Genomic DNA, 576,716 nt, shown 5'->3' with positions numbered 1-576,716 from the left:
CTTTTTAGCTATTTGATAGTTGTGGGAGTGTAGTTTCACACAAGGCCGAATTATTGCACATAGTCCCTTATTAGAAAAGGGCGTTCTCAAGTCCTGAAATACATGTGATTCAAATCTCCTGTAATTTAAAATTGGATTACTTTTATTTTGTGACTGGTCTTCTGGACTTAAGTAAGAGCTTATACTTAAACATGAGCTTACACTGGAAATAAGATAGTTCCGACAGTGAGAAGATTTACCTAACCAAGCGCTCTGGAATACTAATGAATTTCTGCTCCTAATGATAAGCTGTTTGTAATGCATATTCTGACTGTAAATGGGGGAGGAGGAATATTCCACAGTTACGTGCTGGCTTTTGCTGCTGCTTTTTGCTTTCTTGTGGGTGCTGAAGTAATATTGAGGAGGAGTGTGTGTTTTATATCACAGACCAGCAGCTTGTAGCATTAAGATACTTATAAAAAGTAACTTGATAGAACAATTTTAGTCACTTGTAAGAAATAGGAAAGCAAAGAGTTTCAAAAGAATTGTAACATTTATTGCTAGAATTAGGGGGTGATTATAATTATGGAGGCCTCAGAACTACAACTGATTTTTTAAAAGTTCGTTTTTGAACTTTGTGAGGAACATGCATTTTATTACATTGAAACAATTACAGTTGAAGTACATACACACGTACACATGTATCAATTATATTTTTCACTTAACATCTTACAGTACATAAAACAGGAAACACAAAGCAGTCAAATGGAAAGTTTAATACAAACATTTTAATCAGCAACAAAGAAAGATACCTGCTCCATTTTGAGGAACATAATGTAATCTACTGCTTTGTAAAGTGAACAGTTCAAAGTTTTCAATTTCTGTGAACACTGAGATTGCAAACAGAAGTTACTTAAATGACCCAGTGGAGGTGTGACGTGTCCTTTTAAAGGGCAAGTCCAAGTGCAGTGAAATACCATCTAGGAGGTTAATGGCATGAGTTGCAATGCAACACACGTACTAAGGGCTTTCCCAAATGCTGCAACATTTATTCCCCCCCCCCTTCTCTTCTGTGGATGTGGTGAAGTGCAGGGTCTACTGAGGTTTGCATCCAAGCTTTCCTTTTTAAAAACCCACTTCTCTTCTCCGAAAGAAAAGTGCCTCTCTTTAGGACACATTTAAGAAATTTCAAAAATGATTTAAGAAACCCACTTCTCTGCTGAACTTCTTCATCTGGAGCTTTTGCTGCTGCTGCTGCATAATGCCAACTGAAATATTCTAATGTGGGGGTCATCATTGGACACCAACTTCAGATGCTAACCTCTGCCCTGTGAAAAGAGTGACACTGAAAATAAACAGCACTTTTAAGAAGAATGCAAAGGTACTGAAACTAATGGGAGATGTCATATTTGTACTTGGCAAGACAACAGAACATTGCAGGGGTGGCAGGAAAACACCAATAGCCTTTAGTGCAGAACCTTGAATATGAAGGAGAAGAAGCATGCCATCAGGAACAGCTCTTTGACAGTGAACTGGACTCACAGAGAGAGGCTTGTAGCTTTGCCGCCCCAAACACCCTTCTTTGGCTATTTCTGCATATGAGGTTTCTAGAAGTTTTATTTACTCTGGAGCATAACATGAGCAGAAATGGTCTTACACTGATTGTGATGGGTGAACTTCAGCACAATCAGACTGACACGCCTAGCTCAGTGTTGCCTATGCTGGCTGACAGCGTCTCTCCAGGGTATCCAACGGGAGTCTTTACATGGAGACGTCAGAAACTGACCTTCGGATCTTTTCTCCAAGCCAGCCTCACCGTAAGACTGAGTTAAGCAGTTGCCTCTCTGGCAAAAGATTTAAGAGGTCATGAAATGTCATTACATTGTAAGTTAATAATAATACAATTTATTGTTGCATTTGACTGCTAGAGGTGGGAAGAGGTGCTCTAAGGGATTTTCTGTTTTCTGTGGCAAAAGCAATGTCACTGGATTTGGGTAGTCTGCGCCTTAACTTGGGCAGGTGAAATGGAGAGTGCTATTTCCTACTTCCCCTCACACAGCCAAATGTCAGTTGTCTGTGAATCCTCTGCACGCCAGACTTACGCTTGCTGTCTACATGTAAAACGTGTGCTTCCACTGACTGATGGCTCTCCTTTCTGTGTCTCATTAAAATTCACTTTGTCTGGAAAACACACCTGGATTAAAAATGGCTCAAGGATTATGTAAAGCTTGGCAGTGAAAGTAAGTGTCAGTAGGACTTACTTTCTAATAATTGGGATTAGGTTTGTAGCCTGAGACTCTGTTAATAGCCTAAAGTCTACTACTTCGGCCAGGTTTCTTTCCCATGTGTGTACAAATCCTACAGAATAGTACATCCAAGACCTGTAAAAAAAGTTATAGCTTTAAAGCTATTGGCATCATTTTCATTTTGCTGTCTCCTTGTTGTTTGAAAGGCTTAGGGATATCATATGGTCAGACTGTTTTGTCTGGATGATGCTGGAGGTGAGATCCAGTCATCACTTAGGGTGATGTCTTTTAATGGAACGATAGAAAGGTGTAATTTTATTCTTTGCTTCAGGCAGCAAAGATTCTTGCATCTCAGTTTAGGGCAGTGGTTCTTAACGTTGGGTTACTCAGGTGTTTTTGGACTGCATCTCCCGGAAGACTTTACCACCAGTTGTGCTGGCTGGGATTTCTGGGAGTTGCAGTTCAAAAACACCCGAGTAACCCAAGGTTAAGAACCACTGGTTTAGGGGATGACATGATACTCTGACTGCCATGATGATGTATGATGATACTGTAGAAACAAAGACAGGGGGGAAATGACTTTGAAGGATGATATGTGCCAAAATCCCATAACCATGGCCACTGGCTGTTCTGGTTGGGGGAGATTCTGGGATCTTTAATCCAAAAATGTAGCTTTCAGATGCACCTAAAATGCAGAGGCAGGCCTGTGCTTCTTGCAAAAGCTAAAACAAAAATAAAACCCAGGAAATACCCACTAGACCCAAATATGAAGGAGCCATGGAGTCTCAGGATGTTAAGAAAAATGGGTTTATTGCACTTTAAAAACTGCCCATTGCATTTTGGTCAAATTAGTCTGTAGCTTTCTTCAGAACAATTAGGAAAAAAAGAAAGCAAAGTGAGACCATGCATTGGTTATCCAAAGATATTGTAATAGACTCAGTTACAACCATGTATACAATATATAACACAATCATTTTCATTATTCAAAGACAAAGCAATGTTCATTATGCACAGCAATAAAAAATTTTCTCAGCATTTGTAAATAACATATGTAAACATCATATCAAATACATACCAATAATGTAGCAATGTATAATGAAGTTCTCTTTTGGTCTGGTTCCCATCTCAACTAAACTACTGATGAGAAGATGGGAAGAATCGTTATCAGCAGCTTATTACAGTGATAACCTATACATTCTCTCTCTTTCCTTCCTTCCTTCCTTCCTTCCTTCCTTTGAGCCCCTGAAGAAGACCATAGATTAATTTGGGTGAAACATATTGGGCAACATTTAAAGTATAACAAACCTTCTCCCACTGCAAGTTGGGTACTCAGTTTACTAACCTCATAATGATAAAAGGCTAAGTCAGCTTTGAGCCAAATACCAAGTCTGAGATCGAACTCACATTGTGAGCAGAGTCTTCACTGCTGTACTGCAGTTTAATCACTGCACCATGAGGCTCTTAGTGAGGATTCACTACTCTGGATGGCATACAGAAGAGAGCTGATTTACAACAAATGCCTTCACCCTCAACATTAACATAAAAAATAATATGAGGAGAACATAAGAACAACAAATTACTAAAGGTGTACTAACATTCACAAAATCAAATGGGAATAGAAAATTAAGCTCCCACCACCAAAAAAGGAATAATATCAAAGGATGTACTTAAAGGCCTCTATATAAAGTTCTGCTTTCACTCCTTTTTTGAAAATAGGGACGGCTGGGCCTGGCATACGTTGGATGGAAGTGAATTCCAAAGGAGTGGGGCCACCACCAAGAAGGCCCAGTTTCTAGTTGATGTTTTCCTGGCCTCTCCCACTGTGGCGACTCTAAGATGCCAGGCCTGGGGGGAACAAGTGACATGGGTAGTGGTTCTTTGGGAGACATGGTTTGACAAATACCAAGGCCCCAAAATGTTAAAGGTTTTATATGTTAATACCAACACCTTCAATTTGGCATGGAAGCTAACAGGGAGCCAGTGCAATCAAACCAAGATTAGGGAGATGCGATCAAATCTGGTGGGCCCCGTAATCATCCTGGCCACTGAAGAAGGTATGTTTGATTTTCATGCGGGGGGTGGCTTTAAAGCTTGAGCACCCATCTCCACCCATTGCTTGATAGAGTCAGGGCTCACTGGCTCAGCATGGAGGTGTTTATATGGGTGTTGCTCCAAATGGCATAATGGACTCATGTGCATGCATGCCCCAGCTCTCTCTTCAGTCGCTCCCATTCCCTCCTGGCTTTTTGGCACATCAGTGTTGGACCCCTCATGTAGTTTGGAGAAAGGCGAGATGACTCATGAACCTTCTTGTGCAAAGGGACTCAAAAGTCCGGTCGCGGGGAGAGAAACTGTCTCTATGTGACACGGGATTGAATTCATTGAGGTCTGAGCAATGGATGATGCTGACCCGGGAACTGGATGCTGTTTACCTGGGAACCCTAGCTGTCACCTTCCTCTAATTTCTCAGTGACCTTCTGTGGCTTCACATCTGTTAACATTCACTGCCTGACTTTTGTTGCTATAAAAAAGCAATTCCATTTTTTTTCCAGAACTGTGATAGAAGAAAACACACACACGGTGAAGCTGGTCAAGTGGCAGCCATGAAAGATTCTGGTAGGCCTCCCTTTTTATTGTGTTAATGAAACCATACTTAGCTTTGAATGCTTCTTTGCATGTTCTCTGTCCTGAAGAATATTAGGCATTCCCCAACGTTCATAACAGGCCTTACTATTTATGTATTCTTTATTATATTTTAATAATATAAGCCATTTCCTAGGAGAAGGAAAACTCCGATTTCAAACCTCCACTGCCTTGTGGCTATATCCATTCATGGAAAAGGCTTCAGGAGTTAACCTAGAGGCAAAATCCGGAGCTGGAGTCCTGGAGGCAGTTCGCGTTGTTCTGCCAACTCCTGCGATGTTGCTGGAACCAGTTGCATTGGCTCTTGCCTTTCCATTGGACTATTTCAGCAACGTGGAGAGGGGGGATCTGCTGCTTGGGCAACAGCCTATCCTCCATATTACTTTACCTAGGCTTCATGCTCTGGAGGGGACACTCCTCAATTCAGAGCATGTTACCATAGTCTTTCGAGACTGAAGGATGCCTATGATGATGAATCCATCTCAGGTCCTTTTAAAGGAGAACATTGAGATTAAAAATATTTTAAATAGAAAAATATAAATAAAATTTCTTCCCACCTGTCCATTACTAGGTGGTGCTCAAGGTAGGTTATGATTATGAAGTGGTAAAAAGAAGTAGTAAATAATAAGTTTAACGATAGTATCGTTAAAATCAAATAAAACCAAACACGGCCATAAAAAATTTGAAAAATCAGAAGAGTGGTGGTTTGGTGGTTGTTAAAGGGGGGAGATCGACAGTAATGGCAGGTCTTGGGAGACACTTCAGAGCCATTTCCTCTTCTGTCCTGCGTGACTTGTTATATGCTCCAGGGTACATCTTTATTATGTATGCTTGCCAAAAGCCACATAAACCTCTCCTTTTCTTAAAAGGTGCCTGGTCTAATGTTAGAACACTGTTATAGTTCCTGTGAGATATTATCACACTCTCTTAAATCTACTGAGATTTTATTTCATTGTGATACAATAATGAAAGTATTGAAGGTCTTTGGTCCTGGCTGAACCTTCTCTTTTTCTGTTGCTCCTTCCTGAAGTTAGAAATGGTGGCCCTGAGTAGAAATCCATGAAGTTAAGAGTCCTAAAGCAGGAGTTGATATCCTTTTTCCAGTCTTCCCTTTGGAATAATCTGGCAAGGGCTGCATGCCAGCAATGGTTGTGACTGAATCCCAGGGTGGGCAGACTGCCTCTCCACCACCTCCCCGAGCTTTGAAACATTGCTTTTTAGGTTGCAGCTTCCAGAAACTCAAAGCCAGTTGGCCATTGGCTATGGCAGTTGTTGCCAAACTTGGATAACCCAATTGTTCTTAAACTGCATCTCCCAGAAGGCTTCACCACTAGCTGAGCTGCCCAGGGTTTCTGGGAATTGAAGTCTAGGAACACTTGGGTTACCCAAGGTTGGGAATCACTGGGTTATGGGATTGTGAGAGACCTGTAGTCCAAAATGTCACTTTTCCAGGTTCTATCTGTTGCTTCCTCATTCTTTTCCCCTTTTGCCAGGGGAGAAAGATGGAAGTGCTGTTAGTGGGTGCTTCACCGGACAGGCTGGAGGGCCATTTCCCCGCCCTGAATGGGGTTACACTCCCCCTAAGGGACAGGGTCCGCAGCTTGGGGGTGCTCCTGGACCCCAGTCTAACACTGGAAGCCCAGGTGGACTCGGTGGCCAGGGGCGCCTTCCTTCAGCTGCGGAAATTATACCAGCTACGGCCCTACCTGGACGAGGGGAGTCTCATGACAGTTACACATGCACTGGTAACATCCCGCATAGATTACTGCAATGCGCTTTACGTGGGGCTGCCTTTGAAGACGGTCCAGCGATTGCAACTGGTCCAGAATCGAGCTGCGCGGCTGGTGAGTGGTGCAGCTGCCACGGAACATATCAAGCCGATTCTGTATAAGTTACATTGGCTACCAGTTGCTGCCCGGGCCCAATTCAAAGTGCTTGTTTTGACATATAAAGCCCTAAACGGCTTGGGCCCTGGATACCTGAAGGACCGCCTCCTTCCATATGAACCTACCCGGCAGTTAAGATCTAGCCAGGGGGCCCTTTTGAAAGAGCCGTCCCTTAAGGAGGTAAGAGGGACGGCTTGTAGACAAAGGGCCTTTTCGGCAGCTGCCCCCAGACTATGGAATGCCCTCCCGACTGAGATTCGTCTGGCGCCGACGCTGATGACATTTCGGCGCCAGGTCAAAACCTTCCTGTTCCAGAAGGCTTTTAATTGAAATAATATTAGCTGTGGATCTGATGGCAATTTTAATTGTATTTTAATTGTATTTTAATTATTTTATCTTTTGCTGTATTGAATTTTAATTATTGTAAGCCACCCAGAGACCTCTGGGTAGTTTGGGTGGCATATAAATTGAATAAATAAATAAATAAATAAATAAATAAATAAATAAATAAATAAATAAATAAATAAATACTGCTAAAACTCCGTGCTGAGAACTTCCAGGGGGATTTTGCAATTTGAGCTTCCTGGATAAAGCCAGAGACTGGGGGAGTTAAAATTTCCAATCTGCCTGCTGGAAAAAGAACGAGCCTGGCCAAGCTGCACAGTCCCAGGATGTCCCCAGAAGAAGGGAATGGTTCTGAGTGCTCTCTGAGTACTCAGTATCTAGATAAACCTGTAAAGGGTGTCCATAGGTTAGAATCTATTTGATGACACATGATTACTATAATTTTTTTTGAAAATGGTATTAATCTCTTTAGGACATGCTTGGTGGCCTGTCCTTATAAGCAAGGCTGCTGTCCAGCAGGAAAACCTTTTCTTCCACCTCTTGTTTCTACGTTTTCTGGAGGAGGGGATGAATAAAAGTGCAACTATCCAAGTGAGGGAATTTGGTAATAGTTTAGACTAGAGAATTCTAAAAATAAATATGACGCAAGGGAAGGGTTGAAGAAAGGTTAAAAACAGTTATTTTTGACTATTTGTTAGATGTTGATATCGTCAAACAGTAGTCAGAATAGGAAATGAATTTTGCATAAATATACAGTTACCGGTAACTGAAGAAATAAAAGTCAAGGTAATGAACCCTTACAAGTACTTAATGTGAAACAGGATGAAATTTCTTGCTTTGTGAAAACCCACAAATACATTCTTGTTAATTTCCTCTGCACACGTTCCCATAATTTTGTGCCTTTTCCTAAAAGGCTGACAGGTCAATGTTTATTTTCAAGGGTTTTCCCCCATTTGTAAGGATTTATATTATTGGTATGTCCCTTGGTGGGTCTCTTGGCCCACTTGTCTAGGACGTATTGGCATTGGAAAAATGAACGAAAATGGCCAACGCTTGCTGGAGTTTTGCTCTTATTATGGTCTTTGTGTCAGCAACACATTCTTTAATACGAAGCTTCAACACAGAGTTTCCTGGAGACATCCAAGATCCAAGCATTGGCATCAGCTCAATTTGATCCTCACTAGACGTTCTAGCCTTCTTAGTATTACGATCACACGCAGTTACCAGAGTGCTGATTGCGATACTGATCACTCCCTGGTGTGTAGTAGAGTAAAACTGCGAACAAAGAGATTGTATCACACAAAAAGGAAGGAAGACCATGTATTGACATCAGCAAGACTCGCGATCAAAGAAAAGTGAACGAATTTGCCCAACGCTTGAGGAAACCCTTCCAGATCTGGCTAATGTAAGTGCACCTGAACGATGGGAACATTTCAAGAACGCTGTTTATAACACCACCTTGTCCACCTTTGGCAAGAAGACCAAAAGATGGCTGACTAGTTCGAAGCCCATTCGGAGGAGTTAATGCCAGCCATCGAGGATAAGAGAAGAGCTCTAGCAGCATAAAAAGCCTGTCCAAGCGAGTACAACTTGCAAGCTCTTCGAGCTGCTTGTAGCCAAGTCCAACAGGCTGCCAGGAGATGCTCCAATGATTATTGGCTTCAGCTCTTCTCTCAGATACAGATAGCAGCGGACACGGGTAACATCGAAGGAATGTATGACGGTATCAAGCAGGCCTTAGGTCCAATACAGAAGAAATCTGCTCCCTTGGAGTCTGCTACTGGTGTGATCATCCAGGACCGAGCACAGCAGATGGAATGCTGGGTGCAGCACTACTCTGAACTATATTCCAGAGAGAATGTAGTAACCGAAGAAGCATTAAATAACATTGAGTTCCTGCCTGTCTTGGAAGAGCTGGACAGTGAACCAACCTTAGCAGAAATAAAAGCGGCCTTGGATTCCCTCACCTCCGGCAGGGCACCTGGAAGGGACAACATCCCTGTTGAAGTGCTGAAATGCTGTAAGGAGATCATCACCACTGAACTGTATGAAGTCTTTTGTCTCTGCTAGAGGGAAGGTGGAGTACCACAGGACATGAAGGATGCAAACATCGTCACATTGTACAAGAACAAAGGAGACAGGGGTGACTGCAATAACTACCGTGGCATCTCTCTTCTTAGAGTTGTAGGGAAGCTGCTTGCCCGTGTTGTGCTGAAGAGGCTCCAGGTGCTTGCAGACAGAGTCTATCCAGAATCACAGTGTGGATTTCGAGCTAATAGATTCACCACTGACATGGTATTCTCCCTCCGACAGTTGCAGGAGAAATGCAGGGAACAACAACAGCCACTCTTAGTGGCCTTCATAGACCTTACAAAAGCATTTGACTTGGTTAGCAGGGATGGCCTTTTTAAAATACTTCCCAAGATTGGATGTCCACCTCGTCTCCTTAACATCATCAGATCCTTCCATGAAGGAATGAAAGGCACTGTAGTTTTTGACGGCTCAACATCAGATCCCTTTGACATCCTAAGCAGAGTGAAACAGGGCTGTGTCCTCGCACCAACCCTTTTTGGGATCTTTTTTGCTGTCATGCTGAAGCATGCCTTTGGAACTCCAACAGAAGGTGTCTATCTCCGGACTAGATCAGACGGAAAGCTCTTTAATCTCTCTAGACTGAGAGCAAAAACAAAGTCCATCTGAAATGTATGTGGGACTTCCTCTTCGCAGATGATGCAGCCATTGTTGCCCACTCTACTGAAGACCTCCAACAACTCATGAATCGTTTCAGCAAGGCCTGCCAAGACTTTGGACTAACAATCAGCCTGAAGAAAACACAAGTCATGGGCCAGGGTGTGGACTCACCTCCCTCTATTACCATCTCCACACAAGAATTGGAGGTTGTTCATGACTTTGTGTACCTTGGCTCAACCATCTCTGACACCCTCTCTCTAGATGTCGAGCTGGATAAACACATTGGCAAAGCAGCTACCATGTTCTCTAGACTCACAAAGAGAGTATGGCTCAATAAGAAGCTGACGACACATTCCAAGATCCAAGTCTATAGAGCCTGTGTCCTGAGCACACTCCTGTACTGCAGTGAGTCCTGGACCCTTTGTGCACGGCAGGAGAGGAAGCTGAACACCTTCCATATGCGTTGCCTCCGACGGATTTTTGGTATCACCTGGCAGGACAAAGTTCCAAATAGAGTAGTCCTAGAACGAGCTGGAATTTTCAGCTTGAATACATTACTGAAACAGCAATGTCTATGTTGGCTTGGGTACGTCGTGAGAATGGGTGATGGTCGGATTCCAAAGGATCTCCTGTATGGAGAATTAGTGCAGGGAAATCGCCCCAGAGGGAGACCACAGCTGCGATACAAGGATATCTGCAAGCGGGATCTGAAGGCTTTAGGACTAGACCTCAACAGATGGGAAACCCTGACATATGAGTGTTCAGCCTGGAGGCAGGCGTTGCATCACGGCCTCTCCCAATTTGAAGAGACCCTTGTCCAGCAGGCTGAGGCAAAGAGGAAGTCATAAAAGCAGCAAAACCAGGGAGCTGGGCAGGGGCCAGATTGTATTTGTCTTCAGTGTGGAAGGGATTGTCACTCTCGAATTGGCCTCCTCAGCCACACTAGACGCTGTTCCAAGTCCTCCATACAGAGCATGTTACCATAGTCTTTCGAGACTGAAGGATGCCAAATCTAATCTAAATGTCCCTTATGTTTAAATTGTGAGCCTTTATTGTTGCTCTACTTGTTTTCCCAATGTCTTTAATATGTGATATGATTTTTAACCATTAAGTACAAATAATAGCAGGAGGGATCGGTGACTACCTAGACAGATGTAAAGCCTCCTAGAGTTGGTTCTGTGGATTCTCCTTTGGATGTGGCTATGAAGGACATCATTTGAATGTCAACATGTAACCCTATACAGTTGACTAAAATGCTCAGCCAGCAAGTCAGTCTGTGCATATGTATTTTCCCACATGTGCCCTTCGATCAAGATAACAATGTGTATACTTTTGTAGTGTAGACTGTCAGGCAAAAGCTAAATAAAACCCCCAATATAAAGAAGGCAAAAGCATTGTGACACTTCAAAGACCAACTACTACAACTTCAATGTGAGCCCCGGGGGACAAGGCCACCTCCTCAGACTTGTCCACAGGGAGGCCTTGTTAGTGTACACTGAATCTGTATCTTATGTTAGAGCACACTATCCAACTATATCCATCCAACTGGTACTCTTGTATTTTTGGTCCACGAGTTAACCTTCTTCTCCATTTCCTGCTGATTGTTGTGACTCATGGAAGGGCATTTACCCCATCCCCATTTTTTGGTGGCGTCCTTTTCTGATGTTAAGATAGAATCCAGCCTGACTGGCATTAAGAAAGGGTTAGACAAATTTGCTGAGAATATGTGTGAGTGTCTCCCGCCGCCCCCTCCATGATGAGGCAGTAAGTTGTGGTAGAATTAGGACTTTATTGGGAACAAAGAAAGGTGGAAAGATGATGCATAAACTCAGGTTCTTGCACAGTCGGCCCCTGCAGGGTGTGGGGGTGCTGGGGTTCCTTGCAGCACCAAGCCCTTCAGGGCAATAGCAGAATCTAGTCCAGGGCCGCCCTCTGGAGGTTGGCTGCAACTCCAGTCCGCATGCGCCTCTGGCTCGCAGAGGGAAGAAACAGAAAGGAATGTCTCTGCAGGCTCAGCCCCCTTCAAACTCTCATTTCCAATGTTGGCCAAGCTCCTCCCTTGAGCCTCTGGCCTTAGTCCTGGCAATGGAGTCGTCCCCTAGCTGGCCTTCACTCCCTGGTCAGCTAAGCGGAAATGTCCACATAGAGAAAACTGTTCAATTGGGGCAGGCAGGAGCCCCTCCTGGGTTCCCTCCAGTCCAGGGAGTCAGCTTCAGGAAGCCATTGGGGAAGGACAGGAGCCAAGGCCACGGTCTCTCCTTCCCAGCCCTTGCTTACCCTCTCAGGGTCTGGATGCCACATTATCAGCCTTCCTGGGTTGTCAAGGGCCTCCGTCTCCCTCCCATCTTCTCTCCTGGTAATGAGGCTTCGTTCTTGTCAATGAGAAATTCCAGAGCATCCCGCCAAGTGTCAGCGTGTTCTTCCTCCACCTATGCTATCATCTCCCCCTCCTATTTCTAGCCCGGACAGAACACCTTCCCCCTCTGAGGGGTGAGTCTGGCCCCCTCCTCTTCTCCATGGACCCAGGTGTTTGTAATGGGGAGAGCATTTTGTCAGGATTTGGTTCTGTTTAAGAACAGGGAGTTAAATTCTAATATTGTAAATGTAGTGCAAAGGCAGGAGTGTAGCAGAGAGAATACCAATGTAATGGCTTACAGCATGCAAGTGAAGCAGGATGATGTGCTGCTTGATTGTGAATGAGACCAGCTGTGAATGGGGAAAAGGGATTGGCTGTCCTCCGTATAAATGTAGCTGAGACAGTGACAATGTGACCACTCAGTTGTAAGTCTGGTGGTCGTATACTTTCCATGTCAGTGCTCTGAATGTTGTCATGTTACTATGCCAAATGTTTCCTTACTCTGTATATAAGTAAATATGTTATGGCATAATCAATATAATATATTCTAAGTATTAAGAACTCTCTCCTGTTGTTTCTCCACATGTCTTAAACTCTATGTCACTCAGTCTCCTGCTTCTGCTAACATTATAGTGGGATTTAACCAGACTCTAGGAACTTTTCTAGAGGCCTGTGCCTTGTTTACGCTCCAGAGTTTTGGCCCCACGCCGACACATTTCTCCTGTCCTAAGAGGCTGACCACGCTGCAGCTGGCTCACATGATTTCAGGGTCTGAATTTGGGGCTAATTAAAGCTGGGGAGAGGGAGAGCCTCTTTCAACACCAGCCCTAAAAGATCTTTTCTCTTTGAACTTCATTGGGAGAAAATTGCCAGCATCCCTCTGTTGTTTGTAGTAACAGAGCACTCTGCACATGCTCCAAAGACAAAAAGCCTTGGTAGTCTGGGCCAAGAATGGAGAGGCACTTGGCTTTAGATACTGTATGAACCAAAAGCAGATCTGCATCCACACCACAAGTGGGCAGTTTAAAAAGAGTTAACTTTATTAAAGACAGAACAAGTAAAACATTGTCTAAGGAGCTAAGCAGTACAATTGCACAGAATAATTCCCCGTCTCCTAAACAAAGTACAAGCTTAGTAAAAGGCAAATCTACAAATACATCTGTTCTTAACCTGTCTAAGTTCCCTAACTGGCTTGGCTTTGCTAAGCTTTAGCGGCCTACTTACACACGATGTTACCTCTCTCCTGATCTCCTGGAAGATAGAAGAAGGCTAACTCCTTTGTTTGTCTTTGGCTGCAGTACTTAAGCTGTTCAGCCCTTTGTGGATTCCTGGGATTTCCACACCGTAAGCCATTTCAAAAGAGACTTTTGCTCAAGGCAATTAATTGGGCTGCCTCTAAAGGATTTTGTTGTTTAGTTGTTGTGTCCGACTCTTCGTGACCTCAAGGACCAGAGCACGCCAGACCCTCCTGTCTTCCACTGCCTCCCAGAGTTGGGTCAAATTCATGTTGGTAGCTTCGATAACACTGTCCAACCATCTCGTCCTCTGTCATCCCCTTCTCCTCTTGCCTTCACGTTTTCCCAACATCAGGGTCTTTTCCAGGGAGTCTTCTCTTCTCATGTGATGGCCAAAGTATTGAAGCCTCAACTACAGGATCTGTCCTTCCAGTGAGCACTCAGGGTTCATTTCCTTCAGAATTGATAAGTTTGGTCTCCTTGCAGTCTAGCAGACTCTCAAGAGTTTCCTCCAGCACCACAATTCAAAAACATCAATTCTTCTTCTTGGCCTCTGTGAATACACACTAATGGGTTAAGTCTGCAGTTGCGCAGAGGCCTCGGAACATTCTAGAGCTTAAAGTAATAATTTTAGCCCCTCCCCCCAGCCCTCATGGTCTGCCCGCCCTAACAGATACCATGGTGCCTCTGAATCTGACTACTCTCCATCTCCTGATACCAAAAGACACAAGAAGAGATGGTACCATGAAGCCTCCCTGGTACCGCCATCTCATAAGACTCAGGCACCTCTGGTACCAATGAAAACCAGGAAGGAGGTCCCTTTGGTACCGATAGGGACTAACAAGAGGCATTCTGACCCCTCTGCTCATACCACCCCGAAGGTACCTGAGCCACTCGGTGCAGCAGATGCTGGTACCGTGCATGGTACCAAGCAGAAGGCTAAAACATGCTGGTACCATGCCATGGTACCAGGCGATAGGCTAAAACATGCTGGTATCAGGGAGGTTAAAACATGCTGGTACCATGTCACGGTACCAAGCAGAAGGTTAAAACAATATATGCCCATAAGAAACACCTGGTACTGAGGAAATATTCTTAAGAAAGATACTGAATACTGATGATAATGAGGAAGGATACTGAACAAGAAGCCAGAAGTCCCTTTTCACTTCTGATGCTCCACTTTTTTCTACTTCCCATGACTCTGACTCTGAGTCTTCTGACTCCATGGCACCAGACCACTCACTCCTAACCTGAATATGCCAGACTCTGATATTTGTGATGGCTTTCCTCCATCCCTCACTTCCGAATTTCATTCATGTTCTAACACGATACAGAGGATCGATAAGGCTCTTGATTTAACAGTTCATCAACTTCAAACAGAGTCTGATAAGGTTTATGCAGATATTGATGAGGAATCAGCGCCTTCCCTGTGCTTGTCCCTTATCCCATCTTTATTCCGCTTACTTCAATAGACCTGGGAAAAGCCCTTCTCTGTCCCTCAAATGTCCAGGCATGTAGAAAATCTGTACAAGACGTATGGTACCAATACAGATTTTTGACTAGGCATCCTCCTTCTTATGTGGTTGTGGATGCCACACAAGCCAGACCACGCTCGAGATCTACTACCACACTAAGCAGCGAGGAGGTTAGAAAGCTCATCTACATGGCAGCTCTGGGCGCCTACCATATCAACCTCTTTAACCGTGCACTACCCTCTCTTCAGGCAGCCCCAGCAGAACTTAAACTGAAAGGGCTTGCTCTCCATTAAGACGCCATGTCCCTCACTCGGCAAGAGAGTGTGATAGCGTGTCACATTATCGAGGCCACCTCCAAACAATTCATGACCAGAGTAACCTTGCGAAGACACGATTGGCTTAGGTCAGCCAACATTTCTTATTATGTCAGATTTGGAATAGGGGACTTGCTCTTTGATGGCTCTAGGTTATTCGATCCCTAGATCGACAGCATCCTGGACAGCCTTCAAAGAATGAGGAAAACAGCATGTCATACAACGTTCAGCCTTATTATAGATCTCAAAAATTCCTATTGATGCACCAGTACTCTTATAGTGTATACAGACCTTATACTTCTCAACGAAGATATCTCCCTCAACAGTTGGCTCAGTACCACAATCCAATCAACGCGACCATCCCCACCATTCCTATAGGAAGTCTGACAAAAAATCCAACAGACACTGTGACTCCCTCCCGCTTACCATCGCTCGATTCTGCGTCACATGTTCAGTATGCTTGCTCCTTTCTGCATGGACCCACATCACCTCGGATGCCTGGGCTCTTTCCATCGTCACCTATGGGTACACCATAGAGTTTTGGGATACACTGCCTCAGCGGGTGATTTACACTCACTTTTCTACCACCTTATGAGACGAGGTAAAGATCCTTTTTGGAAAATCAGACATATCTCCTGCCACTCCAGGTGGGGGCAGATCGCTACGCCCCATTTTAGACCTAAAGGACCTGATTTTTCTTCATCAACCAGCGCCGTTTTTTCATGGTGACCTTAGAACATATCCTTCCACTAATTCGACAAGGAGATTGGTTTACTTTGATAGACGAGTGACGCCTGCTTCCACATCTCCATCGGAAGTGATCATCGTGAATACCTCCGTTCTTTCTAGGAAAGCCCATTTTAGAGTTCAGCACCTTGCCATTCAGCTCTCGACGGCGCCTCGAGTATTCACATAGGGGCCGTATTGGACTCTTGGCCGGCAAGAGCTTTTCCTTTCCCAGAATGGCACGGTCAAAATTTGTTCCCTGATATGTCGCTCCCCTCCATTGTCTTGGATCACAACCCATCGGGCCCAAAATCTTCGGGGACTCATGATTTCCACCACATCTGTCATAAAGCCCGCGAGGCTCAAGATGCAGTCCCTACAGGCCTGGCATCTGCCCTGTTTAACCCTATGACAGATACACCCTACAGACGCCTCCAGATTACTCGTGAGCTTGCACACCAACCCCGCTGGTAATCAACCCAGAAGACTTGTCCCTGCTCCGCTCCTACCTACCTCGAGAATCACGACAGACTCCAGTCTGGTCGGATGGGGAGCCCACTGTACCAGTCTTCATATCTACGACACCTGGTCAGTGAAGTAAAGCTTTCTCTTTTTTAACAATCTGGAATTGCTGGCCATCTTCAAAGCGTTTCGGGCGCTCCTACCTCTCAACCTAGGCATGGTTGTCCAAGGTACTACGGATAATGCGACAGCAATGTACTACGTCAACAAACAGGGAGGCACCCATTCTCTTCCTCTATTGTACCTGATTGTTCAGTTTTGGGAGTGGTGTCTAGAATTACACATCTTTCTGTCTGCTGTGCACATCTCCGCCCAGGACTACACATGGGCGGGCCATCTGAGCAGGCGAACATACCAAATACACGAGTGATCTCTGGACCATTGCACATTCATCAGAATCTGCAAGAGATTTTTTCCTGCCATAGATCCCCCTGCAACTGAGGTGAACAGCTAGTGTGCCATCTATCTTTCATGGCCTGGACTAGGGGTAAACTCTCTAGGAGACGCCCTCATGGTGCCCTGGAACGGCTGCTTCATGTACATGTTCCCTCCAATACCTCTCCTACTGCGCATAATAGTGAAGATATGACATGACACCGTGATCCTCATAGCCCCATACTGACCCAGACGGCTGTGGTTCACAACGCTGCTGACAATGTCATCAGGCTCCCTGAGACCCCCGTCTATTCCTCATCTTCTGACCCAGAATCAAGGGAAAATGTACCGTCCAGATCTACAAGCTCTTCACCTCATGGCGTGGAGAATTCCTCCTCAATAAACTCCATATTATCACACTCCAAGAAGCCCTCTACCAATCAACTCTATTTCTGCAATTGGCTGGCATTTACCAAAATTACTACTCGCTATCCTAAATGAAGAGGTTTTCCCGTGGTACGGCAAACCTTTACCCTCCACGGGGCCAGTCTATACCACAGTGGACTCTTCACACTGTCCTAAGTGCCTATCACGTTCACCGTTTGAGCCACTGACCACAACTGCTGGACATTTATTGACTTTCAAGGTTATTTCTTAGTTGCAGTTACTTCCAGTAGCACTTCAGGTGGGTCCTCCCTTCCTACTTTCTCACCTGGACAAAGTTATACTGTACCCAGATGTCTCCTTCATACCCAAAGTTTCTACTGAGTTTCATGTTCAGCAGCCTATCAGTCTGCCCACTTTCTTTCCTAAGTGCCTACAGATGTAGAGAGGTCACTTCACCTGCTAGATGTTCGCAGAGCGTTATCGTTCTATGTTTACAGGACTGGTTTTTTTCCGCAAGTCTAATCACCTGCGCCTGGTGAACGCTCACTCTACCGGAACTTTAGCTACTTCTACAGCTTTTCCTCAAGGGTGTCCCACTGTTAGACACCTGCACAGCTGCCATTTGGCCCACTCCGTCAGCCTTCATCTTTCACTATCAACTGAATCTGCCCAAGGAGGATGTCATTTTTGGATGTGCGGTCCTGTCTGCTGTTTTGCCGTGATGTCCCTCCTCCTATCAGAGGCAAGCTTGCTAATCACCCACTAGTGTGTATTCACAGAGGCCACGAAGAAGAAAGAAAGGTTACTTACCTGTAACTCTGGTTCTTCGAGTGGTCCTCTGTGAATTCACACGTCCCACATGTCCTCCCCTCTTTCTGTCACGGCTGTCTCGCCTTAGAGCAGCAGCGGAATTTGGGGAACTGAGGTAACTGTTAGGGCGGGCGGACCATGAGGGCTTGGGGGGAGGGGCTAAATTGTTACTTTAAGCTCAAGAATGTTCCGAGGCCTCTGTGCAAGTGCAGACTTAACCCATTAGTGTGAATTCACGGAGGACCACTCGAAGAACCAGAGTTACAGGTAAGTAACCTTTCTTTCTTTGGTGGTCAGGCTTCTTTATGGTCTGGCTCTCACTTCCATACATTGCTACTGGAAAAACTATAGCGTTGACTATGCGGACCTTTGTTGGCAAGGTGATGTCTCTGCTTTTTAAGATGCTGTCTAGGTTTGTCATCGCTTTCCTCCCAAGAAGCAGGCGTCTTTTAATTTCGTGGCTGCTGTCACCATCTGCAGTGATCATGGAGCCCAAGAAAGTATAATCTGTCACTACCTCCATATCTTCCCCTTCTATTTGCTAGGAGGTGATGGGATCAGTGGCCATGATCTTAGTTTTTTTGATGTTGAGCTTCCAACCATTTTTTGTGCTCTCCTCTTTCACCCTCATTAAGAGGTTCTTTAATTCCTCCTCACTTTCTGCCACAAGGCCGTTTTCAAAGGATACTTTGAAATGTGTGTTCACCATCTGCCAGAAAGCTTTTCAGAAAAATGTGAATCTGATAACATCTTTAATGCTTTATTTTGTGTCTCTGACATCCTTACATTGGGGTTTTCCCTCATCTCATCACAGGGAGAACCTAGCAACTCCCCTCTATAATTGTGCTTTTCATGATTTCACTGCTTGGTCTGAAGAGAAGGGTCAAATGAGGAGATTATTTAAGCTTCTTGTTTGTATGTATAGCCTATGTGCACGCAGGAACCTCTTTTCAGATTTGGGATGAAACCATGAAGACTGCAATGACTAAGGGTGCAGGGTTAGATACTCCCCACAAAGTATGTGCAAAGCACCATCATTTATCCTGCCAAAGTAGGGCTTATGTGATCAGTAGAATAGCAGGTTCCTGTGTCTTAAAAACATTTCACTATTTAAATTGCCATAGACATTGTTCATTTTGATCCAACGAAGTTGACAGCTGCAATATCATGCATAGTTTACAGATGTGGCTGGAATTTATAATATGGAAGAATGATGCAAGTATTTCATAGGATCTAGCCAACTGGTGAAAAATGCTTTTTGCAACTCGGTTGTGCCTTCACATACAATCTGTTCAAGCTAGCTTAGGGCATCCATGATGATTTCTTCTTTGGATTCATGACAGGTGTAAGTATATCACTGACACATTGCTCTATAATTATTTTCTGATGGTATCTAGGGCAAACAACTTGGTCTTGGATTGCACGCATGAATCCCTCGGTTTCAGCATAAGATGGCCTAATTTAAGCCACAGGTTTGATTGCTGATTATTGACATTGTCATCTAGAAGGTAACTGGAGTGTTATAATTGTTTCTCAAGCCATGCATACCTGCACTATGGGACTTTTGTTAGCGTAGGTTGGTTCTCACTTGAAAGTTGTAATACTTACCTTCTTTTATCATTCTATAATCTGATTAATTGGAACTGTGCTTCCATGGAAGCAGTTTTGAAGTTTGATTATTTCTTCAACAATTCTTCAGGTTGACAAGCTGATGCTCTGTGACAAATGAGGACATAATATATATGCCTTTGTATGATGGCATTGGCATTTTGGCCAGAGGACTCAGGTTTTCCTAATTAAATCATCAAGATCACTGTACTTCTAGTTTACAAAAGAATACATTAATACTGAGATTGCCCAGTTTTTTGTAGCAGTAATTTCCTTTTGTATCAAGTTCTGAGTACTGCCTTCATTCCATCAGAATACTTGTACGTGAATAAAACTTAAGTTCCTTGTAGCTTACATTGAGATTTTCATGGATGCCTAGATATTTATAGATTTTTCTGCTCGTCTATGCATTTAATAATATTCTTACTTTTTAAAAAAAAAAAGGTAGAGGGGGGCTTCCAGTAGCAGTTGGGAGTGGCTGCTCAGCATTTTTCTTTTTTATCCAGCACCGCTTTATTTTAGTCACTCATTTAAAACAAAACAAAGCAAGTTCTCAGCCTGTCTTATGTTGCCTTTGTTCCCTGCTGATGGAGGGAATTGTTGGATATCTTACTATAACTTGTTGCAAGCTGCTTTCAAGCGAAAGAACTCCATTCAGCCTTTTCACTCAGACTTTTAGCTTGCAACTTTGGAAGTTTGGAAAACTTTGTCAGAACCCAGGGCTTTAGGGATAAACTGAGATTACAAATTCTGCCTATGGCTCCATCCTGGTCCCAGGTGGGACCTCCATCAGGGCTAAGAATGGAAGAGCATGAACTGCTTGCTAGTTTGGTGGTTCATCCCAGCCCTGCCTTCTCCAGCGGGTGCCCACTCAAAGGGAGTACTTGGAGGAGATGGGGCAGAGAGGTAGGGTTCATGCCCATCTCTAGTTGAGAGCCTCAAAAGAAGACACGTTTGAGAAAAGCTTTTGCTTAATATCAAAGGAATTGGAGGCAATAGAAAATTCTTGTCTGAGTGTCATGGATTGCTAACCTCCATGACAGAGATATTCATGAGAGCTGAAAGATTACCGTGTTTAAATACGAATTAAAACACAAAAGGTGAGAGTCATGTTAATGCTGGTCATAATAAGACTATGAACTCAAACAGATATAGTAAGGAAACGGGAAATGGTGGAAATAAATACCCACAAACAATGAGTAAGAATAAGAAGAGTAAAAACTTCAAATCAAACAAGAAAAGTAGAAAAATGTGCACAGTAAACTGAGAACTTCAAGAAAATGAATTTTCAAATATTCTTTTGATTGCTGGATGACTGCGAAAAACTCATCATAACCAGCTCAGAAGAAATGCTCAAAATATGAGCTGTCTCAGCTCTGGACAATGCAGAGCTAACTCTTTGCGCCCCTGGGAAAAATAAGTGAGCAGCGATTACAAGTGCCATACAAGATCCATCACAATATGCCCTCAGTGAGGTACCAGGTCTAATATCTGAGAAACCAGCCTTAACCCAAGAAAGAACAAACTAGCAACATTCTCAAACCAGGAAGTGTTTCTAAAGTTTACTATAGATGATATAATAAACATACAGAATCTGTTTCATGAATACTTTAATGCATGTTATGTGGTGATATTTGGAAGTTGGTAGATTACCAAGGAAGCATATGGACAAAAGAGTAAACTACTGAAGGTAGAACTGGTGTCATACTTTTTTTAGAATATTATGCATGCAAACCTACTCCACAATTAATTTGAATCTGTTCCAAAAGATACTGGACTTTAATCGTTTCAACCTGTAAACATTTTGATCCCTGATCGCTGTATGCAATCAAAGAAAGCTTAGTGGGAAACAAGAACCAGCACATCCATCAAAGAAATTTGATCTCTTTCACATCTCTGAAGAGAAGAAATTATTAAAGACTTTATTTTTACAGACTTAGGATGTAATCATTTATAGAATATCAGCACTGTGAGACACCCTCACTCACATCATAGCCTCTGGCAAAGATTCAACAATTGAGGATGAGTTTATGGAGGCTATAAATAGCCATGTGAGAGCAAAGCAGTACGAAAGGGAGAAGAGCAACTTCTCTTTAAGCAAAGGAAATAGATTGGTCGGTAAACATTCTCTTCTCAATCTAGTTTGCTTCCACAGAACCACTGACCAATGAAAAAATGTTTTTAAATAAGACAGTGAAGCCCAGGGGTGTGTGTGTGAATGTAAATACCCCTTGAGGCATAATCATAAATAAATTAAAAACCATCTTCCAGCACCCCAGAAAGGTATAGGATCTGTTTTCATAGAAGGAAGAGAGGGGAGTGGAGTCAAATCATGGAGCTTGACTTGAATGATTGACTATCAAGATGTTATCAAGAACATCTGACCCTTGCCTTAATATGTGGTCTGAGGTTGAACAAAAAGATCTGACCATGAATGAATCCTGTCATGGAATACAGAAGGCTCGGTCTCTATGCAAGCAGATCCTGGCATTATAGACTTTTAAAACTATTACAATGTGTTTCCGCTCCAGGAAACAGGGAGCACCAGGAAAATTGGCCTGGATGGCTGTTTGGGAAATGACATTAGATTGCCTGGATTTGGAGAACTAGAATGTGGGAACCTTGAATATATGTCATTTGCTTGTTTACATGGGGGTGGAGGGGGGGAGATGCTGTTTGCTCTGTCCTGCCTGTGGCCTTCTGATAGATATCTGCTTGGCCACTGTGGGAAAAGAATGCTGGACTAGAAAGAGAATTAGGGCCCAGTTGCATTAGGGAGAAAAAGACCACATTTGAATCAGGTTTAGCATGTTTTAATGTTCTCTCTCATTTTCCAGAGCACCAGGAGCCCCACCCCCTGCATGCAGGGTGCTAGCTGCAACCAGAAGCAAATGGGTGGTGTCACTGGCTCGGCTGCACAGGCCCAATAAAGTGTTGTGCGCCTGCGTGATTTAGAGGGAACCTTGAAGGTGGCTACATGATGCACATGAAAGTGCAGATTGTTTTGCCCAGGAAAACACGTTGTGGGACTTCAATTCCCATTAGCCCTAGTCAGCACCACCAGAGATGAAGGATGCCGGGAACCACAAGTGCAAAAACATCTGGAGGCCTGCGGTTGGCTGGCATGCATCACAGGGAACCTGAAAGAGCTACTGTCACTAGTGATAGGTGTACGTGGAAAAGAGAAGATCACAAAGTGAAACCTCCTGTTTCTCCAAGAAACCATGGCTACCCAACCTTCTATAAATGGGACAGGAAATGCATCAGTGTGACAGGAAATGCATCATGGTCTTCCAACATTCAGTCATGGAGGATAAAAGAAAGCCGAATCATTTGTACAAGACTGTAGCTTAAGAGAATATTTTCTTAGTTTCTGTACTCGTACATGATTAGAGTCAACCTTGGTTAGTTCTCTTTTGAAATTCCACAACTCTTACGCTTGCTTCACACGTACATGTATTGTTTAAGGTTTGGGGTCCTTTTCGAGACTCTTTTACGGCCCAGTGCCTGTCTCTGCAAAGAGATTCATGATTTCCTGCAACTCTTAACTTCATAGTTGTAGAAGGGGCAGCTGTGCTAGTCTGTGCAAGCATTATAGGTAAAAGCAAAATAGAAAAAAGTAAGAAAAGATAGAAACATGGTGGCAACTTAAAGACTAACTTTCACATTTTTTAATGTGAGCTTTCGTGGACAAGTCTAACAAAGTGGACCTGTCCACAAAAGCTTACATAATATATATATATATAAGTTAGTCTTTAAGGTGCCACCACGTTGTAGATTTTTTTAAACTTTTTATTTCTATCTCATCTATGGTACTTGCTAGTTTAACAGGGCACATTCTTCCTGACCTCACTTAGCTTTCCAATGCGTAGTATAAGTGGGCCACCCTGTTATCTCCAGTCAGTGATCAGAGTACACAAAGTTGCCTCTTTGTTTACCTTCACAATGGAAAAGACAAAGGGAGAATTTTGGAGACGTTGGGACTTCAGGAGAGGGGCCACAAGGGGAGCTCAGTCTCCTCCAGATGCCTTTTGGATCATAGTTCACCCCCTGATAGCTGGAGGTTCCTCCCCTGTCTTGGAAATTTGTCTTAAATTTACCTTTTACGGAAGCTTCCAGATGATGTGCTTTGTGAGCATCACTGGCATACTTGACACATAAATCAAAGGAAACAGCATATCTGTCTTTAAATAGTATGATGACCAGCTGGACCAGTTCTTAATATACAGTGGATCATACTCACTGCACTAGAGAAGGCAGAAGAGAGGGCAAAAAAACACAAAGAAAAGATGAGAAAGATGGATGTCCGAGACTATTTCACTTTTAAACCTGGTTTTGAACTGTTCAACATGTAACTGAAAGCGTGCCTGAGGTTGCCACTTCTTTTTTCATTTATTTGGTAGGCAGGGATAATATGGTCCTTTCTATGCTTTGAATAAGCTGTGCATATGAAACTTGACCCATGCAGGGGGGGGGGGTTAACATTTCATTTCAATTTGCTTGTGATTTACCAGAATGTGCTAACCACATACAGTATTTAGACACACTTAAATTTGCAAAAATGGACATCGCAAAACCATTGAAATGCACTGAATAGGCTTCAATGCATTCCAATGGAGGAAACATTGTATCGCTTATCGATGTTTCCTATGGGTTTTTTCGCTTAAGGACGGCAATCTGTGCCTATTGGAACGGATTAACCGGTTTTCAATGCATCTCTATGGGAAAACGCGTTTCGCTTAACGATGTTTTCCCATAACGATGTTTTTTTTTAACCAATTAACATCGTTAAGCGAGGCACCCACTGTATTATGAAAACTCTAAGCAAACAGGAGTGAAGTTTTTGGAGGAAAATATCACATGATTAGATCTAAATCAATTTTTGTTCCATGCAGAAAAGTGCACCATCAGAGAGAAAGGTAAGCACTTTTTCGTCTACACAAAGTTGCAAAGGGACATTTGCCAGTCTAATGGAATAAGCATCACTTGTGGAAACTTAAAAGTAATCCTTGAGCTTTTCATAGGGCTTTCAAGAATGTCCAACATTGCATAGTACCAAGAGAAATAAAAATTTTGAGGATAATTTCAGTCAGAGTTGGAAAATAAGGCTAATTGGATCTGTAATTTCTGAACTTCATGCACAGGTAGTAACTAGTATGTTTGGAGACAAAAACCAGCCTGAGAATGGCTTTTTTTTTAGTGGTACCTATTTGAGGAGATAGAGATAATATGATTTAAATAAAAAACATCTCAGATCGTAAAAATCCATTGTTATTAACTTACTTATTTTAAGGACATTTTATGCCCATTCTTAATTAAATGAATCCACCCATGGCTTTATCTAAGAACCAAACATGAGGAAAAGGATTCTCCTGACAAGACGTCTAATTATAGCATTGTGGGATAAGATTCTTTCATTTGGGATGGGAAGACAACTGGCTTTTTTATTATTTCAGATAAATGTTAGATAGAGATCTCCAAATACGGTCAAACTTCAGTTCTCACTCCCTCTCCTTTTATACCTGTCTTCCTCCTTCCTACACCTGTTTCTAAACTTGCCTTTCCCTTCCCTACACCCATTTCACAGCAGTGTGTCTCTGTGGTGCCCACATTCTAGTTTGGATACAATCTGTTGCTTTGGCAGACTCACTTTTTAAAAAGCCATTTTTTTAAGCGCAAGGAAGGTAAGTGGTTTTGTAACATCATTGAATAAACTGCATGGCCTATATGCCAGGACAGAAATATTGCACATTAACCAACTCCAGCAAAAGTTATATAATACACGATCGGAATTTAATTTAGTCAAGCTACACTTGCAATGGAGCAGACACAGATTGAAAATGATAGATTTATAGATTACACCATCCTGCCCTTGACATGAGGTAACTAGAAAGGTACTTTTCCAGATAACTCAGGTATGCTGTACATCTACAATGAAGAATGTCTCTTTAGTTTTGGCACCCCAGTTATGGAGAGGCTTCCTTGTTGAAATGCAGTTAGCATGAATACTGCAAATATTTGGGTTTCTAAGGTATTTTAAGTTTGCTTAAGATTCTGTTTGGTTTACATATTTGAGTGTTATTCTGTGTCACAGTGATGTGTTTGAAGAATGTTTATAGCTCAGATTCTGTTTTATATACCACTGTTGTATCTGTAAAGATGGGGGTCAGTTTTAAAAGAATCTGATAAATGAATTAATGAATGAATGGAACATTTCAAAGCACAGGTGCCGTGTTGCATTTTTTTGAAAATAGTAAGGCTGTATATAAGTAAGGGTAAAGGTTCCCCTTGACATTTAGTCCAGTCATGTCTGACTCTAGGGGGCGGTGCTCATCCCCGCTTCCAAGCCGTAGAGCCAACGTTTGTCTGTAAACAATTTCCGTGGTCATGTGGCCAGCGCAACTAGACATGGAACGCCATTACCTTCCCACCTTTGTGGTACCTATTTATCTATTTGCATTTTTACATGCTTTCAAACTGCTAGGTTGGCAGGAGCTGGGACAAGTGACAGGCGCTCACTCTGTCGCATGGATTTGATCTTACGACTGCTGGTCTTCCGACCTTGCAGCACAGGGGCTTCTGCGGTTTAACCCACAGCACCACCATGTCCCTTAGGAAGGCTGTATATAAAGTAAAATAAAACATTTTGGTTAGAACATGGAAAAGCTACTTCTTCAGGATTTGTACTGAAAAAAAGAACTTTTCCAATCTCTTCCTCTGCCAAACCCTTCTCACCTGGGGGCAGTGCCTTGTTACTACTTTGTTACCTGCATTAAATTTGTATCCTGTCGGAGAGCTCCAGAAGGCATAGATGATCATCCCATTTGATTTTCACAGCAAACTGGCCAAGCATATTAGATAAAGATCTGTGAAGCAGGATGCATTCCATGGACAAGGCTAACCTGGAGAGAGTTCACAAATTATACTTTCCATGCATAAAGTGCAGTGTTCAAACCCTGGCATCTCTACTTTAAAAGATCCCAAGGAGGAGGGTTGGGGTAAAATGTGATATGCCAGAGGGCCACTGTTGGTTTGAAGAGCCAACAGTGGTATTCGGCACCTTCATAACATCTTCAGATCACTGGAAGCAAACAGATTCAGTGTTAAGGGTTTTCTGCTTTAGCACTTACTTGTTAGCTACTAAGGAAAAGTAACATGAGTTGAATGAATTTATTACTGAGATTATTCCCACTGCCCACTCAGACTTGTTAATAAAGGGTGTGCAGTGGGAATAATCTCAGTAATCAAGTGAGGGTGAGGGAAGTTTCTCGCTAACAACATCTGGAGGGTCACACCATATTCATCCATACTTTACATGCTGATCAGGCTTGGCCCAGACCAAGTAATGCTCCTTGTGGTGACAGCTTCAGTGCCTCCTACATTTGCTGAAGTTGTTGAATATATCTTGTTTTACTTCATTGGCAGCCTGTTTCGTGACTATTTCACGATTTGCATGTCTAATTTATGGCTATTGCATAAAATGCATAATTGCAGTTGTCAGTCTGATCACAGTTCCTCTCCATCATTCATATATACCCTGTTGAGTATTCATTGATATTAATTTTTCTGTTAATTATATGTACAGCATTACATATGCATTAATATAACAGAGGCCCATGTAGGTCAATATCACCAACTTAATCAATGAAGGTGGACTGGTTGTATTCTTTGTTTCAGGCATTGCATGAATAGTTGAGTAGGCAGCTGTGACCAGTTACCTTTCCAGTCCTCCAGAAGTAATGATAATTAACCCATCTGCCCAAGCCAGAAAAGTACAAAGCAAGGAATGCTGGGAGTTGAAGGTCCAGGAACATTTGAAGGGGCAGACTTTGCCCATTTGTCTTCAGTGGTTATTTAGGTGACCCTTTTTCTGTCCCAAAGGCCAACTTTCTCGCCGCCATCCAGCTATGCCAAAGAGCTGTCTCTCTATATGGGCAAATATTGGCACACTAGAAACCTCGGAAGAATTTCATGTTGCCTGCCCCTCACCTAGGACCAAACTACACATCATTATAGCATGCCTTTGCATTTAACATGGACATTAAAGGGGTGGGAGGGAGGCCTGTCATAGCCAGTGCTGTTTGCATGTGTGAGAGAGAATGAGAAATAAAGAAATCACTATAAATCATTATTGAGATTATAGCAAGCAGGGGTGGGAGGTATTTAATCCTTTCCTCCCCCGCTAAGGTCATGGTGGAGACAGGTTCTCAGAAGCAGCTATTTGTGTTGGGTGCAAATCTCCCACTGGAGGCCTCAGTACGACATTTAGCATAGAATTGAAACTGCACCCTTGGTTAGACGCTTTGGTGTGGCATTTATTTGCATATCTGCAGGTTGCTCTGTCAGAAGAAAGCAAAACAACTTTTTTTCCATTGTGGAGGAGTATCTGACCCATAGTAACACCATCCTGCTGATACACATCAGGGGATGTAAATGATAAGTATTCAACTTGCCATTCTGTGCCATTCTCAGAAGGAATCTAAAATTTTAAAATGGTAAAAATTCACCAAGAGCTGCTTAACAAAAGAATGCTTCAGGAACTCCTCAAACATCTTCCAAGGAGAGAGTGCCTTCTCCCACATCAATCTACAGATTAAGGTTTCCAGTTGGTCCTCTTCCCTGTATTTCTGACATCATCTCATAGAGAGCCTTTTCAGTTGTCACTGCCCACGTTTGGAATCCCACACCCTGCTTGGCAATACAACAGTCATCTACCCGAATACTGTCTTGGCATCTGTTAAAAATATATTTCTTTAACCCAGGATTTGCTGATTTTAGTACGTAGTTCAGTGAAATTCCTTATTTTAATGTTGTTAAAGTCAGAATCAATTTATAGCAACCTTAATAGGGCTTTCAAAGTGAGTGAAGTATTTAAGGAATGTTTTTAATCAGTTCCATACCCTCATGAGTTTCTGTGGCTATGTGGGGCTTCAAATCCAGGTCTTCTGAATCCTAGTCCTAAACTAGATTATTAAATTTCTGTCTTAATAGTTGTTTTAATTAATGTTGTGTATCACTTTGGTATTTGTTAAGGATGAGAGGTTTATAAATATAATACACAAATAAATAAATAAACACAACACAGTTTCAATTCTAGAGTGTTTAGCCACTGCTATTATTAATACTCCCCCTGTTTTTCATTGTTTTAATACATTATTTAATTGTTTTATTATTTTATCAGTCTTGTTCTTATCCAGACAAGTTTTAAGAACTGATATTGTGTATTTTTATTGCAAATTGCTTAGGGGACATACAAAAATAAAACCAAAGTTGTATAATATATTCTTAAAGAAGAGTGAAAACATTAGTGATGTGCTTTTGGTGGCATTAACCTATTTATCCACAAAAATGCAATCAAGATCAAACTCAGACACCCGTAGCTTCTGGTTGCAGGGAATGGGAATGGGAAAGACCTCAAGTGCCCCTGTTGGAGTTAATAAAACTGGGTTCAGACGGTTCATTGATTCCATGTAAAGCAGCAGCTTCTGGTCAAGTCCATCGTGCATTTCTTTGTAAAGGAAAGAAAAAAAATTGCAGAGCAGTAAAGACTACTCACACTCTAATCCCACTTGTCACTCTTCCGCTGAATTGAACTGCAACTTCCACTATAATCAGCATGTCAGTGACTGTGATTGTAGTCCAAGATAGGTGGAGGGCACTAGATCAGAGAAGCTGCTTTGGGCCCCAGGCTAAATAAAGCTAGTGGCAGGCTACTTGCTTTCCTTCATCTTGCCTCTATCTCATTGACCATGAACCTTTACCTAGATAAATTTCTTCCGTCATGGTTCATTGGCATCATGATGACAGCTCATGTTGTATCTTGCTCAGTCCCTGCAGACTTTACCTGAGTATTGTCCAGCCTTTAGGAATATCTCCACCAATGGTTTGCAACTTTGGATCTTCAGATGTTTTTGGGGTTTCAGTTCCCAAGAGGCCCCACTCAGCATGGCTAAATTTCACAGACTCTCCAAGAACTGGTGGTTGTTGTGGGTTTTTCGGGCTCTTTGGCCGTGTTCTGAAGGTTGTTCTTCCTAACATTTCACCAGTCTCTGTGGCCAGCATCTTCAGAGGACAGGAGTCAGAACTCTGTCGGTGCTCTGGTACAGTTTGTTTGGATGCAGTGGTGCCTTGACTTACGAACATAATCCATCCCAGAAGATGTTCATAAGTCAAAATGTTTGTAAATCAAATCAGCATTTCCCATAGGAATGAATTGAAACGTGATTAATCCGTTCTGGCTTTTTTTTTGTTCTTATGTCAAGGCATGGTTTGTAAGTCAAAGCATTAGTTCCCATTCGAACTAATGCAAGTGGTTAATCCGTCCTCTGCCACTATGGGGAGAATGTTTCTTCTTTTAACCAAAGATAAACTTAGGTTTAAAAAGGGCAGGAAAGGAGGGAGGGAGGGAAAAGAGGAAAGAAAGAAAGAAGGTCATCACCGGGGCACACAGACCCCTGAGACAAATGTTTGTGCTTTTAAGCACAAAAAGAGAGAAGACACATAGAGAGAGAAGACAATGGGGGGAAAGTTTGGAGTCTAAAACACATTTTAAAACCACACATGCTAAACCCACACATTTTAAACCAAGCAACCAAAAGACTAAAATGCATTTTAGAGGCCAACATCCAGACAGACCTTTGCAAATAGTTTTTGATTTTAAAACCAACAGCCAGCACAGAAACATAACCCCCCACCTAGTCCACCAAGCCCAACCCCAAGCTGCAAAAAAACCTGTACAGTAAATACAGTGTACTCACCCAGAACAGGCAGTCTCTCTGTTTTAGAAAAGAAAGTCAAAAATCCAAAAATCAAAAATTAAAAATGCAAAAAAACAAAAAAAACAAACTGTCCGTACAGTACAGTACCAGACAGTAGGCAGTCTGAAGTCTCTCCGTATTCACATTCTCTAACCACTGGGTTGAGCAAGGTAGCAGACAAGCAGCCTCTTCACTGGCCAACAGTTAACTGAAAGTTCAAATTTCCTGCCTTCCCTGCTTTTTTCCCATTCATAGGTCAAAGCTCCATACGCAAGTCAAAGCAAAATTTTGCGAACGGAGCTGTTCCTAACTCAAAATGTTTGTAGGTTGGGACATTCGAAAGTCAAGGCACCACTGTAGTTGAATATTTATAGCTGTAAGATCAGTTTTTGTCCTTTTCAGGAGGTGGGTGATTGAGGTGATCAGCGTGTTTTTTGTTGTGGGTGTATTGTTGTGATAAGAGGGATAGATTATCTGTGTTGTCAGCTAGTACTTTTTGTGCATTGATCATCAGTCCTTGTAGCTGGGTAGAGTTTGTTGACCTTTTGCATGCTGTATTTTTCAGTGCTAGGAGCCAGGCTTTGTTCAGTTTTAAACTTTCTTCTTTTTTGTTGAAGCTCTGCTGGCGTTTGTGGATTTCAATAGCTTCTCTGTTGAGTCTAACATAATGATTGCTGGTGTTATCCAGTACTTCTGTGTTTTGAAATAGAATTTATTGTCCTGCTTGTTTTAGGGCATGTTCAGCTACTGCCGATTTTTCCGGTTGTTTTAGTTTGCAGTGTCTCTCATGTTCTTTGATTCTGGTGTGGATGCTGTTTTGTGGTTCCAATATATACCTGGCCACAACTGCAAGGTATCTGGTATACTCCTGCAGTGGTAAGGGGGTCCCTTTTGTCCTTTGCTGACCGTAACATTTGTTGTATTTTTGTGGTGGGCTCGAATACAGTTTGTAGTTTGTGTTTTTTCAAAAGTTTCTCCATGCAGTCCGTGACCCCTTTGATGTATGGCAGAAATACTTTATTTGTGGGTGGCTGTTTTTCCTCTCCTGTTTGGTGTTGTTTTCTTGGTTTGATGGCTCTTGTGATTTCATTTTTGGAGTAGCCATTTGCCTGTAGGGCCCAATTCAGATGGTTGAGTTCAGTGCTGAGAAATGGAGCTTCACAGTTCTGATTTGCCCAGTCTACCAGTGTTTTGATTTTGCCTCTTTTTTGCTGTGGGTGGTTGTTGGAGTTTTTGTGTAGGTACCGATCTGTGTAGGTGGTTTTTCTGTAGACCTTCTGTCCCAATAGGAGATCAGTTTTGCATATGACCATGACATCTTAAGAAGAGGAGTTGGCCCTCTATTTCTTTTTCAATGGTGAATTGTATATTTGGGTGGATGCTGCTGAGATGGTTGAGAAATTCTTCCAGTTTTTCTTCACTGTGGTTCCAATATCTGCTGTATGAGTATCAAAGTGTCCTTTATCAGTATCTTGGTGAATAGAGATACTACGTCAAAGCTGACCAGTCTGTCCACAGGGTTGAGTTTTAGGGTGCTGATCTTGCTTATGAAATGTCCTGAGTCTTTGATGTAGGATGAAGTTTGTCCAATATGGTTCTGTAGGAGGGTGGCTAGGTATTTGGCTAATTCATATGTCGGGGAGCTGATGGCACTTATAATGGGCCTGAGCGGGATTGAGTCCTTGTGGATTTTGGGGAGTCTGTATAGCCTTGGTGGGAAAGTTTCTGTCTTGAAGATCCATTGAAGGACGTTGGGGTGCAGAGAGGAACTCCTGATCAGCACGTTTGTTTGTTTTGTGATTTTGTTGGTTGGGTCCCATTTCAGTTTTCTGTAGGTGTTGGGGTCTAGAGGTTCCCTGATTTTGTCCTTGTATTCTTCCGTTTGCATGATTACTGTGGCTTTGCCTTTGTCTGCTGGCAGAATGATGATATCCGGATCTGAGTTTAGGGACTTGATAGCACTTCTCTCCTTTCTTGTTACATTGCTTTTTTGGGGGGGTTTGCTTTTCATAGGATCCTTGTCACTTCACCTCTTATTTCTTCTGCTTTTTCTTCTGGAAGATGATATAATGCTGATTCCACATTGGCAATGATGTCTTCCACAGGAAGTTTACTGGGTGTGATTGCGAAGTTTCCTCCTTTGGCTAAGACTGAGGTTTCTTCTGGGGAGAGTTGGCATTCAAATAGATTGATGATGATGTGCAAGGTGTCTCCAAGAACTGTTATCTAACAATATCTGGGGAACCAAAGGTTAGAAACTACTGAGCTACAGAGCTTCTCTTATGCTGACCTATCCCTTCTTTATACCTCCTCAGGTTAACTGGCCCAAAGAAAACAAGGGAAGAGTTTATTATGCTGGGTCACCAAATGGATATAATTAAGGACTTTGGACTGCAGTGGAAGTTAATCATTTGCACTCAGGTCAAACTATGCTTTACATATAAAGTCCTAAGATAGTTCATTTAAAAATACTATAAAGCAGTGTGTGTGTGGTGGAACTATGATTCTGGGTCGGGGTGGACAGGGAGTGCTTAACCCTTCCCTCACCAAAATTGCCCATCCAGAATTGTCTAGGTTTCTTCCTCTCCTTGCCAAGTTCCAGACATGTGCTTCCATGGATCATGCTATCTCTGGGAAGTTGAAAAGGTAATAAGCTATGGGGTGGGTGGGTAAAGTGTTTAATTAGTTGTGTCTATGTGAATAAACATTTGTTAGGGAAAAGGCTAAGCACTTCCCTTCCCCCATGCCTCTCTGCTCAAGAGTATTCTAGAATGGGAAATTGGATTGCAGCCCCATATACCCCAGTCGACATAATAATGGTGAGGGATCATAGTAGTTGTGGTCCAATAACGTCTGGAGGTCCATAAGTCACCCATCCATGTCATACATCCAAAGTATGAAAATAATGCTTTTCTGGTTACTCAGTACTCTGTGGTAGTTTTGGCTGTAGGCAGTTGCTCATGTGGTCCTTTAAGACAAGGCAAAGCAAATATTTTTATAAGTGGTGTAGTATATCTGCACTGCTCAAATAGAGTCTAATTTTTTTTCCTACTTTCTCTGCCCTTCCAACAAGGAGCCAATGTCCTCTTCTTAAGTTACTTCATAATGTTGGAAATTTCCACTGGAAGGAAGGAGCTGGACCAAATAGGGTCACTTAGAATATGATGCGCTGTTTGGATGCGAAAACCAAATGACATGTCACGTCTCCACCTGACCCTTTTGAGCCTGCATCAGGTTTGTCCCAAAAAAAGTCCACATAGATGAGCCCTCAGATTTCCATATTTCTTTTTCAGATGACATATTCTGGCTATCTAAATGTATTATGTATATTAAATCTACTCAGGTAATCTCTGTGTTTGTTGAGTATTTTTCTACCTCCCAGGGCTATATGTTTCTATCCTCTTGCTCCCTTACATCATCTTCTTATTATAAATATTGCTTCTCATTTAGATCTAAAATAATCTGTGCTAGACATTTGTTGAATGCAAAGGCCTAGATGGTGTATCTTATTTCATTAAAACTGTCAGACCTGAAAGTGTTTAAGCTGATTGGATGCTGCATATTATTGCAGAGGTTGAAACGTATCACTCTGCTGAAAACCTCTTTCAGATACAATTGGAAAGAGTGAACAGCAAGTCATGTAATCATATTCCAAGGTGATCACTTGAAACAATTTATCGAACCTTACTTCTTTATTTCATTTGCAGGGTCATTCATCAAACATTTACTAAAGGACATTTCCCCCACTGTATTTTATTGACACTTCTCCATTGAATACTCTGAAGGTTAAACAAGTTTCAAATAATTTTATTTATGATTAACCAAGAGTGTTTTTTAAAATGCAAAGTTTGTAAAATTATGACAAGGGTTTATTCCTGAACAGATACAAACCTAAAAAGAATCTTCTTGATTAAAAAAAAAAGACTGATGCTAGAGGGGAGGGCTTGTAAATCAGTCAACCATGCTATTTTCTCAAAGCCTAAAGGGAAATCCATTCAGATTTTGTGATCACTGCTATCAGCAGTGAGATCGCAAATAGCATTTTCTGTAGAGTATGCTAGAATGTGAAGTTGGGGAGTTGTAGGTTTTTATATTATTCCTTTTCCAGTGTGATTCTCTGTGTTTTCTCTGGAATAAGCCCTACTTTTTATTTATTTTATTTATTTATTTATTTGATTTGTATCCCGCCCATCTGGTAACTCGGTACCACTCTGAGCCTTTCATACCTACGCAAATGTGTAGCTGTCACAGTGTGTACTTTGCAAATTTACTCTGATTGTGATTTGTTGGGAGCCGTACTTTTTAGTAGGTATGCTTGTATAAGGGTAGTATAAATTGTATATACGAAGCTAAAAGCTAATCAGACAAATGGTAATGATGGGTTACCTTGATCTTAACACCACCCCAATTACTAAGGAAAAACGTCATTATTATTGAAAGACCAGGAAAGATGTCGTAACTGATCTTTACAAAATGAGAATCAAAGGCTGGGTTGTGGGGTGTAAAGATTCTGCAGAGTTATGTTTTTGGAAATATGTCTGTGTTAATGCCGTTTGTAAAACCAGGCATTTTACTTGTTTATGAACCTTGAGCCATATTTATTACCACATTTTTCAAGCATGCAAGGAAAGGTTGATCTTTGCAAGGTTCTGTCTTGTAATTTTGGCACAAGAAAGCTAAACACCTTTGAAACTAACAGTTTGGAGCTCTTCAAGATGAATGTTTATTTGAGGCAGTTTTGCGGTTTTATCCTCTGGTGAAAGGGTCATTGAAGAAGAAAAAATGGTACCTTTTTTTCCAATTAGAAACCTTTCTGAAGAGGCATGTTGAACTGCCAGAATTCTGGACAGAAGAACGGTGTTTGACATTTTTACTTTTCTGGGCTGTTACGCCCCAAATTTCCTGACTAGCTGGTTGTGGGAGTTGTGGAAGAGGTGAAAGAAAGAAAGAAAGAAAGAAAGAAAGAAAGAAAGAAAGAAAGAAAGAAAGAAAGAAAGAAAGAAAGAAAGAAAGAAAGAAAGAAAGAAAGAATTTGGTAGAGCAGAATCTGAGTAAACTGCTCATGAATGTCAGATTAGAACCTCAATACTACTCTACCACTTTGTACTGAAGGGTGGTAATCTACCGTAGTTTGGAATTCTCTTTCCTGCAGTTGGCAGCCAGGCTCACCCACGGCCACCAGTTTGAGAACTGGCTGAGCAAAGTACCTGCTGGTGGGCTTCTCCTCTGCTAGTAGTGGGACTTACAAAACTTCCCTGGTTGTTGTAGTGGTTGCTAGTGTCAGTCTTCCTGATCCAGTCAGTTTTGCACAAGATTCCTTGATGCTTGGTTGGAGGCATTGCGGGAAATAAATAGCCTCACCAGATCTTGTCTTCCCTTACTACTCAGTGTGATGTGACAGAGAATAAATAATGGTGGTGGTGGGAATGCTTGACTGTGGCCTCAAAATAGCAGGTGGCACCCAAGCAGAGCATTAAATGCAACACCTCCTTCTAGTTTCTACTCACCTTTTCTCTTTGAACATGGACATGCCGGTTAGCTATCATGGCTAAAAGCTGTTGATAGACTAATCACTGTTGATCCTCCAGGAGCTTGCATAATCCTTTTGGAAAGCTTGGAGCTTTCCTGTTACTGTTGAAAATCCTATAATTACATGTTGTGTTAATTACACCCTGTATGGAAAAAGTACTTTGATCCATTCTGAGCATGACTTGGAAAAGTTATCTTTTCTGGACAGTTCCCACAATCCTCTAGCTCAGGGGTTTTAAACTCAATTTACCTGGGGGCCGCTAGACACAGAGTCTGGGTGAGGCTGGGCCGCATCAGATTTTCCGCCAAGCGGAGCAAGAGCCCGAGGAAGCCGCCCAGGAGTTTCCTTAGCTGACAGACAGGTGGGCCAGCTGGCAGGCTGCAGTTCTGGATGGAGGGTGCAAGAGGTGCTGTCTTGGGAGAGAGCCAGCGAGCGAGGCAAGGCTTTTTTTTTTTTTACTCTTGACAGCAGAGGATGTGTGGGCGCTTTGGGGGGGGCAGGCAAGGCAAGGGCCACAAACTATCATCTGGGGGGCCGCATGTTTGAGACCCCTGCTCTAGCTGGCATAGCCACTGGTTAGGGGATTCTAGGAGTCTTGCTATTCAGAAAAGTAATGTTTCCAAATTCTGGTTCCGAGCTCCCTACTGGAGAATGACTCATAAGTTCTAGATTATGAGAACAAAAGTGATCATACAGCAGCATCCGAAAGGGAGAAAATATAAGAGCTATTTGGAACAGCTTTTATGCATTTTCAAGCGAATTCTCCAAGGGGTCAGAGTTCTGCTGATGCATCTGGAATAAGAACGCAGGGGCAGCATTGGATCAGCCCACACTGAGCATTTGTCCAGCTTTCCTTGCATCTACAATGACAGTACTGTGTCCCTGTTATATCCACATGATAACACGGCTGAAACTAGTTCCACAGAGTCAGAATGGAACCACAACAACAAAAAAAACCTTGCTGTCCAGGTTCTTTTATGCCACCCTCAGGCAGCGGTGTACTTTGTTCCAATCTGATGTGTGTGGATCCGTGCACTTTATAGGTTTGTGTCATTTGATGACATTTGCTTATGAATGCGTTTCTGAAGATGCCAGCCACAGAGACTGGCGAAATGTTAGGAAGAACCACCTTCAGAACACGGCCAAAGAGGCCAAAAAACCCACAACAACCATTAGATCCCGGCCGTGAAAGCCTTCGCGAATACATGCCTGCTTTTCTTTTATTTTTAATAAAAGAAAAAATGCAAATAAAAAATGTAAACTAAAATACAAATTCAATACACATTAAACTTTTCCCAGCCATGCCACCTTCGTCCTTGGGACTAGGTGACTAATAACATCATTTTGCACCCCTTTTCACCCCATTCCTCTCCAAAAAGACATAGATTCTTCTGCTGGCATATAGCCTTCCCCCTTCGAAATGATATGCTCCAAGTATGAACTCCAAACATCTTTGAAATCATTAAACTTTACCATTAATCTTCTTATTTTCATTTCACATGTTAACTTATCATTAATTGCTAAGCTCCTCATTTCTTTATACCAGTCTGCAAGACTGATTTGTTTGTCACTTTTCCAGTTCTTTGTAAATATTAGTCTTGCTACTGTAACTATTATAACAACTAACTCTTTCTGATCTTTTTTTAGATGGTCATTCTTAATTATATTTAGGAAGGCAATAATTGTTGATATTTGAGTATCACATCCAATGATTTCTCTAATTTCCTTAAAAACCAGGAATTTCACATGTCCACCACTTATGCATATAGGTCCCTTTTTCCTTTTTTTGCATCTCCAGCATTGAGATTGTATATTTTTATTTATTATATTCAGTCTTGCTGGAGTAAAGTACCATCTCCATGCTACCTTATAACAATTTTCTTTTACCCTGATAGACATATTCTTCAGTATTCTTTGTGACCATGTCTTATTCCATTCCTCTCCTTTAACCTCTTCCTCAAAGTCCTCCTGCCCCTGGTTTTTCATCATCACTTGTTCAAATCTGGAATGTACTGAAATCATATAATTTACACTAACTGTTCCCTTTCTTTTGTTTCCTTCTTCTTGATCTTCTCTTTGTTCGACAATCTCCTCAAATGTTGTCAATTTTCTAATCGTTCCTTTTCTGGTCCACTCTCTTTCTAATTAGAAATGATTGCTTAATTAATACCAGAGAGGAGGATAAAACAAACTTTTTTGCAGATGATACATTATTAATTATTAAAAATCCAAAATAAACTCGAAGAAGACATTTAAATGTATTTGAATAACTGGTTTGAAAGTGAATTGTGAGAAATCTGAATGTATTTTATTAAATCATTCAGAAGTAGACAAGAAGGAACTGAAAATTTTTTAAAAGGAAGAATAATCTAAATACTTAGGAATGTATATTACATGAAATTTACAAGATATACAGTAATTAAATTAAATATGGTCAAATTGAAGAAAGAAATTAATAAACAGATAAATCAGTATAAAAAATTAAAATTGTATCAATTTGGTAGAAGAGAGTTATGTAAAATGAAGATTATCCGTAATCTTAACTTTTTATTTTAGATGCTCCCAATAAAAACTGGACAAATATATGTGAAAGATTGGCAGGGGTTAATAAATAGTTATTATAATGGAAAGAAGCTAACTGCTTTTCTAAGGTATGGGGAAATACTTTGAATATACATTACCTTGCAAAATGGTATGCTAATTCTCTTGGCAAAATGCCCATGTTTTTTGGAGTTTAAAGTAATTAAATTACTTTCTTTAAAACAATTCTCCTCCTTTTTTTATTCCTTCCATAATAGCTGTGACCTTTTATTGACCTGCACTTCTTGGCTGCAATACAAGGTATCATTTCACAAAGTTCTTGCTGGCTAGTCTGTACCACAGATGTTTAGTTTTATAACAAAATCACTGTTCTCCCACTTGAAAGGCCATTTTTTCAGGACCAGTATTTCAGATTCTACAGCCTAGATTATTTCCAAATAAGAAAAAGCGGGAGGGGCAACAATTCTTTTTCAAGATAAACAAAATTGGTCTTTTCAGTTTCTGTGAGCGATGGGGTAGTTTGGGTCACCTTGTTCTGAGCGAGGAGGGGAGAACAGTTTTACTTTTTAAAAAATCATAACAAAAAAACCTTTGTCCAAACTTCTCCAAATTTTGCACAGAGCACAAAAATATGGCATTATCTGGTGGAAGTATAAAACCCCCAAGAATGCAAGTTATTTGGGGGTTTTTTGGTCCCACTGTGACTCAGTGGTGCTAGTTTCAGCCCCACGTTGTTGTAGGCACCGGTATGCACTACAGCAATGATTCTCAATTAAAGATGGGCTCTTCGTGTTTGTATCCCTGGATATAGGAATATATAGGGAACAGAGGTCTGTTCCCTCCCCGCAGAACCATCTGGTTCACTCACTGGTTGCTGCATGGTGCATATGTCTGTCGGTGTTGACATTGCACCAATCACAGAAGTAGCCCAGCCAGCACTTCCCCGCCTCCCCGCACAGCCAACCACTCCAGCAAGGAGGCAGGATGAAGAGTCTCCCTGCTCAGCTGTTGAGTGGTTGGCTAGTTAAGAAGGCAAGTAAGCATCAGCTGTGCTACTTCTGTGATTGGCACAATGATGCAGACAATGGATGTGCACAATGTGCAGTGACCAGTGTGTGGGCCGGCCAGTTCTGGGGGACATCTGTGGCATCTGTGGTGTCATGCTTCATATTTCTATCCCCAGAAATACGAATACAAAATGCCCACATCTATCCCCTGTCTTGGTTCCCTGGATGTTCTTGGACTAAAACTCCCAGGAGTTTTCACCACTGACTATGCAGGACAGGATTTCTGATAGTTGCAGTCCAAGAACATCTGGGGATCCAAGGTTGGGAACCACACTACAGGTATTATAGGGGCAAAGAAGGTTGAGCAAATGCTCAATGTAGACAGGCTCTAAGACAAATCTGTTTGTTTGCAGTCTTTCACATTCTTTTTTTTTTAATCCTCTAATTCTTTCTCTTGAATTTTGAGTTATTTTGGAATTTCATAAAAAAATAAGTTACATGGAATTCACTCCCATTTGCATTGACTCAGTTCATTAAGTATAGCTGTTCCCAGCATGGCAAGAGTCATTTTGATGTTAGCCTACTATGTAGCTCTTAAAAATGATCCTGCCTTAATACATTCATATATTTATTTAAAAAATTTATAGCCCGCCCTTTATCACAGGATCTTAGGACAAGTTACAGAGCTATACAAAATTATTTTAAAATCTAAGATGCTGAAAAAAAAAACCTTAAACTCAAACAGTTTAAAACACAAAATAAAGAAATCCGAACATTAAAACCATTGCATTAAAACCTGTGCAGGCTTGAATAGCCTGGGGATTTAAGAGCTAATCATTCAAAGTGCCCCACTTCCTCTCTTGTGTGCATTTTGAAATCTCTGGTCTTTCTTTCAAATATATTCATTTCCCCCCCTCAGACCCATCCTGTACTGTTCAGTGTTCTGAAGTTTTAATTTGAACAAATTATTTTTCTTTCTGGTTGTTCTGGGTTTTTCGGGCTCTTTGGCCGTGTTCTGAAGGTTGTTCTTCCTGACGTTTTGCCAGTCTCTGTGGCCGGCATCTTCAGAGGACAGCAACCTGTTTCTGTTTTTCCCCTAAATTAGAAATGATTCTCAGAAATCCTTTAATTATAGGCATCCAACTTGTCCCAAACTGCGGCTAGCAACATATCAGTTGGGAGACTAATTTTGAAACATCACTCTATTTCTTGCAGAATATGTGTGAAATGGATTTAGCATATATTACTAAGCAGTGGTGAGATTCAAATAAATTAACAACAGGTTCTATGCCCGAAAGGCAAATAAATAAATAAATAAATAAATAAATAAATAAATAAATAAATAAATAAATAAATAAATAAATAAATAAATAAATAAATAAATAAATAAATAAATAAATAAATAAATAAATAAATAAATAAATAAATAAATAAATAAATAAATAAATAAATGCCCAGGACAGTGGGATCAGATGAGAGTTTCTTCTACAGTGGTCTCCCTACTGTCTATCATCACAACTACTTCTCATATGATTAAGATATCTGGATAAGTGTATCTGTTTGGGCATGCCGCTGCTGTTAACCTCACCATGGGCATGTGCCAAACACACACACACAAACACACACCTCACAGTGTGTGCTTATGACCAGGTTTGACAGAGAACTGACACATCTCTCCTTCCCTTTACCTCCTATTTCACCCTATAGCTCACCAGTAAAAATTGCTTCCATCCCCTTTCCTGCTCCTGAAATGACTGATAGCCCTGCTTGTTGTTACCTGGAGGCTGCCTTTGCACACCTGTTGAGGAGTTCTTCTCCCCCCCCCCGCTTCCTTCTGGCTTGGAAGGTATGGTCTCTTTTCAATCTGTTGCCACTCCACCTCAACCCCACCACCTCAATCGGTCCAGAACACTGCCAAAGAGCCCGAAAAACCCACAACAGCCAATATCAACAAATGCTTGATTAGTATGCTCTCATGTATGTCTTTTCTGGAGAATGCTGCCTTCTCATGATGGTCCCTCCCCCTCGGAGTCCCTCCGGCCCCCACCTAACCCCCATGTTGACCTATGGTCAAGATGCATCTGAATGTCTGGAGAGAAGAGTTTCAATTCCCCTTATCTATTGATATGTTTATGTGTTTTCCTTTCTTGGCCCTGGATATATGGCCTTCAAGAATAGTAAGTCTTACTAGTGTTAAAATACTGATAGCAGTCTTCCTCCTTCTAACAGAGTGGGCCATCTCTGTGTGCCATTTTTCTCCCGAAATTGTCAGTTTTGGGGCAGGAGGAAGAGTTCTTTGTTACTCTAAATGAGGCTTGGAGGTTTCATCTCTTTGTGGTGTGAGTGACTTTTCTATTGCATACCTTGCTTGCGTGGATCAGTGAGACTGTCACTGGTTCATGCATTGGATATTCTCTGGGATTTTAAAAAAAACTGTTTCTAGGCAGAGCAACAGTCTTATGTGGTACCTTTAACTTTAAAAAAATCATAGTAAAACGAGGACGGTTGTTTGTTTGATTGAAGCGGTCTCACCCCAAAACTTTTTCCCTCTGTGTCCTGCCCTCATGCCTTGTCAATCACCTCCCCTCTCTGCCTCGAGGCCATGGGCTTTCCTCCAGTGACATCAAGGACTCATCCTCCCCCCCCTTTTCCCCCAGTGACACCTCTGCTCTTTCCAGGGCTTTATCTCTCTCACCCATATCCCACCTCAGACAGCTCAGTGTGGAGTGGGAAGGGAGGCAGTTAATTGTGCCCCCTCCCCCTCGCTCATCACTGGTCACCTGGCCCCTCCTCCTTCATTCATCTCAGGCCAACAAACGGTTCTAAGAACCAATAGTACATTTAGGAAGCGGTTCTATAGAATAGGTGAGAACCTGCTGAATCCCACCTCTGTTACTAAGTAATTCAGTTTCCATTTCATCCTGATATCAGCATTAGACCAATGCCTGGCCAGAAATAGTTTGTCAGCCAATGTCTTTTTATTAGCTAATTATGCACCTTTTTTCTGTGATGGGTCTCAAGATGACATGCCTAGCTGGTGCCAGAGTGTCTCCTTTCCAAATTCTGATCCAGACCACAGCGATTTATCTTCAGTAAGCCTGCTGGAAAACTGCACCGTAGCAATCTTCTTAGGGTGTGAGGCAATGGTGTGCACTTGTATTTCAGCTGCCGGATGCCAGCAGGGTGCTAGAAGCCATCAAAAGGGAAGAGCCATCTCCATCATCCTCTCCTTGTGAGCCTTCTGAAGCATCTTTCATCTTTCTACAATATTGATGAAAACGAATAACTGGACTGAGTTAATTTTTAGCCTAACCCAGCCAGGTGGCATCTTATGTTCATAGCCAAGCTGGTCTTCTCCTGTTATGTTCGATTGCAGCTTCTGTCATTCCTAGTCATAATTAAGGTTGTGTGAAAATCTCTCTCTGTGTGTTCTGAAACAAACTGCATTTCTCTCGATTTCACCTACATTTCCTTCCCATCCTTGTTTTGTATGAAGTTGCAAGACCTTTTTTCCCTTTTCACAATGAAATTTGAATGTATTTTAATACTGTTCCTAATATGTGTGCATTTATTTATGCAATGATTGTGATCAGATGGGCATTTAGCCTGCTGTTTGATCTACTGTGGGGACAGGCTGGTTCACTTCTTTTTCTAGTGACCACATGACTTAATTGCTGGAGCAAACCAGCCCATCCTTAGACTGTTCGTTCCTGGACCTTTCTAATTCCCTGTCAGGGTCTTCTACTTTTTTTGATGTAGATAGTATCACTCTGTTTTGGTTCATTTCCAGTGTGTGTGATTGTTGGAAACAAACCAAAGTTAACCTGCTGCTGTCAAATTTCCTTCCACTGTCAATTTCCTATGTTGTGAGTAGCTTAAGAAGACAGCCACTTAAGGATATTGGCAAATTAAACACCACTTCTGCTCCTTAATGGAGGGGCAGAGGAAATAATATTTTTCAACACTATTTTAGGGCAGTGCTCGTGCACTGCATCACCTATACAAATAATAACAATTAAAAACTTCCTTCTGGAACTGAGAGGAGAAAAAAGGGGGGGGCAGGTGAGACTTTCATCCCTTTGCTTTGTGACCATCTTAAAAGTCAGGAAGGAGATTCAGGATAGGACATCCCTGCTATTGTTTCTGATCAAAGATAACAGGGACTCTTCAATGCCTATTGAGGGGAGCTTTTAGGACCCAACTGAATTTGTTTCTGGGGCCCTGTGATCCCTCCTGCCCGCTGCAGGGTGTGGGAGCAGCTGGAATACATCCACCACCATGGGGTCCCTTGACTTAAGAGGCTGGTTAAAGGGTGCAACAAAATTTATTTCACTAACAAGCAGGCCTGAACACCCCTCTGTCTCAGTCCTGTTCCTGTTTTCAGTTATCCATTTGCCCAGACCCTGGTTGTAGTCACTGGAGTCACTGAGTCACCTTTAGTCCAGTGCTGGGGCTGAGTTTGAGGCACTAGTCCCAGTAACTAGGCTTTTCTCAAGAGGACCAGTATGTCAGTTGCAGCTGTTCTTCATGCTCTTGGGCTAGCTTCTGGTGTTTGTGGTGATGCCTCCAGTGCTGCTCCTGTGTCAGGGTCTCTGCCATCTCGCCAGTCCTGAATTAGTGGAGTAGGATGTCCAACTCACAAGTTCTTGATCCTAGGTGAAGGTGGTCCACAAACCCGGTCCATAGGTCATGGAGGGCTCCTTCTCTTGCCCCAAGATGCCGAAGATGGGCAGCTGTTTCTTAAGAGCCTACAGACAGTCTTCCCCTTCATCTTCCTCCTTCTCCTTTATTCCCTTCTCCTCCCACCCAGCTCCCTCCTTCCAGCCACACCTGTGCCATCCTCCTGTGGCTGTTACTCCTCCTTCTCTCTTTGCCTGCTCACGAACTGTCTTTGGGCTGCCCAACCAGGGCCCCTTAATAGTCCACCAGAGGGCTTGCAGACAAAGTGGACTGCCCTCCAGAGACCCATACAGCTCCTGGCAGGCACTGGCTGACTGTAGATTCCTCTCCTCCTGATTTAGTTAATGCGACAAAGTTAATGTGTGAAACTGAGCTCCTCCCCCAACATTTGTTTTAACTGAGGACCTTTTTTAAGTGGAAGAAATCTAGAACAGAGGAATAGTGGGAGACTCCCTTCCACTTCTGCAGTCCAAATTGCCTCTTCCAGCCCATTTCTCTCCAAGCAGAAGATAGATTCGGAGTCCACCCCTCAGTTGCAATGTCTCTGTGTTCTGTTTCTCTCGAAGATTTCCTTACCATACAATGGAAGGACACCTGCTAGCTCTGCTCTCATTGCATTGGACTCTCCTCACTGCTGAAGCAATATTTGTTTGTGAGTTACAGCAACCTGTGTGCCCTGTTTGTTATGAGAAAGAGGACAATCTCATCTCCAGAGTTTATAGATGCAACTCTGGTATTTGGAACATGTTTCTACAGCTCGCTCTTAGATATGCACAGTGACTTCAGGATCTTGCAACAGCTCTTTTCGAAAGCACGTTGATGCATCAGGGTGTGAGCTGGAAGTATGGGAAGAACGCTGCACAAGCCTCCCCCATTATGCAATGGTAAACAAAGGAGTTGCAATCACCATTGTTTCATGCATTCATTTACGGAGAATTTCCTTTTCTGAAACGGGCTGTCCTGTATATTTGTTTCTTAGTCACTTATCTCCCACTGTTCCTCCAGTGAGTGCAATGCAGGTAATCCTGGCTGCACTTTGGAGGGATGGGGACCTATGACCCTTCAGATGTTGAAGATCCATTCCCATCAACCCCAGATACCATGCCCAAAGGTTAGGGATTATGGGATTTTAGTCTCACAACATCTGGAGACCCATTGGTTCCACATCTCCACCTTGCAAGGAGGTGGTGCAAGGAACAGTACAGCAAGAATGAGAAAGTGATGGGACAAGACTTCATCGGACTTAGGGTTCTGTTCTGGGATTCTGTCTTTGAGACAGAGATTACCCTGCAATGTGATATGCAGTGTCATTCCTTCTCAGCCTCAACAGCAAGTAGTCTCCATAAAGCTGGCATTTGGTTTGAAGAAATAACTAGAAGATGGTTCGCCCATGACAACGGAGTCACACGTAATCATCTTCAGATCAGCCCCACGTGAAAAGAGTGGTTGACCAACAATATGCCTTGGGATGAGCCACCCAACATTTCTGGGGTGAGCCACCAATAGGGACAAGTCTAGGGTTGTTGTGGCACACCTGAAATGCTGAGCCACTCCCAAAGAGTACCCCCTAAACCTACTGATTTACCTTACCCTGTCAAAACTGTCGTCGAGTTCGTTTCCTTGTGTTCTTGTTTGCTGATCATGTTTCCCCATCCTTGGGCCATGCTTGTGCAGATTTACATGGAAGCCATGGTCCTGAGTTTCCAAGAGCTGAGCAAGGTAGTTAATTACCTTTTGGAGGTGATTAATTCATAAGTCACCATAAATTTGGAAGCAATTTGATGAGATATAAAAACAACACATTTTAAATGATTTATCTAGATAGTAAAGGAGGCTTCATTTGTTATCAGATTTGGACTTGGAAGCTAAGCATGTTACACTGGTACTTGCCAAACTTATTATTAAGGTAACATATTTTAATCACTTCTTTAGAGCTAAACAGGTTCTACTGTAATTTTTAAAATGTATACATAATTAATCCAGCAGTAACGAAGCAGTATTTGTGCTTGGCAGCGGGAAGTATAATATTTCAGGTTTCTAATTATTCTACTTATTTCTCAGTTTTCCCCCACCTCAACCACAAAGACTGTTCCATTCAAATCACAACATCAGGGGAATGTACTTCTCTAATCCCTGTTCTTTATGCTGGATTCTTCTGAACTTCCTTCTATTTGCCCAAATGAAACAAGAGATCTCTGAAACTGAACTACTTATAATGCTGTCTGTTTCTTCTTGTGAGGACAAAGATCCTTATGGACTAAGCGCAAAGGCCTCAGTCCATTTGTGAATCAGAGCTAGAGTACATCCGTTAAATCAACTGCTGTAGTTGGAACTAGTCTTTGGGTTTAGGCCTAAATTGTCTATATCATGAATTTCTGTTCCAGATGTATAAAAAGTCTAAATCAGCGTCATGGTTAAGTGAGCTAGTTTCTCCGACATTGAAAGATCTGTTATTTTTACATTGAAAACAATCAGATTTGTCTAGTCCTGTCATCAAAACTATCCTGTGTAAATGTGAGCAAACTTGAAGATTTTTGTTATCATCATCATCACCATCTTAGAACTGCATTAAATGCTACAAAGTAAAATGAGCATCCCTTGCTCACACAGCAGCGGCTGGAATCTTAGCGGCATTTGCTTAAAATTTGTACAACTTACTGTGGCTGATAGAGATTGACAAGGTGCCAAGGTACATCACAGTTACACAATCAGATCCAAGACAAGACTATGCTTTCCTAACAAGACCCAAGTGTTCTAGGTCTGCCTCATTCTGAGAAGTTTCAAACTATCACCTAAGGAAAGTATGCTTTGGATGATTAATAACCTTTGTTCCAGAAAACTGCTTATTTTGCACTCCCGCTCACTGTATCACAGGCCTATTATATTTAGATTTTCCTCTTTGTCACATAATCACAATTGGTTCCCCCGTTCAATATCTGATCATGAGGCTTATAGAAACCAGGTATCCACTATATGTTTTAAATTCCTTTTCTTCTTTTGCTCTTCAGCAAGAGTTTTCAACATGGCCCACAAAGGTCCGTTTAGCTGGGAATTAATGATCTGTAAATACTATCCAATCTGACTTTTATTCAAATATTTATATTGCAAACTGGGACTGGCCCACACAAAACTATTTTTGAGGTGGCCTGGACAGATTTGTTTTCAGGTTTCTACACTTATTTGTCTGTATGATCTGGGGCAAATGGAAAACGCTAAGGACTGTGGCCTGGGGCTGGGCTGGGCAATGTGCTGCAGCATCACTGGCTGTGGAAATGTTGTGGACTTTCAAAGCCATTGCCAGCTTCCTTCTTTTTGTCTTTGCTCCCAAAAGATCCGTGCTGAAGGGCAATATATGTTTCGAGCCATTTTGACCATTCCAGCTTGTGGTGGAGGAGGATGTCCCTTCAGTGTCCCCAGTGAGTAGCCAGGTAGGTCTACTCAAGACCCAGCTCAAGGCATAGTGCAGCACATTTGAAATCCATCCACTCTGGAACAAACACAAGTACATGCATCAAGGGGGCAGCGAAGGATCCCCTTGGTATCTGTATCAAAGGGGGGGGGCTGCCCTGTACCACGGAGAACAACAGCAGGTGGATAGGTTCAGGCAGACGTTTCTTCCATGCCACCCCTGCAGGAAATGCCCCAAAGAGCAAAGACAGGTAATGGGGAATCCTGATTACCAGGATGCTTTCTTATATTCCAGCACCACCACTAATAATCATCATCATGTTTTGGTTGGGACAGACCATGGTTCGTTTTTTTGTTTTGTTTTGAAGTGAGCTTGTTACGTTTGAAAAACAGGGAATTGCTAGATAGCTCATTGATTTTAGGTATCTGGCTAAAGAGCCAGAGGCTGGCAGTTTGATTCCACACTGTAACTCCTTGGCAAAAGCTGGATGATCCATAGGGTCCCTTCCCACTATGCAGTTCTAAGATGATGATGATGATGATGATGATGATGATGATTTTTATTTCAACTAATTCATGTTTTTATGCACATATTTCTCTTAATATATACATTAGGATAAATAATACAAAAATACATATATATTGTACATTCACACTTTTGTGGAAGCTTTTTAATTCAGAGTGAAACAGTGTGTAGGGAGGAAGAACAATCTGCTGAGTTGTGTTGCCAACAGGAATGTTAACATGTCAGGCAGATAAAGGGCAAATTTGAGAAATATATCCCTGGCTACCTGTCTTTCTGGTAACCACTTCTACCCTTTAGGTGCAAGAACTGCCAAAATGTCCGTGTTGAGATCATTCAGTCAGGGTTAGCCTTTCCAACATAATATGCATCTTTTACTATGGATTACACACCTTGCTACTTTTTTTTTACAAGCTTTTCAATTCTTAAGGTTATGAGTTCTTTATTGTGAATTTGTTTCTTTATGATGTACAGTATACTTGGAAAACTACTGCTGGTAACTAGATGACTGAAGAACAAGGCCGGTCAATCTTCCCTGGACTATTGCTTCATTTTTCATCCCCTGTATGGTGATCAGCATGAGAACAATGAGTAATTGCCCTTCCAATAGTTCAACCATCGGAAACAGGTTGGCATTAGAAGCTGTAAGCAGTAATCCATGATGGCACCTAACTAATTCCATAAACTATTTTAGTACAATCTCAGGAATGTGAACCTTCATCCACTGACTTGGCAATATACACACCTGTATTCACTACCCAGTATCTTGTAAAGATTTTACCCCCCTACCATTCAAAAAACATAGCTCTATCTCTCTTCCCCATTTAAGGAACTTGTATTATACAGATGTCAGGAAATAATGGCTGGTCATACACCCATAACTACCATTACATTCAAAATTAATTTTCTATATTCACATTGATTACAATTACAATTTCATACTTTCATTATCAGTAGATGTTATACTGATCTAACTGTCCACAACTTCTGCTTAGGTGTAGGATATATGAAATTCCTGGTTCACCTGGGTCATCAGAGTACCTGATTGTTCTGTGCCTGGTCTACAGCTGCTTGACCTTGCTGAGTTCAACAACACCAAGCCTAGAAGTTATTCCTAATGCCACATCTGAAATAATAGTTGCAAACATCTCCTTGATTCTTCCATCTACCTCAACAGCATCCTTACTTCCTTACAAACCTTGTTGGACTCTTGTGTCTTCTAGTTCAACTCTTTCACTGAGACTCACTTGTATTTCTTTGACTTTCCCCCCCTTTAGTCTGAACCTGTGTGAAGATTTCTTTTTTCTTGATGATGCTCATTATTTCAGATGTTCCCAATTCAACGCAAAAAAGACATTTGTAACGATACATATACATTGCCAACATTCTCTTGTGCCTTCATGGTCATTTCCTTGCTGTTTATATCTTTCCCTGCAGTTTGCAGTACTGAGTGTCTGTAGCAGAGGTTCATCTGTATGGTGACTGTCACTTACAATAGGCAACAGAAAACTAATTCTACAATCCAGTGGTCAATGAATTAAGAAATATGCTTCACACTAAATAGCGGTCATGTTTTCAAGTGAAATCTTCTGTTGTGAAGCAAACAATTTCTTGTCTCAAATCCACCACCTACGATAAGAAATTATGCATATTTATTTCTGTTTTCTCCACAAGATTACTCTCTGGATAGAATCCTGCCCACATGGGTTGTTCACACAGTTGTTGTTGTTTTTTTTTTTTTTGTGAGACAGGAACAGTCAGTGAGTGCCAGATTGTAGTCCCACTCTGTTGTTGTTGTTACTCTTCTTGTGAGTGCCAGATTGTAGTCTCTATAGAAGCCTCTCAGTGTATCCTTTTTCCTCTGTAGAACAAGTTGGTCCAGAACTTAGGCAAAGCCATGCTGGTTGGGGAACCTTCTGCTGCATGACTGCATGCAACAGGCCACTGATTCAGTATCTAGCATCATCGATTTCCAGACCTAGCTCCCATTGTTTCCCTAAGAAAGACCTTTACCTGCCAGGGTTCACAGAGTTCTGCTGCCATTCAGAATAAACTGTAAGGGACTAAATTTGCTGAGCCAGTATAAGGCCATTCCATATGTTGTTTCTTTAAAAACAGAGTAGGGAGACGTGTGTGTGTGTGTGGGGGGGTGGCGGCTTCACTTGTCCTGATGTGCTGGTCTCATTTATGCAGGCTTTGCTAAGCGTCCATCTACACTATAGAGGTAGAGCAGCCTGATACTACTTTACATGCCTTGGGTGCATCCAACAGAATTCTGGGGTTTCTAGTTTTGTGAGATCCTTAAAACGCTGTGCTAGAGACCTCTAGTATGTTCCTCTGAACTAGGAGCACTAGAGCTCTTGAGCAGAGATTACCAAGGGCTTCGCAAATTAGAAATCCCAGGATTCCTTAGAGTAGAACCATGGACAGTTAAATTTCAATCAAGCTGTTGTCACTGTTTGGTGTAAATACACTTTTGAGGTGCTACTTGGCCCTTCCGGGGGAAACAGGATGAGCAGCCCTTTTCTTTCAAGATAGTGGTGTTCTGGGAATTCTCCTGTGGAAAGAAGTATCTTGTGGTGGAATTAATAGCACTTCCAAATGACTGCTTACTGCTGTACATTAAAAGGGAGGGGGAGATAGGAAGTAAAAATATGGGCATTGTCACCCACTCTGTTGTTGTTGTTGTTACTCTTCTTGTCGTCATGTGCTATTAAATCACTTCTGACTTAGGGCAACCCTACAAATCAGTAGCCTTTGAAAGTCCCCATTAGCAACAGCCTTGTTCTGTTCTCACAGACAGAAGGCCCTGGCATCCCTTTCTTGAGTCAATCCATGGTCAGACTTCCTCTTCACCTCTTGGTTTCAACTTTTCATAACATGATTGTGTCCAAAAACACACAACAGTTTTAGTTTAGTCACATGTGCCTCTAGGGAGAGTTCAGGCTCAATTTGATCCAGTACCCCTTTGTTTGTCTGTCTGGTGGTCCATGGTATACATCAAGCTTTCCTCCAACACAATTCGTATAAACAATCCCCCCCCCCCCCGTTGACTTTCTTCACTATCCAGTTTCCACATTAATCTATCCATGGAAATTGAGATTGTCATACTATAGATGATCTTGGCCTTTCTCTCCAAGGACCCATCCTTCTGTTTGAAAATCTTTTCTAGTTATTTCATAGCTGCCTTCCTGAGTCTTATTCTGATTCCTCAGGAGTTTCCATTCCATTGATGACTGAACCAAAGAATAAAAAATTTTAAACAACTTCAATGTATTCATTGTCAGTAGTACAATTATATGCCTCACCTTTAGTCGTGATTTGTTTGTCTTCTTATTGTTTACCCTTTCTACTTCAGCCTTTTTACCATCCTTTGTATCATGTTATGTTTGTGGTGGAAAATAATGTTGTTGACCCACTGGCAGCATCTCTTGCACAAGCCCTGTTGCGATGAACGGAAGTTGCTCAAGAGGACAGGTGTGTCCTTGGGTGGTTCTTATTCAACTGGATGGAGCTTATGTAAGATTTCTCAGTAGATTGTGCTCAGTAATTTAGATAAAATCATATGAAGGGATATTGTTCAGATGGTAGATGACTGCCAAAATAATTTAGTGACTTTAGCAATCCTCAGATGTTATGAAGCATTACATTAATATCTTTATCTCTCTGGTGGGTATATTTTGATTTATGGTGAAACCTGCCCTATAAATATGAACAACTGTATCAAAATCTATGAAATCTCTCTGAAGCCCCTGGACTCTTCATACTGTGTTTCCCAGTCCTATGGGGCACTAATGCAAATGATGAGGGCTACTTCTCCCCGTTGCATGCTTCTGCAGAATTCCAGACAGTATCAAACAGACACAGATGGGTATGACCTCAGGTGCATGTTACTGTATTTGTTTTTAGACATATGCCAAAGAAGGCACGGCTGATTGGAACACTGAGCACAGTTATGTATATGTAAGTGGGTACGTGTTTCTGTAACTTGTTGTTGTTTAGTTGTTAAGTTGTGTCCGACTCTTCATGACCCCATGGACCAGAGTACACCAGGCCCTCCTGTATTCCACTGCCTCCCGGACTTTGATCAAATTCATGTTGGTAGTTTTGGTGACACTGTCTAACCATCTTATCCCCTGTCGTCCCCTTCTCCTCTTGCCTTCACACTTTCCCAGCACGAGGGTCTTTTCCAGGGAGTCTTCTCTTCTCATGAGATGGCCAAAGTATTGGAGCCTCAGCTTCAGGATCTGTCCATCCAGTGAGCACTCAGGGTTGATTTCCTTCAGAATGGATAGATTTGTTCTCTTTGCAGTCCAGGGGACTCTCAAGAGCCTCCTCCAGCACCACAATTCAAAAGCATCAATTCTTCGATGGTTGGCCTTCTTTATGGTCCAGCTCTCAGTTCCATACATCGCTACTGGAAAAACCATAGCTTTGACTATGTGGACTTTTGTTGGCAAAAGTCTCTGCTTTTTAAGATGCTTTCTGGGTTTTTCATCGCTTTCCTCCCGAGAAACAGGCGTCTTTTAATTTTGTGGCTGCTGTCACCATCTACAGTGATCATGGAGCCCAAGAAAGTACAGTGGGGTCTCTACTTAAGAGCGTCCCTACTTAAGAACAATCCAACTTAAGAACATCTCCATTTGCTAAATTTTGCTTCTACTTGAGAACAGAAATCCAAGATAAGAACAGGAAAAAAAAAACTTTCCTGCTCTTTTTTTAACCTTAGGTCATCTTAGGTTAAAAAAAAATTCTCCCCCTAGTGGTAGAGTACGTATTAACCAGCTTTGCATTAGTTCCTATGGGAACTAATGCTTCAATGTACGAACGCACCTCTACATAACAAAAAAACAGCCAGAACGGATTAATTGGTTTTCAGTCCATTCCTATGGGAAATTTTGCTTCAACTTAAGAACGTTTCAACTTAAGAACACCATTCCAAAACGGATTAAGTTCTTAAGTAGAGGTTCCACTGTAGTTTCTATGGACGGAAAAGAGCAGATACGGATTAAATGGTTTTCAATGCATTCCTATGGGAAATGCAGATTCAACATAAGAACTTTTCAACTTGAGAACCACCTTCCAATATGGATTAAGTTCTTAAGTAGAGACCCCACTGTAAAATCTGTCACTGCCTCCATATTTTCCCCTTCTATTCACCAGGAGGTGATGGGAGCAGTGGCCATGATCTTACTTTTTTTGATGTTGAGCTTCAGACCATTTTTTGCACTCTCCTCTTTCACCCTCATTAAGAGGTTCTTTAATTCCTCCTCACTTTCTGCCATCAGAGTGGAATCATCTGCATATCGGAGGTTGTTGATATTTCTTCTGGCAATCTTAATTCCGGCTTGGGATTCATCCAGTCCAGCCTTTCGCATGATATATTCTGCATAGAAGTTAAATAAGCAGGGGGACAATATACAGCCTTGTCGTACTCCTTTCCCAATTTTGAACCAATCAGTTGTTCCATATCCAGTTCTAACTGTTGCTTCCTGTCCCACATATAGATTTCTCAGAAAATAGATAAGGTGGTCAGGCACTCCCATTTCTTTAACGACTTGCCATAGTTTGATGTAACTACATTATTTCTGTAACTACATTATTTTTATTCATACAGAAATACGCAGTAATGTCTAACCCACGGCAAAATTAATGCATTAAAAGTTGTACATCCAACCATAGAGGACTTTTTAAAAGTGGTGGGTTGCCTATTAGTACAGCTAAGTCGTAACATAGCAGTTTAATTAAGGAGCTGTAAGTCAAGTTTGCTCCTGAAAAAAAAAAAAACTGAAAGGGAAGCAATAGGCTTGGATGACCTTCAATGTGTGTTTGAATAATTGCTTTAGTGTTGGCTGAAGAAGATGTGAAGGGCAAAGGAACCAAGATGATTCCTTTTATTGAATCACAATCTGTTGAAATGGAAGAACTGGTGAACTTCTCTTCAGATTTAAATATAGAGTGTGAATTCATCAGAAGAATTTTTGTTCACTTTTGAACAAAGCAATTAATGATGAGACAACATGTTATGGCAGACATAAGGTTATCCCTGAAACGAGAGCCAACGTATGTAGCACATCATTTATTGTTTACATTTATATCTTGTATTTCCTCCAATTTTTATAATGTTTTAGTATTTATATATATATATATATATATGTAAATAATAAATGATGTGCTACATACTGTGGCTCTCATTTATATATATAAGTTACAGAAAATTGAATGCAGACTTCCAAAGAATATCAAGGAGAGACAAGAGGGCCTTCTTAAATGAACAGTGCAAAGAAACAGAGGAAAATGATAGAAAGGGAAAAATCAGAGATCTGTTCAAAAAATTTTTTGGAGATTCTAAAGGAACCTTTTGTGCAAAGATGGACATGATAAAGGACAAAAATGGTAGGGACCTCACAGAAGCAGAAGAAGTGGCAAGAATACATAGAGGAATTATACCAGAAAGATCTGGGTGTCCCGGACAACCCAGATAGTGTGGTTGATGAGCTTGAGCCAGACATCCTGGAGAGTGAAGTCAAGTGGGCCTTAGAAAGCATGGCTAACAACAAGGCCAGTGGAGGTGATGGCATTCCAGTTGAACTTTTTAAAATCTTAAAAGATGACACTGTTAAGGTGCTACACTCAATATGCCAGCAAGTTTGGAAAACTCAGCAGTGGCCAGAAGACTGGAAAAAATCAGTACAATTGCACTCATTTCACACGCTAGCAAAGTTATTCTCAAAATCCTTCAGCAGTATGTGGACTGAGAACTCCCAGAAGTACATGCTGGATTTCGAAGGGACAGAGGAACTAGGGACCAAATTGCTAACATGCGCTGGATTATGGCCAGAGAGTTCCAGAAAAACATCTACTTCTGCTTCACTGACTATGCAAAAGCCTTTGACTGTGCGGACCACAGCAAACTATGGCAAATCCTTAAAGAAATGGGAGTGCCTGATCACCTTATCTATCTTCTGAGAAACCTATACAGTGGTGCCCCACACAGCGAGGTTAATCCGTTCCGGATTAACCTTCGCTGTGGGAAACATTGCACTACGGAACACAAAAAGGTATTGGAACGCATTAAACAGTGTTTAATGCGTTCCAATGCCATAGAATACTCACCGTTGTGCGATGTTTCCCAGGGGCCGGCAGCCATTTTCGCGCCCTCCCCTTGCACAACGAGGGCGCCAAAATGGCTGCCATCAGCTGTTCCGCGGCTTCAAAATGGCCGCCGGAACAGCCAAAAGGGGCCGGGGCGCAGCGTTTTAGCGCCCTTGGTAAGCAAGGGGAGCGCGCGAAAACGCTGCCAGAAGCCCCGAAATGGTTGCACGCAGCCATTTCGGGGCTTCCGCAGCGTTTTCGCGCACTCCCCTTGCTTACCAAGGGCGCAAAAATGCTGCGCCCCGGCCCCTTTCGGCAGTTCCGGCGGCCATTTTGAAGCCGCGGAACAGCTGATCGGCGGGTCGCAAAGAGAAGGTTGGTAAGCGAGCAGCTTACCAACCTTCGTTCTGCGATTTCCTGCCTATACGGGCACCATTTTGCGATCGCATTTGTGATCGCAAAAACGGGCTCGTAGAGCGAATTCATCGCTCTACGAGGCGCCCGTTGTGCGAGGCACCACTGTATGTGGGACAGGAAGCAACAGTTAGAACTGGATATGCAACAACTGATTGGTTCAAAATTGGGAAAGGAGTACGACAAGGCTGTATATTGTCCCCCTGCTTATTCAACTTACAGTGGTGCCCCGTATAGCGAGGTTAATCCGTTCCGGATTAACCCTCGCTATACGGAATCATCGCTAAACAGGTAGGGGAAAGGTATTGGAACGCATTAAACTTCGTTTAATGCGTTCCAATACCTTCGTTACTTACCCGTTCAGCGAGGATTCCAGGTGCCGGCAGCCATTTTCGCGCCTTCGCTAAGCGAGGGCAGGGCGCGAAAACGGCTGCCGCCAGCCATTTCCGGGCTTCTGGTGGCCATTTTGGAACCGCCGATCAGCTGTTCGGCGGCTCCAAAATGGCCGCCGCAATACCCGATCTTCGCAATGCGGGTTTTCCCCATTGCGAAGATCGGGTATGTTTCCGTATAGCGATCCCGAAAAAGGGATCGCTATACGGAAACATCGCTATACGGTGCACTCGTTAAGCGAGGCACCACTGTATATGCAGAATACATCATGCGAAAGGCAGGACTGCATGAATCCCAAGACGGAATTAAGACTGCCGGAAGAAATATCAACAACTTCAAATATGCCGATGATTCCACTCTGATGGCAGAAAGTGAGGAGGAATTAAAGAACCTCTCCTGCCAGATTCCCCCACCAACCTGGACAGCTGTGCTGACTAGAGATGATAGGAGATGTAGTCCACTACCTGGAGGGGAAACATGTGGAGCCCTTTCCCATAGTTTTCCGAAGAGAAACATATTGTCTCTAAGAGGTAAATTAGGGAAGATTGTGCCTTTTTCATGTTACCATTAACTTTTTGTGTGTTTCTGAACTTCTATTACTAAAGTCTATTTGCAATGCGTTCATTTCCTTGGGGTAATGGGTGCGTTTGTTGTGAGCAGACATGTTGTGAAAATCCACACGTCTATTACATAAGAGAGGAATCAGTTCATCTTCAGCAGTCTTGATGAGAAAGGAAGTTCCTTGTACTGAATTAAGGAAGATAGACTAGAGAAGCAAGGGACATATAACTCAATGCCAACATTTGTTTCTAGCAGCATTAAATCTATTAAAAAGGATAACATGTGATGTCTGTGCTATCCTTTTCTCACAGCTGGCCTACAAATAATTAAAAATACAGTAAATAAAATATCTATTCTCTCATTCAGCTCATCTAGCATAGGATGCTATGGATGTCCACTTGAAGGACCACAGTTACAAGTGAGTAACCTGTCCTTATGCTGCATTCCATCAGACATTGCAGAGTACCAATGTGTGTGAGATCCAGCTACATTAAAAACAGTGGAAGATTTGCCACCGGTTTCAGTAAGAGACAGCCAGGAAGCTTTGCATCCATTTGGTGCCTGACAGTTTCTGTGACTGCTACTGCTGAAGTGCAAATGTTAGACACAACAGGAAGCATGTTGCATTACCTTTGTGCCTCTTCTGAAAACAGAAAGGCCACTTTCACAGGGCAATCAGCATGGCAATGAAGATAAGGAGAAGGGGCACTTAACGCTTTGCTCTGCAACACTATTTCCATTAAGAATTACCTCCTCCTCCAGGTGACTCCTCCCTCTCCCCCAATTAGCTCTTCACAAAGAGTTTTTATCTTTAGTGTCCTGAATAGCTGTGTGTCCTCTGCAAACCTGGTCATTTCACTAGCCAACTCGAAGTTCAGGTTGTTTCTGTTTAATATCACAATGCCCAGTGCAGATCCCTATGAGACTTCACTGCATTCATTGAAGAACAAGGTGCCTCTCTCAGCACATACTCAGTCCAGGTGATCGTTTTTAGAAGTAGAAGGTGAGTTCCAGTGTGGTGTAGTGGGTAGAGTTACAGACTAGGAGTCAGGAGATCTGGGTTCAAATCCCTGTTTAACTATGGAAACTATCTGGAATATGGTACAATTAAAACCATTCCTTAAATGGTTGTTGTAGGTTTTTTGGGCTGGCAGGCCGTGTTCTTGAGGTTTTTCTTCCTAACATTTCACCAGTCTCTGTGGCTGGCATCTTCAGAGGAGTCAGATCTCTGTCTGTGCTCTGCTGCAGTCTGTTGGACAGTTGAGTAGTTATAGCTGTGGGATCCGCTTTTTGCCTTTTTCAGGAGATTGGTTGATTATGGTGGTTAGCGTGTTTTCGTTGTGGGTGTATTGTTCTGATAAGGGGGAGAGATTATCTGTCATTGTGATAGATGGGTGTTGTTAGCTGGCCTTTTGTGTGCAGTGATCACCGGTCCTTGTGGCTAGGTAGAGTTTGTTGACCTTTTGTAGGCTGTATTTTTCAGTGCTGGGAGCCAAGCTTTGTTGAGTTTTAGACTTTCTTCTTTTTTTCTTGAAGCTCTGCTGGTGTTTGTGGATTTCAATGGCTTCCCTGTTCAGTCTAACATAATGATTGCTGGTGTTGTCCAGTACTTCTGTGTTTTGAAATAGAATTTCATGTCCAGCTTGTTTCAGGGCATGTTCCACTACTGCCAATTTTTCCAGTTGTTTTAGTCTGCAGTCCCTCATGTTCTTTGATTCTGGTGTGGATGCTCTGTTTTGTGATTCCAATATATACCTGGCCACAACTGCAAGGTATCCGGTATACTCCTGCAGTGGTGAAGGGATCCCTTTTGTCCTTTGCTGACCATAACATTTGTTGTATTTTTCTGGTGGGCCTGAATACTATTTGTAGGCTGAGTTTTTTTCCAAAGGTTTCCCCATTCCTTAAATATTACACATACATAAAAAACCCTGTTAAGTTTACCATAAATCAGATGCCACTTGACGACATAGCTAGCACACACATCAGGAAGGAACCTTGTGTGCAATCTTTTCACAAATACAGTATGCCTGTTCCTGACCCAAAGTATTTCTTCATTTCAGCAGCATAATTTAGGAGGGCAGTGAGACTTGTTGTTGCTGCTGTAGTTAAAACTGGGATTTGGAAATACTCCCTGATCTGCTGCAACTCATCTGAAGGTCTCCACTGACCTTCCACTAGAAATCTGCAACAGAACTTTTTTTCCTTACTACAGAGCTCTAGATTTGAAAATGGGAACAGGTTTTCAAACTTTGCATGTCTGTGCTCCATGTGTATTTTTGAATCTACCTCATCTGTTTATTTTTAATTTTACTTTCACAGCTTGGTGAGCATAAACATTGTGGCCACATTTTAAAAGGAAATCACTTGCTCTGTTCTATAAATTGTGAACAGAATACTGCAAGACCGATAGGGTCAGCAAGTGCATCGTTTCCTGTGATATCTAGCTGAAAATCACCCAGATGGTAATCAGCCTGGGCTTGTTATATAAATATGTCAACGTGGTTGCTCAACAGCTAGGGACATCTCAGCTAGCCAATGGGCTGTGTTTAATTGGTTTTTCAGAAAACTCAGAGACAAATTGACAAAGAGGTAGGGGAATTTTCAGGAAACAAAAGAAAACAAAATAAATGAATGGGGCTTGGTCGGGAACCCATTCTGGATCAGGAGCCTGTGGCTGTAAAAGTAGAAAATTTCAGTGTGCTTCATTAAGTATGTGACTTGTGTCATTTCTGATTTCGATACTGTTTGCAGAACAATTTCTGAGTAAGGGTGAGACTACATTGAGAAATAATGTTGATATTGCTCTGGGATTGGGACTGTCTTTTCAATGACTACATGATGTCAAAGTCTATGTGAAGCAACCCAGAGTCCGTTCCCCCCCCCCCCCAATCCTGAGAGAGACAGGACAGCAGGAAACTGGCTGCCACTTGAATCCCCTGCTCCCCATACCTGGTGCCTGGTTCTGTTTCCTTCCTTCCTTCCTTCCTCCCTCCCTCCCTCCCTCCCTTCCTTCCAGCTTTCTAGTGCTAGGGCAGATAGGCAACTGGGGGGGGGGGGAGTTTTAAGGTAGCTCTTCTCTAACTATGCTTCCTGCAAATCTGGATGGCCAAAGCAGAGTTACCAAGCTGGAACAGGCTGGACTGAAAACTTCCTTCTGCCACTCCACTTATTTCTCACTCCTCCCCCCCCCCTTTCTTTCATTACCTAGTGCTAGGACAGCAAGCCAAGAAGGGAGGGAGGGAAGAGAGAAACAAGTAGACCCGGGCACCAGGTGCGGAGAGGAGAGGATCCAAACAGTTTAACAAACTGCAAACAAGTCGGATTTCCTCTCCTCTCTCTGTTGGCTTCTGTTTAGTTGGCTGAAGCAAATTCACCCCAGGGAAACCTCTCTTCCCAGGTACAACTTTATAGTGGACCCTTTTGCATTTTTCTGCTGTGTAATCACACCAAGTCTGCCAGAGCCTAGTGTCTGTTGCCACAGTCACCTTCCTGACCAGAATGCTGACTGTGCCCACCAAATTAACAGTAGCAGGTGGAAAGATTGGAGTCTGAAAGGAATTGAAAGGATATCACCAGCTGGCTGCATGAATAGGAGCAGCTTCTGCAGTTCTGCGCTTATCCATCAAATTGTATGGGACAGAGTCTTAACAAATTGACAAGGTGGTGGATGGGGAATGACAGCGAGAGAAATACCCGATGCCATTAGTTATACTGGCAGGGCAATCCTGTGCTCACCTTGTTGTTTTATGTGCTCTCAAGTTGCTTCTGACCTACCATAACCCTCACAGAGTTGTTGAGGTCTGTGAGATGTTCAGGGAGTGGCTTATCATTGTCATTCTGCAGTGGGTTACCATGGTTAATTGAGAATTTGAATCCAGGTCTCTTGAATCCAATTCTGACACTTTATCCATGGCACCACACTGGTTCTGTGTTCATCTGCTTGGAGGTAATTCCCAATGAACTGAATGGGGATTACTTCTAGGTAAATGGGCATAGGATTGTAATTTAAGTATTCCATCCCGGTGTGCATGGTGGATATCTCTGTCACTCACTCATCTCAGCATTCTAATAAGAGAAAAACTGTGGCACTCTTTATAAAGCCAGTGTATAATTCAGTTTTACTAATCACCCTTAAAGACTGGGCACAAACTAAAAAACAAACAAACCAGGAAGTTTGTTAAAAATCACTGGTTTGGGTTCATCAAAACCAATGAACCTGAACCAACCTGAACCAAACTTTTAAAATGAAGTTCCTGGATCATTCCCCACCATCCCCACAGCCCGCCCCCCTGCCCCCTTCCCACTGCCCCCGTTGCCTGACCCTGTTGCTTTCTCCTCTGCCGCCTCTGTTGCCATCTTGAGAAACAGCCAGGCCTGGCTTCTGGAAAGGAAGCTTGGACACTGCCTCTCGAGATGGCAGCAGAAGAGGAAGAGAAGAAGGCTGCAGGACCAGGTAGGGAGGCAAGGGGGGGCAGTGGACAGGTTGGGGGGCTGCCAGGGGGTGATCCAGCACCACACAATGACAGATTGGGGTTGTGTGGTGCCGCACCACCCATTTGCAGTGATGGAGGAGGAGGAGGAGGAGGAGGCCATAGGGCCAGGTAGGGAAGGTGACAGGACAATGAGAAAAGGGAGGGAGGCAGGAAGTGAGAGTGAGGGGTTTCATTTCCCCGGCCTCAAGGCACAAATGTTTTTTTTATGAATTGGTTCATGGTTCACTTTTAAAAAAAGTTTGGATGTTTTGTGGTTCATGGGTAGCCCCAAACCGTGAAAAAGCAGGAACTACCATTTTTGTGGTGTGTGCCCATCTGTAATCATGCCCATTTTGGTGCTTCTGGTTTTGCTGGACTATAGCTATCAGTTATCATGGCCTGCCTGAAGGCAATGAAGGTCTATGGTGTGTATGCTGCTGGTCCCATCCCCACTGGCTCTGGCAGCCATGGGGTCTCCTGGTAATAACTGCATAGGCTCTGTCAGTGATGGTGAACCTTTTTCAGCCTGAGTGCCCAAACTGGAAAAATACCAACAACAACCCAGTGGGCGGCGGGCAGCGGTGGCAGAAGCAGAAGGGGGAATCCCAGGCATGGAGGTGCCTCCAGACCCACTCGGGATCCGCCTCCAGTCATGCCCAACTCCTTAATAAGTCTCAGCCTTATTAAACAGGAGAAGATGAGCCCAGGCACTGGTCTTTTAGTCATGGTCAGTAGAGGTGGGCACTGGGGTCCATTTCTTTGCTCTTCCTGGAGACTCCTCCATCTCTGACACTAGTGAGAGACAATGCTGAAGGTGGAGTGCAGTGGGTAGAATTTTTAGAAAATGTTTAGGGGGAAAATATTTTTTTGGGGGGGGGAAGCCTCTAAAGGCTTTTTAATCAAACAACCCAATTAAAAAAAACCCCACACCTGAGCAAGTTATTTAACCATAGAATAATGACTGACTGGTTTTGGGAAGAGAGAAGGCAGGGAAGCCTGCAAGTGAGGCGTGCCTTGATAGGAGCATTCCATACTACAGCCGTTGGTTACAGGTGCAACTCCATTTGTCTCCATAAAAAAAACAGCAAGTGACAAAATCTAGAAAAATAAGAGAGATGTTTTCATATATTTACAGGATGTGAGCAGGGGTGTGGACCTGATGGCTTTATAGGCCCCTCCAGTTCCACTATTCTATGATTCTACCAAGCAGAACTACAGAAAAGAATTTCTGGCTTGTGGCCTACACGTAAATACAAGGGGGTGCTGATATGTATTGAGCCTTTCCCAGAAAAAATTGAGCCAGGAAGCTATGAATTGCAGGGTGTATTGGCCAATTTGTCTCTATTCAATAGTGCAAAAATCAGCTACCTATGATTTTAACTTAACTTTCACGTTCAGGTCCAAAGTGAACATGGTAGCACCTCCAGAAAAGTTCAGTGTGGAAATGCATAGGACTATAATCAAGTTCTTGTATCTCCAAGGGAAAGGTGCAAAGCAGATCCATGATGAAATGTCACAAATTATGGGTAACAGTGGCCCTTCATATGCAACAGTTAAACATTGGGTTGTCAATTTTAAAACTGGCGGTTTCGGTTTTGAAAGTGAGAAACCCAGTGGAAGGTCTGTTTCTGTCTCTGTGCCTGCAAATGTGAAAGCCATCCATGACATGATCATGGAGGACCGCCAAATATCAGCCAAAAGTATTGCTATATATCTGAGAATATCACGTGAGAGAGTTGGTTGCATTATCCACAACGACTTGGAAATGAGAAATCTGGCAGCAAAGTGGATCCCCAAACTTTTGACAACCGAACAAAAGAGGAAACGTGTGGAGTCATCGGTGGCTGTTTTGGAACATTTTGCAAGAAATGAGTCAGATTTCCTGGGTGAACTGGTGATGAGACATGGATCTCCTGTTATGATCCTGAGACAAAGGTGGTTCCCCCAGGCCAAAGAAGTTCTGAGTGCAAAGGTTGGTGCAGAGGCAAATGGCAACAGTTTTTTGGGTTAAGAAGAGAGTTCTGCTGGTGGACTACCTCCAACAGGGTTCAACCATCAATGCAAAATATTACTGTGCTTTATTGACAAAGTGGAGGCAAAACATCAAGGAAAAACATTGAGGAAAGCTCTCCAAAGGTGTCATCCTGTTGCCCGACAACGCCTCGCCACACACTGCAGGTGAAACAACGGCAAAACTGACGTCTTTAGGCTTTCAAGTGATGCCCCATCTACCCTATTCTTCCGACCTGGCTCCTTCTGTTCCCCAAACTCAAAAAACACCCAAAGGGACAACGATTTGGGGATGTTCTGGAGGCAACTAATGCTGCAAATGAGTGGTTACACCAGCAGTCGGAAGAATTTTATTTGCAGGGACTTAAGAAACTGCAGGACAGATGTCACAAGTGCATTGACTTCCTGGGGGAATATGTAGAATAGTGTGGCAGTTACAGCTTCCCAGCTCAAATTTATCTGAGAAAGGCTCAATACTTATCAGCACCCACTCGTATGTATCAATCTATGAGGTATAGCTACAACCCTGCTTATTCTGAAGATACCTGCTGACCTAGACATTGGAAAGTCTAGGTCAGCAGGTATTTGAGGAGGCACAGAAAATTACTCCTTTTGTCAAAACAGAAACAAAACTTTTAAAAAAAATATATGTGATATCACTTCCTTGATGCAGAAATGCAAACTGATGAGGCAATAAAAATACATCTTAAACTTACATCAGAGAGCAATGGGTTTCTTTCATCTCTGGTGGGTAGGGAGCCTCAGATTAAAACAAAAAACAAAAACACCTAGAATTTGATGTGCTAATTGGTACAATAAAATCAACATCATAGGGAGTCATTGGGTTTTTTCCCCCTTATAAATTAAGTGGTTTCCTTTGCATCACAAATCATATGGAGGATTTGTACCACATCCTAGAAGTCTTTTGAAACCTGTGCTGTATTCAAACAAATATTCTCTAGCATTCTGATAGTTTTTTACATTGTTTGACAACATAGCCACAGGAGTTTGGTTCAGATAACTTTCTACATTTGTACTCAGAACTTGGACATAATTTGTTTAAAATTAATTGTTCATTAATTCAAAAATTTGCCAAAAATAATGTTACATTTTTCAGAAATGAATGTACTGTAAACACCAGTGGTGTTAATTTTTTTGAATAAGTATTCTAATTTCATGTTTCTGCTACATTGACAAATATATGGAAAATGCTATGGGATTGGGATGTCCTGATACACTTTTTTTTTCATTGACCACATGGTTTAAGAGTAAATGTGAGTCAGCTTGAATTTTTCCCTCCCAGATCTGTAGCTTCTCCACCACAGGGGCTTCTACTTTTTTCATAACAGATCCATTTGTTCAGGTAATATGATCCCTTGAACCAATGCAGGAAAGGGTGTTGTGAGGTTGTTGCAATGGTACGGTGGCTGGGAGGGGACAGATATCCAGGCCAGGTGGGTTGCAAATAAAGCAATTTCTTAATTAAAAAAAAAACTTGGTGCCAGCGTAGTTGTGCTTGTGTACCTAGACAAAAGAAAGAAAGAAAGAAAGAAAGAAAGAAAGAAATTGCCACTTAGCCCTCGTTTACAGCTTATTAAGGTAGTTCCCCTGTAACTGTGTCTCCTGCAGGACTACTGTAGAGCTACATTAACAAGCTGAAAACAAAGCTGTTAAGCCAATTTCCTCCTAGCTGTCTGTGGCCAGTTAATTTGAACAGATGGAGGGAAACTTGAATTCCCCAGTACAACTTCACAGTGAGTGAATTTGCATTTCTTTTGCTATGTAGTCACAACCCATAAATTTATTGCTTGGGGAATAATTGGGGTTTGTTGGTTGGTTTTCCATTTTAGGTTATTCTTGGGCATTTAAAATACTTTTCATTTATTGAACAATTAACATTTTAATCAGTGATGAATGTAACTAATTTTTGTGATCTCTTAACATTAGCAAATTAATGTTCTTTTCTTATTTAGCATTAATGCATTATGACTAATGCTGATGTTCACAAGCTAATTTGATGTGGTTTAATTTAACTGAATATACTAAGGATTACATTTCAGTTTTAGGTACATTAGAAACTGCCTTCTTCTGAGTCAGAGCATTAGTCCAACTAATTAGTATCATCTACATTGATTGGCAGCTGCTTTCCAGTTTCTGAAATAGGAGTCTTTCCCCACTGTATCTGGAGATGCTGGTGACTAAGTCTGCTATCTTAAGCTTGCAAAGCAAGCTACACCCTTCCCCCATGTCATCTGTATAATCAGTATGATGCATTCTGCTATTATGTTCAGTTCTTTTCCAGAAAGTTGGCTTCCAAGGCAATATGGTAATCTTTTGACCAACTAACCATTTTTGTGGCTTATTCCCAATTGTGGAATGCCCTCCCTCAGGTGGCTACATCAGCCCCCTCCCTTTTGTCCTTCAAGCAATAAGTAAAGACCATTCTTAAAATGAAATAGGTTTTAATAACTATATTGGGCATGAAAGCTAGATTCTTTCTGAGATCTTGATTATCCCCTAAATGTATTTTTATAAGTTCTTCTAGTATTTTAGAGGACTAAGTTTTATACTATTGTATAATTCTTTTTAATTAAATAATCTGTTGTCTTAAAAATCCCTCACATTTTAATTATTGTGAGCTGCCTTGGTCTCTTTATGGGAGAAAGGCAGCATAGAAATAAAATAAATAAAAATAAACCAACTTATCTTGGACAGAAGTAGCTTTGCCACAGTGGTATAGGCCCTACCAACCTCAAGACTAGATTGCTGCAATTAGTGGGACAGCCCTTGAGGTGAGGTCTAAATTAGCACCTGCAAGTAATGCTGCTGGCATCAGCTGTGTAGCACCATTGCTGAAGGAGCAACACTGGTTGTTAGCTCTCAGATTAAGTTGATGAGTTCATCTGAGACCCTGCATATTCCTTTACCAACCTGCCTGGATGGTCAGTGAGGTTGACAGAAGAGGCACTTCTGGATGGTCCACATGGGCAAGGCAGGCAGACTCTGTAAGAAGTATCTTCAGAGTACAGTGGTGCCTCGACGTAAGAACTTAATCCGTATTGGGACTGCGTTCTTAAGTCAAAACGTTCTTAAGTCGAAGCACCATTTCCCATAGGAATGCATTGAAAACCACTTAATCAGTAACTGCTGTTCTTAAGTCGAAGCATTAGTTCCCATAGGAACTAATGCAAAGCCAGTTAATTCGTAACTACCACTAGGGGATGAATTTTTTTTTCATTTTTTCTTCTTTTGACCTAAGATGAACTTAGGTCAAAAAAAGGACAGGAAAGTTCCCCCCCCTCTTTTTTGGTTCTTAACTCGAGGCTCCATTCTCAAGTCGAAGCAACTTTTTGCGAACAGAGTCATTCGTAACTCAAATCGTTCTTATGTAGGGACGTTCTCAAGTCGAGGTACGACTGTATAGTCTCCAGTGGATTGTCTTTCTCTGTGGAATCTCGTACCAGTTGATAGATATTAAGCACATGCCAATGTGGCTTGTTTCCAGCAGCTGTTAAAGACATGTCTATTTAAACAAATCTTCTCTGACTGAAAGATTAGCTGCACTTTTATTAGTAGCATTGTTTCATATTTAAAATATTTTTTATCTTTTTTCTTCTGAAATTTGTACAGTTGTAGCCACCTCAGGAATTTCTTAGTTGTGCACTGGTTTGTAATTCCGGAGATGAAACAAATAATAATGGCCTGGGATGTGGCCATATTCAGCTCCTTGACAGAATCCCTCCTAGCCTGGAATTTGTCGTACCTCTTGTGGTTTTTTCCTGGGTGCCATTTTCCCACAGACAGACACATTTATTCTTTAGCATGCATGGACTAAACCAGATATTGAGAAGGGAAGAGAGACCCCTTGAATAATGTGCCTCGACTCTGGTCTTAGAGCATGATCAGTGTGGTGACTCATGGCAGTGATGAGGAGGAAGAGCTGAACTGGAAGATGACTCCCACAACGTGTGCAAACTAAGATAGTTATCCACTGTGTATGCATTTGTTATACTTTAAAACTGCCAGGCTTATAAACCCCCCCCCAAAAAAAAACTTAAGTGTTTCGTTTGTTTTGTTTTTTTCTACAAGAAATTCCACTTAAGTTGTATACATTGCATTGTTGAAAGACCAGGACAGGAAGCTTTCTAAAAGTTGGAAATGGTGAAAACAATAATTAGAGCCAACTTTCAGAAACAAATGGGTAGAATTGGGTGCATTTTTATTAGATTTTTAAAAAGACTATGTAAATCTGTTCTAACTTTATAGCAACCCTGCACTTTTAATGGATGAGGGGGAGGAACAGGGTGGACCTGTTTGCAGATACTAACATTTACAGTTATTATAGGGTTTCCTCCCTGCTTTACCACCAAGTTATTGTTCCTCCCTCAGGGAGAAGTATATAGGGCAAGTGGATAGTTGGTGTCCACATCAAGTTTCACATGTTTTACCTTATAAGCCTGTTCTATCGGTTGTTACATTGTTCTGTGAAGAGGTACTGAGTTTGTGGTTCCAATGCCTGTATCAAAAAAGCCACCATTGAACAACTGATTAGTGTGGCAACAAAGGGCATCCACTCCCTTTGGAGGTGGTGTTCATCTTCTGGTTTTACTTTTAAAAGTAACACTTTCTTCTTTTGCCAGAGAAAAGACAGCAGAAGTGCCGAGGAAACAGGCAGTTACAGTGTGATTTCATGTGAATGTGCTTGTAAAAGGTGACTGGAGAGATGTGGACACGGGGAGAGAGAGAGAGAGAGAGATTTCTGGGGGGGAGTACGAAGCAGGCAGACACTGCTGCACCTGAGGTTTCCACCCACCTCAGTGTCATTTTGGGAGGGGAGGAAGGGCTCTGATATCACAGCATTCAGATCATAGCCCCAAAGTCTGGGGAAAGGCCACAGTCTTTGCAAGGTTCCAGCTTTCCAGATGACCTTATGTAAGTGCCACCTAACACAGACTCAGACTCTTGCCTTCCTAACTTGGGAGAAATGGGAATGAGGGGAAGGAAGCGGAGTTGCCAAGTGACTCTTGGTGTACACATCTGTCCAACTTGGGAGCAAACATGTCGGCAAGGAGTGTTTTAGGCATCGAATAAGGTTAAGGTTGTAAGATGGCAACATATTACTGTACTGTACTTATTTCCACTGCAGACTGTAGATATATTGGACTCAGAACACTCTCCTTCCCCACACCCAAGTATTTTTGAGTATGGTAATTGCAATAAAGCTATGTATTTTTGCCCCAAATCTATCTTACCTTATTCAGTCTATCTTGTAGCATGGCAAGTCCATGTTAAATCCTTTGAGTGGGCTTTGACAGGGCTTTTATCATACCGTTGCCCCACCTCATTCACTTCATTTTCTGAAGGAGTTCCTATTCTCTGCTCACAACCGTTCCCTGTTTTTCACTGTTTCCCCCCTCTTTATCATAGAAAAATGTACTAAGTAGGAAAAAATTAGAAAAGATGCTCAGCTCCTTGTAACTGCCATAATGAGAAAGGAAAGGATAAGAAGCTTTACTTACTTTGTATTTCATGGATCATCGACCACATCCTCAGATGTCACTGTCATAAGTCATCCGCTTGGGAACGCCCTTAGTGTTGAAGCACTCTAAATCAACTAGAGTAACTAAAATTTGTGAATAAATTGTAATGGGGTCACTCACTTTAGTATTTTTAAATGATCGGAGGCAAAATGCAAATATGCTTTCACCTATACTTTTAAAGTACCTTTTCACTGTTAAAATATATATTAAGAGGAGAACGCTGATGAATAGATTTTAGTCATGCTGAGAAGACTAACTGACTACATTCATGGATGTGAAGGAATTACCTGCCAAGTGAAAGTTCTTAATTATGCTGGGTGAATGGAGTGTGCAGTCTTCTGAAGTTATAAGGCAGATAACTTTCCCTCTACTTTTGGAAGAAGTCAGGATTGTGCAGATTCTTTTCGTAAGAGTTTGGTGGTGACTTGCTACAGAGAGACAGGCCTAGAAGGTTCTAGGATAAGTAGCAGCACATTGTCTTGATGAAAACACAAGAGTCACATAGGAGTCTATTTTAAGGCACATCTACCAACTATAGTTTGGCATCTACCATGGTCACCCAAATGGTATGCAGTCTGATGTGTTAACTCAGATATGACAGGAAGCTGCGTCTCCTAAAGTATTTATGATACAAGTTTCAGATGTCCCATTTCTCATCTAAAACTGCAAAGCTGAAAACGTTGCCCTCTCCCCATGACTGATTCTCTTTCTCTGGCTCAGCTTACATCCTTTTCTGCTTTGCTAGTTTTATTTCTTTGTTCATCTATCACTGCTACCCTTGGATTTTAATTTCTACTTGTTTTTCTCTGCCTTTTGTCCTGCTGCTCTCTAAATTTGGAATGGCTTCTCCCTCTTTATTTTTCATGCATTTCTTCCTTCTTCAGTAAAACAGTTACATAGTCACACTAAGGACAAAACATTTCTCCTGCTGTTTGTCCTGATGTTCTCGCTGATCATCTTGATATTTTCTCTTATGGTCAAACACTGCTGATTCCAAGGAAATCTGGTTTTGTTTTGTTGTATGAGTAACTGGTACATTTTATGCAGCTCCGAGTCCTCTTCCTTTTTTTGTACTTGCTCAGAATGGTATTTGTGAACTTAAAAAAACCTTCTGGAACATTGCTGCACATGTCTTGAGAATATAGATCAAGGTTTATACAGTGAGACATGGTGTGGGAGTGAATACTTTTGCATCTTTACTCACCCTGGTTTTTTCTGTCTGGAAAACAAGAATAACTTTCCTTTCCTTTTTTTAAAAAGAAGAATCTGCAATTCTAGTGCTACATCAGTTGGCAGCAACTAAACAAGTTTTGTGATATACTGCTAAGCAATTTCAACACTGTATTGGTTATTCCATTAAAAAAATATTAAATCCATTTTGTATACAGTGGAAGCATGTAATACATGTACAAGAACAACAACACAAATGGTGAATCCATGGCTCCAGAAATTGTAGTTTGAAGTAAAATAGTGCTCTGGATCATAATACAAACAAGATTTGTGCCATGCACTGATATGCTGCTAAATCATTTCAGCACTGTACGTTGAATCAACAGCTGTATGGATTGGAAGCATAAAACACATGTTTTATGCCTTCAAAAGCTTTCATGCCTTCAAAAACCTGTTACTATAGATATGCTGGTGTGCCAGGACAGGGAGCAGGTCAGTGGGAACAAGGTATAAAAAGGAGAATAAAGGATAGAAAAAAGAACAGTGATATCGGCCATGAAAAATGGCAAATCAGGGTGGGCAACTAGAGGATAAGGTAAAAGGTGAAGGTTCCCCTTGACATTTAGTCAAGTCATGTCCAACTCTAGGGCGCAGTGCTCATTCCCGTCTCCAAGCCATAGAGCCAGCGTTGGTCTGAAGACAGTTTCTGTGGTCATGTGGCCAGTGCGACTAGACACGGAATGCCATTACCTTCCCACAAAGGTGGTACATATTTATCTACTTGCATTTTTACATGCTTTTGAACAGCTAGGTTGGCAGGAGCTGGGACAAGCAACGGGAGCTCACTCCATTGCATGGATTCGATCTTACGACTGCTGGTCTTCTGACCTTGCAGCACCCAGGCTTCTGCAGTTTAACCCACAGCACCATCACATCCCTTTTAGTTGCTATATTACTTTATTTTAAATTATTATTGAATGGATTTGTTGGGCCTGTTGGCTCAGACTTATTAAAATAATGTTTTCTACATTTGCCTTGCATTTGTTTTCATTTTATGTATCATTAGCTGTTTTGGGTAACATCTTTAAGGGATGGAGGCACAGATAAAATAAAATAAAATAATCATAATTCTCATTCTTCTGCATGAACCATATTCAATAGGTGCATATACCAACTAACTGCAAAATTGCTAAAAATAATGGACCCTTCCAGAACTAAAGGGAGGCCACCTTAATCCATCATGATTCACTTATAGACACATGTAGGTGTTTGTGGTCTAGATTGGATACTGTGTTAATTTCAACTTCTCCCACATCTGATTTTGATTTTTTAACAAGATTACATTTCCATGTATATTCTTCCTAATTTTCACTTTATAGCAAGACTATATGTAATCTGTGTTGTGCATTATTTGTGCACACCCATTTTTTTCTGCAAATTTTTCATAACTGGTGAAATACTTACCAAACTTTACAGATGTGCAGATACTAAAAAATAATTCAGTTTCAGTCTGAACAGGTTGTCTTGGTCAGTGTGAAATATTTATCAACCCGTTTCTTCTCCCTTCTTACCTCAACCTAAGGCCAGCCTGGATGTGAAGGAAAAACTTGTCTCTAAGGATGTAACTTTAATTCTACCTTTACCTTCCCATCAAGGTGCTTTCGAACAGCTAGGTTGGCAGCTGGGATAAGTGACGGGCGCTCACTCCGTCGCGTGGATTCGATCTTATGACTGCTGGTCTTCTGACCTTGCAGCACACAAAGGCTTCTGTGTTTTAACTCACAGCGCCAGCACGTCCCTTCTAGAGAATAAATAGTGCTAATTTCGCCCACTGTGTGTATAGTTGAAATGCAGTGTCCTAGGGTGAAAGAAATCTGGTGAAAGAAGTGTGAATCATATAATTGGCATGATCTGCGGCTGTACCGTATAGGAAGTGAGCATCAACAAGGGATAATCACCCTGTCTGATCGCACACTGTGCTTATCTTACATGCTGCCTTTTGTTCTCAAACTTGATCCTAAGGTAGACGTTTGCCCCACATGTCAAATAGTCCTCTATTTGAAGAGTTGTCAGGTGATGGCCCATTATCTGATAACCTCCTTTAGTTGCAGTGCTATTTGGTTTAAAAATAAAGGACCAAAAAAATGGAGAGCAGTGGTCTTTAAGTTATTTGCATTAGGTTAGCCCCCAGAGACCAGCAGACTGACCAGGTAAACAGTTCACATAGTTGAAGTCTTTCACACACTGGTGAGATGTATTGTCGTTCTGTTTCTAATACTGTATACAAATAATTTCTCAATGTATCACTACATGTAAATCAGCAGAGGCAAACTTTATGCAAACCAGTAGCCTCTTTTGTGCCACCCTAACCACACTTCCTCAGGTCATGTGTCACCTATTAAATAAATAATGAACTTTCTAAATATTTTTTCTTATCTTTCCGATAAACTTTCTTGCTTTACAAACGGCAACATGCCAGACTTTTTTCTCTAAAATTCTTTGTCTTCAACCAACCGTTTGAGAGTTAACGTGATGGCAATTAAATAAGAAACCAAAGGGGGAAATAATTATGTGTCCACCGCCTATCTTCTTTTTAAAACAGCTTTGATGGTGAACATCCATGTCTTTCTTTTTTCCTGCCCACCCAACACAATGTTCCAAGTTCCTTTCTTTACAGTAGCCTATAACCTCTTGGTTGACTGATAGTGCCAAACTCGTACTGTGTAAAGAGCCATGCAATCTGCTTCTTCTGCTGCTGCAGAGCAGGAGGAATGAACCAAAAATCTCCTGATTTGGAAAAGTATTTGAGTATTCATCTCTATTTGCATGGCTGGAAAAGGGAAGTTAATCTCAATAAGCAGGAGAAGGGAATATTGGGTTATGCTCAGCCCAGATCTTTAATTAAGGTGGATGCCACTGGTTGTGATAGTTCAGTCTTAGGGATTTCCAGTGGCTTCTCCTCCTTCTTCCATGCCATCCAGCTTCTCTAAGGCAATGATGATCCTATGAATATGCAATCTCCAAAATGTCCTGTCCTCAACAGCCCTGCTCAGCTCTTGCAAACTCAAGACTGAGGCTTCCTTTAGGGAGTCAGTCCATCCCGTATTTGGTCTTCCTCTTTTCCTGCCGCCTTCCACCTTTCCCAGCATTATTGTCTTTTTCAGAGAATCTTGCTTTCTCATGATGTGCTCAAAACAGGACAACCTCAGTTCATCATTTTGCCTCCAGAGACAGGCTTGATTTGCTCTAGGCCCCATTTGTTTGTCTTTCTGGCATTCAAGGGTATCCACAAAGCTCTTCCTCCAGCACCATATTTCAAACAAATCTTTTTTTCTGTCATCTTTCTTTACTGTCCAGCTTTCACACTTGTACATCACGATCAGGAATACAATAGTGTAAATAATCTTGCCCTTCATCTGCAGTGACTCATCCTTACCCTTGATGATCTTGTCTAATTTCTTCATTGCTGCTCTTCTGAGTCTCAGAGAGCAATCAGAGAGTCCATCAAACCTCTTTTACAAGCGGCCCCATTCCTTTTTGGCACAATGCTAAGGCTGCAGTTTATCTGGTGTGACTGGGACTGTTCCTGATTATCCCATTCTGCAACTGATCTGATTGGTTAATTTGCATTCAAATAGAAGTGACGGCCATGTTATTTGAGGTGACTTGTGATGTATTCAATGGGTTGTGACATCAAAAGGGAGAAACCCTTTCTTCTGTTTTTCTCTTTTTAAAAATTCGCCTAGCCCAGTGATGGCGCACCTTTTTGAGCCCAAGTGCCCAAACTGCAACACAAAATCAACTTATTTATTTCAAAGTGCCAATACTGCAATTAAAACCCGAATGCTGAGGTTTTAGTTTAGAAAAAACAACTGCTCCTGCACTGCAAGGGTTAAATGCAAAGTTTTTTTTCTCTCCTATGGGCGGTATTAACAAAGAAATACTTACTGTTCCTCCAATCCCCCATTGGGTTAGACCAGTAATGGTCGCTATTGCACCCCTCTGCTGGACCACTGCACCAGTAGAGGGGAGTGCCAAAATCTGGGATCAGAGGATGGGTAAGTGCTTCTCTATGGCGACTTATGGCTTATATGCCCACAGAGAGGGCTCTGTGGCACAGGTGCCATAGGTTCACCATCACTGCCCTAGCTGATGCAGCACAATACTAATACACTGGAGGTATCTTTTGATACAATATGTATAATATGTATACTGTGCTAGGTTATCACATTGCTGTAGTGCTTTATCACTTTATTTAACAAAAAAATAGGGGATGTAAATTGCCACTGCCAGTTGAATGATGGCCAATAAAAAAGCAGGAGTGGTCATAGGGTGTCAATAATTGAAAGGGGGTCAAACTTGAATGATCCAAAGAGCTGTCTGGATCTTTCTCACAGGAGAAGAAAAGTCTCCCATGTGAATGGTGGGATCACTCAAGTGCATGATAAAATAGATTGTACCAAAGATAGCAATCTTCTAAGAAAGAAATGAATGGCTCCAACTCCCCAGGTCTGGCCATGCCCTCAATCTTTTGATTTTATGGCTGCAGTCTCCATTTGAATTGACAATTGAACAAAATTGTATACAAAATTTTTACAATTTCAATTTTTTTCATTGTCAACATTAAAGTTGTGTTCTTCTATAGTTGCATTCTTTTGCTTTAATAATATTCAACTGCAGTCCTGCTTTGCCACTTTTCTCTTTATTTTTTCCTAAAAGTCATATCAAGTGGTTGCTGCTTCTGCCAGTAAGATGGAGTCTTAAATTATCTTAGATTATTGATGTTTCTTCCACCAATTTTCACTCCCCCTTCATCTGAATCTTGTCCAACTTTTTGTATGATATGTTCTGTGTACATATTGAACAGATAAGAGGATAAAATGCACTTTTGTCTAGCACCCTTGGCTATGGGAAACCATTCTGTGTCTCCATTCCTAACAGTAGCTTTTTACCCACAAAACAGGTTATACATCAGGACCATCAAGTGCTGAGGGACACCCATTTCTTTCAGAACAACTCATAGTTTCTTTGGATTCACACAGTAAAGGCTTTATTGTAGTTATAAAGCATAGATGGGTCTTCTGAAATTCTTTGGTGTGCTCTAGTAGCCATTGGCTATTTGTGGTCTCAGGTCCCTCTTCTTTTTTGAAATCCAGTTTGAACATCAGGCATTTCTCACTCCATAAAAAAGTCCGTAAGTCCACAACAAAGACTCTGTAAATGTATTTGTTGCTACAGCTTGCCTTGACTTGAATTGGATAGCTTAGTGGTTTAGGTATCTGTATATTGAACGTTGCCAGTCTGTGTTTTGTTTTTCATATTTCATGGCATATTTTTGTTAGAAATTTGACAGATACAATCTGTGGCTTGAAACAGTTCTATCAGTATATAACCTGGTGATTTATTTATTTCTAGTGCTTTCAGAGCAGCTTCCACTTCACTTGCTAGAATTGCAGGTTCATCATCATAGGATTCCTCTTCAAAGAAGACTGTCATTCTTTTATCTCTTTTGCATAGGTCTTCAGTATACTTTTCCCACCATCTCTTTATTTTCTCCTGATCAGTTATTTTGCTTCCCCGTTGGCCTTTCAGTATTCCTAATCTAGGCTTAAATTTCTCCTTGGTTTCTTGGATGTTCTGGAGGAGATCTCTTGCTTTGTTTCTTCCATCATCCATTTAGTTTTTTCTTTTCTTTTTACTAAAGGAATTGTCTTTTTGTATTTCCCCCCTAATAACATCTCTGGTTTCAATCCACAGTTTTTCTGGTTCATTGTCAACTTGGTTTAGTAATTTAAATCTGCTCCTTATGTGGACTTTAAAATAGGAATACAGTATTGTTTAAATGGTATTTTGGCTCTAGGACTCTTACTGTTCTTTTTTCTGCTTTACTCTGATACTGGATATTAACAGTTCATGATCAGTACCACAATCTGCTCCTGGTCTTGTTTTGGTAGAGAGACTACAGCTTCTCCATATCCTGCTTCCAGTTACATAGTCTATTTGATTTGTATATTGGCCATCTGGCAATGTCCAAGTGTATGCTTTTCTGTTTGGTTGCTTGAAGCATGTATTTGCAATAAACGGATTGTTCGCTTCGCAGAATTCTATAAGTCATTCTTCTGCTTCATTTCTGACCCCTAGACCAAATTTTCCAACAACATTTGGTTCTGCTTTGTTTCTTACTTTAGCTTTCCAGTCACCTATGATTATAAGCATGTCTTCTTTGGTGTGTGGTTGATGTCTTCCTGGATGCTTGTATAAAACCTTTCAATTCCATCTTCTTCCAACATCTGTAGTTGTAGCATAGACTTGAATGATGGTAATGTTGATATTGTGGTGGCTTGATCTACAAGAATTCAGAGTGAAGAAGAAAGAAATCTGTAAAGTGGCAACCTTCCCAACCTTCTCTCTCTCCCCCCTTCCCATGTTCTTGGACTACAACTCCCAGAAATCCTAGTCAGCGCAGCAAGTGGTGAAGGCTTCTGGGAGTTGCAGTCCAATAACATCTGGGGACCTAGGGGTGGGAACCACTGGACCAGAGCTTTCAATCCCATTCTTTTATCAACACCAGCACATAATAAGTAAAGGCGGCATGTGCTATATGCTCGTTTCCACCTGTTGATGCAGTCTGAAACTCTGAGGTTTACCATTGTCATGCTCAGATATACCACAACTGAGCTGAAAGGAGAAAGCAAACAGGCAAGCAGCACAGGCAGCTTGAGATGGGAAAGACCTGACTGCTGCATACAGCCTTCACTGTTATCAGCAATTGGTAGCATCCTGAGACAGTGTCAGAAGGGTACCTGCAAAAGGTACTTTACAGACATGAAATCAACACAGTGATTCTCAAACTTGAGTCCCCAGATGTCCTTCAACTGCAACTCCCAGAAATCCTGGCCAGCACAGCCAGTGGTGAAGGCTTCTGGAAATTGCAGTCCAAGAACATACAGGGACTCCAGTTTGAGAACCACTGCAATAGAGGACAAAGATTGGACCAGAAGACTAGCAGACTTTCACTACTAGTTCAACATTTGCCAAAAGGAACTGGCTGTATGAGAAGATGCATCTTGCCCCACACTTTTCCTTATCACAGCACGTTATCACTAGGGGAAGTAATATGTAAAACAACCAGTTTGACTCCATTCATTTCCTGATCTAATAAACTTTAACTTGATATGTTCATTGTGTTGCCTTTGATTGCTGAATCAAGTCCCTTCCCTTTCTACTGGGAAACCTGGAGCTCATTAATTTCCTTCCCTTTGGAAAAGAGCTGGTCAGTGTGATGAGTTCTGTTAGGTAACCAATTCTGTGATTAACGAATTCTGTAACTGATGAGCTTTGAAATGATTTAGCTGAGTTAGCTGTGCTTGCTAATGAATTCTGCAACTGATTTAAATCTAAGATAAACTCTTACTAAGTTTGAAACTAATTTATTTTGATTCCACTTCCTTTTTCCCTTTAAATTGAAGCTTGAAGTCCTGTATCCATTTACTCACTGAAGACCCTGTGACTTCACCGTCCCTTCTGCCACCCTCTTACACAGAGATGGCGACAAATCTGAACTGAAAGAGCTCTGCTGTCCTCCGAACCATGGAAAACCAGGGCCCTGACTCAGACAGACAGCATCATGTATTGTGGAGGATCTCTGCCTCAGACTCCTTGCCCTTTGCGTATAGCACGCAGATGAAACAGGGTGGAAGAGATGGGGCTAGAAATCCACTTCTTTGCATGTGCTTTATGTACAGATAAGAATGAATGAACAGGAGTTGAATCCTGACAAAATAAAAGCTCTGCCTCTGAGAGTTGGTTAAGTAGTCTTTCCTGGCCCTACGCTCCCCGAGAAACAGCAGGTAAATCTCTTGAGAGTCCTAGATTCATGTCTACAACTGGGGGCATAGCTGTCCTCGTGGTTTAGAGTCCTTTGGATCAGCTTCAGCTGGTTTACCAGCCATGACTTCTTATACAGCAGTAATCTGGCCTTTGTAGTTCATGTGCTATACATGGGACTGATCCTGAAGATGACATAGAAGTTGTTAAGCATAGAATGCAGCAGCTAGACTGCCATCTGAAACATCATAAAAAAGCCAAAAGAAACTGGAAACATTCACTGAAGGGGAGATTTATTGTCCCTCTTTATTTCTTCTCAATAGCTCCTGAAGTAGGACATAGACTGATCTGGCCAAAAATGCGTTGGGGAGTTTTTAAAGTATAATAAGCTCACCGTCCCCTTCCCAACATCCTGAGACTTAAGTGTTTCCTTCATATTTGGTAACATAATAGAAGAAAAATATCACAGCATTTCTAGAGGAACTGCGCTGATTGTCAATATGTTTCTAACCTGATTTCCAGCTTTTTGTGACTATGTTCAGAGGTTTGAGGCCATGATGATATTTGTGGAGTGCCTCATCCTGCATTAACTTACCTATACTGTATTAAGATCTGCCGTGGAGCTCTCCTGTGTTTTGGACTGTGGGGAATGGTGAATTATATGGAGATATAAGAAGCCTTTGCTGGGCCAGGTTTAGGGATTCCTCTTGGCACCAGGCCTGGATAGTATTGACCATCTCCTGGTTTTGCTACCAAGTGAAGCCCTGGGTATTTGCTCAAGCTCTCAGAACCTGATGATCATAACACAGAGTTCTCACTGAAGTTCTGATACTGTCCTCTAGGGTTTTCCTGAATTTTTATGACTTTATGTCAAACTGTTTGTATCAATTGTATGAGTGTGAGATCTTCTGATACAGGACTGATTAAAAATATTTAAACAAATAAGATTTAGAAAACAATAGCTACTACCTGGTGAACGTAGCTGACAAGAAACAATTGTTTGCCTTACTTGAGTAGCTCATTTCCAGGCAGGCAATGTGGCTGCCTCCTTGAGGGATTTCTGGGAAAGATGATGTCTGCCTCTCCCACTCTTGGCTGTTTTCTTCCCATTTTGTTTCCCCCATTCTTCCTTCCTTCCTTCCTTCCTTCCTTCCTTCCTTCCTTCCTTCCTTCCTTCCTTCCTTCCTTCCTTCCTTCCTTCCTTCCTTCCTTCCTTCCTATCTTCCACCAATCCACTTTCTTTCTTTCTTCCACCAATTCTTTCTTTTATTCATCCTTTCATCTTTCTTTCTTTCCTTCCTTCCCTCCTTTCTTCTATCTTCCACCAATCCACTTTTTCCTTCCTTCCTTCCTTCCTTCCTTCCTTCCTTCCTTCCTTCCTTCCTTCCTTCCTTCCTTCCTTCCTTCCTTCCTTCCTTCCTTCCTTCCTTCCTTCCTTCCTTCCTTCCTTCCTTCCTTCCTTCCTTCCTTCCTTCCTTCCATCCATCCATCCATCCATCCATCCATCCATCCATCCATCCATCCATCCATCCATCCATCCATCCATCCACTTCCTTCCTTCCTTCCAGATTGCACACATTCATTCTCTATTTCTCTCCTACTTCTTTCCTACTCCTCACCCTCACTGCTGTGTCCTTTCCACTCACCCGTCCTGTTTCTCTGTATCTCCTACCCACCCAAAGCTGTTTCTGCCTTCTTGCAAACCCGCCTATTCACCCATCTATGTGTCTTTCTCTTTCCCTATTTTTCCCTTCCTCACTTCCACTATCCCCAATCTTTAGCTACTCCAGCTACAACACTCACGACACCTCTCTTCCTTCTCCTCAAAACAGGACTTTTTCTCTTTCTCTCTCTCTCTCTCTTTTTAAGGGGAGAGGACTTTTAAAAAGACCTCGAGCATGCAGAATAAAGCTGCTTTCCCTCCTGGCACACTTTGTGCTCTAAAACCCACGGAACTGCCCAGAGGCTAGTGGAGAAACTAAGATGCTAGGTGCGGCTGCAGCTTTTTCCACAAGATTGTGAGTCTCTTCTCAAAGTTAAAAAGAGAGAAGACAAAGGTACTGCTGTCTGGTAAAGGCTGGGGGATGAGGGATAGCTAATGGATTGTCAGTGGGAATGGAAAACTTGTGGGGAGAGAGCAAGTGTTCTTATTGTGAGGGTGGGTGGGCGCATCTCCAGTGTGCAGTGATCTCCCCAGTGAAATCCAGCAGCATCAGTGGAGAATATGTCAAGAAGACATCCCTTTTCCTAAAAAGGATGTGAGAACAATGCCAGAATCTAAACAATTATTTCATGGAGTTGATTTAGCATGTGTATATGGAACAAATGGTAATAGAAAAGAAAAATCATCATGTCTACAATTTATGGATCTACCCTGGCTGTCAAAATTGCAGGGGCAGCCATTCTTTTCTGGTGGAGTCCTGTACCTGAGATCTGCTGGCTAAGGCACCGTAGGATTGATGAAGTCCTGCTACGCTAGGAGAACACCAGGCATGCCACCACAATGACAGTAAGAAATGCTTTGTGAACTATGCTACTAACAGACCAGGAAAGATATACCAATGGAACGACTGGAGCAGAACATGGCCTATAGTCCTTCAGTCTATGGGTATACCCATGAGTGGCACAAATGTTAACTATTTCTAGCTTAGGCACAGAAGTGGAGGGCACTGGGTTGCCTGCCCTTTAAGGTATAATGTAACTCAGTACCCAATAAGCCCAACCACATCAGCAGATGTGCATAAATCTCAGAACAGGAGCCTGTAGTTCGGAATACAAGGCATGTACAGCTGAAAAGGCAAAGAATTGTAATGGGAAATAAGGACACTGTGAACACAAAGAGAGCATTTTACTCAAAACAGCCTGGCAGGGGTGGCTTGTGGACTGAGCCAGGGGACAAGCCCATGTCCCAGTCACAACCGGGCTATGCCACCTGGCATTAAAAGAATGTAGCGAGCATTGAAGGGCTCCAAAGCACTAGACATGCCTGGCAACAGCGCCCACTGCCCTGGCCAGCAGCCATTCACTAGTACTCTGTGCACTGGAAACAGTATTATGTGTGCTGATGTATGGGTATGGTGCTCTTCCACACAAAGTAAGGTCTGAGTTTAATATATGTTGCCCAAGCAGTATACATTCACTCACAAAATGTGGTTTGGCTATGACCAGTCATCCATCCATGCATAACTGAGGCACTGGATTTTCTGGAAGAAGGTGGACATGCCTTTGACTTTCTTGAAAGTGTTGCTGCTATGGTTGCTGCTACTCCTACCAACAACAACAAAGCAAAGCAAACAAAATCCCTCCTCAAACCCCAGCTCTCCTGTCACATAGCTTATTGCTAGGTCAAGTTGAAACATGTATTTCCTACAAGTACACCTGTTTCTGTTTTGCATCTACAGTACACAGATATATCAGGTTCATAGCACTGTATATATATATAAAAATAGCCCCTTAACTACAACAGGGAATTCTAAGGATCTCAGCAAGATGCTCAAGGATTTTATGCTGATATAACTGCATACTTCTGCTGCTGGTGATCTGGTTGTAATTTTTTTTTACTACTAAAGGTTTCCCCACCCATCTTGAGGCTTTTAATGGCTTCCCTAGGGCAAAGGGTTAATTTAAAACAAATATCCCCATTGCTCAGTGATGATGTCATCCTACTTGCATAAAGTTCTGCAAGAGGTTTCAGCCAATAAACTGCAGTATTAAAATACTTTTAAATTTATTATTACATTAAAACAAGCACTGGATTAACACTTACACATTCAGCCTCAGGTATGCACTTCTGTCTCCAGCTTATGTGTTCTGCATTTTCTGGTTTACCTCCTAAGTCCAATTTTGTCACATATTACATTTAAAGAGCCTGCCATTGTTCAAGGTACCACAAACAGTCATAAGTAATTTTTGGCACTAATACAGTAGTGCCTTGCTAGACAATGATAATCCGTTCCACTGAAATTGCTGTTTAGCGAAATCATTGTCTAGCGAAAAGCATTTCCCCATTGGAATACATTGAAACCTGTTTAATGTGTTCCAATGGGGAAGAATTGTTGTTGTCTAGTGAAGATCGGCCATAGGAAAGCCACTTTGCGAACCGCCAATCAGCTGTTTAAATCGCTGTCTTGCGAAGCTTAGGTCCCGAAAACACCTGTTTGCAAGTGCGGAGGGAGCTGTCAAAATTGTCGTCTAGCAAAAATCGGTTTGCGAAACAGGGACCAAACATTGTCCAGCGAAATTCCCCCATAGGAATCACTGTTTTGCGAATCACTATAGCAATCACAAAAAGTCAATGTCTAGATTAAAAACTGTCATGCGGGTTAACTGTTTAGCGAGGCATCACTGTACTGTATGTTCTCCTCTGTTTGCTCTTGTTAGAATTTCCTAGTGTTTCCCCCATATTGAATTAAATTTCTCCTCTGTCAGGGACAAGCATCACCTTTACCCTTTGTTTTATTCCAGTTGCAAGCAATAATCTACAAGTCTTGCCAGAGCTATTATGAACATTTTGTCACCCTGTGGCAGAAACAACAGGCACTAAGCAACAACTGTGGAGTACATATATGTATTCTGTACAGTAGGGATTCTATACATAGGAGGCTAGAATCCTACTGGTGTTCACAAAGTTTGCATAATTACAACTAACTGATAAGGTTCTGAAATGCTTCTTGGTTGCTCAATGGGACGCCTGACCAGGCACACAACTGTCTTCAGTGTTTCTTAATTATTTGGGGGGGGGGAGGAGTGTCCTTCATGTTGCTTCCTGAGAAGCAGTAGGTGTATACACCGCAAGCTGGAATTAAACATGATCTCTCCTTCTACATTTTGTAAGCATGTTTACACACATCAGATTAGAGCACAAACAGTAGTTGCATCAAATTTTAGTTATAATAGTAACATTTGTATTAATACCTAATTGCAAAAGAAGTTGAAAGAGTTGCCTTTTCTGGGCTACTTGTTCATTCTTTATCGTGTAACACGTATCACTCATTTCATCTTTGGAAATGCATGATCACAGCAGGCTTTCTGAAGAAGCTGTTGGTTCCCCAAATCTGACTTGATGTATTTTTATTTATTTATTTATTTATTTATTTATTTATTTATTTATTTATTTATTTATTTATTTATTTATTGTATTTATACCCCGCCTATCTAGTCATTTAGACCACTCTAGGTGGTAGCCAACTATGTTTTGTGTTTTGTGTTTTTTTGTTTTGTTTGCAAGATGGGGACAATCTTTTGGTCTTATTAACTGGAAAACTTTGGTCAATGACTTATTTGGTCATGTCAGGAAACAGACTCTTTGTATCTGATTATATCCCTACATCAGGGTGGGCAAAGTGAAGCCTTCCAGTTGTTGTCGATCTGCAGCTACCAACATTCTTCGTCCTTAGCTGTGCTAACTAGGGCTAATGGAAGCTGCAGTCCAACAATATCGGGAAAGCTGCACTTTCCCTTTCCTTATCCCAAATGAATCTTTCTTTCCTTTTTTCAATAGCTTGACAGGAAAACTTGTTCTCACATCCTACACTACAACTGTAGTGAAGGAACCCTGGTGAAGCAGGACCAATATTTCATATCTAGCTGGTAACTAAAAATTGAAGCGGACAAAACTTGTGTGCTTGTTGAAGTGTCTGAGTCACCAAGGAGGTACTGACGTCAGTAAAGCTACTCATAAATAAATATGTATTCTGTCTTCATGGTGAAAGACTAATCAAAGTGTGTTTTTTAAGAACTGCATCTTTCCAAACAAACTTGGAAAATTTATTCTTATGAAAACTAGGGCCAAATGACATAATGTTGTTTTCAGTCACATATAACTGATGTTGATGTTTCCAAATCTATAGTTTATGATGGGTACGTTAACCAGATTTACAAAGTGTGGATAATCTGTATGTGGGAAATGTCCAGCTGCCAATGTCGGCATGCAGGCAACAGGCTTGCTGAGAGTTGATTTAAACTGTTTCAGGATTGTTCTCTGTGTTTTGATTTCTTTGCTTTACTTGATGATGTGGAGATAATACATATACTGTATAATAGTTTTCTTCTAACATAACCAGGTCTGAGTACAGTTGGTTTGATGTCTAACATCTTTGTGTGACTCCATGTTGGTATTGTTAGACTTATGACTGTGTATACATAGACTGCCAGTAGGACTCTCTGAGAAGCGAGCTGGTTTCCTCTAGCAAAGACATCATCTGCTTACCATATTTAGCTGTAAACCATCCCATCTCTCCAGTGGACCAAATAGCAGGCTAAATGCCCATGTAAGCCTCATACTCTCAGCTTTTTTGGTTGTTAGCATATGATATACTTCTGAGAACTCTGTGATTGCAGCTATTATACAGGTGTGCTTCTTTTTTTCTTTGCACTTACTGGGTGCTTGGGGGAACTTAATGATTTATACAAGTGTTCCTACTCATGTGCTTTGTGATTTTTCACTCTCATGCCCCTTCATTGGTTTCCTTTATTTTCCACAGGTCCACTCAGCTTCATCAGTGTGCAAGCAAAGTAATGTCCTGTGCCACACTATTTGATGTGTGTGTGTTCCCTTGCTGCACTGAGCAGTAGGCAATGGAACAATAGTGCTCTGCTGTGGAAGAGATTCATTATTCTCACAAAGGAATATATTAGTTCTTCAAGTTGTTGGAATGCAAAAGTTCTGTTCTCTGGGGCTGTTTATCTGGTATATGCAACACCTGTTCAGTGCAAGGGAAAAGAAATGGGCCTGTAAAGCTGGATAGGGGGATATACGTCTTGCCCTTTCTTCTCCATTTCTGCATCTTCACCAATACTGGTATTTATATACCTTGCCTTTCTGCTGAAAAAGATACTCCAAGGTTTTCCCCTGGCTTGTGTTACAGAATATTAACTCCTGATATGCTGTGTGAGAACACCACACTGACATATTGTTTTTTTACTAGTCTAAATAGGTTTGCACTCAAATATAATTTTAAAAATTGTATTTTGTAAATAAAGGTAGGATTCAGGTTTAGTCAAACTTATGGTTAATACACATAATTCGACTTAAGCAAGTCATGATGAATTTATGTCTAATTGATTTCAGTGGGTCTAATCTAACTTGCAGTCCAGTGTGGTGTAATGGATTGTGTTAGAATAGGCCTCATAGACTGGGTTTAAATCCCCACTTGACCATGGAAATTTAAAAAACTCCAACCACCACCCACAATAAAAAGAGGCATAATCAAAACACTGGTAGACCGTGCAAATTGGAACTGTGAAGCTCAGTTTCTCAGCACTGAACGCAACCATCTGAATTGGGCTCTACAGGCGAATGGCTATATCAAGAATGAAATCAAAAGAGCCATCAAACCAAGAAAACAACACCAAACTGAAGAGGAAAAATAGCCACCCACAAATAAAGTATTTTTGCCATACATCAAAGGGGTCATGGACTGCATGAGGAAACGTTTGAAAAATCACAACTTACAAACGGTATTCAGACCCACAACAAAAATACAACAAATGTTACGGTCAGCAAAGGACAAAAGGGACCCCCTCACCACTGCAGGAGTATACCGGATACCTTGCAGTTGTGGCCAGGTCTATATTGGAATCACAAAACAGAGCATCCACACCAGAATTAAAGAACATGAGGGACACTGCAGACTAAAACAACCGGAAAAATCGGCAGTAGCTGAACATGCCCTGAAACAAGCTTGACATGTAATTCTATTCCAAAACACAGAAGTACTGGACAACACCAGCAATCATGTTAGACTGCACAGGGAAGCCATTGAAATCCACAAACACCAGCAGAGCTTCAAGAAAAAAAGAAGAAAGTCTAAAACTCAACAAAGCTTGGCTCCCAGCACTGAAAAATACAGCCTGCAAATGGTCAACGAACTACCCAGCCACAAGGACCAGTGCTCACTGCACACAAAAGGCCAGCTAATGATACCGATCAATCACAGTGACAGATAATCTCTCCCCCTTATCACAATACATCCACAACAAAAACACGCTGATCACCATAATCACCCAATCTCCTGAAAAGGACAAAAGCTGTTCCCACAGCTCTAAATACTCAACTATCCAACAAATTGCAAGAGAGCACGGACAGAGTTCCTACTCTTGTCCTCTGAAGATGCCGGCCACAGAGACTGGCGAAACACCACGAAGAACAGCCTTCAGAACACGGCCAAAGAGCCCGAAAAACCCACAACCACCATCAGATCCCAGCTGTGAAAGCCTTCGTCAATAATGTTTGTTTGTTTATCACTCACCCAGTAAAAAGCCACTGCCCTATATATGGCTGATGCTCCCATCGGTGCAGGCCAATATCATATATATATATAATGATATTGGCCTGCACCGATGGAAGCTGTTGGGAGGCGGAGCCAGAGAAACTAGAACGGAAGGGTGAGTCAGAGTCTAGAGTGGAGAGAGACAGAGAAGAGATAAGATAGTTTGGGTTCGAGGCAGGGAGGGTGTTTAAGGAGTGATTAGTCAGAGTGGATTGTATTAATTAAGATAGAAGAGATTAAAGTAAAATACTGAAGCTTTGTGTAACTTTAAGAATGTGCTTAAGAACTATTCCTAAAACAACATGTAATCAATAAACCTGTTTCTGTTTAAAAGTTCAGTACTGAATGGACCTCAGTCTTTCATAAGAAATATACCGGTAGGTTGCTAAAGAGACAACTGGTGTCAGTGTGTTAAAGGGCGTGTTGGGGTACCTTCATGAGCTCTGGGTTTGGTGAAACAAGCAGGGGCCACAGGGTAAACGTCACAAGGGGCAATACTACCAAAAATTTTTTTAAAAAAGCTCTGTCTTAACTAGTTTGCAAAAGTCCTGTGGGGGGGGGAGAGGATGGTAAACCTCAGATGGAAGTCAGTTTCACAGAGATGGGGCCACTGCTGAGAAGGCCTGGTTCCGAGTCGACGTCTTGGGGGGGGGGGCTTCAGTGTAGGCACATGTAGCAAAAAGGCCTGTGAGAAAGAGATGACATGTCTAGCAGTTCTCAGGCAGAGACAGTCTGACAGATATTGAGTTCCCAAACTGTTCAGGGCCTTATATGTCAACATCGACATTTTGAATTTGGCAGGGCAGCCTGCAAGGAGCCAATGCAAGATTGGGGTTAAACATTCCAAATAAATTTGGAAAACCTGAAAACTAACCAGGCCACCGTGGTCTAGACACTGGTTCTTAACCTTGGGTTACTCAGGAGTTTTGGACTGCAACTCCCAGAAGCCTTCACCACCAGCTGTCCTGACTGGGGTTTCTGGGAGCTGCAGTTCAAAAGCATCCGAGTAACAAAGGTTAAGAACCACTGTAGACCTCCTGAAACATTTGTGTCATCATCAAGGGCAGCCTTGAGATTACCAATGCCTGGAGTAGTGTTGTCAGAGACTTCCTATCCAGGTAAGGGCATAACTGGGCAATCTGCAGCAGTTGGAGAACAGTAGACCTGCTCATGGCTGGTATTTGCTTCTCCATAGAGAAAGCTGGGTCCAGGATCAGACATCATGATAAACATATGACAAAGTCAACTGCATGTATTGATTTATATTTTATTTGTTACATTTATATCCCACCCATTTAGTGCACAGCACTACTCCAGGAGATTAACACCAGTTAAAACACAACTACCCAATCCCACCCACAAGAACTCTAATAAAAAGAACCAATGATAATAATAATAATCTTAGAAAGGCAGAGCTGGATGGGACCTATGGATCAAATCTAAACCAGTGAGCAATTGCGCAGTTCAATTAGCATTAAAACCCAGGATGTCCAAAAAAGAAAAAAAAAAGAAACTTGGATGGCAATTCAAATAATAAATAATAAACAAACAAACCATGAATTCATTGAGCCTGCTCTAGTTGTGACACACTACGTATTTCATCCTGTGAATGAATGAATTTTCCCCAACAATGGACAGCGGGAGGGTTTTTTTTAAAAAGAAAAAACTTGTGGTCTTAGTGGCCATCCCCCAGATACAGAATGTGTGTTAATAAGCTTTTATGAAGTTGTGGAGCTTCATTTTTGCAATAGCCTCGGAGGCTGTGAAGGATCTCGCCTTCTTGTATGCGTAATAAGGTATACCAGATAAAATTGATGCAGCGGACTTCGGATCGTTGCTATTTTACATTTTTTTTACCACTTATTCCGAGTATCTGGTTTCACATCATCGTTCCGTTTGTAAAAAAAAAATGTAACGGTTGTTCGCAGCATCGGGCGCCGTTCTCGAAACGGTCTGTGAGGAATTAAAAATGGCAACGACAGATTAGCGTGAGATGTGAAAAGGAGTGTCCGTTTGGGAGGGAACGCTCCGGGGATCGGGGACGTTGGGGGGCGACTGCGAAACATGGTAGAAAGTGCCGGACGGCAACCCCTTCCCCTGCTCCTTTCGTCGATGGCGCCCTCGCCCCTGCAAAGCGCTAGAGCGAAGGGGGAAGGGCGCCCCCCTCCTTCCGAGGGGATGACGGCATCCCAGGGTGACCTCCCCGCACTCTTTCGATAAGTAATGACGTCACCGCTCGTTCCTGCCTCGCCGTCCACAGTGACTCACTCGCCCCTCCTTCCCCTCCTTCCCCTCCGTAACTCGGGTTGCTCTCCCGCGCCCCCACCCACCCCCATTTTCCCCTTCGCGCCTCAACAGAGACTCCTCGGGGGTCGGGTTTCCCAGTGGGGGGAGGGGAGGGGAGGGGAGGCGGAAGGCCGCCGTCCCTGCCGCTGAGGGGGAAGGGGAGGGGAGGGGAGGGGGAAGGCCGCCGTCCCTGCCGCTGAGGGGGAAAAACAATCTGGGGGACGCCGAGAGACGCTGAGGGAAAAAAGAAAGGGAAAGGGAATAGAGAGGGGGGCGTGGCTTCAGAGGGGTGACAGCCACGCGGGGGCGGGGCCTGGCGGGCTAGTCAGCACGGGGCCAGTCCATTTGGCTCGGCAGTGAAGAGACGGGGAGCGCGCGCGCGGCGGCCCTAAGCGAGAGAGAGCCCTCGTAGTAGCAGCAGCAGCAGAAGCAGCAGCAGCCGCCGCCGCCGCCAGGAAAAGCGCGAGCCGAGAGAGGCGCTGCCGTGAAGGGAGGGAGCGGCCTGGAGAGGAGAGGAGGGGGGGGAAGAAGGCGGCCGAAGAAGCAGGCGACGAGCGGAGCGAAGGGAAGGGAGGACCGAGGGAGAGAGAGAGAGAAAAGGAAGGCGGACGGACGGACGCCAGGGTCTCGCAGTGTGAGGGCAGCCGGCGAGTGGCGAGGGGCCCTGCCTGGATCGTGTCTATCGCCGCCGCCGCCGCTTCAGCTTGTGTGAAGACTTCCTCTCTTGATTCGCTGCACCCCCCCTCCTCCTCCTCTCCCCACGCCTTTTCCCTTCCAGGCGGGAATGGCGGTGCTGGATTTGGCCCTGGAGGGACTCGCCATCTTCGGGCTTATTCTCTTCCTGGTGTTGTGGCTCATGCACTTCATGTCCATCATCTACACGTAAGTGAGACCTCCCGGCTGGTTTCTTTCTCTACCCCCCCACCACCACCACCACCTTTCCGTTTCCACAGACTCTCAAGAGAGCATGGAGGGAGTGGAGGGAGAAAGGAAATAAGAAAAGCGGGGGGGGGGATGTATCCCGTTTCCTCTTGTTCAGGTTTTCTGGTCTTCTTCCGCCCCCGCTTCGCTTTCTCAGAGCCCTGCAGGGGCTGGCTAGCTCTCTTTCTTCGCCCTCCCTCTCCGAGAGGCTTGCATTGGGTTACATAGGTGAGCCACCTGCCTGGCCCTGCCCTCCAAACTGATAAAGCATGAACGCTCGCCCAGAGCACCCGGATACGGACCTAGCAATCTTGTATATTTTCTGCCTCGCATTCCTTCCCCCCCCCCCCTCGCCGCCACACTCCTGTTTATCCCATGCTTACCAGTGAATTTCAGGTTCTCAAAGGGGCACGTACATGCTCAGTCCACCTCCTACATGCACGCCCACACTCTGCGTGCATTACTGTACCTGTTGTCGGGCTTAATAGGTCCCCTGTAATTTGCACAGTTGCTGCTGGGAAGAGGGGGAGAGGAAGCATTCTATTCATTATTGTGAACTGAGGATCATAATAATGATTTTGTCTTCCAACATGCGTTTCTGTGATCATTGCTGTATTGCAATGTTTCTATGTTTCTGAATCCATTCCTTATGACATTCATCTAGGCTGGCTTATGGACACTCCCAACTTACATGTAATGCATTTTACCCTACCTGGTCACTAGTCATTGTATGCATATAGAGATTAGAAATCTGGATGCAAGTTTGCTGTACAAATTATTTTAATGTACTGCTCAACAGATTGTGTCACAGTGCAATATCAGTACTCATCTGTAAGTCTGCTCCTAATCCCATTCTCTAATGTAGAGAATGTGTTCTTAAATAGTATTTATTTAAATATATTATTAAATGTCATAATATTCTTTCTCTAAGGAGCTTGGTTGGTGCATATGGTCATTGTTCAAAATTTAGTGTTAACACTGCTCTGCAGCATGTGAACCTCACTCCTGATTATAAGAAGTTGACAGGCTTATTAGTGTGTGTTTTGTGTTTTGATCTTGAACAGATTTACAGTGAATGCTTTTAAGGGTCTTCTAAGGAGAGAAGCATTTATTAGTCCTCTGTGTCCACTTTGTACGTAGGCAAAACATGGCATGGAACACATTATTTAAAGAGAGCACAGTATATAGTTTTACCTTGGCTTGTCGCTGATAAAGTGTCTAAACATAGATTTTGTAATGAAAAGGTGAACATGCTTTTTGGAATATTTTTGACTAGTAAAATATTTTGAAAGAAAAGACTACTCAAAAAATGTTTTCTGTTTTCAGATAACAGATGATTGGTTAATTATAGTGTGTTTTCAAAGTGTGTTTTTGTAGTGTTCAGGAAAGGAAGAGGTACACAGGAAGAGAGAGATCTTACTGTGTGTAATAAAGTTCATTCCCTTGTTTGAAGGAAACTCTAGATTTCTTTTGCCTGCCATTGTTTTCTGTTGATAACTTCCTCGGTTTCACAAAGTGTTTGGAAATGAATTCAGTGCCACAATACTTCTTTTTTGTGACCTTTTTGGCCCTTGGTACTATGTAAGAACTACTACAACATCAAAATTTCTATGCATGTTTGAAAGACCAAGATACTGACTGATCAAGTTTTAAAATCATAAGTGATTTTACAACTGGATATTTTTTTTTAGAATGCTGGGCAGTTGTCCTGTTCAGTTTGCAAACCTTAATAACTTTATTGTGACATTTAAATGCTATTGCAGTACACTGTTTTTCCAGGAACCTTCCAGATATAAAATAGTACAATACACCTTTCTCTGCTCTGTCATCAACTACGGAATAAAAGTCCAGTCAAGCTTTCTTTCATGTTGAAAACAGCTTTGAAAGGCAATAGGACTTTAACTCCAAAATCACAACAATATGCCATTAAATAGATTTGCTAGCCACTAACATTTTTAAATGGATTCACAGTGTGGTGTAGTGGATAGATTGACAGACCAGGACACTGGAGAACAGAGTTTGAATCCCCACTTGGCCATGGAAACTCACTGGAGGAGTGGAACTGGTAAAACCACTCCTTAAATATCTCACTTACCTTGAAATCCCTGTAATGGTCTCTATTTTAGTTCCGACTTGATAGCACAGAACACACACAATATTTAAAAATAATATTTAGAAATAATATTTCCTTTTTGACTGATATGTCTCGCAATTTGAGTTTCTGCACTCTAAGCACCTCTACCCAATAGTACTCAAGTATCTTGGATCACAAAAGTATCATTTGAGTGAGTGGGGCTTAGTTGCCACCACAGAAAGCATGTGAAGAACATACCGTATTCATGCTGGTGAGCATGCTATCTGTCCCTCTTAAAGTATAGTCATATGACTGAAGTGAGCATGCTATCTGTCCCTCTTAAAGTATAGTCATATGACTGAAGTTTCATCCACTGCTATGTCTATATTACTTCAGTACATAAATGGTTGCTATGTGAGAGCAAGGGTTCTCAGGTCCATTCAGTGGTTTCCAGCCTTGGGTCTCCAGATGTTCTTGGACTACAGCTCATGGAAATCCTGGCCTGAAGACATCTGTAAGTTTTAGTCCAAGATCATCAGGGGACACAAAGTTGAGAGCCACTGTAGATGGAGCTGTTTTACCAGCCCAGAAATACAAATACATAAGTGGGGATATATATGATTTTATTCACCTGAGTATCTGCCCCACCTCTAAGTGATTTGCTTTTAGTAAGTTTTAGTAGGAAGATCTCCTTGTCAGCTACACTGTAGAGTTAAAAGTGGAACTTTTACAAGAACTTACACAACCACTTGCACTGCGTTTTTAAAAAGCCATGAATGAAAAGCTTGGTTACAGTGTATCAGGACATAGAAATAATTCTCACTGCTGGTTTCTGTAGGGCAAAAAAATTAATATGTAACATAATAGCACTAGGATAATTTGTAGTGTGGCACCCTGCAGTTAGAAAGTAGATCTGGTCCTTTGGAGTTTAATGGCTCTATACCATAAAGTAAGTAGGATTGTTGTCCTGTATAATACAACTGAGTGAAAGGGATATATGAAAATGAAGACACTAGGTTCTTATACTAACTCTGAATGCCTTTTACATATTTTTATATAGTTAATACATTAGAAAGTTGTAATTCTGTTCTTAAACAGATTTTTACAGGTGAAGTATCTATGGATCTGATCCTGTCTTGTATATGGATGAGCACTTTGAAGTCCTTTTAATGCAGGAGTGAGCACCTGTGGCTTTTCAGATTCCAATCAGTTCTAGTCAGCATAGCCAGAGGTGCAGTTCCAAAACATCTGAAGGGGCACAATTGCCCATCCCTGCTTTATTTGGATAGTAACAAAGGTAGTGCATGAATTATGTTAGCATTAAACCCTACAATGTAGACTCTACTTATACTACTAATGTATATTAACTTCTAATGTATATTATTCTTAAAAATAATCAACATAATAAGCATTTTTAAAAGCTTCAGTGTAATGCATACAGGCTAAAATAAGCTTGTTTGTGTTCAGCAAAAATACATTTTCTGTAGTTAGCAAAACAGCACATTGGTTTGTAAATTAATTTACAAATAATGATTTCCTAAAAGTAAATTAAAGCAAATTTGTGGCAGAGAAACTAAAAGAAAGCCAAAGATGGGTGGGGGATATTTATTCATACATTATTTCAAGGACAGTTCCACTACTTCTACCCAACAGCTGATGCCAGAGAGTAACTTACCATTCATTAGCAGGTATATGGATTTCATTCCATAAAGTTCACCTTAAACATACCCTACAATGATTTAATAAGAAAAGAAAATGCTGCAGGCTGCATCAGAATTGTGTTGGCTGGCAGTTGTTTGCATAATCCTTTCCCCTGAGGCTGTTTTTCTGTTCAACATGGCTATGCGCTTCTTCATCTTAAGGGAGATATACCAACCTGTATGTCTTCCATGCAGGGAGAAAAGCAACGTGATAGGGGTTGATTTCCAACCTTAAAATGAGCTGGGAGAAAAAAAGAATCCTCCCCCAGTGGTACACTGTTGAAGATTATAGTGTCTTGTAGCAGATTCTACAATCGTCTGCTTCTCATAGCAAAATTCAAGCTTAAACTGAAGAGAGTAGGAAAAACCACTGGGCTACTCAGGTATAATCTAAACCAAATCCCTTATGAATACACAGTGAAGTGAAGAACAGATTTAAGGAACTCGATTTGGTGGACAGAGTGCCTGAAGAACTTTGGATAGAGGCTCGTAAAATTGTACAGGAGGCAGCAACAAAAACCATCCCAAAGAGGAAGAAATGCAAGAAAGCAAAGTGGCTGTCCAGAAAAGGAAAAACCAGAGATCTGTTCAGGAAAATTGGAGATATTAGAGGAACATTCTGTGCAAAGATGGACATGATAAAGGACAAAAATGGAAGGGACCTAACAGAAGCAGAAGACATCAAGAAGAGGTGGCAAGAATACACAGAGAAATATATCAGAAAGATTTGGATATCCCGGACAACCCAGACAATGTAGTTGCTGACCTTGAGCCAGACATCCTGGAGAGTGAAGTCAAGTGGGCCTTAGAAAGCCTAGCTAACAACAAGTCCAGTGGAGGTGATGGCATTCCAGTTGAACTATTTAAAAACTTAATTGGTCGATTATCTCCCCAGTGCTGTTTAACATCTATATGAGGCCGCTGGGTGGGGTCATCAGGGGGTGTGGGGCCATGTGTCATCAGTATGCTGATGACACCCAGCTCTACATCTCCTTTTTACCAGCTGCAGGAGATGCCGTCCTGTCCCTTCAGCACTGCCTGGGGGCTGTACTGCAATAGATGCAGGAGAACGGGCTCAGGCTGAACCCGGACAAGACGGAGGTATTGAGGGTGGGTGCCCACACTGCTGGGCATTTGGGAAGCTCCCTCTCTTTTGGAGGGGTGACTCTGCCCGCCAAGGATAGGGTCCGCAGCTTGGGGATCCATCTGGACCCGGCGCTCACTATGGAATCCCAGGTGGCGTCGGTGGTCCGCACCGCCTTTTTTCACATCAGGCGGATAGCCCAGCTGCAGTCCTACCTTGATGTGGGGGCACTCACTACCTTGGTGCATGCGCTCGTAATCTCGAGATTAGACCACTGTAATGCGCTCTACGTGGGGCTACCTTTGAGGCTGCTGCGGAAATTACAGGTGGTGCAGAATGCGGCGGTCAGATTACTTAGTGGAGTGAAAAAACACCAACATATCTCACCCACTCTGGCCGCATTGCATTGGCTGCCCATCCGATTCCGCATCGACTTCAAAGTGTTGATGCTTACTTATAAAGCCCTAAACGGTTTAGGGCCACGATACTTGGCGGAACGCCTACTCCCACCAAGATCTAGCCTAACGCCAAGGGAGGAAAGAAAAGACAAGAAATCGGGCCTTCTCGGCGGTGGCTCCTCGCCTCTGGAACAACCTACCTCCTGAGATTCGCGGGGCTCCCTTGCTGGGTACCTTTAAGAAGCAATTAAAGACTTGGATGTTTCGGCAGGCCTTCCCTTTTTACCAGCTGCAGGAGATGCCGTCCTGTCCCTTCAGCACTGCCTGGGGGCTGTACTGCAATAGATGCAGGAGAACGGGCTCAGGCTGAACCTGGACAAGACCCACTTCTTTCCTCTCTTATTGTTTTATGTTTTGTGTATTGTGCATCGTAATGTAGTGTTTTTATGATTTAGAACTGTCTATTTACATTTTTATTGTATTATTTTATGATTGTTAGCCACCTAGAGTGGTCCTCGCCCGACCAGATAGGTGGGATATTAAATAAATAAATAAATAAATAAATAAATAAATAAATAAATAAATAAATAAATAAATAAATAAATAAATAAATAAATAAATAATTTTTTAAAAAAAGATGATGCTGTTAAGGTGCTACATTCAATATGCCAGAACGTTTGGAAAACTCAGGAGTGGCCAGACGATTGGAAAAGATCAGTCTACATCCCAATCCCAAAAAAAAGCAGTGTTAAAGAATGCTCCAACTACCGTACAATTGCACTCATTTCACACGCTAGCAAGGTTATGCTCAAAGTCCTACAGGGTAGGCTTCAGCAGTATGTGGACCGAGAACTCCCAGACGTACAAGCTGGATTCCGAAGGGGCAGAGGAAATGAGACCAAATTCCTAACATGCGCTGGACTATGGAAAAAGCCAGAGAGTTCCAGAAAAAAATCTACTTCTGCTTCATTGACTATGCAAAAGCCTTTGACTGTGTGGACCACAGCAGACTATGGCAAGTCCTTAAAGAAATGGGAGTGCCTGACCACCTTATCCATCTCCTGAGAAACCTATATGTTGGACAGGAAGCAGCAGTTAGGACTGGATATGCAACAACTGATTGTTTCAAAATTGGGAAAGGAGTACGACAAGGCTGTATATTGTCTTCCTGCTTATTTAACTGATATGCAGAATACATCACGCGAAAGGCAGGACTGGAGGAATCCCAAAACGGAATTAAGACTGCCGGAAGAAATATCAACAACCTCCGATATGCAGATGATTCCACTCTGATGGCAGAAAGTGAGGAGGAATTAAAGAACCTCTTAATGAGGGTGAAAGAGGAGAGTGCAAAAAATGGTTTGAAGCTCAACATCAAAACAACTAAGATCATGGCCACTGGTCCCATCACCTCCTGGCAAAGAGAAGAGGAAGATATGGAGGCAGTGACAGATTTTACTTTCTTGGGCTCCATGATCACTGCAGATGGTGATAGCAGCCATGAAATTAAAAGACGCCTGCTTCTTGGGAGGAAAGCAATGTCGAACCTAGACAGCATCTTAAAAAGCAGAGACATCACCTTGCCGACAAAGGTCAAAGCTATGGTTTTTCCTGTCGTGATGTATGGAAGTGAGAGCTGGACCATAAAGAAGGCCGACCACCGTAGAATTGATGCCTTTGAGTTGTGATGCTGGAGGAGGCTCTTGAGAGTCCCCTGGGCTGCAAGGAGAACAAACTTATCCATTCTGAAGGAAATCAAGCCCAAGTGCTCACTGAAAGGACAGATCCTGAAGCTGACGCTGCAATACTTTGGCCATCTCACGAGAGGAGAAGACTCCTTGGAAAAGACCCTGATGTTGGGAAAGTGTGAAGGCAAGAGGAGAAGGGGACGACAGAGGACGAGATGATGGACAGTGTCATTGAAGCTACCAACATGAATTTGACCAAACTCCATGAGGTAGTGGAAGACACGAGGGCCTGGTGTGCTGTGGTCCGTGGGGTCACTAAGAGTCGGACATGACTTTACGAATAAACAACAAAATTAACAAAATATCAGAGAGGGGGAGAAAACACTTGGGATTTACAAAATCTTCACATTGTCACTAGTTAAGCACACCATTTCATATATGCATGCCCAGGGCTTACTGCATAAAAGAATGTTATAAAAAGGCTTAGTTGTACCTATTAATTAACTATGTACACACAATTATTGTCAAACTTTGTCTATCATTGTCAAGTCACTACTGTTGTGGTTTTGTCAGCAGTTTTCTGATAATACTTAGTAAACTATTTTTCAGATACTGTTTTCTTCATGGGTATAACTGTGGCATTAAAAACTGCATTTTCCCATAACATTCTTTGCTTAGAATAGCAGATCACCTGCATGCAGATGAACTGGGAATGACTCAAGTGCTGATTTCTACTTAAAATGTAGAAAAACTATTTCTTTGTGTATTTGGATATTTATGGAATAATTATGTTAACACAATAGCTTGAAGTGTACTTATACCCGAGATAACAAACAATTGGCAGAAAGGAACAAGGGCAGAGGTCCCCTAACTTTCCAAAAATTTTTTAGAGAAAGTTGAAACTCTATGTCTAATCTCAAATCTGAGATGGCAATGGAGATTTTATAAAAAAGCTTGCACGGAATGGTACAAGTCGTAAGCCAGCATGGTCTAACTTTAAAAATGCCTGATCGATATCCCGCTTGTCCAACCAAAGCCATTTTAAACTGCAAGGGAGCCGCCTCTTCATAGTCTAAAAATGTTCTGGAAGGCAGAGATTGAGCTTGAATGCCGCTTTAACTGATAAATTGATGAAGGAAAGTGACAATGAAAGACATATCTCCTCTGAGCTTCTTTTATTTCTCCATTCAGAGAAAATCCACCGGTTTAAAAAAGGAAGGTAGGAGGTCCATAGGCATATGCCAACCCAACCCTTCACCATGAATAATTTAGATCTCAATAACAACTGATTTTCAATGCAACCTCAGGATCAAAGTACACCTTCACTTTAGCTTATACTGAAGTGTATATGCTAAAGTGTATATACTAAATTTATCTTTATATATAAGAAAAATATGAAGAATTTTTACAATGGGCAAGATTTCATCAAGACACAGATATACTGAGCTTTTACAGAAGAGGGGAACAAGGTGGTGCTAATTTTGTAAACCAGATTAGACTTCAAAACTTTTAAAGAGAAAACTGTTAACAGAAAAAAAGCATATAGTAAGTTTGATATAAAAAGTTTTGAAATTACTGCTGAAAGGATTATAATCAGCCATTCCTCTTTTATTTAAACAATGAGGATATTTCCCACTTCCGACTTTAGTGTCAGTCCCATAATGGTATGTAATGGGACCGCTACATTTGTCTCTCCCATTTAAACACTGCACCAGGGCCTAATGTTTCGATCAAACAGGGAATTTCTTCACTTTCCTAGAATCTATAATCCGAATATTTTTCCCAACCTGTCTTGCCATAAATGAGATACATAGAGCAATATATGAGTTTTGGTTATGAATCAGAGAAGAAAGGCAAAAACACCACTAGGGTTCAATTTCCCTGAACTATACAAGCATATTGATGTTAAAAATTATTTCCATCCCCTGCTTTGTGTATGAACAAAACAAACACATGATTAAACAAGCATTGTGATAGTTGACCAACATTGTTTGGTTCTTTTGATGCAGCTAAATAGTTTGTTTTTATAGGTTTTTTGGGCTGTCTGGCCGTGTTCTTGAGAACACAGCCAGACAGCCCAAAAGGATCCTGGCCATAAAAACCTTCGAGAAAACAGTTTGCTTTTACTTGTTCGTCATATCACATATGAATAACCTCAAGCTACTGTTTTCATAGAATCATTTTCATCCAAACATAAAATTGCTTCTACACTGTGTTAATTACTACACTTTAATTATCTGAAATGCTAAGTAAGTAGAAAAAGGAAAAATGTCTAAACATACAATCATATTAATGATGCAGAAAGCAAGTAGGCCCCTTTCCTAGAAGGAAACAGACAACTGGTATGATCAAATTCAGGAAGATAATATGTTAATTATCAATTTATATCCCATCATTATAAACACTGCTAAAAGCAATTAATGCACAGCAATCAATAAAATACAAATTCATGAACAGCTTAAACATGCCAAAAACAGATTAGTGCCATTTTCAGCTGTATGTATTTCTTAAATAGACAAACTACATCTTAGGGTAGAAACAGCCTATGGTATTATACATAACAGCAGCATCTGAGCAGTTTCCCATATTTTGCTTACAGAAAATATAGCAAAATACTCAGTTGGCTCATTCTCCTCCTATTTCCCCCCTCCCCTTGGCAAGCAGAATGTTGAAGTACTGGTCTGTCCTATCCTGCCCTTCACATATCTCCTTGACCTAATGAACACAGAAGTCAGCATTGTTTCAGACCCAGCAATCTAGATACAACAACCTTCAGAAGTTTGAAAGGCACATTACATGCACACCCCTTCAGTCACACATTCTTCAATATTAAGTTGTTTATATCTGCTTTTAATGTCTGTCTCTTTTTAATTTAATTTTGAAATACATTAGAGGGGATTTTTTAGAGTGGCACTTGAAAATGCTTCCTTTGTGATGAAAGTTAGTGATGCATTGTGAATAAATCAGTTCAGTTTGCTTCCCGAAACACAGAAGTGGGTAACATGTGGGTGCAAAGCACAGCTGTAACTCCTAGCATAGTAAGATGATGTGATGTCCAACTCAAATAGCAACTAGATTGGTTACTTACCTTGCAGTCTGCAATAGATTAGGCACAAATAAATTTGAATTCAAATCCAGGCACTACATGACATAAAGCCTGTTATGGCATTGGCCATTTTTAGGGGAGAATTAATTTTGTTGTTGTTGTTGTTCAGCTCACAGGAGTGGTTTAAATATGCTCTGATCCAGCTGATACCACTTTTCACTGCTTCTACCCAGTGCAAGTATCTGATCTGAAGGCAAAGTGGAGTGTGTGGGAATGTCAGTTCCCCTCAATTAAGTGCTTGTTCTTTGTAAACAAGTTTTTTAAAAAAGACTTTCAAGACAATGCTGGAATACCATACTTCAGAAAAATTTGCACCTCACTGATGAGCCAGGCTACTATGGCACAGCACTTCAGGCATAGGTTCTGCAGATTCATTCCATTCTTCAAAGTGTACAGAGCATGCCAAGTATTCTATGCTCAGGAACACAATATAACACTATTGATCTTCTGCTTTGCCTTCCACAGACAGCAGAGCACGAAAGCTATTTTTTTAGTGCAAGTCAGTGGCATTCCATGCCCCTCTGCACACAGAGAAATGCTACTGAGATAAGACCACTACTTTTCAGATCTTATCTGATCCATAAGAAACAAACAGTGAACAGAACTTTCCTCCCAAATATTTGCAATGAAATCTGAAGTACTAGTTTAAGATAGATTTCCTGAGCCAATTGGGCCTGAACTAAGCCTTGTTCCCTCTCTTCATTTACTAAACAAACAAAAATTACTCCTTCTCTGTGAATTGGTGTTAGTGGGCAATTAGCCATGAAACAGAATGAACAGCCACTTCCCAACGCTTTCGTCCTGGACTGGAGAATGAAAAGTAAGTGTTGACATTTGCTGGTCAAAGGTGATTCTATATAAGTGTAAACTCAGTGGGAAATTCACAGAAATCCAGCTAGCATTAATTCTAAGGAAATTGCCATGAGCAGTCTATGAACAGAGGTTCAGAGATATCTAATAAAAAATTATCTTGTTCTCGACTCTTTCAGACCAAAAGAATTGTGCAGTAGCACCGTCCCCTCTCTTAAGTGATACAGAGGATTCCAAAAACTCTTCACACAATCATTAATTCTACAGTTCACCTTAGACAGAAAACAAGGCAATTTTACTCTTACTGTTAGACTTATAATCAATCTCATGTGCCAGACTGGCTGACCTATAAACCAGAAAGATACAAGTTCCACATTATCTCCATGAATTCATTAGGTAGCCTTGGTCAATACTTTATTTTTTAGCCTCAGCCCCTTCCCATAACAATATTGACTTATGTTTTAGTAACACAAGGAGCTGGCTGGATAGCTCGGTGAGTTAGCTATCCTGGTGCAGAGCCAAAGGCTGTGAGTTCAGTTCCCTACTTTGTGTCCCAGAAGAGCCAACCTGTGTAGCAGAACCCCAGGGAATCCCCAGAAGAAGAGAATGGTAAACCACTTCTGAATGTTCTACATCTAGAAATCCTTGAAAAGAGTTGCCATAAGTCAGAACTGACCTGAAAGCAAATTAAATACATAAATATATACAAGAATTGCAACTACATAATGCCTGTGGAATACCCTGAACACTACGCAAATGTATTATTACTATTATTGTTGCTTTTATATGCAGGTTAAAAAAGAGCTAGTATATAAAATAAATCCTTATAAAAATCCTTTCTGCTTTGAAAGGCGAAAAGGACAATATCAAACCACTGGAGCCTTTGTAATTATTTGAAGAAAAGATTCCTGAAGAATATGAAATTGAGAAAGCAAGAAAATGCAAAGAGAGAGAGAGAGAGAGAGAGAGAAGCACAAATATATTGAAACAAAATTATTATTTTTTTCTAGCAAGATACAAGCTCGGCTACCAATGAGAGTTTAGCACTGTGATGAGGAGGGAACAATAAACTGGAGGATATGCTGTTTTAACAAAGTAGATGATTTACATTGTTTCACCATACATTGTCTCTCTTATTACATTGTATGAATTTTGAATGGTTTTCTCCCAGCCGCCATCTATCTACACAGTATAGCAGAAATATATAACTATTGTAGAAATAAAAGTAATCCCTCTTGCAATACTTCTTGTAACAGATAGACATGAAAAAGCATGCTGCTTGAGAGTATATGAGGTTGTCTAGGAAAATATAGGAACTAAAGATGGGCACAACTTGCTTCATGCCCATCATCACAAGTCACCAGCGGGGCATTGCAGGTGCCGCATGTTCACATGTTCCCTTCCCCACCCAGCTCCCCCATTCACACTGCTCATTTCCTGCTCTTCATGCGACCCTCCAGTTGCAGCAGGAGCATGGACTTCCCTTCTCCACCTCCTACAGCAGCTGTCCATTCAGACAAGGCAGTGGGGCAGGGATTCTTGCAGTGGTGCCTTTGAGTAAGGCCATTAAACTGTACAGCAATATCTGATCTATTACCAGAAATATGTCCCAGCCAAGGAAGCAATATTTTCCTTTTAGATATTTGAATCTGTAGCAGATAAATGAAAAAACCTGACAAGGGCAAAGAATAAAGAACAGCTTAATTCTCGATGATATGGTCATTTCAATATGCAATAAACTTTTTACAGTAAGCAATAATTTACTATTTCACACACTTCTCTTAACAGCTTTAGGAATCAACTCTCAACAGTCCTGAGCTCCATCCTGTCTTTTTGACCCCACTGATCCTTAAGGTCTACTTTCAATTTTGAAACTGTAATCTTTTCATTCATTCATTCATTCATTCATTCATTCATTCATTCATTCATTCATTCATTCATTCATTCATTCATTCATTCATTCACTTACTTACTTACTTACTTACTTACTTACTTACTTACTTACTTACTTACTTACTTATTCTTCTTTACAAAGACGCATATAAAAAACCCCACCCCTATCAAGTATGAGCCGCCTCCTCCAAATAATCTTCTTAAATGAGAATCTGCTTTCGTTTAGTTTAGTTGTGTCCGACTCTTCGTGACCCCATGGACCAGAGCACACCAGGCCCTCCTGTCTTCCACTGCCTCCCGGAGTTGTGTCAGATTCATGTTGGTTGCTTCAGTGACACTGCCCAACCATCTCATCCTCTGTTGTCCCCTTCTCCTCTTGCCGTCACACTTTCCTAACATTAAGGTTTTTTCCAGGGAGTCCTCTCTTCTCATGAGATGGCCAAAGTACTGGAGCCTCAGCTTCAGGATCTGTCCTTCCAGTGAGCACTCAGGGTTGATTTCCTTTAGAATTGATAGGTTTGTTCTCCTTGCAGCCCAGGGGACTCTCAAGAGCCTCCTCCAGCACCACAACTCAAAGGCATCAATTCTTTGGCGGTCTGCTTTCTTTATGGTCCAGCTCTCACTTCCATACATCACGACAGGAAAAACCATAGCTTTGATTATTTGGACTTTTGTTGGCGAGGTGATGTCTCTGCTCTTTAAGATGCTGTCTAGGTTTGTCATTGCTTTCCTCTCAAGAAGCAGGTGTCTTTTAATTTCATGGCTGCTATCACCATCTGCAGTGATCATGGAGCCCAAGAAAGTAAAATCTGTCACTGCCTCCATATCTTCCTCTTCTCTTTGCCAGGAGGTGATGGGACCAGTGGCCATGATCTTAGTTGTTTTGATGTTGAGCTTCAAACCATTTTTTGCACTCTCCTCTTTCACCCTCATTAAGAGGTTCTTTAATTCCTCCTCACTTTCTGCCATCAGAGTGGAATCATCTGCATATCGGAGGTTGTTGATATTTCTTCCGGCAGTCTTAATTCCGTTTTGGGATTCCTCCAGTCCTGCCTTTCGCGTGATGTATTCTGCATATCAGTTAAATAAGCAGGAAGACAATATACAGCCTTGTCGTACTCCTTTCCCAATTTTGAAACAATCAGTTGTTGCATATCCAGTTCTAACTGTTGCTTCCTGCCCCACATTTAGATTTCTCAGGAGATGGATAAGGTGAACAGGCATTCCCATTTCTTTAAGGATTTGCCATAGTCTGCTGTGGTCTACACAGTCAAAAGCTTTTGCGTAGTCAATGAAGCAGAAGTAGATATTTTTCTGGAACTCTCTGGCTTTCTCCATAGTCCAGCGCATGTTAGGAATTTGGTCTCTAGTTCCTCTGCCCCTTGGAAATCCAGCTTGTACTTCTGGGAGTTCTCGGTCCACATACTGCTGAAGCCTACCTTGTAGGATTTTGAGCATAACCTTGCTAGCGTGTGAAATGAGTGCAACTAAATAGGATTCTGGATCAATTCCACAAAAACAGCTATACATTTCCTATCACAAAATAGTTACCCTCTCACATAGTTGATTGTATCATCATATACCTCTAAATACTTGGTGTTAGTGGGAGGAATGTATCCTGTTATGTATATTATTATTATTAGTTTATTACCCTGGCTCCCCGAAAATAAGACCTACTCTGAAAATAAGCCTTTGTATGATTTTTCAGGATGCTGATATTACAAGACCTACCCCCAAAATAAGCCCCAGTTAAGTGAAACCCCACCCTCCACCACTGTGCAGCAACCAGAAGAAGATGACATGACTGTATTTGCATAAATGTAGATTGTTGTACGTGAAAAAATAAAACATCCCCTGAAAATAAGCCCTAATGCTTTTTTTAAGAGCAAAAATTAATACAACACCCTGTCTTATTTTCAGGGAGACACAATATTAGTTTTATTTATATGCTGCATTTCTTCCAACAAGGGACCCAAAGCTGGATATCACACAACAAATAAAACACACCACATTACCTAGGTTAGGCTTCGAAAATAACTTTTTTATGTGTAGAAAAACAGCATACCAGATTCTAGTCTTTAGGCTGAAGCCCTGTGTTGTTGGAGCATAAAATGAAGCACCTTGTTGCACAAGGGTTGGAGGAAGTCAGAATATTGTGAGCATGAAAAATTTCTAATTGGAAGTTGTGAAAATCTAGGACTATATTTTGGAGAGAGGGAAAATCTATTTGTTAGCTGTATATGTTGTTCCATGCTAAGGACATTTACAGTTACCAGCCACAAAAATTGACTAAAATAGTTCTTCTATAGTTAGTTCATTTTTTGTTTTAGAGATGAAATCTAAACTCTGAAGTAAGCTATGATTTTGTATGTGACATTTAACTTTTTTCTTCTAAAAATAAAAATCTCTGATGTTTGCTATGGTGAGCCAGGAGAAACCCTGCGGAAATATAGCTGTATTAATCAACTAGCCATTTCTTTTATTTTGTTATCTGCACCGTTTTCTGTGTCTCTGTGTCAAAATAATTACTTATTTCTTCTCTACAAAAAACTGAGCTTTATTATTTTCTGTGTTGGAACTATAGCTCTCATTTGCCTGGAGCCATCCATTGAATAATACCGCTGACCCAGGAAAAGTTTAATGAATTTTACATTTATGTTAAGTAATGTCTCACTTATAAGCCTTGTATTTTTCTAGGGATTGCAGTTTCCCTTTCTTATGCATCTGTTTCTTTGGGAGATAGATTGTCAGACTAAACTGTTGATCTAGAAATAACACAGTGAAATATATAGGACTGAGTATGAAAACATGACAAGTAGTATCCGAGTAGCCTATCAAGGCCATTTTGAATTTTGTTTCTGTCTTCTAGGGTATTAGCTATTCTGCCCAGTTTGGTATCATCTGCATATTTGACAAGCATTCCCTGCACTCCCTCATCGAAGACATTAATAAAAATATTGAAGAGCACTGGGCCCAGGACTGAGCCTTGGGGTACCCCACTACTTACCTCCTTCCAGTTAGAGAAGGACCTATTAATCATCACCCTCTGAGTACAATTCTGTAGCCAGTTGTGTTTCTACCTGACACTTGATCTATCCAGCCCACACCTAGTTAGCTTGCTAATCTGGATATCATGGGGCACTTTGTCAAAAGCTTTGCTGAAGTCAAGATATACTACGTCTAGAGCATTCCCACTGTCTATCAAGGAGGTGACCTGAGATCAAATTAGTTTGGCAGGATTTGTTCTTGACTGCATTATTACTGCATTGTTTTCAAAGTGCTTGTACAATGATCGCTTTACAATCTGTTCCAGAATTTTCCCTGGGATTGATGTCAGGCTGACTGGCCTGTAGTTCCCAGGCTCCTTTTTTTTTTTTTTTTTGTCCTTTTTGAAGACAGGGACAACATTGGCCTTCCTCCAATCCTCTGGCACCTCCCCCATTTCCCATGGCTTCAAGAAAATAATGGATAGCAAGCAGTTCTGAGAGTTGTTCAGCCAGTTTCTTCAGTACTCTCGGATGCAGTTCATCCGGCCCTGGAGATTTGAACTTGTTCAAGGTGGTAAGGTATTCCTTGACTATTTGTTTATCTATCTCCAGCTGCAATTCTGAACCCCCCCCCCCCCACTTCCACTTCCAATTTGTTTGGAAGTTCATAGCCTGTCTTATGGGAAAAGACAGAACTAAAATAGGAATTGAGCACCTTTGCCTTTTCTTTGTCCTCTGTTATCATTTTTCCATCTCCATTGCAGAGCTGTGCCACTATGTATTTTGTTTGTCTTTTGCTACTCACATACAAGCTGAAGAATGCTTTTTCAATTGCTTTTAGTGTCTCTAGCTAACCTCAGCTCATTCTCAGCTTTTGCCATCCTAATGCCATCCCTGCTACTTGTCTGTACTCTTCCTTGGTGGCCTGGCTGTCTTTCCATTTCCTGTACATTTCTTTTTTGGTTTTTAGGTCCTCCCTAAACTTTTTGTGAAGCCACACTGGCCTTTTTTTGCCACCTCTCCCCTTTTTTTCTTGTTGGAATTGTTTATAGATGTGCCTTTAGAATTTCTTTTTTAAGAAGCTCCCACCCTTCTTGGACTCCCTTTCTTGTTAAGATCTCCTGCCATGGGACCTTACATATCCTTGTTCTCTTAGTGAGCTATAGGTATGTATGTGGCAGTTCCCTTTCCTTTTCTGGTTTGAGGCAAACTATATTTTTCCTGAATGGCAAAACAGTTTGCCCTTTCCTTGTGTACTAAAATGGGAGGTCAGGACTGATTCCAGTCTAAAGGCAAATGCAAACTGTAGTTTTTTTGCACAAAATATCAGACCATAGTTTATCTCAATCAGGGGCTCAAAAATAGAGAAAAAGCATGAGTTTTGAAACAGTTTTGCATTAGAACTGAATCAGTATAAGAGTACAAAAAACAGTAGTATATATAGAGATCTGGAAGTTGAGTCATGGCAACTGGACTTTTTTCTTATTAGGTTGAAACACTTTGCTACTCATCCAAGTAGCTTCTTCAGTCTGAGGAGAGTTGGTAGAAGACCCCTGATATATCCATGTTGGTATCACTTCCCCCTGGTCTGAATAGGCTTGTTAGATGGACAAAGGATGGGGGGGGGTGAGTGAAAATCCCACTTCTGCAGTCCTTCTCCAGCCATTGTCATGGGTCATTAACAGTGGTTTCCTTGGTGTGTGTAGTCCTCATCTTTCTAAGGAAGATGAAAGGGCAGCATGATAAATAGGAGACAGATTGCATCTAAGGCCTCCACCCCTATTGAGTGAGGGATTTTCTATATGCACATGTATGACCTCCCTGACCCCTTTGTTCTTGTCTGAGTTCCAGAGCGGACAGAAGAACCTGGTCATTCCTTACATGGCGGGTGTGTCTGAAAAGCTCAAAAGCGCTTTTGGTAAACACCACATACCCATGCACTTCAAACCCACAAACACACTAAGGCAGAGACTCATCCACCCAAAAGACTGGACACCAAAAAACCACAGGAGCAATATAGTATATGTGGTCCAGTGCAAAGAGGAGTGTTATGAGCTCTACATGGTTTTATTTATTTATTTATTTATTTATTTATTTGATTTATTTGATTTATATCCTGCCTATCTGGGTGACTCATCCACTCTAGGCGGCTTACAATATAAGGTAAAACAATAAAATGCAGAAGAGTACATAATTGTTCAATAACAATTGTAATAAAATAGAGGAATAATAAAATAAAGGAAAATAAGAAAAGAGATCAGGTATTGACTGGAGAAAAGGGACGTGGTGGCGCTGCGGGCTAAACCGCAGAAGCCTGTGCTGCAGTGTCAGAAGACCAAGCAGTCATAAGATCGAATCCACGCGACGGAGTGAGCGCCCGTCGCTTGTCCCAGCTCCTGCCAACCTAGCGGTTCGAAAGCATGCAAATGCAAGTAGATAAATAGGGACCACCTAAGTGGAAAGGTAACAGCGTTCCGTGTCTAAGTCGTACTGGCCATGTGACCACGGAAGATTGTCTTCGGACAAAAACGCTGGCTGTATGGCTTGGAAATGGGGATGAGCACCGCCCCCTAGAGTCGAACACGACTGGACAAAAATTGTCAAGGGGAACCTTTACCTTTATTATTGACTGGAGGGAAGGCCTGGATGTATAACCATGTTTTTAATTGGGTTTTAAAGATTCCCAGCATAGGGGCCGTGCGAATCTCTGGAGGGAGGTTGTTCCATAGGTGAGGAGCCACCGCTGAGAAGGCCCGGTTTCGTGTTTTCTCCTTCCTGGCCTCTCTCGGTGTCAGGCTCCTCAGCCTCACCTCCTGACTCGCACGGGTGATCCGGGTAGACCTTGGTGGGAGCAGGTGTTCCGCTAAATATCGAGGTCCTGAACCGTTTAGGACCATTAGACATTAGTGAAACATTAGAGAAATCAAACACCCAGCACAGGAGGGGCAATGGCTTAGGACCACAATCAGCAGTGTTCCTTCATTTGACAAAGGACACTCTTTTGATGACCAACATGTACTCATTTTAGACCAAGAAGATAGGTGGTTTGAGAGAGGGGTCAGGGAGACCACACATTTCAACCTAATTAAAAAGGAAGTCCAGTTGCCATGACTCAACTTCTAGATAACCTCACCTGGGTGAAAATCTTCACAAATATATACACAGAAATACATGTTAAATAGAGCTTTGTAGTTCATTATCCATACAGATTTGTGTTGTGAATGTTTTCCTATATAAGGTGTTTTTTGATTTCGAGAGGATATTTTATTGCTGAGACATAAAGTTAAATAATTTGCCCATTAAGGGGTTACTAAAGTTCACACTGTGTGCTGCTAGGTATACACACAATGTGGTTTAACTTTGGACTGTGGTTATGATAATACGTAGATTGGTGCCAAGTGGGTGGTGTTGAATTAGGCTGTTTTGAACATGGATGTGGGATAATGTCTTGAATATAATCTGTGAGTTTTACTTGTTTGATCACACCCAGATATATATGCAGGTGGTATTTGAGCAAGAAATACTAGATACATCTACATGGAAGAGGAGAGAAGGTTGTTTAAATACAAAAACCTTGTTAATTGGATGCTTCTGAGTTAAATATTGTGTGGCATTTGTGCACATTCGTCACTCACTTTTTCTGGGGCATCCATATGGCATAATCGAATTCAACTCCTGTTATTTTTCTTGGAACTGTCCTTTTTCCACATTGCAGAAAAGTTGAACCTTTGTGTGTGTGTGTGTGGGGGGGTTCTTTCACGATAGAACTTAGATGTAGACAGTGAATGAGACCAAAAATGCATAAATCCAATGCACATACTTGAGGGTGTTCAATTCCATTTGAAACAGCAAAAGAGCATTGATTTAGTGATACAACATCTTTAGAAGCAGCTTAATTATTCACTATTTTAGTGAAAAACATCGAGATTACATATAACAAAAGCATAAAAACTGTGGTGAAGTAAAAGGTCACTCACTCATTGAATTGTGGCAAATAAAAATTTCTTCTCTGTGATTGAGATGTTTTCCAAAATAGTTGTATGTGGATGGATGAGTAAAACTGTTTGCAGTCTAGCTATTTTGTAGACTTCCTTTGCAGGTTAATTACTTGAAGGTCCTCAGTTTAATTTTCATGACTGTTGAATGCAGGTACATGGCAACAAATTTGAGAATCTGGCATTAAATTACAGTGGTGCCCTGCTTGACGACGACCCCGCTTGACAACAAAATTGCTTGACAATGAGTTTTTTGCAATCGCTATTGCAATCGCAAAATGATGGTTCCTATGGGTTTTTTTCGCTTTACGTTGATTAGGTCCTTGCTTCACGAACAGTTTGTTCGCAAAACAATGTTTTTTCCAGCACCGCAAAATGGCTTCCCTCCCCTCGCAAAATGGCTGTTTTCTGGACCCCTCCTTCGGAAAACAGTGATTTTAAACAGCTGATTGGCAATTCTCTGTGGGCAATCTTCGCTGGACAGTGAGGTATTTCCCCACTGGAACGCATTAACCAGTTTTCAATGCGTTCCAATGGGTTTTTTCCCCCACTTGATGATGATTTCGCTTAACAGCGATTTTCCTGGAATGGATTATTGTCATCAAGCGGTGCACCACTGTAGTTTTAAACTTTGGGGGTGGGGGCAGAATTGTCATTTATACCCCAGTTCCAGTGGTTTCTATACTTATTTCAGTTGTTTTGAAATAAAATACATTCTTAAAGGATTTTTAAAAATGATTTTCAACAGGCAACTGAGAAATATTTTTGGAAGTAAGATTTAGTATATGTTTAATGAACTGCAAATACATGTATCTCCCAGCAGGCACTAGAAAGTCTGTTTGTAAAACAGTTTTGATTTTTATGTGCTATCTGGTTCTCTTTATAGTAACTTTGTATTTCACATTAAGGGAAATTCAAGATTTCTTTCACAGTTTAGAAGTAATGGGCCTTTAATTTATATCACCTTTCAAAATGTTGTTGAACTTCTTGTAGAAACTTTAGCAGCTTTTATGTATACAATTTAAGAAAAGAGACAGAACTTCCTAGTAATAATGGAGCAAATGATCTGTCAAGTTTCCACATACATTTGGATATGTTTCCATTACTTTAAATTTCTGCATGTCTCCATGCTTAGGCTAATACTTGCCTGATTAAATATGTAAACAGAGAGTGCCCATCTTGCAGTTACAACTTCTGTATATGTGTTTTGCCTACACTTCCAGAATTTGTATACACGACCTGACCGGTTTGCTTATGCCTGTCAGCTACCAGTCTTGATTGACTTTCCCACACTAGCAACAGAAAAACGGTTTTCCTCAGGATTACAGCAGAATTCCTCTGTGTCTTCCTATATCATGTTAATTCTCAATCTCCATCTGAAATCGCCTTGTATTAACTGAATTAGGCCATGGGTTCATCTGGCTCAATATTGTCTATAAGGATTGATAACACTCCAAGGTCTCAGGTGTGATTCTTTCTGCAACCCTCCCTGGAGGTGCCAGCCATGGGATCTGAGACCTTGTTTATACAAAGTATTTGTTCCACAACACCCCACATTGGTGCAGATTGCATTTAATCTACATCACAGCTACCAAATTGCTGCAACTTGCTTACTACACATAAATAAGCAAATGTGAGGATTCTAAAAGACCTCCCCCCCAATAAATTCTTCCATCTTCAACTCTTGCTTTCAGCTCTCAACATTTATTAACTTAGGTCCAATAGGGACAGTAGTAACAACTTCTCTTTCCCCAATAGGGACAGTAGTAACAACTTCTCTTTCCCCTCCAACAAGGCAAGGAAAGGGTTCCTGGATTTTCCCCCTTAACAATTCTTTCTCCTTTCGATCCTTCTGCCCAACGGTCCTGCTGGTCTGCATCAGGCATGGACCTGATGCAGCAGAATTAGCAACAGTGGCATGTGTTCTCTCTCCCACCACTCTGCTTCTTCCTTCCTGTCAGCCCACCAGTGTGAGGCCTCAGGGAGAGATTCTGTCCATCCTGAGGTAAGGGTTTCCTACACTTCTCCACACATTTTCCCCATTCTGCTGTGACTGCTAGTTCTCTCTCTTTCCTCTATCTCTCCCACCTTTCCCTCCCCCCCCCCCAGTAAGAGGGCTTCTCCAGGGGTTGAGACCATGTTCTCCTCTTGGCTTCCTCTGCTGGCACCATCATTTTTCCTGTTCCCCAGTCCAGGGATTCTCTAAGGTTATCCATTCCCACTCTTCAGGCAATATCTTTTGTTCCTCCTTCTTACTCTCCCTCCATCCTTCCTCCTCTGGCCCCCCCTTTCATTCCTCCTTTATATACCTTTTCCTCTTCTTTTTGGCCCCCTCCCCTTCCTCTCTGCCCTTTTCACATTTTCTTCCAAAATAGGACCTTTGTTAAGTTCCTTCTCTTCTTGCTCCCCCCCCCCCCCCGCCATCTCCTTGTTCTGAGGGATGAGTTCCAGGTGGTGTTTCACTTTTCCAGGGAAGAGTACACCAGCAGGAGGGTTCTTCCTCCTGTCTCCTTTCTCACAGCATATTAAATGGAAAAAAAGTTTGCTTTCAGTTGATTGAGTGCTTTATAATTCTTCTTTAAACAGAGAAGGGTTTTAATTTGCAAAACACGGCCTGCTCAGGCAGTGCTCTGATTCCTACTGAGCTGTTGTATCTGGCAAGCATTAGTCACTTGCTATGCTGATTGGCTTTCTAGCTTGGTGCATCTGAAAGAAGAGACATAGATGTGTTCTTGTTGCTTGATCTCACGTTTTATCAGGATAGCTGGGGTGGGCTGGGCTGTGCCTCGTATGAGTGTTACATAATTTTGCAGAATAGTTGAATTTTATCTTGTCGTCCTATATTAGTTTTCTAACTCACATTTGGATCATATCTGCATGTGAAAAATTGTTTCTGTGTTCTCATAACTTTCATTAGATTCGCTTGATGGAAATGTAACATTAATGTAGCCCTACATCAAAAGGCCTTTCATACAAATATTTAAATAATCACATTGATCTTATATTTTCTAAATTGTATTTCTCATTTTCAGGCATCTTCACCTGAACAAGAAAGCAACAGACAAACAACCATACAGCAAGCTTCCAGGCGTTTCACTCCTGAAGCCCCTAAAGGGTGTAGATCCAAACCTTATCAACAACTTGGAAACCTTCTTTGAGTTGGATTATCCAAAAGTATGTATCAAGGCTTTTTAAACTAAGAAAATTAAAAATAGTTGTACTTACTAAAGCTAAATTTTGGGCTTTTGTTCTTTACCAGAATATTGTAGTGCATGTTTCTGAGAATATGTATCTTGACTTTCTTTCTAAACTACTTTCTAAATTTGTTGCTTAGTGCAATAAATTGTACAGTGGTGCCTCGCTTAGCGATTGCCTCGTTTAACGATGTATTCGCTTAGCGATGAGGTTTTTGGAGCAATCTTGCACTCCGTTTAGCGATGTTTCCAATGGGGAAATTTCACATAGCAATGTTCAGGACCTTGCTTCGCTTAGCGATGACAGTTTAGGTCCCCCCGTTTCGCTTAGCGATGTTTTTGGCAGCTCCATTTTCGCTATTTTTAAAAGGTGTTAAATTGTTTTAAAAGGGTTTAGAGTGCTTGAAATCGTTAGTGCACTTAATAAAACCTTTGTTAACCAAATTTGGCTTTTTTCTGACTCTTTTTGAATTTTTGGTGATTTTTTTCTCCCCCATTGAAATGCATTGAAAAGGTTTCAATGCATTCCAATGGGGGAACTGCGTTTCGCTTAGCAATGTTTCCTATGGCGATTTTTGCTTAAGGACGGTAGTCCCATTGGAACGGATTATCCGGTTTTCAATGCATCTCTATGGGAAAACACATTTCGCTTAGCGATGAATTTTTTGGAACCAATTAAAATTGTTAAGCGAGGCACCACTGTAGTAGAGTAGGCCCTTGGAATCAGTGGGGATTTGGTGAATCAACTCTGCCCTAAATTCCATTGATTCACATGCGCCTACTCTAGCTGCAGTGTATTGTGCTAAAGTCACAACTAGAACAGTCTCAATTGAATTGATAAATTCCACTGATTCAATGGCCCTGCTTTAGTGTGACTTACTATCACACTAACAAGATTTCAACCATTGTTTGGTTTATATTTGTTAATGAACAGAAGCAATAGTAACCAAACGGGTTGGAGACTCTCTGCTTGGAACTAGATCCATGAACCATGTTCATTACTTTTGCCCCAGCAGGCAGTGGAGCTCTGAGGTTGGCATCATATAACAAGCTTATATGCGGTCATGAAAGGACCTTGTTTTTTTTTTCTGTTTTTTAAAAATTCAGGATAATGTTAAACTAGACACAGCCACACATACTCAGAAACTACCAGATAGCTTGACATATATTCAGCAGGTGCAAAGGTAGAAGCAGTCTGGAACATAAATTGTAAGTGATTGAAATCTCACAGGAAAAGACAGTGAACTTTAAACTCTAAACAGATGAGAATTTAAGTAACTTTTCCTTTGAAGGTAAGGCTCTCTAAAGTATTGCCCCTGGGCATGATTGATGGCTTGTTTGCACTATGTTTTCAGCACTCTCTTTCAGTACAGAAATATGAACATTTGTGTCATGTTCTTCTGTTGTTGTATGGTATGCTTTTGCTTGGAATGCATCTTGATTAACTAGTGTGTGCTGGAAAGATTTTCTATGTGAACACTACAGAAGGGAATTTAAAAAGTTTTAAAATTAGCTCTGGTTCATTTTAGTGGAACAGAAAAAAACAGTACCCATATTAATTGTTTTTACTGCATGATCAGCTCCTGGAGTCGGCACACACTGGGGATTCTCCTTTTGTATCACTGTCTCTGCTGTCCAACAGTCTCCTTGACTGAACTGACAGAAGTGGTTTGAGACTTTTGTGTTGGAGATTTTAGGGGTGCAACTCTGTGTTCCCTGACCCCCTCAGTTTCTAGAGGATGTGGGGGGAAATTTGCTATGACTATATCTTATTTTAGGCCCCTGGAAACATTTTTTCAAAAGTTAGGGCCTCCAATATGTAGTGAAATTGTCCCCTCAACACCCTTTAGAGGATATGGGGACATTTTTCTACCTCTGTAAAATTTTTTAAAAATGAGAGACTTTCTGAAAAGTACACTTTGCCCACCTTTTCATGGAGGAAAAAGTTTCGCATGACTTTGTTATAATGTAAACTCACACATCATGAAAGGGTTGTATTGTGATATTGAGAAAAGTTCATAGCTTTGCTAACATGTTATACTTTAGAAATAGTTTATAGATACATGTTTAAACTTGCCAACAAACTGCTGAGCTATAACTTGTTGTTCAGGTGCTTTAAATTATATAGGGCCTTGCATATTAGCTGTTGCTGCCCAATATGAATTGTTGTAACTGGGAATTATCCTGATGTTAAAATCTGTATAGAGATACTAATTCATGGAATCTTGACAAAAATATACTCTTTCTAATTTATCGTCGGAGATATATATCTTGATTTCTAGTGGAAATTGCTTGTCTTTTATCTTTCCCTTCCCTTGCAATTGTATTCCACTTGGTAAAATATTCTATATTACATTTATTAATATTAATATAAAATTAATATTAAATTTTATGCATAAATTGGTGTCCTCCTGAGGAAAAGGGAAAGTTTTACTATAGTCAGTAGCTAATTTTAATATGTACAGTACAAGAAGTTCTAATTGTAGTCAATTCAGAAGCATTTTATATAATCAAAATTAGATTTTAAAAAGGTTCTGTATTCCTTAGTAAAGATCACTGCTTCACTCATGACTGATGCTTAATAGATGTGGAAGGAGGTGAATATCTATACTTTCCAAGATTTGTCAATTAAATATATACAGTTCTTCCTACCAAGCAGCTAATAAGAATAGAATTTGGAAAAGTTACTTTTTGGGGACTATAGTTCCCCAGGTCCTTCAGCCTCCCAAACTGTTTGCAATGCTGGCTGAGAAATTCTGGGAGTTGCTATCCAAAAAGAATTTAACCATTTCAACTTTTGCTGCAGAATATAGAATAGAATCTAAAAAGTGTGCTTTGTAAGTAAGGGGGGGGGAATCACAATACTGTATGATCTGTCTCATTTGAATTATATCCTGCCCTATGCCAAGATTTTTGAGAACTGATGTGGTAATTAAAATAATCTTGCTTTTACAAGATTTGTAGAGGGGCTAAAATGAGAGCACTTCAGCATGATGTGATAGCATAGAATCATTTTTACAACATAGATGGAATGCTTAGGCACTGTGTAATACTTGAGTCAGATTTGTAGCCTCCCTTTGCTCAGTTTTTGTCTAACCTCACAAGTTTACAACAACGTTTTTCAGGCATTGCATCATATGGAAACAATGATATTATTCTTAGTCTCAAATATTTCCACTAATAGAGTTTTGGACAACTATCTCAGGCAAAATTAGTACTTACAGATTATTTCCAGTATATCCTTTAAGGCAGGGGTCGTCAACCCCCGGTTCATGGCCTGGCGCTGGTCTGTGGGCTTCCTTTAACTGGGCTGTGGACACGGATCTCTGCGGGCGCAACATGGCCACCCGCAAGCGCGACATGCCCAACCACTTTCAAAATCTGCCTGGCTTCTAATTTCAGCCCAACCTGGAGTGGGAGCAGTAGCGGCACCTACTTGGCGAGTGCGGGGCTTCCTCCCTGCCTCGTAGGGTCTGGGTCCCGCCTCCCCCCCGAAGCGCCCACACGTCCAGAAGGGGAGCCCTCTCCCTGCCTGGCAGTCTTCTCCCTCAAGGGTTTGGCGCCACCGGGGCTTCTGCTTTTAGGTCTCTCTCCGCACCACCACCCCGCTCTTCGCGGGTTACCTGGCGAGGCTGCTGCTGCTGTAGCCTCGTCCTCTCTGTGGCTGAGGTGAAGGAGGGGCCCCACTCGCAACCTGGATGTGCACTCCTCCACTCCCTGCCCAGACATGTCACGGGAGGGGGTGATGCCTTCTCACGCACGCTCCCCTCCCCGTCTCCTTTCACAGCCTGCCGCAGAGAGCTTGCACCCATCCATCCATCCATCTTGACGGTCTGTCGCTCGTTCACTCTCTTCCTGTCCTTTCCTTTTCCTTTCCTGCTGCTGCTTGTTTGCCGCCAGGGCCAAAGAGCCACAGCCAACAAGGAACAAGTAACAAACAAAAAGGAAAGGCAGAGAGAGGGGGGAACGAGTGACAGACCGTCAAGACGGATGGATAGATATCCTTCATTTGGAGGAGTGGGAGATGGAACTTTGCTAGTGGCAGTCAAAACTGCTTTGGGGATGAACTGTGGAGCTGTTGAAAAAGAATGCAAAAGAGAAAATGTAGAGGAGATATGTAAACTGTCTGGAAAGCATTTGAGAATTTTTGTAGTTAAAATATTCCACTATGGTCCCTTGTTGACTATTGACACTTTGGAATATACAGTAATACTATGAATTTCCAAAACACTGTAGATTTATTCACATGATATTTTAAAGTTCATGAAATTAATATTCAATGTTTTGCTCCACCACTTTTATTTAATCTCTGCCCACCCACTCCTGAAATAAAGAGACGGAGACAGGTGTTGGAGTTAACTAGGGCCACACTTTATTGCTTTTAACTTCCAATCACTCTCATCCTGCAGAGGGGCCTGGACGTCATGTGGATCCCTGGGGAAGGCTGTAGGGGTATCTGTTACCCCCTCTCCAATCCTAAGCGGGCGAGTCTCAAGCCCCTGGTCAGAACTGTCCCCTGAACAGCTCGTAACCAGCTGGCCAGAGACTGGGAAGAAAAACCTCCCTATCTGCCATTCATCCAATTGTCTAGAACTAAGACATGCAATGGATGGGACTATACCTGATTCACCCCTCGTCCCAGCAAGTGAAACGCTAGATCCTGGTTGCTGTGATGCTGGGTGCAGTAGGACCCCATGTGCTTTTTGGGAGCTCACTGAAACTCACCTCTTCCGCACTACCTCACAGTTTGACCTATTTAAACGTAACTCAAACCTAGAATAGTCCTCAGAATCCCATGGGTAAACAGTGTGGGATAGGCAAAAATATGTCTGCCAACCTTTTATATGCCAATCAGGTGAGATGGACCCAAAATTCCTATCCAGCCCCAAAGTGACCACCTCAGCCACACTGGACCCAGGGCAGGCAAGTTAACTCAAAGGAAAAAGGGCTGGCTGGGGGCAGAAGGAGCTTATAATTGCACTAACATCCAGCCCCAGTACAACAGCCTTGTGGGAAGTGCCAATTGGTGCCTCTACCTGCCTATGTCAGATCAGGAGATGTGGGAAAAATAGTTCCAAGCCAGCGTATGAATCCACACCAGCAGAGGTATACATTGCCCACCAGCTCCAGAAATACAGAGATGGACTCAAGTGTTGGAGTTAGTTAGGAACACACTTAACTGATTTTAACCCCTGTATTGAGGGGTGTATTGTGGGGGGGAATGTTATAAATGGTGTGAGGATTGGTTAGGGCTGTCAGGCATGTGGGGCATAGAAAGGATGAGGGGAGTGTGTAGTGAGATGATTTTGTCCATGTGGGGCAGAGGAGTCGTCATGTGGCATGGTGTGTGATTGGGAGGGGAGGATCTCCTGTAGGGGAGAAGGTGGGAAGAAGGTGGAGTGTGTATGTATAAGAGAGGAGCTGGGTAGGTCTAGAGGTGATGGGGTTTTTTTTGAAAAAGTAATAGTATGTTCGGGTATGTGCATATGAAGAGCAATGATGGGGGATTGTGGGTAGGAGGAGAAAAGGCACGTCCTGTCGGTTGCTGGAGGGAGGGAGGGAGGTGTGGGGTGGGCAGGTCAATGTGATAGTGGATGAATTCAGATGTAGGAACTGAGTGGGAGGCTGAAGATTTGGCTAAGGACTGAGATGGAGACGAAATGTATGAAGTATATATGGGAGAGAGCAGGTCTGGACAGGACCTTGTGTTCCTCTCAAACATTTACTTATCTGTCCTGCCAACAAACTATTTTGTTGTTTAGTCATTAAGTTGTATCCGACTCTTTGTGACCCCGTGGACCAGAGCACACCAGACCCTCCTGTCTTCCACTGCCTCCTGGAGTTTGGTCAAATTCACATTGGTAGGTTTGATGACGCTGTCCAACCATCTCGTCGTCTGTCATCCCCTTCTCCCCTTGCCTTCACACTTTCCCAAAATCAGGGTCTTTTCAAAGAAGTCTTCTCTTCTTGTGAGATGGTCAAAATACAGGAGCCTCAGCTTCAGGATCTGTCTTTCCAGTGAGCACTCAGGGTTGATTTCCTTCAGAATGGATAGATTTGTTCTCCTTGCAGTCCAGGGAACTCCCAAGAGTCTCCTCCAGCACCACAATTCAAAAGCAACAATTCTTTGGCGGTCAGCTTTCTTTATGGTCCAGCTCTCACTTCCATATATTACGACTGGAATAACCATAACTTTGACTATGTGGACCTTTGTCGGCAAGGTGATGTCTCTGATTTTTAAGATGCTGTCTAGATTTGTCATTGCTTTCCTCTCAAGAAGCAGGCATCTTTTAATTTTGTGGCTGCTGTCACCATCTGCAGTGATCATGGAGCCCAAGAAAGTAAAATTTGTCACTGTCTCCATATCTTCCCCTTCTCTTTGCCAGGAGGTGATGGGACCAGTGGCCATGATCGTAATTTTTTTGATGTTGAGCTTCCGACCATTTTTGGTGCTCTCCTCTTTCATCCTCATTAAGAGGTTCTTTAATTCCTCCTCACTTTCTGCCATCAGAGTGGTATCATCTGCATATTGGAGGTTGTTGATATTTCTTCCGGCAATCTTAATTTTGGTTTGGGATTCATCCAGTCCAGCCTTTCACATGGTGTATTCTGCATATAATTTAAATGAGCAAGGAGGCAATACACAGCCTTGTCATACTCCTTTCCCAATTTTGAACCAATCAGTTGTTCCATATCCAGTCCTAACTGTTGCTTCCTGACCCATATATAGATTTCTCAGGAGATAGATAAGGTGGTCAGGCACTCCCATTTCTTTAAGGACTTGCCGTAGTTTGTTGTGGTCCACACAGTCAAAGGTTTTTCCATTTTTCCTTTTAGGATTTTGAGCATAACCTTGCTAGCGTGTGAAATGAATGCAATTGTACAGAGGTTGGAGCATTCTTTGGCACTGCCCTTCTTTGGGATTGGGATACAGAGTGATCTTTTCCAATCTTCTGGTCACTCCTGAGTTTTCCAAATTTGCTGGCATATTGAGTGTAGCACCTTAACCGTGTCATCTTTTTAGATTTTAAATAGTTCAACTGGAATGCCATCACCTCCACTGGCCTTGTTGTTAGCCGTGCTTTCTAAGGCCCACTTGATGTCACTCTCCAGGATGTCTGGCTCAAGGTCAGCAACTACACTACAGTGGTCCTCGACATATGACCATAATCCATTCTAGAAGATGTGCATAACTCGAAATGGTCGTAAGTCAAAGCACCATTTCCCATAGGAATACATAGAAACCCCATTAATCCGTTCGGGGTGGGAAAAAGTACCAAAAAACAAATACAATAAAAATAAAACACTGGAAGCCCCACAGGAATGCACTGGGGCAAAAAAAACAAACAGACCAAAACAGACAAACAAAAAACACAGCCAGCCTCAATGGAACGCTATGGGGCTGGGAAAAACACTTAAAAACAACCACACACACACAGCCAGCCCCAGCGGAATGCCATGGGGCTGGGGAGAAAACCACAAGCCTCCCACACACACAGCCAGCCCCAGCATAATGCCATGGGGCTGGGGGGAAAAACACAAAAACACCCCCCACATATGCACAGCCAACCTGAACGCGATGGGACTGGGGGGAAAACCACACTAAAACACACATACAAAAATCACAGCACAGAAGGGAAGGCAGTAAAACTGGGAAAAAATAAACCAAAATTAGGTTTGCTCTCTTACCTGGTTGGTGTCTTTACCTGCATAAGGAGGGAAGCTTATAAAAATGGAAAAAATAAGCCAAAATTAGGTTTGATCTCTTAACTGGTTGGTGTCTTGATCTGTTTAAGGAAGGCAAGGTTGTGAAACTGGAGAAAAATAAACCAAAATTAGGTTTGATCTCTTACCTGTTTGGTGTCTTGACCTGCATAAGGAGGGAAGCTGATAAAAATGGAAAAAACAAACCAAAATTAGGTTTGATCTCTTACCTGTTTGGTGTCTTTACCTGCATAAGGAGGGAAGCTGATAAAAATGGAAAAATCAAACCAAGGTTTGATCTCTTACCTGCTTGGTGTCTTGGCCTGTATGAGAAGGAAAGATATTTTAAAAAAACGTTTAAATTGAGTTTTGATCCCTTACCTGGTCAGTGCCTAATCATAAGATATGTTGTTTTACCTAGAAGATAGTTATGTGATACGTATTAATATTTATAAACCACTATCTCTTTAAATTTTGAGCAAGTAATTAACACTATGAATATGGAAATAAATGCAAGAGAAATCAACCCAGAAAGAGAACTATTAAGCTGAACAAGTCAATAGATCCTGGCATATTAACACATTAAAAGGGTCAATATTTCAGGCACAATAATCTTTGGAACCCTTCAGACTTGGAAACAATATGTAAAGAGATCTGTTGTTCACTTCTGAACAACATAAATTAAAACTGTTTTTCTAATTATGGTTACTAAGGAAGATTAACCGAATACAATCTAATGAATGCTAGGGGTGAAATAAACAGATTAATCATGCAGAGTGGGCAAATGTCTCAGAAATGAAACATTTCTGTTTCATTTCCAACAACTACACCCATGGCTCCATCAGGAAGGTGGCACCCAGAAAAGGATACCCACAAATGCTACTCTTTCCCATCTGTGTCGGAAGTCTGTTATTGAAATCCAGCTTACATCTGGCTGCCCCCTTACAAACCCATTTATCTCCATTAAAAAACAACAGCAACCTCTCAAAAGTACATCAACTGCCCTGCCAGACCTCACCACCTTAAACCTACACTACCCAGGCAATGCCTTAATGTAGTTTCCAGAGCTATAGACAAAACAGGAAGCAATCCTGTCCGTTGATACAGAGTACATCTCTACAAACTATGAACCTGAATTGCTGAGAAAGTCCACAGTTAAGCCCAGATGAAAGGTAAATGTAAGTAATTTTGAAAAGCCAAGGTCTCTCTAACTCACTCTGCTCCCAATGGCTGTTGAGGCAGGAAAGCAGCAAGTGGGCAAAGACCATTCGGAGCACGGTTGCTCCAGCAATCATGTGACCTCAGAGGTCATGTGACACCTTATCTCATTATGTCCTCAGCAGTATGTCAATAGTTATTTAAATGTCTCTCACACTCTTAAGCCCAACCAGGCTGCTTGCAATAGTGAAATAAAAGTCTAGTCCTGTGGATTATAAATACTTCTGCATGGGCTGCTGTCGGGCTGTTTTGTTTTTGTTTTTCTTTTAAGCTCATAAATGATAAGTAGTATCTCCAAATGAGCATCCATTAACTATCTCAGTTAATGACATGGAGCTATTTACCTACTCCTTTTTAGGTCAAGAGTCAAGAATGGAATATTAGAAGATGTTGGAGAACTAATTGCCATTCAAAGTACTATTTATGTCACAGAACCCTGGTCCAAATTCAGAAAATGTTAGCACTAAAATAAATCTTTCCTTTTCTCATCCTGATTTAGGGCACAATCCTAACTAGCCAGGCTGGCCTTAGGCTGGCTGAACTAGACTCTCACAATTAAGAGGGAGATGCCTGTTAAAGGTACAGTGGGCTATTTCCCCCAAATGCAAGTCCTTTCTGCAGCTGCCATGAAACCCATTGCAACACCAGTTTGTGCCATAGAAGGATAAGCCCCTCCTAGTGCATCTGGTGCAGTCAGTGTCCCCATGACATCTGCCTTTCTCTCATTTAAACGTCCACCCACCCCACTGTCTGAGAGAACCACAGGAGGCAGCCAAAGAAAATTTCTGTTTATTGATCTATATAGGATGGCCTTACATTACTCCCTCTTCCCCCTAGTTCATGATTAATAGCAAGGTTAGTGACTAGAGCTGTGTAAATTTATACTTCAGACAAGAATTCTTAGGTTGTGCTTTCCAAGGATCCTATAGTTTGTTGTCCATCTGACACAACTCTACACAATTCTGCACAACTCTACACAGTTCAAGGCCTGGCCCTTTCACTGTCCATCTTCCTGCTCTCCTTCCTGTTTGGGTAATGCTGAGTTTGCACTTGGACTCTCCCTTCTGTTTTTACTCATGATTGGGCAGCTTGGGTCCCTTCTACAATACTAAATTTGTGGCCTATGATTGGAGGGCCAGTTTGAATCCCTACCACTGTCAATCCACCTGCCCCTTACCTCTTGGTTCATGATTGGGGTGGGCAATTTGAATCCCTCCCACCCTTGCCTCTTCGCTCAGGATTGGTGGGGCCAGCTTGTATCTATCCCAGTGATATCTTGCCCACCTCCTACCTCCTGACTGATGATTAGGGCACCAGCTTGTATCCATGGCAGTGTCTTCCCAGCCCCTCAGCCTCATGAGACATCCCATTCATACAGCTCATGATTGGCAAGCCATGCATTCCTTCCCACCCTTCTTATCATTACCAATGAAAACAGGGTTTGTGTCCCTCTCTTTTTCCTGCAATATCCTTCCCTAGGAGCATGGCCCTGAGCTACCTTGTCTAATAAAGAAACTTGACTCAGGGTTGTTGTACATAGCATTTTATTGAGCAGGTATCTCTCCTCAGAAGCACCCTTGTATCTTAGACAGTGAGTAGACAGACAGCAGAGAGACATGTGCAACGTGCTTTTGTGTAGCTGTGCTACAGCTGATGCATAGCTGTCTGACCAGACTAGCTGCAGGACTCGGGCAGTTCAGTGGCTGAGGTCACACATGGCTGGATGCTTTTGGAGCTGCACCTGTAGCACAGCTGTCTGTTGATTCCAAATCCGGATCAAGGTGAGTGTAACGGCAAAAACCATCCTTGAGCCTCGTCAGGAATTCATTTGGGGATTCAGTGGATTTTTAAACAAATCTCATATACTCTGTGAAGGTTTCACAGCCTTTGGCACTGCTAGTTTGAGGCCATGAATTACAGCATTTCTTGCTGCTTTCAGCAGACGGGCCCCAGCAAGCTTATTAGGTTTGGGATCAATAACTCGGGTTATGAGGGCTGCTGCTTCAGGGCAATCAACTGTTACATTGCCATCGGCTATTTGGTGAACCCTATGGGTAGTATACCAGGTGTAGGTCTAAGCAAGAGCCTGGCATTTCTCATCTTCACTTAGGAGGCTGCTTAGAAGAGTGGTGAGTAGTAATGATCTGTTGGATCAAGTCCAGGTACTCCTGAGGGGCCTCTCGATATGGTGGAAGATCTTGTTTCCAGTTAAATAAATCAGCAGTGGGCAATGGGGTATGGGCCAGAACTAATTTATTTCCCATTGGAAGCTCCATTGAGGGGAGAACTTTTTCCACAGGTTTAGATGTAAAGCGATCTGGGGGCGCTCCCTGTGTGGTTTGTTTTTTAAGGGATATTCCATTTTAGGCATAATAATTTTGTCTCTTTTGACTTGGGGAAATACACCCTAGCAGACACAAAAGGAATACAACAGGGTGTAAGTCAAGGTTGTTTCTCAGTTGTTGTGTTCTGATTATAGCTCTGTCTCTTATTCCACAGCAAAAAAGAGTGAATATATACAATAGAGTACTGTAGGGTACAGGTTAGCTACCAGCTGTTTTCAGATGCTTCCAACTATAACTTATAATATTTGATAATTAGCTATTGTGGCTGAAGCTTATGGTGGTTTTAATCCAAACATCTGGGTGATTCCAGTTTTCCTGTTTTGCTGAGGGGCAAGGAAAAAGTGCATCAGCACTCCCCAATGACTGCATGCGTGAAACAATGAGATATAATATCTACAGCAAAAATAAGTCATGGTAGTGTTTCTTATTATCTGAAACTGGTGGCTTCTAACAACTTTGACTTGTTAATGCTGTCATGCCAGGATTTCTGTAATGCGACAGTCACAGAAAACAGGTGTTTTTAACGTGAACATTTTGCATGATCAAATTACTTATTTGAATATACATAAACTGTCAGATAATATATGGCAGTTAAATTCAGATTGATAGGAATACTTTCAGACATTTTGAAGTTCTTTTGGAGTTCCTTCTGTAAGGTTCTTTGAGAAAAACATGTTGTATGCTAGTATTAAGAATATTACAATCCAGATGTTTCAGTGAGCTCACTCACATCCTTCCCCATACTGATGTTTGTCATTAAACCTAACATTAAAGACATTTGTCTGTACATAACAATTTGCATTCTCCTCCCTTTTCTTGTCCCAGTATGAAGTGCTTCTTTGTGTCCAAGATCATGATGATCCTGCCATTGATGTGTGTAAAAAGCTCCTTGGCAAATATCCCAATATTGATGCAAGACTTTTTATAGGTGAGTCAAACAAGATTTATGGTATGTGTTCTCTTTTAATAAGTGATTAGATCAGTCAGGAAAAATTCTTGCTGTAAAGTTACAAATGTATTTTTAATGTCTTTAATGTAGGTGGCTTTTTTATCATTACTGGTTGTGTAACTTTGGAATACTATTCTTCTGAAATCTGACATACGCAAAAAAATATTATTTTGAGATGCATGGTGAAACCTAATTGATTTTTCCAATCCTTTGCTGTGTAAACCCAATGACTATCTGCTTCATAGGTAACATAAAGACTTGCTGAAACCCTGTTGTGCTGCTACAAAAAAGGCATAGCTTTGGGGGGACAATTGCCTTAAGTTAGGAAATCACTGTAGACATCTGTTGCACACTGAATTGCACGATGTATATGGAGATTTCTTAACTTGTGGCAATTTAATTCCAAAAATTCCACCTTTTGTGTAATAGCAAAACAGGATTTCACTCATTGATTTATTTTTTTTGTACCCCTTTGTGAAATCTTCAGATTAAGGAATTTCTTTAAAATGTATAAATAAGTAAATAAGTAAAATCTAGAATTACCTTTTAAATTTTATAAAAACTATTTATGTCATACAAAGTTTCATATGAGAATAGCATGAACATTTTTATTGCTTAGAGTCATTTCAGGAAAACATGACTGCAGCAGTTGTTGGCAGAAAAAAAGTCCCAAAATGTTTGTTTTCTATCTGCATTATCTAGTGTTGTTCTTCCTTTTAAAAGTTGTTTCAACATTTTGTGTCTCTAGAGCAAAGGAAAAAAAAGAAAAAGGCCCTGATTTGTTGCATCTGTCCCCTCTTCTCCTCAACAGTGCCTATCACATTCCCTTAAAATTTCTTACATATACATATCAAAATGAGTTGTGAAAGCACAATTAATGTTTTGCAAATGTGTTTCATATAAAAGAGTTGATACAGGTTACACTTCCTTGTCAGTGTGCACTCTATTTGCAAATACAAATTCTCAAACTAAGACATAAATATTGCAAAGAAGCTGAGATGTTATGATGCTGCTGTGCAAAGCTCCCTGATTCTTCTCTGGACTTCCTCTCTCTACCTGTTAGATGCTTGTGTGCAAAGTATCTCATCGTCCTAGTTTTATCTGGAAATAGTATATTCTAAAAATATGAGTAGATTGTATTCAAATAACTCAGGACATATTTTCCCTTTAAGGTGGCAAAAAGGTTGGGATAAATCCAAAGATCAACAATTTAATGCCAGCTTATGAAGTTGCCAAGTATGACCTCATATGGATTTGTGATAGTGGCATTAGAGGTGAGTTCAGCTGCTGTCAATGGAATATTGTTTTTAAAGTCTTTTGACTGTATTTTAATAATAATAATAATATTATAAATAGTAATTTTAAAAGTGGTATGCCCTTGCCGAAATGAAGTTAGAATTCAAACTTAAAGAAACTTAGAATAGTAAAAGGTTTGGGCATAGTGGCAAAGTGAAAGGTAGCATGCCACAAATGTTATCAAATGCAGCTAAATTGGGATTAGAGTGCCCATCTTTTGTCAATGCAAATAAAGTTCTTTAGTTCACAAGGCATCAGCATTACATTATCTGCTTTGCTGCCTGCATTACATTTGAATAAATCTTGGGGAGTAAGGCTGATTTTTTGTGTGTGTGGGCTATCATTGCAGTAATACATCTTTTAAACTAAATTTTGTGTTGTTGGTCCCAATGTAGCAGCTTCATCAGGTGAAAAGTTTTAATTGCCTAGATTCAGAATAGTTTGCCTTCTTCCTTCTTTCACTGTCAACAGAGTGACCAGGAGTTTGGGATGCACTAATAATTTGACTAAGCTCTTTTCCGACAGTAAAATAGTGCCTTCCTTCTCACCAAGTGAAATCCTTTTGTAGCATAAGACACATCATAATTTTCTGTCTCTTCCTCTGTGGTAAATAAAGTTCCCCTTTTGTGATTCTTAGGCATGCACACACACTGTAGATTGAATCATGCCTGTCCATGCCTCTGAGAAACATGGAGTGTTTTGTTTATCACTGAGGAATGTACAAAAAGTTACAATTTGACTCTCACTACAAACAGGATTTCAGTCATTGTATTATACAAATCTTAAGCAAAAGCTCCAATGTTCAATGACACTTGAGCACTTGAATTTGGATGTTGCTTGTCTCAGATTCTTAAAATGTGAGGTGTCTATAATACTAATATTACAGTGGTGCCTCGCACAACGATTGCTTCATACAACAATGAATTCACACAGCGATGGGTTTTTTTTGAGGAATTTCCCCCATCGTTTAACAATGTTCTCTATGGGGGAATTTCACTTAACGATGTCCCTTTTTGCTCATTTAAAAGTGTCTTAAAATGTTTGAAACCTGTTTTAAATGCTTGGATTCCATAGTGCACCTTGTGAAACATGTGCAAACTTAATTTGGTTTTGTTCTGAGTCTTCATTAATTTTTGGTGATTTTTTTATTTTCCCCATTTAAATCAATTGAATGGACAGTTCAATGCATTTAAATAGGGAAAACAAAAAATCACCAAAAATTAACGAAGACTCAGAACAACACCAAATTAAGTTTGCATAGGGTTCAGGAGGTGGGCTAACGATTGCAAGCATTTAAAAGCTGTTCCAAACATTGTAAGGCACTTTTAAATGAGCAAAAACGGACATCGGAAAGAGCTTCAAAAGCAGGAAAACGGAGATCACAGAGCCCTTTCCGATGTCCGTTTTTGCTCATTTAAAAGTGCCTTACAATGTTTGGAACTTTCCGTCCAATGCATTCCAATGAGAGAAAATTCAAAAAATCACCAAAAATTAAAGACGAATCAGAACAACATCAAATTAAGTTTGCATAGGGTTCAGGAGGTGGGCTAACGATTGCAAGCATTTAAAACCTGTTCCAAACATTGTAAGGCACTTTTACAGGAGCAAAAACGGACTTCGCAAAGCCATTGAAATGTATTGAGTCGGCTTCAATACATTCCAATGGAGGAAACATTGTTTCACTCAACGATGTTTCCTATGGGTTTTTTCACTTAAAGACGGCAATCCGTTCCAATTGGAACGGATTAACCGGTTTTCAATGCATTCCTATGGGAAATGGTGTTTCACAGAACGATGTTTCACACAACGTTGATTTTTTTGGAACCAATTAACATCGTTGTGTGAGGCACCACTGTACTTGTTTTCTAGGACTGTCACCAACGTGTTCAAGCTAAAACCCAAGTTCATAGTGTTGTAACAATCTATATACGCATGCTAACTATTTCTTAAAAGTTGTGTTTCCCCCCAATAATGGTTTGCAAGCATCAAACAATGTGAAACTATCACTAGTTGAAATCTTGAGTGTAAATGAGAAAATGGTATTCTTCTAAGTTTAAATTAGAGTATAAAGGTTTTTTTTTAAAAAAATGATCCATGGATATTAACCACAGTCCAGTTCTTATTTTTAGTCACACCGGATACACTAACTGATATGGCCAATCACATGACAGAAAAAGTTGGACTGGTCCATGGCCTGCCCTATGTAGCAGATAGACAGGGCTTTGCTGCCACTCTAGAACAGGTGAGTGCTTTTCTGTGCTCCTGCTTCTTTCCCATTTATTCTCCCCCTCCCATTTTTTATATTCAAATTACTGGGCATCATGATACTTTAAAGCTCCAAGAGCCTACGTAGTCATGTGAGTAGAAAAAATGTGCAAGATTTGTTTTCTGCAGAGGGAGGGTGAATTCAGTCCATCAGCGCTGTCTGTTCTGCTAGTGGAAGGACACTGTTGGGTACAATTCATTGTTAGTACCTGAAAATCTGGCAACATTTCCTGTGGATGATATATCCCATTTAGGAAGAGTGGCATATTGCTAGGTTTTATTCTGCAGCCAGAATAGTTCTCTTAATTTAGATGCAATGCCAGGAGGCAGTAAAGGAACAAAATTGTCTTTATCCAGATGCTGTAACAACCACTGGGCTGGTATTGCTTGTATGATTCAACATCTTGATGCTTTCTTTTTTTTCTTAGCTAATATTAACCCTTAACATGGAACTGAACAATGCTTATTGTCCCTGAAATTCTCTGTTTGGCTGTTGTCACTTCAAATTGAATATAATACTGTTAGGTATTTAGATGACTATGTCTCCCTTCTTTTCTTCTTTTTCTTTTCTGCTTTAGAATATTGATGTATTTCCTGTGCCTCTTTCAGTTGAATAATGTATTCCTCCTTTATTTGTTTCTTTATTACTTTCCTTATTGCACTGTAGTCTAATAAGGTTAATTTGACTGCAACATGGTGATGTAAAATTACAAAGGGCATTAGGAATCCAAAATGGACATTATGCCACTTATATTGTAGTTAATGATCATATGCCAACAAGTTAATTATGATGAGACTTTTCTAGGTATAAAGCACACAGAATTGGTCTACTGCTTGGAGTAGTGGTTGGCTAGATGGATGGTATATAAATTGAATAAATGAATGAATGAATTTATCAGTCCCTCTGGAACTATGCAGTTTGCCCAAAGCCATAGAGGTTTTAGGGAACACAGACATCTCACACACGGTCTGAGTGATCTCAGCTGGCTCTTCTTTTAGGAGATGCAATGGAGATTTTGGACTCCCAGCCCTGGCTTTGCAGCCAGGAGCTCCAACCCAGTAAGATATACCAGTTATGCAAAACTAAAAATATAGTATGTAACATTTGTGCATGCTTACCAAATTATAGCACTAATAATAACACTGAAGGAAAAACTGACTACTCATGTTACACTGCATTGAGGAGAAATAAAAGAAGATAACGTCATTAAAATTTGGTGCCCTTTGTTGGTTTTTGGTTTGGAATTAAATGGAGAGGACAACATTTTGAGAAGTCAGCTGAATTATTGCTCTGATATCTTTTAAGACTGGTAGAATGCATGTATTAATGGACTATAGGAATGGATTATATTATCCATAAATTTATTATTGTATATGTGATTGTATGGATAATGTTATTTCCAAGGATTGTCAATTACATTTTAAAAAAACTCAGTAAAACATAGAACTTACATTCATACAGTGAATACATGTGTATGTACAGTACTTAAAATGCAGGTCATGATGTTCCCATGACCTGCATTATGGTAAGTTTAATTAACTTGGACATGTCTTTTAATTTTACAGGTATATTTTGGCACATCCCATCCAAGAACATACATTTCTGCTCATGTAACTGGTTTCAAATGTGTAACAGGAATGTCTTGTTTGATGAGAAAAGATGTCTTGGACCAAGCTGGAGGACTTATAGCTTTTGCACAGTACATTGCTGAGGATTACTTTATGGCTAAAGCAATAGCTGACAGGTAGGATAATGTTATTCTCCAGGAAATGTTAAAGAATATTGTTTCAAGTTTAAAATATCCTGTAAGTGCTTCATCTATAAAGCTCACAATGGTACACTAGAGCATTCTTTTACCAGTGTACAGAAAGTAAAAAGACTATAACTGAGCCATATGAACATAAGTATCTAAAATAATATTGTGTCAAGAATCCTGTTGGGAGAGGAAGAATGATCAACAAGCAGTTCCCTGCTATGGAGGGATATACATTGTTAACTATCTGTAAAATAGGTTCTACAAGTTGCATGACTAGTCCCATGATGTGGTTCCCAATGAGAGAAGTGAAGTGTATGTGCAATTACCCTTCTATATGTAGTTTCAGTGGAATTTGGGCCTCTGTTCAGTGAAGTTAAGGAGATATCCCAAAATTATTCCCTCCTCTATATTGATCACTGGAGACATCCATTGACTCACTTATGTCTCCAAAGGAAAGCAGGAGTATATAGTTCTACTGGCTCAGTATTTATATCTTGTCCAATTGTTCATAGAAAAAATTGTTCAATTATCTATGTCAGTAGGGTTGCAGATTAGAAGTTGTGGCCATGTTATGGTCTTGGTCTTTACCAGTTTATTAAAGCCATTTCACTATGACTTCCTTCTTAGGTAGTGGTTCGTTATTTCAGACAATTTGTTGTACCTGGTAACAGCTGCACCATCACTGAGAGAAATAATTATCTCATGAAATAGTTCTTGCAATAGAAATCCTGAAACTTGATTCAAGATTTTTTTAAGCAAGCAAAAGAGACAGTCACCAGCAATGTAGCTGCTTTTGCATCTTAACACTTTATTTTCAGAAGTCCTATTTATTTCTTTGTTACAGTTGAATGGAGCAGAAGTAGCCAAGTAGGTGAAGGGAAATCTCTGTTGCAGAGTTTTGAATTTTGGCTAAACTTCTTTATCTGCACAGCAGAAGTCCAGGGACCTACAGAACAGAAATAGCTTCAGGCCACCCCTTATTGTCTTATCAACTGACACATAATCTCAGTAACTCACTCTGAGACACTGCTAAGAGAAAGAATTAAAATTTTCATTTACTTATAGTTGAACAGATCAAAAACAGCATACTGTACAAAAAATGGCTGCTTACAGCAGTAGACTCTAATAGACTTACTGATGACCATTTCCAGCAGACTCTTGCAGACTATATTCTAACTGCACAAACTGCCAACTGCCAGCAGACTGAAATAGAGGGGAAATGACACTTAGGCTGAGAGTCATGACTCCCTTTGAAATCAGGAGCAGGGAAGGAATAACTGGTTACTGCTAGATTGACTGACAGTCACTCCAACTCAGAAAGGTCCCTCCTAGGCAAACTTACACATCAGCATATAAGGTTAAAATACTGTAACTCTCAGCAATCTCAATCCACAGCCTTCAGAAATATAAGTGAAGGTGAAGTGTATAGAAGATGAATCATGCTGTGCAATCTGAGCATAACTATTAAGGACTGGACTTCCAGAATTCATGGATGGATTTTCAGTCCCAGAATTCACCTACAATGCCCCATGCCAGAATTCTGGGACTGGGAGAGGAGAAACCAGAAGGCAAAAGAAATTTCTCTCCATCTCAATTTTATGCTTCTCTCCATATGTATTGGCTGGGAAAAAGAGGGAATGACCCATAGTTTCACTGTTTCATGGGAATTACCCCAGTAGTCTATGGAAAGGGTAGTTCAGTGAAAGGCTCTCCTAAAGAGTCCATTATGTATCAAAGACTACTCTCCTATGGAGCAGTAGGGCAGTTTGCAGTAGTGAGACTAAGGGTGCCTTTCCTCCTCCTTCTTTGTGGCCTCTGTGAATGCACACAATTGGGTTTGGACTGCACCTGCTCAGGACTCCTCAGAATATTCTAGAATTTAAAACATGTGATTAATAGTACGTTTCCCCGTGGCGCGCATGCTCCGCCCACCCGTAATACCTCAGTTCCTTTTTGCCACTGCTGTGATCGGACTTCTTACCTAGAGCTGTTTTTTCTTCCAATTACCTGGTATTGATTCTAGTCTGGTTTACTGATCATCGCTGTGTTTCTGGAAATTTTGATCTTGGATTGGCTATGGATTACAATTTTGGATTCTGCTGTATTCATTGTCACTTCGGCTTCTGACCTCCAGCCTGATTATCAATTTCTCCTTTTGGATTATGGACTTGATTGTGATTAGACTTGTGATTATTCGGATACTGATTTTGGCTTGAATTCTAGACGATTGTTACGTTTTCCCATGAATCTTCCTTCCTTTCCCCTTCCCTCCTCTTATCGGGTTCATTGGATTTTATGGTCTCTTCAAGCCCATTTAAGTGGTGTTCTCTGTGCGCCAACAAGATCCCCTTCAGGGACGGCAGCAACTGCTGCTTGTTTTTTGGGGGGGAGAGGCACCAAAATCACTCTTGCCCAGAGTGCAAGAAGTTGACCAAACCGGCCCCTAAGCTCTGTCTGCAGAGGCTTAGATTGTACCTCTGGGAGAAATCTCTTTCCCCATCAAGCCCAAAGGCCATGGAGTTGGCCCCGGTCCCGCCTCCTACCCCCTGTTCTGAACCTGCTGCATCTTTGGCTCTGGCTACTCCATCCCCAAGGTCTTCCTCTAAATCTTCCAAGCAGAAGTCTTTGACATCAACATCAAAGAAGGCTTCGGCATAGACATTGACGTTGAAGCCATCATCAGGAGAGAACCACAAGAAAAAGAAGGTAGTCAGTAAACAGAAGAAGGACAAGCATTCTTCCAAGTCTGTTCCGTTTCGAGAGATTCCTCTGGTTCCAGCTTCGCTTCCTTCACCTATACTTGAGGAATCATCTCAAGACCTGCCAAACCCAGACTCACTCTCTGAAGTGATTGGTTCTGTACCACCTCCACAGGCTCAGGCTTCGGTCTCAGTACCGAGCCAGTCTCTGAGCCAAGGCCATTTTGAGGCTGAGGTCATATCCAGCTGGACCTCGGCCCATTCGAGCCCTATCTCTATTGGGCAGGCAACAGTAATTCATCTTTTGAATTCGGAGGTGTCGCCACAGCAGTCTCCTCCAAGGAAACAAACATCCAAACACTGGCATGTCTCCACAGCCCGAGAGTATCCTCGACATCAGGAAGTTATGGTTTTTCCTCATCCCTCCCGGCGTCTGGTCTTTTCGGAGTATGAGGAAGTTGATCGAAGGGATGATACATGTTGATATTGTCAAGACAACTTTGACCTCGATCCCTACTACGATGCTGGAGAGTATGTGAGGACCAAAAGAGTGCGCTACATCTATGCCTCTTGTTCCTTGACATTGGCATCAAGCTTGTTATCAGCTCGAACCTCTGGCACCAAAGCCAGCTATTAAGCATCACGTTTCAAACAAGGACGTTCCCCAGCAGGTAGTCCATATGTTGAAGAGGTCCCGCACTCCTTTGATACCAACTTCCTCTGTCTCCCAAAGGACACTTCAGGCAGCTCCCTCACAGGTCCACCATCCAACTAAAGAGGGCGCTTTGGCATTGTCCCTTCGAGCCCCAGCCCAGGTATCAAGAAGGCACCATCTATCACCTTCTCCTTTTGTTGTGAGGGGTTCTTCTGTGTTTTCTGTGTCGGAGCAAGACTTACCTTCAGAGGCTTCAGAGGAGTCTCCATCAAGTTTACCTACTTCTGATTCAGATGTGGCTGACCTCCATCCTCCTTCTCCATCTGAGGATTTCACCTTGTATTCTCGTATGATTCTTCATATGGCTAAATCTCTTGAGCTGGACATAGAGCAACAACGTCCTCCCAAGATCTCATCTTTCTTGACATTAATCAAGATAAATCCTCCCCATTAAGTTTGGCGTTCATTCCAGCGATGTTGGATCTCATTAAGGAATCATGGAATCAACCGTCCATGTCCCTGCAGATTCCTAGATGTGTGGAAAACCATTACAGAACACACGGGAATGACATTGCCTTCCTTACTAAGCATCCTGCATCCAATTCCATAATCGTACAATCCAACCAATCTCGAGCTGGCAACTGGTCACACCTACCAACAGAGGGGAATGGAAACTGGATGTTTTGAGCGGTAGGCTTTATTCTCTGGCCTCATTTGTCATGAGGGTATCAAATTATCAAGCAGCAATTGGGGCATACCAGAGGCAGTTATGGAGCAAGGTCTTGCCTATTCTCTAAGCTGCTCCCGAGGAGTCCAGAGCCACCGTCCTTAATGCTCACCTAGAGGCAACGACATTGGCAAAGCAACAGTAGCTAGCATCCCGCCACATGGCAGATGCTGCTTCTAAAGCAATGACATCTGACATTGCACTCAGAAGGCATGCGTGGTTGTGCTCAGCAGGGATTATGGATGATTCGAGGCCCCGCATTGAGGACCTCCCATTTGATGGAGTTGGGTTGTTTAATGAGAAGACAGATGAGGTGATGGAGAACGTACATAAAATCAGGGAGACGGCTCGCTCTTATTCGGTCCAACAACCATGATACCAAAGATATCAATGGTGCAAACCTTTCAATACACAGCAGTTGTATCAACAACCTTCCCGTCAGGCTTACCGTCCTTACAGACATCCCACTCAGGAAAGGTCCAGCCTCCCTCCGGCTTCTTCTGGTAATACTGCCTTTAGATCACAAGCTCCCATCCAGCGTCGACAAACCTTCTGCTGACCTGCAAACAAAGGCAAACAGTACCTTTGACTGTCTCATCCTGAACTATCCACCGGTTCTGTCTCATCACCCCCAGCTAGCTCCTTTCTTAGACAAGTGGTCCCATATCACCAAAGACACTTGGATGCTTGCTATCATATGTTACGGTTACCTCTTGGAGTTCATAGATCTCCCTCCTATCGATCAACTCAAATTCACAACTTACGCACCTGCTCTAGAGGGTGAGATATCTATTCTTCTCCAGAAGCAGGCTATCCAACGTGTTCCCCTCAAGAGGTTCCAGGCAGTTTATACTCTTGCTGTTTCGCAGTGCCCAAGAAAGATGGCGGTCTCTAGCCAATCTTAGACCTCAGACTACTTAATACCTACCTCCATCCAAGGCATTTTCATATGGTCACTATGGATTCTGTCATCCCCCTCCTTTGTCCAAATGATTGGTTTGTTGTTATAGACTTGCAGGACATCTGTTTCCATCCATCAGCGTCACCGCAGGTATCTTCGCTTCCACTTCATAGATACGGCTTATCAGTTCTGCGCCCTTCCCTTTGGGCTTTCCACCACCCCAAGAACTTTCATGAAATGCATGGCTCCAGTGGCAGCCTACCTTCGTCTACACAACATCACAGTCTTCCCATATATAGACGATTGGTTGAGCATGGCTGCTTCCTTTCACAAGGCGTCACAAGATACCAAGTTTGCTCTTCAAATGCTGGCAGGACTTGAACTGAGAGTCAGCTTTACAAAATCTCTTCTCCAGCCGTCTCAGGTCATAGACTACATAGGTGCACATTTGGACTCTGTCAGTGCGAGAGTTTTCCTTCCACCCGAACGAATTCTAAACTTGTGCTGGGTGATTCAACCTTTCCACCCCTATGCCAAAGTCTCTGCTCACCACATACAGCATCTTCTAGGTCTCATGGCTTCGACCACCTCTGCTCTTCTGCACGCGCGATTGAAGATGCGTTCTCTACAGGCTTAGTACCTGTCTCAATTTGATCTGTTGATTGGAAGGGCTGTGCTGACTTCGTTGTTAGCGTTACGGCCCTGCTTCCAGTAAGCGAGCTTGTTAGTCACCCAGTTGTGTGCATTCACAGAGGCCACAAAGAATTGAAAGAAAGGTTACTTACCTGTAACCATGGTTCTTTGAGCAGTCCTCTGTGATCCACACATCCCACCCATCCTCCCTGCTGTCCGTTACTTGGTTCTTGAGCGTTATGGGGTCAGAGCCTTGACAGCAACGGATATTTCAGAACTGAGGTATTACGGGCAGGCAGAGCATGCGCGCCATGGGGAAACGTACTATTAATTACATGTTTTAAGCTCTAGAATATTCCAAGGAGTCCTCCTCAGGCACAGTCCAAACTCAATTGTGTGGATTCACAGAGGACCACTTGAAAAACCATGGCTACAGGTAAGTAATGTTTCTTTTCCAGCCAGTATACATGGAGAGATGCAGAAAATTGAGGTAGAAAGACATTTTATTGTTATTATTTGCTTTTGGTTTCTTCTTTCCCACTTTCAGAATTCTGCCTGGGGGATTCTGGGTGAATCTGGGACCGAAAGATCTTGAAATCAAAAAGTTCAGTCCTTCAGAAATATATGGTTCTTCAGACTGGAGTATTCTTCTGTTTACATGAGGAAATGTTAAATGCTGAAAAGTGACAAAGCAAAAAAAAAAGCCACAATTTCTCCCAAACATGCTAATTGCATGTGGAGGAAATGTGCTGTACACAGCATGGTGAAACTTGCAGCTGCTATTTGGGTCGGTGTTAACAACCACATGATTTTTCTGTGTTGCTTATCTCTTAGGATAGTAAGTTCCATTCTCATGAACTGATAACTGCTGAACAAATAAATGCTTAAGAGGCAGGTTTGCTTCATGTAGTGTCCAGATCCGCACCTCTGGTACATATCGTAATTAGCCAGTATTGAAGAATAATGGAATTGGCAGTCAGACAACCTCTAGAGAGAGAAACATTCCCTTTGATCTAATGCTTGTCTCTGACATGTTGAGAAATAAAGTGACTTATGAGCATCCTTGGACATACCTATTGCCTATTGTTTATCATGGTTATATTCATGGTGTGCATTCACTTTCAGAGGCTGGAAATTTGCAATGGCCACACAAGTTGCAATGCAAAACTCTGGCTCCTATTCAATTTCCCAATTTCAGTCTAGAATGATCAGGTAAAAAACATTTTTTTCATTTTCTGTTATTTTCATATATTCTTCTGGTGGTGGCAGCAGTTTCTTTAGAAGCATGGCTACAATATAGGCAATGGAAGGGATCTATCCTGTATGAACTGTACATATGCTCAGTATTTTAGTTGTGAAGTATTACGGGAAGGGCAACATACTCAGTCCTTATGAAAAGTGGAAATGTGCTGCTTGAAAAGTGTGGGGGAATTAAAATTCTATTTTGGAACATAACTTTTAACTGAAAAGCAACTCATCAAAAGTAGGATACAGAATTGATGTATGTATTAACTCAGCATAGATTAATATATTTAGAAATAAAACCTTTGCTCAAATTAGCCTTAATAATTCCTCCAGTGTCTCATTTTAAACAAAACAATATAGTCTTACTTGTTCTCTTAATACTGAATAAAAGCATTAATCTTCTACTTCTAGCATATATATCATTGTGCCTTCACTTTGGCAGTCTTTATATATATTTAAATCTCATATAGTGACTGACTCAATTTGCCACTATATCCGGTGGCAGTATTATTCTCCCAATACAACTTGATTAAAGTTATAAATGCAATAATTTACAGTAAATTAATGTAGCTTCATAAAACTTCCTGTTTCATTTATTGTCTGAAATCCAGTCAGTACAACTGTGAATGCCAATGGTGTCATCAGCCTCCAATGATATTCTTTAATTTAAAGCTTCCTTTGTTTCTTTTCATGTTCTGGAGGCCTTTGGAGCCTTGAGATAGAGAAGAAATTATTATTAGTTTATTGATCCTTATTGCTTTTATGAACAAAGTTATTTGAATGCTGTCTTTATCTTTATATTCTGTAAACTGCCTAGAGTAGATTCCTGAACCAAATCTAGATGGGCGGGGTGAAAATTGAATGAATGAATGAATGAATGAATGAATGAATGAATGAATGAATGAATGAATGAATGAATGAATAAATAAATAAATAAATAAATAAATAAATACTCAATAGAATTTTAGTCATTCTGTAACCGGGATTTTACCTGGGCGAACTGAAACAGATGAAATGCTACTTTCTTTGAGATACTTTTCTGTTTATCCAGTAGTTATTATTTCACTACTTCTAATTAATGGGAGCACCTAGATAGTACTGTATGCTTCTACTTTTTCTTGAAAAGATGGTCAGATTTAGAACATCATCCCTTTTGAGAATCTGCTCAAAGACTACAATGCAGTAGAAGACCTTTCAGATTCTATAGTAATCTTTCCTTCCACTTTTACCTTTTCATTATTCAGAGAGATGGAATAACCACCTTCCCATTACATAGTTGTAGTTTTAAAGGAGGTAACCGTGTTAATCTGTGCAAGGATATTAGGCAAAAGTCTTTGTCTTTTGTTTTGTTTCTTTGGATTTGCCTGATATGCCTCCCATTTAAACAATTTAACTGTTTATTTCATTTTTTTCTCTATCATGAGACATAGACACTTGTTAAGAATGTATGCTTTTCAGTGTATTTCCCACCTTTCATTCCATGATCTCAAGAAAGCATGCATGGCTGCTCTCCCCACTTGTCCTCACAGTCCTCTGAGGAAGGTCAGGCCATGTGAGAAGGATGGACTGGTGGTAATTAACTTCATGGCTAAATAGGGTCTACAATATAGATCTCGCACATGAGCTGCAATAGTACATTGACAACTCTGTCCATAGCAAAGTATCACTGCTGCTTAATTTTTAGTTCCAAAACAGAGAAATATTTATGGCTAATATGGTTACTGCCCAGTTTAAACTCATTGTTTTCCCCCCTTCTTAATTATAGATGGGCCAAGCTACGGATCAATATGCTTCCAGCTACAATAATCTGTGAACCAATCTCAGAGTGCTTTGTTGCAAGTTTAATTATTGGATGGGCAGTTCACCATGTGTTCAGATGGGATATAATGGTCTTTTTTATGTGTCACTGTTTGGCATGGTTTATTTTTGACTACATTCAACTCAGAGGTGTCCAGGTAAGTTACAGTGATCAGATCCTCATGTTTTAAAAATGAATGTTGTCTTAAATTAACTGCAATTGTATGCATTTCTTTTATTTTTTTAAGTTATAAAATGTTCTAATGTTTTCTGTTATACATTCAAAGGAAGGTTGTAAAAAGTGTTCTTCCTCCTTAGCAAATATAATTTAGCTGTAGGTGTAAGCCAGCATGGTGCAACAGAACACTTTGATTGCAGTTATTTATTTATTTATTTATTTATTTATTTATTTATTTATTTATTTATTTATTTATTTATTTATTTATTTATTTATTTATTTATTTATTTATTTATTTATTTATTGGTCCAAATCCTGCTTCATATTTATAATGGCAGTTAATTAATGAGCACCTGCTTGGATTCCTTAGTGCATGCCAGTTGGGTGGCTTGATGTGCAACCAGAAATCCAAGCAGGGACTTGTTACTAGTGGCCAATTTGCAGCTGTAAGCTATGCCATTTCCCTTCCACCAGTGTATCATCAATATATTGTGACAGAAAGATGTTACAAATGCCCTTACTGGAATCAATGGTTGGCTGTCTCAAATTCCACCAAATTGAGACCTATATAAAGGCATACAATTAAAGAATGAGCAGTCTGTTATCAAATCCTGCTATGATGGTGCTGAAAGGTCAAACATCTTGAATTCTGCCAGTACCACTTGGCAAAGGTTTCATTTTGTCTTCAACAATACAGATTAATGTCATGATAATAACTTATAGCTTTGGTCTTATTTTGTATTTTATTGTACTATTGAATACTATTTTAGTGGGAAGTCAGAATATAAATTTAATAATTTTTAGAAAAACATTTTGTCTTTACTGAGCCATGTATTACTTGAATGGAAAAAAGGAACAGTGAAACAACCTGTGGTGGCTATCACTGTTCAGCTGATAGTAGAAGAATAAGCTTCTTAAGAGACAGGCTGTAGCTGAGAGCTAGGCAACTGGGGCGGATGCAGAGATGAATTTCCTGCTGCAAGGGCCTTCTGAAGCTGCATAAGCCATCAAAATGGTATAAAATGCAACAATTAAAAGAGACATCACTAGAAAACTACTATTGATTTTGAATAAGAGCTGTTTGGTGGGGGTTAAATGGTGCAGAGCCCTCCTGTGATCTATCTGATGTTGAGTCATCACTTCTGGAGGCTTCCAGGAGGTCCAGATCACCCTTTTTTTGCCAGAGAAAAAGAAAATATAAGGCTGGGAACTAAAAAAACATTTGGAGGCTGCCTGCAACCCTAGGGCTGCACTTTGCGACCACTGCTGTATTCTATGTAGAAAGCCATTTCCTGTCACCAGTTAAGAATTAGCTAGTAGTAGAAACTAGAAAGATCTCAGTTTCATATCTTGGGGAGCCTTTGTCATTCCAAGCAGACTGCCATTAAGGGAGCAGAAGCACTTGGAGATACACCATTTTTGTATGTCTTAGTGATTAAACTACACTGATTTTATAACTTCCAGTAATTCAACCACACATGTTACACTATTTGTGTGATGCTGGTGTTAAATGACAATACTGCTTTGGCCACTGCATAATTTTTTAAAGAAGATTTGCTCTGTAAGTAAATATTTGTTTAAGTAAAAACGTAATTTTGTTCTTGCCATTGTCACTGAGCATAAATATATATATTTGTATAATTTCCAGGGTGGTCCTCTGTGTTTTTCAAAACTTGACTATGCAGTAGCATGGTTCATCAGAGAATCTATGACAATATACATTTTCCTCTCGGCTTTGTGGGATCCTACCATTAGCTGGAGGACAGGACGCTACAGATTACGCTGTGGAGGCACTGCAGAAGAGATCCTTGATGTATAGCCACAGCTTTGTGACTGTGTATTTCAAGAAGAAAAGAAAAGAAAAGAAAAGGAGAAAAAAAGAAAGTATTATAAATTATGTTTATATAAATGCTTTTAAAAGATCTACCTTCAATAGTTTTATTACCTGTATGTTTCGTATCTGTTCTTTAATTTATTTTGCATGGCATTTGCATCTGTGAAAAAAGTACATCTGTAGTCTTGGCCAAATGGTACCTTGTTTTTCTGTACGAAATCAAATCAAGAGAATTGGTTCCAGGTTTCATTTTCATAGGAATGTTCTGCAGCAAGTTCTAAAGACAGTATCTTTCAATATAGTCAAAGCTACTCTCTGAATCAAAGAACATAATCAACAGTGAATAACTTATACAGATCCATTGGAAAATGAACAGGGATTGCACAAGACACAACTATGAATATGTCTCAAATGGCCTTTAGGTCGTTGGACTGCATCCTTTGACAACTTAGCAACTTTTTAATACAAGCGCAGTTCGCATTTGAAAGCTCACGTGGTGACTCACAAGGAGAGAAGCTTTTTAGATGATATATGCCTACCTCTCGTAGTTGTTGTGGAGCAAATATAAATAAGTAAGTAGGCCTTATGAAGAAGTAAAAGCTGGACATTTGTATCTGTATGTGGATATATAGATAAATGATTTTGCTCTTGCTGCAATGAGCCAAAAGTTTGATGCAGTGGGTGGGAAGAACTAATGGTTAGCTATGCCCAGAGGGCATCTTTTGGCCAACTCTAATTGGTTCAGTCTTGAACCATTTTTAATCACTGTGCTGTAATTAGCCTAGCTAATCTTCTCCTTCATTCCCATCTTTGTTTTTAAAAGGTTTTGTTTTTCTTTTTGTTTCTGTGTGACTGAATATTTGATAGCTATGGGGTGGGGGGATGCATTTCAAAAACATTTCACATATATGCTATTTTCTTACACACTGTCTTAAGAATGTAACTTCATGATGCAGGTATTTAATATCCTTTTCTTAAGTGGACATAAGTCTCACTATACACTAGTCAACTTTAAATATCAAATTGCAATAGATACTTGTCAGTATAATAAAAGGAAAGATAATTTGCTGTTACTGATATGAAAATGTAAGCTTTAACTATGAAACTACATCTATTTTTGGCTTTTTCCCCCCCTTCATTTAATCTGGTCTCTCAATTGGGTTTTTGTATTCAAGTTATAATGGCTAAAAAGCCTAGACTATAACCAAGTTGTAAATGCATGCTGTCTCTTATCCTCTTTCTCGTTTCTTCTTAGCTTGTTCTCCAACCCCACTGTGGGATTGCTCTTAGCATGGTGAACTGGACTAGTTTAATACTGATTCTGATCACGAAGCAAAATTGAGAGGGACACTGCACAAGCCTTTGTTTTCTTTTATAATTGTATTTATGCTGCTTTTTCTTTTAAATTGGCATGGCATGTTGTCACCATAAAGGTCTGTGGCTAGGAGTGTTGCCAGTATGGCAGCTTAAATGGTTATGCCATGTCTGTGACAAAAAAACATAATCTGTAGCATATTAGCAATAACTATGAGTACATAAATAGACTTTTTTCCAGTTTACTGAGCCAGCCCATTTGATTGTCTGATATACACACAGTGTAATGTATACATTTTTGTGTATAGACAAATCCTATGAAACATTCCCCAAGCTCCATAGTACATTCTCTCCATTTGCCTTATGACATTACAGAATTTGTTTTGAAGGGCATATTTTTTCACGAACAGAGGCTTTAAATGTGTGTTCCATTCTTTACATGTGAATCGGGAAGAACCACTTCCTGAGGAAGGTTGCATCCTCTAAACTAGTCTGGTTATGACCTACTTGAGTTGCATTTTTAACATCTTCATTGTTATCACTGTTGTCTAGCTTAATTTTGATTATAATGTTTGTATTTTATTTGTGAAGTTTGGTTGATGCCATCTATTACACTGCTAAAGTGACACTCAGTTGGTTTGGCTCAATGCTGATCACCATGTAGGCAGTGTAATATAAAACCAAAAGGCTGGACAGACTTCTCTCTGTGTGTGTGTGTGTGTGTGCGTGTGCGTGTGTGCGTGTGCGTGTGTGTGTGCATGTGTGCACATATGTGTGCATGTTGTGTGGTAGCTGAAAAAATTGAATTAGAAGTGTGGGTGTGTACACGCACACATTAGTAAACCCTTTATCATTTAAAGGAAACTGATGTTTAACTTAAGTGAACAACTTGATTTCTTTTGTAAGAAATCTGTGTTGATTATGAGATGGAAATTAATAGTTGGAAAAAACTTGGAGGGCACTGTGACAGAACAGCGCAAAGGTTCAGAATGGTTAATTTAAAACTGTCTGTCAACATATTAAGAATACCATGTTTATTTAAAATTATTGTCTTGTTTTGTTTAAAATAAATTTTGAATACAATCAGATGTTTTGAGAAATTATTATTATTTCCTGCCTTTCCCTCCATTACGTTCTGTTTAACACTTCTTATATGCAAATTAAAGTTAATTCACCTTGTAACATTCACATTGCTCTTCTGTTAAAAAAAGCACTCCACAATTACATGAAATCTGATCTAGTGAGGTTGTATATATATGTAAAATACAGAAATTGTCCTGAAGAAGCAGAATGTTACAACAAGTATCTCAAACTCTATTTGGAAAGTTTTTCTGAATACAAGTTTTCCGCCTTACCTGTGCAGCAAGGAAATCTGGATAGGTTTGCTATACAAATGAATTTTGATGCTCGTAGAAGAGACTAATACAGGATATCTTGGTTTGAACGCATTTTAATGGTCATAGTAGTTTTGGGATTTTCAGCTCTTCCCCTTATCTGACAATGAAAATCTGTTTTTGAGAGTTTTTCAAACTTCCAGAGCAGTTTTTAAGGCTGTTCTTTTTTAAAAAGAGGTTACAAGTGACTGAGAAGGGGAGAGAATTGCACCTCTCCTGCTTGGGTCCATTGGATCTGCTTTTGCAGGTACAGTGACAGCGTTGGATACAGATCCTTCTTCTCCAGATGTGTTCTAGCTAGCATAACTATTTAAATATACAGCTGTACTAACAAGGATTTAAGTTGAATAATTATAATAAGCGTACCTTTTAAAAATTGCTCTGTTTCTTGTGTGCTCTCTTGTCTGAATCCATTCTTTTCCACTTTGGTACTTCTGATCAGGTGCTGATTATGTTGTTACATCTCAAATATCTTGCATATTAACTGAGGACTTAAAGAGCAAAAGAGATATTTTATGTTTCAAAATTCCATGTTCACATGTTAAACACTGAAGAAAGCAGTACTCTTCACTCCCCCTCAAAAAGGTTAAAAATCGAGAATGTTTGTCAAGATTTGCCATCAAGGGAAATAAATATCAGTTTATTGGCAGGGTTGTGCCATTTGATTTCTATTAAATTTTAATTCTATAATGTCTAGCAGTTTTAAAAATATGCTTTAGATGATTGGTTACCAATATTCTGCTTAAAGGTGGGAAAGCTACATTTGAAAGGATATAGTTCAATAGGTTTTCGCTTGCAGGTCAATGTTTTACTCTTATTTGAATTTTGAGTTGCTTCTGCTTCATAGGATAGAACACTAGTTATAGTTTAAAGCATTTTCCAGCTTCTTTTATGGATTACCATTCATGACTCCTATTTTGAAATAAATTACTTTTAACGTTTACCATTTTTATATATATATAAATAAATATTCTCTAGATTGTGAGACCGACTTAGACTAAAAACACAAAACAAAAGCTGTGAATATATATAATTTAATATGAAAATACTGTAAATAGCCATGCAAGCAAGTCACTAGTATGATTGGCTACCATTCAAGATACGGCCTCTGAGAAATAATTTGCTGTCCACCATGGAGCAGGGAAGGAGGGGGCTAAGCACATCTGTAGCAGGTGCATTAGGTGTCTTGCACCCCAATGAAGCATTAAGCTGTGCCAATGAAGCTTAATGCTTCATTGGGGTGCAAGTAATGCACCTGCTACAGGTGTGCTTAGCCCCCTCCTTCTCTGCTCCGTGGTGAACATCAAATGATGTAGGATTAGAGAAGCTCAAAGCATTTCCCACAATAATTCCTTATTCATATAAATTTGAGCTGTTCCTGACTTGAGAATGCCCTGCAAACAAATGTTCCAGTCGGAAAGGAGGGTGTGTGGCTTGGGAAGAACAGAAGGAGCCAGTGGCACTATGATACACTCCTGGGGAGCGCGAGGGGCCCACATTTCACCATACCTACATGGTAAGATTGTGAGGCACAAATCTCAGAATTTCAAACTTCCTCCTTCCCAGCTGGCCACACATAGGAGCTTCAGCTCACCCTATCTCCACTGAGTAGACAGTGCAGAGAATTATGCTGTCTGCCTGTACAGCTATCCTTCCTCTCTACAGCTCAACCTTCACATGCTTCTTGCCGCAGCACCAGTAAGTAGCCAAAGTCTTGGGGCTTCAAAGATGGGAGACTGGGTAGATTACTTCAGGGCAGCTGCTTGGGCTAAAGCTTGCACAGCTTCTCCATTGCTTCAAATCACTACCCTCTGATTTGTTGCTCATTATTCTTTGATATATCCCCACTTTCTATGCACATGCCCTCCTTTCCTTTTCTAAAATTCTGCTCACCCTCCTTTACAATTCAGAATCACTCCATTTGCCAAAATGCAATGCCTCAGTCATCTGACTCTTGGCTTTATTGCCTTATTGGATTCTTGCTCTTTGCATTTTCCTTATTTCACCCTATTGCTGACAAAAACTGGCATGCCAGCTTTTAAAAGACATTCTGCCAGAGGTTTAGACGCATGACTTTAGGGTGTCCTAAAGCTTACCGTAGTTTCCTCTGATAATAAATATATTACTCTGATAATATATTTCCTCTGATAATAAATATAAAGGTGAGGCATGAGGCTATGGCATCCCATCAAGGCCACTTCCCCTGAGGTTTGCATATCTGATTGAGGATGATCGGAGTTTAAGCTGGAGCATATAGCTCAGTTCCTTATTTGTCCCTATTTTTTATGTTTCTGGCATGGTGGAAGTACAGTAAACAGTGTCTGGTACCCACACAAAACCTTGTGCTGGAAGTGATGTAGTTAACTACAGGAGGCATTGTACTGGCAGTGTGAGCATATAAAGCATTCTGGGACTTGCATTTCCTCATGCTAGTTTGTAGCCTCAAAAGACAAGCATGCTGGTCTGAAGCCTCAAAGACAATGACACATTATTCAGTCCCATGCCTCCTAGTGGGGTCTCATGTATTCAAACCCATATCAAAAGTGTACTGATGTCATACTTCAAAAGTATGATTGTAGACCTAGCTCCTCCTCTAGGAAGGAGTATTCTAAAACTTAAGTTCATACAGCCTGACAGAAATCTTATCAACTCTGGAAATTGCTGCTATACTTCTGGTAGTGATTATGTTCCTTTCTTCAATCAAAGCTTACATTTATGTACCATATTTGCCGGCGTATAAGATGACTTTTTTGGCCCAAAAAACATGCCTCCAAGTGGGGGGATCATCTTATACGCCGGGTGCACTTCAGTTGGGCCAGGAAGGAGCCGCCGCCGCTGTTGAGTGACGCGGGGCCGCGCCGGCCGGGGAGGAAGGCAGGCAGGCAGGCAGTTGGTCGAGACGGAGGGAGGGAAGCAGAGCCGGCCATGCCTGAGCAGCCAGAGCCCGCCGCCGGGCTGCCCGCCGGCCCGTGCTGCTGAGCCAACTGCCCGCCTACCCGCCGCTGGAGAGCCGCTTCCCCTCCTCTGCAGCTGCCGCCACCCACCTGTCCGCTTCCCCTCCTCCTAGTCCTCCTCAGGCCCACCCGGCCGCTTCCACTCCTCGCCGCTGAGCCAGCTGCCCGCTTGCCCACACGCCACTGGAGAGCCGCTTCCCCTCCTCCACTGCCGCCACCCGCCCAGCTGCTTCCCCTCTTCGCCCTCCTCAGGCCCGCCCGCCTGCTTCCCCTCCCCCTCCCCCTCTCGCCGCCGACCATGAACCAGGGCGGGCCCGGGCAGAGCCCCGGGCACCCAGCGCTGGCGCTGCAGCAGAGCCGTCCACTCTATATTTTGAGTGGAAATGTTGGGGGGGTTGTCTTATACACCCAGTCATCTTGTACGCCAGCAAATACAGTACTGTATTGTGAGAGGAAGATTTTGCTTTTATCAAACAATTGTTTTGTGTTAACTGTCAACACTGTGGTTGGGATAAGTAATCAGACACTTTTGTTAACTGATTGGTGGTCAGGCTTGTGTTGATGGTGTAAACCCTGGAAAGGACTTTGCAATTTGTCTGCTATCACAACACCTGGCATGAAAACAAGTTGCTTAAATATTTGTTGAAAAAGCATCCGAAATACTTAAGGGTTCCAAATGAACCATTCAAATAGTCAGCAAGCTAGTTTTTTTATTTTGTCTTAAAGATGCAGTTGAGGACAGCAATTAAGAGGCAGATGGGCGGAAAGTGGGGAGCAGAGACCTCCTTTGACTGTCATCTGATGGGCTTCATGTGGCATATGTTTGGAGGGTGTGTGTTTTTTCTAGAAAGCTTATATGTAAAATTCTCCATGTTTGCTCACAACCTTTATCTTGAAGTGGGAAATAACTTTAGATAATAGGAATAACCACTAAGAATTATAAGAAAAAGAAAAGCCCCTCTCTCTTATTGAAAAGAGAATAGGGAAACAGCCTGATGAATTAATACAAAATCATGATGGCCACTACAGAAAGAACTTAAGTCACTCCAACTACTGGTTGTCTCTGTTTCCAGTTTTCTCCCCTGTTAAAAGCAGCTTTGTTCAACTTAACAGCTATCTTGTGCCTCCAGTCCACAAAATGTTCTGCCCCAATAATACTTGTTAGTCTTTGAGAGGGCACAGGATTTTTAGTTTTGTGTCTTCTACTACATTCCAGCATGAAGTAAGACCTCTGGGGAGAAATGCCCTCAAGCTTTGAAATGAAACAGGATACTACATTTCTTACTGCAGGTTTTTTATTTGTCTTTAGACATTCTTCCAAACTGCTTTTAAACTATGTGGATCTCTAAGGGGACTGTAGTGACCTCCAGGCAAGGCCTGCGTCTGCTGCATTTCTTTTTCCAGAGAGAAGATGTTGTTTAGTTGTTCAGTCTAAACAAAACCGGCACAAAAAATCAAAACTACACAGACAGGACTAATACAGTTAATAAAATTATACAGTTGAAATTATACTCAACAAACCACAGATTGCTATAAACTTCAAAAAAAGCCACTAAAAGCCCTGGAGATTAGGAAAGGCATAGCCTGTCCCATGAAATCATGAATCACAGAAATGTTTTCTGCCTCTCTACCATACTGGGGAAAACCATTCCAGAAACTGAGTGCCATCACTGAAAAAAGGGGTCTTTCTGCTCCGCCCTGCTGGTCACCACCCACCTAAAAATCCAGCAAGCGGATCTAGAGGAGGCCTACTTGCAATTCTACAAAAGACTGTATTCAATTATCAAACAAAACAACAAACCTGGTTAGATTAAGACAATAACTAGAGCTTTCTCATGTTGATTTATTTAGCCAAGAAATTGGTTGTTGTTGTTGAGTTGTTTAGCCATGTCCGACTCTTCGTGACCCCATGGACCAGAGCGCGCCAGGCCCTCCTGTCTTCCACTGCCTCCCAGAGTTGGGTCAAATTCATGTTGGTAGGAGGAGATAGAACAGTTATAATAATAATAATAATAATAATAATAATAATAATAATAATAATAATAATAATAATAATAATAATAATAATAATAATAATAATAATAATAATAATAATAATAATAATAATAATAATAAATATTATTATATTAATAATATAATAATATAATATTATATTAATATTATAAATATAATAATAATAATAATAATAATAATAATAATAATAATAATAATAATAATAATAATAATAATAATAATAATGGTTTATTATTATTATTATTATTATTATTATTATTATTATTATTATTATTATTATTATTATTATTATTATTATTATTATTATTATTATTATTATTATTATTATTATTATTATTATTGCATGCCATCAAGTTGATGCTGATTTATGGAAACCCTTTCCAGGGTTTTCTAGGTGGAGAATACAGGAGTGGTTTACAATTCCCTTCTAGGGAAGTGTGCAGCTTGCCCATGGCTACAAAGGTTGGCTCTTCTCCCAGGAGGTACAAAGGGGAGTTGAATTCCCAATCTTGGACTCACTTAAACCACCGAGTTGTCCAGCCAGCCAGAACACTTTTAATTGGATATAATAAAAGGAAGATGGACTAAATTAAAAGATTTAAGGCACCAGGAGTATTTCTGCATGATGCTCCCTCATTCTGCTTTCCTTCCTTTCAGCATTTGGTTGTGAAATAAAAACCTGGTATGACGTCAATGTTGCCCCTGATACAATCAGATGGTGTTAAATGACTGATAAGGAAGCAAGTATATGAAGCAAAGTGAACCAAGGGAAACAGATAAAAGTCTACAGACAGTGTTACCTTTTCAGCAAATGCCTCTTGAGGAGAGACCTTTTAAAATTCATTTAATGAAATGTGTTTGAACCTGAATATTTATTAATCTTTTTCAATTTGTCTTTGTTGCATTCTGACAGGGAATTCTGGGAAACAGAACACCCATTTCAGAAATGACACTATCAGAAAGCGCTTGTTCATAATGGTGAGCCACAACAATAGGTTCTTTGACAGGAGGGAGGGTGAACACCCGAGAGGATGGAGCACCAATCCTGACATTTCTGAGTACAGATTCAGGGTTAATTTGAATGGTGAGATGAGATACCAAAGTGGCAATCCAGTGTGTACTTTTCTGAGATAAGTCCCACTGAGCACAGTGGAACTTGTATTACATTAGAGGAGAGGGCAGGCTTGAAAAGCCATCCTAAGCATGCAATGACATTTTGCAGGGGAAGGGGCTTCTCGATGTGTCTTCCTGGCATGCCAAATATTATATCAGAGTAAACCTGCACAATCAACAGAGTAGTGAATTGTTAGAAACATTGCCTGACTTTCTGATAGGTGGCATGAAAGTAGTGTTCTAAATTTAGTTCCTTGTTGTTCTCGGTTTGTAGTTCAGGTTTTTTTTTTCAAATTTAATACTGCTATGAAACACCTTAATTCTCCTTTTGGGCATTGAAGATCTGATATAAACTCACTACATAAAATAAATACTACAATAAAGTATATTTGTATATACTTGTATATTTCAAATATACTTTGGCTGCCTGGCCACCCACCTAGGAGCATCTCTGTCGCTCAGCCCTTAGAGGATCTTCAGAATGCACAAATAGTGCTGTGGATAGCAAGCAAAGGATGACAGTAACGACAGAAACTCCAGAACCTGAAGGTGGCCCTGAAAAAGTAGCTGCAGTGATCAATCATGGCAATAAAAATTCAGCACTTGATGTTACAGTGTTACAAAATTAGGGTGTTTGCAGGGTTTTAATGAACTGCAAATTAAAATCAGTTTGGCAAAGTCAATTCCAAATACACCTGCGTTTTGATTAACCAATTAGCACAAAGGAAGGCTTCAGGGCAGGCTGCTGCTGTGAAGCTGAGGCAGATGAGCAATGGGGTGGTGCTGAGTTCATTGAATTCACTGTAAAAAACTTAGAAGCTGCACGAGTGATGGCAGTAAAGATAATACTGTACCTGCAAACTGGCTTAGTCAGTTGGCAACATGTATAATCTAATATTGGCTCATGGTTCTAACTTTTATGATAATAAGTATTATTCATGATAATAAGCTTTTATTATCACTTTTATGATAATAAGCCTTTGTGAATACATTAACATGTTTATTTGCGTTAGACTTAGTTATTTGATTATAGGAAATAGCCTGCATCATTGCAGAGTGGGGTGGATTTATGTCAGAGGCTCTACAACTTTAGTAGATGCTTGATACTTTACTAATGATCCCACCACCAAATTCAGAGTACAAAGTCTCCTCTCTCTCCAACCATCCTCCTCTCTTTCTCTCCCTCCATCTCTCTCTCCATAGCTACTGTACTTTTGGCTAAGTCTGGAGTGGCGCTTTTCCCAAAAAGAGAGGATGGAGAGGGCACATGGTTATTGCACAGTAATCGGGATGTTTATTTACCACCACTGGCGCCATTTAGAAGCATTAAGCAGAACCAAGACCACTTCATATTCAACCAAACTAAAATCAGTCCTCCTCGTCTCCCTCTCAACTGTAAGACACAGCAGCTGAGAGCATTTACCGCCTCACCTCAGGCTGTTTACAGCCAACTGACTCCTGCCTGCCTCCATTCCAGAGGTAGAGGCTGCTCGCCTGTCTGCTGGACTTCCACCTTCATCACAGAGACAGACATAGAGAAAGAATTAGAAAATGAGTATGAGTGAATGTCAGCTGTTCAGCTTAGGAAAAAGCCATAAAGGGAAACAGGAGCAGGCAGGATCATTTCTAACTGGGGGCGGGGGGTGGGTGGGTCTTGAGTGCCGGACTGTGTGTGCATGCAAGAGAGAAGAAGAAACAGAGGGAGAGAGAACCAACTTTTACTCCTGACTTCACCTGGAGAAGAGAGAACATTTAAGCAGCATTTCACCCCCACCTCTGTTAGTGAAAACGCAGTAATCATAGAGTTGCTACGTAAACACTTACCACCCAAAATCTGCTGCCTGAGGTGATTGCCCAGTCTGCCCGATGGCAGGACCAGTCTGTTTGGCCTGTCCAGATTGGCCTTTTGGGATATGGGGTGGATCAGGCTACAAAGGGTCTGTTGAGGTCAGAGAGGAGGAGTGATGTGCCCTTTGGGGTGCTCCTCCCGTCCAAACAGCAAATGACCCCTTGTGGCCTCATGAGCTGTCAATTAAGTGCTGCCCCCGATGGTCTTTAAAAGTGTCACAATGTCTTTTGGATTATTATTTTTTTACATTGCTCATCTCTCTCTCTCTCTCTCTCGATACTGTTTTCTCCCTTCTCCCTGCTTCCCTTCCTTCATTTTCTCTCCCCGCCCCGGTCACTTTCTCAAGAGGGCAGTTGGTAGCCTCAGCCTCCATCTCCTGGCTAAACAATGAGTGTGCCAAAAAAATGCATGCCCTACGGCTGGGCAAGAAAAGTGTGCAACAGCCCTTGAAGGAGGAGGATGGATCCTTCTAAGTACGCAGAAACACAAGCGAATGAGGCCTTTCTTTTTTCAAGCCAAACCATGCCACTAGAAATCCATAACCCATACCCATACATCAGTGTGGTCAGGCCACAACAATGCTTCAAAAAGATGCTGATGTGGCACCCTTGGATTGTTGATCGTTCCTGCTCTGTAGAGGTTAGGTAAGCTTAGAGGCTTGTTCAATGGCATGTGTCAACCAGTGTCTGTTACAATATTTGCTTATAAAGAAAAGGGCTGGACATGCCACTGTGAACCAGGTTCTGCACAGCTGGGCAAAGTTACTTTTTTGGATCACAGCTTCCAGAAATTCCCGGTGGCAATCCTGGCTGGGGTGTTTTTGGAGTTGTGATCTCAAGGAGTAGCTTTGCCTACTTTTGGTTCTTGGCCACTCTTTCCTGTGTCCTGGTCACTTTTCCCTCTCCATCTCCCTATTTGACACTTCCATTCTCATAGTATCTGCAGCTGAGCCAGCAGCTGGAGCGGCAACGTGCTTTTGCCTAGCAATGTACATATGTAGCTGGGGGGGGGGGCGTGAGGGCAGCTGTGTATAGGTTTCAGAGCTGACGCCACAATTTATTTCTACAACCAATGGCTCTGCCAAACCCCATTCTATTTAAGAAGCTCTAGTAGGGCATTCATTCTTGGGGGAAAGGCCAGAGAAAGTATGAAGACTCCTGGCAAGCCTTCTCCATAGGCCTGTAAACTTATTAATTCATTATTTTCCCCTTCTGACTTCTTTCTAAACAGCATTGTTCACTGAATACAAGGCCTCTGTTAACCCAAAACGGGTCAGAGGCACAGTTTGTCATGGGAGTCCAACCTGGAGAGAGTGGGTGCCATCTGTGCTATTATGGTGGCTCTCTTGGCAAAAGCAACCATTCCATCACTCAAAGATGCATGCCTCTTAGTACAAACCTTGGTGGTACGGCTCGTAGTTAGAGATGGGGTATTCGGATTCGTATATGAATATCCCACCACAGGTGGAGATAACCGATAAACCATTCCAACCACTGCTGCGGGCTCCACCCTCCTTGCCTATCGCTCCGAAGCTTGCAATGGATTTGCCACTTTTCAACCTGGCAGGGAGGCTCGTCATACGAATACCCCCATCTCTACTTGCAATTCTACAAAAGACAAACTTTACGTGGAAGAGGCAGCCTTTCTGTATTTGAGCAATCATTGTATTAATACTAATGATGTAATACTTTTTTTTAAAAACCAAGTATTTGTTGAACATTAATCCCTAAGACAAGACTGAAGTTCTCCTGTTCATATGAAAGGCATTTTAAGACTCCATTTTGCTGTGCTTATAGTGCTCCTGGATCCAGACTTTGAAGCCGAGGGTCCGGGTTTTTGTGGCAGCCAAGCATGTGTTTGCACAGTGAAATCTAGTGTGACTGGTGTACTTCTTCTCTGAGTTGTTATATCTCATCTGGTGAGAAACATGGCTTAATTACGTACTGTTTGTGCTATTGTAATGCTCTCGACATCAGAAATCTCAGCTGGTTCAGAATACTGCAGGCAGACAGTTGACCAGAACCATTACAAGGATTAGATGTGTCCCCCTTTTTACAGCTGCTTCACTGACTATGGGTCTGTTTCTGGACACAGTGTAAAGGGATGCTGATGACTTGTATAGCTCTGCATAACTTGGGACCAGGAGGGTCCTTGGGCACAACCGGCCTACTATATTTGGAAGGAGGTGAGGTGATAAACTTTAATATTCAAAGAATCCCACCCACCCTGACTTGCCAGACTGTTAAGTCTGGATCTGTGGTTACCAAATTGCAATACTGTGTCACAGGAAAATAGATAATCTTGTTTCACAACAAACAATAGAGCAGGGCTGGTACAAGACATTTTGCCACCTCAGAGGGCATATCTGAATACACCTGGATGAAAACTGAACAATAAAACAATTGGCTTTTTAAATTTAATTTTATTAGATTTATACCCCACCCATCTAGTCTACTCTGGGCAGCATTACAAAATTTAAAAACAATAAAACCAATGAACATGCAAAATCTAAGATGTAATAATGTAAATATTAAAATACAGCAGGAGGGAAAGCCTGCCTAAATTAGCCATGTCTTGTTTACTTCTAAAGACACCCAGAGAGTGAGCCAGGCGGATCTCTAAGGACAAGTTGTTCCAGAGGCGAGGGGCCACTGCCGAGATGGCCCGGTTCCTCGTTCTTTCCTTCCGGGCCTCCCTCGGTGTTAGGCCCCCTCAATCGCCTGGCCTGGCTAGAATGAGTGTCTCTGGCAGAACTGGGTGGGAGAAGGCGCTCTGCCAGATATCGAGGTCCTAAACCGTTTAGGGCTTTATAAGTAATTGTAAGAACTTTGAAATCAACGAAGAAATGAATGGGCAACCAATGCAAGGCGCCCAGCGGAGGGGGGGATATGTTGATGCCTCTTCACCCCAGTTAGAAGTCTGGCCATGGCATTTTGTACCATCTGAAGTTTCCGCGTCAATCTCAAAGGCAGCCCCACATAGAGTGCATTACAGTAGTCTAATTTGAGACTACAAGCGCATGGACCCCCACATCAAGATAGGGACTCAGCTGGGCAATTCGCCAAAGATGGAAATGTGCAGAATGGACCACTGATGACACCCGGGTCTCCATGGTGAGTGCCAGGTCCAGATGTACACCCAAGCTGAGAACCTCACTCTTGGTGGTAAGAGTCATCCCCCACAAAAGAGGGAGTTTCCCAGACTACTGAGGTCTGGGGCGCCCATCCGAAGTAACTCCGTCTTGCCCGGATTCAGCCTCAGTACGTTCTCCTGCATCCATTGCTGAACAGCCCCCAGGCAGCATTCAAGGAATGAGACAGCATCCACTGTTGTTGGAAAAAAGGAGATGTAGAGCTGAGTATCATCAGCATACTGATGACACGAAGCCCCACATCCCCTGATGATCCCTCCCAGCGACCTCATATAGATGTTAAACAGCATTGTAGAGATAATCGAGCCCTGCAGAACCCCACAACTGAGGCTCCATGGGGCAGAGAAACTCTCTCCAATCTGCAAGCTAGGCATCACACTATTTGGATCCAAGCTAGGCATCACACTATTTGAATCAGTAGTCATGTACTCACTATCTGCACTGGAATTAGAGTAGCTATTTGACCTAAAGATCGAGAAAGAAAGATCTATAACTAGCTACACATTCCAAGGAACAGATTCCTGAAGATTCAGGGGAATGTGCCAGAGAATTGATCCAGAAGAATCCAGATAGGAAAATCAGAAGGAAAAAAAATGTAAAATATAATAGTGAAATCCTTCTCTCTCTCTCTCTCTCTCTCTCTGTGTGTGTTTGTGTGTGTGTACGTGCACATTCAAGCAAGAAATAAATAAAAGAAGACAGGTATAGAATCTCCCAGATGGAGCAGTCTAGCCTATTGTAAAAACTGAAGCTTTTCTGAGAATGAAAACAAACTAAGGCCCCAGAAGAATCAAAATCAGCAAAAGTAAAAATTACATGGAAAAAAGTGTACTGGAAAACATCTGCATGTGAGTATGAATGAATGTAACTCTTGAGTCCGAGTCTCCTTGTCCCAAACAACAATTGCTTTTTGCTGCACCGATAATGTTAATTTTCTTGCTTTCTGGTTGTCTTTCTTATTTTCACCCCTAAAATGCATTGTGCCACTTTTTCCTTATTCCCAGGAAATAAATTACCCCTTTGTTTTGTTGTATTTGATGAGACCGTGACATTTTGTCAGGGTACACTCTGGGCCTGGAGCCACTGAAAGTATCCAACCTCTTGGTTGTCCATACTGTTTCACTGTCCTCTAGCTCGGCTAGAGCAATCATGTACAGTATCTGTCTCTTTTTGTTCGTTCCATCATACAGAAGTCCAAGCTGGAAGGACCCCTGGCCCTGTTTGCCAACAGGAAACAGTCATTTGTGCTGTTTACAAAAAGTCAAACCAAAACAAAAAAACAACAACCAAAGACTTCCTTGATGCCATTACATAGGTTGGCCATTCCATAGGCCACATATATGTTGTTGTTGTTGTTTAGTCGTGAAGTCATGTCTGACTCTTTATGACCCCATGGACCAGAACACACTAGGCCCTCCTGTCTTCCTCTCCTCCTGGAGTTTTGTCAAATTCATGTTGGTCGCTTCGATGACACTGTCCAACCATCTCGTCCTCTGTCGTCCCCCTCTCCTCCTGCCTTCACACTTTACCAACATCAGGGGCTTTTCCAGGGAGTCTTCTCTTCTCATGAGATGGCCAAAGTATTGGAGCCTCGGCTTCAGGATCTGTCCTTCCACTCAGGGTTGATTTCCTTCAAAATGGATAGGTTTGTTCTCCTTGCAGTCCAGGGGACTCCAAGAATCTCCTCCAGCACCACAATTCAAAAACATCCATTCTTCGGCGGTCAGCTTTCTTTATGGTCCAGCTCTCACTTCCATACATCACTACTGGAAAAACCATAGCTTCGACTATGCGGACTTTGTTGGTAAGATGATGTCTCTACTTTTTAAGATGCTGTCTAGGTTTGTCGTCACTTTCCTCCCAAGAAGCAGGTGTCTTTTATTTTCGTGGCTGCTGCCACCATCTGCAGTGATCATGGAGACAAAGAAAGTAAAATCTGTCACTGCCTCCATATCTTCTCCTTCTATTTGCCAGGAGGTGATGGGACCAGTGGCCATGATCTTAGTTTTTTTGATGTGGAGCTTCAGACCATTTTTTTTGCACTCTCCTCATTAAGAGGTTCTTTAATTCCTCCTCACTTTCTGCCATCATAGTGGAATCATCTGCATATCTGAGGTTGTTGATATTTCTTCCGGCAATCTTAATTCCGGCTTGGGACTCATCCAGTCCTGCCTTTTGCATGATGTATTCTGCATATAAGTTAAATAAGCAGGGGGAGAATATACAGCCTTGTCGTACTCCTTTCCCAATTTTGAACCAATCACTTGTTCCATATTCAGTTCTAACTGTTGCTTACTGTCCCACACACTAGCAAAGTTATGCTCAAAATCCTACAAAGGTAGGCTTCAGCAGTATGTGGACTGAGAACTCCCAGAAGTACAAGCTGGATTTCGAAGGGGCAGAGGAACTAGAGACCAAATTGCTAACATGCGCTGGATTATGGAGAAAGCCAGAGAGTTCCAGAAAAATATCTACTTCTGCTTCATTGACTACACATATCTGTAGGCCAGTCCAATCCACATGCCTTTTGCCCAGTGTATCCTGATACCTAAACTTTGCACATGATTAATGCCTCCTGTAATTCTGGCTGTTATATCTGGGATTCCTGGGAGTTGTATTCCAACATCTGCAGGCCTGCTGGCTCCCCACCCTTGGTGTTAGCCAAGATGAATAAAATAAAGCCATTCCATTTCATATTGCCGTCCTTAGGAGCTTGCACAGCTGCATAACTCATTTTAAAAGGGAGATTTGTGTTTTTTTTTTAAATGTCTCCAGGTAGTGATATTTTCGTTTAAAATTCAGGAATGTGTGCCTACATGTAATGCTGTGACCATAAATAGGACTTTTAGGAAACCAGAAATGGGTTACCAGTCACTTCAAATTTCAGAGGTGATATGGCTCACAATGGGTCTGGGAGAGGGAAGCTGAATCCCCAGACCTTTTTGGAGTGTTGAATCAGTATATAATATCATCACTGGATAGCTCACTGGTTTAGGCATCTGGCTGCAGAGCCAGAGTTTGTGAGTTTGATTCCCCACTGTGCCTCCTTGACAGGGGCTGGACTCAGTGATCCATAGGGTCCTTTCCAGTTCTGCAGTTCTAAGATTATAGACCTCATGAAAGCAAACATAATGAATATTGTTTTGCCACCTTGGAGGCGTGAAGGTTTCAATGTTTAATGCATACGGTTTGGGTGAATTTAATTCCACTCTATTTGGTCTCTGTTGTGTATCAATGTGATTACTATGGTTTCACAATTAGCTCCTTAATATAGTCCTTGTACAATACTGTACTGCCTCTGCTATTATTTTGGAAGCTGCTTCCCATGCATAATGGATTGTGCCAATGTATTCTAGAAGACTTTGTTTAGCAATTAAAAGAGCAAAACATTAATTAAAATCATTCCAATTTAGCAAGGTTGTCAGATCCAATTCTCACACAGATTAGGCAGTGTTCTGTCAGATGAAATATACATAGGCTGACAGATGAGCACTGATGTCAGGTACAGAGTCAGTTGACAGAAATGCAACTGCAGCAAAAAGCTATCTGAGCCTCCTAAACATAATATTCATCTCAGGTTCAAGTCTTACTTCCTCTAGGTTTTCCCAACCTATTCCCCCCTTCCCCATTTTCCTTCTTTTTTTCTCCCTCTGCCTCCACCTCCCACAATAAACAGGTAGTCAAAATTTGGTGGCTAGTAAGCATGGTCATTCCTGCTTGGTCTGGATTTTGAGGAGAAAGGTTCTGGGGTTGTTAGGTGTATTTCTGCTAATTTGGGGGTTTTCTTCAAACGCACTGGTAACTACCCACTTACTTCCCTGAGGCATCAATCCTGCTGTCACTCATAACCTGAGTTCGCTGTTTGAAAGAGTCATGGTAATTTGTGTTCTCAAAGGCTTTCATGGCTGGAATCCGATGGTTGTTGTGGGTTTTTCAGGCTGTTTGGCCATATTCTGGAGGGTTTTTTAAAAAAATGCTTCTTAATTATAAACTACAACATAAAATACATAAACCAAAATACAAATAAGTTGTGTTCCCCACCACCCAAGTCGAGACCTCTTGCAGTTGTCTTCTTCCATTGTCTTTATTCTTACTCTTCCTTTATTGTCCTTGTAGCGAACAGTCCTGCCCTCACCTGTCTGTCACAGCAGAACAGTGAAGAAGGAGCCAATGGGTGGACGGAAGGTGGAACCAAGGGGGGAGAGGGCTGGGTATAAAGGCTGATGAATGCAGTCTGAGAGAGATTCTGTGAGTGAGAGACAGTGTGAAACTTAAAAGTGAACTAAGAGTGAGTTAGAGATCTGTAAGAATGATGAATGGAATGGAGAGTTAAAAGAGGTTTAGAGTTATAGTAGTTTTTATTCAAATACTAGTGATTATCAACCTGTGATTTACCTATGGAATATTAGTCACATATTAACTTCCCTGATCTCATAAACGACTTAAGTTTTAAAAGCACACATCTTCATGATTAAATGGTATTAAAGCAGTAATTCCTGGTGGCAGCAAAGAAAGAAGAAGAGCGAGAACCTCGTGAAGACCTGGAGGGATAGGGGCTTCAGGGGAGATCACCACAGCCCTTTTCTCTAGAATTGCATTGATTCCTGATTTGGAACTTTCCCTTTTGTTAGCACATATTCAATAAATCTGCCCCATATATTATAATTTTTTAAAATTTCTCCTTTCTTAATCTTTGAATTACAAGTTAATTTATCATTTACAGCAGTATTCCATATTTCATTATACCATTCTTCCATTTGAAATTCAAGTTTTGATTTACAATTCCTGGCTATTATTAATCTGGCTGCTGTTAATAAATTGGTAATCAACTCTCTAGTCATCGTATCATATTCCATATTTACAAATATTGATAACAAAGCTATCTCAGGATTAAATTCTGTATCCCTTTCACATATATCAGTTAATTCCTTAAAGATTAATTTCCAAAATCTTTGTACTTTTTCACATTCCCACCACATATGAAAGTATGTACTAATTTCCTTCTCACATTTCCAACAGATATTCAGATAGAGTTAATTTTATTCAGTTTTATTGATATCAAATACCATCTTAAACTTAGTTTAAAAACAATTTCTTTCATACCAACATAAATCGTAAAACCCTCATTTTCCATATCTTCATTCATTCTTCACCATTTATTCTTTTTCCTAAATCTTGTTCCCACACTAGCTTCAATCCTTCATTCTCAATCTCTTTTTCTTCTAAATCTAGCAGGTCTATAAATTTTACTCACTACATCCTTCACTGACTCATTAATCTGAATATCTTCATATGATAATAGAAATTGTTCATACTTTGTACATTCTTTACCTTTATTGTACTTCTTTACCAATTCATTAGTCCATCTTTCTAATTGTGTATAATTCAACCATGTTATATTCTTATTTTGAAAAAAAATGTTTTATTTGATCTTTCAATCTCATTTTATCCATCCAATCTTTTAACCTGCTCATCTTTTTTTCTTTAAATAATTGTAAATAAACTTTCATGTTGGCAGAGAAATTCTCTATTTCAGTCACTAATCTTAATGGAGAGTTAGATGAACATAGATTTTTTTTATACTTATACCACACATTTAACATAGCTTTTAAAAAGGGGTTATTGATTTCGCTTATTTTATATATTTTTAATTATTCCAAGCAGATGTTTTTCAATATCAACCTGTATTTCTGATTATTCTATTTCCCACCAAATTAACCTTTCTGGGTTATATATAATTTCCCCAATAAGCCTTAATTGATTAGCCATATAGTAATATTTGGTATACCTATACCTCCTTTTTTATTGTCTTATACTACCTTTTATTTATTCTGGCTTTCTTCCCTTCATTACAATATCTATTAATCAGTCCTTGCCAGAATTTAAAATCATTTTCTGTTAATTGTACTGGTAACATCTCAAATAAAAAAATTAATCTTTGGTGAAATCTTCATTTTCATCAATGCAATCCTTCCAAACCAAGAAAGTTTCAAATGGGAATATTCCTGTAGTTTCGTTTTAATATCCCTTTTTAATTTATTATAACTATGCTCCTTTATTTTCTGAGTATCCTTTACTAAATCTATACATAAATATTTAACGGATTTACATATCCTAAAATCATATTTATTCTAATTTATTATGATTAAACAACATTATATCAGATTTTTGTCAATTTACACATAATCCAGTTATTTTTCCAAATTTCTCTAAATGATTTTTAATTCTATTCATACTTTCCAATGGATTTTTAACTGTCAAAAGGGAATCATCATCCAATAAGTTAATCTTTATTTTGTTATACTCACCCATACCACTAATTAAATCATCATTCCTTACTGCATTTGCTAACATTTCAATAATCAAACAAAACAGAACTGGGGAAAGAGGGCAACCTTGTCTAGTATCTCAGCCTAGAGCTATCTGTTCTGTCATCCCGTCATTAACTATTACTGCAGAAGTGTTCTCCAAATATAGTTGATCTATTATTCCCCCATAAATTTCTTTCCAAAACCCCAATCCTTTAAAAAAAACTTTAATGTTGGCCATTCTACACAATCAAATGCCTTAAAAATATCTAATGATAAAATACCTACCTTTATTTTTTCTATATTATATATAATATTCAAAATCCTCCTAGTTAAATTCACCATTTGTCATCCCTTTAAATTCACCATTTGTCGTCACCATTAAAAAATGGTGATCCTCTTTAATATATTTTGTAATGAATTTATTCATTCTATTTGCTAAAATTGCTGTAAATATCTTTGTATCTTGATTTAAAAATGAGATACGCCTATACAAGCTTGGATCTGTCAGATCTTTATTGGGTTTTGGAATACGAGCTGTTAGTGAATATTTCCAAGATCCTCTCATTCCAATATTCCATTACAGAGTATTTTCAATTTGGGGAACAGTAATGATTTAAAAAGATTTATAATATTCTGCTCCCATTCCATCAAAGCCTGAAGTTTTACTATTTTTCAGTTTGTTAATAACCTCTGAAATCCCTTCATCCTTTATATTCTCTAATAGTTTATTCTTTACATTTTCTTTAATATAACTTTTAATATCTGCTTTCAGTATATTATTTCCTTTATATAAATTTTGATTAAATTCTTGTAATATTACTAATTTTTCTTTCATCATGCTGCAATTCCTTCCTCTTTTTAATCATTCCAATTGTATTTTTAATCTTTTAGTTTGAGATACTTTGGCTAAAAGCTTTGAATTTTTATTACTTTACTCAAAAAAAGTCACTTCAAGTATATCAAATCCCTCTGAACCTTTTCTAACTCTATGCTTTCTGACTCTTTCCTCTTAGCTTGAATCTCTAGTAGTTTTTTATTATCTCCATCTATAAAATATTTGCTTTCTAAATCTTTTAATGAGCCTTCTTTTTATATATTTTTTCTTCTCTCATTTTTTAATTCTGCATGATTCCCTTATGAAAATTCCTCTCATAATTACTTTAATTCTATCCTGTAACACTCCTATTTTACTCCCACCTGCTTCATTTATTGACCATATTTCTATCCATCCTTTTTTAGCCCTATCCATTACATCTATATAATAAAAATATTGGAATCTATTCTCCATCTTCTAGCCTCTCTATAATCTCTCTTAACTTTCATCTCCATCGTCATCAACGCATGAGCCGTTATTTTTATCACATTAATATCTGCATCTACTACTTTAGAAATTAAGTTTTGAGATATAAACATCAAATCTATTCTAGAATAACTATTATGTACAGAGGAATAATAAGTAAGACACAGACAGAGTTCTAACTCCTCTCCTCTGAAGATGCCGGCCACAGAGACTGGTGAAACATTAGGAAGAAAAACTTCCAGAACATGGCCAAACAGCCCGAAAAAACCACAACAACCAGTCATGGTAATTATTACACTATAATGAGGAAGGAGGCACTGTGAGGTGTGCTTTGCTGGGACAGGCTGCAATGCAAGAGCATCGTGTTGGCACTGTGCAAGAGACAATTAGATTTACAACAATGTCAGAGAACAAGAAATGAAACCAGAGTGGGAATACTTCCATATCAGAAGAGCAAAAATGCGCAGAGCCCATGAATTTTAAATACATCAGATGCTGTTAGCTCACTGTCACACACACCCAGATTCACTTTCGGGTATGACATTTACCTTTCAACCCTTTTCACTGCCACCAGAGGAATTTATTCCTCACTCTATCAAATATGACTCTTAAATTAGTGTTATTCAATGAAACAATGTTTATTTAAGTGTTTATAAGTAAATCATATAAAGTAAATCATGGATGGTCTTATTTTATTCATTCAATAAACTGTGCTTTGATAACATTTATATTTGCTTATGTATATTCATGTTAATCAAGGTATTTATTCATTTCTTTTCTTGTTCTCTCTATACTTCTCTAACACAATACTGGTCCTAACTGCTTAAACTGTTTCCCTCAAACTGATATCCTTAACTGAAGTCCCTAACTCTAACTCATATCCCTAACTCTAACTAATCTTTAACTGTCTTCCATTCCTCTTATATTTCCTTAGTTCCACCTCTTCTGTTCAACCATTGGTTGATATATCAAGGTTCCATTGTGATGGACAGGAGTGGTTACTGACCTGTCCGTCACACTCACCTATGAGGATGTTATGCTGTTAGCATCAGGAAATTTCTGTTCTTTTCTCTCTCCAATCATTTTGCTTATGTAGCCTTCTGCAGAGTTATGAAACTATTTTGCTTTAACGACATTTTTCAAATTCCATCAGCATTCTCATTCCACTGAAGTTACTCCCTTTCAAAGTTCCTGCACTGAAATATGTGCATATTTTGGCATACGTTTTTCCAAACACGTATTATTTGAATACAGTTTTCATAACATATGCATCTGTACAGATTTTCCCACTTAAAGCCTATACGTGCAGTTTTCAAATACATGCATTTTAACAGAACACATTCCCATGCATACACTTTTTGAAAAAGAACCCGACACTTGCTGTTTTCTACTGATATTAGGAAACTTAAGATCCATCCATCCATCCATCCATCCATCCATCCATCCATCCATCCATCCATCCATCCATCCATCCATCCATCCATCCATCCATCCATCCATCCATCCATCCATCCATCCATCCATCCATCCATCCATCCATCCATTTGATAATAAAAACTTTTCGAGTTATAGACTTCTCTGGCTGCAAAATTTAGGTTCAACTTGCAGCCGGAGAATCGACCTACAGAGCAAAAAATGGAACAAAAACGGCCGGTTATGGGATTAATCGGTTTTCAATGCATTGTAGGTCAATGGAGACTTGACCTACAGACTTTTCGTCCTGCAGACACCATTCCAATACCGATTAATTCCGTAAGTAGAGGATCCACTGTACCCAGGCAAGTTAAACTGACAGGGAGTGACAGCTGAAGCTAACTAACAAGAGCCCAAGTTGATGATAAGACTTACCCCATCAGTAGAACTGGTGCTCCCAAAAGGGAATAAAAATATCTAATTCTCCTAGCAAATACTTCCCTATCCCTGCAGTTTGCTTTTCTTTTATGACTGGTTTTTACAGGTCTGATTCCTTTGAAGATACTGCAAGTCTGAAGAGAAAATGTGGGAAACATACATTTCTTCTGGATTTAAGCCTGAAGTTTGCTGCATCTAGACAGAATGCTGTGGCCACAAGACTGCATTTGCTCTACATAATGACTTTCGGTAAAATGCTATCTAGACAGATGTGATGTTTGAACATCCATAAAAAAGTTAGAAGAATGAGAAGGAGGACAAAAGCTGACTTTATTCTGAACTGCCTTCAGGACAGTTGTACTACTGTTGTACTACTGTGTTGTAACTCTTGATAAGTACCTACCAAATGTCTTCAGGGCAACCCCTTAAATCACCAGGTCCTCAGCACTACAACTTTGTCATTATTTATTTTTTTAAAATACTTTTATCCTCCCTTTCTTCTTAAAAAGAACCCATGGCAGCTTACATCATTAAAAAGATAACATGCAGAAGCTAAAAAAAAAAAAAAAAAAAAAAAGTAGATATACAAATATTTTAAAAAGTATTAAAGAAATATTACATTAAAAACAATAATAGAATCAATGCTAAAACGCATTTAAAAAACAGTGGGGAATGGGATCCCAGGATCTCTCACCTCTGTAGATGTAATCTTTAAGTGTTCTTATATTTGTTACAGCTGCTGTCGCTTTGCTGCGAGCCCCCTGCACAAACTATGCCATATAAATATTATAGTAATAATCTTAGAACGGCAGAGCTGGAAGGGACCCTCTGGATTATCAAGTCCAGCCCCTGTCAAGGAGGCACAGTGGGGGAATCGAACTCCCAACTTCTGGCTCTGCAGGCAGAGACCTCAACCCCTGAGCCATCCAGCAATCCAATGAAACTACAAAGCCCAGAATTCCAGAGGAATTCCAGAGTGGGATTGATCTGTTTTGTGTACACTGGTAAATCTACTGCTCATCCCCTGGACACAGAGTGTGCTTCTGCACCACACACAGTCACAGAATGCAAATCCCAGGTTATGCAATGTGTACTTGACACAAATCTCACGTTAGACAAAACCCCAATCCTAGTTATACAATGCATGTCACAATTGGAGGGGAGTTGGTATGGCAATTAACTGCCAGGGCTCCAGACTCTAGAGTCCGGGGACTTTAGTATGTTTCGCAACACGGCTCAAGCACCCCTTCTCGAGACACAGCAGAGAATTGGAGGGGAACTGGGGCAGTTCACATGATATCAGACCGGTGCAGCTGTCCTGCATAGAGGTTTTGGAGACTTTGTATAGTCTCACACCTCCCTTTCCTTGCCACGTTTTGTAATTCTAAAAATACAACTGGATAGGAGAGTGATCTTATAAATAACAGTCAGTCAGAGCAGTCCGTAATCAAAAACATGATATTCAGTTTGGAATGGGCAAAAGCTTCTCATGTTGGTACAACTGCTTTTGTGCCCCAACCCCCTTGTGCTGGCTGATTTGGAGATTGGTTGGCAGAAAAGTCAATGGATCGGAGAAAAGGGGAGAAAAGGGGAGGAGCTGAATTACGCCAGATCTAAACCTCTCTCATCCCAAATTCAGTTACTTTACCGATACAAAGTCAGGTCGGGATCAGGACAATCCTAAATCATTTTCAACAACCTAGAGCTAGGAGGGGCTTAATACAGCACAGCTTCACCTAGCTTAGGTTGAGGTTACATTATGAAAGTAAATTAGGAGATGGATCAGGGTTTTTGGACTCAGGCTAAAGTCACATGGTAGTCACATGATATTTTGGCTGGTGTTTGTATCCAGTTGGGAAAACATTTAACTCTTTTTTAAGCTGTGTTGTATCTCGGTTGAGGGGGGCATTTAAAATATTTGCAGTTCAGGCTTTGGCCTGCCCCTGCCCGCCCTCAGCCGGCCACTCATTGCTGCTACTGTATTGTGTTATTTTTAATATTTGTGGGGTTTTTATTCCTTTCAAACTGGTATATAGCTATGTCAGTAGTACAGATGAAAAACAAATAAAACACAGATTTCCTGCTGGAAGTGGAAGCTGGACAGAAGCTCCACTTTCAGCAAAATGTTAAATTTTAAAGTGACAGCAGCCTTCACTCCTTGAAAACGTCTGAGTGAGGACACTCTGGGGAAGGGGGGGGGGAGAGGAGGGGTGAGTGAGGCAGCCAGAGCTGGAGAGAGGGAAGGCAAGAGAAATTGATGAGACTTTGACAAAGCCCCACAGCTTTTAGCCTTGAGAAAGAGGGAGCACTTTCAGCTGGAACTGGCTGCCTTTAAAAAAAAAAACCTTTCAAGCTGGCATATCACTTTTTCAGTATAATGGTGGGGGGGGGGACAGATTGGACTGCAGCCCGACACAGGTGCACAGACACACACACACATACAGGGAAGCTCAGTGGAGAAGGAGAAGGAATTGGCAGCAGGGGCTGGTGAGAGGGAAGGCACACCAGTGAGTGGTGGGAGTGGCAACCCTCATCGCGACAATTTACAGTGGCATTTGCATTTGCATTTGCCAAAAGGATTCAGACTAAACTGATTTCAACACCCTTCTAGCCATCCAGTAAAATACCTCACTTTCTGACCAAAAGTACACTTCGGGGGGGGGGGGGAGGAACCCATGCTTCCCTGGGCAGCATGTAGATGGAATGTTTAGATCAAGTTGAAACATGCTAAACTTAATTCAAAACTAGGTTTTATTGCTTATGTAACCACGCCTTTATTCAGCAGCTGGTCCTCAGCCATCTTGGCTAGTTAAGGTTGGACCCACTATGTCTATCTCACCTCCTAAAAGTGACAGGAAAATATTATGTGTTATCTTCACATGGGCAAACAGAAGTGCAGGAAATATATAACTGAACTTGCAGTTCTGTACTGAGCTGGCGATAAGGCCCTATGTCTGAACCTTCCCCTGCCCATCTCTGCTAGTTGGTCAACATTCTACAGAAGGCACTATAATTGCAAAGTGTAATCATAAGGCTGCAGAGAGAAAGCAATGTAAAGCAGTCAATACATAACAGCCTTTTCAGAGAGCCAGGAACTAAAAATAGGCTTCTAAATCAAAGTCCTAAGCCTCCACTTAGACACCAATGTCCCATTATAGAACTGGGGAAAGGTACATAATAGATTTAGCTATTTGCAGCCATTTTCCAGCAAGCAGCAATCATAGAAATGATGGTTGTTGGTTTCCTGCAGGCACTGAGACCAGCTCACACTGACAATATTGGCTGCAGGGATGACTACCTGGAGTAATTTGGCAATGTGACCTCATCTCAGCATGACTGAGAATCTGAAGGCATACCGTATTTTTCCGTTTATAAAATGCCTCCATGTATAAAACGCCCCCCCCCCACTTTTCTAAATCAAAATGTATTTCTTTGCAAGAAAGCTTTCCTCCTACATTTCCGTTGCAAAAAGCAGCTTTCTGTTTCCAGGTTCTGCAGAGAAAATGCAGGGGGAAAGCGATTTCTGCTTAATGTGGGAAACTTCTGCTTAAAAGCTGTACCTACATTCTGTTCCAGTGACGTGCATACACTCCTGGCAGGAAGTGGCAGCCCTTATTCTGCCCTTTCGCTTAGAGGTAGCACATAAGATCAAAGGGTTATTTTAACCAATCCTAGTTACTATTAGGTAATTAGTATCCTATCTGAATTCTAACAGCATACTATGTAAATCATGCTAAGTAAATAAAAGAGCTCTCAGGGCATTGCCTGTAGGCTCCGCTGGCTCGGACATCTGCTGTTGACTCCTTTGTTTTCTCTCTAAGGCAATTCTCAGAGCCTTCCTTTGTTCCGTGATCACCTACAGCTTTCCTCCTACATTTTCGTTGCAAACATTTTGCAATGAAAATGTTGGGGGAAAGTAGGAATCGCTCCCCCCCTGCATTTTCTTTGCAAAATGTCGAGGGGGGAAGCTGTTTTTTGCAGCAAAAATGTAGGGAGAAACCAGAAATCGCTTTCCCCCTGCATTTTCTTTGCAAAACGTGGAGGCGGAAACAGGGATCAATGCTTTGATCCCTCCCCCCTCCTTACCTCCGAGTATAAAACGACCCTCAATTTTTCCTTCAATTATTTTAGGAAAAAGTGTTGTTTTATACATGGAAAAATGCGGTATTTAAAATTGCTAGAATAGAAGTGATTCAGGCATCTGGCTGTTGAGTCAGAGCTTGGGAGTTTGATTCCTCACTGTGCTGCCTTGACAGAGGCTGGACTCATTGATGATGATGATGATTACAGAACAAAAAACTAATAAAACTGGGAGAATACTTCAAGGTAATTAGCAAAAATTGGTCAAAGCTTTGCAGTTAGCAATACAGTTTTTGCTGAGTTTGTCTAAGAAAGTGAACCTAACATGCTCCACAGCCAGTTGCAGCCAAAACAGTCAGCATGAGCTTGAAAAAATATGGTTTGAACAAAAGGTTCTAGACAGCCAATGGTGCCACTTTACATATATAATAACTTTCTCGAGTTCTCACAGGATTTTATTAGAGTAGGATTGTGGTATCCGCAGAGGATTGGTTCCAAGCTCACCCTGAGGATGGCATAAAATGCAGAAGTAGTGAATACAGTGGTGCCTCGCTTAGCGACGTTAATCCATTCCAGGAAAAACGCTGCTAAGCGATTTCATCGCTAAACGGAATAAAAAAGCCCATAGAAATGCATTAAAACGTGTTTAATGCATTCCTATGGGCTTAGAAACTGACCTTATGCGAAGATCCTCCATAGGGGCGGCCATTTTCGGTGCCTCTAAAGCGAGGCAAGACTGTGCACAGCTATTTTGTTTTTCCGGCAGCCATTTTGGAACCGCCGATCAGCTGGCCAAAAATAGGGGCTTTGCGATGATCGCTTCCCCACGATCATCGCAAAGCGATTTTCCCCATAGGGGCCATCGCTAAGCGATCGCTCTGGCGATGGCCAAAACCCCATCACTAAGCGTTTTCATCGCTCAACGGAGCAATCGCTAAGCGAGGCACCACTGTACTATGCACTGCATGGTCTCTGGTTCCCTCTAGTGGCCAGTTCTGGTAACTGCACCCTGGAAATGCATTGAAATACATATTTCTAGGTTTTTCTATTTAGTATTTTCAGATAGCAGATAAGTGAATCAGCAGATACTGATCCTGCCAATTGAGGAGTTCCTATTGTAATTTCAAAGAGACTATGGAGGAATCACAGCTTTTAAGTCAGAAATGTTACTGGGTAATTCTGAGGAATCTTTAACAACCATTGCAGTATCAACTTCTAAGGAAATAGTTTGTAAATCATTAGGCTACATTCTATTTGCATGAAAAGAGAACAAATCTTACAAATGCTAAATAATTGGCTTTCAGTACCGGACAAAGCTCGTGGTAATAAAAATTGCCCATTACCAAAATTTCTGTGAAAACAGAAAAAATCTACACTTCATAGGAAGAGCTTGGAACCCTTCTTAAAATACTGGAACACAGGTTGGATTTGACTTAAATCAAATTGATTTAAATCATGATTTAAATTTAAAAATTGTATTTTCTTGATGATTTAAATTAAAAATCCACTTTTAAAATTTAAATCATGATTTTTTTAAAAAATCATTTATTTTTATCCACCCTACTGGAACAAAATTAGAATATGAAGAACTGCAGTGAAAAATATTAAAAGCTGGGTTAGTGATTTTTTTGACAGTATCCTCCTTTTTAAAGTGATTTTACTTGTATATCCCTCCCCCCTTTACCCTCATGAAACAAAGGGGCAATAAATAAATAAATACAATTTTAATATTTGTTCACTCAGTCTTGGGAAACATAATTCAATGCAGGATTACCCTCACACCATCTACATCAAACTACATTTCCTCATACTCTTTAGGAGGCAGCCCTCATGGTGAAACTGATTTAAGCCATGTAAGCCACATACACTTCCCCCTAATCTCTTGGCCCAAAAGAAGTTCCAGAGGCTAAGTTCTGTCAAAAATCTATCAAGTCCTTTCTCTGAAGTCTGCATGAAAATGCATATGCATTTTCTGACCCCTTTCTATTAATTTATGCATCTTTGTATCACACATTTTTGCAAGCAGCTTTGCTGCCAACTTCTTGAGTTCCTTGCTTTTCTGCTACTAGATTCATTTGAAGCAAAGTGAAGAAGCCTAAAATGGTGCTTAGTCAAATCAGAACTCTTTAAGATGCTGCATTTTGCTTTGACATGTCAGAGTTTAAAGCATCTGAAAAAATTTTTTGGGAAAAAACAAGTTGGTGTCAGAAAGTTTGACTTGGAAAATGAAAGAAATACTGTAAACGGAACCACATAAACCAAAGGAGGAGAAAGTTGATGGCAAAATCCCCCCTAAAAAGCCCAGGTCAAGTATGTGCGTGGTTAGATCAAGCAGATAAGTCCCTTTGCCCCTGTAATCAATGGCTATTTTGCATTTCAGCAGGACAGAGAAAATGTTTTCATCTGTTAGAGATTGGTGCTATTCCTGTCACTTTAATTTTCAGTAGGTGGGTGTGCACTGGATATTTTCTTCTTTTCTTTCAGGCAGCTGCAGATCTCCATCTAATCTACTGAGTGCAGATCTCCCTCTAATCTACTGAGTATCACATGCATGATTTGCTTGGGTTAGGTAACCACATTAGAAGTAGGACCTAAGCTACTCTCCCCACTTTCCACTTTACTTTTTTATGCCTGCTGATGGCTTTCATTTTTGTAGCAATTTGTGTTTTTCTTTTCTCTCATGGTGTGGCCTGTATTCCAGGTGGTACAACCATCAGACTTTGCAGGGCCAGTATGATTCAGATTTTTTTTGTCTCTTTGGGTTTTCTGGGGCCTCTCTAGCCCAGGTACTGAACAGTTCAAATAAGATTTTTTTAAAAATTAGCATCACCTTCTTCCCCACTGAGTGCCAACACTAGATTTCCCCTCCTTTACTGAGTTTCACCCCTCCATCCCATTCATTCATTCATTCATTCATTCATTCATTCATTCATTCATTCATTCATTCATTCATTCATTCATTCATTCATTCATTCCATTTATACCCCGCCTATCTGGTCAATTACGACCACTCTAGGCGGCTGAACCTTTTATTTCCCCCATTTTCATGGTTACTACCCCACTCCTCAAACTGTTTGGACAAATACAAGCAAGTTTTTTTAAAAATACTCCAAGGCAAATCGAATATGAGAGGCTACAGATCAGCTTGAAACTAATTGGTTGGGATTTGCAAGACAAATAATGTAGGTGAAATTGAAGCAGATGGTTTTCATATAACCCCGCCACTAACCCCTTGTCCAGGTGGAAATCCCTGTTCAGTGAGAGAATCTCCATCTTGAGCAATGGCAAGCTCGAGATTGCCAAGGGAAACTTAGAGTGTTCCTGCCATGAAGTCCTTATGCTCTGTGTTTGCCAACCAGATTCTGATAGTGGTATTTGCCTAATTCAACTGAACTATGTTCTGGAACTACTGGCAGTAGTGCTGCCACAGGTGACACCCTCTCCCTGTAAATGCAGAGCAAACCCATAAACAGCTTATGTTGACTGTGATACCTGGTTATGTTTAACATTGTCCATTAAAGAAATTCCAGAGTCCATACAGTGGGAATATCTAGCCATGATTTCATATATTTTTTTCTGGATAGAAATATCTGCATATCTCTGCTGGAGAGGAAAGCTTCCTAGACCTACAAGGACTCAATCTGGCCAGATGAACACACAAGCAGTAATCAGCAAGTGATCTCAGCAAAAGCCCTTGGATGAGGCACATCCAGATAAACAGATTAAATAAATTCTGGGTTGTGAACATAAACAGCCTAATGTGAAGTTTCTGGAAGAGGAACTGCTTAATGTGAATTCTGAAATAAGTGGAACAAATTGCAAGGCCATTTCAACAAAAGGCGGCACCAAGATTAAATGCAACATTAAGTTTCCCCATGTGCTTTATGTCTAATTGCAAATAACACTGTTCAATTAAAGCCATAATCAAATTCCCTGCATGTGCATCACAATTGCTAAACTGTGCAGGCAAAAGTATGTGGATGGGTTTTATTAATGATGGTGCCTGCTGCTGGGAGACAGACGAACTGGTGTTGTGTCTTCACTTCTTCAGTTACAGGGCACCCAATCTGCTTTGAGTTGTTGCTAGGCTTTGGATAAGATCTGCTTACTCCAAGCCAGAGATGGAAACAATGAGGCCTATTGGCCACATGTAGCTTTTAGGCCATGTGACTCTTGAGGCGCCATCACCAAAAATACTATCCCCAAAGGCAGAACTTAACCCCTCTACTACTGTAATACATTATTTTAAGGTTTTGAAGATTGTTATGGATGCCCAACTCAGTTGAGGAAGATACCTTAGATTTCTCTCTGATTTTGGAACCAAAGGGACACTTCAACTTTCCAAATTCTGCAAGCAACTCCTGTATTGGTGCTGCTACTAAGGTCCTAGATGCCCAAATTGTTGTGGTTATAATTGCTCATGTTGTGCGTTGTATGAATGCAAGTAAGAAAAGATTCATTTTGTAAAACTGTATCAACAGTAAGCAAAAAAAACAACAACAACCTCAAAAGTGTTACAAAAGCAGACGGCAACACTTGAAATACATAAATATTCCTCCTCCGCTTTATGAAGCTGTCACGAAGATAACTAAAAGTTGGAGTTATACAGTACAGTATTACAGAAGGAGTGAGCTTACACCACATCAGATTACAGTTGCAATGTAATTACAGTATTGGGGAAAATAATTTCAATTAGCTCCTAATAACTAAGTAGTTATTTTGAACCTTGAGATGTGCCCAGAGAACAACAAAAACCACCCCCCCCCAAAAAAACCCTAAGCTAAACAGCAACTCCTCTATTGAAGAAGGCAGCAGAGAGGAAGTGGTTAATTCTTTCACACATGTTCTTTCACTCTGAAATAATCTTTTGTGTACTGTGTTAAAAGAATCAGCCAAAATAGTAGTATTTCCCTTCCATAACCCCAGTAAAAATGGAAATTTCAATAGGGGAAAAACAGTACAGGAGCAGGGAGGATTAAATGCTTCTCATCCAGCCCTTCTGCTTCACCCCCATATACTGGGCTCTGTCTAGTTTGGGCTTCCTTATCCTTAGCTGCTGTTATGTTTCTAAAGTGTAGGCCATCCAGTCAAATATCTTCCAAATCCCATGTCATTTTTGTCCCTAAAATTAGCATGTGCCTCCAGGTTTAAATCAGAATGAAAAACTACGCAAGCTGTCAGGAGGTCTGGAGATGAGGTTATAAATCCTTTCCTTTAAAAGCGGAACCAGCAGTTGGTTGCCTAATTTGAGGGCAACTCTTTGATCCAAGCTAAGCAGCATGCATTTAAATGATGTCCTCAAGCATTCAATGTCGAAAAAAAGAACATTTTAAAAAATGAGTTTTTACTTCTATGAAGATGCCAAAAAATTAAATCATGATATGCCAGGGCAACACCGTAAATGGAGTGTTAGACTTTCAAAGGATTGTTTTCTATAATGATTTTACTTGGCACTGGTAACCTTCTCAAGTGCAAATTAAGAAGGGGGAAATAGTTGTGCAGGTCGATCATTTTAGCCTCACTGAAAGCATTCCATTGGATTCATCATGACTTTTGCTCTCTGGCAATCTCCCATACCCTTAGTTACATTTTATACACCTACTATTTCATTTATTTTAATTTTTAAAATAGCAATTGAATATGGGTATGCAATAATTAAACATTGGCTGTTTATATTCCCATACCAGTATTTCTTTAACAGTTCATTGGTGTGGATGTGCCTCATTCAGGGGCTTCTGCTGAGATCTCTTACTAATCAATGCTCTTATGTGCTCATCCTTTACAGGTCCAGGAGACGTCCCTCTCCAGCCCTTTGGTCCAACATACTTGTCTTATGAATTGCAAGCAATATACTTTGAGCCAGGTGTGACCTGCCCGCTTCAATTTGTATCTGAATATTCTAAAGTGTTTGTATGTATTTGTGTACATCAAAATAGTGAAAAAACATGAATATGGGGGGGGGGGAACGGGTTCTGATTTCAAATAGGAGTAAAACCCAGTGCCATCAGTTACTATTTGATCTCTAGTATGTCAGTAAACACCACACCATTTTCTTTCCCTTGTCTTCCCCCTGCCAGGAGTCATACAATTTTGATAGCTTAGGTTTTATTTCTATGACCTACCCCCATTGAAATCCTGCAGCACAGCACAAATTTCATACTTGTAAACTGTATATAGTCCTTTTGCTATAATCTTACTATCATGAAGCTCATCATGTTTAAACCAGCATATGCCTCCATATTTATTTATTTATTTAACTTATATGTCGTCCACTCTACCCAAAGGTCTCTGGGCGGCTTACAACAATTAAAATACAGTGAAAATACATACTCTAAAAATTGCCATCAGGACCCACAGGTATCCAGGGCCCAAGCCGTTTATGGGCTGTTGGAGGAAATGAATTCTCTGTTCATACAGGGAAGACGTTTGCAACACATCACTTAGAAAGACAAAAATAATTCTGGGGTGGGGAAGAGATGCTGTCATCTCTTGATAAAGTTGGAGAGTGGAGTTTGACTCTTTCCCTGCCTCTTCCCACAGCCATCATTCAGTGGGCCGTAGCATCTTTCCTTTCCTTTTTATTTATTTATTTTTTGTTAAATAAAGTAGGTGACATAGTGAAACAGCAATGCATCTAACTAGCATAGTACACAATAATCATATCATACTCATATTGATGTAGCACTGTTCTAGATAAATGAGATACACTGGCAGCATTATTGTGTACCATGCTAGTTAGATGCATTGCTGTTTCACTGTTTCACTAGAGTTCTAAGACTGTGTGTGTGTGTGCGCGCACACACACACAATCTTAGAACTCTAGTCCCTGTCAGGGAGGCACAGTACATATATATACACAATAGAGTAGATGAAAATAGAAGAGGAATTCTCCATCATCCCTTACAGTGCTACAACCTACCAAATACATCGCAGGATTTCACTTCAGATAACACTGCCCACAGCTCTATTTTGGTGCAAATTGACTACCCATATGGGCTACTCTCTAGTAAGAATCAATGCTATTCAAGGGTATCTGTTCACATATACAGCTTTTCTTAAGATAGAAACTAGAATTTGCAAAAGTTACTTTTTGGCGCTATAACTCTCAGAACTTCTCATCAGCATGGCAATGACTGAAAGATCCTGAAATCTGCAGGCCAGCAGTAATACGTATGTCCAAACTGTGACAGAAATCTACTGTTGTATATAGTATGCATGAATCTGTCCTTGGTTGTGAAGGAGTGTAAATTCTAAAGCTCTAGGTCAACATTTAGTTTGTCACCCAATGCAGTGAAACTGATCTTTTCACTATGATTCAGTTGCTCACTGAAGATAAAATTACATACTTGTCAAATCTGAGGTCATACAGCTATGGAACTTTGTTTACCCTTGCTTTATTCTCTCCCTCTCTTTTACCGAGTGTTCCAGTAATGGTCACAGTCCAAAATACTGGCAGAAAGCCACCATGGTTTCTCAGCTGTTGCAAACCAGCTGAGGAAACCAGAAGGTGCATAGCAATTCCCTTACTCCTGTTCCTGTCTTCCCATAAACTGGCCCAGGAAATTTGCAACACTCGAAAGAACTCGGGGGATTCACAGCTACAGGAATACATATTGCAGCCGTGATCATTTTACAGTTTGCCAATAGGTCAAATGTGAGCAAACATTTAAGAATAGATGTCAGATTCCTTCTCTGTTTGTTTTGCTGATTCCATTGCCTTTCCTTGGCTCAAAAACATCAGACTTCTTTCCACAGGCAAAACTGTTCCTGCTGTTAGGCTACACCAACGATAGAGAACCTATGTGACTCTAGATGTTGTTAGACTACAACCCCTGTGATTCACCAGTACTACAGAATTTGCCTTTTTTACAGCCACCTAGCACGGTTGGCTCATATTCAGCTTGTGATCTACAACAGTTCCAATATCCTTCTCACAGGTGGTATTACTGAGTATCCCCTGTATTGCAATAGTGTGTTTGGTCCCCCCCACCCCCAGTTGTAAAACTTTGCATTTATCTCTGTTAAATTTCATTTTGTTGTTTCCAACCCAGTGCCTGAGCCTGTCAAGTTCTTTTTGAATTTTGTTCCTATCTATCTATCTATCTATCTATCTATCTATCTATCTATCTATCTATCTATCTATCTATCTATCTATCTATCTATCTATCTATCTATCTATCTATCTATCTATCTATCTATCTATCTATCTATCTATCTATCTATCTATCTATCTATCTATCTATCTATCTGATTTTTACCCCGCCCCTCTAGACAGTGTCTACTCCGGGTGGCTTACATAGAAAATTTTGTGGTATCCATATATTTGATCAGCATTCCCTGCACCCCTTGTCCGAGTCTTCTTCCTCGTCCTGTTTTATGAACTGGATATAATATTTGGTGCGCGCACACAAAAAGATATTTTACCTTTTAAAATGGACTTGCTTAGGTTAAGTTCAGCAAATCTGCAATCCAAATGCTAACAAAAGGCAACGACAGAAGATATGTCAGTTTCACTTTTTCTTCAGTTCATAATGTTTAAACTTACCATCACCAATACAAAGAATTCTGCACCTCTTAGTAAATTTTTCACAAATCAACGGAAACTAAATTTTACCCCATTGGCACTGTCCAAAGTCAATAGGTATGGTTTTCTTGGCATGGGGAGGATTGTTGGGAGCACCTGCCTGGTCTATAGTTAGTAATGATGAAGTGTCACCCCCTCCTTTCCCTGCTCAAAAGTTGGGGACTCGTGTTTGCATATGGCTGAATAGACAAACATTCCAGTTCAGATATTTAAGAGCTGGGCGCTTGAAGCCCTGGGTGTGGATGGGTGGAGCCCACAGTTTTGGTTTCTCTTGCACTGAAATGTTTTAAATCTCATGTTATTTCTATCCAGAAAAGGAAGAAACTTGCATATGTTGGCAAATTCTTCTTTTAAAATGAATTGACATTATAAGCTCACCCATTTTTTTTCTATTGCACCATGGAATTATTTTTCCTGATAATATGCACGTTTAGAGATGTGAGCACCACACTCCTATTAATTAAAAGAGCATGTGCTGAGAAACTGGTTCATAAGCATGGAAGCAGTATTTAATTCTGCTAAGCTTGGGACATATAGAAATTCTATCATGCAGCCACATAATTAGTGCTTAATTTTTCAGCAGGATTGCATAGACAAGTTGCAGACAGATAGCTGGTGTCTCCAAGTCCACGTGCATTCATGATGCATATTTGGTGCACATGATGTGTCATTCAAAGTCCACACTTTAACTCTCTTCCTCTGCTTTTGGGTTGATGCCCAAAGCTGTGGAAGCCATTGCTAATAACCTTTGGAAACCATTCTGAGCTTTCACCAAGGTTGAAGGGATTTTCTCCATAGGAGTTCTTGGGTTCACTGTGAGGTGTGCTGCTCAGTAGGAAATTTTCACAGAGTAGATTTTAAGTGTTCTCCACATCTCCGATGAGCTGAAATCATGAACGCAGCTTTTGACCTATTTAATGTTCATGTTGACAAAACTCTGTTACAGGCATTACAGCATAACAGAGAATACAAACACATGCCTGACACACAGATCTGCCCTCCTGGACCCTAACCTTGTTGTGTTGAACAGCAAAAATATGCCTGGAGCGGAGCCAACAGTAGTGCTGACTAAGAAACTCTGTGCGTTGTACATCCCTAAAGGAAATTTCCTCAGCTCTAAGGAGGAGATTCCTTTCATATCCACCTGAATGCAAGTGCAACTCATTTACATAATTGGAGATCTTGCTTTATTGGGGTTCCAGATTCCTAGGAGGAGGTTATCTGTGTAAGAACAAAGAGGACAAATTCACAGGGAAACAGGAGGCAGGAAGTTGATCCTTTCCCTTTGTATCATTTCCTAGATCCCACAAATAGATTGTTAGCTTAACATGGTGTGGGGGGGAGGACAAGTAACCACATTATATCTGTCTTTTTACATCTTCTCCATGGCTAATTACAACTGGAGAGAAGTTGGCTTACCTCAGCAAAATGTCTTAAGGATTAAACTGATCTCCCCCACATTACTGTGCAAATTAACCCCACCTTTCCATGACTTTCAATTTGCAAAAAAGTAATCTTGAACAATGCATTCATCCTACCTCCTGGGGACGTTTCTCCTGGCAATTTCATTTCCTTTTTTGATGAGAACAGTTGACGATCTTGCTAAAGGCCAAACTACGCAAGTTACGGATGGGTTAGAGAGGTTTTCACAAACCATTCAGCTGCACTGCCCAAATATTCCTAGCGTGGGTAAATCCCCAAACATTCACAGAGGTAGTAATTTCTCTGAGGTAATTGCACTCTCTCCCCCTCCCTTAATTTCAGCTGAAGCCAGTTCTCTTAATTAGCTGGTACCAGGAGTGAGTTTTTGGCCTTGGGAATTCCTTCTCAGGCAGATAAGACAAAACCTGATTAATGGGTACATTCTTCCTTTCCTCTGGCCTGCTTGTCCCAGGCACAGGCTAAAACAGCCCTGTTATTTCAAAGGGCAACTGAAACCATCATCCCCCTTCCCTTTTCCTGTTTCTCAACAGTGCATAAAAAGAGAAGTTTTAGTGGATCAGGCCAAAGGCCCACGTCACCCAGCAGTCTGGTCCCAGACAACAAACAGGACCGGAGAGCACTAACACCTTTTTGCTTGTGCCGCTGAGCAAAGGAAGCTTTGCTGTCTGTGATGCTGGAGGTAAGCCATTGCCCCCCCCCCAAAGTCGGTAGCATCTAATCAGTTTTTAAAGTTGTCCAAGTTTAGCTCCATCATTTTTCCTTATGGTAGCGAAGGAAGATTATGTGGGGGGCGGGCGGAGAGATTCCGGTTGATGTGAAATGGTCAACTGCATGCCTTTAAACTGCTGAAAAATAAGATTTTCCATTGCATATTATGTATTACATCACCCTTCATCTGCCCATAGAGCTAAACTTCAAGTGGTTCAAATTATGCTAAGAACTGATTGTATTTGGGTCGATCCAGACAGGTCGTTAGGAACTAGCACAGTTTGTGCTTTCTCGATATGTCTACCAGTAATACCTGTTTGGTCCCTGTACAAGGTGTAAACAAGTTTCTCATTATGAAAGGGGTGCCCAGAGTTCTCCCCTTCCAAAGAAACCAATCCCATAAAAGCATCCTTTATGTGGGGAGGGCAGAGAGAAAAGCAATGCAAAAGGTTAAGAAGCCAATGTAGTCATTCTCCTTGTTACTTTTCTTTTTTCCTTGATTTGCGTCAGTACAATTAGCACATTTGTTACAAGGATAATTTTGGGGGGTGGGGGCAGGGAGAGGAAGATATAAATTTGTGTGAAGATTTTGCTGGGAATAAGAATGCTTTGTCCTGTGAGAATGGCAATACAATAATTGAAAGGAAGAATATGACCTTTATAAAAGTACAAGTCCGTCGCTTAGGGAGGAAGAAGTGCTTCTCTGAGACTAATTCCAATTAGGAGGGCAATGATTGGAAACAGGTTGTCCAGGCACCGAGCTAAGTGGAGTGAAGAAACATAATACCACACATCAGTATCAACAGTGCCCGGTCATTCTTGTTACGTGTGTAATTTTGTGTTGGGCAAAACAACGCTCTCTGATCAGAAACAGAGGTTAGAGGTAGCCTGTAATTAGAGCTGAAAGCATGTTAATATTGCAGGCAGCTGATTGGGGCAGCCTTTCTCATGTTTGTGAAATTGGAATCTAGAGCTTTAGTCCTGGAGACCAATCAAGAAACAAAGCCAGCTAATTTACATGGTCCCAGAGGTGACAGAAACTCTGACTATGGCACTCAGGGGGCACTACGTCGAGAAATAGTATTGGATTTGTTCCAGGATTGGCATGATTAATTTGTAGTATTTTCTATTGACTACATGATCTATAAGTCAATGTGAATCAGCCCAGACCTCCCCCCCCCCATATTTACTCTTTTCCTCTGTTCTTCAGGCCTCTATGTTTTTGTAAGCCAATGTATTTGCATTGGTTCAGGCATGTGTGATTGCTTGTGCCAATGTAGAAAAGCAACGGGGGGGGGCATGTGCAAGGATTGATTCAAAGAGGCACAGGGATGGTGTCAAAAGTGATGTCTTAAGCAGGGCATGTTCACTGTAAATGTGAGAACTTCCATTCTTTGGAACTCTCTCTCTTTTTAACCCTGAAATTATTTTCAATTCAGCCTCGTGGTGCAGTGGTTAAACTACTGTACTGCAGCTAAAACTGTGTTCAATCCCAGGTAGCCGGCTCAAGTTGACACAGCCTTCTATCCTTCTGAGGTCGGTAAAATGAGTACCCAGCTCCAGCATGCTTTTTGCTAGTATTATCTACCCTAGATTATCTACTTGCTACCATGCTGGAATACATCCTTTGCATTTGTGCCCCAAATGCTTCCCAGGATTAACTCCTGCACTGGCATTACCGGCTTTTTCCACAGCACAATTTGTCTTCTGCTATGTTTAGTTTCCCAAGCCGGAATTAAGATTGCTGGAAGAAATAATAACCTCAGATATGCAGATGATACCACTCTGATGGCAGAAAGTGAGGAGGGATTAAAGAACCTCATAATGAGGGTGAAAGAGGAGAGTACAAAAATGGTCTGAAGGTCAGCATCAAAAAAACTAAGATTATGGCCACTGGTCCCATCACCTCCTGGCAAATAGAAGGGGGAGATATGGAGGCAGTGACAGATTTTATGTTCTTGGTCTCCGTGATCACTGCAGATGGTGACAGCAGCCACGAAATTAAAAGACTCCTGCTTCTTGGGAGAAAAGTGGTGACAAACCAAGACAGCATCTTAAAAAGCAGAGACATCACCTTGCCGACAAAGGTCTGCATAGTCAAAGCTATGGTTTTTCCACTAGCGATATATGGAAGTGAGAGCTGGACCATAAAGAAGGCTGACCGCTAAAGAATTGATGCCTTTGAATTGTGGTGCTGGAGGAGACTCTTGAGAGTCCAGTGGGCTGCAAAAAGAACAAACCTATCCATTTTGAAGGAAATAAACCCCGAGTGCTCCCTGGGACAGATCCTGAAGCTGAGGCTCCAATACTTTGGCCATCTCATGAGAAGAGAAGACTCCCAGGAAAAGACCCTGATGATGTTGGGAAACCGTGAAGGCAAGAGGAGAAGGGGATGACAGAGAATGAGATGGTTGGACAGTGTCATCGAAGCTACCATCATGAATTTGACCCAACTTTGGGAGGCAGTGGAAAACAGGGGGGCCTGGTGTGTTCTGTTCCATAGGGTCATGAAGAGTCGGACACGACTTAATGATTAAATAACAACAAATGTTTAGTTTCTTTTGCTTCACAATCCCTGTGTGCACCCCTGAACACTTTGTGTATGATTTCAAAGCAGGATCTGCTGGTTTGTGTTTTCACCTGACCCATCTTAGTATTAGAACACATTGTGCTAGGGCACTTACAGAACTACTAAACAAAATATACAAATACATAAATAGATAAATGAAAAGCACCCCTAATAAATTAGAGTGGACAGGAGGATCCATTTGTGCTGTATGAATATTATGTGGGTCAGTACGTCTCTTTTTTGCAAAGCCCAACAATTACAGTTAGGAAACACGAATGCGTGAGCAAAACTCTGCTCAGCTAGCCCCAGCCCCAGCGGCTGACAGTACCTTCAAAGTAATAGACCTTGAAGCATACTTTGCTCTGTTACTGAACATCAGGATTACCTACAAGGCTGTTACCATGGAAGAAGTATAAAATTCGTCCCTAGTCCCAGAAAAAATATCTTACTAAACCTTAACATCATAGGCTAACATTGAGCATGAATGAATTATCATTTAATATTTACAATAAAATGAAATCATTCATGAAGTGTAACATTATGAGGACATTAAACCTTAATTAAAGCAATGCGCAACATGTGAAGAGGGAGAAAGACTTCATAATCTTAAATGGCAATTAAAGAGGCCTTCATAATGGTTTGGATCTCTGCCTGAAGTGGTAGAATTACACAGCAAATATTCTCTTTCCCTGAGTGGTGTTGCCGTTCTCCATTGTTTTTAGCTTTTCATGTTGTCCCTCTCCTCCGTTTTCATGATGGCATTCTATATATCATCTTTTCTTGTCACGTTGTCTTCCACCTGACTCATCTTTTGTTTTTCTCTCTGTCTTGGCCTGCTTTTTGCTGATGGTTGCCCTTGGAAACCTTGGTCACTTTCTCCTGACTCGTCTTCCCTCGTGTTCTGTTATAGCAATTCCCCTCTGGAGGACAAGACCAAACCATCTGTATGAGAGGCAGCAAACCTAAATACTCTGGTGGGTGGGTGTGTCTCCATCTGAAAGGTTCTTCACTTTTCTATGCCCAACATGCCTCCAGGATTGTCCTTTGTCACAAGAAGCTGTTTTATTAATGAGTAGCCTGAGTTGATTAAATAAACATTTCAACAGGTGTACAGCATCTTGTCAAAAGTGTTTAATGATTAAATATTGAGTGAGCCAAAGTGAATTCAAGAGAATGACGACAAAATGAGCCTATGTACAAATAAGTACTCCTAGATGCTAAAGCTCCCTCTCTGCTTCCTTAATGCTGTTGAGAGCTGGTTTCTTAATTATAGAGAATGCTGTCATGCTGTCCTCTCAATTTAGCTGGTCCGGTGCTTTTGTTTCCCCTCACAGGAGCAACAAAATGGTGAATAGCCAGCTGTACCTGATTAATGGCTTTTGATGGTTTGGGGCTACTCTAGGCCGCTGGGATTTGTCTACTCAACCTAGTGTGCCTGGGAGCTAAAAAGAAAGAGCTGCTTTTGCAGTCTGAATTGAGCAGGACTAGTATGCTAGGAAGAATTTCTAATAAGTTTCCGGCTGACCAAAGCAGTTTCTGTGACAGCTTTCCTCGACCTGGTTCTCTCCTGATGCAGAGGATAAAAAGTTGTGTTGGGAATTATGGAAGTTGTACTTCAATCATTCTGGAAGGCACAGGTGAAATGAGCCTAAGATACTGGGGCTGGTGTGACTATTTGTCCCTGTTCACCATCTGACTGGTCTATATATTTATGAACAATTTGTTCCACACAACATCATGCATTCCTTTGTCTTTTAATTGTTTGTGGTCTTGTAGAGACGGAGGTACCATATGGATTTGTCCTCTGTCTTTGTAAAGAAACAAACATTCCATATTAGGCCTGAGTTTCCTCTATGTTGTTTATAGGAATTTAGAGAAATTTGCCACCTAGTGACTAAAGATGGTACTTCCTATAGACAAATTTTAATTGATTTATAAAATCCATTTTAAATCAAAACAACCCCGTGTGGGCCACCCCTAAGGTCCCTTAGTATGCAAGCCGAGTTTCAGGTATTTAAATTTAGTGGTCTTGGAACTATGGCAGAAACAGACCCAGGAACATCTACATCCACACTTACTATCTGGCAGAAACCAGAAAGATGGCAGCTTCATAATTAGAAGCTTAGCTTTCCTGACATTTTGTTTCCTTCCATATTCCCACAACTCTCCAAGTTGCAAATTATCTTGCTTTTATCATTGGGAAGAAGCATAGGATTGCAAGTTGATAGTGCAGGCAGAACAGATTTGAAGCAATGCAGATGTGAAAGGATACATTTTATCACCTTCTAATTGCAAAGCTGCCATCTCATCAGTTTCTGCTCACAGACATACATGTTGTCAGATTGATGTAGAAGCTATTTTCCCATGGCTAGGCTCCCATTTTCCTTCGGCATCATCTGTAAAGAGCCAGTTTTACAGTCATGGCTTTTGCTAACCTAACCAAAATGGCAAGGGGCCCGTTCTTATGAAAGAAATACCACACTGCTGCACGATGGCCCTTTCCATGGAATGCCCCTCCTAGGGACATTTGCCTAGCGCTTTTATTGTATAAGCTCAGAAGCTAGGCTAGAATTTCTGTCTTTTCCAGCAGGCATTCAATGTTTCAGTCATCATTTTCATTTTCAGTTTTATTGGTAGTTTTATGAGTTGGATTCTTCACTGTGCCTCCTGGAAGAAGAACCAGCGTGTGTGGCCATGGGCAAGCTGCACAGTCCCAGGACATCCCCAGAAGAAGGGAATGGTCAACCACTTCTGAGTTTTCTCTATCTGGAAAACCCTGAACAGGCTCACCCTAAGTCAGAACTGACTTGACGGCATATTATTATTGCAGTAGTAGTCTAATATTTTAAGATAGGAACTGGATGACCTTTTATTTGTTTTCTTGTTATTTTACAGACTATTTTGGATTTTTACAATTATACACCACCCAAGGACGTTTCCCGTTTTGACAGTACATGACATTACCAAGTAAGCAATTAAGATATACTGGGTGGTTTTCTAATGATACCATTCTTTTGTGTAGGCACTGTACCATCCTGTCCTTGATGAGACCTAATATGGCATGACTCCTTATTTCTTGGCTGGCGGGATAGCTCAGTGAATTGGGTAACTGGCTGCAGAGCCGGAGATTGGGAGCTCAGTTCCCCACGGTGCCTCCCTACGTGGCCTGAGTAGGTTGCACAGTGCCAGGATATCCCCAGAAAAAGGGAATGGAAAGCCACTTCTGAGTACCTAGATAATCCTGGAAAGAGCTGCCATAAGTCAGAATTGACTTGATGGCACATGTTGATCAGGTTCAACTTTTAGTCATAAAGGTATGCCAGACCAAAGGCATTTGCCTGTATGGATTGGACTGGCCTACAGATATATAACCTGGATTACTGATCTGTAGAACAGCCTGTCTATGGAAGAGCATCAAGGAAATCTTTGGTTTGATGGTTGTTGTGGGTTTTTCGGGCTCTTTGGCCGTGTTCTGAAGGTTGTTCTTCCTAATGTTTTGCCAGTCTCTGTGGCCGGCATCTTCAGAGAACAGCACTCTGTGCTCTTGTGTAGTTTGCTTGGGATCCCATTAGATCCCGGCCGTGAAAGCCTTCATGAATACAAAATCTTTGGTTTATTTCATAAAGGACACAATTGACTGTTGGCAAAAAGGGCTGATGATTCCTTCCAGTCTGGACTTTTTGCATGATAGAATGAACCAAAAAAACAAAACAAAACAAAAACCACAGATGCAAGGCTTTGGATGAGGTGGAAGACAGTGAGACAGTATGCATGGATAGGCTACGAGGTTGGATGCTTTCAGTGGTTCCAAGCCCAGAGTGAACCATTCTATGATGCTACAGGGGTCTCATTGTGTGCTGCAAGAAAAAGGGCTGGTTTACTTTCTGGGAGCAAAAGAAAGCTGGTACGAGGCACCTTTTCTCCCAACTTGCCTTCTACCAACATAGAACTGAATTTGAGGCACAAAGGTAAGGACAACCGAAAGGCAGGGAAATTTGGGGCATCAATAGAACAACTGTTGTTATTTGGGACAAGGAGACCCAGAGTCACATTCATTCACACTCACATTCACACTCACATGCAGATGCTTTTTCTCATGTAATTTTTAGTTTTGTAGATTTTGATTCCTCTGGGACCTTTAGGTCTTAGTTGCTCTTGATTCTGAGAGAAGTCTTGATTTTTACAATAGGTTAGACTACTCCTTATAGGATATTCTACACCTACCTTACTGTCTTCTTCTTCTCTCTCTCTCTCTCTCTCTCTCTCTCTCTCTCTCTCACGCACATGCGCGCGCGCGCGCGCGCGCGCGCGCGCGCGCGCGCACGCACGCACGCACGCACGCACGCACGCACACACACCCTTTTAACTTTATTTTACATTTTTCCTTCTGATTTTCCCATCTGGATTCTTCTGGGTCAATTCTCCTTCAGATTCCCATCCCTCTTCAGGAACCTGTTCCTTGGAATAGGCAGGTGTATGTTTTTCTTTCTTGGTATTTAGGCCAAACAGCGGGAACATTGTGAGATTCAATTAGAAGGCAGGTGGAAGGTTAGAAGTACATAGAATGTTTTGCAAAGGGCTAACTTGGGCTTTACAAAGGGCTAACTGTAGCTAATTTTGCATAATTGTAATTTCTTATGATTCTTTAATACAAGTTATTCTGCTTTGTGCTTTCCATTTCACCACTGCATTGTATTGTATTAGGAATTCATTGATTTTCCTTTGATTTCTTTTGCTCCTATTCCATTCATCTGCTATGATTTAAATAAATCTTCAAATTATTTGCACCTGCGGAGAGCCTCAGATCATCTTTGGTTACCCCTTTTGCCCACTGGGGCAAAGGACCTCATTTTTAGCATTTGATGATGATTATTCTTATATCTCACCGATGGCCTGTGGTTAGAGCAGAGTCACGGCACAATTCAATGATTCCACACCCTATGCCTTCCTTTCATTAGCAGATGGTTTCTAACAGGAGACGAGGCAGAGCTGCTTGGCCCTTTCAGTTGCTCTTCTGCCGGTGCAGGCTGAAGCAACTTTGTGAAATCAAAGATGAGAAGGATGCGAGTATTTGCCGTCCTGTTCCTGTCGCACTGGAGCTTCATTTATTAAAGGAGACAAACGTTATAAACTGAAAATATATTTGATGAGCACATTTGTAGCTGGTTTAAATCTGATAGATTTTATGTAAATACCCATCATAAATGTTCACCTAGTTTGCTTGGGAGGGAAGGGACTCAAAAAAGCTCTCGCTGTACAATTACATGGTCAAGTATGCTGTGGCTTCAGACAAAGACAGAATAACCAAGAGGCACTATAATTTTACGCAGCAGAATGTTAGGAAGAAGGCTAAAGGAGGGAGGGCAAAGCTGCCTTCTTGACCTACTTACCAGTTTCCACCTCAGAGAAGCATGGCTGGAGGAAACAAAGTTGAACTAGACTGATCTTTGATAAGATTCAAAGCAAAATATTACTGACTTCCTCTCCCTGTGACATTCAGGCATTTAGATCTGTGACATGCAATCATAATGTTTCCGTGGCACAGCCACTTTGTTTTTCTTCTAATTCCCCACAAGAAGGTGATGGCAGTAACAAAAGAACACACAGGATAAAGTGAGGCCAGAATTACACTTCCGAGAAAACCTTGAGTGAATACACAGTAACTTCTGTTGTAGCTCATGACGCCAAGGTGTACAGCTTGTCAAAATGGCACCCAATCCAGCTCTTTTCTGCTCCAGTTCATTTATTCATTCATCCCTTTTTACAGATACACCACAGTGTTGGGCAGTACAGGACTGCCTCTTCCCCCCACCATTTGGCTGCTCACCCCTTCGCCAAGCTGCTGCTTACCACAGCTTACTCTTTCATAAAACCACCTTTTATGTCTGTCCCTTTTGTTGTGTTTTTGAATTTCTTCTTCTTTGTGCCTTCATTCACACATGCACAGAACTGATTTCACAAATCTGTATTTAAAATTACACATCCAAAGGTGTGCATAACTGTTTTTTTTTAAATTAACAAATGGGGACAGGAATAAGGCATGACATTTCAGTTGTGTGACATTATGCCCAGCCTCTGGCATGCCCATGGTGACAGTGTGCACACCTACTGCACGGGTATCTCCCACCATGTGTCTCAATATGCCGGATTAAAACATGGGGGTGGAGGGGAGAACCATTCCAGTTTGGGTGTGTGCTACAAGTAGAGTTGTGTCTGTTTGCAGCTAAATGGCAGCAACTATGATTTCCCCAGTTTATCGCAATGGTGTGGTTCCAACTCAAATCATGATGTTTGTGCCTAAATACTAGACCCCATTTTTGCATGCAAATCGTAATACGGTGAGGGGTTGAGAGAAATACTATCAGGAGGCTAAAAACTGTTATGAGTCTAGATCTCATCAACATCACCCAAGGTCAGATTTGAGAGATCAGACTAAGAGACACCTGTCCTGCTCAGAAATCAACAACGACATGAGCAGGAATGATTCCTTCAGAATCTTGCCCAAGCTTGGAAGATTTGAGCAGTTCTCCAGTACAGTATGTTTCATGGAGAGCTTTTTAAACAAATCTTATATTATGGCTTCTTTTAGAGAGACTGAACACTGCTTTGTTTTAGGGAGTCATTGAAATTGTGGGCCCTGTTCTCTGTTATGTTGTCTCACAAGCACCCTATTCAGCTTCAGATGCTCCACTTTGTCCTCCTGGCTTAAGGATAGAGGTAGCCATGAGATACAAGGCCTTCTGACATGTAGGGTTGATTTCTTTGGATTGCCCTTCTCAGGAGCAGCAACTAGACTGTCAGGGAGGGCCAAAGTTGCTTTGCAGCGATATAATTTTACATGATGCCATCCCTGATGTGGTCAAAACATATGCATTGGTGTCATTTTAAAACCACACCAGGGCTTCCGCCCTTGCCAACCAGGGCTGGGAAGTACCCTGGCTTCTGATTTTGTGAGGCTGGGTTCAACATGTGGCACATATGGAACTACTGGGATGGCCCTTCAGGCAACAGCAACATCGCTGGCCAGCCAATGCAGGCAGGTTTCCTGGCCACCTCAGCACTGGCTAGCTGGCAATGTTGTTTTTGCCGCAGCTAGGACCAGCTCCAGCAACTCCAGTTTAGCCTCTTGGCAAGCTGGTAAGGCTGCCCCAACCCCAGTACTGTCAATAGCAGCAGGAAGCCTCCCAGCGCAGGCCCACATGTGGGCAAGGGACTGCTGCACATCCTGCTTCAAGGGGATCATTCGCCTTGAAGCAGGATGTGTGAAACAGGTGGTTTCATGTCTGTTTTTCAGGTAAACTGCAGAAGAATATATGGCAACTCGTCTGAAACAGGCAATCCCTTCCAGAGAGGAGTGCCTTGTGGCCTCGCTGCTGATTTTCCATTACATGCTGAAAATGTGGCTATGTTAGGAGTCACTCAGTGGCGAGTACCAGAAAGTTCTGAACTCGGAGCCTGGAACAGTAACATTTCTGGACAGTATATTCCAAAGTCCTCATACCTGCCAGTTACCATGATTGCTGATGAAATCTGGAAATGTTAGTTCACAGCGTCACTTTTCCAAGTTCAGATGTTGTACGTAGTACTTGTGGTGTAATGGACTCGCTTTACGTTTGTGTTTCTGGTATCTGGAAGTTGGCTTTTATTGCTATTTCTGGGTGTTTTACTTCACAGTTGTTAACTATGTCTTCATAGTTTGCTTTTAATGCTAAGTTTTGATAGCCAAACTGAATTATTTGGAAAGATAAACAGAATAGACTTTTTTTGGCCCTTTTCTGTTCTGTAAATTAATCACTATTGGCTGGATCAGGAAAAACTGACTCGGGAAAGAAAGGCAGAAAGACAGACCAGAGGCCAGTGTGTTTGTAGACTACGTATGAATTCCGATCAGATTGGCAAACAATATTTCTTTTAATCTAACCATTATGAGGAGAGTATCAGATGCTTAGAAGGCAAACTCAGAAACTAATTAATCATTAGTAACATTTTGAGCTAGGTCCACTTGTAACCTTCACAGTAGTCCCTCGGGAAAGGTACCAAATCGGCACTGCAAATTTCAAATATAAATATTTGTTCTTACAACAAAGGCGTGTTCCCAATTCATATTAATTGTATTACATGAGCACTGGAATCATTAACCATGCCCTGTTCATTTTCAGCCACTACATTCATGAATAAGCTCTTTAAATTAAATATTTCTCCACCAGCAGGCCTTCTGAATGGTTATCGACCTTTTTCAGTGTTAACAATTCCTCTTCCATTTTGTATGCATAATGTCTTCCTGCAATTACGATATAAAACAAAAACAAAAGTGAGCGAGTGATGTGCCACTGACTACAGAGAGGGAATTAAGATTTAAATAGTAGGAAGAGGCAATGAGGTATAAAAAGAGACACCTGTGTCAGAGCAGGGCACCCACAGTTCCTTCACCTTCTCCCTGCCCACAAATGAATCTATGAGAGGCACTGATGTGGAGATGGAGAAGAGAATTCTGAGAATGATATCAGATGACAGGCCTTTGTAGAAAACAACCTGCTACTTGGGAAGCGCAGGTTGGCAATGTTTCTCTTTGGAGTAAGGATGAATAGCTGCCTCTTCGTCTAATCAGCTGGAAAATGTACTTAAGCACTTTGTAGTGAAAAGCAAGCACTACCTACTAATGCCTTGTACTTAACATTGACACTTGGACCATACATTACATTCATCCTTGAAGCTTATTTTGTTCCTTAGCATAAGATACCTCTAGGGAAGGTCACCATCATCTACCTGAAGCTACTACTGTATAGATAAAGAGTCCTAGGATAAAAATACAGTAGTCACTTTTCTAGTAGATCTTCTCTAGTATCTAAAGGCAAATTGACAGAGAAATTAGCAGGTAAAACATACCTTGATAGGGGAAGAATAGCAGTGAAAAGTTGTACTTGCTAAATTTCAGTTTGTTGGCCTTAGAGGTATTAGAGGCAAAGCAAAAGAGGTGGTACTAAGTCTACTTAGAAATCTATATCTATTTTGTGGAGGAAGGAGAACTGACACAGTTATGTGCAACCACCTTTAAAAACATACTGTTATGCAACAGTACTCTGTTTGGAGACATCCTCTGTTTACATTGCGATGAGCAACTGCAGTTCCACATTTACTGTCACACCACTGCCAGTCACCATTGGCTATGCTGATAAGATTTGCAGTTTGACAAACATCAGAATAGATACTGTTCTACTCTGTTTGAAGATCTATCACGTCCAAGTCTAGCTTCAAGACAAAAAGCCTTGAGAAGGAAATGCAGAGGCCTTGAAGTTGTCTTTCCATGCTTTGTATCTGGACCTTAGATTGAGAAGGCACAAAGATCTTCTGATCACAGCCTTTCTCATCATGGTGAGATGTATTAGATTTCCGTTTATGTTACTGTACCATAGATTTTTATTTATGCATGTACGTTGCATCCATGAATATGCAATTCATATAACAAACATTTCTATTCACAACCATTTCCTTCTAGTCCCTCACAAAACCAGTCTTTGAGGTTTCACTAGAACTTGTGATGATTCCCACATACTTTCATTGCTGCCACCATGTGATGATTTTTTTTCTCCCCATCTCACCTCAAAGTAGGGTTTCTCTACTCCCAGGACTGAATCTTCATGGGAGTTCTATGAGTAGTATAATGGCCACCACCCCAAAATTCCAGAATAAAAACAGCTTCGGGATCATCCTCAACCAAGATATATACTTCTTAGCAGAGTAACCAAAAGTTAAACCTGGATTTAAAACTATCCCCCCTCTCTTAGGTAGCCAGCAAACCAGATATAGCAGTTTTATGAAGTTAATTAAACCAAAGCATATAAAGGAAAATGATAGAAACTAGCAAACGTTTGCCAATTGAAAAGAAACATTTCAAGGTTACAAGAATAAGGATAGAAATACTGTAACTAAATAGGAAAAACAAAACTCCATGTTCCTACCTCAGAGACAAATGACTTCCCAGGTGCTCCTAAATGAGCTGGGATGGACTTCCCCTATCAGCTAATGGGTGAAGACAAAAGAGAAAATCCTAATCTCTTAGCTCTTAATAGGATTTTCTCACTCCCTACTGTCTTCCACTGCCCACCAGAATTGGGTAAAATTCATGTTGGTAGCTTCAATGACACTGCCCAACCATCTCGTCCTCTGTCGTCCCCTTCTCCTCTTGCCTTTACACTTTCCCAACATCACGGTCTTTTCCACGGAGTCTTCTCTTCTCATGAGATGGTCAAAGTATTGGAGCCTCAGCTTCAGGATCTGTCCTTCCAGTGAGCACTCAGGGGTGATTTCCTTCAGAATGGATAGGTTTGTTCTCCTTGCAGTCCAGGGGACTCTCAAAAGCCTCCTCCAGCACCACAATTCAAAAACATCCATTCTTCGGCGGTCAGCCTTTTTTATGGTCCGGCTCTCACTTCCATACATCATTACTGGAAAAACCATAGCTTTGACTATGTGGACCTTTGTTGGCAAGGTGATGTGTCTGCTTTTAAAGATGCTGTCTAGGTTTGTCACCGCTTTCCTCCCAAGAAGCAGGTGTCTTTTAATTTCGTGGCTACTCTCACCATCTACAGTGATCATGGAGCCCAAGAAAGTAAAATCTGTCACTGCCTCCATATCTTCCCCTTCTGTTTGCCAGAAGGTGGTGGGACCAGTGGCCATGATCTTAGTTTTTTTTTTTTGATGTTGAGCTTCAGACCACTTTTTTGCACTCTCCTCTTTCACTCTCCAGGATGTCTGGCTCAAGGTCACCAACCACACTATCTGGGTTGTCCAGGATATCCAGATCTTTATGATATAATTCCTCTGTGTATTCTTGCCACCTCTTCTTGTCTTCTGCTTCTGTAAGGCTCCTAACATTTTTGTCCTTTATCATGTCCATCTTTGCACAAAATGTTCCTTTAATATCTCCAATTTTCTTGAACAGATCTCTGGTTTTTCCCTTTCTATTATTTTCCTCTTTTTCTTTGCCTTGTTCGTTTAAGAAGTCCCTCTTGTCTCTCCTTGCTATTCTTTGGAAGTCTGCATTCAATTTTCTGTAACTTTCCTTATCTCCCTTGCATTTTGTTTCCCTTCTCTTCTCTGCTACAGTGGGGTCTCTACTTAAGAACGTCTCTACTTAAGAACAATCCAACTTAAGAACAGCTCCATTTGCTAAATTTTGCTTCTACTTGAGAACAGAAATCCAAGATAAAAACAGGAAAAAAAACCTTTCCTGCTCTTTTTTTAACCTTAGGTCATCTTAGGTTAAAAAAATTTCTCCCCCTAGTGGTAGAGTACGTATTAACCAGCTTTGCATTAGTTCCTATGGGAACTAATGCTTCAATGTACGAACGCACCTCTACATAACAAAAAAACAGCCAGAACGGATTAATTGGTTTTCAGTCCATTCCTATGGGAAATTTTGCTTCAACTTAAGAACGTTTCAACTTAAGAACACCATTCCAAAACGGATTAAGTTCTTAAGTAGAGGTTGCACTGTAGTTTCTATGGACGGAAAAGAGCAGATACGGATTAAATGGTTTTCAATGCATTCCTATGGGAAATGCAGATTCAACATAAGAACTTTTCAACTTGAGAACCACCTTCCAATACGGATTAAGTTCTTAAGTAGAGACCCCACTGTATTTGTAAGGCCTTGTTAGACAGCCACTTTGCTTTCTTGCATTTCCTTTTCTTCGGGATGGTTTTTGTTGCTGCCTCCTCTACAATGTTACGGGCCTCCATCCATAGTTCTTCAGGCACTCTGTCCATCAAATCAAGTTCCTTAAACCTGTTCTTCACTTCCACTGTGTATTCATAAGGGATTTGGTTTAGATTATACCTAACTAGCCCAGTGGTTTTTTCTACTTTCTTCATTTTAAGCTTGAGTTTTGCTATGAGAAGCTGATGATCAGAGCCACAATCAGCCCCAGGTCTTGTTTTTGCTGACTGTATAGAGCTTCTCCATCTTTGGCTGCAGTGAACACAATCAAGCTGATTACGGTATTGCCCATCTGGTGATGTCCATGTGTAGATTCGCCTCTTGTCTTGTTGGAAAAGAGTGTTTGTGATGACCAGCTTGTTCTCTTGACAAAACTCTATTATGTTTTGAACTCCAAGGCCAAACTTACCTGTTGTTCCTTTTATCTCTTGACTCCCTACTTTAGTATTCCAGTCCCCTATAATGACAAGAACATCTTTCTTTGGTGTCAGTTCTCGAAGGTGTTGTAATTCTTCATAGAATAGGTCAATTTCAGCCTCTTCAGCATTGGTGGTTGGTGCATAAACTTGGATTACTGTGATGTTGAAAGGTCTGCCTTGGATTCATATTGAAATCATTCTGTCATTTTTGAGATTATATCCCAGTACAGCTTTTCCCACTCTTTTGCTGACTATGAGGACTACTCCATTTCTTCCCCAGGATTCTTGCCCACAGTAGTAGATATGGTAACTGTCTGAATTGAATTCACCCATTCCCGTCCATTTTAGTTCACTGACACCCAGCATGTCAATGTTTATTCTTGCCATCTCCTGTTTGACCACATCCAGCTTACCAAAGTTCATAGATCTTACATTCCAGGTTCCTATGTAGTATTTTTCATTGTAGCATTGGACTTTCCTTTCACTTCCAGTCATGTCCGCAGCTGAGCGTCCTTTCGGCTTTGGCCCAACCACTTCATTAGCTCTGGAACTACTTGTATTTGTCCTCCGATCTTCCTCAGTAGCATGTTGGATGCCTTCTGACCTGAGGGGCTCATCTTTCAGCATCGTATTTTTTAGCCTACTGGAGTAGCTTGCCAGTTCCTGCTCCAGGTGGCTCTTGTTTAGTCCCCACTATGACTTGTCCGTCTTGGGTGTCCCTGCACGGCGTAGCCCATCGCTTCTCTGAATTACTCACGCCCCTTTGCCATGACAAGGCAGCAGTCTGTGAAGGTGATTGCTTAATAGGATATCACTCTCTAATGGCTTCCCTTTTTAACACAGCAGGGAGCTCTCACCAAAAGGTAATTCTCTCAGGTATGTATGCCCTGGGAAGATGAAGACAGGCAGGCATTTCCATGACATCAAAAAGTCCTTTGAACACAGGATGTCCTTTGATTCTCAGGATGCTGGGAGAATTCACACCTCCTGCACACTGGCCGTTTGGTTCAGCAGAGTGACAGCATGTTTAATTAATTCACTAAGATCTCATCTCTCCGCACAATATTTATAGTTTCATTTCTCCACAGATCTTTTAGGCCACAATCCCATAGCTACTTAATTGGGAGAAAGCCACATTGAACTGAGCAGTACTTACCTCTAGGCAGACATAAGGATGTCCTGGCAGCTACTTTAAAGTAGGAACCAAGACTTAGCTGGGACTCCAGTTGTGGCGAGAGCAGTGGCCCAGCAAGTCATTCAGGGGCTTCCAGCAGCAAGGTGACTCCCACATGGTCTCTGCAAAACACTGAGGACGCTGGGAGGCCTGCTATTGGGGGGGGGGGTTCTTCCTGCCAGCCTCTGATTGGCCAAAGGAGGGGTGTGATTCAAAGTTACCACGGTGAGCAAGTGGAGGAGAAATGGGCAGGCTTTAATCCAGTCTACTTCCCCAGCATATAAATTGGAGCTCACTGCTCCATTCAGTCATCAGCTTGCAGACTTCCCCCTCTTGGTTTGGTTTGGGGGGTTACTGCAATTTTAGGGTGCAGATATGGTGCTGGTGGGCACTTCGTGGTCTAATAGTTGGGTGTGACGGATTCTGTGAATGTTCTTTCTGTCACAACTTGGTTCGCTGCTGTGACTCACAAAGTTGTGGCTTTTTCCATCCAAAAGAAAGTGTGTTTGTCATGTTCTTTTAGTATTTGGTTCAAGCGGCCTGGGTCTGCTCAGCTCTAGGCCAACAATGCTATCATGGTTGGGTTGCCAAATTGATATTTCTTCAGATACAAGCCATTGTGTTTGCATATGCTTGGAGTTCCATTTGCCACACAATTTCCTTGACTCTTTAGCAGTTTTTTCCCTTAATCTTATTTAAATGCACTGTTTCCTTGCCCCTCTCGTTACTTACTTTCAACTATAAACCTGCAGAGCAGAGATCTTTTTTTGAATGTGTGTGTGTGTGTGTGTATTTATGTCTGTCTCTCTGTCTGTCTGTCTGTCTGTCTGTCTATCATCTACACACACACACACACACATATATGTATAAAAAGAATAGATCTCTGCTCTGCAGGTTTATAGTTTATTTATATATACTGTATATTATATATATAATTGAACAGTGCCCAGTGGGTTGGAGATGTTTAATACATAATTGCTTGATGGCATTGTGGTTGCTATTAGGCTAGGTAAATTCTAGGTTCTCAAAAACGCAAGAACAAATCAGAATTTTGGAAAAAAAAATCCAGTGCATTTATGAGCCAGAATATCGGGACACATTAGCAGCTGATCCAAGCAAAAGACTGAGGAAGTTCCCAGCAAGGTTATTGAAAATCAGCAAGAGATTAGTAGTACTGTCAGCAGAGTGGCTGGCAAGTTACTGTACAATTTTTGAGTAACAGACAGAAAGCAATTAAATCTTCCAGGCTCCATAGCATACGGAGGAATGTGGGAGAGGTCAGAGAGGAGGTGGGGACATCTAATGGGGAAAGCGCCCCTGCATTCTGTATGCTTGAGATTCAGCTTCAGCCATTCAGAGAATGCTGTGAGGTCTATCTAGTTACACAGGCTTTTCCTGAGGGCATGCTTGTGTGAGGTGTTTTAAGGCAGTTCTTCTGGCATCAGGTTCAGTTTAGCGCCTTATGATATGCATGGCTAGCTGTACTCCCAAAGCCTCACATGGATGGCAGTGGTTATTAGATGGGACACATGGTCTTCCCTCCAAAATGGTGGGCCTGCCTTTGTTGCTCCCCTTGTTTTCTTTGACGTTTAATGTGTAAGATTGTATGTGGCCACATTTCTGCTCTATTTCACAGGCTGCTGTGTGTGAGAGGAGATTCAACGTGTAAGGATAGGTTTGTTCAATCTTTCAGAAAGGGTTAATTAAAAAATAAAATGAAAAGGAAGAAATAGGAGATGAACAATATTGTGCTACTTTAAAAACTAACAGATTTGTTTCTGTGCGAGCTTTTAGCTTCACTTCTTCAGATGGAAGGGTTGAAATTCTGTTGCCTAGCATATCAAAATTATTTCAGTCCATTCCTAGCGAGCAAATAAAAGAGTTCCTGCCATGATCCTCGGGGGTGCACAGGCACACTGGCTCGATTTGTGTGTGTGTCTCCCCAAGAATTGTGGTTGAGATATTTTATTTGCTAGTTAAGAATAGACAGAAAAATATGAATTTTCTTATGATAATCAACAGGGATTCAGTCACTGTGTGCCCCTCCGTTTGTTCATTCGTTCGTTCGTTCGTTCGTTCGTTCGTTCGTTCGTTCTTTCTTTCTTTCTTTCTTTCTTTCTTTCTTTCTTTCTTTCTTTCTTTCTTTCTTTCTTTCTTTCTTTCTTTCTTTCTTTCTTTCTTTCTTTCCTCCCTCTCCCCTGCTTTCCCCTTTAATTTTGCCAACATGCTGAAATGAACTAACATGGCTATGATTCTGGTTTATTTGAAAGCGTGAGCAGGCAGAGGGCTCCTAGCTCTGCCCTGAGCCTGTCGCCTTCTCCATGTAGAGATGGAGAGGAGAAAGCCTGCAACTTGTGGAGACTCTCCCACATGTGATCAGTAACCCTGTTTCTTCAGGGTCTCCAACTACAGTACATAGAAAAATTCCATATGTAGCAGAAACCTTTTCCTCCAGGCAGTCCCTCTCCTGTGAAGACAACAGCTGGCAGGGCTAGAAATTTCTCCCACGGCTCAAGCTTTCCAATTAGCACCTTTTCTTGGAATGCCTGAATAGGGCTAACACTGCAGGTTTTTTACTTACATGACATTATCAGAAGGGTGGCGAAGGAAAAAGAGAAACAGAGGTGCTGTTTTCAGTAGCAACTGTATGTCGCTTGCAAACAGTCTACTCTAAAGCCAGCCTTTTATTGAACATCCTCTGAGGTGGAAAGCCTCACCAATGTAGTAATAGGGGATCTCACACAAACATTGCCATTGTAGTGACAAGATCCCCTATTATTATGTTGGTGGGCCTTTATGCTCAGTATGATACTGTCTCAAGTGCTCAGAGGAGACAGCGATATCAAGGGAAGCTATACGGGATCTGATGGCAGTCTCCAGGTCTCCTTCATGATATTTCAAAGGGTCCTGGGGCTTTCAAGCTTTGCTGTTCAGTGGTTTGTTTGTTCCAGCACAAAGAGTGCACACCAACAGCCAACAATTGTCTAGCTGTTAGGAAATGACTGTAACAGATATACTGATTGAACCCTGAACAGTAGGAATGCCAGCAAGAAATGCCAGGAGCACTGGGGAAGCAGAAGACAGGTGGCACGGGGTGTGTGCGTGGTCAAACGCCTTGGGCAGCACTGATGGGCAGATTGGAGCAGCAGATAGCCTGTGGGTGCCAACAGCATGGGGCACAGCACGGTTGAGTGAGTGAGCACAATCCTGCGGGTAGCAGAAGGAGTGGCAGCAGATGGAAACATGGCCTATCTAGTACTATGAGCAGAGCATGCCATGGTCTCTTCCTTAAAGGAGACTTTGGGGAGGCCCAGTAACAATGAGTTGATCTTAAGGAAAATAAGCTTTTCTACAGTGAGGGGACTTTCTCACTGGGCACTCTAGTTGGAAGGCAAGGCAGCGGTCCCACCGCCACCTTGGCCAAATCTCCCCAAATGGACTCCTTCTCAGCCCAGTAAGAAAACGGCCCAGTCTCTCTTAGCTTGCAAGGCTCCTGCGTCTACGTCTGCCTTTGCCATGGCTTTCGTCTGAGGTGGTGCCTCTGGAGGACAGGCCCCAGCCATCCTTGTCAAGGCAGTGTCCCAGAAAGCTTGCCCTGTTGTTGCAAGGGTGAGGGACTTGGACTCTAGAATACAATTCTTGGTAGTGCTGTTTGGGGTGATGTGAACATTGCTGGTTTTTTCCTGCTCCATGTGACCCCTCAGAGCTAGCTGGAACTCCTTCACTAGTTGTTGTTGCATGTGATGGAAAGATGGTTCACACTGCTCACCGTCTTGCTGTTGCTTAATATCCGTCGATCCTCTGTTTAGTTTGAGGGCCCACAAAGGGTGCTAGAATGTACTCCTCCTTCCACAAGCAGGCAAACCTGCAGCAGAGTTGGTCCTTTAGCTAAAAGACCAGTGCCTCTACCTCCCACCAGTGTCCTATCAGGGATAGGCCTGTTTTGCACCCTGGGTGCTCCAGATTGTCACTTGTAAAATGTACCACCTGTTCCCAGATAAACTGCTGCTGTACCAGTAGCCTGACACTATAATATAAATCTAGGACCACCATGCAGCTGATAAACCTCAAAGGGTCCTAAACCCTTTGATTTATAACATATTAATCTATGAATCTAATAATTTTAAACAATAAGATAATGTAAATGTAAGTTGAGGGTTCAGAAAAGGACACAGAGAAAATTGCTGTAGTGCAGGCTTGCACCAGAGCATATCCTAAAGCAAATGCTCAGGGGATTTATAAGCAACTATACCAACCTTTCAACTGGGGAAGGGGGGAATGCCTTCTGGTGTCTGTTCCTGCTTCTAGATTTCACTGGTGCAAATGGACATAATCTATAGATTTTGCTCTCAATCCAGCCCCGCTCTCTTGGGAAACACATGGCAACCCATGCAGGAGATACAAAGTTCCCTGCCCCCATTATCCTTGATGCAAGAGTGTCATTTGGTTTAATTTCTCCAGAAACCATTCCAGGATGCTTGAGAAATTGGTTTCATGTTCACTTTTTCATCTGGCAAGCAGAAACCTAGCTTCTGCTTTCTAATCTATGGGAGTAGATGGGACTCCAAATATCAGGAATTATTATTAGAGATACTCAAAACAATCATATTCTGACTTACAAATATTCAGAGCTATCCAAATACAGAGTTATTTGGTGAATTCTAAATATTTATGAATCCAAATGCACATCCTAGTTGCAAGTCTGACTTTTCCTGTTTTAGAAAATAAACTTGTTTTTCAAATGTTTGTTCAATCCACCTTCCATTAGAGGTATGTTTTAATTGCAGAGTGAGAAACACTCTGGGATGTGGCTAGCCTTGTTTGGGGGCTAGAGGAAGGTGTAGCTCTGAGAGTGAGCAGCAAGGTGAGTTGTCAAGCAGCAGCATAATTGGTGCTTGTCTATTGTATCTAATTACATCTCCTCCTCATTCCCCATTAGCATGTCCCAATCTCTGCCTTGAGAGCTGGGGGATTCTGGGAGTTACAGTCCAAAAAGTCACTCTTTCAGGTTTTCCTTCCAGATCGATTTCAAACAGTCCGATAAAGCCCATGGCCAGTTTTCACTGCACCTAGTGACTGACAGACACTAGATGTCAGTTTATGCAATGAGACTGGCACATTAGAGGATTGATTCATTCCAACCTGTTGGGGGATTTGATACAGCAAATGTGTGATTACATATGTGATAAATGTGGGTTGAGTGTGGGCTTCATGGTAATAGCAGACGACAGTCTTTCTGCAGGACAAGCTCCACGGAGATCCAAGGTTTGATTTAATGAATCAGTTTGGTTATGTCAAATGGTTATAGGATACCAGGAGAGAGAGTAAATGAAAGAGAAGTGAGGATCTCATAAGTTGGATGTGGTGAAGAAGGCAATGAATCAAAAGAATGGAGATCTATGCAGGCATGTTACGTTACAGACAAATCACCAGCAGGAATCTCTTTCTTCATGCACCTGAACCAGGGCTCCTCCTTGTCATTAGACTGAAATAGAAGTAGGAGGTTATCTTTTACCAAGTCACATCTAGCTCAGTCTTGTCCTCAACAGGTTGGGCATCCATAATGGACATCAATGATTGCATCTTGACTGTAGGGCAGGAGTTGGAAGGAGGTGGTTTGGGATTTACGGGTAGATTTCTTGGGGGCGTTTCAGTAGAACATCAATCATTTCAGGCTCTTAAAGTTTTGGGGAAAGCAATATGCCCCGCCTGCTGAAAAGAAAAAAAGCTTTTGAGGGCCAGGTATGGATTTTTGCATCAAAGAATTGTTAGCTCCATTCAATTCACGCCGCCCAAGCAATTGATTGTGCTCACCTTTCTTTAATTTTAAGTGTATGCTTTTTAAGCCAGTCTCTAACCAGGGGATCTTGAGTTTGAGAAAAAGAAGAAAGTTAATCTTGCAAGCCTGAAATCTGTCCTCCAAAATGAGAATCTTGGGGAGGGGGAATCCAGCTCTTATACCTGTTGTACAATTAAGTGGTATTAAGACAGCCACTTCAGGAGTAAATGGAGAGTAGGTATAGTTATAAGTACACACAGCCTCCTCTCTGACCTTTAAGTTTCCCTGTTGCCTTCAGGTGTAATGAATGCTATCTGCTAACAGAGTCAAAGTCAGAAATGAATAAAGTTAGAGTCTGTTCAGATGGGGGAAACTGGAGGAGTCTGGTTCACATTTTAAAAGTGCTTATCTTCAGTGCAATCTATCTTACCTTGCACATGAGCAATCCTCCTGTTCATACTGGAGATGTTTATTCTCCCATAAGAAAGGTCCAAAGAGGCCTTGGGTTTGCTGGTTTACTCATGAGTAAGTATTAAACCCAACCACCCCTCCCTGGCTTTTCCTATGACCCTCATTCAGTGGGCCATGGTAACCTTTCTTTCTTTCTTTCTTTCTTTCTTTCTTTCTTTCTTTCTTTCTTTCTTTCTTTCTTTCTTTCTTTCTTTCTTTCTTTCTTTCTTTCTTTCTTTCTTTCTTTCTTTCTTTCTTTCTTTCTTTCTTTCTTTCTTTCTTTCTTTCTTTCTTTCTTTCTTTCTTTCTTTCTTTCTTTCTTTCTTTAAATAAAGTGACCTAGGTAAACAACAATGCACCTGCCTGACATGGTATACATAATACTCAAATGTATCTCATTTATCTAGACTAGTGCTGCATCAAGAGGGAGCTATTTTACGAGTGGGGTGCTGATTAAGTATTGAGCCTTTCCCAGAAAAAAATGAGCTGGGAAGCTGTAACTGCCACACTATTCTACATATTTCCCCAGGAAGCCAATGCACTTGCGACATCTGTCCTGCAGTTTCTTAAGTCCCCGCAAATAAAATTCTTCCGACTGCTGGTGTAACCACTCATTTGCAGCATTACTTGCCTCCAGAACATTCCCAAATTGCTGTCCCTTTAGGTGTTTTTTGAGTTTGGGGAACAGATAACAGTCAGAAGGAGCCAGGTCAGGAGAATAGGGTGGATGGGGCATCATTTGAAAGCCTAAGGACGTCAGTTTTGCCATTGGTTCACCTGCAGTGTGTGATGAGGTGTTGTCATGCAACAGGATGACACCTTTGGAGAGCTTTCCTCAAGGTTTTTCCTTGATGTCTTGCCTCAACTTCGTCAATAAAGCACAGTAATATTTTGCATTGATGGTTGAACCCTGTTAGAGGTAGTCCACCAGCAAAACTCCCTTCTTATCCCAAAGAACTGTTGCCATTCGCTTCTGCACTGACCTTTGCACTTGGAACTTCTTTGGCCTGGGGGAACCACTGTGCCTCCATTCCTTAGACTATTCCTTTGACTCGGGATCATAACAGGAGATCCATGTCTCATCACCAGTTACCAGTTCACCCAGGAAATCTGACTCATTTCTTGCAAAATGTTCCAAAACAGCCATCGATGACTCCACATGTTTCCTCTTTTGTTCGGTTGTCAGAAGTTTGGGGACCCACTTTGCTGCCAGATTTCTCATTTCCAAGTTGTTGTGGATAATGCAACCAACTCTCTCACATGATATTCTCAGATATATAGCAATACTTCTGGCTAATATTCGGTGGTCCTCCATGATCATGTCATGGATGGCTTTCACATTTGCAGGCACAGAGACAGAAACAGGCCTTCCACTGAGTTTCTCGCTTTTAACACCGAAATGCCAGTTTTAAAATTGACAGCCCAAAGTTTAACTTTTGCATATGAAGGGCCCATAGTTTGTGACATTTCATCAGGAACTGCTTTGCACCTTTCCCTTGGAGAAACAGGAGCTTGATTATGGTCCTATGCCCTTCCACACTGAACTTTTCTGGAGGTGCTGCCATGTTCACTTTGGACCTGAACATGAAAGATAAATTAAAATCATAGGGAGTTGATTTTTGCACTGTTGAATACAGACAAATTGGCCAATACACCCTGAAAGTTATAGCTTCCTAGCTCAATTTTTTTTCTTGGAAAGGCTCAATACTTATCAGCACCCCCTCATAAAAGAAGCCATAGGAAAATAAAAATAAAAATAAAGTTCCTGTAAAATGTTACAACCCTCCCAACACCACTCACAACTCAGTTTGGGTGCAAACTAATAATCCACACAGGCTACACAGTGAGATAATTAGGAGTGTGTTGAATTGTGCAGGAAAACTATAGCCCTAGCACCGTGTCAGAAAGGAGTGGAACAGCTGTGAAAAAGGTTGGGATGGAGCACTGTAAGTCAGAATGCATGCGATTGAACCAAACTGCATCAAAAGCAATTCAAACAGTAAGCTATATACTGTACCTATCTGGACAGGTCCTTACTTTCTGGGACTGCAACTTCCAGAAATCCTATAGCTAGCACAGCCACAGTCTCAGAAAATAATTTTTCCCATTTCTGGTTGCACTCCTTGTCTGGGCAGCCTTGTATATGGAATTAGAACAGAGGGAGAGTGGTTCAATCTTTGTCTTTTGCCTGAAGCAGCAGAGTGTATTCGATCAAATAAGCCTGTGAAAATAAATATGCACTGAGAAAGCAAGAATTGTCAGCCCCCCTCACTTCCATGGTTACCTGGAGCTGCTTATTCAGCAGTGATTGACACATTGGGCATTTACAAAGGCAAAAGGACCTTCCCCAGGCACTGGATCATGAGCTTATCTTGTGTATCTTATGCCAACAGTGCCACAGATGCCTTGGTATGAGGGTCTTTCTAGCTTGTTAAAACAAGGAAGGGATTATTTGCTATTTGGCGTTTTTTGCTCAGAAGCTGAACAATGGGTCCCAGTTTATATTACACAGCTCCTGTTCTGATTCTGAACTGTATGCTTCATCAAAACAACATCCATCAAATGCTGCCAGAACCTGCAAGAAACACTCAGACGGCAATTTTCTTTATTTTTCCTCACTGCTTGTTCAGCTGAACCTGCAAACTGATGTGAACCTCAGCAGCTTCCCTGCAAGCTATGGGCCAGAATACCAGAGGAATTCCTGGAGGCAGGAAGAAAAAAAAATATCTCTCTTCCTGCACTTTTACACAGAAACACATTGTGAAAACATATTATGGCTTGGAATAAGTTACTTACAAACTGTTTAAATGATACAGCTCATTTCCAACAAACAAGAGCCCATTTAAAATGTTTTACATTCATAGTAAAGCCATGCCTCACTTGTGAAAGTTTCATAAAGTGATTGTGGAGACTGTGGGCAGGCAGCAAAGATGTAATTAAAGTTAGAACTACACAACTTTAGCACTGACAGCGAATAAACTGAAATAGTTAGAGATTTTGTATACCTTGGTTCAGTCCTCAATCCAAATGGAGGCTGCAGCCAAGAAGCCGGAACACTGAGACTAGGATGGACAGTCATAAATTAATTAGAAAAGGTAATCAAGTGCAAGGATATGTAACTGGAGACTGTGACCAAGAGCATCCACACTCTTGTATTTCTGATCACCATGTATGGATGTGAATACCAGACAGTAAAGAAAGGTGACAGGAAAAAATAATAATTCATTTGAGATGTGATGCTGGAGGAAAGGTTTGCAGATATCCTGGACTGCCAGAAAGACAAACAAATGGGTCCCAGATCAAATCAAGCCTGAACTATCTCTGGAGGCAAAAATGTTGAAACCAAGATGGTGCTACTTTGGGCACATAATGAGAAAGGAGGAGTCTCTGGAAAAGACGATGATGCTGGGAAAGGTGGAAGGTTGCAAGAAAAGAGGGAGAACAAATATGAGATGGACTGACTTCATAAAAGAGGCTGCTGGCTTGAGTTTACAAGAGCCAAGCAGGGCAGTGGAATACAAGGCATTTTGGAGACTGCTTATTCTTAGGGTCACCATGAGTCAGAGGCGACTCAGTGACTGTAACAACCCTTAGTAATGTGACATAATGGTTAGATTAGGGTGGGGGGGATGTGTGGCCCACTAGATGTTGCAGCTCCCATAAACTTGCACCATTGGCTACTGGCTTGGGCTAATGAGAGCTGCAGTTGAATAACATCTGGAGGCCAGATTTTCCCTGAGAATAAGCCTCAAGAAGCCTTGAAGTGTACACGCCTTGTTGCATGTACAGAGCACAGAACTTAAATGAATGAGTGCAAACCTGGTAGTCTCCACGGTTTTAATTACCTGTCGGGGCCAGTTCAATGATTTTAAGCCGACAGGTATTAAGGACTGCTTGGAAGTGGGGTGGTCTTCTTTGCATCCAGAGGCTGGTCGTCTTGTGTTCCATGTTGGACTTTATGTTTCATCTCTCCCAAGAAACTGAATTTTGGCTCCCTGGGATTTTTGCTAGGATCCACTTGGGAATCAAAAAGTTAGAAAGGGAGAGGGGTAAGGAGGTAGGATTATAACAAAGGAGGAGATGGAAAACAAGAGAAAGGTTCTGGTGGAATACATGGGAATTGGGTTTTTCCAAGATTTATGTAATATTTTTCCTTCAGTCCAAACTTTATAAAAGTGAACAGGAAGAGTTGAATAAAATAATGGACTTTTTCCCTAGTAAAGCTTTGTTGTAGTAAACTGCTGGGTAGCTCAGTGGTTTAGGCTTCTGGCTGCAGAGCCAGATATTTGGGAGTTCGATTCCCACTGTGCCTCCTTGATAGGGGCTGGACTCGATGATCCATAAGGTCCCTTCCAGCTCTGCAGTTCTAAGATGATGATGATGATTATTATCATCATTGTTTTGTTGTTGCTGTTGCTGTTGTTGTTATTGTTATTTACACAACTTACATTGAAATCGCAATTTAACAACAACATAACTGTTAAAGAATTGCCCCCTCTGATTTAATCTTAAATGAATTAATAATTTTAGGGCTCAAGGTAATTCAACAGAACTGTTAACTAACTTTTCCATTGGTGGGCTTACTTCTCAGTAGACATTGTAGGACTGCATTGCACAGCTAATCTGTATCTTTCATTGAGAACACAAAGTTTTAAATAAAACAGGGTCGGGCAACATCTGTAGAAGATGGCTTTCCATTTGTTGCAGGACTGCCATCTCCCTCAACTGAAGTAGGCATAACCACTAGGGGTGGGTGGCGGCTTTTGTGTTCTCCACAATATCTAAAGGGGCATATAATCCATGATACCAAATAGTAGAGTACAACTAATTATTCACTACTGGTGGTCTTTAAGCTCATTATTAATTGCAATTATAGCTCTGGGATAAAAACTATTGAGAAAACGTGTGGTCCGAGTCTTAATTGTTCTATATCTTCTGCCAGACGGTAACAGTTCAAAAAAATTATAAGCAGGATGGGAAGAATCTCTCAGGATGCTGTGTGACTTCCTCAGACAGCGGGATGTGAAGATGTCATCCAGGATTGGTAGCTGGAGCCCGATGATATTCTGGGCAATTTTAATGGTTCTCTGTAGAGCTTTTTTGTCCGCTACAGAGCTACTCCCAAACCATGCCAGAATGCCATAGGTTAGGACACTCTCAATGGTGCTACGATAGTATGACAGAAGTAAATGCTGTGATAAATTTAACTTCCCGAGCATTCTCAGGAAATACAGCCTCTTCTGTGCCTTCTTCATTAGCATGTTGGCATTTATAGTCCATGAGAGGTCCTCTGAGATGTAAGTACCCAGAAATTTAAAACTACCAACTCTCTCCACTTCCTCACCATTTATGTACAGTGGTAAATGTACATTTCTCTTCCTCCTAAAATAAATTAGGAGTTCTTTAGTTTTTTTGATGTTAAGTGTGAGATGATTTTCTTTACACCAAAGCATCAACCTTTGTACTTTCTATAAGCAGACTCATTGTTCTTATTTATGAGCCCCACCACTGTCGTATCATCCGCAAATTTAATAATTGCATTGGTGTTATACAGTGGGGTGCAATCATGTGTGTACAGGGAATAGAGGAAGGGACTTAGCACGCAGCCCTGGGGAGCTCCTGTACTTAGTACCAGGGTAGAAGAATGGTGGGATCCCATCCTTACTGACTGTGGCCTATCTGTCAGAAAATCTTTTATCCACATGCAGATCTCCTGAGGTAATCCCAGGTTGATCATTTTAAAAAACAACCTATTTGGTAGAATGGTATTAAAAGCAGAGCTATAATCCACGAACAACAGCCTCGCATAAGTTCCCTGTTGTTCTAAGTGGCTCAATACAGTATGGAGTACGATGGACACAGCATCATCAGTAGATCTATTTCTCCTGTATGCAAATTGCCATGGGTCCAAAGAAAGTGGAAGACTAGCTTTAATGTAATTCAGCACCAATCTCTCAAAACATTAAAAAAAAGATTCAAAACAATCTGTGATTACTTCTCTTTCTTAATCTTTGCTGATGATTACAACAAAACAGTGGTGATCTGAATGCTCCACAACAGGGCTGGCTCCTCACTGAGTGTCCAGCTGCATGTTTTTCAGAGAAGATTATTTTTGTAAGAGATCCACAGAGCTAGTAACAAAGATACCATAGAATAGTTATTATTAGATTGCCAACATTTGGGAAGGGGGGGGGTGGGCCTTTCTGTTCCATAGTACTTTTTAATCTAGAAATATTGGCAGACCACAGTGCTTATCACTAACTGTGAAAACTGCCCAATGATTATTCTGCAGAACAAGCTACCAGTAAAAACAAAAAAGAGCGGGCCAGGTTAATTGCTTCAATGGGCGTGCATGAACAAAGGTGCTGATTCATGGTTCTGTCCATAGTGCTGTTCCGTCATTCTCTCACACTCCCTCAGCCCTATCAAGCACATGCAGAAATGGGGAAAAAATACACTTTCAAAAAACTATAACTCCCCTTATTCTCCTATCAACATGGCTGCTGCTGACTATGTTGAACAGGATGTTCTGGGAATTATAGTCGCCCCAAAAGAACTTTCCTCATCTCTGCCCATCCTGCAGACATCTATGCACACTTACACAAAAACAAGTTCCTCAGTGTAAATTTCAACAGCAAATTGCTGCTAGATAAGAAGTCAAGCATTTGCATTTCCCGTTGGGTGCATGGCATACAGCTGCTAGGCAGCAAGAAATACAAGTCCTGACTTCTTCACTGGGCAGCAATTTACTGTTGAGATTTACGTTGATGGACTTAATGCCTGCTGATGTAAATAATAGCATTCTGGGCAATGCTTCCCGTTTCTGATTTATCAATTAGTCTCACTGACTTTTGAAAGAAAGAGCTCCTAGAATGGTCTCAAGTGAAAGCAACAGGACTTAGGTTAGTCTTTAATTTAGCTTCCATTTAGGCCACCTTTTGTGTAGCTTCATTCTATCTACCACTAAACATAAACATCTTCTCCTGGAAGTTTTGCCCTGGTGGTCTGATAAATGGTGATTTAGGACGCAATCAATGTGAACCAGATGAGAGTACCTCTGAGTAAGCATCCACAGAACTGCACTGTTTGAAAACCAAGGCTACAGTCCAGTACACATTAACGTGACTGTGATCTCCCTGGGACTCGAGAGCTAGAGGAAACATGACACATTTTGTAAATACACTTGAGAATATTGCTGAGAAACTGTAGCTTCCCAAGGACAAAACTGTCCTCGTAAATCCCACACAACTGGCTTCAGATAAACAAAGGAGAAAATCCTGTTACAATTTAACTATGCGGGTCTGAGAGAAATACTGTAAATGACACGTAGGATTTACACATCTTGGTCCCAACTCACATTAGACACAAACCAAAGCATCTTTGCTCAGTGGGCATCCATTAACCTGTGATAAGTAGGTTTGCATCACAGATGTCTGTGGGTTTTTTAAAATAAAAGATAACAATTTCAGATAGTATCTTCAGCATGACATGGCACTATGCTCACATGGCCTTCCTCTGTAAGAGTTGCCCTCTTCCATAACAAACAAAATCACTTGGCTCTGTAATTTTAAGAGGCTTGGTGGGGACTCAAGAGAGGGCCTTCACTATGGCTATTCCTAGACTCTGGAACTCCCTCCCGTGGGAAGCTAGGCTGGCTCCATCTTTGCTGTCCTTCCGCAAGCAGGCAGAGAGATTTCCCTTCAAGCAGGCTTTTCCCTCGTGACAGACTGTCTAGGAGAGGTTTTAAAACAAGATGGTTTGCATTTTGCTGCTTCTAAATCTCTTTTAGTGATGCTTTACCTCACATTCTTAATAATGTTAATTAACATTCTTAATAATAGTGAATTTGAATAATTAATTGTTTTTAATATTGTGTTTTAATGATGTAAGGCACTTTGGGTCCTTTCTTAGGAGAAGGCAGAATATAATCAATCAATCAATCAATCAATCAATCAATCTCCTGCGTGAGGTAAAGGAAGAAAGAAATGGTGCTCCTTCCCATCCCATGTACAAAATTGTGAACAACAGACTCTTCCTTTAATATGGGCAGTAAGGCCGTCTCCTCGATTACACTCCAAGACAACAGGCTAGCTCAGGGCTATAGAACATAACCTGTGCAGTATACAACTTTCTCCTACAACACGCGCCCCTACTCCCTGATCTGACCACCTCATTCTGCCTCGTGGTGGAGCAAATTTAAATAAAGGTTGACATCCACCCACATGACAGGGTGTTTTTCGTTGTGTAAGAAATCAAACAGGGCCAGTTGAAACTTGCACAACGACATACAGGTTTGCATGGGTTTTTAATACCTGTTGCAATGTTTTGGAAATGCCTGGTCTCTGGGGCATATTTGACACAAATCAGCACTAGAGGCCTGTGTAGCTGCTAGAGTTTGGTTTCAGGTTGCATCAGAGTAAGGCTTGTCTGGTAAAAGAAGAACCCGCCCTTGTACCTTCGCAATAATCACTGACGTGGGAGTGCCTTCTGATTAGATAGCCAAAACAATCACTCCTGTGTCATGCCTCAGGCTAGAGCTCTAGGGGTAAAGTCTATGGCCTTGCTCAACAGAATGAGCAGGAGGACTCCCAAACACAGCAATGTTGCCTTAATCATCATCATAATCTTAGAACTGCAGCATATGGGTATGGCAGGTCACATTTTGCAGGAAGTAATGCAGACTTTGTGGATTTGAATTAGTTTTTAAATAAAAACAACAACTCCTCTCCACCAAGATGGTTAAATGCAGAATGCAAAATTACCTAACTGCTCTACTGGATCATATATACTGTATGCAACAATATTAGTGGAGAAATTGAGAGTGATTGTCTAGATATGAAAAGAAGCTCCTGGTTTGTTAAGATGACTGCTTTGGTTACTGTACTTACAATGAGGGCCAAACAGCATGTTACAGTCTATGGCCCGAATGCACCACGTCTCACATGACCATTAGTGAGAGGATGGTCATTGCCATTGCCTCCAGTAGCAGATACTGGGTGTCATAAAATGACAACAAACAATTATTCCCTATTTGTTTTTGTTACTGTTAAATATTGTCCCTGTAAATATTGGTTCCAGTCACAGGGAGAAGAGCATATGAGGATTCACTCTGGTTTATGTCCCAAAATAAGTCGTCTGACTTTAGGCATCATGCACTTTGACCTGGCTATTGACAAAAATATATCACACCATCTCTGATATAGGTACCGCTTCAGCCTAAGAAGGTTCATGAGGTGGCTCATACTGTCCATGAGTGTGAACAATCTGAAGGGAGCCAGTATGATTGGAGTACTGAACTATTATTTGGAAAAAAATCAGTTTAAATTCCCTACTGAGCTAGAGGTGAGCTTGCTCAAAGCCTACACTCTCACAAGGTTGTTTTGAGGGTAGAGGCAGGGAAATTGAACTCCATGGAAGGAAGGCAGTATGTAACTGTTCCTAATGTCGAGTGTGCATTTTATGTGCTGTATAATTGCATCTGACGTATACCAATTCTAATAGAGTTTTCAAGGCATGTGAGATATTTAAGGTGTGGTATTAAACATGCCACTCATCCCAGTGAGTTTTCATGGCCAAGTGGGGGCTTGAATTCAGGTCCCCTAAGTTCTAGTCAGTCACTCTATCCACTGGATATCAATGCAGAATACCCACATTAGTATAAAGACATTGGTGAGAAGCACTCCTGTAATCCTCCTAGCCTCAGTCACACAACTGTGGTTGAATTAGGGCTGTGTGACATGTTTGCCCTTGTCTTTCAGAGCTGCTCAGGTCACTCCTTGCAAACTTCAGAAGCATATTTAGTACAGAACTTCCAGAAATGCTTGTGACAGACTGAAGGACTCCAGAGCATAGAGGACTCTGGAAACCTGCCCAAACCATCCATCTGCTCCTACAATTTACAGCCAGGGAGAGGGGAGCAAGGGAGAAAGGATCAGCAATAATTGTTCTCTGCCTGCATAATGTAATGTCACCCACAGCCAGCTGACTGAGCCAACCAGTCCACTAGCTCCCATCGATGAATTCTTTAGGCTCTTAGAGTGGCAAGTTTGTTTGTTTACTCTGTTGTTTCACACCCTCGTACACTCTGGCCAAAATTATTAAACAGGCATAGTTACAACTACAGTGGTGCCCCGTATAGCAAGGTTAATCCGTTCCGGATTAACCCTCGCTATACGGAATCATCACTAAACGGGTAGGGGAAAGGTATTGGAACGCATTAAACTTCGTTTAATGCGTTCCAATACCTTCGTTACTTACCCGTTCAGCGAGGATTCCAGGTGCCGGCAGCCATTTTCACGCCTTCGCTAAGCGAGGGCAGGGCGCAAAAACGGCTGCCGGCAGCCATTTCCGGGCTTCCGGCGGCCATTTTGGAACCGCCGATCAGCTGTTCGGCGGCTCCAAAATGGCCACCGCAATACCCGATCTTCACAATGCGGGTTTTCCCCATTGCGAAGATCGGGTATGTTTCCGTATAGCGATCCCGAAAAAGGGATCGCTATACGGAAACATCGCTATACGGTGCACTCGTTAAGCGAGGCACCACTGTATTATATAGACGTGATGTCATTTTGATTGCTTTTGCTCTTCTATTAATTTTATGTCCGATTCTTCAGGCCGTCCTGGTTGGGCCATAATGTGGAGGTATATATACAGAATAAGGGCCCTGTTCAGCCAGGCTTATGCCCATTAAGTTACTCATTAAATTAAGCCTGGGGTAAGGAACGTATGTTGTTCCTCATGTGTGCATTAATGAGGTTTGGCCCAGGTTGGAACAGACAACATGCTCTAGCACAAAGCCAGGGAAACTTTGGTGGTCTGGGAACCATTTTCTGATACCACGACACTCGCTGAAATGAAAACAGATTATTCTATTCTACACTTCTATTCTTTTTTTACAAAACACTTCGGGGTTTGGCTAAAAAGCTGGGGGGGGCTGCACAGCTTCTTTTTAGAAAGATGAGGGGCACGCATCCTCTTTTAGATGACTCACACCCTTTTGGCATTTATAAAAAAGAATTGGTGCATCAAGCGGGCAGGGGAAGTAAAACAGCCTTGTGAGCCACATGTGATCCATCAGTCAAATGGTTCCTTCCCTGTCTGATCCCATCTTGCCCAATACTGGAACTTATGCCATTGTCTTAACATTATAAAGGTCTTCCAGGAGGTGTTTTGCTCTTGTGCTCTTGAAGGACGCTGGCAGCACTCCTCCTTAACTACTTGCTGGATGTAGGCTTCTGTCTCCCTCACCCGCCCCTCCACCATCAGAAGTAACCAGCCATGAAGGGCATAAGTTCAGTAAACATCTTGTCAGCTGATGCTCTTTACCAAGTTCATTCATTCACATATATAAGAGAGCACTTGATGCTACAGTCAACAAGCAGAGTTTGGAAAGTTACTTTTAATAAGAATGAATACAGTGGCATGAGGAAGCTATCCAGAAAGATAAAGCTCTGGAAGACAGCAAAGTTGTGAATGATTTTGTCAGTTACAGTCCAGAAACATCTGGAGTGCCATGCATTTCCTATCCTTCTTCTATTTCTTTATAGCCTAGTCCTCTGCTTGCATGTGATAGCCAGTGTGGTGCAGCGAACAAAGTAACAGGCATAGAACTCATGAGATCTGGGTTCAAATCCCCACTCAGTTATGGAAACTCGTTGGGAGGCAGCAATGGTAAAACCGCTCCTGAAATAACTCACAAACCTTGAACACCCTACTAAAGTTGCTATAAATTGGGTGGGGCTTGAGGGCACACAGTAGCAACAATTTATGTTTACTTTGAAGTGTGTTCAGTAAGGCATCATGAGATCACAGCTACTTATTTATTATTTATTGGATTTATACCCCACCCACCTAGACCAAAGTCTACTCTGAGTGGCTAACAATAAGACATAAAAGCAAAAGCAATATAATTAACAATAGCGACAATATAATTCAAAATGGGAAAGTCATTAGGTGATGACAGGAGGGAAAGCCTACTTTAACGAGCCAGATCTTTAGTTTGCTCTTAAAAACAGCCAGTGAGGGAGCCAGGCAGATCTTTGCTGGCAGACTATTCCAGAGGTGAGGGGCCACTGCCAAGAAGGCCCATTTTCTTGTTCTGTCTTTCCAGCCCTCTCTTGGTGTTAGGCTCCTCAGCCGCTTGTCCTGGCTAGAACAAGTGATTCAGGTATATCTAGGTGGGAGGAGGCATTCCACTAGATATCAAGGTCCTAAACCATTTAGGGCTTTATATGTCATCATTAACACTTTGAAATCAATGCGGAAAAGAATGGGCAGCCAGAGTGGGGGAAATATGCTGATATTTTCTTACCCCGGTGAAAAGTGTGGCCACCACATTCTGAACCATTTGAAGCTTCCGCATCAACCTCAAAGGTTGCCCCATGTAGAGCGCATTACAATAGTCTAATTTCAAGTCTACAAGCACATGGACCAGAGTGGTTAATGTCCCAACATCAAGATAGGGACACAGCTGAGCAATCTGCCTGAGATAGAAATCAGCAGAGCGGACCACTGACGCTACCCAGGTTTCCATGGTAAGCGCAGGATCCAGATGGCCCCTCAAGCTGCTAACCTCACTCTTCATGGTGAGAGTCAGTGCCCCAAAAGAGAGGGAGTTTCCCAAACCACCGATGGCAGGGCCACCCACCTCAGGACCTCTGTCTCGTCTGGGTTCAGCCTCAGTTCATTCTCTTGCATCCATTGCAGTACAGCCTCCAGGCAGTGCTGAAGGGACAAAACAGCATCCACTGAAGTTGGGGAAAAGGAGATGCAGAGCTGGGTGTCATCAGCATACTGATGTAGATATTAAACAGCCCAGCAGCCTCATGTAGCATTGGGGAGATAATCGAGCTCTACGGAACCCCACAATTGAGGCTCCATGGGGCTGATACACTCTCCCCAATCTGTACTCTCTGAGGACGGTCCTCCAGGAAGGATTGGAGCCAGGCAATTGCCAGACCACCAATTCCCACCTTGGAGAGCCTCCCCAGGAGGATACTGTGTTCAGTGGTATCGAAGGTGACTGAGATATCAAGGAGGACCAATAGACATTTTGCCCCCATCGGCCTCCCTCAGAAGGTCATCAAAGAGGGTGACCAATGCGATTTCCATTCTGTGGTCTGGGCTGAAGCTTGACTGAAACAGATCCAGGGCATTGATTTCATCCAAAAGGGCCTGGAGCTGCTCAGCCACCACCCTCTCTACCACTTTGCTAAGGAAGGAAACATTCTATAATTGTCAGTGTTGTCTGCTGCCAAACTTAGTTTCTTCCTAATGGGCCTAATGAGTGTGTCCTTGAGGAAAGACCCATTAATTATTGCAGTGGCCTATTCAGTTGTTATAGGCCGGGCTGCTTTGATTAGCCAGGACTGGCAAGGGTCAAGGGAGGTGGTGGTGGCCTGACAGCAATCAAGCACTTTGTTCACCATATCTGATGTCACAGGCAGAAAATGATTATATCTCATTGGGCAAGGTGGAGCGCTGGAAGTCTCTGTTCATCTACTATTTTCAAATGGGGGTAAGATCCTGGCAGATAGCCTCCACTATAAATTTTAAAAATCCTGCAAATTGGTCAGTCAAGATGCTAGTAGGAGGCCAGTCACTATGACCAACTCTGGGTAGATCATGGACTATACAGAAAGGTTCTGTCTGCTGATTAGAAGCTTCCCTCATCCGGACAGCGAAGTGAGCTCGACTGGCAGCCCTTACCCTAGTAAAGTAATGATTAGTCACAATCCTGACAGCTTTCCGATTACATTCCATCGGGTTCCATCTTCAAATGCACTCTAGCCTTCTCCTGTTCTGCTTATAGCTCACAGCCGCTGGTTAAACCAAGGCACTGGACGAGCTCTGTATGAGAGATGGCATTTAGGAGTGATATGTTGACAGCCCTGGTAGTGCCGGCAAGCCCGCCATCAACCAGAGCCTTGACAGAAGCACCAGTCAGATCAGCCAGAATCCCTCTCATGGAATCCTGGAATCCTATAGGATCCAGTAACCTTCAAGGGCGGACCATTAAAATAGGTCCTTGCTCCCTCCGGGGAGGGAGAGCCACTGAGAGATTGTATTTGATTAGGCAGTGATCCGACCGTGACAAGGGCACCGACACAAGGTTGGTCACCATCAAACCACACTCACTCCACTTGGTGGAGAACACCAGGTCTAACATGTGACCACCCATGTGGATGGGGCTATTGACATATTGGGACATGTCCAAGGAAGCCATGGTTTCCAAGAATTTGAGAGCCAGACCAGAAACCTCTGCCTCCGCATGGATGTTGAAATCACCCAAGACTAGAAACCTTGGGGATTCCAGCAGTGCCATGGAGACAAAGTCCGCGAGCTCCAGTAAGGAAATGGCTGAGTCACAGGAAATGCGGTAACCCAGCAAGATCCCAATACCATCCCTACCTCTAATCGACATGTGGAGAGCCTCAAGACCCGGCACTCCACCGCCGAGTGCCTTACAACTTCTAGAGTCTTTCTATAAACAATGGCTGCTCCCCCCCGCCCCTCCAGTCTACCCTGGTGTTGGACTGCATAACTGGGAGGACAGGCAAGAGTCAAGGGAACACCCCCTTCCCTGCCCATCCAAGTTTCAGTTATGCACACCAGCTCTGCATCCTCCTCCAGAATAAGGTCTACTTATCTATAAGGTTATAGCTTTATCGTGCAATCTTACACAAAGGGACTATAGACTTAATTTTTACTGCATTATATATCCTCTTCCTCCTCAACAATAAAACTGTGCTGTTTTATGAGACCGAAACAGAGCAAAGTCCAGAAATGTCACGGGGCAGTATTATTAAACAGTGTCATTCTTGGATTCAGTGCCATTGCAAGTCTCAGAAGACTGCCTTTCCAAAAAAACACAAGTTTATAAGAGACATGGTCATTGTATTAGACAGTCCACCCCAAGGCTCCTGGAAGAGAAACTGACTCATCCACACACCAAATACTTCCCTGCTTAGATGCTGCTGTGTTTGAAGACCTACATCTCTTGAAATTAACTATTCAGATTTGCACCAAGCATAGAAGATGCAGGCTTTGTTGTTTTATTGCTCCTTGCCGAAGACCACAAACTAACTACTTTTGTCTTCCTAGATGCAATTGAAAATGTTGAAATGGACTCTTTGTGCTGTTTGACTGTCCACAGCATTTAAACAAATTTGGCCTGGATTAAGTCTCAGAAAACTGAGTTTCTTCCCAAGGTTTCCAGGCAGGAAGGCAAATTCCAGGGCAGGCAGCGCTGGAAAAAAGAGAAGTTTGATGCTTGTCTGTGTTTGCAGATTGGGAGATGCAGTTAGTGGACATGTTTTGCCACCTGCCTGGCCACAAAAAACAATTTCCCTATCTCTGGCTTGCCATATTATGCAGGGTAGCTGAATTTGGATTTCTCAACCCATTCTGCCAGATTCCCTCAAGCTCATTTTTACAAGCTGCAGTCTCCGAAGCAGTGCTGGTTCCTCTCTCCACCCGGTTTGCCACCCTTGTCTGACATCACAAAGGTCTGCCCCCATTGCTGGGGGTAACCCACGCCTGGTTTCAGATTTGTATTCTCAAATGTCAGGTAATGACATGCTTCCATCCCGGCAATCCTCATTTCAGGTGGCCATGTGTGCTTTTTAGCTAACACAATTCTTTCTTTGAAGGACTGTTAGAGAGCACTCATCTTTTTGCAGATTGTTTCTGAGTGACAGGGTGTCCAGGCAAAATGAAACATACAAGAAAAGGAACCATTGGAGGGAGAGAGCAGGACCCTCATATCAACAGGTAGCAAGCGTCTAGACAGCAGGCCCAGCATAACCTGGTCAAACATTTTCCCAACATAGTGAGATGGCTTTCAGTTTAAATAGCAGTATATATTTCTAAGGACTATATCCTTAGAATCTAGTTAGATTTCTAATAAGAGTAGGTCCACTGAATGAAGGGGGCTTAAGTTAACCAGAGTAAGACTGTGTAAAGCCATTCATTACATTGGCTTACTCCAGTTAGGATTATCAATGGGATTTAACTCTTAGAAGCATCTGTTTATATATATATTTAAAACTGTCATGGTGGGCTGGCGCATTCTGGGCCTTGTAGTCCAAAAACTAACTTTTCCTACTTCTGCCTTTTCCTTTGTGAGCATAGTCTCAGTGGGAGCCACCTGTGCCAGGCCCTTGGCAACAGAAGCCCCCCATCTCTAGTTCCTTCACTGGGAGCAAATTCTACATGTTAGGCCTTGATCTGGATCATGGGAACTACAGTGGCAAAAAGTCATTGTGCTTCATGGTCACATTGACTCTTCCAAAGATGGCAAGATGTTTCTGGAAATGTACCAAGTTTTGTGCAGTTGTGCTCATTGTTTCTTTTTCTGCCAAGAAGATTACGCAGTGCTGGATCTGACATGTCTAGTGATTCCTCCCCCCCCCCAACCCGGTGACTTTCTCACTCTTTTTAAAACCACACAACACTTGGGCTTTGTTGGTTAGTTTCCCTTTGCACCCGAATGGAAAGAATGTCTAGAGAAGCTTTCCATGAGCACTGAACCCCAAGTCCAAAACCAAGAGAGCAAGCAAACATCCAGCAGAGAAGCTCTCCCTTATTTATTAAATATTTCTCCACCTGGCAGTCCTTAGTATGGTGGGAAAGGGATGAAGGAACAATGGAAAAGAGGGAACCAGGAAGTGGGCATCTGCAGCTGCCAGAGAAGAGGTGGAAAAAACAAAAACAGAAGAAAAAGAAAAACAGAAGGAAGCAAAAGATAAACAGCAGCACATCTACTGTTGTTTGCTGCTTCCTCTTTGAGATCTCCAGTGGAGTGGCAGGTTCAGGAATTCTGCTGTTCCACTCAGTAATACTCACTATTTTCTTGATTTTTCAGAAATACCTGCAGTACTCTACATCAGTGGCTCCCAACCTTGGGCCTCCAGATGTTCTTGGACTACAGCTCCCAGAAGACTTCACCATCACCTCCGTTAGCCAGGATTTCTGAGAGTTGAAGTCCAAGAACATCTGGAGGCCCAAGGTTGGAAAGCACTACATGCCTCCAAAAAGGTGTGTGGGTAGTGTTTCTCCAAAACTCAAAAAAAGGGGGGGTGATGGGGTCTCAAGAGATCCCCTTTACCTCAGCTTTGTCTCCTCACCACCACCACCCCCATTTTGACTTTCTGAAACTTTTGTGGGATACAGATCTCAGTGTATCCTGTGAAAATCATGGATAAAGCAGAACTTAAAAGACAAAAGAAAGCAGTAAGAAGCAGGGCAAATTGTTCCTGTCTGGAAGAGCTCTTAGTTACAAAATTTACAAATGTATCCAAAACAGAAAATTGCTAAAAGAAACAGGGTTTCCCTCCCAGTTTTATAGTTTTATTGCTGCCAATGAAATAAATCAGATCAGTCAACTGATCTGGTGCAATCTCTGATTTTGGAAGGTGGCGTGCCTAATGGTGTGTCTTGATCATTCCTTTCCATAGCCTGTCAGTGCAGACCTGTGAAACCTTCCTAGCAAAGCCATGAGATATAAAGCAACCATAAGAATGGAGTTGGTTAGATTGGCATTTTTTAAAGTCCACATAGAGCTACATATGTATATTAAGACCATTTATACACTTCCTTTCTATCATAGTTGTGGCTGAGAGATATTACAATTACAAAGAAATGTACTGAATTGATATAGCAGTAAAACAACAGTGTTAAAACAGGGTTGTGCAGGAGATTTTTTTTTTAAATGTGGTCCACTGCACAGCAAAGAGGATGGTTATCCCCATGAACAGACATGAGAAATCCACCAAGACTGAAATGAAGACTTGTTCTCCCTGCCTTAACATAGAAAAGCAAAACATATTGGGAACATCTCATGCCTGCAAGTCATGCAAGAGTCACTGCTGAAGGTGAAAAAAAAAAGGGGGCTTCTGAGAACAGGTTTATTAACATTAAATACTTCAGGTTGCTTCTTTTTCAAAAAACTGAAGTAGAATTAAGGCCATTCCCTTTTAGCCAAGTGATAATGGAGATGTCTTTCACAAGAGCTGTCATAAAATGATGGGAGTAGCAAATCAAGGCTTCTATTTGTTGGTTTTGCCTTGACATGGGAAGGGCAGCGCTTCTCCTTTGATAAACAGTGTAGGGAGAGGCAGAGTCTCCTGAGAAGGCCCATAGGGAAGGGCCTTTTCCTTCCCTGCCAAGATGCTATCTCAGAACTGTCACTCCACACTGACTCACAGCAGAAGAGCAAGAGTCCTTGAACTGGCTTTTGCCATGCAGAGACTTCTTTTTTCATCTGTACACCTGCTATGCCATGTGGCACATTTTAAAGCAGGGGTGTGAACAACTGTGCTCCACACATGTTGTTGGACCACAACACCCGCCAGCTCTCACTATTGACTCTGCTGGCTATGATTTGATGGGAGTTGCAGTTCAATAACATCTAGAAGACTTCAAGCTGCCTAAACCATTTTTAGACTTGGTGCCAGTGGCTCCCTCTCTGAGCCTTGTCTGCCTCACAGGCTTGTTGTGAGCATTAAAAGAGAGAAGGACAACATACATCACCTTGTGTTCCTTGGAGCAGATGACCAAGAATTATGACAGACCTCAAAGAGGCCATCTTTTGATGTCAAGTAAGGATGAGAGAAGGTGGGTCAGGATCTACCGGTAGCTCTCAGAGAGATAATGTACATTGTGGTTGAAATCCTATCACACCTGATGTAGCCTAAAGTTATGTCTGCCGAAATTAATGGGGAGTTACCTCCAGGCAGTCTATTTGTGCAGCAGTTCACACAACTAATGGAACAACTGGACCCATGGAACAGCTTCCTGGATACAACATCCAACATGGTGCAAATGTTGAAATGGCTTGTGCGACTTTGAATTACACAGGTGTAGCTATGGCAACAGAGTTTTGACCAATATGTTAAATATGTCTAGAGTACAGCTGAGCCTTTCTTTCTTTATATTCTTTTTAAATTTTATTTTTTATTTAATAATAAGCATGTTGAACCTCAGGTACAGCTGCATATAGGTAGGGGAGATTTAGAATTTGGGCTGCAGCACTGGGACAGTATGATAAGCAGAAACAATTACATCATCTGCCGCCTGTCCAAGTTTCCCTGTTCGCTCTGAGCTTAGTCAAAGTTCAGCCTATCAATGACTACATAGCTCCATTTTATTCTGTTTTAACTCTACTTCTCTCCCAATATAGTGATGCAAAGCAGCCTGCAAAACAGTTACAAAAAGATATGGCCCCAAACACAGAGGATTCTAACATTAAAACTCAATAAAGCAGTGAAATATGGCACCATGGTAGTTCTTTTTGCTGTGCTTCCACAAAATATATACATATAGTTTGTGGAAGCACAGCACAAAGGATTCTACAAGGAAAATCAAAAGATAGGAGTATAAAATATTTATAACTATGAAAATAGACCTCAGATAAGTAGCAGATTTGGCATGGATGTAGCAAACAGTCTGCTTTTGCTCTGCCAAATTTGGACTTCTTGTACAGGTTTTGTGAGTTGTGATTTTTTTAAAAAGTAACACAGTTTTACCCCTGTAAAGACACAAGAGTTCTCTACAGCTTATAGAAAATAGATGAAAAACGTAGATGACAAAATTTGCATACCTAGGAGGGGAAATCCTCTATTTTAACCTGTCCCTTTTTTTCATCCACAGGAATTTGGCTATTCATGGCTCTAATTCAGACCCTTTGATTACTGCCTTTAAACCCCTAAAACTTCTGACATTGCTCTTTTTTAAATAACTTCTAAGAATTGCAAAGGACCGATTTGCATAGCATAGCATTCTGGCCACATGTCTTTCACTTTCAACCTTGCCACGGCCTTTAGTGTGAAAGAAAACATTTAACTCCTTCCTGGCCACCCATTCTTAGATCCTGCCTGTGGAAATACTCCAAAAGCTTATTTAAAAAAAATAGATAATAATATACAGCAGCTCTCTCATTTAATCTGTGAAGTTACAGTACTGTTATTTCCCCTTGTGGCTTCCAGTGACCAAAAAGCATGTTTTACCTGGTTTACAGATCCAAATTATTTCATATGATTTTTAGACATTATCCTCCCTCTGCTTTTCTGGTTGTCTTTAATATCTCAATCAACACCATATTTCAAATGACTTGAATTTTGTCCCTTTTTTTTCTTCACTATCTTCCTGTCTCATTTTGACCTTGGTTTCCAGTGAGGTTCTTTGCTAACTCCAATCTCTTTTTTTTATGATTATTTCAAAAAGCAAAGGGACATATTTCAGAAAACAGGCACACAACATATCCATAGAGGTTTTGGTCCAATGCAACTTTTCTTCCTCATACTGCCTAAGTCGAAGAAAGGGATATGAAACTGGAACAAAATAACACACATTTGGCGGAGTGGACATGGCAACATTTGTTTAACTGAGAGGTTAAAGCGTGTGTTATTAGAGATGAATATGAACATTCAGAGGCTTGTGCTGCTCTATCGGTGTGGCACTAGAGCTGTCACGTGTTTGCTTCATATGCTCAGTTCATATCTTCATCTTCTGGAATCCTTTACGCTGGATAATTCTTTATGAGGGAAATTTCTGATTCGATTTGTGGGTAGCATGTGTATATTTAAACTCCTATTTTTAAAATCCAGGAAATTCAATTCTTAAAAAAAAAAACACCCTCCAGTTTATGAATGTGGGATATTGTGCATCTGTACCCATGATTCAAAAAGCCAGGAAGGCAAAATCACATTTAAGTGGCATATTTCACCTCTTTTAGATTTTACTGTGAAGTTGGGATGGGGTTGGGGAACCACACGGGGGGCGGGGGCTGAGAGGCTGAGAGAACTTCCTCCTGGAAGATCTTAAAAAGCAGATGGAGGTGGGTGTCATCAGCACGCCAGTGGTACCAGACCACAAAATTGTAGGCTGCCTCTTTCAGGTTTTTCTTGTATATGTGAAATTGTAGGGGGAATCATGGAACCCTGAGACACTCCACAGGGTAATGGTCAAGGTGTTGAACAGCAGCCCCCCCCCAAAGCACCACTACCATTCACAAAGTGACAACTCAAGCAAGGGAAAATCCCAGAAGCTGACTCCTATTTTCAACAGTTAACCACTTTTCAGCAAACACAAAGCAATTGTCAGGGCTGTTTTTTAACACGTGGGAATGGCAGTGAGCAGAAGAGGGTATCCTGCAGACCATCTTCACTGCTGCCATGGGTGTTGTCAACATTCAGGCTGCCCTTTACAATGTCAAGCTTGGCATCCTTTTTTCTTCTGGCAAAGTGGGCACGATATTTTGCAGCAATATTGGGCCATTTCCTGGCTTTTTGATTTGTGGGTACAGAATCATAGAACAGTGAAGAGACTTATAAGGCCACCAAGTCCAATCCCCTGCTTGATGCAGGAATACAAATCAAAGGATATCTGCCAGGTGGTTGTCTAAATTTCTCGGAAGTACGCCACCCAATTGGCTGCACTTTCTGACTCTTCACTGCTTGAAATGCTGGGATTAGAAGTCCCACTGGGCAGATTCCCAGCATCCTTGAGGAACATTATGGGTGACCAAGTAAACGCCTGCGTATTGTATACTGCACAGTAGCAGGCAACACTGCGAGGGCCACATGAAATGGCCCGGTGGGCTGGATTCGGCTCATGGGCCTGGAGTTTGACACATGTGCTCTAGTGGCCGCATACTCAGACAAATTCAAACAATTAACTGGTCTCAGTTAAAGTCCAATGAAAAAGAGAAAGTATCCAAAGGGATGGGGAAGATACTAGCCAAACAGCAATCTAGGCCAATGGTTCCCAACCTTCAGTCTCCAGATCTTCTTGGACTAAAACTCCCAGAAGCCTTCACCACTTGCTGTACTGGCCAGGATTTTTGGGAGCTGTAGTCCAAGAACATCTGGGGACCCAAGGTTGTGAACCAGTTATCTAGGCAAACAAAGCTGGGAGTGGCCCTAATGGAACCTGTTATCCAGTCATTTCTTTGATACTGTATTAATATTTGTTTCCAGTGTTCCAGTTCTCTCACCTTACTAGGCTGGCACAGCACAAATGGCATTAGCTTTTGGAGGCTTAGTACTCTTGTCATCTAGTTAAGGCAGATAGGGGCAATCGATCTTTGGATGCAGAGAACATAATCAATCTGATTTCGGTATTGCCCATTTGGTGATTTCCATGTGTAGAGTCACCTCTTGTATTGTTGGAAAATAGTGTTTGTGATGACCAGCTTGTTCTCTTGACAAAACTCGATTAGCCTTTGCCCTGCTTCATTTTGAACTCCAAAGCCAAACTTACCTGTTGTTCCTTTTATCTCTTGACTCCCTACTTTAGCATTTCAGTCCCCTATAATAAGAAGCACATCTTTCTTTGGTGTCAGTTCTAGAAGGTGTTGTAAAGTCTTCATAGAATGGGTCAATTTCAGCCTCTTCAGCATTGGTGGTTGGTGTATAAACTTGAATTACTGTGATGTTGAAAGGTCTGCCTTAGATTCATATTGAAATCATTCTAGTTCACCAATGTCCAGGATGTCAACGTTGATTCTTACCATCTTAAAGACTAACTGCTAATAGGAGGTGTTTTTATTTTTATTTTATTTTATAACACATATAGACATACAAAATCAACAAAAAACATACAAAACAAGCAAAAACATATAGGTGGGGGGGAGGCATTTCCATACAATATTATCCATTATATAAATCTGACTGCATCAACCTTATTGCTGTTCAATATAAACCATCCTAAAGTTATAATAATTCTAGTGATTGATTTTTTATATATTCTTTCTCTTGCGTTCTTAGCTAACAAATTATATCTCAGGATATCAATACTTTGCAATCACGAGAAATCAACATTCCAAAAAACCAAAAGATATATAACTTAACTGCATAATCATAATTCATATATGCCTAATATCTCTATGTGGGTGCCTTATAATTAATAATCTCCAATATTGTATTCACTCTAATATACATCTATGCATACATATATTTCATATCAATGTTTCAAATATTATCAGCATTTCAGAAGACAAAGATACATACATACACACACACACACACACACACACACTTTTATATATATAAGTAAACCTTATTTACTTAATCATATTACAATTCATATATACTTTATTTCTCTAAGTAAGTGCCTTACAATCAACAATTTCTGATATTATATTCATCATAAAACATTTCAGATTACATAGTTAGAAATTCTTAATTACCATTTAAATCCCCTTTAAATGTTAATGGGAGTTTTCACGGACAAATCCATTTCCTCATAAACAGTTTTAAGGTGCCACAGTGTTATTGTTTCTGTTATTTTTCTTTTTCTTTTGTTGTTTGCTAGCACAGTCTAACACAGCTACTTTTAAAAAATATTTTGCCCAATGTGCAGGTTTGTTTATGCCTTTTACTTAAATTATGGATCTTGCTCTGCAGCCAGATAGCTGAGTCACAGAACTGCCCAGCAGATCTTTTTATCTGCCTTTTACATCTTTTTGCACCCTTTATTTCTCAAAACCACACTATAAGCCTTTCGGATGTCGGAATCAGGCAAGTTACATCTGTTCTCACAGTGAGCCTTGCTGATTTGCATATATAAAAGCCAGGAAATATTCCTCCCCTCCCCCCACTTCCTCATATGCTGGAGGTGGAGGGACTCAATGGTTGAATGACATCCCATGTTAACAAGCTGTCTGTACATGCCAGCAAATGTTCAAGTGGTTGATTAGGAAATACCTCACTACGTTTAGAGATACAGTACATTCCAGTAAAGAGACAGAAAATTATTGTTATCTCCCCCACCCCCACCCCCAGTTGTATTGACATAGAGATGGATAAATGTGACAAATCTGATTTCAATTGCTTTCTAATTTTCCCATTCCTCATCTTGTCCTATTTCTAGAGAAGTTTTTTAAAGAGATCCCCATTTCTCCTAATTTGTGCATTTTTGTAAGCAATTTTGTGCTCAGTACATGCTTTTTTGTTTTTTGTTTCATCCCTACACTGGTTTTTGCCTGCATGTTTTGTTCAGAGATGGGGATAATTGAATTTTGAGAGGAAGTATTAATACTGAAGGATACCTGTGTTCCAGTCTGCATAGCAATTTGAGAGAGCTGAATTTGGTCATTTTTAATAAAAAAAAGTAAAGTGAACTTAATTCTCTCCCATCCATAGTGACAGATAACCATTCATTCTAAGGGTGCAAAAAATATTTCCAAAGGGAGTTACAAGGAAATCCACCTCCTGGCAAACTGGCCAGATAGTGTCAAGGAAAACAAAGTTCTCATTGTTCGAAATACACACCCCAGTCTTGAATGAGAAAGCTTATTATGTGACTCTGGGTCACAACCAGGGAGTATGTCGAGGAGGGGATGATAAACAGATTACATATCTGCATCTCTCCTGATTTACATCTTAGAAAAAATGTGGCTGACAAAATCCCTCTTGCCAAGAACTTTTGGACTTTATATCTGAGGAAAAATTACCCGGCAAAATCCATCTTCCCATGAGCTTTTGGCCTTTAAGTTCTTCATCCACATATCCGATGGACAGTCCTGATCCATGAAAGCTAGTAGATTGTATTTTTTTAAAGTGGTCTATAAAAGTATCACCTACTCCTGTACTTACACATATCTCAAGCTCCCCTTCTCTGTGCAATTTTTTTAAATTACTCAGGCAGCCAAAGTCTGGTAGAATTGTAAGAAGACATTTCCTAATCTTTGATTGGAAAAGTTGTCAATTGTCACCAGTGACATTTGACCAAAGTTGCTTAAAGAAGTCCAGAAATTTTGCTGTTACCATAGGCACGTGAGTTGGAAAAGAAAGGATGAATAAACTGCCATCAGGAAAGTCAAAAATTAAAAAGATTTTGCCTTTGTTAATAGGCTTTATAGGCTCAGTTTTGAGGACAATAAAAGATTTTAGAATTCTCCTTTTATATAGATTGTGAACTGTCTGGTGGTTCTATGAAGAAGGCTGGGATACTGATCCAATCCAACCCAGAACTGCCAGTCAGTTAGTACTAAGCAACATTAAACGTTTTTTGTAGAGATTGGGGTATTTGTGTTTGTATATGCATATGAATATCCCCCCACAGGTGCAAATAACGAGGGTCTGGCTCCCTGGAGCCTTCCTATCTCTCTGTTGCTCACAATGGATTAGCCACTCTGCAACGTGGCAGAGAGGCTCGTCAGCCTGCCTTCTGCCAGGAGTGGCTAATCCATCATGAGCAACGGAGCGGTAGGAAGGTACTGCAGAGCTCACAGTAGCGACAGAATTGTGAGTGGTCGCTCTGGTCCCAGGGGGCCAGACCCTTGTTATCTGCACCTGTGGGGGGATATTTGTATTCGTATACAAATACCCTCATCTCTACTTTGTTGTAAGTGTAACATTTCTAAGTTCTATGGGGCTATTTGTTTACTTAGATATCCATTTGCAAACATAAATTCACAAAATTAGTTTCTTCTTTTTTGCATGTACATAACAGAAAACATGAGCGATTATAACAACAAAATGCTACAATTTAGTGCACCAAATCCTCAGCAACATCACCAATACAGACCAAAAAATCCAAGGTATCTTCCTCAACTGGGTTGGGTATCCATAACAGAGAATATTTAGCGCCACATGCAGAGTCTTCAGAACTGTAGACCAAGTTGGCAAGGGCCTTAGTAATCTAGGTGACAGCACCAGCTCCAACCTCTTCAGCTCTCCTGTTCTTTCTGATTCAAATCTCTTATTTACAGGCCCTCTCTTTCTTAGTCTCACCCCTTTGGGCTGAACCAATATTTTATAGTGGTTACAGAAGCAATACTGAGATCACATCTGTGATATGTTTCCAAAATTTTCATGTGCAAAGGGCATGTTTCAGTCCTCCATAAGTGTGGCAGTCATATGGAAGTGGAGTGCATAATACTGTAGAAGAATCCACACACTAGCTGAATTCACAGCCAAACAGTTTGTTTCCATAGTGCAGAAAGCAGGGACATGGAACCCACATCCTTCAGGCATTCTTGGACTCGCAACCCATCATTCCCAGCAACCATGGCCAGTGGTTAGCAGTGATCCATTCCTAGAGGGCTGTATTTTCCCTAACTCTGGGATAAATTAACCTAGATTTAGAGGCGCTGGTGCTGAATGTATCTAATGCACTTTGCTTTTGTTGGCAATGTAGCCTTGAGACTCAAGTTCAATGCAACCACCAAGAAAACCATACAACGTGAGACCAAACACTTTAAAGGAAATAAGAGTTGATGGATGTAGAGATATGGCTATATATGCTCCTTCCCTAAAACATTTCCAGGAATTGCTCTTTACCCAGTAGCAGGTGCATAGGAAGCTCAGGCTTAGTTCTTGGCGCAAAGGATTCCTAAAAGCAAGAATCATAGGAAACGCCTTTATTCTGAGTCAAACCACTCATCCATGTGGCCCTGGTCTGTCAGTTCAGAATGGCAGGGGATTGTTTCAGCCAGCTTTCCTTTCAAGCCTTAATTAGAGATCCCTGGTATTCCCTGATGGCTGCCCATCAAAGTACTGACTGGACTCTTCCTGCTGAACTTTTGAAATCAGAAGAGACCAAATGATCTCTGTTCATTTCAATGTAAAAGAGGGTTCTTAAGGTTAAAGGAACCCCCCCCCGCCTGCAATCTGAAATATTATATGCACATCTTCATATGTATGTATGTATACATGTGTGAATGAGTGCAGGTGCTTGGGCAATCATGTCTGCTTCATTAATGTCCCTAATTATATCTAGTATGGAGGTGGCAAGTTCTAACAGATGACTCCTCTTTACAGTTGGGTATGGCCTTTGGCCAGCCTCCTTCAAAGAGGCAGGAACATGAAGGTTGCTCCTAAAGTTGGCACAGAAGATTGTGATAATTTTAGTCCAGTGGCCAAAAACAAAACAAAACAAAACAAAACTGTCTTGGGAAAGGTGCTGGAGCAGGTGGCAGCTAAGCAGAGCTAGGAAGTCTTGATTCTTCTCTTGTTTATGGCACAGCCTCAGCCAAGCACAGTATTCTTCGCTTCAAGCAAGCGAACTATGTGTCATGTGGCAGATAAACTTGAAAAACCACCAGAGTCACTGTGTGAGGGGAAAAGTCCCCCTCAAAACCAGGATAGGATTCAGTTAGGCCCTCTGGACATTCTCACAGGGCCTGTCCACTGAGATACAAAGAGAACAAATTATGTGTCTCTTCTTAATAGTTCAGCTTCTTTGTTCTGTGTTGAAAAAAAGTTCCATGTTTCCATTTGTAGACGTATTTGAAATGACAGAATATTCACAGAAGCTAATGTTCTACTGCTACTCCTTACTAAGGGTAGACCTACTGAATGAATCCTGTATAGTAAGTAAACCCTTGTGTGTGGGTGTGTGTATATGTGCTGCTGCTAATATACAGTACTGCCATGTAGTGCTTAAAGCACTATCTGGGCAGTTTATAAGTTAATTATGCAGGGTACACATTGCCCCCCACCAGCAAGTTGGGTGCTCCATTTACTGACCTCACAGCGATGGAAGGCTGAGTCAACCTCAAGTCGGCTACCTGACTTTGTTGGGATTGAACACAGGTTGTGAGGAGAGTCTTGGCTGCAGTACTACAATTTAACTTCTGTATCACAAGGCTCTTTCCCAATGTATACGGCTGGCAGGTTGCTGGAGGGCTGGTTATAAAATCACAGATTTCCAAATGTTCTAATAAAGTCCCAGTAGGCATCCCTTGGTAAAGACCAACACTGCTCATGCATGAAAGTGATTGGAACCCAGATGTTTTTGAAACAAATATCCTTCCCTACCCTATTGCTATCTATCGAAGTCTAGGTGTTTTGTGTCCTACTGTTGTGTCTGAAACAACATTTCACCTGAATATTACAGGAAAGAGAGCCAGTGAGGCGCAGTGGATAGAATGTTGGGCTAAGACTCATGTTACTGGTCCTCAAATCCTCATTTGGCTATGGACACCCACTCTTGCACCCCTCACAGTGCTCAGAAACAACCCGATTAGGGTTTCCACAAGACAGGAGCCACCTAAATAGCACTTAGCAACAACACAATGGTAAGAAAGGAACCTGACTGCAACTCTCTTCAGAATACTCTGGGCCTAAAAGTCTGAAGAACACTGTCAAGCCGCCATTTGCAATGTGATCAATAATTTATAAAGAGCAGGAAAGTACCTGAGGTATTTCTCAAGTTAGCAAGGAGGGAGAGGGCATGAAGCTGTCAAGTATTCTCACACTGGAGGAACAGTCAATGTTACAGGAATAGCCCTACTGTTAGCCAGGTGGAACATGTTGCGGAGTGGTGGTGGCAGCCTCTTAGATATGCCTGCTGAGTTCCCTTTGCTGGAGACAAGTGACACCTCATGGGCCAGCCTACTGTCCTCAGATATGGTGGACGACACCATTTTTATCACAAGTACTGGGCCAAGATTCAGTTGCCAGCCCAGTTGGTTTCTGTACATGGAAAGGAAAGTGGAATACCTTGTCCTCAGGCAGCGAAATGTTTTGGGCTGGCCTTGCTCTCCATTCCCATGAGCTGAAAGATCTTTTGCGCTTCCTAACCATCCTCATCAGCTGTTGTTATATTTAGGAAGCCACAGAAACTGCTTGTGCTTGCTGATCCAGATACCGATCCAGCTATGTGCCAGCATTGCAAAAGGCGAAGTGTTCTCTGAGACACCTGAGGAATGAAGCTTATTCAGAAGCCAGTAAAGGGCTTGGTAAATACAACCCAAGTCTACCAGCCTCTGAAGAGAAAATGATTCACACACCACTGTGAAAACAGATGGTTTAAAAACCACCTGCCTTAGGCACACCTTAATTTGTGTGGTGGGTGTGTATTTTACTGGCAAATAGAATGACAGGACTAGGCATAAATCCTCCTGGATCTGTCAGAGTCAGTTACCTAACTGACCCAAACAGGGGTGGCCCAGGGCCAAGCAGGAAGTGTTAAATGTCTCCCCAGTGAGCAGGGCTGGGGCTACTGCATTTCCCCCTTACCTCCCTCGCCATGCACAAAGGAAACACTGGGACGGCTGTTTCCCCCTGAGAGGGCCTGTGTTCACTTGTTTCTCTTCACACTCCACAGCCTGTTAGCTTTCAGAAGCTGGGTGGCTTTTCCCAACAGCACTTTTCTCCTCCCTCCCCCCCCCCCCGCTTCACTTGCAGTGCCATAAGCCTGAGGATTCCTTGGAGCTGAACACAAAGCAGAAGAAGGGAGCACTGAGGGTGCTTCGCTGTCCTGAGTGCTGGGCTGCCTAAGGCAACTGCCTCAGTTTAGCTAATAGTAGGGCCGGACTAGAACTGAGAGGAAGAATGACAGAATATAGGTGTTCCTCAGCAACAATTCTTAGAGCAGGAGAGAGGGACCTTTGGCTCTCACAGTGTTTTTGACCTCAGCTTCCCTTGGCCTAGCAATTGTTTTGTGTTTGGGTGAGGCAGTTAACAAACAAAAAAGTCAGGTTCTGGGATTTTCCCGTGCTTGGTGTCTCTTTGTGAATGGTAGTGAGCACAAGGGAGTGGTGGATCATCTTGACTGCTGACGTAGGCTGCTCTTTGCCATGTAAAGTATGGCATCCTTTTTCCTGCTGGCAATGCAGACACAATATTATGCAGCAATAGCAGGCCATTTCCTGGTGTTTTTAATTATGTATAGAGAAAAACAAAATCCTATATTCATAAACTGGAGGGTTTTTTTTAATAACTGGATTTCTTGACTTTTTAAAAAAGAAATTTAAGAATACATAAACTACACACAAATTCCAAGAGCAAATTCCCTCAGATAGAATTACTCAATGATAATTGAGTAATACACAGTGATATTCAGTGATTACTCAGGATTTCAGAAGATGATCAGATGATCTATAATATGGTTGTGGTGGGAGGGCAGAACCATGAAGAGCTGGGATGTTGCCACAGTCCCTCTGGGCCAAAATATTCTGTAGGACTGTTTGGGACTTAATGAAATGGTGAAGCAAGCGTGTGCAAGTGCAGTGCATATAACAGAGAAACATACTGTACACACACTCTAATTTCGCAGGTAAATGAATGTTGTTATGCCTGCTCTACAGAATGCAAACTAGAAAGCTATCTTCCAGTTTCTAAACCCTTGCTCTTCAAACATGCTTTCTGCATGTTTTCCAAAATCTGTCCACTTGTATTTTGAAACAAAAGAAGGAGGCCTGGGAGTTAGCAAAGGTTGTCACTAGAAACAGAGGTCAAAATCATCCATACTATGTAAAAGATGGACAGAGAAGAAAGACAGAGTGGATTGCAGTGGGGTGGAGGTGAGAATCAACTCATTTGAAATGTGGAGCTGGAGGAAAGCCTTACAAATACCACGGACAACCAGAAAGGCAAATAAGTGAGTGCTCATTCAAGTCAAGTCTGAACTCTCACTAGAGCAAACTTAGGTAAATTGAGGCTATCCTACCTTGCACATATGAAGAGAATACAGAACTATCTGGAAAAAGAAAATATTGCTAGTAAAAGTGGTGTGTTGGGTGTGTGTGTGTGTGTAGTAAAAAAAGGAAGACCTAACATGAGATGGGTTGATTCAATGAATCCACAGCTGTTAGTTTGCCAGATCTGACTAGAACTTAGTGGAAAAAACAGTATTGCTAGGAAGCAGGGAGTACAGCACGAAGATAAAACAACCTAACATGAGAAGCTGTCAGTTTTCCAAAGCTGAGCAGAGCTATCAATCATAGGACATTTGGGAGATCATTAACTCCTATAGTCACCACACTTCAGAAGTGACTTGATGGCACATAACATATTTGGAGTTTTTTCCCCCCTTAATTACCAGGCAATTGTATAGTAACAAGACAGGTGGAATTGAAGCTATGACAGGATATAGGCACTCCTAACTTCAGGTACAACCATTCACGGCCACAGAGAAAAATCCAGTAATTTCACAGCTTAAATGAGTGAGCTCATTTATTTATTTATTTATTTTATTTATACCCTGCCCATTTAGTCAACTGAGACTACTCTGGGTGGCTAAATATTTGTTTTGTATTATTTTATTCAATATATTTTAAAAAATACTTTCATACTTTTTAAATATTCTTTTTGTCTCCCTTATCACAATCAGACACAGAATCCCCTTACAAGCATGATTCTGATAAGCCTTTTTGGCCAGGAAGGAGTTAAGAAGTTAGCTAAGAGTCAGCTAATTAGGTTTTGATTGACAGGGTCAAAAGTTCAGTTTGCCCTAGACATGGATCTGACTTCCCCTTTGAAAACTTCCTCAAGGAGACTGTTTGATCTCAGAAATCTTGAGTGAATGTTTACTAAAAATACTAAAGCAAAACATCATTTCTCCCCCCCCCCCCAGGAGAAATACTTTGAATATGCCTTACAAAACTGGGTGCTAATTCCCTGAAAACACATGGCAAAATGTCCTCCTTTCTGGAGGACTCATGCCATTACTTTCTTTAAAGCAAACTTTTTTTGCACTTTAAAGAAAACCTGTCTTTTCAACCTGTTCTTGTGGCTTTTTAGTTGTGCTGCAACTCTCCAAATATCTCCCTCCCCCACCTGCAAATGTATACAATGTTTCATTTTGCAAAGCTCCTACTGGCAAGCCTGTATCACACATGCTCAGTGCTGTTTTTCCCTTTTGAAAGGCCTTTTTGAGGATCAATATTTCAAACTCTGTAATCTGGGTTATGTGGGAAGCTCCTGCTCAAGGCCGTTAGCTGTTCTCTGTTACAGTGAAAGCAAACACTCCTGGCAGAGAAGCAGCAGCTCTTTCTGCTTAGAATTAGGGCATAGGTTCAAAGACTTTCTCCGGCCAATCCTAGTGGCGATTAGGTAACCAGTACCCTATCTGAATTCTCACAACATTCTGTGTAATCGTGCAAAAGTTAATAAAAAGACTTTTCAAGGCGTTGCTTTTAAGCTTCGCTGGCTCGGACATCTGCTTGTCCATTTCTTTGCAATTGCCTTCCTATTGTTCTGTGATCACCCACATCATTAGCCTTTCTTTGTTCCGTGATCACCTACGGGTTCATTCCAATTTAAAAAAAAAAAAAAAAAAAAAAGCAGGAAGGGCCAACCATTCACTTTCAAGATAAGCAAGATTGGTCTTTTAAATTTATGTCATCTATTTTAAATCAGTGGTCATTTGGAATTCCCTCCTTCTGAACAGGGGGGACAGTTTTACTTTTTTTTTAAAAAAAGTCCAAATTTGGCACAGACCAAGGCCAGACTATCTGTTACATGTATTTGGTGTTGATTTGAGGCCCAGTTTCTGTTATTTTTTGTTTGGGCTGTCCCCATTTTTTAATCGCTTTGTAGAATGTTGATTTGCTGTGCTGTACAGTAACATAGCTGCACTCTCTTGCAGCTATAAAGAATGTTATCGTACAGTTATACAAGCCAACAATCATCATAATCAGACTATAGTACCTCTCTTTTTACCTGCTATTAAGTAATTAATAGAGAGCATACTGGACTATGGTCATGGAGAGTAACTATAAAAGAAGATAATTTTCATACTTAACAACATTTCCCTTATTTTAAACAAATAGAATGGATTTATGATCTCCTTTACAGGATCAGTCCTTTCACAAAACAGATTAGAATTCATTAAAAAAGCATTAGTACCTCAACTCTGGAAACAGGCACAGAAAACACTGAAATAGCAAATAAAATAGCAGCTGCAGATAAAATCTTAGTTAGAAACAGGACACATGAGAGGGAAAGCCAGCAGGGCCATTTGGTCTGGGCCTCATCTCTCAGTGGGCTTCACCTAAAGATTAACTAAAAAACATTATGTTGGCATGTGTTCTATGAAAAGTAAGGAAAAAAACTGAGACTTTTTCCCATGTCCTTTTTTAAAATAAAATATTTGTACTCTTCGTCCTGAACAACCAAGAGGCTTCCCCATGTGAAATGGCCACGTCTTCATCTGAGCCCTTTGAGGCCTTGGTTCACACAACATTTGTGTGACACATACATGACTCCTTTGGATCTTTTCATAATCCAGAAAACAAGTTTCCAGGTGATTTCCTATGACTTACAGTGTGGTGCTATTTACAGAATATTCCTCTGGGTTTCTTTTTTTATTCTTTTTTTTTTAAGTGAGCGTTTGTAAATTCAAATAACTGCATCACTGTGTGTTGGGTACTGTGAGTAAAATAACCTTTAGTTTTTATTAGTTAGGCATTAATGGAGAAACTCTACTCACACAGGGGTTTAGACATAATACAGGCTTTGAAGCAAATCGAAGCAAAACCAAGCCCTTCCAATTCAACGTTCCAATGTAGTCACACCCTAACTAACTGCAGGCTGTCACTAAAAGTTTTAATTAATGGTTTACATAACTGGACTTTGGAAAAGCCAAAGAGATTAAAATCTTCAGTCTGTCTTTTACAAAAAGATGCTAGGAGATGGTGAGAATGGTCACTGTTTTCAATTTATTAGGTTCCAACAAGAACAGTAGCTGAATAATATTCTACCACCCCACCACTGTCCTGTGCATTAGCTTCCTTTTATTCTGTAAGAAAGGACAATCCAACCACACACCTCTAGATAACAGGGTAATCATGCTGATGGAACATACATAATGTTGGAGAGCATTCATATAGTGATACAGGAATAATATTAATTTGTGGCATCAGCCCTTTAAAACATGGAATTATTACCCGAGCACACTTCCAACTTTGTAGGAGTAACATTTGACAGTTCTTTCTAAGATAATAAAAGAGCTTGTGTTTATCATAGAAATATCATAAATATATATTCTGGATAGGAGAGGTGATGGAAGTCTCAGCTCTAGTTAATTAAGCTATAGATGTCAGAAGCTGTGGCTGCCTCTCTCATCTCCAGAGAACAAAGGCAAGATGTGTCCTCAGAAGAACAAAAGAAAGGCATAAGAAGGAAGTAAATGACATCAGCAACTTAAGAATAGCAATCTAAGCAATTAAAGGAAGGCCAGCCCAGGTCTAAGATGACAAAGGACACTGTAGGAAACCTGCTTTTATCTTCCCCAGGTGAGACGCATGCACATTCTCAGGTATAAGCAGAGTTACAACCAGTCATTTCCAACCCATAAAACAGCCCATAGTATTGCATAAAAGAGCCCTACACCTAAATTGAGAGGAACTCCAGGGATCAAACATTTTCCGACCCCATGAAGTATATCAGATGCAACTGTCCAGGAGCTGGGTCCTAAAAGAGAAGGAAAATGAAAATAACTATATCCATATTCTAAAGGAGAATAACTGTGCCCATTAACTGGTCTTGGAGCCAGACCAAGACCTTTTGCTGCCTAGAGCAAGAGAGAAGATGGAGGCCCCTCCGTTCCACATACAGAAAAGCCTACTGAACCAGCAGTTTGTGTTTCTTTGTTTATCAAACTTTCTCTCAATACTGGCATTGGGATAGATCTCTCTTAGATCTTTGGGCTGCCAACTAATTTAGAGAGTGCAGACTTGTATCTCATATACAGTCCTGTCCTTGAAAGAGGAAAGATGACTGGGGGGTTGGTCAAGAGGTTGAGATTTCTGTCCCTCTGCATCTGCCAGATGAAGTAGTTGCCCCGCCCTGCCTAACAACTGAACTGGCCCTGGCTCTTTTCTTGCTTAAGAGACATCAGTGTTGTTTTGAAGCTGCTCCACTTTCCAGAAAAACAAAACAACAAAGGAGAGGGCACTACTGTCCCTTACCAAAATAACAAATACTTTAACATTGGATGTGAGGAGACAGGCATTCATTTACATTATGCACAAACTGTCCATATCATGGCACAGGCCAATGTGAACAATTAGAAAACACAACATAAGCCAGACAGTCATGTGGGCAAACATGTGCTGGAGAGACGGAGTCACAAGATATAAGACTCTCTGCAGGAGTAGTAGTACAGTAGTTTAGATTGGAAGTTTTAGAATTAAGAGTTGGAGAGTTTGGAGTTTGGGGTGGATAGAGAGAGGGTTGGCAGTTGAGAGTGAATGAAATAGGATGTTTTGTTAAGAGTTAAAGACGTTGATTGTACCTTAATCACTTGTAATAATAAAACAACTTCTATTTGGTTCTTTTGAAAATGATACATTGTCTGGATTAATAATAAAGAATGTTGATGTAATCAACTGGTGGCAGCGACACAACACGTAGCTTGTGCCCTTTTTAAATGGTGAAACAACCCAGGGACGGGCAGGAACATGACAGATATTTTAAAAGATTTCAAAATTATGATCTGTTTGTAACATCAAAATAATATATACTTGAGCCATATCTAATGTTCCTGGTTATACAACCATCCAGAATTCTCACAGCCTAGCACTGGCATCTGCTTTCTTCAGAGTGTTAGATATTTGCTGGGAATGAATCATTTACCAAAGAGTCCTACCATGAAAGGCAGATGGAATTTCCATCATCATGTTGTCCCAACAAAATTGCACCAACAAACCTAGCTAAGACCACTATCCAAAAACAAACAAACAAACAAACAAACAAAATCTGATACCAGACCCTGTTTTGGGGCAGCCCTGAGCTTGTCAAACAGGTCTGACCATGCTTATGGTCTCTCAGAGCTAGGTGGTGTTTTGAATTGAAGTACTGTGGATAGCCCAAGGATATGACCTCTTGCCTGAAGACCTCCCAAAAGCTGAACTAAAAAAACCAGAAAAAATGGAATTTCCCAACTACCAGCCCCCAAATCCTGGCAGTCATTTCTGGACTGGACCAATAACAAAATTACCTATCATATAATATTGAAATTGCCTACTATAGAATTGGGGTAGATGCCTTATTTAGTCAGAGAGACAAACGTAACCAATCCATTAGAAGATATGGGGGTTTCTTGCTCATTGACAAGTGTGGAGTCAAAAGCAATGGGACTTTGTAGCAGATCATACATTTGATTTTATCATATCTGATATCTCCTACCAGCAGGAATAAATTGGATCTCTGGGAAACACCATGTGGTTGCTCCTCTTTTATCTCAGCTGGGAACAAACCAGAGGAGTTTTCTTCCTTCAGAGAGGTGCTTTTGGTAATTCCTTCCATGGCACCATAATATAAAGTTTGGCATGGCTGCCAGTAAATACAATGATGCCCTTTTCTTTCTGTTTTAGCTTTGCCATGCAAAGTGCATGTGAAAGCATCCTTATTTGTTCTCTTCTAGCAGCCACTAAAAAAGTGGAGTGCGGAATGGCAAAATTTGCAAGACTAAACATTACAGATGGGAGAAGGCTCTTCCTTCATGCAAATCACCAGGAAATTTTCCTTGCCTTGCTGTCACCACCTTGCTCTGCCAGTCCCACACTTTCACTTTCCTCCTCTTGCCTAGCCACTGCCATCATGCACACCCTTGACCAGTCCGCCCCACTCTTTGTTTCTGTGTGTTTCCATGCTCCACTAGTCTTGCTCTTTACCCCTGCCTTGCTGCAAAACAAATGGGGAAAAACAAACTAAAATGACCTGAAAGAGGCACCCTCTTATGTGGTAAACAAAAGGAGTACTGCATGAAAAAACAAAATGGAAAAGGCAACTCACCCCCCCCCAAAAAAATGTCCCACGGAAGCAAAAAAAGAAGTGAAAGTTCGTGTTGTGCATATCCTGAAATGCTAACATGCCATAGCATGGACTGCCCTCATTGGAAAATTTCCTGCACACACTAATGTTGAGGTAAACATTTTATACTAAAACACTCCAAAATTTAGGGTAAAGAGAAGGGAAAGATACCTGAAGACTGCTTTTCAATGTGGGGGTGGCGTGGGGGAAAAACTTGGAGGAAACAGATGTTGGCCACAGTCTAGCCCAGAGCTTAAAGCTGTGTTGGATTGTATGGCTGTTTTGTGCAAGCTGTCTCAAAATCATAACAAAGGACACAACACAAGCAAGTACTATAGGATTGCAAGCCAACAGTTTCTGGAAAAGCACAGAATAGAATAAAATACAGAGATCTTCCTGGCCAGAAGTCAGCAGGAAAAGGAGGACTTTGGTTGCACGCATGAAAATCCTTGATCCCTTGTTCACTTTATCCTTGATACTAAGGATTTACTGGGGAATTATCATAGAAAGCTCTTCCATCCCCTAATATTTCCCTTGTAAGTGGGATGGGGTTGAATATACCAGCCATGAGGCTGGCATACTTATTGTTGGGACCCGTAAAGAGAACATGAGGGATCAACATTGAAATTAATGGGATCTGCTGGATCCAAAATGAAAGGGCTTTGATCTTGACAGGATGGAGCTCATAGATCAGAATTCAGACTTTGTCCTCCCACAGGCATTTATATGCGATTTCATAACCAATGACTCCCATTACATCTGGAAATTGTGTGTAATCATCATCTTCTTGCCTTTTTTAAAAAACCCAGGCATTCAAGAGAGGAACATTTCTATTTTTCATCCTTGTGCCTCTCTTGAGCTCCCTCCCTGTAAGAACTTGAGGGTGAAGAAGTGGGGACGTCAGGGCCTGTACAGGGATAACTAATGCCCATTAGGTGAGCTTGAGTAGGCTCTTGTTATCATGGCAGCTGTTGGAACAGGAGCCTGATTATTCACTGTTCAAACAAAGATAAAAGAGAAAGGACACAGCAAAAAAGACAAAAAGGAAAAAGGAGAGTGTGCCTGTAGAAATGCTAATTGAATCGTGGGGTAATTTATAGCTCCTTCCTATTTATTTTGCTTAAGATCCCAGGGAGCTTTGCCTGCTCAATAATAACAGGCAGGCTGTGAATGGAAAATAGATGCAGGAGAGCCAACAGATGGATATCCAGCCTGTGATTTCTCTCAAGGTCTGGCTGTTGCCTAGGGAACTCCCTCTCGACAACGCTACATACTCCTCAACCTATTTTGCAAAACAGAGGGCACTTCAGGATGCCCGAGCCTGACAGACTGGTTAAATCACTGGTGCATAGCTTGCTGCCATGAAAGGAAAAATCCCCCACAGCCACAAATACACAGGTCTGAATGTAGGAGAACAGCTGGTGTTGCAAAAAGAGACTGGGGCCATAACAGTGTTAAGATTCACCTGTTGACTGTCATCTTCTTTTTCCTGCCTTCAGCTGAATTCATGGTAAATACCTTGGTTAAGGAAGCACATTTATTTTTATTGCTCTCTTTTTCTGGCCAGAAGAAAGTGGAGCAGTTCTTCTTTCTTAGGAAGGCATGTAAATGTCCTAAAATTATAAGGAAATGTTGCTGATGGGCCTACCCACTCTCCTAGTGTGTAACTGGTTGCTGTGGGCAAAAACATAGAAAACATGGGTTATGCAGTGGTACTTAATATTATAGACAGGCAATATGGAACTTCAGATGGGGCTGCCACTGCACACACCAGTGTTTCCTATCACATTTTGTTCCATCCTTAAAGCACCTGCCATCCACTTATCTACTCAGACAAATGTTGAAATGCAGTGACAGGTACTCTGTTGTAAGGAGGACAGGGGGCAGGGTAATAAACACAATTATCTCCCTGTCATATTGCCTCTTCCCCCATAACAGACACCGAATGCCTCATTTAGAGCAGGTCAACACTTTTGGCTCTGGGGTAATTCTTCCTCAGAGTCAGGTTATTTGGGTCTGGCCAGCTTCTCAAAAAACCCAGTGAAGCATGGTGGCTGTTCTGGGAAGCTCACCTGACAAGTTAAAATTAAATTGTTTCCTTGTGATCTTTTGTGGATCAAAATCTGTCTGAAGGAGGAGATTTCAATCCGTTCTGCCACTTTCTGAGATTTCACCAGGCATACACGTTCAAGCCCATCTTCACAAACACAAGGGCTAGTAACTTAATATTTCTTCAATGAAATTCAACATGTTTAGGTTTCAGTCCTCTACACACCCACCTGGGAGCAGATCTCACTGCACTCAGTGGCTCATACAACCAAATAGACACCAGAGAACTTTTCTTTAACAAACGTATGCAGTGAACATATGTGTGGCTCCATTCTCCACATCTGACTCCCCCAATATGGCACCCGACATATTGGCTCAACACCCCTGAAAGGCTTCCAGCTGGAATTGGCTACTCTGTGTTCTCTACTCAGAAACCATCCCTAGTGAATTCAAAGAGAATTTCTCCCAGGTACGAGAGCAAAAGATTACAGCTTAAGTGACTTTCCATTGCTCCCACCAACTTGCAGTCTATACATAGCCTTTATTTATTTCCTGTCCAATGAGATTCAAAAATCACAACCAGGTCCACTTTGTATTACATCATGGTCAGATTTAACCACACTGTACACAAGCAGTATTTAAACACAGCCGTCTTCCATTTGAACAGAGAATAACATACTTTTTCTTGGTGAGGGTGATGAGTGGGGCACAGAATTGTTTTGGTCTATTTAGACTGGTTCATGCTGGGCTGGCTGCAGTATGCCACTCAGAAGGAGCACTACCCAAACAAAAACTGCTTTCTAAGTTATAGTTTGCCATGCCACACTCAAATTCAGTTAATAATTGTTTATCTCTTTGGTCCCCTGGAGTCTTTTAATGAGTAGACCAAGATTGTTCCCACGAGCAACTTAATGCATCAGTTCATGACTGGATGGTCTCTCTTCTCCTTCCACGTAAAACCCTGCCAGCTTGAAAGTCTTGCCTCAAAAATGCTTTGGAAAACTAACAGGAAAAACTGCTGTAAAATGTGAGGGTGTTGCCACAAGTCCTTAACCCACCATTGTGATCCCACCTTGCAACAGAGGCTGCCTTCTGCCTAGAGTGTGGCCACTGGCCTAATTTTAAGCCATCAGCTCAAACCTCTGGCAAACAGGGACATTCTCCTCACTTGCAGGCCCCTATGAGGAAGGGGAGTGAGAGGGACTGCAATGGGTAGCAGAAACACAGAAGGCATAATCCTGTTGCCAGTTATGTAAAAGGGGATCACAGAAGCCATTCTGCTTGGTTAGCAGGCTATCTGATGGGCTTCCCCCACACACACACACACACCAAATGATGGCAGGCCTGGTCATAGGTCAAGCACGCAACAGAGAATGAGTGAAAGGGAAAACTGCTTGCACGATTGTCATTACATGCAGTTTTACCCAACACGATTTGGGCCAGAGAGGACAGTGGCAACCTGGCCCACCTGGCTCTGGTCACGCCTACCGTTTGTATGAAATTTCCCAGATGAGAATGTGATCCTTGGCAGAAGAAAAAAGGTTGCTCACCTCTGCTATCTACACATATTGGCCAGTATGCTGAATGTTTCTACTGTTGCTAAGGGCAACATGGGCTGCCCATGGCAGTGGGTGGGGTGGAAGGCACAGGCTGGATGAGCCTCTTGGAGGGACCTGGGGCAAAAGTGGGCATTGATACACAGACATGACATGTTCAGGCTGGCAAGCTCCCAAACAAGGATTCACATATGCAGCTGGAAGGGAGCATGGGCTGGGGCCTCGATTCCCTGCCTCTAGTACACAGGTAGGGAGCAGTGGGCTGACTGGGAGTAGCCTGAGATCTGAGGCCTCTATTGCCTGCCAGCGTTGTCCTCTCACCATTCTTCAGTCATGATCCTGCTGTTGCCCTTAATTCTCTCCTTTCCAAGAGTTATGCCTATCTTTAGACATAGATGGGTTCATCTTTCACCTTACAAACTTTTTTTTAAGTCTAAAAGCCATTCAAAACAGCTTCAATGACGGGCGGGAGGTGGTTGAGGATGTCATGGGTGCTAGTTCACTGGTGTATGACGCAGCTGTCTTTTCTCTTGTTCAGACAAAAGCTACGCTGAAAGCCCAGTGAACCAGTTTTTCTGAGCTGCTTCTGTGGTGGAAGAGCGAGAGAGCGAGAGAAAGATTTCTATGGATTACAGGGAGTGATGTTTCCTTGCAGTTAACCCAAACTTGACGTCAGTCCACATTCTGCATGGCACACACAAACAGACACACACACACACACACCCCAGAAGGAAGTTATGGTTCACAATGACAATCTTTGTTAATGAAGCCCGAAGCAGGCTCATGTTCAAAAGAGGAAAATAATGAAGTGTAGAACTGTTTACAAGCCCAGAGAGAATTTGTTAACAAGCATCCTATATGAGCCAGGGAACTAAGGGAGAAAAACAGCACTGATTTTAGAATACTATTTCCAGTAGAAGTAATTTTAAGAAAAGGTTTTACATTGCGAGAGTGGCCTCATCATTTAAAGGGAAGCCATGAGATAAGCCCAAATCATCTCCTCCTATGATAAAAACAATGCTTATCTGGTGAGATTTCAATCTGGAGCTGTAATTTGAAAGTGTAGGTAGGTGACTGGGGGGAAAACACCTGAGTTTTCTTCATATGTTTTTGCTTCAGTAGCTTCTCTTGTCAAACTCGTAAGGCACTGGCACAGTGCTCTGTAAAAAGTGTCTGGTGGAACTTAATAACTGTCATTTGTTAACCTTGCTACCTTGTACTGTGTGTGTGCATGTGTTCTGTGCAGTCAAGTTGGGATCAACTTATAGCAACTCTAATAGGGCTTTCAAAATAAGTGGGATATTTAATGAGTTGTTCTATCACTTCTACTAGCCCCGTGAGTTTCCCTGGCCAAGTGGGGATTTGAACCCTATTCTCCAGAGAACTAGTCTGTCACTCCATCCACTACACCAGTGGTCCTCAACCTTGGGCCTCCAGATGTTCTTAGACTTCAACTCCCAGAAATCCTGGCCAGAAGAGGTGGTGGTGTAGGCTTCTGGGAGTTGTAGTCCAAGAACATCTGGAGGCCCAAGGTTGGGGACCACTGCACTACACCATACTGAGAATCCCCTTTGCTACCTTAGACATTAGTAATTTAAAAGCACTTTCAGCCAGCCAGACAGGATTGTGTTGGATCACACTGATAAGGGTCACTTCACAGGGAGTGATCGCCTTGACAGCAGCTCTTCCATGTCAACAGGAATTGAACCGGCCCAGCTCAAAAAACAACAAGACAACAACAAAAAGAGGGCAGCTGTGCTGTTGGACCAAAAAGGCCTGGATTGGGCATGGAGAGGTTTGGGCTGGTTTGTGAACTTTTGATCACTGGAAAATAGCTTGCACCAGACTGTGCCCCCAAATGACCCAAACGATGAGCTATATAGTATCTCCATCTGATCACGTCCTTGGTACAGCTTTCTGCTCCATGAAACTAGAAGGTGTGGAGGAGAAATACAACTGCGGCTTAGTTCTCTCTGGCCTGCATATTACATGTGGGAGGCAGCTGGAAGTCTCAGAGACCAGTCTGGCTGCCTTTTCAGTTATCATTTAGGAAAGAAAGTTACATATATGGAGGAGAAGATAATCATTATTACAAGGGGCAGCGATACGAAAGCTACTCTTTTGGACCCATGACACTCCAGCCAGTTTTTCTGAATACCATCATCAGTAGAAATTGCTCACAACTGCAGAAAATAAACTGACAACAGAAGCCTTACAAAAATATGGCCGTTCCCCCCTCCCGTTCATTTATTTATTTCATTTTTATACCGCCCATCTGGCCAAAGACTACCCTGGGCAGTTTACAATATATACAAACAACATAATTAAACTACAATTTGACAAAACAGAAAATAAAAATAATAAAATGCAGTGAAAAGTGCAGTCAAAGCGTAAAAATACATTTGAAAAAACATTTAGAACATTTAAAGCATTTAAAGTGGCAGACTTAATCAAGTACACTAGCTAAGTTCAGCTGGACCCATAGGTACAACATTTTGGAATGCTTGCCAAAATAACAAGGTTGTTAGTGACTTTTCAAAAATCACCAGTGAAGGGGCCAAATAAATTGCAGGAGGGAGTTCATTCCACAGCCAAGGAGTAACTGCTGAGTAGGCCTGATTTCTCATCTTTTCCTTCCGGGCCTCTCTTGCAGTTAGCATATGCAGCCAGCCTGCTTAAGATGTCCTTGTAGGATGGATAGCTCCTGTTGGAAGTAGGAGTTCTGACAGATACCAAGGTCACAAACCATTTAGGGCTTTACAGTATAGGTTAGAACCATCACCTTGACGCTTGCATGGAAACGGGCAGGTAACCAGTGTAAGGCAGCCAGAACTGGGGTGATATGATGATGTTTATTCACTCCACTCAATAACCTGGCCATGTTCTGGACCTGTTGAAGGTTCCATGACAGCCTAATAGGCAGACCCACATAGAAAGTATTGTCTAATCTTGAGATTCATCTTTGTTGCTAGAGCTTATTGAATGAGGAAAATGAAATATGGAGAAAATGCTCACAGGGCTCCCCAGAAGGGCAAGTCAACCTTCAGCAAAGCCTGAAAGGTGCGGGGGGAGCTTCTCTCCCTGGTGTCAGATGTGGTAGTTAGTGGTAATCCTCTTTGCTACACAAACCCCATATGCTGGTTTTTCCCAAGCCACCTTCACCTGATGTAATCAAAGTGCCATTGCTGAATATCTGTTTGTTTAAAATCTGATATTGTCTGATAGGAAGACTCCAAAGGTTACCCTGAGCACCGCGAGGCAGAAAGCCTGTACTAACCTCTCCTCAGCTTGCTGAGAAATCCCAAAGTCAGTCCCAGCTAGGCACAGTAAAGAGTCTGTGGCAAGCATCCCTTCTAAGCCTCTTCCTATAAAATCAAGGGTATTTGACAGAACCACTAAATGCTTTGCTTCTAGAACCTCTGGTCTGGTCAAAGGAACCTTTCCTAATATATTGGCTGAAATCTTGTTCACATAACGTAAAGTTACACCAGTGCAAACATGCCATGTGTCATACCCAGGCAATCTGGTCTGCACAACTGTCTATGTGACTACCCAGCCCCAACAATCTAAGGTGTGACTGAGGTGGGGGAGGCACTTGCTCTGTTTAACTTGTTTTTGCTGGTTGATCACCCCTACATATATTTCTTTACCTCCCTCAGTCTAAGATGAGTCCAGGAGCATATCTCCCACTCTGTGTATCCTTGCTGTGACCTTCCCTTCTACCACCAACCATAGAGAGCATGTCACTTTCCTATGCTCTTGCTCAATGGTGGTTGCCTCTCTCCAGTCCCAGAGCTCTGCCATCACTGCCATCCTTCATGCCCTGACCCAGTGGCTCCCAACCTTGGGTCCCCAGATGTTCTTGGATTACAACACCCACAAATCCTGGCCAGCACAGCTAGCAGTGAAGGCTTCTGGGTGTTTGTGGCCCAATAACATTTGGGGACCCACATTGGGAACCACTGGTCTAACCCAACCACTGTGTCTCACATAAAAAACAGAGGGATGGAAGAAGAGTGCATACTGGATTTGTGTTGTGACACACAGCTCCCTCAGCCCAGCTTGCTGCTTGTGCCTTAGGTGCCTGGCCTCCCTCCTGGATACCATCTGTGTCAGGTCAAAGCCTTTGCCGTGAGGGTAGAGGAGCCACCCAAACACAGGCTGAGGGCCTCAATTAAAGAATTCCAAGACCCCAAAAGGAAGGAAAAGGAGTTCCCAACACTGCTTCTTATCTAGGCACACACATGCAGAAGGGGCTTATGAATAGCACTTCCACCCGGCCGCAGCTTTGCATGGCACGGGCAGAGACATGCAAGAGGATTCTGGCCAATAGATTTGACTACCAGCTGGGCTGCCCAGTAACTGGCAGGAATACATCAGTGCTGGAACAAACGCTTGTTTTCCAAGGCAAATGAGTAAGAAGTTCTGAAACAAAGCCATGTGCTGCTGACCGTGTAAGCAATTCCCCAGTGAAGACAGACCCCTGTGTGCATTTCACACCAGCTTTTCTAAAACGATTAAACTTTTTCCATTCTTTGATAGTAGGCAGCATCATGGTCTCACAGAGAAAGAAACAAAAGCACATATTCTGTGCTATTCCAGGGAGTTTCACAAAGTGCAGCAAGTTCACTATTACACTGGAGAAAGTCCAGTTAAAACAGATCCCACCATCTCACAACCAGCAACAGAAGCAGAAGAACTCCTATTTTGCAGTCTTACCGCAAAGCCTATCATTTAAACTTCAGGCAATTAAGTAATTTCTGTAAAACCATAATAATCATGACAAAGGAGGGGAATCTGATATGAAGGCCTAAAATGCTTCCGATAAAATCTGGAGTTCAGGTTGTGTCTGGTCTGGAAGTTGGGAGATCAGAGGTGAAGACTAGGTGTGGGGGGGCCACTGTCAGTCTCCTGGCAAACGTAAGCAACTGCCTAAGAAGAGAGCTAGAGGTAGAATCTGAAGTGCATTTGAATGAGGGAAGAATGAAGACAGTAAAGGAATTTGCATTAATAAAGGGAGAGGTTAAAGCTTGTAAGACAATTATATGCAGGCTCAAATTACTATTCAGCAGGGATATGGCAACCATCTAAATGCATACTCTATATATGTTATGAAATTGAAAAAGGTTTTTAAAAATACTTCTGCAGATGAATACATTAACATCTGAATCCATTCCAAAGGACTTAAAGAGTAGTTGGGGGCAAATAAAAAAAATCTGGTTCATAAAATTTCACCAATCTGCAAAATATAATGCAGAATTATAATACAGTACACTGCAGTGCAGTGCAATGTAATGCAATACAATGGCACGGTGTGATGCCAACATACAGAGGCCAAAATTTATGACTGACCAATTGATTAGCGATCACCATCAAAGTTATTATTAAAAATAAAATAAAGATATCAAGAAAACCCCAAGTAAAACACATGTCATAAGAATGAAGGCCATACAAAGACATGGATAATGGAAACATAGAACAATAAGGTCAGAAGGAGACCAATTCTCATCCACCAAGCAACGAAAGAAGGGCTACGGACCTGTCCACACCGGGAAATTTGGTCTGGTCTAGCCTGCGCTGAAACGTTTCTTGTCTTCAAGGTGATCTATTTTAATTCTCATTTCAGCAACCCTGCCCATCCACACGGGAGAATGTGCCACAGGTCCACACAGAGCAAGGTTTCCCTGGATTACTTGTAAATTTTCCCAATTTACCCATGAGTAAGGAGGCGACAGCTACAGCTGGAGGATAAAACATTGAGGTGGAAGTAGGGGAGGCAGAAGGGAAATGACCCTCCCTTTTCCTGCCTTTCTCCTCAGCTGAGGCTTTGCTCAGGTTGTGCTGCCTTGTGGGGATGGAATTCATGGAATCAACATCAGTCAACCCTACCTGCATTTCCTTGTGGCCATCATTTAGGGAACTTTCCTTTTTCTTGATGTTAAATAAATAACTGGCATATTAAATGGCAATCCATCAACCTAGCATGGTATTAGAATTTTGCTATGCAAATTCAGGAAAAATTTTAAAAAGATGAAAATAGAGGAGGAAGTTTCTCTATTCTCTCTTTTAATGCCCACAACCCACCTAATATATCACAAGAGTTGTCTCCTCAGTTAATGCTGTGCATGTGGGTGCAAACTAACCATCTGCATAGGCTACACAATGAACTAATTAGGACTGCTCTGAACCACACCAAAAAGAATGTACATGTCCTGCTGCTGTGCCAAAAAGGAACACGACAGCCCTTAAAGGGGCAGGATGGTTCAATCTATGTGGAAACACATGTGGAGACTATCATTTGATCTGAACCAAATTGTACCAGCTGTGATCCATGTAGCGATCTATATGCCATTGTAAACAGCTTATATGTTGCTGCCAAAGTAATTCAGCAGCAGAATTGTCTGAACAGACAGGTGAACACTGAAGCTTTTGAAAACATGGCAAGCCTGAGGGAAATTCCCCAAATTGCAGAAAGAAGCAAATCTAGCAGCAAAAGAACTAGCATTTAGCAGGTTCAAAAGAGGTTGGGAGAGCTCTTTCTCCCACTCTCCCCAAAAATATTGATGTATTTTGTACTGAAGCTTATGTAGTGAACAGTACAGTATATCATATTCTGCACTTCTTTATCCTCTTGCACGCTACCCATCTGCATGCTCTGAAAGCTCTAGATAGCCACTTCTCCATAAAAGAATGATTTATATGGTTTTATGACTACTTCAGACGTACAGAGGAATCCATGTTTAGAGTCTCAGGCAAGAGAGTCAGCACGGAGCTTGCTATGTCACTCCTCTCCTCTTAAACACGAATTGCCTTTTTAACTTTTGTCTAGTTTTTGCATAAACAGGCAGTTTTTTGCCATTTTGAGTGAAAATGAGCACAAGCATTGCATGGATAGAGACATACCATAGTTTAGTAGTTAAGGGGGTCAGGCGTTATGGAAGCTGCCAACCCAGATAACAGAAGTACTACTTCAGTGATTTACAAGGATGCATATAGAAGACAGGAACTACATGGAGAATCAGCTTGTAATGGACTGTGGTTAGGAGGGAGCATTGAAAAATCATCATCTGGGGTAAACAGCTGACTCTTTCAAAAGCTGCCCTATTAGATATTTCCTTATGAAACGCTTAACAAAATATTGAATAGCTTAAATTATCACCCTTTGGGAACTCTCCAGCAAGCCGGAAGGGAGCTTGAAGGAAAATAGATATTATTCAGTAGGCTGCTGATTCAGTTGTATACAGAACATCTGGGGAAAGTACTAAACGTAGTAAATGTTTTTCTCAAATTTGCTGGATCAGCACAGTCCTGCCCAAAACCTGGCCTTTCTGCATTTATCAGGAGAACTAACACCACCCAGCTAGCAGGATGGGAACTTTCACCCTGGAAATGCTGCCCTGGAATCCTAACAAAGCAGGGCCTCCTGTCCTGCAGTGGCCACTTAGGAACCACACTGAGCTTTACCAGGTTATGGAACTCGCCGTGTTTCTCTTTCTTCTTCTTCTTTTTTTAAAAAACTTGTGCTACCTGTAGATGTTTTGTGATTGGGGCAATAGATAAAATTTTGGAACGAGGCACCCACACAAGCTTGATCACAAGCCACTTAGGGTGCTATCCACAAAAACCATTTGGTGTCTCTGTTCTTCAAATAAAAAAGCAATTTAAAAGAATTCTGCTGACTAAAGGAAAATATGCACCCCATTAAAGAGCCATTTGGACAAAGCTATTTTTCCTTGAATAGGACACATATGCTTTATCATCAGGGGGGAAAAACAGCAGCAAAATGCACATTTCTGAAGAAAACATGAAAGATTCTCAATAGTGGTAGGTGCCTAAGAATCCCTGACTGGAACTATGCACTTCCTTGAAACTGGTTCGAATGTGAAGCTACTGTCATCACTTCACATGACGTAAACCCTGCTGAGTTTTAAAATGGTGCCCAATGTGCACTGTTTTAAAATGCAGTAGGGCTCCAGCCAGGCAAGAGAGCTCCTCCTCCTCCTCCTCCTCCTCCTCCTCCTCCTCCTCCTCCTCCTCCTCCTCTTCTTCTTCTTCTTCTTCTTCTTCTTCTTCTTCTTCTTCTTCTTCTTCTTCTTCTTCTTCTTCTTCTTCTTCTTCTTCTTCTTCTTCTTCTTCTGCCCCTGCCCCTGCCCCTGCCCCTGCCCCTGCCCCTGCTGTCAACAGGCACTCCGCACCGGCCCCTGTCCTGCTGCCCACTGGACAAGCAAGCCCCGCCGAGTAGGAAAGGCAGCAGACTTCTCATGTGATCTAGGTGAAGCAAAAATGGACCCCGTGAGGCTGAGCCCCAGGCAAAAACAATGTCACTGGGTGGCCTGTGTCGGGAATTCCCTAACTACTTCAGCGCTGAGAGCAGCTCCATTTTTGCCATATTATAAGAAGCATGTAATTGGAGCAGTTTTGCTCTGGTTTGTAGATAACCCACAGTAAAATGTTTATTGCAGGTTATCTACAATATGTAATTCCAGCCTCTCTTTTTCTTTTCCTTTTCATCATAACAATCCCATAGGATATTTCTTCCAAATGGATTCAGTGCAAAGACTTAATTACCTTAGTTTAGTACAAAGTCCAAAGCCTACAGTGAAAGATGGCTAGTATTTCCCAACCTCAGCCTTTCAGGTATTGTTGGAGTAGAACAGCCATAATCTCTGATCATTGGTCATGATGTGTGGGGCTGATGGGGGTTATAATCTAACTGTTTTTGGAATTCAAGGTGAGGTGAGCAGGCACTATGAATGTTTCAGCTTCTTTTGATGCTAGGCTTGATGCCTTGTTGTTGATATTATGTCCCCTCAAGTCACCTCCAACCTATGGTGACCCTATGAATGAGCAAACTCCAAAATGTCCTGTCCTCAACTGCCCTGCTCAGCTCTTGCAAATTCAAGCCTGTGGCTTCCATTAGGGAGTCATCCCATCTGGTACTTGGTCTTCCTCTTTTCCTGCTGCCTTTCACCTTTCCCAGCATTATTGTCTTTTCCAAGGAAACCTGTATTCTTGAGATGTGCCCAAAGTGCCCGTTGCAACATTTTTTACTCCAGAGAGAGTCAGGCTTGATTTGATCATGGACCCACCTGGTTGTCTTCCTGGTAGCCCAGAGGCTCTCTTCCAGCACCATATTTCAAATGAATCCTTCCCCCCCCCCCATCACTTTTCATAGATTGTACTTTCTAAGGATGTTTAGGAATAATAACATCACTCAGAAACTGTTGGTGTCCCTTTATCAATGCTCAAAGTGTATTGTCATACTATATGTGCACATGGTACATGGGTTGTACAGAAGCCCAGAGAAAATGGCTCCAGAGGGTGATTAATACAGCACATAAGATTATTGGGTGTTCCCTCCTCACCTTGGAAGAACTTCACAGGTCCCGCTGTCTTTAAAAAGCACAAAATATTATAAAAGACACCTCCCATCCTGGACACCCTTTGTTTGAACTACTCCCATCAGAAAGACGATATAGATCTATTAAAACAAGAACAAATAGGTTTAAAAACATTTTTTATCCAAGGGCAACGACTTCGCTAAATTCAGTTAAGATTTAATCTGACTTTATTGTAGGGTTGCATGTGAATGTATTTTGTTGCCATTGTATTATGTTGGAATTTTGTAAGGAGTTTCCATGGAGTTTTAGCTGAATGAGTGATGCACTGTCTGGATAGCACTCTGGTGATTTAGTTGCACATGCAATGACAATAAAATGTTATTCCATTCTATACTTGTACATAGTGATCAGGAATACAAGAGTGTGGATGATCTTGGTCGTGGTCTCCAGTGCACTTGATGGTCTTTTCTAATTCCTTCATTGCTGCCCTTCCTAGTGTCAGTCTTCTGATTTCTTGGCTATTTGGATTGATGAATCTATTTGGATTGATGATTGAACAAAGGAATACAAAATCTCTAACTCTGTAAGGGATTTTCCTTACAGAGTGTTTATCAGTGGAAGATTACTTGCTTGGCTGTGGTTTCTGCTGTTTTCCTATTGTGTGGTACAAAAAAGACATACCGTACTGTTCAAGTAGGAAAACAGCGCTCAATGTTTTACTTTAAGATTCCATTTCATGACAGTAACTGCTACTCCAAAAACAACCCACAGTTCACCTACATTGTCTCCTCAGTTACCAGAAAAGCAAGTTAACTCAGCATGTGGCACAGTTACTTCTCCTTTCCTGAACTTTTTGGCTCTCTGAAATCTAGTAGCACAGGGCTACGTAACCTGTGACCTTCTACAGTCAGCTTTGAGTTTTCAAAAAAAAAAGTTTATATTTCCAAAAATGGAGAATCAAAATTTTTAGTCTTTATTTATTTATTTATTTATTTATTTATTTATTTATTTATTTATTTATTTATTTATTTATTTATTTATTTATTTATTTATTTATTTATTTAGCTGTTCATGTTCCCATTTCCACTCCCCCTTTTACCGGTCAGTCAAAAAGAATCATGGGGCTTACCGGGATTCAATTCCAAACTTTATGTTAAGAAAATCAACCTCTTCAAAGACCTCTTCTTTTCAGGAAATGTTAAGAAATGATATAAACATCCAATTCCTTGCTGGACCCTCTTTTCTAGAGGTGCTGCTGCAGCTCCTCCTCCTCCTCCTCCTCGTGTCGACAACTGATTAACAGTCTAATAGAAAGCTGATTGAAAGCTTCGGAGCAGATGTTCTAACCAAAGAAATGAATTTCCTCCAGAAATGGCATAGTACTAAACTCTGCATCCCTCCTGGAACAAACTGGCTTAAAAAAATAAACCATGGTTCAGGAGGGAACGAAGCTGATGGATGGATGGCAATTCATTCTATTGTCATTGGTTCTGCCAAGACAAGAGTGTTATATGGATAGCAATTAATAAATAAATAAAATAAAATAAAATACCCAAACCAAGTACAGAATCATATAATTTACAGGTTAACCAAGTCTTTGTGCAGACCCTTCCTCGGCATTACATCATAAAACTGCATGGACATTACATGAGCATAGATGAAGCCCTCCTCCAGCACCTGGGTTTTTTTAACAATATGCTGGACAAGGCATCTGGTGCTCTTAAAGTTTACTTTTTTGTGTGTACCTTTAGGTAAAGGTAAAGGTTCCCCTTGACAATTTGTCCAGTCGTGTCCAACTCTAGGGGTTGGTGCTCATCTCCGTTTCCAACCCATAGAGCTAGCATTTTGTCCAAAGACAATCTTCCGTGGTCATGTGGCCAGCACAACTAGACACAGAATGCCGTTACCTTCCCACCGTGGTGGTACCTATTGATCTACTCGCATTTTGCATTTTGCATGCTTTCGAACCACTAGGTTGGCAGGAGCTGGGACAAGCGACGGGGGCTCACTCCGTGGATTCGATCTTATGACTGCAGGTCTTTTGATCTTGCAACACAGAGGCTTCTGTGGTTTAACCCGCAGCTCCACCACATCCCTTATTCATGTGTACCTTTAGGGCTAGACTAATCTGCAGTATGGAGTGTCACCTTCCAAAATGCTGTTGGACTACAGCTTTTGTCATTCCAGAACATTGGCTATGCCTGATGGGAAACAGAGTCCAAAAGCACCTGTAGGGCTACAGGCCTCCCATGTTTCTCCTACAACAAAGCAGAATAAAGTTGCTATTTATTCTTTGCCATTTGAGGCAAAATTGAGGCATTTATACAGTTGCACTGTGTCTTGAATAAACCCACACCCAACACATTGCAGCTCAGGTCTAACAGGGTTTGTTCAAACTGGTATAAACCCACATTGGCAATCTTAACGTAAAAACCTATCTACTCAGAGGTGACCTATGCTGACTACAATGAACATTAATACCAGATTAAATTTGTATAGGACAGTAGATTTAATGCTTTACTTTCTTTCATTAGATGTTTGCAGAAGCTGCCTTAATAACTTTGCAGGGCTGAAGAAACAATATTTGCATAGAAGCAGCTATACTGAACTTTCTTTGCCTTGATAAACTGGCTTCTTTCCCAGCATGTATTCTTGGCTGGCATTGTTATGCACATCATGAGTAAAAGCTTAAAGTGGGAAGAGCATTTATTGTTTTGAGAACCATGCTGGATGTTCTTGAACGCCATCTACTGGCATCTGTTCCACTATCTGTGTGCGTTCACCATCGTGGAGTCAGAAGACATTTTAAGGTTATATGATAACCCAAGAATCTGCATCATCTTCAAGCTCAACAGGTGTCACAAATAAATTCATCTTTAAATAAATACTAACAAACCTCAAACAGGGCTGTTGTCCAAAACAGGCAGAAATGTATTTAAAATGGCGCAGTGTATCACAAATGTATCACAAATGGCGCAGTGCCCCTCAAATCCAATCTGGGGAAATGGCAATGACATAGAGGAACAGACACATTATGTACCTTGATGTTGTCATAAAAGGAAACTGTTAGTGTTTAGTTTTCTTTTTATAACTGTTATATGTGCATTGTTTTACATTGTTGTTCGATAATACATTTGTTTAAAGTGTAAACTGTCCAGAGTGGCCTTGGCAGTCAGATGGGTGGTATAAAAGTCAAATAAATAAATAAATAAATAAATAAATAAATAAATAAATAAATAAATAAATAAATAAATAAATAAATAAATAAATAAATAACTTTAAACTTAGCTACCTCCCAAATTCTGTCTGTCATAGGTATGACAGAGGTATGTGCAACAGAGCAAATCAACATTCCATAAGGTAACTCAAAACACGGGGGTGCCCAAAACAAAAAAAATAATTAACTTTGAAAGTGGACCTTAGATCAGCACCAAATTTAGCACAGATGTAGCACACAGTCTGGATTTGCCCTATACCAAACTTGCAGGTGCTTTGGCAAATGGTTTTTGAGTTAGGTTTTTGTAAAAGTAAAACTCCCTCTCCCGTGCAGACACAGGTGACCTTTTCTGTCTGCTGATTTAAATCAGTTCAAATACATCGAAAATGCCAAACTTGTTTATCTTGAAAGAGAATGGTTAGTCCCAGCCCCCTTTTTCTTAAATTGGAAGGAATCCAAACTTCAGGGGGAGTTTAAACTGAATCTGAAAAAAGTGATTTCAGAGCAGGGGTCTGACTTTCTGACTTTCTTGTCAGCAAGAACATTATAAATCTAAGTAATGACCTTGTCAGTCCATACCAAATCAAATCACTGTCAGGAGGATAACTTTAAAAAATCCTTCCTGGATAAACAAATGTTTAAAAAAGTTTCTCTGTGTTGTACAAATACTTTAAAAGAGCTTTTACAAATAGAGAATAAATATTCAAAAGGTCATCCAATTAAGTTATGAAATTATTGGGATTTTTTTTGCTTTGTGGCTGGGGATGGTCTTACAGAGCATTGGCGTTAGAGATGGGGGTATTTGTAATTGAATATGAATATCCCCGCACAGGTGGCGTTAACGAGGGTCCAGCCCCATGGGCGTGCAATCTGCTCACTACTCTTCGACCTTGCAGTAAGGCTTGTCCTCCTGCCTCCTACCAGGAGTAGCAAGCGGATCGCGCACTGCAGATCCATTGATAAAATCACGCTGTCCACGTCTGCAGCAGATTGGTGAGTGGACCACCAGCCTAATGGATTAGCACCACCTGTGCTGGGATATGTATATTCGTACACAAATATGAATACCCCCATCTCTATTTGGTGTCTATTCCACCCATCTTGTCAGTATACCATTATTTGGTAATTAAGGGGGGGATCCAAAGATATTATGTGCCATCAAGCCACTTCCAGTATGTGGTCACTATATAAGTTACTGATTTCCAAAATGTGTTATCATTAATAGCTCTGCTCAGACCTTGCAAACTAAAAGCTGTGGCTTCCTTTATTGAGTCAACGTATCTCATGTTGGATAGGTTGTGTGGGTTTTTTGTCTACTAGTTAACCCCACTTTTCCCATCAATATAGTTATTCTGGTCACTTCTGTATTTCCATTATATTTGCATGGCAACATAGGTTCAATTGACTCATATTTGCTGTAGTGAGAGTTCAAGCTTGACTTGATTGAGTACCCACTTTCCTGCTTTTCTGGCTGTCTTTTGTATCGGTATGACTCTCCTCCAACACCAAATTTCGAAGTACTGTAGTTGTTTTTTGTCCCTATCTTTCTTCACAGTCTTTCTTTCAGATAATAAGGATGCTTTTGACCTTGGTTTCCAGTGACACTCTTTGCTAACTCCAAGCTCTCCCTTTTTTAAATCTCAAAAGGCAAAGGGACATCTTTTGGAAAAAATGTGTACAGTGGTGCCTCGACTTACGAACGTCCCTACTTAACGACCATTTCGAGTTACAACCAGCTCCAGTGGCAAAATTTTGCTTCTACTTGTGACTGGAGCTTCAAGCTATAAACAGAAAAAGGCAGGGAAAAAAGGTGGGAAATTCAAATTGCTAACTGTAGATGGCGACGAGGCTGCTTCTTTGTAGCTCTTTTGCACCAGTAGTTAGAGAGTGTGCGATTGGAAGAGGCTGCCTGGTAAGGTAAGGTGCTGTTTTCTGCTTTCTAAAAACTGTTCTCTGTGTTTTTGCAGCTTGGTTTTGGGCTGGGGGGGTTATGTTTCTGTGCTGTGATGGGTCTTGGGAGGTTTGTTTGTTTGGTTTTTTTTTCACATTTCCGATGGGTCTTGGAGGTTTGTTTGTTGGTTGATGCTTTGCTTTTCCCCCATTTCCGATCTGTCTTGCATGCTTTGCTTGCTTTTTGCATTACTTTTTCCCCATTTCCGATCTGTCTTGCATGCTTCACTTGCTTTTTGCATTTTCCTCCATTTCCGATCTGTCTTGCATGCTTCACTTGCTTTTTCCATTGCTTTTTACCCATTTCCATCTGTCCTGCATGCTCTGCTTGCTTTTCTCCCCCCCTTCAGCCGGAAGGGATTTATCGTGTTTCCGATGGGTCTTGCAGTGATTTTTTAAAGTGATTTTTTCCCCTTCGGCTGGAATGGATTAATTGCATTTCAGTGCATTTCAATGGGAAATGGAAATGGTACTTTGACTTACAACCATTTCAACTTATGCCCATCTTCCGGAATGAATTAAGTTTGTAAGTCGAGGCACCACTGTACAACATGTCCATCAATGTTTTGGTCCAATATAGTTTTTCTTCCTCTGCTTGTCAAACTCAAAGAAAGTTTATAGAAATTGGAACATAGCTTTCTAGTCTGTATTCTACAGAGTGGGCATGGCAACGTCAGTTCACCTGAGAGGCTAAATGGTATTTATTCTTCTCCATTGTACGTATGTGTTGTACCTACTCACACCTTTGCTCCATCATTTCATTAAGCCCAAAACAGCCCTTCAAAATATTTTAGAACAGAGGGACTATCCACATGCCAGCTGTTTACACTTCTGTCTTGCCCTGGAACCATAGTATAATACATGTGCTCATCTTATGGAATCATTTAGCAATGGGTAATTCTACACGAGGGAAGTTTCTGTTGGAATCTTGGTGTAGAGTATGTATACTTAAATTTCCATTTTAAAAAGTCAAGAAATTCAAATTTTAAAACAAACAAACAAACAAACAAAATAACAGCTCCAGTTTATGATTGTGGGATATTGTGCTTCTGTACCCATAATTTCAAACGCCAGTCGTGTCTGTGATGCCAGTAGAAAAAAGCATGCCAAGCTTTTCATAGCAAAAGGCAGCCTGAATGTTGACACTACCAATGCAGTGGTCAAGATTATCTACAGCAAGAGTCCCCAACCCCCGGTCCACGGTCCGGTACTGGGCTGTGGCCTTGGCAGGACCAGACTGCGGATACAGATCTGCCACCCCGCACGCATGGCCCACCTACCCACACACATGGGTGCCCCACCCATTCCTGCATCCCCCGCCCATCCACGCATGCATGTGAGCACACCCCACTCACCTGTGAGTGCACATACACCCCACACATGCACATGTGCCCCACCCCCTGCACACAGACCCCACCCCCACCAGTCCACAGTTTAGAAAAGTTTGGGGACCCCTGATCTACAGGATACCCTCTTCTGCTCACTGCCATTCCCACTGGTTGAAAAACAGCCCTGACGATTGCTTTACATTTGGGTGTGAAGTGGTGAACTGATGAAGAAAGGAGTCCTCTTCCATCCCCTGTGTGGGATCACTTTGTGACTGCTAATGAGCATCCCACATTTATAAACCAGTGGGTGGTTTTTTGTTTAAAGAATTGAAAAAGGCACTTAGTTCCTCTTTTCCCACCATTCAACATGTTCACTGTCATGCATGCCTTCTTGAGAAGGTACCTATGATTAGACAGTCCTTTTTGTGGTTTGGCTTAATTTATGGTCAATTTCCCCTTTTTTAAATATCTGTTGTAGATGAATTTCTATGATTTATTTACTTACTACTGGCTCAATAGTCGCTTGCTAAGAAATTTCAGCTTTCTATGGGAGATCAAACTACAAATCTGATGTGCTTGTTATTAGTACATTTCTTAATTAATGCAGTTAATAAAAATTAGTTTCTCACAAGAGGCACATTTTCCATAGGATAGTAATGATATGGAAAGCAATTAAAACTATAACATGCATGTATCTCTTGCTCATGTAACGATGTGACACATGCAATTGGATTTGCTCAGTCAGATGACTATGTCTCAGTGCAAGCTTTTCCTAACATGTATCCCTGGGATGGTTTCACTTACAATCATCATCAACACCAGTAAGAATAGCCTGATGCAATTCTTCTTACATTAATAGAAACTCCAGTTTCGATATTTGTGGGTGTTTTTTTTATACATCAGTTATTGTTGTAGTTTCAAGACCTCCTGATTACCCTTATACAGTTTGTTGAAAGTAGCACTCAGTGTCCCCTTTCTCAAAAGTAACCAAACTATTATTTTTAGTTACTTTGAATAACTATCAGAATGTGATGAAATGCTGGCCTATAGTAAAATACACACTTTCCTTCCATTCACACCTTCGTTACCTTAGCATCCAACCAACAGCCATTCTGTCCAGCAGAAGACCAAAGATGCAAAGAAGCAGGCCACCATCTTAGCTCAACTGAGAGGTCTGTCATTTTGCGCTCCTTTTCCACCTGAGCTGTTTCCTCTGAGGTAGTCATGAGACAAAGATTAACAATGTTTGGTTGCATTTTAGCATCTCAGCTGCATACAAATCACATCTTAGACAAAATCTAATGCCTGATTTTTCTTTTCCCTATCATGTCCCTTTTCCTTCACTGTCCTGTGTTCTAAAATTATAAATTTCAGGGCAAGGCCCTCAAGGCCATCTATTGTTTTTATAGACATATAACTAGCTCTCTGAGCTTTTTCCAGGTGGAGAATGAGGCACAGGTGAGGTCATTATGTGAATCTCTTTCAATAATGAAGTAAACAATCATCATCATTATCATCCCTGTTTTTATTCACATTATAACTATGTAACATAGATTAGTGACAAAGATATGTCGACTGATCGAAGACATGAAGTACATGGTATAGATGAGCGGAAGTTCAAACTAGGGCCAGAAACAGAGATTGCCCTGGAAGAGGGACATTCTTAACAGATGAAAGCAGCTGAATGCCAACAGCTCGCTTTGTTTGATTATTTTATCATCAGAACTGAAGCAGAGGATTCCTTTGGACTAACTGAACCATCTCCCTGCAACATTAACATGCCTTCAGCTCTTATCATGGGCTATCTCGCATGCTTGTTTCTGGCCTCAGGTTTGCCCAGTACAGTTTACAACTAACATACCACCCTGGCCCTCATAGTCTTGAGAGTAAGGTTTCAAATCTTCTTTTCCTTCAGGCCAAGAGGGTGCAAGAGATGTCACCATTAAAGAGAAACATTTCTTCCCTCTGCCAGCAACATACCCATAGGAATGCAGGGTTTCTAGTGTGTCCATTGCCATTAGGCTTGTTTTAATTCTGTGGTTGCCTTTGAATGTGATGTTATTATAGAAAGAGAAATTTAATATGTGTAGATGCATAAATTAGGTTTGGCGGCATTTTCTTGTGCTAGTTTGCCCTTTTTCCCCACCAGAACTGAAACCCTAAAAGTCGTACTCTATGTAACTTTTCACCACAAGCTTAAATTTCAGCCTGTGTGTGATCAACATTTCATGTGCTCAGAAGCTCTGCATCCTTCTATTAATTTTTACAGAAACTGGTTTCTTCCAGAAAGGAAAGTGATTGCGTGCATTGAAGCCATAATGCCAGAATTATTTTCTTCCTTCCTCCCTTTCGTTCTTTTGTTCTTTCATTCTTCCTTGGCACTCCTGCTTGTTCAGCTGGCAAGAAGCATCCACTTTAAACAGGATGGTGGATGTGGTTTCAAGGGCTATCTGCAAACCTACATCCTGTATGCATTCCCACTCACTCACCTCTGCCAGAACTCCTCCTGGCTATGTAAAAGTCCAAGGGGAAAAAAAATATTCTTTTCCTGATCAGAGGTCATGCTTCTTTACATCCTCCCATATGATAGGAAATGCATCCCAGTAAACTTCCTGAAAAAACATCGCTCTTGAAAATTCAGTCAAGATTAAAGAACCTCCAGAGGAGGAAGAGCTGTTCTGCCCAGATGGCTTCGAAGGAGCAAATGCAACCCTCTTAGTTTTCACTCTAGCGTTTCCCAGCCTTCTGACAGCTGCAACACACTCTATTTCTGCATTAAAAACCACTTTGCACTCTTAAATGAGTCCTGCCACAAAAGATTTCCTTTCAGCTTGTGTGACACGTTACTGTTAAGGCCTCTGCAACCCAGTTGTCTGAGAATGGAGAACTCCTGGATGCAGAAGGAGTCTTGTGGCTCAATAGTGAAAAGAGCAGTTCTGCAGCCAAACCTCTGCTGGATTCATTCAGCATTCCATCCTTTCAAAGTCACTAAACTGAGAACCCAACTCATGGGTGGTGGGGGTGGGGTAGGAATTTGTAGCCTACATAATTAAATTGTATACAATGTGGCAATATATAAGCCGCACACTTTGCTTTTCCTTTGCAGATGTTTAGTCAGGTTTCTGTTTCCTTTCAATGAGATCAGTGGAGATTGTCTGGCATTTTATTTATTTATTTATTTAATTTATATGCCGCCCACACTACCCAAAGGTCTCTTTTCCCCCCATAAGTGTTATCTGTACACTATGCACAAACTGAGTGTAGGTTCTCGCAGAACAGTCATCCCATGCCCTTTTCTTTCAGTTAATGCTGATGGACCATGGAGCATATCAAGACTTGTGTGCAAACCTGTCTTTTTTTAAAAAAAAAAAACACTTGTCTTCTATTCTATTTGACACATCTTTAAGAAATCCATTTCCTTGCTGGAGCTTCTCTGGCTCTCACTGTGGACATTTAGAAGCACTAAATCCCACCCTTGGTACAAAGCAACACAGTAAATAAATGACACTTTCATGAGGAACAAAAAAGAGTAGAATAAAAGCATTAGCCAAAGTGACATAAGGCGGATATGACAGAGAAGCAGTTATCTGCCCAGAACATTCCTCAGATTTATTTACAATGTTGTATCAGAGCCGTATATCAGCAGTGAACCTATTATGGAAGGACACTCACTGCATATACAACCGTCTTCTGATGGCTGAATTCCAGAGAACCTGTTGTTCAAGTTTGGAGCAGAAACCACATCTGGATGGTACAGATTGGTTGGTCCTTATATTAATCATGCAGGTTCCTCTTCTCCACCATGTTAGTTAGATTTCAGAGTACAAACAACTTTAAGCAAAAAAAAAAAAAAGGGGGGGGGAGCTTATTTTTTGACAAACAAATGAAAGATAAACTGAAAACAGAAAAACGGCTAAATAACAGTTTGCTGCCAAAAATGAAAGGTGAGAGAACTAACTCCAACACTGGGACAGTGTCTGCCATGGCACCCAATAGTAGGAGGACATCTTTTGGCACAGACATCTTCTCCAGCATGCCACTCCTGCTCCCAGAACAAGGGTCCTAATGTAAAAAGGGCAGTCCTCTCTTTGAAGGCTGTCTCTATGGGGTGGTTGGTCCAGTCACAAATCTATTTTATGCAGAACCACCATGAAAAAGGAGAGCACTGTGTACTTTGAAGTTAGCTATCTTGACTTAAAACCTGGATAACAGATTGAGCAGGAACCCAGGTCCCTTGCACACTGTTGCCCCTGTTATGGTGAGGAATACTGCATTTCTGTGTCAATGATTGCCTATTTCTAAGTCTGCATTGGCACCTGCAATATTTCTATTCTTCTGAGCCTCCTTTTCTCCTGTTTTTAGTTGCTACATAAGTAGCCGTCCTCCATTGCTTTGTGCACACACGCACTGCTTCACTCCAGAGCAACAACCTCACTCTCCCCTATGAGTCAAAATGAAGTGTAAAGCAGACAGGGCCCTTCGTAGTGGGAGGAGGTTTTGAGTGTGTAGTTGAACAGCAAAGACATGGTAAGAAGCAGAGCATACGCCACAACTCAAACTACTCCTCTTTAATGGTACAGTACTTCTGAACCCAGTAAACGGGACAATTGCTTTAATCCATGCTAGAGGACTGTAGGACCTTATGTGACTAAAAGCTAGCCAGTGTAGTGTAGGTCAACATGGTAAAATAAAGTCCCAGTCCCAGTATTGACAACAACAGGAACAGCTTCAGTGGGTTGAGGATGGCATACATCATACAAAAACAATTATGTGTAAAGCATGTTCATTCAGAAGTCCATCTCATTGAGTTCACCAGGTCGTGTTCCTTAGTAAACATGTTTATTCCCTAGGAGGCTTCATCTGGGGATCTGTTGGCTGATGTCCACTGAGTTCCAGTGCATGGACTTTTTTTGTTTTGTTTTATGACTGCGTAAATCTGACGGATGGCTGTGTGTATAAGAGGTGTCCAAGCAAAAGTAAACACACACCCTCTGCATGGGAAGTTATGTACACAGAAACATATAAAAGTATGTGTATATACGATATTAATGACCTTGGTTGCAGCAGGGCATGGGAATATTTAATTTCAGGGTGGTGTTTTCCAAAGCTTGAGAAAAAATAATGGTGAGAGATTAACAGGCTATAGAAGCCACATCAACATTGTTTCAGGGCAGCTGACACCCAGAGTGACTCATGGGTGGTCATGTGCTAAATGCAGTCATTCTTTCAACTTCCCCCTTCTCCTGCCTGTTCATTCATCTGACCATGACTTTCAAGTGAACTGTCATCCCCTGGGAAGAATCATTGAAGGCAGAAACCTCGTGAGCATTTGAATGACATCTCAGACATTTGATACAATCTCTAGGGTAAGTTTGGAAACCACAAGCTTTCTTATGTCCCATTTCTTCCAATGTGATGTTCCAGAGAATGCTTTCTGGTCCCATCGCAGATGAATTCCATGCTATCATGTTTGTTTCCATTTTTATCCCATTCGTGCCCATGGATAAAGGTCTAGAGATGAGAAAATGCGGTGTATGGACTACAACTCCCAGAATATCCCAGCCAGCTTGCACATTGGACATGTGGACTGGTGGATTCTGGGACCTATAGTCCAAAAAAGTAATGTTTGTCAACTTGATTCAGGGCAGGCAAAGTGCCTCAAAAGCATTCCCTCTCTTTCCAGTGTTCAGACTTCAGCTTGAATCTTTACGAAGCCAAAACACTGCCGTTGACACGAAGCAGTGACGTATCCATGGACTTGGAGAAACTCCAGTCTTTGCACTAATACCAACAAAATATATAAATAACGTAAAAAAAATCTATAGTAGAACTTGGACATGGAAACATACCATGGAAAGCTGACAGACTGTCCATGAGAGGGAAATGGAAAAACCGGGTTGGGGCAGAATGGCCTGGAGTGTCCTGGTCAAGGAACATGACTTGGTTGACTGGAATCCTGAACAGGAAAACACACTGCAACATTCTATTGCAGGTTCCATTTGTATGAAATGCAACAGAAATTTATAATACAAACATTAAAATTACATTTAATGTCATAACCTAAGTTGTTAAAAGCTAGTTAAAAAAATTACAGCCCAGACAGAAAAATCTAATAGTGGATTTGTTATGAATAACAGTTTCTATTGCTGTGGTATGGATGACATGGTCTGGAGGTCTCTAGTCTGTCCATTGGTACAGGAACCTTGAAGGGACTACCAGGATTACTGTACAGTGGTGCCTCGCATAGCGAGGGTTAATCCGTTCCGGATTAACCCTCACTATGTGAAAACATCGCTAAACGGAACATAAAAACCCATTGGAACGCATTAAACATTGTTTAATGCGTTCCAATGGGCCCTAAACTTACCGTTCAGCGAAGTTTCCTCCATAGCAGCAGCCATTTTCGTGCCCTCGGTAAGCGAGGGGAGGGCGCGAAAACTTTGCACGCGGCCATTTTGGAACCGCCTAACAGCTGATCCGCGGGCATCGCAAAGCGAAGATCGGTAAGCTAAACGCTTACCTGTCGTCACTATGCGAGTTTTGCCCATTGCGACCGTCGGTATGCCTCCGCATTAGCGATCCTGAAAAAGGGATCGCTATGCGATTCGTCGTTATACGGTGCGCTCGTTAAGCGAGGCACCACTGTACTCATCATTTTAATGAAGATTCAGAGGCACTTCCAATTCCACATCACTTTTACTGGGGAATATTTACAAAGGGGCCACGTGCCGTGTTTGTCCTTGGGTTGGTCTTTCCCCACTCAATCTCAGTCTTCCCCAAGAGGCTCCAAATCACTCCTGGGTTCTCAAAGTCACCGTTCCATCGGGGAAACAGCCCACCTCTAAAGTCCTATAGTGGCAACAGAGTGGTTCACTGGCATCCATGGTGCTCAAGAAGACTTCCTCCCAGTCTTTACTCACTGCAGAGTCAACTTCCTTCCTATCAGATCCTTAGCCAGCTGCACAGCTCCACTGGAGTTGGGATGCCAATGTTGGGTGAGGTCTCCCCAGGCTCTGCAGGCAACACTGCCTGCTGCCCTATAGTTGGCCCAATTGCTGACATGAGTGCTTGACCCAAATTTCCTTGGACAGCACTTGGTTTTGGGAAGGAAGGGAATAAAGTGGTTTATTCCAATTCTAGACCAGTCCTCTGGTCCTCTTTCTTCCTTTCCTCTCTCTCGGTCCTCTCCATCTCTGGCTCCTTCTCTGATTTTCTCTCTGCTGCCCTTTTTATGCTTTCCTTTGGGCAGGGAATCCCTTGAGCAAACTTCCCCCACCCCCTCTTGCTTTTCTCCTGCCTTCCAGAGCTGGTTGCTCCAACTGTTGAGGCAAACAACACTTGTCCAGGATATAGCCTGGGGAAAGGAGCTACTCAAAACCTTCCATCCTCTCTTGAGAGGACAGGAAAGATGCTGAGCTTGACCTCACCTGTGGACCAAAGCCCACGTCCTCACACATGGAACAACAACCCACATATTTTGGCCTACTGCTTCCACCATGCCTTACCATGAGTGGAATCAAGCGAGTGGTAGAGAAACTAAAGCATCCAGAAGCTCAAACGTTCCTTACCCCTGACGTGGAGGGTTTTGGCATGCAGCCCCCAGGGATGTGCAGCTATTATTCCCACATGATCCTTCTGAGCCGCAATTTCCCAGGAGTTGAGCCACAGCATATAGAAACTGTTTTTCAGTGTCAGTTCTAACACAGCTTTAGGGTGGCAACAGAGACTTTGCTGGATCTGTTAAGGGATGGGAATTTCACAGCTGTGCAGAACTCAGTGAGAGGTTTGCTGCCAATAGTGAGGCAAGGTCTGAATCCCCAGCTGCCCTTCCTACATCCTTCCTTTATCAACTGCAGTGCTTCGCTTTTTAAAGCTGTCTTCCCCTTTAAATGGTTTGGAACACGGCTGACTTGGGGATCATAGTCCATTGAAAAGACCCTCCCCACCCCACCCCTTTATCATTAGTATAACAATTCACATAGGGCTTCTCAGCTGGTCTGAGCACACACATAAAGATTTGGTATCAGATCCAGGAAGCTGGCATTCTGTCAGCCTAGTAAGTACACTCAGCTGCTAGGCTCCTGCAGCTGGAGCCTGTGATAAGAGAACTGGTAACAATCTGTGTCTGGGACATGACATGCTGTTTTTTTATATGCTTAGCCAGTGTCCCTTCTGAGCAAGACTGTGCCATTCCATTTGGTTCAGCTTTAGTGCGCCAGTGTAACCCCTGGATTCCAGCCAGGGCCTGGTTTTTGAAGGCACAAGTTCATGGTTGCCTCATTGGTGTGAGTGAAGTTTCAGTAAAGCTTTTGATTGATTTTCAGATTTCAACTTCCTACAAAATTCCTCTGATAGTTTATGGCCTGAATGGTTCTGTTCCTTCACATGTGTGTCCTTTTCCCTTCTAACCTCCAGCTTTTAAGTGACTGGGTGCATCAACATTGCAAACGTATGGACATGGACCGGCTTCAGTCAAATTTGATTTGGCCCTACACTAAAATGAAACCTGAACTTTACTACACATGGCTAATGATGCCTTCCATTATTAAACCTGATTGAACTGTCTGACATGAAAAACATGTATTAATGATTACAAACAGAATTAGCAACAATATGTTGCAGTGTGGAAGGCTCCTGTTCTGGGTTCTAGCCTGACAATTATGCCCTTTCCCAAGAAGCGCTATTCTCCTTCCAGGCTTTCTGCTTCCCTCTCAAGGGTAGAGTCAATGTTCATTCTGTGCCTCTCTTGAGCATACACCATTCCCACTGGGTAGTGATTGGGGCTCTGAGGAGAACCTTCTCAGATTCCCCCACAAGTAAAACACAGCACTTCTCTAAAATTGACACCTCTTTGTTGCTCTTTTCAATTCACAATCAGAGAATTAGTTCACTATTAGTGGGATACACAAATAGAGAGAATGTTACTATATGGTCAAATGCAGCTCTGCTTATAAAATGGGTGAATTTGAAATACAGTGGGGTCTTGACTTGAGAACTTAATCCATATTGGAAGGCGGTTCTCAAGTCAAAATGTTCTCAAGTCAAATCTGCATTTCCCATAGGAATGCATTGAAAACCATTTGATCCGTATCTGCTCTTTTCCGTCCATAGAAACTAATGGGAAGCTGCTATTCCGCCTTCGACCACTAGAGGGGGATATTTTGTTTCTTTTTTTCTTAGGTCAAGAAAGGTTCAGGGAAGGCAGGGAAAATACAGTCCAGGCAGTACAGTAGCAGGCGGTCCAAAGACTGTCTCCCAATCCACTCTCTAAACGCTGGGAGGAGTGAGGAAGCAGACAGGCACCCTTTTCACTGGCCAACAGTTAACTGAAAGTTCACATTTTGCACTTTCCCTGCCTCCCACGTGGGTTTTTTCAGTTCTTAACTCAAATCTAAGTACTTAAGTCAAGTCAATATTTTCCTATGAGAGCGGTTCTTAAGTCAAAATGTTCTTAACTCAAGCCGTTCTTAAGTCAAGACCCCACTGTATATTTTACTGTCTGCATGATTTAAAAGGCAGATTCAACTCTTTCCAGCCTTTTCGCTGCTAAAGTGGCTTTCCCTCCTGCATTTACAAGGTTTCTACTTTTGCATGCTAGGAAGATTCAGTTGGATTTTTTCTCCTACAGATATTCTTGTAAAGAAGGGTGTGTGTCTGTAGGTAGTGTTTGCAGTTCTATAAGTAGTTGATAGTTTTAGAAGAGGTAACCTGTTAGTCAGTGGTTGTGGAACAGGGGTAAATTACCCCAAAGGTAGTAAAAATGAAAATCCTGGGGTAATGAGCAGAGCGCTCCCCCCCACTCCCACCCCCTCCAGCCGAACCTCAAGCTGGAAGCCACCTCTCCCTCCTCCCTTGGTTGTGGCACTTGTAAATCCTCCCTTCTTTTAGATAGCGGAGATAAGGCTGCTTGATCGGTTACAGCTGTAGAACAGCCCTGGGCAGTCAATCCAGCTTGTGAATGACTGCTTCCGCCAGAGGTGACTGCAAGCAGGAGGAGGGAAAGTTCCAGTTAAGGGGGGGAAGGAAGGTGCGAGAGAGCGACAGGTGGCTTCATCAGCTTGTTTAAATGTATGTAGAAAATTGAGGGTGGATGTGTGTGTGTATGAGAGAGAGAGAGAGACTGACTCAAAACTGAAAAAAGGAACAGGCAAGAAGGACGGATGGCTTGAATTAAGGGGAGAAAGGGTGTGTGTTCGGGTTCAGTACTTTCTTCGGGCAACCCCTCATTTTCGGTGGGAAATAAAATTGGAGTCGTTTTTATAATCTTCAAACCGTCACTTTTATTATTTCCATTCTCCTCCAGCACATTATTCAATGGATCAAAACTTATCAATTCTGGCAACAGGCCATAACTAGGAGAACCGAAACTCTTTCCATATTCCCTCAGCGGGGTGTTCGCCCATGCCATTCCCGATATATCGGTCTTCGGGGAGGAGTACTCCTTAAGGCATAAATTGTCCCACAGCATGAGTGTCTCACCCAGCCCCTCTCATCAGGCTTATCGTAGAATTGGTTACACACTATTTCAGTCTCTCTCCAGAGCTCCAACTCATGCGGTGCCACGATCACTCTCCACTCTTGGGTCAGGAACAGTCCCCTTTTTCTTCCTTCGGGTTCAGGTCTGGCAATAGTCCTCCCAACTTTAGGTTAGGGAAATCTCTCAACAGTCCTTGAGTCTTAACTAATTCAACCTCCTTACTTCTCGCCTCCTCTCTCCTTCTTTTATCTTGCTCCAATACAGAACTGAACTAATGCACCCCTTCCTCATTTATATCCTCCTCCCATACTGACACCTCTTGCTCTGCCTCCTTTCCCTTCACACCCTCCTCCACCAGACAGACCTCTAACTTTCCTACCTTTTCCTCTAGCTCGGTTTCCTGGGTCTCCTTTATAACTGTCAATCATTTGGTCACTGTCTTTTCCTCATTCTCATCATCCACTCCTCCTTCTACAGCCTCTATCACCACAGGCAGCTCACCCTCGCACACTCCTCCTTCACAGGGTGGCTTCATCAAGCATGTTTAAATGTAATGAGAAGAAATGGACATATTGAACTAAAGCAACTAATTGTTGAAAATTGAGGGAGGAAGGGTTTGTGTGTGTGTGTGTGTGTGTGAGAGAGAGAGAGAGAGAGAGAGAGACAGACAGACAGACAGACAGACAGACAGAGACACTTGACTCTTTCATAAAACCATGAAAAAAGGAACCTTCTAAAATTTAATCTCCACTGCAATTAGCGCTGCAGTTTCTGCTGAGAACAGCAGAAGTCTGAAGTGTGTAGCAATCACGTTTCTCTATTTCTCATCCTCCAAGCAGGCAAGAGTATCATGGTTTATTCCCCAAATCTGAATCCCAGTCTTTCTGCTCCTGGTCCTACTTTGACTGCAGCATCAAACAAAAGACTGTGGGTTTCTTTATTGAGTCAATCCATCTCGTGTGCAGTCTTCCTCTTTTCCTACTGCATTGCACTTTTTCCTGCATTGCTGCCTTTTCCAGTGAGCTTGTCTTCTTATGATGCCACTGTAGTATAGTACCCTTTGTTTGGTTATTTTAGCTTCTAGTGAAAGCTCACACTTAATTTGCTTTACTTATCTTTCTGACAAGTCATAATAGGTTTGTCATTGCTTTCCTCCCAAGAAGCAGGTGTCTTTTAATTTTGTGGCTGCTGTCACCATCTGCAGTGATCATGGAGCCCAAGAAAGTAAAATCTGTCACTGCCTCCATATCTTCCCCTTCTATTTACCAGGAGGTGATGGGACCAGTGACCATGATCTTGGTTTTTTTTTTTGATGTTGAGCTTCAGACCATTTTTGTGCTCTCCTCTTTCACCCTCATTACGAGGCTCTTTAATTCCTCCTCACTTTCTGCCATCAGAGTGGTATCATCTACATATCTGAGGCTGTTGATATTTCTTCCAGCAATCTTATTTCTGGCTTGGGATTCTTCCAGTCCTGCCTTTTGCATGATGTATACTGCATATAAGTTAAAAAGCAGGGAGACAATATACAGCCTTGTCCTACTCCTTTCCCAATTTTGAACCAATCAGTTGTTGCATATCCAGTTCTAACTGTTGCTTCCTGTCCCACATATAGATTTCTCAGGAGGTAGATTAGGTGGTCAGGCACTCCCATTTCTTTAAGAACTTGCCATAGTTTGCTGTGGTCTCTGGCTTTGTCCATAATCCACCGCATGTTAGCAATTTGGTCTCAAGTTCCTCTGCCCCTTCAAAATCCAGCTTGTACTTCTGGGAGATCTCGGTCCACATTCTGCTGAAGCCTACCTTGGAGGATTTTGAGCATAACCTTGCTAGTGTGTGAAATGAGTGCAATTGTACGGTAGTTGGAGCATTCTTTGGCACTGCCCTTCTTTGGGATTGGGATGTAGACTGATCTTTTCCAATCCTCTGGCTACTGCTGAGTTTTCCATTGATGATGATAAAAAAAGCGCACTGGTCCTTTGATATTGGGCTGTGGCACCAGGGTGGGTGACGTGACCTTTAACCTGTCTTGTTCCTTTTTGCACACCACACACAGAATGATGAAAGTGGTAGGAAAAGCCCCCCCCCCCCCCGCAACTCTGCACTGGCTGTCTCTAGCAAGCACGTCATTGCAAACACCACTCTGGCAGACACTGATGATGATTAAATCCTCCGCAAGCTAGCAAAAATTTAATGCAACTTTCTAGGCATGTTGGAAACCTTACTACTCCCTATACCACCCCATGGCTGGAGTGCAATGTGTTCCAGCAAAAATAGTGCACATCTTTATTAAATTTGGTGCATCCTGCTAGTTCGGTACATAGCCTGGCAGCCATTGATACTGATGATATATCCTGCTCGTTCGATACACAGCCTGTGTAGATTCAATAATATTTTGAATTCAAAAAATGTATGATTTCCTTCCTTTCAAATCAAGAGGGTAATGTCGGCATATATAAACGTAAAAGGTAAAAGGTAAAAAAGTTCCCTGACCCCTGTGTTAGTCTGTGCTAGTCTATGCTAATGGACTTGTCTATTAAAGCTTGCATTAAAATATAGCAGTTAGTCTTTAAGGTGCCACAAGGTTTTTGTCTTCTTTATTTTTCATTTTCCCCAACTGTTTTCCCTTGTGGAACATTTTCTAACATTCTTTGAAGTGTGCCTGTCTACATATGCACACACAACACAATGGGATTCTCCCCACCCCAATTCACACCTCAGAATAGGTCAATAAGATGGCCATCACTACTACCCCTCACTTTCCTGAGTCTAGTTTTCTCACACAAAACCATAAAAGGATTGCAGATATGGGACCAGAGGAAGGAAGGGCAGGCAGAGACAGGACCAGAGGAGGGAAGGAAAGAAGGGGGGCAACGGGCTGGAATGCTATTTGCACTGCAACACGTATGAACAGTGAACTTCCAAGTCTATCTGCAGCCCTTGTGTGAGCACTGATTGTAATTTCAGACATACGAATCGAATTGCAGCAAAGCCAAAATGTTCTAGTTCAGCTCTCCAGTGTAGTCACAGCCTTAGTTAAAGAGTGTGTGTATCAAACAGAAGATGACTGCGACTACAAATACCTTAATTGTGCACACACACATGATACTTGGGCCAAAATTTTCCTTTAACAACAAATAATATTTTCCTCAGAGAGAAAATCGAGTGACACAACATGTGTTTTACCAGATGGCTGCACTAAATTAACAAAAGCAACAGCAGCAAAGCTACGAGAAACCTGGCTATCAGGATATAGATATAATAGATTGCCCATTCCCCCCGTGAAACTGATTTTTTTAAATAATATTCTTGCAGTGTCTTTGGTGAAGGCCAGATATGACAGATTCATTTTATTTGTTTTGCCCACAGAATATCTTTAGCAGCCATCTTCAGTGGCGAGTCTCTCAAAAACACATTTGCTTTGAAACCAAACCTTAAATAAGTGAAAAGCCTTGTTTTCTGTATATTTTTCCATGATAACTTGTTTGGTCCTGAAATTACAATCATAAAATCATAGAATAATGGAGTTGGAAGGGGCCTATAAGGCCATCAAGTCCAACCCCCTGCTCCATGCAGGAATCCAAATCCAAGTACGCCTGACAGATGGTTGTCTCATTTTCACTTGTTTATTTGGCCTTCTTTCCAGGAAGCCCATTTTTCTTTCAGTTTTCTGTCTCTCCTTCAGGATTGTCTCCTTTTTCCTCCTCCTCCTCTCTCTCTTCTGTTTCTCTTTTTCTCTTTGCGAGCTGAGAAGAGGATTTGGGCTTATTAATTATTTTGGAAATGGTTTGTAGTTGCTGCGAATGAAATACATCACCTTAATGCTGAGTCCTAGAAGGCCAAGCCTCCTCTTATTAACGGCCACCATTTCAGGCACCGAACAGCCTTTCTGAGCTGTGAATAGTAGGGTAGCCACATGTCTGCTTTAAGGAATCCTCTAGCTGAATGGCCACCAGGGACAGAGTTCCTGTTGAAGGACTCTCCGAGTCTAAGTTTGATGTAAAATGAAAGAGCCATTAAGAGGGACATCAGAGACCTTCAGGTTGCTCAGCCACAGCGAGCAGCATCTGGACAGCAGATTCAGCAATACGCACAGAAGTCAATTAGTCATGGTCCTCCCCACTTGGGTGAGGTGCGTTGCCATTCTGTTTAAATTCTAATAACCATTACACTTCTCGCTTTAACAATACTGGAGTTAGAGGTGCCTGTGTAGTCCAGAATCAGTTTACAACTTCCATCAACAACAGCTCCCTTACACATTACACACTCCTTTGCCCGGTGACCTGCATCCAACTCCAGGGTCGGTATCAGGCAAGTGCACCCTACATCTGTTGCAATGCATGCAACAAAATGGACACATCACACACACATAGGCAGTGGGGATGGGACACTGTGTGTATTTCTATGTGTGTTGCACCAATTTTTTTTCTTCCTCCTCCTCCTCCTCACTTTGCTTTGAATTGACCCCACCTGCCCCTTCCCATTGCAAGAGGAGCTTACCAGCTGCCACATAGAGTGACCATATTAAGAGAGAGGGTGAAAAAGATCCACATATAACCAAAACCACACTTCCTGGAGCTATATTCTGCTTTACACAAATCTGTGTCCTCTTTGGACCTCCTTATCGGTGATGCCTATTTTCCTTTTTGGTGTTGTATAAGTGACCACTCTAAGAAGGGGCCGGTCAAGTGGGAGATAGTCTGAACTTAGAACATTACTTTAAAGAGTAATTGGCTAAGTTTCGTCTGCCAGTAATTAGTTATCATTGTAGTTAAATTTTGTAAAAGATCACTCTTGGGCCATGTAATATTCCTTCCCCAACTTTCAGTTCATGGCTCTCTAAACATAAAACACCATTAAAAGTTATACACATATTAAAAAAGAAGTGAAGTCACCTCTCATTCAGTTACAATTGCAATGAATGTTGTTACACCTTAGTTATAGAAAAAAAGGAACTAATTATAAGTAACTAGTAATTTGTACCCAATCTTCTCAGCTTTGGAAGTGGTGGCCTTAAAAAAACCACTCTTAATCACCAGCCATCTGTTGGATCAGTGTTGACAATCTTTTAAATCTAAGACCATGAAAATAATTTTACAGCTCCCTTCTAGCTGCTTCATTCCACTAGCCCTCCTATCTGTCTCTTCCTCTGGCACAAAACTGTAAGAAATCCTTGTCTTTTTCAAGCAGTTCTTGCACTGTTGTGGCCAGGCTTCTCAACAGATGTTATTTTTTTTCATAGCTTTACAAGAGTTATAACTTAATGCTATAACTTACCTGGCTCCATCCTACAGAATGATGGGGTCTGTAGTTTGGCGAGGTACTGTGCAGAGAAGGACCTCTAAGTACCTCACTGAATTACAGATCCCAAGATTATATAGGAAGGAGCCAAGTCCATTAAAATGGCATTAGACTGCTGCAACTGGGTAGTATAAATGAAAGTGTAATAGAAAAAAGGAGTTGAGTTTCGAATTTCCATTTTTTGCTTATTCACTTTTATGGAGAACCCGTTCCATCCCAGTCTTTTCTGTATTTCTGTTTCTTTTTTATGGGCCTTTTTTTCTGAAACAATAGTAAAAAAGTTAACATTAATTGAACGGCTAGCATACCTACAGTAGGCATAAATAGATGGATCAGTCCATTACCAGTCCATGCCAGTTCACAAGTGTTCATTCATAATTCTGTTCCATCCCATTATTGTATTAATCTGCTTTTTAGAAGAAAACTCCATGGAATTCATATTTAAAGAATAGGCACATATAGTCTCCGAAATGTGCACTTCTATAATTTTTTTTTCTTTCCAAATATCCATTTCTAACCACATTTCATCCTGAAATACACTGGTGAGGTTTTTCTCAATGCACTGTTGGGCAGCTGTGCCTTTGATTAGTAGCTTTCTCCTTGCAGCTTCTGCTCCTATTATTGCTTCCTGTTCATCACGACAGCATCTTTTGTGATAAACAACATCTTAATTTTTCTATTTCTGTTTCTGCTCAGAGGCTTTAATGATTTCCTGTCGCTTTCTCTCTTCTTTTTCTTATTTAAAGCATTCCTAAGGGGGCTAAAACAATGATATAATAAGTACATATTTAGTTTAGAATCAACATTGTAATTCTACTTCCAAGTGATTGTGAAACAGCAGTTGTTCAGAATTACTAAAGGTTCCTAATGAACAACGATATACCTTTCCAGGCCCCTCCCCCCAGTATCACTACTAAGCAATTATTGCAGTCTGTACTTGAAGAAATCTGCCTGTCCTATAGAGAAGGTATGTTTGTCAACAATGCTCATTCCTTCTAGACCTCAAAACAAGGGTGGGTAATAGCTTTGCTAAAATATTAAAAACTGGCAAGCTTTTTAATCTAACAGGACTATTCCTCAGATCGTGTACTGCAGAACATTGGGGGGAAAGGAGAGAAACAGAAGAGTTCCAGAGTAAAAAATCATCTTGATCAGAGGTTGCAGTTTCAGGATCTGAATTAAAATTACATCAGCTAGGAGCATGTGGTTTTACCTCAGGCAATGTAGGTTGCGTTGTCTTCCTCATCTCTGTAGCCAAAAGGTTGCCACTCATACAGAGTATTTTCTATGACCTGCCTCTAAGCATATAGCTCATGTCTGGATGGCTGATTACATATCTGAAGAGTAGCAGATTAACTGTACTAAATATGACCCTATAAAGCTATTTGAAGGATCCTATCACCCCAAATGACCCTTCCTGGCTTTTAAGAACTTGTGAGGAGACCCTTCTCTTAATTTCACCACCTTCCCAAGCTCGTTTGGTAAGGACACTAGAGAGGGCCTTTTCAGTGGCTGCTCCTAATCTTTGGAATGTCCTGTCCCAAGAAACTGGGTTGGTCCCCTCCCGCTTGTCCTTCCGTTGTCAAACAAAGACCTTCCTCTTCAGGCTGTAAAATATCTCAGGAATTTTGGTTTTTAACTTATAGGTTTAAAATGTTTTAAATTGTTTTTACATGTGACTGTTTTTATCTTAATAGAACTGCTGGATAGGGGTTTAATATCGGAAGACCCTGCACTATCACTTGTGCTGAAGCTTACTTCATTTGCCAGTCCAGTTAAGTTCTCTGGTTTCCGTTATCCACAGTCTGAAAATATTAGAAATATTAACATTTTAAAAATATTAAAAGAAAAAAAATCCAGAAATCTTTTTTCACATGTATTATCAAAACTTATTGTTGAAGGATACATAGTATGGTCTCTGGCACCCTGGTAATGCACATGAAAATATTGTTTCTTGATTATTTTTTTTTAATGCTATGGATTGCGTTCACTGTTATCTGTGGTTTTTAGCATATGTGGTGGGGCCTGGAACCGATCCCCCACAGATATAGGGGTCCTATTGGAAATGGAATTAGCAATGGGAACATTGTAACATTGTGCCCTTTTGCCTCAGGCAGCAACATTTTTTGGACCAGCTTCGCTTGCACAAAGCTATCAGGGTTTCCAATGGAAAAGAAAATACCATTGTAAGTAAACCTGTGGTGTAGATGTACTCCAGTTCTTTATCCAGAATATAGGACACAGCATGGTTTATCTTTTAACTCCAAAAGTAACCCAAGAAGCTGAGTCACAAAGGAACCTCAAAGTAAAGAAATTTGTAAAGCTCTGGGTGTTAAGGGCAGACAGGATTTCATGTGGGTTTCAGAGCTTCAAAGCTCTGGATTCTTAGGCAGCTTTGAATTCTTCTCGTCATGACTGGGCTGCCTCACCCAATTCACTTTCGGCTCTTTGGGACAGTCGTACTATGACAGAAGTGAACAAAGACCTCCTATGAACTGATGGAATCACCTGAACTGGATGTTGTGCAGTGAAGATCTCTAACTCTTGATTCTCTGAATCCTACCTCTGTTCACCTCCCACCTTTGCTTCGAATTAATTTATGAGACTTTGTTTTCTCTCCTCATTAAGAAATTTGTGCCTCTTACCTAATATTCACATGCACATTAAGCAGCATACATACAGTATTTATTTACATATTTATCTCATGTGTGCATTTTCTTCCATTGACAGAAGTGTGTTGTTGTGTATTTCTTCAACTGCATGCATTTGAGACCTTTGCATCTAATACTTATGTGGCCCATTTTATTTCTCCAAATACCCTGTAAGCCACAGAAATGGGTAAATAGTCAGGGTGAAGTATGTTTCATTTCTCAATAAGTTGGAATATGGAAAGCATGCCAACTTTCTCTGGAACAGTGTGTGCTAATGGAGAAAACAGAAAAAGAAAAATGAAAGGAGACTGGTGTATTGTCATCCTTCACACAAACGATTTTCAAATGGTTGTTGTGGGGTTTTTCAGGCTCTTTGGCCGTGTTCTGAAGGTTGTTCTTCCTAATGTTTCGCCAGTCTCTGTGGTCAGCATCTTCAGAGGACAGCACTCTGTGCTCTGGTGTAGTTTACTTGGGAGTTGACTATTTATGGCTGTGAGATAGGCTTTTGTCCTTTTCTGGAGATGGGTGATTAGTGTGTCTTGTTGTGGGTGTATTGTTGTGATAAGGAGGAGAGATTATCTGTCACTGTGATTGATGGGTGTCATTAGCTGGTCTTTTGTGTGTAGTGATCCCCTGTCCTTGTGGCTGGGTAGAGTTTGTTGACCTTTTGCACACTGTAGTTTTCAGAGCTGGGAGCCAAGTTTTGTTGAGTTTCAAACTTTCCTCTTTTTTGTTGAAGTTATGCTGGTGCTTGTGGATTTCAGTGATTTCAAATGGTTATCCTACTTAATGACAGTTAAGGAGAGGTCAATGTTCATTTTCCAATTTTTCTCTGCTCTTTGGGTTGACCAAAGAGGAAAAGCCCGCAAAAGAAGGAAAACTAAACAGGGGAAGAGGAGTAGGGGATCAAGCAGCAGAGAAGAAATTGTAGAAATTTCAAGGCCAGTCTGAGGGAGGTGAGAGAGTATAGAGCAAACAGAAAGGAATGTGGTAGCCTGACCATATTTGTTGCCTGTATCATGCTGTAGTTCTATAATTTTGTTTTTGTTTTAGATTTATTAGTCTGCGCTAGCATATCAGGCAAAAACAAAAGGAAAATAAAAAATAAAGAAGACAAAAGTGTTGAGGCACCCTAAAGACTAACTGATGCACTTGAATGTGAGCTTTTGTGGACAATATTCTAAGGATGGGTTGGAAATAACTTCTGATGCATGTGAGTGGTTCTCAGTGGTGGAATGAAAGTGACTACTAGTGGGTATCGGTCCTTTTTTTCTTCTGGGTTTGTCAAACTGCATTGGTTCTTAAATTGCACATCACACAGTCCTATTATGGAAGGAACACTTTATAAATAGACAAAATATATGCACTGTATGTGAGTATGATCACAGTGTGATCATGTTAGCAAAATAAAAAATGGGGAGACTACTTTCTTTTATAAATCTATTTAAGCCCTTTGCTTAGCCTGCTCTGCTTTTTAATCTCTGCATTTCTTTCTGGTGGCAATGCTTTTAAGCACGTTCATGCCACCTTTTAACAATGTGACTTTCTCAAAGATCCCAGTCAGAATAATGTTTTAAAACCTAGGAATGTGTGTCACATGCTAATTTGCCCTGGAAAATTCACTTACTGTGAGAAGTTGTCTGGTTTTTAAAAAGGACACAAAACCAGCTGAGAGAGAAAAGCCTTTGCTTCTAAATCTTTGACGAATAAACGTTACATTCCCCGTGACAAAGCCAGAACAGAAAGGCTATGTTCCTGAAAACAGCCATGGAGCAGAGGAATTTCCCTCAGGACTGTGAGGAAAATGTCAGTACTCGGAACTGGAAAAAGTCACCTAATTTCTGTTGTAAAGTACTGAATGCCTGCCTTGTCAACTGCATATGTTGACCCAGATGGCTTAGGACTTTCCCTCAACAAACGCATGAGAGAAAATACAGGACAGTTACATGGGTTAATACAATTTAAATCTGAGCCACTTTCCATTAGCTGGATATCACACAAGAAAGAGACTCCAGAAATGCTGAGAATCTGAATGTGGGGCAGGGCATGAATACTTCAAATGCCAGGCTTGTTTGCATTTATAGACTGGGTGGTTGGCACCCAGCTGCCGGTTGCCTATGCCTTCAATAGGTTTCACTACTGACCCCTCACTGCCAACCCCTTCCTGTATGTAGCTGTCTCCACCAAGGAACCTGCGTGGAGCTGTGGACAGGGAAGCCTCATCTTTTTAGGGATGGTGGAATGATGCAGGACTGCTGGGACTGGCAGCACCTGCTGCTGATGTAGGCCATGGGTGTCAAGATGGGCCCCACTGTTATGGTCCTGCCAAGAGCGAGTTGGGGGTGAAGGTAACATGTTTGGCTGCTGCAAGATCCTGTGGCTTCTCTGTGGGCCAGAGCAGACTAGGCAGTGTGGGAGAAAAGAGGTGAAGGATACAGAGAAACAGGTATTCCACGATGATTCCCACCCCAGCCAAGGTCGTGCAGGGGTGGGGGATGAGCCTGGAGGGGCAATAACTGTTGTAGAGGCTGACTGGAGATCCTGTATCTCTGGGGAAGGTATTCTGTTCTGCCCTAGGAAAGACCAAGTTGAAGTGTTTCTTCTTCAGAAGTAATTTCTCTCAACCACAAGTGGACTTATTTCCTAGATGTAGGAAAACAAGACTTTGTACTTTGTACTCTGTGTGCTGGAGCTTTACTGAAAAGGGAAGGCCTGATCCAACATGGAGTTCAGAGTCATTTTTGAATAAGGAACCTCTGCAAAGTCCCCCCCCCCCCCCCCGGTAACTTTTGTTTACATCCTGCATGTGCTCTGGAGCTAATTTCTCTGAACATCTTTGTGATGTTGGCTTCCATCTGCTCACTCACTGAAAGTAGAAGATGGGAATTGGTCTGCAATGTAAATTGGGGGGGGGGAGGGGGCAAGAGGACAGGCAGTCAGGTGCCAAACAGCTAAAGCCAAGCTGCTTGCCAACCAGCAATATTTCAGAGCCTGCCAAGTACTGAGCTGGCCAGGCCTTCCCATTGGCAAAACAAAACAGAGAGAGAGAGAGAGAGAGAGAGAGAGAGAGAGAGAGAGAGAGAGAGAGAGATCTCCACTCAAGACAGAGATAAGGAAAGCAGTGACCTCATCCCTTTCAATCAACATTGGCTTGATGGGTCTGTGGCATCCTGGCACGTCCCCCCTTTGGCTGATACCATGTGTGAGAACAAAGCAAGGCTCCTTCAACATGGCTTCAATGTTGAGGTTGCTGAAAATATAACAAGCAACGTCCTAGACTTGTAACAGATTATGAGGCATAACTAGTGAGAGGACAAAAGGCAATGCATAAAAATATCAGCATGCCAAGAGACATGAGGTATTTGTGCATTAAACGTGCTTCTTGTCACTTCACCTTAATAAGACAATTGAATAGCATGAGAGAGAAGGGCAGGAAGAAATTCAGACTGTCAAAAGACGTGAGAAGACTTAGATAAAACAAAATGATGAAAAGATGAGAACTCGTGAACTTGGAAGCAGTGACTGACTGGGAAATGAAATGACTGGGTGTACATATGAATAAGTAGAACATTTTGAGTGGGCTTTAAGAAATGAACTGTGACCAGTTGTTAATTCAAAAACGGGACGTACATAACTTAACAAGCACAAACAAACCAGATAAAGAAAGCAATTTTACTCAGAACCAATTGATATAAAAAATAGAGACTGAAATCTTGTAAAGCCAGTAATATAATTGAAATGCTTTTTTCAAAAAATGGATATTGACATCAAGTTGATTGAGCCTGCAGAAATCCAACATACATATTGAAGTATATTCTTCTTCAGGGATATTATGTACTGATAAAACAAGTATTTTTTTAAAAAAAGGAAAGGAAAGGAAAAATAGAAAGAAAAAAGAAAAAGAAGAAAAGGGGGAAGCAAAGAAAAACAAAGTAAAGCAAAAGTTTACACATAGACTTTTATGAAAGATTTCCAAATATTATTTGAAATATCAAGCCTCATCATTATTCACGACATATGTATATTCACTACTTACAAAATCAGTCTTTTGCAGCGATAAGGGAAAGGACAGTCCATCTATGCTGGCTGGAGGTTGATCTCCAAGAAGGAGGCAAATAGTTTAAAGGTACATAAGCATCAACAAAGATCAAAGATTGGACCACTACAAAATTAATGTGAGAAATAACCTCATCAAAATGAGCATATAAGTGAACATGATTGAAATGCTTAACATTTGGAAGACTGGGGCAAACAAAGTCGGAGATTCCTTGCATAATAGCAAGAATATACATGATGAAACATCATTTGTTTTACAACATCAAATCTTACTTAGATGGTCCTTGTTGTCATATTAACAAGATTTTGTGTAAAGGAAAGTGACCAATCAACGGGTTGCCTTCTTAGAGCTTCATAGCTCTACAGTATGGATGCAGAACAGGTAGTCCTCCTGGTGTTGCTGGCCTGCAACCCTCATCATTTTTCACTATCAACTAAGCAGATTAGCTTAAATGTTATGATATTAGCAGTCCAATGATATCTGGAGGGCTGCACATCCCTCAGCCCTGTTTTAGGGTCTGGGTTTAAAGTATTTATGTGCATAGTCTTTCCAGTAACCTGGATATGTCAAAGTCTCGGATCATTCTTGAGGCATTTGAAATCATCCAGCTTCACCCATGGTGAACTTCATGTCAACAGCCCCTCTACAAAATGAGAACATTATACTGCCCTGATTCAGGGTTAAGGCTGCTATACAGATTGTTGAGCTAATGTAGGAGACATACCTTGTATACTATTGAAAATACACACACAGCCTGGAAAAATTACTTTCTGATGTCAACTACAAGAACCTCTCCCATTTATTTATTTGTTTGTTTGTTTGTTTGTTTGTTTGTTTGTTTGTTTGTTTGTTTTATATCCCGCCTATCTAGCCAACTCAGGGCCACTCTAGGCGGCTAGCATCATCAGATAATAAAAGCATACATACATACAACAGCGTAAATAATAAAAACTTTACAAAAATAGAAACCAAGTGCAGTGGAGAAGAAAAAAAACATCAGGAATTATCTGGAGGAAAGGCCTGCCGAAACATCCATGTCTTCAATTGCTTCTTAAAAGATACCCAGTGAGGGAGCCCCGTGAATCCCAGGAGGTAGATGTGGCAAACCCAGACCTACTGGGATCTGCCACACGTTAACTAAGCTGCCACCAACCATTCCCTATAAGAAGTCACACAGACCAGGGATGGATTTTTAAACAAATAAAGAACAAGGTTTATTTAAAACAACACACAGGGAAAATAAAATGATCAGGTGAATAGGATATAGTAACGTGGCTTAGTCTCATTCATACATGCACACAGTTTGGTTCACACAGAACACTTAACTTGAAGCACAGACCCTGAACCTATCAGTTCTGGCTAACCCACAGACACCTGAACCTATCAGGTTGGTACTGACACACAGTAGTACCCTGTCTGACACACAGACTCCCACACCAGCTTCTTCTTCCCAGCTGCTGCTTCGTCACATCCCAGCGTCTCCTGAACTTCTCCACACACGCATCACATATATATACAGTACAGCCCCTCCTCCTGATGTCCCGCCTTCCACTCCCCATAGGATGGAACTTTCCCTCCAAACCCATGACAGACAGGTAACATCAGTGCTGTATGTAACACCTCCCCTCTTTATAAGTTGTTTTGTAGGGGGAAAGCTAAGGTGCTTTTCACCAAAAAACAACCTGGATAAAATACACAAAACAGTTATACATACAATATCATACTTACTTATACTTACATTCTAAGTTAACCATATCAATTAGGCATTTAAACATTTACCATATACATTACATCCATTTACCTTTATTCATACAAACCAAGTTCAAAAAACAGGTACATTTAACTTTTTGTCACCAACATATATACATAGTCCATGTTTCTTTCGCCGTCTTCATTCTTCAGGTCTTCTTGACAAGGCGTCAGCAACACAGTTCACTGACCCTCTGACCACCTTCACTTCAAAGTCATAGTCCTGTAGATTTAAAGCCCACCTCATAAGTTTGCTATTGTGGGTTTTCATTGTCTTTAACCATTGCAGTGGTGAATGGTCAGTGCACAGAACAAAATGTCTTCCCCAGATGTAAGGCTTGGCCTTCTGGATCGCGTAGACTATGGCCAAACACTCCTTCTCCACGGTTGCCAAATGTCTCTCACCTTTTTGAAGTTTCCTACTCAGGTAGGACACTGGATGCTGGTCACCATTCTCATCCTCCTGGCAAAGAACTGCTCCTACCCCGCTGTTAGACGCATCGGTGTAGATGATGAACTCCCGGTCGAAGTCTGGAGCACGCAGCACTGGATAGTTGATGAGCGCCTGCTTCAACCTCTGGAACGCCTCCTCACAGTCGCGGGTCCACGGGATGCGGTCATCAGCCTTCTTCCTCGTCAGATCGGTCAGCGGAGCCGCAATCTCGCTAAACCTCGGGATGAACTTTCTGTAGTAGCCCACCAACCCAAGAAATGATTTGACTTTTTTCTTGGTGTTGGGTCTAGGCCAATCACGAACTGCTTCTATTTTGGCCTCTAGGGGTTTTATCACTCCTCCCCCTACTATGTGACCCAAGCACTTTATTTCTGGGCTACCCAGCTGCAGTTTGTTTTCTTTGCAGAGCCTAGGCCAAAGCACTTCCTCCCCTGGGTCAAAGTGCCTCTCCCTGGCGTTCTGGTCATCCCAAGCTTTCTTTCTGACCTTTTGAGCTTGCAGGGTCTCTGCTGCTAGCTCTAGGTTTCTCTTTAGGTCCTTCCTTAAAGAGTCTATATATGTCACAACGTCCTGTGGGTCATCCTGGGTGATGTGCTCCCAATTTTGTTTGATCAAATCAAGGGGCCCTTTCACCCTTCTCCCAAATAAAAGTTCAAATGGACTGAACCCGGTACTGGCTTGTGGCACTGATCGATAAGCAAACAAAAGGGATTGCAGCTTCTGGTCCCAATTGTTTGGATTCTCTGCCAAGTAAGCCCTAATCATGCGCATTAGAGTCCCATTGAACTTCTCAGTTAACCCATTACTTTCAGGATGATAGGCAGTGGTTTCCTTGTGCTTAATTCCACAGATTTGCCATAAGCGTTTCATGAGCTTTGATGTGAACGATGCGCCCAAATCTGTGATTATTTCTGAGGCAAATCCCATCCTGGACATATACCCCACCAAGGCATCTGCCACTGTGTTAGTTTCAATGTTAGTCAAGGGAATGGCTTCAGGGTACCTCGTGGCATGGTCCACAATGGTGAGAATGAACCTGTTCCCCCTCTTTGTGGCCTTGGGCAAAGGTCCCACAATATCCACCCCTATGCATTTGAACGGAGTGTCAATCACAGGCAAAGGGCACAACTTTGCTTTGGTCCTGTCGCGGCTATTCCCCTGCCTTTGACACACATCACATTGTTTACAGAACTCCCTGATCTGCTTCCCTATGTCAGGCCAGTAAAAATTCTGTGTGATTCTCTGCTGTGTTTTGTTCACCCCTAAGTGTGCAGCAAACATGTCAGAGTGCCCCCTTTGTAAGATCATGGGGCGATACTTTTCAGGCACCACTAGCTGACTTCTGATCCCATCTCCCCCTTTTGAGGTATTCCTCAGGGTCTCTCTATATAAAATCCCCTTTTTCTCCAGAAATCTCACTGGGGTTTCAGGTGTTAGCTGGGCGTCAGTCACCTGTTCAAAACACTTTTGGAGAGTGGCGTCTGCCTTTTGCTCTTGTCCAAATCTGCTGTCTGTGGTTAAGGTTTCCACCACAGCTTCTGAACTTCCCCCACCTGCTTCCGTCTCTGGCTCATCATTACCCCCTTGAACTGTCCCCGTGGTGGCTTGTGAACGTGTAATCACTAGCACCCGTTTCACATGTTCAGCCAGGTCATTTCCCACGAGCACGGCTGCTGGCAGAGTCGATGAAATTGCTAGCCGCCAAACTCCCCTCCAGCCTTGAAAGTTGACAGGTACCTCCGCGACTGGCAGTGAGATTACCTGCCCCTCAATCCCTTCCACCTTCATGCTCTCATTTGGGATCACATATTCCCTAGGAATAATATCTGGATGGCACAGGGTCACCTGAGAACAAGTGTCCCGCAGCCCCCGATACTGACGGTCAAGTATTCCTACGTCCACCCCTGCTGTCTCAAACAACTGAGAATCTGTTCTCACCAGCAGGCAGCGCCTGACCTCTACAAGAGGACCATTTTCCTCAGCCTGATCAGCAGATGTAGCTGTTTCAGATTGAGTAGCCATGGCAACAGGCTCCCTCAGTGACAATGAGCCTTGCTCTTTCTGGACACAGAACACAGCTTTTGGCTTGGTCCCACTCGAATCCTGAGGCACCATTCCTTTTAGCTGCTTTAATTTCTCACACTCTGAGATTAGATGGCCCTTTCCCTGACAGAAATAACATTTTCTGGTGTATTTTGAGTCTTTCTCATCTTGTTTTGGTTTTCCCTCCAAAATCTGAGGTCTTGGTTTCATGTCTGAGGGCTTCCCTTCACCATGGGCCCCTCCCCCTTGCTGGCTTTTCCCTGGTCCCTGCGAGTACTTGCTGTAGGTTTCTTTGGGTTTTCCTACAGATTTCTCCTCACCTAAGGGCTTTCTGATTTGATAAATAAAATCTGCGATCTCGGCTGCTTCTGCCACAGATCTAGGTTTCCTTTCCCTCACCTGGAATTTCAGTTCCCCATGCAGGACTGAATAGAACTGTTCCAGCGCTATCAAGTCTTTGAGCTGCTGAAAGGTCTCTGTCCCCTCCTGAGATAGCCATTTCTCTAGCAGCCTCACCAATTGGGCCCCCACTTGGGTAAAAGTCTGCTCTGGTTTCTTTGTGAGGGACCTGAATCTTTGCCTCAGCTGTTCCGCATTTATCCCATGTCTTGCAAACACCAGTTTTTTAAACTCTGCAAAATCTCTCATCAGTTCCTGTGGCATCTCTGAATAAACCTCAGCCAGGCTACCACTGATTAAAGATCGCATGATGGTCATCTTCTCAGTTTCCCTCACTGAGAAGTCCACAAACGCTCTTTCCACTAAGGAAAAGAACACCTCAGGACAATCTCCCTTGTGGTACACAGGGAATTTCTTCAGGTCAGCTTTAGACAATTGGCCTCCCTCAGAATCCCTATTGTTATTATTGTTCTGGTTCATCATTTCCAATTTTCTTAATTCAAACGCCATTCTTTCTTTTTCCAGAGCAATTTTCTCTCTCTCCCTCTCTAATTCAAATTGCCGTTGTTTCTCTCTTTCCCTTTCCTCCATTTTTTCTCTCTCTAATCTTTCCTCCATTTCAAATTGCCTCATCCTCAGTTCATGCTGTTGGGCTATGAGCAATTTTCTGAGTTCTGGGTTCTGCTCTCCCGTGCTGTCACCTTGCACTGAGCCAAATTCATCCTCAGAACCTTGGTCTACCTGGGGGTCTTTCACTTCACCCATTTCTGCCATTTGGCTTCGAGTCAAGGGCATAATCCCCCCCAGAACAGGCTGCTTTAAAAAGTCAAGCCTCAAAATAAAACGACCACTTTTTTTTTCTCTTTTGCCTCAGAACCAGCTTTCCCTATAGATTGCTGCTGTCCTTCAGCACTACTTGCAACTGTAGCGAGTTAGAGTCTACCCCCCTCTGCTGGGCCTCTCAGCAGGCAGGCTAGCTCACTGCTATTTCACAGTTTTGCCTCAGCTTTTTCCCGCCAAAACAGGCTGCCTCAGAGCTCCCTAATCTAGCCCCCCAATCTGAGGTTACACGTTCTTCTACTAGTGCACCCCCCCGTGAGGCACACCTAGAAGATTACCTACGCGCTCTCAGATTGTCCCTGACTAGACCCCCCTTGCTCTGGGCACACTTGCCAAGGCTTTGCTGGACCGCTGGACAACTGGACCAGTCGTATCCCACACGCTGGACACCAATCAATGTGGCAAACCCAGACCTACTGGGATCTGCCACACGTTAACTAAGCTGCCACCAACCATTCCCTATAAGAAGTCACACAGACCAGGGATGGATTTTTAAACAAATAAAGAACAAGGTTTATTTAAAACAACACACAGGGAAAATAAAATGATCAGGTGAATAGGATATAGTAACGTGGCTTAGTCTCATTCATACATGCACACAGTTTGGTTCACACAGAACACTTAACTTGAAGCACAGACCCTGAACCTATCAGTTCTGGCTAACCAACAGACACCTGAACCTATCAGGTTGGTACTGACACACAGTAGTACCCTGTCTGACACACAGACTCCCACACCAGCTTCTTCTTCCCAGCTGCTGCTTCGTCACATCCCAGCGTCTCCTGAACTTCTCCACACACGCATCACATATATATACAGTACAGCCCCTCCTCCTGATGTCCCGCCTTCCACTCCCCATAGGATGGAACTTTCCCTCCAAACCCATGACAGACAGGTAACATCAGTGCTGTATGTAACAGTAGATTGTTCCAGAGGCGAGGAGCCACCGCTGAGAAGGCCCGATTTCTTGTCTTCTCCTTCCGGGCCTCCCTCGGCGTTAGGCTCCTCAGCCTCACCTCCTGGCTCCATGGTTACTCTCTATGCAGGTATGTGTCTGTCATTTTGTTTTGGAGCCTTAGCCCAAAACAGTAACATTTCCAAGCTCTGCAGAACTCTTTTAAAATACTAATTGTTGCTATTAGTAATGATAAGATACCATAGTAACAATGATGTACAGTGGTGCCTCGCTTAACGAGCACCCCGTTGAGCGATTAAATCGTTTAACGAGGGGCTCTGGGCCATCGCTGGAGCATTCGCTCAGCGATGGCCCCTATGGCGTTTTTTCGCTTTGCAATATTCGCTAAGCGATTCGCTTAGCGAATATCGCATAACAAAGTGGGCGAGAACAGCTGATAGGCGGTTCCAAAATGGCCACCAGAAGGTCCGCGCCGCATTTTCACGCCCTGCCCTCGCTTACCGAGGGCGCGAAAATGGCGGCGCTATGGAGGAAGATCGCTTAACGGTGAGTTTTAAAGCCATAGGAACGCATTGAACAAAGTTCAATGCTTTTCTATGGCTTTTTTATTTATTTATTTATTTATTTATTTATTTTATTTATATTTTTATTTCCGTTTAGTGATGTTTCGCTATAGCGAAGGTTAATCCGGAACGGATTAACCTCGCTATGCGAGGCACCACTGTAAATAATAAATAAAAACTTTCTTCCCTGTTCAGGAGTTCTGTCTGATTCCATGGAGGGCTCTATGGATTTGTGGGATGGGAGCATGCCACTAAGCTCTCCTGCCCCACCTGGAAGTCAACAAGGCCTTTGCATATTAAGCACAAAGGCCTGCAAGTCCTCCTATATGTATATTCAACCGAGTACTTTTAACAGACTTCTACATTAAACATGTGAAGATTTTGCTGAACCTACTTACAGGGTCTTACTCAGTTCCTGCTGGGATAGGGCCACGGAGTGAGGCTTAGATGCTCACCCTCATTCCGACCATCCATCTAACCCTCACTGGTTTCAGGTATAACACCTAAAGAGGGCTTGAGAAAGGAATTGGCTTGTTTTCAGAACTGAGCCTTAGGATCAGCTGTCTCTGAACATATGCAGTTGGCTTTCCACATTTGACTCGGGGTGCAGTTACACTGACAGTAAGAACTGCTGTTGAATTGGGTTTTGTGTAAATAAATTTGATTTATAAAATCCTGACTATACAATGCACAAGGAAGCCCAATTTGTGGAGGGGGGCTTCAAAGCATGTTTTTTTTGGGAGAGGCAGACAGAAGCTTTTTATTTTAACAAGCTTGTGAAATTGATTCATTATGAACGGTTTCAGCATGTGTGACTGCTCATGTCACAGTAAAATACTGCCAAAGGGACCAGCAAGGAAGCAATGGTGCTTTGAATCAGCTGGGAGGTGGTGCAGGAAGAGGCCAGCTGCAGATCTCCTGGATCTGCTGTGGCACAACACCAGGAGCCAGCCTAGAGGAGCAGGAATGCAGTGGCCGGGCTTCACTGCTAGGATCAGCTGTGATGCAATGCCAGGAGCCAGCCCGAAGAAGCTGCACCGCACCGGGGCTTCACTGCTCATCAACTGGGTGGTGCAGCACCAGCTTAGCTACAGTGACCCAGTCTCCATGCTTCCTGCACCTCTGTCCTGCTATTTCTATGCGATTTTTAAATAATGTCAATTTAGCACTATGCCACTTAAAATTTATTTTTAAAATCTATATGGTACGAACAAGGGATTCAGTAAAAAAAAATGCAAGCAGTCCAAAGGAAACCTAAAACATTCTAAATAATATTGCAAACAATTTCAAATCAGGTTTGTAGTATCCAGAAGTTGTTTAAAGCCCAGTTTAACATTGGAGTAAGAATTTTAAAGAGTGAATGCACATGTGACACAAAAAACATGTGACTTTAATCCAATTTCAAAAACATTGGCACTGAAACCAATACAAATCATCAGTATGACCACACCCTCAGCTAACAGGAGACAGTTCTAAATATTTCCATTCAGAAGTCAGCAGCATAAGTTAAATAAGGCTTACTTTTGGCATGTTGATAAGATGTACTGTGGTAGAAAAGACAAGGCAACTCAGAAAGGAGACCTTTATTTCCACTCCATTCTCCGTCTCTTTCTCATACAAAGACGTTTTAGTCTTCTTGCTGCCTAAAACAGGCAAAATGCAGTCATGAAATTTAAAAAAAAACCCTCTTATCCATGCATGGAAAAGGAAACAGGATGCATCTTTCTTGTGACACATATTTGCTCTGTTCTCAAATTCACAGTTGAGATCTGACACTTTAACCCTCCTTTGGTGCTGGAGGCTGGCCAGATAGGCCTTAGATCTGATGAAGCCCTTTCTGTCTGGAAGAAACAGCAGCAAAGGCTGACGGAGTTCTGCACTGCACTGGAGCTTTAAAAAATTGGCTCTTGGTTTTTGGTCATCAAAGAAAAAAATCATGGCAAACAATGGGAACAGGTTATTTTTATCTCCTGATGCAAGATGTCAGATAATGAATTTGTCAAAAATTGCAAGGGAGCAGCCCGAGTAGGTGAGACCCATTAACCTGGGAAGGCAGCCCATCTAGGAGAAGGAAAACTCCGATTCCAAACCTCCACTGCCTTGTGGCTATATACACTGATGGAAAAGGCTTCAGGAGTTAACCTTGAGGCAAAATCCAGAGCCGGAGTCCGGGAGGCAGTTTGTGTCATTCTGGCAACTCCTGCGACATCGCTGGAACCAGTTGTATTGACTCTTGCCTTTCCATTGGACTATTTCAGCGACATGGAGAGGGGGGATTTGCTGCTTGGGTAACAGCCTATCCTCCATATTATTTTACCCAGGCTTCGTGCTCTGGAGAGAACACTCCAGCTTCGCATACAGTGTCGAAGTCCTCCATACAGAACACGTTACCATAGTCTCTCGAGACTGAAGGATGCCTATGAGGTGTGACCAAAATTACTGAGCTGGCTTTTCATACTATTGGAACTGTTTTAAGGGATTATGTTTTTAATTGTTACATTGCACGTCAGTCTGGATACTGCTCACAAGAAAATGGCTAATCCACTTCCAATACGTACTTATGGCATTCAAAAAAGATTTCTGAAGCATAGACTCAGCAAAGGTCTATTTTGCCCAAATCCAGCCCTTCTAATTTTCAGTTTCCATGATAATGGTCCTTGCAGGTATAATTCTAGTGTAATTTACATAGATGCTAATGTGATTTAAAATCCAGGAAGACCATTAAGAACTACGTAGTAACTATCCTATCAGGAGCCACCACCCCACCTCATTTGAGTACTCTTTCTCTTTCCCCAAAGGCAGGGAAGCAATGAAAGTATTCAGTGATCCCCCGCCTGCTCTCCTGTTGTGCTCGCCCCTCCACCACAGCCACCTGATCGGATCCAGTTAAAAGGCTTTGACATGAAAGACAAAGTGAGGAGGTGAAGTCGTCTTTGGCAAGGCAGATGAAGGAACCAGAGACTAATTATAACAGGAGACAAGGTTGACAAGGTTTGAGACACTTTCACTTAATTTATCCCGCGAGTCTGAAATGGCTCCCCCAACCCCCTGGTTTTCAAAGGAAAAAGTGCCAAGCTAGTGCAACTGCATCCGTCACTGGAGCTGATCTGGGAAAGCAGCCAGCTCCCTCACAGAGGCATCTGGCATCCAGCATCCGCTACTGCTCCTACCTGGGATGGGGAGACAATCGGGCAGGGTGGGGGAGGCTGCAAGGCCAGTGCTTCTCACTTTGCCTTGCACAAGGATCTGGGCTGGCTCTAAGCTGGAAGGGTCAGGGATATCAAGGCTATGATCTTGTGCACACTTATGTGAAAGTAGACCCCATCAGAATGTTCATGGCTTTGTCCCATCAGACATTTTCCCTGCTATGAAGGAATATGCACTGATCAGGGTGTGCATGCCCTTGAAATAGGTGAATTAAGTGGCTTCTGTCCATGGGCTGGACTCAGTTGTGTGACTCTTTCCTTCATTGAGAAATAGTCAACATGTAATGTATGAAAAAGCTCCTTTTTTGGACTACATCTCCCAGAATCCCCCAGACAGTATGGTCACATGAAACTGTAACCTAAAGATCTGTCCAAACTCCACCAATATTGTTGAATCATTTAAAAGTTTCTCTAGCTTTACAAGGACTGGCTCATGGATAGGATAGAGCTTTTGGAGGTTCATGCTGGTTCAGTGCCACACCCACACAGGTGTGGTGCGAGTGCTGCATACTTCTCCCTCCCGCCTTCTCTGCATGCTCACCTATTCCCTTGATGATATGCACTTCCCTACCTGCCTACTCCACGCTACTGCCCTCTCACCATTCATAGCCATGCTTCTCTCCTCTACCTCCTCCAGCAGCTGGCCACTCAAATGAGGAGGCGGGGTAGGGATTCCTGCAGTGCTGCCTTGGAGTTGGCGGCTGCTGAAGGAGATGGAGGAGGGAAACACAGTTGTGAACAGTGAGTGGGCAGTCACACGCAGGAGGCAACGAGGGACGCACACATTGCCCAGGGGATGGGTGAGTGCACAGAGGAGGCAGGATGGAGAAGTATGTGACACTCTCACAATATCTGTGAAGGCATCGCATCAAACTGAGGTTTGTGCCCATCTCTACTCATGGATAAGCAATTCCTTCTTTCTACTTGGGAGAATGGTAAAGGGCACCAAGAAAATCCACTCATTTTGGAATTAAAACAGACATCCACCTATATTCAGATAACAGAAGGGAGGGCAAAACCATGGCAAGAACTACGCTCTTTACAACAATCCAGGCTGATATAATTACATTGGTTTAAGTGACAAGAGGCTTTAGGAAAATTCTGTTGTTTTAACTAATGCCATGGCACAAGTAGCCACATTCGGAAAGGGGGAGTGTGTGTTTTTAATTACAATTTGGGTTGAGGGAGCATTATAAACAATTTTAAAATGACCCAGTAATGAAAACATTTTACATGACAAAACCTTTCCAACTAAAAAAGCACAACCTTATTAAAAAAAACATGTATGGAGTTGGTCCTGTATCTCTTGGGAAGGCATTCCATATTGCAGAGGCCACCACTGGAAAACAGGTTCATTTATTTAAATTCTTGATTCCAGAGCTGGAAGCATTCCTTAATAGATTGATGGGGATGTCCATGGCCCATAAGAACAAATCACTACATCAGTGACATTTACAGAAGCGTGTTATGATTTTTTTAAGAGGAGAAAAAAAATAAGTTGTGAAGCATCAGCTGCAGTTCTTTCACTTTATTTTATTAGGATCTTTAGGATTTAGTCTGCAATCCTTCCACCTCAAGAGATGTTGTAGTGAAATCTTTTGAGACTTTCTTCTGGGGAGGTACAGAAGGCATTTTACCAGTTGGGTTTCAGTGCCCCAGTTGTTAAGATAGGGCTTCCTAGAATATGCAGAAGAAAACAGAAAGTGGATAGAGGAAGAAGAAGGGTAGGAGATTCTTTCAACTACAGGGACATAGAAAGAATGGGAGGTGTTAAGTACACAGAGTCTGGTATGGTGTAAAAATATCCACCACTTTTTAGTTGATTATAGATCACAGCATTCAGAGCTGCATAAAATCAGATCCAGTAATCAGCCAGAGGGACCAGCCTTCCTGCCTGCCATGTCATGTTCCATCCCGGTCCAATGATTGGGGAAAGCCTTGGGAGTGGCTGAAAATGGATTTCATGAAAGCCTGGACTGATCACATGACATGTAGCAGGCGGCTCTTCTTCAAGAGGGAGGGATGCAAAGGCCTGAGGTTAAATAAATGGCCTCTCCAGCAGCTCCTTAAGATGTTAGGAGATCCATTTTGCCTAACAATGAGGCTTTAAGTTCTCACACTTCCAGATGTCTTGTGAAAATAGGAAAAGAAATTGAGAACCTTAGGGAAACAGTTCAAAAGCAAGAAGTGGTGATACCTTTATTAAGACACACACACACATACATACAGCTGGCTCTCGGTCAATACCAATTTTCATCCAGCTATGCACCAATATATTGTAGATACTGTATGAAAACAAAAGCAGAAACTAAAGAAAACACCTCTTCCGTCCTGACATTACTTAATTTCTTCCCCTGATTTTTCCATCTTAGATTATGTTTGCTTGTTTTAATTTTTTTTAATGGATGTTTTTAATTCTGTTGTTTTTTGGGCTGTAAACTGCCCAGAGTAGTCCTCTGAAGATGCCGGCCACAGAGACTGGCGAAACGTTAGGAAAAACCACCTTCAGAACACGGCCAAAGAGCCCGAAAAACCCACAACCATTGCCCAGAGTAGATTTATCTAGATGGGTGGTATAAAAGCCAAATAAATAAATAAATGCAAGTCCCAAAGGTCATGGCAGATGTCTGAGCCAGGTTTGTTACTTAAAAGTAGTTGCAAAACGCAGGCTGCAAACACAAGTGAGATGGTGGCTATTAAGGAAGCAGGTAAGCCTTGTGTGTATGCAGCTAGAAATGGATCTGAGCCAGACCCTCTGATGTCCCCATGAGAAAGCCGGGAAGAAATGATGCACACAGAACAACAAGGTCAAACAAACATTGTTTCCTTGTTACCAGGCAGACAAAATTCCCATTAGAAAAGATGGCAGCCATGTCCATGGGCAAAATTCCCTTCTAGCCTTAGCAAGAACCGTTAATCCATAGCTTAGCAATGACAACATGATGAAGGAGGGAAGGTGAGGAGGGGCGTGCAAAAGGTTGCCTTAAATCTGTGGCAAGCAGACCAGAGAGGGAACTACACCTCCAAGATCTGCTTGACTCTGGACCCAAATTTCGCATGGAGGCAGCACAGCCATCGTGCCTTGCTGTGGGTCACTAAGAAACTTTTCTGTACAACGCTACTCCACACTTCACAGGAGTGCAAAGATAGTAGTGTTGGGGTCCTCCAGATAAGCAGAGTGCAAGGACAGAGTAATATACCCCAATCTTTTTGGTCTAAGCCCCACCTAAAGAAACTGCTAGCAGCAAGATATTTTATTAAAAATAGCTTCTATGGCATGGCACACTGTTTAAATCACAAACATGTTTGCTGGATTATCTATTTACTTATTTTCTCCATCTTTAAACCTGAGAATTGCAAGATGCAAGGTGATGGTATTTCAGTAGAATTGTTGAACTGTGGACAGCTGGGGCCAAGGCAATCATCTTCAGAAGAACTGGAGCTTTGATATGTAACACCCTTCAATTCCTATTACACACACACACACACACACAAACACACACACAGTTATCTTACAGAGATATACTGAATGTCACTTCATATTACTAGGATATAACTGATTTGCTGCAACATTATTTCTGAAAGATGCCACCATGTCACACCCATTAACGCTTCCTGAATCATGGTTAATGTAACAAAAGACAAATGTAAGGCTTTATGTGACAGATTTTAATTGGATACAAAGTAGCAGGGGTATGTTTTAACTTTCCCTGCTTGCCATTTATCTGTTGAAAACATCTCTTCCTAGGCACTTTCCACCTCAGTTAGCTCTCAGACCCGGATACTCACCTTCAAGGAAAAGGGGTGAAAACATCAGGTGAAGAAGGGTTGTGCATTTTTGTGTAACAAGTGCCCCTTCCTACTGCTTTGCAGCTGTTCAGCAGCGACTAGGGGTCCCATGCATGCCAGTAAATATATAATTTAGGCCTTAAAAAGAATTTTGCATTTGCAGGGCTCTAAACAAACAAACAAACAAACAAACAATCCTGGCATATGTTTTGAGTTTAAAGTGTTCTTAGTAAGGGGAAGGGATTTAGAATGGGGAATGGGGGGAAGTATCAATATTATTTGCTACGAGGCTAGAAGAGCAATGAAGAACATAGGGTCCTCCGGAGGTTGGTGGACTGCAGCTACCATCAGAACTGGCCATCAGAGCCAATAGTAATAATGGAAGTTGCAGACCAACATCCAGAAAGCCACACATTCATACTCCTACCATTTGTGGATAGAAACCAGTGAACCAGGTTGAGAAAAACTGCTTTACTTCCACCCGCATGGAAGTCACATAATTTTCTAGTCCCGGTTTTCAAATCAGCAGAAAGTAGGTTACAGAAAGCAAACTATCGTCACTGATAGGCCAATGGCCAGTTTCCAGCAGTTCTCTTTTGTGGTTGCTCTGATTCTCTGTTAAAAAAAATGCTGGACTGCATGTTTCTTGGTTCTTGGCTCTGTTCTTGGGCAAAGCTTGGGTCTTCCCATAAGACTCCTGACACCTCTCTAGTGGCTGTGGATGATGACGGTTTTGCTACATTAAAAAAAAACAGACCTGAGAATTGGAATTGCTCCTGGATAGACATGGGTCATGAAAGAAAATGTTGCACTGCAGAGTATGCCAGACGCAGGAGGCATTCCCTCTCTACCCCACTGCCCTCCGGTCAATCAGGCCTGCGTGTGATAGGTACCTCTACTCATTTTCCAGGAATTCCCTCCTTCCTCCTTGGGCTCCAGCATTCCTGTATATCCCATTCATAAGAGCCTTGTGGTGAGACTTTTGGGAGCTACCAGCAGAAGGCATGGGAATGGAGTGTTACTTTCTACAAACTTCCTTCTGTCAATGCAATGTCTGTTACAACTGATCATCATCATAATCTCAGAACTGCAGCGCTGGAAGGGACCCTGTGGATCACTGAGTCCAGCCCCTATCAAGAGGCCCAGTGGGAAAACAAACTCCCAACCTCTGGTTCTGCAGCCAGATGTGTAAACCACTGAGCTAGCCAGCAATTCTAATTCTCTGTTTCCTGAAGTAAGAAAACACCTCACTAAAAATTGTAAGGCTTTCCCCTTGAGACAGCAAACAAATTTCAACAGAAAGCAAGATAAAAGGATGAAGATAAACTATCTTATTAGAAAGTCAGACAGATGTTCATTGTTGGTCTAATATCCTTGTAGTCTGAGAGGCCTAATCTCTGTGACGTGGACATAGCTGGTGCTGGTGTCCTTACCACTGTTTCTGGAACATATTTCAAGATGCAACAACAACAAAAGATAAAATCAAATAAAAATGAAGAGAACAAGGTTAAATGGAAAGAGATAATCCCTGCAATCATACAAACATGTATACTGTGTTGATGATCAGGAAATGCTTTAGAGTTCTGACAATCTTATCTCTGTTGCTGTTCTTTCCTCTGGTGAACAGAAAGATTAGTTTAGGGTGTCATGTATGTTTATTTGGTGGTGGTTTGAAAATACAAGGCCAGCTTCTCTGCTATGAACAAGTCAGCATCTTGATTACATTTTTGTAAGGATATTTGGTACGTATAGTAGCAGAATGCAACAGGCTAATTCTGTGAGCACAACAGAGTTGTTAAAGGATATGGAATAAGCTTTGAAAGTGTAAGAACCCGGAACCTAAAGTCTGCTTCTCTGGGTCATAGCTTTGGGAAACAAGTGTGAGTTCAACTTTTAAGCTGTACTATCTCAATTTATATTTGGACCCTCAGAAAAAAATCAATAGTGAACAAGACCTATGGACCCACCTAGTTATATCTTTGTCTATTTACTCCCCCCCCCTTCCACTGTCCCATTTGGTTGCCACAGCATTATTGCTTTTAAAGTAACAAACTTTGGTAACATGATCAGAGATGAGCCTTCTTCAGAAAAAAATTAAAAGAACCACACCCACCCTTTCTATACAGAAAATTATTGTCTAAACCCTTATGTAACCAAAATGGCACCACTGATTCCCCATCAAAGAGGTATCAGGAGGCTGGTCTGAGCCACTAGGTTTGTAGACTGTATGGAATCATCATTTTACATGCAATTTGAAATATTCATAGAACCTTGTACACTCTAAAACTCGAGCGTTGGCAACCTCTTCTTCTGTTCCATCTTAAAACTGGAGTCCATGGTTTCTGCATTAGGCACCTTACAATTCTTTGCGGCCGTTTTCTTCAACCCTTAGCCTGATGAAGAGCTCTGGAGAACTCAAAACCTTGCACCATTAAGTTGCCCTAAGAAATGTATTCCCTTTTTCTTTGTACTATTTATAGGTGGCTGGATATTATACCCTAATATGCAACCAAAAGAGGGATTTCCTTCTTTCAGTTTGCATGGACAGAGTTACTCCCCCCCCAGCAGCCTTTCATTTAAATGACAAGCATTCGTGTCTGTATGCACATTCTTTTGAGCAGTCACCAGAGCAAGCATTGTTTCTCATTAAGTGTTTGAAAGGTCACACTGACCATTAAGACAGTTTTATAATTATTTGGCATCCGGAGCTCACTAGCAACTCGCTGAATGGGACCATGTTAAATATAACATGGTCCCAGTCAGCACACACACTGTGCTTTTCTGCAAACACAATGCAAGTCCAGCATGTGATTGTTTTTTTTTTTTTAAAAGAGGTTGGCTTGCTGGCTATCTATCAATCTATATACCAACTTGCGGCAAGGACGTTGGGAGATCTGTCAGTGGCAGCTGAGTTACATAAAGCCCCAGTCTTCGTTTATGTAGACTTCCTCCTCACCTTCCACAAGTCTCTATAAATAGCACTACCTAACGTCTCTGTAGCTGCTGGGGTTGGTATTTCCAGCTCAGTCTTTGCTATACCACTGAGCTGTCAGGCGCATGAGACAGTGTCAAACATTCCTAACTTGTGAGATAGCGTACAGCTTCTACATCTTCTCAGGTTTCCTGCAGTACAATTAGAACTCTTATATTATGTTGGGAGATCAGCGGTGCCTGAAGAACCCGGGGACAAATCCAGCCCCTGAAACTGTGTAAGCTGCTCCTGTTGTTCAAGACACAAAAAAGGAGAGTGGTGGATGGGTCTAGGCAGTTCCAGCAACGGGTAGTCATCTGAGAGCATAAGGAATTTAAAGCCCACTGTCTGTCTATATGTTACCCCCTTGTAACGTTAAATGCAGATGAAGGTGCACAAAAGGGGAATTTGGAGTACTATAGTCAAGCAAGCTGGCAGGGTAGTTCAGTGGTTTAGGTATCTTGTTGAGGAGCCAGAGGTTGGGAGTTTGATTCCTCATTCTGCCTCCCATGAGTAGAGCCAGCCTGCGTTGCCTAGGGCAAGCTGCACAGTCCCAGGGCGCCCCCAGGAGAACGGAATGGTAAGCCACTTCTGAGTACACTGCACCTAGAAAACTATGAAAAGGGTTGTCGTAAGTCAGAATTGACTTGACAGCACATCTACATCAGTCCTTGCTCCCCATTCTGTTGTCTTCCAGATGTCTTGGACTACAAAACCCAACATCCTGAATTAGCAAGCCTACTGGGCTTTGGGGAGAATGCCATCTAGAAACTGTCACATTGGGGAAGGATAATCTGTAGCTTGCTGATCTGTACTTTGCTCGCTTCATGTACTAGATTGGGAAAAGGGTATCTCTAGTGGCTGAAACAGAGGATGAAATACATTTCTCCACTTGACAACATTTTTTAAAAATCCAAATGCTGTATCTGCAGTGTGTGGGTGTAGGTGTGTGTCTATGCGATTAAATCTTGTTAGTAACAACATCCCTTCCAATGCCAAAGGGAGCGGGTTATCAGGCTTACTTGCTATTCAGTTATCCACCTTAGCCCGTCAGGTTTGAAAATCCTGTTTGAAAAACACAGCTGGGGAAAAAGGACGTAAATGGCCCCCTCACCTCCACTGCTGCTTTTCTATTTTTAGTCACTCCCTTTCAAGTGATAAGTTTTACAACTTCAAAAGCAAAATGTCAAGCTAGTTATATGTAACATGCAGTTTAGCCCTGAAAAAACATATAGAGCAGCAATGATGTTGTTGCTTTGGGTCGGCAAGATGCCCCTGACTTATGAATAAGTGGCCTCCCAAAGGTCCCATGTTAAGGACCCTGCTCAGCTCTTGCAAACTCAAGGCTACAGCTTTCTTATGGAGTCTATCCATCTCACAGCTTGCCTTCCTCTTTTCTTGCTGCCTTTTCCTCTCATCATTGCCACCAATACTAAACTGAAATGCACTTGATAGTTAGCAAAAAAGGTATGGTGAAAAATAAAGGCTTTCTCTTTTTAATACAGTGGTGCCTTGCAAGACGATGTTAATTCGTTCCACGAAAATCGCTGTTACGAAAACATCATCTTGCGAAACGAAAAAGCCAATTGAAATGAAATGAAACTGGTTCAATGCGTTCCAATGGGCTAAAAACTCACAGTCCAGCGAAGATCCTCCATAGGGGCGGCCATTTTTGCTGCCTGTAAAGCGGGGAATCTGTCCTGAAAACACAGTGGGGAGCCATTTTGCACAGCGGGTGGCCATTTTAGAACAGCAGATCAGCTGTTTCTAAATAGTTGTTTAGCGAAAAATCAGTTCCCGAAGCAGGGAACCGATCATCGTTAAGTGAATTTTCCCCATAGGAACATCATTTTGCGTTCGCAAAAACTTCGTTAAGCGGTTTTGTTGTTTAACGAGGCAATCATTAAGCGATGCACCACTGTATATGAATGATCAGCATGGTGCTGGAAATATTTGCCCCTAATGGGCTTCCACTGGGAGAAATCTAATCTAAAATATTACACTGAGGAACATTTTTTAAAAATCACCAGTGCATCTGAACAAGAGGTGTGTATTTGTGACTACACCCCGATGCTACAGAGCATTTTCATCAAAACATAAAACAATATGCTAGGCCCAAAATATGCTAGATGAACACTGTTCCCAGAAAAATCAGTAGGTAAGTTAGTCACTACTTGTCTTGTTGATCTTAATGGGAACTCTAATTCAACAAAGGGTGCAACTACATTGTAGAAGAATCCACATGGATCCTTTAGGAATTTGCACCAGATTTCCCTGAGTGAAGCTGCTTTCATCAGCCGCATAGGAGTCGGGGGGGGGGGGAGAGAAATTGGCAAATACCCCTTATTTTTGTGGCATGTTAAGACAGCTCTGTTGTATCTATTCAGATTTGCTAGAGGCACAGCTATAGCAGCGCTACCTTTAGAGAGGCCTGCAAAGAAGTGCTGATTCACAATTTCCTCCTTGCTCTCCAATGCCACCTTCTTTTTAATTCTTAGCATGTGAACACAAATGCTGGAACTAGGCCTTTAAAAAAAAGAAAATAAATGGAACAAAAAGGGAAGAGGGAAGCAGCCACTCACTTTGGAGAGGAAAGGATTCAAACCGCAGCTAGATTCCCATCTGAATGGACTTGTTGCCTTGCCTCTCTCATTGCTACTCTAGCCAGGTGGAATGCCTTGAAACAGACCGGCTAGAAATGCCTCTGTTGTTCTGAAACCGTATGTCTGAATGGATTCACCGAAGAATAAAAAATATAGAAGCCCCAATGGCAGAGGAAAAAAATTCAGATGGAGGGAAAAGCTGGGCCTTTGCATTGATTTGTATTTCTTGTAGCCAATGGGAAATAATACGAATCTGACTGTCCTCATCCTGGAGTAAGTCTTGTGTTATTTGCCAGTAGCACAGCCTGGATCCAACCCGGTATTTCTTGATTCTCAGCCACTGTAATCAGAAATCACATTTCTCAGCTCAAATTCATACATAAAAGGAGTGTTTCACTTTTCTGAGAGGACAAAGAAGCTCTAAATATTGGTAAAGGAACAAAAAGCCTTTGAAGTATCTGAAGAGGTAGGTATTTGCATTTGCTACGGATTTCATATGTACATATGAAAGAATGTTTATCCAGTGCAGTTTTGGGGTGAAAAGCAAAGCAAAGGATTCAAGCCAGAAAATAGCATTTGACTCCCAAGCGTGAAGGCAGGAGCTGTCATCCCGTGGGAGGAGTGGCTCTCTCTGAGTACTGCAAATGAAAACGATGGCCCTCGGGTTCCCATTTCTGATTTTATTCTGGTTTCTACATGATTGGCAGATAAACACATTTGAGAAGAGAGCGAGTCTGAGTCACCGGAGAAGATGATGCAATGCTCTTCTTGGCTATATTGACAGATGGCAAATAAATGTCCAGTCTTATCGGAAAATGTTCAACTCAGCTGGAGATACATGGACTGCTGCACTATGCAGATAAGAGTCAAGGAATGGGTTGAGAGGAAGGTTGGAGAGAAAAAATAAAGTTAATGGATGAACCGTACAGTTACAGAGAATAAAAGAAGTCACAAGTACTATCACTCTTTAATGAATGTTTACAAGATGTTGAGGTCTTGTTAGCTAGTGCTCTTCTCCTGGGGCAACTTTTCAAGCATCTTAACACTGTGTGTTGATCAATATATTGTTTCTGTCTTACAACATTGTGAAACATGATACTTCTATGGATATTATATCCGTAGAAGTATCATGAACAAAGAGTAGATTAGTTCACCAAAGGCTCTTTGGGCTATTTACAGTAGATCACTAGACCTTCCACCTCCTACTTTTTTGGGGGGAAATACAAACAACTTTTCTTCCTCAAATTAGGCTGCTAAAACAACGAAAGCTGGAGTGGGAGGCAAGTAATGAATATTTAATGTGGAAGAAAACCTGAATTCAGTTTTTGTACTGAGTTGAGAAATGTTCAAAAGGTGCCCTGCCCCTTATTCCTAAATATGTGTCAACCCTTTCTTTGCAGGTCACTTCCAGCAAGTATTCTTTGAATTTCTAGGAAAGAACAAAATAGATGCCACAAACATACAACATTGTTACAGTATATAAAACGAAATAAAGAGTTAAGAGTCAAACATTATTAAAGCAATAATTAAAAGAAGCAAGTAATATATGCAGTCCTTCCCATAAAAAGTAACCAAAAACACTCTTATAACTAGGCTTTCAAGAGTTCCACATGGGTTATTGAATTTTACAGATATGTCACAATTATAGAACACACTGAAACTTGTAACCAAACAAAGCCTGTATAATAAATGTTTCAAAGGCCATAAAAGTTTATACTGCACTTCAATATACAGTGGTGTCCCGCTTGATGATTACCCGCTCCACGATGAATCTGCTTTACGATGGGTTTTTGCGATTGCTTTTGCAATCGCAAAACGATGTTTCAAAGGGTGATTTTCGCTTCATGACGATAGGTTCCCTGCTTCGGAAACCGATTCTTCGCATTATGACGATCTAAAAACAGCTGATCGTTGGGTTTCAAAATGGCTGCCCACTGTGTTTAGGACGGATTCCTTGCTTAACAGGCACTGGAAAATGGCCGCCCTATGGAGGATCTTCGCTGGACGATGAGGTATTTCACCCATTAGAACGCACTAACTGGTTTTTAATGCATTCTAATGGGTTTTTTACTTTCGGTTGACGACAATTTCGTTGTACAGTGATTTTGCTGGAACAGATTATTGTCATCAAGTGAGGCACCACTGTACAATATTAAGTGTCATTTACAAACATTAAAACAGGGACCATAGAATGTGAGCAAAATTTAAGAGCACACCTAAAAAGGCAAATGACTACACCAAGTCCAGAATATGGTGGCCAGACTGATGGCTGGCATGAGGAAAAGTTTGATCACATTGCTCCAGTTCTGGCTCGCCTCCACTGGTTACCTGTGGTGTCCCTGGTCAGGTTCATGGTTTTGATGCTTATTCCATCATTTTGAACCATGGTACTTGTCAGAGCATCTTTCTCCAATGTCATCTGCCTGCTCCACCAGATCTTCCCAGGCAATGCTCCTTCGGGTGGCCATTCCAAAGAAGACCAAGAAGTCTTCTACTACAGGTTGGGCCTTCTTCGCTGTGGCACCAACTCTGAGCAACCAGCTCCCACTGGAGCTGCGTCTAGCTCCCTCCCTCCCAACCTTTGGAAGGCATCTTAAAACGTTCCTCTTTAGAGAGGCCTTCCACAATTGCCCTGCTTGATCCAATGCCTTGTGTCCCGCCTGTTACCAGGATAATACAACTCTTGTTATTACTTTTATTTTTCTAACTGTTTACTTATAATCTTATTGTTCTTGTAGTGTTTTATTATGCTGTAAGCCACACATGGAGCGTTATACAAATAAAATAAATAAATAATAAAAGCACTAAGGTTTTTTTTTAAAAAAACATATCCATTATTTTTAAAATCCTTCAGACAGTAATAGTTTGAGAAAACAGAAAGCTGTCTGCCGAGCAAGAAGAATTTGTAACAGTGGGTACCAAATGGTGAGTGAGACTTCCCAGGGGAAAAACGTTCCACAGACAGAGGTCCACAACAAAGAAAACAGACTTCTTTCTTGTCACTGCGGGAAGAGGATCTCAAGTGCAAGTTGGCATGGAAGCAAATGTTCCCTCAGGCACCCAGATCCTAAATCATGAAGGATTTTTAAAGGAAAACAGCAGCACTTTGATTTGCACATGGAGATGGACTGGAAGCCACCACAGCTCTTTAAGCACAAGCTAGATATGACCCCAACACTCTGCCCTGATTAATATCCACTAGAATTCTGCACCAACAACAGCTTTTTAGATAGTCTTCAAAAATTATACATATACATACACAGCAACCATCACCCCTTCCATGCATATATTCATCCACTTCTTGTTCCTGTTGCTATGAGATTATATTCTGTGACAAATCCATTAAAACCACAAATAGATTTTTAAAAATGGTAGCATTTTATATTAAAGTGGAGGGGGGGTACACCTGACAATTTGAACAGGCAAAGTAATTTATCCATTTACAAAAGTTGGAGAAAAGGCTTTCCATCCAAAAACAGAGGAAATCCTTGTATAGGGTATGATCATGCAAGGCAAATGTTTCCTAGTTATATCATGCTAAATCATTGTAGAAATTTCCAGTCACACGATGCACAGCCATTATCGAGTCATTTACCAGGCCAGCAATGTAACTGTGGTTTATTTCTCACTTGCTAGGAAGCTTCTGTTATTTTGTTCCAATGGCATATCAATATATTCAATTATTTTCTGAAGCCAAGTCACTGGAGAAGGCAGCCATTGTTACTGCCATATGGCTGCCCTGATATATATACAGTATATTTATTTTTGTGTGTGGCTAGTATGTCAATACGTAGGTAAACCTATGTCAATGGCCAAGTATGTCAGGAGACTGGTGGGTACTGCATCACTCCACCTACTGTCTGGCAAGCGACACAGCCCTGGATGGGGGTGCAGGCTCTATTAAGTGCAATGCAGTTCTTATAGAGCTGCTGGTGCAACAGAGGAAATTTGACTGAACAGGAGCCCCTTCCTGATATATTGATGTATCAGTAAATAAAATAAAATAAAGTAAGCGGCTGCAGTGCTCCAGAAAACAAGAAAGAAAATCAATCGATACCACGGTGTAGCTGGCCATAAAGATTCAAATAGGAGAAAATGAATTGGTAATGTTAAAACACATTGGAACAATTGCCATGGTATAGTGTATGAGCTGGAGACCTATGCATGCACGCTCATGTCAGAGGGAACTGTGGTTTCCCTGTTTATGTATGCATAGCTCCCTCCTAACATTGTTCAGTCTTGAAATAAATATTCCTGTCCATGCAAAAGGAATTCTTTCTCTTTCCTCCATAAAACAACTGTCTCAGTGAGGGAAAAGACAGAAGTGGTTTGGCAATGTTAGTACTACATTCCACCTATTTGTTCACTTCAGATCAAGGCCTGGGAAGCAATAAAATATTTCTGAAGGTCATTTTGAAAATAATATTGAGCACATAACGAATTGTTAATGGTATCATCAACATCCCCCCTCCCACTCCTTCTCAATATCCCAAGTGCACTTCTACAAAACAAGGGGTGAAGATTATGTGATGATTGCTGCTTGAGAGTGCAAGAACAGATATTGCACAACAGAGCAAATCACAATTCCACAAGGCAATTTTAAAACTGGAGGAATCACAAAGAAAAAAAATTATCACTTTGAAACTGGACCTTAAATCAGCAGCAAATTTGGCACCAGATGTAGCACACTTGCTTTGTGCCAAATTTGGGGATGTTTGCACAAATGGTTTTTATGTTATGAATTTTTCTGCTTACTAACATTCATACCTCTTTAAAAACAACTGCTTTGTGTTTGGGTGATAAGTGGTTGACTGATGAAAGGAGGAGTCATCTTCTGGGATCTACCTTTGCATGATGTCACTTTGTGAATGATAGTGAACAGAAGAGAGTATCCTGTGTAGTCCATCTTGCAAGCTGTTAGGGTTATCAACCATCAGGCTGCCCTTTACTATGTAAAGTTTGGAATCCTTTTTTCTGCTGGCAACATGAGCATGATCTTGTGCAGGAATATGAGGCCATTTCCTGTTTTTTTAAATCTTGGGTACAGAAGAACAATATCTCACATTCATAAAGCAAAGGGTTTTTTTTCTGAAGAACTGAATAATTTTTAAAAGGGTTAATTTAAAAAACATGTCAGACTGTTTGCCTATTGAAGCATTGTGGGGATCTGCCTGAGGGATAACACATGGTCTTAGCATGGGAAGTGGCTTTTTGATGCAGCACTTAAGCAGCTAATATATATGTCTGTTACAAAAGTTTCAAAGTGGATTCATACTGCAGGTGAAGAATACACTGTGGCTGTCCAAGTTTCCCTCAGGTAAAGTTTCCCTTTACCTACGTTTCCTGAAATGTTACCATACTGCATGTTCTTTTGTACAGATTTACTTTCAGAACACAGATAAATGCTACCAAAACAAATACTTTTCAATACGTACCATGCTACACAGAGCAAGAGTAACAAGATGGAGCAGCAAGCTGCAACTGACCCTAACACAACAACAGTCAAATGCTGTGGTGGGGATGATAGATCTGAAAGGAAAAGACAAGAAAAATTCAAAGAGGCAAATAACAAATGGTATGCCTCAGTGCCAAAACACACGTTCAGAAAAATGCATATCTTTCCATGTATTATTCTGTTTCCTCTCAAAAAAAAGTCCCATGTCTCATGTACTGTAATTCCAGAATCAGAAATGCAAAAAAGTGGTTGTTTATAGTCTAGGGATCATCCTGATGCATTTGTCCTTTTAACATGTCTTCACAGTTACACCAATTTGGCCCTTTGAAGGAACAGTCTTTCTAGATAGATACTTCGCATCATCTACTATAACCCTAAGTTTTCTCAAATATCTGAAGGAGCCTCATTAGATGTCCTGCCATCCAGACACAATAGTTAGAGCTGATTGCAGTCCAAACCATCTAGAGAACAACAGGTTGGAAAAGCTTTGTACAGTATGTAACAAAACTCAGAATCCTGGATTTTCTGCAGTGGAGCTAAGCAGCCAATGGCCAACTGAAGAAATAACATTTAGAAGATACTACTCAAAATAAATTCTAGCCTTTTACTGCTTTGTTGACTTCTCGCCACCACTGAAACTATGACAGCAGTCTTTAAAGTTTCTCCCTCATTCTGCACCCTATTAAAAGATGCAGCACACTGAACAAGCTGGGCTGCATGCAGGCTGAGTACAAACAAGCAAGATGAGATCAGCACCACTGCATATAAATCTTCATCAATCAGCTAAAAGCAGTTGTGGCATCAGCCGTAAGGAAGGGAAACTATGTTGACATTTGAGCCCACACCACATGCCAAAGACAGGGCTTTGGTTACCCATGTGACTTAAAAGGTCCAGAATCACCTTTACCCATTGGACAAATGGGAATCTGCAAGGAAGAATCAAAATTAAAGTCTGGATAAAGGGATTATGATGAAGAATGACCAGATTTATATTGTGCTCTTCCACAGGACAACACAAAGCACCTAACAATTCATATAAAATCACAGTTAAAATCACAAGTTACATGCTTAATTCTTCAGTCTGCTGGCTTCCACAAAGAATCAATTCATTTATTGTACTGGTCTTCCATTAAGCCTCCTAAGTCTGGAAACTAATTCTTAGGGATGAATGAATGGGGAAGGCATTTATATTGGTGAATCAACCATTTCTCAACTATCCTTGTCTCCAGCACTCATCTCTACTGGTGTTAACTAACAGATACATGCAATTTGTTACCTCAAAGATTATGGTCAACTACAGTTATCAAAAGACAAAGCAAGATATACACCCAACCAAGGAATCTGAAAGCACTCAACAGAACATAGCAATAAGGGAGATCCACTGATGTACAGGATCTGAAGATCTAATCTTATAGAGGGCTTTGCCCTGAAAAAAAAAGCATCATCCCAGTGCTTGACTGCTGAGCACACAATAGCCTCTGTGAGCTGATTTGGGAATGATACATGTGGGTGAAAGAATCTATCCGCAAATAAAAGGTTTGGCTAGATCCCGAATGGTGAGCCTCTGGACAGCCCTCTACGTCACATGATGGGTAAGGCTAATGGGACCTGTAGGCCAAAACAGCTAGACAGCCAATTGTCCCCCATTCCAATTTGTATTGAGTTGTCCGACCATGATATGGATGAGACCAGGAAACTAGCAAAAGGACATCCCAATTGAAGTTAGAACAAGATCTGACTAGGGCAAAATAATGATGTACTGTACAGTATTATATTCTTTTGGACACATAACAGGCACAATTCTCTTGAGACAAAGGATAATATTATTTATATACTACAAATGTGTATATTAATCTATTTGACCTCAGAAGGGAAGCCAGATCATAATATTCAGCTGAGAGCTGAGGTTTAATGGTGGCGTTAACAGTTGCTAGGCATCTTGTTTGCCTTCCAGTGATGATGCAGGATGAAATGTGAGGGAGGAATAGAAACAAGGCACAGAAATTGAGGACCACTTCCACACTCCAAAGGTAGAGATAAATACAGTGACAAAGGAGCAGCTCTAGCTTATTCTTGGCACTCTCACTGCTGCATCTCTGTTGTGTCTCTGTGGGGAAACTTTGCCTGCTTCTGAGAGAGACATTGTACTCACACCAAACAGATGAATGCCAGTTACAATGCTGTGTTACAGCATCACACAGCATGCCGAGATGTAGAATTTCTGGAAAACAGGAAGTCACAGGCAAACCTAGTCACTGGGGGGGGGGGGGGGAATGAGTAGCCTGCATAATTAAATTGTAAACTGCCCAGATAGTGCCTTAAGCACAATGGGGTGGTACATAAGCAGCACATTTTGCTTTGCTTTTGCTTTTTCTCCAAGGAAAGATAAGATGAAGGTAACTGAAATTTTGGGAAACTATTGATCTAAATGCAATATTTAATTTTTTATCAAATGTAAATCTATTGCAATGCTTGAAGAATATGAAATGTATTTTTTATAACATAAGCTGTAATCTTACATAAACGTGAGAGTACCATTAAATCTAACAGACTGTACTTCTGAGTAGACATGGATAGATCCACTACTTATTAGGATAAGAAACACCTGACTGTTTATCTGTATTTTCAAACATTTGTTTATTTTGTCTAATGAAAAAGATGACATCATGAGAAGCAAGATTAGAAGTTCTCAGGTTGAACCAAATACATGAACATTCTCTGTAATGTGGAATTTTTGGAAGTTCTTATTGAACAGCCACATAAGCTGCTATTTCCCCCCCGACAGGAACACCTATTAACTATGATTTCCCAATGAACTGAAAACTTACCTTTAATCTGGGCCCAGGCTACACAAGATTGTGTTCGTACCTGAAAAAGAATACAAATGTTGACACCATTGTTTTTCCTAAAGGATGGAGGCTCTATTTCTCACTAGGATGTTAAGCATACAACTGTATTACTTTAGATGGTGTGGATTATGTAGCTGAAAATTTACTAAAAAAAATAAGTAAATCACTGAATATAGAAAGCCCTGATAGAGGATGGGATTCTCTCAGGATTTTTTTTTTTATATCAGCAGTTCATTTGTTTGTTCCTTCAGGTCTGGAGCAGCATTTGGTGATGTGAGCCCTCACCTGTAATCTAAGGAAAGGAAAGGAAAGACATATGGTCCAACTCTCCAGTGAGTTGCAGTGATCCCCTGCCCTGGCCACAACAAACACACCTCTGTATTTCAGGTAAGATTACAAAGGACCTGGTTTTCAATGCAATTCTATACTTGTCTGCTAAGAAACCAACCCCCATTAGTTTGTGGGGACTGATTTCTAGGGAAAGTGGTATAGGACTGCAGTTTTAGAAGAGCTAGAAATGTCTCCCATTAGCTAAACATTTTTTCTTCAAGAAGTAAAAGACAGCAATAGGGACAACAAATAAGTGGCTATTAGGCCGAATAAATAAAGCGGTTACAGGAATGAGAGCCAACTCTTAAGCAAGTTGCTTCCCGTCACTAATGGTGTTTGGAAGTGTTTGTCAGTGTAATCCTATACACATTGGCTTGAAAGGAAGACTGTTTAAATTCAGTGAAATTCAACTCCACTTAAGCAGCTATGGGGTTACAGCTTCTTTTTACAATCCATCAATAAGCAATGTAAGCTTCTAATTTCCAAAAACTGCTGACATTTGCCTATATTTTTGTTTCCACCTATGTTCTGTCTTATTTTCAGTCACATTTCACTATTACAGGAAGGAAAAGCAGTATACATCACTAATGTGCTTTGCGATAAACACTGCCTCATACCAAATGACTTGCAAAACAAGGTCTTTAGCCTACAGGAGTTATCTACTGGGTAGATGGGCAAAAACCTCAAATCTTCATATGAGGCTGTTCTGTATGCCATCAGGTAACCTTTTTTTAAAGCATGATAGCTGTGTTACTTCAATTCTGATTTATGACAACCCTTTTTAAGGTTCTCCAGATAAGTTTAGGACCTCGATGCCTGGCGGAACACCTACTCCCACCAAGCTCTACCCGGATCACCCATGCGAGTCAGGAGGTGAGGCTGAGGAGCCTGACGCCGAGAGAGGCCCGGAAGGAAAAGAAACGAAATTGGGCCTCTCAGCGGTGGCTCCTCGCCTCTGGAACAACCTCCCTCCAGGGATTTGCGTGGCCCCCACGCTGGGTACCTTTAAAAACCAATTAAAAACATGGATGTATATTCAGGCCTTCCCTCCTGTCAGTACTTGAACTTTCTTTATTCGTTTTATTTATTTCTTACTTTTTTTGTATTGTAGTTTGTTATTGGATGTTTTAAGTAGTATTCTTGGGTTTTACTGTTTCTACATTATGTTGTAAGCTGCCTAGAGTGGTCATATAGACCAGATGGGCGGGGTATAAATCAATCAATCAAACAAACAAACAAACAAATAAAAAAGAGAATGTCCAGAAGTGGTTGAACCTTCCCTTCTTCTGGGGGCACCCTGGGACTGGGCAGTTTGCCCTACACAGGCTGGCTCTTCTGAGATGCACAGGGGGGAAACTGAACTCCCAACCTCAGGCTCCACAGCAAGTTACCACAGACTTTGCTTTTAAATGCTTTTTAACAGCATTAATGAAGCTAACATGTTCTTTCTGCAAACAATGTTTGGTGTTACAAAAAGAGAGATTTTTAAATGCTTTGCACTGAGATGGCAAAGGAAAAATACCAGTAATCATGCTTTGGTCCTTAAAGAACAAATATAAATGCATTATAGTAACTGCCCCATTATCCAAGGTGATTTTTAAAATGCAGTTACAGTAAGTTCCCCATATCTGCAGGATCAGTAACTACAGTTTCAGTTTTTTCTGCTGCTTAAAATAATAAATTAAAAATACACCCAGAAACACACATTTTCAAAATATATTATCAGAACTGGGAACTAGAGGGAACTAGAGAATATATACTATATATAGGGTTTGCCATATCAGTACTTTTCAGCACCTGTGGGCACAGGCCTTGGAACTGATCCCCTGCGGCTACTGTGGTCCTACTGTACATGGTTTTGCCTAGTGGAATTTTGAAGGGTTTTCCTTTTGAAAAGCAGGTACCTCTCCAAACCTTACTTCCTCAATTTCTTATGTTAGCATGGCTGGTTGGCATTAAATTCCAAAACATCCTTAGGTGCAAAGAACTAATTGCACAGTTCTTCACAGAGAACACAGTCAGATAATTCAAGGCAAGAAACATCCTTTTCTCTGCTCCAGGCCTTTCCCCCCTTTCCTCCCTCACACCTGCAAGGGAGGGGGAGGGTGTCTCCTTCTGAGCAATGTATTTGTGTTGCTGCTATTGCTGAAAGGGAGCAGGCCGGGTAGATGGGGCTCTTCAGCCTTGGAAGGTAGCCCATCTAGGAGAAGGAAAACTCCGATTTCAAACCTCCACTGCCTTGTGGCTATATCTGCTGATAGAAAAGGCTTCAGGAGTTAACCTTGAGGCAAAATCCAGAGCCGGAGTCCTCGAGGCAGTTCATGTCATTCTGGCAACTCCTGCGACGTCGCTGGAACCAGTTGTATTGGCTCTTGCCTTTCCATTGGACTAGTTCAGTTAAGTGGAGAGGAAGAATTTGCTGGTTGGGTAACAGCCTATCCTCCAAATTATTTTACCCAGGCTTCGTGCTCTGGAGAGGACACTCCAGCTTTGCATACAGCATCGAACAACATGGGAAGTAGCAGTTACTGGTTATGTCTTTGCTCAACTGGCATACAGCATGACGCCAGGGGCTACTTCCGATGGTGGGAGAGGTCATCACACCTCACTAGGTAGCTACTGCCTGCCTTAAGTTGGGCAGTCCCCATCCAGTAAAGTGCTACCTTGCCACTGTCTGTTAACTTCACAGGGTTTAGGGTAAAAGCTGTCCAGCAGATCGATAACCCTGCACCATGCAACAATCATAAGAAAACTTCTGCCCTAAAGTTGGGCACTTGGAATGTTCAGACAATGGCCCTTGGCTTTTCTGATAACCTGCAGGAAATAGACGATGTGCACAACACAGCTGTCATCAACATGGAACTGAGTAGACTACAAATGGACATTGTTGCCCTGCAACCATGTGGCCAGGGAAAAACTGAATCTCTGCATCATATGCTATTTCATTGCATTTTGTACATGGATATCCGCCTGCTCCACCAGTCGGTCTTTCCCCCCTCCTACACGCGATGGGATGACCTAAAGAAAACCCAATACCTTTTAAATGGTACTAACAAGGAAGTTACTGTATCAACTGCTCGATATGTTCACGCCATTATTCAGAGACGTCGCAACATGCCCTCTCTAAAATGAGGGGCTTAACGCTGTTATTTTCTCCACCCCACTCGCATGCAACGAACCCTGTATGCGTATTTTATTGTATTTATTTTGCGGCTTCTTCTGCTGTATGCCAATAAAGGTTTATTATTATTATTATTATTGTTGCCCTGCAAGAGACGAGACTGCCAGACATGGGATCTGTCAAAGAAAAAAAAACTTCTTCTGGCAGGGAAAACCATTGAATGAGACCATGGAACATGGTGTTGGCTTTGCGGTCAGAAATACTCTTCTGAGATCCATTGTTCCACCTACTGTGGGGAGTGAAAGAATCTTGTCTATTCAGCTCCACTCATCAGCAGGACTGGTCACCCTCATTAGTGCATATGCACCAACACTGTCGTCCACAACAGAAGTCAAAGACAAATTCTATGACGAACTGGCAGCTACTATCAAAAAAATCCCCGGGAGACAGCCATTGTTGGAGACTTTAATGCTAGAGTTGGTGCTGATCACAATTCTTGACCCACTTGTCTAGGCCATTTTGGCATTGGGAAGATGAACAAAAATGGCCAACACTTGCTGGAGTTTTGCTGTTATTATGATCTCTGTGTCAGCAACATGTTTCTTAATACGAAGCTTCAACACAGAGTTTCCTGGAGACATCTAAGATCAAAGCACTGGCATCAGAGGTAGAAAATACCAGATGGGCAGGATATAAATCAAATAAATCAATCAATAAATAGATGAGCTCGATTTGATCCTCATTATATGTTCTAGCCTTCCTAGTATTACGATCATATGCAGTTACCGGAGTGCTGATTGTGATACTGATCACTTCCTGGTGTGCAGTAAAATAAAACTACGAACAAAGAGCTTGTATCACACGAAAAAGGAAGGAAGACCACATATTGACATCAGCAAGACTTGTGATCAAAGAAAAGAGAAGGAATTTGCCCAAGCGCTTGAGGAAACCCTTCCAGGCCCGGCTGATGCAAATGCACCTGAATGATGGGAACATTTCAAGAACACTGTTTGTAACACCACCCTGTGCACATCTGGCAAGAAAACCAAAAAGATGGCAGACTGGTTCGAAGCCCATTCGGAGGAGCTCCAGCAGCATACAAAGCCTGTCCTAGTGAGTAAAACTTGCAGGCTCTTCGACTTGCTTGTAGCAAAGTCCACCAGGCTCCCATGAGATGTTCCAACGATTATTGGCTTTAGCTCTGCTTTCAGATACAGATAGCAGTGGACAGAGGTAACTTCAAGGGAATGCATGATGGGATCAAGCAGGCTTTAGGTCCAATACAGAAGAAATCTGCTCCCTTGAAGTCCGCTACAGGCGTGATCATCCAGGACCGAACACAGCAGATGGACCACTGGGTGCAGCACTCCTCTGAGCTATATTCCAGAGAGAATGCAGTAACCGAAGAGGCACTAAATAACATCGAGTGCCTGCCTGTCTTGGAAGAGTTGGACAGTGAACCAACTTTAGCAGAAATAAAAGTGGCCTTGGATTCCCTTGCCTCCAGCAAGGCACCTGGGAAGGATAACATCCCTGCTGAAGTGCTGTAAAGAAATCATCACCACCAAACTGTATGAAATCTTTTGTCTTTGCTGGAGGGAAGGTGGAGTACTACAGGACATGAAGGATGCAAACATTGTTACATTGTATAAGAACAAAGGAGACAGGGGCGACTGCAATAACTACCGTGGCATCTCTCTTCTCAGTGCTGTAGGGAAGCTGCTTGCCCGTGTTGTGCTGAAGAGACTCCAGGTGCTTGCAGACAGAGTCTATTCAGAATCACAGTGTGGATTTCGAGCTAATAGATCCACCACTGACATGGTATTCTCCCTCAGACAGTTGCAGGAGAAATGCAGGGATCAACAACAGCCTTCATAGATCTCACAAAGGCCTTTGATTTGGTTAGCAGGGACAGCTTTTTTGAAATACAGTGGTGCCCCGCATAGCGACAATAATCCATTCCAGAAAAATCATCGCTACCCGGATTCGTCGCTATGCGAAAAGAAAAAGTCCATAGGAATGCATTAAACCCTGTTTAATGCGTTCCTGTGGGCTTAAAACTCACCTTTAAGTGAAAATCCTCTCTAGACTCACAAAGAGAGTATGGCTTAATAAGAAGCTGACGGCGTATACCAAGATCCAGGTCTATAGAGCCTGTGTCCTGAGTACACTCCTGTACTGCACTGAGTCCTGGACCCTTTGTGCACGGCAGGAGAGGAAGCTGAACACCTTCCATGCGTTGTCTCTGACACATTTTTGGTATCACCTGGCAGGACAAAGTTCCAAATAGAGTAGTCCTAGAACGAGCTGGAATTTTTAGCATGTATACATTACTGAACCAGCGACGTCTATGTTGGCTTGGGTATGATGGTTGGATTCCAAAAGATCTCCTGTATGGAGAATTTGTGCAAGGAAATTGCCCCAGAAGGAGACCACAGCTGTGATACAAGGATATCTGCAAGCGGGATCTGAAGGCCTTAGGAATGGATCTAAACAGATGGAAAACCTTGACATCTGAGCGTTCAGCTGGAGGCAGGTGGTGCATCATGGCCTCTCCCATTTTGAAGAGACCCTTGTCCAGCAGGCCAAGGCAAAGAGGCAGTCCTGAAAGCAGCAAAATTAGGGAGCTGGACAGGGGACACATTGCCTTCATTGTGGAAGGGATTGTCACTCTTGAATTGGCCTTCTCAGCCACACTAGACGCTGTTCCAAGTCTTCCACACAGAGCACGTTACCATAGTCTCTTGAGACTGAAGGATGCCTAATCTTTTTTAAAAAATTATTTTTAAGGGTACAAGCGCAGTGGCCCAAAGCACCACCCTGTTGGCAAAGTAATTTACAGCAATTTCCACACACACCGAAACAATAAGGATTGAAGCAATACATGATCAGTACATTTTAAAACAATCATGCTGGCAAGGTGGAAAAAACTGATTGGCTGGCCATATGAATTGTTGTTTTAGCGTCATGTGAACGGAAATTTATAAAATGGTTTAAATGACAGAATCAATATAATTGGGGTTCTTTTGGCATGTGTGAGCAAGCTCTGATTTAGTTTTTTGATTAAAGGAAGGCTAATCCAGTTTATTTGATTTAAACTATGCATTGCCTGTTTAGATGTACGCTGGAATTTAAACTGATGTGGCATTTATGTTGCCTTATCATGCTGCAGAAAGTCATGAAAAGCAGCACTGCTTAGGGGGTGGGTAAGATTTGGAAGATCTTGATTGCTTTCCCCAGAAATGTTGCCTTTCTCTAGTCTTTTAGCAATTCCTGTGGTCATAATTGGCTGATTAAAAGAGGAAGTTGTTTCTCAAATTGCATGTTTATGGCTGAGGTGGGCATTACAGTCATTTGGAACACAATCCTTTATATATTTATGCAAAAGTAACTATCACTGAGTTCAATGAGACCTACATCCAGATACAGTATTGCAATCTTAATTATGAGTATTAAATGAGGATGGGAAACATTTGCAGTGCTCTCATCCAAAACAGAAAACAAGGACATGAACAGAGACTCTTAGAACCAGGGTTTAGCTTTGCTGTGCCATGTGCTTTGTACTTTGGATATACCATGAGAAGACAAGGTTCACTGGAAAAGATAATACCACTAGGAACAGTGAAGGGAAGAATGGACATGAAATAATTCAAGACAGGAAATCACGGTCTTTAGTTTGCAAGAATGCAGCAAGGCTGTTAACAACAGGACTCTTTAGAATTCATTATTTCACAGCACAATGTTATATCGTGGCATATAACAATATGTGAAGAATCGTCGTCATCATTGCCTAACCACTGCATTTGCAAATTAGAATTCCATTACACATAAGGGATGAGGTATTTTTAAGGCACAGAGGGCAATAGCACCCCTGTTTAAAAAAAATGAAATTTCACACTTGAAGGTTATCATGAAGCAACTAATTTATCTTAAAAGATCATAAGCAGTGTTTCTAAAAGTGTGTGTATAGAATAGATCACTAACTAATGAACAGAGGACAGTTTCTGACTTAGAAAATACAAGGGTTTATGGCCATTACAGAAACTGTAACTCCAAACTCTCTTGGTAGGTGGCTATCTCTTAGGTAGCATTACAAAGAGGTGGCAATCTGTCCCTTATTTGATTCTCTATTACTTTAAAAAATAGCATGAGTGAGGAAAAGAAAAGGAACAAGTTCAGCAACTTTTCTTTAACATCCCTTTACATGGAACATAAGGTTACTTTCCAAGATCTGAACTCTACCCCACAATTCAAATTAAATCACCCAAGAGATACAAAATGTACTCTTTTGAAGGCAGCAATAAAAAAAATATCAAGTAGGCTTGCTCTAAGCAAATGCTCTTGCTTTGGGACTTTCCAATGAAAAAGTAATGTTTAAGAAGTAAACGAAACATTTGAAAAACTGATTTCAACTCTCTGATGTCAGCTTAAATAGCACAGATCAGAGAAATAAAATAACAAATATGTCCAACTTAATGTAGTGGTTTATATAACAAATTCTAACATTAAAAAAGTCTAACCATGCAATCCTATACATACCTATTCAGAAGTAAGTCCCACTATATATAATGGGCTTTGCTCCCAGGTTTCTGGACATAGGATTACAGTTTGTCTTCTAATATCTAATTGTCTTCTATATTCAAGGTATCTCCAGAAATATACTGTATATTCTAATGAAAAGTAAATATGGTTACAGAAAAATATATTGAGATAATCCTAGGGACATTTTTTCTGGGAGAAAGTCTCATTGAATTCTAAAGCTGGTACCTTGGGCCACATCCAGAGTGTGGAACTTAAATGGATAAATGTAAGCTTGGTAGCCTTCATTATTTAATTAGCCCTTTAGTTCAAAAATTTTAAACCAACAAGAATGGATAGCTTGAGAAGGTGGAAGCCTTCTTTGCATCAAGATGGTGGTTCTCTTGTGTTCTACACAAGACATTGCAAAAATAGCTCATCTGTTCCAGGAAACTTGGCTACTTGGGGATTTGGTGAGATCCATCCGAAATCCTCCAGCAAACATTCGGATATGTAAGGCTGGTGAAATCATCCTGACAGTGGCAATTTTTCAGTTATTAACAATTTCCCCAATCTCACACTTCCCAACAGCTTCCCAGTCATGCAGGTGATTCCCACAGGGTGCCCTGGGACCCTCGGTGGGAGAAATCAGAAATGTTTAATTTTTGAAAAATTGCTGCAGCTTATGACATAATCAGCCTTATGTGGTAGAACATACACAAGAGGAATTCTGCTGGTGAGTTCAAAAAGACTATGCGGGTGGGGGCGGAGGTAACCAAAAGAAGGAATCTGATGGGGTAGAGTGTGAAATAAGAGGTCTGAACACGCATGTAGCTGTTTCGTTGTCTCCAGAGTTCAAAATAAGAATGGGAAGAAGAGGTTAAATAATCAGTGGGACTTTTCCACTTCTCTCTGGCAAGGCTTTATTGTATTTACCTACCTTGTGGCAATTCAACACCAAGTTCTTAATTGTTAAACATCATTAATTATTAAACGTTCACACACATCCCAACTTAAGTTTAACTCAGTTAGATTTTTGGACTCACTAACAGTTAACAGAGTCAGAGGCTGGGAGTTTGATTCCTCACGGTGCCTCCTGGGGGAAGAGAAGAGAAGAGCCTGCCTATGTATATCCTCGGGCAAGCTATACAGTCCCAAAGAGCCCCTGATGAAGAGAAGGATAAGCCACCTCTGAATATTCTGTACCCAGAAAAACCTGGAAAGGGCTGCTGTAAGTCAGAATCACTTTGCCACGAGGTAACTATTTTTAACAGCTAACTAAGCTGTTAACTGTTTCCTGCTAATGTTCCCATGTCTCACTTTTCCTGTCTAGACACAGAAGACAAACCACAAAGAAAAGCATGTAGGAAGGAATATGAAGAACTAGCACTAAATTAATGATGGGTAAAGTCTGATACAAAGGACAAGCTCACATCATGCATTTTTTGAAGATAGGTAGTATAAACCAGGTGTCTCCAAACTTTTCACACAGAGGGCCACACCATATATTGGTAATATTTTCAAAGGCCGAAGGAACACACACACGGTACACGTGCACACGGGCACTCCCACCCGCACATACTCCCAACTACATGCACATGCTCCCAACCGCTCACGTGCACATAGGCAGACACAGATGGACTGGATAAAAAGGCCAGGCCGGCTAGATGTGGCCCGTGGGCCATACTTTGGAGACCCCTGATCTAAACTGACAGCATGTACATATAACTAAACAATCATAATTTGGAACATGCATAATATTCTTCCTCATCTGAATTTCTCCCCATATTTATGTGCAGAGGATGGGGTCCAGGTTGCTTTATCAATATATTAATAGTCCACCATTTTTCCATTATTGACTTCTAGACTTGTTTCACAGTTCCATGCAGGTACATTTTGCCTCCATTTTTAATCTGTGCTTTTCATTTTTCACAGATTACTGAAGCAGATCAGTTTATGTATGCATTAACTAAAAGAGCAAAAAGACATCAAGAAACAATTGCTTGCTGTCCCGTGATTTAAATCTCTCTGCATATGCACTGGTACACATCGCTAGACTGTCAGGGATGGGATGCAAAATTAAAAGTAATGGCAAACAACTGGGCCAGCTCTTTCATAAATTCTCAGCATAATAACATAAGGAAATTGGGAGTGGAACATGAAGCAAAATGAACCCACAGAGTAATGCCAGAATGGAAAGTGATTCAGTCCCAGTGAATCAGGCAGTCACTGAACCTCTCTGATTATAGTCCAACTTTTAAAAAGAATGTATCTACTGCTTAGGGCAGTAGAGGTTTTATACCAATCTGCACAGGGACCAAATGGAATGGAGCTCAGAGACATTCTTTTTCTCCATTCATGTTAAGTATTTATTTATGCATATTTTCAAAGATGTAATATATAATAACTTAAAATAACAATGGACAGAATCCTACTAGAATTCACATTAAGGTGTTTATCATCATTGCGATCATCTATGAAGTGAAGCTCAAAGGGACCCTATGGATCATCAAGACAAGCCCCTGTCAAGGAGGCACAGTGGGGAATCGAACCCTCAACCTTTGGCTCCGCAGCCAGATTCCTAGACCACTGAACTATCCAGCACAACTCACTGTGGGTAGTTGTGGCTGAGAAAATTCTGCTGTGTGCCTCAATCCCATTCTTGGTCCCCTGTACAACTTGTGCCCTGGCACCGTGTCAATCAGCCATGACGAGTTACACAAACACCCACAGGATTCTGAGCAGTATTTATGCTCTCCTTGCAATAAGGGATAGGTTAAACTGCAAACAGAAGGCATGCAAAAATCAGTATGCTTTCAGTGGCAGAGTATTCCATATAGTGAGTACCATGAGTACTAAATGCTCTGCGCTGGATGACGGCAGAGCAGTCGACCTCGCAGCTCTTTTTCCAGTTCCTGCCTTTCCAGTTCCTACCTCTAGTGAGGTCAGTGTGTAAAATCAGTCAGAACAGCATCTCAGAATCTAGCAAATAATTTGTATCTGAAACTAGACCACAACAAACTATTGTTCACTAAATATCTACATATTTAATTCTAGCATATAAATAGGATTTGGTATGTATGCCTCAAAGGATAATTTAGTTCAAAGCTCATATTTTCAATCCTATTTTAAGGTATTAAAAGGTATGTCTCCCTCTCGCCCCATATTCACAAGATGAGGATTTTTAAAAGCACTGTCAAGGTTCCCTCGTCTGAATAAGGCAAGTGACTTGGAAATAACCGGAAAACCAGAAATTACACAGAGACTCTATTCTGAGTTTATTGCAAAGTTGGATGTTTAATTTAAAGCTGGAGAATCAGGGACTTGACAGTACCACAACAGTTAGTACTATTACATCAAATAACTAAAGAGCTTCCTTGAAACCTGATCAGCCATAATCCTGAAGTAGTTTGAGACCAGCAGGGAACAACTTGAAGTTGTTTGAGAACAGTAGCAGGGAAGAGCAGAGATATGCTGTAATCGAACTGATTTACCAGAAAATCCAAAGATACCACCATTTACATGTACAGCCTTTCAGTGCTTCAGAATAGTATATGTCAAGACATTTCCTAAGAATGTTTGCCACACACTCTCCTAAAGTAGGAGAGTGTGTGGCAAACATTCTCGTGAAGCATGGGAAAAATCTGGATAGGATAACATGCAGAGTAGATACAGTACTGGGTGTTCCTTTTTCTCCATTGCCTTTCTTCATACAAGTACAAAAGAGCAGCTTGGTGCTACTTGTTAAAACTAGAACCTTAAATGCCCTTGGAATGCTGATATCAATCATCTACATCCAGTCCCAGGACCACTGTACTGAAATTCCCCAAGGAGCTCATTTCTTTTTCCAAACTGTACCCTTGGGAACACTTGTATATGATAAAGCACCATAGTTCCCAGGGCATTTGAGCCTCCAGTTTTAAAGTGGGCAACAGCACAGCTGCCAAGTTGTGTCCTCACCATTTGTGATATGAAAAGAGAAAAGAAACCACCAATGAGCTGCTTCCTTTAATAATACATCCCCCCCATCCTCCCCACTCCCCAAAATAGAAAACTATTGGGAGTTTCTCAGGCCCTCAGTGAAAGTTACGAGAATTTCAGCCTCTCATTTTCACTGGAGACAAAATGGGAGGTGGGTAGGAAGACTGATCTGCCCAGCCCTACTTGTCTTTAAAATTATTTATTTATTTCACAAACTTGTCTACTGCCCAGTTAGTGATAGGCACTACTCTTGGGGGGTTTACATCAAAAGAAATACAGACAGAACAATCTAATATAACAAAATAAAGCAAATTGTCAAGGTAAAAACAAGTAATGAAATTAATCAAAATTAACCAATAGATTTAAACAAAAAAGCCAAGCAATCCAAGTGAGGGCAAGACAGGCAGGCTAGGTATAATGAAATATATAAAACAGGATGCCCTTTAAGTAGTGGTTCCCAGCCTTTTTCAAGTCATGACTCCTTTTATAATAGCCAAGTAAGCTATGAGACCCCATCACCACATTTGCATAAAAAGGCATTTTAATGGGGCAAAGCCATCCCTTCTCTGAAAGCAGAAGCTTTTTTTCTCTCTCTCAAAGGGTCAATTTCTCATACACATATACATGCACACTAACTTTACTATCCCATTCTGAAAGGTCAAGGAAGAAATAATTTACGAAGGGCTACAACACATACAAGGTGACCCACAACTCCCCAGAAAACACTTCGCAACTCCCTTGGGGGTCAGAACCCCCAGGTTGGGAAACACTGCCTTAAAGGCTTCTGTGAATGTCCTTGTTTTGAACATCCTCTCAAAGGCTGAGAAAGGATGAGGCCAGGTATACTAGGAGACAATTCCCTAGGGATGGTGGCACAACCAAGAAGGCATGGTTTCTAGCAGATGTTTTCCTGGCCTCTCTCAGTGTAACAGCATGGCCTGTGAGGACTGGGTGGTGCAGACTGATGTTCTTAGGCAAAGACACTCGAACAAGTAGTAAGGTCCCAAACCATGGAAGGTCCCAAACCAAGTAAGAACCAAAAACTTCAGCTGTCCCGTACATCAAGACCCTCAGAGACAGTTCTTGAAATGCTGGCATCATCTATGCTGGCTGTTGAAGAAAAGGTCCTAGTATCCACCTATGTTGTGACACCCACAACAAAAACACACTGATCACCATAATCACCCATCTCCTGAAAAGGACAAAGCTGATCCAACAGCTATACTCAACTCCCAAACAAACTGCGCCAGAGCACAGAGTGCTACTCCTGTCCTCTGAAGATGCTGGCCACAGAGACTGGCGAAACGTTAGGAAGAACAATCTCCAGAACACAGCCAAAGAGCCCGAAAACCCCACAACAACCATCTCTGTACTTTGTTTTCACGCTGCTTGGTGTTTGCTTTAAATTTGACTAACGGCTTTTTGATTGTTTTTTAATACTGTGGCATCTTAACACTCTCATTCTAAATCTATTTTTTATTATAATTTTAACTTTTTGTAAGCCACTGAGGGGGCAGGATCTAAAAGAAACAAATAAAATTATCATTTAAACCACAGGATAGAAATTTAGAATTGCACTCTTACCTCATCCCACTCACTGATAGTTCTGACTATAATGCAATAATCCCTTCCTTGTTTCAAGGGAGCATTGTAGTATTTTCCATAGTAAAGTCGGTCTCCTGGGGCAAACTCCAGTGTGCCATCACCAATGGCCTGGGCTGGGAACTCAGCTGCCACATAGCTTTCTGAGTCACTGCCTTTGCTGAAGTAGGTTACATTAGTCGAAGAATAGCAATTAAAGTTGCACTGAGAGCTCCAGGGAATGACAACTGCCTGATAAGAGCTAGAAAGAGATAGAAAAGGACCAAATCGTGTCAGACATCATTACACCCAATTCCCTTCTGATGTCTGTAGGGATTCTCTTCAAACTGCTGCTATATTTAAAAGCTGTCTGTCACTGGCCACCATTGAATGATTTGTTATAAAATAAAATAAGTGAAAGCATTGGATGAAATCCTGTTGTGCAGTTATGCAAAGAGCGCTAACGTTTGGAAGCAAACTCCTGTTAAAAACTCTCCATAAGCATTATCTGTTGCATGCTGAGTGATGCAGCTTGATTAGCATCAGGTGATATCTAGTGAGATTTCTTAGCTTCACATCAAAATGTCACGCTATTTGCATAACTGTGAAACAAAACTTCAGCCGTTATACCTTCAGTAATCCAACTGTAAACCTGGAGTTGTACTATATTCATACCAAAGGCTTTGTAGAACAGATGACTGGGGAACAGAAAAGGGTCCACCATCCTGTTCTCACATTGGCCAATAAGACAACCCCACAGGAAATCTGCAATCAGGACACAAACGCAATAGCACTGGGTCACTCATACTTCCCAGCAACTGTACTCTGACACTATGTATACACAACATGACTATCAGCCACCGGGAGCCTTCATGACTATGTCTAATCACCTTTTAGAACCAGCCAAATTGCTGGTTATTGCTTCTGTAAGAAAGGTACTGTCTGCATATTAGCGGCAGGCATGGAGACAGGGAGAGAGTCTGTACATGACAGGAACCTCAGGAGAAGGTAATATGTACCTATGCGTTCCACACAGAAAAACGCATCAACTCTCCCTTTCACTAACATGACCTTCTCAGGGCTTGATCACATGAGGCAAATATTCCCCACTTCTAATGATGCTTTCCATACCTCTGTTGTACTGAATGGCGGCCTTGTGGTACATACACCTGGATGAACATTCTCATTTATTTTAATATTACCAATTCATTTCTTCCTATTTGAAGCATTAAAGCTGGCTACACTATGGAACGGATTTATTTTCTGTCTTGTCTTCTGGGGGAGTGCAGCCCCTTACTTTGTATTTTCCTAAAGTAAAAAAAATATAAAGCCCCGAACCCATGTCTCCCTCCCTCCCTCCGCCGGCAAAGACTGAGGGTTCCCACTGCTGTCCCTGCCCCAAGCCTCACAGGGTGGGTGCGCTTCTTCGTGGCAGCACCTTGGTCCTGCTTGCTCTCCCTTCTCCCTGGTGGGACTGATGTTCACACATGCAATACCGGTAAGGAATGTTCTGATATGTCATTGGAACAAAATAACACAAGCTTTCCAGTGAGGGGGAAATAAACTGCAGTTACACTGCTGGCTGGGAAAATGATGTAATAATGGCCATGTGGCGTGTGACTGGAAATATATACAACAATTTAACTGGGGTATAACTAGGGAACATTTGCCTCATGTGATCAGGTCCTCAGTTGGAATCGGGGGCAACCTGATGTAGGAACAGGAGACCTTGCATGCAGTGTTTCAATCACAGAAGCACATTTCAGATCTTGGAACAAAAACGAAATCAGCCTGCTAATCCAAATCAAGTGAACTTCTTAAATGAAACAAGCTTGTCCCCAAAGCAGTTCTTCCTTCCTTCCTTCCTTCCTTCCTTCCTTCCTTCCTTCCTTCCTTCCTTCCTTCCTTCCTTCCTTCCTTCCTTCCTTCCTTCCTTCCTTCCTTCCTCCCTCCCTCCCTCCCTCCCTCCCTTCCTTCCTTCCTTCCTTCCTTCCTTCCTTCCTTCCTCCCTCCCTCCCTCCCTCCCTCCCTCCCTTCCTTCCTTCCTTCCTTCCTTCCTCCCTCCCTCCCTCCCTCCCTCCCTGACAGTCCTTTGGTGACACAATCTCCAAAGTCTTAGAGTGCATTTCTCACTTGCCACAATGTCTAAGGACCAGCAGAACTGACACTAGAGTCACTGAAGTTGTGATGAATCCAAGCCCACCCCAGGCTAACAATGCTGGAAATTACTTTGGACAATTCTCCTCTTGGCCTAACGTTGTCCCAGTATAGTGGTCAGCTCCTGGTCTCGGATCCAGTGTAAATCCTCCTGTGTTCTGCTCCTTTCTCAGCTCTTCTGTTTGCAGGTCTTAACCAGCAGTGCAGTTCTGCTAGTAAATGCCTACTCCAGCAGATCTCTTAAAGGGAGATGGGCCAAATAGGGTCACTTAAAGTATGATGTGGTTTCCTGACCCAAAACCACCTGACCCTTTTATGTGGCTGCAAGGATCTCACCAAAATGGCATAATGTGCTTCATAGCACTTAAGCAACCATATTTAGCCTGATCCAGCCCACTTTAATTTGGCTGTTTAGCCAAGCCATCAGTATCTTTTGTTACAGTGCTATTTGAAAGAACTTGAAACAAACTCATTTGGCTGCACATAGCATTCAAAACCAAACAAAACATTAATAAAATGAAACAAGTTTAAATATTGAAGATTCTTGGGTACATAAAAACCAGCACGTAGTATTGAATTCAGATACCTTATTGGTCCATTTTTTTCTTCTGCTTTCCTAAGTCTCAGTAATGGCACAAAACCTTGTACTGAAATGAATTCTACTTTGGGAGGTTCTGGATCTGAAAAAATGAACCATACATTCTTCTTATTAATGCAGCATTAATTAATTAATTAATTAAAAATAACATCAACAAGCCCCCACCGTGCACACTTTGTCTTCTTCATAAAGATATTAGAGCTCCCTAAAAACAGCGAAATCATATCAACAGTAAGATCTAATGCAATACTGTAATAATACAGCAACAAGATAAAAAGAACCAAATACAAATGTGGCCTTAATTAAATAACACAAATATCAGTGCACCTAATCGTAAAACTGCAGAAGAAATTAATAAAAAAAAACAGGACCTAGAAAATATAAAAAAATCTCTCTTCAAAAAAAGTGATATATTTTTATCCGGCAGCTAGAAATCTTGGGATTTGTTGGGATCATGGATGGATGGTGTTGTAGTCAAGATGGTCCTGGTCCTCATGGAAACTGGGTGTATATCAGCAAATGGGAGGATCCTGCCTAGAACCTCAGATGTTGAATGATAATCAAGGAGCATTAAGGACTTCCTAAAGAAATGTGTTATGCAGTCATTTTATGTGTCATGTGCTGCAGGTCTGGTGTGCTGTATCTGCGGACACACAAATACATACCTTTGCATATTTACACAGTTACTCACTGCAATGCATGTTCACTAAGGGTTTGTATACATATACACATGGACATATATATCTATGTTGGTGTCTACACATATATTTTTTCAAATCAGAAATGGCAGCTCTTTTAATGGGCAAGATATTTCATCAGCTTGCTGGCTCCAGTTACCTACTTAGTCAATAGTATACAGGTGGTCCAAAAGGGAGATGCTTCTTCAACCCACCCTTAGGATGGCAATTCATATTTAAGGGCAATGGGGTTCTTAGTTGATTCTTCCCCCCCCCCCCGCTTTTGAAAACGCCAACTAACAACTTCTCTCTCTCCCTTCTGAGAATTTATCCTGTGAAGTTCTGCCTCCACTTTTGTCACATTAAAATGAAATGTGTGTACTTGCCATGTGTCTGGAAAAAAAATGGTCATAACACTAAACATTGCAGGTCAGATAGCTTACGGCACCTAACTCCACAAAAAAGCAGTTGGGCCTGGTCAATTTGGTCCCCCGAATAAAAGAGAACGGGTGATATGTTTCTAAAGAAAGTGTTCATACATGTGGGACACACCAATTGATTACAACTGGAAACAACAAAAAGCAGCCAAAATGTGGGAAGCAATGAGGCACTTCCCCCAAAGTAACCATTACTCCTAACATGTTTTCCCAACTAAATATGACATTGTGGGCTATCATGTTTAGTAAGGATACTATCAGCACAATAAATTCAGGTTTGGAGACAGCAAGTGTAAGAAGATTACTTGTCCATGAGATGCAAAAGGAAGAGAACTGATCGTGCAGCTTGTGACCCAGCCTGTGACCTGTTTTCTTCCTAGAATTGTAAAAAGTGAAGCCAGGGAGGTGGGGAGGGGGCAGAGAGAAACATCAAGCAGCTGGCAGGACACAATATGTGTCTGATGAGATTGCATTTGGCTTGGTGAGTCACTAATTGTGCAGAACTGGAATGGAGATGGATGAATAATTTAGCAGAGTATCACAGCAGGTTAGAGACGGGTGGACGAGAACAGTAGTGAACTCCTCAGCTATTTTAAATGCAAGAGTTAACCACAATTCCTGGTAAATATAATACAAGATTATACATTAGAATAAAAAGTTGAGAGCTTAAAGATGTTTCAAATGACAGTCACACCGCACAGGTAGGGGAAGAAAGCATCACTGCAGTTAAGACTTCTAAAGGTACCACAAAAATCTGTGTTTCTTCCTAAGGGAGTGGGGTGGAAACCAACTTTGAAGATGCTGAAAGAAAATGTATCTGCTGAAGATAAACAGCTTCACCTAGTGGATGCCTATAGATGCAGGAAAAAAACAGAAAGAATATACAAAGGCCACCTTCTGGGTTGGAAGCTTACTGCATGCTTTTGCCCACAATGTGGGAGAAATAAGGTTACTGAAGATCAAGCAACAACATTCCTTCTAAGTTTCTCCCACTGTGCCGGAGCTCCTCTCTGTGTGCGCCGGGGTGGGCAGGGCTTCATCTGAAATGGGAAGTGAACAAACTGGCTGCTGGTTGCCCATGTGCAACCCCTATGGAGCTCTGCGTAAGCACGCACACTAACACAGCTTAGAGGGACGCTATCAGGCAACATTGCTCATTCAACAATCGCAGAGGTCTAATGGAATTAAAGCACAATGTTCCCCTTTTTCTCAGAAATTCTTCTCCTCCAATTAAAGAATAACTTCATCAATTTCAGTGTGCACGCAGTTTCATTGTGCACAAATCACACACTCTGAAATCAGAAAAATAATTCTTCAAATCAGTGGCAATTAGAGATGGGGGTATTTATATACGATCCACTCTGATGTGTGAATGCAGTCTCCCTGGGGTCTCAGTCTGATCCTGAGCTCCCTCAGATGGCCACGTCTCATTTCCTATGCACCCTCACTTGGTGGTTACACCCAGCTTTTGAATGGGGACTTAACCATTTTGAGCAGCAGATCTGGCTTGGATATTGGCAGTAAGCACTTCACAGTTAAACTGTATTAGGATTTTCCCTTCATGAGCATCTTTGAAATTAAATAATCTTGTGCTGAGAGAGGTTATTTATTAGCAAGAATGGAAAAGGTAGTTCAGTATCCTCAATGGCCTCTGACTTGTCGTTATGACCTTGTTCTAATCATAATCAAGTCAAGATCTTATAGGATTTTAAGGTTTAAATGGACAGACACCTTGAGCATAATATACCAGACACAACAGTAATAGAAAAAAAGAAATAGCAGGACAACTGACATCATAATTCCAGGGGGTGCCAGAGCTGAAGATAAACAATTGGAAAAACTAACAAAATGCAAAGACCTGGCAATAGAAATAACTCACTCATGTATGAAACACAGTTCAATTCACCGGAACATTGGAAACAATACTGAGGAATTTTATAAAATATTATAACCAGCTTCAGATCTGAAATAATACCACCAGAGCTGCAAAAAAACTGCTAATATTAGGAACCGATATTTAACTGATGCTTAGGTTTTTGGTTAAAACTTGTATATGATATATAGTATCAGTCACAGCTTTTATTATTTTGTCTGTGTTTTTGACTGTTTCATCTTTTCATATATGTTTATTTTAATAACAACAACAACACATGATGCCAGACTTACCATTAATTTCTGTTTTTGTGCTGACTACAACATTATGATCCAGGTTTATTGTGGATACATTGACACTGTAATTGCTGCCTGGAAGAAAATTAAAGCATACTTCCGGAGTCTGAGAGTCTGTGGTGAAATTAAGAATCAGTTCATGGTGGAATTGCTCCTGATACCAGCGTAGACCTTGGACATGAATCTATAAAAGTGTGCAGAAGACATATATTAAAACACTTGTAGTATTTAGTATATATCCCTAGTGAGAACACTCTGTGGGGGGAGGAACATCTTGGAGTAAGAAAACCATAACTATACACCATGCTTTCTTTATTTGCATCAAATATCCCATATTAAATCTGCACATGCAGAAAAACAAAGTGGAAAGAAGTGGAAAAACTGAATAAAGTGTGGGTCGGGCAACCTATGTTCCTCAGCCTAATTTCAAAAGCAATCAGTTGTGGGCTGTCAAAACACTGACTTGTGAGAAAAGGGGACAGCAGAAAGAAATTGGTGCAGCCCCATCCATTGTTGACTCTCGCCCTGCCCAGACCTGGGAAAAGTGCTTTTATGGACCGTAACTTCCAGAATCCCATGGCTAGCATAGCTAACCACTACATTGGTTAGGGGGTTTAGAAGTAGTTTATCAAGCTGTGGACATGCCTATTGTCCACATATAGCCATTGACAAATTATTCCTGAGGGGGTACGGCCCTAGACAGCAAGAAAGTGCCCCACTGAGGAGTAGACTGACAGGAGGGGGAATTACCAGTTTTGAATGCTGTACCAATGCAAAATGCTCCCTTAAGACATACAACCAGCACGCTAAGGAGAAAGGTTTCAGCCAAGCCCTCCCCATGTTGTACTTGTAATTGTCTGGGTTGGTGTGCTTTTTTTTGGGGGGGGGCATTCACAAATGTGAGCTTCCATCTGCAATTGAAGTGTTTCAACCATCCATTCTATCACCTCAAGACTATCTCTGCCATCCTATTCACCCCTTCTGTGCTTGGGAACACCATGACTCAGAGACCATCCTTTACCAGTGGTTCTAGGATTCACACTCTCAGGAAAGGTCAGTTTAATCCTTAAAAAGCTGTTACAGTAGGTCGTTTCCTCCCACTCTAATCCTAGCTTCATATCAGGTATATTCCAACAAGTCAAATGTTCCATCAACATGTTCCCTAACAGACCTATGACAGAATCTTAAACATTTCTATATGAGGGGATAAGCTGTCTGGCTCTTTTTTGGGATGGGCAGAGAGAGAGAGAGAGAGAGAGAGAGAGAGAGAGAGAGAAAACCTGGAAATTGAGGAAAGGAGCATGGCCATTCCTGCAATGATCGGACAACCCCTAGAGATAGAACTTTGATATAAAATTATAGATCTATTCACCTCTTTTATCTATACATGATCCACTCCTGTTCAATCTATCTCAGGATATGTTATAACAATCCATGGAGGAGAAGCACAATGGCTTCACCACATAATAGAAATTTTATTTGCAAATCTAAATGCTAACTGGTGAAGTCTCTGAAAAGTACCTTCCAGCAGAAACAGACATTATAGATAACTCATACTTAGAGCTGAAACCACATTAGTACTGGGGTGATGAAGAGCCCTGTGGCACAGTGGTTAAACTGCAGTACTGTAACCAAGCCTCTGCTCATGACTGAGTTTAATCTCAGTGGGTTCAGGTAGTCCGCTCGAGGTTGACTCTGACTTCAGTTCTTATGAAGTTGGTAAAATGAGCACCCAGATTATGGGATGGCAAGTTGTTGTTTGCATAGTTATGTTGCAAATCACCCAGAGAATGCTGTAGCACTATGGGCTAGTATACAGTATATGTTGGAACAACATGTATTTAGGAGACTTTCATGTTTGAGAGGAACTCCCTCACCTAAGAGCTCAGGATCAGTTAGAAAACAAAGCAAGCTCATTTGCAAAATTCAGGAACTGATAGAAGCTCTTGTGCACATAACCTTTTAGTACATTTTCTCGTCTAATGACAGGCTGCATGTACAGTATTAATTTGTTTCTACCCTTTGCCTGCCAATGCTACATCTGCTATAGTTCCCAATATAGTGGTTCATTTGCCCACAGAAGCCTCAATGCTACTAACAAGTTTTAGACAAAAGTCTTAGGAGGCTTATATATATTCTGTCTTGTCCCACTATTGTTTCTTGACTTAAAAAGCTTTACATTACTCCAAATCTGGAAAAGTTGAGCATTAGAAGAGATAAAGGCACAAACATACACATCTCAGGGTATGATGTGTAGACTTTTGGTCTAGATGGGTGGGATAAAAATCCAATAAATAAATAAATGATGCTTCTCTTGCACTGCTGTCAAGGATCTGAAATAAAATCTGTTACATGGCCTTACTTCCAGTAATTCTCATTCTTTCTCTGGTTATTCATAGCAGAGCACTGCACAATTTAAAATTATGAATGTATATGAAATGAAGGTAAAATTAAAATGTCATTTATGGTCCTAAAAAGAACTGTTGGGTTGTTTCGCTCATCAGAAGGTTTACAGTGCAACGCTTCTGGAAGTGAAGGATTGACCAGCTGCATGCCATTGCCCAGGGGGCTCCCAGGTGTATTCCTCATGCATTTCCACTCTTCCCATGGCACTTAGAAATTGTGCCTCACTTACTACATAGGTTTCTTCAGCCTGTGCTGTTCCTGATTCTCTCCACCATTTAATACAGGTACCATTAACTAAGGTGATGTTGCTGAACTCAACTTTCTTTTCTGGAAAAAAAGGGAAGACACTTGGGGGCTAAATAGTTACGAATTATTTATCAATTCTGTATTATAGCAGTATTTTCTTAATAACAGGAGGCAGTATAACACAAAAAATTGCAAAGAAGAGGTCCACAGCAAAAATACTGACTGATTACAGTATTTTTTCCGTGTATAAAATGACACCTTTTCCTAAAATAATTAGAGGAAAAATGAGGGTCAGTTTATGCACGGTAGTAAGGATGGGGGGGGGGGATCCAAGTGCTTTGATCCCTGCTTTCCCCCTCCACTTTCTGCAAAGAAAGTGGACAGGGAAAGCACTTTCCTCTCAAGAAAGTGGAGAGGGAAAGAAGGAATGGCTTCCCCACTCCACTTTCCTGTGAGGAAAGTGCTTTTCCCCTCCACTCTCTTTGCAAAAAGCTGCTTTCCCCTCACAAAAAGTGGAGGGGGAAAGCAGGAATCAAAGTCCTTTGAACCCTGCCTTCCCCCTCTGCTTTCTTGCAAAGAAAGAAATTTTGGGTTAGAAAAGGAGGGGGCACATCTTATACATGGGAGTGTCTTATACACGGAAAAATGCAGTAGGTCAAATCAATATTGAGAATTTAGGCACATTAACCTACTTACTGTCATAGTTCTTTTCAATTGTTGTGTCAACATATTGCAATGTAAACAGAAGGCACAATTGAAATAATTCCCACAGCAATTTTGATTTTAATAAACAAATTCCTCTCAGGCTCCTCCTAGTTCCTGCTTACATTCTCCATGCCCTGAAGTGAACAACTCCTCCTGTTCATATATTTAGCTCTTCTTGTTAGTAGGTTTCATAAACATTTCCCCCACAATCTTACAAGTTCTTTTGCTCTCTATTCTTTTCCAGTTACATAACCCTATTACACCTCATTTCATCAAAAGAGCCTGCTTTCTACGTTATGGTCTACATATTGATTCCTTTCCTTTAGTGACCTTGGACCTTGACCAGGTTTGACAGATTCCTCACTCCCACCCCTACTGGCATCTAGTGCTTCCAGACCTCTATATGTCTGTCTGATTTATAGGCCACCTCTCTCCTGATTCCTTACGCCTATCAGTGGGGCCTATTAACATCAAAGAATTCACCATCACATCACAATATAATTATTACTTCAAAAAATTATGATATGAAATCAGGGTTTTTTAAAGAGCACATGTATTCATGGTTCAAAACCCCATAATCTATATTTAATACAAAATAATAGCTGCAGTGTCTGTTTTTCTTAAATGGAAACCATGGTTCTTGCATAATATCATTGGTATATTTTTCACCGGCAAATTGCTGCAAGTTAAAAAAAAAGCCAGTGTAGTTATTTCCTATTGTTCACTGAGTCGTGCATCTGGTGTGCAACTGAAAATGGCTTCTGGTCTTCCAGCAATTCATCACTGAAAGTTATGCCAATGTTATTAGGTAGCAGGCATAAATGGTAGGACTTGGGTCAATATTATAAATTTAACTGGTAACATGCCTTGCTTTGCTGTCTAAAACTATTACTTATAAGAAGTTATTAATTGGTATATTCACTGGACAGAAATAAACTGATTTAATAGCAATTTCCCCTCCCTAGAAAAATTCTAGGAAAAGCAGTCCCATGAATGAGAAGCTAAATTTCTAAGACAATTTTCAGCATCAGAGATTTCAACTTCCAGAATTCTCTGAAGAAAATGATTACAGCCAGATACTGTTGAGCCTGAGAATTTGGACTACAGTTCCCCTAGTTCCCACAGCCAGTATGGCTGGCTTACTGCTTGAAGGACTGTGGGCATTGTTATCCCACCCCATATTTTTCCAAAAACAATTTTTAAAAGAAAAGAAAAGAAAAAGTTCATGTAGGATTATGTAACTGAAAAAGGATGTGTCCAATGGCCACTCAATTTTAAGGAAAAGCCATGGTTTTGGTTTTTGCTTTTCAAGTAAGTAGTTACTCATATAACGTAGATCTGAACAAAGGAAAGTCAACACCAGGATCACCTTTATGTGGACCTTTAGTTGCAACAGGCGCTGCTTCTTATGAGGTTGTTCCATATAATACAAGCAGGATATTTCACAAGGGAATAGATATAGCTTGTGTAGTATATAAACAGAGGCTTTAAAATAAAGGCCAAAAAAGAATGGTGTGTGTGTGTGTGTGTGTGTGTGTGTGTGTGTGTGTGTGTGTGTGTGTGTTTGTGTTTGTGTGTGTGTTTGTGTGTGTGTTTGTGTGTTTTCTGTGCCATCAAGTTGGAACTGACTTACAGTGACCCTAAGACAGCATTCTAAGTAAATGAGATATTTTCGTAGTGGTTTTACCAGTTCCCAGTTCCACTCCCCCCAGTGAGTTTCCATGGCCAAATGGGGATTCAAACTCTGTTCTCCAGAGTCCTGGTCCATCACTTCATCCACTACACCACACTGGGAATCCCCAAAAATGGTAGACCCTGAGAAATCAGCTGCTATGTCTAGAACACTATCTTATTTCCCAAGAAGTAAAAACTTTCAAACCAAATTATTCGTAATCATTATCAGCATTTCCTAGAAATAGAACCTACCAACTACTGGATGTATTATTTTGAGCATTAAAATCAATCTGGCAAATCGTGCCGTGATTTCCACACTGTAATTTGTATCCTGATGTAACTGCAAACATACATTTACGGTCTCTTCTCTTGCAGGAGGGTTAATCAATATATCTGTAGTTGTATTTGATTCGCTCCCTAGCATCCTCATACTAAGCTGTAAGGGAAATAAAAAAGGGAAGTCAACTCTCAGTAAAAAAACTTCAGGGCACATCTATGATAAATCAATTCCAAGTTTGAAGACTGTAGTTCCACAAGGTGGGACTACGTGATCCTTAAATGGAAACTTTACCACATGGACTCCCAAGACTTTTATAGCAGAAACATATTGTGAGGACGAACTATGCATTACTGCAAATACAACAGAACAATTAAAATGACATTGTTATTCCAGATATGTAATTCTAGCAAACCTTTGTGTTCCTAATGAAGCTTTCATAACTTAAGGAATTCTCCCCTTCAAATGATGTGCTATCTCAAACTCATATCTTGCCCTCAATTAAACCCATTCTTCAAAAAGAATGCATGGATGCCCCCTCACACATATGCACACACCCCAAAAGGGCACACACATGCCCCACTGATGCCCCTCGCATGAGTGCAAATGCTCCCCATGCATGCAAGCCCCCACCCCCCATGCAGATGTACTCTTGCATGGATACACACACACGCCCCCCACAAAGATGCATGCCCCCCACATGTACAGATGGACGCACCCCCCTGAAAAGATGGATGCCCCCGCATGCAGACACAATGCCCCCTGCATGCAAGCCTCCCTGCCCCCCATGCACACATAGGCATACTCCTACATGCGTACATGCATGCACAGATGCCACCCACCCACCCCTGCACGCACATTAAACCGGTCCGTTGTGTAAAAAATGTTGGGGACCACTGGTCTACAAGATACCGTCTTTTACTCACTACCATTCCCACACTGAAAAACAGCCCTGACAATTGCTTTGTGTTTGCTGAGAAGTGGTTAAGTGGCGAAAAAAGGTGTCAGCTTCCGGGATTTCGCCTTGCACGGTGTCACTTTGTGAATGGTAGTGGTGCTGGGGGACTCCTGTTCAACACCTTGACCATTAGTCTGTGGAGTGTCTCAGGGTTCCATGATTCTGTATACTATTTCACATATATATGGAAAACCTGAAAGAGGCTGTCCAGAATTTTGTGGTATGGTACCACCAAGTGTGATGATGATACCCAATTCCATCTGCTTTTTAAGATCTTCCAGGAGGCCCTTTTCTCAGTTCCCCTGGCCCCAGTGTGTGGTCACCCAGCCCCCATCCAACCATTCCCTGCCAATTTCACTCTAAAATCTACAGTACTCTCTCTTAGACAGTTGAAATTCTACTAGTAAAAATAACCATACAATCATTATGTGTTTTCTGTTTCATCAATTTAAAAATTCAGTGTGAAAAACAGTATTCTTATATGAACACCAAATCTATTGAGTCAAATATTTTGACTCCAGCTCCCAGAATCCCCACAGAGCACAGCCAATGGTAGAGAATTATAGGTACAGTATTATAACTACGATACATATGCAGAGTCAAAAGCCTCACACTCCTGAACTAATAAAAATAATATTAATCTCTGTGCCAAGGACATACATGGCCATGAAAGATCTCATAACTTATTGAAACACAACATTTCTAAGGATATTTCAAGTCACATGATCACTGGGAAGAAGTCATTGATGGATAAGCCAAAGAAAGATGAATATCTGCTTATGGGTATCCTTGAGAAACATAACAAGTATTCATAACCCGGTCTCTGGCACCTCTAGTAGCCCGTTCTGGTAATACATGTGAAAATAGTTTCTTCTTGGATTTTTTCTTTGAATATTTTTAATATTTTCAGACTGTGCATAAGTAAAACAACGGATACTGATCCCATGGATATGTGTGTCCTACTATATTTTTAAAAATATCTTCTTAAATATTTTCACAGGCAGAAGCTGAAAATTTGTGACCAGGAAGGACTTAAAATGCTTTTTTCCACACTGAAGGCAATGGCAGGGTTAAAAATAACAGACTTACACCAGCCCCATATTAGCTGCCAGGCTGACTCCAGACATATTCTGTCTGATCAGAATGCTAAACTATGTGAATTCCTCAGTCGTGAAGGATCTTGCCAAGTTATTTAAAAAGTATCTATTTCCATCTGGGGCATACACAACTCTTGCACAATGAGGCTGATTGCTGATGAGCCATGTATCAGGACAGAAAAATAAGTCTTCAATTACCAACAACTCTCCTTCCAGACAATGTTATCTTGGCATATGCTACATAGCAGGATTTTTGGTCCATATGTTTTTTGACTAAAATTCCCAAAATCAGTTGCAACTGGTCATGTTAGGATGAGCTGATGGGAACTGTAGACTCAAACATCTGGAAAGCAAGATTCCTCATCTACGGTTTAGAGAAATCATTAAACAGACTCGATGTAGGAAGAAAACAGTCCAAGACATTAAACCTGCATTAGAGATGGGCAAACTTGAGTTACTTTCCATAGTAGCTGTGATCAATGATTGAGTGAGACACAAATATTCCCCCAAAAGAATCCATTGCAGTCTGTTGTATTGAACCACATAAAACAAACTGTGGTCACTCAAATTCCTGCCATGTTTTACAATAAATGGTAGCTTTTATACCATATTTTTGGTAGACATCTCCATAATTTCTTATCCACATTAACCACTTGTTCAGTTCCCACCCTAGTAGAAAGTTAAGAAACTTTTGTCTTTCAATTACAAAAGATGTAACTTGTCTCACATACTTGATATGTTTCATTTATTCCTGCACTTCCATAACGCCTCCTCCATGTCAAACAAGACTCATTCAATGCAACATCAGCAAACTCTTCCACTTCTGGAAAAAAAAACACCATCCCAATTAATTTAACAAGTGGATCCATTTCATAGCTGCTTTCCTGTTCTTATCCTATTTCTATTACAGGAACTCTTGTTGGGCGAATACAAATTAAAATCTTGTGTTCTCAAATATTACACTTGGGTACTACAGATTCCAAAATCCCTTCACCAGCACAGTCAAGTGTTAAATTTGTTTTAGTATCCTGTTTCCAATCTCTGCTCCATATTATCATGCATATGTTAACTGCACGGAAACTGCTCTGGAAAGGAGGTCATCACCTTTAGGTTAGAATCACCTACCACAGGAATTACCTCCCTGATGCCATCAAAAACTTGCCATTATTTTCCTGGCTGCATGGCCAGGGATTGGAAATCCAGTTACCCACTATGCCTCCTGGAAAAAGAACCAGCCTGCACAGTCGCAAGACACCCCTAGAAGAAGGGAATGAACCACTTCTGAGTACTCTATACCTAGGAAAAGCTGGCAAGGATCACTGTAAGTCAGAAGTGACTTGACGACACACCATTAGGATGCTGAAATAGTTTGAAGACCTACTGCTATCCTACTAAGGACATCAAGTTCAAACACATTTTGTGAATAGGAAGAACTCGTAGTAAACAGCAAAATATTTTTGTACACACATAGATCTAGCCTCTGCCTGTTCTCCCCCAACCCCACCCAGAGCTTCCCTATTATTCTTGGAGCAGACCGATAGATTTGAGTGTAGAAAGCATTAATTTGCTCTGTACAGTCACTGAAACTGGAAATCCTGCATCCTGAGGCTTTTTGTATCCATATAGGTCTCTTGAATGGGACACATCATCACAGCTTCTAGCATCAGCCATATTTATCACAGCCCCGACATTCACACTGACTGTACCCATTCATCCACCTTGCTTTCAGTCAGCACGACTGCATTAGTCACATGCGTGCTGTTTAATGAAGAAGGCCACTGGATGTCACTGTTGTTCTGTTAAACTACAGAGCTCAACCTTACGAGTAAGTACCATAAGAAACATCAACCAAGAAGAAGCTGTGAGACCTTGAAACATTTATTAAAACGTAAGTTTTCATGGACTAGAGCCAACTATTCCTATCTGAAAGCTGAACTGAGGAGGAGGAGGGTCACTGGTAGAAAGAACATCAGGAGCTTGAGATGGTATTGTGAGAAAGACTCAGGAAGTCAGACAGAGAAAAAGAACTGGGGACAAAAGAAACAAGAAAGCGGAAGGAGCACAGGAAAGTGGGGCAGTACTGGTGGTAGGTGCAAGGTACAAAAAGAAAAAGAAAAAGGAAAAACAGAAATGGAAGGAGTGAAGTGGAACAGGGGCAGTCATAGATAAAGGAAGGAAGGAAGGAAGGCGAATGTGTCCAGTGTCCAAGTTCTCATATTCCCGTACTTAACCATGCAATCCTATATGTGACGACTCATTTAGCCCATTAGGCTAATAGAACTTAGTCCTAGATAAGGATGTATTGGATTGCAACCTTAAACTCACAAAGTATCCTGGCTACTTGTTATTAAACACACACACACACACACACAGAGAGAGAGAGAGAGAGAGAGAGAGAGAGAGAGAGAGAGAGAGAGAGATACACAATTCCACTGCCTTTCTCTTTATAGGTCAAAAAATTCCCCTTCCTCCCCCCCACTCCAAGGTGTATTCCATATTGATATGACTAGACACAAGGCTGACTGCTGTTCCTACTATTGTTTTCTCTTTAAACCTGAAACAGTCAATATGCTAGTGTGTTAGTCTCAGCTTCTGGTGGGGGAGGATTCTTGGCAAGGAGATTCTAAAACACTACAGAATATCTGAAGCATGCCACAGCCAGGGAAGAGGGATTTGGTGGAGGCACTGGCAGATCATGGACCTCTGAATATCTGGAGTGAATAAAAGGTTCAACAGTGACTGAGGAGACCTCAGTGGAACAAAAACATTTCAAACAAATGGCTAAGGAATGTTTAAATAGGGCCTCGATCACACTGCCCTTGAATGCTATTCAAAAGCAAAAATACATGTGTACCAAGTAACGGGGTTAGAAATCACAGTGCATTGATTTCCCTGTACTTTGAGTCCTGCGCTGTCATATCACAAGCATGACACCTTCTATGGAACACTGGTGGCTACTCTATTTTCTTCTGACATGGTTAATGACTGTCAAAAGGACAGTGAGCCAAGCATGGGCCTCTTAACTCTGATGTGAGAGGTTTTGCTGCTTAAACAGTAACACTGTCTAGGGGAGTGGGGTATAAATGAATGAATGAATGAATGAATGAATGAATGAATGAATGAATAAATAAATAAATAAATAAATAAAATAAAATAAAATAAATAAATCCCTTTTCAGGTATTAGTTAGTGGCCAGAACCCTACTGGTATTCATAAAAGGTTGCATGGTTTACCACAGCTAATTGTGGCTCATTGACAAGGTGCTCTCATGTATCTGGCTATGTGTCCAACTGCAAAAGCATGTAAAGTATCACTAGCATTTCTTCTTCTAAAACACCAAAGTATCTTGCTGAGAACAAGCAAAGTTAGGGCTTTCAATAAATTCGTCTTGGGAATACTCAACCAATTTTATTTCTTTGCTGTACTTTCCAAGTGTTTCTGTTTCTTTTCTATTACAGACAGTGACATTCCAGATCCCAAGGCCACTCTTTCCCCTGCAAATCTTAACTGCTGAAAGAACTCAAGAAAGAAAGCTAATTACATGGTCATGCTACTGTGGAAAACAACACTTGGGGACAATTGTGCTCAGCATGATTAGCCCTCGTCCAAGGATGCTTCCCTTCAGACACGCCATTCTAGGTAGGAAATATGCCCCTCTGGTGTCTTCACTGGACAATAGCCAGAAGACAACAATAATCAATTGGTTATGTTTCTATGGTGGCGCTGCGGGCTAAACCGCAGAAGCCTGTGCTGCAGGGTCAGAAGACCAAGCAGTCGTAAGATCGAATCCACGCGACGGAGTGAGCGCCTGTCGCTTGTCCCAGCTCCCGCCAACTTAGCGGTTCGAAAGCATGCAAATGCAAGTAGATCAATAGGGACCACCTCGGTGGGAAGGTAACAGTGTTCCCTGTCTAAGTCGCACTGGCCATGTGACCACAGAAGATTGTCTTCGAACAAACGCTGGCTCTATGGCTTGGAAATGGGGATGAGCACCACCCCCTAGAGTCGGACACGACTGGACAAAAATTGTCAAGGGGAACCTTTACCTATGTTTCTATGGCAATGTTTAAAGTAACATCTCCAATCATCAATTTACCTACTCTTTACATCATGTCTAAACAAATGCCTAATGAATCTAACAAACTGGCCCTACGAATGCCCTTTGGTTCTGCTTGCTAATGACAGTAATTCCAGTATCCAACAAGCAGTTCTGTGAAACCATGAAGTGTACACATTTGCTGGTGGGAAGGTAACTGGGGCTCCTACAAAAGTTGTATCCAAAGCCTCACTACTAATAAGCCCACACTGCTACCTCTTCATGGAACAATCGAAGAAAGTGCACTATTTAAAAAATAAACCTACGCTGATCCTTACAGTGGTTCACAAAGCCATCAGGTAAAGGTAAAGGAAAAGGTTCCCCTTGACAATTTTTGTCCAGTCGTGTTCGACTCTAGGGTGCTCATCCCCGTTTCCAAGCCATAGAGCCAGCGTTTGTCTGAAGACAATGTTCCGTGGTCACATGGCCAGTGCGGTTTAGACACGGAACACTGTTACCTTCCCACCAAGGTGGTCCCTATTTATGTACTCGCATTTGCATGCTTTCAAACCGCTAGGTTGGCGGGAGCTGGGACAAGCGACGGGCGCTCATTCCGTCGCATGGATTCGAACTTACAGCTGCAGATCTACAGATCTTACAGCACAGAGGCTTCTGCAGTTTAACCTGCAGCGCTACCACGCCATCAGGAACACTTCACTAAACCAGCAGAAAAACTGTTCATATTCTGGTTGCAAGTGGGAGAAAGAAATATACATGAATAGAAAAGTCAACATTCACCAAGTGCAGACTGAAAAGTCACAAAACGTAACTCTAAAGCTGGCTACACCAACGGGAAGAATTGGACCTGCTCTTGCAGCCAGGTGATTATTGTGGATTTCCATAGCTACAATTGACACAGTTTTAGAGCAATGAATTTAGTATGGCCATAAACTGAATTTTGCCAGGATCCAGTGAAATAAAGGCTTTTAGTACCATCCTGAGAAATGTGGACAGTTGGGAAGCTAGAACTCTGCATATGCTTCTGGAATTCTACTTCCTGCCAGTAGGTACTGCTTCTGTGGAGCCAGCCACCTCACATTATTAATTTGATACGAAATTGCCAAACTAGCATAGGCTAAAATCCAGCTTCCTGACCGCCATGGTTGTTCCTGTGCATATGCAAAGCTCCATGTGAAGGCTGTGGTACCAGTTCCATGAATTTCCAAACATTTGTCCAATCAAAAGCACATGGAGAATAAAAATGCCAGCAAACTACAGATTGCATTGTCTTTTTGGTTCAAAAATTAACACATAAAAGAATACTTCAGAAGCAATCATGAAAAAACCCTATGTATTTTCTTTATTTATTCACTTGTAGACTGTCATCTACTTGCATAGAACATTGTAAAATTTATAAAGAACGAAGACATTGTTATAGTCTAGACGAGTCATAAAATCAGATGGCTTGTACAAATGCTGCATGTTTTAAACTATACTACAGCATCTCAGAAATGATGTATGAGTGTAAAGAAGAATCAGTCAAAAATTTCACCCACCACTGGGAACTTCTAGCTGACTGGCCTTTTTCATTCAGTTTTTACACTTCCTACCACTGTGGAAATTAACAGGTGCCTTTAAATGTGTTATCCTGAGCTACTGGGAAAAACAAAACTAGGATCCAATCACAATTTTGTCACCACTCCTGCCATGACCACCTAATGAAAGCTCATACTATAAGTATAGCTAAGGACTCCTTAAGACAATGGCTAAAATCCTGCTGCTTTTTACTCATGCAGAAGGCAAACAGCATAACAATCAGTTGCTTCTAGCTGGCAAGTAATGGGTTTCTGCTGGGATACTTAGGTGCACACCAGTTCAGCAAGCAGGTACATCCCTAAGAATCCCAGCAGCAGCTTGTTAATTACCAGCTAGAAGCAACTTAATATTATGCCATTTGCCTTCTCCTTGAGTAAAAAAAGCCAATTTCAGACAGTTTTTGAAAAAATAAAATATCTTAAAATAGTAAAACCCTACATTATATCTAATTGGCATGCGTTGTTGGAATGTGGTGTCTTCCACAATCCAACAGAGATGCACAATCATCAGATGCCTAGCCTTGATCACATAACTGGGTACTTTTCATAATGCTGGTTCTTTTCCAGAGCTGCTGACATTAAAACAGGTAATATCCATGTAACAGAAACATTACAGGAAATCTATGAATTGATGCAGAGAATCACAGTGGCTTCATTCAGATGACCTTCCAAAGGTCACAGGCAGGTCTACTTGACAACAATTCTAGTTCCAATTCCTGTTGCAATAGGAAGCACAAACTAGAGGCTTATCAAGAGTCTGGTGGGCCAGAGATGGTTCATTCTATTTGGTTTGCAGGATCACAATTTACGTGCACCCTATTTCACTCTGCATTTACTGTGATAACTCTCCAGGTTTAATGACAGAAATTACTAGGGCCTTCTAATTCAATACAGACACCAGGTTCTATATCTGTATTTGTTACATAGAGGGATGAATGTTAGCAAATATATGTACTGCCACTGAGGCAGTATAAATGTAAGGACTGGCATCAATTAGTATTACTGCTTCCATGGAAACATTAGAACTACTTGGGGAAAATTCTTAAAGTGCAGTCAAAGGGATTTGCTGGAATTTAAAAAAAGTGGAGGGGGCTGTGCAGGATATGCATATAAAGCGATTTCATATAGTAAAAATATTACATATTTCCCTCCCCTGTGAACAGGTGGGGAAGTGCTCCTCTGTGTGATTTTGATGCTTCGGGTGAGAAATCTTGCATAATTATCAGTACACAACAGTTGCTAAAGAAAAGTAAGCTGAGTAAAAACAGATTGTCTTGTTGTGGAGCCAAATCTCTTTGATCTACAGAGCAAGTATCTCTCTCCAGAGAGGAGCCTACCTGTGCTTTTCTCTATTTTTTTCTTGCAACTGAAAATGTTATAAGATTACCAGGTGATTAACTGTCTAGTATTTAAAAGAATTAATTTACAAAACCTCAGGCCAACATGACCTCTGCTTTTGATTGCTTGTAGTTATTATCTTCACTTGGCGGGAATAATCTTTTCTCAGTATATCTGCAACTTGCAAAGCGAACAATCCAAACTTATATTTAGTTGACCACTGGGACCTACTTCTGAGTAAACAAACATACCGTGGGACTGCAAATTTAAAATAGAGGCTATGGCTCAGTTCAGTCCTTAGCAACTCTAGGTGGAAGGGCAACAGGATCTGGTCTGAAAACCCAGAGAGCTCCTGCATCTCTATAACAAGAAACGGATGATCAGACCTGGTGTAAGTCTGTCTTGCTGCACCTGAATTATTTCTCATTTACCCAAATAGGGAAAGTAGTTTGGGAGGGGGGAAAAAGTCAGCAAGCAGTTTCCAGCTTTAAAAAAACAGACTCTTGTATTAATGCAAAATTCAACAGGTCATGGAATCTGGATTTAAGCATGATGCTTGATGATCTTAGCAGTTCCAGAGGACAGCTAGAGAGAGAAAGACTTTAAGTTTTAGCTGTTTTCAGATGGTGCCCGAAAATTCCGCCCTCATCATCTGATGCCCTCAGAAGTCAATATACATATGTATATGTGTAAATTGGTAAATGTTTACCTAATTTTGTGAGTACAGACAATTCTCTCTGTTGGGCACAGGTAATCCAAAGTACACAGTAAATCCAATCCACCTTGACTTCTACCTAAAAAATTACTAATGGAGGAGCAATTACAAAAAGATGCTCTCTGCAATCACCACTAGATTTTCGGTATAACAGAGACAGGTGCCTTCCTCAAGAAGATGTGCTAAGTAATTTTCCATTTGTTCATAATGGAATTGTTCAAAATTCCCTACCATGATTATCAGTTGGTGTTCCTGGAAGATAATCCCTTTTATTGCTGTCACATGGAAGCGAGAGCCCTCCTCACCATGGCGATTTAAACAAATATAACTTTCTGTTCTTTAGCCATCCAATACCTACCTTGTTTCCCCAAAAAATAAGATAAAATAAGACAGGGTCTTATATTAATTTTTGCCCCAAAAAACCCACATTAGGGCTTAATTGCAGGAGATGTTTTATTTTTTTCATGTACAACAATCTCCACACGAGTGCATTATGTATGTCTGTTACAACATGATGCCGAAGGGCACTTGGCTAAGGGGAATGCGAAAAAGAAGAAGAAGATGATGATGGAGAGGAGGAGGAGGCAAGCAGGTGGTAAGAAGCAACCTGGGAAGGAAAAGAGCAAAAAAGAGTGGAGTGGGGGACGGAGGCGAGGAAGAGAAGCAGAAAGGGCGCCCACTGTGGGTCAGTCACCCAGCAGGCATGTGCCAACACAGCTATGGCTGACAGCTGCTCGCCCAGAAGGGGAAACTGGCAGGCCTCTTCTTCCTCATTGGGAGGGGTGCCCTCAAAGAGGGAGCTGAACGAGAGGAGGATTAAAATAAGTTTTAAGCCTCTCTCTCTCTCTCTAGGGCTTGGAGGATCCCAGTGAGTCCCTGTTGGAGGGTGGGGTTTCACTTAACTAGGGCTTATTTTTGGGGTAGGGCTTATATTATGAGCATCCTGAAAAATTGTACTAGGGCTTATTTTGAGGGTAGGGCTTATTTTGGGGGAAACATGGCATATAGAAGATAGTGTCCCCAGTCTACTTCCAAGAAACACTCTCAGTATTATACTGCAAATCCAAAAATATCATGACTTAAGCCACTCATGATAACTATGTTAAAGAATTCACCATGCACCTACTTTCACATCTTAAATCCAAGAATTCCCATGTTCCACTTCTGGTGCAGAATGATCGTCTTTTTGTGCCTGCTGGGTAGAAACCTTTTATACATGTGAATTCTACAACGCTTCCCAGCCGAGACAAGCCATTCCATATTCTCTTCGAATGAGATATTATAGGAGGTTGGCCACAGGTGATTTCTAAAAAAGATTAGAAATAATTTAATTTGAGAATAACATTTACTAAAGGTGCTGGATAGTGGCTCATGTCTACATTTTAAGCATGTACACATTCCATCTTGTGGCCCACAGGTGATCCTCAAATTCCACCTGGGCTGACTGTGGACCTGCAGCAGATGGCTGCCATGTAGCTCCCTTGCGGTTTCAAACAGGATTCCAAATGGTATGTTCCTGGGCATTTCCTGATGCAGCAGTTAGCAGGGAAAGGAAGTGAAGTTTCCAAACACTAGAGCTTCTTCTTCTTTTTTAAACTGTATGTTCCAGCTTTCCCCACAGCCAGCAGAGCTGATAACCATAATAGGTAGGGGATTCCAGAAGTCACATAATGACATACCAGCCAATACCGTCTCATGCTTTTATTTTGGTGGCACCTGCCGGAAGTGGCCTCATACCAGATTATACTGGTACTACAAACCCCAGAATCCCCAGGAGCATATATAGTGTCCATACTGGCTGGCTGGAGGATTGGACTCTGGAACTTCAAGTTGAAACTGTAGTCCATCTATTCTAAAAGTGAATTCTCATAACCTCATCCTTAAAATAGATACTTGATATCTATTAGACAGAGATATAAATACTTTGTCAGGTGTGAACGGTAAATTCTGGGAGTTCCAGCCCACAAATCTGTACCTAAAGACACCTTCACTGAATCACTTGAAGAAAGCCCGCAACACGTGGAAATCCACATGCAAGAGGCCTTTACGCTCCCTGCATTACATTATTTGATTTCTAAGATCAAAAACAAACTGACAAATCAGCCACAGGAATGGATGGGTGGAAAACATCTTACAGGGATGTGCTTTTAACATCTTAACCAATCCGACTTCAACCTCTAATCAGTGTTTGTGCAGGAATCAAACAGAGGCTTTACCACAATCTCCAATAACACATGGAGATGAGACATGCCACTATCTCTTCCATGAACAAACTCCATGGAAGTCCATGAAGGAATAGGAGGGTTTCATGCTGACCCCCCCCCCAAAAGACCCAATATTGCGAGACCCATACTTATGGAGAAACACATATTTCTCAGCCTTTTTCAAACATGTGGATATTGGTCTTGCAATGTAAAATGGTAACAATAGGTGTGTGACCAATTAGGGCAGTGATGGGCATGTCCCTTTATTCTACCGGGACTAAATTTCCACTTTGTGTTTGCCTTTGTTTTCCAGTTCCAATGAGGGGGCAGCAGAGTGCTGACCAGTTTGGAAACCAAATGTGAGAAGACATGTCAGGAAACACTATATTTATGAAAGGACCTATAGGTGACCACACTGTGTGATTGATTACAACTACTTTCTGGATTGCCTCATTAGTGATAATTGTTATTTTTCCAATAAACAGGAAAAAACAGTTGGAAAATTTCAGGCAATACTAGTTTTTTCTCTTAAAGGGAGAAATGGCCCATACATTCAGTAAAATACCATTATTTCCAGATATATTGTCTAGGATTTTAATGTAAAGGTGCAGATAATCTATTTACCTTTGCATTCAAAAGTGATGCTTTCCCACTTTTGAGCCACTGTACACTGTGAAAAGTTACGTTCTCCAAGATGCTGAAACCCATCTTTACATTTATAGTACACTGTGCTCCCAAAGGTTGTGGTGTTATCCCAGATTATTTCTGTATTTTGAACTTCTGGTGGCTTTCCACAGTCTATTTCTACAGAAGAAGAAGAGGAAAGACAACATTACTGTTAACAAGTAAAACATGTATTGCACAGCTGAATTGGGCAGGTTCTCAACCAGAAAAGGAAAAAAATTCCTTCTTCTTGCTGTCTCCTGTCTCCTCCCAGTCCTGGGAGGAAGTTTTCCATTTGTATCTTATTTTTTTTAAGTGGTGCAGTGCATCTGTGCTGGCCTAAAACACTTTTTAAAAAATCACTTTAAAAATCGCCTTCTGAATATTGAAGTCTGATGGATTTTATTACATGAATTTTGTCTTTGATTTCCATAACACCTAGGCATCCCCAGTTTTATTTCAAATATACTCACATTTATTATAATATCAACAAGTGACATTTATCAGTGAAATCTCTTCTTAGTACATTTTTTTAAAGTTTTTTTTTCTTGGTAACCTCTGTAATCAGATCATTTCCAAAGAGGATACATTTGGTCCTCGGTCAGACCAAAAACCTATCGAGTCCAATATGCTGATCCCGCTATGTAACCAAATGGCTAGTATAATATTTGTGACATTGACAATGATAACGGGATGAAGATGAAGACTACCAGAGCTGAGTGCTGAAGAAGTCCTATCTGATTTAAAATGTGTTATTAGAAGCTTATGCCAATCATGCATGATAAATTAGTACGCCTCCAGAATCTGCAGGATCAGTGTTCTGATTACCAACTTTTTTTTACATTTTAATAAATTCTATATTTTCCCATGTAAAACACTAGACATTTTCTCTGAAAAAAGTAATAAAATGTATTGTTTTAATCCTTGCTGTTCTTCCTTTTTTTTTTTAATGTTCCAGGAATTCACATAACAAACTTCAATGTATATAACGAAAAATATCTTCAAAATCTTCAGGAAGCAGAAATAAGAAAGAAAAATGCCATTTTGTGGGACTCAACTTGGCTACATCTTTCTAAATTTTATCTGTATGAGAGACTTTCCTTTTTCCTCTTCGTTGTTAACAGTACATAATGTATGTTTATTTTTATACTCTTTATTGGCTGAAACTCTGTGATTACAGCTACATCATATAAGGGTGATAATATCACCAGCCATGATGATTTTTTGGAAATACAAAATTTCTGATTCTTGTCCAAAGTTCCTGATGCTACCATGGAATCTCATTTATGATGGAGAAGTTGTTGGGAACCGCGGGATGGGAGGAAAATATTTAATTTCTGAAAATCAGAAAAATTAAAAAATGCCAGTAAAATCATCCCACTCATTTTTGAAAAATTATTTATTTATTTATTTATTCGATTTATATACCGCCCATATAGAATGGTCTACTTGTTACAATTAAAAACCTCTCCCTATCAACAGCGTCCCCATGATAAAAGGGATCCCAAGAGAGCCTTGGAAACTTCAGTAGGGAAACTTTAATTTTTTTATTTCCAAATAATTGCCACAGCCAATGTCATCAGCCATACACTGAGTGGCTGCATGAACAGGATTTCAGTCCTTGATGGTTTTTATTATAGTCTGGTCCCTTACTATATTGTTGCTTTGCCTGTGTGTTATTATTTTGGTAATCCACCTTGAAATAAATAGGACAATGTACACATTTAATAATGTACAATCAACTGTTTTTATATTACACATATATTTTAAATGACATTAAAATTACATGTTAATATACACATTAATATCTCTGTATATAAAGAAAGCTAAAGATAGATTTTTTTGTTTTTGTTTTGTTTTGCTTGTTCTTTTATTAAAGAGCAAACTCTTACCTTTGCATGAAATGTTTGTTGTGAGCGAATGAAATGGCTCAGAGCCATTTTCTATTTGGTATCCTTCCATACAGTAACACTCATAGCTGCCAGCAGTATTCAGACATCGCCCTCCAAGGCCACAGATGTCAGAGACTTCACACTCATTGATATCTAAAAAAGCACAATGGAACTGTGATGATCTTTTATTACAACACAGACAATTTTTATGAAACTCATGGTAGGCAAGGAGCTTATTATTAATGGTTCACAATGATTATTAGGGATCTTTAACTTTTTTCCAGTAATGACAAACCTCAACAGCATCTTAAAAAGCAGAGAATCACCTTGCCAACAAAAATCCAAGTAGTCAAAGCTATGGTTTTTCTTGTAGTGATGTACGGAAGTGAGAGCTGGATCATAAAGAAAGCTGACCACCAAAGAATTGATGCTTTTGAATTGTGGTGCTAGAGGAGGCTCTTGAGAGTCCCCTGGACTGCAAGGAGAACAAACCTATCAATTCTAAAGGAAATCAACCCTCAGTGCTCACTGGAAGGACAGATCCTGAAGCTGAGGCTCCAATACTTTGGCCATCTCATGAGAAGAGAAGACTCCTTGGAAAAGACCTTGATGTTAGGAAAGTGTGAATGCAGGAGGAGAAGGGGACGACAGAGGATGAGATGGTTGTACAGTGTCATCAAAGCGACCAACATAAATTTGACCCAACTCCGGGAGGCAGTGGAAGACAGGAGGGCCTGGCGTGCTCTGGTCCATGGGGTCACGAAGAATCGGACATGACTAAACAACTAAACAACAACAACATTTTTCCAACAGACAAAAATTAAACTGGAGAGGATGGAAAATAAATACACATCTAAAGAGATTTCAATGTGACATTCAAACTCAATATTTACTTGCAAGTTCCTTTTGTTTCTATAATTCCAAATCTGTTGTTAACATGACAGCACAAGAATATAACACTTATATTATTTAAATTGAGAGACATTTAGATTTTAGTACAAAAATGGTACTAAAATTATTTAACTTAACTAAATTTAGCATGCCTGAAGAGCTATGCAGGCATATAATTTGCAGTTTCTAGAGACTACAGTCTAAAAGGTACCATAGTTAACTACATCTTTTACATATTACTGGTATTTACTCCAAAGGCATCCTTCAGTCTCTTCCTCTCTCTCCTTCCTTCATCCCCAGCCTGTGCCAGCTGGATCAGGTCCCCATGTCTTCGCCCAGGGAGACCTATTGACCGCTCTCTCTCCGCAAGACATGAGGCAATCAAGTTCTCTGTGAGAAGGTCCACACAAACCTCCAGGGTCGGTGGCAGTCTATCCTTCAAGACCACGTTCTGGGGAGCCCAAGAGGAAAGAGGGGAGCATGGAGAGAAGGGGGCTTTCCCCAAGGCAGGCGGTGGGACAGGGAGGAGCCCGTTGCCAGGATATGCAGAAGAGTTGACGTTCCAAAGGGGGGGGTCTTGGTGGAATGTCCACCTCTGGGCTCAACGGTCAGTTGGCCAGTTGACCGTTGGAGCCTCCTCTGGACAGTGGTGTGAAGGGGATGCTCTGTGGGTCACGCCCCTGTTTTAGTGTTTCACCGGACAGTTATCAGCCCCTAAGCATGTTTTTGAGGCTGTATTTCCATGGGCCTGTGCGTGAAGGATGTCACAGGTTTCTCCCTCCGGGGACCCTAAAACTCCTTCCTGGCTTGACCATCAAGATTATTTCCCCAAGCAACCCTGCGAGGGAGGGTAGACACAACTCGGGTCCACTTCCCACTGTGTTTGCCTTTTATTGAAGGAAAAGCAAAGACTTCTGTAGTTTCCTGAAGCCGTTGTCATTGTGGAGCACCACTGCCAAGTCGTCCCTTATTTAGGGTAACCCTCCTTCTGAGGGGCATGAAGTACTTTAGGGGTAGCTTCCCGTAGTCACCTCCCCCAGTGAGATTATGTGTCATGTTCCCGGGGGTTACAACAGCCAAAGTCCGATAAACCAGTCCAAGGTCAGGAATACCAAGAATGCAAAGCCGATATCCAATTACCAAACCAACTCACAGAATGTAGTCCAAGGTCAGAGTCCAGAGTCAGGAACATGGTTCAAGGTTGTAGGAGCGTGGATGCAAGCCAGAGGTTTTGACTTGTTGCTTCCACAGAATTCTTAGCTGATTAGGAGCTGTTTTTATAGCAAAACAGTCCCTTGAGCTGCTGGAAACCTTTTCATCCTGTCAATACTCAGGGCCAGTTGCACAGATGTTTCTGTGGACAGCCTTCGAGCGATCCTCCTTTTGCCATAAGTCTTCCCCGAAGCCTGGCCCGAAGCTTGTCTGCTGGGGAAGGAGAATCTGGAGGCGATTCAGGTGTTTCTGATTGCTCAGCACTCTCCTCAGCCTCAGTTAACCCTTCTGGTTCCAGGTCTTCAGCTGCACTCATGACATTATGGGGCTGAGCAGGGATTTGAATCCAGATCTCCCTCTTAAAACCGGTTTCCCTCCAGCTACGCAACTCTTTCAGGGCTGCCTGTCTGGGACTCATCAAGGATGCAAATAGAGCCATGCTCTTTCAACGCATTATGAAGCAAAAAGGCAGGCTGATTGGCCAAGCGTGAGTTTGGCCCAACGCAGACCAGTTTTGCCTCTTCAAGGAGCACTCCTTCCTCATCTGGAAATGGCACCTCTTTCGTCAAGGGAACTCCTGGGAGATTGGGGCTACCCAGGGAGGTCCACATAAGGGGCCCCAAGGAGCATTTTGTCAGGTCCCATGGCGAGCTGGGTGGAGGTCCACAGCTCCTGTTGTCTTCCCCCTTTCCCTTTTCTCTCTTTTCAGGAGGAAATGGGTTTCGAATGCCCAGAGACCCTCCAGAAAGGAAGACGAAGAAAGGTCCCCACCACCCACTTCAGAGCAGCCGAAGACGATCTTTGGAAAGGGGCAGGAGGAGACGGACTCCTCTCTGAAAGAGATGAAGGAGTTACTCAGCAAAGACCCCCACACCTCTCTTGGGGCAGTGACCAGAATCACTTCATGGTGGGTGCTGAAGCCAGGGATGCTGATGGGCTAAATATCTCCCCTCAGCCCCTGGGATTCCCCCCTAGACCCATGGAGTTTCAACCGGGTTGGGTGGTGGAGCATCCACCCCACGGGCCACCAGGAGTGCTCGGCCAGATCCCACGGCAAGTCAGATCCTGGTCCGGGGCTCCCGTCCTTACCGTTTCCCCCCTTTTTCTCTTCCAGGAGAAGATGGGTCTGGGTTCTGAGGGCACGCCCCAGGGGGCCGAGATGGCAGCAGACCTCTCAGGGGAAGCAGGGGACCCTATTTGGGAGGCGGCAGAAGGAGGCGGAGGCATCCGCAAAAAGCCCGTTGGGGATACTCGTTGAAGATGATAGTGAGCAAAGCCTGGAGTGGAGGAAGGACATTAAACGGACAAAGATCGGGATCACCATTGTCCTCATCAAGAGAGAAGGTGTCCTCCCTTCGTCAGTCTGATCCTGAGATGTCCACCTGCATCTTCTGTCTCTCCGAGCCCTGGGGTGAAACTCTGCCCCCCCAATGGAAGACCCTTATTTTCCCAGGATGCTCGATTTCAAAAACAACACTCCCGGGAGGAGTCAGTGGGAGGCTCATCTGGGCTGGGAGTTCAGACGGTCACAATCAAGACCATCAAGGAAACTTCTAAGGTGGCTCTAGTGGAAAGCATCTTGTCACCCCAAATCTGAGTGAGGGGCTTGGTTCTGCCCCAGGCAGGGTTTTTGTATGTATGTATGTATGTATGTATGTATGTATGTATGTATGTATGTATGTATGTATGTACGTACGTACGTACGTACGTACGTACAGTGGGGTCTTGACTTGAGAACTTAATCCGTATTGGAAGGCGGTTCTCAAGTCAAAAAGTCTGTAAGTCAAGTCTCCATTGACCTACAGTGCATTGAAAACCGATTAATCCCGTAACAGGCCGTTTTTGTTCCATTTTGGTTTTTTTCTGGTCTGTAAGTCAAATCTCAGTCTGCAAATCAAACCTAAATTTTGCGGCCAGAGAAGTCTGTAACTCAAAAAGTCTGTAAGTCAAGCCGTCTGTAAGTCAAGGGTCCACTGTATGTATATGTGTGTGTGTGTGTGTGTGTGTGAGAGAGAGAGAGAGAGAGAGAGAGAGAGAGAATGAGTGAGTGAGTGAGTGAGTGAGCGTGTTTTAGAAAGAAAATTATGCACGGCAACAAGGGGAAACGAGGAGACTTCGTTAACCGCTGTAACATCAAAACTTCCGAGGTGGACTACACAGCAGGGTCATCTTACGAACAAATGCCACCATCGAAACTGCATGTCGGCCGCTGACTTACCTTGCTTGCCTCTGTGAGGACTAGATGCTTTTTATTTGCTCGTATATTTTAAATTTCCATCGGCACTTTGGACTGGCCCAGACAGTTTTTATACCTCTCTGTTTTATTGTAGTGATAGATCTTTTCGGTTTAGTAGCTCAACTGAATATACCACACTGTTGTATATGTGGTCTTTAAAATCCTCTTGTTCATGAAAGCCCCTTCTGTTATTTTTTAAAGTAACATGGGTAATGGCGTGGCTAAAAACTCTTGTAAATAAATAAATAAATAAAACAGTCTCTTCAAGAACATACATATGTTTTTCTTCTGATCAGCAATCATTCTGTTTTTATTTAAAGTCAGTCGCTTCCCATATGGGGCTTAGGGCTATATGTAAAGACATTCTGAAGCCCCTGTTTCATGAAGTTTCTTTACACCTGCTCATCTCCATAAAATGTACTATCCTCGATTTTGTACTAGTCTGCACCACGGATTTTACTTTCTGCTCCTACCCATAAATATCAAACAGCCACCATTTAATATAAAATAGCAATCCACTTGCATTATACTTTCCTGACTTCTGGTGCCACTACTTTGCAAGTACCCTGTTTCCCTGAAACAAGACAGGGTTTTATATTAATTTTTGCTCCAAAAAATGCAGTAGGGCTTATTTTCAGGGGATGTTTTATTTTTTTTCATGTACAACGATCTACATTTATTCAAATGCAGCCATGCCATCTTCTCGTTGCTGCACAATGCTGGAGGATGGGGTTTCACTTTACTAATGCTTATTCTGGTGGTAGGGCTTATATTACGAGCATCCTGAAAAATCATACTAGGGCTTATTTTCAGGTTAGGTCTTATTTTCGGGAAAACAGGGTAGTTCCATCTTTTCCAGCTGTCTGTTTGCCCAGCATAATATTCATATCCCAGAACTGAATGATGTATCTTGATTCAGTGCCAGTGCAATTACACCTGTTCCAATTGGTATCCAAGCCTTTTGAATCAAGTTTTAAAAATTCAGGAAGGCTGCAAAACGGGAATTTCTGGTTCTGATGAAAACACTAAGATCCAGTAGAAACAGAGCACTGGACTCTTGCCATTATGGTGCTAATTAATAACATGAAACTGGGTTTTTCAAAAATTATTTTTTTCTCATGCCACACAACACCATGTGGAAGTGCAAGTTAGACCTGTACCAAATCATTGCTTCCAGCAATTTTGCTCTAAAAGTTGGCAGTTTAAATATATATGTGTCATGCTCCAACAAGACAAAGTTTGCGCACTGAAGTTAACAAACAATCCACAGATGAATAGTAAAATAGGCTATAACTTGAGCTTTTAAAAACATTTAAAGCTGTTTTACCTACCTATACAATTTGTGCCATCGTTGGGAATGAATATCTTGTTTTTACTGGAAGCCTGGAAGCCCTCAAGACAAACACAATAAAAGCTTCCATATGTATTGTGACATGAAGTATGATCACCACAAATCTTTTCTGTCCCAATCTGGCATTCATCTTTATCTGACAATATATTTAAAATATATGACAAAAAGGTTAAGCAAGCAAACAAAAAAAAATTAATAAAAAGTATCCATGTTACTCTGCAGCAATATTATTTTCTACCCTATAAAAACAGTTAAGAGAACACCTTGAGTGGTAAAATGTGTTACTTCTAACCTGATTGTACTAATCAATGTTTGTCATTCAAAAGTTGTTTTGAGCTTTATCTCTACTTACTCTATGAGACAAAGCAGACAAAGTGATATTATTTATTTATCAAGTGTGCACTGGTGCTGCGGTAAATGCACCTCACTACATAATAGCTAAGATGCTGCTTAGTGTAACAAATTACATTAGAGTAAGCCCGCTGAATCCATGTGAATTTGATGAGGCAACTCCTCCATAAGCACCACTGATTCAAACGGTCCTACTCTGTGACTTACTTCAGCATAGTAAGTCACAGTTAGACTAGTTCCATTTGAATCAATGGAACCGACAGAAAATCTGCCTCACGAAACTGCCCACTGATTATACGGCAACTGATTATACTGCAACTGACAGTAACAGGATTTTACCCCGAAAGGTAGAATATGAAATAAATTGATATCTTCTTAACTAGAAAAATATATATAATGAAATTGGTATTGTGGGACTATCTGTTTCTTCATCTGCCTATCCTACTGCTTTTCTGATCTTTCTTCAGAGTCCCTCAAAGCAGTTCACAATATAAAACATTAAAGTATATTTTAAAAAAAGATTAAAACAAAAGGATCAGTTATTAAAAAGGCCAAATAAAGACAGCATAAAACTACTGAAATAAATCTAACCAAAGTGGATAAAAATCAGGTTTTTTAAATGACTTAATTCATGGCTTAAATAAAATTCACCCTGAATCTAACATTATTAAAAGCTATTCAAATTTGAACATATTTGCTATTGCCCTCACCAAGAACAAACTATTTCGCCATTCGTTCTGTCAAGATGTTCTATGAAATTCCCAGTGCTGATGCCCATTGTACCAATGGGCAATAGGTCCATAAAAGATGTTAAACTTTCTTACTTGGTAACTCTCAGCATGGGTGGTATTTATTTCAGAAAGGTACTGCATTTCAGGGCTCTGAAATCCTGTGCCTGAGTTAGTGTTACAAACGCACTGGCCATGTGAGAGAACATCCCCCAAACCTGTTGTGCCAGTATCTTTCCATTTAGACTTGGTTCTTACTGTCAGGTGCTTAAGATCTGAGACAAGGAGACTGGCAGCCAAGCTGATTGATGGTACAGGGAATAACGTGGCTATGTCTCTAGGAAAAAGGTTGCTCAACTGAGACAATGCAACAGATTTAGAGGTTTTTATACAGCGTAGTATTAGTGGTTTGGCTTCTCTGGTGTATCCTGATGTCCAGCTTTTGGACAAATTATGGATTTCACCATTAGCCCAAGTGAGGCAGTCACTTCAGGCAATGGGGTACTAGGTGTTGCAAATCAGCACTCTCCAGCTTCTCCAGGTAGGGCCCTTGTTGCTTTGGGGCGCTACCACTGTTCTGTGAAAACTCTGTGGTGCCAAGCACTATGTGAATGCTGCCATCCTCCACAAGACAAACAGAATTAAAAAGGAGGCTTGGGGTAGCCACGGAGACAGCTTCTTCCACATTCTGCTGAGTCCTGAGTGCCAAAAGGCTACTTTCAAAATTACTTGGTTGTGCCGGAGGCAAATTTTATGGTCATCTCCCACAGTCTCCTAGTTCCAAGGACCCCTTGGAATTCAACTGGTACTGAACTGACTGTAGAAGAACAAGTGAACTCTATGAAGTAGCAGCCAGTTTCGGTAATGGTGGCGGTGTAGCTGCAGCAGCCTCCTCTTCTTTCCCTCCTCCTTCTTCCTTGGGTAAAGTTTTGGGTGGGCTCCCAGCCATTGCTGCCTCCTCCTCTGCCTTTCATCCTGGATGGGGGATGCCATAGCCATGTCTTCTTCTTTGCAAAAGGTGGCAGTGGGCAGGCCCTCCAGGACCTGCCACTACTTGATCCTCATTTTTTTGTGAGCTAGCAGCTAGAGAGGGGGAAGCAGGTGCTGATTTGTTGTTCTTCATTTTCTGGTGTGAGAGGAAGCCCCACTCATCGCTGCCACTCCCTCTGGTAAAGGAGGCATGTGTGCCCCACTAAATGTGGCGGGGGGGTTTACTCCATTTCCAATCTTAACAGGCAGGAGAGCTTCGGCTGCCTCTCGGCACCTATATGTTTAGTGATGAGGGTGAAACTACGCGAGCACACAAGACTGTGGCGCACTTCTGGGTGGCTTCAGTCATGGTTTAGCTATTCAGAAGACCAATCCTGTAAGTTGTTGTTGTTTTGTGCCATGAATTCAGAACAGACTTATAGTGACCCTAGCAGGACTTTCCAGGTAGGTGAGATATGTAAGGAATGGTTTTACCTATTCCACACTCCCAGTGGGTTTCCATGGCTGAGCAGGGATTTGAACCCAGACCTCCTAAATCTTAATCTGTTGCTCTAGCTGCTACACTGTACTGAGTGGTTGTTAAACACCCAACAACATTTGGGGCAGAGAATACATGGCATGAAATAAAAATGAATGAATGAATGAATGAATGAATGAATGAATGAATGAATGAATGAATAAATAAATAAATAAATAAATAAATAAATAAATAAATAATGATCAAAGCATCCTTCTATAAAGTTGCCAGAAAATCACATCTGCCTTGTGAATGTTCACCTACCTTGACAGTAAGTCCTTCCATTACCCACAAATCCATAGTTACAGACACAGGCATTTTTGCCATCTATTTGCTGGCATGTGGCATTAGCATGGCAAGTGGCACACACATCAGAAAGTAAATTGCTTGCTGCATCTAAAATAAAATAAAATAAAAGTACTGTAAATTAGGATTGGGAGACTGCCCAGCAATGCTCTGGAAATCTAGCATCACTCCCCAAAGGAATTACACTAAAGGGCATCCTTGCACTGTTGTATTTGTTCTGGATCCTGGAAAGACATAGTAACCCCTCTTCCATGTTCAACCACAGTTTCATGTGCTTGGATAAGCCCATTTCTACAAACAGCGGGGAAACAGCCACAGATTAGCAGCTCCCTGGATTCCCTTGTGAGGCCCGAAGTGGAGCACAGCTGACTCAGTCCACGTGTTCTTATTTATTTATTTATTTATTTATTTAATTTATTTATTTAATTTATATGCCGCCCACTCTACCCAAAGGTCTCTGGGCGGCTTACAACAATTCTTGTTCTGAGTTGTTTGGAAACAGGCAGCCTCAAGATCAGTTACTGTGCCTTTCTGATCCTGAATTGTTGCCAGCTTTTCAGCAGGTAGAAACGGCTGGAAAAAATGTTGATTATAACTCTCCTAGAATTACTTCAATAAACCCTGGAAGCTCCAGTACCAGAGGGGTTTTTCTTCTCAATGCAGATAATGGTTTCAGAGGAGCAATTTTCATCAGTATGGCACTGGGTAGGGAGAGGGTTAAACTTCTTCTCCATGTCCTCTGCAATGCTGTTAAATACTGCCCTCCCCTAACTCAAAGTGGCTGGCATCTGCATTTAAAGAACAACTCATGTGGTACATCAAGATGTTAGTTTGGACCAGACAAAGACCATGAGCATGTGTTACAGTGGTTAGATCACTGGGCTAGGCCTTGGGAAATTAATTTCCCAATGAGCCATGAAACTCTGGGTAATCTTTAGCCACTCACTCTTTCTCAGACTGGCCTATTTTATACAGAGGGGCTTTTGTTAGGATGAATGTTAGAAGGACGTTATGCATGCTACCTCAAGCTTAATCTGAGGAAAAGCAAGATGTAAATGAATCTGATTCTTTTAAAAAACCAAAAACTAACAGTTAACACTGCCCAGATTCAAAACTCTAAAGGCTTTCTTGAAGTCAACAGCATCTGCATAAGGAGAATGACAATGTTAACTTTAAGCCTCTTGAAGATATCTTGACATGAAGTGGCTTTATATCACATTATTATGTTATGTTATGTTATGTTATGTTATGTTATGTTATGTTATGTTATGTTATGTTATGTTATGTTATGTTATGTTATGTTATGTTATGTTATGTTATGTTATGTTATGTTATGTTATGTTATCATCATCATAGGCATCCTTCAGTCTCGAGAGACTATGGTAACATGCTCTGAATCGAGGAGTGTCCTCTCCAGAGCATGAAGCCCGGGTAAGGTAATATGGAGGATAGGCTGTTACCCAAGCAGCAGATCCCCCCTCTCCACATTGCTGAAATGGTCCAATGGAAAGGCAAGTGCCAATACAACTGGTTCCAGCAATGTCGCGGGAGTTGGCAGAACGACACATGCTGCCTTCGGGACTCCAGCTCCGGATTTTGCCTCTAGGTTAACTCCTGAAGCCTTATCCATGAGTGGATATAGCCACAAGGCAGTGGAGGTTTGAAATTGGAGTTTTCCTTCTCCTAGATGGGCTGTCTTCCATGGCTGACGAGCCCCACCTACCCGGCCTGCTCTTTAATAGTGCAAAAGTATGATCTGATCCTTAAAACTAATATAATATAATATAATATAATATAATATAATATAATATAATATAATATAATATAATATAATATAATATAATATAATATAATATAATATAATATAATATAATATTATATTATATTATATTATATTATATTATATTATATTATATTATATACCGTATTTTTTGCTCCATAATATGCACCTGACCTTAAGACGCACCTAATTTTTAGAGGACGAAAACAGGGAAAATATATTCTGAACCAAATAGTGTAGTAAAATATTTAATAAACTATAACAGAATAACATTTGAACCATGTAAAGTGAACAGCAGTCAACAGTGGCATTAAGAACCATTACCACTGTCATTAACAAATTGAGAGACTTAAAGCTTTGTGTACTCTAGTTTATGTACCATAAATTTGTGTACCATAAATTTAAGTCAAGTACATATAGACCATTAACAGCCAGTGATAAGACCTGTACCATCCTACCTATATTTTACATTTCCTTTCATCCACCTCCTCCCCATGCTTATAGAAATGTCTCAATGACAGATGAGATTGTTGTGCAACTCTGCCCAGCTACAGCTCAAGCCTATATTAAGTTAGAAATGGTTTGTCTGAGTTGGCACTGCATTGAGAGGTCCCTTTTAGTTGTGTGGAGGATAAATAGTGGAATTAAACTATTTAACAGCTGGTTTTCCTTATTTACTTTAGGTTATGCAAAAGAATAGCAACACAAAGCTTAACCCGATCCCATTCACCAGCAGTAGCACATGCTCAGCATAAGACCAAATCTCCATTGTCTCACATAATTGAACATTTATAGCATGCAAGGCACAACAGGTTAGGCCACACAAAGCCAGGAACAATGTTCTTGATGAGCCAAAAATACTGAATACAAACTACAGTAGCTGAAATCAGGAAGCAGGTACTGTAATCCAGTTAGAAGTCACGAGGCACAGTTAATTTCCTTCCTACAACACCCTTTGGAAATACATTCTCTATTAGATGCCCAGAACTAGTTGAAAAGTTTGCAAGTTGAATCCAAATTTCCCATAGAAATGCATTGAAAATTAATTAATGCATTTTTATGGGAGGGAAAGGTCAGAAACTTTTAAAAACTTAAAAGAAAGTCACTTACCAGGTACTGTAGACTGAGCCTGGCTCTTCACAGTGCCTTGGTAGACCCGAGAACAGCCAAAAAAGAGCACCAAACAGCTAAAAGCCAGCAGGCAGCCAACAGATGACAGCCATTTTCTGCTCTTCTCGCTCCTGCTCCTTCCCCCTCCCCTCTCCCCACCTAACAGCTGATCGGCGCTGGTCTGAAAGGCTTTGCAGGCACCTTTTAAAGCCAGTACCCCTATGCACGTTTCTACACAAGCAGTTTTCAACTCAAACGGATCACCTTTTCACCCAAGCACAGTTTAACCCAAACCAAGCAGCTTTTAAAGCAAAACAAGCAGATTTTTAAGGCAAGCATGCACGTTTCTACACAAGCAGGTTTCAACTCAAACGGAGCACCTTTTCACCCAAGCACAGTTTAACCCAAAACAAGCAGCTTTTAAAGCAAAACAAGCAGATTTTTAAGGCAAGCATGCACGTTTCTACACAAGCAGGTTTCAACTCAAACAGAGCACCTTTTTACCCAAGCACAGTTTAACCCAAAACAAGCAGCTTTTAAAATAAATTTTACATTTTAAAATGACAATACCAGGCAGTCCCATGTTTCTCCCCCAGCTCTCTAACTGCTTGTACCAGCAAGGAAGCAGACAAGCAGCCTCTTCACTAACTGAAAGTTTGAATTTCCCTGCCTTCCCTGCATATTAGGTATGCTAATATCTGTGCACTGGAGGATTGTGGGAGGAACATCCAGCCACTGATGGGGGTCCTGTGGGGCATCCCAAAACACTGAGTATGTCTCTTGGCCTCTTTCGGGACTGTGGCTGTGCAGCCCTGTTCTGATCAGGAGGTGCAGCCAGGGGGTCACCATGCCTTTGGGGGACAGAGCACAGAAAGGGGCAGGAGGTTCAGGGGCCATTCCAACTCATACCTGGCAGGGGAGATACCATTATTGTAAAAGTGGTTTTCCCAGGGTAAGGCTCATCTATTGTACTCTAGATGTGCTGACCCCTGTGATTTCCCCAAATGTGGGAAAATCAACTGCCTATGTGGGGGACTGTGTGGTTTCCCCTGGTCTTTCTAGAATTATTCTTTCCCCTTTGGTCCTTGGCTGTTTTCATTGCCTGCTGCCATAGGCCTGTTAGCCTTGCTGGTTTTCCAGGTGGGCTGCAGGAAGCAGATCCTGGAAAGCCAGCAGTGCAGAATGGTGAGGTCCAAACAGCAAGCAGTCTCTGGTGCCAGTTCAGAGGTCTCCCAGCATGGCAGTGGGAGGCTTCTGGGTGGTGGTGGCTGAACCCTTTTTTACTGTATTTGCTCCATAAGATGCACATACTCCCCCCCCCATTTTTGGGGGGGAAAGTGTGTCTTATGGAGCAAACAATATGGTATATTATATTACATTGCAGATATAGACTAGACATGGGGATGAATAAAAAAATGAATTGAGATAGTCGTTAAAAATCACTGATTCATTAAATATTCATCCCCTCATATTCGTCAGTTCCAGACCCTGGTGAATACAAAGGGACAAATATTGTCCCATTTTTATTAATTCCCCGTAGGAAGAGAGAGAAAGCTAGCCTTCCCTCTCTTCCTATGGCCTTCCCTTTCTGCCTATGAGCCCGCCAGCCAGCTGATTGGCAGGCCGATAGGCAGCCAGCCACCCCCACAGCCTATCGCCTTCCTCTCCCTACCTTAGTGTTGCCACCATCCATCACCGCCCAGTGCCGCCATCATCCATTGCTACCACAGTATCCAACTGGCCTCCGCAGCCATGGCCTGCAGAAAGGGACACTGGCTGCCCTTTGCAAAGATGATAGCTGTGGCTTCATTTAGAGTAGGGAAGCCACAGCTGCCATATCTGCAAAGGGAGGCCAGCATCCCTTTCTGCAGGCTGTGGCTGCAGAGGCCAGCTGGAGACTTCAGTGGCGGCGGGCGGTGGCCCAGCAGTGGCGGTTCAGCAGTAGTGCTGCTGGCAGTGGTCCGCTGGTGCCGGTCCAGTGGTGGCAGCAGGAGTCCAGCGGCACTGGTGGCGATGCCAGCAGGAGTGGTCCGCAGTAGCGGTCCTGTGGCAATGGCAGTGCAGCAGCAGCCGGCAAGGTAGGGAAGCGACAGGGGCAGGCTGCATAGGTCAGCTTTGTTTTTTAGACAGCCTCTGGCTGTTTAAACCCCCCACCCCCAGCCGACGAATAAATTCATGGTGGTTGTAGGTTTTTCGGGCTGTTTGGCTGTGTTCTGGAAGCTTTTCTTACTAATGTTTCGCCAGTCTCTATGGCCAGCAACTTTAGGAGACAGGAGTTAGAACTCTGTGTTCTGGTGTAATGTGAGGGATACACCAGAACACAGACAGAGTTCTGACTCCTGTCCTCTGAAGGTGCCGGCCACAGAGACTGGCGAAACGTTAGAAAGAAAAAAACCCAGAACACGGCCAAACAGCCTGAAAAACCTACAACAACCATCAGATCCTGGCCATGAAAGCCTTCAAGAATAAACTGAATAAATTCGTGCTTCGTCAGTTCATGGGGGGGGGGGGGGGGGTGGAGCTTCGTGCTTCAACAACTTTGACAGATCAGACTATGGTTTAGGTCTCTGGCTGCAGAGCCAGAGGCTGGGAATTGGATTCTCCACTGTGCCTCCTTGACAGGTTCTGGACTTGATGATCCATAGGGTCCCTTCCAGCCCTGCAGTTCAATATTGTTGTTGTTGTTAAAAGTATTACATTATAAAATAATTTTTTAAATGCTAGATTCCCTATTACTTACACCCTGACAAATTTAAAGGTGTACACAGCTACACCAAGCTTTTACTTGTTAAAAAGTCAGGGTTTCTATTTACTGACATACACCAGTTGCTTGATTTGGTGCAAAATGAGATATACAAGTAACAAATTCTTAGCTAGCAGCAGCTTACCTCAGAGATTTATCCCATTTGACCTATGTTGGTGGGTGTGAAGTACTGTAGTAAAATTCTCACCTTTATTTATTTACTTACTAACTTTTTAATATCAAATTACACTAATGGGTGTTAGTAACAGAAATCTCTCCAAAACATTATATGTTCCCACCAAGCAATCTAAGATAATATCCTCAGCAGGCTTTGCCCCAAGTCTGAGAACACGAAACTCTTCCAAGATTTGCTACCACAAAGCAAAACAACTATTTTTTTTTCTGTCTCTAAATCTATCCCATTTCCAGATGATTTTCTTGATCACAGTATAAAATAAGAATCCTCTATGCCAGACTGTGATCGCGTCCAGTTCCCTCCTCTCCCTTTCCGGACTTGCTCTCCATAGATGACTTATGGGCACCGTTCGTTTTTAATAAAGGTTCTTTTAATTTTGACCACTTCTTATATTTAATATTAGTAGTAGTCTCAGCCTCTTGCTTCAGAGGTATCTGGTCAGCTGCTTTATCATCCAACCACAAATCCCTCTCAACAGGTAGAGGCGCCGAACTGAACTCTTTATACTGCCATTTACATGGGATGCCCGACCCTCCGGTTAACGCGACACTTAACTTTACTGGTGAGGGTGAAAAAGCCATCCCACCTGAGGCTCCCAAACCTTCTTGCCATCATCTGGGTCAGAAGGGACTTGCCCCACAGGGATTCCCAGGACTTTCGGACCATGAGCTATTCCCACGTCTCTGGGTCTCTTTTTTTTTGCCACTCTCTGAACTTCTTCTATTGTTCTCTTTCCTCAGTTTCACATGAATAACGTGGGTTGCGATATACCTTCCGTTTCCACTCCTTCTCTGCATATTCTCTAAGGCACTTTAAACTTGGTCAACTCCCCAGTCCATGGATCTTCTTGCACTATTTCTACCCAGCCTTTTCTCCTGTTTATCTTCTTCTGTCACCCAACAAGCTTTTGCCTCATCCAACTTCAACTGCACCTCCCATCCTCCTCTCTCCCTTTTATTCCTTCCCATTTTCCAGCCAAAATGTCACCCACTAGTGGTTCCTTCTTTTCTGGATCTCTCTGCCCCTCCTCACTCAAGCAGAATCCCTTTAAGGTCTCTTCCACGGCAGCCATCTTTCTCACAGTATCTTCACTCAAGGAGGTGGACAGCACACTCTGAGGAGTGCCCCTTAGGGCAGTGATCTCCAACCTTGGGCTTCCAGATGTTCTTGGACTTCAGCTCCCAGAAATCCTGGCCAGCACAGGTGGTGGTGAAGGCTTCTGGGAGTTGTAGTCCAAGAACATCTGGAGGCCCAAGGTTGGGGACCACTGCCTTAGGGTACTCCCAGCCTCACACAGACAACTGAAGTGGTCTACTCCTCTTTGCTTTAAGCACAACCTGAATTCTGAAAAGTTGACTGCATCTCTCCTTTTGCAACAGCTCTGAAGTTTCAGAATATTGCTTTTCATTTTTATTGTTGTGCCAGTCTTTTGAATTTCTATTGAGCATTTACTAAGAATCAGAAATCATCCTTTATATTATGAATGTCAATTCCTAATACATAGTAATCCCTGTACAGTATTCCAACATTGTCATCTAGTAGAACCAAGAAACACAACCTCGAAGTGGCTACAATTGAATTCTGTTGGATACAGTATAAACACTGCTTGCTGGAAGGCAAGTGAAAGATTACAAAGTGCAAAAGGATAGTTTTTCATCCTTAAGCAATACAGCGCTGTACTTTCTCCCATATAAATAAACTGTGGGTATTTTTTCCTATGGCAAAGAGTATAGTGGGTACAATGTCAGATTATTCCTCAGCCTAACCTTTAATAACATGGAGTGGGGAGGAAAGCATGTATGTAAGCTCCTTTCAGCTCTTTGGATGAAAAATAAAATAAAATAAAATGGCTCTCCAAGTGAGAGTGGGCCTCCGAAGAAAATGTGGACAGTTCTTAAGGGAATTGATAATTATACACTTAAATGCTGTAACTGAAAGAAGGCAGAAAACCCAAGCCAAGAGATAGAGTTTCAACAATAAAGAAGAAAGCACTGTGACTTTTGTGTTCCCAGCAGTACTACTGACCCTCAGAGGAAGAAATTTAAAACAAGACACTTCTCTCTCTACAACATTTCCATACAAGAAAAGGTTCCACATAATATACTTTTGCCTTTTGCCCAACAATTAACTGTACAGGACTTCTTGTCAGGCGGTTTCTTTTTTAATTATTTTCCAAGAAGAGCAAGATTTTTTTTTTACCAAATGCTGGAAAAAGTTCAGAAGAAACGAAAAAGTTTAGTATAAAATAGGATTATGGAAGCCTTGATCTAATATTTAAATACTTAAGTATTGTTCTTATACTCTAATGTCTATCAAAACACTAAGGAGTGTCAAATCTGGAATACCTGTCCATAGCTTAGTAATCAAACACCTTGTCTGGGAGTGGAGAAGGCAGAAAGGAGATAAGAAGAAAGAGGTCTGTGAACTGAAACATAGGAGCGGCATAAGGGGATGATGATTGGGGAACGCTGCCCCCAGAAATCCATCAGCTACCTCTGATCAGCAAGAGAAATTTAACTTGTATTCATTTCTGGATGCTCCATGAACATTTCTGCAGCGTGGCATGCAAAACATGCTGTAAATGCTGGTTATAATCCATTATAAGAAACTTTCAGCACGATCTGGTGTTGGTAGTTCTTTTGGAGGAAATAAAATACCTCATGTCTGTATCATAAGACAAATGTGATGTAGTGTGTGAGAGTAGGCCTGAAAAGGACTACAGTTAGCCGCTCTCAACCACAAAACTCAAGCCATGCCAAACCTAATCTATTTTATAGGTTTGTTGTGAAAATAAATGGGGCAGAGGAGGAAAAATGTGTGCCTCCCTGAATCCATAGAACTAAAATACAACTAAACTCAGCAGGTGCAGTGGGAGATTAGAAGAGACAAGGTATCATGGAGTTATTACTAACATGATAAAATGTACTATTAGCTGTGACCAAAAGGCTGCTGATTCATAACAATCATGGACAGATAAGTTAGGGAAGCAATGGCCTGTCACACTTGTAAGAGGACATGGGACTGCGGGGCCATCAAAAGCTCACATTAAACCATAAAAGTTAAGTCTTTAAGGTGCCACTACGTTTTTTTGCATTTTAGGGTGTTATTTTTATTTTTATTTTGTTTTTGCCTGATATGTTTGCACAGGCTACGGTGGCTACATCTTCCAAGTCAGTGTTGAGTACAGTAGCTGTTCGTGATGAAGGTGCCACAACCCACTCAACTCACTTCTGTGTTTTGCCGGAGGCACAGGTGGCATGGGTTGGTGCAATACAGGGTGCATGGAAAACACATCTAGGTGCTCTTCATTAACCGAGACAACCTGCTTACTGGAGCTACCTTCACGTGAAAGGCCAAACGGGCAATGCTAAGATAAATAAACATGGAAGACATTTATCCTGCTGCCAAAACTTAGGTCATGTTTAAGATGCCGGGCCGCTTTCCTTATATTCCTGGTAAATCCTCCCTTCCAGGCCCGGGGCAGGAGGGTAAGCTTGTGGCGTGGGCGCGCAAACGACCAGAAGCGTTTCCCCTGACGGTGGTCGTCGCTGCCTGGTTCTCTTCACACAGAACATGGAACCTGAGTGCGGGTTCAAAGCCAACCCTTCCACAAAGGCGGTCTCCCCTTGAGTAACTTATTAGTCGCTCGCCTCTACTTACCGCCCTCTTTCTCTTCCTCTGACGAGTGCAAGAGCAGAAGCAACGCCAGGAACAGCAGCAAGGAATCCAGCGGCCAGCGGCGGCGGCGGGGAGGCCACCACGCGGGGCTCAGCGTCCCTCCACCGCCACCCGGACCCATGTCGCCTCCCCGTCCCGGCGGCCCGCTCTGGCGCGCCTCTCCAGAGCCGAAGCCTGGGAGAAGCCCCGCCTTCCCAGCGCCTTCTACCACATGCTCGCCACCCCACCCCAGCTCTTCGCCCCGTGGCGGCGGCCACCCGCGCCGCCAAGCCCGCCGTCGAGAGAGGCTTTCGGCGCAGCGCGGGTCGCGCCTTCGTTTTTACAACTTTCTTTCACGAGCTCTTTTGCACCTCTTGCGGGGCAGAGGTTTCTGAAGAAACGGCAGAGTAAAAGGAAGCAGCGTTTCGGTTGTGCTCTGTTGCGCAGCAGGGATGGCGAGAGGTGAAATGCTCTCGTTTCCAACCCGCCCACCACCCCAAGGATTTTTATCTCGGGGATGATTGTGCTGCTCCGAGACACTTAAAAGCTGACGACAGGGGCTGTTACTTTAGGTTTAGAGCATTCCAGGGAATGCTAAAACCTACCCACATGTTTCTGGTCCCTGTCAGGGGCTTGTGCGTTTTCGGCGAGGGTAGGATAGTTTCTTTTTGGTCGGTGTCCAGTGTCTCCGACCACTGGAAAGGAGACCAAGCAAGCCTTCCTCTTTGGAGTTGCCATATTGTGAAGTGGCTTCAGAAGAGAGCCGCTTGGGATATTGGCAGATCATTTCCCAGAGGGTAGTGGAAGTGCATATAATAATAATAATAATAATAATAATAATAATAATAATAATAATAATAATAATAATAATAATAATAATAATAATAATAATAATAATAATAATAATAATAATAATAATAATAATAATAATAATAATAATAAATAATTCACTGTGTTGGGACTATCACTGATGTGTAGCATCAGTTTTATTAAAAATTTCTTTCCCTCACGTTAAAGCCAGTCAAGAAACTGCCTGCAGTCCTCAGCAGTATAGAGGAAGTAGCTTTACTATACAGTACAGTACACTGTTGTGCAGTAGGAATGGATATACGTGAAATATCTTTGTTTCCAACCTGCCAATTACCCCCATGATCTTACAGATGCTTCTTTCTGGAGACACTTACTTTACATTGAATTAACCTTCCCTGTACTGGCTTCTAAAGAGAAGGCATAAGTTATCATAGAAAATAAATTGTACAGTATTTGTTTAGGTATCGTCACACAGGGAAATACTGCGTTTTGGACCACTTGTGAAGTGGTCTACTGTGATCTACAGTATTTCCTGGTGACCCCACAATATGGGGGGAATTGTGCTTCAGCCAGACCGTCATCTGTGCCCAAGCTAGATCTTTCTGGTTCAGCTTTAGGGCTACTAATTCTGGCAGCTGGGGTGGAATGATTCCCTGACAGATGGAATGGAGATTGCTCCCTGCAACATGGCTCTTTCCAGTGTAAGTGGACCTACACCTTTCCCACCATCTGATTGCACTCTTAGTTATTATTATTTATTTTAACAACAGAGAACTTGTGAACTGAGGAGGTAGACATGAGAACATATGTACTGTATAATCTGTCGGGGGGGGGGGAGCCAAAAGAAGTAGCATGTTTGCAGTGGGTGTCTTAATGTGAACCCTTACGCACTTTTTCCAAACAGTTATTCCTGTATCTGCAGTCTCATAGCTGCTGCAAGAAGGAAAGTCTGAACATGTAATTTCTCATGTAGCTCTCATAATGTATAGGAAACAAGAATCAGAAAGGGACACCTGGCCATTGTTAATTAGAGCCTCACGAGTAGAACCTTTTGGCAACTGGTGAAGGTGCTGTTTCTTAGTCGACTCAACCACCTGAGCTGTTGTGTTCCACCAAATATTTGGGTGGAACATTTTCAGGCTACATACAGTGTGCCCTCAGTTTTTTCCTTTACTCCTGTGCTACACTGAAAATAGGTACCCCAGTGTGCTGCAGTGGATAGAGTGATAGACCAGGACTCTGGTAAACAGGAGCCAAATCCCCTCTCAGCCATGGAAACTCACTGAGTGGTAAGACCACTCCTCGGGTATCACACCTACTAGGCTGGCTATAAGTTGGTTCCAACTTGGTGGCACATAACAACAACAAACACTGAAAATTGTGGCACCTTGTTGGCCTCCAGTAGTACAATCTAAGCTTAAGGAAGTCATACCACAGTTGCACCCTGGGAAGATACCTGGCCCAGATAGCATTCCCCTTGAGGTGTTAAAGGGAAGTCTGGATTGGTGCCCCCATCACCACCACTAGGTAATATTTTTTTACAATGATTAACATGTAAGGGACTAAACCCCCTCTTTGGAGTAAGGATATTGTTATTCCCATTTATAGGAAAGGTTCAAGATCTGACTCTAGTAACTATTGTCCCATAAGCCTGCTTTCCGTTATTTGGAAATTGCCTGTCTCTTCTGCCTCAGATCACTGTCTAACTCTCTCACTTTGCAGAAAGGTGCTCCAGCTTCTAAGCCAGAAAGTTATTCTTGGCTTTCGTTGATTTTAAATCAGCATTCAAGTTTTTCCCCAGGGCAATGCTTTGAAGAAAGTTAGAAAAGGTAACTGTTGGGGCCTGGTTGCTGTTCCTGTTTAAATCATTATATTAGAACATTTATGCCCAAGTGAGATGTGGCTCTGAAGGAAAATGCACAAATGCAATCCTTACGTTCAGGGGGGTCAGGCAACATAGTTTACTAGCTCCCCTTCTATTTAATATCTGCCTTGGAGACTTTCCACAGGTGCTGAGCTTGTTAGATCCACATTCTCCAGAGATTGCTTTTATAAAGATTTCTAGTCTTCTCTATGCTCAGAAACTTCTTTCTGACCAAGAGAGGTAGTAGGTCTGTCCCTGCTAAAGTTGAAGTTTTCAAGACCAGATTAACTTCCGAGCTTCTAATGGAAGAGGCAGTATAAACCACTGATTCACTCTCATCTATTGAAAGGTTTCTGTATTTTTGAGATCTATTCTAGGTATTCCCAAATGTATATGGGAACCAATTCTTAATCCAGGAGTCAGTTTATGCTCGCTAATAAGCCTGGCCTGGAGCTGCACTATAATATTTATTTATATTGCGCTCTATACCAGAGCGCATTCCAGTAGTCAAAAATAGTTAAAATACAACCATAACATAATTACAATGATAAAACGCACAGTGAGCATTTATCATTCAATAAGACAACTTATCAAAATAACTATAATAACAATATAATGATTAAAATACAGTAATTCTGTCCCAATAATTGCCTATTTCCATGGTCAGCCCCTATGGTTCCAGGTTGTACAAGTAAGTTTTTAGATCTCCTTTGAATTTGTCCAACTCTGGTTCCACACGAAGGTATTGCGGAAGGGAATTCCATAATTTTGGTGCCAGATGAGAAAATCCTCTAAGTCTGGAGTTAGCCACCTTGGTCCAAGGGACTAGCAAGAGACCAGAATCCGCAGATTGAGTCCTCCTATGAGGAATATGCCACCCCACAAGTTCCGCTAAATAGCAAGGGCAAGAAAAATTTAATGCTCTAGATGTCGGAAAAAGTACCTTATAATATGTTCTTGATCTGATGGGTAACCAGTGCAATGCTCTGCCGTGCTGGGAAAGTAGCGTGGCAGGCTTAGAACTACTCGTACCATGCTATTTTGCACCAAGGTGAGAGGACGAAGTGCAGAAAAAGAGAGACCAGCTAACAAGCTATTACAATAGTCCAGACATGAAACCACCAGGGGATGAACAAGAAGTTTTGTAGTCCCAAGAGTCAAGAAGCGACGAATTCAGTGAATATTAGCCAAATGGAGTTTACATGTCCTGGCTGTTGTTCACAAATGAACAAAGCGACAGCTGATCATCCACTAAAACACCAAGATCCCTAGTCTCTGAGACGGGTCACCAAGCAGCCCTGGAGAGAAACAGAGGAAACAGTCAAAGGGTGAGTGGGATGATCTGAGTAAAAGACCAGAACTTCAGTCTTGTCCATATTCGATTTCAGATGGTGAGAGGATATCCACAATGAAACATTTGACAAACAATCTGTCAAAAAAAAGTCCAGACTTTATCATTAAGCTCTGAGTAAGACTGGTATACTTGGATATCATCCACATAGATATGATAATGAAAGCCCTGTTCAAAAATTATGGCACCCAGGAAAAGTGTATATAACGGAAAAAGAATTGGGCCCAACATTGAACCTTGTGGGACACCAACAGTAAGAGGAAAAGGTTGAGAGGTTTTAGTACCCAACAATACTGAAAACGAATGATTTGACAAGTAAGAAGAGAACCAAGAGCTAGTGCTTCCAGAGATTCCCAAAAAACACAGTCTTGTCAAAAGTATTTGATGGTCAAGTGTGTTGAATGCTGCTGACAAATCAAGCAACACTAACACTGATGAATGATGTTGAGCCTTGGCCAACAAGATATCATTCAAGACTCGAGAGTGCAGACTCAGTTGAATGTCCAGCCTGAAATCCTGATTGAAATGGATCAATGGCATTATGGCAGGCTAAATAAGGAGTCAATTGAGAAAGAGCTGCCCTCTCTATAAGTTTAGATAAAAAGGGAAGGAGAGAAACAGGTCGATAGTTAGCACAAACAGAAGGATCGAGAGAAGGTTTTTTCAACAAGGGATGAACAAAAGCATGCTTAAGAGAACTTGGAAATTTGCCAGTAGAAAATGAATAAACAATTCACTAAACTAGTCAGAAGTGGCAAAAGGGAAGGACCTGTAATGGAATAAAGAAAAGAGGGGAAGTGATCACTAGGTGCAGTGGTTCATGGAGAAGCAGACAGAATTCCAGAAATTTCCTCCTCTGATACCCAGGAGAACTCAAACTGGTCTCCTGCAGATCAAGAGGGCGAAGGACAGGGTGGAAGGGAATCTGTCAAAAAGGTCGAACAGATTTTTTGAGTTTTCCTGAAAAAAGTAATCAGCACATCAACTGATGGAGATAGAGAGTTGTCTACAGTTGTATTGGGCAACCTTGGGGCCAATAAATTCCTAAAGGTATTAAATAACTGTTTTGGATTATGTGCCTGAGCTGTAATAGTAGACTGATTGAAGGTCTGCTTAGCTTTCTCTAAATTTAAAAAATACCTTCCCCAGTGCTAATAATGATAATGAGAATGCTCTGATGGTGCACGCTTCCGTTGTCATTCTTGCCGACAAAGGGAGGATCGTTCATTTTTAAGCTCCTGAGTCAGCCAAGGCTAAGCGGGGCAAGCAGTTCTCTCGGCAAACAGAGGGAGTTACTTGCTCCAACACCTCACTTGTGACTAATTAAAAAGCGTCCGCTAGTTCATCTACTGAGCTCGACTGTGAATTATCACTTAAAATACATACACTGTGGTCTTGACCAATCTGAGAATGGCTGTAAGATCCCCTGATTCAGAGCCGCTGTAAAGTTACTAGAGGAAACCTTAGACAGGTTCCTCGTCATAACCATATGAACAGGTAAAATATTAGGGGGAGGAAATATACAAGAGGTATGCAGTAAATGGTCAGATAAACCATTATCTAAAATAGTAGCAGAAGAGAATTCTACCCCCCTTATAGATAAACAAACCTAAGGTTCTACTCCAGCGTGAGTAGGAGGAGATAGCAATACAGTTGTGCATATTCAAAACAGAAGAAAAATCCTCCAACAATTTAGATTCTTGATCGATATTAAAATCTCCAGCAATTATACAAGGCAACTCTGTATCAAAAAAACAAACAAACAAACAAAAACAGACAACCAGGTGGAGAATTCCTCTAAGAAGTCTGTTTCCAAAGTTGAATGGGGGGGGGATAAATACACACCTTGTGCTATTGGAACGGAATATTCCACTGTGAAACTAAATATTCTTATGTCGACCTGACAATGAGTGATTCATGTGCCTTTTATCTTGGAATAGAAATATGTTTTGAAAAATTCCATCCTTCATAGCTCTTCACCCAGCAGAGCTATGTAGTATAACAGCATACAATTGGTCCATACAGGTCAAAAGTAAGGTTGGCTGTTCTTTAACCTTTTGGTTTCAGTTCTGAACTACTATTTTCTTGAATATCATCTCTCCGCTTCCCTGTGTCATCCTTTCTAGTTTCTCCTATTTGAAATGCAGGTGGCTGACCTGATAAGGATTATGGCTATCTTTACAACCGGGTGCTTATTTTCAACTGGCAGACAAATTGTAAATGCCAGAAGCTATGTGGTTTCACAGAAACTGGTCATTATTCTTAAATCCTTCCCCACCCCCCTATTGAAAATGTGGATCACACTTCTGAAAAACATTAAGGCATTAGAATGCTTAAATTTTCATTTTTTAAAAATAAATACCAGGGGTTGTGTGGTTTCACAGAAGGTGGTCATTATTTTTAAAATCCATTTTCAAAATGTGAGTCACAATTTTTTGTTTTTAAAAAAAGTGGCACACATTTAGAAGCATTAAGGCATTAGAAAGAGGCAGGGTGATAAAAAAATATCAGACACAGACAGTAATTCTGAGATTATTGCTAGAAGGTTACATAGTGTTAAGTACACATTTTTTTCCACATACCATTCTATTTTACACAATTTGCCACTATAAATATTGCAGCATCCATCGCCAGACATTGAGCACTCTTCATTGTAGAGGCTGTTAATCTCCAGCCAGTTTCCTCATATTACAAGTTAGCCCACTCCTGTGACTCAATCTTTGTAGATGAGTTTTTCAAAATATAAACTATATGAGTGGTTATGACATATTACCACATCTTAGCTTTTCAAGGCACTATGTTCCATGATGGAACATTCAGGAATACGACCCCTCCTATCTCCTTTGTAAATCACATTTTTAATCATGTTTGTTAACTACCTTGTTTTCAAGTTGTAATCTGTAATTTAAATGTCTTGGATGAGCTTTGACACTCAGTTCTGTGGAACGTATTAAAACTCAGGACATTTGCTAATATTAAGTTATATTCCCTAAAATTATCACTTTGGCTTTTTGGTACCTTGTATTATTGCAAACAAAAACCACAGAAGACATAATATTTGACATTTAAAGGCAACAAATAAATACTGTATGAAGAACTCCAATTATTTCAGCAGCAGTTGTGTAAACGTGTGTTTTTAAAAAGAATATGTATTGTCCTTCAGTAACCTAGATAAATGGAACTGAGCTCTGAATACAGATCATCCATTCATGAGGCAATGCACATTTATTTTTATGTGCTCTGTTGTCTGTTAGCTGCCTGCTGAACAGCTGAGATGAGAAGAGCTGAAACCGGATGGAGGTCTGCCTTTGTGTGCCTTTGCAAGGAGAGCAAATACTGTCCTTCTGGCCTATTTGCAATCAGATTAATTGACAATTGCCTCCTGGTTTTCCTGTTAGGCAGCCGGGCAAGCAAAAGCAATCAAGTGTGTTGTCTCAGATAGAACTGAAAAATAGCTGGTCCTGGGTTCTGAAGCCCTCATCAAAATGCTTCAGTCTTACTTACTGTGCCACCCAAGTGCTTTCATTATAATAAAATTTGCTGAAGAGAAAGGAATTTTATTTATTTATTTATTTATTTATTCATTCATTCTTTCTTTCTTTCTTTCTTTCTTTCTTTCTTTCTTTCTTTCTTTCTTTCTTTCTTTCTTTCTTTCTTTCTTTCTTTCTTTCTTTCTTTCTATTTATACCCCGCCTATCTGGTTATTTCAACCACTCTAGGCGGCACTTATGGAATTAGCAGCATTCTTTGTCCCACAAAGTTGTATTTATTGTTCATCCCACAGTCACAGTGATGACGATCAATGATATACTGTATACAAATGGAAAAGCAGACCTATAAAAACCAAAATACACAACTACCACAGCAGGCCAGGAAAGGAGAAGGTGTCATTGTATGAAAATGAACTATTCGTAAGACTGTAGAAAACATTTATTCTTTCAACCTAAGTTAGAAAACATTTACAAGAAAATAATTCAGACTCAATCAAGTTATTAAAAGCAGTACCTGCCACAAAGCAAACACACCCTAGAATTAACATCCATGAAATTCCATGCTTCCATATAATAACTAGGATCTAAAGAGTCACACTGGTCCATATAAACACATGCACTATTCTCTCCCCTTCCCCATTCACATTGTAATCCTGCATACCCTCCCCCACTCAAATTAGTTCCTGAAGCCCAGGAGATCTTTCTGAGTAACACTTCATGTCATATTAAGTGTGAAAGGCTTCAGGTGCATGGCCTGAGAATGGAAACAGGGGTAAGCCTGTGCTTTGTTTAACATTGTTAGAAGTCCCTTCCACTTGACATGTGTAGCATCTATTCTTATTTCCTGTCCGTGTGCATTGATTCTCATGTGACGTCTAAAGAGCTGGGTGACAAATACAAATGCTTTTTAAAAAGCATCTCCCTATAAAAAGAAATGAGATAGTGTTTCAGCAGAGACTGAGAACCAGAAAAAATGTCCCTGTAATTAATGCACAAAACAGTGAATAGATTAAATTGTGGAACACAACTTGAACATATTTATGATCTGCAACGTGATGGGGGGGGGAGCTTGAAATCCAGTTACATGCTGTGTTATTTATGCATATATAAACAAAGATGCAATGATTGAGAGATCATTTACTTTCAAAGAAAGAAAATGATCATCCTATTATATTAATAGGATGAAGACAAATACATGCCCTTGGGTAGTCTGTAGCAACTACGGGTAACTATGATGAATATGAGGAACAATTTTGTGTCTGCAGGACACTCTGGGACCTGCACAGCCCTCAAAAATTAATAAATAAATAAATAAAAGAATTTAGACGTGATTATTCCCTAAATAAAAGAATTTAGATGTGAAAAAAATTCCCTAAATAAAAGAATTTAGATGTGAAAAAATTCCCTTCTGTTGTTTTTTTTTTTTAAGGGTGATGGGGGTTGTTAAGCAGCACAGGGAGTCTGTAACTTTTAAAAAACATTAATCGCAACTCCTGGGAGCTTCTAGGAACTGCAAATATTTCTTTTTCTTTTTTGGTCAGAAAAAAAGGGGACTGAAAGCTGGCAAACAGCTTTTAAAGGTTGCGCCTTGTCCATTGCTGGTGCATAGCATCCTGCTCAAGAGGCATAGTCTTGACATACAAATCTATCTGAAACCTTATTAAAGATATCTTCCACCTAAGAAGGTCAGTTTACATTATACACCACACTGTTGTATGACTGGAGCAGAGGAAGGGAACTTGCAGAAGACCGCAGCTTCCCAGTTCTGGCCTTGGAGGACCAGGGCTGCACACAGTGCCATGTTTCACCCACCCTCAAAATATTTTATCTTCAAAGAGACGTCTTGATAGTGGCAATCTTTTTCACTTTACCAAAAACTGGAGTTCGCCCTTCCTCAACAGTTCTGAGGGGCAAAATGCAAAAAAATTCCTCCATACACTTCCAGCAAACAAAATATTGTTTAAATGATGTGATTGAAGCTATATATGTATGTGCTCAGTTTTCCTCATTTAGCATTATTCCAGGAGTTCATCACAGATAACCATTTTGGTTCAGTGCTACTTTTACACTGTTCTTTAAATATGCTGCTCTATATGGTTGGACAATATTTATTTATTTATTTATTTGTTTGTTTGTTTGTTTGTTTATTTAACTTATATGCCGCCCACACTACCCGAAGGTCTCTGGGCGGCTGTGAAGATTCTTAGTCATCCAGGTGAGGTTATCTGGCAGCTGAGTCACGGCAACTGGACTTCTTTCTTATTAAACATTTCAACCGAATAAGAAAAAAGTCCGGTTGCCATGACTCAGCTTCTAGATATATGGCTGGACATATCCCACAATGAAAATGTTGGAAAGGAATAATTGATGGAAAGGCTTACTCCCTCGAGCTCTTGGGGCAGAAGGTTATCTTCAGCTTTCCTCATCTCTGAAGCCAGCACCAGGAGAAGTTGTCTTGACGGTGGCAGAAGAATGCAGAGAGGGAGTAGTCAGAAAGGACTGCTGCTCCATTCCATGGACTGTAGCAGAAATCATGTCAAATATGCAAATTTCCCTAACTAATATATTCTTCCTATCTGGGATGGAGACAGTTCCTAATCCTGCAGCTGGTGCTCTGAAGGAAGATCCTCGTCAGGCAACTATTTTTGCCACATGTTGCCATAGAAAGTTAGGCAGTACCAACACTTGGACAACTGGCTGACCAAATGTAAATTACCGTGGGCACATGCTTTTGTTCCTGGGATTAGAAAGAGAAAACACTCTTCATTCTTAAATTTTAAAAGATACAGTACTTATATAAGTTCTGTAATGACACACACACAGTCAACGTGCGACTGTGGATAGGCCAGTTAATAATCCCCATCTCAGCCACACCTTTTGCCCATTAAGGCAGGCACAGGAATAGACTCCTGCTTCCCAGGGAACAGCCATGCACCTGCCAGTCCCCCATGCTCACCAGCTGCCTTTGCTGGAGCCAGTAGTCTTCCCTCCAGCTGTCACTGCCTGAAGATGAGCCACTGTGTGGGTGGCCAGTACTAGAAGGGAGCGTGTGCCTGCCCTGAGACTTGGATGTATCCAGCACTATCAATCATTTTTCCTTTCTGCTTTTTGTTTTGTATAGTACCCTTATATGCCTTGACACACGGTTGGACGTCATCATCTTAGAAAACTTATCTTTCAGTGTGTACCAACAAGCATTGTCCTCTGCTTCAGCCTTGACACTCAGATGATCTTGCACAGCTTCCAAAAATTTTACGAAGTTTTAAAAGCAACATCTATACGAGTGTTACTTAATGGGCAGTTGTGAAAACAGGATACTATTGCTACATCACTACAGCTGTGATTCAGAACCTTCTGGGCAATTCTTGCATCACCTTGCAACTACATTTCCCACCATTTGCCTCTTGTATGTGCAATGTTACAATTGCAAGAGTTCATCAGCCGGAATAATAGCTTGTTCTGTCATTAGGCAAAATAAGGCAGCAGTGAATGCTGTGTTAAGGAGTGGGTGGGTTTGGAGTAGTCTCCTAGTCATTCCAGCTGGGCTGTCCCAGATTATCTCAAATGACCACATGGAACAAAAAGTGTGTGAATGTTTTGGTTATTTTCAAATCCAAACCTTCCCACTCCTAGTCTTACACGTGGACTAATTTAAAAACACACGAGTACAGTATTAGTGCATTAACATGAACCTCTAGCTTGAAGATGCATATCACCATACTTTGGGTGTAAAGCTTGGAGTCAAAGCAGAAAGAGCCGTTTAAGAATGCTGAGAAGAGATAACAAAGGAAGCATTGATTATCTTGCCCGTTAGCATTTCCTGTGGATATTTTCCCATATGCACACTAAAATGAGCCCTAAAAAAGAGGAAGTTCTGCAGAAAATTCACATGGTATTGATTGCAACCATTTCAAGGCAACATCTAGAGTAGTGGTTCCCAACCATGGACCGCAGGATATTCCTGGACTAAAGCTTTCACTACTAGCTGTGCTGGTCACAATTTCTGGGAGTTGTAGTTCAAAACCATCTGGGGATCCAAGGTTGGGAATCAATGTTCTAGAGTTTATGAGCATCACTATCTTAACAGCTAATACAGAGGGACGTGGTGGCACTGTGGGTTAAACTGCAAAGCCTCTGAGCTGCAAGGTCAAAAGATCAGCAGTTTGAATCCATGTGACATTCGAATCCAAGAGCCCCCATCACTTGTCCCAGCTCCTGCCAACCTAGCAGTTCAAAAGCATGTAAAATGCAAGTAGATAAATAGTTACAATGATGGGAAGGTAACGGCATTCTGTGTCTAGTCGCACTGGCCACATTATCACACAAACTGTCTGGACATGACTGGACAATTTGTCAAGGGGAACCTTTGCCTTTACCTAATACAGTGGTGCCTGAACTTACGACCATAATCCATTCCAGAAGATGGATGTAACTCGAAGTGCTCAAAAGTCGAAGCACCATTTTCCATAGGATTACACTGAAATGCAATTAATTTGTTCTGGCTAAAGGAAAAAAATCACACATATACACAAAAATCACTGCAAGACTCATTGGAAACATGATTAATCCCTTCCGACCGAAGGGGGGGGGGAGAGAAAAGCAATCAAGCATGCAAGACCTCTTGGAAATGCACAGAAAACAAATGGAGCAGATCAGAAATGCACACAGAACAAAGGGGGCAGGTTGGAAACGCAAAAAAAAAAAAAAAACAACAGGAAAAATCAAGGGAAGCATGCAGGATGCATCGGAAATGGGAAAAAAACCCAAAAAGCAACCCCCCCAAGACCCATTGGAAATGGCGGGAATCCAAAAAACTAACAAACCCTCCAAGACGCATCAGAAATGGGGGGAACTTAAAAAGCAACCAAACCCCCCAAGACCCATTGGAAATGGGGAAAAAAACCCAAAAAGCAACTAACCCCCCCGAGACCCATAGGAAATGGGGGAAAGCAAAAAACAAAACAAACCCCAAAGACCCATTGGAAATGGGGGGAACCCAAAAAGCAACCAAACCACCCAAGACCCATCAGAAACGGGGAAAAACACTCCAAAAAGAAAAAACCAAGACCCATCGGAAATGGGGGGAGCAAAAAACAAACTAAACCCCCAAGACCCATCACAGCACAGAAACATAACCTCCCCAGCTCAAAACCACACTGCAAGAACACCCAGAACAGTTTTAAAAAGCAGAAAACAGCACCTTACCAGGCAGCCTGAAGCCTCCCTGCAAACACACACATGCTCACTCAGAAGCAGAAGGAAGCAGTCCCAAGCCTCTTACGACAACGCACACTCTTTAACTGCTGGGGAGAAAGAGCTACAAAGAAGCAGCCTCACTGCCACCTATAGTTAGAAATTTGAATTTCCCGCCTTTCCCCCCTGCTTTTTTCTGTTCATAAGTGGAAGCTCCGGTCGCAAGTAGAAGCAAAATTTTGCAGCCGGAGCTGGTTGTAACTTGAAATGGCCGTAAGTCAGGACATTCATAAGTCGAGGCACCTCTGTACAGAAGTATGATATTCAACAGGAGTCAGCAGACTCAAGTTCCAACAGGATGCAAAGGAGAGGAACAGCAGCAAGGCTATTCCATCAGTTATTTAAAGATCACTTAACTTTGAATTTCTGCAGGTGCCAACTAGACGGTACTCAGTATATCAGGTTGCCTGAGCCGTTTCTATCCCAGCTGATTGTGAGAAAAATTAAACTATGAAAGATCATGTGCACAAGCTTATGTTTTGTTTCCTCCTCTCCTACACTGGCTTATGTGTTTCAAATAGGAGTTTGAGGGCAATAACTCTTAGCATTGATTATAAGCTACTCTGGGAACCTTTTAACAAGTGTGGTAAAAGTGCTTAAAATGAATCATAAGTATTCTGAATAACAGCATTAAAGTGGTTCTAAATAATTCGCCTAGTTTTCAGTCCTATTTTAGACTACAATGTCATAGAATCATCTTCCCATTCAAGTACTGTACCTCAGTCTTAAGTATCAAACAATATGGCTTCCTTGCTAGAGGAAGAGTCAGTGACTGTGACATCAAAAAGGTGCAAGCCACATGTTAATTGTTTGATCAGGTCATTGCCTGGCACAAAGCAACAGTGCTATATCTCAGCTTTAAGAAAACTACCTTAGAAATTGAAGCAACAGGAAGTAATCAGAGAAATTCATTACAAAGCATACGTTTACCCCAATGCCCTTTGCCGAACTTCTTTGCATTTTAATCTGTTTGTATCGCAGCACATATCTATGTGTGCTTCCCACAAAAAAGTTATGCTAATAAGGTATACAGAGAAGCATAATAAGAACTTTACAAATGAAAAAAGCTATGATAATGGGCAGGAAAGAGTGTTATGTAATGCGCTTGACTACCTGTCGAAAGTGTCAGGAAATGTCAGTGGGTCCAAAATGCAGCAGCCGGACTGCTGACTGGGGCAGGTTACAGGGATCACACAACGCCCATCACAACAGCTCCACTGGCTGTTGATCTGTTTCCGGGCACAATTTAAAGTGCTGGTTTAAACCTATAAAGTCTTAAACAACTTGGGCCCAAACTACCTCAAAGACCGTGTCTCCCATTAAGAACCTACTCAGGTACTAAGATAATCAGGGGACGCCGTTATCCTGGTCCCACCACTTTCACAGGTGTGTTTGATGGGGACACAGTAGAGGGTCTTCTCTATTGCTGCTCCGAGACTTTGGATCTCCCTCCCACAGGAGGCTAGGCTGATCCCATCTCTGTTGTCCTTCCACAAGCGAAGCCCTTTCTCTTCAGGCACGCTTTCCCTCAATGACTGGCTGGCTGAGTGTGATCTTTTTAGTTTAGATGGATTGTTATGCATCATTAATTTGACTACTGTGGTGCCTCGCTAGACAGTTACCTCGCATGACAGTTTTTTTCACTAGACATTGACTTTTTGCGATCGCTATAGCGATTCGCAAAACAGTGATTCCTATGGGGGAATTTCGCTGGACAACTTTTGGTCCCTGCTTCACAAACCGATTTTCGCTAGACAACGATTTTGACAGCTTCCTCCGCGCTTGCAAAACAGGTGTTTTCGGGACCTAAGCTTCGCAAGACAGCGATTTAAACAGCTGATCAGTGGTTCGCAAAGGGGCTTTTCCTATGGCCGATCTTTGCTAGACAATGACGATTCTTCCCCATTGGAATGCATTGGGGTGGGGAGTGTTTGGGGAATTTTATGTGTGTGCATGTGTCTGGTCTCTGGGTGTCTGTGAATTTCGTTGTATGGGTATACTGTGTATATACTTACAATGACAATAAATTATTATTATTATTAAACAGGTTTCAATGCATTCCAACGGGGAAATGCTTTTCGCTAGACAATGATTTCGCTAAACAGCGATTTCAGTGGAATGGATTATCGTCGTCTAGCAAGGCACCACTGTATGTTCTTAGTATTGCTTGTGTCTCCCATTTCTAGAAGGGGTATTTTGTTTGTTCTTTTAAAATATTTCTACATTTAGTGGTTTTAGCTTAAAATATTGCCTTTTAATGATGTATGCCATGTTTATATACTCATTGTTTTGTTCTTAAATGTTATCTTTAAATGTTGTAAGCTGCGTTGGGTCCTTTTCTAAGGTGGTGTAAAATGTTTCAATAAAGAAATAATAATGTTATGTGTTGTCAAGTCTCACCCAACTCATAGTGATCCTAACAGGGCTTTCAAGGGAAGTGAGATATTTAAATAGTTTTACCAATTTCACCTCCCCAGTGAGTTTCCATGGCCAAGAGAGGATTTGAACCCAGATCTCCTAAGTCCTAGTCCATCATTTTATCCACTGCACCACAATGGGTATCCAGGATAGAGTTAAATTTCTGTTCAAATTAACTGCAGGTTAGATGCCTCTTCAGTGAGATTTTACTATCAGGTTTGCAGATTGTTATAGCAAACACAGAAAAAACTAAGTCGAAATTACACTCATCTACCATGGAATTGAGATTTTATTGTTAAAAAAGGCTGGGAAACCTTGAATCTTCTTTCCATTTCATCGCACTACTACTCATGAATGGGAAGTGGAAACTTATCAGGGACAACCAACATAACGAAATGCTCTATTAAGGGACACAGTTTCCTGCATGCTATTTTGAGTGAAAGACAAGACAGAACAGGATACTCTTATGGGAATAACTTTTTTTCTTTTCACTAGCTCAATATGCAAATCAGGAACAGCAACTGCCTTAGTTGTTATACAGCAATTCCAATCTCCCATTACCAAGGTTCCACATCATGCCACTAATAAGTATGTACCTACATCTGCTGGGTGGCTCAATTTCCCTCCACTCACACCCTCTTTTCACAAAGTGGAGCAAAAGGAGGGAGAAAATATGTTCAAGTGCCCACTCTTGGTAGGGGAAGTAAAAGAAAAAAGGAAGCACACAGACACACGAAAAAACACCCAATAGGGATGTGTTGATTTGCGGTAAAGTCTTCTCAGCTGGGGAGAGCTGGGGAAAGTGCAAGCAACAGCCAAAAATTGCATACATACTAGTCTAGGTTATGGTCTGACCAACTAGATGCTGTGACCCTACTCCACTACATGTTAAGTAGTCTCAGGCGCAAATACAAATTGGACATCTATTCTGAAGACGTTTTATGCTGAAATGTCAAGCTGTTTGAATTTGAGCAATCTGAACAATTTGAAGTGGTAATTTAAGGGGCTCTTGTTTTTCCAGCACAGGTATGATCATTCTGGTTTGTTTGGATTGGTTCCAGTGCATGTGTCTTTTGGAACCAATCCAAACCCGCCCGGAGTAGACTTTGTCTAAAAGGGTGGGACAGAAATCAAATAAATGAATGAATGAATGAATGAATGAATGAATGAATGAATAAAGCAAGCCTTCCTCTTTCAATTTGCCAATGAAGTGGCTTAAGAAGCAAGCCACTTCAGAATACTGGAAAATTAAGTACTTCCTCTGCTCAGCAGAGGGCAGTGGAAAGGGGGGGGGGTTAATGCATGTAATTATCACTGGTGCGTTACATCAGTTACAATGTTTTACAAAAACATTTCCCTCACTTTAAAGAGCTAGCTGAGAAGCTGTCCATGGTCAAATCCAGCACATCAGCAATAGTCTATATAGAACCAAGAAGGGGAAGTGATTAATTTGCCAATATCCTGATGTTGCTCACTTATTAAACCACCCCATGATATTGTCAGCAGTCATTTAGATGTGCCTAGCCAGACTTGATTAGATTGTTCAACTCAACCCTGACCATTCCCAAATGGCTCACACTAGCTTACTCCCTGCTTCTCATGTAGCCATAACCTCAGACTTTTTTTGCCAGTCCATTTGTATGAAGAATCAACCCCTCATCTGTTTAAAATTATGTGATATTAAGTATGCTGTAAGAATATCTATGAAAATGTAATTACGTATTGTCAAAAGACTTCAGACAATTCAGAAAGAGCAAGTGTAGATGGCCAATAGAAGAAAGAAACACAAATAAAAAGACAGACATTAGCTTTACAATTAGAAGGTGAAACCCAAAGTAATAGACAAGAACGCAGAAAAATTTGAGAGTACAGATGTCATGACATTTATTAAGAGGCATGCTACAACTAGAGTTGTTAGAAAAAGGGTTAAGTATAGATACTCAAGTAATAATCAGCAAATACACAAAACTTAAAAGAAATGGAGTATACGGCAGTGTACAGAAGTTCAAATTAATCATGCACTACTCAGTTAGAAAATAGGTTTCTTTAATATTTCAACTTCTTTGCATTTATAACATCAACTCATCTCAACATGGAATCCTTTTTTCCCCCTCCAATGCCACAAGCTGCTTAACAAATGAAAGCTGGTACTGTTGCTTATCAAAATATACAAGACAATTGATGTTTTTTTAAATATAAAAACCATTTTATACTTGTTCCCAAAAACCTTTTTTTTGCCAGGTAAAAAACGTTGTTACAAATATTTACAGCATTTTCTTGTGTTAGATGAACATTTTTACAAACATAAAAAGGGTTTAATGAACACATGGAAAGATAGGGAATGTCTGACTCTTGTAATTGTGCACCTTTTTTCTCTGAATACAGTACTAGGTATTCCAATACCCCTTGTCTTAAGCCATTACATTTGGTTCACATTTTTAAAAATTTGAATTCCCATGAAGTATTTCATCCAACAACAGCATTCATATAAAAGGCCACTTTACATGGAGTCTTTCAGGAAAAATAGCTTGACAGAAAGAAAAAAAACTGATGGGATGTCTTCATAAAACCAACACAGACAATCTTTGGTCATTGCAGTGAGGTGACAATCTGATGCAACAATCTGCTTGGTCAGCAACCATATTTTGAGAGAGTGGGATGGATTGTTTTCAGGAACAGAAAAGGAAACTGGGGCAAGAATTGCATTTTTCATTATAATTCTGATTACTGCACATAGGTCCAAGAATGGAAAATTCTGACTAGGGATACATCCATTATTTTAATACAGTGAATCTCTGAATACAGATATCCTCACTATCTTTTTATTTCCTTAGCTGAAATCTATGTGCCAACCACAAGCCAGACATAAAGGAGTTTAACTTGGATTCCTCATGGTGCAGCATGATTCATGTTACAATGGTAGCAAGTGAAGTGATCACAAACCCAACTGATATAGGAAGCAACTGACTGCACATATGGAACGTTTATGGGTCATTTGGTATTTTACTATATAAATACACATTTTCTTAAAAAGAACAGTTTGAGTCTAAACACTGAAAGATATAGCAAAACAATTACACATCTACTGAAGGCACATAAACTTTGGTCCCATTTGTGTTTTTTGTAAAAAATCTGAAAATAAAATTTTAGTTGTTTTAAATATTTTCAAATGATCCCCTACCTGTTAAGGTTGCTTTTAAATTTATGAACAGTCTCAAATACAACATACAGATCTTCGTGAAGACAATTAGAATTTAGTTTGATTCAAGAAAATCTCTGTGCAACTTGAACAGTTTTAAATCTGGCAGTTTTGTTCAAAGTTACCAGTCCACAAAAAAGTCAAGGCAAACAAAATGGCTTTAATACAGGTAATTACTCAACTGCTCTCCTTTGAAAACAGCAGTACATATTACATTTGACAGGATGAAGACTGAATGAACACATCTCAGATTTCTTATTCCCAGAAGAGAGACCATGACTGGAGGCCCCACTTGGGCATGCTGAACTGTGCAGTGCGGATGCAGGCTTTTTTCTTTCTAAAATCCATGATTTTAGAGCAGTAGGTTTCTACTGCAGAATCTCTCAGTCTGGGAGAAAGAGGTACCAAATGGACAACACAAGGCTACGTTTGTATACATAGGCACAAAGAGCCCTCAAGACATTCCCCAGTCATATTATCAATGCCACTGGTGGGAGACATAAAAGCAATCAAATCTGATCAAAAGGAATGTTCATTTGCAGTTTTGGTAACTTGTCAAGATGTTGGATTTAAGACTTTATTGGAACAATGATGCAATCAAATATTTAATTCCATATTAAAATCTGCACATGTACATCCAAATTATCAGTGGGCCTACTAAGGAAAGAACCCAAGACATAAGGACTCTTGAAGAGTCTATACTTGCGCCCATAGGAAAACGTACTCTGTGCTTCCCAAGCCCCATCCAAATTAAGTATTTTTCCATCTGGGTTTCATTAAAAGCTAGTGACAGTGTGTTTTCTGAGCTGATTACTATCATGGTTTTACTTCTAAGAGTAAGAATCACAAGCAACTGTAGGTGCCTATTGTATAGAAATGGTTTCCTACAGTGTTTTTTAATCTAGGCTTTCCGCAACATTGTGGAGTTTGAGACTTGAGTATTTTTAGAACCATTTTAGTTTTTGTGGGTCACTATAACATTAGGAATATTTTCCATTCTTCAGCTTCATTAGAAAGCATATACTCTCTTATAATGAGTAGAAGCTTTTATTTATTAAACTGCAAATCCACACTCAAGGAAATGTTCATCCAGTATACCAGAAAGGCACCAAACTGCACAATATGCAAATATATTTAAATGTGATTAGAAGCCAAAATATATTCAAATCCCTAGCACATATCATAAATTCTACAGGCAACAGAAATGCCTGATGCACAGAAGACTGTGACTTGAACACCACTACAGAGTAATGGCAAGAGTCACACAGTTTTAACCCCCCACAAGTTTATCCTTAAGGAGTAAAAAACCAGGAAAGATTAAATTGATAGAATAAATACTAGGCAGGGTCAAGTAGTGTGAAAAATCAGTTATTTGTCATCAAGGTACTTGTACAAAGAGGTGTTTGCACAAAGGTTGATATCTAATCACCATATGGTCTAGAGCAGAGGTCCCCAACCCCTGGCCTGCGGCCTGAGCCGGACCGGGACACTGAGACAGATCTCCTGCCACACCCCCACATAACCTGTTTGCGCCTGCGCACGCACTCCAGCATGCACGTGCAAGCGCCACACTGCCAATTGCGCATGTGCACACCCGCCTGTGCAAGAGAGAGTGCTCTTGTTCATGCATGCACACGAGCATGGGGAGTGCCCACCTTCCCCAACCAGTCCACAGACCTAAAAAGGTTGGGGACTGCTGCTCTAGAGCACCTTAATTTTGGAGGATACTCATTGTAGGCCTAAATAGCAAGGAATCAAGATGGAACTATTCTGTATCACAGGAACTTTAAAAAGGACAATATAATTGTAAAGCCAGCTTTTTCTAAAGCATTCCATAGGGAGGAGTAGATCATGCTAACTATTGTTGCAAATGAAACTACTGTTTTAGGTACAAGCTCTGTACTGCCATTTCTCATATCTGCATCTTGAAGAAAAATAGAATCAAGCCCAAAACAATGAACACACATACACTACAACCAAGATGATTTATACAGACTAGAATATAATTATGATGAGACCACACAAAATATGAGTATATGCAAAATCAAATTTCAAAAAATATGCTGGCATGTAACTATAATTGTACTTCCTACAACTTAAACTGCAAATAGAATAGAAATTTTCTAAGGACTAAGTGGAATTATTTTTCTTGTTAAATTTACCATTTATTTTGCAATTAACACTACAAAGTTGCATTTTTTTAAGATTAGTTAAATCAATAAATTAAATGCCTGGAATGTGCATCAACATACACACTGGATACTTCACACAGCATACGTGTGCACAAACACCCACCCACACCATTCTTGATATTATACATGCTAATGCTTAGTCTCAAAACTTGTATTTTTTCCTGCTTCAGTTACATTCATCAACTCCAATAATGCCCCCCCTTTGTAGCAGCATTTAAACACATAGTGACCAAGCTTAAAGGTAGCTTAGCAAATTATACTGAGGAGAAGGCATATTCATTGGAATTTTCATCCAGAAAAACTTTTAAACTTAATGCTTCAGTATGCTGTAATTCTGAACATGCTTACTTGGAGTTATGGTCCACTGAAATCAATGGAATGAAGGAGGCACACTTAGGGTCAAGTGCCATAACAGAATTAGGCACCACTGGAAAAAAAGTTCATCGTATACTAGGTTGTGTTTATACTATCATACTGTGTGAAGCCACAGAGAAGTGGAAATAACGTCAGTTATTACCAGGCAGATAGCATAGCTGTACACAGCGAAACTTATTTGCTAACAAAACAAAAATCAAGTGTGAGCATCAGCTATCTTCCACAAACAGAACTATTTAAATTTAAGACAGCATGTGTTTCACTGCCTATTCCTTTCATTTTTTATTGGTCTTACCAAAAAAACAGCATCTCAAATTTAAATTAGGTTTTCATGACAAAGGAGCTCTGAGCTAGATCTAACTAAGGAATTATTTTTGCCAAGCAGCAGCTGGTATTCACAGAACAAATCGACTTGCTAAAATCTCAAAGACAGTGAGCACACGCTCACACGCGCGCACACACAAACACACACACACAAACACACACAATCACTCCATCTCATTTCTTAAGTTTCTGCGTTCAGATTCAGAACTATTTAAAGGACTGAATACCTTTATACTTGAGAGAAATACCTTATTTTAAAAAATGAAAAATTTCAGTAGACATAACATCTTGCAATACCTCTAAAAACATTGTATTACAATCATAGAAGTAATTTGTGTATATCTATATTTAACCCACCCAGCCCCAAAAAGTAAGATTGCATCTCATCTTGCTCTCCAAAAAGGAGTGAACATTCAGTACTGAAGTTATGACATTTATGAAGAAACACCAGTCTACATTTAGTACAGCAAGCTCAGCACTGTAGGGTGAAAAAGAATCCTGAGGCAAAATATTTTCAAGAGCCCGATGGCTCAACAAGTTAGACATCATCCAGAAATTGGAAAACATTCTTTAGATCTCAACAGTGATGTCATTCAACTGCAACCCTAAAAATATTGAGAATAGGCCTATAAGGATGTGCACTGAGTTATCTTCAGTTCCCACTTCCCCATCCCTGTACCAAAGCACCAAAAATCTGATTTGACTATTACTTATTAAAAACATTTTTAAAATCACCAAATGTTTAAAAAGTAAGACAAGGGGGAAAAAAATCTCACCAAGCCACAATACAGTTTAAAGATACTTCAGATAAAACTCTAAACTATTGTATCATTATAAGCACATAATAAGGCACATAAGAAATTAAGTAAATACACAGTAATTTTGATTTAAGTATTAGAGATTACAGTGGTACAAAAAACCCTTGAGGTTTACTTTTATATTTTTAAACAATACCTTACCAAAAATAACCTTTCTAAAAATTTGTCAAACCATATGACAGACCTGAATTTTTTTCCTTAAGAGTGTAAACATTTTTTTTTCTGAAAGAAATGTACAAAACTTGAAATCAGGACACATTTCTCCTTTCATTTTCTCCAAAATCTTATTACACATCATTTCATAGTAATAAAAGCTAATAAACTCTCATAACAATGATTCAATATCTAGTTCCAAAGTGTCAATTTGATCACATTAAGACAAATGACCTGTGCATATTTTGATGTTACTTCAAGGAGAAAAACACAAACTTTCCTCCAGTGTTTTTAACAGGTACAGTTTGATACGTTACCTAGTCAAATTAGTCAATTTACTAATTTAAAAAATCCACAGAATTAGTGTTTCAGCCATCCTCTAAGTCTACTTTGAAAACATTCTTTTGATAGCAAATTTAATCTGCCACAGAAATGTTGTGTAACGTTGTTTTGGAATAAAAACTAAAAATTATGTTCCTGAAATCATTTAAAAAGGAGGGGCTTCTACTGAAAATATTGTTATTATTACAGAAGAACATTTTGTGGTGGATTATTAATTACTTGAACAGAAGAATATATGGAAAGACCATCCCTTGAATTTTTTAAACCATGTATAAAAATACACACGACCCACTCAAGTTTCATTGTTTAAAGATGCATCATTGATTTTGGCTACTCCAGTCTCTATCTGAAGAATGTTTCACTGGTAATGGTGGAGTAAAGTCTTAACAAGAAAAAGTCACCGAAGAGTCAGATTGTAGATTTGGAGAAGGAAACTCTGAGGTGATGGTTTTCTCCAAGGTCATGATTATGAAGCTCAATAAGAGCCTGAATTGCTTCTTCCACAGAGCCCAACTGGATGAGAGCCATTTTGTGATCTTTTCTAAAAGTGAAAAAAGAAATAATTATGCCCAATTTCATACTGAAAGTCATTCACTTCTCCAAATCTTGTCAAAATAAAAGCAGATGCAAGATACTAGCTGGATGATCAGAAACATAAGACAACTCCCAACACAAGATGTTTAGCATGGTCTAGCACTGCAAACTGTAGCATTTCATGCTGATCTATCTTTTAGCCTATCTACATCTTAAGGGACACAATGCTGGGAAGTTCAGTTACGAGCTGGAAAAACTCCAAACAAAATTTACCTCCCTTCCTTCCATGTCAGACTGCCAAAGTCTTGCTAGATATTGTTCTATTAAAACCAAAAATGTTCAGCTACAGTTTCCCGTCCTTATCTGTTGGAAAGGATGATCTGCATCCTTCTTTGTACAAAAGGTGGTACAAGAGCAAATATATTTTAAAGCCCCAGAAGCTGATATAACTACATTTCGTCTGTTACAAGATCATTCAATACTAATTTGATTCTGTTACACTTTACTCCCTACCCATAAGTAAGTGAATAATTTTAGTAAGCTACTGCGAAAACTTACGGAAAGAATTTGAAGGCTTTCACAATACATCCAGTACCAGCAAAAAGATTCTTCAGGTCATCAACTGTGATAGAAGGTCTGTAACAGATAATTAAACCCTCCACATTAGCTAAAAATCTAAACAAAAAATGATGAAAAGTCTTATGGCACCTTGAAAAATGACCAGTATGTTATTGCAGAAAATTTAATGTACCAGAAGCTATGTTAACAGATGCATTATGTGCATACTAGTTCAGAAAAGCTTGTTTCACAATCATCTGATTAATGTTTAAGATGCCACAGGACTCTTTAGTGTTGCTCCTGTAATAACTAACACAACTACCTTCCTGGAAAAAAACAAATCTCTTATGTTATTCTTTCAGATTTTTATTGTAGTTTCATAGCAAATCAAGGTTTCTTATATTCTGCTGCCAGTATAATCTTCAGAATATAACATTACACTGAGCAATCGACACATTCTAAAAGCAGAACATGCATAGGACAAGGAAAAAATTCCTTAAAAGTCATTAGAGTCCTGGAACGTGGATAACTGTAACTATGTAAGAAAACATTTGGGGCTCCTTAAGCCCATGGCGTTGATGGACATGAAACTCTATAGATTGCAGGTATCCTGTGATGGAAATATGGACAACTTCTGTCACAGAACATTATACATCTTATAACACAAACTGTTGGAAAAACAGATTTGTGTCTTTTATCCCAATCTCTTTTTTTCTCCCCACTGGGGCTCTGGTCTACAATCAATTCATACATCATAGCAGCCTGGGGAACTTTGGGAGTTGTAATCCAAAACCACAAATCTGCACAATTCTAATGGTAATCAAAAGCCATAAATAATCTTTTGATTTCTTTTATTCCAGACTACAAAACACTCTTTTCAAAACACTATCATATAATTCTAGTTTCTTGTGCTATTTTGCAGTTCCTCATGTGCTAGACTGGCACTTCTGCTAAGGAGACCACTTGAGCCAGCTCATTTGGAGTCTTATGAAAAGAGTCTTATGAAAATGGTTATTACTGTTGTACTATTTCATTTTTAGAGTCAGAGAAGGCATGGGACACTTTCTGTTGCACCTTAGGCAGCAAAAGGTTGTTGGCTGTCCTTCCTCCAGCTAGATACTTACGGAATGTTGGAGAGGTGCAGGGTGGCAGATGGTGGGAAGATATTTTGGAAGTTTTTAGAGCCAGGCTTCTTAAAGCGATGCAAAGGGCTATTACTATAGTCCTTGGTGAGACCCTGGTCCTCTTGTCCCTCACGAGGAAGTTGTACTGTCTGATGCTTTGAAAGTGTGACACGCAGCACTTTTCCATAAAGTTTTTGTCCATTTAAGTGATTCATGGCTGAAACATTTAAATCAAGAAGTCAAGATTGGAAAGAACAGATGTAACAGCTGTTCAACTCAATCTGTATTACTAAAATACTTTTTTCAGCTCATTGGCTATTTAATTATATGCATTTCAACTTACCATCAGTCTCAATTACACTTTGCATATTGCAAAAATGTCAGTTTCAAAAAAAAGTTTTTTTTCGAGTGGTCCTCTGTGAATTCACACATGAGTCTTGTCTGCACCTGCACTGACATTCTCGGAAGATTCTAGAGCTAAAAGTAACAATTTTATGGTGTGATTTCCCCCACGAGGCACATGCTCCTCCACCCACTACTCCTCTCAGTTCCTAAAATTTGTCCACTCGGCAAAAAGTTATACAATAATTAAATTAGAATACCTGTTATGGACAGAGGGGAGGATGGGTGAGTCGTGTGAATTCACAGAGGACCACTCGAAGAACTATGGTTACAGGTAGGTAACTTCTTTTTCTTCTTCGTGGCCTCTGTGAATGCACACATATGGGTGACTAGCAAGCTTCACTTACCAGTAGGTGGAATGTCACGGTAGAAGAGATGTCAGCACAGTCCTGCTGAATGAAGCATCACAGTGCGCTCTAACATCTAGTTGGCAGTGCTTCACAAAGGTTGACGCTGTGGACCATGTTGCAGCACAACATATATCAGGGATCTCGGTTCCATGATGGAAGGCAACCGAGATGGACAGAGCTCTGGTGGAATGAGCTGTCAGATGGTCAGGAGGTGCTTTCCCTGATATTTGGTAGGCTAGAGAAATAGTCTGAACTATCCACCTAGAAATGGATTGAGAAGAGGCAGGGGTGCCCTTACAAGGGCCATGAAAACAAAGAGTTTATTAGTCTTTCTGAGGGTTTTCGTCCTGAGTAAGTAGAAAGCAAGGGCTCGCCAGACATCAGTGGTATGGAGCATGTGCTCTAATGCAGATGTTGGGTTTTTTTAAGAAATATTGTAATATGATGGGTTGATTGATGTGGAAATCAGATACCACTTTAGGCAAGAAGGAAACATCAAAGTATAAAGTAACCTTATCAGGGTGAAACTGTGTGAAAGGAGGATTGGCTCAGAGAGAGGCAAGTTCACTGGCCCGTTTGGCAGAAGTGATAGCAACAAGGAATACTGTTTTGAGGGTAAGTAGCTTCATGTTCGAAGATGACATGGGCTCGAAGGGTGGGCACATTAATGTACTGAGGACCAGCTGGAGTGACCATTGAGGTACAATACATTGAAGTGGAGGACAGATGTTAAGTCCCTCAAGGAGTTTCTTAACCGTATAGTGGGAGAACAATCTCGCAGAAGGAGAGTTGTCTGGTCGATGGGTGACAATGGCAGATATATATGAATTTCTTTGAATTAGGACTGTCTTTCTCCACCTTAAGGGTATATATATCTGGTCGATGGGTGACAATGGCAGATATATATGAATTTCTTTGAATTAGGACTGTCTTTCTCCACCTTAAGGGTATATATATATATGTATAACTTACCTGCCATTCCTGTGTCCTTGAAGACTACTACTCTCCTACCTTCTCCATTTCTTTGAATTAGGACTGCCTTTCTCCACTCAGGGATATCAGGTTTGGATGGTGGATCATCCCTTGGTTGAGTCTGAGTAGGTTTGGCAGTAGAGGAAAACGGAAAGAGTCTATTGACATGGATGTTAGGTGAGTAAACCATGGTTGCCTGGGCCACTTCAGGACTATGAGGATTGCATTCACTCTGGATTGGTGGAGCCGAATGATCACTCTTTGGATAAGCGGTATTGGAGGGAATAAGAAGAGGAAGTCCCAGGACCAGTCCACCATGAACGCGTCTCCCATGGAATCAGTATCCGCTCTAGCTGGAGAGCAAAAAAGTGTGCAATTCCTGTTTGCCCTTGATGCAAAGAGGTCGATAGTCGGCGTGCCCCAGTGAAGACAGAGTTGGTGGAACACGGTGTCGTTGAGAAACCATTCGCGTATCCCTGACGGCAGATGGCTGAGATGATCTGCCACGAAGTTGTCTTCTGCCAAAATGTGTACTGCTATGGGGAAGACCTGGTTCTGAAGGCACCATTCCCATAGATTGACAGCAAGGTACAAAAGGGAAAAAGAATGGGTACCTCCCTGCTTGTTGACATAATAAAGCACTGTTGTGTTGTCTGTAGTGAGTTGAAAAACTTGGCCTTTGATGAGAGGGAGGAATGCTCTGTTGAGCGCTAGCAGTTCTAGGTGATTGATGTGAAGAGTCTTTTCCCATTTTGACCATAGGCTGTGGCCCTTATGATGAAGGCAGTGTGCTCCCCATCCCAAAGGGCTCACATTGGTCATGACTTGTACCATCAGTTGAAGAGGGGAGAAAGGTAATCCGATCAGCAGGTTTGGAAGGCAAGTCCACCATCCGAGTTGATCTGCTAGTTCCTGAGTAACGGGTAGTTTTGTGGATGGCGGGTCTGTCATGGGGTCGAACAGATACAGGAGCCAGGCTTGGAGTGATCTCATCTTGAGCTTTGCATGCTGTACTACTGATGTTGTTGAGGCTATGAGCCTGAGAAGATGTTGTGGGTGACAGGCAGACACTCTCCCTTGAGGTTGAAAGAGTGTGATTGCCTTGTGTATTTGGAGAATTCTTTCCTGCGGGAGGAAAGCTCCGGCTTGAAGTGAGTTTAGTTTGGCCCCAATAAAGGTGACTGTGGCATGGCTGTAGATAAGACTTTGTGGGGTTGATGTCGAGCCTGAGTCTTTGAAGTGTGTGAAGAGTGGTATCTCTTGCTGCTATGGCATCGAGGTATGATGTCGAGACGATAAGCCAGTCCTCAATGTAGGGATAGACGTTTATGCCTTGAAGGCGTAGGAAAGCAGTGATTGGTGCCATACACTTGGTGAACGTTCTTGGGGCTGTAGACAAGTCAAAGGGGAGGGAAGAAAATTGATACACAGAGTTGCTGAAGTGGAACCTGAGGTATCTTTGATGGGAAGGATGTATTGAGATACGGAAGTATGCGTTCCGTAAGTCGATTATGATAAACCAGTCTCTCTGTGAAAGCAAGGGGATAATAGTGTCTAGTGTGAGCATTCTTAATTTACAGGGTCGAATGAAATTATAAAGATTTCTCAAATCGATGACAGGGCGGAGTCCTCCGTCCTTCTTTGAAACCGTAAAGTATTTTGAATAGAAGCCATGGTACCAATCAGAGGGAGAGACTGGAATAATAGCCTGTTTGGATAGGAGAATAGAGACTTCTCCTGGAGAGTGGAAGAGAATGGCATAGAGTGGATAAACCCCAAGGGGGGGTAGATTGTCAAATTCAATCATGAAGCCATGGACGACGATGGACAGAACCCATTTATCATTGGTAATAGTATTCCAGTGATGGAGAAATGGTGCCAATCTAGTTTGAAAGGGGATTTGGAGAAACGGAAGGGGACAAACATTTTGAGACATTCCCTTACCCTTCCTTTGGCCTTTGTGAAAGGGTTGATGTTGACATGGCTGGCCCAGGGAGTGAAAGGACGGCATTAGTGGTTGTGGATTTGTGGGAGACCTCTCAGATTGCTGAGAACGATATTTCCTGTATGGGTGGAATCGTTGAAGCCCAGAGGATTGCTGATATGAGTATGATTTTGCTGTTTTACGTATCTTATGGATATTTTCCATGGTTTCATCAGTTTTGAGATTGAAGAGACCCATACCGTCGAAGGGGTCTCATGGTACCGAGGCTCATGAGTTTCTGCAGGCTCCAAAGGGTTTTGAGTGATGTGAAGTGAGTGAAGTGGGATCGAATGGTCATGCTTCTTGGATTTCAACGCCGATTTAGATCGTTTAGATGGTTGAGTTGTAATCGATGTTGGGGTAGGTGGTGCAGTTTTTCTAGACCAATGTAGTCTTCAGTGAAGATGGTTGAGAATGATCTGGTGTACAACGAGCCCGTTTCTGCTGTTCTGAATGGTATCGTTTGAAGTGAGATTGCCACAAGGATGGGTCAAAGAACTGGTATGGCATCATGTGGAATGCAAAGTAATCTCCGTATGGTGTCATGGGTTTCGGTGGCGAGATATGCTTTTGCTTTTCCACACGCTTCCTAGGGGAGGAAGGAGGCGTGTCAGGATCAGATGCCAAACTTTCAGCTGCCCACCCTGATGCAGGGTTGGAGTGGACCGGGGCCTGGCTGGATGGAGGCGCAGCCACAAAGAGGCCAATGTTCGGTGTCAGGTTTGATGCCATAGTGGAGGAAGTTGTTGAGCCTCATCTCTGTCAGAATTGAAGTTGTGGGCCTCTCTTGAAAACTCCTCTAGAATAGGGGAAGGTAGAGAGGGCTGGGGAGGGCCAGTGCGAGGAGGTTTATCTCACTTAGATTTTTACGGTAGACTTAGGCTTCTTTTTCTCAGTGAGATCGTGCGCCCGGGAAGATGATTTAGTGGTAGAGGACGATCTCTGTTTAACAGCAGATTCGGTTTTGTCTGCAGGCTCTTTGGGTGGTAAGACGGGCGCCCCAGCTTCAGAAGTGGGTTGTCCGGAAGCGAGCCTCTCGCCTGAAGAAGTGGGAGATCTTACCGCCTCCGTGGATGGTACAGGAGGTTCATCGCCGTTTGCCAAAGGTAAGATCTCAGCCTTTGCAGTCTTTGTTTTAATGCCAGCCTGGTTAGATTTTTGCAGACGGCGCAAGAATGGGTTGGGTGATTTTCGCCTAAACAGAAGAGGCACTTGTCATGGCCATCTGAAAGACCGATTCTGCTTGCACAGGTAATGCAAGGTTTGAAGGGTGCTGGAGAGGCCATAAGAAAGGAGAGTAGAGCAGGGAGAAGCCGATGGGGGGAGAGGGGGGAATCGATATGGCGGGAAAGCGAAAAAATGCAGCGAAATGAAGGGTGCTTAACTAATTAAGTGATTAAGAGTAAAAAAAAGATAAATAAAGAGAGGAAAACATCTCAAAAAGAGTTGAAGGCTGGCTCAGTCTTTCCAGAGAACCATACAGCTCGATAGAAAAAAGCAACTGAGAGGAGTGGTGGGTGGGAGGAGAATGTGCCTCGTGGGGGAATCACACCATAAAATTGTTACTTTTAGCTCTAGAATCTTCCGAGAATGTCAGCACAGGTCCAGACAAGACCCATATGTGTGCATTCACAGAGGCCACGAAGGATATTGGTTTTCTGAAAGTACATGGCAATATTGCAAGACCAACGTAACTTTATTTTTAGCATAACAACTTATCTCATATACATTTCTGAATATGTATTTTAAATTAAAAGTGAACAATTGGGCATCATATTACTATGAAATTTAACAAAAGTTTAATTTGATATGCTTCATTTAAGTATATTTAATTATACTTAAGCTATAGTTTTTGTGGCCTTTTTTTAAAAGAATGGCACGAAAGTTAGGTTACCTACCTGTAACTTTGGTTCTTCTAGTGTTACTCTGTGAATTCACACAAATGGGTTAATCCTGCGCCTGCGTAGGATGTCCGGAAGATTCTAGAGCTATAGAAAAAAGAGTCAATTAGCTCCCCCCCCGGAGGATATATACGCTCCGCCTCATCCCTTTCAGTTCCCTAAATCCACTGTTACCGTATAAAAAAGATAGCAAGGTATCATGACACAATATTGTGACAGAGGGAAGGAGGAGAGGGATGTGTGAATTCACAGAGTACCACTAGAAGAACAAAAGTTAGAGGTAGGCAACCTAACTTTCTTCGTAGTGATCTCTGTGAATGCACACAAATGGGTGAATGGCAAGCTGTACTCACTGGAAGGAGGGCCATCATGATATCAGAGATGACAGTTATCGCCTGTCCAAACGCCGCATCATTTTTGCTCTGACGTCTAGGCGGTAGTGTCTGGCGAACGTCAATGGGTTGGCCCAAGTAGCCGCCTTGCAAATGTTCTGTAGTTGAACACCCTTGAATAGAGCTGTTGACGTAGAGACCGCTGTGGTAGAGTGGGCCTTCAGACCATCTGGTACAGGCTTATTGACGAGCTGGTAAGCCAACTGTATGAGCTGAACAATCCATCTGGATATTGATTGTGGAGAAGCAGGAGCACCTTTGTGTGGTCCATGATAGCACAGGAGGAGATTTGGGGAGCGTCTAGTGTGCTTGGTACGATGAAGGTAGAAGGCAAGAGCTCTTCTGACATCGAGGGTGTGGAGTTTACACTCTAACGGCATGGAAGGAGAAGGAAACAGTGCTGGAAGCACAATGGGCTGGTTGATATGAAAGTCCGATACCACCTTTGGTAAGAAGGAAATGTCAAGGTATAGGGTGACTTTATCAGGGTGCATTTGGAGGTAAGGAGGATCTGACCTAAGTGCAGCCAGCTCACTCGCTCTTCTGGCCGATGTAATGGCTACAAGAAATGTGGTCTTCAGTGAAAGCATTTTCTCTGAGCAGGTAGCCATAGGTTCGAATGGAGGCTTGGTGATAGCTTCCAAGACAAGTGGTAAAGACCACTGTGGTACAATGTGGAGGCCGTATGTTTTGTAGGCCCTTCAAGAATCTTTTAACAGTAGGGTTGGAGAAGAGCCTGGTGAAGCGCAATCGAGGAGGTCGGTGAGCCACAATTGCCGAAATGTAAACTTTAAGTGTGGAATGAGCCAGTCCCAGGTTGAAGAGATGGAGCAGGAAGGTAAGTACCGTGTGCAGAGATGCCGGTACTGTGATCACGCCATTGGCTTGGGCAAATTTGGTGAAAGCTTTCCATTTGTTCTCATACAACCGAAAGGTAGACGGTTTTCAGGCTTGGTCTAGGACCGCACGGAACCTGGGGATATCCTCCACATCGTCAGGTGAAGAGACCAGAGATCAGGATGAAGGGCCCTGTCGTTCTGGGAGAGGAGACGATGTCGGAGGTAGGTGCATTATTTCTTCCGTTATTTCTGATAGGTGGGCAAACCAGGGTTGGCGTGGCCACCATGGGGCGATAAGAATTGCATTCGTTTGGTACTGAATAATCCTGGTTACAGGCCTGAGGAGAAGTGGTATTGGAGGGAACAGGTAAGTTAGCTCTCCGGACCACGGTATGAGGAAGGCGTCTCCAAGGGGTGAGGCACCTATGCCCGCCCTGGAGCAGGACCTGCTGCATTTGGTATTTCGATGGGGACGCAAAGAGATCTATCGTGGGCTGTCCCCAGCGGCTGCATAAATCTAGGAAGACCTTCTGGTCAAGGGCCCATTCGTGCATTCTGGTGGGTAGTTGGCTCAAGCGGTCTGCCAGGGAATTGTCCTTGGACACAATATGGATTGCTTGGGAAAAGATGTGGTGGGAGCGGCACCATTCTCAAAAACGTAGAGTCAATCGGAGGAGGGGCCTGGATCGAGTCCCGTCCTGTCTGTTGATGTAGCGCATCACTGTAGTATTGTCTGTTACCAACTGTACCACGAGCCCTCGTACGCAGGGCAGGAAGCCTTGAAAAGCCTTGATGACAGCCAACAATTCTAGCTGGTTGATGTGGATGGCTCTTTGGCGCGAAGTCCAGAGGCTGTGTACCCGCAGCTCCTGGCAGTGCGCTCCCCATTCTGAGGGGCTAACATCTGTCACGACTTGTATGGACTGATATGTAGGGTGGAACGGTCGTCCCAAGGAAAGGTTGTTGGGCATGGTCCACCAGATGAGATGCTTGGCTACGAGAGGTGGGACCCTTAACTTTTTTGTAGGAGGGTCCATCATGGGATCGTAATGGGTGAGAAACCAGGACTGGAGCGGTCTGAGTTTTAGTCTCGCGAAGAGTACCACTGAGGTAGTGAACGCCATCAAACCTAGAAGGTGCAGGGTATTGTGCACAGTCAAAGTCGCATACAGTGTGAACTTCAAGGCTGCAGCCTGGATTTTGCGAATTCACTGAGATGGTAGGAAAGCTCTCATGTGAATCGAGTCCAGTGTTGCTCCTATGTAGGAGACGGTATGGGATCGTATCAGGCTAGACTTTTTCTCGTTGATTTTTGACCCAAGTCTCTTTAAGGTGTAGAGGGTGAAGTTTGTGGCGGAGACTGCCTCGTGGTAGGATTTTGCCACTAGGAACCAATTGTCTATATAGGGAAAAAAATTTATCCCCTTGGTACGGAGGTAAGCCACGACTGGTGCCATGCATTTTGTGAATGTCCTGGGCGCTGTGGAGAGCCCGAACGGGAGAGTGGTGAATTGGTAAGTATTGTGATGTAACCGGAACCGAAGGAATTTTTGATGAGATGGGTGAATGGAGATATGGAAGTAGACGTCCTGTAAATCTATGGTGACGAACCAGTTTCCCTGAGACAAAAGAGGCAGAATGGAGTCAAGAGTCAGCAAACGGAATTTCTTGTGGAGGATGAATTGGTTGAGGTCTCTGAGGTCCATGATAGGCCTTATGCCTCCATCTTTCTTGGAGACTGCAAAGTAGCGCGAGAAGAAACCCTTGCTGGAGTCAGAGGATGGTACCCTGGTTATGGCCTCCTTGGATAGGAGTGCTGAGATTTCCAAATGCAGTGGCATGGAAAAGGGAGTTTTTTAAATTGAGTTTTGTGGTGGGGTCTCTGAAAATTCAATCAAATAGCCCTTTTCAAAGATATTAAGGACCCACTTGTCAGTAGTGATGGTTTGCCATTCTTGGAGGAATGGGAACAGTCTGGTGGTGCATAAAGAATGAGGAGAGATGCTTACCCCTGTGCTGAGCTTTGCGAAAAGACTGCTTGGGGCTGCGAAAGCGTTGCTGTTTGAACAATGGAGCGGTGGACTGTTGAGTCTGATAAGCCCGGTCCTGCTGTTGATTGCTATACCGAAAGGGTTGGTTCTGAGTGGAAAATTGGTATTGAGGTTTCTTGTATTCCTGTTTCTGGTACCTATACGGCTGGTATGGTACGTAAGACTTTGCTGTCTATCTCATCTTATGGATATTCTCCATGATTTCGTCAGTTTTGGAGTTGAACAGTCCAATTGCGTCGAAGGGTAGATCCTCAATTTTTGTTTTAGTGTCGTCGAGGATATTGGCGGTTCTGAGCCATGCCTGGCATCTGACAACTATCGCCGTTAACATGGATTTAGAGATGATGTCTGCCGTATGTTTCGCAGCAAATCTCCATTGTCTGGTCAGGGTATTAGCCTCTTCGTAAACGTTGAGGGCTTCCATTTTAGAAGGATCATGTAAAGTTTGTAGCATAGGGATTATTTTGTCCCAAACATACTTCTGGTAAGCGCCCATGGCCGCTTGATAGTTGGCTATTTTGATCAAAAGGGTAGCAAAGGCATAAAGCTTTTTGCTCAAACTGTCCGATTTCCTACCCTCTTTGTCAATGGGTGTATCTGACGACCGGGTACGAGACCTGTATTGGGTAGCTTCAACCACGATGGAGTTGGGTGTTGGATGATTAGTGAGGAATTCAGAATCCGACCCATGAGTTTTGTAGTGATGCTCTATTTTGCAAAGGACTTGAGCCATCAAGGGTGATTTGTCCCATGAAGTTTTAAGCAGTTCGAAGAGGGCTGGAATGAGGCTCAGACTAGGAAGGGAAGCCTTGTCCTGCTCCATGTCTTGAAAGACTAAGTCCCTTTCCTGTTGCGGGATCTGTGCATCCAGCTGATGCACATGATGAGTTGCACATAAGAACAGAAGTCTTCTGGAGAAGGCTGGGAAGATGGGCCTTGACCAACTGGCTCAGGAGCCTCTGATTCACTGCATGCCGTAGAGTGGTCATCTGGGAAGGATTGAGAGGCTAGAGAAGGAGAGCGGCCTGGTACCGCATCCTCTGGTACAATGTCCAAGTCAGACTGCGTGGAGGTGGAAAAAGACTCGGTATCGTGAGCTCCTGGACTGGAATATAGAGTGGTAGCCCGTACTGAATAGTGTCGGCTGCTGCATTTGGGAGGCGCTGTAGGTACCGCGGGGAAACGCTTCTTATGCGATGATACTTGAGGTGTTGAGAGATCCACCTAGGCCTGGGGCTGATGTAGCACGGGAGGAGCTATGGTATGGTGCCACGACGGTTGAGGCATGGAAGTGCCTGGAAACTCCGGTGCGTAACCATAGCCTTGGTATGGATATGGTTGGTACGGAGTGTAGTAAGGGTGGCCAAATGGCGGACCCTGTGGACGGTACCCATCTCCTGCATCTCAAGGTTGGTACGGAATGGAATGTTTGCGCTTTTCCGTACTTATCCTAGGAGTGTCGTGGACAGGCTCCTGTTCAGAAAGAGACTCGTTATCAGCCCGCCCTGAGTATTGAGGGCTAGAAGGGGCAACGGCCCAGCTGGCGTCTGGCACAGTCTTGAATCGGCCCGAGTTTGGAGACATGCACATGGTATCCTGAGCCGTCTGGGCTAAAGGAATGTGCTCCTCAGTATCAGAAAGTCCAATTCCTTCCCTCAAAGACTCCTCGAGCAGTATCGAAGGAGCTGGAGGAGGCACACTAGGCAGTTTAGCTGACTTCTTCAGCTTTTTGGACTTATTGATGATTTTCCTTTTTGCAGGAAGGGCAACTCAAGAGGACGCCTTGGCTTTAGGCAGTTTTGAGGCTTCCTTAGGCTTCACAGGAAGAGAAATGGTAAGAGTCGACTGCTCAACAGGAGAAGTCTGTTTAGATGCCTCCGAACGTGGAGGGGTTGGTGCCGGGAGGGAGGAGCCTTCCATGGCAGGAAAAAGACTCTTCTCGTAGAGAAAAGATTGAAGCCATTGGTGCCTGAGTTTAATGGCTTGCTTGGAAAAACCTTTGCAAGCAATGCAGGTCTGGTTGAGGTGTGATTCTCCCAGACAAAACAAGTACTTTTTGTGGCTGTCTGAAAGCAGAATTTTGCGAGAACAGATGGCGCACTGCTTGAAGCCCTGAGGGACCATAAAACAAAAACAAAAAAGTGGAGCCGTTGAAAACGGGGGGGGGGGGGGGAGAGAGAGACAGAACGGCGGCAAACACAATTTTTTTGTCAGGTTCTGTCGAGGATTAACAATAAAACAACAATAAAACAACAACAGGGAAAAAGGTAGAATAAAGGCTAGCTAAGCTAGAATACTTAAGTATAGATGCTCTGCTCTTCCTAACGGTATGGCGGAAAAAGAGGAACTGAAGGAGATGGATGAGGCGGAGCCTATATATCCTCCGGGGGGGAGCTAACTGACTCTTTTTTTATAGCTCTAGAATCTTCCAGACGTCCTGTGTAGGAGCAGGATTAACCTATTTGGGTGCATTCACAGAGACCACTACGAAGAACTGACACTTAAAACTTCCACCTTAATAGGAATGAAGATTACTATGGCTTATAGAATTACATATCAAATAATAGCTATGTTTTATTGACACTGTTAATACCTAGTTGGGCTTGTGTTGCATCCGCCATCTGAACTAAGGCATTTTCCTTCTTATTAAACATAATTTTTACACGATGGACATCACCATATACACCTGCAAAAGTAGAATAAATGCTTAATGAACCAACAGCAAAATAGTTCAAGTTACTATACTGTACAACAGAACAGCATATTTACCTTATACTAAAGCTAGTTTTCAACAGAGCATAATAAAACTTAGTTTGTATTTATAGATACAGCTTGGCATTTTATCTACTGTGAGGACAAATAACACCGGTGCAAATCTAGACTTGGTTATAAATTAATCTTAGCCCCAATGAATCAGTATCCAGTATAGTAATTTAATAGAGCTAGTGTATTTTAGATTCATGTAATATTTGTATTAAACATACAAGAATGACCCAAATGCTAGCAAAGAATCTTCCAAGTAGGTACAGTGGTGCCTCGCTTAACGATGTTAATTGGTTCCCCAAAAAACATCGCTATGGGAAAACATTGCTAAGCGAAACACCATTTCCTATAGGAATGCATTGAAAACCGGATAATCTGTTCCAATGGGAACGGATTACCGTCCTTAAGCGAAAATCGCCATAGGAAACATCGCTAAGCGAAACAATGTTTCCCCCACTGGAATGCATTGAAGCCTATTCAATGCATTTCAGTGGTTTTGACAGATCCGTTTTCGCTATTTTAAAAGTGTCTTAAAATGTTCAAAAACTGTTTTAAATGCTTGGGATCGTTAGTGCACCTTGTAAAACCTTTGCAAACTTAATTTGGCTTTGTTCTGACTCTTCGTTAATTTTTGGTGAATTCCCCCCCCCCATTGGAATGCACTGAACTGTAGGTTTGACAGCTGACACAAGACTTTTCTTTAAAAAATCAATTTATCTTAAAATCATGTTTCTCAGATGTAGCTTATAATTCTGACTTTATTTTCTACAGAACTTTTTGAACATAAACTAACTTACCAAACAGAATAAAGAGTCCATCTGGTGTGATTGCCTGCATAAAATCACAAGACACAATTTTTACAAATTATATCATATTAAAATTGGGAGTGGGTGACCTGAATTTTCTTTGGCTACCAGGGAACCTGAACAGGTGGTCAGAGAACTAGTAGGTATATTAGAATAATTTGTTTAGATATGTTTGATGTCACATTCTTCATAGCAGTATTTTACATAATACAATTCACAATAAGATTTTTCTGAAATCTTTTTCAATGTTGATACTGGTTAATGCACAAAATCCTACTCAGGTCCCCTTCCCCCTACATTATTGTTGGAGATTATCCCTGTGAACAATGTCAGCAACATACAGGCTCTGGCAGGTCAGGTGATTAACTTGCTACAGCAACTCTGTATAAAATAACATCTTAGAATACTGATGATATGCATTGGTGGAAGGGCCACCCACACTGACGAAATCAAAGACCTTCAAGGTATTGAAAGGTTCCAATCAAACAGGCAGTCTGGATTCTCCTCCCTCCAACCAAGTGTTGTAGATGAAATGGTCTGCAGTGTTTCATTTATAACAGTGGTTCTTAACCTTGGGTTACTCAGGTGTTTTTGGACTGCAACTCCCAGAAGCCTTCACCACTAGCTGTGCTGGCTGGGGTTTCTGGGAGTTGCAGTTCAAAAACACCTGAGTAACCCAAGGTTAGGAACCACTGATTTATAAGAAGTGCTCCATGTATTAGCCTTACATCAGGATTGAGATTGCTAACAAGCAAAACACAATTTCCAGGCATTCCAGTGACCCCTGGGATAGCCATCCGCCCAGTCATGGTAGAGGTGGTGATTGCAAGAGGCCCAAGTGCACTGGGAACAGCTGGAACTGACAGACCTGAAAAAGCCAATTAAAAACAATTTTAAAAGCCAATAAAAACTATTCAGAAAATATACATAGTATCTCACCTTTTAATTTAAAAATACAGCCAGAAATATTTTGCAATAAATGTTCCCTAAATAAGAAAAGGCACTGCAATTTCTCCCTCCTTGTTTGGCTAAACAGCACATATTTAACTTTTCAATCCACTTTGAGAAGGCAAATAAAATCAAACTGCCACCCCAATCTCTACACATCCCCCACACCTCCAATACACCAGGTAACTCAAAGTTTTAGTGTTCAGATTTAGTGGCAAAGTTAAAGTGGGTAGTGGTGGTGAGAGACTTGCGGCCCTTCAGATATGGCTTGACTACACTTTCCATCAGCTCTACCTAACAGCCAATGCTAACAGAAGAGCCAAGCTGAAGTCTGACAATGTGGGGGACTGCAAACTTATGAAATGAACATCTTTATGATACAACTTCACTACCTTAAAATGTTAAAAATTCTTATCATAAAACAGATAAATAACGAAAGATGCAGCATAATAAAATTGTGTGTATGTGTATATAATACATACATAACACCTACATATTAAAAATACATGTACAATGGTGCCATGCAAGATGAATTTAATTCATTCCGCGGTCAATGCCGTCTTGCAAAAAATTTGTCTATGCATAGGAATGCATTGAAATTTAATTAATGCGTTCCTATGGGGGAAAAAATTAAAAAGTCACTTACCAGGTAGGGGAGCTGGGGAAGCACCACCGGAGGGCTGACGGGGGGTCCCCTCGCTGCTGGCTGTGGGGGTCCCCCAGGGCTTCCCTTGCACCATCCAAGGACTCATGGGGGTCCCTCCATTCGGTGATGGGTGCTTGCAGAGGCTTGCCAAGCACCATTTGTGAAGTTCCTGCCCTTTCCCCATTCCTTCGGCAAGCCTCGGAACGTAAAAAGAGGGGAAAAAAAGGAAAGCCTTTTTACGTTCCGAGGCTTGCTGAAGGCAGGGGGAAAGGGTGGGAACTTCAAAAATGGTTCTTGGCAAGCCTCTTCAAGCGCCCATCGTCGCGTGGAGAAGTCCTCGGATGGTGCAGGGAAAACCTCTGAAGGGCTCTGAAGCCGGCGGGCGCGGTTGCAGGAAACCTCCACCAGTGCTCCGATGGTGCAGGGGAAGCCATCGGAGCACTGGCAGGGGTTCCCCGCAAACACGCGCGTTGGCTTCGGAACCCTTCGGAGGCTTTCCCTGCACCATCTGAGGACTTGCGGGGGTCCCTCCACGTGGTGATGGGTGCTAGCCCAGCATGATTTTTTAAGTTCGTGCCCTTTCCCCCTGCTTTCGGTAAGGCTCTGAATGTAAAAAGGCTTTCTTTTTTTTCTTTTCCTTTTTCCTTTCAGAGGCTTGCTGAAGGCAGGGGAAAGGGGTGGGATTTTCAAAAATGGTGCTCGGCTAGCCTCTGAATGGCAACAGTCGTCTTGCAAAGCAGGGCCATAGGAAAAATTGTCTTGTGAGGCACCAAAAACCTCGCCGGACACATTCATCTAGCGATATTTTTGTCCAGCGAGGCAATCGTCTTGCGAGGCACCACTGTATTATGGGCACATTCGAACAAGTCTACACATCCTTCTAATTAAAAGAATGATAGTTCTTGTCTACTGCTTGATTCCTAAAGTACATTAATATATACAGCATGCATTATACGTATTCGAAAACTGAACAAATAGGGGAAAACTAGTCAAACATGCTGAAAAGGACTTGCCTGCTGCTTGGGGAAAGCCAATGGCTGGAGCAAAGCCTGCAGCCCCTGCATATGGTGAGGAGATGATACCTGGAGTGCCTGAAAAAGGGAAAGGGAAATAAAAAGGGAAATAAAAGGACTGGAAGAGATTATTAATTTCTGAGGAAAACAGAAAGCACGTTAATTCTTCAGAAAGTCTGTAAGCTAGTTTAACACTTTTAAAAAGGTTGTATGTATTCATCCAGGGCCGCTAGTCACTGCCGTCCACATGGGCCTGTGTTGTTGTGCCTACATTCCAAAGACATTTAAGGCAATCATGGAACCAATACTAGTTTACAATTTGTTCAACCTTATTCCCAACATCACCATGGATTTCACACTATAAAGGCATTTGCAGATGTGATTTATGTGGTAGTACACTTAAGAAACAATACACACATGCAAGTACAAAAAGGCTTTGCAGTTAAAAAGCTTAACAGTATTAACTGGTGAGCAATATCACTGGGTGGTAAATGTCTGCTCTTGATCTTAGATCAAACTCATACTGTTCAGCCTCTTCCAGACTAAAACTAAGAGAAAAGAAAAATCTAAAACATATTCATCTGATCTATAGTTCTATCTGCTCAGTCTGCAGACTGCTCAGGAACAACTCTCTCACTGGCAATATACAGTAACTTTGAATATTTAGATACAGGCTCAGCTCTAAAGTAATAATAAATCTGCACAAAATAAAATCTAGAATATTATCGATTCATCATGTATAGAGATGATCTTGAACAACAAAAAACGCTACACTGCCTACTAATGCATGTTCCCACTCTTGAATGTGGATACTTCTGAAATAAGCAGCAAACTACCATGTTAACAGCTGCAGCCCATCCTCCCATCTGCATGAATTCAACAGCTTCCTACACCTCTTATCTTCAGCTCCAATATGGTAGTTACACAAATACTGAAGAACACTATATATTACTTAGAATACGTGCATTACTATCAGGACAAATACTGGCAATATAAGTATTAATCATTTATTCACAGTTCTGATTTCCATTATAATTCATTATATATTGGAAGCAGCTAGAAACAAAGAACTTATTCAGCCAGATGAGCCCTGCATGAATACTGATATCAAGCACAAACAATACCCAAAATTTTCGCACAAAATAACGGGTATTCCAGCACACAGCATGCAAAACATCTTTGTTACATATCACTGAGTAGGGTAAACTAATGAACTATTTAACCCATGATTAGACACTAAGCTAGGCACAAATATTTGAAGTACAAAGAAAATTAGTTCTCCCATGAACTCCCACTCCATCAGAACCTGCTGTAATCTACTTGCTACTCTCAATTCTTTGAACCAGGGTCTGTCTTGTCAGCATAAATATCCCAGGGAACAAGAAGATCTGCATTTAGAATGCACTTTACTCAGGAAAATAGAAATTCAGTTTTGTGAATTCTGTCTGACCACCAGACCACCTATTATAGAGCAGGAATGCAAAACATGCAATCCACAGTCCACATACCAGTCCCCCAGTATTCCTAATGTAGCCCACCACAGCCCAACCTGTCCAAATCTCAAATACATGTTTTAAAACTGGCTCAGAAAGCCTCATTCTGCCCTCCAAAAGACACGGAGAAGTAACTTACAGTGGTGCCTCACTTTACGACTGCCCCGCATTACGATGAATCCGCTTAACGACAATCTTTTGCAATCACAATTGCGATCGCAAAACAATGGTCTAAATGGGGGAATTTCGCTTTGCGATGATCAGTTCCCTGCTTCGGGAACCGATTCTTTGCAAAACGACGTTTTTCTAACAGCTGATCGGCGGCTTCAAAATGGCCGCCGGGTAATTAAAATGGCTCCCTACTGTGTTTAGGGATGGATTCCTCAATATACAGGCAGCAAAAATGGCTGCCGTATGGAGGATCTTTGCTGGGCAGTGAGTTTTTACCCCACTGGAACGCATTGAACGGGTTTCAATGGGGTTTTTTATTTCGCTTTACGATGTTTTCGTTTAATGGTGATTTTCCTGGAACGGATTATCGTCTTTAAGTGAGGCACCACTGTACCATGTTTTGAGGGCCCCATAGCATCCCTGTCCTACTAGCATCCCAACCTCCAAATACTCTTTGAATTGAATTTACTTTATTGTCATTGTACTTCCATACAACAAAATTAAATGCCATCTCCAGTACACATAACAAAACACACAAGAACATAGCATCCATAACATAGAACATTACACATTAAACATATTCACATCCACATCTTTCACATTCAATTTCCCATCACACAACCCATTAATATTGCACTATACAGTGGAATTCAATATAGCTGCAGCTCTGGGATAGAAATTGTTTTTCAACCTTCTTTAATCATAATCTGTTTTAAATCTGACCACTAGTGCAAGGAGGCTTTTTCAAGTGAAAAAACAAACAAACCTCTTTTTGCAGTACAAATGGGCAGGGTATGTGTGTTTCATAGCACCCCTCTGAAATCTACAGATGAGTGTGTGGTTCATGAACCTCAAGAAGTTAAAGGCCTTCAAGAGGGCTCTGAAGACTGATCTCTTTGCCTTAGAATTCAGTTAGGACTCAACTGAATAGTACTATTTGGTTTTTAACTTTAGTAGATCCTATTTTTAATGGCTGTTTTATTACATTGTATTCACATCTGGTCTTAATTCAGGAGTGTTTCCTTGGATCGAGGGGAACTCCTCAATTGATTTTATGTACTGCCAATACATATGTCCAGGAGCAATTTTTCCCATTGTTGTGGGGGCAGTGGGCCTCTACAGGGGCCTGCAAAAACGGCTTGGGGCTGAATACAGCCTGTAGGTCATACTTTATGCAACACTGATCTAAACATTGTGTTATTAAAAATCTGACGAACTTTATCTGGCCTCCCTTAAATGCCATAATCTTCACCACAGAGAAAGAATTTGGCTCAGGGAATTAAAAGAAGATGAATTTATCTCTGCTCTTTTCGCTATGATATCTGAGAAAGAAGGTCATAAAAGGTGCTGAAGATCTGCAGAAGCTGGTAATGTCTCTGAAATCGTATGTCCTGTAAAAAATTCCATGAGCAGGGCTTGGAAAATTTTAGAATGTCTCACCAGTCACTCAAAAATTGCACCAGTCAGCATGACTTTACAGTGGGGTCTCTACTTAAGAACTTAATCCGTATTGGAAGGTGGTTCTCAAGTTGAAAAGTTCTTATGTTGAATCTGCATTTCCCATAGGAATGCATTGAAAACCATTTAATCCGTATCTGCTCTTTTCCGTCCATAGAAACTACAGTGGAACCTCTATTTAAGAACTTAATCCGTTTTGGAATGGTGTTCTTAAGTTGGAACGTTCTTAAATTGAAGCAAAATTTCCCATAGGAATGGACTGAAAACCAATTAATCCGTTCTGGCTGTTTTTTTGTTATGTAGAGGTGCGTTCGTACATTGAAGCATTAGTTCCCATAGGAAATAATGCAAAGCTGGTTAATACATACTCTACCACTAGGGGGAGAATTTTTTTTAACCTAAGATGACCTAAGGTTAAAAAAAGAGCAGGAAAGGTTTTTTTTCCTGTTCTTATCTTGGATTTCTGTTCTCAAGTAGAAGCAAAATTTAGCAAATGGAGCTGTTCTTAAGTTGGATTGTTCTTAAGTAGGGACGTTCTTAAGTAGAGACCCCACTGTACTATATAGCCTTGCAATTTATTGGGATTAGTAATCACTGATTTATACCCTCAGACCTGGGTTGATTTATTACCGTCATGCCTATGGGGTCATGAAGCTTGTATTTTGAATGCCTTTCTTTTGAATGTCTCCAGCAAAAATAAAACTGAAAGCAAAAGCACCCAGCCCCTTAAGGAGCCATGGTTCCCTCCCATGCCAGGATGTGTCCTCGTTTGGTTAAAATTGGGAGCAGGGAATCTCCATAGTCTCCAGTATGGGACTACTCTACATTCTCCTGCAGAACTATATCTCTATGTATCGCTCGAACTCTCTTATCGCAAGAAGAAGGCAGTTTTCCTTTTGCAATGGGAGAGGGGAGGGGAGGACTGCAGGACTAGAGAGAGAAAGAAAGACAGAGACAGGCGGAGGGGAAGGAGGCAGGGAGGGAGGGAGCTATGATTCATCGAGCAGCATTTTTCCCTCGTCACAGATGAAGTGGATGAGTGCATTTTTCAAGCCCTGTTCATGAACTGGCATTCAGATACAGGCTGAAAGAGCTAAGAGTTTCATACTTATCATTAGCAAATTACTATATGAATCCCAAGAAACGTATACCAATGGTTGCAGTATTTTGCAAGCCAGCTACACCAGAGCACAGAGTGCTGTCCTCTGAAGATGCCGGCCACAGAGACTGGCGAAACGTTAGGAAGAACAACCTTCAGAACACGGCCAAAGAGCCTGAAAAACCCACAACCACCATTAGATCCCGGCCGTGAAAGCCTTCGTAAACCTATACCAAATTAGTGAGAGTAAAGCTGAAGCAGATAGTCTCTCATCATCAGGAGAAAAAAATGACATGAGAGCATCTTGTTAGAGGCCTCTCACATGGTTACCTTTCTTCTGTTTGGGGAAATTAAATGTAATAGGATTATAATTTTATATTTGGAATTTAAGATGTCGTTTTCCAGTTTTTTAAGAAATGTGTTTTAATATACTCTTCAGTTTCAAAACCATTTCTGTGACATAATGAAATTCATAGCTGAGCAACAAACTAATTCAATATTTAAAATACTCAATAGCCTACTGTTACTAAAAATAGTTCAAAGATGTAACTTGTTCCATCTTCTACCAACAAAGGAAAAGTTCTTACCAAAAGCAGCTGCCATGGTGGGATCAAGAGAAGGCTGTCCATCGCCCGAAGGAAGGTCCAAACGAGTAAAGTCTCTGCTTTTATCATTGTTGTATTTTACATTAAGGCTTGTTAGCTTGGAGAAATCGATACGAAGAGTGCAGCAAGCATTGTATATATTTTGACCATCAAGCGCCTATGAGAAGACAAAAATATTTATTTATTATATTTATATGATACTCATTTGAGTAGCAGTTATGAAATACAGTAATATTTTTCAACTGTTTGTGATTAAGATATACTGCAATTTTAAAGAAGACCTGGCAGAACAAAAGGGGTCAAGCAGAGACCTAGCCCACATTTCTGGTGTAATTCCCTATGCCTTTATAGGTTCTTGGTCAAATATATGCACTAATTGTAAGAAGCTATTATCATTCAACCTAGCTGGATAGTTCAGTGAGTTAGGTATCTGGCTATGGAGGCAGACGTTTGGAGTTCAATTCCCCACTGTGCCTTCTGGGGAAAAAAGAGGTTACTTGCCTGCAACCATAGTTCTTTGAGTGGTCCTCTGTGAATTCACACATATGGGTATTGTCTGCGCCTGCGCTGACTCTCTCAGAAGATTCTAGAGCTAAAAGTAACAATTTTATGGTGTGATCCTCCACGAGGTATATGCTCCTCCCATCTTCACCATCTTCACCAGTTCCTAAATTTTATCCGCCGGGTATGAAGGAAAGAATTAATTAATTATATAATCAACCCGTGACGGATAGAGGGGAAGGATGGGCGGGTTGTTTGAATTCACAGAGGACCACTCAAAGAACTATGGTTACAGGTAAGTAACCTCTTTTTCTTTTTCGTGGCCTCTGTGAATGCACACATATGGGTGACCAGCAAGCTGCACTTAACGGTTGGTGGGTCATCACGGTAAGAAGGATGACTGGACAGCTGTCAAATGCAGCATCTTGGCGTGCTCTGACGTCCAGGCGGTAGTGCTTGACAAACGTGGATGGTGTAGACCACGTAGCGGCACGACAGATGTCAGGAACCTCGGTGCCACGTTGAAAGGCAGTAGAGGTGGACAGCGCCCTGGTAGAATGAGCTGTCAGATGTTCTGGAGGGATTTCCCCGACAGGCTGTAAGCAAGGGAGATAGTCTGTACAATCCAACGTGCTATGGATTGAGAGGAGGCTGGGGCCCCTCTGTGTGGGCCGTGAAAGCAAAGAAAAAGTTTATTGGACTTTCTAAAAGCTTTTGTCCTTTCGACGTAGAAAGCCAGGGCACATCTAACATCGAGATTATGGAGCATATGTTCTAGGGGCAATGAAGGAGACTTGAAGAAGCAAGGTAGTATGATGAGTTGGTTGAGGTGGAAGTCAGAGGCCACCTTCGGAAGAAAAGAAACGTCAAAATAAAGAGTCACTTTATTGGGGTGAAAATGGATAAAGGGAGGATCAGCTTGAAGAGCGGCGAGCTCACTAGCCCGTTTGGCTGATGTGATTGCAACAAGGAAGGCCGATTTAAGGGTCAGGAATTTGAGGTCGATAGACGCCATGGGCTCAAACGGAGGCTGCATCAAGGCATTGAGAACCAGCTGCAGTGACCACTGGGGGATGAAATGTTGTTGAGGAGGGCGAATGTTGTTGAGCCCTTTGAGGAACTTTTTGACAGTTGGGTGAGAAAACAACTTGGAGGAGGGAGAATCATCCGGCTGGTGAGCCATAGCGGCTGAAAGATAAACCTTTAATATGGACTGGGAAAGGCCGAAACTGAAGAGATCCAGGAGGTAATCGAGCATAGTCTTCAAAGAGACAGGTATGGCAGGTAAGTTATTGTCATGAGTATATTTTAGAAAAGACTTCCATTTATTTTCATATAGGAGGGTAGTGGAAGGTTTTCGGGCTCGAAGAACCTGCATCACGTTGGGAGTATCCTCCATGCCGCAAGACTGAGAGAGGCGACGTCTGGGTGAAGAACGAGGCTGTGGTTGAGCGAGAGGAGATCTGGGCGGAGAGGAAGGTGGAGCATGTCTGACGACATCGAGACCAGGTGAGTGAACCATGGCTGGCGGGGCCAGTACGGGGCTATCAGGATCGCGTTGGCTTCGTCGTGTCGGAGACAGACGATTACTCTCTGGATTAGAGGCGAGGGGGAAATACGTAAAGGAGATCTCCAGACCAGTCCATCAGGAATGCGTCTCCCAGAGAGTTGGTGTCCCGTCCCACTCTGGAGCAGAACCGTAGACATTTCTTGCTAGCATTGGCTGCATCAGTCATTACCTGTATGGAAGGTCTGAGAGGCGAGAAAAGCCTGCCGATGAGAAGGTTGTCGGGGTGAGTCCACCAGTCGAGCTGGGAGGCTAGTTCTGGTGTCACCTGCAGTAGGGTAGAAGGGAGACCTGTTTCGGGATTGAACAGGGAAAGGAACCATGCCTGCAGGGATCTCGTTTTGAGCCTGGCGTGTTGGACGACAGCTGTTGTCGATGCCATGAGCCCCAGGAGGTGTTGGGCGTGATGCGCCGAAACGGAGTGATGTGTTTGGAAAAGGCGGACAGCCTTTTGAATTTTCCTGATCCTGTCTGGAGGCAGGAAAGCTCTTGCACAGAGGGAGTCTATTTCCATGCCTATGAACTTGGCCGTCTGCTTTGGGATCAAGTGTGACTTCTCGAGGTTGATCTTGAGGCTGAGACTGTGAAGCGTATGGAGCGTTGTGTCTCGTGCTTTTATGGCATCATGATACGATGTCGCCACTATCAACCAGTCGTCGATGTAGGGATAAATGTTTACTCCCTGTAGCCGGAAGAAGGCAGCCACTGGTGCCATGCACTTGGTGAAAGTCCGGGGGGGTGGTGGAGAGCCCGAACAGGAGGGCACAGAATTGGAAAGAAGTGCCATTGAAATGAAACCGGAGGAATTTGTGATGTTCTGGATGAATGGAGATGTGGAAATAGGCGTCCTGCAGGTCGATAATTATGAACCAGTCTCCCTGCGAAAGCAAAGGGATAATAGAGTCCAGTGTAAGCATGCGGAATTTTCGGGGAGATATGAAACGGTTGAGGTGAGTGAGATCAAAGATGGGGCGGAGGCCTCCATCTTTTTTAGCAACAGTAAAGTATTTTGAGTAGAAACCATTGAGGGAGTCCGAAGTAGGGACTGGAAAATGGCATGTTTCTGGAGAAGCTTCGTAACCTAGTCCAGCAGAGCAGAGGAGTAGGGGTATATTGAATAAACCCCAGTGGGGGTAATTCGGAGAATTCTATGAGGCAGCCAGATGCTATGATGGATAGAACCCATTTGTCTGAGGATTGCCAATGATGGAAAAATGGGGCCAGTCTGGTACAGTTCAGTGGGTAAAGAGGAATGTCAGAAAAGGCAGGCATAGGCAGTTGTCAGTATTGCTTACCCTTTCGTTGTCCTTTACGAAAGGATTGACGCTGCCGAGGTAGGCTTTGAGGCTGGTAGGATGCCATCAGAGGTTGAGGGGCAGTTAAGGACCTGTCGGATTGATGGGGACAAGACTGTCTATAAGGCTGGAACCGTTGATTCTGGCATTGTATGGGATGAAACTGGCCCGAACGGTAGAAGGGCCGTTGGTAAGAGGTAGATGGCTAAACCGAATTGGAGCGCGCAGTTTTGCACTTCTTATGAAAGTCCTCCATGGTATCATCAGTTGTGGAATTGAACAGGTCGGCACCATCAAAGGGTAAGTCCTCGATTCTGGACTTGGTGTCATCAGAGTACGTGGAGGATTTGAGCCAGGCATGGTGTCGAATAGAGATGGAGGTAACCAAAGTTTTAGAAGCAGCCTCAGCGGAGTGTCGCGCCACAATCCTCTGATACTTGGCAAGAGAAATGGCTTGTGAATGGATGTTGATGAGCTCAGATCTCATGGGTTCAGGAGATGAGTCAATAAGAGGAAGGACTTGATTCCAAAGATGACGCTGAAAGGTGCCCATAGTTGTCTGGTAACTGATACTCCTGAGCAAAAAGGCGTGTAGAGAGTAAAATTCGTTTTGCCATTGTGTCAACTTTTCTACCGTCTTTGTTGGCAAGGGTAAGCTTGGACTTAGGCTGGGTTCGGGCCTGACTGGATTCGACGATAACAGAGTTAGGCACTGGATGTTTATTGAGGAATTCGGCATCGACCCCGTGGGTCCTATAGAGGCCATCAGTGCGGCGAGAAATCTGCATAGTAGAAGGAGGTTTTCCCCAAGTATCCTTAATAGGTTGAAGGATGGACTTGTTAAAGGGGAGGCTCAGAGGAACAGGGCGCTCCTGGTTGATGTTATCGAACACCGGGTCAGCATCCGTGGACGAGGGCTGTTCGGTGTCGAGATTCAGGGCTTGTGCCATTTGGAAAATAAGCATAGGAGGAGAAATCATCCGAGAAGGACGAAGCATGGCTGCCCCTCATATCTGGGACTGGAGGGGAAGCTCAGGCTCATGGGAGGACTCAGAGTGTTGTGCCTCCGAAGATGCAGGGGAGCCTGGAGATGAAGGGTAGTCTGAAGGGCCAAAGCCCTCTGTCAGGGGAGCTTGGTGCCACTGGACAGGCATGCCTTCAAAGGGGCCTTGAGATGGCATCGGGTCTGGCATCAATGGTGCGGGACGTAGGGGCATGGCTTCATAAGCTCTGTCTCGCATTCGAGTTAGAGGCATTGGCTTAGATGGGGCAGGAGGGCATACAGGCGGAGCAGAAGCCACCGGGGCCAAAGTGGTCGCGCGGAGGCGATTCGAGTCCACGAAAGGGGCGGCATGGGGAAGTTCCGGCGTCATTCAGGACCGTTTAGCCTGTTCAGGCTGGTACCTTTCGTGCAGGGTTTGCCAGATGAAGGGGTGAAAATGGTATGGCACTATTGGAAAAGGGCAAAAATCGCCTTGCGATGGCACAGACCTCGGTGGGGAGAGGTACTTTCGTTTCTCCTTTCTCTTCCTTGGAGGTGAAGGGGGAACCTCCAGATCGGATGCCGAGCTTTCAGCTGCCCGCCCTGAGTCAGGGTCTGAGTGGGCTGAGGTTGGGCTGGACTGTGGCGCAGCCACGTTGAGGCCAATGCTCGGGGTTTGGGGCGGCATTGTGGGAGGGGGTGCGACATCATGGGCTCAATCTCCATCGGAAGCCAAGTCAGGGGCTCCTCTGGATGATTCCTCGAGGATGGGGGACGGCAGAGAAGGCTGAGGGGGCTCCACTCGGGGAACTTTGTCCTTTCTAGGCCTCTTAGGGGCAGGTTTGGGCTTTTTCTTTGAGCTTGCATTGTGCACTTGAGACCTCTGCGGAGGGCAACTTCTGCTTACCAGACGATTTTGCTTTCTCAACAGTGTCCTTAGATGGTAGCACAGAGGTAGAATCAGAGGTAGACTGGCCCGCTGGAAGTCTATCAGCTGAAAGGGCAGGAGATCTAGCCGCTTCTAAAGACGTAAAAGGAGGATTCATGACTGTTTGCCAAAGGTAAGACCGGAGTCTTTGGAGCCTCTGTTTAAGTGCCGGCTTGGTTAAATTTTTACAAGTAGGACATGAATGGGTAGGATGTTCCTCACCCAAACAAAAAAGTCACTGGCTATGACAGTCCAAAAGTGCGATTTTATTCGCACAGGTTGTACACCTTTTAAAAGGAGATGGTGAGGCCATAAGCAAAGAACTGGGGGGGGGGGAGGGGAAAGGGAAGGGAATAAGGAGAGCGTGGGAAGCCAATTAAGCAAACAAAAGACGCGGAGGATCACTAAGTAGGTAATTTAAAGTAAAGATAAACAAACAAAAGCTCAAAGGAGCCTAAAAAAATAGCCAAAAGGCAAATAACAAAGCGCCCAATCTTTCCTGAGAACCGTTCAGCTCAGCGGAAAAAAGGAACTGGGGAAGATGGTGGGTGGGAGGAGCATATACCTTGGGGAAGGATCACCCCATAAAATTGTGACTTTTAGCTCTAGAATCTTCCGAGAGAGTCAGCGCAGGCGCAGACAGTACCCATATGTGTGCATTCACAGAGGCCACGAAAAAGAAGAGCCACTTCTGTAGTCTTGGGTAAGCTCTGTACTGTTCATGTTTTCATGCATCACCAATTTCTCCCCAATTAGAGCATTAAACAGTTGTCAATTGTATACACTTATAACACACAAACCCATAGATATATGACAGGTATTTTATTCAAGTTACAAAGGAAGAGCCTTTCACAACTCTTAACAGTTAAAAGAGTATTCAGAATTTATATCTATGCGTGTACAAGCTATATAACTAATTGCATGCCTCATGCAAAACCTTTGTGTGTAAAAAAGACAAATATAAGGCTACTGCAGAAAGACAAAATGGTGTTAAGATAAACTTAATATCTGAATGTGCAGCAAATTTATCCCTGTACTGACACATTCTAAAAATTCCATTTAGGATATGACTGTGATATAACATCAGAATGCAAGGGGAGATGTTGAAAAATGAAAGTCATATGAAGCAAACAGTTAGAAGTTCAAATTCAAATACTATCAGGTCCAAAATGGCACTTACCATTTTGGCGTAATGTGCATTTGCTGGATCAGCATATTGAAGCAAGGCCTGAAATTGATTGTTCTTTGTGAATGTGATAATCTTCAAGACTGTCCCAAACTTGGAGAAAATCTAAATAAAAAGCCAACTAGTCAATTCATGCTTCAATGACTTCTAGGAAAGTTCGAGATATAAATGGCATGGATATTTCACATAATCAACGCTATTTTCTAAATAACTTTACTCTTCACTCTTTGTTAAGGGAGCTACATCAGGATTTACATGAATTCATTAACTGAAAGGAAACATAACTGCTGTACTTTACCATTAGATTGTTCAGTTATATTGCTACTTAAGCTGCAAGGAAAAGAGTGAAATGAATTCTATTTCAACATTATGTGTGATTTACAATGTTAGTTCTCTTTTTTTCCTGGATTTCTCAGCAGCTCTTAATACCACTGACCATGTACAGTGGTGCCTTGCAAGACGAACACCTCGCGGGACAAAAAACCCACTGGACGATTGGTTTTTGCAATTGCTATGGTGCCTCACAAGACGGCTTCTTCTATGGCCATGCTTCGCAAGACGGTCCCCCCCCCCGAGACCGATGCCTTGCAAGACAAAAAACATTCATTCGTCTTGCGAGGTTCCCATAGGAATACATTTCAATGCATTCCTATGGGAAGCTGCTTTTTGCAAGACGATTTTTTCGCAGGACAGTGATACTCGCGGAACGAATTACATTCGTAACTGCAAATGTGGGTTGTATTTCCAGAACATGATGTTAAAATGGCTCTAATCTTACCAGTCATTAAACAAAAGACATCTGAGGTGTATCACCATCAAAATATGCCCACCTCTCTTTTCTACCTGTGAATTCCAAGGAGGCTCACTCCTGTATAGCCGTGGTTACTGGCTGAAGATAGAGTGGGGATGGATAAGCTCAAACAAGCGGAAATGTAATCCACATAAGACAGAAATAATTGGGATGAAAAGATCTATTGGTCTGGATAAAGGAATTCAATTGGTATCAAACATGACTGCACTTCCCTTGAACACCAAGTCTGTAGCTTGAGTATTTTGTATTTACTGGTTTCTATGGAAACTCAAGTGGTTCTAATAGCCAAGAGTGTCTTTTACTAAGATCAACTGACATATCGTTTGCAATCTTAACTGCAAAAAAGTTCATCGGACCTCAGTTATGCATGATCTAGTTATATTTATTCTGTAATGTGCTGTACCTGAGGTTGCCTTTGAAGATGACTCAGAAACTTCAGAAGCTAGAGATGAGTCAGTTTATGTCCCAGCTGAGGCTAGACAATCTATACCTGCTATGCTATGTTGCCTGCGTATTTCCAGAGAGGAACTGGAAATGGTCCTGCTCACTGGCCCATCACAAAGGTCAGGACATTTGGTGAACATTACAGTTAGGGCCTTCTCAGTAGTGACTTATATTCTTTTTTAAACTCCCTCATGAGAGACATATGACTAAAGCCAACTCTGGCTGCTTTTAAAAAGATTTTAAAAACTCATATCCTTTCACTCTTAATGTATTTGCTGCTGATGGCTATATTAACATTAGTGAAAATCCTCCTGCATAGATGTGTCCACATAACACAAGCAGAACAAGTCTTCCAGGTGAACTGCTCCAAGTGCTGGTTTTAACTTGTAAAGCCCTAAATGACTTGGGACCAAACTATCTAAAAGACTGCATCTGCCTCTATGAGCCTGCCTATGCATTAAGAGCATCACTTGGTGGGGACACAGGAGACAGCCTTTTCTGTCACTGCTTGCAGACTCTGGAACTCCCTCCCATGGGAAGCTAGGCTGGCTGCATCATTGCTGTCTTTCTGCAAGCAGGCAAAGACCTTTCTCCTTAGGCAGGCTTTGCCTTAATGACAGATGGTATGAGAGAGTTTTTAAATGGATTGTGCTCTGATGTTTTAAATGTATTTTAATACTGATTTTATTTTAATATACCGTATTTTTCTGTGTATAAGATGCCCCCATGTATCAGACACTCCCTAATTTTCTAACCCAAAATTCAGAAATCAGTATTTTAAACATTAGAAAGGAACACATTTGTATTTAGTTATTAGGCAACATTTACATGCCAGTGCTACGATATTATGCATCACCCTTACCACCCTTGTCACTGCCTACACCAGTGATGGCTGAGCCCGACTGCCCAAACTGGAAAAACAAAAACAAAACAAAACAAAAAAAACAGCGGGCAGGGGTGGCAGAAGCAGAAGGGATAATCCCAGGCATGGAGGTGCCTCCAGACCCCACTCCAAATCTGCCTCCAGTCGAGACCAACCACACCACTGTCTATAGGAATACGGCCAGCCTGCCGCAGCCAGCACCAGCTGCTCCAGATCCTGGAGGTTCAAGGTTCAGCTGCCGGGAGTCGTGATCTGGTGACTTATGGCTTGCGTGCCCACAGAGAAGGCTCTGTGTGTCAGCTGTGGCACATGTGCCATAGGTTTGCCATCGCTGGCCTACACACTCCTCAGCATCAGCTTACATCATCTGCATAAGACTTGCGATTGGAGGAAGCCTGTTTGCAGAGACAAGCTATCCGCAGTTTCACTTGTGACTGGAGGCAGATGGTTTGCAGAGACATAGGCAGTTTCGCAACTGCACAGTTTTCTCCTCAGCTTACTTCTGTGTAAAAGATGACCCCTCAATGTTTACTCTAACAATTTTAGGAAAAAGTATAGTCTTTTACGCTGAAAAATATGGTAATACTTGTTCAAAGCTATTTTAATATTGGTATACTAATTGTTTTTAGGTTTTAAATGCTGATTTTTAAAATGTAAGCCACCTTGAGTCCTTTAAAGGAGAAAGGTGGGATAGAAACATTTAAAATAAATAAATAAAGTTAAGAAATCACTGCATATCTTATCTATTGTATTCATTATACAACAGATACGATCTACTGTAGTTTCTTTACTTGAGGCATTTCTCCTCCAAAGAACACTATTTGCATTAAACTGGTGTAACTAAGTAAGATAACTTGGGCCAGAGAACTGGATTTATTTTAAATTGTTTATATTTATTTAAAATATTTTACCTCACCTTTCTCCATGAAAAGGACCCAAAATTACAACATTGAAAGAAAATATTTAAAGTTGAAAACAATGAGCATGCAACAGTGGTTAACATAATTAAAAGACAATATTTAAAGCTAAGAAGAATTAATAGAAAGAGGCATCTTACATCATTAAAAGGCAATATTAATGCTAAGAACAATAAGTACACACACACACACACACAAAAACCAAATGTCACTCTGATAAATGGGAAACCCAAACATGAAAAACACAAGTAGTACTAAAAATCCAGTCAAAGCAGTAATGCATAACAAGCCATCTAAAAATCACACACAGGCAGCTAATGATACAGGGAAGGCTTGCCTAAAGAAAAATGTCTGTGCCTGCTTACGGAAGGACAGCAAAGATGGAACCAGTCTGGCCTCCTTTGGGAGGGAGTTCCAAAGTCTTGGAGCAGAGACAGAGGTGGCCCTTTCCCATGTCCCCACCAAACACACCTGTGAAGCTGGTGGGACCAAGGGAAAGGCCTCTCCTGATGATCTTAACAGCCAAGCCAGCTCATAATGGGAGATACGGTCTTTGAGATAGCTTGAACCCAAGACATTTAGGGCTTTATAGGTTAAAACCAGTACTTTTGAATTGTGCCCGGAAACAGCTCAGCAGCCAGCAGAGCTCCTGTAACAGGGTGGTTATGTGATCACTGTAACCAGCTCCAGTCAGCAATCTGACTGCTGCATTTTGGAACTGCTGAGATTTCCTGACACTTTCCATCACCAGCCATCACAAAGAGCGAGTTACAGTCATCCAGCTGAAATATAATTAGGGTGTGTATGACAGAAGCCAGCTCAGATCTGTCAAGACATTGAAATAGAAAGTACACTAGTTTTAATTGTGCAAATACACATCTGGCCCCCTCCAAGACCTGGGCATCCAAGTTCAAGGATGAATCCAGGAGCACCCCAAACTGTGCACCTGCTTTTTAAAGTGGGAGTATAATCCCATCCAGTACAGGCTGCATCCCTATTCCTTGATCTGCCTTTCAATTGACCAGAAGCACCTCTGTCTCGTCTGGGTTAAGCTTCCATTTATTCACCCTAATCCAGTCCATTCTTGATATCAAACACTGATTTAAAGCCAAAACATTTTCCTTGGATTTAGGTGGCAAAGAGAGGTAGAGTTGAGTGTCATCCACATACTGATGACACCAAATCCCAAAACTCCAGATAATCTCTCCCAGTGGTTTCATTTAGATGTAACACAGAAGACAAAACAGAATCCTGAGGGATCCCACAGGTCAGTGGCCAGGGTGTCAAATAGGAATCCCCTGCCGCCGCCTTCTGAGTTCTTGCCTCCAGGAAGGACTGCAGCCATCATAAAACATCACCCCTAAATTCCATTCCAGAGAGTTGGGTGCACTGAAAGGTTCAGCAAAACCAACAGGGACACAGATTCCCCTATCCAGTTCCTAATGTAGATCATCCACCAAGGCAACCAAAGCCACTTCTGTTCCATAACCAGGTCTGAAGCCAGATAGAAATGGATCTAGATAATCTGTCTCATCCAAAAACCTCTGGAATGAAGAGGCCACAACCCAGTCTAGCACTTTCCCCAAGAATGGGATAGCAGATACTGGTTGGTAATTATTCAGCGTTGTGGGGTCCAAAAAGGGCTTCTTTAGCAATGGTCTTGCTTTTGCTTCGTTTAAGCATGCAGGGATCCCGCCCTGTTGCAAGGATCCCCGCCCTGTTGCAAGGATCCCTGCACAAAGAGCGAGTTACAGTCATCCAGCTGAAATATAATTAGGGTCCTCCTACCCAATCGACCAGTCCCTTCCTGGAAACTTTTATGAGCCAGGAGAGGCAAGGATCCAGCAACGGCTTGACTAAAGAAATGCTTTAATATATATAATATATGTGCATACATGTAAAGTGCACTATAACACTGAGAACAGCACGTTTAATTAAATATGTAAATACAATTCTCACACTAAATTTGCACTAAACTGTACACTAAATATATAATCAAATACTATATATTTTGCTCCACAAGACGCATTTTTCCACCCCCCAAAAAGTGGGGGGGAAGTATGTGCGTCTTATGGAGCAAATACAGTAAAAAAAGGTTCCAACACCACCACCAAGAAGCCTCTCACTGCCATGCTGGGAGGCCTCTGAACTGGCACCAAAGACTGCTTGCTGTTTGGACCTCACCATTCTGCACGGCTGGCTTTCCAGGATCTGCTTCTTGCAGCCCACCTGGAAAACCAGCAAGGCTAACAGGCCTATGGCAGCAGGCAATGAAAACAGCCAAGGACCAAAGGGGAAAGAGTAATTCTAGAAAGACCAGGGGAAACCACACAGTCCCCCACATAGGCAGTTGATTTTCCCACATTTGGGGAAATCACAGGGGTCAGCACACCCAGAGTGCAATAGATGAGCCTTACCCTGGGAAAACCACTTTTACAATAATGGTATCTCCCCTGCCAGGTATGAGTTGGAATGGCCCCGGAAAATTCTTCCCATTTCTGTGCCCTATCCCCCAAAGGCAGGGCTGCACAGCTTCAGTCCTGAAAGAGGCCAAGAGAGCTACTTAGTGTTTTGGGGTGCCCCACAGGACCCCACAGGACCCCCATCAGGGGCTGGAATGTTCCTCCCATAATCCTCCAGTGCACAGATATCAGCATACCTAATATGCGGGGCAGGCAGGGAAATTCAAACTTTCAGTTAGTGAAGAGGCTGCTTGTCTGCTTCCTTGCTAGTACAAGCAGTTAGATTGCTGGGAGAGAGACTTGGGACTGCCTGGTATTGTCGTTTTAAAATGTAAAATGTAGTTTAAAAGCTGCTTGTTTTGGGTTAAATTGTGCTTGGGTGAAAAGGTGCTCCGTTTGAGCTGAAACCTGCTTGTGTAGAAACGTGCATAGGGGTACTTGCTTTAAAAGCTGCTTGTTTTGGGTTAAACTGTGCTTGGGTGAAAAGGTGCTCCATGTGAGCTGAAACCTGCTTGTGTAGAAACGTGCATAGGGGTACTTGCTTTAAAAGCTGCTTGTTTTGGGTTAAACTGTGCTTGGGTGAAAAGGTGCTCCGTTTGAGCTGAAACCTGCTTGTGTAGAAACGTGCATACCAGTACTTGCTTTAAAAGCTGCCTGGGAAGCCTTTCAGACCAGTGCCGATCAGCTGTTACGTGGGGAGAGGAGAGGGGGAAGGAGCAGGAGCAGAGAAGAGCACAAAACGGCTGCCGTCTGCCAGCTGCCTGCTGGCTTTTAGCTGTTTAGGGCTCTTTTTTGGCTGTTCTGTGGTCTAACCAAGGCACTGTGAAGAGCAAGGCTCAGTCTACAGTACCTGGTAAGTGACTTTCTTTTAAGTTTTTTAAAGTTTCTGACCTTTTTTCTCCCCATAAAAAATGTGTTAATTTTCAATGCATTTCTATGGGAAATTTGGATTCAACTTGCAAACTTTTCAACTAGTTCTGGGCACCTATTTATTTATTTATTATTTATTTATTTATTTGATTTATATCCCGCCCATCTGGTATATCATACCACTCACCTAATAGAGAATGTATTTCCAAAGGGTGTTGCAGCAAGGAAACTAACTGTGCCTCATGAATTCTAACTGGATTACAGTACATGCTTCCTGATTTCAGCTACTATAGTGTGTATTCAGTTTTTTTGGCTTGTCAAGAACATTGTTCATGGCTTTGTGTGGCCTAACCTGTTGTGCCTTGCATGCTATAAATGTTCAATTATGTCAAAAAATGAAGATTTGGTCTTATGCTGAGCATGTGCTACTGCTGGTGAATGGGATCGGGTTAAGCTTTGTGTTGCTGTTCTTTTGCATAACCTAAAGTAAATAAGGAAAACCAGCTGTTAAATAGTTTCATTCCACTATTTATCCTCCACTCAACCAAAAGGGACCTCTCAATGCAGTGCCAAATCAGACAAACCATTTCTAACTTAATACTGTATAAGCTTGAGCTGTAGCTGGGCAGAGTTGCACAACAATCTCATCTGTCATTGAGACATTTCTATAAGCATGGGGAGGAGGTGGATGAAAGGAAATGTAAAATATAGGTAGAGTGGTATAGGTCTTATCACTGGCTGATAATGATCTATATTAATGCCACTGTTGACTGCTGTTCACTTTACATGGTTCAAATGTTATTCTGTTATAGTTTATTAAATATTTTATTACACTCTTTGGTTCAGAATATATTTTCCCTGCGTTCCTCCTCTAAAAATTAAGTGCGTCTTAAGGTCCGGTGCCTCTTATGGAGCAAAAAATACAGTAAAAGTCATTAGCTCTAATTCTAAATGTTTCCATTCAGCTATAACTATCAGTTTTCTGCATTTTGACTTATTTTTAAAAATGTGTGCCTTTATTTACAACTGCCTAACACAGAGCCCATGTAGGAAAAGAGGAGCAGAAGAGAATGCATCTTGAGTGAATACGCAGCACCCAACAGCCAATTTCTCAGTACTGTGATGACTGTTTGACTGTCCTCTCTATAAAACAATCCTAAACAGGTGGTCACATGAAATGCAAAAAATGTGTTGTTGTTTTTTAAAGAAAAGCTTCTTACCTGATATAGCACTTCTAGAGTTACAGGATAGAAGAGATTTTCAACTATAATTCGGAGAACTGAACTCTGACCAGGAGGTAGTCCACCCTCAGTAGCTGGAGCACCTGTAAGGGCCAGGCCTCCAGACTGCACAGCAGTCACTGCTTGCAATGCTGCTTGAGCTCTCTAAGAGAGAAAACAGAAGCAAATAAGTTAAAAAAAACTTACTTATGTATCATACACACCATTGTAACACAATTTTGACACAAATTATGGTCTGGATTTAATCCTGTAGAAACAACAACAACAACAAAATCAAAGGACACAGCCGCACATGTACTTTCTCTGCACTACATCCTATGTGTACACCTGTAATAAGTACTCACATCAGTTAATATTTTTTCATATCATTCATAGCATTTTTTCATATCATTTTAAGTTAATGGTAAAAATGTTCTGGTTCTAGTGGGGCATCTCCCAACACTGATCATGTGGTAATTTGGTCCAAATGGCTGGATTCCTGTAATGCAACTTTATACCGGCTGCAACGCTTTTTCATAAATTAAAAATTTTGAAACCGCCCCCCACACATTGCCAAAGCTTCTGAAGATCCTGTGAAATCCTTTGTCCCACGGAAGCTTTTGGAGTACAGTGGTGCCTCGCATTACGAGCGCTCTGTTTGATGAAGAAATCGCTTTACATTGATGTTTTGGCGACCGCAAAACGATGTTCCCTATGGGGGAATTGCGCTTTGCAATGATCAGTCCCCTGTTTCGGTAACCGATCATCACAAAGCGATGATATTCACACAGCTGATCGGCGGTTGCAAAATGGCCGCCAGGGGAAAAAAATGGCCGCCCACTGTTTTTTGGGACGGATTCCTTGCTGCACGGGCAGCGAAAATGGCCGCGTTATGGAGGATCTTCAATGGACGGTGAGTTTGAAGCCCCTATGAACGCATTAATCGGGTTTTAATGCGTTTCTATGGGCTTTTTAAAATCGCATGACATTTTCGTTTTACAGCGATTTTCGCGGAACGAATTAACGTCGTCATGCGAGGCATCACTGTAATAGGACAAGGGAATTGAAGTCTTTAATTTCTGAAAATTGCCATAGCAACCATCCCAGCAGTGGCAGCCATAATTCATTCCAGAGGCAGCAGCTTTCAAAAACTAAAGACTCCCCCACTTCAAGTCCTGGGGCCTCCAACATCTTCCCCAATATGAAAGAAAGCCTTGGAACCTTTGGTGATGATGCAGAAATACTGGAAAATTTTAATTCATGAAAAAGAACTTATGACTCTGTCAGCCTTATACAGCATAAAGCTGTGCAACAATATTTCACCCAGTCTACTGCAGTAAAAAGAGTAGCAAATATTCCAATGGATTTCTAGACACACATAGACTACAGCAGTGATGGCGAACCTTTTTGAGCCCATGCCCAAATGGTAACACAAAACCAAAATATTTATTTTGAAGTGCCAACACTGCAATTAAACCTGAATACTGAGGTTTTAGTTTAGAAAAAACAACTCCTGTCATTTACACATTTTGTCTGTCTGGTTCTTTATTGATTCCTCCAACTGACAGCTCTTTTAGAAAAAAGTCAAGTGCAAAATGCTACACTGAATTAAATGCACCCTATTTATAAAGCTTATTAAGTACATTGAAATCCTGAGCTTGTTTCCTCCAAAGTAAGCTACCCTCAGAAAAGCAGCTATAAATAGGAGTGCAAATTTTTAAAGTGTATACCTAAATTTAATAACTCATAAAGTGTATACCAGTGGTCAGGAAATGGGTAAATTACCCCAAATGGGGTAAAAATGAAAATCCTGGGGGTAATGAGGACGTGACCCTAACTCCCTTCTCTCCTCCTCCTTCTCCTCTTCTGCCCAGAGGGGGGGTCCTGGCTGCCTAATCACCCCCTTCTCCAGCCTGGCTGCAACTGAGCCACAGCAGATGGCAGCGGTCAATGGGCCCGGCCAGTGGCGTATGACAGCCAAGGCGTCAGTGGCAGGGCCGGCCATGGCAGAGGGCAAGGCCAGAGCAAGTGGCTGGAGCGCCCTAGCCAGGAGGAGCCTCCCCTTCCAGTGCCTGGGGAGGTGGATCGTGGCGGAGAGGGGCAGGTGTGGCCATGACGGCAGCCTTCTGATGCCAGGACGCCAACGCCACCCCACGGCCTGTCCCCGTTCCCAGAGCAGCCAGTCGGGTGGCAGCGGCACTCACGCAGCCATTCAACTTCCTTTGGCGGTGCCGCCACGTCGGCCAGTCAGGCCTGGCAGAGCCTCTTGCCCTCCATGTGGTAGCTGTCAAGGTGCTTCGATGGCGAGGCCCATGGGAGCCCTGACACCGAGGCCTGACACAGCCACCCTGGCACGCAGCCGCCAGTGCCGGAATGGGAGGTGGCATTGGGCACCCCCAGCAGGCAAGCCACCTGCTGCTCTTCAATGGCAGAGCTAAATGCAGTGGAGATGAACTTTGGAAGGTTCCTTTTTTCGTGAGTTTATTTATATTTATATATATATTTAATTTATATACCACCCCATTAGTCCCAAGGCACTATTCTGGGCCGTTTACAGACAATTACAAAACAGGACAAACAAACTATGGACACTAAAATGTAACAGAAACAGCAATGTCAAATCAAAACCATAAAAGCCAACAGAAGCAACAACTTTTCACAATAAAGAGAACCAGATGGGAGGCACTCAGACAAGGTTGGACTGCAAAGCCTCCCTGAAGAGTAGTGTTTTTTAAAGCTCAACCCCCATCTCTGTTGTATGCTTTTCTTAGAAAACCTACTTTTGTATTCAATTCACCAGTTTGTTTTACAGAGTATCCTGTGACTGGTCACATCTATCATGGCAGTGTTTCTCAATGTTCCCAGTTTGGGGACCCTGGGAATCAAAAACAGAGTCTGGGGACTTTGCTGAAGCCTCAGATGATCAGGATCTAACCAGTATCTTAACGAAGATCACCTAAGGAACCTGATAAATGACATAACTGAATTCAATTAAAGATAGGTGGAGGCATTCTGAATGTTATGCTTAACCAATGAATGAATTATGTACTCATACTGCTAATTCATCCGTTAAAAATCCAGAAAGATTAATGAATAATCATTTATCAAGCCTGTCTTCCTATATAAACACCCTGTGAGTAAGCACCATTGACTACAAGGGACTTACGCTTATATAAACATGGATAGCTTTGCATTTTAGAAGTGTTACATCACAGGATTGCAGAGCTCCATCCCATAACATATGGTGAAGCTCTAATGATATATTTCTGATATATTTCTATAGTACTATAATTTTTCAAACCCTGACCTATTGTTACCAAGTTAAAAGTTTCTGCATCGCATGTAACAAAAACAAAAACAAAGAAAACTAAAAATATCAATTCACCTATCTTTTATTTCCTATCCCTATCCTTCTTACCTACATATAAACTCTTTTCCTCCCTCCCATTTCCCCGCGCCTCACTAATGTTTGGCGCGAGCTCTGGGGGGGGGGGAGACACCACCCCCACCAGTCTGTAACCCAGCCGAACCCTCAACTCTATTTCACCCCACCTCATATATTTATCCATATATATTCAAAAGTTTCTTTCTTTCTTTCTTTCTTTCTTTCTTTCTTATGCTACCCATGTAGCCAGACTATTCTGGGTAGTTCACAACAAAATCAAACCAAAAACATAATTACAAGTACAAAATAAATTCAACATATAAAGCATCATATTTTGGATTAAAAATAGAACTATGTGGAAAATGCCTTAAAATTACTTCCACCTCCTACTGTCAAACAGAAAGCAATTTGTAAGACTGGCTAGAAAAAAAATCAAGTGTGTACCATAATACAATCTTACCGAAATCCTTTACTGGTTACTTTTGAATGCAATGCAATCCACCAATTGTCATTAGTTATTGATGCCTTTTTAATTCTGGTTTTATGAGTCAAGGCTTGCAGTCCGGTGAAAGTAGTACCGTATTTTTCGCTCCATAAGACGCACTTCCCCCCACAAATAATGGGGGAGAAAGTATGTGTGTCTTATGGAGCGAATACAGTAAAAAAAAAGGGTTCCAACACCACCACCAAGAAGCCTCTCACTGCCATGCTGGGAGACCTCTGAACTGGCACCAGAGACTGCTTGCTGTTTGGACCTCACCATTCTGCATTGCTGGCTTTCCAGGATCTGCTTCCTGGAGCCCACCTGGAAAATCAGCAAGGCCAACAGGCCTATGGCAGCAGGCAGTGAAAACAGCCAAGGAACAAAGGGAAAGAGAGATTCTAGAAAGACCATGGGAAACCACAAACACAGTCCTCCACATAGGCAGTAGATTTGCCCACATTTGGGGAAATGACAGGGGTCAGCACATCCAAAGTGCAATAGATGAGCCTCACCCTGGGAAAACCACTTTGATGATCATGGTATCTCCCCTGCCAGGTATGAGTTGGAATGGCCCCTGAACCTCCTGCCCTTTTCTGTGCCCTGTCCCCCAAAGGCATGGTGCACCCCTGGCTGCACCTCCTGATCAGAACAGGGCTGCACAGCCCAAGTCCCAAAAGAGGCCAAGAGACCTACTCAGTGTTTTGGGGTGCCCCACAGGGGTTGGATGTTTCTCCCACAATCAGGAGCTGGATGTTCCTCCCACAATCCCCCAGTGCACAGATATTAGCATAGCTAATATGCAGGGAAAGCGCGGAAATTCAAACTTTCAGTTAGTGAAGAGGCTGCTTGTCTGCTTCCTTGCTAGTACAAGCAGTTAGAGAGGTGGGAAAGAGACCTGGGACTGCCTGGTATTGTCGTTTTAAAATGTAAAATTTAGTTTAAAAGCTGTTTGTTTGGGGTTAGTGCTTGGGTGAAAAGGTGCTCCATTTGAGTTGAAACCTGCTTGTGTAGAAACATGCATAGGGGTACTTGCTTTCAAAGCTCCCTGGGAAGCTGTTCAGACCAGCGCCGATCAGCTGTTAGGTGGGGAGTGGAGAGGGGAAAGGAGCAGGAGCAGAGAAGAGCACAAAATGGCTGCCGTCTGCCGGCTGCCTGTTAGCTGTTTGGAGCTCTTTTTTGGCTGTTCTGGGGTCTACCAAGGCACTGTGAAGAGCAAGGCTCAGTCTACAGTACCTGGTAAGTGACTTTCTTTTAAGTTTTTTAAAGTTTCTGACCTTTTTTCTCCCCATAAAAATGCATTAATTAATTTTCAATGCATTTCTATGGGAAATTTGGATTCGACTTGCAAACTTTTCAACTAGTTCTGGGCACCTAATAGAGAATGTATTTCCAAAGGGTGTTGCAGCAAGGAATTTAACTGTGCCTCATGACTTCTAACTGGATTACAGTACTGCTTCCTGATTTCAGCTACTATAGTTTGTATTCAGTTTTTTTGGCTCATCAAGAACATTGTTCATGGCTTTGTGTCCCCTAACCTGTTGTGCCTTGCATGTGATAAACATTCAATTATGTGAGACAATGGAGATTTGGTCTTATGCTGAGCATGTGCTACTGCTGGTGAATGGGATCGGGTTAAGCTTTGTGTTGCTGTTCTTTTGCATAACCTAAAGTAAATAAGGAAAACCAGCTGTTAAATAGTTTCATTCCACTATTTATCGTCCACACAACCAAAAGGGACCTCTCAATGCAGTGCCAAATCAGACAAACCATTTCTAACTTAATACTGTATAGGCTTGAGCTGTAGCTAGGCAGAGTTGCACAACAATCTCATCTGTCATTGAGACATTTCTATAAGCATGGGGAGGAGGTGGATGAAAGGAAATGTAAAATATAGGTAGAGTGGTATAGGTCTTATCACTGGCTGATAATGGTCTATATGTACTTGAATTAAATTTATGGTACATAAACCAGAGTACACAAAGCTTTAAGTCTCTCCATTTGTCATTGACAGTGGTAATGGTTCTCAATGCCACTGTTGACTGCTGTTCACTTTACATGGTTCAAATGTTATTCTGTTATAGTTTATTAAATATTTTATTACACTATTTGGTTCAGAATATATTTTCCCTGTTTTCTCCTCTAAAAATTATGTGCGTCTTTAGGTCAGGTGCATCTTATGTAGCAAAAAGTACAGTAATTCACAAGCCGGACTGACTGCCCCAGGCTGTTCTACAGCAGTAAACAATAAAGCAGCCTTATCTCCGATCTCTAAAAGAACTGATTTACAAGTGCCGCAACCAAGGAAGGTAGCAGGGATAGGTGGCTTACAACTGTGCAGTTTGGGTTTGGCTGTGGGGAATGGGGGGGGTAGCGCTCCGCTCGCATGCCCAGGGAGAGGTCTCTGTGTGCCAGCTGTGGAATGCATACCATAGGTTTGCCATCAATGTGAGTGACATTAATTCATCACCCTTAACATCAAAGAGAATTGACTTCCTCAGAGGTTTTCTGGCTTAGTGAACAAAACTTTGTCTTTTCTTTGCCTGGCTGGACAGGTGGATAGAGACTAATCGTGTACTGACAACAGTGTTATCTGTTTATAATCCAGTGCTATCTAAGACCTTAACTATTATGGAGAGAAGCTAGAAGAAAAATGACATACGACCATTTCTCAGTCCAGAGAACATACTGATAAGATGGTGCAATACCACATTTATTTCCCTCTCACATACACATATATTTATTTATTTATTTATTTTTATTTATTTATTTAATTTATACCCTGCTTATCTGGCCCACCGGACCACTCTAGGCGGCTTCCAAATATAAAATCAAATATATCCACAAGTGTGTTTATGGTTCAAATGAAAACAAATGTTCAGGGTACCAAATGGATCAAATACAGTATCATAAAACAGGCTAGCAAACACAGATGAAGGTTTGAAAAGGCATGTGCTACCTGCCCCCAATCATTCAACCAGGAACGTTTGCATTCAAAATTCAGCAGTGGGATATTCATGCTTTGCAAAGCTGTTTTATGAAATAACCGAGTACAGGGGTTCTAGAAAAGTATCTAATCAAACTAGTTATTAAATGTCTAATCAAACTTACCTAAAGGTTCTAACACTAAATAGGAAGGTTTAAAAGGAGAGAGCCAGCCAAGGGACAGAACAGTTTTCATTACTAAGCTAGGGTTAAACATTTTAAAAAATAATATTTTCCTATTTTAATATTTTTTCTTAAAATCATTATTAATGTTCAGCTTTTTATGTATTTAAACATCTGGATCTTCCATTCTGAAATACAAGAGGATATGGTTTTCTAGTGAATATTGCTGGTTTTCAAGGTTCACTTAACTCCTAGTTTGTTTCAGAGATTTTTTTTCAATGAAGTTAGACGAGATTATAATTGATGTTCTTCAGCAAGGCACTGTATTCTCAACGTGGTGCTTCCTGGTTGTTCTGGACTGCAACCCGACATCACCCCCAAACAGGTCATTCTAGCCTAACATGTTAGCATTGAGGGCATCTGTTCTAAAGCAAACCTAGTTACTGCATCAATCCAATTGATATTGTTAATTCCACTGTTTATATCTCTAATTTTGATTTATTTTATTCAGTTGTGTCCTGCCTTTTGTCCAAAGCACCTCATAGTGTAATCAAAAACTTTTAGGACATAAAAATCCTATGAATAAGAACAGTAAATAATACAATATATATCAGATTATAGTTTTCAGAAACTAGTAAGACTCAAGTAATTGAAAACAATATGCCTAATTAAACTTGTGTCAGAAAAAAGGAACCTTCTTTGTGTGTTAGCAGATGATATCAGAGAACAAGACCATGGTGTGGGAAACAAAAACACCCTTTTAATACTGATGGCCCATGAAAATTCTAACAATACTAAATACATCAGGAAGAAATGAGATCAGGTTATCCTATTGTAAAATAATACAAGGGTTCGGGTATTAAGGGGACATGGACATGGACTGGAGGGAAAAGAGATGCTCCCATCTTCCCAAAGCTAAAATTCTGATATTCAGTTTTTTAATTTTTGGTAGTACAAGAAAGAGCATGCATAGCTGAAAAGGAAAGAGAAGGACCGGGAGTGGGAAACTGCATTGTTTCTGAACCAGTACAGCTTAGTAAGGGAAGAAAAAACAAGCCCTTTTCTGTGTGTGGGCAGATAACAGCCAGCTCTTTTAAATATATCAGGAAAGCACCAGAAAGAATTCTTCAAGTAAGTTGACTACAGTGGTGCCTCAACTTACGAACATCCTGACATACGACCATTTTGAGTTATGACCAGCTCTGGCAGCAAAATTTTGCTTCAACTTGTGGCCAGAGCTTCCAGTTACGAACAGAAAAAAAGGCAGGGGGAAAAGGCGGGGAATTCAAATTGCTACCCGTTGGTGGTGAAGAGGCTGCTTCTTTGTAGCTCTTTCACTCCAACGGTTAGAGTGAGGAGGCTTCGGACTGCCTGGTAAGGTAAGGTGCTGCTTTCTGCATTTTAAAAACTGTTCTGGGCAGATTTTGCAGCGTGGTGGTGGGATTATGTTTCTATGCTGTGATGGGTCTTGCGAGGTTTGTTTGCTTTTTGGTCCCCCCCCCATTTCTGATGGGTCTTGCGGGGTTTGTTTGTTTTTTGGGAGTTCCCCCCTATTTCCGATGAGTCTTGCGGGTTTGTTTGCTTTTTTGCATTTCTGAAGGGTCTTGCATGGTTTGTTTGCTTTCTACTTTGCTTTTTTTGCATTTCCGATGAGTCTTGCACAGTTTGCTTTCTGCTTTGCCTTTTTTGCATTTCTGAAGGGTCTTGCACAGTTTGTTTGCTTCCCCCCCCCTTCAGCTGGAACGGATTAATCACGTTTCCAATGGGTCTCGCAGTGTTGTTGTTGTTGTGTTGTTGTTGTTGTTTTGTGATTTTTTTTCCTTCGGCTGGAACAGATTAATTGCGCTTCAGTGCATTCCTATGGGAAATGGTCCTTCGATTTATGACCATTTCGAGTTACGACCGGAGTTCTGGAACCAATTAAGTTCGTAAGTCAAGGCACCACTGTATTAAATATTTGGTTGATATACAGTATGGCTGGGAAACATGGTCAGCCTTAGCACTACCTGCAGCCAGGCAGCTGCCTTGGACACTGGGGCACTCTGACCAAGGGATGCACTATGGTCTGTCCCTTGCCACTGTGGCCTGGGGAATTCTACAGAGCTGCTACTATGACTACTACTGTGTTTCCCCGAAAATAAGAAAGGGTCTTATATTAAGTTTTGCTCCAAAAAACACATTAGGGCTTATTTTCAGGGAATATTTTATTTTACAGTCATGTCATCTTCTGGTTGCTGCACAATGCTGCACACTGGTGGCGGGTGGGGTTTCACTTAACTGGGGCTTATTTTGGGGGTAGGGCTTATATTACGAGCATCCTGAAAAATCATACTAGGGCTTATTTTCAGGTTAGGTCTTATTTTCAGGGAAACAGGGTAGCTTTATACAGAGCCAGCTAGTTTTCTTAAATGTATAACTTCAAAGGGCTCAGAGACAAGGAACTATGGGAAGGATGGGCACATCATTAAAAAAAACCAGCTATCTCTCTATACAGCTTGCCTGAGGATATATCTGCCACATCTGCTACAACCTCCTTCTTTTATGTCACGAGAAGGCTGCGGCTGTATCAACCATCATCATCTGCTGGCTTTTCTTTCTTATGAGAAGACTGGAGGTGTTGCTAGATCAGCAGCCATTGCCTTCACACTCCCTTCTACTGCTGCATTCAACTTCTCCTTTCTTTCTTCAAATGGCAGCAGAATACGTGGAGGGGGTAAGCTGGCTAGCAAGTATTTTGTGGGCCATGTCAGCACGGGATGGCCTGCTGGAGAGGAATAAAGCCTTAATGCTTGGATTGTGGAAGCATCTAACAGAACAGGCTAAGCCTTAGGAGTCATCTACAGAGAAAAGCATACAATTTGATCTATTTTCCCTGTGTTTTATTCTCAAAAGTATTTTAGTTAGACATGCTTTTTTTTCCTTGCATGCTTTACCAGTATGAACGGTTGGTTTCAAAACAAAACCGTCAAAGACAACAAATTCAGGAAGGCTGAATTCCATTATGCAAACAATCAGCTCTAGAATTCAAGGACTGACAGTAAATGCTCAAACCAGATTTAAAAAATTGCTGGCGGATGGTAAATAGAGTATAGAAAAGGGGAGATACCTTGAATTTTTAACAAAACAAAAAATTCCATAGCACAAAATACCATAGGTTCCTGGTATCCAAGATGGGAAACAAAGACAACAGTGATATCTCCAGCTTGCCATTTTCAACCATAACCCATTATGGATATTCCCAACCATTTCATGTCAAAGGTAGCAACATAAGTGAAGCTCGATTGTCTCAGCTTAATATCAAGAGACTAGCCTGCCTTCACTTAGGCAAACAGAAGCTTAAAGACCATACAATGCTTAAGTGGTTAAAAAAATCCTTTTGCAGATTAATGAGCTTTAATAAATGTCATTCCCCCCTTAAAAGTAGCACACTTACAGCCTGATTGGGTAGATTGTCAGTCTTCAATTCTCTGTGATTGGAATACTGAATATAAACAGGCTGGCTGCGGAGGTGAGGAGTAACGGGAGTGTAGTAGTTCACCATAGTAACAGCAGCTTCTTCTGAAGCCATTTCTAGGAAAGCCTGCAATTAACACAAACAGAGGAACGTTTTGTATGTAAAATCATTTCCACCAATAAAAGTCCTACACAATTACAACACGTGATTTACCCTAGCATGGTATCTACTTACAAAACAAAACTTTGAGATTTTATTTTTCATTATCAGCTACAAAATTATTTAATTAAAGCAGCAGTTAAGTATTTGCTTAAGTAAATGTAAGTAATATTGCCACACACATAAGGCTGGTCAGGCCAGGATACTGTTTTGCCAGGCAAATGTCCTGCTTTAATATGTTCCTGGCATGCCATCATCTGAGAGAAAGAAGCAATCATGATGTGATCCAGAGCAGTTCTCTGATATTATTTTAAGTTCTACTCCCATAATGCACACTATTACAAAACATTAGAAATTATTAACAAAAGATTTTTTTTAAAAAAAATAAGCTATGCAAATGTTCTGCAGTAAAGGTGGACTGAAATAAATTAAGAACTACATAAATTTCTGAATAATTTGTTATACATTTATAAGAATGTCTGACTGTTTAACTATAGCAATAACAAATTATATTTTCTCCTTAAGTAGGCTGCTGAAATGGACTAATCCTGTGGTAGGAGTGGACATGGCAGAGAGGACTGTGAGCTCAATTCTCAAGTCTGGCCAACTTTAAACTACAGTATGAATTATTTTAGCAAGTGTTTTACTTTACTACTGTATAATAGCTGGGTATAATGAGATACAGAGAAGCACTATTTCTCATTTCAGAAACGAACCTTGGACTTGTGCATTATATTCTCTTCCTCTGTCACACATAAGGAAAACAAGACTACAGGACCATTACTATGTTCCTCACTTGGGACTGGCTGGGGATTACATGGCTAAATTCAGCTTTGGCTCAGTAATAAGCAGTTACTTCTTCATTTCAAGGGAAGATGTTTGGCTTTCACATCAGCCTTCAAACACATCAGCCACTGACGGAAGATGGATGAATAAACCATATTATCAGCTCTACTGTATTCACTAGTCAAAACACCTTGTGCTATATAAACTACTTTTTCTTGTACTTTTGATACTGCAAAGTATTACATACCTGGCTTTTTCCTTTCAACATCAAGAGATTGGTTACTCTGCCAAAAGGTAGACCTAGAGAAATTACTTCTGCTTCAGTGACATCATTTGGAATTTTACGGAGATGAAGGACTCGTGAAGGGGAGCAGGGAGATCTGTCTCCTTTAAACTTTTTGTTGTCATTCCCGTTAGCTAAAACATAAATAAATGTTTCAGCACAAGATGCACGAATTATGAACTGCATTTACTAACTAAAAAGCAGCATCTGAAGCATCTGCAATAAGGGTTTGGTTTTTTCCTTTTTGGATTATTGTTTGGTCACTTAGTTCTGGTGTTTTTAGCTTAGTGCTACAATGACTGCAGGATCGAAGAACTATCGTTTTAAAAACTGAATGTTCTCCATCTTTTGGAAAGACCAAGGAACTGAAAGCTTGATGTAAATTAATTTAATTGGTTTGTATTCTTCCCAACCCAAAGAATATGGTAGTTTTTTGCCCCCTCTTGGCTTACAGCCACTTGAAGAAAGCATAATAATTGAACCAACAGAACTAGAAGAGTTGCGGCAGATTGACCTGCTACTACACCTAGTTCTTTCACAGAGAGACTTGCAAGCATAAAAACCAGTAACTGATTACTTGGAGATTCAGCTGTTAGGAGTTAACAAAGTCTTTTAACATCAGACAAAAACATCCAGAGGGAAGAACATCACAGATCAGCAGTTTGAGGGAAAGTAAGATGGAAAAGGTCAAAGGAGGAATGATGGTGATTCAGCATGTTTTAGTGATGGAAGTTTTGCTAGTCTATACTTTGGGAATGGACAGCTACCAAGGGCTAGCATGATTTGTGCTCTCCTCCAAACCTTAAAGGGCAACAGATTATCTCTCAAAAGCTTATACCCAAAAAAATATTGGGGAAAAAATATATTGCTCCCGAACTCCAGAATGCACCCTCCAAAAATTTCTAGAGATGAGATTTGCAATATACATCAATTTCTCCTTTCCCCAGGCCTATTCTAGGCCTTTATACTTTTCAGAAACTGGGATTAACAGAGGTTGTTGGTGTTGCCTGGGGGCTGGAGAAGCCTGGGGGGATGCACTTCGATCCCACACAGCCTCATGAAGCCCACAGGGAACATTTTGCCACCTCTAGCTATAAAGGAAGACTTGGTTACTTACATAATTATGGTTCTTTGAGTGGTGATCCATGTATCCACATAAAATGGGTGTGTGTGCCTACATGACACCGCTTTGGAAAGTTCCTCGAAAAAACAAAGTGCCTTAACTTACACCATGCAAGCGCAGCCCCGCTCTCCTCAGTCACAATTGTCTGCCACAAGAAAGTAATAGAGAAGGGTGAAACAAGAGGGGAGGTGGGTGGGATTACGTGGATACATGGATTACCACTCAAAGAACCATAGTTATGTAAGTAACCAAGTCTTCTTTTCTGTGGTGTCCATGTATGGACACAAAATAGCGAGCTATATCTTGGAGATGGAAGTTACACCAAGCAGAGTGGAACAGCTTGTCCAAAAGCAGCATCATTTTGAACTCTCAAGTCTAATATATAGTGTTTGACAAATGTCATTGGACAGGACGAAGTTGCTCCTCAATAGATCTCTTCCATGTCAACATCTCAGATGAAGGCCGCAGAGGAGGAGATGGCTCTTGTGGAGTGACTGCGGAAGTTCCAAGTAGGGGATTGTGTGCTAATTCACAAGCAAAAGCAATAGCCTGAGAGATCAATTTGGAAAACATTCCTGGGACCTTAGTAAGAGATGAAAAGTTCAGTCGTTTGTCTGAAGTCCTGTTCAAGTAAAAGGCTAAGGCTCATCTAACACTCAAGGAATGAAGAGACTGTTCTAGGTCATCTGCAGAGACAGATAGAAGGCAGGTAAGTCGATGGATTAAGAGATGTGGACAGGAGATGCGACCTGGGTAGGAAGGCAATGTTCATGTGGAAAGTAAACTTATGTGAGAAGATGAGATATAGGGAATCACAGTGAAGGGCTGTAAGTGTCATGGGTTCAGCCACAGAAGATCTGGAATCTGAGAGGTTAATTACAGCTGAGGAAAATGCTGGATAATCAGAATCACAGACAGCTGAATCACCACCAGATTCTCCTCCCCCAGCAGGCAGAGTGAGGAATAAACTTCGGCAAGGACTCATGACACGAAGATCCAAGGCTCACATGAATGCTTCCCATAGGAACATCAAGTCGATCAGCCCTGGTTTTAGCAGGATGAAGTGTTTAGATGACTGTTGTTGCTATAAAATCTGCACTCAGAGGCTTGGAAGCTTGTGGAAGCAACAAGTCAACACCCTGGCTCGCATACACGCTCCTGCTTATCTTGGACCTTGTTTTCTGGACCCTTGGCTTTGGACTCTGAGTTCTGACTGTTACATACAGCACTGATGTTACCTGTCTGTCATGGGTTTGGAGGGAAAGTTCCATCCTATGGGGAGTGGAAGGCGGGACATCAGGAGGAGGGGCTGTACTGTATAAATATGTGATGCCTGTGTGGTGAAGATAAAACAGACTGAAACACACTAAGGGAGAAGCTAAGCAGACGAAGCAGCAGCTGGGAAGAAGAAGCTGTTGTGGGAGTCTGTGTGTCAGACAGGGTACTACTGTGTGTCAGAGTACCAACCTGATAGGTTCAGGTGTCTGTGGGTTAGCCAGAACTGATAGGTTCAGGGTCTGTGCTTTAAGTTAAGGTTCTGTGTGAACCAAACTGTGTGTGTGTATGAGTGAGAAGAAGCCACGTTACTTTATGTTATTCACCTGATTGTTTTATTTTGCCTGTGTGTATTTAAATAAACCTTATTCTTTTTACTTGTTTAAAAATCCATCCCTGGTCTGTGTGACTTCTTAAAGGGAATGGTTGGTGGCAGCTTAGTGTAACTGTGTGACATATCCCAGTAGGTCTGGGTTTGTCACATTGATTGGTGTCCAGCGTGTGGGATACGACTGGTCCAGTTGTCCAGCGGTTCAGCAAAGCCTTGGCAAGTGTGCCCAGAGCAAGGGGGGTCTAGTCAGGGACAGTCTGAGGCGCGTAGGTAATCTTCTAGGTGTACCTCACGGGGAGGTGCGCTAGTAGAAGAACGTGCCAACTGGGGAGACTTAGATTAAGGTGCTCTGAGGCAGCCTAGTTTTGGCGGGAAAAAGCTGAGGCAAAACTGCGTAGCAACAGTGAGCTAGCTTGCCAGCTGAGAGGCCCAGCAGAGGGGGGTAGGCTCTGACTCGATACTGTTGCAAGTTAGTGCTGAAGAACAGCAGCAATCTCTAGGGAGAGCTGGTTCTGAGGCAAGAAGGAAAAAAGTGGTCGTTTTATTTTGAGGCTTGACTTTTAAAGCAGCCTGTTCTGAGGGGGGGTTATGCCCTTGACTCGAAGCCAAGTAGCAGAAATGAGTGAAGTGAAAGACCCCCAGATTGACCAAGGTTCTGAGGATGAATTTGGCTCAGTGCAAGGTGACAGCACAGGAGAGCAGAACCCAGAACTTAGAAAATTGCTCATAGCCCAACAGCATGAACTGAGGATGAGGCAATTTGAAATGGAGGAAAGGGAAAGAGAAGAAAGGGAAAGAGAGAAACAGCGGCAATTTGAAATAGAGAGAATGGAGAGGGAAGGAAGATTGGAGAGAGAGAGAATGGCGTTTGAATTAAGAAAACTGGAACTGATGAACCAGAACAATAATAATAATAGGGATTCTGAGGGAGGCCAATTGTCTAAAGCTGACCTGAAGAAATTCCCTGTGTACCACAAGGGAGATTGTCCTGAGGTGTTCTTTTCCTTAGTGGAAAGAGCGTTTGTGGACTTCTCAGTGAGGGAAACTGAGAAGATGACCATCATGCGATCTTTAATCAGTGGTAGCCTGGCTGAGGTTTATGCCGAGATGCCTGAGGAACTGATGAAAGATTTTGCAGAGTTTAAAAAACTGGTGTTTGCCAGACATGGGATAAATGCAGAGCAGCTGAGACAAAGATTCAGGTCCCTTACCAAGAAACCAGAACAAACTTTTACCCAAGTGGGGGCCCAATTGGTGAGGCTGCTTGAGAAATGGCTATCGCAGGAAGGGACAGAGACCTATGAGCAGCTTAAAGACTTGATAGCACTGGAACAGTTCTATTCAGTCCTGCAGGGGGAATTGAAATTCCAGGTGAGGGAAAGGAAACCGAAATCTGTGGCAGCAGCCGCAGAGATTGCAGATTTTATTTCCCAAATAAGAAAGCCCTTGGGTGAGGGGAAATCTGTAGGTAAACCCAAAGAAACCTACAGCAAGTACTCTCAGGGACCAGGGAAAAACCAGCAAGGGGGAGGGGCCCATGGTGAAGGGAAGCCCTCAGACATGAAACTAAGACCTCAGATTTTGGAGGGAAAACCAAAACAAGATGAGAGAGAATCAAAATACACCAGAAAATGTTATTTCTGTCAGGGAAAGGGTCATCTAATCTCAGAGTGTGAGATATTAAAGCAGCTAAAAGGAATGGTGCCTCAGGAGTCTAGTGGGACCAAGCCAAAAGCTGTGTTCTGTGTCCAGAAAGAGCAAGGCTCAGTGTCACTGAGGGAGCCTGTTGCCATGGCTACTCAGTCTGGAACAGCTACCTATGCTGATCAGGCTGAGGAAAATGGTCCTCTTATAGAGGTAAAGCGCTGCTTGCTGGTGAAAACAGATTCTCAATTGTTTGAGACAGCCGGGGTGGACGTGGGAATACTTGACCGTCAGTATAGGGGGCTGCGGGACACTTGTTCCCAGGTAACCCTGTGCCATCCAGATATTATTCCCAGGGAGTTTATAATCCCAAATGAGAGCATAAAGGTGGCAGGGATTGAGGGGCAGGTAATCTCTCTGCCAGTAGCAGAGGTACCTGTCCACTTTCAAGGCTGGAGGGGAGATTGGCGGCTAGCAATTTTATCGACTCTGCCAGCAGCCGTGCTCGTGGGAAATGACCTGGCTGAACATGTGAAACGGGTGCTAGTGATTACACGCTCACAAGCCACCACAGGGACAGTTCAGGGGGGTAATGATGAGCCAGAGACGGAAGCAGAGGGGAGTTCAGAAGCTGTGGTGGAAACCTTAACCACAGACAGCAGATTTGGACAGGAGCAAAAGGCAGACGCCACTCTCCAAAAGTGTTTTGAACAGGTGACTGACGCCCAGCTAACACCTGAAACCCCAGTGAGATTTCTGGAGAAAAAGGGGATTTTAGATAGAGAGACCCTGAGGAATGTCTCAAAAGGGGGAAATGGGATCAGAAGTCAGCTGGTGGTACCTGAAAAGTATCGCCCCATGATCTTACAAAGGGGTCACTCTGACATGTCTGCTGCACACTTAGGGGTGAAAGGGCCCCTTGATTTGATCAAGCAAAATTGGGAGCAGATCACCCAGGATGACCCACAAGACGTTGTGACTTACATAGACACCTTGATGATTGACCTAAGGAGAAATCTAGAGCTGGCAGCAGAAAACCTGCAAGCTCAGAAGGTCAGACAGAAAACATGGTATGACCACAAAGCTAGAGAGAGGCACTTTGACCCAGGGGAGGAAGTGCTTTGGCTTAGGCCCTGCAGAGAGAACAAACTGCAGCTCAAATGGGCAGGACCATATAGGGTCATTTCCAAGATGTCAGACCTGAACTACCTAATAGAGCAGGAGGAGAACCAAGCAAGGAGGGTGGTTCATGTGAATGCCCTAAAACCCTACTACAGAGGGGAACAGAGGGTTTTATTCGCGATAAAAGCAGCTGAGAGTGAGGAAGCTGAGTTACCCTTCTGGGAGGGTAGAGGGGAAGTAAAATACAACCCAGAGGAGGTAAAGATCAGTCCTGCACTCACCCAAGACCAGCAGCAAGAACTAAAAATGCTGCTTAGTAAATATCAACAGGTGTTTTCCAACAAGCCGGGGATAGTGAAGGGAGTGATGCATCGGATCCACACAGGGGATGCACCCCCGCAGGCAGTATCCCCATACCGAGTAACGGGACCCTATAGGGACAAGGTGCGGAAGGAGCTGGACGAAATGCTGAGGGAGAACATAATCGTCCCCTCTTCTAGTCCTTGGTCCTCTCCGATAGTCCTTGTGGACAAGCCTGATGGGAGCATTAGGTTTTGTGTCGATTACAGGAAATTAAACCGTGTAACCACTCCTGATGCCTACCCAATGCCCAGGCTAGACAACCTGATTGAAACCATAGGGGGTTGTCGGTTCATCTCATCATTGGACCTGGTAAAGGGATATTGGCAATTAAGAATTGATCCCAGGGATCAAGAAAAGACTGCCTTTTGCAGCCCTTTTGGTCTCTATGAGTTTCGAGTCATGAGCTTTGGTCTCAGAAATGCACCAGCCACATTCCAAAGGCTGATGGACCAGACCTTGGCAGGGCTCAGTGACTTTACAGTGGCCTACATTGACGACATAGGGATCTTCAGTAATACCTGGGAAGATCACCTGATACACCTGGAGTTAGTGCTGCAGAGGTTAAGTGCAGCAGGGCTAACAGTAAAGGCCAGCAAATGTCAGCTGGGTAGCCCAGAAATAAAATACTTGGGTCACATGGTAGGGGGAGGAATGATAAAACCCCTGGAGGCCAAAATAGAAGCTGTTCGTGATTGGCCTAGACCCAACACCAAGAAAAAAGTCAAATCATTTCTTGGGTTGGTGGGCTACTACAGAAAGTTCATCCCGAGGTTTAGCGAGATTGCGGCTCCGCTGACCGATCTGACGAGGAAGAAGGCTGATGACCGCATCCCGTGGACCAGTGACTGTGAGGCGGCGTTCCAGAGGTTGAAGGAGGCGTTAATCAACTATCCTGTCCTGCGTGCTCCAGACTTCGACCGGGAGTTCATCATCTACACCGATGCGTCTAACAGCGGGGTAGGAGCAGTTCTGTGCCAGGAGGATGAGAGTGGTGACCAGCATCCAGTGTCCTACCTGAGTAGGAAACTTCAAAAAGGTGAGAGACATTTGGCAACCGTGGAGAAGGAGTGTTTGGCCATAGTCTACGCGATCCAGAAGGCCAAGCCTTACATCTGGGGAAGACATTTTATTCTGTGTACTGACCATTCACCTTTGCAATGGTTAAAGACAATGAAAACCCACAATAGCAAACTTATGAGGTGGGCTTTAAACCTACAGGACTATGACTTTGAAGTGAAGGTGGTCAGAGGGTCAGTGAACTGTGTTGCTGACGCCTTATCAAGAAGACCTGAAGAATGAAGACGGCGAAAGAACATGGACTATATGTATATAATGATGATAAAAAGTAAAATGTACCTGGTTTTGAATTTGGTTGGTATTAATAAAGGTAAATTGATGTACTGTATATGGTAAAATGTTTAAATGCATATTTGCTATGGTTAACTTGGAGTGTAAGTATGAGTAAGTATAATATGGTATGTATAACTGTTTTTGTGTATTTTATACAGGTTGTTTTTTGGTGAAAAGCACCTTAGCTTTCCCCCTACAAAACAACTTTTAAAGAGGGGAGGTGTTACATACAGCACTGATGTTACCTGTCTGTCATGGGTTTGGAGGGAAAGTTCCATCCTATGGGGAGTGGAAGGCGGGACATCAGGAGGAGGGGCTGTACTGTATAAATATGTGATGCCTGTGTGGTGAAGATAAAACAGACTGAAACACACTAAGGGAGAAGCTAAGCAGACGAAGCAGCAGCTGGGAAGAAGAAGCTGTTGTGGGAGTCTGTGTGTCAGACAGGGTACTACTGTGTGTCAGAGTACCAACCTGATAGGTTCAGGTGTCTGTGGGTTAGCCAGAACTGATAGGTTCAGGGTCTGTGCTTTAAGTTAAGGTTCTGTGTGAACCAAACTGTGTGTGTGTATGAGTGAGAAGAAGCCACGTTACTTTATGTTATTCACCTGATTGTTTTATTTTGCCTGTGTGTATTTAAATAAACCTTATTCTTTTTACTTGTTTAAAAATCCATCCCTGGTCTGTGTGACTTCTTAAAGGGAATGGTTGGTGGCAGCTTAGTGTAACTGTGTGACATATCCCAGTAGGTCTGGGTTTGTCACACTGACTACGGTTTGTGTTTTGGCTTTGGCATTTTGGTACAGTGGTGCCTTGCTTAGCGATGTTAATTCATTCCAAAAAATCGCTGCTAAACGAAAACATCACTAAGCAAAAATAAAAAGCCCATAGAAACGCATTAAAACGCGATTAATGCGTTCCTATGGGCTGGAAAACTCTCCCCACACATACACATGGGGTTGCTCCTCAGCCAATGCCCGGCTGTCTCCTCCCTGCCACCCAATCCTGCTTCCTCCTCCTCCTCCTCCTCCTCCCCCTCCTCTTCCCCCCCCCTTATTTTTGGTTAGGCCCTGAAGCCCGCCGGTCTCTGCTGGCACCCACATGCTCGCCTCTTCCAGCCTTTTGCTTCCTTTCGCTCTGGGCCCGGCCTGGCCCTGCTCTGGCGGGGGCCGCTGGCAGCTGGGTTGGCCTTGGCACGGCTCCACCTTCTCCTCCTCCTGGCTCCTGCCCGCTGCTGCCGCACCGGCCCTCGGGATCGGCCTCAGCCTCTGCAACCCGGGCCAGCCCCACGTGCTTTGCGGGTCAGATCGGGTATGATGTGTGTGAGAGGGGTAGGGGAGGGGGGGGGAAAGAATCTGGCCGGCCTTTCTCTCTCTCTCCCGTCCGCTCTCTCTTCCGCATGCTCGCAAGGCACCCAGCCGCCGTCGCCACATGGGCCTGGCTGCCTCCCTTTGCCTCCTTGCCTGCCTGCTTTCCTTCCTTCCTTCCGCTCTCCCTCCTCTGGGCCGCCGCTGGGGCACGTGTCCTTGGAGCAGGCGGACCGGGGCCTGCCTGCCTTCCTGGCTGGTTGCGGGCCAGGGCTGCAGGGGTGGGTGGAGGAGAGAAGGGAGGGGGGCCGAAAGGAAAAAAAGGCATTTCCTTCTATTTTTTTTTACTTCCATGTGCTACCGACGGCGGCTTCCATTTCTTCTCTCTCTCCGCCTTCCTTTTACTGGAAAATGGGGGCTTTGCATACGGGCCATCGCAAAGCGATCACTTTTGCGATCACAAAGTCAGTCGCTAAGCGATTTCATCGCTCAACGGAGCGATCGCTATGCGAGGCACCACTGTATGTACTTTGCATCTTCTGGACTTCTGATACTGGGCTGGCTTATTGGACTTTTGCCTGTTGAAACCCCCGGGAACGTGACAGTGAGCTCTGCAGCCTGATGGGCCAATGTGAGGGCCACAAGGAGTGTGCCACCTTGAGCGTTAGGAGGCAGAGATCAGTTGTGGCCAGTGGTTCCAAAGGGTGTCTAGTGAGCTGTGATAAAACTAGTGGGAGAAACCATGGGTCATGGGGGGTCTCACATCTGGATAGGCATTCTGGAGACAAGGAATTTTTTGATAGTTTGTTTGAAGAGAAATGACAATGGGTAGTTCGCTGGTTGATGTGCCACTATAGCTACCAGAAAAGACCTTAATAGAGGAGATAGAAAGTCTCTTTTGCTTGAGGTGGAGCAGGAAGGTTAAGACAGTGGAAAGGGATGGTGGTGAGTGTGGTAGACTTGTGTTGATGGATAAAGCTGGAAATGCTTCCACTTATATGCATATAGGTGGCTGGTGGAAGGACATCTCACTTGGCTTAGGGTATCTGCGAGGAGAGGCATACCCTCTAGGCAGTGAGCTTCAGAAGAATGACATATGGGTAAAGTACCTTGCTGTGGTGACGGGAGAGGTTTTCGTGTGGGGACAGTCGCCAGCAGTTGGTCACTGTGAGGAGAAGAGTGGTAAACCAGAGTTGAAAATGTCACCATAGGATGATGAATATCACCTCTGAGCAATCTTAGGAGGATCTTGACAATCATCAGTTGGATCAGAGGGAACATGTTTAAGTGGGTTCCAGTCCAGTTTATGATGAAAGCATCTCTGAGAGACTTCACATCCCTGCCCGCTCAGGAACAGTAACAGGGGCATTTGGAGTTGACAACATTGGTGAAGATGTCCACTGTAGGCTTGCCCCCAGCAGGAGACTAGTTGAGCATATACTTTTTGGAAAGTTCCCACTCTTGCGCAAGAGATATTGTGTGGCTGAGATTGTCTGCCATTTCATTGTCTGTACCTGAGATGTAAGTTGCCACAGGGAGAATCTGATGGGCAATACACCATTACTACCATTCCCTGAGATGTAGAGGAGGCTTAGGGACTTGGTTTCTCCCTGTTTGTTGAGGTAATGCATTACTGTGCTGTTGTCCATGGCGATTTGGACAGTACGGCTCCGTATCATGGTTCTGAAAGGTTGGAGCGCTTTGAAGATAGCAAGAGGTTTGAGGAAGTTGATGTGATGGGTCCTCTCATGCGCAGACCATGCGGCTTGTTTCTCTTTATGGCGGCAGTGGGGCCCCATTCTGTCACGCTGGTATTTGCAACTATGAAACAGGAAGGATGTGACTGGTGAAAAGGGACACTGAGGTAAAGGTGGCTATCAAAATTGTCACCTGAGGTAGGGCAAAAGAAACATCTTTTTGTCTTGTGGGTCCCACTTGTCATTATAGGCAAAGAGGTAGAAGGATTGTAGTGGCCGCATCCACAGCTTGGAGTGGGGCAGGACTGTTGTCCTGGAAGCCATGAGGCCTAGCACTCGTTGCACTGAGTGAACCAAGGTGTGTGGTACAAGAATCAGTCTGGAGCGAATGATAGTGTCTACTCGTGCTTGAGGCAGAAGGGCCCATGCAGTAGTAGCATTGAGAAGAGCTCCAATGTAGTTGATGGTCTGAGATGAGATGAGGTGAGACTTTTCTGTACTGACTTGTAGCCCAAGACTTGAGAGCAGCTGTACGGTGAATGCAATGTTGCTAGTTAGAGTATCCTTGTTGTGAGCTACTAAGAGCCAATCATTGATGTAGGTGACACCTTGGGTTCTGAGAAATGCTTCTACCAGCGCCATGCACTTGGTGAAAACTCTTGAGGATATGGATAGACCAAAGGGAAGTGCCCAGAAGTTGTAGGCCTGACTGTCAATGAAGCAGCTTAGGAAGCAATGATGCCATGGATTAATTGAAATAGAAAAGTGTTTTGTAGGTCTTTGGACGCAAACCAGTCTCCTCAGTGAAGTGGGGGGGAAATGGATTATAATGTCACCATCCAAAAATGTTTTGGGGAGATAAAATTGTTCAGGGCATATAGATCCAAGATGGGACATAGCCCTCCATCTCTTTTGGATATGGTAAAGTACTGGTAGAAGAAGCCATCAGACATGCAGTGGAGAGGTACTCTTGAGATAATTGTGGTTCCTGTATGACTGAGAGGACTAGATCAAGTCTCCGTACAGAAAGCAAGAAGGGCAAAACAAGGCTTCATAGTAAGCATTCTCATAATATTAAGAATTTGTTGACAGAGACCCCGAGTAGTGTAGTCAATATGGACATGGTGGTGATTGTGAGAATGATTGCAATCTTGACCTGCTTTCCCTACTGTGGTATCTCAGGTGTGGAGACTGTTGGTATCTCAGGTGTGGAGACTGTTGAGTAAACAAGATGATGGTGCTCTCAGTGAGGTGGCAACAATCTGCACAGAAGGGCTTAGGCATTCAACCTCCCAAACCACATCCTAAGCATCGGTACTGAGAGCAGAGGTAGATTCTTAGATCGACAACTGTGGATCCAAAGTAATTGCAGCCTTAGCAGCATCAATAGGCCACAATTTTTCCCCCTTGTTTCTCAAGTGGGGAAGTCTCCTGTTGCCAGCTCACCTGATATGACAGTGGTTCCCAAACTGTGTGCTGCAGTTCCATGGCACACTAGGAAACCAACCCATGAGCACCATGGAATTCTCTCCTCCTTTCCCCCACCCCTACACATAGTATACTACAGCACTCACTTGTAGTTTTCCTGGTGTCCTCACATGGTGCAGAGAGGGAACCCTGGGCCCAGTCCTACTGAAGGACTGGGTTTCCTGCCCCCCTTTTCACAAAGGACCATTCTGCCCACCCCCAAATGCAGCTTCTTCATTTTTCCAGAAGCTGCTTCCCTAGGAGAAGTCAGGGCATGAGGGCATTTCCCTTAAGCTGTATATAACCTAGTCTCTGATTCCATCTTGTGGCCAATTCTGCTAATATACCTTGGTGTTGGTGATGGTTGTGCTGGTTGTTGTTGTTGTTCAGAAACTCCAGGCACGGTTAAAATTGTTGTTCTTGTGCAGCAAAAATCAATCCTTTGGTTTCTTTCTTAAGGGTACCCACTTTTAGCCATGCCCATGTTGAATTATGATCATGCTTTCCATCAATATTTCTCAGGTGTTGTCCACGTAGTGGTTTATTTTTCCAACTGTTTAATTTCTTTTCAAATTGTTGTTTTTTATATTGAGCCTTTGTTTTTGTTGTTTTCAAAATATTCTCCATTTTCACTGCTTTCAGTAATTTTTCTCTGCTTGTACTGATATAATCATTTAGGCTTCTTTTTTCTTCCTCTACTACCCCCTTTATTTGCAGTAATCCACAGCCTCCAATTTTTTTGTGGTAAATATAATCTGTCCACATTTTGGATGTAGTGTGTGATGCATGTTCATTAGTTTCCATGTTCCTGTGTTTTTTTATCCTATTATTATTACATTTTTTTATTATCATCATCATTAGGCAGTGGATAAATGAAACTGTGGGCACTGATCCCATGAATATGCCAATCGTATTGTACTGGGGAGTTTTGGCCAGTGGCCAATAAGTCAAAGGAGCCACGAGTCTAAAGAGTTTGGTATCCACTATCCAATGAAAAACTAGCAGCAAATCTGCCCGGTTGATAATGACACGTTATTTATGAACCAGCCGGTCACTGTGCAAGATACCATATTTTTCCATTTATAAGACTATGCTTTTGTCTAAAACCTTTAGACTAAAAATTGAGGGTCATCTTATAAACGGATGTAAGCTGAGGAGAGAAAAAACAAGTGGAGGGGATAGAAGGGATCAAAGTGATCCTGCAGGGCTTTGATCCCTGTTTTCCCCTCCACTTGCTAAGCCCCACTTAGATGTCTTAATTTTGGGTTAGAAAAGCAGGGGGCACCTTATACATGGGGGCATCTTATACATGGAAAAATATCGTATTTCCCATAGGATGGATGTAAACGTGCATCTAAAAGAATGAGGACATTCTCTTTTCTTCTATTTCAATCTTTTTGTTCACTAGAGATATTTAGAAATTTTCTTTGAAAAAATATTTTGCTTTTGGAGATTCTCAGTTGTTTACATGCTTATATATAATTTTACTTTGCCCCAGAGAATTTTTTAATTTGCCAGTCATAATAAAATGCTCTTCTCCATAAAACCAATGGACCTATAATCCGTTTCTTCCAAAACGGAAACCAGAATCACTATACATAATCATTCCAAAAAACAAAAACAAAAAACCTGCTGCTTACAGTTGTTTGCTGAGATTGATTAAATAAGATTATACAGGCACTCCTCACTTAACGGTCTACCTGTTAAAGACTGCTCGGAGTTTTGACCCTTTACAGCCCTTGTAAATGGATGTCTGCATTTTTGGCCACAACCTTCTCCATGGCATGCAATTTATTACTCTTGTATATTGTATTATTGCTCCTCACTTATCAACCTATCCGCTTAACGACCTAGTCATAGGAACGGAATTTGGTTGTTAAGTGAGAGTGCCTGTACCACCAAAACTTGAACTGGTGCTATTTTTCACTCAATTTAGCTTTTTTCCATATGACTACAGCACCCTGAATGACTGGTTAAACATCTTTTTCTGAATATTAGAAGAATATTTAAATTTAGGAGACTATTCTCCATGACAATGCTTTCTATATTATGGAGATCCAAATGGATCTGATACAGGGTGGATAAAAATCAAATTGATTTAAATCACAATTTAAATAAAGAATATATATATATATATATTTAAATGAAATCACCAAAAATCCATTAAAAATTAAACTGTGATCTAAATTAATTTGATTTAAATAAAATCCAACTTGCATCTATATCTACTCTTTAGACATGTCAAAACCTCTCAACGCCTTTCAACGGTTAAATCATTTGGCAGCATTTACAACATTTTTAAATCATACCTTTTTCACATTTGTACTAACTGGCATCTTAATATCTATGTGACACCAACCAATCTTCTAACCATTATTAAATCAGGACTGCTCGATGGGTTTGAGTTCCTCTCTTCTTCTTTTCAAGTTAAGATGGTTTGTAAAATAAGCAATGTCACCTACACTCAGTAAAAACTCTCGTGCTGATTTAACATCAACCATAGTTAGCTCATTAACTGAAGCTGGGAATAGCCAGGAAAAGAATGCCTATACAAAAGAAGTGAGGGAGGGACAAGTGAGCCTCCGAGGGCTCTCCCTGTCTAACTATAGTTAACAGATAGAACAGCATTACATTGTGGGTTTCAATACTCATCTAAGGGAACTGAATTGTTGACGTTATCCCACCTCCCATCACCCCTGTTGTAACAAACAAACGTGGTAGACCTTCTGTCATTACTGCAAACTGAACTATCACAAAAGGCTGCCATCTTAACCACATTGTGTTGGAGCAGACATGAGTTTGTTTGCATAAATATAGCAAAGAACAGATAAACCCTTACAAATAACTAGTTTGAGAGATTGCATTTTCCTAGGAGACCAAACAAATACTTTGTGCAAGTGTATCACAAAATATTTCTATAGCCATACCTGTAGCAGGAGTAGAATTGCTCATGGTAAGAGGCCCGTAAGCGATGCCAGAAGGAAGAAGCTCATCAGATCCACGCTGGAAAGGAAAAAAGGTATAGATAATATAATACTTATATCTATATATATTTCCACCTCCCTTTGGCACCTACAAATTACACTTTGACAACTTTTAAAAACAGGCGCAAAATATTTTTACCTTAAAAGCAAATTTTTAATCTGAAAATGGAATATTATTCAATTGCACAATGCATTGTGTCAAGTGCTATATCCAACTATCAGTTCCAACTAAAATGAACTGTAGTTGTTAAGGATGCAATCAGACAAGCATTTGTCCCATTGTTCGTTCATTGTGGGGACAGGCTGGTTTGATCCTTTTTGTGATCATACAACGTATTTGCTTGAATGAACCAGCCTGTCCCTGGAACATTCCTACCTACACCTTTCTGGGTTCCCGTTAGGTTTCTACTTTATGTGGGAGTAGGATCCTATACTGCAGCGAGTCCTGGACCCTTTTGTGCACGGCAGGAGAGGAAGCTGAACACCTTCCATACGCGTTGTCTCCGACGCATTTTTGGTATCACCTGGCAGGACAAAGTTCCAAATAGAGTACTCCTAGAACGAGCTGGAATTTTCAGCATGTATACAATATTGAAACAGCGCCGTCTACGTTGGCTTGAGAATGGCTAATGGTCGGAGTCCAAAAGATCTCCTGTATGAAGAATTAGTGCAGGGAAGCCACCCCCGAGGGAGACCACAGTTGCGTTACAAGGACATCTGCAAGCGGGATCTGAAGGCCTTAGGAATGGACCTCAACAGATGGGAAACCTTGACGTCTGAGCATTCAGCCTGGAGGCAGGCGGTGCATCATGGCCTCTCCCAATTTGAAGAGACACTTGTACAGCAGACCGAGGCAAAGAGGCAGTCCCGAAACAAGCAAAACCAGGGAGCTGGACAGGGGACAGATTGGATTTGTCTCCAGTGTGGAAGGGATTGTCACTCTCGAATTGGCCTTCTCAGCCACACAAGACACTGTTCCAAGACCTCCATACACAGCACGATACCATAGTCTCTTGAGACTGAAGGATGCCTACAACGATGGGAGTAGGATCACTCCATTTTTATTTCCTATGTATGCCATATTGCCTTATGCTGCCAAGATAGCTACTTCATGATACTGGGAAATTAAACACTTCCTCTGCTCCATACTCAGCAGTAGATTCAGCTGTGGGTAGGTTCTCAACTCAAAGTTTAAAGAAAGTCACACACACACAAAAGGAAAAAAAACCTTGTTTCCCCCTCCTTCTGGGAGGAAGTTTTCAATTTTTAAAAAAGTTTATAAGTGATGCAGCACCTCAGCACTGTCTTAATACAATGCAGTTTTTTAAATGTTCTCTGTCCCTCTACAAAGAAGAGGAACTGTTTATTCTCCCAATATTGTGACGTGCCTGTCTTCTTAAGCCACTTTACAATATAGGAAAATGACAGCGGAAGGAGCCATACCAAATAGTATAATGCATATGACATTTGAGACGCATGTGCCATCCGCATGCAAGGACCAGAACTCTGCCCAACTCTGAGCAATCTTACTTAGCCTACATTAGTTTATTCAAAATATGCCCATGTAGGCAAGCCCTTAGTCAACATTTATGTCAGCCCCACTGATTCAACAGATTGACTCTAAATGGGATGAAAACTTAGATGTGGTCACAACTGTTTTAAGATATTATACAAGACAATATTATCCAAAATTACTGGAGAAGCCACTTGACAAAAACTTACTACTTTCACAAAGATATTGAAGGGTTCAAGCCATCCACATCTATTTAATCTACCTGCCCTTTCCAGTTTATGTGACAGAACTATGCTGCCAGTAGCCACCATCTGAGATTCTTAGTAAGCAGGCAACCACAGCAGGGCTTTCTAGCAAAACTGGGCATAAACAGCCCTATCTATGTGGCATGGCGAGACAAATTGTGTATTGCAGTATAAAGTAAGATGTGGGTTAAAGCAAGAGTGGATTGAGATAAAACTATCATTTCAAAATGTAAAGATGTTTTTCTCTAAGAGCTGTTTTATTACAGAAAGCCTAAATCTTTCTGATGTCACCTCTGATGCCCCAGAACTCAAAGCTAAGAAACTAACATTAAGGAAGCACAGAGGTTCATCAACTTGTCTAAAATTTTAAAAATCTCTCAGACATTTCAACCACAGAGCAGGAATTATTAAATCACTCAAGACTTAGGACACACATTTTCCTGAAATATATATGGCTCTGACATTTTAAAAACTTTGTATGCAACTTATAATATCTATATGAGGCCGCTGGGTGGGGTCATCAGGTGTGGGGCTTCGTGGCATCAGTATGCTGATGACACCCAGCTCTACATCTCCTTTTCACCTACTTCAGTGGATGCCGTTCTGTCCCTTCAGCACACATAAACTTTAAGTGTGGAATGTGCTAGACTCATATCAAACAAATAACAAAGGAAAGTAAGGAGGGTCCTTACAGAAACTGGGACAGTGACCAAACCTATGGTCTCAGCAAACTTAGCAAACACTGACCATTTATAAGAGTACAGAAATTTGGTTGAAGACTTCCTAACCCGTTCAAGCACTTCTTTTATAGTGGGGGAATCCTCCAAGCTGTGAGGTGGAGAGATTCTATATCTGGGTGACAGACGTTGCCTCCGTCCTGAGTCAGGAGCAATGGTTGGGGGGGCAATCTCAGGTAATCTGTCGCAATTTTTTTGAGGGTGGTAAACCATGGCTGCCGAGGCCACCATGGATCCACCAGGATGGCATCTGCCCGCAACTGTCAAATTCTGACTGCTGTCCTCTGAATTAGTGGGATAGGAGGAAAGAGATAGAGAAGAACCTCATCCCATTTCACCATAAAGGCATCTCCCAAGGAGCCCATGCCTCTTCCTGCTCAAGAGCAAAACTGATCACACTTCGTGTTGAACTGATTGGCAAAGATGTTGATAGCTGGTGTGCCCCATCTTCTGCAGATCTGGGCAAACACAGAGTTGTCGAGGACCCATTCGTGCATCTGAGTGGTCAGACGGCTCAAGCAATCGGCCACGTCGTTGTCCTTTGCCACATGGATGGCGACGGGGAAAATGTGGTGACCGTAACACCACTCCCATAGGTGGATTGCTAAGTAACAGAGAAACAACGAGTGCCTCCCTGCTTGTTTTATGTAGTACAGAGTGGTCATGTTGTCTGTAGCCACTTATACTCCACGATCAACCACCAGCGGATAGAAACTGCGAAGGGCCTTGATTACTGCTACCATTTCTAGATGATTGATATGCAGCAGGTTCTCTGAGTCAGACCACATAGTGTGGATCTTGTGAGTGCCACAATGCACACCCCATACTGTTGTGCTTGCATCCGTTGTAATCTGAACAGTCAGTTGAACGGGTCTGAACGGTCGACTAATCATAAGATGCGGCCTGAATGTCCACCACGTTAGCTGGTGAGATAACTCTGGAGTGATCCGTAGACGTTTGGCAAGGTTGTGCCATAGTGGGTCGAACTGAGAGAGATATCATGCTTGCAGTGAATGCATCTTCAGCTGAGCATGAGGAAGAACAGACATGGTGGAAGTCATAAGACCTAGGAGATGTTGTGTGTGATGGGCCGACACCTTGGCGCCCGGATGAAATGGGCGAATAGCACAACGTAACTTGATAATCCTCTCGGTAGGGAGGGAGACTCTCGATCTGTTGGAGTCCAAAACTGTGCCAATGTAGTCCACGACTTGAAACAGTTGAAGATGGGACTTTGTAAAGTTGACTTGAAGTCCCAGATCTGCCAGAGTTTGTAACGCAAAGGTTGTGTCCTCTTGTGCCTTGGCATAAAAGCCTGCTACGATCAGCCAGTCGTCTATATATGGAAAGACCATGATGTTGTTTAGACACAAATAGGCCGCTACTGGAGCTAGACACTTGGTAAAAGTTCTTGGGGCGGTGGCAAGCCTAAATGGCAGAGCGCAGAATTGATACACTGATCCCTTGAACACGAATCAGAGATATTTGCGATGGTGCTCGTGTATGGAAGCATGAAAATAAGTGTCCTGTAACTCTATCATGACAAACCAATCACCTGGAGAGAGAAGAGGGACAATGGATTCTAAAGTGACCATTCTGAAACGTCTCGGACGAAGGTAAGTATTCAGACACCTGAGATCTAGAATTGGCCGCAGACCTCCATCCTTCTTGGGAACTGTGAAGTATCAGGAATAGAAGCCGTCCAGTGCTTCCTGAGAAGAAATGAATTCAATAGTATATTTCTGGAGAAGAATGGAGACTTCTTCCTCTAGAGCAGATGAATGAGATGTGATTTTGATATAACCGAGAGGAAGATTTGAGAACTCTAACAGGTAACCAAAACATATGACGGCTAGCACCCAAGTGTCCTTGGTGATTGAGGACCACTTGTCGAAAAAAGGGGCTAGATGAGGAAGGTGGGATAGGTTGAAAGAAAGATTCAGTAGAAGACAATCAAAGATATTGCTTGCCCTTTTTGGCAGGGAGACGGAAATTGTGACGGCATTGACCCAAAGCCTGAGCTCGGAAAGAGGTAGTGGCAGAGGAAGATGGAGGAGGATTAGATCTTTCTGGAGGAGGTTTATACTGACGGTAGGCCTGTTGATATGATTGTTGATACGAATGGTAAGAAGTGATGGGTTTATGCCATTGTTGCCGTTGGTATTTGGGCTGCTGGACATAATAAGATCTAGCCGTTTTTCTGATCTTATGCAGATTCTCCATCACCTCAACAGTTTTCTCATTGAACAGCCCAGCGCCATCAAATGGAAGCTCCTCAATATGGAACCCACTGTCATCATTGATGCTTGCAGAGCACAGCCACGCAAGTCTCCTAAGAGCGATTGCCGATGTCAGAGATTTGGAAGCAGCATCAGCTGTATGACACGACACCAATCGTTGCTTAGCCAGTGTTGTTGCTTCCAGGTGCACAATGAGAGCTGCAGCCTAGTATCTTCAGGTGCAGTTTGCAAAACTAGCAGGACCTTGTTCCACAATTGTCTTTGGTAGGCGCCCATTGCTGCCTGATAATTAGACTCTCATAATGAATGACGCTAGAGAGTACATGTGACGGACTAAAACATCCAGCTTACAACCCTCCCTATTAGTAGGGGCGACCTTGGAACAATTTCTGGCCCTCATTGGTTCGACTACACAATGGTAGAGTTTGGTGCAGGGTGTTTGCTGAGAAAGGTCTTATCATCACAACGCATTCTATAATGATTCTCAACACATCTTGACATTTGTAGATATGTGGACGGATGGCTCCATGACTCTTTAATAAGATCTAACACAGCCAGGATAAAAGCCAAACTCAAAGGAGGGGATCTGTCCTGATTTAAATACAGTGGACCCTTGACTTATAGACGGCTTGACTTACAGACTTTTTGAGTTACAGACTTCTCTGGCCGCAAAATTTAGGTTTGACTTGCAGACTGAGATTTGACTTACAGACCAGAAAAAAACCAAAATGGAACAAAAACGGCCTGTTACGGGATTAATCGGTTTTCAATGCACTGTAGGTCAATGGAGACTTGACTTACAGACTTTTTGACTTGAGAACCGCCTTCCAATACGGATTAAGTTCTCAAGTCAAGACCCCACTGTAATCAAATACAAGGTCTTGCTTGGGTGGAGGAGGTTGGTCTGTGCTAAGCTCCAATGACTTACTTGGCCATCTGTAAAATTAACTGAGTATGGAGTAAAATCTTCAGGAGATGATGGGGGATGGATATCAGCCACATCAGAGTCTGGTGTAGCTAAATTTCACAACAATTCTCTAGAAACCTCCGAATGCTGGTCCTGCTCTGGCATAGAGGATAGTGATGAACACCTGGATTCTCTGTCAGGAGATACGGGTGTGTGTGTGAAGGAGAACGATGGTGAACCCTCGATATGGAGGCTGTAGTACGTGAGACCGGTGCGAAAGACTGAGTTTCAGGTGGATGGGTAGTCTTCGTAGGCACTGTCTGCTGAAATGAATGAGAATGCGAGGACTTCGGGCATGATACCGATGATGACGGTACCGATGGGTCCCGAGAACACTTTGGAGGGTGAAGTGTACTCTGGTCTTGAGGGAGCAGACGTTTGGTAGCATGCCTCGAGGTTGTCGGGTCAAGCTGGATGTAGGCTTGATGCTGATGTCGAGGTGGCGATGGTGACTGAGAAGACTCCGATGGCGAAGCATAAATGTAGCTAATCCTCCTGGATCTGATAAATTCACTGGTGTCATACGCGGGATAAAAGTAGTCCTCACGGTATCGGCGTTGATCACCATGCCGATCCACCTCCACGTAAAGCGGTTTCTGGTGTTCTGCAAAAGCATGACGCTGAGCGGTATGTGGGAGTACTATTACGTCCCACTGCTGAGAAAGCTGCCAGCATGGAGATAGATGCCAATGCTTCACAAGCCACTTACGAGGAGGAGATTGTTGTGGTGAAACCTCCAAGTTAGATAACTCGATCACCGTTGCCTGCCCACTGGACACAGGACTTGAATGGGCCGAGGCCAGGCTGGAGAATACATCTGCCTCAGAATGGCCGGGAGTTGGAGACAAGCTTGGTACCAACATCAAAGCCTGTGGTCCTGACTGTTGTATAAAGGCATCCTCCTCCGAGAAAGACTTGGGGTCATGTATGTCCCTGGAAGATTCCTTGAGGATAGGGGATGGCAAAGCGCCTTGAGCTGGAGAAAGTTCCTTAGTTTGCACAGATTTAGAAGGGTGTTTGACCTTCTTGTGCTTAACTGTCTCCTTCTTCTTCTTAGGATTCTTGGCTGGTGGTACTTTCAATACTGATGCCAACCCCAATACCGAAGACTTTTTTGGTTTGGAGATTTTGGAAGAAGCCCTGGATGATGGAGTAGCAGGTGCCAACAAAGCAGCGGTATCAGGACAAGGAGTTGGAGGTGCCAAAAACACTACATACTCCATGGTTGTCGGGCCCAAAGGTGTTAGCGACTTCTCCCAAAGGTAAGATCGGAAGTGCCGTAAGTGGAGTTTGAGTGCGGGCTTAGTTAATTTCTTGCACTCCTGGCAGGAATTGGGTTGATCCCTTTCCCCTAAACAGAACAAACAGCAGTCGTATCCATCCGAAAAGGGGATTTTACCAGCACACAACACACAACGTTTGAAAGGGCCCAAAGAGGCCATAAAATTTGGCGGGAAAGGTGACGATGGCTAAGGAAGGGATAGTCAGCTCACGGGAAACGTCCAATAAGTCCAGATCAACCAAGAAATCAAGCCGAGGAATAAAAATGATTTAAGTCCAATCTGCAATCCAAATCAGAATCCATAAACAGTCCAAGGGTCAAACAAGATAAACTGTCAGCCGAATTTTTAAAAAATCGAAAACCAGGTCAGTCTGAGTCAAAATATCCAGAGAAGATAATACGTAGTCAGGAAACAGTTCGAGATCAAAGCCAAAGATTTCAAAGACTTAACAGCTCTAGTAATGCGAAGAAGTCCTATTGCAGCGGCAGCAAAAAGGAACTGAGGTACCGCAGGCGGCAGGAGCATGCGCGACACAGGTAAACATTATATTAGCCAGTTTATTAGCTCTAGAATATTCTGAAGAGTCCTGCGCAGGCGCAGTTTAACCCATTCGTGTGCATTCACAGAGACCACGAAGAAGAATGTATATCCTCCAGCTGTTAACATTAGAAGTGGTGGTAGTCATGAGAGAATCAATACCACCGTCAACCAGGGTGGATTTTATTTAAATAAAATTGATTCAAATCACAATTTAAATTTTTGAAAATCAGTTTTTACAAATTTTTTAAAATCATTTTTAAAATTTAAATTTAAATTTAAATCAATTTACATTTTAAAAATCATTGATTATTGAGCTTTTTTCTCAAACAATAAGAGTGTTTGATCCTACTGTCGTCTTGCTTAGCATTTACCACAACAAATTAACTAATTTTGTTACTAGGCTAGAATGAAGATTTACTGGAAATACTAGCTAGGCAACTGTCAGGTAATTTTGACATACAAATCTTTTAATTATCAATTTAATTGGTCTGATTAAGTCTGGCCAACATGAAAGACAGAAGAAACAGATTGTTATATAACTCCTGATTACAGTGGTCTTCAAATAAAAGCAGCGACAAGACTAATGATAATTTTAAGGGGCTTCAGCCACACCAGCAGTAATGATATTTTACAATATTTCTATTCCACACCAAGTTAGAAAGACTTCTCAGTCATTTTCACCAAAAATGTGTAGATGAAAGTTTGATTAAACACACTCTGATACACTCACACATCCCAACCCCCTCATTCCAAAAAAAGACATAAAACAGAAACATTATGTCCTATAAACCGAAACAGTGCAATGTGATAGGTTCAGGAGCACAGAATGAAATCTGCTATTTAACCTCACTCAGCTTCATATTTTAAGAGAAACAGAAAAATCAACACATGAGCCAAAATCTAAAAATGTACATCCATATCCAGTGTAATGAGAATTAAGACTCCCCTCCACTCCCGATGATTTAAAACATACACAAAAAACCCTGCTCCAGAACCTCCCAATCGGAATGTTAGGATGCAAAAAGATGACTGCTGCATCTGGTCAAGGGTTTCTCTTTATTTGGTCTGTATACTCCATACTGTTCTATTACAGTGACAACATGTGCAACTTTCAATCTGCTGAAAATATCAGTATCTCAGAACAGACAGCAGAAGATAGCTCAATATCATGGCCTGCTCAGTTCCTTTAATCTCAGTATTAAAATTATATGTGGAAAGGTGGTAGATATTTGAGGAAAGAATACCTAATTATGTTAAAAAGCAGTTTCATATCTTTAATCAACTATATGGACTAACAACTCTTCCCACAAATAGCTCAATGTTTTACAGCTCTACTTTTATATAGCACACTGCATGGCACCATGAGATTCCTAGTCTAATATAATGTAAAATTACATCCAATTTATACTGACCCCTTTATACGTTTTCTAGGTGTAAGTAGTTAGAACCCATTCATAAATCTCCTTCTAGCATTGCTCTGGGACTGTGCAGTTTGCCCAAGGCTGCATGAGTAACAAGATGTATTTAACTCCACTAGTTATATGCACTCTAGGAGATCTCATCTGTCCCTTCTCACACACACTGATGATTCAAACCTCCACCTTCTAGCCCAGCCATTCTCAGTGAGGAGCATATGATCTTCTGACACATTTGAAGGGGGCCACAGACTGGAAATAATTCTTCACACACCACCTTATAAGATTTTTATGTAACTTCTACAATTCGGATTCAGCCTATATTTCTTTCATATTCTGTTTATTGCCATGGTTGGAAAAAAAAAGGCTGAGAACAACTCCTTTAGCCCCATGTGGAAGCCATAAATCTTTTTTTCAGCCTCTGCAGTCCAGCAGGCAGTATGCAATGCAATAAAAGAGCATAAGTGAGACATGTCTCAGAGAACACAATAATGAATCCAAAATGACATAACATGTTCTTGGAGGGTACTGTTAAACCTGAAAGCAAGAATTTAGCCAGGGTTGTTATAAGGAAGAACGGAACCTTCCAAATGCATCCTTAAGCACAACTGAATGAAGAGAGAAGCCTACTATGATTATTCTTGACTATTACTCTTAGCATCTATATAATTTTACACTGTCAAATCTTTTATAATGAAGTTTGCTACAGCTCAACAAACTAAATCAGCTTTATGTTACATTTATTACGTTTACCCAAAAATTTTTTTAAAAAAAAGGAATGCAGAGACACCAGTTTGATTTGTTCTGTCATTGACATTTCCCAATTAAGGGATAATGGCCAAAATCTAGATTTCTATATGTCTGGTAGAAACAAAATCTGTGTCATGCAGCCATCAGAAGGTGGCATTTCAATGTGGGAGACAAGTCATGCTTATTTATGAAGACCTGGACAAGTCATTCTCTGTCTAACGTACTCTGTCTAACGTACTCACAAATGTGTCATACAGATACAAATTGGTTGAAGCCCTAACAAGAAGTTCAGAATACAAATGTAGATTCATTACAAACAGAAGCCTTTTTAAAATTGGAAGATGGCTACAGAATGTAACCAAAAATGACTGAGGAAACTGTAGAAGCTATGTATTGTGGGTGAGCTGGACTTAGACAAAGCATACATTTCATAACGCCAAATTACTTAATTGAGATAGCAACAAGCTTCACCACCAACAAAAACACCCCATTTTACTACTGGTTCAACAAGTTGAGCAGCAATCTCCCTAGAAACAAGGCTGTTCGCTTAACAGAGAGAGCCCATCTGTTTCATTCCTGCTTTCTCACTGGCAAGGTTAGCATTCAGCTAGTTCCATTGTCTAACGTATCAATTATTGAAGCTCCCTACTAGATCAGTATCAAGCTACTATGCATCTAATGAAAGGCACCCAAGACTGTAATTAAAGAACCAGTGGAAAAGACGTCTATAATTGAAAGAATGCATACAGTATCTATATAAGACATACAAGGAATACTAAAATCAGGACACTTGAAACTCAAGAGGCTCTTATCAGAACACAATCACAAAGAGCTTAGAATAATCTTAGAATTCTCTTTTCACTGAATTGAGGAGGGAATAAACAGAACATGCTTTCAGAAATCTGCAGTATGTTTTGACTCAGGTTCTACATAATGTGCTCAACAATTTTTTCCTAAAGGGGCATCACAAGCCTTCTACTCCACTGACTCCTGTACTGTTTCCTTCACCATGAACTCCAAACACTATGCTGTGGTAGTTGGAAGCCCAGACATACCTTTTTTTACTACTTGCAAGCAAGGAGAGAGGCAAGAGAGTGCCAGCATAAAGTCTAGTAACAACTTTGCTTGACAACTATTCTGTGTAGACTTAAAATACAGCAGACATCTACAGGGACCAATAAGTGGGTGCAAATAATGTTCTGAACTTGGAATTTTACCTCAGCAGAAATACAGTGGTGCCTCGCTTAGCGATTGCTTCGTTTAACAATGAAATCGCTTAGAGATGACTTTTTCGGAGCGATCTTGCGCTCCGTTTAACAATGGTTCCTATGGGCGATTTTCGCATAACCATGTTTGGGACCATGCTTCGCATAGCAATGACGGTTTGGGTCCCCCTGTTTCGCTTAACGATGGTTTTGACAGCCTCATATTGGCTGTTTTTAAAATGTTTAAAAATGTTTAGAATGCTTGAAATCATAAGTGCACTTAATAAAACCTTTGTTAAACTAATTTGACTTTGTTTCGACTCTTTTTAAATTTGTTGTAATTCTTCCCCCCATTGAGATGCATTGAAGAGGTTTCAATGCATTTCAATTGGGGAACCATGTTTCGCTTAGCGATGTTTCCTATGGCGATTTTCGCTTAAGGACGTCAATCCGTTCCCATTGGAACGGATTATCCGGTTTTCAATGCATTTCTATGGGAAACCGTGTTTCGCTTAGTGATGAAATCGCTCAGCAGCAATTTTTTGGGAACCAATTATCATCATTAAGCGAGGCACCACTGTATGGCTAATTATTGCACAGTATCTGACAGAAAGCTAAATGAGAAAATGTGAGAGTGTAAAGTATACTGAAGGCAGCCCTTACAGTTTAAACAATTTCAAATTTTAAAAAAAGATGTTTTATTCGTATGGCATGATTCCATGTTTAGTATTCCTCTCCTGCATCTGCATTACCTGCCTATTTTCACTAGACCTGGTGGGGATTTCTGGCAGCCCATTTGAACTCCTTTGATTTGAAATTATGTGAATAATATAAAATACATAGTTTCACTTTTTTTCAGCTGGCAAAGTTACAATAAGTAGAAGAGAATTCATAAGGATAGAACATCTTGAAGACTTAACACTTTATCTGTGGAATGAGTAGCTCCATAAATGTCACTGTTTGTGTGAGGCCAATCTATCTAAGCCTATGATTATAAATTTCATTACAGTGGTGCCTCGTTTAACTATTACCCCGCTCCACAACGAAATCACTTCACGACAATGTTTTTGCGATCGCAATACGATGTTTAAATAGGAAAAACCGCTTGACGATGATCAGTCCCCTACTTCGGGAACCGATTTTTCACTTAACGACAATCAGAAAACAGCTGATTGTTGGGTTTCAAAATGTCTCCCCACTGTGTAAAATGGCTCCCCGCTATATTAATCATGGATTCCTCGCATTACAGGCACCAGAAAATGGCCGCCCTATGGAGGATCTTCGCTGGACGGTGAGGTATTTCGCCCATTAGAACGTATTAACCGTTTTTTAATGCATTCTAATGGGTTTTTTATTTTCGCTTGACGACAATTTCATTGTACGGCGATTTTGCTGAAATGGATTATCATTGTCAAGCGAGGCACCACTGTATTTGATTAAAATGTATTCTTAATATAAATGAATTCATCAAATAAGATAATAAAGTCTGTAACTACTATTTAAATAAAACTACAAAGTTCTAAAATGAAAGAAACAGCAGGTGAACTGTGGGAACACCAACTTTGATAAACTCAAACTTTTTAAAAAGCCTCTGATTTTTTTTTTACTCAGATTCCAGAATTTGGATTATCTTGGTACAAAATTTTGATGCATGTGTGACTGTACATTTGTTTTAAGCACATACGACCCACCTACAAATAAATGAAAAACTCATAGTGCCATTTTTATTACACATAGGCATACATAATAATAAACATTGTGAACTGTTATCAGTCTAATAAGAAATATATTTATCACCACTTTGGTAGACCCTTTTTTTGTTTTGGACAATTAAGAGTTGCAAAACTCTTCAACTAATCTTTGTATAACATTTGCATATATGATATTATATGATTAAGTTATTTGAAAACAGAAGTATCTGTTTATTGCCTGGAAAGTCATGTTTCCATTTTTTAAATGTGAATGCTTCCCATTTTATTATTGTAGAACACTGATTACAATACTGTATGAGTATTCAAGATATTTACTAAAGATACCATTGCATTAATGGCCCAGCTTAAGTTTAAGAAAATTCTACTCAATCCTTATATAGCTCTTGCAATTATGTTACTTGCAATTATGTTATAATTACAAGAGCTGACAGATAAAGGAATTGTTTTATATGGTGCCTTTTAAATCTTAAAAGCAGTTTTTACTTCTAAAAAAAGAGGGAAAGTTGAACTGCAAATTAAGCATCTTCTCTTCTGTCTATATGAACATTTCAGTTTAGCTGCCTTCCACAAAACTTTTTGTGCACTTTTTTGAATGAAAAGGCAGTTTGTTTTTTGTGACTGCAATTCTATGCCTTCTCAACTCAGTGAAACTTACTTTTTAGACTCTCCATAAGGGAAATCCCTCAATAAGGCAAGCCATGGCCTTAGTCTGCAAAATCTTAGCCAGGGTGTTAATGACAGACCTGTCGGCCGATATTAATTCATACAGTTGCCTTAAGACAGAAATAAGTCGAGAGCACATACTACTAGGATGACTACTACTACCATCACTTTTCATTGAATTAGTATCTCATGGTTACACTCAACTATCATACTCCAGGAAACATCTATAGCAGGGTCAGGTATTCTCTAGATGCTCTGGATTACAACACCCTCTAGCCATGCTGGCTGGAGCTAATGGTAGCTGCCCTCCAGATATTTGGCCTACACTACCACTGTTCGACAGTATTCAACATCACTTATGCTTCAGTAAAACTTCTCTCATCATAAATGATGAACAAAATTATCCGGAAAGACTACTACTTACAAAATATCTATCATTTTACAAGATGCAGGGTTCTCATGTCACTGTTCTTAAAATTCACACAATAGCTAGAGGTCTCCACTGATGCTGAACTACAAGGACTGCTATACTGCATGTCATTTGACCTTTAAAAGCATGGTTTTACTTTCTTCTGCATTAATATTATCTGCACAGTGATAAAGTGAAAAGTTTCAGAAGCATATTTCTAAAAAGATGGAATCAGCACATGGCTCCTTGAACTTGGACACAGGTCGTTAAGACTCCACTTCATTAGGAAGAAAGTGTAACAAACAGAGCGATGCCACAAAAAATGGTACATATGAATATCAATGTGTTATTAAAAAATAATTTTAAATGGTAACCAGCGCATATGAAAGGACAGAAAGAGATGCCTACCTTTAAACCGACTGCTATAAGATCTGTAACAACACTGTGTGAAAAAATGGGAGAAAATGGAGAAGTTAGAAAAGTAATTATTGCACAGATAGTGGTAAATAAGTGGTAAATAAAGCTAATGGAAGAAAAAATATCAGAAGAATGAAGTGAGTTATGGAGTTTTTTTTGCAGAACAAATGGAACAGTTTAGTAACACACAGCATGAGGAAAGAAGAGATTCATTAGAACAAGTACCGGTAACTTTACACAAAGTTCACTGAAAGATTCTTGTTCTTTAATCACATATACAAGTATGAGCATGGTAGATTTTTCTTTTCCCTAGCAAATGTATTTTCCATTAAATTTCCACTTCTTTGGGGGAAATATCTATGTTGAAATAAATAGAACTCACATACCACAGCAAATTATTTCTGTATTATGACTATGTCTCCTTAAGTTCAGTAAGGTCACAAAAAAGAATTCAGTTTCTCCCATATTTTTTTCATGCCCTGCCTGTATGCTAGATACCATTGTCATACAGTGACATTACATCTATGTGAGGATCTAGTAGATTAAACAACAACAACAACAACAAAAGCTGTTGGGCCCTTGTATGCAATTCAAAGGTTACAGTGGTTGACACCTTGAAAAAATTACAATCAGAAGCTATCAAGTAAGGATTGAAAGCTGGCTTTTGTGGGTAATTTTCTAGTGGTGTAATAAAGGTATCACCCACTCTCACCTTTTAGTAAACAGAAACCCTTAGGGAACAGAGTGGCTCTGTTGAGTTAGAATTTTCTCCACCCAAAAAATAAAATAAATAAAGACAAGCCAGAGATGCATTTATCTCTAAGGAATAAAATATAATCTTAGTTATTCACTCCCACTTATAGAAAGAGATTCAAATGAGTCTGAAAGACAGGAAACATTAAACCAATATTACGGTATAACTATACTCTTTTCTGAGAAAGTTAGCTTAGTGTTAAAATAATGTAATGCTTATATAGCTGCTAATTACTTCTCTCCCTCCAATATTCAAGTCTATCCCACCATGTAATTTTTTTATCATCAGGGGCTACAGGACTACAAGGCACAGCCTCTTCTGTTAATATGGAGCATCCACACTTGAGGCTTCAAAAGTTAAGATTTTGGGAGAACAAACTGGATAAAGGGAGGAACCAAAGTTGCAACCCTTGAACATTGCTGCCTTGCAATTTCAAAAAAACAAAGTTCCTAGACATCACCTTTGTTTTGCTCATTACTGATCCCATTTGGGAGAAACCAACTTCCCTTTTACTCTAGAGAGGACTTGTGTGTTCCTGGCAAGCAGAAACAGACACAATTTTCTTATATTTTGCATGTAGCTGATATAAAACATAGTTACTAATTTTTCCTACATCAGAATGAGAGATAAATCTGGCAAATCAAACAATCAAGCAAAAGATGGGCTGTATCCAATTGTAGGACGGATACTTAGTGGCTATTCCTGTTTGCATTAGCACATACTTGTCACAATACTGATTCCTGGACAAGAACTTTTTGCTAAAATATCACACCATCTGTGATACATTCAACACATAATTTGTGATGCAATCAATGCAGCATTTTTCAGTTACACTAAATGAATAAGGCTTAACTGAAATGATACAAAGTAATACTCAACTGACCACCTTCCAAAATCTTCTAAGTTAAGTATGCATGGGAGATTTTAAATAGATTCATAATAACTGGAGTTATTTTCCTTACAGCCTCACTGCCCTTTTGTTGTTAAGGTTACCAACCACCTTTGGCCAGGCTTGATTAATTTATCAATTTAATAATTAGTGTTATATATTTAAATATGTCAGTGCTGCTTGTATTATCAATGAGTAGATAAAATCAAATTCAAAACTAAGATGCAGTGACTGATATACTGTTGCGTTACTACACATAAAAATAACTTTAGGAGGCACACTGCCTCAAGTTAAAAGAACTCTATAGATATTATCTTGTTGCATGCAAATGTCTAAAGATTTCTTAACTTGAAACAAATCACCTCCAAAGTTATGCCTTTTGTGTAGCACTGCAACAAGATTTCAGCAAATATGAAAGTGCTGTTATTTGGATGTAACACTTGCCAACATTTCTGACTAATAATAAATTAACTATTATGTCAGAAATGTGCCTCAAAATGGAGCTGCAACAGATTCATAGTACAACCACTATATTACAGCACTACTGAAGCTATTAAGCAATACATTTTATTGGGTCCAAGCTGAGAATACAAAATACATTAGGTGGGCAAAGCTGCATCAGACGTGGCGTCACAGATGTTAAATGACTTTCTATCGCAGCCTCTTTTGGTATATCATTCCTTTAGGCACAATGGCTGCTATTCTAATAGATGAAGAAAATAAACAATAGTAAGTTAAGAAAACTGAAAAGTGATAAACAAGGTGGATAAAAATTAATACTTAAAAAAATCAAATTGATTTAAATTTTTAAAAATCATTTTTTAAAATTTCAGTTATAAAAAATCAAATTGATGTAAATCACAATTTAAATCACAACAAATCATTTTAAAAATGATTTTATTTAAATTGTCCAAAAATTGTTTTAAAAATTATAATAAATTTAAATAAAATACATACATACAAACAAACAAACAAACAAATAAATAAATGACAACAAAAATATTGGTTGTTCTGGGTTTTTCGGGCTCTTTGGCCGTGTTCTGAAGGTTGTTCTTCCTGACGTTTTGCCAGTCTCTGTGGCCGGCATCTTCAGAGGACAGCAACCACTTAACTAGGGCTTATTTTGGGGGTAGGGCTTATATTATGAGCATCCTGAAAAATCATACTAGGGCTTATTTTCAGGGAAACAGGGTACTTTCAGGTTCATTTAAGAACTGTCAGATCTCACTACAACCACAGCCAGAAAACCAGTGAGTACAGTAGCTTCAGGTCCCTACCACATGTACAGCAAAGAGAACAAAACTGATTCTCTTGATATTATGTTTACGATTTACTGGAAAGATGAGGAATTGCTAGCTCATCATTCAGAAACACTCCTTTTCAGTTTTTAGCCATGCTTTATGTTGAGAATCAATCCTGTCTTTAAAAAAAAAAAGCAATTAGCCAGTGTTCTCTATTTGAACATAAAGGGCAGGTGGGGTTAACTGCAGCTTCCTGGTGCAAAAGCAGGAAACAAGTCAGCAAAGGAGTTCAGACATTTCCCATTTTATTCAACCAGGATTTTATTCTAAGACAGCCATACTGCCATAGAAAAAAGTGCAACTTACGTTCACCTTTATGACAGAGGTATGGAGAAGAAGTGTTATTAACCTAGCAAGGCAGGTCATTATTGCATTACTCGGAAGAACCAGGTTTTTCCAGTTTGACATATTAAAACTGTTTCACTGACAATTTCTGGCATGCTGTGATAAATCAAGATTTTCATCTGCAATTGCAAACTGCAGCTTTTAAACCTGAGATGCCTCAGCCCAGCCTCTACAATTCTGGGTTGCCACTATAATGACTCACACAAAAAACAGTCACAGGGGAACAGCCAGGGAAGAGCAGCAAACACTGCAAACCTTTGTCAGCAGAGCTGCTTTGGCAGGTCACAAATGGCCTATAGCTAGAGATGTTAGAGTCCACAAATAAACCATAAAAATAAAAAGAAATACTTTTTCTGAGAAATGTATATACAGTGGTGCCCCGCATAGCGAGGTTAATCCATTCCGGATTAACCTTCGCTATGCGAAAACATCGCTGTACGGGGCAGGAAAAGCCTATTGGAACGCATTAAACTTAGTTTAATGCGTTCCAATAGGCACCAAAACTTAACCCTCCAGCGATGTTTTCGCGGTCCGGCGGCCATTTTGGAGCCGCCGATCAGCTGTTCGGCGGCTCCAAAATGGCCGCCGGATGACCCGAAATGGCCCCGTCAGTGTTTTCGCGCCCTCCCCTTGCTTACCGAGGTCGCGAAAATGCTGCGGGGGGCATTTCGGGTCGTCCGCAGCCATTTTAATGGCCGCGGATGACCCGAAATGGCCCCCCGCAGCGTTTTCGCGACCTCGGTAAGCAAGGGGAGGGCGCGAAAACACTGACAGGGGGCCATTTCGGGTCATCTGGCGGCCATTTTGGACCCGCCGAACAGCTGATCGGCGGCTCTAAAATGGCCGCCGGACGCCCCAATCGTCGCAAAGCGAGTGTGGCGATTGGGGCAGCTCCGTATAGCGATCCCCAAAAAGGGATCGCTATACGGATTCTTCGTTATACGCTGCGCTCGTTAAGCGAGGCACCACTGTACATGGAAAATAAAAATAAAACATCCCCTGAAAATAAGCCCTAATGCATTTTTCGGAGCAAAAATTAATATAAGACCCTATCATATTTTCAGGGAAACACAGTACAGTACTAGAAGGAACCCTAAGGACAATGTCTTCATAAATTTCTATTTCTGTGCCACTTCACAGCAGAACATGATAGTGCCATGCAGCATAAATCAGTGTGTGCCAAACAAGTGGATGTAACTCTTAATGGATCATGCAGGATCATTATTGGCTACCTGAAACCCACCCCACGGAAAAGTCTATTATTAGTTTGGCATTGCCCCTCAGAAGTATGTTGAGAAATGCTAGCAAATAATGAACAATAACATAATACAGCACCAAACACAGCCACTTCATGGACACCAACACCCCCCCACACATAATGACTAACATTAATGAAAAATTTTCTGCACACCTTGCCAAATGGATGAATGCTGAAGAGTGCCTTCCACCAAGACAAGACTATAGCTGGACCATCTGGAAGTCACTTAATAGACTTTGAAGTGAAGTAGGAAGATCAAAGAATAATCAAATAAAATGAGGTTACTTGGATACATGACAAATTTTCTGTGGACAAATTCAACAAACGCAGCACTTATGTGCATGCAATTTATGCCCCACCACATGTACAAAAGATCTAGCAAATAGCCAAGATAACACTATTGAATTAGTCCACTTCTAGTCAAAAATAGTATAATTACCTTAATATTTTAATTTAATTTTTTTACTTATATTTCACATACTTTCATGATTATAAATTGTGTATTCATCAAAGAAAGAAAATTCTAGAGACTTGACATCATGTACAATTATACTGGTGTATAATTAAGTCATCAACAGTCACCATAATTATTGTAACCAGTTTAACTAAGCACAGCCATGGTATCCTCCTGGGGCAGCTGTCTGAGCTAGGGATCGGTGGCCTCATTTTGGCATGGCTCTGTTCCTTCTTAGGGGACCGTCCCCAGAGAGTGCAGTTTGGTGAGATGACTTCCACCTCGTGGATCCTCAATTGTGGGGTTCCGCAGGAGTCAATCATCTCGCCAATGCTATTTAATATCTATATGAGGCCGCTGAATAAGGTCACCCAGAGTTGTGGGGCTCTATATCATCAGTACGCTGATGACACCCAGCTCTACCTCTCCTTTTCTCCAACTGCAGTGGATGCTGTTCCATCCCTTGAACACTGCTTGGGGGCCATTCTGGAGTGGATGAGGGCAAACAGACTGAGGTTGAATCCGGACAAGACGGAAATCTTGCGCATGGGCAGCCCTGGCGTCAGTGGGTTGGGAAACTCCCTCTCCTTTGGGGGAGTGACTCTTCCCACAAAGAATGAGGTTTGCAGCTTGGGCCTCTGTCTGGACCCTGATCTCACCATGAAAACTCAGGTGACTAGGCACCCACTTTCCATCTTTGGAGGATTGCCCAGCTGCATCTCTATCTAGAGGCAGGGTCATTCACGACTTTGATTCATGCACTTGTAATCTCAAGAATAGACTACTGCAGTGCTCTCTACATGCGGCTACCCTTGAGGTTGATGCCGAGACTACAACTGGTTCAGAATTTGGCAGCCAGATTAATAACTGGGGTGAAGAATTTTCAGCACATCTCCACCATTCTGGCCACCCTTCATTGACTACCTGTTCATTTCCGCATGGACTTCAAGGTTATGATTATAACATTCAAAGCCCTAAATGGTTTAGGACCGCGGTATCTAGCAGAACACCTGCTCCCAGCCAGATATGTCCATAATATCCATTCTTCACAGGCAGGGTGGTTGAGGGCCTTGACCCCGAAGGAGGCCCGGAGGGAAAGAACAAGAAGCCAGCCCTTCTCAGCGTCCCCCCCCCCCCGGCCTGTGGAACAATCTGCCCATGGAGATACGCCTGGCACCCTCGTTGGAAGGGTTTAAACAAGCATTGAAAACTTGGCTCTTCCATCAGGCTTTCCCTGAGCATTAAGTTGCTGATATCTCTGCTTCCCTTTTATCATCCTTTTTGCAATCCTTTCATCATTCTTTCTACCATCTTTATAGCCATCTGTTTTAATTTATCCTACTGGTTATTGTTATCTCATGAGAAGAGAAGACTCCCTAGAAAAGACTCCCTGGAAAAGACCCTGAAGGCAAGCGGAGAAGGGGACGACAGAGGACGAGATGGTTGGACAGTGTCATCAAAGCTACCAGCATGAATTTGACCAAACTCCAGGAGGCAGTGGAAGACAGGAGGGCCTGTGTCCATGGCCTCACAAAGAGTCGGACACGACTTAACGACTAAACAACAACTAGTTATTGTATCTGTTGAATGTTTGTATTATTTTATTCTTATTGTGTTTTAATATTGTGTTGTTTGTCTTGTTGCTGTTGTTAGCCCCCCAGAGTGGCCCGGCTGCCACATGATGTGGGGTATAAATCTAATAAATAAATAAATAAAGTCAAAATTTTAAATTACATACTATTTTCCTGACAGACATCAGTACCTTTTAACCAATATCCTGTACTGTTATGCAACTTCAGCTTACTTAATTTTCAGAGTGTACAGCAAAGCCACCATAAACTGGCCCTTTAGACGGAAGGAAATTACAATGGGCTGAAAGCAGAAGACACCTGTAACAAGTGCCATAATACTTAATTTTCTGCCCTGGAACCCTACAATGACCACACATTGAAAAATTGGTACTTTTTCAGTATTAAATTGCATGAAAATCTACCGAAAAGGTGAACTGCATCTCTTAGAGATAACCAAAAAGAGCAATACCATTTTTTCATGATGCTTTTGGAGGATGGGCTTGGGAGTTGGGGAGCAGGAACAGCAAAACAGAATGAAGGGCTCACCCCTGCACCAAGGTCACACATTTAAATGTATTTCTCATAAAATCCCCAGTCACTCAATTTAAACCTTCACCTAGCTGACAAACATTGCTAAGCCCCTTCTACCATGTCAACTATTATTTTAACTTAAATACTGGTACATGGATTTCCTTGTTTTACTATTCCCTCCCCATTCTTTCCCCCCTTTCATATCATATCCATTAGGTTGTGAGCCTGCTGCAGGATTTTTTTTTTTAAAAAAAAACAGTACATAGATCATAGTAAATCTTAGTCCTTTAATACAATACAATGATAATAATTCACCACTGTAATTTATTAAAGTGTCTAAAACTTCCTAAGATTTCTGTAGTTTTCATAACCAGCCTTTCTAAGCTTGCGAGAGAATTTGACAGAAGAGCTTTTTCAAAAAAGGGTGGTGGGATTTCTCCTTCAAATTATCTGAGAAACACAAACCCAAGCCATAAGTTGTTTTAGGAGCCATTTCTCAGAAAGTGCAATGGCAAGGTTTGAGCACAATTTTAAAGAAACTGAAATGGTTAAAGATTTTGTATCTTTTACTGAGCCATCAAACCAAATGGAAACTGTAGCTAAGAAATCAGAAGAACACTGAAATGTAGGAGGGCAGCTATGAAGGAAGTAGAGAAGATAATCAAGTATAAAATATGTCACTGAAGACCAAGGCCAAGATTATCAACACAGTTGTATTTCCAAGTGTACATACAGATGTGGAAGTGGACAGTGAAGAAAGCCAACAGGATAAATAACGATCATTCAAAATATATTGCTGAGTTAAGCTATGCATACACCTTGGATTGCCGGAAGGACAAACAAGTGAATTCTAGATCAAATCAAGCCTAAACTCTCTCTAGAGGTAAAAATGGAAGAACTGAAGCTGACATACTTTGGGTGCCTCAAGAGAAAAAAAAAACACTTGCTAGAAAAAACAATAATGCTGGGAAATTTGAAGACAGGTAAACTGGAAGATCAAAAACAATGTGCATTGACTTCATAAAGGAAGCAACATGCTTGCGTTTGCAAGAGCCGAGCAAGGCTGTGAATAATAAGACATCCTGGAGGTCTCTCACTGATAAGATCACCACAAGTGAGAGGTGAGGGCACATTATAACAACATTAGTTCATCCTCACAGGATTCCTCAGGAGGTTACTACACTTTCATTTTAAGAGCAGAGGAGCCAAAGTTGAGAAACTTTTACTCAAGACCCTATCCTCTCAAAATTACAGCTAATTACAGTGGACAATCAAGCTCTTGGACATTTATCTTAAGCAGAAAGGGTATGTACCTACAACATGCTGAAATGCATATGCAAACACAAAGGTGAAAATATATTGTTCAGTGTAATGCATGCCTGATGTACTTTGAAAATATATTGAACAACACGAGGTAGTCATCTACTATCCATATTTTATAAGTGGAAATCTTAAGGAAAACAAATAGTACTAAGTTTCAAACCTAAAATATAATTTTATTTTCTATTATCTCCTCCACAAGCATAAGGGACATATAATTCGTCTCAAAGAAGATGTACATGTTCTAAAACATCAGAAATATTAACTTCCCAACAAATGCTGGAAGCTTAAGAATCCCTGCCCTCACTGCCTGAAGTGCATCACATATTTACAGAAAAATATCTGAACAATATCAAAGAAAAACAAAGAAATGCAGACCAGTGGAAAAACAGTATTTGGCATACCAATATTAAATACTCAGCTGAAAAGATGAGGTGCCACATTACACAAAATATCACATATTTTCTTGAAGATGTTACACAATGCATCATCAACAATGTGCACCATGTTAACATGGTATTAATAGCATAGCTAGATTACATTCAAAAGCTCCATACTTCTGACATGATGCTATGTTCAAACACTCATAGTAAGGTAGGAAAGACTAGTTTCCTGAAGTATAAGTTGTAAGTTGACATTAATGAAATTGATTTAATATGGAGTGTGGCCTTGGGAAAGCTGCACAGTCCCAGGATGTCGCCAGAATAAGGGAATGGTAAGCCATTTTTAGTACTCTCTACCTAGGAAACCCTGAAAAGATTCACCATAAGTCAGAATTGACAGCACACTATTATTATTATTAAACATTAAATGAATATAATGTCATTTAGATGCTCATGGTATTTCTTTAAGAACTGCTATATAACAAAATCCTCATTTGTGTACACTTCAGAGCTCCATTTATATTCACGTTTGAGTTTGAGTACAATCTTACTTGCATTCTTCAGAAATAATCTCAACTGAACTCAATTGGGCTCTTTATGTCAAGAGATAAAGGCTACAATCCAAAATTCAGTCTCCTAGGAACAAGCTCCACTGAATTCAATGACATGTCAACATGAACAGACATGCACAGGATAGTGCAGTAAATTCACCTCATACTAAATAAAAGGTCAGCACAAATGTAATCACTTATTTAATGAAACAGAATATTGGCTTCTAGAATTAAAATAAGAAATGTTGTAAATTTCAGTTTCCTTGTTTTATTACTGAAACAATATTTTAGATATCAATTCACTTTCTACTTCTTATAACAATATTTTAATTAAAAGATCAATAACATTCAGTTGATAAAGAAACCTGTGTTCTTTCAGACAAAGAATGATATCATTTTGGGGGCAATAGTTTACATAAAATGCATAAGATTTAGCATTCATTTATATGTGAGAACACTGTACCTTCTCATGGTATAGGCTTAAATTAAATACAGACATTAAAACATTTTTGTAACATAAAATACAGCTGTTATGTCATAAAATCATAGTGCATGAACTCAATTCAGGAATTACAGTACTGATTTCACTATCAGTTTTCTTTTTCACTATTGAAGCCTCACAGTGCCCACAGGTTTAAACAGCAAATAAAATATGGCCAAAAATCATAAGGCAAATGAGTTGGTAAATAAAATCAAGAAGTTCCACTGAGTTCTACTGTCTTGCTGATCTTTCTCGACAAGTCAGTCCAAAACTCTACATTCTTGCTTTATGCTGATCTACATACAGTAATGGTAGAAAACAATCACATTCAGAAGACCTAACATTTGAGACACTAAACAATATGGAAATTAAAACAATTACCTTGGCTTTTTCATCACTACTGTATAGGGGAAACTGTCTACTTACACTACAAGCTATCAAGATGGCAAAAAAAAGTAATATGAAACGTTTAAGTAGGCATCATCAGCTGATTTAAACATTTCAAGGCCAACTCTGCTACTGCGAAACACCGGGTCTGGTTTCACAGCCTTGGGAGACAAGAGTTCCAATTAATTAGTTAATGGACTTCATCAGTTCAAAGTCAAGATTACCGTGGTAAGCTTCTCCAGTTATTGTTCAACCCTACCTACTACACCATGCCAGACAGGAGGCTACGGTTCTCTTAAAGGGAAAAACAACTTTTCAAAAACTCGAATGATGCCGTGATTTCGAAAGTATTTTCTTAAAACGCATCCGCCACCTTTAACTTCAGGAGGCGCTCCCTTTATTTCCTGGTTCTTCCACGGAGGCTAAAAAGCCACGATGCGCTCCGACGAGCACCCGGCTGTTCCTCGGGAGAGCCTCCCATCTTCAAGATCACCATTCCCTCCCCTGCCTCCAAATTCCCTCCCAGAAGCAGCTTCTTTCGGCTCGCAGAACCCCCGCCGTCCCCGCCCCTTCCTCATCATGCGCACACCCGATTCCGCCATCCGTACCGGTTAGGAAATCATCATACTTCTCCCTCCCCCTATTTTTCCTACTTCATTGCCCCCCCTCTTCTCAACAGCACTTCAGTCTCGCAGCCACACCTGACAAGCGGTGGCCCTAGGATGGGGAATCAGGGCAGAGGGGGTGGAGACCAGAAAAAGGAAGGGGTGGAAGCCCCGTCCGATAGGTTTCGAGGCAGCCAGCCGGCTTTTATTGTCGTAACCCAAGAGGAAGAGAAAGCAGGGTGGGGATGGAGTATGTGGCTCTTTAGGCTGGCTCGCCCTTCCCCCCCCCCCGCCTCCCATCTCCTTCCTTCCGGACACAAAGGCCACCGAGGAAAACACGGAGAGGACCGAAAAGCCCAGCAGCGCCGGCGTGGTTCCGATCCCAGCGCAAATCACACGCCAGAAGTTTTCCCCAGGCTGGCTGAGAGCGGAGGGCCGAGCCGTGCCTGAGGGAAAAGTTAAGCCCTCTCTTCCCCCTCGCCTTCCTCCTCCTCTTCCTCCCTCCCCCAGGAAGGAGAAGGCAGGGGGAAAGGCTTGGTTGTTGTTGTTTTTTTTCTTTCCTTCGCCTTCCCCCTGCCCAGGAGGCGGCTCCGACGGCCAACTCCGCATGACCCCTCTTTTCCACACCCACCCAGGAAGGGGAGCCGAGAAAGGCAGGCGGGGAGGCCAAGAAAACAGGGTTCGGGGAGGGGCTGTGGGGGAGAAAACCGAGGCGGGGAGGCTGAGGCGCCCCACCTCCCGGCTGGAGCCCCTTGAGCTGCACGACTTCCCCGGCCGCAGCACCGGGGCGGCTGCCCCACCTACGTATAATGTGCTCCCCCCCCCAAGCGCTCACCTCTCCGCCTCAGTGGGGCACCTGGCCGGCTTCCTTCCTTCCTCCACTTCTCCCGCCCCCCCTCCCTCCCTCCTCCCCACCCTAAGCGAGCCCTTACCCTCCTCGTCCCCCGCCACAGCCCCAGACATGGTGTGTCGTTCTGTGTGACAAAGCCACAGAGAAGCCGCCGGCTGAGGAGAGGCGCGGGGTGGCTCCGTGGGGGGGGGGGAGAGGGGGAGGGACGGCGACCGGGGAGGGGGGGGGAGAGAGCGCCGCGAGAAGGGGCGGCTGGCTCCCCCACGCACTCCTCCTCAACAGGCGAGAGGAAATCTGCCCGTGCCCAAAACGGCCGGACGAGGTCGAGTCCTACTTACCCATCCATGGCACAGACAGGAGGAAGGAAGCGGCGAGGGACGGGACAGGGCGAAAGGGGGGAAGGGAAGGGAAAAGGGAGCGGAGCAGCCGCCTTTACCGAAGGGGAAAAACGAGAAAGGATGGGCGGAGGGGAGGGGGAGGGCGGACGACTTGCGCGCGCATGCGTGACGGCGTCTCGGTGGCCGGCCTCCTCTCCCCACGAGGGCTTGGAGTGGGAGGGGGAGGGAAGGACACACCCAGGCGTCAGTTGGGGTGGGAGGGATCAAGGGAGGTAAGGTGCGCGCGTGCGTTTTACGGCTTCTCTGTAGTAGCCTGAACGGGAAGTAGCCCGGCTCGGCGTTGAAAAGGCGCGCGCTTACGCGAGCGAGCGCCGATGCAAATAGACCCGCGCGCCCGGGGGTGCGCGCCGCCTTTCCCTTTCCTTCCCTAGTTGATGGGACGGGACGGGAGGCCGAAATCTGTGCGCGCGAGCCTCGACGGTAATAACAGCTGCTCCTGTTGCTGAGGGCGGGGCCTCGCCTAGACTTTCCGGCTTTCCTCTTTGAAGGCTTGACAAGTTAACAGAATGGGGAGAGTCATCGTCACGAATACAATCACGTATAGAAAGCGGGGACGGAAGCGCTGGGGAGAGAGAGCCATTTATTGCGTGGACGCCTTTTCCACGGCGTTATAAAAGTGCTCTTGAAGTTTCCCAGTGGTCCTGTTGCGCTCGCTTCCTTATTCATACAGTTTTTGAAGAAGCAGATGTGTTAGTCACTGCAAGGATACCATCCCCCTCCCCAAGGACAAATGTCAAATGTTAAAGACTAAATAGTTTAGTGTGAGCTTTCATGGATCGAGTCTATATATTTTCGTATACAGATTTATGCAACTACAGTGGAACCTCTGCTTACGAACTTAATCTGTCCCAGAATATGTTCGTTAGTTGAAACGTTTGTAAGTAGAAGCTCCATTTCCCATAGGAATGCATTGAAAACCGATTAATCTGTTCCTGCCGAAGAAAAAAATACCAAAAAAATAAAAATACATAGTCTCCCTTTTTATGTCTGAGGAAATGGGCTTCATCCACGAAAGCTCATGTTCAACTGTAGCAATTAGCCTTGAAGGTGCCACAACATTTTTGTCTGCTTTGTTATTGATGTTTTATCTTATTCAGAGGCAGTACAGAAAGTCTCAAGGCCCCATCTGTTCTCAAGAGACCTAAAATGAATGGTCCTAGGATTTCCCGCTATAAAAGAAATAACTCTATAGGATTCAGCCCTTAACGCCTATAAAACAGAAAGGTGAATATCTCATCATTGGTGAGGGTTTGTTACAGAGATACTTCATGTGGATCTGACAGGTGTATAACCAGAGGATTAGGAGGGCTAACTTGCATACATAATTTAAATCCATTGATTTAAAGAGATTTAGCAGCACAACTCTATTTCAGCTCAGAAATCAGTACAATTGAATTCAGCAAGATTTACTCCCAGATAAGTAAGAATTACCATACAGTGGTGCCCCGCATAGCGACAATAATCCGTGCAGCAAAAATCGCTGCAAAGCGATTTCGTCGCTATGCGGTTTTAAAAAGCCCATAGGAATGCATTGAAACCCCTTCAATGCGTTCCTGTGGGCTTAAAACTCACCTTTAAACGAAAATCCTGCATACGGCCGCTATTTTCGCTGACCGGTAAGTGAGGAATCCGGGCGAAAACACAGTGGGTGGCCATTTTTTTAACCCGACAGCCATTTTGGAACCGCCGATCAGCTGTTGGGAAATCATCGCTATGCGATGATTGGTAAGCGAAACAGGGTACCGAACATCGCAAAGCAATTTTTTTCTATTTAAAACATCGCAATGCGATCACTTTTGCGATAGCAAAATCTTCATCGCTATGCGGATTCGTTGTTAAAGGGGGTGCCCGTTAAGCAAGGCACCACTGTTTTTCTTACCATATCTACTATTGTGGGCAAGAATCCCATAGAAGAAATGGAGTAGCCCTCATAGTTAACAAAAGAGTGGGAAAAGCTGTACAGGGATGCAATCTCAAAAATGATAGAATGATGTCAATACGAATCCAAGGCAGACCTTTCAACATCACTGTAATCCAAATTTATGTACCAACCACCGATGCTGAAGAGGCTGAAATTGACCAATTCTATGAAGACTTAACACCTTCTAGAACTGACACCAAAGAAAGATGTTCTTGTCATTATAGGGGACTGGAATGCTAAAGTAGGGAGTCAGGAGATAAAAGGAACAACAGGAAAGTTTGACCTTGGAGTTCAAAACGAAGCAGGGCAAATAGAGTTTTGTCAAGAGAACAAGCTGGTCATCACAAACACTCTTTTCCAACAACACAAGAGGCAACTCTACACATCACCAGATGGGCAATACCGAAATCAGATTGATTATATTCTCTGCAGCCAAAGATGGAGAAGCTCTACACAGTCAGCAAAAACAAGACCTGGAGCTCATTGTGGCTCTGATCAGCAGCTCCTTATAGCAAAACTCAAACTTAAACTGAAGAAAGTAAGAAAAACACTGGGCTACTCAGGTATAATCTAAACCAAATCCCTTATGAATACACAGTGGAAGTGAAGAACAGATTTAAGGAACTCAATTTGGTGGACAGAGTGCCTGAAGAACAATGGACGGAGGCTCGTAACATTGTACAGGAGGCAGCAGCAAAAACCATCCCAAAGCAAAGGAAATGCAAGAAAGCAAAGTGGCTGTCCCACAAGGCCTTACAAATAGCCGAGTAGAGAAGGGAAACAAAATACAAGGGCAATAGGGAAAGTTACAGAAAATTGAATGCAGACTTCCAAAGAATAGCAAGGAGAGACAAGAGGGCCTTCTTAAATGAACAATGCAATGAAATAGAGGAAAATAATAGAAAGGGAAAAACTAGAGATCTGTTCAAGAAAATTGGAGATATTAAATGAACCTTTTGTGCAAAGATGGACATGATAAAGAACAAAAATGAGAGGGACAGTGCCAAAGAATGCTCCAACTATCGTACAATTGCACTCATTTCACACGCTAGCAAGGTTATGCTCAGAATCCTACAAGGTAGGCTTCGGCAGTATGTGGACCGAGAACTCCCAGAAGTACAAGCTGGATTTCGAAGGGGCAGACCAAATTGCTAACATGCGCTGAATTATGGAGAAAGCCAGAGAGTTCAAGAAAAACATCTACTTCTGCTTCATTGACTATGCAAAAGCCTTTGACTGTGTCGACCACAGCAAACTATAGCGAGTTCTTAAAGAAATGGGATTGCCTGACCACCTTATCTACCTCCTGAGAAATCTATATGTGGGACAGGAAGCAATAGTTGGAACTGGATATACAACAACTGATTGGTTCAAAATTGGGAAAGTAGTACAACAAGGCTGTATATTGTCTCCCTGCTTATTTAACTTATATGCAGAATACATCATGCGAAAGGCAGGACTGGAGGAATCCCAAACCGGAATTAAGATTGCTGGAAGCAATATCAACAACCTCCGATATGCAGATGATACCACTCTGATGGGAGAAAGTGAGGAATTAAAGAACCTCTTAATGAGGGTGAAAGAGGAGAGCGCAAAAATGGTCTGAAGTTGAACATCAAAAAAACTAAGATCATGGCCACTGGTCCCATCACCTCCTGGCAAATAGAAGGGGAAGATATGGGGGCACTGAAAGAATTGGAATTACAGCCATATATAGTGTTATATGGCTGTAGTTCCAATTACATAGATAAATGATTACACTGGGATTTGCTCTGTTTCTGTAGGGTGGGTCCACAGCCAAAATTAATTGGCCTTGCAGAAAACTTCAGAGGTTATATTGCGAAAAACACATGCATGTCTGAGCCCACCTCTATGGGAGTGATGTGTTTTTTATTTGGAGCAACATGGGAGATTTTATGTCCTTTCTTAAAATTAAGAACAAGCCAGATTGTGTGGTCCATTGAGGGAATGGAAAGAAGACATGAATACTTAGGTACAGACCTCCCCCTATAAGAAAATGGTTTGGCTTTCCCACATCCTGTAACATTTCCTTAGGATGGATAAGGCAGGGCAGGAGAAAAGGGATAAAAAGGAGAAACACTAGCTGCTTCTGTTGAAGGGCGTTCTGGTCCTTGGACTTGGGTCCAACACAACGACTTTGTTACCATGACTGACAGTGGCTGTTATGCTCTTCTAGCCCTTCAGTTCACTGGTAGTTGAGGTGAAGAATGAGTTTATTATTCTGAATACATTAGAAGATACTGGAGTATTGCAAAACCACCTTTGGGCAGGGCCACACTTGAAGTAAGAAGTGCTGGAATGCTGAAGGATAAATATAATTAAATGTTCCAGTGCATAAGTAGATGGTTGTATTTATTTTAGCTACGGGAATAATTTTACAGTGAAGAGGGAGAGGTGCTCAAACCAACAGAAGTCAGTTATTATAAGTGTGCTTTTTTCATTCAGAAAATATATAAGGATGTGCATTAGCAGCAAAGTTCAGATGCAGAATTCAGATTGGGAATTCAGCTCACTGTCCTGAACACTTTGGTGATAATGTCCTTTCTGGCCCACTCCATTATATTAGGTATACATGTGTCTTCCATACCCTGTAAATCATCCTGAACTGCTAGATTGAGAGTGTGGGCCATACACAGCACCCCTTTCATCTTCCCAGTCTACAGTGCTGCCACCATGTTTGCCCCATTGTCTGTGATAACAAACTTTGCCTTCCTGTAGCTAGACTCCCCTTCTGCATCATTCAGAGCCTCTTGGATATTGTGACCTGTGTAGCTGCCCTCTATCAAAGCCACATCCAACAACGTCCACTTGTACCTTGCCCTTGTGTATAGGCCTATCCTTGATGCCTGTACCTCTCAGGGGGAAGAGAGGCATATTTTATACCCTGGCTGTTACAGATATTACTTGTAAAATGTAGTAGTGCTGTGGACAGCTATTACTGTACCAGTTGTCTGACATCCCAATATAAATTTGACACCTCCATGTGACTAAGGGTTGTTTGGGATGGTAATTGGTCATAGGGTGCCAGTTCTGCCACAAACCTACAGAAACCAGTGTTCTCCACCAGAGAGAATGGCTGGTGATCCAAGGCTATCATCTCCCCTAGACAATGAGTAATCCTGACGTTTTTGTTTACAGAAGGCCTTTTCCCCTCCAAGGTCCACCAAGGTAGCCTGGAACTTATTCTTAAGATGTGGGTCTGGCATTGGCTGCCTCCCCCCTCTTGCTATACACCCATCTACCTCACTACATCCCTGAGCTGATGGCTCAACCTCTGCTCTCTGATTACTCTTACCCTTTAATATCAGTGGTGGGGTCATGCGACTCCCTGTCAAGTCAGACTTAAGTTGCATTATTGCCTTGACTTGGTTTTTTTTTTTCAATTACTCAGACGCAACTTGGAACTCATCCACTCCCTCCCTTTTTTTCTGGATAAAAAAGCTTGGTTTTAATAGGGAGTTGGGCTTGGGACACAGTACCTTGGACTTGAACCCAAAGACTTGCCAACATCCCTGTTTACAGTAAGGAAGCCACTTGCTCTCCCTCCCCAGTGCTTTTGTTGTTAGTAGAAGTGCCCACATGCTGCATCTTCAGGTAGCTGAGCATGCTGCTATTAGAGAGGTGGTCCAAAACCTGCTGATGCTTGAACACCATCTTGCAATGCATGCAGTTAGTCATGTAAGCATGTGTTGTGTTTTAATGTATTTGGTTTTTTTCCTATTGTGTTTTTATCAGGCTGGTTTTATTGTTGGCCAGCTTGAGGCCTAAAGTGGCATATAAATTGTATAAACTACAACAGAAGGGAAGCTCCCAAAGAAAATAAAATGCATGCCCCATCTCTCTGAAAACACATTTTTTGTTATTTTGTCTAAATTTAAAGGAAATCCCCCCCCCAAAAAAAACATAAGATTATAGTTTAAGAGAGCATCATAGATGAGAATTTGGGGATCATGTTGGATTCAGTAGGAGGAGTTTGCTTTAAATAACTGCTGGTGGGTCCTGTCAAACAAGGTTCCCTCTAAGGTGTGAGGCAGTGAGAGCACACGTGGCTCTGCCTTTTTAATCCTCCACACAGAGCTTCTCCTCCTCCATGCACCCGCAGTAATTGTTTCCAGCCCCTTTGGGGTTCCAGTCACAACATGGAATGTGGGGGAGCAGAGTCACGATTGCAAGAGGTGAAGCCCTGCCCAGCAGGGCTGAACATTAGAGGGAAAATTGCTGTCAACCAAACAGCACTGGCAGCATAACCTAAAAGTGCTTTCCAATTAATTTCAGTAGTCAGAACAAATCTGTATTCATGTTATTTCTGGATTGTCTCCTAGTTACACTGTAAGAATATAATATAAAAATCAACTTACTGAATAGAACCAAAGTTCTGTCTAGCCCAGAATTCCATCCTATATGGCCAGTTAGGAGTTTCTGGAATGCCTGCAAAGACAATATATTGGCCAGTCCCTGTTCTTTGTTCCCTGTACGTATATGGTAATGACGCTTACAGAACAAGTAGGAAGAAGCTGCTGTATATATAAGAGAATTCTATGAACAGCTGAAGGAACATTGAGGTCTTCATTTGAGCAAGAAAACTTAACTGGGACAAGAGCCTCTGGAATTCAAAGCCTGTTTTATTGTGTCTGTTTTAGTTGTCAAAGCTGCCAGTACTATTTGTTTTGATAACAGATGCCTTGGCTTTTGTCTAAGGCCTGGAAAAACTGGGCCTTGAATGTCCTCCATCATCTCCCATGAATGTATTAGTATGGAGTATTCCCATCAGTTTGTTTATTTATCTTTATTGCCAGGCACAAGCATTCTTAAAACATGAGTCAGCTTTTTGTTCTATCTGGCTTTATGACTCAAATTGCCATGCTGATATAATTCTGATTCACCTCATAGGCCAGTGTGCCCCCAGAAGAAAGGTCTGGTAAACCACATCTGAATAGTCTCTACCTAGAAAACCCTGGAAGGAATCAATAATAATAATAATACTTTCAGGCGGTCAGAATTGACTTGATGGTTTGGAGTCCAAAAATCCAGATGGCACATCCCTATTAGTTACATGGGTTACATCTTAATATTTTCAAAGAGTAGGAATATATGGTTCTGATCCATATGGGTCTAATAATTTTAACAGGTGGGACCATTCAGCACAACAGTATCAAACTATGGTAGGGGTGGCTTTAGTGCAAAACTGTATGTGCGTAAACTGCTTTCACTTAGAAAGCTGAAGTACACTAACTCTGTACGGAGTGGTGCACCAATGCCATAACAAGTTCCAAAGTCAGCCATGAGAAACTCATGGCAGTCCAATAGAGGTGTGCTATCTCCTTGCCTAACTTACATTGCAAAGTTATTATTAATGTATAATGAGGCAGCAGCCTAGGAAGAGGTCAGTAGCTGAAGCTGCCAGTGGGAGAGAAGCTGCAATGGGAGAGACAGAGGCACTATACAAGAATGAGACATGGGCCCTGTCCAAATTACTACCAGGGGGCACAAGTGGGTCTTCAAGGCGAAGCAGAGTGTAGATGCTGAAGTAGAACATGACAAGTCAAAACTAGTAGCCAAGGGGCTTCTTCACAAGGGGCTTCTACAAGTGAAGACTTTGATCAAACCTTTGCTCCTGTTGTTAAGCACAGTTCTGAAAGAATGCTCCTGAATGTGGTAGTCTCCAAACAAATGCAAATCAAGGACCTAGATGTCTATATTCCTACATGGAGAGATTAGAGAGGAGCTCTATTTGGAGTAGCTGGCAGGCTTCATAAAACATTCTGATTTTGTGTGAAAACTAAAAAATGGCCTGTATAGGCTGAAGCAAGCTACTGGATCATGGAATGAGAAACAGCAAGACACTGCAGCAGAAAGGCTTCAAGCAAGGTGAGGCAAACTAGCACCTTAAGCAGAAATGGGCACTTGACCTTTATTCTCACCTACGTTTATGACCTACTTATTGCAACTCAAAGAGATCAGGAACACAAAGCAAAGGTATGTCATCTTAACAAAGTGGAAGTAAAAAAATTACAGATGCAACATACTATTTGGGCATTCAGATTGAAAGGGAGGTAGATGGCTCATCCAGAGACAAAATATTATTGAACCTTTGGAGACACCGGGTCTCCAAGATGCCCATGTTGCTGCAAAACCTGTGGCAACAGGTTTTTGGAAAGTCAAAGAAGAGAGTAAATCTCTGCCAAGCAGAAAGTTCAGGACAACTATAGGGAAACCTTTGTACCTAACAAGCACTACCAGACTTGATATAGCCACTGCTGTAGGAATACTAGGGATAAAAATTAGTTCATCAACAGAATATGACTGGATAGCTGCCACAAGAGTGGCTAGATATTTTAAAGAGTTATGGACTTCAAGTTAAAACTGCCAACTAGCAGCAATCAAAGCTTGTAAGCACACAGAGGCAGACTGGGCAGAAAATAGTACAGTCTGTATGTTCATCACTGGGCTCCTGTTTTATGGTAATTAACCTATCTTATGGGCTAGTCATAGGGTGTAGCTTGGTCTTCCACAGAATCAGAGTATATACAGTGGAGTGATATAATTGAAGATGCTGTCAAAGGATTTTGGAATAAAGAGATGTCAATCCAGATGATGGAAGACAACTAAGATTGTCACAAAGTGAGAAGATGAATCCATGCACACCAAACACACTGGTGCATAGGATCACCTGGTGTGTGACCTGACTCAGTCTACAACTACACAGTCCAATACTTTTTTGGATTTGCTGTGGTTGTAAAATGGATTAATTTGCCCCTTTTAACTGATCACATGATGCAAAGGACAATTTGAATTAATCTGGCCCTTTTTGCTTCCAACATGGAGTTTTTTTTCCTGTCCATCTCAGGGTGAGTCTTCTTTTATTTATAACAGAACTATTTGAATGGACCTCCCCCTTGTGATCAGTTGTTTTGTTCTCCAGGAAGACTAGAGGTGTGACTGTGGGTGGTATTCTGGTGATGTACTAAGCTGGTGTGATGTCTGAACAGCAGGAACACCCACCCCCACAATCTTTCTCCTTAGTTGCCCCAAAGTTTTTTTTAATTTAGTTTAGCACTAGATCACTTTTAATTCAAACAAAAGAATAAAACATGTTGCAAATCAAGCTGAATTACTTCAGTTCAGCTTGCCAATGTAGTCGCAGCTCGAGAAAAGAATCATCCAGATGATCTACTGTCCTACTGCTGAGATGACAGCAGATATCTTGACAAAGACTACCAAGAGACTGCTTTGAGAACTGCAAGTCAAGATGGGACCTGAGGTTTTTGCATGCAAGCTTGGGAGGGGATATTGGGAAAACTGCAGTCTTGCCTCCCTGAACACTTGAGAGCCAGTTGTTTTTACTACTTGCCACTCATTCAATTGGTAGAGTTTTCCCTCTGTTATTGAAACATCCCTTTATTTCAGTTTTGGGTCTCTTTGTTGAAATTTTTCTCGTCTTTCCCAACTACCTTTCGAGAAGCAAGCATGGAGGTTTCATGCAAGGAACTTGGTTTTGCTTCCCTCCCCTCCCGGTTGTAACTCAAGCTGATAACTATGAGTACTACTCTCTTCACATGAACTATCACATTTTACTACAATAAGTGCTAGACTGTGTGGCCCAAGGGAAGGTTGTTGAGCTAAATTTCTCCCAAGAAAAGGAACAACCAAATTCCTAATAGAAAACCTTTTTTTAAAAAGCCAAATCCCCAAAAACCCTCTCACTGCCATGGGAATAGGAATCCCATTGTTATTTCTCACGTTGCCTACACCAGTGGTTCTTAACCTTGGGTTACTCAGGTGTTTTTGAACTGCAACTCCCAGAAACCCCGACCAGCACAGCTGGTGGTGAAGGCTTCTAGGAGTTGCAGTCCAAAAACACCTGAGTAACCCAAGGTTAAGAACCACCGGCCTACACCTCACCCTTTCAAGAACTGACAAGGACAGGGGTGGGTGAAGTAATGAAAGAACATTATGGTCTGGAGAGTACTCCTTTAATGTGCCATTTAATTGGCTTTAGCCTACCCTTACCTACCCCAGTGAGGCAAAACGGGTAAAGCCAGCCTCCAAAAGAGGTCTTGACTGGGATAATCTCAGCTGGCCTTCTGATCAGGGACCCATTGATATCAAAAGATGTGGCTGAGCCCCTGAAGTCATCTGGTCCATTGAGGACTGCTGGCGGTGGCGGTGGTAGATTATCCCAGTAGAAGTTTTCCACATCCACATTAAAATATAATTCACCTGATATTCACATGTTCTTGGACTGCAATTCCAAAGCCGTATCAGTGAAATAACAATAAAGTAATTACATGTTGAAACATCTGTCAAGAGCCATTTGAGACTATTAGGTTATAATAGCCATTTTGAATTCAGTGGAAGAGGCAACCATACATCCCTTGGCAAGGAATCCCAACAGGTAGGAGCCAATACGAAGAAGTTTTTATCCTTAGTGCCCACCAATCTGATTGTTTTAAAAGGCATGCCAGTTTTTACTTGTGCTTTAAAAAAACTGATCCTTCAAATAATTTGGCCTAAATGTGTTTATGGCTTTCGAAGATCAGCACCAAATGAAGATTGCACAAGACTGGTGTAACATCTGGCCATGAGTGACAGTAACATGTGCCACCTAAAGCTCCCTTACAGTAGTCTAGTTTGGATGTAAATAGTGCATAGTTTATCAAGGCTAGTTTTATTTGCCTCAAAAAGATCACAGCTGGCACCCTAGAATTAAATTGCTACTCCTGGCACTCCTGGCTGTTGCCACTGGCACTACTAACTGGATTGCTGCAAATGGTGCCAAGTCTGGAATGTCCCCAGAATTACAAACATTGTCATGTGGGGAAATGCAACCTCTTACAAAACAGTCCATATCTCTCAAGACAGAACAGCTGGTTTCCTTTCCTACAGCATCTCTGCCTTGCCTAGATTTAGGTTCAGCTTGTTCATCCCCCTCCATTTCCAAACCAACATCTGACACTTGCTCAAGAATTCAATAGCTTGAACGGGTTGCAGGACTGTTGAGTGTGAAAGGATTCTGACTGGTTGACAGTGCATAATCAGTATTAGACCTGAGGTTCCTGGTGCAAGCTCCAGAATTGTATAGCTGTCCCTGTACAATTTTTCACTATAATGCAACTATACTTGTATTTCCTACATTAAAGCCTTATGTTTCCCAATGAACATGATTCACTGGTATCCGTCATTGTGTTGTTGACCCTGAGGAGGCCCCTTCTCTGAAAAACTGGGCTTTTTCAAAATAAGCATCAGAGAGAAGAAATGTAATTTATTTCTGTATCCTTAAAAATATCTCCCTCAGAGGTTTAGCAAAGTAAAGACCCCACATTTTTATAGCACAGCACAGATGTTTCTTATTAGAATCTAAATTTAAAGTCTGACTTAAAATACTATGGAGAATATTTCTATATTTGGTATATAAAAAGAAGCAGGCCAGTACGTACTGTCATCTGTGCTATACTGCTTAGAAACCAGATTGACTTCCATTTCTTCCCACTTTTCCTTGTGCTACCCAAAGCCTGTAGGCTTGGCTATAGAGGAGCACTTAACAGTACAGTGATATATGTGTCTTTCCATAGAGGTCCCCATCATATACAGTATGTGTGCCTCCATATAGATCCCTTTGAATCCAATGCCGCTTACTCCCAGGTAGCTGTGCACAGGAATACTGCCTTAAAAACTATTAAAAGAGAGTAAGCAAGTAGTAATATAGGAACAATATTAACTCTTGGTTCAACCCTCTGGAATTTGAAATGAGTACTGTACCTGATTGCACCTAAATAAAAGACATCCACACTTGAAAATAAGACCAGAACTACAAACTCCGAAAAAGACCAGTGAGATTCTCAGTGACTCCTGTCACTGTACGTGACATAAAGCCTACTGCAGTTTAAAAATTGGCCCCCAAACTGCAGTTATAAAAACAGTAGCAAGACTTGTGTAGCTCCCCAGGATGGCAAGGAGACTTAGGGTTAGGGGCAGACTCCCAGGGGTCTCTTCTTTCCGTAAGATGGAGGGGGAGTGCAGTAGCACAGACTTTCTTCCCACTCAGGCTCCACACTGCAAAATTTGCTGCCTATGATCCTGGTTGTAGCAGTTCGTGCTTTGATGATGCCAGGCTCTTCCCCTCCATCTTGGCCATCAGATCCTCACAGTTTTTGAGCCAGACTCTCGGCTGTTGTCCCAGCCCTAGCACCATTAATAACTAGAGCCTCCTCAACAAGGGATAAGGAAATAGGTTGCTTTAATCTGAGAAACTGCATTAAGACAGGAAGTGTGTTGCAAGCAGGTTTGTGCCTGTTTACAGTTAACTTGCAGTAAAACGTTTTGCTGTGGATTACAGTATTACCAACATATAGTTCCAGCCCAAGAAAGCTTGTGTTTATTAGAGAAGTGCACATGAGGGAAGAAGAGTGATGCAGGTCCTTGTTCTAGTAGATGACATGGTTCATCCTTTCATCTCTAGAGAACAGAAGGAAGATGTCTCCTTCATGGAGAGACAAGAGAATGGTGTGTAAACGAAGTAAGTGACATCAGCAACCTAGGAATGGCAATCTAAGGTTGAAGGAAGGTCAGCACAGGTCAGAGCAGATAAAGAATGGTCTAAAGCAGTGGTTTCCAACCTTGGATAACCCAGGTGTTCTTGGACTGCAATTCCTAGGAGCCTTCATCACCAGCTGTGCTGGTCAGGGTTTCTGGGAGTTGCAGTCGAAGAGCACCTGGGTTTCCCAAGGTTGGGAAACCACTGGTCTAGGAAACCTGAGGAGTTCCTCTCTCCACTCCTCCCCATACAAAGACATGCATCTTTTTCAGCGTAAGCTGAGGTGCACCTGGTTACAGAAAATTAGATTAGAAATCCTGTTTGCAGAGGTAGTGAACAGTCAAAGGAAGAAAAGCTAGGGAAAAAATCATTCTAAAATAGTGGAAATCCTTTATTTGCATGAACATGTAGGGGTTCTGAGAGCTAAAATGCCATCAGGCTGTTTGACCCAAATGCACCAGAATAATTTTTTTAAGTGCATATTTTCTGTCCTTATGAAAATTCTGATATATTTAGGGTTAGAATTATGTTAGGGTCGTGGTTAGGTATAGAGTATTAGGTTTTATGTATAATGTTTATTTATTTCATTTTTCTTGCCTTTGATCCAAGGCAGCTCACTAATTAAAAACCAAGCCAACTTAAAAACATAGTAAGTTATTGAGTTTTTAAAAATTAAATATGTAACAATATTAAAACAGTCAGGTTAAAGCAGGTAAAACACCTATAACAACAACAAGGTACAGCAACCCAAAACCAGTTCTTCTGTTTCCTGAATCCACTGAGAATTCTATTGTCTCTTCACATAAGGAAAGCCAGTTGACAACCAGAATACAGTGGTGCCTTGCAAGATGATTGCCTCACAGGATGATTAATCTGCAAGACAATTGGTTTTTGCGATCGCTGTTGCACTTCACAAGACGATGTTTTCTATGGACAATTTTTGCAAGACAACAATTTTCCGCCATTGGAACGGATTAAATAGATTTCAATGCATTCCAATGGGGAACCGCGTTCCGCAAGACGATGTTTTCTATGGCCGATTTTCGCAAGATGAATTTTTTTCCATTGGAACGCATTAAATAGATTTTTTTGCAAGACAGCGTTTTTCGCGGAACGAATTAACATCGTGTTGTGAGGCAGCACTGTATGTGATGTCTGCTTCTCTGCATTGTTAAACCAAAAAAAGGCATTGGACTCTCTCTCTTTTTTGCCCCAATTGATGAGAGTGTGCCTACACTACACAGTCTTAGCACCTTAATGCCAGTTTAAGTTCCATTCTACACTGTGGAATCCTAGACTCTGTGGTTTAGTGAAGCAGTTGGAGTGCTCTTCTGTAATTCAGGGGAAGGCACTAGGCTTCTGTATGGGAAAATTCTAACCTGACAAATCCCAGGATTCCTTAGGATACAAACATGGCAATTCAAATGTCATCAGGCTGCTATAACTCTGTGGTGTCGATCTATTCTTCCATTGGGATTGTCAAAACGATGTCAGTGTGTAAATTGGCAGCTAGAGTTATAGCTTTTGAGCTGACTTCCACGACTTATTCAGCCCCTAAGAAAGCTGTTGGGGAGCTGGCAACATTAATGCAAGGAACACAGCTCAACCTGGCAGGCTATATCCTTGGATGTTCTGCACCCCGGGATCAGAAGGAGACCGTGCTGACTCTGTACGCATGAAGTCTGAGGTCTGCCCTATGGGGACACAGCTGAACCTGAGAGGGAGAGGAAAGGGAGAGCAAGGGAATGTTCTAGAAGGGTTACAGAAGGGAGAGATGGACTTGCCCTAGGAGACAGACAACAGTGGCAATGAGACATCAGAAGAATGGAGTGAGGCTTATGAGTGGCTCTCCAATCCCCAGTCCAGGGAGCCCCAAGTTCCAGGCACAGACCACCTACGCAAACCTCACAGCCACTCACAAACTAGAGTGGCAGTGCATGGGGGGGGGGCTGTGGCACATTCCATGTTGAGCAAGAGGATCCGCAAGTCAAAGGGCCTTGATGTACCCAGTGCCAACCCAGTTATGGTGCTGGTGACACTAACACAGTTCCAGAGGTTGTGCCAGATCAAGCATGTTGTAAAAGTTCATTAGTGGACCTTGGCAGAGGCAAGTTACAGTGAGGAGACATCAACCTTGATATCTGTGGTGGTGGATAAGACAGGCAGAGACTATGAATACTACCCAGGGATTAAGAGAACTATCTGGGCCCCCAGAGAGGGGACTACAGTGTGCCCTCGACTTACAAACGGCTCTAGTTGCGAATGTTTCGGGTTACGAACCCAATCTCATAAGAAACTATGGACCCTACTTGCGAACGTGGAATCGAGTTACGAACAAAAAAAGGGGGGAAAGGGAAAAGAAAAAAGAAAAAATCTGCCCCTAGTGGTAGGAACAGATTAAGCAGCTTTGCATTAGTTCTTATGGGAACTAATGAATCGACTTGCGAACTGTCCCTCGACTTAAGAACCAAAAGCAGCCGGAACGGATTAAATGGTTTTCAATGCATTCTGGTGGGAAATGCTGATCTGAGTTATGAACTTTTCGGGTTATGAACGGACTTCCGGAATGGATTAAGTTCGTAAGTCGAGGGCCCACTGTATTGAGCTGTCTCCTGACCTGGAGGATGAAGGAACCACTCTAGAGCATCTGGAAGGGACTCAGTCAAGGAATAGGGAGAAAGGGTAGAGATGAATTGAGTGTTGTGCATGAAGTCTTTAATAAAGTGTTTTCCATTAGTACTCAAATTAGTGTTCTGTCTTCATGTTGAACCCCACAGGCCCCTTTGACACCCCCTGCCCATGGAGGGCCTGGGAGGTGCACACAGTGGCAAACAGCAATAGATTTAGTCATTTTTGTTCTGTTTTTTGCTTGTATGTAATAAGTTGCCGGGAATATTTTATCACCATTCAAGTGATACTGCTGCAGAATGCCTATTTTACAGGTCTAGTTCTGTTTGACACTGGAAGATTACACCTTTCAGTTCTGGTACATGAGGATTAAAGTTGCTTCTGTATTCTAAACAGTGTTAAAAATTCAGGACTATATTTGGCACTTGCTTATAAAAAGACAAACCTGAAGAGAATACAACATTTGAAAGAATGATAAATAATTGTGTGAATATTATGGTACCACGATTATGATATGAGCTTTCATGGATTGCAATTTATTTCATTAGATGCATAGTTATTATTCTAGGTTTGCAGTTATATATTCACATGGTTGTAGAGGCGGGAATCGTAAGTAGTAAAATCAGTGGAAAATGAAGTGCAAAAAGTACAAACTGATACAATTATATTAAAGCTAAAGTACGTATCACTAGATACAGTGAATATTTGCAAAGCAAAAACAGTAGGCTCTTCTGGCACCTTATTTGGCTTTTGGCTTTCATCAGCTGCAGCCAGCTTTATCAGGTGAAGTGGGCTGAAATCTCTGAAAGAGCGGTCTCTCTTTCTTCCGCTTTCTCATATTTTTTGCAACAGACCAGCACTGCTACTCTTGCTTGAAATATCTGCAAAGCAGTACTGATGCTGACACAATCATTTTGCATCAATAAACTAACGTAATTGTAATGGAATTATTGTAGCAGAATTATAAACAGTTTTCTTGATTCAGGTGCAGTGGATGGAACTTAACAAACTGATATGTTACATTCCAGCAATTGGCGTTTCCCTTTGAAGTTCTCTTATTCAAGTTGTTCCATAATATTACCTGCTTGCATCTCAAGTTCTCTCTCTCTCTCTCTCTCTCTCTCTCTCTCTCTCTCTCTCTCTCTCTCTTTCTTTCACAACATTGATAAGGGAGTTTTTGGCATATCACCTGGATTAGGCCAGGATAACTTCCCTCTAAGGCTGTGGAAGCTTCTATCGTTCTTCAAAGCCCCGCCTGTCAAAGAACAGCGCTCCAGTTTGGTGACAAGAAGGAGGGTGTGTACACAGAGAAGAATCACATACAAGGTTGGAGAAAACAATCACCCTTAATTGTCCATTGTTTCATTCATTGCTTTATGTTGATTGCCAGTTATATGTTTTCATGCACTCTGGTATGACTCAAACACTCCCAATGCATAAGGCAGGAAGCAAGCTGCCACCCTCCATCATGTAGCTCCACCTTGTTATGTGTGTGAGAAGGTGCACACTAATGCACACAGCACCACAAAGCTACTCTCTCCTCCCTACAAGAGAAAATTTTTGCCTACCAATGAGAAGAAAAGGAGGAGCATAAGGTGGGGATGGTCTTCCATAGTGATGAGCTCCTCCCTGAGAGAAGGAGAAGGAAGAGGCACAGGTATAACCATCATTGTCAACATCTGAAGTCCCAGCTAGCTCTATGTATAGTGAGAGCCTCTAGTTACTGCTGTGTGCTATGTAGCTCCTCTTCTTCCTCTTCTAGGGCTGATGCTGCTGATGCCTGCAGGCAGTTCCTCCTTCCCTTTTCCACACTCTTCCTCTTGTCTTTGTTCATGAGTAGCAGAGCTGCCTCCTCCTCCTCCTCCAAATAGCTGCTGGGGCCATCCTGGAGTGGGGCAAGGGACAACTGGCAAATTTGCTACCTCCAACATCCCTCCACTTCAGGCAACTGTCTCACTTAACGGCAACACTCTGGACTACATAAATTAACTTTAAGAGAGCTACCTTTAAAAAGAAAAAAAAGTGGAATGAGTGCATGAAGGGGAATTGGTAAGTTAGTCTTAAGCAGAAATGGAAAATTTACTGGGAGCTGGAGTCCAAAAAACTTTTTTCAAGCCCTGATTGTGAGCTGGAATAAGTTAATGGGTGAATGATGGGAGACTAAAATATATCCCAATCCACAAAAACGCTTACTAGAATCTCATTATAAAAACACAAAGCCCAGTTTCATTTGTTTTTGAAAAGTTACAGCCCCATCCCTCCAGCATTTTTGATTAGATAATTTAGTTGGTGTTTTGAATAAGGCGTGGTATTGTTTTCATTCTTCTTTATGTAAAAAGCCAAGGCAGCAAAAAAAAAAGCACAGGAGCTGATTTTCTTTTTAGTAATTCAACATACATGGTGGTCCGGTTTAGTCCAGAATTCCTACATTTGTTGTTTCCTGATCCACAATTTCAGCTGTTACCCAGACATACTTTTAATTCTACACGGAGAGCTGTTTTAACTGATTTTATCATATTGTGATTTAAAATGCATTCAGTATATCACAGAAGTGAGTACACCCCCTCACATTTCATAAATATTTTAGTGTATCTTTTCATGTGACAACACTTAAGAAATGACACTTGGCTACAATGTAAAGCAGTGAGTATACAGCTTGTATAACTGTGTAAATGTGTTGGGCCCTCAAAATAACGCAAAAGACAGCCATTAATGTCTAAATGATATACATACTAAAATATTTATGAAATGTGAGGAGGTGTATTCACTTCTGTGATACACTGTAAGTATCATGTATTTGGATACATTCACTTTGCTTTTTACTCAACCAACTTCAGAATGTATCCCCATCCCATCATTCTCTGGGAGATGGAATTTGACCCTAAGGTTCAAAGGCTCAGCCAAGATTACCTGGAGCATGTGTGGCTGAGAGGTTAAGGTGCATGCCTGCCCTGTTTGTTTGAGTTGCATTGTCCCAGAGAGTTACCAAAAGAAGGAACAAACTGGTAAATCACTTCTGAGTACTTTCTTGAAAACCCTGGGAGGGGTGCCATGAGTCACAATTAACCTGACAGCATGTGATTGTTATTAGAAACAAACTGTGCTGCTTATATACTGCCCCAAAGTGGTCAAAGCACTTGCTGGATGGTTTGCAGTTTAATTGTGCAGGCTAAGCATTGCTCCCAGCCCCAGCAATTTACAGAACTCAGGCGAATAGAAGGTTACCTGAGCCCAGGATTTAACTCAGGTTGTGAGCAGAGTCTTCACCGCAATACTGCAGTTTAACTACCGAACCATGAGGCTCCTAACTGTTGTTAGAATGAAAAACAACGTTGCTGGTAGATGTTAGCACAGAACAAACTGTAACGTGGAAGAGTGAACCTCTAATGTTGTGTTGCTTCGTGTTGTCTTCAAGGTGCCACAAACATATTTGGTTTTGATCCAACAGACTAACATCATTGCTCCTTTGACAATAGATGGAACAAAGACTTCTGAGACAGATATAAAGCTTTACAAGCTACAAGATTATGCCCTCTGCAATAAATAGCATAAGACTGAGTGACACCTAAATTTGAAATTAAACATGATTGATCATATATTCGGTTCTATGGTAGAATATTTGCAATGTCCTAAAAGATATTTTGAACAAACAGCTTCATACATGGCCTCAACTGGCATGTGTCACAGAAGCAGCACTGAAACTGGTGTTCATCATTGCACTCAGAAGACAAAGGGCTGACTTCCTTGAGTAGATTGTTGGATGTACAGTAAGACACTTATTACACTAATAGGAATGTAATCACTGGATCTAAAGAACCACACAATTAGTTCCACAGGAGGTTCTGAACATGATTCCCAATCAGTCGCCATTGCCCAAGCCATGGACACCTGTCTTTTGATATCAGGAAGTGTTTCCAAGGTAATTTGTGATCAATGTAATGGCTCTGCTGTTGAAAACAAAACAAAAATTCCCATAGTGCTTACAAAATCTTGGTGTTACTAAAGCAGTTGTTTAGAATTGTTTTCTAGTCAGTGACTGCAGACATAACTATACTTACCAGATCATCACACTGAAGTAATGGGGACTTACATGTGAGGTTTAAGATTCCACTAAACAGATCACAGTCTTGATTTACATCACAGTTCTTAAATGTCTACTCCAAAGCTCCATCTTGTTCAATAAGCCTTTCTTCTTCAGGTAGATCTGGAATCCTGTCCTCATACTGTAGTAGGTTCATTGAACTCAATGGGCTGAATCTCACTGGCAGTCCCAGGTAGAACAGACCCATTGAATCAATAGGATTTAATAAGAGTTGATTTAGCAAAGTTTCGTTGATTCAACGGTTCTACTATAGTTTGAACTAACAATTGGATGTAGTCCATAATGACTTCAAAACATGCATAAGAATTGGTCTGTAAATCTGTATTTCAACACATTCAAGACTTTCATTACCCAATAATTTTGTGTGAAGCAAAAGAAATTATAAAACATGTTGTTGACAGGTTTTATTTTCATGAGTTTAAGAAATGTTTATTTCAAATAACAAAGATGTTGATCATGCAGTTTATAACTTTGTAGATTGGATCTTGACTTGTAAATAATTATCTAGTTATAGTGAAATGTCACCCATTTAATGAAATGGGACTTAGGATAGCCATAACTTAATGTAAGGTCCCAATACTTTTAGTAATCCTGAATAAATATGAATAAATCTGGATCTAATCAAGAATTTTCTAAATTCTGCCTTGTTTATGAAAATATAAAATTAAAGATCTGTTTCTGCCTCCTAATAATGAAAAATATCTGATTGTTTATTGACTTGGCAAAATTGAAGCTACTAGACAATTTCAGCTGGTCTTACACTGGATAGTAAGGAGTAATAGTTTGAAGGCCAGATACAGACAATAGGACTTTTGTTTTTTGAAATTCGAAAGTAGTGTGATAGAGAAAAAATGTATCACATACATACTTCTCTCATTGCCAACTTAAGCCAGAAAGCCTTTGTGGGATTTTGAAGTGAAACTCGGAGAGACAATTGTCAGATTAAAAGTGTGCACAGCAGACATGACAAGACATCTTTCGTACCACCTTCAATCTTCCTAAAATAACCTGCATGAAGTCCAAATCAATACCTTCTGGAAATTCTGGGTGCTTTTCCTGGTTAATTCTACTATGGAATCAGAACAATGTGCACACAATTTATTTTTGTGAACTAATCAAAAATCTGAAGTTGAGGCAAATGGCCAGCTTTAAAAATCCAAACATTTCCTGTGAATCTTCTGCCAGAGTCTGTTATCGTGTACCAACAGGTAATTCTTCTAAGCAGCCCTATTGGAATGTGGAGTATGCAACATAAAGCATTAATGCTTCCTTTCTTTGCCAAGGAAGCAAAGTTCTGCTTGGGCCAGTGCTGTACTGCAACTACAGTATTGTCAGACTTGTTCCAGTCTGATCTTCTACACCTTTCCTCTAATAATCCTGGCTGGCTGGAAGCCCCCTCCCTCACCCCTATTTAAACGGCTTTACATTTTTTCTTAATTTTCCATAAGATTAAAAAAATCTATGCAATACTGTACCGACCCTGTGTCTGCTTGCTATACACGACACCATTGTCTGGTGTTTTCCCAAATACCGTGATCTTACCATGCCTTTCTTATGGTTTAGCTACTAGTGACAAGAATTTGAAGGTAAAATATGCTGTTATTTTCTGTCCCATCTTTTGGCCTCTGGCTGTGCAGACAACCATGATGCAAAATGCCTCAAGAACGCATCTGGAATTAAGGTCATCTGCCCTTAGGCTGAAAGAGTCTTCCTGCCTTTGCTAAATAGCTTTTCTGACTGGAGAAAAACAACAAACAGATTTTATTTTGTGAACAAGAAGCCTTAACTATGTGAAGTTTTATAACTTCATATCATCTGATGAATTTCTAGTGGATTCTAAGTGAAACATGGCATTAACAGATAGGCCACAATTGTGTTCCCATAAACATTTTCCCCCCAGAGGCTTAAGCCCTATTTGGTTGTTAGCAGCAGTGTGAACATGAGCATGCATTAGCCTGATAACCCTCTTTTTTTGCTTTGCTCATATTGAAGTGATATGTATGAGGAAAGGAGACAGGTCCTGGGATGCAGGGAAAATGAGGTTTAGATTCATATGGGGAACCTTACTGTAGTGATTGAGCATTTATTAGAGAAAGGTTTATCTGCTACTAATTGCTCTTCTTAGTGAGAGATTATTAGCCTTATAAATGTTCAAGGAACGCCAGAGTTCTCTGGACTACAATTTGAAAACCATTGGTGTAGTGTCACTACACTGGGCATCTACCTTTGGGTTTTCAAAAACATAATTTATTTTCATAAAATTGCTATGTTTCAGGTGTCCGTTGCAGCTGATCTCTATGGCTGATATCCTATTGTTTAGTGTAATAAGTTATTCACTACAATAGGACCATGGAATCAGTGGAGGTCTGATGAGTCAACTCCTCCATAAGTTAAAATGGGTTTACTCTAATGCAGCTTATTACACTAAGCAACAGGATTTCAACTGATGGGCGCATTATGTTTCTACTGTTCGAGGTTATCAAATCCAAGACATGCTGAGATTTCAGCATAGTATCTATGATAAAATTAAGCATCACATTTTTTCCAATGAGATAAAAATAATCTAGCAGATGGCCCACCTTAACTTCTGTACTGCAAGAGAAAGAACATATGGCAGACACTTAATATTAGTTCTGCTTCTTAGCTATATATGCATGATCCCTTGGTTGTCATTGTGAATAACACTTCTCAGTTCCCCAACAAGTTAATGTGCTAACATGTGAAGTATGAGTGCATTTGGGTGCGTGCATACGTGGACTGGAAATGAGGAAGAAGAATTAAAGGTTTAGCTTTTGATACTACTTTAAGGTTATCCTCATTATGTTGACAGTGAGAGGCTGGGCTGCAACATGCAAATGAAACAGGCGGCATAGTAAGCAGATCCTGAGCTGAGTCCCTGCTGTACAGGATTATGGTATTTAACTAAAAACTAAACCCATCTGCTGGTAATGGCTAATTTGTCACTGTTTTAGTGGTTTTGAATTGACTATAATATGCCAACCTGGTATGAGCAGTTACAGTTTCAAGTCTGATGTAATTTCAAAGGATAGAATAATTACTTGAGAACTAATATTACTTTGGCAAGCGCATGTTGCCAACATATGTAAGGAAGGACAAAAAGAGATCTGTGGTACTTAATCATTAATTTTCCCCACCTTATTTGCCCAAAACAATGTCCTTTTGAAAACTGTTCCTGGCCCATCCACTCTGCTTTCTTCCCAGTCTCAGGGTGTGGCTTGAGATATGGGGAAGGGGAGGCTGACCGCAGCCTGTAAGTGAGTTGTAAAACCTGAAATAAATCTGATGTGATAGGGACGACTTTATGGGACCACTGGCAGAGGAAAAGAAGTAATCATTGTGAAGGCTTAAACACTCTTTTCCTATCTGGCAATTCCTGCTACAAACAATTTTTACAAGTACACATTAGAAACCTTAGATTGGCCTTGTCTTGGATAATTCCCTTAATTCAAGGCTAAAAGAATAAAATAAATGAGTCAGATTGTGCAAAAGGCAGATGGTTGATAGGCACTGATGCAACAGACACAAGAGTAGAATTTTAAATTAGAATGTGGGAAGGGGCACTTTCAACACTCTAATGGTATAACATTTCAGTAGCAAACCATCACAATTATATAATTCAGAGAGAGGTGAAACAAACGTGACATAGGCAGGAAAATGGGTACTGTGTAAAAAATGAATTTTTGGTGTAATGTCTCTAAAATGCTATATTCCAAATACCATGGAAACACAAGTATATTAGTGTATATACAGTACTGTGAAACTGATTATTGGGTTGGAGGCAGGTCAAAGAGAGGAGATTTTCTTCAAATTATCTACATGGGGCACTTCATATTTGGCATAATGGCAACAAGGCAGCCGGTCCCTTTAAGGCAGTGGTCCCCAACCTTGGGCCTCCAGATGTTCTTGGACTACAACTCCGAGAAGCCTACACCACCACCTCTTCTGGCCAGGATTTCTGGGAGTTGAAGTCCAAGAACATATGGAGGCCCAAGGTTGAGGACCACTGCTTTAAGGGACAAACCAACATGTATTCATGATTTGTTTGATATATTTTGACTCGGATTCTTGCATTGAGCAGGGGGTTGGACTCAATGGCTTTATAGGCCCCTTTCAACTCCATTATTCTATGATTCTATTAGTCTCCTGTGGGAGGAACCCATTTCTTTTCCTTCACAGAACTTATGGGAGTAAGTTTCAATCCTGTTAAAGAATGGATTTAGATGTTTTGGGATGGCAGTGCCCACTGTCCATTGCCGCTGGTTATGCCAGCTCAGGTTTCTGGGATGTTTCCAGGCTAGAGGGTTCCTCCTTTCCTATTGTGGCAATCACCCTGCTTTGGCTCATGTATGAGGTTATTTGCACACACCAATGGGAGCTGTTGGGAGGTGGAGCCAGAGAAACCGGAAGGGAGGGATGAGTCAGAGTCTGGGGAATTCAGTGAGTGAGAGTCAGAGATGAGCATCCGAAGCAGAAGTTAGTCTGTGGTAGTTAGGTAGGGTGGCAGAGTTAGGAGTTAAAGGAGGCAGTTAAGAGTGTGGAACGCATAGAGAACTAAGAGAGTTAAGAGTGAAACAAGTTATTGATAATCTAATGAATACATTAAAGTCTGTGAAGAAGCTGTTTAAGCAAACTGTGATCAATAAACCTGTGTTATTCAACTTTATACTCAGCTTGGACCTCAGTCTTTCTAATTAAAGGGTGTTGACAGAGGTCAACTGGTGGCAGCAGAAAGAAGAGAATGTGTCGTGGGCCTCAGGCTAGTGAAACAAGAAGGGGCTATGAGGTAAATGTCACAATTGGTGTCAGGTTGTGGGATATGTAGAATGAGCCCTTGGCTTGGTGAAACAAGCAGGGGCCACGTGGTGAAACCTATCAAAGAATGTATAAAAAGATGGAATCAGGAGCAACATACTGATGGTCATCGTTCAATTAAAACATGACTGAACCACTGACTGTGGAAAAATGCACGTCAGCAAGGTCCAAACATCTTGGTTTTTCATATAAAATACCATCAAGAATACTTTAATGGATTTCATTCCATTTTTCAATAATGTTGGATTTCATGATGCATTCCAAATCCTTCCAGTCTGCTCTTTTCATCTTGAACAGTTCCTTGATCTTTCCAAAACATCAGCTTGGTAAGCGGGTGTGAGTATCCTATGGCTCTCCCTTTGTGGAATCATACAACCACTGAGTTGGAAGGGGCCTATATGGGTCATGGAATCCAGCCCAATGCTCAATGCAGGAATCCAGGAATCCACTTTCCACCATCCCTGACCAATGGCTATGCTGGCTGGGGCCACAGATTCCTCGCCCTGCACTGTAGAAAAAGAGATGTAAAAGACATACTGTATACATCAACTAGTAAACAGCAGCAGAGCATACGTCTGTCTGTACCAGTGAAGGATGTGTGCATGTCCATGTGTGGGTCCACCATAGTTCCAAGATGATGAAACCCAGACAGAAGAAACAAGGCATACCTATTAAAGGGACTCTTAACAGGTGCACCTCAGGGTTGTTTGTGTGCGGTTTTTTGTGTGGTCTAAATAATTTTAGTTAATTTAAATCTTTCTATAGCTTGCAATACAAATGTTGGCCACTGGTGACAGAAGACCGAAGCAGTGAGTAGCACACTGCCAGTGGGTGTGGCGTATTCATATTTCTCCGGAGGGCCTCTAGGTAGCTCCACAGAGGCAGGGCAAGGCAAATAACATGCCAACTTTGGCTGTTGATACCTTTGGCTAAGCCTCTCAATTTCAAAAGGTTTTTTTTTTTAAGGAGGAGAAAAATCCTTCTTGCTCCCTGCTGATTGAGGAGGTTGAGTAGAGGAACAGGCTGATTGACTATCAGAAGAAAATAAAAGTCAATGCAGAGGGAGGAAATGAGTAAACAAGGGAAAAAAGACAGTTCTCCTGGGGTTGAGTGAGGAAAAAGAAAAAACAGCTGGGTGAGTAAGGAAAGAATTAGGGCATTTAGCTCTGTGGGAAAGGAAGAACATTAGGCTACATGGTAAAATGATTTGAGAGGACTGCCTGAATCAATAGGTGAAGAGAGAGATGGGAACCTTGGAAAGAAAGAACACCAGTGTGTGTGGGTGTGTGTGTGGGGGGGTTAAGGTAGGTACTTCTGCTAGTTTACTAAGAAAGCTGGAGCACTTGTCAGATAGCAGGTATCATCTTCCAGCTGTTCCTTAATAAAACACTCAAAGTGTGCTCCAGTTGCTTTCTAATGCATATCCTGCTGGGGCATATTGATGAAATCAATTGTGTATAGCAGCAGGCTGGAGAGCATAATGGCCTCCCTGCTGGCATTTATTAATTATTAGAAAGAATCTGTTTTTTCTCTGGTTTATATGCATTTGAGGTTCAAAGCACAGATCCAAACCCATGTTTATATAACTTTTTTCAAACCATTATTGTTATCTGATCATCAGTTCCTCTGCTCTAGCTGTTAACATAGACCAAATTTAAGGCTCCCTACACCCATAACACTTAATAGATTCTTTAACAGTCAAACGCTTTTTAAGTATTTGGTTGATAATTCTTTCACCGAAAGGCCTGCAGCAGACTGAAGGCTGGTTATAGAAAGAGCATATAGGAAAACCCAGCTACTTTCTACCAAAGGCTCAGTCTCCATATCACCCAAGTGACAGCCAGGAGCAGCCAGATTTCTTCTACTGCAGTTTGGGGGTGGAGGGTGGGGGAGAACAGGCTTGTTCCATGTGAACCGATTAACAGGATGTGACCATAACTTGTGAAAACCTTGTGGTCCTACTATTTTGCATTACAAAGCACAAGAAGAGGCATGCTGAGTTTTTACCCAATGAGACATTGAAGTGTCTGCACATTGAGGGCAAACAGACAGAAAAGTGGACGTTGGAAATACAGTGTGCCCATGTAGTTTAAATATGTTTCTGTTTGTTTGCTGTGTTTCTGCCACCTTGATGCAGCTTGCAGTGGACTGAAACTGCTTTTCTTATCCATCCTGTATTCTTTTCGTGTTTGTTGTTCTGCTAAGAAATGTGCTCTTGGAAAGAAAGATAATGGCTGTAAGAGATAATTTTAAAGAGATATAAGGCCTCTGTAAGGGTCCAAACAAAAGCAAAAAAAAAAAAAATGTTTACCAGGTACTCAGAAACGGGGACTTTTCTAGGCCAGAGTGATGTTTTAAATTATCTGCTGGGAGGCTAAGATTCCCTGCTGAAACCACCCTTATCTCAAATACATGAAGGTTGCATGCTTGACATTTCTTTGCTTACACTGATTTACAACAGAAACTTGTTAATCAGCACATTTCACCTTCCCTACCCGTCGTCCAGTTCCCCAGCCCCCATCAGGACTGCTGAAAGGTTTTCCAAGTCCGATGGCACCGAATCAAGAAGACCTTATTGAAAAGATACAGGAAATAGCAGAAATGGATATTCTATCAGAAGTGATGAAGGACTGTCCCTTGCAAAAGGCAACAGAAAGATGGGATTTATTCAACAAGTGGTCTGTATCAACAGGCAGCGTATGAATAGCATGTATTGAAATGAGAACTTAAACCTAGAAGGCAGAAAAGAGTAAATAGAATAATTTGAAATTTTGATATGGCAATAGGTATAGAATGGATGTTAGTATGTTATTGTCTCTCCTCTTCCCCATTAATTATATATAAAAAGGACTGCTGAAAGGTTTTCCATTTATCCTTAGAAAAAAACAACTTCCTATCAGCAGAGGAAGAGAACATATGGCCCTCCAGGGGTTTCTGAACTACAACTCCCCTCACCCATCACTACTGGCTATGTGAACAAGGGCTGGTGGGAGCTGTCATAGTTTTTTGCTATTTGTTTTCTATTTCCTTATCTATTTGTTATATCAATATCCTGCCTTTCTTCCAATGAACACAAGGAGGTTCTCCCCTCCAATCATCACTGTATGCTTAGAATATCCCTCTGAGCTAGGCTAGGATGGGACAGTGTGACTGGCCCAACATCACCCCAATAAGTTATATTGGGAATCTGGATCCCCCAACTTCCAGTCAATCAATAACCAGTACACTATATCTTATTTATTTTGTTTAGACTATTTCTGCCCCACCTTGTAACATGCGACCTCACGGCTGGTCACAACAAAAGCAGCGTCAAAATATAAGACGTTTAAAGCATATAACAGTATTTGGAAGATAATTGTTTTAAACATTTAGACAAATTCAAACAGTTTAAAGCCATTTAAAGCCATTAAAATCAGATATATTACAAGGAACTCCACACCTGACTGAAGCTGTCATCCTGGAACACTAAAGGCATTAAACTGTGTTTAAACTTGGCACAGAAATCAGAACAACATTGGCACCAATCTAAACTTCAGGGAGAGAGAAGTTAATGCCCAAGGTGCTATAACCTAAAAAGTGTTCTGAAAAGGCTTCCTACCAGCAGTCTAGCTGCCACATAATACACTTGATGCAGTATCCATTTTGTCTCCAGCAGTGGACTACACAGTGCAGTCATCTAACCATGAAATTACCTGTATAGAGATTACTGTGGCCAGATTGTCCATGTTCCAGAATGGCTGTACCTGTCAGACCCATCAAAGCTGGTCCCGGGCACTCTGATCCACTAAGTTGACCAGGGCCTCCTGTCACAGAGACTGTGTTGACAAGTAGACCCGAGTGTCCTTCCAGAGGTTATTCCCATCAGCTCTAGAGTCTAGACAACATAGCCTATGGTAAGGAATGTTTGGAAATACAACCCAAAAAACAGCTTGAGGGTTGCAGTTTGCCCATGTATCCCAACATGCACTGTTCTTTGTAAAGTTAGATGTCAATCCACCCTTAGGAATCAAGCAACATAAAAGGGTTCTTTAACAGGAAAACTGGCTTTTTTTTTCCTGTTTGTGGAAACCATATTTCTTCATCACTCAGCACAGTTCTTCTCACATATGAACTGAGCACATAAAAATGGAGGGATGGACGAGAAATAATGCTTTGCTCTTTTAAGAGGGATAGCTATGTTTTCTGTCAAGCAAAACAAACAAACAAACAAAGAGATTTGAGGTACCTTCGAAACTAGCACAGGTATTACGGCATTATCTTTCTTTCTTCATTTATGTCAGAGCCTTTTATTCTTAGGTGTATTGAAGAAAAATAGTTTCCTACTGTTTGGAGGAGCAATCCTAACCAAACACCTCTTACTGTTAGGAAGTTTCTGTCATACATAATGCTTCCCAATGAACGGCTCTCAGTTATACTAAGGAAAAGACATTGTGAGCTCTTCTGCTTCTCTTTCTTGCTCCTTTGTACCTATGGCATACATTTTTTTCCCCAAGACATTTAGAAGGAAATAACTGGAAACCTATCAGTGTTCAAGTAAGGTTTGCTTAACTTGCTGCAAGGTGCTGGGGAGCATCTAGCCATGCAACTTAGATGTGCTCCAGCTCTTTGTCAATTAGACACAGTTGGCCATGGCACGTTATGCTAACCTTAAACAAATACCTGTAGGATTCCAGCCAGTTTGTTCTAGCTGGAACTGGCATTTAGATATTGCATGGTATCTTTCTCTTAAAGGGAGCAATATCAGATCAATATTGTCACTGTTTCTGAGCCAGGCAGATGGTAGCTAACTTTAATGAAATGCAAACTGCTGTTTTGGTTCATAGGGGAAAAATCCAAATAGGAATACTATCATAATAAGGCAATTTGTTATTACTTTTTTAAAAATGCAGTTGTTTTCAGATTTCACAGAACTATCCTTGGGTGGATCCAATTTAGAATTAAACTGGGTGGAGTGAGAGAAAATATTTTATTATAGGCCATGTTTACAGCCTTATGGAATCAGGAAGCTGTTTGGGATTTATTTACATAATCTGAAGATCACAAGTTACAACTAGGGATGCTAGGACAAAGGAACAAGGATTACTTCCCTTTTGAAAATATAAATGTCAGCAGAGATTCAAATAAAAAGATTGCCCTGTTTTTCTTTACTTCTGCTTTCCTCTTCATATGAGACAGTCAGAGTTCAAATTAGTGCAAGAGGCAGATATGAATGAAACCCCTCTTCTCAAAAAAGGAGTGGTCACCTTGCTTTGTCCTTAGATATGGGCACTTTTTGAGCCTTTTGTTTTTATCTGAAAACTTCTCAATCAGTAAAGTGCATGCAAACCTTGCTTTTTTTAAAAAAAAGGGAGAGAGAGAAGCAAGAGTGAGCTATTACCGCAGAACATGATGGTCTGGCATTCTTGATACTGAAAATACTATCTTACGGGCTTTTTGTAGGGTAATAGCCAGGCTGGGCCCATCTTTGCTATCCTTCAGCAAACAGGTGAAGACACACACTCCTTGAGTGGAGTTTTTAAAAAGATGGTTGTGCCTTACTGCTTTGGAATGTGTTTTTGGTGTCGTATTTGTTTACCATTTTAAGGGTGGTATTTGTTTGGTCCTTTTAGTATTTATATACTTACTTAATGACTTTAAATAGTGGGGGTTTTTTAAAAATGATGCAAGCAACTTTAGTTCCTTTTTAAGGAGAAAGGTGGGTTAAATTTTTTTTAAATAAATCATCATCATCATCATCATCATTCTTTATTACCGTCACACACCAGCAAGATTATATTTAAAAAAAACATACAGAAAAAAAACACTCCTATATGTAGTATATAAAACCTTCTTTCAGGGCAATTTAAACATTTCCTCTCTAGTTCTCATAGCAATCAACAAAAATTTAGACACCCTGTCAGTAATATAAGTGGACACACCCTCTAAGTAGGACAGTAACAATAAATAAATAACGCAAGGAAAGTTTGTGGCTGGAAGAACACACATGTGCTCATTTTCTACACGAAAACTTAGTTTCAGGTCCTGAACAATTTAGGCCAGAAACAATGTTTGAGGTAGCATAACAATGTGGATGTTGCAAAGAGGTGATTCAGCCAGTCTTTCCTGAATCAGACTTCAAAGAACCTGTGTTTAAATCATGAAGCTGATTCAGGAAACAATGGTAAGTCAGTAATCCTAGAAGTGAGAAAAGCTTGAGGTGTGGCACTTAGATGCTCATATTAATTAACTGTTTCAAAGTTCTGTTTCTGGCCTTATTTATTACAATTGTTTCCCACCCTTCTTTAAAGCAGCTAATGTTGCTATACCCATATATCCCATGTTATCCTCACAACTCTGTGAGTCGATCAAAGTGAAAGCTAGCAACTGGTTGAAGGTTATAGAGTATGCTTAGATATGAATCTAGATCTCTTCTGAGAGATTTCAGATGATGTGTTTGTCACTTCTTTGCTCTGCCTAGCTCATTAGTTTACAAGACATTGAGATGAGAGTGTCATTCACTTGTAGTCCTCTGTGGCTTCTTCTGTCGTTTTCCTTAATTGCAAAGAATCTGTTAATGAGCAAAACACAAAATAGCTGTGTAATGCCTTCTAACTGTGACCACAGGGAGCGCTCTTCCTGGAAATGCATTATATGCTATGCCATACTGGCTGTTTATATTTTCAAATAACAAAATGTTTTGTATAGGGATACTGGGAGTTGCAAGGATATTTGTTCTTGAACTGAGCAGTTTTCCTTGACCACTTAAAGTGGGTCAAAAGGATCAGACCATTAGATTGTGCCCAACCTATTTTCAAGCAACCTATCTTGTGTTAGTAGCTTTCCTTGAAATTTCAGACAAAACACGGCTTGCATCTTAGAATGATATCCTTTCTCCCAGATTCCAGCAGCAGAAGGTTGTATCCCTCCCACTAAATTTTGTCTCTTAATCTTAACAATGGGTTCTACTCATTGACTTGTAGCTTTCAAGCTGGTGCAGAAGGATTTTTTTTAATGTTATGCAAGCTGTGTCTGATATAATTTAAAAAATTATTGATGGTGAGTGCTACTAAATTTCTGTTATACAGTACTCTTCTTTAACCTTCCTTCGCTTGAGATTGGCACTTTGGTGGTATTAAAAAATCAGATTCAAAAAATCAGACTCTTAGCTCCAAGAGTGATTGACTAATGTGATGTGGGGGTGCTAATTATTCATTACCAGTTTTTTTAATATATTGAATATTTGCAGCTCTCTCAAAAGCCTGTCAGAGTTATGTAGATGTAATATTTCAGATTTTACCACATCACCCGTTCTCTGCTGATGCATTACTAACTCATGGAGTGCTCACCAAGAAATTATTCTTTTGAATAGTAAATATTTTGAAGAAAGAAACATTGTATGTGGAAGAGCCCCAGATTTTTAAATGTACGGCGTCTTGGTACAATGGCAAGAAGTCCTGGTTATATTTTTATAACTTTATTTAAAAACAAATTAAGAAATACAGTGGTACCTTACCCAAGCAAGATTGAATATTATAAATATAAATGTGCCATCTCAATGTTGAAGATGCAAAAAGAAAAAAGGAAGTTATTTACATATGTGGTGGAATAAGAACGAAAGAATGGGCACTGGTTTTTAAAGAAATTAGCTAAATTATTAGAAATAATATTCAAATATCACCAACTATTGCCCTTTTAAATATAATCAAAAATGACCATCTTTAAAAAGAACAGAAAGAGCTAATTGTTATAATGGTCACAGCACCAAGATTAATATTGGAAAAATGACAAAGAAGTCAACCTTGAAGATTAGTATAAAAACATGTGGAGTTTAGTGATAAATGATAAGCTAACATGTGGAATAAAAGTAAGAAGGGGAATGATAAAAATATAATGATTTTGAAGAGATATGGAATCCATATTTGAACTTTGTTTTTGTAAAAGGGAAAGGTCATAAGCCAGCAGAAGAATCAATGGAGTGGAATGGGGTGAATTAAAAGGATATATTTGGTTTTCTGGTCCTAAGAGTGATGGTGGCATAGGGGAAAATTTTAGTAGTATTGTATGGTATGTATGTACACATATTTTATGTTAGTGTTGTTATTATTGTTTTTCTTCAATTAAAAAAAAGAATTACAGTAGGACTCCCTTATCTGCGGGGGTCAGTATCAGCTCATTCACTTATCCACTGACTAAAAATATTAAAAGAAAAATCCCCCAAATATGTTTTATTAATGATGAAGTTCCCAGAAATGGCTAGTAGAAGGATCCAGACACCATGTTGTGTATAACATTTGGTAGAGCAATACAGTGGTGCCTCGACTTATGAACTTAATCTGCCTCGAAACGTTGGTAAGTCGAATCAGCATTTCCCATAGGAACGCACTGAAAACTGATGAATCCATTCCAGCTGGTTTTTGTTCTTATGTAGAGGCACGGTTTATAAGTCGAAGCATTAGTTCCCATAGAAACCAATGCAAAATCGGTTAATCTGTCCTCTATCACAAGGGGGAGAATTTTTCTTCTTTTAACCTAAGATTAACTTAGGTTTTAAAAAGGGCAGGAAAGGAGAGAAGGAGGGAGGAAACAATGGGGGAAAGAGGAAAGAAAGAAAGAAGGTCATCATTGGGGCGCACGGACCCCTGAGACAAAGGTTTGTGCTTTTAAGGACAAAAAGAGAGAAGGCAGAGAGAGAGAAGACAATGGAGGGGGAGAGAATTTGGAGTCTAAAACACATTTTGAGAAAAACACATTTTAAACCAACACATTTTACAACAATATATTTTAAACCAAGCAACTTTTAAAGAAAACACATTTTAAAACAAACCAAGCAACTTTTAAACAAAGCCACAGAATCCAGCAACCATTATTCCAGCAAACAGACCCCCTCAGCACAAAAAGACAGCAGAGCAGAGAGGGGGGGGGGAGAGACTTGAATCTAAACTGCATTTTAGAGCAAACCAGCCAGCACAGCCCCTCACAGAATATTTTCTGCTTTTAAGAAAAAAAGACTATGGAGTCTAAACTGCATTGTACAGCCTGCCTGCATCAACAGCCAGCACAGCCCGTCACAGAATATTTTCTGATTTTAAAACAGACAGACTTTGGAGCCACATTTGGGAGGTCACAAACACTGTTGTAGCCATTGCTAAATCATTTCTTCCTTGACCTTTCAGAGCACAATATTAAAGTTAGCATGTATGTGTATGTATGAGAAACAGGCCCTTTGGGGGAGAAAGAAGCCTCTACTTTCAGGGAAGGGATGACTGTACCCTATTAAAAATGCCTTTTTAAGCAAATGTGGCAGAGGGGGTATTACAAGTTACTAGGCTATTTTAAAAGGGGGCTGCAACTAAAAAAAAGTTGGGAGCCACAAACTAAACAATACCAAGAGATTAATCCTTTATGATTCTAATTAGGATTTCCTCCTAAAATAGAGTATAGCTAAAGATGGTGATATATGTATAGACTGATGAATGATCAACTCAAGCTACTTAAAAATTAATCCCCAAAATGACTGAAATAAATATTGTTTTAAAAACCTTTGCTTTCTTTTACAGAATTTAAAATCAGAGATTAAAAGCAACTAACACTCTACAGCCTAGCTCCTGAACTTCATTGATTCCTGAAAAATATACCTTTGGAATATTTGGAACCATGATTTATGAATCTCCTTCAGTTGATTGTTGAGCTTTGTTGCCATTATAGGCTGTGTCCTATAATGGCAGGAATTAATAGATTAAAATTGAGTATTTGAGTGATAAACATGTTGGTTGATTTAAAAAAAATCTATATCAAGGGATGGGAATACCAGCTAGTCCCTCAATCAAATACCTTGGAGTAACAGTTCATGGCAATTTAATTAAAATAGTGTCTTTGAATTTTCAGCTATTGTTGAATTCACTGTCACAAAATCACCATTTGTGGGAAAGGCTTAGACTAAAGTCACATGCGAGAAATATTTTCTAGTTCTTCCGATACTTTCCATACCTCTGTTGCACTGAATCGTGGTCACGTGGTTTATATCCCGGGACAAACATCCCAAGTATTGATTTATTTTCTCTTATTTGAATCGTACACATATAGAATACTTTTTATTGATACATTGATACATCAAAAACAAGTCTCCCTTACCTTTAGTGCAATTATTTCCAACCTTGGGTCCTCAGATGTTCTTGAACTAAGACTCACAGAAGCCTTCACCACTAGCTGTGGTGGCCAGGATTTCTAGGAGTTGTAGTCCAGGAACATCTGGGGACTCAAGGCTAAGGAGCATTGCTTTAGAGTATAATTATGTTGATCTGATTCACAGACTTCCTTTTAAAGTTCAGAAAAAAATCCCACTTTCTGTTTGTTTACATTCTGTTTGTTTTTTTGAATAGAGATGAATTGAATCTGTGATCTCCTAGCTAGAGTGTTTGAGAGCTCTTCCAAACAGAACATTTTTTTCATATTGCTCCTGATTCAGCAGCTGATCTTATTATTATTTTCTCCAACATCTATATGACACAACACTTTCTTCAGCTGCAAGAGTGACAAGTTCCTAATTTTTTCATACTTTTTGTCCCCTCCTGACCTTTGGTTTATTTCTAACCTTGGTTCATGGGGGGGGGGGAGGTGGTTATTCAGAGCTACTATGATTCCCAGCGGAAGTTAATTCCTTGGTCACAGCCATGTGATTAATTATAATTAATACTTTCAGTTAATAAACAAACAAACAAGATTCAGAAGATAAATTCTTTCAAGGAAGTGGATTTCTTTCATATTTTTTAAAAAATGCAAAAATTTCCTGAGCAGCAATGCTTTGGGGAGAAGTGGGTTTTTTTCACCCTAAATTAATGTTTGGATATGAATTCTGGAAATAGCCATGATTCTTCATGATAAACAGGAATCAAGTGGAAGGGTTGGAACTCCTTTCCACATCTGGAAGAGGTCTAATAATATCCAGATCTGTTTACTTTACTCTTTCCAGTTTTACCCAGCCATCTCAAAGAACCTCTGAGATTGCCAGTGTGTGAAGCAGCATTCGTCCACACATATACACAAACCTCCCCCCATTTTAATTAACTGTAAACAAATTTGTGAGACTGAAGGCCAGAGGGATACCCCACTCCCTGGAGAGCTGTCCCTCCTCCACAAGGATAAGGAGGCGAGACCCCAGCCAGCACTAGAGCCTACGGTGGAAGCTCAGCAAGGGACAGAAATAGAGGAGCTGACAGAAGAGATGCAGGAAGTAATGATGGAGGAGGTTCAGGAGAAAAAGGCGGGAAAGGAGAGGAAAAAGAGGGTGGAGTTTGAGGCAGAAACAGGGGAGATAAAAAGGAAGGGGGGCAGTTGCCGCCCGACTGGGGAATGGGTGTGGATGGAGGATCCCTGGACAGGATTATGGGAGAGACTAAGAGGAGGCAGATTACAGAAGGAGAAGAGAGATTCCACCCAGACCCTCTTATTCTGGAGAAGCCAAGGCGAGAGAGCGGAGGAGGAGACTGCGAGAGGAGAAAGAGAGAGTTAGGAGAGAAAGGTTGGAATTGAGAATAGGAGAGATGAGGAGGAAGAGTTACAGGGAGGATCCTGGGAGAACCGAGACCCCGAGAGGTGAACCCTGTGGAATGAAGATCGGGATGACGAGACTGTTCCCTTGTTGGAAAGCTTGACGGCGCAGAACATAAGAGACTGGGTCCCTTCAGATCTACCAGGACCATGGAACACTAGGTGTGGAAATCCATTCCTGTTTGAAGATTGGAAACCCCTTCAAGACCCGTTGGCAGAAGGAGAAAAGACTCATGATCATGTTATGGTCATTTGTTTATTGTTAAATGCACAAATAAATCTTTCACTTGTTTTGAAGCAACAAAAAACTACTGATTTCTTTGAGTCAAACATGGAGCCAAAAGTCAAACCCTCACAAAATTATTTCCTGCTTTTGATACATTTCACATTTAGATGTTATATCTATTAAAATATATCAAATGCCTAGGTTTCGGGGGTGGCCAAGAGTGCCTTTGCACAGTTAAAACAAGTGCACCAGATGTGCCCATTCCTGAAGAGGTCTGATCTGGCCACAGTGACACATATCTTAAATGACATCTGGGCTGGATTACTGAAACACACTCTAAGTCAGGGGTGAGAAATTAATTTCTATAGGGAGCCACAAGAAAAATCTGAACTGTGTTCGGGGTCCGAATCAACTTTACCTAAAAATAAAATGAAACAGTGATGTTATGATTGTTTTTATTTTAAACTTGTTAATCTTCACAAATACTAAAGAGGTTTTTTTGCGGTATGTTAAAGATAAGCAACTGACCAACTTTAGACAAAAAGCTAGAAATGGTTTTGATGTTCAGCTTGTTCAGTGAGAGAAATCCAGCCTGTCTTCGGCTTGAACAAGGGCTTGAACACCGGACTGGAGTGATGACCGGCGGGCTGGACAGGAGCGGCTCATGGGCCATATGTGGCCCTCGGGCCGCACTTTGCCCAGGTCTGCTCTAAGTGATGCGGCCTCTGGAAAGTGTCAAGAAATTTCACTAGATACAAAATGTGGCAGCCAGATTAGTAACGGGGGCTGGTCACAGGAGTCACATAATGCCTTTGTTACGGCAGCTTCACTGGTGACCGATCCATTTCTAGGCACAATTCAAAGTGCTAGTTCTAACTAGAGATGGGGGGATTTGTATTTGTATACAAATACCCCCACACAGGTGGACATAAGAAGGGTCAAGCCCCCTGGGGCTGGACAATCCACTCACATTCTGCTGTTGCCGCAGGCTCCGCGCTCCCTTCCCTATCACTCTGGAGCTCGCGGTCTGCAAGCCACTCTTTGACCTGGCAGTGAGGCTCGTCCTCCCACCTCCTGCCAGGAGTGTCTCGCAGACCGTGAGTTCCGAAGTGATAGGGAGTGCAGAGCCCACGGTAGCAGCGGAAGGTGAGTGGACCGTCTGACCCCATGGGGCTGGACCCTCGTTATCTCCACCTGTGTGGGGATATTTGTACCCCCATCTCTAGTTCTGACTTATAAAACCCTAAATGGCAGGAGCCCAAGCTATCTCAAGGACTGCATCTCTTTTTGTGAGCCTGCTCAGGTGTGAAGATCATCAGATACCATCACCTTTGCAGGTACTTTTGGTGGGCACACAGGAGAAGGCTTTCTCTGTTGCTGCCCTCAGACTCCCTCATGTGGGAGGCCAGGCTGGTCCCATATTTGCTGTCCTTGTGCAAAACAGACATTTCTCTTCAGGGAGGCTTTCCTTTAGTGATTTAGTCTGAGAGGGGTTTTAAATGGATTGTTGCTTTTAAATGTCTTTTTAGTATTGATTTTATTTACTCTTTAAAATATAATATTTGTTTAATTCTTTTAAAATATTTGTATGCTTGCCATTGTTAGTTTTAAATATTGTCTTTTTAATGGTTTAGGCTACCTTAGGCCCTTTTAAAGGAGAAAAGTAGAGTAAAAATTTTAAAATAAATAAATTAATTTTAACAATTAAGTCTCAGGCCTACATGGAACGGATGTAAAGGTCAATATGTTATTGCTGCACAAGAAAGCATCAGTGATCTTCTGCTGGCAGAGCAAATCAACATTCTATATGGTACCCCAAACGAAAATTAACTTTTGAGCTGGGCTTTGGATCAGCATTAAATCTGACACAGGTGCAGCAGAGAGTCTGCCCTTGCTCTATGCCAAATTTGGGCAAAGGGTTTTTGAGTAATGATTTTTTTAAAGTGACTAATTTAGATGTACTGTTTTCCACCATTCAGAAATAGGTGACCCTAACATCCCCAGATTTAAAATATATCATATAAATTGAAAAGTCCAATCTTGCATACCTTGAAAGAGAATGTTTGGCCCCACCTGCTTTTTTATTTGGGAAAATCCAGGCTGTAGGGGATTTTTTTTTAAAAAAATTGTTATTTGAAAATAGATATATTTGAAAATATTTATATTTTTAAAAAAATACTAGGACAAATATTCAGAAGCTCATTTGTTTAAGCTATGGATTTGCTGTTTCTTTGCTTTGTGGCTACTTGATGTTAGCAAAGCTTTGGTGCTTATGTCTATCCTATCATAATCTCCATTCCATCCATCCTATCACTCCACAATTGCTTGATAATAATATATTTTTTTAAAAAACTCCAAAGATGTTATGTGCCATCGAGTCAATTCTGATGTGTGGTGACAATATAAGCTAATGACCTCCCAAATGTCTTATGTTTAACAACTCTGCTTAAATCTTGCAAATCAACAGCATATTGTCATTGTTCTACATTCGCATGCCAAAATGTGTCATTCACACAGAATTGCTTTGTGTTTGGATGAGAAGTGGTTAACTGATGAAAAAAAAAGAGTTAGCTTCTGGGATTTACTCTTGCTTGGTGTCACATGTTGAATAATGAACACAGGAGGGTATCTGTAGACCATCTTGACTGCTGCCATTGGTGTCATCAACATTCAGGCTGACTGCTGCTATGTAAAGTTTGACATCTTTTTTTCCTGCTGGCAATACAAGAACAGTACTGTGCAGCAATATTGGGCCACTTCCTGGCTTACTGAATCATGGATACAAAAACACAATATCCTAAATTTATAGGAAAAGTTTTTTAAAATATCGTAATTGTTTCTGAGGTGCAAAATCAGAAGTTGCCTTGTACTGTTTGAAGTGCACTTGCCTTGTACTGACTGAAGTTGACTTGTATGAGTGTTTTTTTCTTTCCAAAAAGTGTGTTAAAGCGTAACTTCAGACTTACCTGAGAAGTCTTAGGCAAACTGAGTCAGGTCCATTTGGGATTGACAGAGTCTTTGCCCACCTTTGCCTCCAACAGAGCTAGCAGCTGCTCAAAGAAAAAAGGACTAAGTGGCTGGATTTATGCATCATTTCACAAATGGCCAATTCTTGCTGCTACCGTTTTATATAAAACATCACTTATTTTAAAAGCCTGGGATTTATGCATCATTTCACAAATCTTCAATTCATGTGGGTACCTCTTAAATAAAACATAATTTGCTAATAACTGTGCTAACAACGATATTTCCAGTGTACGCCACCAGCCTTTTCAGAAGAGAGATAGTATAACAACTCTTCGTATCTGTGGGTCCAAGGAAGTTGTGGTTGATTCCTCTCATTTATTAATTTGCCCTCTATATTGGTTTGGTACCCCATACCCCAGTTTCTTACCCACATTCCTCAGTCTCTGTGAAATACACCCCTCCACTCAGATACATATACTGCTTGTGAGAATACTGTATCTGATTTGGTAGTAAATGAGATACTGTATATGCAAAGTGTCAACAGTATCAGAAGTAGAGGCTTATGTTACTTTATGCAAGTACTGTATACATGAAATATTAAATATGTTGTTTTTCTTGCTAATGTACCTTCTGCAGCTGCTGTCGTTATAGCACTGTGACCCATAGGTTTAAGTGAGTTTTGTACCATACTGTAAGTAAAGCCATTGTCAGTGAAAAATATCATTTTTCTCTTCCTCCGTGCATCTTAATTGAGTCTTACAATATCGTTGTTGTTTAGTCTTGTCCGACTCTTCGTGACCCCATGGGCCAGAGCACACCAGGCCCTCCTATCTTCCACTGCTTCCCGTAGTTGTGTCAATTTCATGTTGGTTGCTTCGCAGACACTGTCCAGCCATCTCATCCTCTGTCGTCCCCTTCTTCTCTTGCCGTTGCACTTTCCTAACATCAAGTTTTTTTCCAGGGAGTCTTCTCTTCTCATGAGATGGCCAAAGCTTGTATATCAACTTGTGACTAAATATTCCACTCTCTGTGGTTGAGGTGGATTGCAATCCAGGAAAATTCACGGATCTCAATCGGTCTGGTATGTAAGGGTTGCTGTTAAACAGCACACTTTTGCTGTTGTTCTGTCCTGTTAAGTCCCCTCCGACTTATGGCGACCCTATGAATGAGTGAAGGGACGTGGTGGCGCTGCGGGCTAAACCGCAGAAGCCTGTGCTGCAGGGTCAGATGCCCAAGCAGTCGTAAGATCGAATCCACGCGACGGAGTGAGCGCCTGTCGCTTGATCCAGCTCCCGCCAACCTAGCGGTTTGAAAGCATGCAAATGCAAGTAGATAAATAGGGACCACCTCGGTGGGAAGGTAACAGCCTTCCGTGTCTAAGTTGCACTGGCCATGTGACCACGGAAGATTGTCTTCGGACAAAAACGCTGGCTCTATGGCTTGGAAACGGGGATGAACACCGCCCCTAGAGTCGAACACGACGGGACAAAAATTGTCAAGGGGAACCTTTACCTTTTTAATGAATGAGTGACCTCCCCGGCGGCATCCTGTCCTGAACAGCCCTGCTCAGCTCTTTGGAAGCTCAAGGCTGGGGCCTCTTTTGCAACCAAACATGCGATGGATGGGACTCGACAAAAGAAGCCACAGCCGTGAGCTTTCCCAAGAGCCGAGCCGAGTCTTGTAAACTAAAGGGGTGGGAGTAATCAATCGTGTAGCCGGAAAGTTAAACACCAAGCCGAGGCTGAGAGATACACAAGCTCTCCCAGTAAATGGCTCGTCATCATCCAAATGTCATGTTAATAAAATAAAAAAGCGAACACATTATTTATTTATTTATTTATTTATTTATTTATTTATTTATTTATTTATTTATTTATTTATTTATTTATATCCCACCTATCTGGTTTAGCAACCACTCTAGGCGGCTTACAAACACATGAAGCAACAAATAATTAACAAAAAAAAGATTATTACGTGAAGTAGCCAGTTCTTCAAGTTGGAAAAAAATAAAAAATAAAAGAAAGAAAAGAATCAACTATTAACATCCCTAACCTCTCCCTCCCCGCCCCTCTTCGCTCAGGTCAGCTCCCCGCCCCGAGGCCTCCGCACTGACCCCGCCCACCTCAGTCAGGAAAGGAGAGACGCGCGAGGGAGAGACTGGAAAGGCTTCTTTCTGGTCACGTGCTCGGTCCCGGCGGAGTTCCGCCCACCGGTTGCTATAGACGCGCGGAGTGAGGGGTGGAGTCGAGGAAAGGAGAGCGGATTCCGGTGGGCGGGGGAGACTGGGCAAAGGGACCTGTCTCTTTAAGATGGGGGGGGAGAAGGGGGCGGGTCCTTTGTCCACGCCTGGGATGAATCGAAGGGGGCGGGCCTACGCGTGTGACCCGCTCCGATTGTTGCGCCCTTTGCCCTAGTTGAGAGATTGCAAGCACAGGCGCTGGAACCCGAGCGGCCTCGCAAGGCACCAAGGCGCGCCCTCCGGAGGTCCCCGTCCCGTCCCGTCCCACCCGGGCCTGGGCCCCGCTATCTGCCCGGAGGTTTCCCCCCATCCCTTTTTACTTCCTTCGGACCTGAACATGCTGGCCAACACGGGGTAAGCGGCGCCCTCGGTCTCTCGGTCCAGCCACATGCCGCCCTCTCTCTCTTTTTTCCATGGGGGTTCTCGGTGGAGAAGGAGGGTGAAGGGGCGGCCGGGCGGGGGGCGTTGAGCTTCATGGAGGCGCTCACCTCTTCATACCCCAGAAATCCCCCGGGGAGTAGATCCATTCCCCCCCCCGAAGGGCTGCCGATCAGAGATCTGTGAAAAGCTCCCACCCGCCCCCATGGGAACCCTTCGTGCAAAACTTGGCCCCCCCTGACAGATGCCGTGAAGGGGGCTGGCTGGCGTTCCCTCCTCCGTGGGAGAGAAGACGAGGGAGAGATGCTCTCTGTCCTGTGGCCCCAGTGGTGCTTGAGCTTCGCCCAGGCCCATTCCTGCAGCGCTGCACCCGAGAGTGCAAACTTTTGAGACGTGCACGGATAGGCAGGTTTGCAGAGGGCATCGAGTAGCGTGGGGAGTGGGAAAGAAACTTCCCAAACTCAGTGGAGGGGCAACGAAATGGCAGACGAGGCTCACTAGAATGTCAGGCAACGTTTGCTGAGATAACGACTCTTGCTCTGTGCGCACCTTTGTGGACTGTGCACGCGTATACCGTGCCTGGGGGGCAAAGGGCATTTTGTGTGTGTGTGTGACAAGGTATTGGGAAAGGGATCAGGAATGCAAACAGCAAGTGTCGCGGTATCATCATTCTAAGAATCCTTTCACATAAAATATGTTGTTAGGCTACGGCTGTCCAGATGATCAAGGGATTGGAGCAATTTATGTGATGGGGGGAGGCCAGGCTGGGAAGGATGTAATAGATACTGTAAGATAAATGTTCTTAAAATTATAAATGGTATGGAAAGAGAAAAAAAAATTCCTTTGCCATGCGATGGTACATGGACCCCTTGTGCTTAGCATTTAGAAAACTGTACCTGTATGTTATGTGTTTTCAAGTCATCCCTGACTTACGGTGACCCCATGAATGAGTTATTTCCAAATTGTCCTCTCTTCAGTAGCCCTGCTCAACTCTTGCAAACTCAACTCTGTGCCTTCCTTTAGAGGAGTCAATTCATCTTGTATTTGGTCACCCTCTTTTCCTGCTGCCTTTCACTTTTCCTTAGCATGATTGTCTTTTCCAGAGAATCCTGCTTTCTTATGATGTGCCCAACTAGGACAACCTGGGTTTTAATATTTTTGCCTCCAGAAATAGTTCAAGCTTCATTTTATCTAGGACTCGCTTGTTTGTCTTTCTGACAGTCCAGGGTATCCACAAAGCTCCCCTCCAGCACCATATTTCAAACCTGTATAAATACCTGTATAGCTGTTAATGCTGATGGCCTGCTTTTACAACATTCTTAATTATAGGAGCCCCTTTCTCAGTTGCTTTGAGTCCTTCCTATGTGAATAATTATCTAAGATAGTGCTCCTCAACTTGAAATTTTCCAGATACTATATTGGACTGCATCTTGTGATGTAGATGTTGAAGGGAGAAGTGTCTGCTCTGCCTGAGAGCCTGGAAAGCTGCTTTCATTCAAAATAGACAAACTACCATATTTTTCTGTGTAAGACGCCCCCACATATAAGATGCCCCCCCTTCAAACCCAGAATTTCTTTCTTCGCAAGAAAGTGGAGGGGGAAAGCAGGGATTAAAGGGCTTTGATCCCTCCCCCTTCTTCCGTGTATAAGACAGCCCTAAATTTTTAATCTAAATATTTTAGAGAAAAGTATTGTCTTTATACACAGAAAAATACGGTAGTGGTGGGTGGACAAATAGTCTGAGTTGGCTTAAGCCTGTGTTCTTTGTTCAACAAGACAGCTGCATAGATGACTGATGTCCAGCGTAGCTCTTGGAAAGTTCAGGGGACAATATTAATCTGTTGTGTTTTAAAACCATATCTCTTGGACGAAGTGTTGGTCCCAGCCACAGCATGTCTAAACAGATGTGACTTTAGTTTGCTTAGATGTGCGGTAGTATGATATACCAGTTTCTGTGCTGAAAGTGCACACAACAATCAGGGAAGAGTTGTGACCTTTTGGACCACTAACAATTCACCAAGTTGAATTGTCATAATCAAGCAATACTTTCCCAGTCTTCCTTAGGTTTCATCATAAGTGGTGTAATCGCTTAAATTGTCTTTCTTGCTTCCAGCAAAATACTGTATTTTTCTGTGTATAAAACAACACTTTTTCCTAAAATAGAGTTAAAATTGAGAGTCATTTTATACACTGAAGGCAGCAGCAGGAGGCGGAGACTGAGGCAAAGAAGCAGCCGTGCTCAGCTGCCTCTTCCAGCTGCCCATTGACTGCTGCCACTGCCACCTGATCGCCTCCTGCTGCTGCCAGGGCTTACCTCCAGCTCATGTCATCGCCTTGTCCGCTGCCCAAAGGAGACGATCTCTGGAGGAGGCGATTTGGCAGCGGTGGCAGCAGTCAATGGGTAGCAGCGAGAGTTTTAGGCAGGGTTCTGGGATTTAGGGATTGTTATGAGGGTATGTGTATGTTTTTGGTCTAGCCTCTGAGTGTTCTTTGTGAATTTTGTTGTATGTGTTTACGGTGTATATGCGTTCAATGACAATAAATTGTTTATGTTATGTTTACGAGAGGTAGCCGAGCCTGGCTGCTTCTTTGCCTCCATCTCTGCCTCCTGCTGTTGCCGCAGTCTCCTCCAGCACCACTCGTGGGCTCAGTAGCAGCAGGAGGAGGCGGAAACGGACGCAAAGGAGCAGTCATGCTCAGCTGTCTCTCGCTGCTGCCCATTGATTGCTCCTCCACTTCCGGCAAGGGTAAAAATTAGGGTGTCATCCTATACATTGGGGGGGGGGTCTTACACGGAAAAATACGGCAGCTGGCCTAGATCAGAAGTGCCACTCGTGGAAATGTGCTAGATTCTATCAGAGTGCGTCTAGGCCACCCCACTGTGGGTGCTGTTACAGGGAGATCTAAGAGTCCAGCCAACAAACTCTTGACTCTCTCTCCCTAAATGTTGAGCTAGATAAACGTATTGGCAAAGCAGCTACCATGTTCTCTAGACTCACAAAGAGAGTATGGCTTAACAAGAAGTTGACGGCATACACCAAGATCCAGGTCTGTAGAGTCTGTGTCCTGAGCACACTCCTGTATTGCAGTGAGTCCTGGACCCTTTGTCCCTGGCAGGAGAGGAAGCTGAACACATTCTATATGCGTTGCCTCCGACTCGTTTTTGGAAGTTCCAAATAGAGTAGTCCTAGAATGAGCTGGAATTTTTAGCATGTATACATTACTGAAACAGCGATGTCTACGTTGGCTTGGGCATGTCATGAGAATGGCTGATGGTTGGATTCCAAAAGATCTCCTGTATGGTGAATAAGTGCAGGGAATGTGCCCCAGAGGGAGACCACAGCTGTGATACAAGGATATCTGCAAGCGGGATCTGAAGGCCTTAGGAATGGACCTCAGCAGATGGGAAACCTTGATGTCTGAGCGCTCAGCCTGGAGGCAGGCATTGCATCACAGCCTCTCCCAATTTGAAGAGACCCTTGTCCAGCAGGCTGAGGCAAAGAGGAAGTTCCGAAAGCAGCAAAACCAGGGAGCTGGACAGAGGCCAGATTGTATTTGTCTTCAGTGTGACGGGGATAGTCACTCTCGAATTGGCCTTCTCAGCCGCACTAGACACTGTTCCAAGTCCTCCATACAGAGCACATTACCGTAGTCCCTCGAGACTGAAGGATGCCTAATCAACTTCCTTTCCCAAAGGTTCCTTTTCTTTCCTGCCTTGAAGCACCTCTGGTTCCTATGCAACCATTGCAGTGTTTCCCAGAGAGGGCTTGACCTTCCATGGGTAGAAGGTGACATATGCCAAGTGTATCCCTCTCCATGACCAATGCCTCAAGGGGTTGTGGAAAGTGTTGAGGCTGGCCCTTGTTCTAGGTCACTGGCCACCCTCTCACAAAGTGTTAAGAAGATCTGTGCAGAAAAACCAGAGACTCTTCTAGTCCAGCATTCTGTTCCTAAAGCAAGCAACCAGGGGGCCAGTGGAAGCCTAAATAAGGATGTTAGAACCTGTAGGTACATGAGAATCTCTCACAGTTCTGCTTAGAGAATTTAAAACACATTAACCATAATTCTATTGTGCAGCAGTACAAATAGCATATAATGTTTGGAGCCAAATAGCCAGAAGTTTTGAAATAACTGTAGACTCTTTTAGTTGCACACTGAATTATACAGCTCAGTAAGCAACTGGTAATGTTTACAATAAATGATTTCCTAAATTAGGGCAATTTGTGTCCAAAGGTTGTGCCTCTTGTGCTATGCCAGCATAATTAGCTAAGAGGATATGAGCCATTTTGTATTGCATGATAGTTAATTGGTTAATGATAATTTGAGTTATGTATTAATTAGTTAATGACAATTTAAAATAACTGTTCTTTATTTTTGAGTGGTTTATTTAAAGAAAGGTAAAAAAACAAAATAGCATATCCATCTTGTAAATAATAATTATTAACACTTAATATTTTTACCCTGAGATGTTTGGGTTTTTTAAAAGAAAGTAATATGGCAGATTGTGGCTTAATTTGAAGTTGATGTCATGTTAGCAAAGCGTTGGTGGTTTGGCTCATTTTAAGGCAGCCTCAGATGTCCCTCTGCAGTCTATTGGTGATGCATTTTAGGTATGTTTCAGTAGCCAGAGGAGGGCAATCTTTGTGACATCCTTTTGGCAACAATTCTATAATGAGAATCCTGTCAGAAATGTGGAGCATAAAAGCTCTATGACTGAGATGCCCTGTATTTGCCCTAGTGAGCTCCAGCTTGCAAATTGGAGATTGCCTAGTTGAAAACATTAAGAATGGTCACTTTCACTTGTACAAGGACTTGGTGGATTCCCCCATCACAAATGGGAGGAAAGGAAGAATTGGGCATGGAATGGGCCATTCCGCCTGTGGTGCTATTTGAGTGTTGCCCTGAGAAAAGGATGGAGTGTGGACTAGATCTGGTGACAACATACACGCCCCATTTATCATTTTGTGTGTCACGTAGCAATCAAATCACATTATGAAAAGAAAAAAACATTCAGTAAATATATAGCAGTTCCCTGATCATAGGATTTGAAGTTTATAGTTATAATATTTCAGAATATATTTCCCTTGAATTTCAGCTTTCAGTAATTAAATAGAATTGCTTATTTTCCACCAATGTTTAAAGATAATTGTGGTTTTCCCCCCTTAATATTGATTTTTTTTTCACCACCAGGAAGTTGGCAGGATGCACTCTCTTTATCACGGGTGCAAGCCGTGGCATTGGAAAAGCAATTGCCTTGAAAGCAGCAAAGGATGGGGCAAACATTGTGATAGCTGCCAAGACCGGAGTGCCTCATCGCACACTCCCAGGAACCATCTACACGGCTGCAGAAGAAAGTAAGGCTTGAGAAAGCTGTAGAGTTGATAGTTGCTGCTTGTAACCTCTCAAATTGTTTAAAGCAGGGGTGTCCAACCTTTCGCCTTCCCTGAGCCACATTAGAAGATGAAAATTTGATTTGGGCCGCATGGGGGGGCAGCCCTAGCTGTCCTCCGCAGCCCCGCTCCAAGCGTGCTTACCGGCAGCTGTGATCTCAGACAGCAGAGGCTGCCAGCTTCGACTCCGGTGGCTTTATGGGGCTGGGAGGGGGTCCACCTGTTGATGGGGATGGCGCAATGCAGTCACGCAGCCCCCCTGTCCCCTCCCCTCCCACTCCTTCCTTCCTTCCTTCCCTCTCCCCCCCCCCCCCCCGTTATGACATGCCCCGGCCACATTCCGGCCGCAAGCACCGGCAGTGTAACTTGAAACTTTGGAATTTCTTTAAAAATAAAAAATTGCACTGGGCCGCATTACGAGCTGACCTGGGCCGCATGCGGCCCTCGGGCCGCAGGTTGGACAAGCCTGGTTTAAAGCTTGGTTCTGTGACTGTCAATATCAAGAGGAACAATGTATCAGTGTTCAGACAGTTCATCCGCAGTCTTTCCACATACAGTACAAGGGTTTTCATTCATGCATGCAGAATTCTTATTTCTACTCTCCTACTTAAACGAACCAAGCCAGTATGGGTGCATGACGGTGCTGTTTGCTAGGGTATATTCTAGAAATTGACAGAAGAGAATCACTGAATTTTCTTTGGTTTTAGAATGGTGTTTTTAAGGGTCTTAATATTGTTTGCCCCATGTTCATTTCTCTAACTGTGGTATAGGGCAGTGGTTCCCAATCTTGGGTCACCCCGGTGTTCTTGGACTGCAATTCTCAGAAGCCTTCACTTACCAGGGTTTCTGGGAGTTGCAGTCCAAAAACATCTGGGTGACCCAAGGTTGGGAACCACTGACGTACAGGAATGTGTAGCCCTTCAATTGTTAGTGGGTTGCAACTCCTGTCCCTTTTTATAGCCGTGGTAACTAGAGTTGATAGTAGTTGCAGTCAAACAACATTTGCTCCACCTCTATGTTAGGGCACAGAGTTAAAGGTTGAGCCAAGATAACTGCTACTCTTGGATGTGAGAGGAAAGTGGAACAATAGTGATAAATATGAAAGAATACAGTCAGGAGCATGTAGGAAACACATACACATGTCCCTTGTGGACTGTTTGAGAGTCTTCAAAGGTTACAGCCATTAACCATTGTCTCACACGTGTATTTTCCTTTCTCATATCTTGTACACTGTCCTAATTATGTGCTGATTTTCTTCTTTTCAGTTGAAGCAGCAGGTGGAAAGGCCTTGCCATGTATTGTCAATGTGATTGAAGAAGATCAAATTATTGCTGCTGTGGACCAGGCTGTTCAGAAGTTTGGAGGTAATGACTTTAAGTTGGATGTTAAGTTTATTCATGTTCAATAGCATAGATTTAACATCCTTTTTTAACTACTCGAAGCAAAGCAGTAAGTTAAATTGGAGAGAGACTAGTGTATTGTTCAAAATAATGGCTTTTATGTTCTTAAAATGGCTTGTTTTTTTTTAAAACCAGGGATAGATATCCTTGTGAATAATGCGAGTGCTATCTCTTTGACTGGCACGCTGGAAACACCTATGAAAAAAGTGGACCTTATGATGAGTGCAAACACAAGAGGAACCTACCTCACGTAAGTAGTTATGACTCCGAGTCATATTTTGGGGAGAATAATGAGAAGTTCAGAAACACGTTTTTCATCTGTTAGGATGAAATGGGGGGCAACTTGAATAAAATATAGTTGCTTTTGAGCCTGGATATTTGGGAGTCTGTTCCACCTTTTGAACAGTTTCTGAGCTTAAAAATGATCTAGCCAGATTTGGGGCCGAGGGGGGATGGGCAGAACCTGCCCCTTTCCTTCAGCTACAACAACTGAAACAAAAGCTTGGGCATCTTGTACTAGTCTTGTATGATGCATATTTTTTAAAAAAAACTATTGCCATAAATCAAGTTAACACAGGTCTGGACTGCTGGAAATAGCACACAGTTAATGTTCCTCTGACGTATGTGACTTTCCAACATGAAATAATTTATTTTTATTTGCCTGAGAAGAATAGTGGCTTCCAGTATGTGGCGGATTTGTTTGGTATTTAATTAGTAATGTGACATTTGTCATGATTTTTGTAAATTTTTGTTTTCATGAAAAAAATTGTTTAAGAGCAAAAGCAGAACAACACAGATACAGTTCCCTTCAGTATCCTTGAGAATATAAATAGTCTGTGGCCCCACCTGTCTCTCCTCAAAGCTAGTTCCTAACACTGTGTTGCAGTCTAAGCGAGGAAGAAATAGAATTCTGGTTGCAGCTGTGCATGTAGGATCTGGTTTGATTTTCAGTAGCTGGGATTATTACCTGTTGAAATAATTAGCTATTGTAAAGCAAAATGGCAGTTTGAATTTCCAACAGTAAATTACAGTAAAGGTAAAGGTTCCCCTTGACATTTTTAGTCCAGTCGTGTCCGACTCTAGGGGGCGGTGCTCATCCCGTTTTTCAAGCCGTAGAGCCAGCGCTTGTCCGAAGACAGTTTCTGTTGTCACGTGGCCAGCATGACTAGGGAACACCGTTTTACCTCCCCACTTCTGGTGGTACCTATTTATCTACTTGCATTTACATGCTTTTGAACTGCTAGGTTGGCGAGGAGCTGGGACAAAATGACGGGAGCTCACTCTGTCTAGTGGATTCGATCTTACAACTGCTTGTCTTCTCATCCTGCAGCACAGGCTTCTGTGGTTTAGCCCACAGTGCCACAGTACAACCCCCTTATCCATGGGATCAGTATCCACTGATTCACTTATTGTGATTGTTGTTGCCCTTAGCTGGTAGTATAGGTGCTGTGACAGCATACAGTGCTAAATCAGGCAGGATACAAGGATTTCATATCAGTTTTTCAACTACTAATATAATTGCTCTCTTTTTTTTAATCAACTTGTATTTGCTGCAAAGCTACTAGGTTTTTAAAATTACTGTAAATAGCAAATATACTGTAAAGAAATGCTTGGGAAAAGTAGGCCTTTGTTTCAGGATGTGAAGACTAAAATATAAAAAATGGCAGCCACTGAACTGGAGAATATACATGCCCTGTCCATTATATATACAGTGGTGTCTCGCTTGACGATGACAATCCATTCCGTTGAAATCACTGTTAAGCGAAATCGTCATCAAGCAAATTTAAAAAACCCATTGAAATGCATTGAAAACCATTCAGTGCATTCCAGTGGGCTAAATACCTGCTCGTTTTGCGAAGATCCTCCATAGGGCGGCCATTTTCCAGTGCCTGTAAAGCAAGGAATCTGTCCTAAAGTGCAGCGGGGAGCCATTTTGCACAGTGGGCGGCCATTTTAGAGCAAACAATCAGCTGTTTTAGAATCATCTTCTAGCGAAAAATTGGTTCCCGAAGCAGGGAACCGATCATCGTCAAGCGAATTTTCCCTATCTAAGCATCGTTTTGTGATCGCAAAAACCTCATCATAAAGCAGATTCGTCATTTAATGAGGTAATCGTTGAGCGAGGCACCACTGTACCTTTAATGATTAATACCAGGATCTTGAGCTGAGCCTGGAAACAGTGTTACTGAACTAGTACTGAAATAGCATAATTTGTACAGCAAGACTTATTGTGATACTGGCTGCTCCATTTGACACTAGCTAGCTGCTGTATAAAGCCAATCTCATATAGAAAAATTATAACAATCCATCTTGAATGTTGCCATACCATGAATGATTTTTCTTGGTAACCGCATAACTAAAAGGCATCCTGATCACCACCATACAATCTGCTTATTCAAAATCAGCCTATGAGCCAAAAGCAGGATTATATGTTTTCACTGTTGTATAAATTGTTAAATAATAGTATAGTATAATTATTTAATAGTTTGTTATTGTTTTTGAATTTTTCTGCATTTAATTGCATTTATAAACATTGGTAATCCTTGTCGGGCAGCTGCCAAGAAGTGCTCTTCCACACCTCCTGCACATTGAGAACAAAGTATTTTCTTCTTTATTAAACTAAAATCATTTGAGAATTTGGCTATTGCTGAGGAACAACCGATCTGGCAGTGTACAAACTGCAGATTTCACTAGGTGATTTCGGGTGGGCTTAATCACTTTCCATGAATGTTGTGTGAAAATGGAGGTTGTCCTTCATGGTGGCTTACGCGGATGTCTTGTTCTGTGCCTGTGCAGAATTGTTTAAGCCCATCTGATACAAAACAGTGGCTTTTGGAGGAACTCTGTCCCTCATCACAGCACGTGGCTTCCTTTCCATTCCTTTCCATCCACTACAGCAGGACATTTGGACCATTGCCTTTTGGGGGCCAGACTGTGGAAAGAGAGGAATGTTTCCTCCTCCTCCTTTCTGTTTTTCGCTATTTCCTCTATTTCTATCTTCCTTGCCCTTCTAAACCACTTTGGGTTTCTTTGTTCCTTTTGGCTTTTATTATTTATGCCATTTCTGGTGGTTGTGATTAGCTATCACTATTGATGTGCTTAAGCTGAGTCCCCCCCACCACCATGAATTTTACAGTGTTCTTTTGTGAGAGTTTTCTCTGGAAAATAAATGTTTACCAGGTCTCTAGAGAGTCTTCTGAAGTTTGAAATAATTCATTTAGATCAGCCATTAGCAAATTCTTTCATCTTATTACTCTTTACCCCACAGCTCTGTTTGAAGCCTTGTTATTAAGAGCTTCAAACTTTGGGCTTAAAATTGGTTAAACTTGTTTGAACAGAATGCCTAGAGGCTCAGAAAGGATATATATATATATATCCGTCCTGAGCCTCTGGATGATCTGCTCAAACAAAGTTAACCAATTCAGGCCTGGAATTCAAAGATTTATATATTCATATACATGTTCATGTCTGAGTGTGTGTGTCTTTAAGAACCTGTTCAACTTGTGAATGATATACCTCATCACAGTTATTAAATACAGTACACATTTCTGAAATTCTTTGGTGCTCTTCAGTAATCAGTGGATATTTACAATATGATCTTGAGTGCCTCTTCCTTTTCAGAATCTAGCTTGAACACCAGGTATTTCATGATCCATATAAGATAAAACCTATGTTGCAACACCTTGAACATCACTTTGATTGCATGGGAAATTAGAGCAATGTTCCTGTAGTTACTGTACTCCTTGGCATATCCTTTCTTGAGGATTGAAATGTAGATAGAATGTTTTCAGTCTGTGGTCCATTTTATTTTCCATATTCCGTGGCATATTGTTATGATTTTTTGACAAATTCAGTCTCTGTGGCTTAATATTATAGTTCTATTGGTATTCCTTCTACCCTAGTGATTAATTTTTTCCTAGTGCTTCCAGAGCAGCTTTCATTTCACTTTCTAGAAATGCAGGTTCTTTGTCATGGTGTTGCTTTTCAAAGGAGTCTCATCCCTTTATCTCTTCTGTATAGATATTCAGTATATTGCTTCCACCTTCTCTTTATTTTCTCCTAATCAGATCTTATGCTTTCCTGTTGGTCATTCAGTACTCCTTTGATTTCTTGGATCTGTTGGAACTTGTTTTTCCCCTTTTGTTATCATTGATTTGTTTGCACTGTTTACTGTAACAGTTCTCTTTGCCTCTATGTGACAGTTACTGAAAAATTGCATTTAGGTTTGTGACTATTTCTGCTACTTTTTACTTTTGCTTCTTAGCTATCTTTTACAATTTTAAGTGTTTCTTCCATCATCCATCTAGGTTTTTCTTTTCTTTTTACTACAGGAATTGTCATTTTTCTCTAATAGTATCTTTGTTTTCATTCCACAGTGATTCTGATTCATAGTCAATTGAGTTTAGTAAAGCAAATTTGTTCCTTATGTGAACTTTAAATTCATCAAGAATGTTGTTTGAATTATATTTTGGCACTACAATTCTTTTAGTGTTCCTTTTCAGCTTTACTGAAATGTTGAATATTAACAGTTCAGAATTTGCTTCTGATCTTATTTTGGCAGAGAGAATACAGCTTCTCCATCTCCTGCTTCCAATTAAATAACCTATTTGATTTCTATATTGACTATCTGATGATGTCCACGCGTTCAGCCATGTGTTTGGTTGCTTGAAGCATGTATTTGCAATAAACAGATTGTTGGCATCACAGAGCTTTAAGAGTTATTCTTCTGCTTCATGTCTGTCCCCTAGGCCAAATTTTCCAACAGCGTTTGGTTCTTTGTTTCCTACTTTTACATTCCAGTCACCTATGTTTTGAAGGATGTCTTATTTTGGTGTGTGATCAATTTTCTCTTGGATGCTTGCATAAAAGCTTTCGATTTCATCTTCAGTACGGGTAGTTGGAGCATAGACTTGAATGACAGTTATGTTGATAGGTTTCCAGTGTATTCTAATTCAGTGGTTCTTAACCTTTGTTACTCGGATGTTTTTGAACTGCAACTCCCAGAAACCCCAGCCAGCACAGTTGGTGGTGAAGGCTTCTGGGAGTTGCAGTCCAAAACTCCTGAGTAACCCAAGGTTAAGAACCAGTGGTCTAATTGATATTATCCAGTCATACCTTGCATTATGTCCCATAATTGCCTGCACTACATTTTCCCTCAGTATTAAAGCTACTCCATTTCTTCTAGCTTTGTAATTTCCATGCAGTCTGCTTTAGGTCACTGAAACCAAGCATTGCAATATGTATACGTTCCATTTTTTGCTTTATAGTTTCTGGTTTACCCTGATTCATACTTCTCACATTCCATGTTCCCATTTTATGTGTTGTGTAGCATCAGACTTTCTTTTCACTTCTGTGCACATCAGTCACTAGATGTCCTTTTGACTGTAATCTAGTTCTGTCATTAGCAACGTAGCTATTCATACTTGTCATTTGCTCTTCCTTCTTTCATTCTGCCTCATTGTAGGGTTTTCATGGTAAGGAAAGTTCAAGGGTTTACCACTGCCACCTTCTGTGCAGTAGTAACAACAATTAGCTTGTTGTTACTACTGCACTGGAGTTGTTGCTTTCTCCACCAGTGACATCTTCAGCTACTACTGCTGAAGTACATTGGTGCCTCACTTGATGATTACCTCATTAGATGAGGAAATTGCTTGATGATGAAGTTATTGCGATTGCTTTTGCGATCGTAAAACGATGCTTTAATAGGCAAAAATCGCTTAACGACAATCGGTTCCCTGCTTCGGGAACCGATTTTTCGCTTAACGACGATCTTTACAGCTGATCGTGGGGTCTTCAAAATGGCCGCCCACTGTTTAAAATGGCTACCCGCTGTGTTTTAGGATGGATTCTTCGTTTTACAGGCACCGAAAATGGCCGGCCTATGGAGGATCTTCGTTGGACGCTGAGGTATTTCGCCCATTGGAACGCATTGAACCAGTTTTCAATGCATTTCAATGGGCTTTTTTGTTTCGCTTGACGAGGATTTCGCTTATCAGTGATTTGAACGGAACGAATTATCCTCGTCAAGCGAGGCACACTGTAGCTGCCTTGATAGATGCATGTTGGCCAGGTGTCTCAGCTGTGAGACCATTCCACTTTGGGTGGCACTGCTAGGAGTTCAGGGTCTTAATGGAGTATGGCTTCCTGATGGCCTTGCTCTCACCTTTACTGATGCACTCTAATACCTTTACTTCATTCAGGTGTACATCCAAGAAGGGGATGAAGAATGTCCCAAATCCAATTTTGGGAAAATTCTCTCAAAGAGTGTATACCTTCAGTCATGTAACCAGAGCTCAGAAAAATGCTTTGAAAAGCTAATTAATTACATTTGCAGTGATAAGTCCTTCAAAAGCCAGGTAGCTACCATTGGTTAAAATTGTTAGAAGGAACTCTCTCATTATGCAAATGGTACTCAAAATTGTAACTATATACACATCTGTTTTAAGTATCAGAGCGCTACAGAGCAGTGTTCTATAGTACAGGGGTCCCCAACCCCCGGTCCATGACCTGGCAGCAGTCCGCAGCCTGGGCAGGACCGGGCTGCGGACAAAGATCTCCTGCCCCCTGAGCACCCCCCACAAGCACAGCACGCCCCCTGCGAGCGCGACACCCCCCCTGCGCATGAGCACAACACCCCCCGTGTGAGCGTGCCAAGCCCCCCAACTGGTCTGCAGTTGGGAAAAGGTTGGGGACCACTGCTATAGTACACATACAAGATACATGTAAAAATGAAGCACATTCCCTTCAACTGTGAAAATACTGTAAGGCTTAAAAAGGAGCAAAGTCATCTTTCATCATGTTGCAGTCATAATTTTACTTTATGCCTTAGATATTACAAAAATGAATTCATTACAGATAACTTATTTCAAACTGGTTTCTGCGCAGCTCTGAGTGTAACCTATGGCGAAGTGTTTGCCAGTGGATCCTTTGTTGATATCTTCATCGGCATCTCCCATTTCTCATAGGGAGGGCATGTTTCTTAGCAATTATGTCTTCTCTGTTGGTTCTGACTAATGTCTGCGTGCAGCAGTTAGCTTTTATGTGGTATATTAGATGTATACTTCTTTTCTGTTAAATCTGCAATATGTGAACTGGGGAAATAGCTTTTGAATTATTGCAGGTATTCAGAATAGCTTTTGAATTATTGCAAATAGAGAAAGAAGTCTCTTACAAAGTGGGTAAAATACCATTGTGACCTTTGGAAGTTTGGAGGCATCTTCTGTCCATTCAATTTTACTCCCTATATTGAATGTTGTTTCCTTTCAATTAACTCTGCATTTGATGTCGCCCACACATTCTCTCTGTTTATTTCATGTAAACTGCTTGTGAAAAATAACTTGACCTAAGTTTTTAGTTAGGCATTTATCCTAAAATGGTTTCTATTCCATGAATTAAGTAATTAACATTTGCACAGTTACTGATCATACATAAGGAGCTTCATTCCAAAATATGCAGTATTCTGACAGAAGTTTCAGCCACTGGCTGTGGTGGTTGGAGAATTCTGAGAGTTCTCATCCAATCCCTAAATGTAACTTTTCCAGGCACTAGTCTTCATGGGGACGGGGAGGATGTCACCTCTTAATAGATGTGTTGTCTTACAATTTGAGAAGCCTGCCAAGAAATCTGTGATTTCAGTAGCCTGTTGATAAGTGATAAAGCATTGCTTGGTTGATTTAGGACAAGAGAAACAGTAAAGCATTTGTCAGTCCAAGAGATTCCTGGAAGTAGAGTAATCTTCCCCAGCCTGGTTCCCTTCAGATATGTTGACCTACAGTTGTGATTCTAGAGAGGTTAAAAGGTGGAGCCAGAGAGGAGGAGTTTAGTTTACAGTCTGGATCTGAGTTTGAAGGGAGAGAGAGAGAGAGAGTTAGTTTGGGACTCTGAGGAGTGATTAGTCAGAGGAGTGAATAGTAACCTGTAAGATAAAATAGAAGACTGATGCTTGATGAACCTGAAGTAAATACTTATGAATTATTAAAGAAATATCTGTAATTAATAAACCCGTTTTAAGAAAAAAAGTGAAAACTGAATGGACTTTCATCTTTCCTAGTGATCAGTTGGTGGCAGCGTGTGAAAAGGTGTTTGGTTTGCCTTCGTGTGCTCTGTGTTTGGAAGAGAAACAGGGGCCACGAGGGGCAAACGTCATAAAGGGGAACCTAACACCTCCACCCCCTCTGCTGTGTGCCTGCCCCTTTCCCAGTGCCCCGTACCTGGTCCTGCTGCCTCCTGCTCTTCCTCCTCCTCTGCTGCTGCCATCTTCAGAGACAGTGTCCCGGCTTCCCTTTTGGGAGCCCTCTGCGCATGCACCTACCTATCACCTGATAGCCTGGCATGTGCACAGAGATAGCGGCCCAGTTCATGGGGAAGGGAAGCCAGGCTGGCGCCCTCTGCATTTCCACAGCTATCAGCTGATAGGCGGGTGCAGGTGCACAGACAGCAGGCCCAGCTCTCAGAAGGGAAGGCGGGCGGCTGTCTCTGAAGATAGTGGTGGCGGAGGAGGAGGAGGTAGGATCAGACAAGGAGGCGAAGGGGGCAGGGGCATCCATTTTTCCAAAGCAGAATGAAGCAATGAATGGAAAAACGTTTCGCCAAAATGGTTTGCATGTGTGCATTAATATTTGACACTGGCTAAAATCCTGTTGGAGTTCTCTGTGTGCAATGCTGATGTTGTCATCAACAGCATCAAATAATAATCTTAGAACTGCAAAGCTGGAAGAGTTCCTATGGATCATTGAGTACAGCCCCTGTTAAGCAGGCTCAGTGGCAAATTGAACTCCCAACCTCTGGCTCCACAGCCAGATGCTTAAAACACTGAGCTATCCAGCCTTTCCATCACTGCTGGCTAAGGATTCTTTGGAGTGCACATGACTTCGTTGTAATGTGTACTAGGCAAGTGCACCCCAAAATAAGCTTTAATCAGTGGTGATTTGCCACTGATGACTGCATCATCTCTGTTGCACATATGAAGCCGCGCAACAGGATTTCAGTCAATATGGTAGGAATAGAAAGTAGAAAAATAGTTAAGTCTGCAATGGCTCAAAGCTGGAAAAAGAAAAGCCCTTGGTGGAAGAGTGATACAGCAGGGGTCATCAGCCCCCAGTGCTGGTCCGTGGGCTTGCTGGAACTGGGCTGGGGATACGGATCTCTGCCCCCCCCATGCACGTGTGGTGGGCGTGTCATGCTCACGGGGGCATGTCATGTGCGGGAGGGTGTGTAAACCCTATACTATATGGGACGTGGTGGCGCTGCGGGCTAAACCACAGAAGCCTGTGCTACAGGGTCAGAAGACCAAGCAGTCGTAAGATCGAATCCACGCGGCGGAGTGAGCGCCCGTCGCTTGCCCCAGCTCCCGCCAACCTAGCGGTTCGAAAGCATGTAAATGCAAGTAGATCAATAGGGACCACTTTGGTGGGAAGGTAACAGCGTTCCGTGTCTACGTCGCACTGGCCATGTGACCACGGAAGATTGTCTTCGGACAAACGCTGGCTCTATGGCTTGGAAACAGGGATGAGCACCGCCCCCTAGAGTCGAACAGACAAAAATTGTCAAGGGGAACCTTTACCTTTACCTTACATGGTGCCCTGCTTGATGACGCTAATCTGTTCCAGCAAAATCGCTGTAGAACGAAATCGTCATCAAGCGGGGGGAAAACCCATTGAAACGCATTAAAACTGGTTAATGCGTTCCAGTGGGTGAAATACCTCATCGTCCAGCGAATATCCTCCATAGGGCGGCCATTTTCCGGTGCCTGTAAAGCGAAAAATCAGTCCTGAAAACAGCGGGGAGCCATTTTGCACAGTGGGCAGCCAATTTGAAACCTGACCATCAGCTGTTTTTAGATCATCGTAAAGTAAAAAATCGGTTCCCAAAGCAGGGAACCGATCATCGTCAAGTGTTTTTTCCTATTTAAACATCGTTTTGCGTCGTAAAGCAGATTCGTCGTGGAGCGGGGTAATCATTAAGTGGGGCACCACTGTATATCCATGTTTTTGGCATCCTCAAGGGAGTTTGGAACCGATCCCTTGTTGATATTGCGGTCCTACTGCATCTTATGTGGGGCTTATTTCTGAAAAAGCTTTCCAGTACAGCCTGTGGCATAGTCCACATATGAAAACCTAGAGTTTCATGTAAACCACTTAGAGTTGTTGTGGGTTTCTCAGGCTCTTTGGCTTCAGAAAACAGCACTCTGTGGACCTGCTGTCCACCAGAGCACAAAATGCTGTCCTCTGAAGATGCCGGCCACAGAGACTGGCAAAACATTAGGAAGAATAACCTTCAGAACACGGCCAAAGAGCCCGAAAAACCCACAACAACCATTAGATCCCAGCCATGAAAGCCTTCGCAAATACAAACTACTTAGAGCTTTGTAAACAGAATCAGAATAGAAGTTTAATAAAACTATGCCAGTGTGTACAAAAGGGTACTGTGTTTTCTCGAAAATAAGACAGGGTCTTATATTAAGTTTTGCTCCAAAAATGCATCAGGGCTTATTTTCAGGGGATGTCTTATTTTTTCCATGTACAACAATCTACATTTATCCATGTACAACAATCTACAGTCACATCTTCTGTTTGCTGCACAGTGGTGTAGGGCAGGGTTTCCACTTAACTGGGGCTTATTTTTGGGGTAGGGCTTATATTATGAGCATCCTGAAAAATCATACTAGGTCTTATTTTCAGGTTATGTCTTATTTTCAGGGAAACAGGGTAAGTAGAAGTGGGATTGGTAAAATCTGACCTTTGCTAATGGCAAGTACAAGCAAATGTCATTATTTTCTTGTATCTGTTTTACATCTTCAGATCAAAAATATGCCTTCCATACCTGAGAAAGAGCAAGATCGGTCATATTCTTAATATCAGCCCACCGATAAATTTAAATCCAATATGGTTCAAAAATCATTGTGGTAAGTGTACTCTGGGTGCTACCTGGTGTTAAAACTCTCTGAAACTCAAGGAAGTGTAATGATTGGTATTTCTCCAAAGGTTGGTGTAAATCTGTCTTAAATTCAGACCATGGAATGGATGTGTTTAGATGGCACCTTCTAGCACACCCTAGCCAGCACAATATTATTGGAATTGTTGGCCTTGCCCTGCCAAAAAAGTTTCCCAAGCTTTGCTCAAATTGTTACACCTTGTGTTCTCATCAGTAGTTCCCCTTTGTTGTTTAGTTATTAAGTCATGTCTGACTCTTCGTGACCCTATGGACCAGAGCACGCCAGACCCTCTGTTTTCCACTGCCTCCCGGAGTTTGGTCAAATTCATATCGGTAGCTTCGATGACACTGTCCAACCATCTCGTCCTCTATCATCCCCTTCTCCTCTTGCCTTCACACTTTCTCAGCATCAGGGTCTTTTCTAGGGAGTCTTCTCATGAGATGGCCAAAGTATTGGAGCCTCAGCTTCAGGATCTGTCCTTCCAGTGAGCACTCGGGGTTGATTTCCTTCAGAATGGAGAGGTTTGTTCTCCTTGCAGTCCAGGGGACTCTCAAGAGCCTCCTCAGGAACCACAATTCAAAAGCATCCATTCTTTGGCGCTCAGCCTTCTTTATGGTCCATCTCTCACTTCCATGTAGTTCCCCTACTTCAACCCAAATGTGGAGTGGAAGTTGGGAAGATCTGCTCCCTCACATGCCTTCTTGCTCTAGAAGTTACTTTAAAATATCCAGACTTTACTACTTTTGCACGGAGTTTGTATGTTTATGTTTCTGGGGAAACATCAAAACTTTGAGCCCCTTTTAGGCACACAGATAGCTCCAAGTCTCCCTGCAAGCTTGCCCCAAGAATGAATCACGTCATCATGTGCCGTTCCCTGAAAGGAGTTCTTACAATGTAAATGGCAGCCAAGGGTAAAAACCGAATTCTAGTTCCTTGATCCTTTCTTCATGGAATGGCCTGTGTCACTCCTCTGGCCCCTGAGATTATTTTGTAAATGTAACTTGATTTTTTGAATTAATTTCAAAAAGTTCCTTCTTAGAAATTTCGGGGTTCTGGCTTTGACATATTACTAATACCATGTTAGTGTCATTCTGGGAATGCTTGTACTATGGTGGGTCCATGCTATAGCAACAGTATATTTCTTTTGCTTTTGTGACTAATCTCCCCCCCCCACAAGTTCTAGGATTTCACATGTCTCTTCAATGGCCCTCCCTTATAGAATGTGAAAAGGAATTGTTCTCAAGTACTTTATTTTTTCTATGTATATACATCTTTTGTTTTGATCAGCTAAAGGCAATATACTTTTGTCTCCCTCCTCCTTCCATCCATGTTTATCTTCACAGCAGCCTTTGAGGTAGGTTAGACTGAAAGATAATGACTGGCCCAAGGTTAAGCACTGCTCCTTAGGAAAAGCTAAGGATTTGAACCCTGGCCTCATAAGTCCTACTCTAGCATTCTAACCTGTACCTCAGATTGCTGGTTGGCCATGGCATTTGCTTGCTTTTTAATGGGTAAACCTTCAAAGCAGCCTGTAACAGTTATAATAATTGAAGTTACAATGCATGATAGTCAAGTCCTATGTATCTCCCATAAATCTCTTTTCTTTCCATACCTCTGCCAAGCTTAAGATGTTGGCCACCCGTTATGCATGGAATTTAGTATACAGTGTGTTGTTGATTGCATTAGTAGTCCATAAAGTCACCCATGTGATTTAACTTTCTAATTGAAAGGTCAGAAGAGTGGGGTGCCCTTTTTCATGTGTGGAATGACTTGATAGATATGCCACAGTACTGCAGTTTCTTATATGCCCAAGAGGTATACCAAAATCAACTCAACTGGCCGTGTAATAAGGAATATCTAATTGTTTTTCATGCGCATATGAAGTTGACTTGGTTGTCCTTTTAATGTCACTTGCAATGACAAATGGCAAACAGTGTTTAAGGTCAGGATTGTCTGCCATTGTATTTCATCCTTGCACTCTTCTAGGAGGCCCTGGAACCAACATTGTCAGAGTATTTCTAAGTCTTCAACAAAGGGAGCCAATGGAGGTGTTGTATGTCTGTATATATCTAGCACCTGTAGTAAATTGGACTAGTTCCAGTCTTGCTGCTTGCCAAAAGCTGTTGTGTTTGGTAAATGTAGGCCTAACCTATACTAGCCAGTCCATTCCCTGCCTCCTCCATAATTTACACTAACAGAATAAGTGCCCTCCATCATAGTGGCATTTTAAATTGCTAAATCTTGCCTTGCCTTTTCCTCACGATGCAATTTCTCCCCCTGTGGTAAATAATCTGTAGTGCTTGTACATAAGGAGAAGTAAATAAAACATTTAAAGTATTTTCTATTGTATTAAATGACTAAATTTATGCTTTTTTTTTAGCTTATACCATTTCTAAATATGGAATGTCCATGTGTGTGCTGGGAATGTCAGAAGAATTTAAAGGAGAAGTTGCCGTCAATGCTTTATGGCCACAAACAGGTTTTTATTTCATTTTTAAAGATTATAAATATTACTGTTTAACTTCATTTTTTTAAAGATTAATGAAATGTTGATAAAATGTGTGCACTTTAAAATGTATGAACGAATTATATGAACTATGAATTATATGAGGAAGAGTGTGTAGCATACTTTCTCATCAGGCCTAAGAGAATGCAAATGTAATTTTTATACATTGCTTTTATAGAAATCAAAATGCTGCTACGTTGTCTCTCAAGATCTTATCAAAATCTGATATTTCTTTTGCCTCTTGCTGAGTATTTCCATTGAGAGCAACTTCACTTCACATTGTATTAAAATTTAGTATCATATTGTTGAAATTTGCTTGTAGGCTATTTGGCAATACAAGAAAATAATTACTAACAAATTCTTATTCCTTTCTTTGTCTGCACTTTGTTTCCATAGCTATCTATACCTCTGCAATGGATATGCTGGGAGGTGCTGGTGTGGAGAAGCAATGCAGGAAAACAGACATTCTGGCAGACGCTGCATACTGTATTTTAACCAAGCCCAAAAATTATACTGGAAACTTTGTTATTGATGAAAAATTGCTGAGGGAAGAAGGAATTACGAATTTTGATGCATATGCAGTTGCCCCAGGTAATGCTGGTTTAATTTGTGTATGCAGTGGGTAGAATCCAGAGTAAATCCACTCAAATCAGTGGGATTTAGGTTACTCATGATAAATCTGGGTGATTGCAACAGTCTTCCTCTACATCAGACTTTGATGTATTTGTTAAACCAGATTGGTAGTATTTCCAGATAGCAAATTTATGGACCTTGATTGTTTTATTTGCAGTGCACACTTGACATGTCTTCCATAGTGGCAGTTCGGGGGTGGTGGTAATGTGCTTTTTTGTAGAATGCAGCGTTCTATAATTCTGCAAAAAACGTTGTTCTTCTGTTTTCTTCAACTCTGCCAACCGGAAGTGTATTTCTTCCTGGTCAGTGGTTATCCTGTGTGGAATGTGAGTCTTCAAGGGAATCCTTATGTAAGCAGGCTGTACAGGGGCAAGTTTCAGCCATAGAAGTGTCTGAAGATGCCTAGTGCTAAATCAGACCATTGGCCAGTCTAGTTTAGTATTAGATACGGAATTGGTAGCGGTTCTCCAAGGTCTCAGGCAAGCCTCGGTAGGTGCCCTGTGGATGAGAGGGAAGTACAGTATGTGTGTGACACAGGGTGGGCTTGCCAATGTGGAAAGCCTGGCACCTTCAGGGCCTGCCCTCGTGCACTGCTGAGGGCTTGTTCAGCAAATGCCCTGGGTCTCTGCAACACCGTTCCTTCTGCAGAGTCACACTTCTGTCCCGTCCCGCTGCGGCCCTTTGTCGCTGCTGCTGCTGTACCTGCTGGACTAGAGGCAGAGTGGAGGAAGCTGCCTCTTTGCCTGTCCTTCTACGCAGCCTTCTCTCCTTCCTTCCTTCCTTTCTTCCTTCGCCTTCTCTGCAATCCAGGCAGCCACCACCTCATGTCCTTCCCAACTGGGTCATTTCCCTCCCTTCGTTATTTTCCCACACATTTCCCTTTCTGTTCCTGCACAGAAATCAAATCTCCATCACAACCCTTTTCTTTCCTCCCTCCCCAAATCCTATCTCTCGCTGGCCACATCCTGCTAATCCTCACCCACTCACTCACCTTTTTCAGCTGGCAAACCATCTCCTTTCCTCTCCATTCATTCTCTTGCTGCCATTCCCCCTCTTTTTCTTTGCCTCACAGCTCCTTCCCTCCTTCTCCCCAACTGAGCCCCTTAGCAGGCTACTGGGTACAGCTCCCCAATATGATAGCTTGAATGTGGGGGGAAGGGAGGGGGAAGCCCAGCCTGGGTAGTACTTTGTTATATTCTGTAATTATAAATTATTTTTTTGGGGTGGGAGATGGAAGTGCTACTCAGGCTGGGCTTCCCCCTCTTCTCCCCCCACAAGTGTTGTATTGGGGAGCCGTGGCCAGTGGCCAGTAAGTCAGTGAGCAGTGAGTGGAAACAGTTTTGGAACCACTGCTGTAGATCAAATGGATTGTTCAAAAGTCAAGCCTTTAAATACACATTTTTAAAGAAGAGTGGAGACATATGTGGACATATGATTTTCATATGTTCTGTGCTTTCTGTCACTATCAGTTGCAACAGCAGCTAAAGACTGGATGTATCTTAACTCTGTTTTAAATCTGTTTAATGCATTACATGGTACATAAGCTAACTTATGTTTCCTAATGTAAGCAATTTTATAATTTTAGGACATCCTTTGCTACCAGATTTCTTCTTAGATGTGGATCCTGAATCATTAGCAATGACAATGGAAGCCCAAGGTGAGGACATGCTTGCTTTCCTCCCCTCCCCACCACCCACCACTGGTGTTGGCCCTGTGAAACTATCTTGCCCTCCACCACAGCCGGCTGCCATGCAAGCCAAAATAGCCAATGTACTCATTTCTGATTTGGGGAAGGCTTTCAGCATCAGGAGTCTGAGTCACAATTACAGGTGCTGAATGTTTAGTGCAGATCCTGCAGCAGGGAAATTCCAGCAACAACTCTGTATAAAAATGCAGGATTGAATAGGGATGGGTTTTTCTTTTTAATTTTCTGAACTATAAAGACCATAATTCTCCATTCTAGGAGATCTGCCTACCTTACAGGCACCTTGCAAATATAAGAAAGTGATGCACCCACAAGAAGGCTTTGAGGCTTAGCTAGGGCAAGTTGTGCCCAAGCTTCCTGCTCAGAAAGAAACCTCCCATCTAGCACTGGGACAGGAATGGGACTTTTGGCCCAGGTAAGCTTGAGAGCCTTCTAGTTTAGATCTTTCTCCCAGGTGCATCATATGGAGGTGTTTTAAAGATGCCTGCAAGGTAGGTAGAACTCCCAGAATGGAGGATTATGGTGTTTCTAGTCCGGAATATCTCAAAATCCCATCCATAGAATTACAGCCACAAATTTGTAATTTCCCAAGAACACCTTCCCGTCTTTTTACCTTTAAGTTAATATTCTTCCAAAAAATAAAATGATGTCTTGTGGCTTTTCTTCTTTATCTGCAAAATCAGCTCCAGATTTGACCATCTGGTAATCTATGAGATGACTGATATATGCAATTAAATCTCTCTTCTCTTGGAACTTGTTCACCTGTAAACATCAAGGAAATACTGACACCCCCCCCCCCCTTTTTGCCATGGATTGATCTTGAGAACATCTATCTGCAAAGGCCATGTACTCCCACCAAGCTGTGGCCCCTTGATCCAGCATGTCCCCCACCTTAGTTTTTGTAATTGCTTATTATTTCTTGTTCCATATAAGTTACTAAGCACAGATATGAATTTCAGGAGAAATGTTACTGAAAGTGCAACTCGGAACAGATCCGTCTGAGAGAATTTGAGCTGTTGCTTATTTTTCTCTCAGATTTAGAGCACCATTTCTCTGCAGCTCAGTAATAGATGGCTTTGGCATGCCATTGTATTCATTCATCTTGAAGGTAACGTTCCAGAGTCTCTTTCAAGTACTAAATCCTGAATATATACTGACTGTAGTAATCAACATTGGCCCAACAGGAGCCTCTCCAACATTCAGAGAAGGGAAAAAGCAAGATGTAGTCAAGAATAAAGTTCCTGACAAAACCAAGGCAGAAGGTCCTGATGGAGCCAAACCTGGTGTGCATTTTGCTGCAGAAAGCGCTACAGGGCCTGTGACCCAAACGTTTAAAATTATAAAAGGAGCAATTACTGAAGATGTTGTGAAGTCAACCCAAGGACTTTATCGATTTGAATTATCTGGTAAGAGTCTTACATTCAAGAGTTAACTACCATTTTCTCAGGCAGACCAAGAAGCTCTGTTATCTTAGTAGCCATCAAGTCCTGATCACGCAGGAAAAATGTGTGCAATCCTGTAGGTTTAAGGTGGGTTGCTTCATATTTTTTCCATTGATTCCATGATGCAGTGGGAAATACAAATCAGCCCAAAGTCCCATACCCCCCCATGCCCTAGTTTTTCCTTTCCCCTCATCTCTTGCCTCCCAAGGGAGGACGAGGAGGGAGTGCATAGGCCAGCATTCCCCTCTCTCTGTAAAGTCCCTCTTCCAAGACAGTTCTTTCAAAAACTGCCTCTTCTTTCTGGGTGGGCAGAGCTGTTGTTTATTTGTTGTTGTTTTTCTTTGTGTACAGTTTAACAAACTGTCCCATTTGCAAGATCAGATGAGGAAATAGTCATGGGGGCAGGAAAGCCGCCTTAAGGCACTTCTTTTGAAATGTGCCACCTGCAGGCACTTCAAATGGAACTTACCCTGGGGGAAAAAATGGTGTGGTCACTTCTGTCAAAGAGAACTGAATGCCCCAGTGTGACTTCACAGGAGGAGAATATGAGTGAATTTGCATTTCCCTCACTGTGTAGTTTTATTCTTAGAGCAACCCTTAATAGGGTTTTCAAGGTATTTGAAATATTTAATAGGTGGTTTCCAAGTTCTGCCCCCACCCCCCAGTGAGTTTCCGTGGGCAATTGGAGGTTTAAATTCAGTTTTCCTGAGTTCTAGTCCGACACGGTCCATGACACCACACCAGCTTAATATAATAAGTGTGTGCCACCAGGTGGGTCCTGTCTTAATGATGACCTTTTCCAGGGTTTCCTAAGTACAAAGAACTCAGATGTGGTTTACCGCTGCTGCCTTTTGGAGTGTTCTGGGGCCATGTGGCTTGCCCCATGCTGCCTCTTCTTCTGATCCTTGGCACTACAGCCAGGTACTCCAACTCAGTGAGCTATCTAGCCAGCCATCTAGGCATATCTAGTCAGTATTCAGTGGAGCACAATATTTGTGATTTCCAAAAAAGATACAAAGCATCCTCACAGTGATTCAGATCTCACCTCAGCAGGAAACATACTGGGGGGCCTTTGGCAAATCACTGTCCCCCGGTATCCGTCCTGTAGCAGTAATAGGTAATTATATTAACCTTCTTTACAAGGTGTCGTGATTCTACATTGTATGTGTCTTGTATGTAGGTATGTATTAGTATGCCTCATGAGTGACTGGGTTTTGATTGGCTATGGTAACTTAGATGTGTGCCAGGAAAGTCTATTAAAATGATTGATAGGCGGATATGGAATATGTGTGAATAGAACTGTGTGCCGATTGGCTGGTACGTTGCCTGGCTGTAGAGCAGTTATATGAGGTATAAGGAGTGGGTATGAGAGAGAAAGAACAGTTAAGTTTAAGTTTGGGTTAGAGTCAGAAAAAGCCATTATTAAGATGGGAGTTCAGATCTGAAGCTGTGAAGAGTGAAGTCAGAATCTGAGAGAGACTGGAAGAAGTTAAGTAAAAGAGTGAGAGCTATGATGCTGTTTTTAAGAGCAGTGCTGGGTGCTATCTTTTTGTGTGTGAAGAAGCTATGAAAAAGTAGTGCATTTTTCACTGGAACTTGGATAACAACTAACATCCATCAATAAAAATATAGAGAACACTGCAGGCTGAAACTATAACGTAGGAGAGAAGTAAAGTAAATAGCTTGTAATGTTAAACTTATTTGTGTGTGTCTGTGTGTATTTAAATAAACATCTGTTTGGTATACAAATCCTGTTCATTATGTTTGAAAATAACATTCACAAGATATAGTTGTAGAAAGGGTACCCTCGTTAGTCGGGCCAGGCATTATAGGTAAAGGCAAAATAGAAATAAAAAGTTTTTTAAAAAAGACAAAAAGTGGTGGTGCCTTAAAGACTTTTACATATATCTTTTAACGTGAGTTTTTGTGGACAATATAAGATATTACGTATATTATGCAGACGGCTGGCCAGCACTAGGACACATAATCAAGGTTGTGCCACCAAAAGAGCAGTGTAAATTCACCTCTTCTCTGTGGTAGTGTTTAAACAGCAGTGAAAATGGAACACTACTTGCAGCTGTTTGCCTGCTTTGAGAATAGGAATAATTCAGGGCAAGTGGACTGTATTACAGGATAAACTCAAACCTCAGCCTTCAACTTAAGGAAGAGTTTAAAGATGATTTTCATTTGGTGGCAGCCCACACTGGGTACAGGAGGGCAGGAAGATTATAATATGGTAGGAATTACAGAATTAATGAATATCAAGCAATCTGTACTTTTAAGAAAAGTTAGATAGAAATACTATATGTTAGACCCAGATTTAGTTGTGTTTATTTAAAAGACCTGCAGGGCTGGGGGTAGACTTAAGTCAGCAGTCCCAATAAAGTGAGTATGATTCAAGTTAGTCATGGCTGCCTTAAATCTCACTGATTTCATTGGGACCGATTTAAGCCTAGTTATGCCTAGATGTAAGCACTATGTGTTATACATTTAATCTGGTTTCTCGGTTTTGTTGTATTTTGGCTGTTTTTAGAAGATTCTAGAAACAGTAAGGTAGAAATCTAGGGGCTATTAGGATTGTGGTGTGAAAACTGAATATAGATGAAAGAGATTTGGAGTTGATTTAAGGAATCCCATTTTGAACCAGGATCACATACAGTTTAAACTAAATCAGGATCTTGCACTGTAGCAATACCCTTTCTTTCTAAACATGTCTCAGTGGAAACAAATCACAAACTTCAATGTTTCTTAACTTGCTGGATTTGTCAATGGAATTGGCATATGACAAATGTACATAATATACTTTCATTGTGTTCCTTTTATATTAGGTGAAGAAGGAGGCACATGGTATATTGATCTTAAAAACAAAGGTGGCAGTGCGGGAAGTGGGGATCCACCTGGAAAAGTAGATGTGGTTATGAGCATGTCTAGCAGTGACTTTGTCAAAATGTTTTCAGGTAGGTTTTGAAAATGTCTTTATCTTGTCTTTCCAGATGTATCTGTGTTCAGTTTGTTCATTTTGGGTTATTTCTCAGGGGAGAATTTTAAAGTTCTCAGAGCTGTTTACACCGTTAACTCTTGGAGATGGTGTTGAATTTTATGCTTTAATCTTTATTTTTGCATTCTGCTCTTTGAGAAGCTCAGCGCAGATTACAGCAGAACCTCCCCTACATAATGTGTTATCTATTCTCAAATACTTTTTGTTAAAAAAAATTAGACCAAATTACTCTGATTCCCTTTGCTTCTGTTTGTGAATACTATAGTACAGATAAGAGGACAAGGAATTAGGGCTTTATTTGGAGGGCTAGAAACCCAGGTCTGAATAGTCATGCATGCGTCTTGTAATAAGGTCACACACAAAGGTGCGATGAGGCTCTTAGCACTTAGCAGTGTGAAGACAGGTGATGAAATTGCTCTGAAGGGTGGGAGAGTTCTCCCAGGATCATTTATTAGAATGAGGGAGCAAAGCACAATCATGTACATATTTACTCAGAAGTAAGGCTCTAAGTTTTCAGTGGGATTTACTTTCAGGTAAGTATATGTAGTATTGGAAAACCTAAAAGTGCAGTTCTAGGCACACTTACATGGAAGTAAGCTTTACTGAATTCAGTGGAACTGATATCTGATTACATATGCCTAGTATTCTATAACCATTTTTTTTGTTTTAGAGTTACTGAACCTATTTTTAAGCCTGTCATTTGTGCAGAACCAGTCATGATAAAACAGGATTATAGTGAGACTCCTTAATGCAAGACCTGAGTTGCTTTATACGGGCTGAATCTGCTTGTAGATGTCAAGATATGTGGACATAAACTGTGAAAATGATGTCGTTAGATAAAGATCATGTACAACGGTTCTTACCTGACTTTGGCAGAAAACCATGAGGGCAGGCAGGGGGGTGGTTACGACACCATGGAACTCTCCAAGTAAGCCATTTGCCTCTGTCAGTTTGGAGGAGGGGAGGGGCTAGTCTTCTCAAGTCCCTCCTCAAAGCATCCCCTCTCCTTCCCCTCGTTTATCTTACAGGGCCTTTCTCCTGGCCTGAAAGGGAAGTACTTTTCTTTGTGACTCCTCAGCTGTCAGGCAAGCATTGCTAGAGGGATGGGAGGGATTTGACTCCTCACATGTGTGGAATTTAGGAGAAGTCATCTGGGAGTGCCCTGGAGTGTGATCAGCTGCCTCAGGTTTTGTATCAGGAACTTGGTTCAGCTTTCTAGCTGTTCAAGTAGTAGTCAGGGACTCAACCCTCTCATCTTCCTCTGTCTCTCTGCCCAGTCAGTTGCTGGTGGGTTTGGGTCATGACATGTACATGACACTGTATGCAATATCTTTAGGAAATACGGCCATAATTCTATGGCCCCGCTGTAGTCTGACTCTGCAACTATTTGCAGAGATGTAAATGGAGTTATATTGTTTTTGAAGGAAAGCAGCAGAAGCTCAAGCTAAGTTGTCCCTGTAATAAAATCACATTTAAATCTAGTTAAGTTGTTAGGCGTTTTTATTAGGATCTCCAAATGGAAGCATAGTTATGTACTGACTCTCACATAAAGCCCCATACATTATTGTAGGCTGGTTATGGTCCCTTACATTACTGACCCAGTAGCTAACACTTTTTGTAATATGTATAAGAACTCAGCTAATAAAATTGTCCCTTTAATGAAGTAGTTCAGCTGTGTTTTATATTTATAACCTGAGAAGATCATATGACCATAATAAAAACTGAATAATGTAAATGTTTATTCAGAAATCCTTTGAGCATCAACATTGAGTTACATTTCAAGGTGGGTGTTGTTTCTTCATATTGATATTTCTACAGGTTTCTAATAATGTGGCTATTGGTTTTATACTTCAGCTGTACAGTGGTGCCTCGCATAACGAGTGCACCGTTTAACGAAGAATCCGCATATCGATGCGGATTTCCACATCGCTAATGCGAGGGCATCCTCGCATTGCGATGGGGGAACAGCTGTTCGGCGGTTCCAAAATGGCCACCGGACACCCAAAATGGCAGCCGGAACACTAAAAATGGCCGCCGGGACACCCAAAATGGCCGCCGGAACACTAAAAATGGCCGCCGGGACACCCAAAATGGCCACCGGGACACCCAAAATGGCCGCCGCAACATGGGGAAACATCGGAGACCGGTGAGTTTTGGGCCCATTTTGGGTTTCCCCGTCCGACTTAACGATGTTTCCCCATAGCGAAGGTTAATCCGGAACGGATTAAATTCGCTATGCGGGGCACCACTGTATTTGGTTTTTTATTTGAATTTTACCTGCCTTGAGTTCCATTTTTTGGAAGAAAGGCAGGATATGCATTTAATTTTAAAAACAAATATTTATTTTAAATAGGTAAGTTGCTTACCAAAAATCTTAGCAGATGCTTGACTATTAAAGACAATAAGAGAATTGCAGGGAGAAGAAGGTTTGCAAGTTTTTAGAATGATTTAAAACATTTTCCTTCTCTTTTCAGGAAAACTAAAGCCAACCATGGCTTTCATGTCTGGAAAGCTGACGATCAAGGGTGACATGGCATTGGCAATCAAGTTAGAAAAACTGATGGGTCAGTTCAGTGCCAAACTATGATAACTGAAGATGGTTTTAAGTGTCACACTGAATGTTCAATAAACATGTGATGCTTTGCTCTTAAATTTACCAATGCTTGCCTTTTAACATATGATGATGATTTAATACATAATCTCCTAGAAGATGCCATTTCTGACAAGGTGCCATTCTTAACTGAGTTGATATAGCAAGAATTTGTGAGGTCTTCCCCGGAACCCCCTACCTCTTCCCTTTCGACTTCATTACCAGAAAGGGTTGACAAGACTTGGGCTTCAACTCAAATCGCTTTATTAATAACAACTGTAATGTGTTAACCATGTCATAACTATGGGGAGGATTTTTATAACATACATATCTTATTTTTAAATACAAACTATGTTTGAGCTTATGGGTAGGTTTGAACATGTTTATGAGTAATCTGGTGAGAAAAGCCAGATTACTCATAAACATGTTTGAACTTGCTTATGGGTTCAAATATAGGTTGCAGAAAGAAAATGTGGAATGTCATAGAAAACCTCCCCCTAGTTATAACAATGCTGTTCCTTCGGAACAGGCTTAATATCTTAAACAACCAGAACTTCCTTTACTGTTACCAACCTTGCTTCAGAAGGAAACTGCTCTCCCCATAAGCCATTCATGTTTCCTACTCATACAGGGGTTGAAGTAGGCTCTAGAGAAGGAACACCCTCCCCCCAATGTGGAGGCCTTTGTTGTATCTTACTTCTCCTCTCTCTTTTGGGGACTTTCATCTCTATCCATTCTCCAGTCCATGGATGTACTTTCACTATAACCATACAATCTTCTGCTGGTCTCACTACCTCCTTGCTTTCTACCCTCTTGTCTCTGCCTATCCTTCTTTCTCTTCACTTCTTTTATACCTTCTCTTTTTCCCACCAGCTCCACCCTCTTAGTTGTTCTCTTCCCTGGTTTTCTTGCTCTTTCAATAAAATCATTCTTCTCAACGTGGTGGTTGGTCAACCCTATATCTGGCTCTCTTATGGAGGAAGGAGGTGGAACACAGACAGGGAAAGTCTCATCTCTATCTGCTTTCTCATACAGTGAAACATAGTTCTTAGGATCATTGTGGAAACTTTTAAAAAAAGAAAACTGTTCTTTTCTGTGAGGTTATGTGTCCCTCTTTTGAGTCCATCTGAGATTCCCATAGTTCAGTTTTCCTAAGGGATAGATTCTTCTTAAAATTAATGTGCTAGAGAAGTTCAACAATACCTTGTAAAAATTTACAGCAGTATGAGCTATATATATTCACTCTCACAAGCATATTTCTTTATTTTAGTGTTTTTAAAATGCTATGCCTGGAGCAGCAAAAATGATTATGTAAAATCATTAAGACTGAAAGCCTGTTGAATTTAATGGCATACTCTGGAGTTTAAATCAAATGTCTTGCTTCTAAGGCACTTACATGTTTGTGTTCTCCTACTGATGGTTCTTTTCATGTTTTATTTCCCTAACCCTCAAGGTCTATATCGGTTTCAATTACAAAATCACTCATTTTCTTAGGAACATTTAACTCTTTCCGGCCAAGTGCATAGGCTCAAAGATTAAAAAAAGAAAGAAAGAAAAAGGTACAGGTATCTATCTAAATGCCCATAGGATTATCTCAGTTTTAGAATAAACATTTTAAAAATAAATTTGCCATGATTTAAAATTGTACTTAGATAGATAGTTAAAATAAAGATATATATTTCTACAAGTAAATATTTTTTCTTACTATAATCACACTATATATGCTGAGTAATGATGTGTTTCCAAATGCTTTGTTAATGTGAACTGAGACAGTAAATCCAAGAAATAGATATATCTTTATGGGGTTTTCCTGCCATAATTGACATTTCTTTTATACTTCTAATTTGAGCCAAATTGGAAGATGGTATACTGAATCTCTTTTTCTTATACAATCATTGCAGTATTGAGTGCAAAGGTACCTTGCGTCCCAGTTTGGAGAGAAAAGTGGAACATAAATCCAGTAGATTAAATAAAATAAATCACTTACATTCTCTTCCTCTTCTGTATTTTTTTGATTCTCCGCTTCCTTGATTAGATCTTCTAAAATATTATTGTGTTTGGGGCATGGATGAGAAGGACAAGAAGACCTTCTCTAGTTAGATACTGTAGTTTGTTAATTAGAAAGCCCTTTATTCATTCCCTATTATTTTGTCTACACAACCAGTAGAATAAGGAAGAAACAGCATGAATTGTGCCATTTCAGGCTGCAAGTGAAGAAGCTCCACCTCCCTTTCAGGGGTAAGGGCTGGGAAATTTGTGACCCTTCATATGTTCTCTAGCCATTCTGGAAAAAAGTGAGAGTTAGAACGTGGCAGTGGATTTTCAGTTCACTAGTTTCTGGAGACCACGAGTCTCCATTCCAGTTTTAGGATATTATTCCTTAGAGCAGTGACTCCCAACCTTGAGTCTGTTCTTGGACTACAGCTCAAAGAAATCCTGGCCAGCACAGCTAGTTGTGAAGACTTCTGGGAGCTGTAGTCCAGGAACATCTGGGAACTCAAGGTTGGGAAACACTGCTGTAGAGGGGAAAGAAATGTTTAGGGTAATTATCCCCCCTCAAAAAATGTTTCCCATGTTATCATATGTTTATACACAGAGACTTCTCACTCGCAACTGATGAGACAGATTTTTTTTTTGGTATATGAACATTCCAGGTATTGGTGAATTAACATCTGTAGAACAGAAGTGGCAGTGGGATTTCACATTTGTAAAAAAACATTTTTTCCGCACTTCTGTTATGAGCCAATTTAATTTGACAAGCTTAGCTGAAAATAACTACAGTTCATAAATTCTCAGTGCATTTGTAGCAAAGGGCTTGCACATGGCCTTTGATGTGTTAGTGTATTATAGCAGTAAAGTACAGTTGTATACAGCTATAACAGAGAGGTGGGTTTTCCTGTTCCATAGTATTTATGATTTTTTTTTCTGTAAAGCCAGTGACTGAAAAGTTGGGTAGAAAACAACTATTTCTGGAGATTAATCTTGGACTTCTAAACACATTGACAATAAATCCCTTTGAACACAGACTACAGAGCAAACGTTTCTGTTAGACCCCACATGACATTATTCATGTGGAATTAACCTTTGATATTGTCTTTGATTTACCTGGAGCAGCCAGCCGAGCTGCAATTCTATTGAGATTCCAGCTCTTAGGAGCCGGAAAGCGCATCTTATTCTTTTAGTTTCTAATGGTTTTCTCTTCTAGATTGGCTGCCTTAATTACTTTAGCTACAGGGGAGGAGATGGAGGAGAATTTCATTTTACATTCAATACTATTTCCCTTTTAATACTAATGACCTTTTAATGCTAATGCCCTCAAATTGGTGAATAACCTCATATTTGGAATGGAAAGAATTTAGGAGGGGAAAAATATGGGAGAAAGCACCAGTTTTTAAATTGGAAGTGGGAAAGGAAGTCAATGTGTGTGTGTGTGTGTGTGTGTGTGAGAGAGAGAGAGAGAGAGAGACAGTCAGATAGAGAACCAGGAAAAAGAATGAGTAAATGAAGAATGAGATGGGGAGCCCCATTTAGGTAACTCAGTTCACTGGAGGGGGGGGGGAGAATGTGTAGCCTGCATAATTAAATTGTAAACTGCCCAGATATTGCTTTAAGCACTGTGGGTTGATACATAAGCAGCACACTTTGCTTTACTTTTGCTTTTTCTCCAAGGAGAGAGACGATGAAGGGAACTATTTTGGGAAACTATTGATCTAAATGCGATACAGTGGTGCCTCACTTAACGATGTTAATTCGTTCCAGCAAAATCGCTGTAGAGCGAAACATCGTAAAGCGAAATAAAAAAAGCCAATTGAAATGCATTGAAACCTGTTCAGTGCATTCCAATGGGCTGAAAACTCACTGTCCAGCGAAGATCCTCCATAGGGGCGGCCATTTTCGCTGGCTGTGCAGCGAGGAATCCGTCCCTAAGCACAGTGGGGGGCCATTTTCTTCAGCTGGTGGCCATTTTTAAACCCAACGATCAGCTGTTTTTGATCATCATCAAAACGAAAATTGGTTCCCAAAGCAAAGCGGAAAAACCCCATTCAAACCAAAAACATCGTTGTGAAGCGGATTCGTCGTTATACGGGGTAATCGTAAAGTAGGGCACGACTGCATTCTGTCTCTGATGCTGAAATCTAGCCAACCTGAAGAGTAAAGAGTATTCCATACAGTATTCCAATGAAGCACACTTCAGGAATCCATGGCCCTTCCAGAAGGATTTCTCCACATGACCTCAATGACCAAATTCATCTATAAGTGAGAAGGTGGTCTGAGTCTCAGACCTTGAGCGCTTGTGAAGTTAGTACAAGCACTCTCCTCCATGTTCTCCATCCCCTTTGTCTTTCTCTGTTACGATTTTTCTGTGATACTATCAATAATGAGTAGACATGGTCTAGAGGGGCGGGGTATAAATTAAATAAATAAATAAATAAATAAATAAATAAATAAATAAATAAATAAATAAATAAATAAATAAATAAATAAATAAATAAATAAATAAATAATGCAGACAGTTCCTGTAAAGAGTTGTTATCCCCATTACTGGTCTAACTCTATGAAGTGCAGCCCCAGAGAATGTTAAGTTTGTTGCTCAAAATGTTCTTGAGTGAGAGACCCAGTATGGTTGCCTTCCCTCCCCATCAGATTAGCTAAACGGGCACCTTATGAAATGTTCTGGAAACCTTTGCAAAAATGCTGTGGCCTTGAAGGAAGTAATTTTAAAAATAACCCTTGTCAGATAAAGAGTACAAGTTTCTAAGCTCATGTTTCAAAACTAGTTGGTAGTCCCAATTAGTGCCTGCACACTGAATGAACATAATTCATGAAGTTCCCATGTGTGTTATGTCCTACTGGCAGTAGTAAGTCACAACTAGAGTAAGCCCATTAAATCAATGGAACTTACATAGGAGTTGATTCACCGAATTCCTTGTGAGTCAGTGGGCCTAAGTCAGTTGCGATGCACTCCAGGCTTATAGCTACTGATTCAGTGGATCTGCTCCAGCTGGAATCAGAACTGGAGTTAGCCCTTCTGGTGTTGATGTTTTAATATTTCTTCTACAGTCCCTCATAATTGTGTGTCTATAAAAGATGACACTTTATGCTCAAATAAAGCTGCGAAACAGTTCTCTTCAGAGTGATTATCCCAGCTCTCAACAGTAGCAGTTTTTCCATGAATAAGCCTTTTGTAATTTATGCATGGGAGGTTTATGTACTCCTAACATTTTGCGTTTACCAAAGGAATACCAACAATCTTTTTCTGAAGAGATTCGCACAGTAATGTATCTTTAGACTCCCACTATTTTTTAAATTTTGTTTTGCTTTGTTTTTTTTTTCATTTTGCTTGTAGTTTAGCAATTTATGAGATTCTGTAAAGGCAAATGCAGACTCCGTTTTGTGTTTCTCTGTGTGTTTTGTCCTTAGTTAGATTTTTCTGGCTCTCCCTGCTTAATGTTAAATCTGATTACAAAAGAAAACAGCATGTACCAATGTGAATTTAAACTAGGATCAGTAGTGAGATACAGTGGGGGAAAAGAAAGGCCTGAAGGAGCTATTACCTTTTCTAGCAGAGTTATGTTCCTTTATGTTCCTTGATCTCATTAAAATCTGACTTGGAACATTTCTGGGCAACATATTCACTGTCTGGTTGGACTTGACCTTAGCCTTATTTTATCTGTAAAATACATCCAGGTTTCAAGAGAGCAGAGATAGAACTGCCATAGAAAAATCATTTCAGCAGCCACATGTTAAGTCTCAAGCATGGGGTGATAAGGGATAAGGTAACATTAGATGTCTGAGTGATGTCTATGATACAGCATTATGTATGCCTCCTGAGAGAAGAGCCAGCCTGTGTAGCCTTGGGCAAGCTGCACAATCCCACAGTACACCCAAAAGAAGGAAATGGTAAAGCACTTCTGTGTGTTCAGAATTGACTTGATGGCATGTTGTTCTTGTTGTTGTTTTAAAAAAAAAACAGTCACAATCAACCAAAATTATAAAAACATTGACTGGTGTTATGTAACAGATACAAGTTTTAACCAAGAACCTAAGTATCTGTTCAATATTGGTGTACTATGTATGCTGTTCCTAGTATTGCCTTTTTTGTAGCTCTGATGGTGTTATTTTTGAGATCTTCAGCTGCTTGTAGTACTGTGTGAAATGTCTTGATACTGTTCCGAAAGCCCCAATGACTACGGGGACCACTGAAGTGTGTTTCATCCACAAGTGAGATGTTTTGATTGCCAGGTATCTGTATTTTGTTAGTTTTTCCGATACTTTATTTTTAGCGCTGGCATCCCCAGCAATTACAACGTAAATTATCTAGGCATTTCTTCGTTCTGTTATTATGTCTGGTGTGTTATATTCAAGGTGTCTGTCAGTTTGGATCTGGAAATCCCACAAGATCTTGACTACATTTTCTAACACTCTCTCTACCTGATGTTCCCATGGGTTTTTGGAGGCCGGCAAGTTATTTGTTTTCATAATCACCAGTGCACTAATTTTGCCACTCTATCATGTCTGATTTTGTAATAAGTTTGTGCAATCTTTGGACATTCACAAATGAGGTGTGACAGTTCCATCCTTTTCTTGGCAGAGTCGACATTTGCTGTTAGCACTAATTCCTTGGATCTTAGCTTTCATCATTTTGGTTTGGAGTGTTTGTTCTTGTGCAGCAAAAATCAAGCCTTCAGTTTCTTTCTTAGGGGTCTCCAGTTTTAACAATGCCCATGTGAATTATCATCATGCTTTCCATCAATATTTCTCAGGTGTTGTCCATGTAGTGGTTTATTTTTTTCCAGCTAACTTATTTTCAAATTGTTATTTCTTATACTGTTGTATAATTGTTGCTTCTTATACCTTTGTTTCTGTTGTCTTCCAAATATTCTCCATTTTCAAAGCCTAAAGTAGTTTTTCTCTGCTTGTACTATAATCACTTAGACTTCTTTTTTACTCCTCTACTACCTGCTGTATTTTCAGTAATCCATAGGCTCTGATTTTTTGTGGTAAATATAATCTGTCCACATCACTTTTTGGATGTAGTGTGTGATGCATTTTCATGGTTTTTTTTGGCTTTGAATGTATTTCCCCCATTTAATTTTGATTTTAAGATTTTCTGCAGTTTTTTTATATATTCCCTTTCTGTCAGTCTTTTAACTTTTATGTGCACAATGTTATCTGCTTTTAGTATTCCAAGGTATTCATAATTTTCATCACTTGCGAGTAATTTTATAATATTGCCATTTTAACTCTGTTCCATCTAGTTTTTAGATCTTGCCACGGTGTATAGACAGAGCTGTATATTTGTCAATTCCAAATTTCATTTCTATATCTTCATTAAATATTTGCACTGTGTTTAGCAGTTATTCTATCTTTGTGGAACTTTATGCATATACAGTAGCACTTCGGTTTACAAAATCTATGCGTTCTCCAGAATGTTATGTAATGCAGAAATTTTGTAAACCAAAATGTGTATTGCCATAGCAATGACGGCGGCACTATAAACCTGCAGGCACGGGAAAATGTCCTTCACAAACCGAAAGAAACGGGGGGGGGGGGGGAGAGACGTAAACTGAGGCATTATTTCAAATGGATTTCCATTCATAAACCGGAAATTACGTAAACCGAGGTAACTACTGTAGTTTTAGTTCATCCATCTATAACAGATAATTGATTTTTCCTGTTTGTTCTGAAATATGGTAGCCCAATCTAGTTTTATTTAAAATAATTGACATGGGGATTCATCATTGTCTAGTCGTTTAGTCGTGTCCAACTCTTTGTGACCCCATGGACACCAGGAGCACACCAGGCCCTCCTATCTTCCACTACCTCCTGGAGTTGTGTCAAATTCATATTGGTTGCTTCGATGACACTGTCCAACCATCTCATCCTCTGTCGTCCCCTTCTCCTCTTGCCTTCACACTTTCCCAACATCAAAGTCTTTTCCAAGGAGTCTTCTCTTCTCATGAGATGACCAAAGTACTGGAGCCTCAGCTCCAGGATCTGTCCTTCCAGTGAGCACTCTGGTTTGATTTCCTTTAGAATTGATAGATTTGTTCTCCTTGCAGTCCAGGGGACTCTCAAGAGCCTCCTCCAGCACCATAATTCAAAAGCATCAATTCTTCGGCGGTCAGCTTTCTTTATGGTCCAGCTCTCACTTCCATACATCACTACAGGAAAAACCATAGCTTTGACTATGTGGACCTTTGTCAGCAAGGTGATGTCTCTGCTTTTTAAGATGCTGTCAAGGTTTGTCATCACTTTCCTCCCAAGAAGCAGGCATCTTTTAATTTCGTGGCTGCTGTCTCCATCTGCAGTGATCATAGAGCCCAAGAAAGTGAAATCTGTCACTGCCTCCATGTCGCGACTGCCACCTCCTCCTACGTCACCACAAGAGATGACAGGTCACGATCCTTCACACACACACACAGTACTTCGCTGCCACCAACCACACATAAACCTGACACTTCAGACTTATTGTGGATTTCAAAATAAAATGATAATTTATTGTATACAAAAATAAAATGGAAATCACTGGGTAAAAGAATCACTTATTAAACTATATTTCTCAGACCTTAACCCTGCACAGTTCTTGGTTACTTAACACACAGTTACCTAACCTATATCTAACCCTCTCACTCTCTAATTCCCCAACAACAACCTTTCCCTCTTTGCACACCCCCCTTATATACACAAACTCCACCCCTTTAAGACCCACCTCCTGCCCTGCCATAGGCCAGGAAACTCCAGCCTTAGCCAAGACAGGCAGGTGACGTCATGGCACACGTCACATACCTTCCCCCTTTAATGTTTTGTGGGGGAAAGCTAAGGTGCTTTTTCCCCAAAACAACTGCAACAAACATCAATCATCACATTTATCATCACAGTTTAACACAACTACAAATATACTTACACTTCCTCCATACAGGTAAATAAAAACATGCAATGCAAAACATTTATCATAACACAATACATAACTTTCCAAACGCTTTACATTGCCATATACCATACACAGAGTCTATAAGTCCTTTAGATGTCGTCTTCCGGTCTTCTGGATAAGGCGTCAGCCACACAGTTTATAGTCCCTCTGACCACCTTAACCTCGAAATCATAGTCCTGCAAAAGAAGCGCCCACCTCATCAGTTTACTGTTCTGTGATTTCATAGTCCGCAACCACGAAAGAGGTGAGTGATCAGTGCACAAGGTAAAATGTCGACCCCAGACGTAAGCCTTCAGCTTCCGGATCGCGAAGATGATCGCCAAACACTCTTTCTCGATGGTAGAAAGATTCTTCTCCCTGGGAAGCAACTTCTTGCTCAGGTACGCCACTGGATGTTGGTCTCCGCTGTCATCCTGTTGGCACAGTACCGCTCCCACACCGGCATTAGACGCATCTGTGTAGATGATGAACTCTCTGTTGAAGTCAGGAGCATGCAGCACTGGATGGTTGGTTAGAGCATCTTTCAGCCGTCCAAACGCCATCTCGCACTCTTCCGACCAGGAAACGCTGTTGCTGCTCTGCTTCTTTGTCAGGTCTGATAAAGGTGCAGCAATCTCACTGAAACCGGGTATAAACCTTCTGTAATACCCTGCCAGACCTAAAAAGGACCTCACTTTCTTTTTAGTGGTAGGTCTGGGCCACTTCAGGATTGCTTCTACCTTGGCCTCTAAAGGTTTGATTAGGCCTCCTCCCACTATGTGACCTAGGTACTTCATCTCTGAGTTACCTAGCTGACACTTACTAGCTTTAACGGTTAAGCCAGCATCTTTCAATCTTTGTAGCACTAATTCTAGATGATGTAGGTGATCTTGCCAGGTGTTGCTAAAGACCCCTATGTCATCGATATAAGCTACTGTGAAGTCACTAAGCCCTTTCAGAGTATGGTCCATGAGCCTTTGAAACGTTGCTGGTGAGTTTCTCAGGCCAAAACTGAGGACCCGGAACTCAAACAGGCCAAATGGACTACCAAATGCGCTTTTCTCTTGGGCCTTAGGATCACTTCTTCCTTGCAAACACTCTTTGGTTAGACCTAAAAAGGATATGACTCTGCAACCTCCAATCATCTTACTTAGGTCATCAAGCCTAGGCCTAGGATAAGCATCAGGTTTAGTTACTGCATATAACTTGCTGTAGTGCACACAGAACCTGACACTGCCATCCGGCTTGACTATTAAAACTACAAGGGCTAACCAAGCGCTAGATGAGTGTACAATAATTTGATCGTTTAGCATTTCATCTAGCGTTCTGCGAATATTGTCAAAGTAATAACCTCTTACTCTATATGGTGTTACAGACTGAGAAGCATTCCCTGTGTCATTCCTGGGTAGCACTCCCTTGTCAACACCAGGTTTGTTTGAGAACACTTCTTGAGGTTTTGTAACCAGCGCTCTACAACTATTTTGCTCTTCTCTGGATAGAGCAGGGCTGATCCGCACTTCTTGTGGATTGAACTTCTGTGGGCCCCTCCCTTCCCCGAAGGGCAACCCATGTTCCTCCTTATCAGCCTCTTTTATTGCAAACTGCACATGGATGGTCTCTCTGTAATAAGGCTTCAGGGCATTGATGTGAACGACCCCCCTGCCTAACCTTTTCATAAGTTTGGATGTATGAGAGGTTCCTAAACCTGTGATTATCTCAGAAGGAAAACCCATCCTACTCATGTAATTCACTAAGGCTTCTGCTACAGTCTGGGTCTCTATATTACGTAATGGGATCGCTTCTGGATATCTCGTTGCATGGTCCACTATAGTTAAAATAAATCTGTTCCCCCGCTTAGTGGCGTTGGGCAATGGACCCACCCCTAGACGTGTAAAAGGAGTTGAAATCACTGGTAATGGGCATAGCTTTGCTCTAGTTTTATCACAGTTAGAGCCCTGTCTCTGACAAATATGGCATCTTTGACAGAAACTCTTAATATGTTTACCCATATCAGGCCAGTAAAAGTTTTGGGCTATTCTTTGTTTGGTCTTGTTTATCCCCATATGAGCTGAGAAAATGTCTGCATGTCCCTTTTCCAGAATCATAGGGCGATATTTCTCAGGCACCACCAACTGTCTCTTAACTTCAGGCCCCCCTTTTGAAATATTATTCATTTTTTCCCTATACAGTAAACCACCCTTAATAATAAAACGTTCAGGGCACTCAGGTGATAAACCTTTATCAGTCACCTTTCCAAAACAGTCTTTTAAGGTGGGGTCTGCTGTTTGTTCCTTGACAAAGAGGCTTTTCTGAGGTATTTCAACTGAGAATGCCTCAGGTTGTGGTACAAATTTCTCTGGCTCTTGAGAGTCAGTCTCACTACTGGCTTCACTTTGTACTGATTGTGAACGTGTTACCACCAGGGCACTCTCGACATGCTTTGTTAAGTCATTACCAATAAGAAAAGGGGTAGGAATCTCAGAAGACACCCCCACTCTCCACAATCCCTTCCAACCTTGATATTCAATTTTCAAGTCAGCTACAGGTAGTGAAACTAGTTCTGACCCAATCCCTTTCACAGATAGAGTCTGGTCAGCAATCATACAACTTTGTGGTACTATGTCTGAGTGGCATATAGAAATTTGAGAACAGGTGTCTCTCAAAGCTGAATAGTCATTTTCAAAAACTTTTATCCTGTCCCCAGCAGATTCCAATAAAGCACCATTGATCTCTATATAATAACAGTGGACAACTTCAGCGAGAGGCAGCTCCTTCAATGTATCCAATTCAGAGCTCCTAACTGCCTCTGCCTGGATTTCCATGGCAACAGAACTTTCATTAGAAGAAGCTTGAGGTTTACTCTGAACACAAAATACAGCCTTTGCTTCTTTTACATTAACTTTCTGAGGTGGAATTTCTTTATTCTGCCTTGTATTAAAACATTGTGCAGCAATGTGGCCTTTCTTTTTGCAAATGAAGCAGATTCTCTCCCCCCATGAGCTTTTCCCATCAAATCTTTCAAGTTTCTCTTTTCCCTCCAAAACTTGTTTACTGTGCTGGCCCTGTTCTGAGGGCTTTTCACTAAAATGGCCGCCTACTTTAGTCTGTCTCTGCGCTTGTTCCTTAGAGAACTTTGGGTCCCATGTTTTCCTCACACTTCTCCCCTCATAACAACTAGGACCCCTTATTTGAGAAATAAAATCAGCTATTTGAGCAGCGTTTCTAACATCAGTTGGTTTCCGTTCTTGAACTAAATATTTAAGTTCCCCATGGAGTAAGGAATAAAACTGCTCCAGGCCCACAACATTTTTCAATTCCTGAAAGGTTTTTACATTCTCCTGTTCAAGCCACCGATCCAAACACTTTTCTAAGTTAAAACCAAGTTGGGTATAAGATTCATCTGATCTTTTAGTAAGTTTTCTGAACTTCTGCCTAAGATGTTCTGAATTAATGCCAAAACGATTGTAAACCATTTTTTAAACTCTGAATAATCTTTACTGAGCTCAACTGGCATATCAGCATACACATCAGCCATTTTTCCACTCAGGAGAGACCTCAGAATTATCATTTTCTCTGTCTCCCTCACAGAAAAGTCAGCACAACTTCGTTCAAAGATTTTAAGGAAGTTTTCAGGACAATCCCCCTGTTTATATGTAGGAAATTTCTTCAAATCTGATTTTGATAATTGGCTCTCCTCATTTTCCCTATTATTATTATTGTTCTGGTTCATCATTTCCAATTTTCTTAACTCAAACGCCATCCTCTCTCTCTCCAATCTTTCTTCTCTTTCCATTCTCTCCAGTTCAAATTGTCTTTGTCTCTCACTTTCTCTTTCCTCTTTTTCTAGGGCCCTTAATCTAAATTCGTGTTCCTGGGCTAATTGAATTTTCTTAATTTCTGATAACTGTTCACCATTAGCTTCTTCCTGCACTGAAGCAACTCTTCCCTCACCATTTGACTCATCCCCAGACCAGTCTGACATTGCTTGGTCTCTTTGTTCACTCACTTCCTCCATTTGACTGCGCGTGAGAGGCATTTTAATCACACAGAAGGCTCTTTTCTGTTTTCAAGCCTCTGTTTAAAACGTCACTTTTTCTTCTTGCTGTGCTTTAGGTCTGACACTCTTTAACAGGGTATACCAACAGATATGGCTAGGCTTGTTACTGTAGTCTCTAATGGCTTCTGCCCCTTCACTGGGCCTCTTGCCAGATTTAGAGCTACTTTAATTTTCTGCCCTTGGCTCTACTTCCAAATCCACCACAGCTTCACCTTTTCTCAGGTTCTGTAGTTCACTAGGGAGATTCCAAATCTTCACTGCCCTTGGTCTGTCTGTCCCTTCCGAGTTCTCCCAACTCTGGACTCTCAGACCAAGTCACAACAGCCTCCTATTTTGGGCCAATCTCCCTCACAAAATGGACCTTCTAGAGCTCATAAGTCAGTTCCCTCACTCTGAAGTTTAGGTGCCTCTCTACTAGATCTGCTCCCCCCTGGAGACAAATCCTAGAGAGTTAGCCACACCCCACTTCAGGTCAGGTGCACCTAACTGAAATCCTTTTGCTCTGGTCACACTAGCCAAGGCTTTTCTGGGCAACTGGGCAACTGGACCACTCGTATCCCACACGCTGGCACCAGTTTTGTCGCGACTGCCACATCACCACAAGAGATGACAGGTCACGATCCTTCACACACACACACAGTACTTCGCTGCCACCAACCACACATAAACCTGACACTTCAGACTTATTGTGGATTTCAAAATAAAATGATAATTTATTGTATACAAAAATAAAATGGAAATCACTGGGTAAAAGAATCACTTATTAAACTATATTTCTCAGACCTTAACCCTGCACAGTTCTTGGTTACTTAACACACAGTTACCTAACCTATATCTAACCCTCTCACTCTCTAATTCCCCAACAACAATCTTTCCCTCTTTGCACACCCCCCTTATATACACAAACACCACCCCTTTAAGACCCACCTCCTGCCCTGCCATAGGCCAGGAAACTCCAGCCTTAGCCAAGACAGGCAGGTGACGTCATGGCACACGTCACACTCCATATCTTCCTCTTCTATTTCCTGGGAGGTGATGGGACCAGTGGCCAGGATCTTAGTTTTTTTGTTGTTGAGTTTCAGACCGTTTTTTGCGCTCTCCTCTTTCACTCTCATTACAAGGTTCTTTAATTCCTCCTCACTTTCTGCCATCAGACTGGTATCATCTGCATATCGGAGGTTGTTGATATGTCTTCCAGCAATCTTAATTCCGGCTTGGGATTCCTCCAGTCCAGCCTTCCACATGTATTCTGCATATAAGTTAAATAAGCAGGGAGACAATATACAGCCTTGTCGTATTCCTTTCCCAATTTTGAACCAATCAGTTGTTCCATATCCAGTTCTAACTGTTGCTTCCTGTCCCACATATAGGTTTCTCAGTAGATAAGGTGGTCAGGCAATCCCATTTCTTTAAGGACTTGCCATAGTTTGCTGTGGTCCACACAGTCAAAGGCTTTTACATAGTCAATGAAGCAGAAGTAGATATTTTTCTGGAACTTTCTCCATAATCCAGCACATGTTAGCAATTTGGTCTCCAGTTCCTCTGCCCCTTTGGAATCCAGCTTGTACTTCTGAGAGTTCTCGGTCCATATACTGCTGAAGCCTACCTTGGAGGATTTTGAGCATAACCTTGCTAGCGTGTGAAATGAGTGCAATTGTGCGGTAGTTGGAGCATTCTTTGGCACTGCCCTTCTTTGGGATTGGGATGTAGACTGATCTTTTCCAGTCCTCTGGCCACTGTTAAGTTTTCCATACTTGCTGGCATATTGAATGTAGCACCTTAACAGCATCATCTTTTAAGATTTTAAATAGTTCAACTGGAATGCCATCACCTCCACTGGCCTTGTTGTTAGCCAGGCTTTCTAAGGCCCACTTGACTTCACTCTCCAGGATGTCTGGCTCAAGGTCAGCAACTACATTGTCTGGGTTGTCCGGGATATCCAAAACTTTCTGATATAATTCCTCTGTGTATTCTTGCCACCTCTTCTTGATGTCTTCTGCTTCTGATAGGTCCCTCCCATTTTTGTCCTTTATCATGTCCATCTTTGCACAAAATGTTCCTCTAATATCTCCAATTTTCCTGAACAGATCACTGGTTTTTCCTTTTCTGTTATTTTCCTCTATTTCTTTGCATTGTTCATTTAAGAAGGCCCTCTTGTCTCTCCTTGCTATTCTTTGGAAGTCTGCATTCAAGTTTCTGTAACTTTCCCTATCTCCCTTGCATTTTGTTTCCCTTCTCCTCTCTGCTATTTGTAAGGCCTCGTTGGACAGCCACTGTGCTTTTTTGCATTTTCTTTTCTTTGGGATTGTTTTTGTTGCTGCCTCCTGTACAATGTTATGAGCCTCTATCCAAAGTTCTTCAGGCACTCTGTCCACCAAATCTAGTTCCTTAAATCTGTTCTTTAGCGGGGATTAGTGAATTGTTAAAGAGCAGCGGTGACAAAAAATCCCCTTGAAATATTCCTCTTTTGATTCTAACTTCCCTGATTTTTTCACCATGGGCCATTAAAACAGTTTTCGATTTTTCCAAAAAATTTTTTGGAACTTCTGAATGTTTTTACTAATCCTGAAAATTTTTAGGCAGGTGTTAATCCAGCTGTGTGGCAATGAGTCAAATGCCTTTTTATAATCTATCCAGACACAAAATGTACAGGTTAAATGTAAGCAAGGCAGGCTTCAAGGGAACTCTGCACTAGAATTACATTCTCACTCAGTGGGGATGTTTCCTAATATAATTTTGTCAGCATTACAAATCACGTAAAATAATGACTTAGTGAAGCAACATAACCCTCCCACCCCCAAACAAATAGACATGAAAAAAGGTACGAGCCAACAAAACTGAAATGTAGTATTTTACAAGACTTCAGGAGCATTAAAGTCATCACTACCAGTTCTTCACTGTGACAGAGACCTACCAACATGGATTTGTGCAGAATTTGATACTGTCCTTTGACAGTTCATGAGAGAGAATCCCTTGGTTGCAAAGATACCAATGTATAGTGTTTCTACAAAAGTGTCTGTTTTTTCTTAATCTCTTAAGTGGTCTTAGTCTGTTTGTTAATTTCTCAACTAGGGGAGTTGTCCATACTCTGTCTATCCAGCATTGTGTTGATAGTATTAGTGACTTCCATTCCTAAAATGTTTCTCACCTAGCTACTATAAGCAACATGGAGGTTGGGGTTCTTGTTTCACATTTTCATTCTTGTCCTGAAAATGGAAAATAAATACAACGAATCCTTTAAAATATATGAATCGTCTGGCCTGACATGTCAGGTATTAGCTGAATTACTTCATCACCAAATGTTCATATCCGACAAGACATCCACAGTTAAATAAGGCAACCTTCTCCTTTCCAGTAAATAAAACAGGGAAATTTCAATGACCTCTCCTTTAGCACTTTATATGGGACTGATCCTGCAACAGTGGTGTCATAAATATTCAAGTGTATTTGGTTATGAAAATAATGGCTGAAGTTTGTATAGGAGTATTGCAAGGGGAAAAAACCCAGTGGTTTTGTGTGTGCTGTATGCACTGGTAGCAATGAAGGAATTAGAAATGTTCATCAAACGAAACATGGTGCTACAGGAGAGCTTTGTGGATACCCTGGACTGTCAGAAACACAAGCAAGTGGGTCCCAGATCAAATCAAGCCTGAGCTATCTTTGGAGGCAAAAATGTTGAAACTGCCTGTGACGTCCACCCTCGTGCCCCTTGCTTGACCTTCAAGCCCCAGAGCACACGAAGGCAAACACTCTTCTTTTACACTTGCTGCCACCAGGTGATCTCTAAATCACCATTTACTTCAGAAAGATTCAGGTCCACACTTCAAGTTCTTTTAGATAAAACTTTAGTTTATTGAATACATAGATTGATTCATGAATATCTTCAGTAGTTAATCATTCCTCAGAATTTCCCCAAACGACACTCTCTATTACACTGTCTCTTTCTCTCTACACACTGACTCAATCTCCTCAATCTGACTTCTGACTCCTCCTCTCATAGCATTTGTCTCGGCTCTGCCTCTCTGCAACATTAATATTCATTAACCATTACATAATACAGCAAGAACCATAGATCTAATAAATGGAGAATGCTACACTGCCCTACTTTGGGCTCATCATCAGAAGTCAGGATTCTATGGAAAAGACAATGATGCTGAGAAAAAGGTGGGAGGCAGCAAGAAAAGAGGAAGACTAAATATGAGATGGACTGTCTCCCGAAAGGATAGCACAGGCTTGAATTTACAAGAGCTGAGCAGGGCCGTTGAGGACAGGACGCTTTGGAGATGGCTCATTCAAAGAAGGACCTTTCACTCCTTCACCTCTGTTTTTACAAAGCTACATGGGCATGTATGTGACAAAGGGACTAAGGGCTAACTCATTTAAATGAACACAATATACTCCTTGATGAGCGTTGGTTGAAAAGTTTGAGTGGCCACTGATTATGCTCCCAAGGGGCTATCCAAAAAGCTTTGGCTTTTACTAATTATTCCCCAGACGCAAACCAATTTCATCTGGGAAGAAATAATGGGGTTGAGGAGGAGAGATGTATATCACCTGTAGCAAGGAAAGGACATTAGCACTCCCATATTGCCGAAAATGTATCATCTACACAAGCTGCTAATGGAAGCAATAAACCTTGCAGTAAAAACCTAAATCCTACAGCACTATATTCCTTAGTGGCTTTCCACTTGTTGCTCCTGTATTTTAATTTTTTTAAAAAAATCTGCTTTAATATGTTTTATACATTGTGGAATATACACACAACCTGCACACATATACAACAATCTAAATTTGAGAATTGATCCCTAACAGCAACATCTTTTCTCAGCAGTCCGAAATTTCTTCTATACATTACTGTGTTTATATGTGTATGCATAGGCACAAAACACATGTAGGAAGACATATACAGAAAGGAGAAAGACATTGTGGTAGACATATATTGTATACACGCATATATGCAAAATGCTATCTCCTTTATATATATTTAAGCTGTTATAAAGAAAAAACATCTTTTCACTCTCAGTTTCATAAAATCTTGGTAGTCCCTTTTAAAATCATGAGCTGGGGATGGGATCAATAATCTCTGAAATTAATTAGGTTGGCATTATTTTTCTCAGTGGAAGACACACAGTCAATGTTTAGTTTAATGCTTGTCAAAATGGCAGTATTTTCGGTCTGCTTGATTGCATTATTCATTGATTTCACATCAAAGAACTTTTCATCCTTAGTTTATGGCAGAAAGGAAGCAAATAACTTTAACACTTATTTAGCAGAAATCAATTACCTGATGTAGCCAGATTCTGTAAAGAAAACAATATAAGATTTTATTTTTCATCTATATTGAACAGTAGTAAGTTGCCTCTCCTTTCCTCCAGCAATTACAAAGAAGATCGAGAGAAATAAATAATGCACAAAATTAGATACCTGCATAAACCCATCACTAACAGCAGGCGTCACTGCTAACTCATGGCACTTCTTGTTAGAAGACCACATCTCTCTTAAAGCCCACAGAGAAGCTATTTAATATCCTGATTTATAGGTCATAATTCTACTGAAGTTCCAAATCAGGTTAGGCTGCATTACTAAATGCCTCTGCAGCATCACCTTTGGAGGTAGGATTCATGTAATCAAAATTACTCTCTTACTGGAAGCATAAGGATTCTATCAAAAATCCAGCAATGAGCAGATGGGGACTGAAGACACTTTCCTTTGCCCTCCTATGTGAACAGCTGTATTTTTGGCCAGCTCATTCTGCAGAGAGAGTGATAGTTATTTTGCTTTCTTATTTAATATTCCTAACCTATAATATATCACTAGACCTCAGGGCAATGTACATTCAATAAAATAGCCTTAAAGCCATTGAACAAGGACAAAGTAAAACCCAGAAACAGCCAAAGAAAACCAAGCTGCAATTTCACGAGATCCCAAATGTTTGACTGAACAGTTGAGTTAGAACTGCATTTATTTGTACAATTATAAGCAACTCAAATGGACTATGAATTGACAAAGGAATATAATCCCTTTGCTCTCAAAAAGAAGGGAAGAGGTAAACCTTTGCTCTATGTTGGTAACATCGTTTTTCTGTAGCTGTTATGATCATTATAAAAAATACGATATATGTTACGCATATATAAGTAATTGCATGCCATGAAGTCAGTTCTGATGTATGGTGACCCTTTTTAAGGGTTTTCCAGGGAGAGTGATACTCTCATACCAACCCCTTCTTCTGTAGGCACCCTAGAACTTATGCAGCTTGCCCAAGGCTACATAAAAAGACTCTTCTGGGATGCACTGTGGGGAATTGAACTCTCACCCTCTGGCTCCGAAGCTAGGGACCTAACTCACTGAGCTATCCAGCCAGCTTCACATTACACATTGCAGAGTTGGAAATGAAGATTATACTTTTGTATAATTGCATTTGTTACATCTTTTGTCTGATACAAAGCATTAATACCTGTTGATATCCTGCTAGAATTTTCCTCTCATCTGCACGGGGCTCTATTCCTTTGTTATAACCTCTCCTGCACTGATTTAAAAACAAAAAAACTTTTGTTCTTTTGGTTAGAACCACATCCTACAATATGATACCAACAGCTTGAAATTAACCTTGCCAAACGCAGTTCCTTTATGGTTGCATCAGTATTCTTGTTCTGGGATGTTTTACTAATACATACATAAGTGGGTAACTCGAGGGGGCGGAATGTGCAGATAAACAAAGAATCTGTGGCAAACTGCAGGTTCTAATTCCAAGATGAATGATAAAACTACAATTTATTTCTCAGAGATCTTACCTTTCTCCTAGTGAATTCAAGGCAGCAACATTATCACAGTAACCCTATGACGTAGTTTAGAGTGAGAGAAACAGGTCCAATCTAAGTGACAAAATTTCGGAGAGATTTGAACAGGGATCTGCCCTGTTTTGCTCCAGTGTGTTTTAGTAATTATACCACAATGGCGAAGGCACAGAACTGAAAAACTCAGAAATGGCTGACGTTATAGAGAGAGGGCATGGTATGGTATGAAATTTCAAAAGCAGTAATAATTGCAAGAACACATAACAGATGGCTTATAACATAGTGGTTTCTTTTCAGAAATAAGACCAATTAAGCTAAACTCTGAAACCTGAGGTGAAAACGTTCATGAGGAGAAATTTAGGAGCATATTTATGCCGCAATATATTAAACAATAGTTTGTGCAATGCATGTTTGCTACTTCATGTAATGAAACTGCCCGCTTGGAAACTCTGACGCATGGACGCTATTGTTTTAACATGGGAACACATGTGTGCTAGAAGGACTCTAATGGAAGAAGTCAATATTTGGGAATTTCTTTGTGCCTTGCTGCCCTTCCGTTAAATGAGTCTGTAAAAGATTCATTTCAAAGGGACTAGCTATTGCCATCTTATCTCTCCTGAAGGATCTGAAATTTCAAAGTATTCTTTGATGTGTGGAGTACAGCTCTTCCTGCCTAAGGGTAAGTAAATGTGAGTTAGGTGAAGAAGCCCCATTAAAGAAACAACTCATTATCCTAAAGAAAGTTGAAAGAGATTAAAGGTAATTAAGGTGGGGTGACGTCAAGCGCATTGTTCCGTTTATAGGAAGCTTGAGAGAATCTATCCTTGAAGCCTAGTATCTTGTCACTGAGGGAAACCTTCATCTTCCCACATGGGTTTCTTACTCACAAGGAGAGCAGGTTTGCAGTAATGGATTTCTTTAGGGACACATAAGAGAGTTAGGTTAGACTTTCTTACATGTTAAGGGTGTACTTCCTTTTGCAAATGTCCAAAGCCCGTTTCTGCCAACTTCGCTATCCAAGTGCTATATATAGTGTTTTGCCGAGCTACTGTGACTGTCGCAATTCATTGAATAAGGCGTAGTGGCAGCCTTGTGTGTATGTGTGTGTTGAGTAAACTCCCTGGAAGGCATTAGGCAAATGAGTGCTTGGGAGTGGAAAGGAGAAAGCATCCCCCATCTCAAGGCAACAAAGTGCAGGGAGGAAGGTGTACTATGGGAGGATCTAAACCAGGTAACCTTCATACTACATGTGCACAAGAGGCAAAAGTAAAATGTTCATAATTAACCTACACACCTCCATGGAAAGACAATGCAAATGCAGAAGCAGGTGATACTTTTGTTGGACCACTGGAAAAAAATCAAGTTAATCGTAAACTTCTGGTTTTAATATATCCACCTTTATCAGTTTCTTGGCATAGCGGCTGTTCATGGTGGTTGTTTATTCCAGGCAAGCATTATTGAGCAGCATACAAACAGTTTGTAGGGGATAGAAATCCATCCTCAAGTAGCATCAAGTAGCATTCTGGAATTTGGAAGACTGTAACTTAGCTACATTAGTAGTAGCCCCCAAAAAGATTTTGAGGAGGCATCCTGAAAAGCACCCACAGAAAGCTAAATGAGGGCACAGTAGGAACAGAGATTTATCGAGGAAATGCACCAGAAATCATGCTTCTATAATTACTAAAACATCATGGAAAGTAAGTCAGTGGTGTTCATTTAACTAACACACTGAGAGCTTCCCACAAATGCTCCTAAAATGTTAACTTGTTCTACAGAAGCTAAAAAAGACTCCAGCTATTCACTATTTTTTGCTTTCCAGATGAACAAAAACTAATCAAACACCATTTGAAAAATGCCACTTGTGAAAATAAAGAAGCTCTCTGCAAAGAGATAGTATTGTAAGCCACAGTGGCAAAAGTGCCTGGCTTGACCTTGATTAAAAATCCATTAGATCCCCTTCACCTCAGAGCTCCTTTTTATTTCACACTGTACTTTCTAGCTGTTCATCTGGTACTCAGTTAGCTTATGTTAAATAATTTTTACCCCACTTTTCTCATAAATGGATCCAAGGTGGCTTGCGGCATTAAAAATCAACAATATAAAAATAAAAACCAATACATTACTACTGTATTAAAATAATTAAAGCAATGTCACATTAAAAACAAATAAAAATTGTACAAAACACACATTAAAAAACAACAAAAATGAAGCAGTCCATTAAAGAAAAAGAAAAAAAAACTTGGACTGCCAACCTCTAAAAGAAAACCTGCTTAAAGAGAAAGGTCTTATGGTAGGAAAACAGTCTGAGCTCCCATGGGAGGGAATTTCAGAGGATGGGAGCAGTGACAGAAAAAGCCTTCACCTGTATCTCCACTAAACACACCTGTGAGGGAGGTGGGACCATAAGGTCGGCCTTCTCAGATGATTTTAAAACCCAGGCAGACTCATAAATGGGGATAGCTTGGAGTCAAGCCATTTAGGGCTTTACAGGTTAAAACCAGCACTTTGAATTTTGCCCGGAAATGGATTGGCAGCCAAGGGAGCTGCTGTAACACGGACAGCTAACTGGCAGTAGTCCCTGTGACCAGTGCCAGTTAGCAATCTGGCTGCAGCATTTTGGACTCACTGACATTTCTGAACACTTTCCAAAGTGCTCTGAACACTTGCCACATAGAATTCATTACAGAATCCAACTGGGATGTAAATAAGCAAGTGTCACTGTGGCCAGATCAGACCTCTCCAGGAACAGGTGCAGTTGATGAACCAGTTTTTAACTATGCGAACGCAGTCCTCGCCACTGCTGAAAGCTGGGCATCCAGACTGAGGGATGAATCCAGGAGCACATCCAAGCTGCACACCTGTGTTTCAAGGGGCAGTGTAACCCATCCAGTGTGGAGGTCCCTTCTCATTATAATGTTAGGATAACTATGTATGTTAAGATTTAACAATTATGTATAGATAGCAGTGTGGTGTCCCCAGAGGACTGTGGGGAGACCACCATTTACTGGAGAGGATAAGAGCACATACCGTCCCCAGCAAAGGTTTGATAAAAACAATAACATATTCAGAATCCTTCCTGAAGGAACTTCAAAGGGATGTCCTTAAAAAAACGAATTTCAAAGGAGCATCCTGAGAATATCAAAGGGACACCTTGAGAAAGGAAGTTCAAAGAAGTACAAATATAAATTAATGACTTTTTGTATGTATCTTCTATATATTTACTCTGTATTCTGTGTTGCCTCAGACCTTTTCTGGCATGCATTTGTTATGGTGTACATATGTTTGAAACCATCTTGGCTAGCCTGCCAAATAAACGTTTTCCTGATCAAGACCCCTCAATTTGCCTCTTTGGCATTTTAACAAGAAAAGTGAAGTCTGGTTTACCAAATTCCTCACTCCCCGTTGGCCCAAGAGGGCTATAGAGTGAGTTGCACGTGCTAGGACTGGTAAAAGCATTTTGGGTGCAATGGGGTGCCCCATGGGTTGATGGGCCCAGAGGCCAGTATCACCATTCAAGGAGGCACCTGCTTTGGTCCAAATGACCTTTTCGCTATCTGAGGCAAAGTGTTGCAGCTCCTTTAAATCTAAAAGAGTGGGAAGGGGCAGGATGAAATTCATAATATAAAGGAGCAAGGAGAGGGAAAGGGGTGGTAGGTCCAGAATGAGTAGCTTGTTTTACAGCAACAGCAGTGGCAAGTTCATTTCTCCAAGTGACGAAAGTCCTGCTAGGAGCTATGGATTGGGCAAGGACAGTCAGCAATGGAAGTGGGGAGAAGGACAGGATCAAGAAGAGATTGTACAAGGCCAGCATTAGAAATAAGAGAACCATCAGATTTCGGAAAACCATGATTTTTTTCCAAAGTTCCCCAAAGGCATGACAAACCCCAAAAGCATATTTTGAGTCAGTATAAATGATAGCAGTTTGATTGGAGGCTAGAATAAGAGCCCTAGTTAAAGCAAAAAGTTCTGTAGCCTGAGCAGAGCAGGCAGATGGCAAAGAATGAGCTTCAGCGCCAGCACAGGCTGGATCCTTGTTCTCTGATGTGCCTTTTGACTGACTAGGAGCACCTCTGTCTTGACTGGATTAAGTTTCATTTTATTCACCCTCATCCAGTCCACAGACCAATCTAGAACTGAAACAGCTTCCTCAGATTTAGGTGGAAAAGAGACACTGGGTTTTGTGTCATCTGCATACTGTCCTCAAATCTGGATTACCTCCCCCAGCGGTTTCATGTAGATGTCAAATAGCATGGAAGACAGAACAGAATTCGGAAGGACACCACAGGCCAGGCTGTCAAACAGAAGTCCCCCAACACCTCCTACCCACTTGGTCAGTTCCCCTCAGGCAGGGGTCTTGGATGGGAGGGTAACAGCCTGCTGACCTGTGTCCCTATCCTCTCCTCAAAGAGGGAGGGAAGGAGTTGGAGGGAGGAAGGAAGAAAAGAAAATTACTTCAGTGGCTGGCACTTATTCAAAGGAAAATATTAGATGAGCATTAGAGTAAGTGTTAGCTTTAGTCTTGTGCTGCATGTGCATGCAAGGGTAGGAGAGATAGGGAAGGGAATTTTGCAACATTTGGAGCAGGTTAGGATGGAGTGGTGTTTTCAAGAAGAAAATCTGACCTTGGATATTATTGCTCAATTAAGAAGGAAGAACTGAAGACTGGATGTAATGTCACCTGGCCTGTTAAATGTGGAGTGTGGGCTGAAGACATTCCATCTTCCTTGCCCTTCCTATGCAACATCGGGCGAAAGTGGGAATTATAGTCCTTTTAAAAGAAAGAGGGTAAATCCACTCTTTTCTGTATTGGATCAGTGAATTCAGAGATCAGATGGGACTCCACTTTCTCCATATGTAGTTAATTATAGGCATTTCCCCCCTCACCTCAATATCCAGGAATGTGTCACACTTTTCTTGTCCCCTCTAAGGTCTTGGTAGATCACACTGGACTCTCTGCAGCATAAGCATGTTCTCTGCCAAAGACTGGTGTAGCAAATGTGAAGTCTCATGCAATTTCAAACTGGAAAAAAGAAAGTTTGAAGTCCCAGACAAACACTTATGTATATCTGAACAAGGTTTTAATAAAGAGCTCCTCCACACTGGCCATTTGCTCAACTTTTGTTGTACCTACAAAAAAAAAACACCCAGTACTGCATCCTAAAGTTCACACAATGCAGGGCTAAAACTAGCATCAACATAGTCAAAGTGGGACCAACCAACCCCCCCAATTCTTTTTACACAACCACCATTTATGATGTGTTTTTGTTCTGCTTTCCTCCAGTTTGCTCTGGTGCAAAATCTGCTCGTGTTAATCCCAATCTGGTGTTGATGCATGCTGATTCGAGAACGGGGATTGTCACCACTTGAATCAGAGGAGGATTCCATAATATGGAGACTGCCAATATTTCAAGCATTATCAGGAATTAAACACGGACATTTGATATATGAATCACCATGTCTGATCTATTGTTGGCCTTGGATTCCTAATGTGTGGTATGTAGCAGTATATATGTATTGATGTGTATACAATATTTACAGTTGTTCTGTACCATTTATTATATATTGCTTCATGGTGGAGTTTTAAGTAATTACATTCTTTAAAATAGACACAATTAACACGTTTATTGTATTGAGTTTCACATTATTGTATATTCTGTTAAGTACACTACATGGAGTTTCTTTTGACAGTTGTGGTTTTATCCTGTACTCCCTAATTGTTTCTCTGCATAATATGTCAAAGATGAGGTGGTCAGCAAGAATTGATTATGTTGCCAAAAAGCACTGGCTAAGCTGGTGCATTTACACAAGAGAAGCAGTGAAGCATGAGAGAGGAAATTCATCTAGGTTGAGTGAAAAAGGAAGAAAGATTGCCTTTATCATTTACATTTCATATCTATCTTTGGAGTATACCATTGCAAAAGTAACCGACTTTAGATTGCAAAGTTGCGTTCCAATGTTGAAAAGTAGATATTAGGATTTAACCAACAGGAATTGATGTGCCATGGTTTTACAATATTTCCAGAATAAATGCCATATAATTTGGAGACACGTGGAAATGCTTCCATGTACAGTGTACATGGCCAGTGATATCATATGAGCATAAACAGCAGCTCATATGATAAGGCCATTAAAAAAGCAAACATACAAGACCCCATATACTTTGGAATTATGTTTGGCAGTAGTAGGCATCGTGATTATGGAACAGGTAGATGGGTGAAGTTATTGGCCATGTACACTGTACAGGGGAGCATTTTCATGTGTCTCAGAATGATATGACATTTATTTGGGAACAGTGTGTGTTTGAACTACAACTCCCGGAAACCCGAATCAGCATGGGCAGTCACAATTCTGTAAACTGCAGGACAAACAGCAAGTGTTTCCAAGTTCTGTCAAAAGCACCAACTTGTGTTTCCTCACAATCTAGCACAGAAGATCCTCTTTCTCAAACTACCCTCAACTCCCTTTGACATAGAGCTCGTTTCTTCATCTGCAGCACAGTACGAAGCTAAATGAAGTGGAAAGACGTCTCAGGATACTGAGTGAGGTTATTTCCAGAAGGCTTCCATTCAGTTGGACCTTATACAACTGTACCTTAATATCTTCCTCCAAAAAGGATAATTTTTACAGACACATTCATTATATGATCATCTGTATCCTAAGCAAGGCAGGGGAGTATATTGGCACTGAAATGCCTCCAGATTGCTTGTACAATGTTTTCATTTGAATAACTGCCAGTCAACCTGTTAATGTGTTAGCCAATTCATGTTTAGTGAACGTTGATATAGCAGGAAAAAAGGAAGGAGAAGACTTTTGTTGGGGATTTCCTCCTGAAGCACACAATGACTTCCAAGAACAATCACAACAGATGAAGAACATATAAAGCTTCATGTCTGTTCTGATCCCATTAACTCTTCCCTCTCCACTTGGGTTTTGCTCCAAGTACCTTTTATAGAGGCACTCTTTGAAAGAAAGAACGGAGGTTTCTCTTTCCCAAAAACCAAAGAGTGGCCTGATTTTCCAACCTGCAGGTTACTAAAAAAATATTAACTACTTGGTTTTTATAGGACTAGTAGTTGGGGTAATAACATGAACTTAGCTCCTTCCAGAGTTTATCTGGTGGAAGCAGGACACAGTAAGGATGGAAACTACACACTTAGAGGACATAGTAGAGGTTATGGGCCATGTTCTACATGTCTGCTGAAAAACATGGAGAGAATTATCTAAGGGTCACTATATACATCACTATAAGCGCCTTCCAAAGAACTACAACACTGAGAATGCCTAGAGGCAGCTTTCTTTTTCAAATATTACCAACAAAAAGTAGGCCAGACCTAGGCCATGCAGCCTCTGAGACAAGTCCCTGATCCAGGTAAGTGAAATATAGGTGTCCAAAAGTGTCTGCAGGTGTGGGTCTGTTAACTGGAACTTCCAGAATTCGACCTAGGAAATTCCTAGAGAATTCTCATCTGAATACTACATCCCTATTCTCAGGCTTGTTTTCATGCTTTAGCTTGATGAACTACATTAGCATCTCTAATTTCTGACTGAACAATCAGGTGTTCAGCCAGCTTTTCTATTTTAGATCACAGTTCAGAAGACCCATGTGTAATGCCGAAAATAACATAGTACAGTTAAATTTCTTGACTAGTATCAGAGATATAATATCAAAAAGAAAAATCTGTGTAGTTTGGATGTTATTCTCTTTCCAAGGTGAACTAAACATTTGTACTTATTTGGTCAGGTACAAGATGGTGATGCAACTTTTCATGGAAAAGAAAATATAAATAGTAGTTTCATAAGAACTGCTGGATAACTCGGTGGTTTAGGCATCTGGCTACGGGGCCAAAGACTGGGAATTGGTTTCTCCACTGGGCCTCCCTGACAGGGGCTGGGCTCAATGATCCATAGGGTCCCTTCCAGCTCTGCAGTTCTCAGATGATGATGATGATATTAAAAATTGGTTCCTGCATTTATCCCAAATCACAACGTAAAAGTCCATGAATAACCCCTTATAACATTAGCTGAAATGTTTAGAGTAATGTTTAGCTTTTTTTAAAAAAAACCTTAAACGTTCATAAAATAATTGTAACACAAATTACAACAGGGATGTTTTCTGTGTTTAACCAGTAAAGGCAATTGAAAGCTGTTTGTTACAGTCACAAGAACAGATTTCTGAATATCTTAGCTCTTCAATTTAACCTATAATGATTTTGGAAGAGATTGATATAGAAAGAGGTTGATATAGGGATTGATAGAGAAAGGGAGGAATAGCGCTCCTGTCATAACTGTGGCAATCTTGCTGTTGGTAAATTCAGTGGTTTGTGGCAAATGTGGTAATAACCCAGAGAAAGCTAAGAGTTACGCCAAGCTATTATCATTTTTTCTTTCACAGGAAACCTGAAACTTGTGGGGAGAAGGATTGTCATGAAGCTTCCTTCCATCAGGTGTCACTAACAAGGATTCAGCCACAACTCCATACCATCTGTATGATAAGTAAATAAATAAAGTTATCTGGCTTTAACCTTTTATATGTTTGCTATAAGGAAATACCCACGCATGGCATGACCATGACATGCCTGAAAATTCTGTTGGGCCAGAAGGCTGTAAGCATTGATACAAGCACGTTTTAACCTTCTTTTCCCCTCAAAGGTAAGCAAGATAGAAAAGAGCTCCCCAGTTACCTTACAAACTAAATCAAGACAACTATAACTCTACCAACCATCCAAAATTCATTTGAACATGCTGCAAAGTAGCAGAAGAAATATGTTCCCCGTTTATATGGAGGATGAACTGATTGGGTGTGTAGTGATTTTGAATGTGATTTTCAGTTGACCTTGAGACATGCTGTGCTCTCTACAGACTTTACAAAGTGGCTAAAAATTTTCAGCGCACAGACAGATTAACGACCTTCCACTTCAGGTAACAAATCAGTTTACAGTACATGTGTTGAGACAAATTTGGATTCAAAATGTTGTACTCTCGTTAAGTAGCCTCCAGCAGCTCTCAGTTTTTAATTCTAAAACACACTTCAGCTTTGTAAACTGACAGAATGGGAGACAGCTGTCAAGCTGCTTCTTAATGTCTCAGTTTTGGTCCAATACTGAATAATTGATGGTAAAAGACAGGGTTAGCCCATGGCATTTTGCTGCCTGAGGCCAAAGGGAAGATGTGGCCTGCCCAGTCCATATACGGAACCCAAACCAAGTGGCAGCTGAGCCTTACTTCAACACGAGCAGTGGAACAGGAATCTTCCCTGCACCCGAGGGCAGCAGGATAGCTTAGGTAGTGGAAGTCCAGCTGTTTGGTACTTCAAAATAATGGATAGTGGTGTGTGTGTGTGTGTGTGTGTGTGTGTGTGTGTGTGTGTGTGTGTGTGTGTGTTTCAAAATAATGGATAGTGGTGTGTGTGTGTGTGTGTGTGTGTGTGTGTGTGTGTGTGTGTGTGTGTGTGTTTGTCAGGAGGGGCAGCTGATGGAATGCCACTGCTGCCCATCAACACCTGCTACCTGAGGCAGTTGTCTCACTCTGGCTAATGGTAAACCTGACCCACCTAGAAGATTCTGGAAAACCATAAAGCCACAATGAGTTCCTCAAATTAACCAAGTATTCATATTTCCACAACTCTTCATCAAACGGGGGTACAGTTATGGGTCAGTAATGTGTCTAGAGATAATGGCATGTAGAAGAAGAGCTGGCAAAGCTACTAAGGAATCAGGACAGGCAAACTGAAGGCTATTTAGGACCAACCATCCTATAAGCAGGTGAAAAACAGACAGAGGTTGCATGGCAGCAGTCTTAAGTTACAAGTGGTCACCATATGTATCATCTCTATTTAAATCTGAACAATGATGCCTACATTTATATCTATGGGGCAAAATTCCAATTTTTTTGTTGCAAACTTTGATCTTTTTTTTTCACCCTCCCCCCTTTCTGGTGACTCGTTTCCTTCATTGGATGGGGGGGGGGGAATATCAGCAACAGCCACCCCACTCCATGGCAAAACAACCCTCGACCGGGAAAGCACAGAGCAGCCAAGGCGGAACAGGTTCCCTCGGCGGGTTTCCACCGGGTCCAGCAAGCAGCAGCACTGCCTCGGAAGAAACCGTCCCCCTTTCCGGGTGGACGCGCAGTTGGGGCGGCCGGAAAGCCTCGCTCGACGCGTCGATTCGGACCTGCTCCCACCCACCCACGCTCCTCCTTCTCTTGTTCCCGAAGTACAATAACAATGAAAGCCTCCCACGAGCGGCACGAGCGGAGCGCCTTCGGTTTCATAATTAAGACAGTCCCCTTAGGCGGCGTTTTGGTCTGCTCCTTCTGCGCACCGAGGGACCCAGAGGACTGCGCGGGGCGACATTTGCTTGGCGTGGTATTTAATGGGCTGTTTATTGCCTCGCCGTGGAATAACACACTCCGTCCCGCCCTCCCTCCAGGTCCTCCATCTTTCTCTCTCCCGGAGCGGGGAGATATTTACCGCCACCACAGCGCCGCTTTCCTCTCTGCATCGGAGAAGGGGGGAAAAAGGCGGGAGAGGCTGCTTTCCAGAAAGCAGGGAAAGAAGCGCCGCTGGGCTTAGATTACAAATCTTTTCGGTTGAACAGCGGCGGTGTTTGATGACTTAAAAACGTGCACACTTGTGGTGCTGCTCGCTGTATAATACTTTGTCTCAGGGCGGGGTGCGATCGGATGAAGTATAACTAAATATCGAATAATCCA

At 41.7% G+C, this 576,716-nt stretch overlaps 4 protein-coding genes, 6 long non-coding RNA genes and 3 pseudogenes across 24 annotated transcripts; 7 read left to right on the top strand and 6 right to left on the bottom strand.

The window, feature by feature from the left end:
- Positions 1-24,525: 24,525 nt before the first annotated feature.
- Positions 24,526-34,498, bottom strand: LOC140704812 (uncharacterized). The gene is made up of 2 exons (XR_013541410.1): positions 30,356-34,498; positions 24,526-26,500 (listed from the first exon to the last, which is right to left on the bottom strand). It is a non-coding gene; the product is annotated as an uncharacterized LOC140704812 (long non-coding RNA).
- Positions 34,499-34,579: 81 nt separating this feature from the next.
- On the top strand, positions 34,580-39,940 carry LOC144586538 (uncharacterized). The gene is made up of 2 exons (XR_013541409.1): positions 34,580-36,246; positions 36,282-39,940. It is a non-coding gene; the product is annotated as an uncharacterized LOC144586538 (long non-coding RNA).
- Positions 39,941-88,724: 48,784 nt separating this feature from the next.
- On the top strand, positions 88,725-142,538 carry UGCG (UDP-glucose ceramide glucosyltransferase). Its single transcript, XM_020791094.3, has 9 exons — positions 88,725-88,967; positions 111,774-111,915; positions 124,028-124,130; positions 125,324-125,425; positions 127,577-127,689; positions 129,279-129,457; positions 136,210-136,296; positions 138,095-138,284; positions 139,953-142,538. Exons 1-9 carry the CDS (start codon positions 88,870-88,872, stop codon positions 140,121-140,123), a joined length of 1,185 nt encoding a protein of 394 aa, XP_020646753.1. The 5' UTR covers positions 88,725-88,869; the 3' UTR covers positions 140,124-142,538.
- On the bottom strand, positions 125,322-140,349 carry LOC144586536 (uncharacterized). 2 transcript variants are annotated; one of them, XR_013541407.1, is made up of 3 exons: positions 140,250-140,349; positions 133,999-134,110; positions 125,322-130,415 (listed from the first exon to the last, which is right to left on the bottom strand). It is a non-coding gene; the product is annotated as an uncharacterized LOC144586536 (long non-coding RNA). The 2 variants fall into 2 exon arrangements; XR_013541406.1 differs by having other exon boundaries at positions 125,322-134,110.
- A 35,317-nt stretch (positions 142,539-177,855) lies between the features above and the next one.
- LOC110077736 (uncharacterized) lies at positions 177,856-350,022 on the top strand. Its single transcript, XR_013541405.1, has 7 exons — positions 177,856-178,174; positions 183,668-183,739; positions 288,491-288,683; positions 306,817-306,952; positions 335,124-337,136; positions 345,007-348,950; positions 349,158-350,022. It is a non-coding gene; the product is annotated as an uncharacterized LOC110077736 (long non-coding RNA).
- Positions 298,927-364,473, bottom strand: SUSD1 (sushi domain containing 1). Of its 9 annotated transcripts, none has more exons than XM_020791117.3 (15): positions 364,012-364,456; positions 354,481-354,612; positions 351,611-351,766; positions 345,941-346,093; positions 344,010-344,189; positions 342,308-342,487; positions 334,229-334,320; positions 331,418-331,601; positions 328,770-328,867; positions 326,132-326,318; positions 322,840-322,933; positions 320,100-320,358; positions 306,545-306,584; positions 303,697-303,790; positions 298,927-299,112 (listed from the first exon to the last, which is right to left on the bottom strand). In XM_020791117.3, the coding sequence occupies exons 1-15, from the start codon at positions 364,148-364,150 to the stop codon at positions 299,067-299,069; spliced, it is 2,034 nt and encodes a 677-aa protein (XP_020646776.3). In that variant the 5' UTR covers positions 364,151-364,456; the 3' UTR covers positions 298,927-299,066. The 9 variants fall into 9 exon arrangements, with proteins under 9 accessions (XP_020646776.3, XP_020646777.3, XP_072848117.2 ...); XM_020791118.3 differs by having other exon boundaries at positions 298,927-299,107; positions 364,012-364,454; XM_072992016.2 differs by having other exon boundaries at positions 351,611-351,671; positions 364,012-364,087.
- Positions 357,171-422,386, top strand: LOC144586537 (uncharacterized). Its single transcript, XR_013541408.1, has 2 exons — positions 357,171-357,415; positions 421,501-422,386. It is a non-coding gene; the product is annotated as an uncharacterized LOC144586537 (long non-coding RNA).
- LOC140705204 (U1 spliceosomal RNA) lies at positions 358,314-358,464 on the top strand (annotated as a pseudogene).
- PTBP3 (polypyrimidine tract binding protein 3) lies at positions 381,225-475,366 on the bottom strand. Of its 6 annotated transcripts, none has more exons than XM_072992008.2 (15): positions 475,207-475,352; positions 463,180-463,213; positions 449,036-449,111; positions 434,394-434,563; positions 433,181-433,327; positions 422,774-422,938; positions 415,161-415,271; positions 408,690-408,864; positions 403,882-403,959; positions 402,003-402,142; positions 401,266-401,299; positions 400,299-400,391; positions 388,815-389,031; positions 387,691-387,768; positions 381,225-387,139 (listed from the first exon to the last, which is right to left on the bottom strand). In XM_072992008.2, the coding sequence occupies exons 1-15, from the start codon at positions 475,212-475,214 to the stop codon at positions 387,007-387,009; spliced, it is 1,659 nt and encodes a 552-aa protein (XP_072848109.1). In that variant the 5' UTR covers positions 475,215-475,352; the 3' UTR covers positions 381,225-387,006. The 6 variants fall into 6 exon arrangements, with proteins under 6 accessions (XP_072848109.1, XP_020646744.1, XP_072848110.1 ...); XM_020791085.3 differs by lacking the exon at positions 475,207-475,352 and adding an exon at positions 467,889-474,845; XM_072992009.2 differs by lacking the exon at positions 463,180-463,213 and having other exon boundaries at positions 475,207-475,366.
- On the bottom strand, positions 420,539-420,689 carry LOC140705132 (U1 spliceosomal RNA; annotated as a pseudogene).
- LOC140705101 (U1 spliceosomal RNA) lies at positions 427,051-427,205 on the bottom strand (annotated as a pseudogene).
- Positions 475,367-516,390: 41,024 nt separating the features above from the next.
- On the top strand, positions 516,391-548,226 carry HSDL2 (hydroxysteroid dehydrogenase like 2). The gene is made up of 11 exons (XM_072992007.2): positions 516,391-516,617; positions 521,832-521,995; positions 523,297-523,395; positions 523,567-523,681; positions 534,231-534,334; positions 536,745-536,843; positions 537,267-537,461; positions 539,089-539,160; positions 540,393-540,614; positions 543,479-543,607; positions 546,123-548,226. The coding sequence occupies exons 1-11, from the start codon at positions 516,601-516,603 to the stop codon at positions 546,233-546,235; spliced, it is 1,329 nt and encodes a 442-aa protein (XP_072848108.1). The 5' UTR covers positions 516,391-516,600; the 3' UTR covers positions 546,236-548,226.
- A 22,552-nt stretch (positions 548,227-570,778) lies between these two features.
- Positions 570,779-574,529, top strand: LOC144586533 (uncharacterized). Its single transcript, XR_013541403.1, has 2 exons — positions 570,779-571,496; positions 574,396-574,529. It is a non-coding gene; the product is annotated as an uncharacterized LOC144586533 (long non-coding RNA).
- The last annotated feature ends 2,187 nt before the right edge of the window (positions 574,530-576,716 follow it).

Source organism: Pogona vitticeps, chromosome 2 (assembly GCF_051106095.1).
Source record: "Pogona vitticeps strain Pit_001003342236 chromosome 2, PviZW2.1, whole genome shotgun sequence".
Taxonomy (NCBI): domain Eukaryota; kingdom Metazoa; phylum Chordata; class Lepidosauria; order Squamata; family Agamidae; genus Pogona; species Pogona vitticeps.
Note: the sequence above shows the minus strand (reverse complement) of the source record. Positions and strands in the feature narration are given on the sequence as shown.

Coding starts and splice junctions, on each gene's coding strand:
- UGCG (XM_020791094.3), top strand. CDS start 88,870: ATGGCGGTGCTGGATTTGGCCCTGGAGGGACTCGCCATCTTCGGGCTT. Junction 111,916..124,027: donor TTGAGTTGGATTATCCAAAA/GTATGTATCAAG, acceptor TTCTTGTCCCAG/TATGAAGTGCTTCTTTGTGT. Junction 127,690..129,278: donor TTGCTGCCACTCTAGAACAG/GTGAGTGCTTTT, acceptor TTAATTTTACAG/GTATATTTTGGCACATCCCA.
- SUSD1 (XM_020791117.3), bottom strand. CDS start 364,150: ATGGGTCCGGGTGGCGGTGGAGGGACGCTGAGCCCCGCGTGGTGGCCT. Junction 346,094..351,610: donor CGATGGCACAAATTGTATAG/GTAGGTAAAACA, acceptor GTGCTTTTTTAG/ATATCAATGAGTGTGAAGTC. Junction 328,868..331,417: donor AATAATACATCCAGTAGTTG/GTAGGTTCTATT, acceptor CTTTTTTTCCAG/AAAAGAAAGTTGAGTTCAGC.
- PTBP3 (XM_072992008.2), bottom strand. Junction 422,939..433,180: donor ACAATCTACCCAATCAGGCT/GTAAGTGTGCTA, acceptor TTTCTCTCTTAG/AGAGCTCAAGCAGCATTGCA. Junction 401,300..402,002: donor TTAGCAATCTCAATCCTGAT/GTAAGGCTAATA, acceptor GATTTTATGCAG/GCAATCACACCAGATGGACT.
- HSDL2 (XM_072992007.2), top strand. Junction 521,996..523,296: donor CTACACGGCTGCAGAAGAAA/GTAAGGCTTGAG, acceptor TCTTCTTTTCAG/TTGAAGCAGCAGGTGGAAAG. Junction 543,608..546,122: donor CTTTGTCAAAATGTTTTCAG/GTAGGTTTTGAA, acceptor TTCTCTTTTCAG/GAAAACTAAAGCCAACCATG.